The sequence below is a fragment of the Festucalex cinctus genome, chromosome 1 (assembly GCF_051991245.1).
Source record: "Festucalex cinctus isolate MCC-2025b chromosome 1, RoL_Fcin_1.0, whole genome shotgun sequence".
Classification (NCBI taxonomy): Eukaryota; Metazoa; Chordata; class Actinopteri; order Syngnathiformes; family Syngnathidae; genus Festucalex; species Festucalex cinctus.
In genome coordinates, this window is record NC_135411.1 from 69,093,909 (window position 1) to 69,670,624 (window position 576,716).

General features: G+C 38.5%; 2 protein-coding genes and 4 long non-coding RNA genes across 6 annotated transcripts; 4 read left to right on the forward strand and 2 right to left on the reverse strand.

Moving 5' to 3' along the window:
* Window positions 1-79,740: 79,740 nt before the first annotated feature.
* LOC144005990 (uncharacterized) lies at window positions 79,741-81,974 on the reverse strand. Its single transcript, XR_013279715.1, has 3 exons — window positions 81,718-81,974; window positions 81,220-81,371; window positions 79,741-80,171 (listed from the first exon to the last, which is right to left on the reverse strand). It is a non-coding gene; the product is annotated as an uncharacterized LOC144005990 (long non-coding RNA).
* Window positions 81,975-101,307: 19,333 nt separating this feature from the next.
* Window positions 101,308-103,649, forward strand: LOC144008553 (G2/M phase-specific E3 ubiquitin-protein ligase-like). The gene is made up of 8 exons (XM_077508259.1): window positions 101,308-101,683; window positions 101,757-101,804; window positions 101,881-101,957; window positions 102,523-102,622; window positions 102,727-102,889; window positions 102,947-103,053; window positions 103,165-103,309; window positions 103,424-103,649. The coding sequence occupies exons 3-8, from the start codon at window positions 101,921-101,923 to the stop codon at window positions 103,577-103,579; spliced, it is 708 nt and encodes a 235-aa protein (XP_077364385.1). The 5' UTR covers window positions 101,308-101,683; window positions 101,757-101,804; window positions 101,881-101,920; the 3' UTR covers window positions 103,580-103,649.
* Window positions 103,650-104,692: 1,043 nt separating this feature from the next.
* LOC144008719 (uncharacterized) lies at window positions 104,693-105,521 on the reverse strand. The gene is made up of 3 exons (XR_013280777.1): window positions 105,477-105,521; window positions 105,085-105,358; window positions 104,693-104,742 (listed from the first exon to the last, which is right to left on the reverse strand). It is a non-coding gene; the product is annotated as an uncharacterized LOC144008719 (long non-coding RNA).
* Window positions 105,522-134,664: 29,143 nt separating this feature from the next.
* LOC144008830 (uncharacterized) lies at window positions 134,665-135,156 on the forward strand. Its single transcript, XR_013280778.1, has 3 exons — window positions 134,665-134,803; window positions 134,880-134,981; window positions 135,063-135,156. It is a non-coding gene; the product is annotated as an uncharacterized LOC144008830 (long non-coding RNA).
* Window positions 135,157-153,828: 18,672 nt separating this feature from the next.
* On the forward strand, window positions 153,829-156,062 carry LOC144005998 (uncharacterized). The gene is made up of 5 exons (XR_013279719.1): window positions 153,829-154,277; window positions 154,981-155,225; window positions 155,326-155,509; window positions 155,610-155,793; window positions 155,894-156,062. It is a non-coding gene; the product is annotated as an uncharacterized LOC144005998 (long non-coding RNA).
* Window positions 156,063-164,727: 8,665 nt separating this feature from the next.
* Window positions 164,728-373,893, forward strand: LOC144006004 (all-trans-retinol 13,14-reductase-like). The gene is made up of 12 exons (XM_077504613.1): window positions 164,728-164,893; window positions 190,625-190,807; window positions 204,332-204,470; window positions 204,910-205,012; window positions 209,499-209,694; window positions 209,798-209,995; window positions 255,604-255,723; window positions 255,816-255,954; window positions 264,941-265,050; window positions 336,588-336,754; window positions 373,470-373,629; window positions 373,706-373,893. Exons 1-12 carry the CDS (start codon window positions 164,728-164,730, stop codon window positions 373,843-373,845), a joined length of 1,821 nt encoding a protein of 606 aa, XP_077360739.1. The 3' UTR covers window positions 373,846-373,893.
* The last annotated feature ends 202,823 nt before the right edge of the window (window positions 373,894-576,716 follow it).

Consider the following 576,716-nt stretch of genomic DNA (forward strand, 5'->3'; position numbering starts at 1 on the left):
AGTTGTGTATCGCTTGAATCATACAATTGGAAATGCTCCATAAAAATGCATAGAGGGCGCTATTGAGCACAACGTTGGGTTACTTGCACGTCAGGATACTGGCACGTTGGGGTACTGTTACATGGAACAAGGACCATTTAAAATGTTAGTTTTTTTCCATGCCTTGTCTGTGCAAAGTTTAATGAAAAAGGCCAAAAATGATGTATAATTCCCAAAATAAAATCAAAATAGCGGACTTCCTCTTTGGTTTGGCAAATGGCTACATAATACTTTTTTGTAGGTCTAGCATAATCATACAATCGGAAATGCTTCATAAAAATGTCTAGAGGGCGCTATTTATTGCAAATTGCACAATAAATCTCTGAAAATTCATGTTCATGACAAGTCTGATGTGTTTGCAAAGTTCCATAAGTTTTCATGTGTATAAAAAAAAAAAGCAGCACTTGACAAACAATGCATTGCTATGGCAACAGCGTGTTACAAAATAAAAAACTTTCGATTACTTTGCATCTTAAACATCTTAAGATGAAACACACCAAGTTTGAAGACAGTCGGATAAATTTTGTAGGAGGGGTTCGTTAAAATATGACCCCTGAAAAAGGCCACAAAAAATGGCAACAAATCCCATCATAAATCAAAATGGCAGACTACCTGTTTGGTTTAGCACATGGTTCCAAGAGACTTTTTTGTACATCATGGGCTCTTATGTATGCCTGCAAATTATCATAGCGCTAGGTGAAACGTACAACCGGGAATGCTTCGTTAAAGAGGAGTGTTTTAGCTCAAAATGTGATGCCCGGCCCCTGGGGGACTTCCTGTTTTGTTTAGCACATGGCACCAAGAGACTTTTTTGTACATCCTGGGCTGTTACATATGTCTACAATTTTTCGTCGCTCTAGCTGCTTCGTACAACTGGGAATGCTTCATTAAGAAGGATTTTTTTCCTTTGCAAAAAGTGCATGCCACGACAACAGAGTGTGACGAAATAAAAAACTTTCAATAACTTTTCATTTTCAACATCTTAAGATGAATCACACCAAGTTTGAAGATGATCGGATAAACTCTGTAGGAGGAGTTTGTTAAAATATGACCCCTATGAAATGGCCAAAAAAAATGGCAATACATTCCAAAGTAAATCAAAATGGCGGACGTCCTGTTAGGTTTAGCATATGGTTCAAAAAGAGTTTTTTGTACCTCGAAGGCTGTTATATACCTCTACAAATTTTGGTAACTCTATGTGAAACGTACAGCCGGGTATGCTTTGTTAAAGAGGAGTTTTTTAGCTCAAAATGTGATGCCCGGCCCCTGGGGGACTTCCTGTTGGGTTTAGCACAGGGCACCAAGAGACTTTTTTGTACATCTTGGGCTGTTACATATGTCTACAAATTTTCGTAGCTCTAGCTGCTTCGTACAAATGGGAATGCTTCTTTAAGGATATTTTTTTTCCCTTTAAAAACAGTGCATGCCATGACAACAGCGTGCGACGAAATACAAAGCTTTCAATAACTTTTCATCTTCAACATCTTAAGATGAATTACACCAAGTTTGAAGATGTTCGGATAAACACTGTAGGAGGAGTTCGTTAAAATAAGACCCCAATGAAATGGCCAAAAAAATGGCAACACGTTCCAAAATAAATCAAAATGGTGGACTTCCTGTTAGGTTTAGCATATGGTTCAAAAAGAGTTTTTTGTAGGTCATAGCCTGTTACATATGTGTACCAATTTTCGTAGCTCTAGATTAAACGTACAACCGGCAATGCTTCGTGAAGTAAGAATTTTTAAACTCTAAATTTGATGCGCCGCCGCCGTCATATAGTATATCAAAAACTTTTAATTTTTCACAATGATGTTGTCCCAGATGTTGAGATGGTACATCCCAAGTTTGAAGTCAATCGGGTTAACCGTGTAGGAGAAGCAGGCAAAAGTATGACCCCTGTAAATGTGCAAAAATTGGCCAAAATTGGACATTTAAATACTCATATCTCACTTCCTGTCTATTTTAGGGTACACACATCAAAGAGGTTTTTGTTCATCTGGATGTGCTACAGGTGCCACACAATTTTCATAGCCGTCGGACAATCGTAGCGGGCCAGGGATCTGTTTAACCTATGTAGGTGGCGCTATGGAGCCATTTTTCTGTTATCACCTATGGCGACTTTAAAATATCAAATTTTTCGCCAGGCCTGACGTGTGTGTAAAGTTTGGTGAGTTTTCGTTCACGTTTAGTGTCTCAAAAATGTGATTGTTTGCGGAAAGAATAATAACAAAAAATAAAAAGAAGAATAATAAGAATTCCTTGAAAAACAATAGGGACCTCGCAGCGGTCGCTGCTCGGGCCCTAAAGAAGAAGAAGAAGAAGAAGAAGAAGAATAATTTTTACAAAAACAATAGGGACCTCGCAGCGGTCGCTGCTCGGGCCCTAACTAGAGCTGCGAGCAGCTATAAAGGGCCCTCGCAACCTGGGCCACGTTGGGGTATTTGCATGTTGGGGTAAAGGCATGTTGGGGTACTGTTTCATAGGAAACCGTCTAAATTGTAAATGTTTTTGACATGCTTTATGTTTGCAAAGTTTCATGGAAGGCCAAAAATGATGCACAATTAAAATAAAATCAAAATGGATTGGCACATGGCTATAGAATAATTTTTGGAGGTATTAGGCTGATAGGTATGCCTCCCAATATTCACACATCTCGCTGAACCATATAATCGGATATACTTCATAAAAATATCTAGACGGCGCTATTGAGCCATTTATTACAAATTGCACAACAAATTATAAAATATTCATGTTGGTGAGAGATCTGATCTGTGTGCAAAATTTTGTGCGTTTTTGCCCATGTTTAGACTCTCTAAAAAAAAAATTATTTGCAAACAATGCATCGCTACAGCAAAGGCGTGTGACAAAATAAAAAATTTCAATAACTTTTCATCTTAAATATCTTAAGATGAAACATGCCAAAGAATGAAGACGATGTGATAAGTTTTGCAGAAAATATGACCCCTATAAAAGGCCCCAAAAAGTGGCTACAAATACCAAAGTACATCAAAATTCCTGTTTAGTTCAGCATATGGTTCCAAGAGACTTTTTTTGTACATCGTGGGCTCTTATGTATGCCTCAAAATTATCATAGCTCTAGGTGAAACGTACAACCGGGAATGCTTCGTTAAATAGGAGGGGTTTTTTTTAGCACAAAATGTGATGCCCGGCCCCTGGGGGACTTCCTGTTGGGTTTAGTACATGGCACCAAGAGACTTTTTTTGTACATCGTGGGCTGTTACATATGTCTCCAAATTTTCGTAGCTCGAGCTGCTTCGTACAACTGGGAATGCTTCATTAACAAGGATTTTTTTCCCTTTGCAAACAAGTGCATGCCACGACAACAGCGTGCGACGAAATAAAAAGCTTTCAATAACTTTTCATCGTCAACATCTTAAGATGAATCACACCAAGTTTGAAGATGATCGGATAAACTCTATAGGAGGAGTTCGTTAAAATGAGACCCCTATGAAATGGCCAAAAAAATGGCAACACGTTTCAAAGTAAATCAAAATGGCGGACTTCCTGTTGGGGTTAGCATATGTTTCAAAAAGGGTTTTTTGTACCTCGAGGCCTGTTACATATGTCTTCAAATTTTGGTAACTCTAGGTAAAACGTACAACCGGGAATGCTTCATTAAAGAGGAGTTTTTTAGCTCAAAATGTGATGCCCGGCCCCTGGGGGACTTCCTGTTGGGTTTAGCACATGGCACCAAGAGAATTTTTTGTACATCTTGGGCTGTTACATATGTCTACAAATTTTCGTAGCTCTAGCTGCTTCGTACAACTGGGAATGCTTCATTAAGAAGGATTATTTTTCATTTGCAAAAAGTGCATGCCACGGCAACAGCGTGCGATGAAATAAAAAGGTTTCAGTAACTTTTCATCGTCAACATCTTAACATGAATCACACCAAGTTTGAAGATGATCGGATAAACTCTATAGGAGGAGTTTGTTAAAATAAGACCCCTATGAAATGGCCAAAAAAATGGCAACACGTTTCAAAGTAAATCAAAATGGCGGACATCCTGTTGGGGTTAGCATATGTTTCAAAAAGGGTTTTTTGTACCTCGAGGCCTGTTACATATGTCTTCAAATTTTGGTAACTCTAGGTAAAACGTACAACCGGGAATGCTTCGTTAAAGAGGAGTTTTTTAGCTCAAAATGTGATGCCCGGCCCCTGGGGGACTTCCTGTTGGGTTTAGCACATGGCACCAAGAGACTTTTTTGTACATCTTGGGCTGTTACATATGTCTACAAAATTTTCGTAGCTCTAGCTGCTTCGTACAACTGGGAATGCTTCATTAAGAAGGATTTTTTTTCATTTGCAAAAAGTGCATGCCACGGCAACAGCGTGCGATGAAATAAAAAGGTTTCAATAACTTTTCATCGTCAACATCTTAACATGAATCACACCAAGTTTGAAGATGATCGGATAAACTCTGTAGGAGGAGTTCGTTAAAATAAGACCCCTATGAAATAGCCCAAAAAATGGCAACACGTTCCAAAGTAAATCAAAATGGCGGACTTCCTGTTCGGTTTAGCATATGGTTCAAAAAGAGTTTTTTGTACCTTGAGGGCTGTTACATATGTCTTCAAATGTTGGTAACTCTAGGTGAAATGTACAGCCGTGAATGCTTCATTAAATAAGAATTTTGAAACACAAAATTTGATGCCTCGCCTCTGGCGGACTTCCTGTTAGGTTTAGCATATGGCACCAACAGGCTTTTTTGTAGATCATAGTCTGTTACATATGTGTACCAATTTTCGTGGCTCTCAATTAAACGTACCACCGGCAATGCTTTGTTAAGTAAGAATTTTGAAACTGTAAATTTGATGCCCCGCCACCGTCATATAGTATGTCAAAAACTTTAGATTTTTTACCATGATGTTGTCCCAGGTGTTGAGATGGTACAGCCCAAGTTTGAAGTCAATCGGGTTAACTGTGTAGGAGAAGCGGGCAAAAGTATGACCCCTGTAAATGTGCAAAAATGGGCCAAAATTGGACATTCAAATACTCATACCTCATTTCCTGTCTATTTTAGGGTACACATATCAAAGAGGTTTTTGTTCATCTGGATGTGCTACAGGTGCCACACAATTTTCGTAGCCATAGGACAATCGTAGCGGGACAGGGATCCGTTAAACCTATGTAGGTGGCGCTACAGAGCCATTTTTCTGTTATCATGTATGGCGACTTTAAAATATCAAATTTTTCGCCAGGCCCGATCTGCGTGTAAAGTTTGGTGAGTTTTCGTTCATGTTTAGTGCCTCAAAAATGTGGTTGTTTGCGGAAAAGAATAATAACAAAGAAAAAGAAGAAGAATAACTAGAGCTGCGAGCAGCTATAAAGGGCCCTCGCAACCCGGGCCACGTTGGGGTATTTGCACGTCGGGGTACTGGCATGTTGGGGTACTGTCAAATAGGAAACCATCTAAATTTTAAACGTTTTTGCCATGCTTTGTGTTTGTAAAGTTTCATGGAAAGGCCAAAAATGATGCACAATTAACAAAATAAAATCAAAATGGATTGGCACATGGCTATATAGAATACTTTTTGAATATATTAGGCATGCCTGCCAATATTCACACATCTAGCTGAATCATATAATCGGAAAGACTTCATAAAAATGTCTAGAGGTCGCTATTGAAGCATTTATTGCAAATTTAATAAGACATCTCTAAAATATTCATGCTTATGACAAGCCTGATGTGTGTGTAAAGTTTCATGAGTTTTTGCACATGTTTAGACCAAAAAAAAAAAAGCAGCATTTTACTTGGCAAACAATCCATCGCCATGAAACGGCGTGCGACAAAATAAATAACTTTCGATAACTTTGTATCTTAAACATCTTAAGATGAAGCACACCAAGTTTGAAGACAGTCGGATAAATTTTGTAGGAGGAGTTCGTTAAAATATGACCCCTAAAAAAGGCCACAAAAAATGGCTACAAATCCCAACGTAAATCAAAATGGCGGACTTCCTGTTTGGTTTAGCAGATGGTTCCAAGAGACTTTTTTGTACATCGTGGGCTCTTATGTATGCCTCTAAATTATCATAGCGCTAGGTGAAACGTACAACCGGGACTGCTTCGTTAAAGAGGAGTTTTTTACCTCAAAATGTGATGACCGGCCCCTACGGGACTTCCTGTTGGGTTTAGCACATGGCACCAAGAGACTTTTTTGTACATCGTGGGCTGTTAAATTTGTCTCCAAATTTTCGTAGCTCTAGCTGCTTCGTACAACTGGGAATGCTTCATTAAGAGGGAATTTTTTCCTTTGCAAACTGTGCATGCCACGGCAACAGCATGCGACGAAATAAAAAGCTTTCAATAACTTTTCATCTTCAACATTTTAAGATGAATCACACCAAGTTTGGAGATGATCGGATAAACTCTGTAGGAGGAGTTCGTTAAAATAAGACCCCTATGAAATGGCCCAAAAAATGGCAACACATTCCAAAGTAAATCAAAATGGCGGACTTCCTGTTCGGTTTAGCATATGGTTCAAAAAGAGTGTTTTGTACCTTGAGGGCTGTTACATATGTCTTCAAATTTTGGTAACTCTAGGTGAAATGTACAGCCGGGAATGCTTCATTAAGTAAGAATTTTGAAACACAAAATTTGATGCCTCGCCTCTGGCGGACTTCCTGTTAGGTTTAGCATATGGCACCAACAGGCTTTTTTGTAGATCATAGTCTGTTACATATGTGTACCAATTTTCGTGGCTCTCAATTAAACGTACCACCGGCAATGCTTTGTTAAGTAAGAATTTTGAAACTGTAAATTTGATGCCCCGCCACCGTCATATAGTATGTCAAAAACTTTAGATTTTTTACCATGATGTTGTCCCAGGTGTTGAGATGGTACAGCCCAAGTTTGAAGTCAATCGGGTTAACCGTGTAGGAGAAGCGGGCAAAAGTATGACCCCTGTAAATGTGCAAAAATGGGCCAAAATTGGACATTTAAATACTCATACCTCACTTCCTGTCTATTTTAGGGTACACATATCAAAGAGGTTTTTGTTCATCTGGATGTGCTACAGGTGCCACACAATTTTCGGAGCCATAGGACAATCGTAGCGGGACAGGGATCCGTTAAACCTATGTAGGTGGCGCTACAGAGCCATTTTTCTGTTATCATGTATGGCGACTTTAAAATATAAAATTTTTCGCCAGGTCCGATCTGCGTGTAAAGTTTGGTGAGTTTTCGTTCATGTTTAGTGCCTCAAAAATGTGGTTGTTTGCGGAAAAGAATAATAACAAAGAAAAAGAAGAAGAACTAGAGCTGCGAGCAGCTATAAAGGGCCCTCGCAACCTGGGCCACGTTGGGGTACTTGCACGTCGGGGTACTGGCACGTTGGGGTACTGTCAAATCGGACAAGGACCATCTAAAATGTTTTTGACAAGCTTTGTGAGTGCAAAAGGCCAAAGATGGTGTGCAATTCCCAAAATAAATTCAAAATGGCGGACTTCCTTTTAGGTTTAGCATACGGCTACAGAATACTTTTTGTAGGTCTTAAGCTAATAGGTATGCCTCCCAGTTTTCACAAATCTAGGTCAAGTCATCTTTAGTTGTGTATCGCTTGAATCATACAATTGGAAATGCTCCATAAAAATGCATAGAGGGCGCTATTGAGCACAACGTTGGGTTACTTGCACGTCAGGGTACTGGCACGTTGGGGTACTGTTACATGGAACAAGGACCATTTAAAATGTTAGTTTTTTCCATGCCTTGTCTGTGCAAAGTTTAATGAAAGAGGCCAAAAATGATGTATAATTCCCAAAATAAAATCAAAATAGCGGACTTCCTCTTTGGTTTGGCAAATGGCTACATAATACTTTTTTGTAGGTATTAGGCTGATAGGGGTCTGTCCTAATTTTCACAAATCTAGCAGAATCATACAATCGGAAATACTTCATAAAAATGTCTAGAGGGCGCTATTTATTGCAAATTGCACAATAAATCTCTAAAAATTCATGTTCATGACAAGTCTGATGTGTTTGCAAAGTTTCATGAGTTTTCACACATGTATAGATAAAAAAACAAAGCAGCACTTTACTTGGCAAACAATGCATCGCTATAGCAGCAGCGTGCGACAAAATAAAAAACTTTCGATAACTTTGCATCTTAAACATCTTAAGATGAAACACACCAAGTTTGAAGACGGTCGGATGAACTTTGTACGAGGAGTTCGTTAAAATATGACCCCTGAAAAAGGCCACAAAAAATGGCAACAAATCCCATCGTAAATCAAAATGGCAGACTTCCTGTTTGGTTTAGCACATGGTTCCAAGAGACTTTTTTGTACATCGTGGGCTCTTATGTATGCCTGCAAATTATCATCTCGCTAGGTGAAACGTACAACCGGGAATGCTTCGTTAAAGAGGAGTTTTCTAGCTCAAAATGTGATGCCCGGCCCCTGGGGGACTTCCTGTTGGATTTAGCACATGGCACCAAGAGACTTTTTTTGTACATTGTGGGCTGTTACATATGTCTACAAATTTTTGTAGCTCTAGCTACTTCGTACAACTGGGAATGCTTCATTAAGAAGGATTTTTTTCCTTTGCAAAAAGTGCATGCCACGACAACAGCGTGCGACGAAATAAAGAGCTTTCAATAACTTTTCATCCTCAACATCTTAAGATGAATCACACCAAGTTTGAAGATGATCGGATAAACTCTGTAGGAGGAGTTTGTTAAAATATGACCCCTATGAAATGGCCAAAAAAAATGGCAACACATTCCAAAGTAAATCAAAATGGCGGACGTCCTGTTAGGTTTAGCATATGGTTCAAAAAGAGTTTTTTGTACCTCGAGTGGTGTTATATACCTCTACAAATGTTGGTAACTCTATGTGAAACGTACAGCCGGGTATGCTTTGTTAAAGAGGAGTTTTTTAGCTCAAAATGTGATGCCCGGCCCCTGGGGGACTTCCTGTTGGGTTTAGCACAGGGCACCAAGAGACTTTTTTGTACATCTTGGGCTGTTACATATGTCTACAAATTTTCGTAGCTCTCGCTGCTTCGTACAAATGGGAATGCTTCTTTAAGGATATTTTTTTTCCTTTGCAAACAGTGCATGCCATGACAACAGCGTGCGACGAAATACAAAGCTTTCAATAACTTTTCATCTTCAACATCTTAAGATGAATCACACCAAGTTTGAAGATGATCGGATAAACACTGTAGGAGGAGTTCGTTAAAATACGACCCCAATGAAATGGCCAAAAAAATGGCAACACGTTCCTAAATAAATCAAAATGGTGGACTTCCTGTTAGGTTTAGCATATGGTTCAAAAAGAGTTTTTTGTAGGTCATAGCCTGTTACATATGTGTACCAATTTTCGTAGCTCTAGATTAAACGTACAACCGGCAATGCTTCGTGAAGTAAGAATTTTTAAACTCTAAATTTGATGCGCCGCCGCCGTCATATAGTATATCAAAAACTTTTCATTTTTCACAATGATGTTGTCCCAGGTGTTGAGATGGTACATCCCAAGTTTGAAGTCAATCGGGTTAACCGTGTAGGAGAAGCGGGCAAAAGTATGACCCCTGTAAATGTGCAAAAATGGGCCAAAATTGGACATTCAAATACTCATACCTCACTTCCTGTCTATTTTAGGGTACACATATCAAAGAGGTTTTTGTTCATCTGGATGTGCTACAGGTGCCACACAATTTTCGTAGCCATAGGACAATCGTAGCGGGACAGGGATCCGTTAAACCTATGTAGGTGGCGCTACAGAGCCATTTTTCTGTTATCATGTATGGCGACTTTAAAATATCAAATTTTTCGCCAGGCCCGATCTGCGTGTAAAGTTTGGTGAGTTTTCGTTCATGTTTAGTGCCTCAAAAATGTGGTTGTTTGCGGAAAAGAATAATAACAAAGAAAAAGAAGAAGAAGAATAATAACTAGAGCTGCGAGCAGCTATAAAGGGCCCTCGCAACCCGGGCCACGTTGGGGTATTTGCACGTCGGGGTACTGGCATGTTGGGGTACTGTCAAATAGGAAACCATCTAAATTGTTTTTGCCATGCTTTGTGTTTTTAAAGTTTCATGGAAAGGCCAAAAACGATGCACAATTAACAAAATAAAATCAAAATGGATTGGCACATGGCTATATAGAATACTTTTTGAATATATTCGGCATGCCTGCCAATATTCACACATCTAGCTGAATCATATAATCGGAAAGACTTCATAAAAATGTCTAGAGGGCGCTATTGAGCCATTTATTACAAATAGCACAACAAATCTCTAAATAAAATATTCATGTTCTAGACAGGTCTGGTGCGTGTGCAAAGTTTTGTGAGTTTTCACCCATATTTAGACTCTCAAAAAAGCATTTTTCTTCACAAACAATGCATGGCTACAGCAAAGGCGTGTGACAAAATAAAAAAATTCAATAACTTTTCATCTTAAATATCTTAAGATGAAACACGCCAAAGAATGAAGACGATCTGATAAGTTCTGTTGAAAATATGACCCCTATAAAAGGCCCCAAAAAATGGCTACAAATACCAAAGTAAATCAAAATGGCAGACTTCCTTTTTGATTCAGCATATGGCTTTAGAAACCTTTTTGTAAGTCTTAGGCTGATAGGTATCCCAATTTTTACAAATCTAGCTGAATCATAAAACACAAAACATTTGCAAAAGCTTCATAAAAATGTCTAGAGGGCGCTATTGAACCATTTATTGCAAATTGAATAAGAAATCTCTAAAATATTCATGCTGATGACAAGCCTGATGTGTGTGTAAAGTTTCATGAGTTTTTGCACATGTTTAGACCAAAAAAAAAAAGTAACATTTTACTTGGCAAACAATGCATCGCCATGACAACGGCGTGCGACAAAATAAATAACTTTCGATAACTTTGCATCTTAAACATCTTAAGATGAAGCACACCAAGTTTAAAGACAGTCGGATAAATTTTGTAGGAGGAGTTCGTTAAAATATGACCCCTAAAAAAGGCCACAAAAAATGGCTACAAATCCCAACGTAAATCAAAATGGTGGACTTCCTGATTGGTTTAGCATATTGCTCCAAGAGACTTTTTTTGTACATCCTGAGCTCTTATGTTTGCCTGCAAATTATCATAGCTTTAGGTGTTTAATCAAAACGCAAAATATGGTGTGCAATTCCCATGCATTGCTATGGCATCAGCGTGTGACAAAATAAAAAACTTTTGATTACTTTGCATCTTAAACATCTTAAGATGAAACATACCAAGTTTGAAGACAGTCGGATAAATTTTGTAGGAGGGGTTCGTTAAAATATGACCCCTGAAAAAGGCCACAAAAAATGGCAACAAATCCCATCATAAATCAAAATGGCGGACTTCCTGTTTGGTTTAGCCCATGGTTCCAAGAGACTTTTTTGTACATCGTGGGCTCTTATGTATGCCTGCAAATTATCATAGCGCTAGGTGAAACGTACAACCGGGAATGCTTAGTTAAAGAGGAGTTTTTTAGCTCAAAATGTGATGCCCGGCCCCTGGGGGACTTCCTGTTGCGTTTAGCACATGGCACCAAGAGACATTTTTGTAGATCCTGGGCTGTTACATATGTCTACAATTTTTCATAGCTCTAGCTGCTTCGTACAACTGGGAATGCTTCATTAAGAAGGATTTTTTTCCTTTGCAAAAAGTGCATGCCACGATAACAGCATGTGACGAAATAAAAAACTTTCAATAACTTTTCATTTTCAACATCTTAAGATGAATCACACCAAGTTTGAAGATGATCGGATAAACTCTGTAGGAGGAGTTTGTTAAAATATGACCCCTATGAAATGGCCAAAAAAAATGGCAACACATTCCAAAGTAAATCAAAATGGCGGACGTCCTGTTAGGTTTAGCATATGGTTCAAAAAGAGTTTTTTGTAAATCGAGGGCTGTTATATACCTCTACAAATTTTGGTAACTCTAGGTGAAACGTACAGCCGGGTATGCTTTGTTAAAGAGGAGTTTTTTTTAGCTCAAAATGTGATGCCCGGCCCCTGGGGGACTTCCTGTTGGGTTTAGCACAGGGCACCAGGAGACTTTTTTGTACATCTTGGGCTGTTACATATGTCTACAAATTTTCGTAGCTCTAGCTGCTTCGTACAACTGGCAATGCTTCTTTAAGGATATTTTTTTTCCTTTGCAAACAGTGCATGCCATGACAACAGCGTGCGACGAAATACAAAGCTTTCAATAACTTTTCATCTTCAACATCTTAAGATGAATCACACCAAGTTTGAAGATGATCGGATAAACACTGTAGGAGGAGTTCGTTAAAATAAGACTCCAATGAAATGGCCAAAAAAATGGCAACACGTTCCAAAATAAATCAAAATGGTGGACTTCCTGTTAGGTTTAGCATATGGTTCAAAAAGAGTTTTTTGTAGGTCATAGCCTGTTACATATGTGTACCAATTTTCGTAGCTCTAGATTAAACGTACAACCGGCAATGCCTCGTGAAGTAAGAATTTTTAAACTCTAAATTTGATGCGCCGCCGCCGTCATATAGTATATCAAAAACTTTTCATTTTTCACAATGATGTTGTCCCAGGTGTTGAGATGGTACATCCCAAGTTTGAAGTCAATCGGGTTAACCGTGTAGGAGAAGCGGGCAAAAGTATGACCCCTGTAAATGTGCAAAAATTGGCAAAAATTGGACATTTAAATACTCATACCTCACTTTCTGTCTATTTTAGGGTACACACTTCAAAGAGGTTTTTGTTCATTGGGATGTGCTACAGGTGCCACACAATTTTCATAGCCGTCGGACAATCGTAGCGGGACAGGGATCCGTTTAACCTATGTAGGGGGCGCTAAGGAGCCATTTTTCTGTTATCATGTATGGCGACTTTAAAATATCAAATTTTTCGCCAGGCCTGATGTGCGTGTAAAGTTTGGTGAGTTTTCGGTCACGTTTAGTGTCTCAAAAATGCGATTGTTTGCGGAGAATAATAATAATAAGAATAATAATAATAAGAAGAATTCCTACAAAAACAATAGGGCCTCGCAGCGGCACCGCCGCCGCCGCTGCTCGGGCCCTAACTAGAGCTGCGAGCAGCTATAAAGGGCCCTCGCAACCCGGGCCACGTTGGGGTATTTGCACGTCGGGGTACTGGCATGTTGCGGTACTGTCAAATAGGAAACCATCTAAATTGTAAACGTTTTTGCGATGCTTTGTGTTTTTAAAGTTTCATGGAAAGGCCAAAAACGATGCACAATTAACAAAATAAAATCAAAATGGATTGGCACATGGCTATATAGAATACTTTTTGAATATATTCGGCATGCCTGCCAATATTCACACATCTAGCTGAATCATATAATCGGAAAGACTTCATAAAAATGTCTAGAGGGCGCTATTGAGCCATTTATTACAAATTGCACAACAAATCTCTAAATAAAATATTCATGTTCCAGACAGGTCTGGTGTGTGTGCAAAGTTTTGTGAGTTTTCACCCATATTTAGACTCTCAAAAAAGCATTTTTCTTCACAAACAATGCATGGCTACAGCAAAGGCGTGTGACAAAATAAAAAAATTCAATAACTTTTCATCTTAAATATCTTAAGATGAAACACGCCAAAGAATGAAGACGATCTGATAAGTTCTGTTGAAAATATGACCCCTATAAAAGGCCCCAAAAAATGGCTACAAATACCAAACTAAATCAAAATGGCAGACTTCCTTTTTGATTCAGCATATGGCTTTAGAAACCTTTTTGTAAGTCTTAGGCTGATAGGTATCCCAATTTTTACAAATCTAGCTGAATCATAAAACACAAAACATTTGCAAAAGCTTCATAAAAATGTCTAGAGGGCGCTATTGAACCATTTATTGCAAATTGAATAAGAAATCTCTAAAATATTCATGCTGATGACAAGCCTGATGTGTGTGTAAAGTTTCATGAGTTTTTGCACATGTTTAGACCAAAAAAAAAGCAGCATTTTACTTGGCAAACAATGTATCGCCATGACAACGGCGTGCGACAAAATACATAACTTTCGATAACTTTGCATCTTAAACATCTTAAGATGAAGCACACCAAGTTTAAAGACAGTCGGATAAATTTTGTAGGAGGAGTTCGTTAAAATATGACCCCTAAAAAAGGCCACAAAAAATGGCTACAAATCCAAACGTAAATCAAAATGGTGGACTTCCTGATTGGTTTAGCATATGGCTCCAAGAGACTTTTTTGTACATCCTGAGCTCTTATGTTTGCCTGCAAATTATCATAGCTTTAGGTGAAACGTACAACCGGGAATGCTTTGTCTGTTTAATCAAAACGCAAAATATGGTGTGCAATTCCAATGCATTGCTATGGCAACAGCGTGTGACAAAATAAAAAACTTTCGATTACTTTGCATCTTAAACATCTTAAGATGAAACATACCAAGTTTGAAGACAGTCGGATAAATTTTGTAGGAGGGGTTCGTTAAAATATGACCCCTGAAAAAGGCCACAAAAAATGGCAACAAATCCCATCATAAATCAAAATGGCGGACTTCCTGTTTGGTTTAGCACATGGTTCCAAGAGACTTTTTTGTACATCGTGGGCTCTTATGTATGCCTGCAAATTATCATAGCGCTAGGTGAAATGTACAACCGGGAATGCTTCGTTAAAGAGGAGTTTTTTAGCTCAAAATGTGATGCCCGGCCCCTGGGGGACTTCCTGTTGCGTTTAGCACATGGCACCAAGAGACATTTTTGTACATCCTGGGCTGTTACATATGTCTACAATTTTTCGTAGCTCTAGCTGCTTCGTACAACTGGGAATGCTTCATTAAGAAGGATTTTTTTCCTTTGCAAAAAGTGCATGCCACGATAACAGCGTGTGACGAAATAAAAAACTTTCAATAACTTTTCATTTTCAACATCTTAAGATGAATCACACCAAGTTTGAAGATGATCGGATAAACTCTGTAGGAGGAATTTGTTAAAATATGACCCCTATGAAATGGCCAAAAAAAATGGCAACACATTCCAAAGTAAATCAAAATGGCGGACGTCCTGTTAGGTTTAGCATATGGTTCAAAAAGAGTTTTTTGTACCTCGAGGGCTGTTATATACCTCTACAAATTTTGGTAACTCTCGGTGAAACGTACAGCCGGGTATGCTTTGTTAAAGAGGAGTTTTTTTTTAGCTCAAAATGTGATGCCCGGCCCCTGGGGGACTTCCTGTTGGGTTTAGCACAGGGCACCAAGAGACTTTTTTGTACATCTTGGGCTGTTACATATGTCTACAAATTTTCGTAGCTCTAGCTGCTTCGTACAACTGGCAATGCTTCTTTAAGGATATTTTTTTTCCTTTGCAAACAGTGCATGCCATGACAACAGCGTGCGACGAAATACAAAGCTTTCAATAACTTTTCATCTTCAACATCTTAAGATGAATCACACCAAGTTTGAAGATGATCGGATAAACACTGTAGGAGGAGTTCGTTAAAATAAGGCCCCAATGAAATGGCCAAAAAAATGGCAACACGTTCCAAAATAAATCAAAATGGTGGACTTCCTGTTAGGTTTAGCATATGGTTCAAAAAGAGTTTTTTGTAGGTCATAGTCTGTTACATATGTGTACCAATTTTCGTAGCTCTAGATTAAACGTACAACCGGCAATGCCTCGTGAAGTAAGAATTTTTAAACTCTAAATTTGATGCGCCGCCGCCGTCATGTAGTATATCAAAAACATTAGATTTTTTACAATGATGTTGTCCCAGGTGTTGAGATGGTCCATCCCAAGTTTGAAGTCAATCGGGTTAACCGTGTAGGAGAAGCGGGCAAAAGTATGACCCCTGTAAATGTGCAAAACTGGGCCAATATTGGACATTCAGATGATCATACCTCACTTTCTGTCTATTTTAGGGTACACACATCAAAGAGGTTTTTGTTCATCTGGATGTGCTACGGGTGCCACACAATTTTCGTCGCCATAGGACAATCGTAGCGGGACAGGGATCCGTTTAACCTATGTAGGTGGCGCTATGGAGCCATTTTTCTGTTATCATGTATGGCGACTTTAAAATATCAAATTTTTCGCCAGGCCTGATGTGCGTGTAAAGTTTGGTGAGTTTTCGTTCACGTTTAGCGTCTCAAAAATGCGATTGTTTGCGGAGAATAATAATAATAATAATAATGGACTTCCTGTTAGGTTTAGCATATGGCACCAACAGGCTTTTTTGTAGATCATAGTCTGTTACATATGTGTACCAATTTTCGTAGCTCTCGATTAAACGTACAACCGGGAATGCTTCGTTAAAGAGGAGTTTTTTAGCTCAAAATGTGATGCCCGGCCCCTGGGGGACTTCCTGTTGGGTTTAGCACATAGCACCAAGAGACTTTTTTGTACATTGTGGGCTGTTACATATGTCTACAAATTTTCGTAGCTCTAGCTGCTTCGTACAACTGGGAATTCTTCATTAAGAAGAATTTTTTTTTTCTTAGGAAAACAAGTGCATGCCACGGCAACAGCGTGCGACGAAATAAAAATCTTTCAATAACTTTTCATCTTCAACATCTTAAGATGAATCACACCAAGTTTGAAGATGATGGGATAAACTCTGTAGGAGGAGTTCGTTAAAATAAGACCCTTATGAAATGGCCAAAAAAATGGCAACACGTTCCAAAGTAAATCAAAATGGCGGACTTCCTGTTCGGTTTAGCATATGGTTCAAAAAGAGTTTTTTGTACCTTGAGGGCTGTTACATATGTCTTCAAATTTTGGTAACTCTAGGTGAAACGTACAGCCGGGAATGCTTCTTTAAGTAAGAATTTTGAAACGCAAAATTAGATGCCCCGCCTCTGGCGGACTTCCTGTTGGGTTTAGCATATGGCACCAAAGACTTTTTTGTAGATCATAGTCTGTTACATATGTGTACCAATTTTCGTAGCTCTAGGTTAAACGTACAACCGGCAATACTATGTTAAGTAAGAATTTTGAAACTCTAAATTTGATGCCCCGCCGGCGTCATATAGTATGTCAAAAACTTTAGATTTTTTACCATGGTGTTGTCCCAGGTGTTGAGATGGTACATCCCAAGTTTGAACTCAATTGGGTTAACCGTGTAGGAGAAGTGGGCAAAAGTATGACCCCTGTAAATGTGCAAAAATGGGCCAAAATTGGACATTCAAATGATCATACCTCACTTCCTGTCTATTTTAGGGTACAACTATCAAAGAGGTTTTTGTTCATCTGGATGTGCTACAGGTGCCACACAATTTTCGTAGCCGTAGGACAATCGTAGCGGGACAGGGATCCGTTAAACCTATGTAGGTGGCGCTACAGAGCCATTTTTCTGTTATCATGTATGGCGACTTTAAAATATCAAATTTTTCGCCAGGCCTGATGTGCGTGTAAAGTTTGGTGAGTTTTCGTTCACGTTTAATGTCTCAAAAATGCGATTGTTTGCGGAGAAGAAGAAGAATAATAACTAGAGCTGCGAGCAGCTATAAAGGGCCCTCGCAACCCGGGCCACGTTGGGGTACTTGCACGTCGGGGTACTGGCACGTTGGGGTACTGTCAAATAGGACAAGGACCATCTAAAATGTTTTTGACAAGCCTTGTGTGTGCAAAGTTTAATCAAAACGCAAAATATGGTGCGCAATTCCCAAAATAAATTCAAAATGGCGGACTTCCTTTTAGGTTTAGCATACGGCTACAGAATACTTTTTGTAGGTCTTAAGCTAATAGGTATGCCTCCCAGTTTTCACAAATCTAGGTCAAGTCATCTTTAGTTGTGTATCGCTTGAATCATACAATTGGAAATGCTCCATAAAAATGCATAGAGGGCGCTATTGAGCACAACGTTGGGTTACTTGCACGTCAGGGTACTGTTACATGGAACAAGGACCATTTAAAATGTTAGTTTCTTCCATGCCTTGTCAGTGCAAAGTTTAATGAAAAAGGCCAAAAATGATGTATAATTCCCAAAATAAAATCAAAATAGCGGACTTCCTCTTTGGTTTGGCAAATGGCTACATAATACTTTTTTGTAGGTCTAGCATAATCATACAATCAGAAATGCTTCATAAAAATGTCTAGAGGGCACTATTTATTGCAAATTGCACAATAAATCTCTAAAAATTCATGTTCATGACAAGTCTGATGTGTTTGCAAAGTTTCATGAGTTTTCATGTGTATAAAAAAAAAAAAAAGCAGCACTTGACAAACAATGCATTGCTATGGCAACAGCGTGTTACAAAATAAAAAACTTTCGATTACTTTGCATCTTAAACATCTTAAGATGAAACACACCAAGTTTGAACAGTCGGATAAATTTTGTAGGAGGGGTTCGTTAAAATATGACCCCTGAAAAAGGCCACAAAAAATGGCAACAAATCCCATCATAAATCAAAATGGCGGACTTCCTGTTTGGTTTAGCACATGGTTCCAAGAGACTTTTTTGTACATCGTGGGCTCTTATGTATGCCTGGAAATTATCATAGCGCTAGGTGAAACGTACAACCGGGAATGCTTCGTTAAAGAGGAGTTTTTTAGCTCAAAATGTGATGCCCGGCCCCTGGGGGACTTCCTGTTAGGTTAAGCACATGGCACCAAGAGACTTTTTTGTACATCCTGGACTGTTACATATGTCTACAATTTTTCGTCGCTCTAGCTGCTTCGTACAACTGGGAATGCTTCATTAATAAGATTTTTTTTCCTTTGCAAAAAGTGCATGCCACGACAACAGCGTGTGACGAAATAAAAAACTTTCAATCACTTTTCATTTTCAACATCTTAAGATGAATCACACCAAGTTTGAAGATGATCGGATAAACTCTGTAGGAGGAGTTTGTTAAAATATGACCCCTATGAAATGGCCAAAAAAAATGGCAACACATTCCAAAGTAAATCAAAATGGCGGACGTCCTGTTAGGTTTAGCATATGGTTCAAAAAGAGTTTTTTGTACCTCGAGGGCTGTTATATACCTCTACAAATTTTGGTAACTCTAGGTGAAACGTACAGCCGGGTATGCTTTGTTAAAGAGGAGTTTTTTAGCTCAAAATGTGATGCCCGGCCCCTGGGGGACTTCCTGTTGGGTTTAGCACAGGGCACCAATAGACTTTTTTGTACATCTTGGGCTGTTACATATGTCTACAAATTTTCGTAGCTCTAGCTGCTTCGTACAAATGGGAATGCTTCTTTAAGGATATTTTTTTTTCCTTTAAAAACAGTGCATGCCATGACAACAGTGTGCGACGAAATACAAAGCTTTCAATAACTTTTCATCTTCAACATCTTAAGATGAATCACACCAAGTTTGAAGATGATCGGATAAACACTGTAGGAGGAGTTCGTTAAAATAAGGCCCCAATGAAATGGCCAAAAAAATGGCAACACGTTCCAAAATAAATCAAAATGGTGGACTTCCTGTTAGGTTTAGCATATGGTTCAAAAAGAGTTTTTTGTAGGTCATAGCCTGTTACATATGTGTACCAATTTTCGTAGCTCTAGATTAAACGTACAACCGGCAATGCTTCGTGAAGTAAGAATTTTTAAACTCTAAATTTGATGCGCCGCCACCGTCATAGTATATCAAAAACTTTTCATTTTTCACAATGATGTTGTCCCAGGTGTTGAGATGGTACATCCCAAGTTTGAAGTCAATCGGGTTAACCGTGTAGGAGAAGCGGGCAAAAGTATGACCCCTGTAAATGTGCAAAAATTGGCAAAAATTGGACATTTAAATACTCATACCTCACTTTCTGTCTATTTTAGGGTACACACTTCAAAGAGGTTTTTGTTCATTGGGATGTGCTACAGGTGCCACACAATTTTCATAGCCGTCGGACAATCGTAGCGGGACAGGGATCCGTTTAACCTATGTAGGGGGCGCTAAGGAGCCATTTTTCTGTTATCATGTATGGCGACTTTAAAATATCAAATTTTTCGCCAGGCCTGATGTGCGTGTAAAGTTTGGTGAGTTTTCGGTCACGTTTAGTGTCTCAAAAATGCGATTGTTTGCGGAGAAGAAAAAGAAGAATAATAAGAAGAATTCCTACAAAAACAATAGGGCCTCGCAGCGGCACCGCCGCCGCCGCTGCTCGGGCCCTAATAATAAGAAGAAGAATTCCTACAAAAACAATAGGGCTAACTAGAGCTGCGAGCAGCTATAAAGGGCCCTCGCAACCTGGGCCACGTTGGGGTATTTTCACGTCGGGGTCCTGGCATGTTGGGGTACTGTCAAATAGGAAACCATCTAAATTGTAAACGTTTTTGCCCGGCTTTGTGTTTGTAAAGTTTCATGGAAAGGCCAAAAATGATGCACAATTAACAAAATAAAATCAAAATGGACTGTCACATGGCTATATAGAATACTTTTTGAATATATTAGGCATGCCATCTGTAACGATTATCGGCCGGTTGTAACTTTTTGCAACCTCAGTTCCTAAGGAATTGAGCTCCTGTGGCCTGAACATGCCACTGTGGGGGGTGGGGAGGACAAGAACATCCCCCACAAACAGCCACACATGCTCTGACTGACACGCGCACGCGCACACACACACACACACAAATCAGAACAGTAAAAGCCTTCTTAGAAACTTGACTTTCTTATTTTGCAACAGAACAATGAATTATGAAATGTTATGTTTGCCATTTGTGAAATGTTGACTCCATGAAATGTCATGAAAATGTTCCATTGCAGTGGCAGATTCTCCACTAAACTTTCATGTGTATGCACGTTTTAACAGTGTAAGCTAGGTAACATTTCATTTGAGGTATTCAATTGTACGTGTTGCATTGGTTGAATTCTGACCTTAGAATCTTAACACACATGGGATCCAGATTCAATCTGATTAGTCGACCGAAAACCTCCCCCAGCTGGTAACTTGCCACTGTGGTCTCACCCGGCCCCCCTGGTGTGGAGGCCGCCGCCCTCCAAATTTAAAAGCACGCTCCCTACGTGCTGCTCGCTCTCTTCTTGGCTGCTCTTTGGCTCCCACTCTCTTCACTGCTCCTTGGCTCCTCTTGGCTCTTTCCTGGTCTCCATCGGCGTGGCTGCCAGACAAAGGGCTAGCCCAGCTAGCTTAACCTCCAGCACACGGCAACGCACAGAAGCCATCGCGTGTAGCGACAGGCGCAGCGAAACACGCTGCTTTTAGTCCCTGCAAAGGCTCAACGGATGGTGCTTTTCCCAAGCACCCTGAGGCCTCCACCAAGAGGGCCCCTTCCCAGCCAGCAGGTTGACCCCGTGACGCTCAGTTGGCCAGCCGGACGACCTGTCTCTCCCTCTCCTGAACTGAACCTTCTCCATTCTATCTTCACACGGGCTTGGGAGTCTCCATCCAGGGTCCTGCTTCTGAGACCAACCCCATCTGTAAGTGCAACTTTGCAGACCTTCGCCCTAGTACAAATTGGTGCAAACTAGGTTGATTGTGGGTCCCATGTTGGTTGATTCAAGAAATCCATCACCTTGGTTAAGACCGTTTCTCTTTTCTTCTCCTTTGATTATTTTTATTATTTTAGTTCTCGTTTCATTTCCTATCATATTAGTTAGTTTTGCTTCTTTAAATTCTAAGTAGATTATCCCACCTAGGTTAGAGAATAAACGTGCACAAAACTCAAAACCTGGTTTACTGTGTGTGTTTCATCAATTTATAGTGACCTCTAAGCTGAACAAAGAACTCACAAAATTGTAGTAAGGGCACAACCTTCATTTTAATGACTGATTCAACGAGGTTCTCATCTGTTATCCTGATAAAATCATCAAAAAGAGATGTGGTGCTCCGCAGGCAAGCTCAACTTAATTTAAATATTGAGTTTGAGTCTCTTTCAATTAATGAGCCAATTGATTATTAATTTAATAATTAACAATTATTGATTTAATAATTAATTGGACCGATTTCCCTTACATAATGGTGCCCCTTTGGTGAGGCCAATTTATGTTACATATTTTGTGAAACACACACATGTAACAATCCAAAAACAGCTTAGTGCAGCGTGTTCTTCTGGGAAAATTTCAACTCGTTTCCATAGCAACCTAACTAAAACTTTATGCCAGAGCCAATCCGCTGTATAAAAGCAGTGTATTTGAAGTGCTTAATAACAGTCTAACGACTAGTTATTGAGAAGATAATGTATTTGTCGACTATGTGAATGTTACACACACAAAAGTGGGAGAGTAACAATCACATTTTTTTTTTATTGCATGCAAAACTTTTTTTTAGGCCTGGGAATGTTTTTTCTAACTCGTCACGAATTCTGATTGGGTTAAAAATATATTCCAAACCTCACGTGGCGCAATCAGCTTAGCTACCTGATTACGTTACAAGCCTTTAGGCTGAGGAAATAGTCTAGTGCACGAAATTCTGCATTCAGACCACCATTTGAGTCACAGCACACTTCTCAAGGTGTTAAGTTGACTCCCTTTTGTTGGGTAGCGTAAGGCACATGGTGCTAAAACTGCTAGCCTTTTGTGTAAAACACCGGTGTTAAGATCCGCCATCTTTGTAGGCGTATCCTTAACTTAACTGGGATTCAGGTAACCACCCCTTGAAACCAGTCGACCAATAAACTAATTTGAGGGGCGGGCCCAACGGCCAGACTTCCAAGTCGCTCCTCATTCGACTGTGGCCTCCAAAAAGGATCACGTCTCACCACGTGACCCCCCACTGAGAGCCCAGTCTCCGCCAAATTGTAGCATTGAAACACTAGTAATATAGTTTGCTTAAATTGTTGTAATTAGAGGTCCATCTGATTAACACTTAAAGTCTACTGTTTGCTTAATATTCATAATGCTACACGGCCAGCTGCCAAACTACAGCCAATATAGTTGACTCCTGCCTTCTACCAACTCACGTGTGAAGAGGGACACATCGCAGCCCCCCTCCCCCCCGTGAGCCTACTGTCTGCCTTCTTCAACATCGCATTCAAAGCACTTTATAATTTAAATAATCAAGTTACCGTGATTTGAAACTAATCGAGGGATTTAAATTACTACTGTACCGTCCGAACCTATGATTCTTACTGGATTTAAGACAATTTAACATCACGTGTCTTCGCCACTCTTAAACGTTACATGATAATATTTTTCGTACTCCTGTTTCACCAAGTGTTAACATTGAGTTTAGGGTTAATATTTTTGTACGTTTTGCACTTTTTAATCTTCATTAATTCCGTCGTGTTTAATGAATTAACACCGTCTTACAGGGAGTAGTAGTTTCCCTTTCCCCTCGACGCGAGTCCTTACAGGATACTAGCATCGCGACATAAACCCGTGGGAATTAAAACGTTTCCGTGGTTTCCGCTCCTTGATTTATTTAAATTATAACTATTAGTGTCTTCTTGATAATTCGGCGTCAGTGCCGCGCATAACAACACGCGCGATTATCCGTAAGGAGTGAATTTAACGTGTTTGACAGATTGACAGCTGGCGACACACGCACGCGCAACTTCCGGTGACGTGCCACTCATTGACAAAGTTTACGTTAGCTGCGTCTTGCTAACAACTTTGCTTGCCAAGTGCTACGATTTTAAAACTTGTGCAAGGTATTTAAACACTCGTTTTAAGACACATTCTGTGTCACTTACAAGCGACGGAGTTGTTTTGTCTATGCGGTAAAGTCATAAAACTTTATTGATCGAACAAAAGTACGACTCTATACTACACACAGGAGCCTCGTTGCGTTTTAAACGCCGACGGCGTCCTCCCGTGGCTATTCACGGTACCGCAGTCGAGGAACTTTTGCTAACAAAATTAAAACGCTTGATAACTTTAATTATTGACTTACCAAAGAGTTTGTTTAAATAATTAACCACCATTTTCAAGTACTTAATTTTGTTTTAATTAAAAGCAACACTCAACCAGTAGTGTATAGCTTTTCTCGTTGTAGTAAAAGTGTTTACCCAATTTTTAGGCACTTTTGGAAACCTCTATTGAATTAAATGTAATTTTAATTTAATGTGACTGTCCTCAGACAGTCCTTTTGTTTCCTAAAACCTGTAACCTCAAACGTATGCTGTGGTTAATAGTAATTTAGCAGACTAAATTGCTTAACACAATACTTTGTTGAGGGTCCTCAATTATTTAATGCATTGCCATTTAAAATAATTGGTAACATATTTGGGTACCATCCTTTAATCTGTGCCTTAAGAATTTTGGTAAAACATTTTGAATCAACTAATTGAGCCCAAAAAGCCAATCTTTAAGCATTAAGCATTTCCAGCATTGTCTAATTGGCTAACAATTAGTCCTTCCAAATTGAGTAAAGTGAGCTTACGCATACCTTTGATATCATAACGCTACTTTTAACAATGGATGCTTTGGAAAATGCCCTTGCGACCGTGACTAACAATCTCATTCCAGGCTATGCCGACGCGACAGCCAGCGCAAGCGCAGAGATTCTTGACACCAACATTGCGCAACTCGTTTGCGACGCTCAACAAGGGTCGTTAACCCACGAAGATATGGCACAAATCCTCAGCCGACTAATGGTGAATTTAGTGGCTAGGTGGAAATTGAGTGACCATGAACTCGAACAAGTGAAAAGCGTTCTGACAGCAGAACAGCAAATTCACGCCCAAGTTAGCAGCAAGCTAACCGAGTTGGAAGCATGGTTGCATGAATCTGACCGCGTGGACTTGGGAAACCAAGTTACAAAATTGACACAGGAACTCAAAGTGAGTACACAAACTGCCCGCACGCATGAACAAAATTGGCATAATGCCACATCTGAAATTCGTGAGCTAAAAGAATGCATTGCAGAACTATCAAATCAGCACACTGAAGCCCATTGGATTGATCTCCAAACTGAGCGTGAATTTGACAAGTACTTGCTAGCTCTGGCGAATGATGAAATTGTGGAATTAACTCAAAAGATTAGACTTTTGAAAAATGAACGCATTGAAGGAAAAAGGCAGACGTTTCGTTTGAAATCTGAGTTGATGGCAATGGAAGAAAAACTCCGGCGATTGCAGCATCCATCCTTCAACACTGGCCGGGATGACGAGTCATCCCATGCTGAACCGAAATTACAGCAAGTCCCACAAGGTAACACCAGGTGTCCATTGACGCCGTCCCAAACCACTGCTTTGGAGGTCCCCGTTCAGGACCTGTCTCAGGTGAACTCTCCTTTGCATTTTGATCCACTTGTGGTGCACGCACCTGTTCCTTTTTCAGACGCTGCCACGTTGTCTGATGCGCTGCAGACTTCCTCTGCAAATCTTGGACCTGTTTCTCAGCCACCTGTGCCACTTCCGGTTCCTACTCGCTCCATGGCAAGCACATCTCCAAGTGCTGCTCAACACACACAGGGGCCCCTTCCCTCTGCAGTGTCACTGAGAGGAGCAAGCTCACCTGGCTCTGTGCTTCCACCAAGAAGCACAGTTCTTGTTTCGGCACCCCCGCTAGGCGCCACGCCTTCTTGTGCGTCTCCAGTTGCTGCCAACCTTCCTTCCCCTGCTCAACAAGCAGATGCTTCTTCACCTCATCATGTGGCGCAACCAGGCATGTCTACAAAAGAGTTAGACACGATTGCCAAGCACATTCAGAAGTTTCAGCCAAAACAAGATTGCTTTGATAACACTTCTGTGTACCTCAAAGACCTTGATTTTCATTTGAGGAGATTCCCACAGGCAACAACGGAAGACAAGATTTACCTCATGAAATTGACGTCCACTCGAGAAGTAAGTGATTGGATCGACCGCCAGCCGATCCACATCTTGAATGATTATCGAGCACGGTGTCACGCATTGTCTCGTGAATTTGATGGCCCAGTATCAGCAATGAGCTTTCTTGCTGCCTGGTCAGTAAAACAAGGCCGAAAGGAATCACCCAGCCTGTATTATAGTCGCCTGCGCAAGGCATACTTTGGGCATCGTAACGAACCCAACATGGAAGAACAGGTAGAATTCAAAACACTATTTTTGAACAACCTCCACCCAAACACAAGCCGCCTCTTGGGTGTGACAACTTGTCCTCGCACGCTAAGTAGCCTAGAGCTACGTGAACTTGCATCCAAGGCCTTTGTGTTTTTACGCGAAAATGCTGCTAAATCAGTGGAATCCTCTGTTTACCATGTTGCAGGTGGTTCAGACGAGGTCGAACGACAGTCCGAATCACAGCAAAGCGACGATGACATCGCCGCTTCCCCATCAAATCCTGCACAACGGCCTCAAAATGGTTCTCATCAGAAGCACCAGTACAGCCGCAGTGCACCTGCGCGGTTGAGTCATAGCTCCAGCCGTGGTTGTGAACGGGAGAAACCCTTTGCGAAAACAAAACCTCGCAAAAAGAAACCTCCCCGCACAAATAGTCCTCAGGAGCCCCCATCCACGTCAGGTGACTCCTCAATTGACAGCAACATCTGGACAAAGGTTCTTGATGGGCTGCGCAAATTGTCCAACGACAGTCAGCCGACAGCCATCAATGAGCCGGAGGTGTCGGACAACACCGTTCTTTCAGTCCAACTGGATCCAGCACCTTCTTTGCCTTCTGCCAGTGCACCTGTTACCGAGTCGAATCAACCATTCAAACAGCTCTTAGGTAACCTCAAGATTAAAGGTGCATCGCGTAAGTTCTATTTGAGGACGACACTTGAACAAACATTAGACTATGACGCTTTGGTTGATCCTGGCGCTGACATTACAGTAATGTCCAACACGCTCTTCAACCAACTTCAAGCCATGCTGAAGAACAGTGGCCGGATGCTCCGCCTCAACCACTGCTCATTGGAGATCGGTGCGTTTGCACTGACTAACACCCATCTGAACTCCTTGGCAACGTTACACTGGACGATTGGACCACACAAATTGGTCCACCCTGTGTACGTGTCTGCTGTGGAATCAGTCCCGCTCCTCATTGGTCAAGATCTGCTGGGCCGCTTCAAGCCCCTGATAGATTACGACCGACGCAAAATCTGGTCACAGGTGCGGCAGCCTCTGCCAGCAGCACCGCTGACCAAAACGGCCAATTGTTATGCGGTAAGCCTAACAGAGACTTCTTGTGAACCTGTTCGGAGTGTACAAAACTCACACCAGGACTCTCACCCAGCTCAAGGGGGGACCATGCCTGTTGTCCCCGAGATGCCCTCAAGAGGTCACCTTCGCAACACCAGCTCTCCCCTCGGCCAAGTTGAACGTCCCACTCAGGGTGTGCAACTCTGCCACCTTACGGAATGCGACTTGGATTGCACCTCTGAGCTACGCATGACACAAATTGAGGCCGTTGTCCTCACTTTTGAAGCAAACCATTCAGCTTCACCGCGGACTTTGAACTTGAAATCGCACTTGAAATTGTCATCGAACAACCCAAACAACACAGTGGGTGTTCTTTGCAATCTGCTTGGCGCGTTGTGCCTATTTCTGAGCAATTTATTAGCCACCCTGCCCACCCTTGCAATGCAGATGGTGCGCGCCACTGCCCTGCCATTCACTGCCCCCGCTTTCGCGCCTGCAGTACTTCTTTTGGGCCACACGTTGTCAGCCTTTGTGCTCAACAACACTTATCTGATTTCAATGAACTTGCAGTCCATTGTTCTACTCTTGCTTTTGCTCATTGTGTGGCTCACCGCCGCCGCGTGCCTTCCTTGTCCGCCTGTCGACGGCTCACCTGTTCATGCCAAGACATTCGCTTTTGGTGGTCACATTTGCTTACTGTCATGGGCTTTCTTCTTGCTCCTCCGTGGACCGCACATCTCTGCCGTTCGTGGCTCCACGTAGCCGAAGGGGGGGTCATGACATCATACGCCCATGACATGACACATAGCTGTCAAAGGGAGGTCATCACAACAGGACCGGACCAGCCAATCAGGTCCAACCTCCATGAACTCACTTCCTTGGTTACAATTGAGGGACGAACCTCGCCCATCTTTGTTGACCATCATCAGCAGGTCCAAGATACACCTGTGATTCTTCCTGTGGTTCATCCTCAAGATGACTTGGAGCTTTTGGCTCCCACCCATCAGGCACCTATGGGTGCATTTGCCTTTCCAACTGATGCAGGACCCAAACGGTCCCTTTCCAAACAGTGGTTTCAGACACCCTGGCGCCTAATGGCAAACACATTTTTGCTGCTGTTGTGTATGACTGCGCTAATGACATATTTAAAGTGGCTAGGGCCAAATCTAACCGCCATATCACCATTGAATAGCCAATTAAAGTTGTGCTTCACCCATTCGCACACCCGCACTCATACTTATGACACCATGTGCATAAACAAACATCCTATAAAGTGTACAGTGACTCAAATGATCTTAAGCAGACTCCCCAAACGACTAAAGCGATTGGTAAGAAATGTGCTTTTAAATACTGCTTTTATTAGCTTCTTATTTAAAATAAGAACCTTAACTGTTAACGCTGTTAGTCCAAACACCGTTAACTTGAAAATGGCGAAACACGCGAGTCACGACCGAGATTCCTTTTGCCTAACAACGCGTAGCAAACAAATTACCAATCTACCGTCTCCCGACAAAACAAACAAAAGGACTACGCTAGTCCTCAATCTGCCTAGCATCACGCTAAGCTGAACCAAACTAACCACGAGAGTTTGTTTCTTCTCGGTGTCCCAACCAGAGCACGCTCACACGCAAGGTGTGACCGCGCTGAGACTTGACATGCTGCACTAATCTGTTTGATACATCAACAGCTCAGTTGTGAGAACATCTTCTCGGCCTGCATGCTCCCTTAATACAGCTTTCTTTTGCCCTAGAAAGATCTAAAGTCATAGTAAGAACCGAAAGTGTCCCCTTTCAGTCACATTGACATGACATTCCTACACAGGCCTCTAGACAACTATTGGACTTCTATTTTTCACTCTCGTGTTCTTCTCCTGTTGCGTCTGTTACTTTCCCCTTCCACTCTATACACGACACGTAGTGTAGACCTAGAGGGAAAGATAACATCATAGCCAACTGCCGAGTCTAGCTTTAGCAAAGGGAGGGGAGGGGTGGGGTTGCACCAACTTTGTACTCTGGTAACTGCATTGTTGTGCTTCACCTGTCCAACTGCCGATGCCACGTCTAGAAGTGCCGACCGAAACGTTCTGTCGAAGAACGTTTCCATCGCCAAAGGGAGGATCTGTAACGATTATCGGCCGGTTGTAACTTTTTGCAACCTCAGTTCCAAAGGAATTGAGCTCCTGTGGCCTGAACATGCCACTGTGGGGGGTGGGGAGGACAAGAACATCCCCCACAAACAGCCACACATGCTCTGACTGACACGCGCACGCGCACACACACACAAATCAGAACAGTAAAAGCCTTCTTAGAAACTTGACTTTCTTATTTTGCAACAGAACAATGAATTATGAAATGTTATGTTTGCCATTTGTGAAATGTTGACTCCATGAAATGTCATGAAAATGTTCCATTGCAGTGGCAGATTCTCCACTAAACTTTCATGTGTATGCACGTTTTAACAGTGTAAGCTAGGTAACATTTCATTTGAGGTATTCAATTGTACGTGTTGCATTGGTTGAATTCTGACCTTAGAATCTTAACACACATGGGATCCAGATTCAATCTGATTAGTCTACCAAAAACCTCCCCCAGCTGGTAACTTGCCACTGTGGTCTCACCCGGCCCCCCTGGTGTGGAGGCCGCCGCCCTCCAAATTTAAAAGCACGCTCCCTACGTGCTGCTCGCTCTCTTCTTCACTGCTCCTTGGCTCCTCTTGGCTCTTTCCTGGTCTCCATCGGCGTGGCTGCCAGACAAAGGGCTAGCCCAGCTAGCTTAACCTCCAGCACACGGCAACGCACAGAAGCCATCGCGTGTAGCGACAGGCGCAGCGAAACACGCTGCTTTTAGTCCCTGCAAAGGCTCAACGGATGGTGCTTTTCCCAAGCACCCTGAGGCCTCCACCAAGAGGGCCCCTTCCCAGCCAGCAGGTTGACCCCGTGACGCTCAGTTGGCCAGCCGGACGACCTGTCTCTCCCTCTCCTGAACTGAACCTTCTCCATTCTATCTTCACACGGGCTTGGCGAGTCTCCATCCAGGGTCCTGCTTCTGAGACCAACCCCATCTGTAAGTGCAACTTTGCAGACCTTCGCCCTAGTACAAATTGGTGCAAACTAGGTTGATTGTGGGTCCCATGTTGGTTGATTCAAGAAATCCATCACCTTGGTTAAGACCGTTTCTCTTTTCTTCTCCTTTGATTATTTTTATTATTTTAGTTCTCGTTTCATTTCCTATCATAGTAGTTAGTTTTGCTTCTTTAAATTCTAAGTAGATTATCCCACCTAGGTTAGAGAATAAACGTGCACAAAACTCAAAACCTGGTTTACTGTGTGTGTTTCATCAATTTATAGTGACCTCTAAGCTGAACAAAGAACTCACAAAATTGTAGTAAGGGCACAACCTTCATTTTAATGACTGATTCAACGAGGTTCTCATCTGTTATCCTGATAAAATCATCAAAAAGAGATGTGGTGCTCCGCAGGCAAGCTCAACTTAATTTAAATATTGAGTTTGAGTCTCTTTCAATTAATGAGCCAATTGATTATTAATTTAATAATTAACAATTATTGATTTAATAATTAATTGGACCGATTTCCCTTACACAGCCAATATTGACACATCTAGCTGAATCATATAATCGGAAAGACTTCACAAAAATGTCTAGAGGGCGCTATTGAGCAATTTATTACAAATTGCACAACAAATCTCTAAATAAAATATTCATGTTCCAGACAGGTCTGGTGTGTGTGCAAAGTTTTGTGAGTTTTCGCCCATATTTAGACTCTCAAAAAAGCATTTTTCTTCACAAACAATGCATGGCTACAGCAAAGGCGTGTGACAAAATAAAAAAATTCAATAACTTTTCATCTTAAATATCTTAAGATGAAACACGCCAAAGAATGAAGACGATCTGATAAGTTCTGTTGAAAATATGACCCCTATAAAAGGCCCCAAAAAATGGCAGACTTCCTGTTTGATTCAGCATATGGCTTTAGAAACCTTTTTGTAAGTCTTAGGCTGATAGGTATCCCAATTTTTACAAATCTAGCTGAATCATAAAATACAAAACATTTGCAAAAGCTTCATAAAAATGTCAAGAGGGTGCTATTGAACCATTTATTGCAAATTGAATAAGAAATCTCTAAAATATTCATGCTTATGACAAGCCTGATGTGTGTGTAAAGTTTCATGAGTTTTTGCACGTTTAGACCAAAAAAAAGCAGCATTTTACTTGGCAAACAATGCATCGCCATGACAACGGCGTGCGACAAAATAAATAACTTTCGATAACTTTGCATCTTAAACATCTTAAGATGAAGCACACCAAGTTTGAAGAAAGTCGGATAAATTTTGTAGGAGGAGTTCGTTAAAATATGACCCCTAAAAAAGGCCACAAAAAATGGCTACAAATCCCAACGTAAATCAAAATGGCGGACTTCCTGTTTGGTTTAGCAGATGGCTCCAAGAGACTTTTTTGTACATCGTGGGCTCTTATGTATGCCTCTAAATTATCATAGCGCTAGGTGAAACGTACAACCGGGAATGCTTCGTTAAAGAGGAGTTTTTTAGCTCAAAATGTGATGCCCGGCCCCTGGGGGACTTCCTGTTGGGTTTAGCACATAGCACCAAGGGACTTTTTTGTACATTGTGGGCTGTTACATATGTCTACAAATTTTCGTAGCTCTAGCTGCTTCGTACAACTGGGAATTCTTTATTAAGAAGAATTTTTTTTCTTAGGCAAACAAGTGCATGCCACGGCAACAGCGTGCGACGAAATAAAAAGCTTTCAATAACTTTTCATCTTCAACATCTTAAGATGAATCACACCAAGTTTGAAGATGATGGGATAAACTCTGTAGGAGGAGTTCGTTAAAATAAGACCCCTATGAAATGGCCAAAAAAATGGCAACACGTTCCAAAGTAAATCAAAATGGTGGACTTTCTGTTAAGTTTAGCACATGGTTCAAAAAGAGTTTTTTGTACCTTGAGGGCTGTTACATATGTCTTCAAATTTTGGTAACTCTAGGTGAAATGTACAGCCGGGAATGCTTCTTTAATTAAGAATTTTGAAACGCAAAATTAGATGCCCCGCCTCTGGCGGACTTCCTGTTGGGTTTAGCACATGGCACCAGGAGCCTTTTTTGTACATCGTGGGCTGTTACATTTGTCTCCAAATTTCCGTAGCTCTAGCTGCTTCGTACAACTGGGAATGCTTCATTAAGAAGGAATTTTTTCCTTTGCAAACTGTGCATGCCACGGCAACAGCGTGCGACGAAATAAAAAGCTTTCAATAACTTTTCATCTTCAACATCTTAAGATGAATCACACCAAGTTTGGAGATGATCAGATAAACTCTGTAGGAGGAGTTCGTTAAAATAAGACCCCTATGAAATGGCCCAAAAAATGGCAACACGTTCCAAAGTAAATCAAAATGGCGGACTTCCTGTTCGGTTTAGCATATGGTTCAAAAAGAGTTTTTTGTACCTTGAGGGCTGTTACATATGTCTTCAAATTTTGGTAACTCTAGGTGAAATGTACAGCCGGGAATGCTTCATTAAGTAAGAATTTTGAAACACAAAATTTGATGCCTCGCCTCTGGCGGACTTCCTGTTAGGTTTAGCATATGGCACCAACAGGCTTTTTTGTAGATCATAGTCTGTTACATATGTGTACCAATTTTCGTAGCTCTCGATTAAACGTACAACCGGCAATACTACGTTAAGTAAGAATTTTGAAACTCTAAATTTGATGCCCCGCCGCTGTCATATAGTATGTCAAAAACTTTAGATTTTTTACCATGGTGTTGTCCCAGGTGTTGAGATGGTACATCCCAAGTTTGAACTCAATCGGGTTAACCGTATAGGAGAAGTTGGCAAAAGTATGACCCCTGTAAATGTGCAAAAATGGGCCAAAATTGGACATTCAAATGATCATACCTCACTTCCTGTCTATTTTAGGGTACAACTATCAAAGAGGTTTTTGTTCATCTGGATGTGCTACAGGTGCCACACAATTTTCGTAGCCGTAGGACAATCGTAGCGGGACAGGGATCCGTTAAACCTATGTAGGTGGCGCAACAGAGCCATTTTTCTGTTATCATGTATGGCGACTTTAAAATATCAAATTTTTCGCCAGGCCTGATGTGCGTGTAAAGTTTGGTGAGTTTTCGTTCACGTTTAGTGTCTCAAAAATGCGATTGTTTGCGGAGAAGAAGAAGAAGAAGAAGAAGAAGAATTCCTACAAAAACAATAGGGCCTCGCAGCGGCACCTGCTCGGGCCCTAATAATAAGAATTCCTACAAAAACAATAGGGCCTCGCAGCGGCACCGCCGCCGCCGCTGCTCGGGCCCTAATAATAAGAATAATTCCTACAAAAACAATAGGGCCTTGCAGCGGCACCGCCGCCGCCGCTGCTCGGGCCCTAACTAGAGCTGCGAGCAGCTATGAAGGGCCCTCGCAACCCGGGCCACGTTGGGGTACTTGCACGTCGGGGTACTGGCAGGTTGGGGTACTGTCAAATAGGACAAGGACCATCTAAAATGTTTTTGACAAGCCTTGTGTGTGCAAAGTTTTATCAAAAGGCCAAAGATGGTGTGCAATTCCCAAAATAAATTCAAAATGACGGACTTCCTTTTAGGTTTAGCATACGGCTACAGAATACATTTGGAGGTCTTAAGCTAATAGGTATGCCTCCCGGTTTTCACAAATCTAGGTCAAGTCATCTTTAGTTGTGTATCGCTTGAATCATACAATTGGAAATGCTCCATAAAAATACATAGAGGGCGCTATTGAGCATAACGTTGGGTTATTTGCACGTCAGGGTACTGGCACGTTGGGGAACTGTTACATGGAAAAATGTTAGTTTTTTCCATGCCTTGTCTGTGCAAAGTTTAATGAAAAAGGCCAAAAATGATGTATAATACCCCAAATAAAATCAAAATAGCGGACTTCCTCTTTGGTTTGGCAAATGGCTACATAATACTTTTTTGTAGGTCTTAGGCTGATAGGGGTCTGTCCTAATTTTCATAAATCTAGCATAATCATACAATCGGAAATGCTTCATAAAAATGTCTAGAGGGCGCTATTTATTGCAAATTGCACAATAAATCTCTATAAATTCTTGTTCATGACAAGTCTGATGTGTGTGCAAAGTTTCATGAGTTTTCACACGTATAGATAAAAAAAAAAAAAAGCAGCACTTGGCAAACAATGCATTGCTATGGCAACAGCGTGTGACAAAATAAAAAACTTTCGATAACTTTGCATCTTAAACATCTTAAGATGAAACACACAAAGTTTGAAGACGGTCGGATGAATTTTGTAGGAGGAGTTCGTTAAAATATGACCCCTGAAAAAGGCCACAAAAAATGGCAACAAATCCCATCGTAAATCAAAATGGCGGACTTCCAGTTTGGTTTAGCACATGGTTCCAAGAGACTTTTTTTGTACATCGTGGGCTCTTATGTATGCCTGCAAATTATCATTGCGCAAGGTGAAACGTACAACCGTGAACGCTTCGTTAAAGAGGAGTTTTGTTTTTTTTTTTTAGCACAAAATGGGGGACTTCCTGTTGGGTTTAGTACATGCCACCAAGAGACTTTTTTGTACATCGTGGGCTGTTACATATGTCTCCAAATTTCCGTAGCTCTAGCTGCTTCGTACAACTGGGAATGCTTCATTAAGAAGGATTTTTTTTCCTTCGCAAACAAGTGCATGCCATGACAACAGTGTGCGACGAAATACAAAGCTTTCAATAACTTTTCATCTTCAACATCTTAAGATGAACCACACCAAGTTTGGAGATGATCGGATAAACTCTGTAGGAGGAGTTCGTTAAAATAAGACCCCTATGAAATGGCCCAAAAAATGGCAACACGTTCCAAAGTAAATCAAAATGGCGAACTTCCTGTTCGGTTTAGCATATGCTTCAAAAAGAGTTTTTTGTACCTTGAGGGCTGTTACATATGTCTTCAAATTTTGGTAACTCTTGGTGAAATGTACAGCCGGGAATGCTTCATTAAGTAAGAATTTTGAAACACAAAATTTGATGCCTCGCCTCTGCCGGACTTCCTGGTAGGTTTAGCATATGGCACCAACAGGCTTTTTTGTAGATCATAGTCTGTTACATATGTGTACCAATTTTCGTAGCTCTAGATTAAATGTACCACCGGCAATGCTTCGTTAAGTAAGAATTTTGAAACTGTAAATTTGATGCCCCGCCACCGTCATATAGTATGTCAAAAACTTTAGATTTTTTACCATGATATTGTCCCAGTTGTTGAGATGGTACAGCCCAAGTTTGAAGTCAATCGGCTTAACCGTGTTGCAGAAGCGGGCAAAAGTATGACCCCTGTAAATGTGCAAAAATGGGCCAAAATTGGACATTCAAATACTCATACCTCACTTCCTGTCTATTTTAGGGTACACATATCAAAGAGGTTTTTGTTCATCTGGAAGTGCTACAAGTGCCACACAATTTTCGTAGCCATAGGGTAATCGTAGCGGGACAGGGATCCGTTAAACCTATGTAGGTGGCGCTACAAAGCCATTTTTCTGTTATCATGTATGGCGACTTTAAAATATTAAATTTTTCGCCAGGCCCGATCTGCGTGTAAAGTTTGGTGAGTTTTCGTTCATGTTTAGTGCCTCAAAAATGTGGTTGTTTGCGGAAAAGACTAATAACAAAGAAAAAGAAGAAGAACTAGAGCTGCGAGCAGCTATAAAGGGCCCTCGCAACCCGGGCCACGTTGGGGTACTTGCACGTCGGGGTACTGGCACGTTGGGGTACTGTCAAATAGGACAAGACCATCTAAAATGTTTTTGACAAGCCTTGTGTGTGCAAAGTTTAATCAAAACGCAAAATATGGTGTGCAATTCCCAAAATAAATTCAAGATGGTGGACTTCCTTTTAGGTTTAGCATACGGCTACAGAATACCTTTTGTAGGTCTTAGTTTGAAGATGATCGGATAAACACTGTAGGAGGAGTTCGTTAAAATAAGACCCCAATGAAATGGCCAAAAAAATGGCAACACGTTCCAAAATAAATCAAAATGGTGGACTTCCTGTTAGGTTTAGCATATGGTTCAAAAAGAGTTTTTTGTAGGTCATAGCCTGTTACATATGTGTACCAATTTTTGTAGCTCTAGATTAAACGTACAACCGGCAATGCTTCATGAAGTAAGAATTTTTAAACTCTAAATTTGATGCGCCGCCGCCGTCATATAGTATATCAAAAACTTTTCATTTTTCACAATGATGTTGTCCCAGGTGTTGAGATGGTACATCCCAAGTTTGAAGTCAATCGGGTTAACCGTGTAGGAGAAGCGGGCAAAAGTATGACCCCTGTAAATGTGCAAAAATTGGCAAAAATTGGACATTTAAATACTCATACCTCACTTTCTGTCTATTTTAGGGTACACACTTCAAAGAGGTTTTTGTTCATTGGGATGTGCTACAGGTGCCACACAATTTTCATAGCCGTCGGACAATCGTAGCGGGACAGGGATCCGTTTAACCTATGTAGGGGGCGCTAAGGAGCCATTTTTCTGTTATCATGTATGGCGACTTTAAAATATCAAATTTTTCGCCAGGCCTGATGTGCGTGTAAAGTTTGGTGAGTTTTCGTTCACGTTTAGTGTCTCAAAAATGCGATTGTTTGCGGAGAAGAAAAAGAAGAATAATAAGAAGAATTCCTACAAAAACAATAGGGCCTCGCAGCGGCACCGCCGCCGCCGCTGCTCGGGCCCTAACTAGAGCTGCAAGCAGCTATAAAGGGCCCTCGCAGCCCGGGCCACGTTGGGGTCCTTGCACGTTGGGGTACTTGCACGTTGGGGTACTGGCACGTTGGGGTACTGGCATATTGGAAGCAAAATTTCTTTGAAAATGGCATAATAAACGTTTACATGTAGAATATTTTTTTTGCCAGTGTCTGTCAAGCTCAACGGATTTTGGTGATTGTTAAGACCTGCAAAAATCAGCGTCCTTATTTATTTTTAGGCAATGAGTTGCCCTGATTGGTATTTTTTTGTAAAAGTGTATATACACATCATCGCTCGTTGTACTCATTGCACAATGTTTACTTTTATTGTCCAAAGGGGCAATCAAAAATGAATAAAACAAAATGGAAACGTACATACGTTTGGATCGGTGTGAAGCCAGTGAACAATTTGAGTGGTGGAAACTAAAAGAATATTCATAAATGACTTAGTTATCACACTTAGAATGAGTGTACATTTTTTGTACAAAATACCGTATGTGGGGTATTTTTTTAATTTTTTTTATATAAGCCTCAACGGCTAGGTGGCGCTGTATTTATAACTGAATGTTGTCATAGAGATACCTTCAGGCCTTGATTATAAGCATACATGTCAAGTGTGGGATTTTTTTTGTAGCATGTACCGTGGAGTTATTAAGCATATCCTTCATTCACGATATTGCTTTTAATGTCCATAGAGGATATCAAAAATAAATAAAAATATATATATGTTTGGATAAGTCTGATGCCAGTGAACATTTTGAGTGGTGGAAACTAAAAGAATATTCATAAATGACTTCGTTATCACACTTAGAATGAGTTTACATTTTTTGTACAAAATACCGTATGTGGGGTATTTTTTTTTTCATGCCTCAAGGGCTAGGTGGCGCTGCATATATAACTGAATGTTGTCATAGAGATAACTTCAGGCCTTGACGATAAACATACATGTCAAGTTTGGGATTTTTTGGAGCATGTACCGGGGAGTTATCAAGCATATCCTTTTTCATTGCGAAACACAAATTTTGATGCCCCGCCCTCATCATATAGTATTTCGAAAAGTCAAAATTTTTCCCCCTGTCGTTGGCTCAGGTCTTGACATGGTCCAAGCCAAGTCTTAACTCAGTCTGATGAAACGTGTAGGAGAGGTGGGCAAAAGTCTGCCCCCTGTGAATGTGCAAAAATCGTCAAAAATGGGACATTCAAAAATTCGTAGCTCACTTCCTGTTCATTTTAGCATATGGGTACAAGAGACTTTTTTGTAGGTCTTCGGCTCCCTCATACACCTGAAAATATTCGTCGTTTTTGCTTAAACGTACAACCGGGGCTGCTTCGTTAAAAATTTCGAGGGGGCGCTATTGAGTCATTTTTGTAAAAATAGCACAATCAACAATAAAATATTGCTCATTTTACCAGGCCAGATGTGTGTGCCAAGTTTCAGGAGTTTCTGTGCATGTTTAGACCCTCAAAACTGGCGTTGTTTTCTTGGCGAACAGCGCTTAGCCACGCCCACAGCAATTCGCGAAAACTCACAAACTTCGTGTTGTGACATCATGAAGGCCGAAACCCTCATCTGAGCAAATATGAGGTAGGTCCAGTTAACGTGTTTGGAGAAAAACGTAGAAGAAAATTCGTAAGAAAAAAAAATTGCCACTAGGTGGCGCTATCAATTAGATTAAATGTAAGTTAGTAGATGTCTTTAGAGCTGGACTCTCATCAAATGTGTGAAATTTTGAGAAGATAGGATCATCTCGGTCAAGTTAATGCAGCTTTTATTGTCACGAAAAATCTTCAGATTTTGCGTCACCGTAGCGGCCACGCCCTTTGGCGAAAAGTTACAATATTCGGTGTGGGGCATCATCAACATCTTAAGGCTTTTCTGACCAATTTTCAACTGGATCCCTTCAACGAGCTCAGCACAGTAGCTAAAAACGTAAAGTATGACATTTATTGTAACCACTAGGTGGCGCTATATGTATAACTGAATTTTGTCATATAGATGTTTTCAGGCCGTGACTATTACGTTGCCTGAGAAGTTTAAGATTTTTTGGAGCTTGTACATGGGAGTTATTCAGCATTTGCTCTTTCTGGACAAATGAAATTTTAAAGGCAATATTTGATGCCCCGCCCCCGTCATATAGTATTTCGAAAAGGCAAGACTTTTTGCCCAGCTTTTCTCTTAGGTCTTGAGATGATAAATACCAAGTTTGAAGTCAATGGGATGAAAAATGTTTGCATAGGGGGAAAAAGCATGACCATAGTGAATGTGCCAAAATAGGCCAAAATTGGACATTAAAAAATTCATAGCTCACTTCCTGTACATTTTAGCTACATGGTCCCAATAGACTTTTTTGTGCGTCTCGGGGTGCTACACGTGCCTGCCAATTTTCGTTGCTCTAGCTCAAACGTGCCGGGCTTGGTTTTTATTTTTCTATGCTAGGGGGCGCTATAGGGTCGCGTTGTTATAACGACTTCATAATATCAAATTTTTCGCCGGACCTGAGGAGTGTGCAAAGTTCGGTGAGTTTTCGTGAATATTTAGGTACCCAAAATCGCGATTGTTTGCGGAGAATAAAGAAGAAGAAGAAGAAGAAGAAGAAGAAGAATAACTAGAGCTGCGAGCAGCTATAAAGGGCCCTCGCAACCCGGGCCACGTTGGGGTACTTGCACGTCGGGGTACTGGCACGTTGGGGTACTGTAAAATAGGACAAGGACCATCTAAAATGTTTTTGACAAGCCTTGTGTGTGCAAAGTTTAATCAAAACGCAAAATATGGTGCGCAATTCCCAAAATAAAATGGCGGACTTCCTTTTAGGTTTAGCATACGGCTACAGAATACTTTTTGTAGGTCGTAAGCTAATAGGTATGCCTCCCAGTTTTCACAAATCTAGGTCAAGTCATCTTTAGTTGTGTATCGCTTGAATCATAGAATTGGAAATGCTCCATAAAAATGCATAGAGGGCGCTATTGAGCACAACGTTGGGTTACTTGCACGTCAGGGTACTGGCACGTTGGGGTACTGTTACATGGAACAAGGACCATTTAAAATGTTAGTTTTTTCCATGCCTTGTCTGTGCAAAGTTTAATGAAAAAGGCCAAAAATGATGTATAGTTCCCAAAATAAAATCAAAATAGCGGACTTCCTCTTTGGTTTGGCAAATGGCTACATAATACTTTTTTGTAGGTCTAGCATAATCATACAATCGGAAATGCTTCATAAAAATGCCTAGAGGGCGCTATTTATTGCAAATTGCACAATAAATCTCTGAAAATTCATGTTCATGACAAGTCTGATGTGTTTGCAAAGTTTCATGAGTTTTCATGTGTATAAAAAAAAAAAAAAAAGCAGCACTTGACAACTGTTACATGGAACAAGGACCATTTAAAATGTTAGTTTTTTCCATGCCTTTTCTGTGCAAAGTTTAATGAAAAAGGCCAAAAATGATGTATATTTCCCAAAATAAAATCAAAATAGCGGACTTCCTCTTTGGTTTGGCAAATGGCTACATAATACTTTTTTGTAGGTCTAGCATAATCATACAATCAGAAATGCTTCATAAAAATGTCTAGAGGGCGCTATTTATTGCAAATTGCACAATAAATCTCTGAAAATTCATGTTCATGACAAGTCTGATGTGTTTGCAAAGTTTCATGAGTTTTCATGTGTATAAAAAAAAAAAAAGCAGCACTTGACAAACAATGCATTGCTATGGCAACAGCGTGTTACAAAATAAAAAACCTTCGATTACTTTAAATCTTAAACATCTTAAGATGAAACACACCAAGTTTGAAGACAGTCGGATAAATTTTGTAGGAGGGGTTCGTTAAAATATGACCCCTGAAAAAGGCCACAAAAAATGGCAACAAATCCCATCATAAATCAAAATGGCAGACTTCCTGTTTTGTTTAGCACATGGTTCCAAGAGACTTTTTTTGTACATCACGGGCTCTTATGTATGCCTGCAAATTATCATAGCGCTAGGTGAAACGTACAACCGGGAATGCTTCGTTAAAGAGGAGTTTTTTAGCTCAAAATGTGATGCCCGGCCCCTGGGGGACTTCCTGTTGGGTTTAGCACATGGCACCAAGAGACTTTTTTGTACATCCTGGGCTGTTACATATGTCTACAATTTTTCGTCGCTCTAGCTGCTTCGTACAACTGGGAATGCTTCATTAAGAAGGATTTTTTTTCCTTTGCAAAAAGTGCATGCCACGACAACAGCGTGTGACGAAATAAAAAACTTTCAATAACTTTTCATTTTCAACATCTTAAGATGAATCACACCAAGTTTGAAGATGATCGGATAAACTCTGTAGGAGGAGTTTGTTAAAATATGACCCCTATGAAATGGCCAAAAAAAATGGCAACACATTCCAAAGTAAATCAAAATAGCGGACGTCATGTTAGGTTTAGCATATGGTTCAAAAAGAGTTTTTTGTACCTCGAGGGCTGTTATACACCTCTACAAATGTTGGTAACTCTATGTGAAACGTACAGCCGGGTATGCTTTGTTAAAGAGGAGTTTTTTAGCTCAAAATGTGATGCCCGGCCCCTGGGGGACTTCCTGTTGGGTTTAGCACAGGGCACCAAGAGACTTTTTTGTACATCTTGGGCTGTTACATATGTCTACAAATTTTCATAGCTCTAGCTGCTTCGTACAAATGGGAATGCTTCTTGAAGGATATATTTTTTTCCTTTAAAAACAGTGCATGCCATGACAACAGCGTGCGACGAAATACAAAGCTTTCAATAACTTTTCATCTTCAACATCTTAAGATGAATCACACCAAGTTTGAAGATGATCGGATAAACACTGTAGGAGGAGTTCGTTAAAATAAGACCCCAATGAAATGGCCAAAAAAATGGCAACACGTTCCAAAATAAATCAAAATGGTGGACTTCCTGTTAGGTTTAGCATATGGTTCAAAAAGAGTTTTTTGTAGGTCATAGCCTGTTACATATGTGTACCAATTTTTGTAGCTCTAGATTAAACGTACAACCGGCAATGCTTCGTGAAGTAAGAATTTTTAAACTCTAAATTTGATGCGCCGCCGCCGTCATATAGTATATCAAAAACTTTTCATTTTTCACAATGATGTTGTCCCAGGTGTTGAGATGGTACATCCCAAGTTTGAAGTCAATCGGGTTAACCGTGTAGGAGAAGCGGGCAAAAGTATGACCCCTGTAAATGTGCAAAAATTGGCAAAAATTGGACATTTAAATACTCATACCTCACTTTCTGTCTATTTTAGGGTACACACTTCAAAGAGGTTTTTGTTCATTGGGATGTGCTACAGGTGCCACACAATTTTCATAGCCGTCGGACAATCGTAGCGGGACAGGGATCCGTTTAACCTATGTAGGGGGCGCTAAGGAACCATTTTTCTGTTATCATGTATGGCGACTTTAAAATATCAAATTTTTCGCCAGGCCTGATGTGCGTGTAAAGTTTGGTGAGTTTTTGGTCACGTTTAGTGTCTCAAAAATGCGATTGTTTGCGGAGAATAATAATAATAAGAATAATAATAAGAAGAATTCCTACAAAAACAATAGGGCCTCGCAGCGGCACCGCCGCCGCCGCTGCTCGGGCCCTAACTAGAGCTGCGAGCAGCTATAAAGGGCCCTCGCAACCCGGGCCACGTTGGGGTATTTGCACGTCGGGGTACTGGCATGTTGGGGTACTGTCAAATAGGAAACCATCTAAATTGTAAACGTTTTTGCCATGCTTTGTGTTTTTAAAGTTTCATGGAAAGGCCAAAAACGATGCACAATTAACAAAATAAAATCAAAATGGATTGGCTTATGTCTATATAGAATGCTTTTTGAATATATTAGGCATGCCTGCCAATATTCACACATCTAGCTGAATCATATAATCGGAAAGATTTCATAAAAATGTCTAGAGGGCGCTATTGAGCCATTTATTACAAATTGCACAACAAATCTCTAAATAAAATATTCATGTTCCAGACAGGTCTGGTGTGTTTGCAAAGTTTTGTGAGTTTTCACCCATATTTAGACTCTCAAAAAAGCATTTTTCTTCACAAACAATGCATGGCTACAGCAAAGGCGTGTGACAAAATAAAACGATAAGACGATCTGATAAGTTCTGTTGAAAATATGACCCCTATAAAAGGCCCCAAAAAATGGCTACAAATACCAAAGTAAATCAAAATGGCAGACTTCCTTTTTGATTCAGCATATGGCTTTAGAAACCTTTTTGTAAGTCTTAGGCTGATAGGTATCCCAATTTTTACAAATCTAGCTGAATCATAAAACACAAAACATTTGCAAAAGCTTCATAAAAATGTCTAGAGGGCGCTATTGAACCATTTATTGCAAATTGAATAAGAAATCTCTAAAATATTCATGCTGATGACAAGCCTGATGTGTGTGTAAAGTTTCATGAGTTTTTGCACATGTTTAGACCAACAACAAAAAAGCAGCATTTTACTTGGCAAACAATGCATCACCATGACAACGGCGTGCGACAAAATAAATAACTTTCGATAACTTTGCATCTTAAACATCTTAAGATGAAGCACACCAAGTTTAAAGACAGTCGGATAAATTTTGAAGGAGGAGTTCGTTAAAATATGACCCCTAAAAAAGGACACAAAAAATGGCTACAAATCCCAACGTAAATCAAAATGGTGGACTTCCTGATTGGTTTAGCATATGGCTCCAAGAGACTTTTTTGTACATCCTGAGCTCTTATGTTTGCCTGCAAATTATCATAGCTTTAGGTGAAACGTACAACCGGGAATGCTTTGTCTGTTTAATCAAAACGCAAAATATGGTGTGCAATTCCAATGCATTGCTATGGCAACAGCGTGTGACAAAATAAAAAACTTTCGATTACTTTGCATCTTAAACATCTTAAGATGAAACATACCAAGTTTGAAGACAGTCGGATAAATTCTGTAGGAGGGGTTCGTTAAAATATGACCCCTGAAAAAGGCCACAAAAAATGGCAACAAATCCCATCATAAATCAAAATGGCGGACTTCCTGTTTGGTTTAGCACATGGTTCCAAGAGACTTTTTTGTACATCGTGGGCTCTTATGTATGCCTGCAAATTATCATAGCGCTAGGTGAAATGTACAACCGGGAATGCTTCGTTAAAGAGGAGTTTTTTAGCTCAAAATGTGTTGCCTGGCCCCTGGGGGACTTCCTGTTGCGTTTAGCACATGGCACCAAGAGACATTTTTGTACATCCTGGGCTGTTACATATGTCTACAATTTTTCGTCGCTCTAGCTGCTTCGTACAACTGGGAATGCTTCATTAAGAAGGATTTTTTTCCTTTGCAAAAAGTGCATGCCACGATAACAGCGTGTGACGAAATAAAAAACTTTCAATAACTTTTCATTTTCAACATCTTAAGATGAATCACACCAAGTTTGAAGATGATCTGATAAACTCTGTAGGAGGAGTTTGTTAAAATATGACCCCTATGAAATGGCCAGAAAAAATGGCAACACATTCCAAAGTAAATCAAAATGGCGGACGTCCTGTTAGGTTTAGCATATGGTTCAAAAAGAGTTTTTTGTACCTCGAGGGCTGTTATATACCTCTACAAATTTTGGTAACTCTAGGTGAAACGTACAGCCGGGTATGCTTTGTTAAAGAGGAGTTTTTTTAGCTCAAAATGTGATGCCCGGCCCCTGGGGGACTTCCTGTTGGGTTTAGCACAGGGCACCAAGAGACTTTTTTGTACAACTTGGGCTGTTACATATGTCTACAAATTTTCGTAGCTCTAGCTGCTTCGTACAACTGGCAATGCTTCTTTAAGGATATTTTTTTTCCTTTGCAAACAGTGCATGCCATGACAACAGCGTGCGACGAAATACAAAGCTTTCAATAACTTTTCATCTTCAACATCTTAAGATGAATCACACCAAGTTTGAAGATGATCGGATAAACACTGTAGGAGGAGTTCGTTAAAATAAGGCCCCAATGAAATGGCCAAAAAAATGGCAACACGTTCCTAAATAAATCAAAATGGTGGACTTCCTGTTAGGTTTAGCACATGGTTCAAAAAGAGTTTTTTGTAGGTCATAGTCTGTTACATATGTGTACCAATTTTCGTAGCTCTAGATTAAACGTACAACCGGCAATGCCTCGTGAAGTAAGAATTTTTAAACTCTAAATTTGATGCGCCGCCGCCGTCATATAGTATATCAAATAGTTTTCATTTTTCACAATGATGTTGTCCCAGGTGTTGAGATGGTACATCCCAAGTTTGAAGTCAATCGGGTTAACCGTGTAGGAGAAGCGGGCAAAAGTATGACCCCTGTAAATGTGCAAAAATTGGCAAAAATTGGACATTTAAATACTCATACCTCACTTTCTGTCTATTTTAGGGTACACACTTCAAAGAGGTTTTTGTTCATTGGGATGTGCTACAGGTGCCACACAATTTTCATAGCCGTCGGACAATCGTAGCGGGACAGGGATCCGTTTAACCTATGTAGGGGGCGCTAAGGAGCCATTTTTCTGTTATCATGTATGGCGACTTTAAAATATCAAATTTTTCGCCAGGCCTGATGTGCGTGTAAAGTTTGGTGAGTTTTCGGTCACGTTTAGTGTCTCAAAAATGTGATCGTTTGCGGAGAATAATAATAATAATAATAATAATAATAACTAGAGCTGCGAGCAGCTATAAAGGGCCCTCGCAACCCGGGCCACGTTGGGGTACTTGCACGTCGGGGTACTGGCACGTTGGGGTACTGTCAAATAGGACAAGGACCATCTAAAATGTTTTTGACAAGCCTTGTGTGTGCAAAGTTTAATCAAAACGCAAAATATGGTGTGCAATTCCCAAAATAAATTCAAATTGGCGGACTTCCTTTTAGGTTTAGCATACGGCTACAGAATACTTTTTGTAGGTCTTAAGCTAATAGGTATGCCTCCCAGTTTTCACAAATCTAGGTCAAGTCATCTTTAGTTGTGTATCGCTTGAATCATACAATTGGAAATGCACCATAAAAATGCATAGAGGGCGCTATTGAGCACAACGTTGGGTTACTTGCACGTCAGGGTACTGGCACGTTGGTGTACTGTTACATGGAACAAGGACCATTTAAAATGTTAGTTTTTTCCATGCCTTGTCTGTGCAAAGTTTAATGAAAAAGGCCAAAAATGATGTATAATTCCCAAAATAAAATCAAAATAGCGGACTTCCTCTTTGGTTTGGCAAATAGCTACATAATACTTTTTTGTAGGTCTAGCATAATCATACAATCGGAAATGCTTCATAAAAATGTCTAGAGGGCGCTATTCATTGCACATTGCACAATAAATCTCTGAAAATTCATGTTCATGACAAGTCTGATGTGTTTGCAAAGTTTCATGAGTTTTCATGTGTATAAAAAAAAAAAAGCAGCACTTGACAAACAATGCATTGCTATGGCAACAGCGTGTTACAAAATAAAAAACTTTCGATTACTTTGCATCTTAAACATCTTAAGATGAAACACACCAAGTTTGAACAGTCGGATAAATTTTGTAGGAGGGGTTCGTTAAAATATGACCCCTGAAAAAGGCCACAAAAAATGGCAACAAATCCCATCATAAATCAAAATGGCAGACTTCCTCTTTGGTTTAGCACATGGTTCCAAGAGACTTTTTTGTACATCATGGGCTCTTATGTATGCCTGCAAATTATCATAGCGCTAGGTGAAACGTACAACCGGGAATGCTTTGTTAAAGAGGAGTTTTTTAGCTCAAAATGTGATGCCCGGCCCCTGGGGGACTTCCTGTTGGGTTTAGCACATAGCACCAAGAGACTTTTTTGTACATGCTGGGCTGTTACATATGTCTACAATTTTTCGTCGCTCTAGCTGCTTCGTACAACTGGGAATGCTTCATTAAGAAGGATTTTTTTCCTTTGCAAAAAGTGCATGCCACGACAACAGCGTGTGACGAAATAAAAAACTTTCAATAACTTTTCATTTTCAACATCTTAAGATGAATCACACCAAGTTTGAAGATGATCGGATAAACTCTGTAGGAGGAGTTTGTTAAAATATGACCCCTATGAAATGGCCAAAAAAAATGGCAACACATTCCAAAGTAAATCAAAATGGCGGACGTCCTGTTAGGTTTAGCATATGGTTCAAAAAGAGTTTTTTGTACCTCGAGGGGTGTTATATACCTCTACAAATGTTGGTAACTCTATGTGAAACGTACAGCCGGGTATGCTTTGTTAAAGAGGAGTTTTTTAGCTCAAAATGTGATGCCCGGCCCCTGGGGGACTTCCTGTTGGGTTTAGCACAGGGCACCAAGAGACTTTTTTGTACATCTTGGGCTGTTATATATGTCTACAAATTTCCGTAGCTCTAGCTGCTTCGTACAAATGGGAATGCTTCTTTAAGGATATTTTTTTCTTTTGCAAACAGTGCATGCCATGACAACAGCGTGCGACGAAATACAAAGCTTTCAATAACTTTTCATCTTCAACATCTTAAGATGAATCACACCAAATTTGAAGATGATCGGATAAACACTGTAGGAGGAGTTCGTTAAAATACGACCCCAATGAAATGGCCAAAAAAATGGCAACACGTTCCTAAATAAATCAAAATGGTGGACTTCCTGTTAGGTTTAGCATATGGTTCAAAAAGAGTTTTTTGTAGGTCATAGCCTGTTACATATGTGTACCAATTTTCGTAGCTCTAGATTAAACGTACAACCGGCAATGCTTCGTGAAGTAAGAATTTTTAAACTCTAAATTTGATGCGCCGCCGCCGTCATATAGTATATCAAAAACTTTTCATTTTTCACAATGATGTTGTCCCAGGTGTTGAGATGGTACATCCCAAGTTTGAAGTCAATCGGGTTAACCGTGTAGGAGAAGCGGGCAAAAGTATGACCCCTGTAAATGTGCAAAAATTGGCAAAAACTGGACATTTAAATACTCATACCTCACTTTCTGTCTATTTTAGGGTACACACTTCAAAGAGGTTTTTGTTCATTGGGATGTGCTACAGGTACCACACAATTTTCATAGCCGTCGGACAATCGTTGCGGGACAGGGATCCGTTAAACCTATGTAGGTGGCGCTACAGAGCCATTTTTCTGTTATCATGTATGGCGACTTTAAAATATCAAATTTTTCGCCAAGCCCGATCTGCGTGTAAAGTTTGGTGAGTTTTCGTTCATGTTTAGTGCCTCAAAAATGTGGTTGTTTGCGGAAAAGAATAATAACAAAGAAAAAGAAGAAGAAGAAGAATAACTAGAGCTGCGAGCAGCTATAAAGGGCCCTCGCAACCCGGGCCACGTTGGGGTATTTGCACGTCGGGGTACTGGCATGTTGGGGTACTGTCAAATAGGAAACCATCTAAATTTTAAACGTTTTTGCCATGCTTTGTGTTTGTAAAGTTTCATGGAAAGGCCAAAAATTATGCACAATTAACAAAATAAAATCAAAATGGATTGGCACATGGGTATATAGAATACTTTTTGAATATATTAGGCATGCCTGCCAATATTCACACATCTAGCTGAATCATATAATCGGAAAGACTTCATAAAAATGTCTAGAGGGCGCTATTGAAGCATTTATTGCAAATTTAATAAGAAATCTCTAAAATATTCATGCTTATGACAAGCCTGATGTGTGTGTAAAGTTTCATGGGTTTTTGCACATGTTTAGACCCAAAAAAAAAAAGCAGCATTTTACTTGGCAAACAATCCATCGCCATGAAACAGCGTGCGACAAAATAAATAACTTTTGATAACTTTGCATCTTAAACATCTTAAGATGAAACACACCAAGTTTGAAGACGGTCGGATGAACTTTGTACGAGGAGTTCGTTAAAATATGACAACTGAAAAAGGCCACAAAAAATGGCAACAAATCCCATCGTAAATCAAAATGGCAGACTTCCTGTATGGTTTATCACATGGTTCCAAGAGACTTTTTTGTACATCGTGGGCTCTTATGTATGCCTGCAAATTATCATCGCGCTAGGTGAAACGTACAACCGGGAATGCTTCGTTAAAGAGGAGTTTTCTAGCTCAAAATGTGATGCCCGGCCCCTGGGGGACTTCCTGTTGGGTTTAGCACATGGCACCAAGAGACTTTTTTGTACACTGTGGGCTGTTACATATGTCTACAATTTTTTGTAGCTCTAGCTACTTCGTACAACTGGGAATGCTTCATTAAGAGGGATTTTTTTCCTTTGCAAAAAGTGCATGCCACGACAACAGCGTGCGACGAAATAAAGAGCTTTCAATAACTTTTCATCCTCAACATCTTAAGATGAGTCACACCAAGTTTGAAGATGATCGGATAAACTCTGTAGGAGGAGTTCGTTAAAATATGACCCCTATGAAATGGCCCAAAAAATGGCAATACATTCCAAAGTAAATAAAAATGGCGGACATCCTGTTAGGTTTAGCATATGGTTCAAAAAGAGTTTTTTGTACCTCGAGGGCTGTTATATACCTCTACAAATTTTGGTAACTCTAGGTGAAACGTACAGCCGGGTATGCTTTGTTAAAGAGGAGTTTTTTAGCTTAAAATGTGATGCCCGGCCCCTGGGGGACTTCCTGTTGGGTTTAGCACAGGGCACCAAGAGACTTTTTTGTACATCTTGGGCTGTTACATATGTCTACAAATTTTCATAGCTCTAGCTGCTTCGTACAACTGGCAATGCTTCTTTAAGGATATTTTTTTTCCTTTGCAAACAGTGCATGCCATGACAACAGCGTGCAACGAAATACAAAGCTTTCAATAACTTTTCATCTTCAACATCTTAAGATGAATCACACCAAGTTTGAAGATGATCGGATAAACACTGTAGGAGGAGTTCGTTAAAATAAGACCCCAATGAAATGGCCAAAAAAATGGCAACACGTTCCAAAATAAATCAAAATGGCGGACTTCCTGTGAGGTTTAGCATATGGTTCAAAAATAGTTTTTTGTAGGTCATAGCCTGTTACATATGTGTACAAATTTTCGTAGCTCTAGATTAAACGTACAACCGGCAATGCTTCATGAAGTAAGAATTTTTAAACTCTAAATTTGATGCGTCGCCGACGTCATATAGTATATCAAAAACTTTAGATTTTTTACAATGATGTTGTCCCAGGTGTTGAGATGGTCCATCCCAAGTTTGAAGTTAATCGGGTTAACCGTGTAGGAGAAGCGGGCAAAAGTATGACCCCTGTAAATGTGCAAAACTGGGCCAAAATTGGACAGTCAGATGATCATACCTCACTTTCTGTCTATTTTAGGGTACACACATCAAAGAGGTTTTTGTTCATCTGGATGTGCTACGGGTGCCACACAATTTTCGTCGCCATAGGACAATCGTAGCGGGACAGGGATCCGTTTAACCTATGTAGGTGGCGCTATGGAGCCATTTTTCTATTATCATGTATGGCGACTTTAAAATATCAAATTTTTCGCCAGGCCTGATGTGCGTGTAAAGTTTGGTGAGTTTTCGTTCACGTTTAGCGTCTCAAAAATGCGATTGTTTGCGGAGAATAATAATAATAAGAATAATAATAATAAGAATAATAATAAGAAGAATTCCTACAAAAACAATAGGGCCTCGCAGCGGCACCGCCGCCGCCGCTGCTCGGGCCCTAATAATAAGAATTCCTTCAGGAACAATAGGGACCTCGCAGCGGTCGCTGCTCGGGCCCTAATAATAATAATAAGAAGAATTCCTACAAAAACAATAGGGCCTCGCAGCGACACCGCCGCCGCCGCTGCTCGGGCCCTAACTAGAGCTGCGAGCAGCTATAAAGGGCCCTCGCAACCCGTGCCACGTTGGGGTATTTGCACGTCGGGGTACTGGCACGTTAGGGTACTGTTTCATAAGAAACCGTCTAAATTGTAAATGTTTTGCCATGCTTTTTGTGTTTGTTCACATTGCTATGGAATGCTTTGTGGAGGTATTCGGCTGATAGGTATGCCTCCCAATATTCACACATCTAGCTGAATCATATAAAAAAAAAAATTCTTTGCAAACAATGCATCGCTACAGCAAAGGCGTGCCACGTTGGGGTACTTGCACGTCGGGGTACTGGCACGTTGGGGTACTGTCAAATAGGACAAGGACCATCTAAAATGTTTTTGACAAGCCTTGTGTGTGCAAATTTTAATCAAAACGCAAAATATGGTGCGCAATTCCCAAAATAAATTCAAAATGGCGGACTTCCTTTTAGGTTTAGCATACGGCTACAGAATACTTTTTGTAGGTCTTAAGCTAATAGGTATGCCTCCCAGTTTTCACAAATCTAGGTCAAGTCATCTTTAGTTGTGTATCGCTTGAATCATACAATTGGAAATGCTCCATAAAAATGCATAGAGGGCGCTATTGAGCACAACGTTGGGTTACTTGCACGTCAGGGTACTGGCACGTTGGGGTACTGTTACATGGAACAAGGACCATTTAAAATGTTAGTTTTTTCCATGCCTTGTCTGTGCAAAGTTTAATGAAGAAGGCCAAAAATTATGTATAATTCCCAAAATAAAATCAAAATAGCGGACTTCCTCTTTGGTTTGGCAAATGGCTACATAATACTTTTTTGTAGGTCTAGCATAATCATACAATCGGAAATGCTTCATAAAAATATCTAGAGGGCGCTATTTATTGCAAATTGCACAATAAATCTCTGAAAATTCATGTTCATGACAAGTCTGATGTGTTTGCAAAGTTTCATGAGTTTTCATGTGTATAAAAAAAAAAAAAAGCAGCACTTGACAACTGTTACATGGAACAAGGACCATTTAAAATGTTAGTTTTTTCCATGCCTTGTCTGTGCAAAGTTGAATGAAAAAGGCCAAAAATGATGTATAATTCCCAAAATAAAATCAAAATAGCGGACTTCCTCTTTGGTTTGGCAAATGGCTACATAATACTTTTTTGTAGGTCTAGCATAATCATACAATCGGAAATGCTTCATAAAAAGGTCTAGAGGGCGCTATTTATTGCAAATTGCACAATAAATCTCTGAAAATTCATGTTCATGACAAGTCTGATGTGTTTGCAAAGTTCCATGAGTTTTCATGTGTATAAAAAAAAAAAAGCAGCACTTGACAAACAATGCATTGCTATGGCAACAGCGTGTTACAAAATAAAAAACTTTCGATTACTTTGCATCTTAAACATCTTAAGATGAAACACACCAAGTTTGAAGACAGTCGGATAAATTTTGTAGGAGGGGTTCGTTAAAATATGACCCCTGAAAGTTTTTCCTTGCCCGGTTGGAGGGTTAGATCAGGGGATGTCGCAACTTGTTTGTGGTTAAGTGCTACAGAAGTAAATGTGTCTTAACAACCTCATGATTGAATGTGTTTTCAATTCTCTAGGATGTGATTGGATTGTATCAATTAAATGTTCTTATAACTGATTCAGTGAGTAGTAAAAATAGTGTGTCAAGTATAATGACATGAAATATAAGGAATACAAAAAACAAAACAAGAACCCTCTAAATTACACATTTTGTTCCAGGCTTTATGTGCGTGCATAGTTTGAGTATACACCTAGGTTTAGGCCAGGAGTGTTCAAACCTTTTGCAAAGAGGGCCGGGTATGGTAAGGTGAAAATGTGTGGGGCCTAATCAACCATTTAGTTTAGCCTGACATAATTTTTTTACATGCACATGTAAATATATATATGTGGACAAATGTGTACATATGTCTACAAATTTTTGTAGCTCGAGCTGCTTCGTCCAACTGGGAACGCTGCATTAAGAAGGATTTTTTTTCCCTTTGCCAACAGTGCATGCCACGACAACAGCGTGCGACGAAATAAAAAGCTTTCAATAACTTTTCATCGTCAACATCTTAAGATGAATCACACCAAGTTTGAAGATGATCGGATAAACTCTGTAGGAGGAGTTCGTTAAAATATGACCCCTATGAAATGGCCAAAAAAATGGCAACATGTTCCAAAGTAAATCAAAATGGCAGACTTCCTGTTAGGTTTAGCATATGGTTCAAAAAGAGTTTTTTGTACCTCGATGGCTGTTACATATGTCTTCAAATTTTGGTCACTCTAGGTGAAACGTACAGCCGGAAATGCTTCATTAAGTAAAAATTTTGAAATGCAAAATTTGATGCCCTGCCTCTGGCGGACTTCCTGTTAGGTTTAGCATATGGCACCAACAGGCTTTTTTGTAGATCATAGTCTGTTACATATGTGTACCAATTTTCGTAGCTCTAGATTAAACGTATAACCGGCAATACTTCAGATGAAACATGCCAAAGAATGAAGACAATCTGATAAGTTTTGTAGAAAATATGAGGCCTATAAAAGGCCCCCAAAAAATGGCTACAAATAGCAAAGTAAATCAAAATGCCGGACTTCCTGTTTGGCTTAGCATATGGTTCTAAAAGACTTTTTTGTACATCGTGGGCTCTTATGTATGCCTCCAAATTATCATAGCGCTAGGTGAAAGGTACAACCGGGAATGCTTCGTTAAAGAGGAGTTTTTTAGCTCAAAAAGTGATGCCCGGCCCTTGCGGGACTTCCTGTTGGGTTTAGCACAAAGCAGCAAGAGACTTTTTTTGTACATCGTGGGCTGTTACATATGTCTACAAATTTTCGTAGCTCTAGCTGCTTCGTACAACTGAGAATTCTTCATTAAGAAGAATTTTTTTCCTTTGCAAACAAGTGCATGCCACGACAACAGCGTGCAGCGAAATAAAAAGCTTTCAATAACTTTTCATCTTCAACATCTTAAGATGAATCACACCAAGTTTGAAGATGATCGGATAAACTCTGTAAGAGGAGTTCGTTAAAATAGGACCCCTATGAAATGGCCAAAAAAATGGGAACACGTTCCAAAGTAAATCAAAATGGTGGACTTTCTGTTAGGTTTAGCATATGGTTCAAAAAGAGTTTTTTGTACCTTGAGGGCTGTTACATATGTCTTTAAATTTTGGTAACTCTAGGTGAAACGTACAGCCGGGAATGCTTCATTAAGTAAGAATTTTGAAACTCAAAATTTGATGCCCCGCCTCTGGCGGACTTCCTGTTGGGTTTAGCATATGGCACCAACAGACTTTTTTGTAGGTCATAGTCTGTTACATATGTGTACCAATTTTCGTAGCTCTAGGTTAAACATACAACCGGCAATACTACGTTTAGTAAGAGTTTTGAAACTCTAAATTTGATGCCCCACCGCCGTCATATAGTATGTCGAAAACTTTAGATTTTTTACCATGGTGTTGTCCCAGGTCTTGAGATGGTACATCCCAAGTTTGAAGTCAATTGGATTAACCGTGTAGGAGAAGCAGGCAAAAGTATGACCCCTGTAAATGTGCAAAAATTGGCCAAAATTGGACATTTAAATACTCATATCTCACTTCCTGTCTATTTTAGAGTACACACATCAAAGAGGTTTTTGTTCATCTGGATGTGCTACAGGTGCCACACAATTTTCATAGCCGTCGGACAATCGTAGCGGGCCAGGGATCTGTTTAACCTATGTAGGTGGCGCTATGGAGCCATTTTTCTGTTATCACCTATGGCGACTTTAAAATATCAAATTTTTCGCCAGGCCTGACGTGTGTGTAAAGTTTGGTGAGTTTTCGTTCACGTTTAGTGTCTCAAAAATGTGATTGTTTGCGGAAAAGAATAATAACAAATAAAAAGAAGAACTAGAGCTGCGAGCAGCTATAAAGGGCCCTCGCAACCCGGGCCACGTTGGGGTATTTGCACGTCGGGGTACTGGCATGTTGGGGTACTGTCAAATAGGAAACCATCTAAATTGTAAACGTTTTTGCCATGCTTTGTGTTTTTAAAGTTTCATGGAAAGGCCAAAAACGATGCACAATTAACAAAATAAAATCAAAATGGATTGGCACATGGCTATATAGAATACTTTTTGAATATATTCGGCATGCCTGCCAATATTCACACATCTAGCTGAATCATATAATCGGAAAGACTTCATAAAAATGTCTAGAGGGCGCTATTGAGCCATTTATTACAAATAGCACAACAAATCTCTAAATAAAATATTCATGTTCTAGACAGGTCTGGTGCGTGTGCAAAGTTTTGTGAGTTTTCACCCATATTTAGACTCTCAAAAAAGCATTTTTCTTCACAAACAATGCATGGCTACAGCAAAGGCGTGTGACAAAATAAAAAAATTCAATAACTTTTCATCTTAAATATCTTAAGATGAAACACGCCAAAGAATGAAGACGATCTGATAAGTTCTGTTGAAAATATGACCCCTATAAAAGGCCCCAAAAAATGGCTACAAATACCAAAGTAAATCAAAATGGCAGACTTCCTTTTTGATTCAGCATATGGCTTTAGAAACCTTTTTGTAAGTCTTAGGCTGATAGGTATCCCAATTTTTACAAATCTAGCTGAATCATAAAACACAAAACATTTGCAAAAGCTTCATAAAAATGTCTAGAGGGCGCTATTGAACCATTTATTGCAAATTGAATAAGAAATCTCTAAAATATTCATGCTGATGACAAGCCTGATGTGTGTGTAAAGTTTCATGAGTTTTTGCACATGTTTAGACCAAAAAAAAAAAGTAACATTTTACTTGGCAAACAATGCATCGCCATGACAACGGCGTGCGACAAAATAAATAACTTTCGATAACTTTGCATCTTAAACATCTTAAGATGAAGCACACCAAGTTTAAAGACAGTCGGATAAATTTTGTAGGAGGAGTTCGTTAAAATATGACCCCTAAAAAAGGCCACAAAAAATGGCTACAAATCCCAACGTAAATCAAAATGGTGGACTTCCTGATTGGTTTAGCATATTGCTCCAAGAGACTTTTTTTGTACATCCTGAGCTCTTATGTTTGCCTGCAAATTATCATAGCTTTAGGTGTTTAATCAAAACGCAAAATATGGTGTGCAATTCCCATGCATTGCTATGGCAACAGCGTGTGACAAAATAAAAAACTTTCGATTACTTTGCATCTTAAACATCTTAAGATGAAACATACCAAGTTTGAAGACAGTCGGATAAATTTTGTAGGAGGGGTTCGTTAAAATATGACCCCTGAAAAAGGCCACAAAAAATGGCAACAAATCCCATCATAAATCAAAATGGCGGACTTCCTGTTTGGTTTAGCCCATGGTTCCAAGAGACTTTTTTGTACATCGTGGGCTCTTATGTATGCCTGCAAATTATCATAGCGCTAGGTGAAACGTACAACCGGGAATGCTTAGTTAAAGAGGAGTTTTTTAGCTCAAAATGTGATGCCCGGCCCCTGGGGGACTTCCTGTTGCGTTTAGCACATGGCACCAAGAGACATTTTTGTAGATCCTGGGCTGTTACATATGTCTACAATTTTTCATAGCTCTAGCTGCTTCGTACAACTGGGAATGCTTCATTAAGAAGGATTTTTTTCCTTTGCAAAAAGTGCATGCCACGATAACAGCATGTGACGAAATAAAAAACTTTCAATAACTTTTCATTTTCAACATCTTAAGATGAATCACACCAAGTTTGAAGATGATCGGATAAACTCTGTAGGAGGAGTTTGTTAAAATATGACCCCTATGAAATGGCCAAAAAAAATGGCAACACATTCCAAAGTAAATCAAAATGGCGGACGTCCTGTTAGGTTTAGCATATGGTTCAAAAAGAGTTTTTTGTAAATCGAGGGCTGTTATATACCTCTACAAATTTTGGTAACTCTAGGTGAAACGTACAGCCGGGTATGCTTTGTTAAAGAGGAGTTTTTTTTAGCTCAAAATGTGATGCCCGGCCCCTGGGGGACTTCCTGTTGGGTTTAGCACAGGGCACCAGGAGACTTTTTTGTACATCTTGGGCTGTTACATATGTCTACAAATTTTCGTAGCTCTAGCTGCTTCGTACAACTGGCAATGCTTCTTTAAGGATATTTTTTTTCCTTTGCAAACAGTGCATGCCATGACAACAGCGTGCGACGAAATACAAAGCTTTCAATAACTTTTCATCTTCAACATCTTAAGATGAATCACACCAAGTTTGAAGATGATCGGATAAACACTGTAGGAGGAGTTTGTTAAAATAAGACTCCAATGAAATGGGCAAAAAAATGGCAACACGTTCCAAAATAAATCAAAATGGTGGACTTCCTGTTAGGTTTAGCATATGGTTCAAAAAGAGTTTTTTGTAGGTCATAGCCTGTTACATATGTGTACCAATTTTCGTAGCTCTAGATTAAACGTACAACCGGCAATGCCTCGTGAAGTAAGAATTTTTAAACTCTAAATTTGATGCGCCGCCGCCGTCATATAGTATATCAAAAACTTTTCATTTTTCACAATGATGTTGTCCCAGGTGTTGAGATGGTACATCCCAAGTTTGAAGTCAATCGGGTTAACCGTGTAGGAGAAGCGGGCAAAAGTATGACCCCTGTAAATGTGCAAAAATTGGCAAAAATTGGACATTTAAATACTCATACCTCACTTTCTGTCTATTTTAGGGTACACACTTCAAAGAGGTTTTTGTTCATTGGGATGTGCTACAGGTGCCACACAATTTTCATAGCCGTCGGACAATCGTAGCGGGACAGGGATCCGTTTAACCTATGTAGGGGGCGCTAAGGAGCCATTTTTCTGTTATCATGTATGGCGACTTGAAAATATCAAATTTTTCGCCAGGCCTGATGTGCGTGTAAAGTTTGGTGAGTTTTCGGTCACGTTTAGTGTCTCAAAAATGCGATTGTTTGCGGAGAAGAATAATAATAAGAATAATAATAAGAAGAATTCCTACAAAAACAATAGGGCCTCGCAGCGGCACCGCCGCCGCCGCTGCTCGGGCCCTAATAATAAGAATTCCTTGAAAAACAATAGGGACCTCGCAGCGGTCGCTGCTCGGGCCCTAACTAGAGCTGGGAGCAGCTATAAAGGGCCCTCGCAACCCGGGCCATGTTGGGGTATTTGCACGTCGGGGTACTGGCATGTTGGGGTACTGTCAAATAGGAAACCATCTAAATTTTAAACGTTTTTGCCATGCTTTGTGTTTGTAAAGTTTCATGGAAAGGCCAAAAATTATGCACAATTAACAAAATAAAATCAAAATGGATTGGCACATGGCTATATAGAATACTTTTTGAATATATTAGGCATGCCTGCCAATATTCACACATCTAGCTGAATCATATAATCGGAAAGACTTCATAAAAATGTCTAGAGGGCGCTATTGAAGCATTTATTGCAAATTTAATAAGAAATCTCTAAAAATTCATGTTCATGACAAGTCTGATGTGTTTGCAAAGTTTCATGAGTTTTCACACATGTATAGATAAAAAAAACAAAGCAGCACTTTACTTGGCAAACAATGCATCGCTATAGCAGCAGCGTGCGACAAAATAAAAAACTTTCGATAACTTTGCATCTTAAACATCTTAAGATGAAACACACCAAGTTTGAAGACGGTCGGATGAACTTTGTACGAGGAGTTCGTTAAAATATGACCCCTGAAAAAGGCCACAAAAAATGGCAACAAATCCCATCGTAAATCAAAATGGCAGACTTCCTGTTTGGTTTAGCACATGGTTCCAAGAGACTTTTTTGTACATCGTGAGCTCTTATGTATGCCTGCAAATTATCATCGCGCTAGGTGAAACGTACAACCGGGAATGGTTCGTTAAAGAGGAGTTTTCTAGCTCAAAATGTGATGCCCGGCCCCTGGGGGACTTCCTGTTGGGTTTAGCACATGGCACCATGTGGGCTGTTACATATGTCTACAAATTTTTGTAGCTCTAGCTACTTCGTACAACTGGGAATGCTTCATTAAGAAGGATTTTTTTCCTTTGCAAAAAGTGCCACGACAACAGCGTGCGACGAAATAAAGAGCTTTCAATAACTTTTCATCCTCAACATCTTAAGATGAGTCACACCAAGTTTGAAGATGATCGGATAAACTCTGTAGGAGGAGTTCGTTAACATATGACCCCTATGAAATGGCCCAAAAAATGGCAACACATTCCAAAGTAAATCAAAATGGCGGACGTCCTGTTAGGTTTAGCATATGGTTCAAAAAGAGTTTTTTGTACCTCGAGGGCTGTTATATACCTCTACAAATTTTGGTAACTCTAGGTGAAACGTACAGCCGGGTATGCTTTGTTAAAGAGGAGTTTTTTAGCTCAAAATGTGATGCTCGGCCCCTGGGGGACTTCCTGTTGGGTTTAGCACAGGGCACCAAGAGACTTTTTTGTACATCTTGGGCTGTTACATATGTCTACAAATTTTCGTAGCTCTCGCTGCTTCGTACAAATGGGAATGCTTCTTTAAGGATATTTTTTTTCCTTTGCAAACAGTGCATGCCATGACAACAGCGTGCGACGAAATACAAAGCTTTCAATAACTTTTCATCTTCAACATCTTAAGATGAATCACACCAAGTTTGAAGATGATCGGATAAACACTGTAGGAGGAGTTCGTTAAAATAAGACCCCAATGAAATGGCCAAAAAAATGGCAACACGTTCCAAAATAAATCAAAATGGCGGACTTCCTGTGAGGTTTAGCATATGGTTCAAAAAGAGTTTTTGTAGGTCATAGCCTGTTACATATGTGTACCAATTTTCGTAGCTCTAGATTAAACGTACAACCGGCAATGCTTCGTGAAGTAAGAATTTTTAAACTCTAAATTTGATGCGTCGCCGCCGTCATATAGTATATCAAAAACTTTAGATTTTTTACAATGATGTTGTCCCAGGTGTTGAGATGGTCCATCCCAAGTTTGAAGTCAATCGGGTTAACCGTGTAGGAGAAGCGGGCAAAAGTATGACCCCTGTAAATGTGCAAAACTGGGCCAAAATTGGACATTCAGATGATCATACCTCACTTTCTGTCTATTTTAGGGTACACACATCAAAGAGGTTTTTGTTCATCTGGATGTGCTACGGGTGCCACACAATTTTCGTCGCCATAGGACAATCGTAGCGGGACAGGGATCCGTTTAACCTATGTAGGTGGCGCTATGGAGCCATTTTTCTGTTATCATGTATGGCGACTTTAAAATATCAAATTTTTCGCCAGGCCTGATGTGCGTGTAAAGTTTGGTGAGTTTTCGTTCACGTTTAGCGTCTCAAAAATGCGATTGTTTGCGGAGAAGAATAATAACTAGAGCTGCGAGCAGCTATAAAGGGCCCTCGCAACCCGGACCACGTTGGGATACTTGCACGTCGGGGTACTGGCACGTTGGGGTACTGTCAAATAGTACAAGGACAATCTAAAATGTTTTTGACAAGCCTTATGTGTGCAAAGTTTAATCAAAATGCAAAATATGGTGTGCAATTCCCAAAATAAATTCAAAATGGCGGACTTCCTTTTAGGTTTAGCATACGGCTACAGAATACTTTTTGTAGGTCTTAAGCTAATAGGTATGCCTCTGAGTTTTCACAAATCTAGGTCAAGTCAAGTCATCTTTAGTTATTTCGCGCTTGAATCATCCAATCGGAAATGCTCCATAAAAATGTATAGAGGGCGCGATTTATTGCAAATTGCACAAGAAATCTCTAAAAATTCATGTTCATGACAAGTCTGATGTGTGTCTAAAGTTTCATGAGTTTTCACACATGTATAGACACTTGGCAAACAATGCATCGCTATGGCAACAGCATGTGACAAAATAAAAAACTTTCGATAACTTTGCATCTTAAACATCTTAAGATGAAACACACCAAGTTTGAAGACGGTCGGATGAATTTTGTACGAGGAGTTCGTGAAAATATGACCCCTAAGAAAGGCCACAAAAAATGGCTACAAATGCCGACGTAAATGAAAATGGCGGACTTCCTGTTTGGTTTAGCAGATGGTTCCAAGAGACTTTTTTGTACATCATGGGCTCTTATGTATTCCTCCAAATTATCATAGCGCTAGGTGAAACGTACAACCGGGAATGCTTCGTTAAAGAGGAGTTTTTTTTAGCTCAAAATGTGATGCCCGGCCCCTGCGGGACTTCCTGTTGGGTTTAGCACATGGCACCAAGAGACTTTTTTTGTACATCGTGGGCTGTTACATATGTGTACAAATTTTCGTAGCTCTAGCTGCTTCGTCCAACTGGGAATGCTTCATTAAGAAGGATTTTTTTCCTTTGCAAACAGTGCATGCCACGACAACAGCGTGCGACGAAATAAAAAGCTTTCAATAACTTTTCATCTTCAACAACTTTAGATGAATCACACCAAGTTTGAAGATGATCGGATAAACACTGTAGGAGGAGTTCGTTAAAATAAGACCCCTATGAAATGGCCAAAAAAAATGGCAACACATTCCAAAGTAAATCAAAATGGTGGACTTCCTGTTAGGTTTAGCACATGGTTCAAAAAGAGGTTTTTGTAGGTCATAGTCTGTTACATATGTGTACCAATTTTCGTAGCTCTAGATTAAACGTACAACCGGCAATGCTTCGTTCAGTAAGAATTATTAAACTCTAAATTTGATGCCCCGCCGCCGTCATAAAGTATGTCAAAAACTTTAGATTTTCTACCATGATGTTGTCCCAGGTGTTGAGATGGTACATCCCAAGTTTGAAGTCAATCAGGTTAACCGTGTAGGAGAAGCGGGCAAAAGTATGACCCCTGTAAATGTGCAAAAATGGGCCAAAATTGGACATTTAAATACTCATATCTCACTTCCTGTCTATTTTAGGGTACACATATCAAAGAGGTTTATGTTCATCTGGATGTGCTACAGGTGCCACACAATTTTCATAGCCCTAGGACAATCATAGCGGGACAGGGATCCGTTTAACCTATGTAGGTGGCGCTCCAGAGCCATTTTTCTGTTATCATCTATGGCGACTTTAAAATATCAAATTTTTCGCCAGGCCTGATGTGTGTGTAAAATTTGGTGAGTTTACATTCACGTTTAGTGTCTCAAAAATGCGAAGCTAATAGGTATGCCTCCCAGTTTTCACAAATCTAGGTCAAGTTTAGTTGTGTATCGCTTGAATCATACAATTGGAAATGCTCCATAAAAATGCATAGAGGGCGCTATTGAGCACAACGTTGGGTTACTTGCACGTCAGGGTACTGGCACGTTGGGGTACTGTTACATGGAACAAGGACCATTTAAAATGTTAGTTTTTTCCATGCCTTGTCTGTGCAAAGTTGAATGAAAAAGGCCAAAAATGATGTATAATTCCCAAAATAAAATCAAAATAGCGGACTTCCTCTTTGGTTTGGCAAATGGCTACATAATACTTTTTTGTAGGTCTAGCATAATCATACAATCGGAAATGCTTCATAAAAATGTCTAGAGGGCGCTATTTATTGCAAATTGCACAATAAATCTGTAGCGATAATTGGGGCGTCTTTTGGACGAATTAATAATCTGGACGTTACAGAGGTAAATTATATTTACCTCGATAACCTCTAGGGGCACTACGTTGGTTTTGCTTTGGGTTAACAGGAGCAAACAATGACCAAAATCCTTCTTTCATCAGTCATTGATAATCTAAAGTCGCCACACTCGATATTCAGTGGTTCGTTATACTAACAAAAGAATAATAATCCACTCGGAAACACAGATGACTTAAGCGGAATAGAGTTCATAAAACATGCATTCATTCACGATTGGTACACTACAGAATCAAAACACTGCCTATCTAACTATTCTACCGTCAGAAGAAAAGGAATAAAATAAAGCGAATGAAAATAAGGAAGGAATGCGAATGAATAAAGAAACAGGGAAAAGAGAAATTTGACCTGCCAGATTTGTGATATGTTTCAAACGTAAGTGGCACACAGTGGATACGCCGAGCTAGAAATCAAACGCACACTTACGAGAATCGTTTGCGTCGAACGAGCAAAAGGGTCTTGTGGAAAAGGGGGAAAAATAGTCAATGTTCGTTCCAAAAAGGCAAGAAAATAAAAAAAAGGGGTTTATTCCACAGGTGAGCAAGGGAAGCCGCTCAGGGGCCTGACGTAGTTGCGCGGCTCGTCCCTTGATTGGTCAGCGACTCGGCAAGGTTGGTTCTGCCGGACAGCTGGCCGACTCCAGATGTTGCAGCTCGGTTCGTACGCGCCTGCGTACGGGGAAGGCCAGCCGTTGGAGGTGAGCTGGCACCGCGGCGGGGCGCCACCGAGTTGCAGGTGAGGTGCGCGGCTTAGGTGCACAACCTTGAGTCCGGCGGTACGTTGCAAGTGTACCCCGGGGCAGCAAAGGTCGGGCGGGCAAGCACCGATGGTGGAACAAACAAACAAAAAAAAAAAAAAAAGCAAAAGAGTCTTTAGTCAGCGTTGCAGTTTGCACCTGCTTTGGCGTGGCGTGGAGCGAGGGTCCGCTCTCGGCAACGGTTGCTGCCAGAAAAGAAAAGGGCCAAGTGGTTGGCAAGTTTCTTGGAACAAAGAGTTCGAGCAGGCTGGGACACTTGCAGGTCGTGCAAGAGAGTTTTTGGAAGAGGCTTGGAAGCCAGAGGGAAGAGGCGGAAGAGCAGGAAGAGAGAGAGCAGAGGTCCCCTCATCCTTTTAAAGTCTTTGGGCGGGGCTTCAGTGGGTGGTGGCACACCCTTCTGCTCGCTCGGGCAGACTTTAAGAAAAAATTATTAAAGAGATTAATAATTTGGCATTAAATTTGGTCAGTCTGGCAAATCAGTTTTCCCACACAACCCGTTTAACACACATCGTAATTAATGCATCATAAACTAACTTGTGAGGTAACTTCTACTTGTCTAATCTGACTGAACTGAGAGATATTGATTATCTTTCATTCTTTATGGAGTACAAATGAAATAGGATGTTCATACACACAAAGCTATAACATGAATCATTCGTAGTTCAGTTGTCTGTCAAGAATTATCATGGTATAAATGTGTAAAATGCGGTTACTTATGTGAATTGTCACTAAGGATAGTTCCAAGTTTCACCACTTGGCGGTGCTGTTGCTCCATCTAGACGTTCCAGGAAGGGCGAGACGCCAGAATATCCTTTGTGATTGATAAGAAGTCATGAAATTCCTTTGATCGGTCATTTGTGTATTCCAAATCATTGGAGCCATTTGTTCGGGCTCCGAGAAGACGGGCTTGAATACACTCCTTCGGCAGACGCATAAATTCCTTTGTCACCTGGTCACCGGCTTCAAAAGAGCCTTGTTGGTGGTTGGGTGACCACCTGCAGAGCTAACCAAGCCTAGATCCTGTCTGGGCAGTGGAGTATTTATGCGACTGCAGAGAATTTGCTTTAGGAGAAGCAAACTTAAAAAAAAAAATAGAGGGTAGAGTGGGCCTAGGCAATAGTTGTTACAGACCCCCCTTCGTCAAGCGGGATGAATCTTCAGGATGTCCAGGTTGGCGGGTCCAGATGATGCGTGGCCAGGGTCCAGGCCACGGTCAGACGGCCGGAGTCCCACTCACGCTCTGCTGCAACACTCAAGACATACCACTGGTGCAACTTTTCCCTAACCTCTGCCTGGTTATGTGTATGCAGGGTATGTCTGTGTGTTTTCAAGGTGTCTCTATGTGTATTCAGTTAACAGTGTGTGTCTAACTTGGTACTGTGTCACCTGACTGAGGGACTCGGGTCCCAAAACAGGCGCGGGCCTGGGAAAGACGAAAGACGCGAAATTCCAAACAGAAGAAAAGGAAGAAAACTTTTCCTAAGGCTATAAGGCTAGTATCATATTATGAGTAACTAGGGGAAAACGAACAGCAAATTAAAGAAAAGAGAGAGAACGAAGAAGAGGCTGTCGCCTTCTAAAACTCAAAAACCCGGGACTATACTCAGGCCATAACTCTCTTATAAAGATGGGGAGGTTGTCTCAGGCACCTGCGTGTCGGTGCAAATCTCCACCCCTGGGGGTGTTCGTCAGAAAAAAAAAAAAATCTTAGGTCGGTTAGCGCGACACTATCGTTGCTAGGTACTTAGCTATCGCATCTTCCTGTAGCGTAATTAAACACCCAAGAAGTCGTGCGCTATCCAAGAATGGCTGAAGGAAAAGGGAAAACGGGGAGGAGGGGAGAAAAAAAAACGAAAGAGAAAAAAAAAAAATCCGAGTATCCTCGGCAGTCGCGCTAGACTAAGGGAAGGAAGGCAAAGGGGCTTAGTTAGATTAGCTAGACTCACTAACGCTTTAAAAAGAGTACTCTGACCTGCTTTTGAAGACCTTCAGTACGGGGGAGCTTTTTATAGCTAGCAAAAACTGATTTCACGCAGCATACCATTCCTAAGTAGGTAACACTTTATAATAACTATCCGTTATAAGTAGTTCATAGATCATTAGTTGATTGTTAATTAATGAGTTGTTAATGACTTATTAAATGTTTGTTAACTGTTTGTTAAGGATTTATACTTATGACTATAAACAGTTAATATGTCATTATTAAACTGTTAGTTATTGAGTTATAAATGACTTGTTAACTGTATATTAATCATTTGTAACTATATATTATAAATTAGTAAGACTAAGTTAACAAACTATTAGTAAATTACTTAATAATGACTTGTTAAGTATCAGTTAATAGTTTATATCTGTTATTAGGACGTTATTCTAAAGTGGTAGCTATTCCTCATTTATTAACTGTTATTAAATGAGGAACAGTTGCAACTTTACGATAATATCCCAATAGTATAAATTAGCTACTTACTAGGGGTGTGAATTGCCTAGTACCTGACGATTCGATTCGTATCACGATTCACAGGTCACGATTCGATTCGATACCGATTAATCCCGATACGAATTTATAAGTCGATTGTTGCGATTTTTTTCATTCAAATTTAGAAAATACTAATCAGTAAGCTTGTAGAGTGTAAGATTTATATGAAAATGTATTATTTATTTATCTGAAATTTCAGTCTTATAGAGGTTGTAATCTGTTTCATGTTTGAACAGCATTAAAATGAAATATTAAGGCTTAATGTTTCGTTCATATAACATTCTTCCATGCTCAAGGTGTGAATCCTAAAAAAAAAAAAAAATCGATTCGAGAATCGCGCGATGTAGTATCGCGATATATCGCCGAATCGATTTTTTTTTTAACACCCCTACTACTTACTAATATTTAACTTATATATTAGCTAATTCTTTACATAGTAGATGTTAACCATCTACTAATAACTATGAAACTTTGTCAAACAACAAACAGGTGGAACAAGTTGAAAGTACAGAATTTGAAGGTAAAATTTAAAATATAAAATTACTATGCCTTACCATGCCTAAATATCAATTTTCCGTACCATTGAACTTTTTCCACTCATGTGCTCCTCTACAAAGTTTCACTGGTATAGTATTAGTAGATGGTTAACAAACTATTAACAACTGCTGTAAAGAAGTGAGTTAATCTACAACTTAAATATTAGTTATTACTCTATTTATGTTATTGGGACGTTATTCTAAAGTTGCAACTACTCCACATTTACTAACGCGTAATAAATGAGGAATAGTGGCAACTTTATAATAACGTCCCAATAACCTATACAAACTATGAAGTAATACTTATCAAGTCATTAGTAAGTAATTTTCTAATAGCTTGTTAACGATGTATTACTCATTTATAAAATATAGTTATGAATAATTACTATACAGTTAACAAGTCATTTAGAGCTCAATAACTAACAGTTTAAAAATAAATTTTTTACTATTTATAGACATCATTTTAAAACCTTAACAAACAGTTAACAAACATTTAATAAGTCATTAATAACTCATTAATTAACAGTTTACTAATGGTCTATTAACTAGTTATAACGGGTAGTTATTATAAAGTGTTACCCATAAGTATTATAACACCTTGAGTGTGCATAATCTTTTGAATTCGAGTTGCAAATCGTTTTGTAGTTGTCTAGTCTAGTTCTGCATAATGCTATCGGTGTTACAGTTAGGACCGTATCCTTAAGTGTTGCACCAAGCGTGTGCAAATAAGTAGAAAAACACAGTATGCTAACTTCTCGCAGTCATTCGTAAGCAATCCTGGTTATTCAATCAAGGCAATTTTCGCTGCACGTCCGGGTTCAACTGTTTCTGGCCGACTCACCACGGCGGTCATGCACAATATCAGGGTCGTCATCATATCACACAATCCTCTAGCAACCAACAAAGACAAGCGAATTAGCGTCGCTCGGTATGGTGTCACTTAGGGGTTCGGTACGTGTAGCGGGGTGTTGACCCCCCTTTTGCACGTCTGATACTTCTAAACATCGTAGTCAGCTAGGTCGGTCGACGGAGTTTGGCGCGTCTGTCGAGGGTGTCGGTTGGGTCGCTGACTCGGAGTCAGCTGGTGACCCCCCTTTGTCAGTTTTGCGCGTATGCTGGTCCTGAGATTCGCTCGATCGCGTTCCCAGTCGTTCAAAACGGCAGTGACTTTTGATCTGATTTCGGTGGACCCACCTCAGTTGGTCCCCCTGACGTCCTTTATTCATCCTAATTTGATAGGCGACGGGTGACAGTTTGTCGACGATTTCGTATGGTCCTGACCACCGGGGAAGAAATTTCCGGGCGATGCCCCTCTGGGCACGCGGAGTAGTAGCATTTGGTTGCGCGAACAAGTAGTACCATACTCGATCACCTATTTCGAACCCGGTTCGTGAGGCTTTCCTATCGTAGTAGGTTTTCTGACCTTCTGCACTTTGCTTAAGCCGTTGTTGAGCAAATGCAAACGTGGCCCGGAAGTGGGCTTGTAAGTCCTCCACGTACTGGGAGGCCGTGTATGCCGTGGCTAGGTTTATTTCTCCTGGCTGGTACATCAGGTGCAGGGGGAGCGTCATTCGCCGTCCGGTCATCATTTCAAAGGGGGCCACCCCTGTGGATTCGTGAGGGGTGGCTCGAATCGCCATGAGGATCAGTGGGAGTCGGGTGTCCCAGTCCCGATGGTTGGAAACAACAAACTTTTTCAGCAAATTTACCACGGTGCGATTAGTCCGCTCCACCTGTCCTGATGACTGCGGGTGATGGCTAATATGCAACTGGGCCTTGATTCCGAGCATTTGCCAAAGTTGTTGCATTACCTCGGCTGTGAAGTGGGTTCCCCTGTCTGAGTTAACCCGTGAGTGCAACCCAAAACGGGAGAACACATGGTTCATCAGCAGGCATGCAGTGGTGTGTGCGGTGTCGTTTGGAGCAGGCAGGCATTCTACCCACTTGGTGAACGCGCAAACTACTGTAAGAAAGTATTTGTTCCCTCTCAGAGATCTGACCAGTGGTCCCACCCAATCAATTTGGAGATCAGACCATGGGAAGGTGACTCCTTTCTGTTGGAGTGGTGCTCGGTGACTCGGGTTTGTTGGCTGAAACTGGCAGCAAACCAGGCATCCTTTGATGTAGGTTGCTAGGTCATTATGCATGCACGGCCAGTATGCCACCTGTTGTAGTGCGGTGACAGTGGCCTTGAATCCGCGGTGGCCTGCATAAGGCGCGTCGTGGGCGTATGTTAGCAAGACCCCCCTTTGGCTCCGTGGAACCACCAACCGCATGGCAGGTGGAGACCCGGAGTCATAAACCAGAAGGCCCTTAACGAGACGCAGCCTTTGCAGCACGGAGAGCAAGTCTTTGAAGTCGCTGTCACTCAACGCGTCAGGCGACACGGGGTTGGCGAAAGGATCAGAAAGGTGCTGAATCATTTTGAAAAGCTCGGGGTCGCCGGCCTGTTGGGCGACCAAGTCGGAGGTTCGGATGGGCGGTACGCACGCCACGGGCCCCGTAGGGGTTCGTGTGGGGGCGTCGTGAGACTCAGCGGCGGCCGCAGCGCGGCGGCGCGTGAGAACGTGGACCTCCAGGGTGGGCTGGGTGGGCAGCCAAGCTGTATCAAATGTCCAAGGAGTCCCGTTGAGGGCCCCTTGTTTGGCTAACGTGTCCGTTAGGTCGTTAAAATGTTTGTCAGGTCCTGGGACCTTTGAGTGTCCCCGGACCTTTTTCCAATAGACATGCATATCATTGGAGGAAACCAAATGGTCGCATGTCAAGATGAGGTCGCGGTGTTTAACGGGTTTCTTCGCTGACGTAAGGAAACCATTTCGACGCCACACCGGTAGATGACAGGTGAAGGCGAGGCGGGCATAGTTTGAGTCAGTGCAGATAACCAGCACCGTGACACCGTGTTCAACTGCCAATTTGAGTGTAATCAGGATGCCAGCGATTTCCGCATATTGAGAAGAGTGGGGGCCCAATTGGAATTGCAGTGGTTTGCACGGTGTGTCGTTGACCCAAGCGATACCCACCCCAGCCTGCAGCTGGGTTTGGTGGTGGTAAGAGCAGCCATCCACGTAAGCTGTAGGCATGTCTTTGCAGACATGTTCCTCAAAATAGCGGTGACGCGTGAATTCCGGCACCGGTGCCACGGCGACGTCTGTTGGCGGGGTCGGGGAAGTTGACACACAGTTCTGGCAAATTGCTAGATCGGTACCCAGTGGTAACTTTGCGTTTTTCGTGTACCGGACTCGAACATCGTAACTTTGTAACGCCATAAGCCAGCCGGCAATGCGCGCGTTCGTTACGACGCCGTCTCGAATGCGTTGGTTGTTAAGAAAAGTAACCGGATGATGGTTAGTATCAATCGTTACTTTTTGGCATCCAATGTAGTTTGAGAAATGTTTGATTGCCCATACTGTGGAGAGCAGGGCTTTTTCGCAGTCGGAGTATTTCAACTCGGGGCCGTTCAACGTTTTACTGGCGTACGCCACGACGCGTTTATCCTGGTCGTACATTTGGTATAGACCCGCACTCAAACAATGGTCGGAGAATCCTGCTTCCAAGAAAAATTCCTTGTTGCTATCGGGGTACGCGAGACAGGGGGCGGAGCCCAGCTTTTGTTTTAGCATATTCATCGCGTTGTTTTGTTCGTCACCCCAATTGAAGGGCGTATCTTTCTTCAGCAGGTTAGTAAGAGGGCGTGCTATGTCAGCAAAGTGTTCAATGAACTGGCGCGAATAGTTGCACACGCCAAGGAAGCTGCGCAATTTTGACACATTGGTGGGGGTTTTGATGTCAAGAAGGCCTTGAATACAGCTGGATTGTGGTTCAATCCCGTTCGGCCCAACCAAGATCCCCACGTAGTTGACCTTCGTGCGACACCACTGACCTTTCAGGAGGGACAGTTTGGCGCCTGCAGAAGACAGCTGTCCAAGAACGTGGTCGATTTCCATCAAGTGGTCATCCAAAGAGGAGCTCCTCATAATAATGTCATCGACATAAATGAGGTTGCCCCTGGCGGCGGCGTCAGGGCACGCCTTGTTGAGGAAGATGTTAAATTCGGCTGGCGAGTTGGCGTAACCGAATGGACACCGGTTGAAAGTGTACTGTTTGTTGCCAAAGGTGAATGCCAACTTGTATTGATCCCTGGGGTCTACTGGGATCGTCCAGAACCCCGAAGCCACATCAATGGTGGTGAAGAATTTGGCATCTCGAACCTTGGGAAGTTCCTGTTCAGGTTGTGTCATGGGCCATCGCGAAAGAGGAACCTGTTGGTTCAGTTTGCGATAGTCAATGGTTGGTCTCCATGTGCCGTTTGGCTTCAAGACTGGCCACAATGGAGCCGAATAGGTGCTGTTACAGGGGCGAATGATGCCCTTTTCCAGCATGGCGTCGATCATCTTCTGTACTGGTTCGTAAGAAGCTATCGGAATCTTTTACTGGCGCACGAAAGTTGGAGGAGCGCCGGGCTGAGTCGGGATGCGGACCACATGTAGTGCCGTCAACCCGCAATCCAAGGAGTCCTTGGCAAAAGAGGGTGTGTATTTCATTAACACGGTGCGCAAACGTTCGCGGTCCTGTTCGGACCGGAGCGCGTCGGCGCGGTGCAGAACTTCTTGGAGGTGCGCCTCGAACTCTGGGTACGGTTGAAGGTCCCCATTTGGAGTCGTGGTTGGTTGAGGTGTCTCTGGGTTTCCAGAGGGAATGCTAGAGGGCGTTGGAGGCAACGCGCTCAAGGCATAAATCACCAGTTGTTGGTCTGTCCCCAGGTCCACCCGGACGATGTCTTCATCGTTGGTGGGACCGGCAGGGTTGACCGTAACAAGCTGAGATGGCCTGGTGAGTCTTCGGCCACCGGTGTCTTCAGTCAAGAACAAGTCAGATGGGATGTGTCCAACCACAGGCACCGTTAGAGTGAAGTCGTGGAAGTCGGAACGGATGAGCAGGCCCAGACGGGTCGCTTTTGGTATGCGAACGTCGTACGAAAGGGGGTTGTGAACCAAGATCAGAGTGGTGAGGGAGGCGTCCACGATGGGCGTGGCCTCCAAGAGTAACGACAGGTTCATGAATTCCGATGAAGGTTGAAAGAAAGCGGAGCTAGCCTTCAAGACCTGGTTAGCTCGCGCCACCAAGCGAACCGGAATGTTGATCGTGGTCGCCGGAGCGATCGCTTCATCCTCGTTTAAGACTTCGCAAGCATCTGGGATGGTCTGCCCGGACTTCATGTTTGGAAGACTGGGAACACAAGCTAGAGGTTCCGAGTTGGTGAGGGACCAAAGCACGTTGTTGATGGTGTCCACATGGACGGCAAGACGAGCAAGCAAATCTGCACCCACGAAAAGGGTGTGAGGCGCGTCCGGGACAACCAAGAAGTAGTGGGTCAGTGAGTGCTGCTTCCACTGAAGGTTTAAAGCGCACACGCCCACTGCAGTTATTGTGAGAGGAGGTTCCGTGTTCAACGGAAACCGGCAAGACTTGGAGACGAAAAGAATGTTCGGGTCGAGATCTCGCAAGTTGTCAGCGAATGCTGCAGAAATGGCTGATTTGTCAGCCCACAAGGCGAGGACAGCGTCAAGAACAGGTGCACCTTGCACGTGGACACCTCCGATGATGCGCGGGGCGTACCCTGCATCAGGCGGTGGTGGGTCAAGGTCACAAAGGAAGGTGTCATGGCTTCTCAGCCGGTCCTTTGTCGGGGACGCGAGGGGTCCTGCCTTGGACTGAGTGGTGTCCCAGCTCCCTGTGGGGGCGTCTGCTTCCCCGTGGGGTGGCTGCGCCCGAGTCACAGTGCAGAGCTGAGCCTGGTCAGGGCCCGAAGGAAATGTCGGCAGGGCCTGCCGCACCTGGGCCCAAATCTGGAGTCTCTGGTAGTCTATGATGGGTTGGAAGCGGAACAACAGGTCTTGGCCAATAAGAAGGGGGACTGACTCAATGGGTCCCACATAGACTGGATGGATGAATTCCATGGGGCCAATAGACCAGTGTACCATCGCGACAGATTCCAGCTTTGTGTTAGTAGGTGAGAAGGCGCTAACGGTGAGTGGGCACCGCCGTAGGCGGAGCGGTCGACTATTAGCTTGTGACGCGGCGCGGAGTCATTCGAACACCGTGTTGGACATCACCGTGATGTCTACGGCGGGATCTACAAGGGCTCCGTAGGTTAGAGCTCACTCGAGGGTGACGCTCAGATAGAATTTACGAGCTATCCCCCTGGTGGTGAGATCACCTAAAAGCTGTTGGAACGGTCTCACGTCATCGGTTGGTCGCGATACATGCGGGTCTGCTGTATTTGGATCAGCCTGCAGTACCAATATTGTTGAGTCAGAAGGCAGTTTAGTAGGTGTCTGAGTGTCGGCTACTGGAGGCCCCTCTGGTGACCTCTGCTGGTGGGTCACTTCAGTGGGCATCCGGCCGTCGGTTAGTCATAAAGGCGGGTCTTTGACGAGTCTTTTGACAATTTCAGGAGTGCCTTCCATATGCCGTCGGCAACTGCGTTGTGGTCAGTCTCGGAGTCGACTTGGCGGTTCCGGGACTCGCGGCAGGAATCGGTTGCTGGCGCGCGTTCAACTATCACGTTTTGGATAATAGCGCGAATCGGGCTTACCTTTAGCAAATTTGGAGCGCCGGCGGTCGTCAGCTTGCTTTTCTACGTCCGATTTCTCGTCACGCGAGTAGTCGGTTTTGGAGCGCGGTTTCCGGTTTCGCGGGGCGCGGGACTGTTTTGACTTTTTTGATTTAGTCTGGTCTTCCCTCGGAGCAAAGGAGCAAGCTCCCTCCAGCTCTGAAGGAGGACCCACGTCCACTTTATAAATTCCTACGTCGCCTGCCTTGGGGGCGGATAATTTTAGCTTTGCATAGCCCCTAGCTGCTAAGTCACGTAGCTGCGAGCTATTGAGTGTCTCAGGACACAAAGCCAGTCCCAAGTAGTGGTTAAGGTTTTGTTGGAGGTTTCGGACAAACAACGTTTTAAAACCAGGATCTTCCTCCATGTTGGGCTCGTTACGAGTCCCAAAATAGGCATCGCGAAGATGACTATAGAAAGCCTGAGGAGACTCCTGCTTTCCCTGTTTGACGAACATGGCGACTTCCATGCCCGACAACCCAGGAGAACCGTCAAACTCGCGTGAGATGGCTTGGTGCAGTGCAAAGGGGTCAGACAACACATCAGCGGGCTGCCGTTCCAGCAGCCTATTGACTTCTCGGCTGGACGTCATTTTAATCAAGTACAACTTATCTTCCACGGTTGCCATTGGGAACCTCTGGAGATGATAGTTGATGTCTTTCAAGTACTCTGTTGTGTTGTGGGACCCCCCTGGTTTCGGTTCGAATTTGGCTATGTTTCGAGCCAGCTTGTCCAAATCTTTCCAGGCCACGCCCATTTGTCTCTCCAACGGGGGAGTCGACATGGGTCCACGTTGGAAACTGTCATCACCTGATGGCCTAAAGCGTGTGGGGAGGCGGCCATCGGCGGTGCCAGGCCTAAAGCGGCGGTGGTCACTGGCGGCGACCTCCAGGCGGCTCCGGACTCAGGTGACAGTTTGAGCTGTGCTGCTGTGGCTCTGGGATCAGGAGGTCTGTGCGGGGGTGGAGCTCCCGGCCGGGAGGCTCCTCGGGAGACCTCATTCAACTGCTGCGCACGTTGCAACTCATGTTTAATATGAGCTAACTCTGTCTCATATTCCTGCTGGCATTGTCGGAGGCGGGTAACCTCGGCTTCAGTCAATGCTAATTTGGTTCGCAGGTCATATGAGCGGTCCACTACGGCATTACGTTCCTCCCTAAAGGTCTGTACCTGAACTTGGAGTCGCTTCACTTCATCGGTGGACTGAGCTAGCGACGAACTAACCCGAAAGTAATTGACTTCTGCTAGCCGAAGTTGGTCTTTTGACGGTCGTTCAGTCAAGTCAGTCACCTCTGCTTTTAGTTTGTGAATTTCATTTGCCGCGGATCTCAGCAGTTTTTCTTGCTCTCGATTTGTCTCTTCGGCGGACGCGAGAGCTTGGGTTAACTCACCAATCTTTTGATGGGAGTCGTCAGTGGAAGCAGACTCATCTGCATCACTGCCCAGATTTTCGGCTAGCACCGCATCTGTGCGGGCTTCTGCCTCATCCAGCTGCGCTTTAACGTCATCCAGCTGGGTCTCCATGACCTTCACTCGGTCGTGGGCGGCTTCAAGCTGTGCCGTGGCGTCACGGCTCTGCTGTCGTGCCATGTCAAGTTGGTGTTTCACTTGACAGTCCTCGGCATCGCTAAGCTTCAACTGCGCGGCAAGGTTCAAAGTCAGACATCCAAGCATTCGAATGAGTGATTTGTCTTTTGGGGCTTTTGTCTCAGCGTCGCTCATGAGTTGCGCGAGGTTATGATTTAGCGTATTGACATCTGCATCCCTAATGGACTCAGCGTATCCAGGTAAGAAGTCCTTGGTCAGCTTCTGCACCAGTTGAGCTAAGGTCTCTAAGCTCTCACAGGGGCTGGGAGTCTCTCGGGGTGCTGCCATATTGTCAATAGCTTTTAGACGATCAAACTTATACTCGCGTTTAATAGTTAGTTAATTAGCGTACGCAGTTAGCTAACTACCGCTATCAAGTATTATCGTCAACAATACACACTGGGTTCAAATTATCAAAAGGGAAATTGCCACAATTTGTAGTGGGCTATGCAACCCACAGCTTACACTATAGTTGTGAAAAATCAATTCCAGTTAACAAAACAAACAAAAACAAACAGCAACAAAAATAAAATAATAAAGAAAGAAAAATAAAAAAAATGATAATACTAACTTCAACTTGATTCACTCAGCAAAGAATAGCTTAAATGAGGGACAGAGTAACTATGAAATGTTACAGCGGTCAATCCCAAAAGCTAAATCAAAAAAAAAAAAATTCATACTTATACATAAGAATTTATTCTTTACTCTAAATAATATAGTAACAGATTTAGAGGGCCGATATATTATTATCCAGGTAACTATATTTAATAAAGTATATACAATTGGTAATTTATATGCCCCAAATAATGATGACCCTGATTTTTTCCATGAATTTTTCTCTCGGTTACTCGATTTAGCAACAAATTCTACTATTATTATTGGAGGTGATTTTAACACGGTCTTGAACCCGTTAATAGATCGTTCTAATAATACGATATATACAAGGCGATTACGATCCGCCAAAGTAATAGATGAATATATGGAGGATTTTGGCCTCAGCGATGGCTGGAGACTTCAAAACCCAACTAAGAAGGAATTTACTTTCTTCTCTGCTGCGCACCGATCATTCTCAAGAATTGATTTTTTCCTTACAAATAATTCTATTGTTGATAAAACTGCTATAAAAATACATTCTATAATTATAAGTGATCATGCACCAGTCTCCCTCACTCTACAAATTGACTCTACCTTTAAACCTCCCCCGATATGGCGTTTTAACATCTCATTACTGAAAGACGTAGAGTTTGATAAAATTATTAGAAGGGAGTGGGCAGATTTTTTGGAAATAAATGACTCTCCAAATATATCTCCATCTCTTCTCTGGGAAGCAGGGAAAGCGGTAATTAGAGGGAAAATTATATCATATTCAACTTATAAAAAGAAACAGGATCAAAAATTAGAAAAATACCTGGAAGATAAAATTAAACAACTAACGGATGAATATGTATTAAACCCAAATAATCAAATATGGATAGAACTACAGAATATAAAAATACAGTTAGATAACATGTTATCTAAAAAGACAGAGTTTATAATACAACAGTTGAGATATAATAATTTTGAACATAATAATAAATCAGGTAAATTCCTGGCAAATCAACTTCAACGGAATCGGGAAAAATCTCTTATAACGGCTATTAAAGATATAAATGGTGAATGCACACAATCACCAGAAGAAATTAACCATATTTTTTATAACTATTATCGAAATCTATACACAGAAATTAATAGACCTAACCCTGAATATATTGAGGTATTCCTAAACAGCTTAAATATACCTCAGTTATCTATTGAACATAAAGATATTCTCGATACCCCGCTTACTATAGATGAGTTGTATCGTGCTTTAGACAGTATGCCTAATGGCAGAGCACCTGGTCCAGACGGCTTTCCGGCTATATTTTTTAAACATTTCTGGTTAATGTTTGCTCCATTATTTCTAAGAGTAGTAACTGAAATTAAAAGTAAAGGTGATATACGTCAAGATATGAATATAGCAGCAATTAAACTTTTATTAAAGCCAGAAAAAGACCCCACCCTCCCGTCAAGTTACCGACCGATATCACTAATTAATACCGATATTAAAATTATCGCTAAGGCCTTGGCATCTCGATTAGAGACGGTAATCTCGACAATTATTCATAGTGATCAAACAGGTTTTATTAAAGGTCGTCATTCTACTAATAATATTAGGAGACTCTTTAACTTGATTAGTATGTCACAGCGGTATGATAAAAAGGCAGTTGTTATTTCGCTGGATGCAGAAAAAGCATTCGATAAAGTTAACTGGTCCTTCCTCTTTGCTGTCTTAAATAAATTCGGCTTCGGGGAGTCATTCATTCAATGGGTCTCAATATTATATGATTCTCCTAAAGCTACAGTTACTACTAATGGGATTACATCACAGAGTTTTACTCTACAAAGGGGAACAAGACAAGGGTGCCCAATGTCTCCTTTATTATTTGCTATATTTATTGAGCCGCTTGCATTAGCTATACGTCAGGATAGACGGATCCAAGGAATCCACTCCGGGACAATAGAACATAAAATTAATCTATATGCCGATGATATATTACTCTATTTAGAAGAACCTGCTATCTCGCTAGGGGAAGCATTTAAATTAATAACTAAATTCTCTCACTTATCAGATTACTCTATTAACTGGACAAAATCAACATTATTACCTATTACAGAAAATTCATGGAATCCTACAAGTCAGGATCCACACTACTCCTTTCCTACAGGTAATTTAAAATACTTAGGTGTTAAAATTTCACCTAAGTTAACTGAATTAACTTCTTTAAATTTTTCACCATTATTGGATAGTATCCGTAGTGACCTGGAGCGCTGGAATAATCTTCCGATCTCTTTAATAGGACGGATAGCTACTATAAAAATGAAAGTTTTACCAAAGATTAATTATTTATTTTCAATGATTCCATTTAAACCTACGTCTAACTGGTTCCAATCGCTGGACTCTGCTATCATAAAATTCTATTGGAATAAAAAAAAAGCCCAAATTAGTCTATCTACTCTTCAGGAAAGTAAATCTAAAGGAGGTTTAGAGGCACCAAACTTTATGTACTATTATTTAGCTAATCAACTACAATATCTTGTGCTATGGACACAACCCAACAGAGATACTAACTGTTGGTTGGAATTGGAGCAGAAGGATTGTAATAATCTTAGACTGTCAGATTTACTCTTTATTACAAAATCAATAAGACGACATAATTGTTTTAAAAACCCAATGATAGCCGCCACCCTGACTGCCTGGTGGAAGGCATTAGAAATTACAAACTCCCAATTGGCGCCCTGTGGGCTCTCTCCCATTTGGCATAACCCCGACTTTCAACTTAATAATCAGTCGTTCCATTTAAGCCTATGGGAGCAGAAAGGAATTACACACCTTCATCATCTTTTCTCAGATAATAAGTTTATATCGTATACAAACTTGGTCCAGAAATATGAAATAAAAAAGGGAAATTTCTTACATTATCTGCAAGTTAAAAATATGGTTAAGAAACAAATCCCAACACTTCAGGATACGCTCCAACTGCCTGTCTTAGCTAAAGATATTATAAAGCTTTCTCCAACAACAATAAAGAAAATATCAAAAATATATGTTATTTTTATACACAAATAAAACGTATTTACCGACTTTACATGCATGAACATGATTTTACATGCATGAACAAACATAGTTTTTGGCACTAGACAAATTACTAACCAAGTTAAAATTATGGTGAATTCAAATGAAATAGAAAGGGTGTATGAAAATAAATTCCTTGGAGTAGTTATTGATGATAAATTATGTTGGAAGCCACATGTAGAAAATGTTAAAAGGAAAATGTCAAAAATCATCGGGATACTCTATAAAACTAAGGATGTCCTGAACATGAACTCATTATATATATTATATAGTTCATTATTATTACCATATTTGACCTATTGTGTGGAAATCTGGGGGACTGCATATAAAACAAACACTAACTCTGTTTTCAATTTGCAAAAAAGAGCCATAAGGATTATTAATCGTTCAAAATATACAGAATCAACACATCCATTATTTATCAAATTAAATACAATGACATTTTATGACTTGGTTGAGTTTAAAATAGCACAAATAATGTACAAAGTATATAACAATCTACTCTGCTATATTACTCAGACATTGTTTGAAAATAGACACAGTCCTTCTGATATAAGGGGTACAAGTGTGTAAAAAAAACCCAAAACAAGAACAAATATTAAGCAAAGGTGTGTTTCTGTAAAAGGTGTTAATTTGTGGAATAATCTGGGAATTGACTTGAAAAGATGTGACTCACTTGTTGAGATAAAAAAAAAATGTTTAAATGCAAAGTTAAAAAAAATTACTTTTGTCAAATAAGAGCATGAAAATTGTATATAATGAGTATGAGTATATGATTTATAAATGTATTATGGTATATGTTTAGGAATTTCATGTATATATGTTGCTGGATAATGCACGCATCATTTTATTTTAAAAAATATTAACCTAGTATTGTATCAATAATGAAATAAGTTTAAATGTATAATGTATGAGGGGTAGGACTAAATAAGTTAACTTCTTCCTACTCCCTTTTGAACATGTAAACTATGATGAGTTTGTTTTTTCTTTTCTTCTTTTCTTTTTTATCTTTTGTTTCTCTGCTGTTTGTTTTTATGTTCAATAATTCAATCAAAAAACGTGATAGAGTCAAAATGGGTACTTTTAACAAAAAAACATGCATTAGTCTTAGGGCAAAATAATTTAGGAATAGTGTGAAATGTGTTTAAGTTTTATCCAAAAAGAGTGGATGAGTTTTGAGAATTGGATCTAAGCCTGAACCGTGTGTAAGGTTTGGTCAAAAAAGTGTTTCATTCCAGAAATTAGTCTCGGAAACTGAGAATTTGCTTCATCGAACGGGGTTTGGTGTTTTAGCAACTGATAAAAACTGTTAAGTTAAAAGCGGACATGACAATACAATAACCACACATAACAAAATCAGAACAACCCTATCTCAATTGTAAATAATACATTCAAATATTCACACCAACTTCTAGGCCGTGGGGTGAACCCCAAAAAAGTGCCTAGAAAATGAGTTTCGCTCCACTGTCTGGGCACTACTTGTTCAATGCATTTTTTGATAGATAATACCCTTCTGAACTTTGGGTTAAAAGTTCACCCAATGTTTTCCTGCCCCAATTTTGTCACAAGCCAGAAATGCATATATAGGTAAATAACAAAAAACGAAAATCTTGTGCTACAGTTTTTGGTTGTAAAACGTCTTACATTAAATTTGACAACAGAAAATCATTCCCAGATGTTATAAATACATGTACCTAACATCAGAAACAAGTATTGGTGGTTTGGTGCAATCATGTGAATTTAGATAATTAAATATATTAAATTTGTGCCAAAAAAACAAAAAACGCTTCAACTAGAAGTGAAACCAGCACACAGATGTTACATTTAGCTATGTTTATGTTTCATATATGAAAACAATTCACAACCTATTACGTAATGAAAGGTACACAAGAGGCAGCATACATCGGCCAAAAATACTACCATGCACCACAAACCTGGAACAAGGCAAAATGGACTAGATGGAAATAGATGCATTCAGAGCCCAGATTATTATAACATATAGAATATTTATTAAAGTATCAGATTGTGTCATCACAGCATGTCATTTATACCCCTACCCAAAAAATATTAATAAAAAAAATAATAATAATAAAATAAAAATCAAATGTGCATTCACAATAAAACCTTTGGAACTTCATTGGAACAGCTCTCTTTTATTTTTTTGGCAGACCAATTTAACAAAGGTCTGTGTTGTGGAAAAATGGAATACAGACATTTTAATTTTTGCTTGAAAAGTGTTAAAATGGAGAGTTAACATCTTGATAATGAAACAAACAAAATGGCAGATTTTACATAGATTTTACAGCCCTGCACTGTAAAGTGTCCTCGTATGCCCTGTCATTTTCCAACCTGATGTTGTACCAGCCATGTGTTAGTGTCACTTTCTTGGCTTACATCAGTAGACTCAGTAGTTGATGTATCTGATGAGTGAGGTACCCTGTCTAAAAGTTTGTCAGTTGTTGGTAATGTCTCTACAAAAACCATTTCAGAGTTGTTGCTGGAAAGGGGTGTGAAAAACCAGATGGGGGAAATCACGCCTCAATCTTCGTTTCAGTATATCCTGCCTGAAATAGAAAATTGAAGGGGAAGATGAGCACAAGATACACATATTCACATCACACTAGGGCTGCTCTATTATGGAAAAAAATAATCATCACAATTATTTTGGTAATAATTGAAATCAAGATTATTCTAAACAATTATATTTTGTTCAAATCAAGAAAATATTTCAACATTTGAAAATAAGACAATCACAATCATATGAAACTATAATTATGTAAGTTGCTTTTGGATCCAACAAAATTTTTAATATATTATTATTATTATTATTATTATTATGACGTTAGCAAAAATTTGAAGTTGGGGTGCAGTGTGTGTGTGCAGTAAGCTAGTTTTGACATGGGTGTGTGGTAAAATAACTCGTGTGGGCGTGCCACAACTCAAAATTAGTATTATTAGTGCTGCAGCTATCGAATATTTTGGTATTTGGATATCCTACTGAAAATTCTAGTGAATAATCGTATATTTGGATAGAAATACAAATATACCTATAGGCCTATACACTTTCTTGGTCAAAGAACAATTATAAATACAGAAGACAAAAAAACACATTTGCATGTAATAATTAACAACCAACTGGTTTTCATTTTTAGAGAATCAATTTTATTTATTTATTTATTTTTAACTTAAATTGAGCTTGTCAGCAAACTATTTTTCTCTGAAACAGTGAGATTTTAGACAAATCTCTCCCCATAGATTTCATAAATGTGTTTCAATGTGAAGATTTATATGTTACCTGTAGTCTGAAGCATCAAGATCCCAATGTTTATTAACACTGTTCACAAACCCCTTAGCTTGTCCATTCTCATCACATCTTTGTCAACTATAATCCTTTGACGGATTACTTGTTCACAAAAAGAATTTGTAGCTCTCAGCATTGGGTTGTCTAAAACACACACACACTCACTTAATATGTGCAGAGTCATGCTTTCTAATTAATGCTGTCTCGAAATGTAAACAGAAATCAAGTGACATATTGCTGACCAATGCTTTACTTTTGAAATGTGTAATTTTAGCAAAGTGACAATGAAATAGTGCAATGTAACAACTCACATTTGTTCGTCCCTGGTTGCTGTTGACTTTAAGAACCTTGTGTAATCTCTGAAACAAAACTGCACCTCCATTGTGACACAGTCTTTTGTCTTGAATATGCAGAAGAATGGAACAGTCTTTCTTCATCTCAGCGGCCTGCAGCAACCAACCCGCTTTTAGACAAAAAAGAATTACATTATAAGTGTTATTGTCACATCACCTCTTTACAGTATATGCACATCACAGATTTAAGTAAAGTAAAGTGTTTGTTGAGGTTGATGAGAGAGAGTTTGGGGGGAAAGGGGTGTGTGTAGCTGTGACTATATTATGACTCTGATGGGCACAGGTAACTCGAGTTTGGTAACAACTGTTGGATTCACTCGATAAATCATTCAGCAGCTCGCGTTTTTACTAAACTATAGCCTTAAAACTTAACCTAGCAAAAAATTATTTTCAGCCCTATACTAAATATCGGTCACATTAATAACAGAAATGGGCACGCGTGTGTGTAGCACATACCTGCTGACAATGTTTCTGCTTTGGCGAGATGATCCCTCTTCCGTGTGCCTTCCAATCCCAGACGAGTCTACTTTGAAATTTATTTTTTACAAATGATGCAGATGGCTGGAAGAACGGGGCCAGCTGAAGCGATGGGGAAACCTGAACGGGAACGAAGTTTTTTCACCACTTTCTTTCTAACTTTTTTTCTCCTTTCGCTCTCCGACGTTGTGGTCGCCATTTTTGTTATGCGGTTGCTATGGTGAGGAGAAAGCAGCAGCTACCTGATCGTTCAGTTTCGCTCCACTACCAGGGGCACAAAATAATATTTACTTCATAAAATAGATTTATTAGTAGTAAGTAAGAATCCGTGGAGTTCACCCTCTGAAAACCTGCCAATTTTGTGTTTTCGGTGGTGAAACCCCGGCACTATTTTGCGATGAGGCGCAGTGATCTCTCGTGTGGGCGTAGTGCCATTAGGTCGGTAGTGGTGTGATTTTTAGGTCACATGAGCCAATCATGTAGCTGCTGACAAAAAAACAAAACAAAAAAACATATCATCATTGTCATATCCTGAAAAAGTATGGCCTTTTAACTGGGAAAACATTGTAAAATATACTGATTGTGTCCTTGTTTACAAAATTTTCCATGGTAAAGCTCCACCACCATTATTACAGTTTGTTCAGAGGGACTCTAATAGCTCAACCAGAGCTGGTTCTCGGGGTGACTGGAAAGTGCCACTCAGGAAAACTGCTTTTAGTCAAGCTACCTTCTATCGCTCATCACAAACATGGAACTACATACCAAGTACAATACGAGAATTGCTAAATATATCATTATTTTCTAAGTATTTGAGAGCATGGCTATTTGTAAAGCAAATCTGTCAACATAACATTGACTGGTGCTAGCTTGCCATTTGCCGGAGGCCTACCGCTGCGGCGTCCGGCAAAAATAGAAAATAGGTCTATCCTTGCGGAAGGCTTGCGGCACGCCGCAGGCCTTCCGCAGTCGACACGCAACGCACCCGCAAGCGGTGTAAACTGCACCATTCGAATGAATGGAATCTAATTGCTTGCGTCGCCGGACCGCACCGCAGCCGCACCGCAACCGCATCCGGTGAAAACCCGGGGTTAATGTTGACATGTCAACGAGAGACCGTTTTGTTTATATCTCAACTTCAAACTTCTAATACATTTTTGAAAAGCATATATTTGCCTGTTTGACTACCGCTTGTCCTCTCTTTTGCCCGCCGCCACATCCTGCTTGGAGACGGGGCTAGGCGGTGATGAAAGAGTGTGACGTTTTTGCTGTATGGATTCTGCACTGACGGAACGGGACAAGATCTGAGGTGGACCATTTCCCCAGAGGCATTACTATGGAGAAATCTACATCGACTCACTAGACCGGGGCCTGAGCAAGAGTCACAGCGCTTCATCTCAATAAAATGACTTTGTTGTTTTTGAGCGAATATTGTATAGCACCATACTACTGTATCTGTGAAATGTTGTCCATGTGTCATCCATTGCAGCCTGGTCATCCTGGAAGGGGGATTCTCTCCATCTGTGGCCCCTTCTCAAGGTTTCTCCCTTTTTCCCCAAATGGGTTTTTTTTAGTTTTTCCTTGCCCGGTTGGAGGGTTAGATCAGGGGATGTCACAACTTGTTTATAGTTAAATAAATGTCTTAACAACTTCACGATAGAATTTGTTTTCTATTCTCCAAGGGGGGGGGGGTTAGGGTTAGGGTTGGATTTATCGATTTCAATGTTCCCATAATTTATTCACTAAGAAATATAAATAGACAAGTGTATGAAATACTTAATCTATCATTGTTGGCATGTCACATCACATTTGAGCAATAACATATCTGAAATTAATCATTTAAAAAATTATGCATGCATCTGTGTGCACATAAGTATGCCTTCCAATTTTCACAAATGAAGGTGATTCATGCAATAGGGAACGCTTCATTAATAAAATGTGTAAAAAGTACTGTTGAGCAATTTAGTGGAAACTACACTAGGAATTTGTAAAATATTCATGTTCATGACAGGTCTGACCTGTGCAAAGTTCCATGAGTTTTCACCCATGTTTAGACTCTCAAAAACAATATTTTTCTTTGTAAGCAGTGTATGCTACAGTAACATCGTATGAACAAATAAAAAGCTATCGATCTCAAGATGTAAGTTTTGTAGAAAATATGGCCCCAAAAATGGCTACAAATCCCAAAGTAAATCAAAATGGCAGACTTCCTGTTTGATGTGTGTGCAAAGTTTCATGAGTTTTCGCACATGTTTAGACAAAAAAAAGCAGCATTTTACTTGGCAAACAATGCATCGCTATGGCAACGGCGTGCGACAAAATAAAAAAACTTTCGATAACTTTGCATCTTAAACATCTTAAGATGAAACACACCAAGTTAGAAGACGGTAGGATGAATTTTGTAGGAGGAGTTAAAATATGACCCCTAAAAAAGGCCACAAAAAAAGGCTACAAATCCCATCATAAATCAAAATGGCGGACTTCCTGTTTGGTTTAGCACATGGTTCCAAGAGACTTTTTTGTACATCGTGGGCTCTTATGTATGCCTGTAAATTAGCATAGCGCTAGGTGAAACGTACAACCGGGAATGCTTCGTTAACGAGGAGTTTTTTTAGCTCAAAATGTGATGCCCGGCCCCTGGGGGACTTCCTGTTGGGTTTAGCACATGGCACCAAGAGACTTTTTTGTACATCCTGGGCTGTTACATATGTCTACAATTTTTCGTCGCTCTAGCTGCTTCGTACAACTGGGAATGCTTCATTAAGAAGGATTTTTTTCCTTGGCAAAAAGTGCATGCCACGACAACAGCGTGTGACGAAATAAAAAACTTTCAATAACTTTTCATTTTCAACATCTTAAGATGAATCACACCAAGTTTGAAGATGATCGGATAAACTCTGTAGGAGGAGTTTGTTAAAATATGACCCCTATGAAATGGCCAAAAAAAATGGCAACACATTCCAAAGTAAATCAAAATGGCGGACGTCCTGTTAGGTTTAGCATATGGTTCAAAAAGAGTTTTTTGTACCTCGAGGGCTGTTATATACCTCTACAAATTTTGGTAACTCTAGGTGAAACGTACAGCTGGGTATGCTTTGTTAAAGAGGAGTTTTTTAGCTCAAAATGTGATGCCCGGCCCCTGGGGGACTTCCTGTTGGGTTTAGCACAGGGCACCAAGAGACTTTTTTGTACATCTTGGGCTGTTACATATGTCTACAAATTTTCGTAGCTCTAGCTGCTTCGTACAAATGGGAATGCTTCTTTAAGGATATTTTTTTTCCTTTAAAAACAGTGCATGCCATGACAACAGCGTGCGACGAAATACAAAGCTTTCAATAACTTTTCATCTTCAACATCTTAATATGAATCACACCAAGTTTGAAGATGATCAGATAAACACTGTAGGAGGAGTTCGTTAAAATAAGACCCCAATGAAATGGCCAAAAAAATGGCAACACGTTCCAAAATAAATCAAAATGGTGGACTTCCTGTTAGGTTTAGCATATGGTTCAAAAAGAGTTTTTTGTAGGTCATAGCCTGCTACATATGTGTACCAATTTTCGTAGCTCTAGATTAAACGTACAACCGGCAATGCTTCGTGAAGTAAGAATTTTTAAACTCTAAATTTGATGCGCCGCCGCCGTCATATAGTATATCAAAAATTTTCATTTTTCACAATGATGTTGTCCCAGGTGTTGAGATGGTACATCCCAAGTTTGAAGTCAATCGGGTTAACCGTGTAGGAGAAGCGGGCAAAAGTATGACCCCTGTAAATGTGCAAAAATTGGCAAAAATTGGACATTTAAATACTTATACCTCACTTTCTGTCTATTTTAGGGTACACACTTCAAAGAGGTTTTTGTTCATTGGGATGTGCTACAGGTGCCACACAATTTTCATAGCCGTCGGACAATCGTAGCGGGACAGGTATCCGTTTAACCTATATAGGGGGCGCTAAGGAGCCATTTTTCTGTTATCATGTATGGCGACTTTAAAATATCAAATTTTTCGCCAGGCCTGATGTGCGTGTAAAGTTTGGTGAGTTTTCGGTCACGTTTAGTGTCTCAAAAATGCGATTGTTTGCGGAGAAGAATAATAAGAATAATAATAACTAGAGCTGCGAGCAGCTATAAAGGGCCCTCGCAACCTGGGCCACATTGGGGTACTTGCACGTCAGGGTACTGGCACGTTGGGGAACTGTCAAATCGGACAAGGACCATCTAAAATGTTTTTGACAAGCTTTGTTAGTGTAAAAGTCCAAAGATGGTGTGCAATTCCCAAAATAAATTCAAAATGGCGGACTTCCTTTTAGGTTTAGCATACGGCTACAGAATACTTTTTGTAGGTCTTAAGCTAATAGGTATGCCTCCCAGTTTTCACAAATCTAGGTCAAGTCATCTTTAGTTGTGTATCGCTTGAATCATACAATTGGAAATGCTCCATAAAAATGCATAGAGGGCGCTATTGAGCACAACGTTGGGTTACTTGCACGTCAGGGTACTGGCACGTTGGGGCACTGTTACATGGAACAAGGACCATTTAAAATGTTAGTTTTTTCCATGCCTTGTCTGTGCAAAGTTTAATGAAAGAGGCCAAAAATGATGTATAATTCCCAAAATAAAATCAAAATAGCGGACTTCCTCTTTGGTTTGGCAAATGGCTACATAATACTTTTTTGTAGGTATTAGGCTGATAGGGGTCTGTCCTAATTGTCACAAATCTAGCAGAATCATACAATCGGAAATACTTCATAAAAATGTCTAGAGGGCGCTATTTATTGCAAATTGCACAATAAATCTCTAAAAATTCATGTTCATGACAAGTCTGATGTGTTTGCAAAGTTTCATGAGTTTTCACACATGTATAGATAAAAAAACAAAGCAGCACTTTACTTGGCAAACAATGCATCGCTATAGCAGCAGCGTGCGACAAAATAAAAAACTTTCAATAACTTTGCATCTTAAACATCTTAAGACGAAACACACCAAGTTTGAAGACGGTCGGATGAACTTTGTACGAGGAGTTCGTTAAAATATGACCCCTGAAAAAGGCCACAAAAAATGGCAACAAATCCCATCGTAAATAAAAATGGCAGACTTCCTGTTTTGTTTAGCACATGGTTCCAAGAGACTTTTTTGTACATCGTGGGCTCTTATGTATGCCTGCAAATTATCATCGCGCTAGGTGAAACGTACAACCGGGAATGCTTCGTTAAAGAGGAGTTTTCTAGCTCAAAATGTGATGGGGGACTTCCTGTTGGGTTTAGCACATGGCACCAAGAGACTTTTTTTGTACATTGTGGGCTGTTACATATGTCTACAAATTTTTGTAGCTCTAGCTACTTCGTACCACTGGGAATGCTTCATTAAGAAGGATTTTTTTCCTTTGCAAAAAGTGCATGCCACGACAACAGCGTGCGACGAAATAAAGAGCTTTCAATAACTTTTCATCCTCAACATCTTAAGATGAGTCATACCAAGTTTGAAGATGATCGGATAAACTCTGTTGGAGGAGTTCGTTAAAATATGACCCCTATGAAATGGCCCAAAAAATGGCAACACATTCCAAAGTAAATCAAAATGGCGGACGTCCTGTTAGGTTTAGCATATGGTTCAAAAAGAGTTTTTTGTAGGTCATAGCCTGTTACATATGTGTACCAATTTTCGTAGCTCTAGATTAAACGTACAACCGGCAATGCTTCGTGAAGTAAGAATTTTTAAACTCTAAATTTGATGCGTCGCCGCCGTCATATAGTATATCAAAAACTTTCGATTTTTTACAATGATGTTGTCCCAGGTGTTGAGATGGTCCATCCCAAGTTTGAAGTCAATCGGGTTAACCGTGTAGGAGAAGCGGGCAAAAGTATGACCCCTGTAAATGTGCAAAACTGGGCCAAAATTGGACATTCAGATGATCATACCTCACTTTCTGTCTATTTTAGGGTACACACATCAAAGAGGTTTTTGTTCATCTGGATGTGCTACGGGTGCCACACAATTTTCGTCGCCATAGGACAATCGTAGCGGGACAGGGATCCGTTTAACCTATGTAGGTGGCGCTATGGAGCCATTATTCTGTTATCATGTATGGCGACTTTAAAATATCAAATTTTTCGCCAGGCCTGATGTGCGTGTAAAGTTTGGTGAGTTTTCGTTCACGTTTAGCGTCTCAAAAATGCGATTGTTTGCGGAGAATAATAATAATAATAATAACTAGAGCTGCGAGCAGCTATAAAGGGCCCTCGCAACCCGGGCCACGTTGGGGTATTTGCACGTCGGGGTACTGGCATGTTGGGGTACTGTCAAATAGGAAACCATCTAAATTTTAAACGTTTTTGCCATGCTTTGTGTTTGTAAAGTTTCATGGAAAGGCCAAAAATGATGCACAATTAACAAAATAAAATCAAAATGGATTGGCACATGGCTATATAGAATACTTTTTGAATATATTAGGCATGCCTGCCAATATTCACACATCTAGCTGAATCATATAATCGGAAAGACTTCATAAAAATGTCTAGAGGGCGCTATTGAAGCATTTATTGCAAATTTAATAAGAAATCTCTAAAATATTCATGCTTATGAAAAGCCTGATGTGTGTGTAAAGTTTCATGAGTTTTTGCACATGTTTAGACCAAAAAAAAAAAAGCAGCATTTTACTTGGCAAACAATGCATCGCCATGAAACGGCGTGCGACAAAATAAATAACTTTCGATAACTTTGTATCTTAAACATCTTAAGATGAAGCACACCAAGTTTGAAGACAGTCGGATAAATTTTGTAGGAGGAGTTCGTTAAAAATGACCCCTAAAAAAGGCCACAAAAAATGGCTACAAATCCCAACGTAAATCAAAATGGCGGACTTCCTGTTTGGTTTAGCAGATGGTTCCAAGAGACTTTTTTGTACATCGTGGGCTCTTATGTATGCCTCTAAATTATCATAGCGCTAGGTGAAACGTACAACCGGGAATGCTTCGTTAAAGAGGAGTTTTTTACCTCAAAATGTGATGACCGGCCCCTACGGGACTTCCTGTTGGGTTTAGCACATGGCACCAAGAGACTTTTTTGTACATCGTGGGCTGTTAAATTTGTCTCCAAATTTTCGTAGCTCTAGCTGCTTTGTACAACTGGGAATGCTTCATTAAGAGGGAATTTTTTCCTTTGCAAACTGTGCATGCCACGGCAACAGCGTGCGACGAAATAAAAAGCTTTCAATAACTTTTCATCTTCAACATTTTAAGATGAATCACACCAAGTTTGGAGATGATCGGATAAACTCTGTAGGAGGAGTTCGTTAAAATAAGACCCCTATGAAATGGCCCAAGAAATGGCAACACGTTCCAAAGTAAATCAAAATGGCGGACTTCCTGTTCGGTTTAGCATATGGTTCAAAAAGAGTTTTTTGTACCTTGAGGGCTGTTACATATGTCTTCAAATGTTGGTAACTCTAGGTGAAATGTACAGCCGGGAATGCTTCATTGAATAAGAATTTTGAAACACAAAATTTTATGCCTCGCCTCTGGCGGACTTCCTGTTAGGTTTAGCATATGGCACCAACAGGCTTTTTTGTAGATCATAGTCTGTTACATATGTGTACCAATTTTCATGGCTCTCAATTAAACGTACCACCGGCAATGCTTTGTTAAGTAAGAATTTTGAAACTGTAAATTTGATGCCCCGCCACCGTCATATAGTATGTCAAAAACTTTTGATTTTTTACCATGATGTTGTCCCAGGTGTTGAGATGGTACAGCCCAAGTTTGAAGTCAATCGGGTTAACCGTGTAGGAGAAGCGGGCAAAAGTATGACCCCTGTAAATGTGCAAAAATGGGCCAAAATTGGACATTCAAATACTCATACCTCACTTCCTGTCGATTTTAGGGTACACATATCAAAGAGGTTTTTGTTCATCTGGATGTGCTACAGGTGCCACACAATTTTCGTAGCCATAGGACAATCGTAGCGGGACAGGGATCCGTTAAACCTATGTAGGTGGCGCTACAGAGCCATTTTTCTGTTATCATGTATGGCGACTTTAAAATATCAAATTTTTCGCCAGGCCCGATCTGCGTGTAAAGTTTGGTGAGTTCTCGTTCATGTTTAGTGCCTCAAAAATGTGGTTGTTTGCGGAAAAGAATAATAACAAAGAAAAAGAAGAAGAAGAAGAAGAATAATAACTAGAGCTGCGAGCAGCTATAAAGGGCCCTCGCAACCCGGGCCACGTTGGGGTACTTGCACGTCGGGGTACTGGCACGTTGGGGTACTGTAAAATAGGACAAGGACCATCTAAAATGTTTTTGACAAGCCTTGTGTGTGCAAAGTTTAATCAAAACGCAAAATATGGTGCGCAATTCCCAAAATAAATTCAAAATGGCGGACTTCCTTTTAGGTTTAGCATACGGCTACAGAATACTTTTTGTAGGTCTTAAGCTAATAGGTATGCCTCCCAGTTTTCACAAATCTAGGTCAAGTCATCTTTAGTTGTGTATCGCTTGAATCATACAATTGGAAATGCTCCATAAAAATGCATAGAGGGCGCTATTGAGCACAACGTTGGGTTACTTGCACGTCAGGGTACTGGCACGTTGGGGTACTGTTACATGGAACAAGGACCATTTAAAATGTTAGTTTTTTCCATGCCTTGTCTGTGCAAAGTTTAATGAAAAAGGCCAAAAATGATGTATAGTTCCCAAAATAAAATCAAAATAGCGGACTTCCTCTTTGGTTTGGCAAATGGCTACATAATACTTTTTTGTAGGTCTAGCATAATCATACAATCGGAAATGCTTCATAAAAATGCCTAGAGGGCGCTATTTATTGCAAATTGCACAATAAATCTCTGAAAATTCATGTTCATGACAAGTCTGATGTGTTTGCAAAGTTTCATGAGTTTTCATGTGTATAAAAAAAAAAAAAAAAGCAGCACTTGACAACTGTTACATGGAACAAGGACCATTTAAAATGTTAGTTTTTTCCATGCCTTTTCTGTGCAAAGTTTAATGAAAAAGGCCAAAAATGATGTATATTTCCCAAAATAAAATCAAAATAGCGGACTTCCTCTTTGGTTTGGCAAATGGCTACATAATACTTTTTTGTAGGTCTAGCATAATCATACAATCGGAAATGCTTCATAAAAATGTCTAGAGGGCGCTATTTATTGCAAATTGCACAATAAATCTCTGAAAATTCATGTTCATGACAAGTCTGATGTGTTTGCAAAGTTTCATGAGTTTTCATGTGTATAAAAAAAAAAAAGCAGCACTTGACAAACAATGCATTGCTATGGCAACAGCGTGTTACAAAATAAAAAACTTTCGATTACTTTGCATCTTAAACATCTTAAGATGAAACACACCAAGTTTGAAGACAGTCGGATAAATTTTGTAGGAGGGGTTCGTTAAAATATGACCCCTGAAAAAGGCCACAAAAAATGGCAACAAATCCCATCATAAATCAAAATGGCAGACTTCCTGTTTTGTTTAGCACATGGTTCCAAGAGACTTTTTTTGTACATCACGGGCTCTTATGTATGCCTGCAAATTATCATAGCGCTAGGTGAAACGTACAACCGGGAATGCTTCGTTAAAGAGGAGTTTTTTAGCTCAAAATGTGATGCCCGGCCCCTGGGGGACTTCCTGTTGGGTTTAGCACATGGCACCAAGAGACTTTTTTGTACATCCTGGGCTGTTACATATGTCTACAATTTTTCGTCGCTCTAGCTGCTTCGTACAACTGGGAATGCTTCATTAAGAAGGATTTTTTTTCCTTTGCAAAAAGTGCATGCCACGACAACAGCGTGTGACGAAATAAAAAACTTTCAATAACTTTTCATTTTCAACATCTTAAGATGAATCACACCAAGTTTGAAGATGATCGGATAAACTCTGTAGGAGGAGTTTGTTAAAATATGACCCCTATGAAATGGCCAAAAAAAATGGCAACACATTCCAAAGTAAATCAAAATAGCGGACGTCATGTTAGGTTTAGCATATGGTTCAAAAAGAGTTTTTTGTACCTCGAGGGCTGTTATACACCTCTACAAATGTTGGTAACTCTATGTGAAACGTACAGCCGGGTATGCTTTGTTAAAGAGGAGTTTTTTAGCTCAAAATGTGATGCCCGGCCCCTGGGGGACTTCCTGTTGGGTTTAGCACAGGGCACCAAGAGACTTTTTTGTACATCTTGGGCTGTTACATATGTCTACAAATTTTCATAGCTCTAGCTGCTTCGTACAAATGGGAATGCTTCTTGAAGGATATATTTTTTTCCTTTAAAAACAGTGCATGCCATGACAACAGCGTGCGACGAAATACAAAGCTTTCAATAACTTTTCATCTTCAACATCTTAAGATGAATCACACCAAGTTTGAAGATGATCGGATAAACACTGTAGGAGGAGTTCGTTAAAATAAGACCCCAATGAAATGGCCAAATAAATGGCAACACGTTCCAAAATAAATCAAAATGGTGGACTTCCTGTTAGGTTTAGCATATGGTTCAAAAAGAGTTTTTTGTAGGTCATAGCCTGTTACATATGTGTACCAATTTTTGTAGCTCTAGATTAAACGTACAACCGGCAATGCTTCGTGAAGTAAGAATTTTTAAACTCTAAATTTGATGCGCCGCCGCCGTCATATAGTATATCAAAAACTTTTCATTTTTCACAATGATGTTGTCCCAGGTGTTGAGATGGTACCTCCCAAGTTTGAAGTCAATCGGGTTAACCGTGTAGGAGAAGCGGGCAAAAGTATGACCCCTCTAAATGTGCAAAAATTGGCAAAAATTGGACATTTAAATACTCATACCTCACTTTCTGTCTATTTTAGGGTACACACTTCAAAGAGGTTTTTGTTCATTGGGATGTGCTACAGGTGCCACACAATTTTCATAGCCGTCGGACAATCGTAGCGGGACAGGGATCCGTTTAACCTATGTAGGGGGCGCTAAGGAACCATTTTTCTGTTATCATGTATGGCGACTTTAAAATATCAAATTTTTCGCCAGGCCTGATGTGCGTGTAAAGTTTGGTGAGTTTTTGGTCACGTTTAGTGTCTCAAAAATGCGATTGTTTGCGGAGAAGAATAATAATAAGAATAATAATAAGAAGAATTCCTACAAAAACAATAGGGCCTCGCAGCGGCACCGCCGCCGCCGCTGCTCGGGCCCTAACTAGAGCTGCGAGCAGCTATAAAGGGCCATCGCAACCCGGGCCACGTTGGGGTACTTGCACGTCGGGGTACTGGCACGTTGGGGTACTGTCAAATAGGACAAGGACCATCTAAAATGTTTTTGACAAGCCTTGTGTGTGCAAAGTTTAATCAAAACGCAAAATATGGTGCGCAATTCCCAAAATAAATTCAAAATGGCGGACTTCCTTTTAGGTTTAGCATACGGCTACAGAATACTTTTTGTAGGTCTTAAGCTAATAGGTATGCCTCCCAGTTTTCACAAATCTAGGTCAAGTCATCTTTAGTTGTGTATCGCTTGAATCATACAATTGGAAATGCACCATAAAAATGCATAGAGGGCGCTATTGAGCACAACGTTGGGTTACTTGCACGTCAGGGTACTGGCACGTTGGTGTACTGTTACATGGAACAAGGACCATTTAAAATGTTAGTTTTTTCCATGCCTTGTCTGTGCAAAGTTTAATGAAAAAGGCCAAAAATGATGTATAATTCCCAAAATAAAATCAAAATAGCGGACTTCCTCTTTGGTTTGGCAAATAGCTACATAATACTTTTTTGTAGGTCTAACATAATCATACAATCGGAAATGCTTCATAAAAATGTCTAGAGGGCGCTATTTATTGCACATTGCACAATAAATCTCTGAAAATTCATGTTCATGACAAGTCTGATGTGTTTGCAAAGTTTCATGAGTTTTCATGTGTATAAAAAAAAAAAAAGCAGCACTTGACAAACAATGCATTGCTATGGCAACAGCGTGTTACAAAATAAAAAACTTTCGATTACTTTGCATCTTAAACATCTTAAGATGAAACACACCAAGTTTGAAGACAGTCGGATAAATTTTGTAGGAGGGGTTCGTTAAAATATGACCCCTGAAAAAGGCCACAAAAAATGGCAACAAATCCCATCATAAATCAAAATGGCAGACTTCCTCTTTGGTTTAGCACAGGGTTCCAAGAGACTTTTTTGTACATCATGGGCTCTTATGTATGCCTGCAAATTATCATAGCGCTAGGTGAAACGTACAACCGGGAATGCTTCTTTAAAGAGGAGTTTTTTAGCTCAAAATGTGATGCCCGGCCCCTGGGGGACTTCCTGTTGGGTTTAGCACATAGCACCAAGAGACTTTTTTGTACATGCTGGGCTGTTACATATGTCTACAATTTTTCGTCGCTCTAGCTGCTTCGTACAACTGGGAATGCTTCATTAAGAAGGATTTTTTTCCTTTGCAAAAAGTGCATGCCACGACAACAGCGTGTGACGAAATAAAAAACTTTCAATAACTTTTCATTTTCAACATTTTAAGATGAATCACACCAAGTTTGAAGATGATCGGATAAACTCTGTAGGAGGAGTTTGTTAAAATATGACCCCTATGAAATGGCCAAAAAAAATGGCAACACATTCCAAAGTAAATCAAAATGGCGGACGTCCTGTTAGGTTTAGCATATGGTTCAAAAAGAGTTTTTTGTAGGTCATAGCCTGTTACATATGTGTACCAATTTTCGTAGCTCTAGATTAAACGTACAACCGGCAATGCTTCGTGAAGTAAGAATTTTTAAACTCTAAATTTGATGCGCCGCCGCCGTCATATAGTATATCAAAAACTTTTCATTTTTCACAATGATGTTGTCCCAGGTGTTGAGATGGTACATCCCAAGTTTGAAGTCAATCGGGTTAACCGTGTAGGAGAAGCGGGCAAAAGTATGACCCCTGTAAATGTGCAAAAATTGGCAAAAACTGGACATTTAAATACTCATACCTCACTTTCTGTCTATTTTAGGGTACACACTTCAAAGAGGTTTTTGTTCATTGGGATGTGCTACAGGTACCACACAATTTTCATAGCCGTCGGACAATCGTAGCGGGACAGGGATCCGTTAAACCTATGTAGGTGGCGCTACAGAGCCATTTTTCTGTTATCATGTATGGCGACTTTAAAATATCAAATTTTTCGCCAAGCCCGATCTGCGTGTAAAGTTTGGTGAGTTTTCGTTCATGTTTAGTGCCTCAAAAATGTGGTTGTTTGCGGAAAAGAATAATAACAAAGAAAAAGAAGAAGAAGAAGAATAATAACTAGAGCTGCGAGCAGCTATAAAGGGCCCTCGCAACCTGGGCCACGTTGGGGTATTTGCACGTCGGGGTACTGGCATGTTGGGGTACTGTCAAATAGGAAACCATCTAAATTTTAAACGTTTTTGCCATGCTTTGTGTTTGTAAAGTTTCATGGAAAGGCCAAAAATGATGCACAATTAACAAAATAAAATCAAAATGGATTGGCACATGGCTATATAGGATACTTTTTGAATATATTAGGCATGCCTGCCAATATTCACACATCTAGCTGAATCATATAATCGGAAAGACTTCATAAAAATGTCTAGAGGGCGCTATTGAAGCATTTATTGCAAATTTAATAAGAAATCTCTAAAATATTCATGCTTATGACAAGCCTGATGTGTGTGTAAAGTTTCATGAGTTTTTGCACATGTTTAGACCAAAAAAAAAAAAGCAGCATTTTACTTGGCAAACAATGCATCGCCATGAAACGGCGTGCGACAAAATAAATAACTTTCGATAACTTTGTATCTTAAACATCTTAAGATGAAGCACACCAAGTTTGAAGACAGTCGGATAAATTTTGTAGGAGGAGTTCGTTAAAATATGACCCCTAAAAAAGGCCACAAAAAATGGCTACAAATCCCAACGTAAATCAAAATGGCGGACTTCCTGTTTGGTTTAGCAGATGGTTCCAAGAGACTTTTTTGTACATCGTGGGCTCTTATGTATGCCTCTAAATTATCATAGCGCTAGGTGAAACGTACAACCGGGAATGCTTCGTTAAAGAGGAGTTTTTTACCTCAAAATGTGATGACCGGCCCCTACGGGACTTCCTGTTGGGTTTAGCACATGGCACCAAGAGACTTTTTTGTACATCGTGGGCTGTTAAATTTGTCTCCAAATTTTCGTAGCTCTAGCTGCTTCGTACAACTGGGAATGCTTCATTAAGAGGGAATTTTTTCCTTTGCAAACTGTGCATGCCACGGCAACAGCGTGCGACGAAATAAAAAGCTTTCAATAACTTTTCATCTTTAACATTTTAAGATGAATCACACCAAGTTTGGAGATGATCGGATAAACTCTGTAGGAGGAGTTCGTTAAAATAAGACCCCTATGAAATGGCCCAAAAAATGGCAACACGTTCCAAAGTAAATCAAAATGGCGGACTTCCTGTTCGGTTTAGCATATGGTTCAAAAATAGTTTTTTGTACCTTGAGGGCTGTTACATATGTCTTCAAATGTTGGTAACTCTAGGTGAAATGTACAGCCGGGAATGCTTCATTAAATAAGAATTTTGAAACACAAAATTTGATGCCTCGCCTCTGGCGGACTTCCTGTTAGGTTTAGCATATGGCACCAACAGGCTTTTTTGTAGATCATAGTCTGTTACATATGTGTACCAATTTTCGTGGCTCTCAATTAAACGTACCACCGGCAATGCTTTGTTAAGTAAGAATTTTGAAACTGTAAATTTGATGCCCCGCCACCGTCATATAGTATGTCAAAAACTTTAGATTTTTTACCATGATGTTGTCCCAGGTGTTGAGATGGTACAGCCCAAGTTTGAAGTCAATCGGGTTAACCGTGTAGGAGAAGCGGGCAAAAGTATGACCCCTGTAAATGTGCAAAAATGGGCCAAAATTGGACATTCAAATACTCACACCTCACTTCCTGTCTATTTTAGGGTACACATATCAAAGAGGTTTTTGTTCATCTGGATGTGCTACAGGTGCCACACAATTTTCGTAGCCATAGTACAATCGTAGCGGGACGGGGATCCGTTAAACCTATGTAGGTGGCGCTACAGAGCCATTTTTCTGTTATCATGTATGGCGACTTTAAAATATCAAATTTTTCGCCAGGCCCGATCTGCGTGTAAAGTTTGGAGAGTTTTCGTTCATGTTTAGTGCCTCAAAAATGTGGTTGTTTGCGGAAAAGAATAATAACAAAGAAAAAGAAGAAGAAGAAGAATAATAACTAGAGCTGCGAGCAGCTATAAAGGGCCCTCGCAACCCGGGCCACGTTGGGGTACTTGCACGTCGGGGTACTGGCACGTTGGGGTACTGTCAAATCGGACAAGGACCATCTAAAATGTTTTTGACAAGCTTTGTGAGTGCAAAAGGCCAAAGATGGTGTGCAATTCCCAAAATAAATTCAAAATGGCGGACTTCCTTTTAGGTTTAGCATACGGCTACAGAATACTTTTTGTAGGTCTTAAGCTAATAGGTATGCCTCCCAGTTTTCACAAATCTAGGTCAAGTCATCTTTAGTTGTGTATCGCTTGAATCATACAATTGGAAATGCTCTATAAAAATGCATAAAGGGCGCTATTGAGCACAACGTTGGGTTACTTGCACGTCAGGGTACTGGCACGTTGGGGTACTGTTACATGGAACAAGGACCATTTAAAATGTTAGTTTTTTCCATGCCTTGTCTGTGCAAAGTTTAATGAAAGAGGCCAAAAATGATGTATAATTCCCAAAATAAAATCAAAATAGCGGACTTCCTCTTTGGTTTGGCAAATGTCTACATAATACTTTTTTGTAGGTATTAGGCTTATAGGGGTCTGTCCTAATTTTCACAAATCTAGCAGAATCATACAATCGGAAATACTTCATAAAAATGTCTAGAGGGCGCTATTTATTGCAAATTGCACAATAAATCTCTAAAAATTCATGTTCATGACAAGTCTGATGTGTTTGCAAAGTTTCATGAGTTTTCACACATGTATAGATAAAAAAACAAAGCAGCACTTTACTTGGCAAACAATGCATCGCTATAGCAGCAGCGTGCGACAAAATAAAAAACTTTCGATAACTTTGCATCTTAAACATCTTAAGATGAAACACACCAAGTTTGAAGACGGTCGGATGAACTTTGTACGAGGAGTTCGTTAAAATATGACCCCTGAAAAAGGCCACAAAAAATGGCAACAAATCCCATCGTAAATCAAAATGGCAGACTTCCTGTTTTGTTTAGCACATGGTTCCAAGAGACTTTTTTGTACATCGTGGGCTCTTATGTATGCCTGCAAATTATCATCGCGCTAGGTGAAACGTACAACCGGGAATGCTTCGTTAAAGAGGAGTTTTCTAGCTCAAAATGTGATGCCCGGCCCCTGGGGGACTTCCTGTTGGGTTTAGCACATGGCACCAAGAGACTTTTTTGTACATTGTGGGCTGTTACATATGTCTACAAATTTTTGTAGCTCTAGCTACTTCGTACAACTGGGAATGCTTCATTAAGAAGGATTTTTTTCCTTTGCAAAAAGTGCATGCCACGACAACAGCGTGCGACGAAATAAAGAGCTTTCAATAACTTTTCATCCTCAACATCTTAAGATGAGTCACACCAAGTTTGAAGATGATCGGATAAACTCTGTAGGAGGAGTTCGTTAAAATATGACCCCTATGAAATGGCCCAAAAAATGGCAACACATTTCAAAGTAAATCAAAATGGCGGACGTCCTGTTAGGTTTAGCACATGGTTCAAAAAGAGTTTTTTGTACCTCGAGGGCTGTTATATACCTCTACAAATTTTGGTAACTCTAGGTGAAACATACAGCCGGGTATGCTTTGTTAAAGAGGAGTTTTTTAGCTCAAAATGTGATGCCCGGCCCCTGGGGGACTTCCTGTTGGGTTTAGCACAGGGCACCAAGAGACTTTTTTGTACATCTTGGGCTGTTACATATGTCAACAAATTTTCGTAGCTCTCGCTGCTTCGTACAAATGGGAATGCTTCTTTAAGGATATATTTTTTCCTTTGCAAACAGTGCATGCCATGACAACAGCGTGCGACGAAATACAAAGCTTTCAATAACTTTTCATCTTCCACATCTTAAGATGAATCACACCAAGTTTGAAGATGATCGGATAAACACTGTAGGAGGAGTTCGTTAAAATAAGACCCCAATGAAATGGCCAAAAAAATGGCAACACGTTCCAAAATAAATCAAAATGGTGGACTTCCTGTGAGGTTTAGCATATGGTTCAAAAAGAGTTTTTTGTAGGTCATAGCCTGTTACATATGTGTACCAATTTTCATAGCTCCAGATTAAACGTACAACCGGCAATGCTTCGTGAAGTAAGAATTTTTAAACTCTAAATTTGATGCGTCGCCGCCATCATATAGTATATCAAAAACTTTAGATTTTTTACCATGATGTTGTCCCAGGTGTTGAGATGGTACAGCCCAAGTTTGAAGTCAATCGGGTTAACCGTGTAGGAGAAGCAGGCAAAAGTATGACCCCTGTAAATGTGCAAAACTGGGCCAAAATTGGACATTCAGATGATCATACCTCACTTTCTGTCTATTTTAGGGTACACACATCAAAGAGGTTTTTGTTCATCTGGATGTGCTACGGGTGCCACACAATTTTCGTCGCCATAGGACAATCGTAGCGGGACAGGGATCCGTTTAACCTATGTAGGTGGCGCTATGGAGCCATTTTTCTGTTATCATGTATGGCGACTTTAAAATATAAAATTTTTCGCCAGGCCTGATGTGCGTGTAAAGTTTGGTGAGTTTTCGTTCACGTTTAGCGTCTCAAAAATGCGATTGTTTGCGGAGAATAATAATAATAATAATAATAATAATAATAATAATAAGAATTCCTACAAAAACAATAGGGCCTCGCAGCGGCACCGCCGCCGCCGCTGCTCGGGCCCTAATAAGAATTCCTTCAGGAACAATAGGGACCTCGCAGCGGTCGCTGCTCGGGCCCTAATAATAATAATAAGAAGAAGAATTCCTACAAAAACAATAGGGCCTCGCAGCGGCACCGCCGCCGCCGCTGCTCGGGCCCTAACTAGAGCTGCGAGCAGCTATAAAGGGCCCTCGCTATGGCGTTAGATTTGTGCCACAATTCCGTGCGTAACAAAATGTGTTTCGTACGTACAAAATGTGTTTCGTACGTACCAAAAATGTGTTTCGTACGTACAAAATGTGTTTCGTACGTACCAAAAATGTGTTTCGTACGTACAAAATGTGTTTCGTGCGTACAAAACAGTCCTCGCGCACGCTCTCCTCAACACGTACAAAACTTTGATTTACGCTTGCGATGCAAGGGTCGAGGCGTGATATTTGTGCCACAATTCTTAACCAATCAGGAGTCGGGGAGCAGGGCCAATCCCTATTGGCTGTTTAATATCCAATCATAACTAAGAGGTGAGGACACGCTTCCGGAATCCAGAATCGAATGGCGCGGGGATATTTCGAACAATTCACATGGCGTCATCTAATGATGAAGATGGGAATACACCACAGCCACAGGTAAGTTTTGATTAATTAATAATAGTAATAGTAATAGTAATAGTAATAATAATAAATTATCCTGCAATAGCATATTATTGTTTGGGATACTTAAGACTGCATTTAACATAACGCTAGCTAACATACATTGTAGCTAACAGGCTGCAGCTAAAGTAATGCATTTCAAGGTGGTGAGGATACAATTTTTCACCGATTAATATGACATTCTTTATGTGTTTTATATAGGGTCAAGTTGAGTCAGCAGTCAGAAATCTGGTGTCTTTGCTTTTAAACACTATGCAAAACAACTTAACACAGCCAAGAGAGACGGGGCATTCAGCAGCAGCAGCAGCAGCAGCAGCACCACCACCACCACCACCACCACCACCCCAGATTCAAAGTTTGGAACATGAAATGACGAGGTTTGTTATTATAGTAATTTTAATTTGACTAATCTAATTTTAAAACCATAAATTCTACGTGTATTGTTAAAAATTAAATTGACAATGGTGTTCAAATCTTTACAGTAACCCTGTTTCAATGTATTGCATTTATTAAATGATTTTTCTAGCATACTTATACTTGCAATTTTAATTTACAGGTCATTTCCAGGCTATTTTAAATCAAATTTCAGAAAGGGCAAAAAGAGGTGTTTGACTCCGTCCCAAAATGTTAGGACAACCATCAGGCAAACTACACTTCATTTTTACCTCCTGCCAAAACATACTTCACATACACCATTGCCAATAGAGGAACTTGAACTTCTCCAGGCAGGCATGGGAAGACAAACCGTGACTTTACCTGAAGATGGTGACCACAATGAGGTAGAGTTGTCAGTTTATTTAAATTACCTGTTGTGTTAAGTTTTTTGAAAATTTTACTGAATCCAAAGTCTTCAGATATTGTACTTACCTTCTCTCCCTTCATTTTCACTTTGGCCTACAAAATAAGATTTCAAGACTACTGGCTGAAACATTTCCCAAAATGAGGGATCTTAGTGGAGGATGGCTCTTGAATAAATCTTCAGGTTAGTAACACTTCCACCATTTCATAATTTCCTTTAGGTTTAACTGTGTTTTACAGTTACTGATGTCCTTATTTTCCCTATCCACAAACTTGCACATTGCATTAAGTTCTTGCTGTGTACATATTCTCTTCAATAAAGGTGGTGGTGGCCGACGAAAGCTTGTAGTCATTCCACCGGAAACGGAGGGGTACTCTACCAAAGCTCTACGTGCTATATCAGCGAATGGAAAAAGCACTTTTTATATTGTACCTCTTTAGGAGACATTAGACACCTCTCCCTTGCCTCTTGACTCACAGCACTTTACAAAAATGCCGAAACAGACCTGTTACCAGTGTAACAAGGGCATGCCATTGCAAATGCTTGCTGTACACATCAAGACATGTAAAGGCAATGAATTCTTTGATGAAATGGGTGATGAGGTAAGAGTACCTTCTTTGTTAAATTTGTATAAAACAATACGCAATATTACTTTTTTTGTTTTTAAATCTGCAGTCTTCTGATCAGCTGTCTATTGTGGACAAGGGAAATGTAGAGCCTATGGTAATAATTGTAAATTACTCATAAATTGACTTAAATGTATTTGTACTATAGAGCAGTTCATCTTTTCACATTCCAGATCCAGGTGTGTCCAATTTGTTTGAAAGAATTTCCAGAGGATGAGATCACATACCATGCCAGCCTATGTGGAGAGAGGTAAGCTATTTGATATGATTTTTTTTTTTTAATTAGTACTACTAAGTTTAAGAAATGAGTGTTTTCCCTTCAAACTGGTTGTTGTTTCCACAAAGCTTTGACAGTGGATCCACTAATGTAGCAGATGACCAAATTGCAAGTACATCTTCTCAAACTCCAGTATTCATACAAAAAAAGTTAATTTTAAGTGCAGTTGCACAAATATATTGCTTGATACTGTCATTTATTTTTATTTTTTTAATAAACCATGTCTGTTTTTCTCTTTTCAAAGTTTGGAAGATATATTGTGCATCCTACAAAATCAAGTTGACACCACAACAGAGTTCAAATTGTGTGTAGATAGAAATGAGCTTCCTGACAGGGGTATCATTCAATGGAAAAGGAAAAAATCTGCATCTCCTGTTAGCACCCTTAAGGTAGTGTATATTGGAGAGTCAGGCGTTGATACAGGAGCACTGAGAAGAGTTTTTGACAGGTATGCTGGTTCAGGTGTTTAACAGTTTCATTTTGATGTGAAAGTCCCAAGTGATTTGACCTAAATTTGTTATCTGCTCTTATATGTTAGATATGATTTCAGGAATTGAAAACCGATTCTTTGAAGGAGATGACCTATGTGGAAAAAGTCCCAAGTACTCTTTGACAGACCTTGATAATGACAACTTCAGGTTGGTATCACCCATGGTTTTTAATTCATACAGGGCTATATGCTTTTTTTTTTTTTTTTTTTTTTTAATTATGGACTTCAAGACATTACCTATCTTCCATACAGAACTGTTGGTGAAATAATGGCAGTCAGCCTAGCACAAGGTGGTCCACCACCTGCTTTCATGAAAGAGTGGTGCTACAACTTCATCTGTACCGGGGAGGTAGACTTCAGTAACCTGTCCACAGTGGATGTGGCAGACCTCGTTTCTTGTCTGCTTATCAGCAAGGTAAACATTCGAATGAGTATGAATAAAACTTGATTTTGAAGTTTTACTTGTTTCCAGGTAGAAAATGCCGCAGATTCCCAGTCTCTCATGATGTTATCAGATGATATTGTAGCCTGTGGATACACAAGCCATATCAAACTAGACAACAGAGACAAAATAATTCGGTAAGTGCTTCTCGGCATACAATCCTTGTTTATATCACTGCCTGAGTATGTATTTTCTTGTTTTATGAATACTGTTGTTTATCGCAATGCTTATTGTGTGTTTTTTTAAAGAGCAATTGTCTTACATTCTACAACAAGACTGATCCCAATGCTACAGCAAATTAGAAAGGGCCTGGAACTATACGGCCTGCTGGATCAGATGTCTGGAAACACTGATGCTTTCCACTCCCTGTTTGTTCCTGGGAAAATCACCAAAGTATTGATTTTAACTCTCAAATATCTTGGTCTTACACTGTCCAACTATTCAGTTGTGCATGTCATCCAAGCATGCAGAGTTGAACACAAAAATAATTCAGCACTATTTTTGTAGCCTGATGCTGATTTCATCATGATGAACTGCCAACCACATTTCAGTGAAAAAGGGACATCCAAGGAGACAACTGAGAGGAAGATAATAAACTTTCTCCAAGATTTTTTACAGGAGTTAGAAATGTCAGGTATAATGAACACGCAGGAGTATAAATAAGTAAATCATGATTAGGTTTTTTTTTTAATGATTTTATTTAAGTAAAGTAAAAATAACTAACAATTGTTTGCAACCCCCCCCCCCCCCCCACACACCCTTGACTAATTTGCTCTAGATGAGGAGACAGGCAATGCTGCAAGTGAGGCGGAACCTCTATCTGTCCATCATGTGCTCCAGTGGATGACGGGCCAATCCCACATTCCCATTCTCCCTTCTGAGAAAAGTCTTTTCAAAATAACATGCACCTTTGACCACAACTGCTCAGATCGGGTTGGAGATCACACAATTTGTTACCCAATTGTGAGCGCGTGTACCCGGACTGTGACTTTTCCAGTACAGCATCTATGCACTTTCAGCGACTTTAGAAAAATTATGAGTGAAGCGATCCGTTATAGTGGGGGATTTCATAGAGTTTAAAATACAGTACGTACAGGCCTAAAGTTTGGACATACATTCTCATTAATGTTTGCTTTATTTGCATGACTATTTACATTGTAGATTCTCACTACAGGCGTCAAAACCATGAACATTTAGAGTTATGTACGTAACAACAAAAAAAGGGGGGGGGGGTTATAGTTGTTTTCAAAATCGCCACCCTTTGCTCTGAATCCTTTTTTTTCCCCCCCACACTCTTGGCATTCTCTCGACAAGCTTCGAGAGAATTTTTTTTCTAACAGTCTAAGGAGTTTCCAGAGGTGAGAAAACTTTTTTTTTTCAGTTATTTAACCTTTTTTGTTACGTACATAGCATCCCATGTGTTCATTCATAGTTTCCACGACTTCAGTTAGAATCTTCAATGTAAATAGTCATGAGAATAAAGCAAACAAATTGAATGAGAAAGTGTGTGCAAACCTTTGGCCTGTACTGTATATAATATACCAGTACTTGTTCTACAGTAAATTTGCTGCTCAGTTTTACAAAAACAAGAGTTACCTCATGTTTATATTTGAATGTCATTGTTGGTTTGCTAGAAAATGCAAAACTTGCATGTACAGGTCACGACCACAGGACTCAGAATGTTGAAAAGGGTTAACTGTTCTCTGAAGTTGTAGCAGGGCATCATCCTCAAGTGGGCAGAATATTTCTGGAACCACAATGGAACTAGTAGTGTCTTCGCTTTGTAGTATGGCACTCTCCCAGTTAATCCCTGGGTCTTGGAGTTCCTACATAAAAATACATTCCAAGTCAGTGTTTGTATGTTAATTGTTTTATATTACGAGTCAATGTTTTGTATGTTAATCGTTTTAGAAATAAAAACACATTTTGTAAAAACCGATGTACTGACTCAAATAGAATTCTACCATTGTCAACATACTGTCTATAGCAGTTTTAGATTTGCCTAAAAAAAAAAAACATATACAACTAGAGTGCATTGTATTTAAAAAAAAAAGAAGAAAAAAAGTGCATCTCTTAAGTGACACCAATTTAAGTCAGGCTGGATGTTTTGTATTTGAAAAAAGAAAAAAAAAGAAAAGAAAATTAGATTGTCTTAACACAAAATGTACCTCAAGCCTCTCTCCTTCATCAAGATCTTGAAAGTGTCCCATACACCACAGCTGTTCAGGGCTGAGACTTCCCTCTGTTCGTAGTGGATGATTATTCCACCCTCTGAGAAAGGAGTGAAGGTCTGCTTTCAGTCGAGGTACATAGATGTAGTGCACACTAAAAAGGTGAACTTCATCAGAGATGTCCAGTACTCCATCTTCTTCCAGAGAGTGGAGAACATCATAGTACTTGTTTGTGACTGCTACCCAGACATCTCTCCAAAGTCGCTCTATTCTGCAACGAAATAAAAAGATTGACTTCAATTTCTAAACTGAAAATTGAAAGGACTAAAAACCATTACATTGAACAGCTACAACACTGTTGTTACCAGCAACAAATCAACAAAACTAACCTCTGGTTGTGAACGCTCTTTCCCGAGATAAAGCTTGCTCTCCCTGTTCCTCTTGTGGCAAACATGAAATGTGCGATGTCTAGGTTCTCAACACCCTGATCTGCTCTTACTCTAAAAAGAAAAAAACATACATTAGGCAAAGGTAATTTATAACTTAAGTTAATAATACATATATATATATAAAGGAAATACTTATACGTTATTACAAAATGAATTGCTTTGTGACCAGGTATATTACCGTGATGGTAAGCCATGAAGCTGGATTGCTCTCATGAAGAATGAGAAAGCAGTTGATGATCTGTTATTTGTCGCAGCATCCAAGTACAAGATCTGCAATTTATGACAGAAAATTGTACATAAACTTTAAGTCCTGTACTACACTTAAATGTCTTCTGTTTTGAGCTGTCAGTGTAGTGAATTATGCAGTATCACTTATCCCCACCAGGGGTTAGTAAAACAAAACAAATTACTTTTTTGTGACATACCATTACCCAACTTTTATTCACATTAAAAACTTTCAGCAAGGGGTTAAGACTCTGAACATATCCTTACCTTCCTTGAGTAGCCATCGACTCCACCAAACACCACAATGTTATACCTGGGGAAAAGAAGGGGGTTAATAAAATAGAACTATTTTAATAATCACAGGAAGTTTATTTTACATTACCTTATGAGTTTATGATTTGTGTCAATGTGGACCAAGGAGAGAGGGCCGCGCACGGAATAACTTCTTCGCATAACACATCCCAGCTCCGTCATCCGCTTGAAGATCCCTGCAGCATCAACACGGTGCATGGACGCCATCATTCTCCACCACTGTACACGAATGCCCATCGAAACTAAATGACCTTGTACCATTCTATATCCAGCATTTGGCATCTGACCTTTAACAACTGAGATTATGTGGTCAAGATCATCATCAGTCATTGTGCTGTATTGTCCTCTTACAGACAAGCCAAATTCTTGCATCCTTCTGTAAATTGTTCTTTTTGAAACACCAAGGCATTTTGCAATACAGGAAACTGGAAGATGTGTGTCCAACAAATACTTCAGTCTTTCACTCTCCAATACAATTCTGGGATGACCAGGTCCAGGTCCTACTTCTAGCTCTTGTTCCACTGTAGTCATAGAGGTTTCTCGGATTTCCCTCTGAACAGCATGATAGAGGTCTCTCAAGGCTTCTGTAATCTCAGATAAATTGCCTATCTGTCCAGAGAATGAGTCAAACAAAATAAGATCATGACGAGTCAGGAACTCAAGAAAATCCAAATTCAATGGTTGCTGGTTTAAGGCTGACTGCAGTTTATGAAGAAGTCTCTCCAACAACTGTTGCCTCAGCTGGTCCTGTGAAAATGACAAGGATCTAATAAATTGTTTACATTGATACAATATAACCAATACTGAATTTTGGGATTTCAAAAGTAGCATTACTCTGCTCCCTGCAAAATTCAAGTGGAAGGCAATATTTACATTTGAGCAGTATTCGATTTAAGTAGCCAAATATTTTATTGGGAAACCATTAATGCGTCTTATTCACAGCATTAACAATGCAAATTGGCTGCGGCTGGTTCGCTGGCGTTGCAGCATCTCAAATTAATTGGTAAATGTTAGCATTCTATCAAGATATAAGTATTATATTCCATGCAGAAACTGAGCATTTAATTGAAAATAAATCATTAGATTGTATGCAAAGACTACGAATTTAGTGTCATTTTATTTTAAATACTCACATGTGGACGTGGTGTGACATTTCCCTGTAGCTGCTCAAATGACATTCCGCCAGAATGCATGCTATGCTATGCTAGCTTAGACAGAAAGCAACAAAAAAAGAAAATCTACTGCTGACTGCTGGTATCTCAAGGGGACAATAACGTTGAACTAAACGAAGATATAATATTTTTAAATATAATTCAACAACCAGAATGGCAAAGTCTTGTGTTAGAAATCAGACGAATTCCCGAAACTTCTATCGAGTTGAATGTTGAATGTCTTATATAAAATGCTATTGGATAGTAATCAGCCAATAGGGATTGTCCCTGCTTCCCGACTCCTGATTGGTTAAGAATTGTGGCACAAATATCACGCCTCGACCCTTGCATCGCAAGCGTAAATCAAAGTTTCGTACGTGTTGAGGAGAGCGTGCGCGAGGACTGTTTTGTACGCACGAAACACATTTTGTACGTACGAAACACATTTTTGGTACGTACGAAACACATTTTGTACGTACGAAACACATTTTTGGTACGTACGAAACACATTTTGTACGTACGAAACACATTTTGTTACGCACGGAATTGTGGCACAAATCTAACGCCATACCTCGCAACCTGAGCCACGTTGGGGTACTTGCACGTCGGGGTACTGGCACGTTGGGGTACTGTCAAATCGGACAAGGACCATCTAAAATGTTTTTGACAAGCTTTGTGAGTGCAAAAGGCCAAAGATGGTGTGCAATTCCCAAAATAAATTCAAAATGGCGGATTTCCTTTTAGGTTTAGCATACGGCTACAGAATACTTTTTGTAGGTCTTAAGCTAATAGGTATGCCTCCCAGTTTTCACAAATCTAGGTCAAGTCATCTTTAGTTGTGTATCGCTTGAATCATACAATTGGAAATGCTCCATAAAAATGCATAGAGGGCGCTATTGAGCACAACGTTGGGTTACTTGCACGTCAGGGTACTGGCACGTTGGGATACTGTTACATGGAACAAAGACCATTTAAAATGTTAGTTTTTTCCATGCCTTGTCTGTGCAAAGTTTAATGAAAGAGGCCAAAAATGATGTATAATTCCCAAAATAAAATCAAAATAGCGGACTTCCTCTTTGATTTGGCAAATGGCTACATAATACTTTTTTGTAGGTATTAGGCTGATAGGGGTCTGTCCTAATTTTCACAAATCTAGCAGAATCATACAATCGGAAATACTTCATAAAAATGTCTAGAGGGCGCTATTTACTGCAAATTGCACAATAAATCTCTAAAAATTCATGTTCATGACAAGTCTGATGTGTTTGCAAAGTTTCATGAGTTTTCACACATGTATAGATAAAAAAACAAAGCAGCACTTTACTTGGCAAACAATGCATCGCTATAACAGCAGCGTGCGACAAAATAAAAAACTTTCGATAACTTTGCATCTTAAACATCTTAAGATGAAACACACCAAGTTTGAAGACGGTCGGATGAACTTTGTACGAGGAGTTCGTGATGGCAACAAATCCCATCGTAAATCAAAATGGCAGACTTCCTGTTTGGTTTAGCACATGGTTCCAAGAGACTTTTTTGTACATCGTGGGCTCTTATGTATGCCTGCAAATTATCATCGCGCTAGGTGAAACGTACAACCGGGAATGCTTCGTTAAAGAGGAGTTTTCTAGCTCAAAATGTGATGCCCGGCCCCTGGGGGACTTCCTGTTGGGTTTAGCACATGGCACCAAGAGACTTTTTTGTACATTGTGGGCTGTTACATATGTCTACAAATTTTTGTAGCTCTAGCTACTTCGTACAACTGGGAATGCTTCATTAAGAAGGATTTTTTTCCTTTGCAAAAAGTGCATGCCACGACAACAGCGTGCGACGAAATAAAGAGCTTTCAATAACTTTTCATCCTCAACATCTTAAGATGAGTCACACCAAGTTTGAAGATGATCGGATAAACTCTGTAGGAGGAGTTCGTTAAAATATGACCCCTATGAAATGGCCCAAAAAATGGCAACACATTCCAAAGTAAATCAAAATGGCGGACGTCCTGTTAGGTTTAGCATATGGTTCAAAAAGAGTTTTTTGTACCTCGAGGGCTGTTATATACCTCTACAAATTTTGGTAACTCTAGGTGAAACGTTCAGCCGGGTATGCTTTGTTAAAGAGGAGTTTTTTAGCTCAAAATGTGATGCCCGGCCCCTGGGGGACTTCCTGTTGGGTTTAGCACAGGGCACCAAGAGACTTTTTTGTACATCTTGGGCTGTTACATATGTCTACAAATTTTCGTAGCTCTCGCTGCTTCGTACAAATGGGAATGCTTCTTTAAGGATATTTTTTTTCCTTTGCAAACAGTGCATGCCATGACAACAGCGTGTGACGAAATACAAAGATTTCAATAACTTTTCATCTTCAACATCTTAAGATGAATCACACCAAGTTTGAAGATGATCGGATAAACACTGTAGGAGGAGTTCATTAAAATAAGACCCCAATGAAATGGCCAAAAAAATGGCAACACGTTCCAAAATAAATCAAAATGGCGGACTTCCTGTGAGGTTTAGCATATGGTTCAAAAAGAGTTTTTTGTAGGTCATAGCCTGTTACATATGTGTACCAATTTTCGTAGCTCTAGATTAAACGTACAACCGGCAATGCTTCGTGAAGTAAGAATTTTTAAACTCTAAATTTGATGCGTCGCCGCCGTCATATAGTATATCAAAAACTGGCAACAGCGTGTTACAAAATAAAAAACTTTCGATTACTTTGCATCTTAAACATCTTAAGATGAAACACACCAAGTTTGAAGACAGTCGGATAAATTTTGTAGGAGGGGTTCGTTAAAATATGACCCCTGAAAAAGGCCACAAAAAATGGCAACAAATCCCATCATAAATCAAAATGGCAGACTTCCTGTTTGGTTTAGCATATGGCTTTAGAAACTTTTTTGTCAGTCTTAGGCTGATAGGTATCCCAATTTTTACAAATCTAGCTGAATCATACATTTCCAAAAGCTTCATAAAAATGTCTATAGGGCGCTATTGAGCCATTTATTGCAAATTGCACAAGAAATCTCTAAAATATTCATGTTTATGACAAGTCTGATGTGTGTGTAAAGTTTCATGAGTTTTCGCTCGTTTAGACAAAAAAAAAAAAAAAGCAGCATTTTACTTGGCAAATAATGCATCGCTATGGGAACGGCTTGCGACAAAATAAAAAAAACTTTCGATAACTTTGCATCTTAAACATCTTAAGATGAAACACACCAAGTTGGAAGACAGTCGGATAAATTTCGTAGGAGTTCGTTAAAATGTGACCCCTAAAAAAGGCGTAAATCAAAATGCCGGACTTCCTGTTTGGTTTAGCATATGGTTCTAAGAGACTTTTTTGTACATCGTGGGCTCTTATGTATGCCTCCAAATTATCATAGCGCTAGGTGAAACGTACGACCGGGAATGCTTCGTTAAAGAGGAGTTTTTTAGCTCAAAATGTGATGCCCGGCCCCTGGGGGACTTCCTGTTGGGTTTAGCACATGGCACCAAGAGACTTTTTTGTACATCCTGGGCTGTTACATATGTCTACAATTTTTCGTCGCTCTAGCTGCTTCGTACAACTGGGAATGCTTCATTAAGAAGGATTTTTTTCCTTTGCAAAAAGTGCATGCCACGACAACAGCGTGCGACGAAATAAAAAGCTTTCAATAACTTCGTCAACATCTTAAGATGAATCACACCAAGTTTGAAGATGATCGGATAAACTCTGTAGGAGGAGTTCGTTAAAATAAGACCCCTATGAAATGGCCAAAAAAATGGCAACATGTTCCAAAGTAAATCAAAATGGCAGACTTCCTGTTAGGTTTAGCATATGGTTCAAAAAGAGTTTTTTGTACCTCGAGGGCTGTTACATATGTCTTCAAATTTTGGTCACTCTAGGTGAAACGTACAGCCGGAAATGCTTCATTAAGTAAAAATTTTGAAATGCAAAATTTGATGCCCTGCCTCTGGCGGACTTCCTGTTAGGTTTAGCATATGGCACCAACAGGCTTTTTTGTAGATCATAGTCTGTTACATATGTGTACCAATTTTCGTAGCTCTAGATTAAACGTATAACCGGCAATACTTCAGATGAAACATGCCAAAGAATGAAGACAATCTGATAAGTTTTGTAGAAAATATGAGGCCTATAAAAGGCCCCCAAAAAATGGCTACAAATAGCAAAGTAAATCAAAATGCCGGACTTCCTGTTTGGCTTAGCATATGGTTCTAAAAGACTTTTTTGTACATCGTGGGCTCTTATGTATGCCTCCAAATTATCATAGCGCTAGGTGAAAGGTACAACCGGGAATGCTTCGTTAAAGAGGAGTTTTTTAGCTCAAAAAGTGATGCCCGGCCCTTGCGGGACTTCCTGTTGGGTTTAGCACAAAGCAGCAAGAGACTTTTTTGTACATCGTGGGCTGTTACATATGTCTACAAATTTTCGTAGCTCTAGCTGCTTCGTACAACTGAGAATTCTTCATTAAGAAGATTTTTTTTCCTTTGCAAACAAGTGCATGCCACGACAACAGCGTGCAGCGAAATAAAAAGCTTTCAATAACTTTTCATCTTCAACATCTTAAGATGAATCACACCAAGTTTGAAGATGATCGGATAAACTCTGTAAGAGGAGTTCGTTAAAATAGGACCCCTATGAAATGGCCAAAAAAATGGGAACACGTTCCAAAGTAAATCAAAATGGTGGACTTTCTGTTAGGTTTAGCATATGGTTCAAAAAGAGTTTTTTGTACCTTGAGGGCTGTTACATATGTCTTTAAATTTTGGTAACTCTAGGTGAAATGTACAGCCGGGAATGCTTCATTAAGTTAGAATTTTGAAACACAAAATTTGATGCCCCGCCTCTGGCGGACTTCCTGTTAGGTTTAGCATATGGCACCAACAGGCTTTTTTGTAGATCATAGTCTGTTACATATGTGTACCAATTTTCATAGCTCTAGGTTAAACGTACCACCGGCAATGCTTCGTTAAGTAAGAATTTTGAAACTGTAAATTTGATGCCCCACCACCGTCATATAGTATGTCAAAAACTTTAGATTTTTTACCATGGTGTTGTCCCAGGTCTTGAGATGGTACATCCCAAGTTTGAAGTCAATCGGATTAACCGTGTAGGAGAAGCGGACAAAAGTATGACCCCTGTAAATGTGCAAAAATTGGCCAAAATTGGACATTTAAATACTCATATCTCACTTCCTGTCTATTTTAGGGTACACAGATCAAAGAGGTTTTTGTTCATCTGGATATGCTACAGGTGCCACACAATTTTCATAGCCGTAGGACAATCGTAGCGGGACAGGGATCCGTTTAAGCTATGTAGGTGGCGCTACAGAGCCATTTTTCTGTTATCATGTATGGCGACTTTAAAATATAAAATTTTTCGCCAGGCCCGATCTGCGTGTAAAGTTTGGTGAGTTTTCGTTCACGTTTAGTGTCTCAAAAATGTGATTGTTTGCGGAAAAGAATAATAACAAATAAAAAGAAGAAGAATAATAAGAATTCCTTCAGGAACAATAGGGACCTCGCAGCGGTCGCTGCTCGGGCCCTAATAATAAGAATAATAATAAGAAGAATTCCTACAAAAACAATAGGGCCTCGCAGCGGCACCGCCGCCGCCGCTGCTCGGGCCCTAACTAGAGCTGCGAGCAGCTATAAAGGGCCCTCGCAACCTGGGCCACGTTGGGGTACTTGCACGTCGGGGTACTGACATGTTGGGGTACTGTTTCATAGGAAACCGTCTAAATTGTAAATGTTTTTGCCATGCTTTGTGCTTGCAAAGTTTCATGGAAAGGCCAAAAATGATGCACAATTAACAAAATAAAATCAAAATGGTTTGGCACATGGCTATAGAATATTTTTTGTAGGTATTAGACTGATAGGTGTGCCTCCAAATATTCACACATCTAGCTAAATCATATAATCGGAAATACTTCATAAAAATGTCTAGAGGGCGCTATTGAGCCATTTATTACAAATTGCACAACAAATCTCTAAAATATTCATGTTCTTGAGAGGTCTGACCTGTGTGCAAAGTTTTGAATTTCGCTCGTTTAGACAAAAAAAAAAAAAGCAGCATTTTACTTGGCAAATAATGCATCGCTATGGCAACGGCTTGCGACAAAATTAAAAAAACTTTCGATAACTTTGCATCTTAAACATCTTAAGATGAAACACACCAAGTTGGAAGACAGTCGGATAAATTTCGTAGGAGTTCGTTAAAATGTGACCCCTAAAAAAGGCCTAAATCAAAATGCCGGACTTCCTGTTTGGTTTAGCATATGGTTCTAAGAGACTTTTTTGTACATCGTGGGCTCTTGGGCATCTTGGGGTACTGTTTCATAGGAAACCGTCTAAATTGTAAATGTTTTTGCCATGCTTTGTGCTTGCAAAGTTTCATGGAAAGGCCAAAAATGATGCACAATTAACAAAATAAAATCAAAATGGTTTGGCACATGGTTATAGAATAATTTTTGTAGGTATTAGACTGATAGGTGTGCCTCCAAATATTCACACATCTAGCTGAATCATATAATCGTAAATACTATATAAAAATGTCTAGAGGGCGTATTGAGCCATTTATTACAAATTGCACAACAAATCTCTAAAATATTCATGTTCTTGAGAGGATCAGAATCTGTGTGCAAAGTTTTGAGTTTTCGCTCATGTTTAGACTTTCAAAAAAAAAAAGCATTTTTCTTTGCAAACAATGCATCGCTAGAGCAAAGGCGTGACAAACAATTTCAATAACTCTTCATCTTGAATATATTCAGATGAAACACGCCAAAGAATGAAGACAATCTGATAAGTTTTGTAGAAAATATGAGGCCTATAAAAGGCCCCAAAAAATGGCTACAAATAGCAAAGTAAATCAAAATGGCAGACTTCCTGTTTGGTTTAGCATATGGCTTTAGAAACTTTTTTGTCAGTCTTAGGCTGATAGGTATCCCAATTTTTACAAATCTAGCTGAATCATAAAACACAAAACATTTGCAAAAGCTTCATAAAAATGTCTAGAGGGCGCTATTGAACCATTTATTGCAAATTGAATAAGAAATCTCTAAAATATTCATGCTGATGACAAGCCTGATGTGTGTGTAAAGTTTCATGAGTTTTTGCACATGTTTAGACCCAAAAAAAAAAGTAGCATTTTACTTGGCAAACAATGCATCGCCATGACAACGGCGTGCGACAAAATAAATAACTTTCGATAACTTTGCATCTTAAACATCTTAAGATGAAGCACACCAAGTTTAAAGACAGTCGGATAAATTTTGTAGGAGGAGTTCGTTAAAATAGACCCCTAAAAAAGGCCACAAAAAATGGCAACAAATCCCAACGTAAATCAAAATGGTGGACTTCCTGATTGGTTTAGCATATGGCTCCTAGAGACTTTTTTGTACATCCTGAGCTCTTATGTTTGCCTGCAAATTATCATAGCTTTAGGTGAAACGTACAACCGGGAATGCTTTGTCTGTTTAATCAAAACGCAAAATATGGTGTGCAATTCCCATGCATTGCTATGGCAACAGCGTGTGACAAAATAAAAAACTTTCGATTACTTTGCATCTTAAACATCTTAAGATGAAACATACCAAGTTTGAAGACAGTCGGATACATTTTGTAGGAGGGGTTCGTTAAAATATGACCCCTGAAAAAGGCCACAAAAAATGGCAACAAATCCCATCATAAATCAAAATGGCGGACTTCCTGTTTGGTTTAGCACATGGTTCCAAGAGACTTTTTTGTACATCGTGGGCTCTTATGTATGCCTGCAAATTATCATAGCGCTAGGTGAAACGTACAACCGGGAATGCTTCGTTAGAGGAGTTTTTTAGGTCAAAATGTGATGCCCGGCCCCTGGGGGACTTCCTGTTGCGTTTAGCACATGGCACCAAGAGACATTTTTGTACATCCTGGGCTGTTACATATGTCTACAATTTTTCGTCACTCTAGCTGCTTCGTACAACTGGGAATGCTTCATTAAGAAGGATTTTTTTCCTTTGCAAAAAGTGCATGCCACGATAACAGCGTGTGACGAAATAAAAAACTTTCAATAACTTTTCATTTTCAACATCTTAAGATTAATCACACCAAGTTTGAAGATGATCGGATAAACTCTGTAGGAGGAGTTTGTTAAAATATGACCCCTATGAAATGGCCAAAAAAAATGGCAACACATTCCAAAGTAAATCAAAATGGCGGACGTCCTGTTAGGTTTAGCATATGGTTCAAAAAGAGTTTTTTGTACCTCGAGGGCTGTTATATACCTCTACAAATTTTGGTAACTCTAGGTGAAACGTACAGCCGGGTATGCTTTGTTAAAGAGGAGTTTTTTTTTAGCTCAAAATGTGATGCCCGGCCCCTGGGGGACTTCCTGTTGGGTTTAGCACAGGGCACCAAGAGACTTTTTTGTACATCTTGGGCTGTTACATATGTCTACAAATTTTTGTAGCTCTAGCTGCTTCGTACAACTGGCAATGCTTCTTTAAGGATATTTTTTTTCCTTTGCAAACAGTGCATGCCATGACAACAGCGTGCGACGAAATACAAAGCTTTCAATAACTTTTCATCTTCAACATCTTAAGATGAATCACACCAAGTTTGAAGATGATCGGATAAACACTGTAGGAGGAGTTCGTTAAAATAAGGCCCCAATGAAATGGCCAAAAAAATGGCAACACGTTCCAAAATAAATCAAAATGGTGGACTTCCTGTTAGGTTTAGCATATGGTTCAAAAAGAGTTTTTTGTAGGTCATAGTCTGTTACATATGTGTACCAATTTTCGTAGCTCTAGATTAAACGTACAACCGGCAATGCCTCGTGAAGTAAGAATTTTTAAACTCTAAATTTGATGCGCCGCCGCCGTCATATAGTATATCAAAAACTTTTCATTTTTCACAATGATGTTGTCCCAGGTGTTGAGATGGTACATCCCAAGTTTGAAGTCAATCGGGTTAACCGTGTAGGAGAAGCGGGCAAAAGTATGACCCCTGTAAATGTGCAAAAATTGGCAAAAATTGGACATTTAAATACTCATACCTCACTTTCTGTCTATTTTAGGGTACACACTTCAAAGAGGTTTTTGTTCATTGGGATGTGCTACAGGTGCCACACAATTTTCATAGCCGTCGGACAATCGTAGCGGGACAGGGATCCGTTTAACCTATGTAGGGGGCGGTAAGGAGCCATTTTTCTGTTATCATGTATGGCGACTTTAAAATATCAAATTTTTCGCCAGGCCTGATGTGCGTGTAAAGTTTGGTGAGTTTTCGGTCACGTTTAGTGTCTCAAAAATGTGATCGTTTGCGGAGAATAATAATAATAATAATAACTAGAGCTGCGAGCAGCTATAAAGGGCCCTCGCAACCCGGGCCACGTTGGGGTACTTGCACGTCGGGGTACTGGCACGTTGGGGTACTGTCAAATAGGACAAGACCATCTAAAATGTTTTTGACAAGCCTTGTGTGTGCAAAGTATAATCAAAACGCAAAATATGGTGTGCAATTACCAAAATAAATTCAAAATGGTGGACTTCCTTTTAGGTTTAGCATACGGCTACAGAATACCTTTTGTAGGTCTTAAGCTAATAGGTATGCCTCCCAGTTTTCATAAATCTTGGTCAAGTCATCTTTAGTTGTGTATCGCTTGAATCATACAATTGGAAATGCTCCATAAAAATGCATAGAGGGCGCTATTGAGCACAACGTTGGGTTACTTGCACGTCAGGGTACTGGCACGTCGGGGTACTGTAACATGGAACAAGGACCATTTAAAATGTTATTTTTTTCCATGGCTTGTCTGTGCAAAGTTTAATGAGAAAGGCCAAAAATGATGTATAATTCCCAAAATAAAATCAAAATAGCGGACTTCTTCTTTGGTTTGGCAAATGGCTACATAATACTTTTTTGTAGGTCTAGCATAATCATACAATCGGAAATGCTTCATAAAAATGTCTAGAGGGCGCTATTTATTGCAAATTGCACAATAAATCTCTAAAAATTCATGTTCATGACAAGTCTGATGTGTTTGCAAAGTTTCATGAGTTTTCATGTGTATAAAAAAAAAAAAAAAAAGCAGCACTTGACAACTGTTACATGGAACAAGGACCATTTAAAATGTTAGTTTTTTCCATGCCTTGTCTGTGCAAAGTTTAATGAAAAAGGCCAAAAATGATGTATAATTCCCAAAATAAAATCAAAATAGCGGACTTCCTCTTTGGTTTGGCAAATGGCTACATAATACTTTTTTGTAGGTCTAGCATAATCATACAATCGGAAAGGCTTCATAAAAATGTCTAGAGGGCGCTATTTATTGCAAATTGCACAATAAATCTCTGAAAATTCATGTTCATGACGAGTCTGATGTGTTTGCAAAGTTTCATGAGTTTTCATGTGTATAAAAAAAAAAAGCAGCACTTGACAAACAATGCATTGCTATGGCAACAGCGTGTTACAAAATAAAAAACTTTCGATTACTTTGCATCTTAAACATCTTAAGATGAAACACACCAAGTTTGAAGACAGTCGGATAAATTTTGTAGGAGGGGTTCGTTAAAATATGACCCCTGAAAAAGGCCACAAAAAATGGCAACAAATCCCATCATAAATCAAAATGGCAGACTTCCTGTTTGGTTTAGCACATGGTTCCAAGAGACTTTTTTGTACATCGTGGGCTCTTATGTATGCCTGCAAATTATCATAGCGCTAGGTGAAACGTACAACCGGGAATGCTTCGTTAAAGAGGAATTTTTTAGCTCAAAATGTGATGCCCGGCCCCTGGGGGACTTCCTGTTGCGTTTAGCACATGGCACCAAGAGACATTTTTGTACATCCTGGGCTGTTACATATGTCTACAATTTTTCGTCGCTCTAGCTGCTTCGTACAACTGGGAATGCTTCATTAAGAAGGATTTTTTTCCTTTGCAAAAAGTGCATGCCACGATAACAGCGTGTGACGAAATAAAAAACTTTCAATAACTTTTCATTTTCAACATCTTAAGATGAATCACACCAAGTTTGAAGATGATCGGATAAACTCTGTAGGAGCAGTTTGTTAAAATATGACTCCTATGAAATGGCCAAAAAAAAATGGCAACACATTCCAAAGTAAATCAAAATGGCGGACGTCCTGTTAGGTTTAGCATATGGTTCAAAAAGAGTTTTTTGTACCTCGAGGGCTGTTATATACCTCTACAAATTTTGGTAACTCTAGGTGAAACGTACAGCCGGGTATGCTTTGTTAAAGAGGAGGTTTTTTTAGCTCAAAATGTGATGCCCGGCCCCTGGGGGACTTCCTGTTGGGTTTAGCACAGGGCACCAAGAGACTTTTTTGTACATCTTGGGCTGTTACATATGTCTACAAATTTTCGTAGCTCTAGCTGCTTCGTACAACTGGCAATGCTTCTTTAAGGATACTTTTTTTCCTTTGCAAACAGTGCATGCCATGACAACAGCGTGCGACGAAATACAAAGCTTTCAATAACTTTTCATCTTCAACATCTTAAGATGAATCACACCAAGTTTGAAGATGATCGGATAAACACTGTAGGAGGAGTTCGTTAAAATAAGACCCCAATGAAATGGCCAAAAAAATGGCAACACGTTCCAAAATAAATCAAAATGGTGGACTTCCTGTTAGGTTTAGCATATGGTTCAAAAAGAGTTTTTTGTAGGTCATAGTCTGTTACATATGTGTACCAATTTTCGTAGCTCTAGATTAAACGTACAACCGGCAATGCCTCGTGAAGTAAGAATTTTTAAACTCTAAATTTGATGCGCCGCCGCTGTCATATAGTATATCAAAAACTTTTCATTTTTCACAATGATGTTGTCCCAGGTGTTGAGATGGTACATCCCAAGTTTGAAGTCAATCGGGTTAACCGTGTAGGAGAAGCGGGCAAAAGTATGACCCCTGTAAATATGCAAAACTGGGCCAAAATTGGACATTTAAATACTCATACCTCACTTTCTGTCTATTTTAGGGTACACACTTCAAAGAGGTTTTTGTTCATTGGGATGTGCTACAGGTGCCACACAATTTTCATAGCCGTCGGACAATCGTAGCAGGACAGGGATCCGTTTAACCTATGTAGGGGGCGCTAAGGAGCCATTTTTCTGTTATCATGTATGGCGACTTTAAAATATCAAATTTTTCGCCAGGCCTGATGTGCGTGTAAAGTTTGGTGAGTTTTCGGTCACATTTAGTGTCTCAAAAATGCGATTGTTTGCGGAGAAGAATAATAATAAGAATAACTAGAGCTGCGAGCAGCTATAAAGGGCCCTCGCAACCTGGGCCACGTTGGGGTACTTGCACGTCGGGGTACTGGCACGTTGGGGTACTGTCAAATCGGACAAGGACCATCTAAAATGTTTTTGACAAGCTTTGTGAGTGCAAAAGGCCAAAGATGGTGTGCAATTCCCAAAATAAATTCAAAATGGCGGACTTCCTTTTAGGTTTAGCATACGGCTACAGAATACTTTTTGTAGGTCTTAAGCTAATAGGTATGCCTCCCAGTTTTCACAAATCTAGGTCAAGTCATCTTTAGTTGTGTATCGCTTGAATCATACAATTGGAAATGCTCCATAAAAATGCATGGAGGGCGCTATTGAGCACAACGTTGGGTTACTTGCACGTCAAGGTACTGGCACGTTGGGGTACTGTTACATGGAACAAGGACCATTTAAAATGTTAGTTTTTTCCATGCCTTGTCTGTGCAAAGTTTAATGAAAGAGGCCAAAAATGATGTATAATTCCCAAAATAAAATCAAAATAGCGGACTTCCTCTTTGGTTTGGCAAATGGCTACATCATACTTTTTTGTAGGTATTAGGCTGATAGGGGTCTGTCCTAATTTTCACAAATCTAGCAGAATCATACAATCGGAAATACTTCATAAAAATGTCTAGAGGGCGCTATTTATTGCAAATTGCACAATAAATCTCTAAAAATTCATGTTCATGACAAGTCTGATGTGTTTGCAAAGTTTCATGAGTTTTCACACATGTATAGATAAAAAAACAAAGCAGCACTTTACTTGGCAAACAATGCATCGCTATAGCAGCAGCGTGCGACAAAATAAAAAACTTTCGATAACTTTGCATCTTAAACATCTTAAGATGAAACACACCAAGTTTGAAGACGGTCGGATGAACTTTGTACGAGGAGTTCGTTAAAATATGACCCCTGAAAAAGGCCACAAAAAATGGCAACAAATCCCATCGTAAATCAAAATGGCAGACTTCCTGTTTGGTTTAGCACATGGTTCCAAGAGACTTTTTTGTACATCGTGGGCTCTTATGTATGCCTGCAAATTATCATCGCGCTAGGTGAAACGTACAACCGGGAATGCTTCGTTAAAGAGGAGTTTTCTAGCTCAAAATGTGATGCCCGGCCCCTGGGGGACTTCCTGTTGGGTTTAGCACATGGCACCAAGAGACTTTTTTGTACATTGTGGGCTGTTACAAATGTCTACAAATTTTTGTAGCTCTAGCTACTTCGTACAACTGGGAATGCTTCATTAAGAAGGATTTTTTTCCTTTGCAAAAAGTGCATGCCACGACAACAGCGTGCGAAGAAATAAAGAGCTTTCAATAAGTTTTCATCCTCAACATCTTAAGATGAGTCACACCAAGTTTGAAGATGATCGGATAAACTCTGTAGGAGGAGTTCGTTAAAATATGACCCCTATGAAATGGCCCAAAAAATGGCAACACATTCCAAAGTAAATCAAAATGGCGGACGTCCTGTTAGGTTTAGCATATGGTTCAAAAAGAGTTTTTTGTACCTCGAGGGCTGTTATATACCTCTACAAATTTTGGCAACTCTAGGTGAAACGTACAGCCGGGTATGCTTTGTTAAAGAGGAGTTTTTTAGCTCAAAATGTGATGCCCGGCCCCTGGGGGACTTCCTGTTGGGTTTAGCACAGGGCACCAAGAGACTTTTTTGTACATCTTGGGCTGTTACGTATGTCTACAAATTTTCGTAGCTCTCGCTGCTTCGTACAAGTTGGAATGCTTCTTTAAGGATATTTTTTTTCCTTTGCAAACAGTGCATGCCATGACAACAGCGTGCGACGAAATACAAAGCTTTCAATAACTTTTCATCTTCAACATCTTAAGATGAATCACACCAAGTTTGAAGATGATCGGATAAACACTGTAGGAGGAGTTCGTTAAAATAAGACCCCAATGAAATGGCCAAAAAAATGGCAACACGTTCCAAAATAAATCAAAATGGCGGACTTCCTGTGAGGTTTAGCATATGGTTCAAAAAGAGTTTTTTGTAGGTCATAGTCTGTTACATATGTGTACCAATTTTCGTAGCTCTAGATTAAACGTACAACCGGCAATGCTTCGTGAAGTAAGAATTTTTAAACTCTAAATTTGATGCGTCGCCGCCGTCATATAGTATATCAAAAACTTTAGATTTTTTACAATGATGTTGTCCCAGGTGTTGAGATGGTCCATCCCAAGTTTGAAGTCAATCAGGTTAACCGTGTAGGAGAAGCGGGCAAAAGTATGACCCCTGTAAATGTGCAAAACTGGGCCAAAATTGGACATTCAGATGATCATACCTCACTTTCTGTCTATTTTAGGGTACACACATCAAAGAGGTTTTTGTTCATCTGGATGTGCTACGGGTGCCACACAATTTTCGTCGCCATAGGACAATCGTAGCGGGACAGGGATCCGTTTAACCCATGTAGGTGGCGCTATGGAGCCATTTTTCTGTTATCATGTATGGCGACTTTAAAATATCAAATTTTTCGCCAGGCCTGATGTGCGTGTAAAGTTTGGTGAGTTTTCGTTCACGTTTAGCGTCTCAAAAATGCGATTGTTTGCGGAGAATAATAATAATAATAATAATAATAATAATAATAATAATAAGAATTCCTACAAAAACAATAGGGCCTCGCAGCGGCACCGCCGCCGCCGCTGCTCGGGCCCTAATAATAAGAAGAATTCCTACAAAAACAATAGGGCCTCGCAGCGGCACCGCCGCCGCCGCTGCTCGGGCCCTAACTAGAGCTGCGAGCAGCTATAAAGGGCCCTCGCAACCCGGGCCACGTTGGGGTATTTGCACGTCGGGGTACTGGCATGTTGGGGTACTGTCAAATAGGAAACCATCTAAATTTTAAACGTTTTTGCCATGCTTTGTGTTTGTAAAGTTTCATGGAAAGGCCAAAAATTATGCACAATTAACAAAATAAAATCAAAATGGATTGGCACATGGGTATATAGAATACTTTTTGAATATATTAGGCATGCCTGCCAATATTCACACATCTAGCTGAATCATATAATCGGAAAGACTTCATAAAAATGTCTAGAGGGCGCTATTGAAGCATTTATTGCAAATTTAATAAGAAATCTCTAAAATATTCATGCTTATGACAAGCCTGATGTGTGTGTAAAGTTTCATGAGTTTTTGCACATGTTTAGACCCAAAAAAAAAAAGCAGCATTTTACTTGGCAAACAATCAATCGCCATGAAACAGCGTGCGACAAAATAAATAACTTTTGATAACTTTGCATCTTAAACATCTTAAGATGAAACACACCAAGTTTGAAGACGGTCGGATGAACTTTGTACGAGGAGTTCGTTAAAATATGACAACTGAAAAAGGCCACAAAAAATGGCAACAAATCCCATCGTAAATCAAAATGGCAGACTTCCTGTATGGTTTATCACATGGTTCCAAGAGACTTTTTTGTACATCGTGGGCTCTTATGTATGCCTGCAAATTATCATCGCGCTAGGTGAAACGTACAACCGGGAATGCTTCGTTAAAGAGGAGTTTTCTAGCTCAAAATGTGATGCCCGGCCCCTGGGGGACTTCCTGTTGGGTTTAGCACATGGCACCAAGAGACTTTTTTGTACACTGTGGGCTGTTACATATGTCTACAATTTTTTGTAGCTCTAGCTACTTCGTACAACTGGGAATGCTTCATTAAGAGGGATTTTTTTCCTTTGCAAAAAGTGCATGCCACGACAACAGCGTGCGACGAAATAAAGAGCTTTCAATAACTTTTCATCCTCAACATCTTAAGATGAGTCACACCAAGTTTGAAGATGATCGGATAAACTCTGTAGGAGGAGTTCGTTAAAATATGACCCCTATGAAATGGCCCAAAAAATGGCAATACATTCCAAAGTAAATAAAAATGGCGGACATCCTGTTAGGTTTAGCATATGGTTCAAAAAGAGTTTTTTGTACCTCGAGGGCTGTTATATACCTCTACAAATTTTGGTAACTCTAGGTGAAACGTACAGCCGGGTATGCTTTGTTAAAGAGGAGTTTTTTAGCTTAAAATGTGATGCCCGGCCCCTGGGGGACTTCCTGTTGGGTTTAGCACAGGGCACCAAGAGACTTTTTTTGTACATCTTGGGCTGTTACATATGTCTACAAATTTTCGTAGCTCTAGCTGCTTCGTACAACTGGCAATGCTTCTTTAAGGATATTTTTTTTCCTTTGCAAACAGTGCATGCCATGACAACAGCGTGCGACGAAATACAAAGCTTTCAATAACTTTTCATCTTCAACATCTTAAGATGAATCACACCAAGTTTGAAGATGATCGGATAAACACTGTAGGAGGAGTTCGTTAAAATAAGACCCCAATGAAATGGCCAAAAAAATGGCAACACGTTCCAAAATAAATCAAAATGGCGGACTTCCTGTGAGGTTTAGCATATGGTTCAAAAATAGTTTTTTGTAGGTCATAGCCTGTTACATATGTGTACAAATTTTCGTAGCTCTAGATTAAACGTACAACCGGCAATGCTTCATGAAGTAAGAATTTTTAAACTCTAAATTTGATGCGTCGCCGACGTCATATAGTATATCAAAAACTTTAGATTTTTTACAATGATGTTGTCCCAGGTGTTGAGATGGTCCATCCCAAGTTTGAAGTTAATCGGGTTAACCGTGTAGGAGAAGCGGGCAAAAGTATGACCCCTGTAAATGTGCAAAACTGGGCCAAAATTGGACAGTCAGATGATCATACCTCACTTTCTGTCTATTTTAGGGTACACACATCAAAGAGGTTTTTGTTCATCTGGATGTGCTACGGGTGCCACACAATTTTCGTCGCCATAGGACAATCGTAGCGGGACAGGGATCCGTTTAACCTATGTAGGTGGCGCTATGGAGCCATTTTTCTGTTATCATGTATGGCGACTTTAAAATATCAAATTTTTCGCCAGGCCTGATGTGCGTGTAAAGTTTGGTGAGTTTTCGTTCACGTTTAGCGTCTCAAAAATGCGATTGTTTGCGGAGAATAATAATAATAAGAATAATAATAATAAGAATAATAATAAGAAGAATTCCTACAAAAACAATAGGGCCTCGCAGCGGCACCGCCGCCGCCGCTGCTCGGGCCCTAACTAGAGCTGCGAGCAGCTATAAAGGGCCCTCGCAACCCGGGCCACGTTGGGGTATTTGCACGTCGGGGTACTGGCATGTTGGGGTACTGTCAAATAGGAAACCATCTAAATTTTAAACGTTTTTGCCATGCTTTGTGTTTGTAAAGTTTCATGGAAAGGCCAAAAATTATGCACAATTAACAAAATAAAATCAAAATGGATTGGCACATGGCTATATAGAATACTTTTTGAATATATTAGGCATGCCTGCCAATATTCACACATCTAGCTGAATCATATAATCGGAAAGACTTCATAAAAATGTCTAGAGGGCGCTATTGAAGCATTTATTGCAAATTTAATAAGAAATCTCTAAAATATTCATGCTTATGACAAGCCTGATGTTTAGACCAAAAAAAAAAAAGCAGCATTTTACTTGGCAAACAATCCATCGCCATGAAACAGCGTGCGACAAAATAAATAACTTTCGATAACTTTGTATCTTAAACATCTTAAGATGAAGCACACCAAGTTTGAAGAAAGTCGGATAAATTTTGTAGGAGGAGTTCGTTAAAATATGACCCCTAAAAAAGGCCACAAAAAATGGCTACAAATCCCAACGTAAATCAAAATGGCGGACTTCCTGTTTGGTTTAGCAGATGGTTCCAAGAGACATTTTTGTACATCGTGGGCTCTTATGTATGCCTCTAAATTATCATAGCGCTAGGTGAAACGTACAACCGGGAATGCTTCGTTAAAGAGGAGTTTTTTACCTCAAAATGTGATGACCGGCCCCTACGGGACTTCCTGTTGGGTTTAGCACATGGCACCAAGAGACTTTTTTGTACATCGTGGGCTGTTAAATTTGTCTCCAAATTTTCGTAGCTCAAGCTGCTTCGTACAACTGGGAATGCTTCATTAAGAGGGAATTTTTTCCTTTGCAAACTGTGCATGCCACGGCAACAGCGTGCGACGAAATAAAACCTTTCAATAACTTTTCATCTTCAACATTTTAAGATGAATCACACCAAGTTTGGAGATGATCGGATAAACTCTGTAGGAGGAGTTCGTTAAAATAAGACCCCTATGAAATGGCCCAAAAAATGGCAACACGTTCCAAAGTACATCAAAATGGCGGACTTCCTGTTCGTTTTAGCATATGGTTCAAAAAGAGTTTTTTGTACCTTGAGGGCTGTTACATATGTCTTCAAATGTTGGTAACTCTAGGTGAAATGTACAGCCGGGAATGCTTCATTAAATAAGAATTTTGAAACACAAAATTTGATGCCTCGCCTCTGGCGGACTTCCTGTTAGGTTTAGCATATGGCACCAACAGGCTTTTTTGTAGATCATAGTCTGTTACATATGTGTACCAATTTTCGTGGCTCTCAATTAAACGTACCACCGGCAATGCTTTGTTAAGTAAGAATTTTGAAACTGTAAATTTGATGCCCCGCCACCGTCATATAGTATGTCAAAAACTTTAGATTTTTTACCATGATGTTGTCCCAGGTGTTGAGATGGTACAGCCCAAGTTTGAAGTCAATCGGGTTAACCGTGTAGGAGAAGCGGGCAAAAGTATGACCCCTGTAAATGTGCAAAAATGGGCCAAAATTGGACATTCAAATACTCATACCTCACTTCCTGTCTATTTTAGGGTACACATATCAAAGAGGTTTTTGTTCATCTGGATGTGCTACAGGTGCCACACAATTTTCGTAGCCATAGGACAATCGTAGCGGGACAGGGATCCGTTAAACCTATGTAGGTGGCGCTACAGAGCCATTTTTCTGTTATCATGTATGGCGACTTTAAAATATCAAATTTTTCGCCAGGCCCGATCTGCGTGTAAAGTTTGGTGAGTTTTCGTTCATGTTTAGTGCCTCAAAAATGTGGTTGTTTGCGGAAAAGAATAATAACAAAGAAAAAGAAGAAGAAGAAGAAGAAGAAGAAGAATAAGAATTCCTTCAGGAACAATAGGGACCTCGCAGCGGTCGCTGCTCGGGCCCTAACTAGAGCTGCGAGCAGCTATAAAGGGCCCTCGCAACCCGGGCCACGTTGGGGTATTTGCATGTCGGGGTACTGGCATATTGGGGTACTGTTTCATAGGAAACCGTCTAAATTGTAAATGTTTTAGACATGCTTTGTGTTTGCAAAGTTTCATGGAAGGCCAAAAATGATGCACAATTTAAAATCAAAATGGATTGGCACATGGCTATAGAATACTTTTTGGAGGTATTAAGCTGATAGGTATGCCTCCCAATATTCACACATCTAGCTGAACCATATAATCGGATATACTTTATAAAACTATCTAGACGACGCTATTGAGCCATTTATTACAAATTGTACAACAAATTATAAAATATTCATGTTCATGAGAGATCTGATCTGTGTGCAGTTTTGTGAGTTTTTCCCCGTGTTTAGACTCTCAAAAAAAAATTCTTTGCAAACAATGCATCCCTAAAGCAAAGGCATGTGACAAAATAAAAAAATTCAATAACTTTTCATCTTAAATATCTTAAGATGAAACATGCCAAAGAATGAAGACGATGTGATAAGTTTTGCAGAAAATATGACCCCTATAAAAGGCCCCAAAAAGTGGCTACAAATACCAAAGTAAATCAAAATGTCAGACTTCCTGTTTGGTTTAACATATGGTTCCAAGAGACCTTTTTTGTACATCGTGGGCTCTTATGTATGCCTCCAAATTATCAAGAAAAGAAGTTGGGTTTAGCACTTGACACCAAGAGACTTTTTTTAAACATCGTGGGCTGCTACATATGTCTACAAATTTTCGTAGAATACTTTTTGGAGGTATTAGGCTGATAGGTATGCCTCCCAATATTCACACATCTAGCTGAATCATATAAAAAAAAATTTTCTTTGCAAACAATGCATCGCTACAGCAAAGGCGTGCAACAAAATAAAAAATTTAAATAACTTTTCATCTTAAATATCTTAAGATGAAACGCGCCAAAGAATATATGACGCCTATAAAAGGCCCCAAAAATGGCAACAAATACCAAAGTTAATCAAAATGGCAGACTTCCTGTTTGGTTTAGCATATGGCTTTAGAAACTTTTTTGTAAGTCTTAGGCTGATCTCCCAATATTCACACATCTAGCTGAATCATATAAAAAACATTTTTCTTTTCAAACAATGCATCGCTACAGCAAAGGCGTGCGACAAAATAAAAAATTTCAATAACTTTTCATCTTAAATACCTTAAGATGAAACGTACCAAAGAATATATGACGCCTATAAAAGGCCCCAAAAATGGCATCAAATACCAAAGTTAATCAAAATGGCAGACTTCCTGTTTGGTTTAGCATATGGCTTTAGAAACTTTTTTGTAAGTCTTAGGCTGATCTCCCAATATTCACACATCTAGCTGAATCATATAAAAAACATTTTTCTTTTCAAACAATGCATCGCTACAGCAAAGGCGTGCGACAAAATAAAAAATTTCAATAACTTTTCATCTTAAATATCTTAAGATGAAACGTACCAAAGAATATATGACGCCTATAAAAGGCCCCAAAAATGGCATCAAATACCAAAGTTAATCAAAATGGCAGACTTCCTGTTTGGTTTAGCATATGGCTTTAGAAACTTTTTTGTAAGTCTTAGGCTGATAGGTATCCAAATTTTTTCACATCTAGCTGAATCATACATTTCCAAAAGCTTCATAAAAATGTCGAGATGGCGCTATTGAGCCATTTATTGAAAATTGCAGAAAAACTCTCTAAAATGTTCATTTTTTATGGCAAGTTTGATGTGTGTGCAAAGTTTCATGAGTTTTCGCATGTTTAGAAAAAAAAAAAAAAAAAAAGCAGCATTTTACTTGGCAAACAATGCACCGCTATGGCAACGGCGTGCGACAAAATAAAACACTTTCGATAACTTTGCATCTTAAACATCTTAAGATGAAGCACACCAAGTTTGAAGACAGTCGGATAAATTTTGTAGGAGGAGTTTGTTAAAGTATGACCCCTAAAAAAGGCCACAAAAAAATGGCTACAAATCCCAACGTAAATCAAAATGGCGGACTTCCTGTTTGGTTTAGCACATGGTTCCAAGAGACTTTTTTTGTACATCGTGGGCTCTTATGTATGCCTCTAAATTATCATAGCGCTAGGTGAAACGTACAACCGGGAATGCTTTGTTAAAGAGGAGTTTTTTAGCTCAAAATGTGATGCCCAGCCCCTACGGGACTTCCTGTTGGGTTTAGCACATGGCACCAAGAGACTTTTTTTGTACATCGTGGGCTGTTACATTTGTCTCCAAATTTTCGTAGCTCTAGCTGCTTCGTACAACTGGGAATGCTTCATTAAGAAGGAATTTTTTCCTTTGCAAACTGTGCATGCCACGGCAACAGCGTGCGACGAAATAAAAAGCTTTCAATAACTTTTCATCTTCAACATCTTCAGATGAATCACACCAAGTTTGGAGATGATCGGATAAACTCTGTAGGAGGAGTTCGTTAAAATAAGACCCCTATGAAATGGCCCAAAAAAGGGCAACACGTTCCAAAGTAAATCAAAATGGCGGACTTCCTGTTCGGTTTAGCATTTGGTTCAAAAAGAGTTTTTTGTACCTTGAGGGCTGTTACATATGTCTTCAAATTTTGGTAACTCTAGGTGAAATGTACAGCCGGGAATGCTTCATTTTTTGGCCCATTTTTGCACATTTACAGGGGTCATACTTTTGCCCGCTTCTCCTACACGGTTAACCCGATTGACTTCAAACTTGGGCTGTACCATCTCAACACCTGGGACAACATCATGGTAAAAAATCTAAAGTTTTTGACATACTATATGACGGTGGCGGGGCATCAAATTTACAGTTTCAAAATTCTTACTTAACTAAGCATTGCCGGTGGTACGTTTAATTGAGAGCCACGAAAATTGGTACACATATGTAACAGACTATGATCTACAAAAAAGCCTGTTGGTGCCATATGCTAAACCTAACAGGAAGTCCGCCAGAGGCGAGGCATCAAATTTTGTGTTTCAAAATTCTTATTTAATGAAGCATTCCCGGCTGTACATTTCACCTAGAGTTACCAACATTTGAAGACATATGTAACAGCCCTCAAGGTACAAAAAACTCTTTTTGAACCATATGCTAAACCGAACAGGAAGTCCGCCATTTTGATTTACTTTGGAACGTGTTGCCATTTTTTGGGCCATTTCATAGGGGTCTTATTTTAACGAACTCCTCCTACAGAGTTTATCCGATCATCTCCAAACTTGGTGTGATTCATCTTAAAATGTTGAAGATGAAAAGTTATTGAAAGCTTTTTATTTCGTCGCACGCTGTTGCCGTGGCATGCACAGATTGCGAAGGAAAAAATTCCCTCTTAATGAAGCATTCCCAGTTGTACGAAGCAGCTAGAGCTACGAAAATTTGGAGACAAATTTAACAGCCCACGATGTACAAAAAAGTCTCTTGGTGCCATGTGCTAAACCCAACAGGAAGTCCCGTAGGGGCCGGTCATCACATTTTGAGGTAAAAAACTCCTCTTTAACGAAGCATTCCCGGTTGTACGTTTCACCTAGCGCTATGATAATTTAGAGGCATACATAAGAGCCCACGATGTACAAAAAAGTCTCTTGGAACCATCTGCTAAACCAAACAGGAAGTCCGCCATTTTGATTTACGTTGGGATTTGTAGCCATTTTTTGTGGCCTTTTTTAGGGGTCATATTTTAACGAACTCCTCCTACAAAATTTATCCGACTGTCTTCAAACTTGGTGTGCTTCATCTTAAGATGTTTAAGATACAAAGTTATCGGAAGTTATTTATTTTGTCGCACGCCGTTTCATGGCGATGGATTGTTTGCCAAGTAAAATGCTGCTTTTTTTTTTGGGGTCTAAACGTGCAAAAACTCATGAAACTTTACACACACATCAGGCTTGTCATAAGCATGAATATTTTAGAGATTTCTTATTAAATTTGCAATAAATGCTTCAATAGCGCCCTCTAGACATTTTTATGAAGTCTTTCCGATTATATGATTCAGCTAGATGTGTGAATATTGGCAGGCATGCCTAATATATTCAAAAAGTATTCTATATAGCCATGTGCCAATCCATTTTGATTTTATTTTGTTAATTGTGCATCATTTTTGGCCTTTCCATGAAACTTTACAAACACAAAGCATGGCAAAAACGTTTAAAATTTAGATGGTTTCCTATTTGACAGTACCCCAACATGCCAGTACCCCGACGTGCAAATACCCCAACGTGGCCCGGGTTGCGAGGGCCCTTTATAGCTGCTCGCAGCTCTAGTTCTTCTTCTTCTTCTCCGCAAACGATGGCATTTTTGAGACACTAAACGTGAACGAAAACTCACCAAACTTTACACACACGTCAGGCCTGGCGAAAAATTTGATATTTTAAAGTCGCCATACATGATAACAGAAAAATGGCTCCTTAGCGCCCCCTACATAGGTTAAACGGATCCCAGGTCCGCTACGATTGTCCTACGGCTACGAAAATTTTGTGGCACCTGTAGCACATCCAGATGAACAAAAACCTCTTTGATATGTTTACCCTAAAATAGACAGGAAGTGAGGTGTGATCATTTAAATGTCCAATTTTGGCCCATTTTTGCACATTTACAGGGGTCATACTTTTGCCCGCTTCTCCTACACGATTAACCCGATTGACTTCAAACTTGGGCTGTATCATCTCAACACCTGGGACAACATCATGGTAAAAAATGTAAAGTTTTTGACATACTATATGACGGGGGCGAAGCATCAAATTTAGAGTTTCAAAATTCTTACTTAATGAACCATTCCCGGCTGTACGTTTCACCGAGAGTTACCAAAATTTGAGGACATATGTAACAGCCCTCGAAGTACAAAAAACTCTTTTTGAACCATATGCTAAACCTAGCACGAAGTCCGCCATATTGATTTACTTTGGAACGTGTGGCCATTTTTTGGGCCATTTCATAGTGGTCTTATTTTAACGAACTCCTCCTACAGAGTTTATCCGATCATCTTCAAACATGGTGTGATTCATCTTAAGATGTTGACGATGAAAAGTTATTGAAAGCTTTTTATTTCGTCGCACGCTGTTGCCGTGGCAGGCACTTTTTGCAAACGAAAAAAAATCCTTCTTAATGAAGCATTCCCAGTTGTACGAAGCAGCTAGAGCTACGAAAATTTGCAGACATATGTAACAGCCCAAGATGTACAAAAAATTCTCTTGGTGCCATGTGCTAAACCCAACAGGAAGTCCCCCAGGGGCCGGGCATCACATTTTGAGCTAAAAAACTCCTCTTTAACGAAGCATTCCCGGTTGTACGTTTTACCTAGAGTTACCAAAATTTGAAGACATATGTAACAGCCCTCGAGGTACAAAAAACTCTTTTTGAAACATATGCTAACCCCAACAGGAAGTCCGCCATTTTGATTTACTTTGGAACGTGTTGCCATTTTTTTGGCCATTTCATAGGGGTCTTATTTAAACGAACTCCTCCTACAGAGTTTATCCGATCATCTTCAAACTTGGTGTGATTCATCTTCAGATGTTGACGATGAAAAGGTATTGAAAGCTTTTTATTTCGTCGCACGCTGTTGTCGTGGCATGCACTTGTTTGCAAAAGAAAAAAAATCCTTCTTAATGAAGCATTCCCAGTTCTACGAAGCAGCTCGAGCTACGAAAATTTGGAGACATATGTAACAGCCCACGATGTACAAAAAAGTCTCTTGGTGCCATGTGCTGAACCCAGCAGGAAGTCCCCCAGAGAGAGAATATTACAAGGCCGCTTCTGTCAAAATTTGATGCATGACATTCTTAATTAGATTAGGGGGGTCATGTGTGGGTCATGACCCCTCCCTAATGAAGATTAATGACCCTTTAATGACTTCCAGATGTCATATAATGAGGGTTAATGACCTTTAATGACTTCCTGATGTCATTTAATGAGGGTTAATGACCCTTAATGACTTCCTGATGTCATTTAATGAAGATTAATGACCCCTAATGACTTCCTGATGTCATTTAATGAAGATTAATGACCCTTAATGACTTCCTGATGTCATTTAATGAAGATTAATGACCCTTTAATGACTTCCAGATGTCATATAATGAGGGTTAATGACCTTTAATGACTTCCAGATGTCATTTAATGAGGGGTAATGACCTTTAATGACTTCCGGATGTCGTTTAATGAGGATGAATGACCTTTAATGACTTCCGGATGTCGTATAATGAAGATGAATGACCTTTAATGACTTCCGGATGTCGTTTAATGAAGATGAATGACCTTTAATGACTTCCAGGTGTTATATAATGAAGATGAATGACCCTTAATGACTTCCTGATGTCATTTAATGAAGATTAATGACCCCTTAATGAAGATGGATGATGTGTAGGTGGTGTTCCTACCTGTTTTTGCAGATATCATGGCTGACCCGGGTTCAAATGCTAATTGTTTGGTTAACTTCCGGATCCGGTGCACGCCCCCTAGATTGAGTGAATAATAATGAGATTGAATGACGTGATTGGAGGGAGTGGTTTAGTATGGGTAAAACCGCCGGGGGAAAAGTACTAGCCATTTCTATTATGGTGAAGGGGGAAAAGTATGCGCAAACACGGCTCAAAGATTGTATTTTTAGAGGTTGTAAAACAAGAAGTATAAGGTAAGGTTAAACTGTGATACGGTGGTTGGTATTATGAAATTAAAAAACATGAAGTTATACATTATATGTAAAAATGTTGTAAGAGTCGTTCGTGACTGCTGGGGTTGAATCTGAAAATAAACGGATAAAACTATATAATTTCCCCTTACTGATAGTTACTATCTGACATTTTTGTTCAATATTTCTGTGAGTAGGGGGAAGCATATGCAGTCAAAGATTCATGGGGAGGTCAAATGTATGTCTGTGCTTGTGTGCGCGTACGCGCATGTATGGCTGCATGAGGGTCAAAGAAGTGTGAGGACAGACGGGCGGCTGAAGAAGTGTGAGGTAAACGATGGCTATAATGTTGTTAGTTTGAAAGACAACGCTTCCTAAAATATATTACAAAAATAAGCATGTACTCTGACGGTTACATTTATATCAGTATCAATTTTACAAAAGGAAAATGGTGAGCAGGTCTCCTCACCCCCTGTGAGAACAGAGGGGTTGCTGGTCATAAAATTAAATTAGGCTGAAGAAGAACGGATACGCAGCTAATTGCGAGGGGCCATTTTTGGTCTGAGAAAGGCGATTGTTCAATATTCCTGTGAGTAGGGGGAAGCAGATGCAGTCAAAGATTCACGGGGAGGTCAAATGTATGTCTGTGCTTGTGTGCGCGTACGCGCATGTATGGCTGTATGAGGGTCAAAGAAGTGTGAGGACAGACGGGGGGTGGCTGAAGAAGTGTGAGGTAAACGATGGCTATAATGTTGTTAGTTTGAAAGACAACGCTTCCTAAAATATATTACAAAAATAAGCATGTACTCTGACGGTTACATTTATATCAGTATCAATTTTACAAAAGGGAAATGGTGAGCAGGTCTCCTCACCCCCTGTGAGAACAGAGGGGTTGCTGGTCATAAAATTAAATTAGGCTGAAGAAGAACGGACACGCAACTAATTGTGAGGGTCATTTCTGAGGGTCTAATAGAAATTTATGGATTTTAAATTGCGTTTTGCACACCCTCCTCTATGTATAAATATGAGGCCTTCGCAATGCCACACTCACTTCTCTGAAAAATTCTCAAGAGGTATCGGCTCTGAGCTTCCAAGATGAATCAAGGTAATTAACTTGATATTATCTACATATGTATATATACTCATACAAATGTGGCACTTATATTCACTTCTATTAATGTTTTTGCTATGAAATAAAAAAACCCTACATCTTAATGAAGCTTCTGGAAAAGCAAGCATCTTAGTGAGTGATTTATTTATTTAATGGAATGATGCATGCCTTTATTTTTATACTTATAGCGTTTATTTTATTTTTAAGTTATGAGAGATTTTGGAATAAGTCTGTATTAATATGTATTTTTTGTTTTACTTTTATTTTAATTTTATAGAGTTAGGAGAGTTTTTTTATTTTTTTTTTTTTTTTTTTTAAATGAGTGAATGAGTTCGTATTTCTTATTTTAAATTTGAATTTTTACAGAATTAGAAGCGTTGTTGGATGAAATTCAACTGTATTATTATTCAGCGTCACAAGATGGCGATGTTGTGACAGGAATCCGGCGTAAGTATTTCTTTTTTTGAAACGTTTAGAGCTTTTTCTTGCTTTAAAATTAACTGTTAGTAATGGATATTTACAGAATTGAATGAGGATGTGAACGAGAGGGTTAGACAGCCGGAGATTTTCGTAATTACGAGTGATGAGGAAGAATTGGATGACGAATTACCTGCAGGAGTGAACGGTAAATTTCCTTTTTTTTAAATAAAATAAAACCTATGTATTACTATTTTTTAAATGAACCGGTAATGTTGTATGATTATAGGTGGTGATATACTGAGCGAGACGGTCCCAGAGACTGCTCAACCTGAGGTCATAATAATATCTGACGAAGAAGAAGAAGAAGGAGAAGAAGAAGAGCTATTAAGGCGTGAAAACGTGAGGGCCGAAGAGGAAGGTGAATTCGTCGGGTTTCCACCGATTGAAAGCGAATCTGAACTGGAAGAACCCAGCAATGATGCGACGAGCGGGGCGGAAGAACGCTTCTGGATACCTCCGATGGTAGATGGAAACATCGGGGTCCAATATACATCGAGGGTAAGTAACGTCTTCTTGATACCGTTTAAAAAATAATAATTTGTCTGTTTTTACGGAAGCGAATGTTTTTATTTACTTACAAACTAACCTGAATATACTTAAAAAGAACAACAAGTCGTGAGACGCTTATAAAAACTACGACTCCCAGAATTCATAGCGAAGTAGTGACGTGAAAATCAGCCTACACAACGTGCTTATAAAAACTACGACTCCCAGAATTCATAGCGAAGTAGTGACGTGAAAATCAGCCTACACAACGTGCTTATAAAAACTACGACCCCCAGAATTCATAGCGATGTAGTATGCAGAATCGGGTGACCCCCACCCCTCGTGAACCCCCTGTAAGCAAAGGCTATGAGACACACAGAGAAAGCTGACAGACACAGAAAGAAAGAAAGAAAGAAAGAAAGAAAGAAAGAAAGAAAGAAAGAAAGAAAGAAAGAAAGAAAAAAAGATAGATAGATAGAAAAAAAATATTTTTAAATATAAACCTACGAATGTGATTCGGATCTATTTATTAAATAAATTTAAATAATGAGTGTGTTGTAAGGGGGTGATGTATTAAGCATAACGTTTATTAATATTAAGTACTATATAATAACTATAAAATAATAATAACAAAATGTCAGTTAAAATAAACGTTGAAAGGTTATTACAATAAATATGTATTTTTTATGGAGGATTTCAAACATTTTGTAAGGGTTTGTTTGTGTGTAGTACATGTACTTAAAAATATTAAGTTTTGATTTATTTTATGAGATAGATAATAAGCTAGATAAAAGGGTAGTTTGATAATAGTACTGAAGTAAATATTTTTAAATATAATCTTACGGATGTGATTTAACTCTGCTTTATTAAATAAATTTAACTGGGTGTGTTTTAAAGGAATGGCTCACGATGTATTAACTGTAACATTTATTAATATTAAGTGCTCAATAACTATAACAATAATAATAAAATGTTATTAGTTTAAATTAACGTTGAAAGGTTATTAAAATAAATACTTTTTATGGATGATTGTAAACACATTTTGTAAGGTTTTTTGTGTAGTATATGTACTTAAAATATTAAGTTTTTATTTATTTTATTCCCTTATAGGAGGAGCAAGAGGGTTTGAAAACCCGTATCCGTACAGAGGTGAGCGTCGACTCATGCTGGAGAGAATCGTCTACATCGAAACCTTTTTTGAGACGGCGAACGAATCTATACCGGATTACCGGTAAAAGATTTTCTTGTTTACTAAAACAACTTATTTTATCCGACGTTTCTTTTTGTATCTTGTGTTTTTGTACTTGCTATGTGGACATTTTAATCTGAAATGGAAAACTCTGAGGGGGGTGACATGGATTTAGATAATGTAGGTCAAGGTTTGGCTGAAATTGTAAATGCCTTAAACGATGAGATCTCTATGCAAATCGAGCCTTTTCAAATGCCTGATGAAATCGGCGGCGATGATGGCGATCCGTTTGTGGCTATAAGACACATTGAGGATTTTATTGATTTCTTTAATCCTTTAGAGAGGGCTCTTGCACGTCTTAACCAGTCATCTTCAAACGGCGAAGCCTTTGAGGACATACTTGAACCAGACATACATAGAAATGACCAACAGCAATCCTCTGTATCATTTTCACAACATCCCCAGACACACCCACGCAATCAAATGCAATATGCAGAAGGTAGCAGCAGTACACATTACCGACAAGAACATACTCCAGATAGACAAGACCTCCAACACCAGCCACACCCACACAATCAAACGCAACATGTAGAAGGTAGCAGCAGTACACATTGCCAGCAGACACTTGTGTCAAATACACAAAACTTTCAATACCAACCATACACGCACAATCAAACGCAACAGACAGAAGCTGGTGGTAGTAGTACACCAGCTAGACAAGACCTCCAACAACAGTCTCGGGTACATCGACACATTCAAGCAGAACATCCCCCAGCACCAACCCCCAGTACACATTCCACCTTGCAACAATCTTCAGACACAAACAGACAGGTGGGGGGACAAGTTAGGCGTCCGAATTTTAACAACTTGGAGATAAGACGACATCTAAATACAACGAGACCCGAAGACCCCCTTGATTTTGCAGCCTTCTACACAAACATTGGCAATAATTTGAATGAAGCTGTGCAGGAGGTAATCAGATCGACTAGTCGCGGTGATATAGTCCAAGCAGAAATAGTGGGTGAAAATGTGAGGGAGCACTGTTACCTAGATGCTGTTAATGACCCGAATGACGTAACTGACGCAGTCCATAATTTGCTAGATCGCATCGCACAATCTAATACAGAGGTACTGGCCGACAATAGTCTAGAACTTGTTGTACAGATTGTATTTGATGTTAATGGCGGAGGAGGTGCCAAACGCAAACTAATTTTGACTACAAATGATGAAATGGTTCAAAAGAAGAAGAGATGTTTGTACATAACGTATGACAAAAATGATAAATTATGCTTTGCTAGATCGTTAGCATACCTGCTTGACGGATCGTTGACTGTTGATCAGGCTACACAGAGGGCTCGTTATTTACAGCAAAGCGTGGGGTTGACTTGTGAGACTGCCGTTAGTCTGAGGGACGTACACAAATTTGAAACGCTTGTGAAACGCAAAATCGTTATAGCTTATAGAGCGGATTGCGAACGCCCCCTGTCTTTTTTTGAGACGCAATACCCCAAATCAGAGGACTCAGTGTTCTTACTGCTATTAGACGGACACTATTATGGAATAAAATCGGTTAAGGAGTTCATAGGGAAATCCTACTTTTGCAGACAATGTTACAAAGGGCATAAAAACCAAGAACAACATAGTTGTGAGGGGCATTGTCACATCTGTCTCGACCCTACCTGCAAACAACAACCGTTCAAAGCCACTCATTGTAACGATTGTAACAAAATATGTCAGAACGAGAGTTGCTTCGTTAAACACAAAGAACGCAGACAGACCTCAAAATCCGAGACTAGCAACTGTGAGAAATACAAAAAATGTAGCGAATGCAGTGTGGAATATTACGTCAAATCACAGGGGGAGAATGTTAAACATAAATGCCCTCAAGCCAAATGCACAGTATGTGGAGAGGTTCTACCTAAGGGCGGTGATGAGGCGAGAGGAAACCCTCATCTGTGTTACATGCAGCCTCTAAAACCGGAAGCGCCTTGTAAACAAATAATTTACTACGATTTTGAAACATTCGTAGGTGCTGACGGTAAACACAAACCCTACCTAGTGTGTACCAAATCGACAAAGGGGGTGGAAAAACATTGGTTGGGTCTTGATTGCGTCGAACAATTTCTTGATTATGTTAGGAACCCTCGTTTTGAACAGTCTAAACTAATCGCTCACAACGCCAAAGGTTTTGACGCTTACATCATTCTAAACAAAATGGTAGACATGGGGGTTAATGTCAGCGTCATTATGCAAGGGAGCAAAGTCATTTGTTTCTCAGATACGGACTACAAACTGGGGTACATCGACTCCTTGTCCTTCCTCACGATGCCCCTCAGCTCCTTGCCTAAAGCTCTAGGTTTCATCGATCAAACTAAAGGGTATTTCCCCCATGGCTTTAGCTCTCTAGACCATTTAAATTACATCGGTCCCTACCCTGATCCAAAATATTATGGGGTAGAGCGTATGTCGACGGTCCATCGTACAAAGTTTTTTGAATGGTACGAGGTTGCGTGTAAGGGAACCTTCAATTTTGCTCAGGAAGCTCTAATGTACTGCAGAAATGATGTGAATATTTTGGCGACAGCTTGTGAGAAATTTAGAGAGGAGTTTCTTAATGCGACTGGTACAGACCCGTTCAATTCTGTAACTATCGCCTCCTCCTGCATGAAGGTGTTCCGGAACAATTTCCTAACACCTAAAACATTGGCTATTACGCCGACCGATAATTACATACAACAATCCAAATCATTCTCACGCGACTCGATCCAATACCTAATGTGGGTGGCGCACAGCCAAAAAATACCTATTATTCACGCCTTAAACAAGGGGGAGGTCAAGATCGGGCAGTACTATGTAGACGGGTACGCTTTGATAGACGGCGTAAAATATGTATGGGAATATCTCGGATGTTTCTATCACGGATGCCGTGAATGTTACGATCCTACTCAAAAGTGTCCTATGAGTAAACGACCGTTTCAAGAAAAGTTTGACAGGGTTAAAAAGAAAATACAGGATCTAAAAGTCAAGCACGGTGTACAGCTTGTGTTGATGTGGGAGCATGAGTGGCTGCGGTTAAAAAAGTCAAATCCGGATATAAGAGAGTTCTTGCGCAGTTCAAAATTCCCTGAGCCTCTTATACCACGTAAAGCTCTTTTTGGAGGGAGAACGAATGCCTTCGTGTTACATTATACGGCTGCCCCCGGTGAACGTGTAATGTACGTCGATGTTACATCGCTTTATCCTTTTGTCAACAGCACATGTGCCTATCCGTTAAGACATCCTACCATCATTCACGACAATTTCGATGACCCCCAAAAGTATTTCGGGTTCATCAGAGCTAAAGTCAACCCTCCACGAGGCCTCTATTTCCCCCTGCTGCCCTACAAAACGGCAAGAGGTAAACTGGTGTTTACACTTTGTCGCACGTGCGCAGAACTTAACAATCAAGAAAGTTCGTGTTCGCATAACGATGACGAGAGAGCCTTAACCGGTGTTTGGGTTACGCCTGAATTCAACAAGGCTCTCGAGCTGGGCTACACCGTATCACAAATTACGGAGGTGTGGCATTTTGACTCGTCGAGTAGCGACGTCTTCAAAGCATATATCGATACATTCCTTAAAGGGAAGCAAGAGGCCTCGGGGTATCCTTCCTACGTCGTTGATCAGGCAGGTAGGGAAAAGTACATCGAAAACTATGAGACTCACCAAGGTATTAGACTAGACCCCTCAAAAATAAATGTGAATGCGGGTAAGAGGCAGGTGTCTAAATTATGCCTCAACAACTTTTGGGGCAAATTGGGACAGCGTGATAATTTGGATAAAACAGAGATTGTAAGCAGCACAGAACGCTTCTTTGAATTGTTATTTTCGGGGGTGTACGAGATCAAAGCCTTTCACTTCCTCAACGATCAAAGGTCGATCGTGCAGTACAGCTACCACCGACGTTGCAACGTCCCCCCCTCCAAAACCGCTAACATCTTTGCAGCATGCATGACCACGGCTTATGCACGTCTAAAAATGTACGCATATTTGGAGCGACTGCAGACGAGTGTTTTGTACACCGACACGGACAGCCTCGTCTATGTAGTCAAAGACGGCGAAAGTCCTTTGGAATTAGGTGACTATTTGGGGGATTTGACTGACGAGTTGGGAGGAGATAGCATTCAGGAGTTTGTTTCAGCGGGTCCTAAAAGTTACGCCTACCAAACTAGGAACAGCATGAAAACGGTAATGAAGGTAAAAGGTATCACACAGACCCATGACACTTGCAAACGCGTCAATTTTGACAGCATCAAGAATTTAGTCGAAGGGTACATTGACTCATCAGGCACACAAACCAGAACGATTGAAACGCCTCAACACACTATCGTGCGTAACAAAAAGGGTTTTCACCTAAAAAACATGTCATTCATGAAAAAGTTCAGGGTAGTATATGACAAGAGACGTCTTATCCCCCACGGACGCACCCTGCCTTTCGGTTATCAGTGTGTTTTGTGAAATGGAGTTAAATCAAGTTGATTTTGATCCGAGGCTTCAACCCCCCTTTTCTTGTTTAATATCTGGACCAAGCGGGTGTGGAAAAACATATTTTGTAAAAAGTATCTTGGAAAATTGTAACCATGTTATGAAAAGTCTTCCTGACAATGTTGTATGGATCTACACTTCTTTTCAACCTCTGTACGAGGAACTTCAAAAGCTGAATAAAAATATTAACTTTGTGAAAGGTCTCCCTGATTCTTTTGAGGATGAAAGTTTGTTTCCAGCGCGTCAAAGTCATTTGGTTATTCTGGACGACGTCATCTTTCAGGCGTCGGACCACCCTGAGGTGGTAAGAATTTTTACCCAATATAGACATCATAGGAATATGAGCGTCATCATGTTAACGCAGAACATTTTTCATCAAGGTAAATACAGCCGGACAATCAGCCTCAACAGTAATTATATGGTGTTGTTTAAAAACCCGCGTGATAAATTACAAACGAGTGTTTTGGCTAATCAGATATTTCCCTCAAAGAAAAAGTATTTTTTGGAAAGCTTTGAAGACGCTACCAAAGACGCTCACGGGTATTTATTAGTGGATTTAACCCCGACATGTCCAGATCAATATAGACTGAGGACGGGCTTACTAGCTCATCAGTGGCCTACCGTCTACATACCCAAGACTTAATAAGATGTCGAAGCTTTTAAAAAGAAATGCTCCGCTGCTCAAAACTTTGTTTCACGCCAAGCCCAAGAAACGTAAAGACATACTTTTGCGCGGTCCCGCTAGCTTGGTGAAAGCTCTCTGCGAGATTGCTCTAAATCTCTTAAAAGGTCACATACCGCTGAGTCCTTCGCAGTATAAGAGGCTAAAAAAGCAAAAGAAGGTGATCAGAGAATTGGCCGATAAGAAAAAAAGTCTGAAGAAAAAACGTGCGGTCTTGATTCAAAAGGGTGGTTTTATCTTACCCTTGTTGGGGGGCATTCGCCCCTGTCCTCGGAAGTCTTTTAGGCGGTCTAATAAATAAATAAACTTTAACCAACATGAGTTTGAGAACAGCTCAGAAAATGTTTCTTGTCTCACCTCACCAACTGGAACGTTTAAGCAGGCCGGAACCAACCATTCGAGAGACGGCGGAGCGTAATTTGGATTTTAAAATGAAGGAGGTCCTAGAAGATAGTTCTCTAGACCAGTATGAGAAAATTAAAAAGTACCAATCCTTGATGCAACGATATTTAGGGTTGCTCAAACAAGGGGAAAACGAACGACGACCAATCAACCTGACTCTACCTGCTGAGACATCAAACACATCCCCATCAGATGAAGCGACGGGTTTGGAGAATGAAGCCTGGCTCGACATCGTCCAAACAATCCCTCCTCGTTACCGTAAAAACGCCGATTATGTTTTAAGAAAACTGTCTACCGACGAAAGAGGTTGGACTCCTCGCAGCGAATTCATCTTCAGAGGTAAGCCCGTCAGAGGATCCCACATGACTGATTTACTCAAACATCTCATCGGCAAGAATGTTTCATCGCAAGGTCCTAGAGGTTGGAGCGAGTTTCTACACACCCTCTCAGAACTCAATATACCCGAAACAACGGTTTCTAACCCACATGCACACGAGGAGTTGAGACGTCTAAAAAACGGCTCATATACATCTAATCCCATTGTTAAGGAATCTTCGAACGGGAAAAAGAAAAGAAAACGGACTGCTTCGACTATAAAGTGGGAGGGGTTTTAAATATGACACTTATTTTATGTAAGGAAAAACACATCACTCTGTATTGCCTTTTAAATTGCTTTTATTGAATAAATGATTTGAAAAACATAATCCGTTACAGACAATGACATTTTTTAAATTTGTTGAAAGAACATGATTTTTGTCCTCCGCATGGTTTGCAGGTAAAAAACCGGTGTCGCCGAACAAAAGCAGATACCATAGCATCATTCTTGATTACATCGTCGGTGTAGCAGTCCATCACATCCTGGTAAGACTCTCCACACCCTCTGTGGCTCAGGTAGTACACACAATGAGGGCCGCAGGCCGCTGACAGTTCGTGTTGTAACTGGCGATTATGGTAAATTATACGGTTAGAATACTTTTCCAGAAAAGACTTTATACTTTGTGGGTAATATTTAAAATCAGGGGGAAAGCCGAAGGGGTCGAAAAAAATGCAGAGTCGTCCTTTTCCAAGGTGAGAGCCAACCAATGTTCTCCGGGTTTAGAGCGGGGGTGTGTATTAACTATATAGTATATGGGGGGCGAGGGTTTCAAGGAGGATAACTCGTCCGAAGCGTAAACGCCTCCATATAAATGTCCTTGTAAACGTGTCATCAAACTCTCCAATTCCCTTCCGTTCATCTCCTCAGTAATAGTCCATTAACACTTCCCTCTTCGAGTTAATTTCTAAAATAGAGTCGTAACAAGCGTACACAATAAGTGTGGCGGTATGGGGAAGCGGGGTCCTGAATCTCATCTCCAATCTGAGTGTACCGCTGGACACAGGGGATAAAGCCTCTGTGTCCTGGCTAGGATTTAGATTAAAGGCAAACAGAGCATAGCCTTGTTGAAAGTCTTCGTGGTCTATACTTAGAGGTAAATCTTTTAAAAACCTCCCCGTCGAGGAAAACAAGTTATGAAACTCGCGCACTGCGTTTCCTGCGTTAAATTGGGGTTGAAACGCCTTAGATGGGATCTGCCGCCCTTCTTGAGTTAGGGCTAGGTATTCAATATTGTGGTGGGCAAAGTTAAAAGGATTTAAATTCTTCCGCCCCACAAAAGCGCTGTGATTGACGAGTGCTAAAACCACATACTTTGGCGTATGTCCCAAAAAGAGATTGTCTTGATGGCAGATCCTCGATAACTGGGGTATAGAGTAAGTCTTTACGTTGATCCTCGATAGGGGGTACAGCGCGTTGTCTTTGTGGAGAGCCGCTGCGTGACCCAAAGAAACGGACGGTGCGACCGCTACTTTTTTTACAAAAAGGGTGGCTCCTATTATCTTCAGAGAGCAATCAGCGTCGGGGGGACTCATTAAACAAAAATCATCGCTGGCTCTTGTTAGCTTTAGCCTTAGATCCACGTTATTTAAGAGGTATCTCTCACAAAAGAAAATATCCGAGTGAATGGGGCCTAGGAGTTGAAATTCCCTGGACCCCTCAATCAATTGGGCTCTGTGAACCAGCCCTTCATTAACATCGTTGCCCGTGAGCGATGTTGAATCCATCCGCCCTCGTGTATCTTTGAAGAACATGGCTGTGCAAAATTGGCTTTTGAGAGAATCCTCTGAAAAGTTTAACAATGTTTCAATCATAGCTCTGTAAGGGTGAGTAGCGCTTGATTGAGAGATGAGTCTATCCCCTAATGTAACATCTACTTGGGTAAAGATTGTGTTTAACGGATAGTTAATGATGCCTACGTGGTCGGTGGGGCCCAGATGAGAGCCGTCTCTGTGTGTTACTCGCAAACGCAGGTAAAGCATTGTGTCCGAGAGATCCATATATTTAGAACCGTCCCCCGGTATGAAGAATTCAATGGGTCCTTGCTCCGTCAAAGCTGATAAGGTTGAAATTTCGACGTATTGGCTTTGTTCTATCGAAAGTTGGGTCATTGGGGGTGAGAACAAATCTAATTCCGACAGAGTGCATTCTTGCGACTTGTGATGTAAAAGAGCCATTTTCGTCAGATTGTTTAAGAGAAAATGTCGGCGTTGCTTCTTCGGCGCTTCCTTCTTGAGACTGATTTCCTTTTGACTGCACGCCTACGCTTTTTATGAGTAACCAGTCTCTGACCTATCGGTCTCCTCGAAGGTCTTCGAGCCAAAACCATTAACCCGGATCCATCTTGATTCTTTTCTCTTCTCTGTATTCTTTCCATCGCACGTCCTGCTACATCCATGGCAATATTTTTAGCCGCCGACTGCAGGTGAGGTTTCGCTACTGTAAAACCTTTTTTGACTAAAGGTACGACAAAACGGAAAAGTTTAGAAAAAATGGAGCCCAAACCTCGCCCATATTGCACAGGGGCCCCGTGAAAACCCGGAAGCGACCCTCCTGCTTGGGTTTCGTAATAATTAACAAAGCGATACAGGTCAGGGTGTGTCTCCATCACGACCATTGTTTTTTACCTCGGTTTAAAATGCAGGATAATAATTATCTTTCCGTATTTAAAATTAACCGGCTGATTCTGATCCGTCTTAATCTGTATTCCTACTTCTTCAATATGTCTCCTACTAATAGGCAGGTAGTAAGCAGGGTTGAAAGTTTTAAAAATAAACTCCCCGTATCTCCCTTCGATCGGAACAGTCCTCAATAACGGAGCATAGGCATCCCCTACCGTCTGGTGTTGCACCACGTCTGTATAAACGTATAAATGGTATTGACCCGCCTTTATATCGGCTGGGTACGGGGCAGGTAACCAATTAGGTTTTATAGTAAACCATTGTCCTTCCTTCATACCAAGTATGTAAGCCAACGGTGCATTAAAGCGGATCTTATAACATCCGGTTGACGACATCCAAAGAAATTTCCGCATATTAATATCGTAATGGAGTAAAATTTGGTTGCCTATTTTATTTTTTATAATATACAGAACCGCCTCTCGTAGCTTGTCAAGATCTTCATATTCCCCGGATGTAATATCTAAGGTGTGGGTTACAAATTCGTTTTTATCAGACCCCCTAGCTGTCTCGGAGTTCTTTGCATCCTTAGCTTTGGAAAGCGTCATATCTTTTATATAGAAAGTAGTCTGGTTTTCGGGTACGTTTATCCAACTACGAGGGTATGAAATCTCAGTCAGGGCCACCTCCCAACTTCCTTCGAGATCAATGTGTTGGGCCAAATTCACTCTGAACTGTGAGATTGTGTTGTCCGTATACACATCCATACTAGCGTTAGAAGGTAGAGTAACGTAGAATCCTCCATCGTGTAAGGGATCCATGCCGGCTTCTGATACAAGTTGTGTTTGAAACTCTTTTTTAAACGTCTACAATCTGAGAAGCGGGGACCCAGCTATCGAATTTCGAGGGCCATCCCTTCCAACGAACGAGGAATTGTCTCACCGTGCGCCTTTTAAGGATTTTCTCAATGTGGAATGTGTGGTCTTTTGATACACTCACCTTCTGTAATTCACCTTCGTAAAACGATCCTTCTATGACAACCCCGTCATAATCTTTCAGTTTGTAGACGGGTGGAAAACGAGGAAGACATTCAGATATGGTAAACAATTCGTCCGTAAAGCTCTGCTCGTATTTTTTATCAAACACTCCTCTTAATTTAGATATCCTCACCACATCTCCTGTTTTAAAACGCATTTTTAATTTCCCACTTTGCTCTATCGGCATATTACCGTATAGATTCTGGAAAACCTGTTGAGTATTTCCGTCAGTAACTTGATTGGGCTTCATTTTTATACTTTTATGGTAGCTTTCGTTATAACTACTTACTAAATCTTGTACGACGTCGATATACCTGCGTGTGTTTCTGGCCGTAAAATATCTCCACATTCTAGTTTTTAAAGTTCTGTTAAACCTTTCAACAACCTGGGCTTTCAGATCACTGGCAGTAGCAAAATGAACAATGTTGTGTTTTTTCATCAGGTTCTGAAAATGTCTGTTAAAAAATTCTTTACCCGCGTCGGTCTGTATTTTTCGAGGCGTCCCACTCTCAGACAAAACAGATTCAAAAGCTTTAACTACCTGCGGAGCCGTCTTATCCTTCAAAATGCGTACGTAGGCTTTTTTTGAAAAAACATCGATGACGGTCAGTAAATATTTAAATCCATCGTTGACGCCAGCCAGGGCCTGCATATCGCAGAGGTCTGCCTGAAATTGATTCAGCGCCCTTGGGACAAAAACCCTGTTTCGTGGGAACTTGATTCTAGCGGGTTTGTGTGAGGTGTAGGCATCTTGCTCGATTAAGAAACCCCTGACTCGATCACGATTTACTTTTTTACCCGTAACATCCTGTACACCTAAGTGTAAACGCTCTACACCACCAAAACTGGCCGGGTGTGAGGCATCGTAGTAAAGCTTCTCCATACACTTCCTCTCAGCCATCATCATCAGAAAATGAATTTAAATGATATATGCAACGATTATTTATTGATAAATTCACACAGACATGACTTCTTTTGTTTGTTTTTTTTGGTTTATTACATGATTTCCATAGTATAATCATACACAATAGTAAAAATGATTACATGCATAATGCTAAAAGGCAATACTAAGAATTAACATACTCAAGGACTCGGGATAAGACATAGGGACTAACTTTTAATTCAACGACGGTTTGAAATTCTTTTAATTCAACAGGTAAGTCTAAAGGGTAGTTATTTTCTAGACAGTATTTTGCAGAATCAACAAACAGAGTCAAAATTGTTACCAGGTGACCTACACCCACGTCATCACACCATGCATCCAGAACGGCTTTAATTGTATTGGCCAAACCCAAATGACTCTCGTTCACAACACGTCTGACAAAACAATCCCAAGATACATGAAATAGCGAATGAGACAATGATCTGACTTTTTGCATAATCAACAACATTTTGTCAATTCGTCCGTCTCGGTCAGAAGTATGTAGAATGGTTCTCTCCAGAATGTCCGCCCAATTACACAAACCGTAATATCGAAACAACAATTTTCTGAAGATATTCCCCATCGTGTGTCTCTATTTAGAATTGTAGTACTTGTCCAGCAGAGTCTTGAGGTCGTTCGACAGCGATCCGGGGCCTTCAAGGGCGTCCAGTTGCTCGAGCTTGTCGAGTATCTTCTTCTCTTGCTCGAGATCTAGCAGGACAATCTCGGCCGCTGTCTTGACCTTTTTAATGTCGGTAGTCAGATGAAGCAAGTTCAACATGTAATGAATGCTGGGGAGGAATTTAAGCGTGCACAACAATGCTATCACACGATGATAATGTTTCCTAAAATACTCATCATCGTCTATTTCTAGACACTGGTGCTGCCTCTGGCTGGGATGGTTGATTAAACAGCCATTACATTCATCTCTACTGTATTTAACTATAACTTGATTGAGGAGATGTCCTATAGTCTGTTTTATACAGTTGTACTTATCCCGACACAGCCAACTGTCCGGGGGCCCGTTCCAGACAAGGTCCCAGTCCTTGTCAAGGTTTGTAGGTGAAGGCAAAGCTGTTGGCGGGCACCCCTCCACAACGTCCCCGTCAGAGGTTAGTTGCTGCTGAGGCTGCTGCTGCTGAGACTCCTGAGGCTGCTGAGGAGGTAGGTGTTCATGCCGGGTATTGAGTTCCTCAGGAGTCATCAGCAGTTGTGAATACTCCAGCGAGGCAATGTACTCATCGGTCAGCTGCACTTCTTGAGAGTTCTCCGGCGGAGGGGTGTTCTCGTCGGCAGTCGCGGGGTACTGAGAACAGTCCAACTGCTCTCGCTCAAGGTGGGTCGCGGCTGCCTCAACGTCCTTTCCCTCCTCAAAGTCAGAGCTGTCTGTCTGCGTACCTTTTGAGACTTTAAGCCGCGATCCTTCCACCAGAGGCACCACACTCCGGGCACCCAGAGGCGTCCACGATGTTGCCAGGCGTCTGGAACTCTGTCTGGTAGGAGGCATCGTTGTCGTCGTTGGCTTTTTCAGGCAAAGTGTAGTCCGGCTGGAGACTCCTGCTCTTATATTACATAGGGGCGGTTATATGGGAGGGATTTGTTGTAAAGAGGCGTATTTTCCCATTGTCTAAGTGGTAGGGGGGCTGTCCTTGAGGGGTGGTTGGCTTATGACGTCAGAGTAGGCGGTTCATAGGGGCGTTGACTACTCAAACGTCAACGCCTTCCTTACACCCACAATGTTTCGCCAATGCCGGCTGTCCAAAAAGAGGGTGGAGATTTTTTCAGAGTGCGCATCCATCCTCTCATTCCATTCAGCCAACGGTAGGGTCAAAACCCTCAAAAAAACACCACATTCAGTGTTAAATGCTTCCAAAGTAAAAAACAGTTCATTCTGATTTGTGCGATCACCAGTCTCTATCAGGTTGTTAGAATCAATTTTCACCTTAAAAAACCAACGACCTGTAGGCGTTGTCCTCGAGACCCATGTAAATGTTAAAACATTCCATGGTTCAGACGACTTCATACATTCTTTCAACACTCGAGGTACCAGTTGATTTAATATACCCCAGTCATTAGAGTTTAGAGTCCCATAGCCACTAGGTGATGTATTTTCAACACCGTCCATGCTAAAATACAGACACAGCTCACCCATCTCGTAAAGGAAGCGGTATCCCCATGAGGCAGATGGATCCAAAGACCATATTTCCTCCAAAGACTCTGCGGGGGATTTCTGAATACGTCGCAAAAACATCTGCTTCTTACGCGGCGCATCCAAAATCGAGTCGGTCCCAGTGCGTCCCATCTGCACTGAAACATTTGTCTCGCTGATTACATTGATTTTCCCCGCCATCCTCGCTGTAGCTCTATCGGACTGTTGAAGCGCTTGTTATATACTTTTTACCCATACTAAACCACTCCCTCCGATCACGTCATTCAATCTCATTATTATTCACTCAATCTAGGGGGCGTGCACCGGATCCGGAAGTTAACCAAACAATTAGCATTTGAACCCGGGTCAGCCATGATATCTGCAAAAACAGGTAGGAACACCACCTACACATCATCCATCTTCATTAAGGGGTCATTAATCTTCATTAAATGACATCAGGAAGTCATTAAGGGTCATTCATCTTCATTATATAACACCTGGAAGTCATTAAAGGTCATTCATCTTCATTAAACGACATCCGGAAGTCATTAAAGGTCATTCATCTTCATTATACGACATCCGGAAGTCATTAAAGGTCATTCATCCTCATTAAACGACATCCGGAAGTCATTAAAGGTCATTACCCCTCATTAAATGACATCTGGAAGTCATTAAAGGTCATTAACCCTCATATGACATCTGGAAGTCATTAAAGGGTCATTAATCTTCATTAAATGACATCAGGAAGTCATTAGGGGTCATTAACCCTCATTATATGACATCTGGAAGTCATTAAAGGGTCATTAATCTTCATTAGGGAGGGGTCATGACCCACACATGACCCCCCTAATCTAATTAAGAATGTCATCCATCAAATTTTGACAGAAGCGGCCTTGTAATATTCTCTCTCCCCAGGGGCCGGGCATCACATTTTGTGCTAAAAAAACAACAACTACTCTTTAACGAAGCATTCCCGGTTGTACGTTTCACCTAGAGCTATGATAATTTGGAGGCATACATAAGAGCCCACGATGTACAAAAAAAGTCTCTTGGAACCATATGCTAAACCAAACAGGAAGTCTGCCATTTTGATTTACTTTGGTATTTGTAGCCACTTTTTGGGGCCTTTTATAGGGGTCATATTTTCTGCAAAACTTATCACATCGTCTTCATTCTTTGGCATGTCTCATCTTAAGATATTTAAGATGAAAAGTTATTGAAATGTTTTATTTTGTCACACGCCTTTGCTGTAGGGATGCAATGTTTGCAAAGAATTTTTTTTTGGAGTCTAAACATGGGGAAAAAACTCACAAAACTTTGCACACAGATCAGATCTCTCACCAACATGAATATTTTATAATTTGTTGTGCAATTTGTAATAAATGGCTCAATAGCGCCGTCTAGATATTTTTATGAAGTATATACGATTATATGGTTCAGCTAGATGTGTGAATATTGGGAGGCATACCTATCAGCCTAATACCTCCAAAAAGTATTCTACAGCCATGTGCCAATCCATTTTGATTTTATTTTAATTGTGCATCATTTTTGGCCTTTCATGAAACTTTGCAAACACAAGGTATGTCAAAAACATTTACAATTTAGACGGTTTCCTATGAAACAGTACCCCAACATGCCAGTACCCCGACATGCAAATACCCCAACGTGGCCCGGGTTGCGAGGGCCCTTTATAGCTGCTCGCAGCTCTAGTTTTTTTTGTTTTTTTTTGTAAACCAATACATATTGAAAAGTAACGAGACAGTCATAATTTATTTTTTTTTAATTTGCAAACGGGTACATATGAAGATATACAACACTTTCATATAAAAACAGTATAAAAGAAAAGCATTCGTATAAAAAACTTCAGCTATACACTTTTTTTTGTAAACGGTTACATATGAAGATATACAACACTTTTCATATAAAAGAAAAACATGCAACTTCAGCTAAGAATTAATATAACTAAGAAAGTGGAATAACACATGGGGGTGTACTTTTAACTCGATAACACGTTGAAATTTGTTCAAATCCTCAGACAGGTTAAAGGGGAGATTATTTTCTATTTTGTACTTTGCACAATCAACATACAAGGTCATAATTGCTGCCAAATGCCCCACATTCACATCATCGTTGCACCAAACATTTCAAATCGATTCTATTGTTAAAGATGTATCGGATTGGCTCATTTCGATAACATCTCGTACAACTAAATCCCATGGCTCATTAAAGAACGCATTTGACAAAGATCTCACTTTTTGCACAACAGATGACATTTTTTCAAGAGACACATCGCTAACGGGTGCATACAGAATCGATCTCTCTAAAATTTCTGTCCAGTTATACACGCCGTAATAATAGCGAATAGTCAACTTTCGGAAAAGATTCCCCATTTTTTTACAACGTGTACCAGGTATAAATCAGGTCTATTGTTCTGGGGAGAAGAGAACCTCTCCAGCCTCTGTGTGTTACTTCTTCAATACGATCAAAAACGTCAGACTCGTTAGCGTAGTCAATCAAGATGTGTCGTGCTGCTGATGTAATCGTGGTGATATTTCCAGGATATTTTATCAATCTCAGTACACGTTGGATGGTAGAGACGAATCGACCATTAAACAGTGTATCTTCGATTCCTGTAAAATTTCTAGAGAGATAGAAAGATTCTTGTTCAGAAAAGATGCATAAATGTCTCGGCTGCATAAAATGCTCGGTGTTACCACCTACACAGATTTCTTTAGCATATTTCATCATCGCAAACCTCAACATGTAACTAACTGTTTGCTTGATACAATCGTAAGAAGTATCATTCACCCATTCGCCAGGTGGGTGATCCCAAAGTAGCTTCTCCTCCAGCGGTGATCTATGAGGTATCGCGTCTGCAGCGGCGATCACCGCGGTCAAATCTTCATCGGAGATGCGCAGGTGTCGGGTTCTCGTCGTCATCCCCCCCTGAAGGTGAGGCAATCGTTGTGGCGGGTGAGTTCGGGGGTGTCAATGGACGTATTAACCCATTAATCTCACCCCCAATATCTCCATCCGCTGTGACGTCGGCATCGACAACATTTTCCATGCGCGCTCCTTCATTACACTCCCTCGACTGATCGTCATCAGTCGAATGATTGGTGGCTAAATTAGCCCGTTCGTATTCCACAAACCCCGCATTATCCACGTTTTCATACTGCAGCATCGATTCTTCTGAAGTTGGTGTGGACTCGCGGGGGCAACCTTGCAGAACAGCTTCCACGATGGTCGTTTCTGGAGTCGTTCCCTGTAAGCATTCCGCAAGCCCCGCAATATCCTCGTTTTCATACTCCAACGACGGTTCTTGTGTCTGTCGCGGGGGAAGCTTGCAGAACAGCTTCCATGATGGCCGTTCCTGGAGTCGCTCCGCCTTCTCGGGCTGTTGAAGATTCATCGGTGGATGCGTCGTCCATAGCGTTATCCTCATCATCCGAGCATTCAGGACTGGATCCAATGAGTATCGGTGGATCCTAGACTGTTTGCACGCCAACCGATACTTTGTCCGCAAACAAAGCGTCAGGTCGAGAGATTTTTTTTTTTTTTTTAAAGAGGTAAAAAAAACTTTTCAGGGAGAAAAAAAGTTTCTGTCCCATAACAGGTAAATGTGGCTCCTTATATGAGAAAGAGAGAGAGAGAGGGAGGGTGGGAGGAGAACGGGGTAATGAGGAGGCGCGAGGGGCGGGGTAATGAGGAGGGGCGAGGGGGTGGGGTAATGAGTATTTTTTTTTATTTTTTTTTGTAAACGGTCACTATTCAAATATCAAGGGCTTTTTGGTTCCTACAAAATTATCCCATTGACGACAAGAATAAAAGAGCTCAGTAATCTTTGCAGATTCTTTGCGGCGTATCTTTTCATCCCAGTCGCATAAAGGAATAGTAAGGAGTCTATAGAACACCCCGCATTCAGTATTAAAGCATTCTAGCGTTAGATAAAAATGATCAGGATTCTTACATTTATCTAAAGGTGCCATGCAAAACCCTTTCCCCTCCTCCTCCTCCTCCTCCTCCTCCTCCTCCTCCACATTCTCTTCTGCATTCTCATGTTGCTGGTGTTTTATCACACGATTATCATATTCTTCGTCTTCCTCTTCCAGCGTTTTCATTATACGAGGCCGTGTGGTGGTTTCACTGTTCAGCATATTACAATGTTCAATCATCACTCTAAAATACCACCGTATGAAATTCGATGAACGTGATAACCAAGTAAAAATTAAATCACCACCATCTGTATAAGAAAGTATAAAATCTCTTATGACCTTCGGGATAAGTTCATTCAGCACGGCCCAGTCATTAGAATTCAATGTAAACGGACCGTTTGGAAAAATATTATCATTCCCATTGTTGTTTCGTCGGCCCGGACGAGAGGCAGACGGCCGGACCGAGATTTACCTCCCGGCGGAGGCCGCCTTTGCCCTCCCGCCGGGCCGACGCTCAGAGGTGATATGTCGGGGAGGGGGGGGCGGCTCCGACTGTCCTCTCCAAGAGTGATCGTATATTATGCATCCCGGGTGTCGGAAGGAGAATCTTCGCCTGTATTCGCTTTAAAGGTACACTCAGTATTATACAGTGGCATCTAGTGGTGAAACAATAAATCATTCGGAAAAAAAAACCAATTGTTTGTGTTAGTAGTATGTAAAAAGATATGTTGTATCGCATAAACGTACTTTTTTTAAATATAACGGTTAGTCTAGAAATCGCAAATTATCTTACATGTCCGAGCCGCGGCTTCTAGTGTCCGCCATGTTTCGCCGCCATCTTTCTGCTACGGGTGCCGTCAAACACAAATTTCAGCGCTCCATTTCTTAACGCGTTTTTGGAACGCACTTCCGGTTTGTATGGCGACCGCATTTCCACGAAGAAGAAGAGTTTCCGGTCCCCGAAGAGAGCATTATCAAGCATCACACTTACTTTGGGAATTTATTTTATTTCAGCGCGACAAAACAAGAGTTTATATTGTAGGCGCATTTGCCAGATGGAGAGAAATGAGGAACAGACTAGGTTTGGGACGTGCCGGTGCCTTCGACTGCTTTCTACTTGACCGGTAAGTAAGAGTACATTTGTGTTTACGTTTTGAGAGCGAGAGAAAAAGTATACACTGTACTAATTAATACGATGTTCGTACCTTTGTTTTACGATCACTGTAGCTGTTGATTAGCAACTCCGCACCACTCGAACGATTTCGTTATGTAGCTACTTGCTTTGAAAAAAAAAAAAGATTCCCGCTGGCACGTTATATTTAGAGTAAATGCGCAAGTTATTGTGTCATGTAATGTAACTGTGATTTCGGAGGTATATTTGCCCATAACTTCAATGGAGAATCTAAAGCATACTGTATTAGTGGAGGAGTTGAAAATTATTTTCGTTGTGGTTGGTGAAAATAGTGTTCTCGAAATTAATTTTCGGCAGGGAATAACTTTCTGGACTTAAATGCTGGCTGTACCGTAAGCACTGCTAGAGTCTGAACTCTCTCACTCAAGTGTGTACTGGTCCATTGTGTAATTGGGTGCACAAGAATTTACAGGCTGCCACGTTTTCCACGGAAATTCGACAAGCAAGCAGCCTTTGCATATTCTATGCAGTATGCAGTCAAGTTACTTTTATCTAGCTAATACAATGTTTTGGGCCCAAAAACTAAAGATCTTACCTCTATTTTGGGGGCTTTGTTGGAAAGTTGGTGACATATAGTAGTATCATCAATTATTCTATTTTATTTTATAATTGTGTTTTTGTTTGTGTCACACTAGATCAACAGCCAAACTTGAGGGGTTCCAGAACCATATTCTGATGTATACAAGCATTCATGCACCGTTTAAATACATCACCGACCTGCAAGAAAAAAAAATATCAAGGGGAGAGTCAGCAGCCAAATTGGAATGCCCCGAATGAGGACACTTCGGATGGAGGACCCCAGAAGGCTTCGGTGTTGTACCACCAGTATCTCCACCTACCATATCTGAGCTGCAACAAACTGAAGTCAGCCGACGTCTTGGTATGTCATTTACATATGGACGGCATTGCACACTACATGAACTTTTTGTGTGAAGCAATACGGAATGGTCACATGTACAAGCACCACTTGTTTTACACAGGACCTGCTGACCAGGTGTCTGAAGCCATGGAGTGACTCCTCCCTCACTTTCCTCAGCAGCCAAATTGGAATGTCCCAAATGAGGACACTTGAATGCAGGACCCCAGAAGGCTTCGGTGTTGTACCACCAGTATCTCCACCTACCATATCTGAGCTGCAACAAACTGAAGTCAGCCGACGTCTTGGTATGTCATTTACATATGGACGGCATTGCACACTACATGAACTTTTTGTGTGAAGCAATACGGAATGGTCACATGTACAAGCACCACTTGTTTTACACAGGACCTGCTGACCAGGTGTCTGAAGCCATGGAGTGACTCCTCCCTCACTTTCCTCAGCAGCCAAATTGGAATGCCCCGAATGAGGACACTTGAATGGAGGACCCCAGAAGGCTTCGGTGTTGTACCACCAGTATCTCTACCTACCATATCTGAGCTGCAACAAACTGAAGTCAGCCGACGTCTTGGTATGTCATTTACATATGGACGGCATTGCACACTACATTAACTTTTTGTGTGAAGCAATACGGAATGGTCACATGTACAAGCACCACTTGTTTTACACAGGACCTGCTGACCAGGTGTCTGAAGCCATGGAGTGACTCCTCCCTCACTTTCCTCAGCAAGCCTTTGAAGAATATGATATCATCGTTGGTGGGAACATGCCCTCACTCCATAACATGTACTTGTGCAGTCAAGGAGCATGTCAAACTTAATAAAACCAGCAAACATTGAAGTGACTTCATTTTTACTGCAGTCTGTTCACACAATCAATGGACAAGCCTTCCTTGATTTTGCCCCAATAACATCATAGAGTAGGCGAAAAGTAGTGTTACAGATCATACTATGTGTTCGGGAGAGTTTGAGGAATGTTGCAATGTTAATGGGGGACAATGTCAGCACACACACACACACACACACAAAAAAACCCATCATGGTATTGAGTTAATCAGATATTTTAGCTGTGTACAACACATACCTGCTCTGTAACACTACCTTTGGCCCAAACCTGTATGTCTATTTTCCATATTTTGAAATGCACAGCGTATTGGTAAATTTCTGGATCAACTGCAATTCATGTCGCTCATTATATTATAACAGCATTTTTTTTTTTTTAGTTAATATGTTCATTTCATGTAGACTTTTATTTTACTTTATTTTATTTATTCATTTTCATGTACTGTACCTTACATTCATTGGCAAATGAAGAATTGCTTGTCATTGCAAGCATTTATAATAATTCTCCAGGCTTTTGATGTTTTACATTTCTAGTCATGTAAAATAGTGTTAGGTTAGGTGTCGAATGAACACTGCATGTTGACGCCAAAGGAAATAGTATTTTTTAGTTATTCAAAATGTACAAATTAACACACAACAACAATATACAAGTTATACAAACTACAGCAAGTGTCAGACATGGACTAATTATATGCCAGGTAAAAAACCTTTGTATTGTCCTCGAGGATCTGGGAAAGTGTCACTTATTTGCCACAAGTCACCAAGGTGCTGCAGTCTGGGATCCAGGTACAGGAAATCATGGTGGTGCTGATGTGGGATCCAGGTACAGGAAATCATGGTGGTGCTGATGTGTCAGCAATGTGTCAAAAAGTATTTCTTGGTGTCAGTCTATCAGCTCGACTTGGATATCTTCATGTTCCTCCATGGTCATTTCCTGTACGAGTCTCTGCAAGAAGGTAACAATTGTATGTCAGATGAGGTACCAAACAATGAACTGAAAGTCACTGAGCCAATGAAGTACATTATTATATGAGCAAGACTATTTGTGAAAGCCATGTAAATTCCTGCACATCGAAGTACAAGGAAGCTGTTGTATCTTCAATCAAAACTAATTAAGTTGCTTAGTGATATTTATTAGGTAAAATTGTTCAACATGGTGACAAATCGATATCTGAGTAAAGGGTTTAAAATGTTTTTGTAAGCAGCACTTTTCTGAGTGGTTAGTAGCAACAAGACACGGGGGGGTTTACGAGTCTGAGTTGCATCTGTGTAGTTCAGTTAACACCATTATTTTTGTACGATATACTAAACATATCAGCAAACGATGTAATCTAAATACCACATATTCCAAGCAAAGGTATGTTTTGAGCCATTCACATGCATGCTCGAATGGAATTATTTTTCCATGATGACATAATTGTACGTTACGAGACACCGCGTTCACTTCCGCGTTCTCTTCCTCGTCTCCCTCGCCCTCTTTGAGATGGTCCACATGTCTATAAAACATATAACATAACTGTGTGTTCTCTGTTGCATAGTTTAGTTGCACTAACAAATATGAACATAGATAGCCATTATCATTAGCTGACGTACAGTATTTCCTAACAATGCCGACAAAAATATTAATTCTGAAATTAAATGACTAAATCACAATTATTAGGGGTCTGTACAGTATGTCTAACAAATGCAATTCACTTACGTCATCACTCGAGGGATACCAGAAGTTGTTTGCGTTCTGTTCCGGTGAAATTGGTGGTAGGCTGTTGAAGTAGGGTCTCTCTGAGACGCCGTAGTTCGTGTGCTTAAAATCATTGCATTATCTTGTTTGACCGATAGATGGCGGTCGTGAGCTACACACTGGGGCTTTAAAGGAGAAATTCAACAACTCAGAATCTAGAAGAAAAACGTAACAGAGTGCCGGGCCGAGATTCAAGCTGTAGACAAAAAGATTTATTTGACACAGACATACAAACAAGACATATATTCTGGCCAGAAGGGATCAGAAATCCGTCGAACAAAAGGATGCACTGGTTTTTATAGCCTTACTAGAATCCACCCCCAAACTTTTTCCTTGGGCGTAACATCTTAAGGTAGCTAACGGTATTGGGCCATTACAAAATTTGTCCACTCCTACATATTCGCCTAATTATTCATATGAATGTCTTTGGCCACTAGAGTGCACTGCAAGATAGGAGTTTAACTTGGTGCAGTACTATTTTGTGACCATTGGGGGCACTGTTACTCCACGGAAACTTAGGCTCGCAACCTTTGGCCTAATTTAAAGCTAACCTCTGTATGAACTTCATGGTTACGCAAGCTCATGTGTACCTTCCTGCTCATAAATCTTGCGGACAAGACATTTTTATGGCCTGCACCTGGTCTTGGCTCACTCACTCACGTGTAGCACGTGTAGCTCACATGTTTGGAAAACCCCTATCTGACAGATTGCTTTCAAGGCCAGCCAGAGCACACGTGATCGGAAAACCCCTACATATGTCTGCTGGGTCAGAAGAAAGGAAAATGTGTCAGAGCAGGTTTGGGTCAAACCAGGTGGCCTTTTACAGGGATGGGGCATGAATCTACATAGATAACTAAAATTATATACGTCACCATCATATTCCATGAAAAAGGAAACCTCTCCGATTTTATAATAAAATCGATACCCCCAAGAAGTATTTGCATCCAACGCCCACCGTACTTCCAGCGTTTCCTTTGTAGGGCGTTGAAATCTCCGTAAAAAGAGCTGCTGCGGTCCAATTCTTGGTTTTAAAGAATGTCTCACTTGTAATGTCACAAAAGTTTCCATAATCATGTTCTCGCATCTCTCTCTCTGACCTCAAGGTATGATTGTGAGGGACTTTTTCACTCTTACAAAAAATGTCTGTATCGAAAAGCTCCTCCTACATTTTTTTCTTTTTTTTAAAAAAAAAAGAAAGAGCCGCCCTTCGTCATTCCTTTCATTCTTTTATTCATACATCTTATTCAAATATAAGTCTGTATTTGGGTCCGTGTATGTGTGTGCACGCGCGTATGTTTTTTTACAACATCTGGAAGGAAACAAAAAAACAGAAAGCCATCCGCTTCGCCCGCACATTCTTCTAAAGTCATAAAACAACCGTCCCCCACTACCCAATCAGTCCCCCAACTATTTTTTGTTTTTTTTCTATTCCTTTTAAATCTCACCTCGTCTTCGTGTCAATATGAGAAAAACAGACCCACATCTTCCTTACATATGGTCAAAAAGAGGAAAGCCATCCCAACGGTCATCTCATCGTGTCATATCTCCTTTAAAATATCGTGTACTCCCTAGCACCTTTCAAAAGGGCACACATGGATCTTCATCTTTCTGTTTTTCCCTATTCACTTTTTTGACCTCGGCACCCCAATTCCTCTTGGGATTAATCATATCGGCCCACCACGTCGATTCTTACATTTATCAAAAGTAGTCATATATAATCTCCTCCTTCTTGGGACCCTCCCCTAGAGGTTCATCATGCTCAATTCATCCCCCCCCCATGCTGCACAGACACACAGACGCACACCCCTCCCAATTCATTTCCTTCCCCCTCCCCACCCTCCCCCCATCCTCATGTTGCACACACACACCTCTTCATCTCTCTATGAAATCCTAACCCTACATCCTTTTATCGGCACCCTGTATCGATCATTTTTATCGTTCCTTTCATCCTGCGTCATTAAAGCGGCCTTTGATCGTGACCTATTGACCCCCGATCGATCATTTTTATCGTTCCTTTCATATGACGTCAAACAAGGCCTTTGATCGTGACCTATTGACCTCGATCAATCATTTTTATCGTTCCTTTCATCCTACGTCATCAAAGGACATCAAAGGACATCAAAGCGATGAGGCCATCAATCAAATGTTGATCGCGACGGACTAAAATGGTTATTCATTTTCTCTCTGGGGTGTAGGGGCTTTATAGGTTCCTCAACTGCTCGTCTACTCCGTGACATAGGATGCACTGGAGCTAAGCATCGGAAAGCCATGAAAGAGCTGTCTGAGGAGGCGGAGAAAGGAAGCTTCTGGCTGTGGCTAAGGAGGAAGCACATGAGTTGGGGGGCGAATAACATCTAGGGCATCAGCCGGGGGCGGCAGGGAGAGATCCCCGCCGTCGCTCCGCCACCGGTGGACGTTCTGGGGTTAAAGGAGCGAAACGACTGGTGGTCCCCAGCTGATGACCCGCATGACCTGTAGAGGTGTTGAGAGAGGTGTCGCAGTACACCTGCTATTAAGGCACTGTTGGAGGTGCGTCAGGCAGCAATGCCCAGCAGGAATTACCACTACCTGTATCACGAGATGTTTAGCATATTTATTAAAAATAACTATCATGTATAATTTTTTTAATTGGTAGACATTAGTAGCACTCCTTCGGTCATTTCCGAGACCATTCCATAAATTAACCCCTCTACGACTTATACAATGGCTCTTCAGGGTCGTACGAACACAATGTACCTTAAAATGATGTGCTCCCCGAAAACTATAATTACCCTCTCGATAAGAAAGCAATTGTATTTTTTGGAAGTTGACTGCTATTTGCTTTATATAATATTAATAGAGATCTAACTTTTACTAGATCTTCAAGCTCTAATCATTTAGATTCCAGAAACACTGCGTTCGTATGAGCCCTGAATCCGACATTGTGCACAATCCTAACAGCTTTCTTATGTAGTCTAAATAAAAATTCCAAGTTTGTTTTATAAGTGTTTCCCCAAACCTCGATGCAATAGCTTAAGTATGGAAGAATAAGTGAACAATAAAGTATATGGAGTGATTTTTTTTTATCAAGTAAATACATTTACTCCTTATTGCAATATTTTTTGCTAATTTAGAGCAGATGCTATTTATTTGAGGTCTCCAACTAATATTATAACTTAATATCACATCGAGAAACTTGTATTCCCTTTACCCTCTCAATTTCAACATTTTTAATTTGAATTTGGGTGTCCTCTTTAAATTTACCAAAGAACATGACTTTTGTTTTAAGTGTATTTAATGAAAGTTTATTTTTTTTATCAAACCATTGTTTGAGTTTGTTAAGTTATATCGTTATCTCTGTTGCAAGTTGTTGAAGGTTTTTGCTTGACGCTAGGATTGTAGTATCGTCAGCAAATAGTTTATATTTTAATTTTGATGATGAATCACAAAGATCATTTATATATAACAAAAATAATAAAGGTCCTAGCACCGACCCCTGGGGGACTCCACAGATTATGCTGAGAATGGGCAACAGCAACATTTTCCCCACCCTTAAGAGAATTAGTACACAAGTTCTGTATTACTTTTGTCATCTCAATAAAGAAGAATAATGCAATATGTTTTACCTTATCAGATCTTACACTGGATGGTAAGCCATACTGAGCAGCTGACATGAAACTGTTCAGAACAGTTGTGGATTTGTTGTTTGTAGCTGCATCAATGTAAACAATAAGCCTGCCTAATCCATCCACTCCTGCATGTATCACGATCCGTTGTCTATAAAAAGAACATCAACAACATAAATTTCTATTTACAATTTCAGTGGTATAGAACAAGGATAAAATATATTCAGAACTGCAACAAACAACAAAAGAAATGCAAAGTCAATCTTACTTATTAGTTTGTGTTTTTTATCAATGTGCCATAAAATGTTCAGAGGAGGGACCGTATATTGTCTTCGCCTTAACACATGCATGGATATTTGCCGTGCTAGAGTAGCCTCTGGATCCACTTGTCGTAAAGAGTTTTGCACACGATAGGCTGTATAACACAAACATACAAGTTAAACTGAAATCAACATTTGTCCAGTAACAGTAAGTATCAGTTTATTATTTATTTATATAAGTACCAATAATATAACCTTGTGAGCCCTTGTGAGAAAAAGCGGTTAAGAAAATGGATGGATGGATAACCTTAATTGTCGCTCATAATTCTTTTTTTTTTTTTTTTTTTTTTTACTGTATTCGCAATTTCACATACATAAACACAGAGGCATAGTTAGGCAAGGCAGGCAATTGCTTGGGGCCCCTTAGTCAGCAGGGGCCCCAGAGGGCCAGCAGATTTGACAAAACACAAAAAAGTTATAGCTCTAAGCACTATATGGGATGACTACGAGATTACCAGGGCCTTGGTACCTGTCATGAAATAAGTCTTTATGAACAGCATGTGGCAGGCGTGGCTCAGGGTGTAGAGCCGGTCATCCAGTAACCAGAAGGTTGGCTGCTCGATCCACACTCTCCCCTGAGTCATGTGTTGTTGTTTCCTTGGACAAGACACTTCTCACACACACATTGCCTTCAGTGCGCACTCACACTGGTGTATGAAAGGTACAAATGTTTGGTGGTCTGTTGGGGCGTCCACTTCCTGTTATGATTGTAGTTCAGGTCGCTGAACGAACACGTAGTAGGGAATCGTGTGATCGGGTATCAACTTGTCAGGCTGGACAGATTAGGGGCGGGGCTTATTTTCCAAAAAACATTTCTGACATCACTGACAAGCACGCATTCGTAAAAACAAATGGTCCGCCCAGATTAGGGGCGGGGCTTATTTTACAAAACCCACTTCAGACAGCGCTGACAAGCACGCATTAGAATAAGCAAAAGCCAAATGGGGAAAGCGTTTGTTAATGTTCTCTTTTATGGATTGTCTTTATATGACTGCTTTTGTAAATGTTCTATTTTATCGAATGTCTTTGTATGATTGCTTTTGTAAATGTTCTCTTTTATCGAATGCCTTTGTATGTCTGCTTTTGTAAATGTTCTCTTTTTAGGATTGTGTTTGTATTTCCTATTAATTTTGGCACTCCTATGACTCTAGAGTCACAGGAGTGCCAAAATTAATAAAAATAAAGGTTTGCTTTTTTTCTAATGCGTTTGTAAGTCTGCTTTTGCAAATGTTCTCTTTTAAGGATTGTGTTTGTATTTCCTATTAATTTTGGCACTCCTGTCACTCTATAGAGTCACACGAGTGCCAAAATTAATAAAAAAATAAATGTTCAGTTTTATTGAATCCTTTTGTATGTCTGTATTTGTAAAAAAAAAATTATTGAATGCCGTTGTATGTCTGTTTTAGTAAATATTCTCTTTTATTGAATATTTTTATATAACTGCTTTTTTAAATGTTCTGTTTTATTGATTGATGTTCTTTTATGGAATATGTTTCTATTTCCTATTCATTTTGGCACTCCTGTGATTCCATAAACTTGTGCTGTGGAGGTGCACAGGGAACAGAAGAGCAGGTGGCCAGCTGGACAGAGGAATAAATCGGCTAAAACACACATCTCTGTCAGACTTATATAGACAGCGAATGGATGTGATTGGCTGTGGCCAGACATCTGGCTAACAGGACTGACATGGATTGACATTATCTGATTGACAGATAAAAAGATTAAAGATTCCTGACATCACATAGCTTCTGACTTTACATAGCTTCATACCAGTTGAAACTAGTTGCTGGCAGACACTTGACCCCAATAACAACATAGTCATGACCCAAACGTAACCCTGGCATGACCTAAATATAACCCTTGCCCCAAACCAAACACAGTTATGACAACACTGAATGCAGGAGTGGGGTTGGAGAGATGTCTGAACATAATCGTCCTCTGTAGGATGTCTGTTATGAAAACATGGGGCACAGTGATATCAGAGGTCGATGTCTGTACTGTGCAAAGGGTCAAAGCAGATGGAAGTGTGAGAAATGCAAGAGCTTCCTTTTTCTCATGGCAAGCAGTCCATGCTTTGAATCTTACCACAAGAAGGACACCCCATGGTGTTTGAATCCAGAAACAACTTTCTTTGCCTAGTTATTGTTTGTGGCCAATTGAGCATGTTTGATGTGAAAATGTCTTTTTAAATGGCCAGTAACTATCCCCAGATTCCACAGGACTCAGCAAATATTGTAGCCAAAACGTATTTTGTCACAGTTTGTCCATCGATTCCATTTGGCACAGGTTCTTGTTCTTAAAAACTACAATTTTAGTTCGTTGTTTGTTTGTTTTTTGTTTTTTTTTAATTGACGTATTTTTTTTGTTATTTGTGTCCCTAAAAATGCAAGGACATTTTTTAATTGAGAATTTCTTAGTTATTAAAGGGTTAGAAAAAAAAAAAAAAGAAGTCATGGGGATACTTGCAAAACTCAACACAAGTAGCGCTTCACAGTTTAGGAAGCATCTCTCTTCCCAAGAATTAAGTTTGAGGTCACAGCTCAGTTTTTTGTAAAAAAAAAAAAAAAAAAATGCCCCAAGGTACTTCAGTAATGACCACTGAACTAGTCATGGTTTTACTTATTTGTGTGACTTCTCCCCGAGGAAGTAATTAACAACTAGTTCTTTGTTTTCTGGGAGTCTCATGTCCATGGTGTTGACAATATGATGTCTTTGCTTTTCTTTGTCATACTAATTTCACAGTATCAGGAGTTATTTTATGTAATATCCTCTCTAATTCTTTATAGGCATCTCTTCTACTTTTCCTATAGAGATATCACCCATTACGTTCCTTTTGAATGAATGTCCTATTCAAGCCAGTCAAGGACTTTGTGGAATGTTTTCCTTCAAACTAGTAACTCCGCCTCATCATCATCATCACTCCTTTTTCATCCGCAACCTTCTATCTTTTCTTTATTTGTGATTTCAGTGAGCTGTAGTGTGCAAAAACTCTCCGATACAATGTGGTGGTGGCTGTTTCCAATATTGAGCAGTATTTTGTTTCTCTTAGTTACCATCATATTCCTGACCACTGGGCAACGATACAAGGTTTTTAGTGATATGTGCCTTAGGCCCCCAGGACCCTTGGTGTACGATGACAAAAAGAGGGATGACAGGCTCAAGAGAGGTAAAAGCCATAATTTCTGACATTTGAAGATGTAAATAATCTTCCTCTTTGTCAACTTTTTCAATATCCAATTAATCCATAAATCTAAAATTCATTGCGATAACGTTGCAAAATGATGATGATGATGATGATGATGATGATGATGATTATTATTAACAAAGAATTGTAATCATTCCTTTCCCTCTACTGCATTAAACCTTGCAAGTGACTTTATATCTGATAGCAGCCTTGAGATATCAAACACATTTGAGATAAATTATGACATTTATATGTTTGAGTTGAAATGTATTAATAAAACTTCACTGGATTAAGTAAGTGTTTTATGATAATAATCATGAATGTGGAAGTTAAAAAAAAATTCTTCCTGCTTGATACTTTCTGTACTGTTTTATGTCGATACATCAAAGCGTATGTAGGGATGGAAGAATGTTAATGTTTTATGTTGTTATATTTGTTTTTTTGTGCTTCTGTAAAGCGCTTTGTGACAGCTCAGGCTGTTTGAAAGCGCTATATAAATAAAGTTGAGTTGAGAAAGAAAAATTTAGAATAATCTGAAAAAGACTGAAATGACCCAGAAAACTAAAACATCAGATCCTCTGTGCTTCTAGAGAAGGGGTCTCCAACCTTCTAGCTTCAGTGCGCTACTTTTATACAGTGAATGTGTCAGAGAGTTCTCATGTTTAGTAGCATTTATTAACGTTTAATTTCCACCTCACAAGTGATTATGCTTGTTCTGCCAATAACAACCATGCGGAAATGGTAATACAGGACTCTTATTGTGAAAATAAAAACCTATCCCGGATAATAATGTAATAATAAATAAATAAATAAATAAATACTAAGAATGATAATGATAATAACTAGAGCTGTGAGCAGCTATAGAGGGCCCTCGCAGTCCAGGGCAAGCTGGGGTACTGGTACATTCAAAGCCAAATTTCTCTGAGATTGGCATAATAAACCTTTACAAATGGAATTTTCTTTCCAGGTGTGATGAGTGTGTGAAGCCCAATGAGTTTTGGTCAATGATAAGACACTAAAAAATCAGCGTATTTTTTTTATTTTTTTGGCAATGAACTGCCCCTTACACATCATCGTAAGTTTTACTCATAGCAAAATATTGCTTTTGTTGTCCATAGAGGGCATAAAAAATAAATAACGAAATAAAAAGTATAATGTATGGTTAGGTCTGATGCCACTGAACATTTTTCATGGTAGAAAGACAGTAAAAAAAATATTAATAAATGACTTAGTTATCACACTTACAAAGAGTATCCAAATTTTATACAAAATACCGTATGCGGGTTAATTTTTTTATCGCCCCAAGGACTAGGTGGCGCCATATTTATAACGGACTATTAACAGAGGATATATATATATATATATATATATATATATATATATATATATATATATATATATATATATTTATATATATATATATATATATTTATATATATATATATATATATATATATATATATATGTATGTATTGAGCTTTCCAAATACTATATGACGGGGTGGGGCATCATATTTTGTATTTCATATTACCTTCACCATGAAAGAGGAAATGCGTAATCACTCCCCGGTACATGCTCCAAAAATTCCCAAACTTCACATGTATGTTTACAGTCACGACCTGAGAGTATTTCTATGACTCTGTCTCTGTGAATAGTTCATTATAAATATGGCGCCACCGAGCCCTTGGGGCGATAAAAAAATTACACCCCACATACGGTATTTTGTATAAAATTTGGATACTCTTTGTGATAAGTAAGTCATTTATGAATATTTTTTTTACTGTCTTTTTACCACTCAAAATGTTCAGTGGCATCAGACCTAACCAGACATATACTTTTTATTTCGTTATTTATTTTTTATGCCCTCTATGGACAACAAAAGCAATATTTTGCTATAAGTAAAACTTATGATGATGTGTATATATGTACTTGCCAATTGGGGCAGTTCATTGCCAAAGAATATAAAAAATACGCTGATTTTTTTAGTGTCTTATCATTGACCAAAACTCATTGAGCTTCACACACTCATCACACCTGGAAAGAAATATATATACACACACATATATATATATATACATATATATATATATATATATATATATATATATATATATATATATATATATATATATATATATATATATACATATATATACATATATATATATATATATATATATATATATATATATATATATATATATATATATATATATATATATATACATATATTAAGGGTGTAAATCTCTCCACCAATCAAGACGATTCGATACGTATCTCGATATATGGGGTGCGATCCAATACAAGGACGATTCAATTTTAAAATGAAACGATTCGGTTCAGTTCGATTCAGCTTCACACACTCATTACACCTGGAAAGAAATGTATATATATATATATATATATATATATATATATATATATATATATATATATATATAAGGGCTGGGTATTGCCGCCAACCTCACGATACGATACGTATCACGATACAGGGGCCACGATACGATACGTATCGCGATACATATGTATCCCAAATAAGACACATTTTATTTTTTTTTAAACAAAATATAGGAAAATAGGTATACTGAGACACGTGCCATGTTAAGTTTATCAATAAATACATGTTGACATTCTTCCTCTGCTTTCATTTTTCTTAGCAAGACACAGTGTCCAATCACCGGTGAGCTATTTTTGCATTAATTGAAGGCAAATAACTTCAAAGACGCTGCTGGTTTTGATTTTTTAGGTACAATGCAAGCCGCATAGGAAAACGTGAACTGCTATATATATATATATATATATATATATATATATATATATATATATATATATATATATATATATATATATATATATATATATTTATTAAGGGTGTAAATCTCTCCAATCAAGACGATTCGATACGCATCTCGATACATGGGGTGCGATCCAATACAAGGATGATTCCGTTTTAAAATGAAACGATTCGGCTCGGTTCGATTCAGTAGAATTATGATTCGATGTTCGATTCAGTAGGATTACTATTCGATTCGGTTCGATTTGGTGTAGCGGCGCAATGATTATTTGAAAACTCAACAATTAGTTAATTGTCAAATTAATTTACAATTTTTTTGTTACTCCATTAAAGGTTCGAATATCTTGTTTAATTTAAAATGATCAAAATCTTGTAACTTTCACATTTCACATGCATCTGCCTAATAAAATACTCCACTCGTAAGTTGTAACTGCTAATTAATATCGTTTTCAAAGTGCCAGCTTACTACATATAAACTAATTAACTTATAACAATTACAATTAGATAGATAGATAGATAGATAGATAGATAGATAGATAGATAGATAGATAGATAGATAGATAGATAGATAGATAGATAGATAGATAGATGACTGTCTCAGAAAATTAGAATATTGTGATAAAGTTCTTTATTTTCTGTAATGCAATAAATAAGCAAAAATGTCATACATTCTGGATTCATTACAAATCAACTGAAATATTGCAAGTCTTTTATTGTTTTAATGTTGCTGATTAGGACATTTTTTGGACTTGGTCTGAGGAAATATTCTAATATTTTGAGATAGGATATTTGAGTTTTCTTAAATTGTAAGACATAATCAGCAATATTAAAATAATAAAAGGCTTGCAATATTTCAGTTGATTTGTAATGAATCCAGAATGTATGGCATTTTTGCTTATTTAATTGCATTACAGAAAATAAAGGACTTTATCACAGTATTCTAATTTTCTGAGACAGTCCTATAGATAGATAGATAGATAGATAGATAGATAGATAGATAGATAGATAGATAGATAGATAGATAGATAATTAATCCACACAAGCACCAAATCTGCATTCAGAGCTTCTCCCACACTTATTTTATTCTTATTAGGACAAACAAGAAAATACCCGGGAGCCAGGAGCGTGTCGCCGTTGAAGCGGCTTTCCCGCAGTGTAGAGGCGGCTTCCTGGGAGCGGCTTCCCACAGCTTCTCCCGGAGGCCGAGGCATCACTAACTTCACTGCAGTCTGCATGAGCCCATGTTATTTTTTTACGTCCGTGCTGTACCAGCATGCGAATCCACCTCTGACCGTGCTCTTTCTTTTTTAAGCTTTGAGCCAAGACATCATGATAGCATTTTCATTTCATTCTTTTAACTCAAGTTATTGTCATGTACACACGCTAGCATTGGTTAGCATGTTTACAGCGAGGCATCACTAACTTCACTGCAGTCTGCATGAGCCCATGTTATTTTTTTACGTCCGTGCTGTACCATCATGCGATTCCACCTCTGACCGTGCTCTTTCTTTTTTAAGCTTTGAGCCAAGACAGCATGATAGCATTTTCATTTCATTCTTTTAACTCAAGTTATTGTCATGTACACACGCTAGCATCGGTTAGCATGTTTACAGCGAGGGAATTGAATGACGTACCCCTCCCTCGTCAGCACATATATATATATATATATATATATATATATATATATATATATATATACTGCTGGAGTATTCGTGCGCTTGCTGATTTGCTGAGCACACGGACATCCATGTTTTATGGAAGTCGACAGATGAGCGGCACTCGCCAACAGCTTTTGGGGACGCTAACGTTTGTATCATGTCCCAACTCCTGAAAGCCCTCATTTTCCACAACGCAGTATGGCTTTAGTGTTTAACAATAAATCGGATTATTAAGGTCGTTATTATTACCTTTTATCTGGTCGAGTCCTGTTTGTCTGTCTGTTATGAATACCGCGGTTCCATGCCAGCTTGTCTGTACATCTGCCGTACTCGCACTTGACAGTCTCTGTACATGACGTTGTTCATATAAAATTAACATCGCTTCCATACTTTGGACATTAAACTTGCCAGAGCACGTTGTGTTCGCGTCTTCCAACACTTTCCTCCCAAAACCGAAAGCAAAAGCGCGACCTTACGTCACATAACTGCGACAAGTCTCGCGTGACTTTTTTTTCTTCCACCCACACACAAACACCGCTTCCCGGGCGAAGTCTCGCGTGACTTTTTTTTTCCACCCACACACAAACACCGCTTCCCGGGCGAAGTCTCGCGTGACTTAGAGGCGATGAAATGCAGTTTAAACAGCTCGCTTGTGAATAATATTCTCATTCATTCAGGAGGACATTGCATTCTTCAGGCACTGAATTGAGGGCAACTGGACTGTTTTGGTTGTTTTATAAGACAGCCTGATTTCATATATCAGCAACATAAAACCGATTTATGACGTCTTGATCGGGCCATCGACCGGCACAAGCTATTTTTAGACCGATACAGTAGTCCGTGTGCCGGCGCACTCGCATCGTTAAACTCAAAATCGGATTTCCGGTTCGAATCGGTTTTGGTTACACCCCTCATTATATATATATATACATATATATATATATATATATACATACACATTCATACATATACATACACACATACATATACAAAACTTCTTCCTCTTTTCTTTCTTCCCCTTTCCCTTCTTCCCTCTCCCCTATTTTTTTCTTCCTTTCCTTTCACCCTTCTTTGTCCACGTCTTCCTTTTCTTCCTTTCCTCTTCCCTCCATTCTTTTTTGCTTTCCTTTTCTCTTAAACCAATCCAACATGAGGCAGTAAGCTGCCAACAATCAATTTCCAACTCCAGTCATACCCCATTATGTATCCTACATTTTCAAACATGTGAAAATAAACCTCTAATGAATCGCAGGCACAGTTCACGGAGTCATGAGAGTTTTGACAAAGGCTGTCGCCTCCTCCCGTTTGGTGAAGCTTCTCTACTCACCGCTTGAAGTCGTGATCTTGAGCCTTTCGGGGTGTAAAAGTCCATACTTTACACCTTCACATTGTCGCAGCAGTCGTCTAACCTGGCCGAAAGCAGCTCTCTGTCGGGCTACGGACTGTGTATAGTCTGGAAATATGCGTATGACATCACTGTAAGGGAAATCGGTCCAATTAATTATTAAATCAATAATTGTTAATTATTAAATTAATAATCAATTGGCTCATTAATTGAAGGAGACTCAAACTTAATATTCAAATTAAGTTGAGCTTGCCTGCGGAGCACCACATCTCTTTTTGATAATTTTATCAGGATAACAGATGAGAACCTCGTTGAATCAGTCATTAAAATGAAGGTTGTGCCCTTACTACAATTTTGTGAGTTCTTTGTTCAGCTTAGAGGTCACTATAAATTGTTGAAACACACACACAGTAAACCAGGGGTTGAGTTTTGTGCACGTTTATTCTCTAACCTAGGTGGGATAATCTACTTAGAATTTAAAGAAGCAAAACTAACTACTATGATAGGCAATGAAACGAGAACTAAAATAATAAAAATAATCAAAGGAGAAGAAAAGAAGAAAAAAAGAAACGGTCTTAGCCAAGGTGATAGATTTCTTAAATCAAACCAACATGGGACCCACAATCAACCTAGTTTGCACCAATTTGTACTAGGGCAAAGGCCTGCAAAGTTGCACTTACAGATGGGGTTGGTCTGAGAAGCAGGACCCTGGATGGAGACTCGCCAAGCCCGTTTGAAGATAGAATGGAGAAGGTTCAGTTCAGGAGAGGGAGAGAGAGGTCGTCCGGCTGGCCAACTGAGCGTCACGGGGTCAACCTGCTGGCTGGGAAGCGGCCCTCTTGGTGGAGGCCTCAGCGTGCTTGGGAAAAGCACCATCCGTTGAGCCTTTGCAGGGACTAAAAGCAGCGTGTTTCGCTGCGCCTGTCGCTACACGCGATGGCTTCTGTGCGTTGCCGTGTGCTGGAGGTTAAGCTAGCTGGGCTAGCCCTTTGTCTGGCAGCCGCGCCGATGGAGACCAGGAAGGAGCCAAGGAGCAGCGAAGAAGCGGGAGCCAAAGAGCAGCGGAGAAGAGAGCAGCACGCAGGGAGCGTGCTTTTAAATTGGGAAGGCGGCGGCCTCCACACCAGGGGGGCCGGTTGAGACCACAGTGGAAAGTTACCAGCTGGGGGAGATTTTTGGTAGACTAATCAGATTGAATCTGGATCCCATGTGTGTTAAGATTCTAAGGTCAGAATTCAACCAATGCAACACGTACAATTGAATACCTCAAATGAAATGTTACCTAGCTTACACTGTTAAAACGTGCATACACATGAAAGTTTAGTGGAGAATCTGCCACTGCAATGGAACATTTTCATGACATTTCATGGAGTCAACATTTCACAAATGGCAAACATAACATTTCATAATTCATTGTTCTGTTGCAAAATAAGAAAGTCAAGTTTCTAAGAAGGCTTTTACTGTTCTGATTTGTGTGTGTGTGCGCGTGCGCGTGTCAATCAGAGCATTTGTGGCTGTTTGTGGGGGATGTTCTTGTCCTCCCCACCCCCCACAGTGGCATGTTCAGGCCACAGGAGCTCAATTCCTTTGGAACTGAGGTTGCAAAAAGTTACAACCGGCCGATAATCGTTACAGATCCTCCCTTTGGCGATGGAAACGTTCTTCGACAGAACGTTTCGGTCGGCACTTCTAGACGTGGCATCGGCAGGTGGACAGGTGAAGCACAACAATGCAGTTACCAGAGTACAAAGTTGGTGCAAACCCACCCATCCCCTCCCTTTGCTAAAGCTCGACTCGGCAGTTGGCTATGATGTTATCTTTCCCTCTAGGTCTACACTACGTGTCGTGTATAGAGTGGAAGGGGAAAGTAACAGACGCAACAGGAGAAGAACACGAGAGTGAAAAATAGAAGTCCAATAGTTGTCTAGAGGCCTGTGTAGGAATGTCATGTCAATGTGACTGAAAGGGGGCACTTTCGGTTCTTACTATGACTTTGGATCTTTCTAGGGCAAAATAAAGCTGTATTAAGGGAGCATGCAGGCCGAGAAGACGTTCTCACAACTGAGCTGTTGATGTATCAAACAGATTAGTGCAGCATGTCAAGTCTCAGCGCGGTCACACCTTGCGTGTGAGCGTGCTCTGGTTGGGACACCGAGAAGAAACAAACTCTCGTGGTTAGTTTGGTTCAGCTTAGCGTGATGCTAGGCAGATCGAGGACTAGCGTAGTCCTTTTGGTTGTTTTGTCGGGAGACGGTAGATTGGTAATTTGTTTGCTACGTGTTGTTAGGCAAAAGGAATCTCGGTCGTGACTCGCGTGTTTCGCCATTTTCAAGTTAACGGTGTTTGGACTAACAGCGTTAACAGTTAAGGTTCTTATTTTAAATAAGAAGCTAATAAAAGCAGTAGCTAAAGGCACATTTCTTACCAATCACTTTAGTTGTTTGGGGAGTCTGCTAAAGTTCATTTGAGTCACTGTACACTTTCTAGGGTGTTTGTTTATGCACATGGTGTCATAAGTATGAGTGCAGGTGTGCGAATGGGTGAAGCACAAATTTAATTGGCTATTCAATGGCGATATGGCGGTTAGGTTTGGCCCTAGCCACTTTAAATATGTCGTGAGCGCATTCATACACAACAGCAGCAAAAATGTGTTAGCCATTAGGCGCCAGGGTGTCTGAAACCACTGTTTGGAAAGGGACCGTTTGGGTCCTGCATCAGTTGGAAAGGCAAATGCACCCATAGGTGCCTGATGGGTGGGAGCCAAAAGCTCCAAGTCATCTTGAGGATGAACCACAGGAAGAATCACAAGTGTATCTTGTACCTGCTGATGATGGTCAACAAAGATGGGCGAGGTTCGTCCCTCAATTGTAACCAAGGAAGTGAGGTCATGGAGGTTGGACCTGATTGGCTGGTCCAGTCCTGTTGTGATGACCTCCCTCTGACAGCTATGTGTCATGTCATGGGCGTATGATGTCATGACCCCCCCTTTGGCTACGTGGAGCCACGAACGGCAGAGATGTGCGGTCCACGGAGGAGCAAGAAGAAAGCCCATGACAGGAAGCAAAAGGTGACCACCAAAAGTGAATGTCTTGGCATGAACAGGTGAGCCGTCGACAGGCGAACGAGGAAGGCACGCGGCGGCGGTGAGCCACACAATGAGCAAAAGCAAGAGTAGAACAATGGACTGCAAGTTCATTGAAATCAGATAAGTGTTGTTGAGCACAAAGGCTGACAACGTGTGGCCCAAAAGAAGTACTGCAGGCGCGAAAGCGGGGGCAGTGAATGGCAGGGCAGTGGCGCGCACCATCTGCATTGCAAGGGTGGGCAGGGTGGGTAACAAATTGCTCAGAAATAGGCACAATGCGCCAAGCAGATTGCAAAGAACAACCACTGTGTTGTTTGGGTTGTTCGATGACAATTTCAAGTGCGATTTCAAGTTCAAAGTCCGCGGTGAAGCTGAATGGTTTGCTTCAAAAGTGAGGACAACGGCCTCAATTTGTGTCATACGTAGCTCAGAGGTGCAATCCAAGTCGCGTTCCGTAAGGTGGCAGAGTTGCACACCCTGAGTGGGACGTTCAACTTGGCCGAGGGGAGAGCTGGTGTTGCGAAGGTGACCTCTTGAGGGCATCTCGGGGACAACAGGCATGGTCCCCCCTTGAGCTGGGTGAGAGTCCTGGTGTGAGTTTTGTACACTCCGAACAGGTTCACAAGAAGTCTCTGTTAGGCTTACCGCATAACAATTGGCAGTTTTGGTCAGCGGTGCTGCTGGCAGAGGCTGCCGCACCTGTGACCAGATTTTGCGTCGGTCGTAATCTATCAGGGGCTTGAAGCGGCCCAGCAGATCTTGACCAATGAGGAGCGGGACTGATTCCACAGCAGACACGTACACAGGGTGGACCAATTTGTGTGGTCCAATCGTCCAGTGTAACGTTGCCATGGAGTCCAGATGGGTGTTAGTCAGTGCAAATGCACCGATCTCCAATGAGCAGTGGTTGACGCGGAGCGTCCGGCCACTGTTCTTCAGCATGGCTTGAAGTTGGTTGAAGAGCGTGTTGGACATTACTGTAATGTCAGCGCCAGGATCAACCAAAGCGTCATAGTCTAATGTTTGTTCAAGTGTCGTCCTCAAATAGAACTTACGCGATGCACCTTTAATCTTGAGGTTACCTAAGAGCTGTTTGAATGGTTGATTGACTCGGTAACAGGTGCACTGGCAGAAGGCAAAGAAGGTGCTGGATCCAGTTGGACTGAAAGAACGGTGTTGTCCGACACCTCTGGCTCATTGATGGCTGTCGGCTGACTGTCGTTGGACAATTTGCGCAGCCCATCAAGAACTTTTGTCCAGATGTTGCTGTCAATTGAGGAGTCACCTGACGTGGATGGGGGCTCCTGAGGACTATTTGTGCGGGGAGGTTTCTTTTTGCGAGGTTTTGTTTTCGCAAAGGGTTTCTCCCGTTCACAACCACGGCTGGAGCTATGACTCAACCGCGCAGGTGCACTGCGGCCGTACTGGTGCTTCTGATGAGAACCATTTTGAGGCCGTTGTGCAGGATTTGATGGGGAAGCGGCGATGTCATCGTCGCTTTGCTGTGATTCGGACTGTCGTTCGACCTCGTCTGAACCACCTGCAACATGGTAAACAGAGGATTCCACTGATTTAGCAGCGTTTTTCGCGTAAAAACACAAAGGCCTTGGATGCAAGTTCACGTAGCTCTAGGCTACTTAGCGTGCGAGGACAAGTTGTCACACCCAAGAGGCGGCTTGTGTTTGGGTGGAGGTTGTTCAAAAATAGTGTTTTGAATTCTACCTGTTCTTCCATGTTGGGTTCGTTACGATGCCCAAAGTATGCCTTGCGCAGGCGACTATAATACAGGCTGGGTGATTCCTTTCGGCCTTGTTTTACTGACCAGGCCGCAAGAAAGCTCATTGCTGATACTGGGCCATCAAATTCACGAGACAATGCGTGACATAGTGCTCGATAATCATTCAAGATGTGGATCGGCTGGCGGTCGATCCAATCACTTACTTCTCGAGTGGACGTCAATTTCATGAGGTAAATCTTGTCTTCCGTTGTTGCCTGTGGGAATCTCCTCAAATGAAAATCAAGGTCTTTGAGGTACACAGAAGTGTTATCAGAGCAATCTTGTTTTGGCTGAAATTTCTGAATGTGCTTGGCAATAGTGTCTAACTCTTTTGTAGACATGCCTGGTTGCGCCACATGATGAGGTGAAGAAGCATCTGCTTGTTGAGCAGGAGAAGGAAGGTTGGCAGCAACTGGAGACACACAAGAAGGCGTGGCGCCTAGCGGGGGTGCCGAAACAAGAAGTGTGCTTCTCGGTAGAAGCACAGAGACAGGTGGGCTTGCTCCTCTCAGTGACACTGCAGAGGGAGGGGGCCCCCGTGTGTGTTGAGCGGCAATTGGAGAAGTGCTTGCCATGGAGCGAGTGGGAACCGGAAGTGGCACAGGTGGCTGAGAAGCAGGTCCAAGATTTGCAGAGGAAGTCTGCTGCACATCAGACAACGTGGCAGCGTCTGAAAAAGGAACAGGTGCGTGCACCACAAGTGGATCAAAATGCAAAGGAGAATTCACCTGAGACAGGTCCTGAACGGGGACCTCCAAAGCAGTGGTTTGGGACGGTGTCAATGGACACCTGGTGTTACCTTGTGGGACTTGCTGCAATTTCGATTCAGCCTGGGATGACTCGTCATCCCGGCCAGTGTTGAAGGATGGATGCTGCAATCGCCGGAGTTTTTCTTCCATTGCCATCAACTGAGATTTCAAGCGAAACGTCTGCCTTTTTCCTTCAGTGCGTTCATTTTTCAAAAGTCTAATCTTTTGAGTTAATTCCGCAATTTCATCATTCGCGAGAGCTAGCAAGTACTTATCAAATTCACGATCAGTTTGGAGATCAATCCAATGGGCTTCAGTGTGCTGATTTGATAGTTCTGCAATGCATTCTTTTAGCTCACGAATTTCAGATGTGGCATTATGCCAATTTTGTTCATGCGTGCGGGCAGTTTGTGTACTCACTTTGAGTTCCTGTGTCAATTTTGTAACTTGGTTTCCCAAGTTCACGTGGTCAGATTCATGCAACCATGCTTCCAACTCGGTTAGCTTGCTGCTAACTTGGGCGTGAATTTGCTGTTCTGCTGTCAGAACGCTTTTCACTTGTTCGAGTTCATGGTCACTCAATTTCCACCTAGCCACTAAATTCACCATTAGTCGGCTGAGGATTTGTGCCATATCTTCGTGGGTTAACGACCCTTGTTGAGCGTCACAAACGAGTTGCGCAATGTTGGTGTCAAGAATCTCTGCGCTAGCGCTGGCTTTTATTATTTTATTTTATTTTATATTATTTTAAATGGCAATGCATTAAATAATTGAGGACCCTCAATCAAGTATTGTGTTAAGCAATTTAGTCTGCTAAATTACAATTAACCACAGCATACATTTGAGGTTACAGGTTTTAGGAAACAAAAGTCTACTAAGGACAGTCACATTAAATTAAAATTACATTTAATTCAATAGAGGTTTCCAAAAGTGCCTAAAAATTGGGTAAACACTCTTAACACAACGAGAAAAGCTATACACTCCTGGTTGAGTGTTGCTTTTAATTAAAACAAAAGTAAGTACTTGAAAACGGTGGTTAATTATTTAAACAAACTCTTTGGTTAGTCAATAATTAAAGTTATCAAGCGTTTTAATTTTGTTGGCAAAAGTTCCTCGGCTGCGGTACCGTGAATAGCCAAAGGAGGACGCCGTCGGCGTTTAAAACGCAACGAGGCTCCTGTATGTAGTATAGAGTCGTACTTTGTTCGATCAATAAAGTTTTATGACTTTACCGCATAGACAAAACAACTCCGTCGCTCGTAAGTGACACAGAATGTGTCTTAAAACGAGTGTTTAAATACCTTGCACAAGTTTTAAAATCGTAGCACTTGGCAAGCAAAGTTGTTAGCAAGACGCCGCTAACGTAAACTTTGTCAATGAGTGGCACGTCACCGGAAGTTGCGCGTGCGTGTGTCGCCAGCTGTCAATCTGTCAAACACGTTAAATTCACTCCTTACGGATAATCGCGCGTGTTGTTATGCGCGGCACTGACGCCGAATTATCAAGAAGACACTAATAATTATAATTTAAATAAATCAAGGAGCGGAAACCACGGAAACGTTTTAATTCCCACGGGTTTATATCGCGATACTAGTATCCTATAAGGACTCGCGTCGAGGGGAAAGAGAAAACTACTACTTCCTATAAGACGGTGTTAATTCATTAAACACGACGGAATTAATGAAGATTAAAAAGTGCAAAACGTACAAAAATATTAACCCTAAATTCAATGTTAACACTTGGTGAAACAGGAGTAGGAAAAATATTATAATGTAACGTTTAAGAGTGGCGAAGACACGTGATGTTAAATTGTCTTAAATCCAGTAAGAATCATAGGTTAGGACGGTACAGTAGAAATTTAAATCCCTCGATTAGTTTCAAATCACGGTAACTTGATTATTTAAATTATAAAGTGCTTTGAATGCGATGTTGAAGAAGGCAGACAGTAGGCTCACGGGGGGAGGGGGCTGCGATGTGTCCCTCTTCACACGTGAGTTGCAAGAAAGCAGGAGTCAACTATACTAGCTGTAGTTTGGCAGCTGGCCGTGTAGCAATATGAGTATTAAGCAAACAGTACACTTTAGTGTTAATCAGATGGAAATCTAATTTCAACAATTTAAGCGAACTGTATAACTAGTTATTCAGTACTACAATTTGGCAGAGACTGGGCTCTCAGTGGGGGGTCACGTGGTGAGACGTGATCCTCTCTTGGAGGCCACAGCCAAATGAGGAGCGACTTGGAAGTCTGGCCGTTGGGCCCGCCCCTCAAATTAGTTTATTGGTCGACTGGTTTCAAGGGGTGGTTACCTGAATCCCAGTTAAGTTAAGGATACGCCTCCAAAGATGGCGGATCTTAACACGTGTGTTTTACACAAAAGGCTAGCAGTTTTAGCACCATGTGCCTTACGCTACCCAACAAAAGAGAGTCAACTTAACACCTTGAGAAATGTGCTGTGACTCAAATGGTGGTCTGAATGCAGAATTTCGTGCACCAGACTATTTCCTCAGCCTAAAGGCTTGTAACGTAATCAGGTAGCTAAGCTGATTGCGCCACGTGAGGTTTGGAATATATTTTTAACCCAATCAGAATTCGTGACGAGTTAGAAAAAACATTCCCAGGCCTAAAAAGTTTTGCATGCAATAGAAAAAATGTGATCGTTACTCTTCCACTTTTGTGTGTGTAACATTCACATAGTCGACAAATTCATTCTCTTCTCAATAACTAGTCGTTAGACTGTTATTTAGTGCTTCAAATACACTGCTTTTATACAGCGGATTGGCTCTGGCATAAAGTTTTAGTTAGGTTGCTATGGAAACGAGCTGAAATTTTCCCAGAAGAACACGCTGCACTAAGCTGTTTTTGGATTGTTACATGTGTGTGTTTCACAAAATATGTAACATAAATTGGCCTCACCAAAGGGGCACCATTATGTAAGGGAAATCGGTCCAATTAATTATTAAATCAATAATTGTTAATTATTAAATTAATAATCAATTGGCTCATTAATTGAAGGAGACTCAAACTTAATATTCAAATTAAGTTGAGCTTGCCTGCGGAGCACCACATCTCTTTTTGATAATTTTATCAGGATAACAGATGAGAACCTCGTTGAATCAGTCATTAAAATGAAGGTTGTGCCCTTACTACAATTTTGTGAGTTCTTTGTTCAGCTTAGAGGTCACTATAAATTGTTGAAACACACACACAGTAAACCAGGGGTTGAGTTTTGTGCACGTTTATTCTCTAACCTAGGTGGGATAATCTACTTAGAATTTAAAGAAGCAAAACTAACTACTATGATAGGCAATGAAACGAGAACTAAAATAATAAAAATAATCAAAGGAGAAGAAAAGAAGAAAAAAAGAAACGGTCTTAGCCAAGGTGATAGATTTCTTAAATCAAACCAACATGGGACCCACAATCAACCTAGTTTGCACCAATTTGTACTAGGGCAAAGGCCTGCAAAGTTGCACTTACAGATGGGGTTGGTCTGAGAAGCAGGACCCTGGATGGAGACTCGCCAAGCCCGTTTGAAGATAGAATGGAGAAGGTTCAGTTCAGGAGAGGGAGAGAGAGGTCGTCCGGCTGGCCAACTGAGCGTCACGGGGTCAACCTGCTGGCTGGGAAGCGGCCCTCTTGGTGGAGGCCTCAGCGTGCTTGGGAAAAGCACCATCCGTTGAGCCTTTGCAGGGACTAAAAGCAGCGTGTTTCGCTGCGCCTGTCGCTACACGCGATGGCTTCTGTGCGTTGCCGTGTGCTGGAGGTTAAGCTAGCTGGCTAGCCCTTTGTCTGGCAGCCGCGCCGATGGAGACCAGGAAGGAGCCAAGGAGCAGCGAAGAAGCGGGAGCCAAAGAGCAGCGGAGAAGAGAGCAGCACGCAGGGAGCGTGCTTTTAAATTGGGAAGGCGGCGGCCTCCACACCAGGGGGGCCGGTTGAGACCACAGTGGAAAGTTACCAGCTGGGGGAGATTTTTGGTAGACTAATCAGATTGAATCTGGATCCCATGTGTGTTAAGATTCTAAGGTCAGAATTCAACCAATGCAACACGTACAATTGAATACCTCAAATGAAATGTTACCTAGCTTACACTGTTAAAACGTGCATACACATGAAAGTTTAGTGGAGAATCTGCCACTGCAATGGAACATTTTCATGACATTTCATGGAGTCAACATTTCACAAATGGCAAACATAACATTTCATAATTCATTGTTCTGTTGCAAAATAAGAAAGTCAAGTTTCTAAGAAGGCTTTTACTGTTCTGATTTGTGTGTGTGTGCGCGTGCGCGTGTCAATCAGAGCATTTGTGGCTGTTTGTGGGGGATGTTCTTGTCCTCCCCACCCCCCACAGTGGCATGTTCAGGCCACAGGAGCTCAATTCCTTTGGAACTGAGGTTGCAAAAAGTTACAACCGGCCGATAATCGTTACATCACCATCGATCGAGACGAGCTTCTGAGATGCCATTTTGCCCTACATAGAATGTCCTCCTTCTCACGGTAGTAGTGGCACTTCACTACAAATGCTCTCGGCGGCTGGTCTCCATTCGGGGTTCACTGTAGTATTCGGTGAGCGCGATAGATGACAGGCGGGTCGTTCAGGTTTAGCACCTTCTGCAGAAGTCCCGCAATGAAAGTGCTCGGCGCAGTCCCCACCTCGCGGCCTTCCTTCACTCCGAATACACGTAGATTGCATTTGCGAGACCTCGCCTCTAAATCCTCCGTCTTTTCCTTCAAGCCCATAACTTCTTTCCGTTGGGTCAGCACCTCTTAATGCAGATTAGCGATAGCATCCGAGTGAGAGTTCGCTGTAGTTTCCAGGCCATCGACACGCTCCGCTAGCATGCTAACTTTTCCGTTAGCCTGCTCGATAGCCGCTCTCATTTCGTCACAGGCAATGTGGGGGAGCTCAGCGAAACGCGTCTACATCACTTCAAGGCTGAACCGGAAGTCATGAGCGGAGCGCTTTTTGTTATTCCCTGTGCCCTGAGCCTGTTTTCCTCCCCAGCAGAGCGCCTTTAGTTATTCCCTGTGCCCTGAGCCTGTTTTTCCATCCCCAGCGGAGCGTCTTTAGTTCTCCCATTTTTGGGTGCCCCTTTTTCCCTCAGTTAGAGGTGATTTTGTGTTGCGGAGAAAATAAACTGTTGCCATTGAGGCCTACTTTCTCCCTGCATCTGAGTCCTACCTTCCTCATCGTGTCAGTACACTTTTCTGCCAGCATGGACCCAGCGGGGAAGCTAGAGGCCACACTTCAGAACCAGGAGGTTCGACTGACCCACCAGGAGGAGGTCCAGCAAGCCCTGGTCACCCAGATGGGTGAACTGACCAGTCAAATCCAGGAACTGGTGAGCCACGTGCGGCACCATACTCCTCCTGCCACGAACCCTCGACCACAGCCCGAACCCTCAGCCTCGACCACATCATTCACCGGAGTAGGCCTGAGACTGGCTCCCCCAGAACGTTACTCTGGTGAACCTGGGCAATGTCAGGCCTTCCCAACCGAATGTGACATTCATTTTGATCACTCTGCACAGGCATTTTCCACGGCCCGGTCCCGGGTGGCCTTCATGGTATCACACTTACCTGGACGAGCCAGGGCCTGGGCTACTGCAGAATGGGCCAAGGACTCTTCTATCTGCAGGGCCGTCCCTGAGTTTAAAGCAGCTTTACGCCAAATATTTGATACAATCAGTGATGACCGAGAAAAGGCATGGGAGCTGAGGAGTCTTCGACAAGGCAAGGAATCCGATTAGTCAGTGATTATGCCATCCGCTTTCGCACCCTGGCAGCCAACAGCGGCTGCAACGCTATAGCCCTGCATGATCACTTCCTGAAAGGGCTCACCACATCGATGCAATAGCTGTTGATTCCCATCGATCTGCCGGCCGATCTGGACTTGCTGATATCATTGGCCATTCACACAGACCATCGACGGTGGGATCTCGCTCAAATTAGCAGTCACCAAAGAAGGACTGAACAAGGGATCTTTCCACGTCCATCAGCCACCGGACTTCCACGGCTCACTTCCTCCAAGATGCCAGCCCCAAGAGAAGTTCGAGGCAGTGGTGATGAACCCATGCAGCTAGGCCGGGCCCAGTTGACGCCCGAGGAACGACTACGACGCCGTCGAGAGGGCCGGTGCTACTATTGTGGGGAACTCTGTCACCTAGTGGGGACCTGTCCTGCAAAACGAGTATCCCCGGCAAGCCCTGCCTCACCCAAACCAGCCATGACCCGAAGACTCACGCAAGTCAAAATCACTCACCATGCTGTCACCACAGATCTGCCAGCTCTCATCGACTCCGGGGCCGATGAAAGTCTCATGGACTGGGGACTTGTAAGGCAATTGTAAGCCGCCACAGAGCCACTCACCATGACGATTCAGGCCAGGGCACTCAACGAAAGAGAACTATTCGTTATCACTCACCTCACCGAGCCTCTTGAGGTACAAATAGTACAACACAGAGAACACCTCAGATTTCATGTCTTCCAATCCTCGGCACACTCCTTGGTACTGTGACATCCCTGGCTCCGTAAATACAATCCCCGTATCGACTGGTGCTCAGGGCACATCTTGGAATGGGGAAAAGACTGTGTGGATCACGGAATGAGACAACCAGCGACCTGTGCACCCTCAGCTGTCGTAAACCAGGTGACTCTCACATCCTCCACCCATGAAGAATATCCCGATTTACACACAGTTCCTCCCTGCCACCATCATCTTCGCGAGGTATTCAGCAATTCCAAGGCCATGACTCTGCCTCCATATCGACCCTACGACTGCCCTATTGACCTAATCCCCGGATCGACCATTCCCAAGGGAAGATTGTATTCGGTCTTGGGACCTGAATGCCAAGCCCTTAATGCATGTATTGATGACTCCTTGAAAGCTGGACTCATCCGGCCGTCCTCTTCGGCAGCAGGGGTAGGATTCTTCTTTGTGGGCAAGAAAGACGGCTCCCTACGTCCTTGTATAGACTACAGCCCTCTGAATGATATCACCATTAAGCATCGATATCCACTACCCCTGATGTCTTCCGTGTTCGACCAGCTACAACAAGCAAAAGTTTTCACAAAACTAGATCTCCGGAATGCATATCACCTTATCTGAATCCGAGAAGGAGACGAGTGGAAGACCGGCTTCAACACCCCCCGGGGCCATTATGAATATTTAGTCATGCCTTTTGGCCTCACTAACGCACTAGCGGTAATTCAAGCCATGATCAACGAGGTACCAAAAGACTTTATTGACCACTTTGTGTATGTCTATCTGAACGACATAATGATCTACTCTCCTGACATGATGACCCACCAGAATCATGTGACCCAAGTTCTGCGATGTCTTCTTGGGCACCAGCTGTACGTTAAGGCTGAAAAGAGCCTGTTCCACGTGGACACGATCTCCTTTCTGGGATTTGTCGTGTCACCCGGGAGAGTTGAAATGGAGCCAGACAAAGTCAGCGCGGTACGAGAATGGCCCACGCCGGATTCACAGAAGAAGGTCCAACAGTTCCTGGGATTCGCCAACTTTTACCATCGCTTCATCAGAAACTTCAGCACCATAGCTGCTCCTCTGCACACCTTGACCTCTCCCCAAGTATGATTCATCTGCCTTCTCCAGCCTCTACCCATTTCGTCCAGACCCTGGGCCGAAATTTCCATGGATTTTGTGACTGGTCTCCCCACTTCCATGGTAAAACTACGATCCTCACAGTTGTTGATCGCTTTTCTAAAATGGTTCGCTTCATTCCACTCACCAAGCTTCCCTTAGCCAAGAAAACCGCAGACATCATGATTGATCGTGTATTTCGGATTCATGGTTTCCCTCGGCACATTGTGTCCGACCGCGGACCACAGTTTGTCTCCCGTTTTTGGAGAGAGTTCTGCCAAGCTCTGGGAGCCAAGGCCAACCTGACCTTTGGCTACCATCCCGAAGCAAATGGACAATCTGAGCGCCTGAATCAGCAACTTGAAACCGGACTTCGGTGCCTGGTGTCCCAGAATCCGTCCTCATGGACTACAAACCTGGTATGGATCGAACTCGCTCACAACTCATTACCCACATCTTCCACAGGATTCACGCCCTTCAAGTGCGTCTACGGCTATGACCCCTCATATTTCGCCGACCTTGAAGAGGAATCATCTGTACCTTCCGTCCATGCCATGATACGCCGGTGTCGCAGAATCTCGTCAGCGGCCCGGATGGTGTTGCAATGCCAAGGAGACAGGATGAAGAGGGCCGCTGACCGGAGAAGGAGACCCACGCGCAGCTACCCGTCGGTCCAACGAGTGTGGTTGTCCGCCAAGCACCTCTGTCTGAAGGTACAATGCCCGAAACTGGCCCCACGGTTTGTGGGGCCCTATTCTATCTCAAAAACCATAGGTCCTGCGGCTGCCTTCAGAGTACATCCCACCTTCCACGTCAGCCAGGTCAAGCCAGTCCACGACAGCCCGCTGGTCCCATCGGAACCAGAACCACCTCCCCCTGAGATGATCGACGGAAGCCCCGTCTACAAGGTCAGAAAATTGTTTGAGGTCAGGAATCGGGGCAGGGGAAGAAAATTCCTGGTAGACTAGGAGGGATACAGCCCAGAGGAGAGACAGTGGGTTCCCTACCGGTTCATCATGGACCCATCTCTCATCGAGGACTTTTACCGCAAGCATCCCGACCTGCCAGGGCCGTCGGGAGCTGGTCCCCGCCCATGATTGTCTCCACCTGCCACCAAATATCCCCAGCAATAAAAGCCATCAACCTCCTCCCTCAGTTTGCCGAAGTGTCACAGCAGTGCATGGAAGCGTCCCACAGTCCTCGTCCTTGTTTTTGTGCCTTTTCCTCCCCAGCGGAGCGCTTTTTGTTATTTCCTGTGCCCTGAGCCTCTTTTCCTCGCCAGCGGAGCGCCTTTAGTATTCCCTGTGCCTGTTTTTCCCTCCCCAGTCTTTAGTTCTCCCATTTTTGAGTGCCCCTTTTTCCCTCAGTTAGAGGTGATTTTGTGTTGCGGAGAAAATAAACTGTTGCCATTGAGGCCTACTCTCTCCCTGCATCTGAGTCTTACCTTCCTCATCGTGTCAGATTCCATCTGACACATTGAAAATAAGAAAAGACTTTTCATTTCTGGATTCCTATAATGATACAAAAAATATATGTTTCCTAATTTATACAAGCAAATTGAGTTGCCTTGTGCATGAAATGTGCTATAAAAATAAACTTGCCTTGCCTTGCCTTAATGTCCACATTTTGTTTATCTTATAAAAAAATAAAAAATAAAATATGGCATTCTGCCTCCATGCTTTGATACCTGCAAGCTTCACTTGTGGATGAGTTAGTTGTAAGTCCAATCCTGACAGCTGCTTTTACTTTGAACATTAACGCTGCTACATGACTGCATGATTCGTCAAGACTGGATTTGAAAAATAATTGTGTAAGCTCTGATATCCATTTATTCACCCCAGACCAGATACCATTGAAATTCTCACATCACGGGACAAGTGAAACTGGCCCCACGTCAAAGTCATTGCATTTCCAACAATAAATAAAGAATACAGACACTTATCAATTAAGAATAATTACTCAGGTTTGCAGTCGCACTGGGCAGTGATGATTTTACCGTTGTTTTTGGTGATCACCCACGGGAGATGTGAATCACGCTGCGACTCTGCTTGGCCAGGTCTGACCTCTGCTTTTAGCACGGTCACGTATTTGTGCTTGGCTGATAGGAATGGTCCAACTTTCTTTGAAACAAAATAATCGTAAGCCACCAGGCTTTTGAAAGCTTTTAATTTTTCCGGAGAAAAGGGTCCAGGGCTTTCAATTAAATAACTATTGATGTCCCCAAAGCAGATGTTGGGCCAGGATACCGGTGAGTCAGACCAAATTTTGTCATCCCACGTCTCATATGGGCTTTCAATTGTTTGCGTTTGGTCGCCAATACATACGTTCAGCGTCTCAGTGAACCTCCTCCACCCGTCGGCTGTTAATGTGCTTAAATAGGTGCGATTTCGCCCACTAACTTTCTTCGTGTATGGCGTTTCAATGCACTCCGCCATGTTTTCTGCCACCCAGCCATCCGTGAATGCACTAAAAAATGTCAGCAAAGACGTCCTCCTATAGTGGTGGCAGCACATGGAAGAGTGAACAGGAGGCGAGGGTTCAAAACCCGCCTTATACTGGCTGCAGTTCAACTTTTCCTGTTTCATTTATAATTCATCTACAATTTGTCATTTGTAATTTAAAGACAATTTATCTTTCATTGTTCATTTAACATACATTTTATTTAATGCATTCAATTTAATGTTCAATGACATTTTTACTGGTTCAGCAAAACATCTCTATAACATTTCACAACACTTTAATGATGACAGCAAGTCTCCTCTGGGTCAGTGGATAGAGTGGCAGCAGCGCATGGAACAGTAAACAGGAGATGAAGGTTCAAATCCCACCGTAGACTGGTTGAATTTCAAGTTTTGTCTTTTCATTTATAATTCATCTACAATTGATCATTTCTAATTTTCACACAAACTACCGTTCATTATTTCATTATTTAAATTAACATATTTTATGCATTCAATTTCATGTTCAATGACACATTCACTTTGGCATTCGGCGAGACGTCCCTCAATGACATTTTACGTCACTTCAACGATGACAGCAAGTCCTTTGAAGTTCAATGGGTAGACTACTGAAGCCGACTTGTGATCAGTAAACAGGAGGCGAGTGTTCGAATCCCGCCTTAGGCTGGTTGCATTTCAACCTGTCACTTATGATTCATCTACAATTGATAATTTGTAATTTTCACACAATTTATCTTTCATTATTATTCGATTAACAAGTTATATTTATTGCATTCAATTTAATGTTCAATGACATTCACTACTATTAATAAAAATTACTTGTTACTAGTAATACTACTACAACTATTACTACTACTACTGCTTCTACTACTACTACGAGTAATTACTAGTTACTAGTAATACTACTATTACTACTACTACAAGTAGTAATTACTAGTTCATTACTTTGTAATTTTCACAAGTTATCCTTCAATTTACTTCATGAGTCTTCAGCTTAGCATTCAGCTTTCAGCATTCCCACGCAATTTCTTTGAAATTGCACTTACTCTAGTTTATAAAGCATTTTAAAACGAGCATTGTTGTATTCAACGTGCTGTACATGGAAAAGAAATCGGTCATTCAGTAAGGACTAAGATAAGTAAAACAAGAACAAAAACAATTTAAGTGAGTATATTAGTAAATAAAGGTTACATCAATAAATTAACAAGAAGTAGGCAAGAATAAATAAGTAAATAAATAAATACATAAATACATAAATAAAATAAACATCAAATTCATAAAACACCACAAAACACCAAAACAATGTTAACTCTCATGGTGCGACAAAAGCCGAAGAATACAGATGGGTTTTACGACGGGTTTTAAAAGTAGATAAAGAGGGGGACTGCCTAATATTTTGTGGAAGGTCGTTCCAAAGGGAGGGACCGACAACTGACAAGGCAGTTGTCCTTGGTACTTCCAATTGTGTCTGGACTGCTGACCTGAGGCACCGGGCAGGTGCGTAGGGGTCAATGAGGTAAGGTGGGGCAAGATGTGGGCAGATGGACAGTGAAAGGAGTCATCTTGAAGTTATGAAATTTAGCATGGGATCAAGTTCGTGCTTACCTTCACGGTGACGCGATTCGATGAACGAATATTTTGAACGGTTCTTTTAAATGAACTGATTCTAGTGATTCAGTTCACCTAAAAGAACTGTAATGCCCATCACTACCGGAGACGCCGGTGGCTTGATGAGGAGGCGTTTCAGCTAAAATCCATACGATGCTTGCTGTGTGGTTTCTTTGGATCAAGGTGGCGTGCTGCTGTGATGCTTTTTGCCCACTAAAGTTCATCCTTTGAACGCGAAAGTCAGGAGTGGCGTTTCAAGTAAAAAGCCATATGATTGCAGAAGTTCGTCAGACTGAGGAGGAGGTTTAATTTTTAAATAAATGTGCAGAACTTTAATGGTTTCCGTTGTCATTATTAAAAATAATTTGAAATCTAGCCAAGTTTTTATTAGTCAGCCTAGCTCTTTCTTCTGTCTGTAAATAAAGTAGGACCTCTAAATACAGGCATATTTCTTCAAATACTGAAGCATTAATAGCGTCACCCAGCTAGCAAACGATGTTAAATCAATTCAATCAAGGTTGATTTAACATCCTTTTTTATTTTGGTGACAGTTGAAAATGAAGGAAAAATAACTTTGATTCAACATAGTTTCATTATTAATAACAATCGAAATCAAGTGTGGATTTTGGAAGGATTTCAACGTTGAAACAATATTAATCGAGGATGCAAGAGTGATGACAAATTAACATCGGGTGTCAATGTTGATTCAACGCTATAAGAGCGACAGCGGAATGTTGATTCAACATCTTTTCAACGTCGGGCTGTTATTTGGGTGTGCTATCTTTGTAGCATTTAGCCTACAAGTATGTTCGAGAAGTAACGTATTTGTGAGTACCTTTGAGCGTATTTGTGAGTAAGTTTGAATGAATTTGCAAGTACGTTCAAACGTACTTGCAAATATGTTTGAACATACTCGCCAGCCAAAAATGTTTACCTCCACATTGGCAGCTCCATGCTTTTGTATAAGCATGCTTCCTTCATCACCAAATAAAATTTCAACACCGCTATCTTAGGACTGTAAAAAACTGTTTACAAGGGTAATAGCACAAAATTGTATTCATTTATTAACAACAGTTTGAACAACTTTACACACATATCAATAATAAAATATCAATCATTCTATTAGTGCTCCTCCTCCTGCTTTCCATCCCCAGACAGCTTCTCAGCTTTGCAGTTTGGGCTTTTGATAGCTTGGGGGATGATCGAAAATTCTGTCAGTGTTTGAAAGTTACCTATAGTCATCAGCTCGCCAGCGAAAATGTGAGTCCATTAGTAACAGACCCACAGACCTTCCTCCAGTCCTGACGGACTGGTGGCAACTTGTGTTGTTCCGATACCGAGACTGGTATCGGCAGAGGCGCCGATACTGCATTAAAACAGTGGTATTGGCATTGGTGAGTACTCACAAGTAACAAGCCGATACCATTAATTCCAACCCTAATATAGGATTTTGAATGCAGCATCTTGTGTCTTGCTCGTGCACGACATTCACTGATATGTGACATGTTCACTGCATGCCGATCTAAGATATCCTAATGGCCATTGAATGCTCTGAACCAATGGCAGGACAGCTTTTTCATGTTGAGGAAAAAAACCCTGAAGTATCAGTATCGGCCGATACTGCAAAGCTGGGTATCGAAATTGGTATCGGGAACCAAAAAACGGTATCGAAACAACACTAGTGGCAACATAGTGTAAATGGTAGCTTCTTGTAATTAACAATATTCCAAACCCTAACCCTAACCCTAACCCTGCACAAAAGATAGCTCCGGGTAGCTAATTGTCCACAACATTTGTTGGCTTAGGCTACTTTTGACTATAAATGCCAACAGAACAAGCTTTGCACACATGACCAGTTGAATACCTCCAAAATGACCAGAAACCACTATGTCTGCACGAAGGTAATGTTGTCCATTGATGTTTTTAGCCAAAGGCTAATGATAGCTCCGGGTAGCAAACAGTCCACACGTTTGTTGACTTTCTATTTACTATAAATGCCAACAAAACATTGAAACTATGAGGTAATATAAATTCAGTCTGACCTTGCCTGACAGGAATAATGTACAAAAACGTTGGTTTTGCCGACAATCGGTCGAAGTGAGTGAGGCGACTCGGTCTTTTCCTTACATCCGCAGCAGCAGACAGCGATGCATATTTCCTTTTATTTTGGGGCAAAATTGCATGTTGAGGGAGTGAAGATACCCTTTATTAAAAAAATTAAAGCCCCCTTTGCTTTCTTCGAAGAGAAATATCGGCGTCCTGAAAATATCTGACAGAGAAATCACAAGGAAGAACTGACAACTTTGCCATAGAGCACATGCTGTTTCGCTAATCTTGCCCGAACATATGTCGGAGCGAGATGCGTGTTGCATAATGAGGGCGGGCAGGGGCGTGCCACAGTAAGGCCAATTGTGTCTGCTGTAAGAATAAAATGTGCATTCTATTTCTCTTTAAAATGGATAACTATGAGGACAAAAAGAAAAGACATATTGATACATTTTTAAGGTTGTTGACATCATTGACAAGCCTGCTTTGTTATTAGATTGTAATCATAAAAAAAATACTAAAATAGACTCCAAAATTGTCCATCCTGGAACCAGCTGACAACATTTATTAAACTGTAACCTGCAGGATTCCGCGTGGATCGGGTTCCCAATGACCTGGATGCTGTGGTTATTGGCAGTGGTATGGGTGGTTTGACAGCTGCAGCTCTGTTGTCCAAGGCTGGAAAGAGGGTTCTTGTTTTGGAACAACACGATCAGGCTGGTGGCTGCACTCACACCTTCCAGAATAAAGGATTTGAATTTGATGTGGGTAAGTCAATTCCTCTATGAATTTTTCTTTGAAGTTTGAATACCTTTAGTCTGGTAGATCTGGTGCAGGGGTCTGAAGCCCGCAGCTCCAGAGCCACATGCATGGCTCATCTGCTGTGGTTAACTGTGACTTTGGTAAAAAATAAATGATGATCCACAAAGAATGCACTGCGTCCACAAACAGCACCACCAAATTGTTCTTCATTTGCATCTGCATTTGTGTTCTCGTAACGTCCGATTCACAAAGAATATTGCAATAATTATATACCAGTGTAAACACGGCCAAAGTTTGACAGTTGTGTGCAGTTTGCACCTGATTTATCACACATGACAATCCTGGATTTGTGTCAAGAGCACCATGGCAGTATAATTGTAGTTAAGAGAGAGATGAACTCAGAAAGCGTGCTTGGACCGAGGAGGTGCAAATGCAGAACTGTCCGAAAAAAGTTCATGGACGTGCCTCTAAGCGTTTTCCTCATTCAGCACCATTAAGACATGCTGAGCGTAGAAGAATACAGCATGTCATTCATTCACTCATTTAATGTCCATGAAATTCTAATTATTGCAGCGATAATTTTTTGTTTTTATAGGTTGATGTGAGCATATGTAGCAATGTGCATGTGGATTTTCATATTAGCATAACAAGTATAATCTCAGCCTTGGTTTTACCTTCCCCCATATAAATCTGACAAATTGTTTTTTCAATACAGAAAAAATTACGGAGGAGGTGGCAAGGGGACATTCTGGAAAAAATAAATCAACTTGGGTAACATGTTAATTTTCAGTGCGTTGACCCTTCCAATTATAGAAAATTGCAATGAGGTCCATCTGTTAATTGACTCGGTGATTTCATGTAACAATGGGGTATAGCTTGCCTCAGCCACGTGCTCCAAATTAGACAAAATTTGGATCCCCAAGTACTCAAACTTCTCCACTACATTAAATTGAATTGCTGTTGGAAGTGGATTCCTTTTTTCACCTTCATTGAGTATCAGTATGGAGGATTTACTATTATTTATTTTGTAGCCAGAAATTTTACTGAAACCTTCAATCAGGTGTAGCAGTGCTGGGATTGAATCAGACAATTTAGACAGTTTGACAGTTTTATATATGGGGTTGGACTCTCTTCCACTCTGGAGTTGCCCACGGTGAGAGGCACAGAGCAGGTGTGGGCATACTTATTGCCCCACGGATTGATTGGGAGGAACCCGAGCGGTGTTCTGTTATTGGACTCCTGTGCTCGTCACGGACTGTCCATAACGAACATCATGTTCAAACACAAGGGTGTCCATATGTGCACTTGGCACCAGGACACTCTAGGCCGCAGTTCGATGATCGACTTTGTAGTCGTGTCATCGGCTTTGCGGCCGTATGTGTTGGACACTCGGGTGAAGAGATGGGTGGAGCTGTCAACTGATGATGTGGTCCTGGTGATGTGTTGGCTCCGATGGTGGGGAAAGATGCCGGTCCGACCTGACCCAAACGTATTGTGAGGGTTTGCTGGGAACGTCTGGCGGAATCCCCTGTCAGAAAGAGTTTCAACGCCCACCTCCGGCAGAACTTCTCCCTTGTCCCGGGGGAGGCGGGGGACATTGAGTCCGAGTGGACAATGTTCCGCGCCTCCATTGTTGAGGCAGCCGATCGGAGCTGTGGCCGTGAGGTGGTCGGTGCCTGACGCGGCGGCAATCCTCGAAACCCGCTGGTGGACACCAGCGGTAAGGGATGCCGTTAAGCCGAAGCAGGAGTCCTATCGGGCCTTTTTGGCCTGTGGGACTCCGGAGGCAGCTGACGGGTACTGGCTGGGCAAGCGGAAAGCGGCTTCGGCGGTTGCTGAGGCAAAAACTCGGACATTGGAGGAGTTTGGTGAGGCCATGGAAAACGACTTCCAGACGGCTTCGAAGAAATTCTGGTCCACCATCCGACATCTCAGGAGAGGAAAGCAATGCGCTATTAACACTGTCTATAGTGGAGATGGGGTGCTCCTGACCTCGACTCGAGACGTCGTGATTCGGTGGGGAGAATACTTGGAAGACCTCCTCAATTCCACCAACACGTCTTCCTTTGAGGAAGCAGAGTCCGGGGACCCTGAGGTGGGCTCTCCTATCTCATTTACTTCCACATTATTCATCCAATTGACGTCGTTCCAGCTTCAATATATTCCACCATTTCACGTCATGAGCTCTTCCATCTTACCACCTAACTTACCGCACATGGCGGCCATTTTCCAACTTACCATGCACGGCGGCCATTTTAGACAAATGATATGCCCAGGTTTCTCGCCAACCTGGCCTCCCAAGGCGGTGGCCATTTTGGCCAATTGATTAGGTATGCGTGTGATTCTTGCCAGGATATTCCCCGACCTGAACAGGAAGTGACCAATATCAACAGGAAGTGACCTCATATCAACAGGAAGTGACCTGATTTCAACAGGAAGTGACCTGAATGTAACAGGAAGTGACCTCATATCAACAGGAAGTGACCTAAAATCAACAGGAAGTGACACGATTTCAACAGGAAGTGACTTAATTTCAACAGGAAGTGACTTAATTTCAACAGGAAGTGACCTAAAATCAACAGGAAGTGACCTGATTTTAACAAGTTACCCAATTTCAACAGGAAGTGACCCGATTTTAACAGGAAGTGACCTGATATCAACAGGAAGTGACCTAAAATCAACAGGAAGTGACCCGATTTCAACAGGAAGTGACCCAATTTCAACAGGAAGTGACCCGATTTCAACAGGAAGTGGCCTGAAATCAACAGGAAGTGAGCATGCTAGTGCTAAGTTAGCATGCTAATGCTAGCTAATGCTAACGCTAGATGAACATGCTAATGCTATTGCTAGCTTAGCATGCTAATGTTAATGTTAGCTTAGCATGCTAATGTTAAGTTAGCATGTTAATGCTAATGTTAGCTTAGCATGCTAATGCTAATGTTATCTTAATATGTTAATGCTAATGTTAGCTGAGCATGTTAATGCTAATGTTAGCTTAGCATGCTAATGCTAAGCTAGCATGCTAATGCTAATGTTAGCTTAGCATGCTAATGCTAATGTTAACTTAGCATGCTAATGCTAAGCTAGCATCCTAATGCTAATGTTAGCTTAGCATGCGAATGCTAATGTTAGCTTAGCATGCGAATGCTAATGTTAGCTTAGCATGCTAATGCTAAGTTAGCATGCTAATGCTAATGTTAGCTTAGCATGCTAACGACAATATTGAGTTAGCATGCTAATGCTAATGTTAGCATGCTCATGCTAATGCTAGCTTAGAATGCTAATGTTAGCTTAGCATGCTAATGTTAAGTTAGCATATTAATGCTAATGTTAGCTTAGCATGCTAATGCTAGCTTAGTATACTAATGCAAAAGTTTGCCACTCCTTACACCATTGCGACTCGATTCAGCTTCATTCAGCTCTCCAGCCTTGTCAACTTCCGCTTACCCACAGGACTTAAATCGGGAAATATGTCCTGATCGACTCTCCAATCAAAGGGTTAGTAATTCCCCTTTTCCCTCACCGGCTCTAAGGCGTCAGCGTGAGGAGACGGGAATTAGTTAAGCCGATATGTCAAAGTGGATTCACCTAGGTTTGTTCACTGTCTTCTTATCATGAGGCCAATCCGTTTCCATCCACCTATCAATCCTGAGTGAATAACCACACAGAGCCCAGGAATAGTAGTCTGAACACCTCACTTACATTGGCAGCTCCACTTTACTGAGTTGTTTGCATTTGTTATTGACCTAGTCATTTAATAATCCTTGTGTGGATCATACGGATTTGTTTCATATCAAGCAGGAGTATTTGACTTTATTAATACAGATGGAAACACTGGTTAGATGTTATTCGAGTGCACTTCCCTTTTTCCGGGCGTCCACTGCCGCCGTGTCCGTTTGAAGAAAAATAATGCGGACTTATAAAATGTCCAAAAGGAATAAAATAAAAATGAAAAGAAACAAATAAAATAGTTAATTCACATCTTGTTTTACAATTATTTTATTTGGTCTTATAAAATGACCTTGGACTTATAAAAACGTCCAAAAGGAATAAAATAAAAATGAAAAGAAACAAATAAGATAATTAATTCACAATTGGTTTTTCAATTATTTTGTTTGGTCTTATAAAAACGACCTTGGACTTATAAAAACGTCCAAAAGGAATAAAATAAAAATTGAAACGAAACAAATAAGATAATTAATTCAAAAATTGTCTTTTAATAATTTTATTGACAATAATGATATAACCAATATGAATCATAAAAATCACATTTAAAAATAAAACATAAAATCAATAAGAAATAAAATAAAATAGGAAACAGGAAATCAAAAATAATATTTAAACCTTTTATAGGCGCTTTCTAAGATTGATCATTTCTCAAAAGAGCTCAAGACCCGATTTAAAATAATTTAAAGATATGGGAGTGGTTAAAATGGCTCTTAACCTACACGCGATTAATCTTTCATACCTTCCTCTTAAACACCTTATTAATTAAAGTTTTGTACTTTACCCAATCTGTGAAGAAAGTTCCATTCACGGCTAAAAGTCAAAGATCCTTCGTGAAAAACCTAAGTCCCAAACAGCCGCGAATCCGTCTTCAGAAACACACTCCGTCCAGACCACATCGCAGGGTGAAGAAGAAAAAAGAGCCCCGGTCTCCGCTGGGGAAGACTTTATAACCTTGGGTCATATCACTGGTTTCCTCAGTGTGAGTGTCCTTCCGCGCCGTCCTTCCACATATCAATGCGCAAAGACTTGTTGAGACTTATTCTCAGTAATTTTCCACACAGATGGGCCATAAGCGCACAAACTCTAAATAAACACACAGAAGAGACTGGTTGCTAAGCTACGCACACCACAGAGCGCAACCAGTCCCTGTTTTTGTCATTCTGACACTTCTGTTCTGCTCATAATCATATGTCATAGGTCTTGAGCTCTATTCAACAATCATGAACATTAAAATCAATAACATCATATATGTATTAATGTTCTAACCATAATAAAGCAAGCATGAATAACATGTATATACATGACATGTTAAATCCCAAATTCTCTCAGGGAAACTTAACAGGTTATTTCTAATTCTCGTTTCACATCATGCATGTCATTGTTGAGAAGACAATACATACAGGTAATCTTTTCACTCAATGCACTTACAGCAATATTATCAGCGATAAAGACAGTATCGCTTGTAAAGAAAAGAAAAGAAAAGACAGCAAAACTTCATAGTTGGCGTCAATGTGCTGTAATCATTGATCCATAAATCAGGTTAACAATTGTCGAATATAAATTGTGTATATGTGTATTATCACTTAGTTCAGGATCCCATTTATTTACACTTAATTTGTATTTGGCCACTTCCTTCTACAGGATGTCATGGCTATGCTGAGTAGGCGGCTTGGTTGTACAGGTTTGGCGGCATCCGGTGGTGACTTTAAGGAACTGCACCCAGAGGCCATGTAAGGGTTTGGCTTTCAATCATGTAGACACCAATTGGTCTCGAACTAAGAATTGAGTCTAGTTCATTAATTTGTTATCTCATTTTACATGATATGGCGTTTCATCTGACCCACTCAATCCACTCAATTCAACACCCCCGCCTAGAGATCAATGGTGTCCAAACTGATCAACCGCACAAGCCCGTCACCCAGCTCCAACCATTCATCTTCATTCAACCCCCTTATGTCATCCGGCAACGGAGACACCGGGGATTCAGAAGGCAAGGAGACCGACGGAGGATCAGTAAGAGGAGACCACAGGCCCAACTCACCTATCATCAGGGAGGGAGACGACCCCGTTCCACCCCCATCCTCGCCTGGCACACCCTCCGGGTCATCAGTGGTCGATGAAACCGTGGGGGAGGGTGATCTCAACAGTGGCATAACCTTACCAACTGGAGCATCCTGTCGGGCGGCACTGGGTTCCCCAGGCTCGTCAACCCGGTCCAGGAGGGCGTTACAGGCGCGTAGGGCCACTCATCCCGATTAGGTCCGACCTGTCTCAAAGGAGTGGCGGCTACACAGAAGCCAGCCGATGTGTTGAAAGTCAGGCGCCGAGTACCGTCAGGCAGGCGCCATATCATGCGCATCAAAGGGAAAGTTCTCCCGATGAATTCACCTTCAACGTTAACATAATAACGTATCTCTTTCAAGTGACTTTGAACCAAACCTTCCAACTTACTTGAGCCCGCGAGGTCAGCAAAGCCAGGCCATACCCAGGAACCACACTGGATATCAATGAAGAGATCATTTATAAAATTTAGAAAAAGCCCGTCTGGTATGAGCCACATTTCTCTACTCTCATCCTCTGCGGGCAAAGGATAGCAGCAGTGTCCATAGAAAGCGTCCCCCACCACCCAAGCGGACGTGAGGAAATCGCTTCCACAGAAGACACACCGCGGCTCATCCTGGTTATCCTGTTAAACACACAAACACAATTCGACAATTCTTAGACCTGGGGGGAACCTAAAATATCGCGGCTCCCAGTATATACATTCTGATCTTGGTGTAAGTTTCCATCCGCATCTACTCCATCGAGAGAATGCGGAACACCTCTACTACGGGAGAGCGAGGGTGTGGTCGCTCTTCCGAGTAGCGGGACCTCTTGGCGGGAGAGTAAAAAAACTACATAGATAAAAACCCAAATTACTAAAACCAATTGGTCGACCAGACATAACCAAAGGAGAATTAAAATTATTCCCCATAATATTAATTTAGTTGTTCGCCAAATCCAATACAACAATAAAAAAAACATATTATAAAAATTATCCAATGTTCCACTTTATTACTCACGTTTTGAAGGGCGCCTGGTCTCCCAATAATACCTTTACCCGGAGCATTGCAAGCCATGGTTAGTTGTTGTTTACTGTTCCGCCAAAAGATTTCAGTGAGAAGTGAGGAAGTCAGGGCTAGGGCGTCTTATTTATAATTGGGTCGATCCCGCCCTTTTCTGAAGCCCATCCTCACTGCTCAATAATTTCCCCTTAGTCGCACCCCCCCCATTTTTTCTGCAGCTCGTTGGCCAATAACTGAGCTTTAACCTTATTTGGTGAGGTTTTCTCTTTATAATTTTGGTGGGGAGATAACGCCAAGTCCCTCTTTTGATAACTGCAAAAGCTATAACTGCTAACAGGACAATTCCTAACCCTAGCAGGAACCATAATCCTACATCATATACTAAACTATACAGCCCTGTACTTATTCCAGTAAACGCGGTTTCTGCTTCATCTTCTACAACTGTAACGGCTGTTGTGGCCACGGTTTTTACTACTCCTTTTACTGCCAATCCCATTCTCTCATACCATGTACATACATGTTCCCCCTTATGATCATATTCATCACCGTGTCCACAATGCAGCCATCTCTCAGTAGGTTCGTGGCATGTGCCAGGGCCTTAAATATTATTATTGAATCCCAACCAATCAAACCCTGTAACTACATACCCCTTACAAAGGTTCCTCCTAAATGCGTGACCCTCTAAAATTTGCATAATAGAGTTAGGGGGCTTGGGGAGAATTTTCAGTCCTACCATTTTGGACAAGTCATTATCTTTGTCCCATCTCGTACAGTATTCCCTACCTGCAGCTTGACTCCGGATCCATTGATTACTATTATCCTTGATCCATACCGCTCCCTCATAATTGGCATAATCCTCATCGCGATAACGTACATTACAAAAATACTGAAATCGGGAGACTTCATAACAGGGGATACGAGCTAGTACAACTGTACATTCATTAAAATTTTCCATGGACTCTCCCCCCTTACACAACATTTCCCATGGCCTTGGATTAGCGTATAAGGCTGGTCTTTCAACGTCAGGCCAAATATCGTTCTCTCTAGAGTACACCGTCGCCATATATTGGTATTTAACCCAATAATTCTCCGACTCTCCTAAGCAAGGTATCACATCTTGAACCACCTCATCTTTATTGAGCCCCCACCACGTCTTACTTTCATCTCTCGTGTGTCCTTCTTTCCATGCTTGTAGCACCCCTTTAATCGTTAGGTTTGTCTTCAACCCTGTACAGTTATATATCCAATGAGTCAAAGGTGGCGTTCCTGTCTCCACCAAGTGGCATCGCGGTGAAATTCCACTTATCCACTCCTTCCTATGCAATCTGTTATACATTCTTAATGCTACACATTGGTCAATTTTATCAAAATCACCCTTTGGGACATTATGTAAATCATCCGGTGTAGGAATACGTTGAGCCCACATCCGTGCCCATACTACTTTTAACACATTTATTCCCAAAGTTTTATTAAAGGTTGATTTCAATATAAATGTACCTCTTTTCCATATCCATGGAAAGGAATCATTTAGCCATACTTCGTGTTTCACTTCTATTTTCTTTTGATCTAATGCGTTTCAGGCATATAATCTAATAAAGGGACTCAGGATTAAATTTACATCACCCCTAAGCCCTATATCGGGGAGTGTAATTCTATTACCCTCATCCGCATAACAAAACATATGATAGGGCTCAAAACAATATTTCATCATATTCCAATCACAATGTCTATTATTATACGACTGGGCCTTTTTTAACATTAAACCACAGCCTGGCCGTTGCGTTATTACTCGTTTAGTAATCTTAATCGCCACCGGCTTCCTAAATTTTCCAAACACACCTCCGCGCAGCTTAAAAAATTTAGGTGACTTACCTAATGATGGAGTAGGAGTACCTGGCAGGTAATCAGTGGTCCCGTTGGTCCCTGGCTCCTCGCACCGAAAGGTTATGCAGTTCCAACATGGTTCCCATGCCGGGCGAAATTCGGTACAAGTGTCATTTCGTGGGGCCGCCAGGTAGGTGAAGTCAGGGGCGTCATGGTCTGTCTTCAGCCAGTATCCACCTGTTGCATCTGGCAGTCCTGCACAATATTCGTTGAAGTACCAAGCAGGTTCTTCCTTCTGGACCCAGTTATTTCTGATGATTCTTTGTTCTTGCTTCTCCAGACATAATAAGGTAATATTGACCGTGGAGTCGCTTGTTGTGTTATCAACTCGTAGAATCACTGGATGTGCACACTTGCTTTTTGATTTCGCAGGGTATGTAGTACTTCTTCTCAAAACCTCTAGGGTTTCATTATAATATGTGCTGTTGAAGGTGCGAAGATAGGAATCTATTACTGCTATCTTCTCCCTTCTCCATCCTACCTCACAGGGTTTTCTCTCTCCGGCACCGCAGGCTCCCCTATTCTTTCCCTTCTTCCTTCTCCATTCCTCACAAACATGCTTCACCTCCACCTTACAGCACGTCTGGTTGGTTATTTGAGTGGTGCCATGCCGTATTTCTACTAGGTCGATGGGATTAATTGGGGCCATGCTATCGATGCTAGATCTTCGTCTCATCCCTACTCGCAGCGCCAACAAACTATATATCAAAAGTATTACTGCGAAGCAAAGTATGGTAGTCATCAAAACTCTTCCATACCTCCAATTTTGTCGGTGGAGGTTGACACGAAAGTTCATGTACACTCTGTCAGCTTCAGGTTGTTAGTGAACTGTGTCCAGCGGGTCTTCATTTACTGGAGTCCCATAATAGTTCTCTGACTTTTTGCGCTTCGGTTGGCGTGTAATTGTTCCTCCATTGGAGTAGACATGCGGCCCTTCTCCTACCTCTAGAGTCAGGGGGTGAGGCACATTTAGAGTCGCAGGTCGAGGTATGTCATACATCGGGGTTCCGTATCCAGGCGGATTCCATCCTTGCCGCTCGAGACGTCTCCTTGCCTTGGCTGAACAAAGTTTTCCAGGTATTACTAGCTTGCTACAACCTTGCTCTTCCTCCATCTCGTAGCTCCGTTTCCTGCTTTCTTCTTTTGGTCTTGTCCTTTAAGGACTGTTGTGTTTTAACATCTCCTTAGCTCCTCCTCCTTTTCTTGGGGGTTGGCTTTCATTACACAGTTATCTTTTCTATATACAAAAAATTATTTTCTTTTAAATAGGAGGTGTTTTTTTTTTGGTTTTTTTTAATTTATTTATTGATAATCAATTTTCCTAGCGTTTCTTGATCTTTTGACTACTTATCTTCATCATGTTTGGCCCGCAATTCAGCCAATCTATCTTGCATCTGATTTCGTAAAAACTCTTGATAATCAAACAACAGGGCCATTGCGGGTCCTGGTGGCTTCTCCTGTTCGCGATTCACGGGGGTTTGGTTGAACCTCTGTACCTTGGCTTCTGCTTCCGCGATTCTTTTTTCCAATTTTCTAATCCTTTCTCTCATTTCTCTTTTCAGGGAGGCTTCTTCATGGAATTGTTGAACTAAAGACACCCAATATGGCCTAAATTGACCAAGATCTTGGAAGAGATTTTGTAGAGCCGGTACTAGTCCTCTTAAAATATTTCCTACTAATTGATCATTTGTTTCTAACCTTGTTATTCGATTCCTCAGCTCAGCAATTTCGTCTTCCATCTCCCTCTTGTTGTTACTTCCCTGCAGATGTGGAAGGCTGTGGATCCTGGCGTCTGTTCCAAAGGCGTGACAAAACTATCTTGAGGTTCTTGTGCTCTCTTACCTCGTCATCCTCACTGTCTTCACTCAACTCGAACTCGTACTTTTTTTCTTCTGGCTCCTCCTTGTTAGGGGAGGCGCTCTCTCCCTTTGCTGGCCCTTCCCTCCATTCCGCCTTTGACCTCGCGGCTGGAGTTTCCAATACTTTACCCATTTCCATCTGTTCCTCTTGGGGAAAAACGGAATGAGGGGCCTTTCTACATTTTCTCACCAATTTCTTCCATCTAGGTGAATTATACTGACATGGGTTTGCCTCGTTAAAACTAGGGCATCCACGTAGCGACCAATGTCTTTTGTGGTCGCCGGCCACATTTCCTTCACCGGTACAACCCGGGTATGGACATCCTTGCCATCATTTTTTCTTTGGGCGACCTCTAAGGTCAGATTTTCCCCTGACATGGGTCACCCGTTCTTGCCCAAGCCTTCCCTCACTTAATGAACTCGCATTAAGTTTTTCTAGCTCTTCTGTGGACACCTGAGCTAATGCCATCATTTTCTCATTACTACTAGGCCTTATATTTTCAATCTCTTCATCTCTATAGGTCCTTATATCTTTACCACTATACATTCTTATCTGTGCACTACTATGGCACTCCCCATAAAAAGTACATTTGGGGTGAAGCCGTTGGGCTTCCTCCTCCGTACTCATTGATACTGCCATTCCCAAGGAGTACATACCCTCATAGGGTTTTATGGACATCATTATTTTTACTTTTATCCAGTATCCTGGGTCAGACCTCGTATCTCGTTGAGGCGACACCACTGGACTCACCCTTACTACTGCTGTTTTAGCCTTATATTCCATTCTATCCAATGTAGCATTCATTAGTACATTACTGCTACCTACACTAACAATATCTACTACTCTTTCTTGTGGGACGTCAGATAATGTTTCCATCGGAATATCCCCTCGGGCCAATACACCATTAATTATATTGGCCCAGGGTACCTTTGGTTCAACTACATACTTAGGTTCAACGTATATTAGAGTTGGCGTCGCTTCCGAGCCAACAATAAGCGGAGCCGGGCGATACTCACCTCCTCCTGGCGGCCAGTTGTTGTAGAGCAGTGCCTGAAATCTCGGGTCGCACGTCCTCTCGTTTATCTCCATCGGCCAATAGGTCAGCAAATCGGAACTTAGCGACTTTATCGGGGTTTCTGCTCTAGTTAGCTGCCACCCTTCGGCTTCCCCAGCTCTTATTAGTGAACCTTTCCCCATTCTCATCCTACAATGTTGGCAATACAGTATGCTCTCTCCGTCCCACAAACATTCACAATACTGTGCCTCCGTATTCTCTTGCGGGGCCAAATCCCACTGCGCATACAATTTTATTCTAGGTAGGCTCTTTATTCTACAATATCCACATACCTGTATTTCAAGTACCTTAGCCGAGCCTATCTCACTCAAATCCGGCTTAAGACCGTCTAACCAGCCTTCATCGGATATATTCCACTGGCTCATCGACTCCTCGCTCCCACCACAAATTATGCAGGTCAAGATAGCCGATCGCCAACTAAAACCTTCTACTCTATTACTAATATATCCTCTTACTGCATTTATCCAAAGATTAAATGCCCTCCAGCTCCCTCTTCCTTCAACTGCTTCTAGATTTCTGGATATATTCAAACCATTCCAACTTCAGCATGTTAAACTCATTCCATGTCATTCAGTATCATTCAACATCATTCCAAATCATTCCACAGGTATTCATTCAGCTCTCCAGCGTTCACACGCCATTTCCCCAGAAATGGCATTTCTAGTTTATATTATTATTATTATTATTATTATTATTATTATTATTATTATTATTATTATTTATTTATTTATTTATTTATTTATTCACGTAACCGGCAAACCTCCTCCATTATTTTGCCGTTAATGTCTTTGATTGGTCAATCAGAAGAGCGACAAAATGCCATGATTGCTTTCTAGACTTTACTCGCGGGTTTGAATAACCCAAATGTGCATGTTTACTCTGCTGCTCGAGAGCAATGCGCATTCCGTCTCGTTCGTTAGCTTTGAGGCCACTTAGCATCACAAACTCAAGCTAACGAGATGGTGAGTTACCGGTCACGGTAAAACAGGGTCTTTTTCTTAAATTGGATGTGGACTTTTTAACCAGCGCAAAGTTTCCAACACACTGAGAGGGTTTTGTAATCTTTACTTGACACAAATGATAAGTGATGGCTGTATTTCCAATGAGCAACTGCATCCGTTTGTGGCTGTCCAACTGATTCTTCGACTTCCACTGCTAGCACTGCGGCTCAGTGCTCACACATGTTGGTACACGTGACCCGTTGCGTCTTTCAGCTGAGAAAACGTGACATGCGATATGACGTCACTCCCAAACGCAAGAGAAACATTTTCTCCTCGAAATTATCTTCGAAAAGGACATTTTGCATTCTACATACATTATGAGATAATAAGAAAATAGTAACGTAGAGCCACTTAAGAAAGTAACTTTAATCAGATTACTGGTTTGGAAAAATGAACGCATTAGATTGCTCGTTATTGAAAGAAAGTATTCAGATTATAGTAACGTGTTCCTGTCACGTTAGTGACAACAGTGGTGGTGAGTTTTAAGTAGTGTATCTGTAATAAGGCATAAGGCTGACTGGTAGAAGACATCTTTTTTTTTTTTTTTTTTTTTACAAAAATGAAGAAGTGTGCATATAAATTAAATCACTATAATCCAAAACTGATAAAACAGTGCACTAACCTTTACTGAGAAAGGAAACCACTTTTTCACTCTAACCCCCCAAACTTAGCCATGCATTTTTTGAATAGGCTCTCAATATGGACTCCAAAAGACAGCTTGTCGACCAGCCAAATACCCAAGTATTTATTGGACGACACCCTCTCTATTGAAGTACCATCCAGAGTTGAAAAAGTGATATGATATTTTCCGTGATATTTAAATTTTTTGAAAAGGATCTGTATATTACTTGACACTGTCAGACTGGCTTCTAAACGCAATGAATAATAAATTGTAATTAATTATTGTTTCCACCAGGCATTCATTATCTTGGCCAGCTTCATGAGAACAGTCTGCTTAGGGTTGCCCTGGATCAGATCACAGAGGGCCAGCTACAGTTTACTCGGCTTGAGCAACACTTTGATACATTGGTCTTGGGTCAGCCTGGAAGACACAGGTAATACTAAATACTACACATATTTGATATGGTTTTGTTTTTGTTGTTTTTTTCCCTAGACGGATACCAATTTGATTACTCAATTCTTCTATATTCACCGATATTGGTACCAAAACCCCAAAACAATTACAGATGTTAAAGACCTACATATCTCAACATCTCAGCATTTTCATTAAAATTGCATGAAATTATAGCAATTTTCTTTTTGCTCTAATTTCTAACTTTTACTTCCTGATTGTAAAACAGCCAGCCACAAGAGGGTGGCTCATACTAGTATCGGTCACCGTGTAGTCATGAGTACCGATACCTTGAATTAAGGCCAGTTATCGGACCATACTCACCCATCCCCCACTTAATACTCTCAGTATTTCATTTAGTTTTTAAAATTTGTTATTAGTGTTTCATACCATCTTTGACTCATTTCACCTTCACTACTTAGGGAGTATCATATACATGCAGGAAAGACTGAAATGGCAGCGAACCTGAAGAAGCAGTTTCCAGGCGAAGAGGATGCTGTTGATGAATTCTTTAGATTAATAAAGGTAGAGTAAATGGATGTAACCATGCATGGATTTGTGATTGATTAGTTTGAGCCAACATACATCTAGCAGTTGTTGTTGTTTAGATGAAATTGAAATATGATTGAAATGAATATGAATATGAAATGAGTTTCCTCTGCAGGGTGTCTGGGCTCTCCCTTAGAGATAGGGTGAGAAGCTCGGTCATCCGAGAGTGACTCAGAGTCAAGCCGCTGCTCCTTCGTGTTGCGAGGAGCCAGCTGAGGTGGCTCGGGCATCTGGTTCGGATGCCTCCTGGACGCCTCCCTTGGGAGGTGTTCCGGGCATGTCCCACCAGCAGGAGGCCCCGGTGATGACCCAGGACTCGCTGGAGAGACTATAGGCGCTTTTCCACCGAACCGGTTCCACACCGAAGCGGCAATTTTTGTCCCTGGATGTTAGTGTCTCCACGGGACTTTTTGCGGCCGAGCCGTTCCATTGTAACCACTGTTTAGAACTATTTCGGCAGCAGTTCTGCAGCACATCGTCGGGGGACTAGCGGGGCCGTGACGTCGTATGATTGGCCGACAGCAACGCCGCTGCCGCCGCAAGCAACACCGTGGCACACGGCCATTTCCTTGTTGTAAGCAAGAGAGGCAGAAGCTCCCGCCGGTCTTCGCCAAAGTCATAAAAATACAGTATATACAATAAATAGAATAATGTTTACAACAACGCTGAACTATATTTACAATTTAAAAGGTATTGTGGATGGATTTGTAATGTTTGTGGTTTTAAAAAAAACATCGCGAGGCTGGTGGTGTGTTCCTATTCACTTGAATGAGAGCTCCAGCAGCATACCTCCATTCAGAAATAGCTGTCATTAGGCCGTGGGGTGAACCCCCAAAAAGTGCCTAGAAAATGAGTTTCGCTCCACTGTCTGGGCACTACTTGTTCAATGCATTTTTTGATAGATAATACCCTTCTGAACTTTGGGTTAAAAGTTCACCCAATGTTTTCCTGCCCCAATTTTGTCACAAGCCAGAAATGCATATATAGGTAAATAACAAAAAAACGAAAATTTTGTGCTGCAGTTTTTGGTTTTAAAACGTCTTACATTAAATTTGGCAACAGAATATCATTTCCAGATGTTATAAATACATGTACCTAACATCAGAAACAAGTATTGGTGGTTTGGTGCAATCATGTGAATTTAGATCATTAAATTTGTGCCAAAAAAAAACAAAAAACGCTTCAACTGGAAGTGACACCAGCACACGAATGTTACATTTAGCAATGTTTATGTTTCATATATGAAAACAATTTACAACCTACTACGTCATGAAAGGTACACAAGAAGCAGCATACATTGGCCAAAAATACTACAATGCACCACAAACCTGGAACAAGGCAAAATGGACTAGATGAAAATAGATCCATTCAGAGCCCAGATTATTATAACATATAGAATATTTATTAAAGTATCAGATTGTGTCATCACAGCATGTCATTTATGCCCGACACACAATAAAATATTAATAAAAAAAAATAAAAAAATAAAATAAAAATCAAAGGTGCATTCACAATAAAACCATGGAACTTCAATGGAACAGCTTTGTTTTGGGCATTTTTTTTTGTGGAAAATGGAATACAGACATTTTTATTTTTGCTTGAAGTGTTAAAATGGAGAGTTAACATCTTGATAATGAAACAAACAAAATGGCAGATTTTACATAGATTTTACAGCCCTGCACTGTAAAGTGTCCTCGTATGCCCTGTAATTTTACAACCTGATGTTGTACCAGCCATGTGTTAGTGTCACTTTCTTGGCTTACGTCAGTAGACTCAGTAGTTGATGTATCTGATGAGTGAGGTACCCTGTGTAAAAGTTTGTCAGTTGTTGATAATGTCTCTACAAAAACCATTTCAGAGTTGTTGCTGGAAAGGGGTGTGAAAAACCAGCTGGGGGAAATCACGCCTGAATCTTCGTTTCAGTATATCCTGCCTGAAATAGAAAATTAAAGGGAAAGATGAGCACAAGATACACATATTCACATCACACTAGGGCTGCTCTATTATGGAAAAAAATACTCATCACAATTATTTTGGTAATAAATGAAATCAAGATTATTCAAAACAATTGTATTTGTTCAAATCAAGAAAATATTTAAACATTTGAAAATAAGACAATTACAATCATATAATATATAATTATGTAAGTTGCTTTTGGATCCAACAAAATTCATAATATATTATTATTATTATTATTGTTGTTGTTGTTGTTGTTGTTGTTATTATTATGATGTTAGCAAAAATTTGAAGTTGGGGTGCAGTGTGTGCAGTAAGCTAGTTTTGACACAGGTGTGTGGTAAAATAACTCGTGTGGGCGTGCCACAACTCAAAATTAGTATTATTAGTGCTGCAGCTATCGAATATTTTGGTATTCGGATATCCTACTGAAAATTCTAGTGAATAATCGTATATTTGGATAGAAATAAAAATACACCTATAGGCCTATATACTTTCTTGGTCAAAGAACAATTATAAATACAGAAGACAAAAAAAAAACCACATTTGCATGTAATAATTAACAACCAACTGTTTTTCATTTTTAGAGAATCAATTTTATTTATTTATTTTTCATCATCTCATCTGCCTGCAGCAACCCGCCTTTACACAAAAAAGAATGACATTATAAGTGTTATTGTCACATCACCTCTTTACAGTATATGCATATCACAGATTTAAGTAAAGTAAAGTGTTTGTTGAGGTTGGTGAGAGAGAGTTTGGGGGAAAGGGAGGGTGTAGCTGTGCCTCTCTATTATGACTGATGGGCACAGGTAACCCGAGTTTGGTAACCACTGTTGGATTCACTCGATAAATCATTCAGCAGCTTGCGTTTTTACTAAACTATAGCCTTAAAACTTAATCTAGCAACAAATTATTTTCAACCCTATACTAAATATCGGTCACATTAATAACAGAAATGGGCACGCGTGTGTGTAGCACATACCTGCTGACAATGTTTCTGCTTTGGCGAGATGATCCCTCTTCCGTGTTCCTTCCGATCCCAGACGAGTATAGTTTGAAATGTATTTTTACAAATGATGCAGATGGCTGGGAGGACGGGGCCAGCTGAAGCGATGGGCAAACCTGAACGGGAACGAAGTTTTTTCCCCACTTTCTTTTTAACTTTTTTCTCCTTTCGCTCTTCTTCGCTCGCCGACGTTGTGGTCGCCATTTTTGATATGCGGTTGCTATGGTGAGGAGAACGCAGCAGCTACCTGATTGGCTCATGTGACCTAAATCACACCGCTACCGACCTAATGGCACTACGCCCACACCAGAGATCACTGCGCCTCATCGCAAAATAGTGCCGGGGTTTCACCACCGAAAACACAAAATTGGCGGGTTTTCACAGGGTGAACTCCACGGATTCTTACTTACTACTGATAAATCTATTTTATGAAGTAAAGATTATTTAGTGCCCCTGGTAGTGGAGCGAAACTGAACGAAAACGTGTCTGACCTGACGGCCTACATCGCGAGCCGGTCGTGAATCGTAATATTTCATCCATTGTGGTCTATATTAAATTGTAAATATGGTTCAACGTTGGCGCGACTTGCCACTCGGGAAATGTTATTTCAGATCCGCACGCAATGCGGGAGTGTAAGCTTGGCATGGACGGTTCCAAATGTTGCCGCCCTCTTCTCGCCGTGCGCCAGTTGTAATGGAAAACCGGCCGTTGCTGTCTGGTGTGGTTGTGTGAAGTGTGGTGTGCGGGCACGATGGAAAAGCGGCATATGTCTCTCGGCTGGCCTGGGAACGCCTTGGGATACCGCCGGAGGAGCTGGTTGAAGTGGCCAGGGAGAGGGAAGTCTGGGCTTCCCTGCTAAAGCTGCTGCCCTCGCGACCCGACCTCGGATAAGTGGTAGATGATGGATAGATGGATGGATGAATATTACAGATATGTTAAATTGTAGATATGGTATGTAATATTGTGTGTAATATTCATCATGGTCATATTTAATTTTATATAATTTTCATTCATATTATGTAATCATAGTAATTATAGGCATTTCATGTTCAGCTATTTGATCATGGAAATTAGTGTTAACTTTTTAGAGCTATAAATTGATTATCATACTGCATAGTGAAAAAGCTAAAGTACCTTGAAATGAACATGCTCCATCCTATGTGAAACTTCAAGGCACAAACCTTGTTTAGGCTGTGACAAATATGACACTTTTTTTTGATAATAGACTTAGAAATACTTGATTGTGGTAGACAGGTAAATTGGTCTATTCCTAAAAATGACAACTTTTCTATTTGAGAGACATGGAACAAAAATTAGCCGGATGAATAAATGCAGGAGACTCCCCACCCAAAAAAACCCTAACCCCCCAACCCACCCACAACTGCTGATGCATAATGTTTCTTTAAAAAATAATTGAGCTCAAGTGTTATTAAAAATATGATCAAGAAATTGACTAATTTAAACATGTTCATTAAATATCTTTTTGCTCACTTGCAGTTAGCCTCACAACGGACACCACTTATTGCCTCTTTGAAGATTATTCCATATTGGCTTGTCAACTTCCTGGTGTGGACTGGTCTATTAGATCGCATATCTACAGTGTTCCGCCTAGCAACCACAAACCACTCTGAAATAATGTCCCGTCTCACAGAAAACAAAGACCTTCAGGCTTTATCTGCCTACCTTTTCTATGGTACTGGACATTCACAAACTTTTCAATACAGTATTACGGTTATAAATGAAGCACACACATTGTACAACTTCTTCACAGTTATTAATATGTTCTTTTTTTTAAGGTGTGCCTCCGAAACAGTCAAGTTTTCTCATCAATGCACTCCTCCTTCACCATTACAAACGTGGTGCATACTATCCAAGAGGAGGCGCGAGTGAGTTTGCGTTTCACATCATCCCTGTCATTCAGCAGACTGGGGGCGCTGTCCTGGTCAGGGCGCCAGTGCAACAAATACTTCTAAACCAGCAGGGAAAAGCTCATGGTGAGGAAACGAGTTTTGTCCATAGTGTGTTTTTTGTATCTTTTTGAATATTACACTATTTCTTTGCCTCTTGTACATTTTAACTCATACTTCTACTGTATGTTGTTTTGACAGAGCTGAAGTCTCTGTATTCCAGAAAACCTGACTTGCCTTGTTCTGTTAGCCAGTTGTATAATCATAAGCATTAGTGCAGTTTTCTGAGAGTCCTGAGTTACGCTCATCAAGTGTACTTTATCCAGGTTGTTAGTAAGCCACTTGAGTCTGTTCATGGTTATTAATTCAATTCCTACCCAAAACGTACAAATATGTTCTATTTTAAATATTATCATGCTTCCAAAGACGTATTTATATATATTTTTTTTTCTTAAATGCTGGAGCATACAGAAGGCATTGTTGCAGCCTCTGAACTGAATGGTTGAAGCAGTGGAAGTTATTAGAAAAACGGCCAACGGGTGGCAGCACAGTATAAGAAATCAACCTGGGCCATGCTGCAAAAAGCTCTTTTACCAACAGATTTGTGAATAATGATGAAACTTAACTATATTCTAATGCTAATTGGTGCAAAATGGAAACAGATAGAAATATAATTTTTTCCTGATGAAAGAAGAGACTAATGTTTCTTTTGGTAGGTTCCATGTTTTTATAGCAATAGAACACAATATTCGGTGGGCCTTGCAAAATCAGTCAAGTAAAACAGCTGCGAGCAAAGAGGGTTGCTTCAGTGAAAATGGCTGGGAGAGAATGAGTAAAGATTGATTTAATTATGAACATAACAGACAATAACTATACCATAAGACCTGTGTCTCTGCAGCTCAACATTGCCTAACTGAGCCTTATCTCCCACAATGCCCAAGATCAAAGCTTCTTACTGAGCACATTATACATCAGCATAAAGAAAGAACAGTGTCATAACTAGCATGATGTATGACTGACATATCCCTTAGTCCGTAACCAATGCATAACCCAGCTCCTAATCAAGGCTGACAGTTACGGATAACAGTTCATTGAGACAAAGGTCTCCAGTCCAGTTCACATCATTAAGACCAATGTCTCCAGTCCAATTGACCTTGACAATGACCCAGGATTTTCTTGGTGCTGAATCGTTCACAATCACAATATCTCCTGGCAAGTTGCTTGACACTCGCGGCTACATCTGGCGTGGTTCGAGCTCAGGCAGACACTTCTTCACTCAGCATTTCCAAAAAAGATCTGCCATGTATTGGACCTGCTTCCACCTTCATAGCATAGAGATCATCATTGTGGTAAAGCCCTACATCTAGCGATGGCTTTGTCTTCAGCAGTAGCAGGTGATTTGGGGTGAGGGCCTCCACATCATTTGGATCGTTGGAAGATGTGGTAAGTGGATGACCATTAAGGATGTCCCAATCCAATTACGTGATTGGAAATTGGGCTCGATCACGTGGTTGCTGACTTGATCGGTATGATCAGGACTAGGATAAATATATGAGGTTCATATATGTATATATATATATATATATATATATATATATATATATATATATATATATATATATATATATATATATATATATATATGTACTGTCAAAGTTAACGCCTTCAATTTGGCGATTAATAGAAAAAAAACGCTTTTTTTTAAACGTTCCTTTGCTCCTTTGCTTTGTTCCTTTCCTTTGAGAATAATTGTTTTTCAAAAATTAAGGAAAGCGCTTAAAAGACTAAGCATTTTCTGGAGAAATTGCGTGGGAATCCTGAAAGCTGAATGCTAATGAAGGAAATAAAAAAACTGTGAAAATTACAAAGTAATTACCTATTAATTATTAGTAATAAAAGTAGTAGTAGTCGTAGAAACAGTAGTGTTATTACTAGTAATTATTAAGTAGTAACTTGTAGTTAAATGATTGTGACATTTTATGTAATTGTAGTGAACAACAACATGTTGCAGGTGAGAGTCAATTAATTGGACCCCAAAGCAGACGAAGGCTGAGCAGGTAAGTATCAGCAATAGTTTAATAACAAAAAGAGCACGATGAGTTCGTGAGGGAATAATGCAATACAAAGTACAACAAAAAATGAAACAAAAGGAGCACCAATGACGATGACAACTATCGAGCAAAAAGTACAACTGAAATCCAAATTAACTGAATGGCTGGGCGGAGTCCCAGCTGAAGGACGTCGTCGGATAAAAATAGAAAATACTACTAAGCATCTAACAAAAGGCAAAAATGCATATACAAGTCACGGGAGTAGGACAGTCGGAACTCGGAACAACAGGGAGTAACATTGACAAGAATAATCCGACGGCGTCCTTCAGCTTCTGCTGCACCTACTAAGCTAAGCTAATTGTGATGGCTGCCAGGTGTGCAGCTGGGGACTCTGCCCACCCAGAAGAGTGCCAGCAGCTGTGAGAGACGAAAACCATGTGACCCAGCAGTCTGACAAAACACAAACATGACACAACAAATATAAAACAAAACAAACAAAAGAATATTTTTTGAGTACAATACTGTATGTGTTCATGCAAACTACTACAAAGTTGAGCCAAACTGAAACTAAACTAATTAGATCGATATTTTAGTGCCAGTATCGATCCGGTATCGATACTGTCGAGGTATCAATAATATCGATAACCTAACTTGTCGGGCTAAAAGTCATGGCTTTGGTGGAGTCATATTTAAAAGTGACATCTGATGCTGAACACTGAATGGACACTGGCAAAAAGAATTGTCTGCAACATGGCCTTGGCTGATTGCTCATACTCTGCTGCCACCCGCTGGCCGATTTTGAAACATGGAACCTAATAACTACCATTGTTTGAAGCCACCACTTTCTGTCAAGCTGCTTGAAGAGCTTTCTCTCTGCTCGTGTAAAAAAAAAAAAAAAAAAAAAAATGTACACGTGTTTGGGAGTGAAATGCAAAGTGTTCAACATTTTAGGGTTTGAATGTGAATTGCTCATTTAAAACTTTAAAAAAAAACTCATTAATGGTCAAACAGAAACACTATTGTGAAGATATTTTTTGTGTCAAATCATTACAAAGCGCAACTATAAAGAATTATACAATGACTGCTATGTGAAATCAAAGTTGTGCTAAAACGTTTCCCAAGGAGGGATCAAACCATGATCTCCCACGGGACAATCCATTGCTTTAACCATTCAGCTACCATGGACACGTCGGTGGCTATGACAATATATGGTATTGTATTGAGTAATCAATTGTGCAAGGAATTTTGGAAAAAAGTTTGTCAAATGACATTTAACGAAATAGATGTTAACTTGTCTACACTGAAATTGAATTTTGAATGTTTAAGTAATTAAACTTCCATACGCTATTTTTTTGTTTTTTTGCTATGTTTTCTGTATAAGGTTTTAACATTGTCAATGTAACCTACTTTTCTTTTCTTTTCTTTGCTCTGAATGTTAACTACTGTGTTTGTTGATGCTAATGTGTTGTCTTTCCTTGTGTAAAGCACATTAAGTTGCCTTGTGTAGGAAATGTGCTACACAAATAAATTTGCCTTGCCTTGAATATAGAACGGATAATATAGAAACAAAACTTAATAATGACAAATGACATCAAAAGTAATGGATGTCAAATAATTATTAGTGACTTTGATTAGTATTATATATTATATTCCTACTAAAGAGTTACCCGCACTGTATTCGAACCCAGGTTCTCCATGGGGCAGGCAACTAAGCTATCCACTGACCTAACTTGTCTAGCTCAAAACTCATGGCTTATAGTGTAACTATATTGAAAAGTGACATATGATGCTGAATAATGGGGTTACATGTTCAATCACTTCAATGAAATTATAGAATGCATTATGCAATATGGATTAATTTTGAAGAAATAGTTTGTCAAATGACATTTAACGAAATAGATGTTAACTTGTTGTATTATGACTATACTAAAAAAATTCGGGGTTTGAACCGGCACACCATTCGTATGGCTGTCGGTGCAATGCACCTGGCTCAAACACTTATCCACGGGAGCTAACCAGACCCGCGAGCATCAAAAGGAATTGGCGTATTTGTAATTTAAAGTGTCACCTGATGAAAGCCATCAGCGCTGATTTGGGACACATGTGGTTAATCATGTCAGTATAACGCATTTCCTGGTGTGATAGTCAGTTGGTATACTTAATATCCATTTACGTAATTGCCACGGGCACATGTCCAATGTACAGTCGGCGGTGGGCTTTGAACCTGCAACCTCCTGCTTACTGTACATGCACTCTCCCAACTGCACCACTGAGCAGTATCAGAAAGCCGGTCAAGATGGTCTGTTGTATGTATAGAAGTGGGCCTGGGAAGTGGGACTTACGCGAGTACTGTAAATAATATGGAGTCAGACGATATATACCCCGAAAGGCGTGAATTTTCTCAGCAAGTTGAAATTTGAACGGTGTCAATCGGAAGTGGGAGTAGTTTGACTTCAAAAAAGTGAGGAGAATAAAATGCTATAATAAAAATAATAAGTAAGATGAAAGAATCTCAATAATATATTGTGGGAATGCTTTCAGCATTCCCACAACTAGACTAAGCAATTTCTGGAGAAATTGCGTGGGAATGCTGAAAGCCGAATGCTAATAGCTGAATGCTAAGCTGAATGCTAATAGCAGAATGCTAATGAAGGAAATAAAAATAGTAGTAGTAGTAGTAGTAGTAGTAGAAACAGTATTACTAGTAGTAGTATTACTAGTAATTATTAGGGGTGGGACAAAAAAACGATTCGATCGAACCATCGTTCGTCAAGGGGAGCTAAACGACCGTATCGGCAGCAGACTTGTCAACCGATACAAAATCTGCCGGGAATCCTTAGATACATTGCTTGTAAAGCTGTGGACCGGATATCGCGTGGCTGTGAATCGGTTGCGAGTGAGGCTTTATGGTTTTCATAACAATAGCAAGAGTTCTGCACCGTGCTCTACTTGTTTTGTTTACGTTTCAGTAGCATTGCTATTCAAGCTACTTCCGTGTTTACAGAGAGCTAGCAAAGTAGCGCTCAGAGACGCTTCATTCCCCGGATGTTGTAAACATAATGCAAAGACGTTACGCACCTTTTTTTTTGGGGGGGGGGGGGGTGTCACCGTCAACGCCGGGCTCGCGACACGGCACGCGCGCAGTCGAGCACAACGAGTGACAACATGCAACTGGAGACAGTTAGCAGAAGCCGGTGCCGTACATCTCGGTATTTCCCATGGCTATCGACTCCTCTCGTGCACTTGTATGTCCCTGGGCGGCGTTGGTACTGCGCGCGAGCCAAAAAGAATAACTCCCGTGACGATCCAATGCATGGATTCAAACGACACAGGTATGTCCCACAGCCAACACACCAGCTAAGCTAAAAGCACACTCCAAGTATCTCATTTCTCTGTTTGTGGCTCCCTGTCAATGTATACAACTAACATGAGCAGCAGATAGGAGAACTGAGACGTGCCCGCGATTACGTCATCAAACTCAAAATGAACGACAGCCCAAAAAACAAAACATAAACAGTAGTGATTCCGTGGTCATCATCGTGTCTCAGATTAAAAAAACAAAAAAGATGTCATACATTAACCAAAAATGAAAGTGATGGCAAAATAAAAACAAAAATTGTTAAAAACAAAAATTGTTGATAAAAAGGGAAGGGCACTTTTGGAAATATTTTTGGATATATTAAGTGGTTAAAACGTGTTTGATAGATTTATTGTTCCATAAGGTGGCTTCATATTTCTTTTGGCTGGACGGTAGGTTTATTTCATGTCTTAAATTTATGTTTCTGAAATACTTCACAATGTGCACATATTCTGTTTAATTGTGTTGGTGTCTTTTTAAAGGTTAAATATTTATATTTCAAATTGAATTATCAGCCTTTTGTTTTCCTGATCCTTATTTTGAATAAAAAAAAAACAAAAAAAAAGAAAAATAATTGTAACTCTCAATAACGACTAATAAATATTTAAACTGATACATTTTTCAGTCATATCGCCTAGCCCTTTGTTTCTGTCCATTTAAATAATTGATTCAATATATAAAAATATAGAAGACATTGTTGTTTAACACATTTGTAGATACTGTAAAAAATTGTGGTGTTTTAAGATTGTTTACAAGCAAAAAATGTCACTATAAGTTTTGAATATTGAAATGAATCATATCGAATCGAAAATGGTATCGTTCCCAAACTTAATCGAACCGTATCGAACCGTTCTGTTCTGAAAGATAATCGTTTTTTAATCGAATCGCAACCTGTATATCGAGATATATATCGAATCGGCCTCATGTCAGAGATTCCCACCCCTAGTAATTATTTAGTAACTTGTAGTTAAATAACAAATGCAAACCCATTTCACTTAATTAGCTCACTTTAGTATCTGCAACTCCTGTGAAGTCGAGCTGCATCAGGCTACTGCTTTGCTATGCTAGCAGGAAACAGGAAGTGACCTAATTGAGCTTTAGAAATTAAACATGTAAATTTTACCCTTTTAATTTTAATTGCAACTAATTATTATAAACAATATAATCCGACAAATTACACAAAGATAATAGGAAAATATAAACAATGCACATAAACAATGCGCCATATTAAACGTTCAGTTACAATTAGTGAAACAACAGCGCCTCCTACTGGTGAAACAAAATTACAGTCATTCAAATAACATTTAATCAAATCAACCATTTCTGAAATTAGAGCTGGGGAAATAAAATAATTTCCCAAGCGAAATTTTAACTGATTAGAATATAGCTAAATGTTATCATTATTCACATTCTTGGTTGAAACGGGCAAAATTAGCTTGTTTTGTAACATGGCCTTGACTGATTGCTCATACTCTGCTCCCACCTGCTGGCCGTTTTCAAAACATGAAACCTAATAACTACCATTGGTTGAAGCCACCACTTTCTGTCAAGCTGCATGTCAAAGCTTTCTCTATGCTCTTGTGTAAAAATAAAAAAATAAAAATACAAAAAATATGTACACGTGTTTGGGAGTGACCCTATGTATTGTTTTATTTTGTTTTTATGTTTTACAATTGTGGGCGGCACGGTAGTCGAGTGGTTAGCACGTCTGCTTCCCAGTTCTGAGGTCTCCGGTTCGAGTCCAGGCTCGGACCTTCCTGGGTGGAGTTTGCATGTTCTCCCCGTGCCCGCGTGGGTATTCTCCGGGTACTCCGGTCTCCTCCCACATTCCAAAGACATGCATGGCAGGTTAATTGGGCGCTCTGAATTGTCCCTAGGTGTGTGTGTGAGTGTGGATGGTTGTTCGTCTCTGTGTGCCCTGCGATTGGTTGGCAACCAGTCCAGGGTGTCCCCCGCCTACTGCCCAGAGCCAGCTGAGATAGGCGCCAGCAGCCCCCGCGACCCTTGTGAGGAATAAGCGGTCAAGAAAATGGAAGAAAGAAATGTTTTACAATTGTGACAAGAGCAAATGGCTGTTGTCAAGAGATTATAGTTTTAATAGCTAAAAAAAAAAGAAGAAGAAGCATGTACAGTCAGAGGTGGGATTTGAACCCACAACCTCCTGATTACTGGACAAAGAACTTAACCACTCGACCACCACAGCTACAATAAAACCTGTGACATTATTTTTATTATTTTAAACATCCTCACGATTTTTTTTGAGTTTTACATTTTCAATGTGGTCTTCTCCGGGTACTCCGGTCTCTTCCCACATTCCAAAGACATGCATGGTAGGTTAATTGGGCGCTCGGAATTGTCCCTAGGTGTGCGTGTGAGTGTGGATGGTTGTTCGTCTCTGTGTGCCCTGCGATTGGCTGGCAACCAGTCCAGGGTGTCCCCCGCCTACTGCCCAGAGCCAGCTGAGATAGGCGCCAGCAGCCCCCGCGACCCTTGTGAGGAATAAGCGGTCAAGAAAATGGATGGATGGATTACATTTTCAATGTATGTTCCTTTAGTAAATTTTGTAACCTACTTTTCTTTTCTTTTTTTTTTACTCTGAATGTTAACTACTGTGTTTGCTGATGCTAATGTGTTGTCTTTCCTTTGTTGTAAACACCTTGCGTTGCCTTGTGTATGAAATGTGCTACACAAATAAACTTGCCTTGAATATAGAACGGATAATATAGAAACAAAATTTAATAATGACAAATGACATCAAAAGTAAAGGATGTGAAATAATTATTAGTAACGATTAGTATTAAATATTGCATTTTGTACTAAAGAGCTACTCATGCTGGATTCAAACGCAGGTGCTCCTTGCAGCAGGCAACTAAGCTAACCACTGACCTAACTTGTCTGTTTTTGCACTAGACACCTACCATAAATTACTAGGAGAGTAAAGTTTTTTTTTCCATTCATAATGCCTATACTCCTCTTTCACATCTCTGGGCGCTGGTACTGAAAAAAAAGGATTATCAGCAAAAATCAGCTAATATAGAAATAACTCAACTCAACTTTATTTATATAGCGCTTTCAAACAGCCTGAGCTGTCACAAAGCGTTTTACAGAAACACACAAAAAAAAACATAACATAATATATAATGTGTCTCTATAATAATTTGACACAAAATATCTTCACAATAGCATTTTTGTTTGACCATTTTATGACTGAGTTTTAAATGAGCAATTCACAAACCCAAAAAATGTTGAATACTTTGCATTTCACTCCTAAACACGTGTAAATGTTGCGGACAAGTTAGGTTTGAGCACTTGCTTAACACATTGGAAGATGTGGGTTCAAACCCCCGCTTGGGCAACTCTTTATTACAAATACAATATTGAATACTAATCATTGTCAGATTTTTTCACATCCATTACTTTTCCATTACCATCACATTTATGCTAAGCGATATAAATTTAAACTAACTGACTATCATATCAGGAAATTAATAACTCCCCGGTACATGCTCCAAAAAAATCCCAAACTTCACATGTATGTTTATTGTCAAGGCCTGAAGGTATCTCTGTGACAACATTCAGTTATATATGCAGTGCCACCGAGCCCTTGAGGCATAAAAAAAAAATACCCCACTTAAGGTATTTTTACAAAAAATGTAAACTCATTCTAACTGTGATAACTTAGGTCATTTATGAATATTCTTTTACTTTCCACCACTCAAAATGTTCACCGGCATCAGACTTATCCAAACATAAGTACTTTTTATTTTGTTTTATTTATTTTTGAAAGCCTCTATTCACAATAATAGTAATATCGTGAATGAAGGATATGGTTAATAACTCCCCAGTACATCCTCCAAAAAAAAAAAAAAAAACACTTGACATATATGTTTATAGTCAAGGCCTGGAGGTATATCTATGATAACATTCAGTTATATATGCAGCGCCACCTAGCCCTTGAGGCATAAAAAAATACCCCACTTACAGTATTTTTACAAAAATTGTAAATTCATTGTAAGTGTGATAACTAAGTAATTTATGAATATTCTTTTACTTTCCACCACTCAAAATATTCACTGGCATCAGACAGATCCAAACATATGTCTTCTTCTTCTTTCGGCTTTTCCCTTCAGGGGTCGCCACAGCGAATCAGTTGCCTCCATCTAACTCTGTCCTCTGGATCCTCTGCTCTCACACCAACTACCTTCATGTCCTCACTAACTACATCCATAAACCTCCTCTTTGGTCTTCCTCTCGATCTTCTGCCTGGCATTTGAAAACTCAGCATCCTTCTTCCAATATAGTCACTATCTCTCCTCTGGACATGTCCAAACCATCTAAGTCTGGCCTCTCTGACTTTATCTTCAAAGCTTCTAAACATGTGCTGTCCCTCTGATGTACTCATTCCTGATCCTATCCAACCTTCCACTTTTCTCCACCCGTTCCAGCCTGCCTGCACATGCTTCTTCACTTCTATTCCACACTCTCCATTGCTCTGGACTGTTGACCCTAAATACTTAAACTCCTCCACCTTCTTGGTTTCTTCTCCCTGTAACCTCACTCTTCCACTTGGGTCCCTCTCATTCACGCACAGATACTCCGTCTTGCTACGGCTAACCTTCATTCCCCTCCTTTCCAGGGCAAACCTCCACGCCTCTAGCTTCTCCTCCACCTGTTCCCTGATCTCACTACAGATCACTATGTCATCTGCAAACATCATAGTCCATGGGGATTCCTGTCTAACCTCATCTGTCATCCTGTCCATAACCATTGCGAACAAGAAGGGGCTCAGAGCTGATCCCTGATGTAGTCCCACCTCCACCTTGAACTCCTCCGTCACACCAACAGCACACCTCACCACTGTCTTACAGTCCTCATACATGTCCTGCACCACTTGAACATACTTCTCCGCCACTCCAGACTTCCTCATACAAAACCACAGTTCCTCCCTGGGCACCCTGTCATAAGCTTTCTCCAGGTCAACAAAGACACAATGCAGCTCCTTCTGACCTTCTCTATACTTTTCAATCAACATCCTCAAAGCAAATACTGCATCTGTCGTACTCTTTTTTTGGCATGAAACCATACTGCTGCTCACAAATGTTCACATCTGCCCTCAGTCTAGCTTCCACTACTCTTTCCCATAGTTTCATTGTGTGGCTCATCAGCTTTATTCCTCTGTAGTTGCCACAATTCTGCAGGTCTCCCTTGTTCTTAAAAATGGGCACCAGCACACTTCTCCTCCATTCCTCAGGCATTTTCTCACTATCTAAGATCCTGTTGAACAACCCAGTCAGAAATTCTACTGCTACCTCTCCTAGACACTTCCATACCTCCACAGGTATATCATCAGGACCGAGTGCCTTTCCACTCTTCATCCTCTTCAATGCCCTTCTCACTTCATCCTTACTAATCTTTGCTACTTCCTGTTCCACAACAGTCGCCCCTTCTACTCTTCGTCCTCTCTCATTTTCCTCATTCATCAACTCTTCAAAGTACTCTTTCCATCTTCCCATCACACCGCTGGCATCTGTCAACACTCTTCCATCCTGATCCTTTATTACCCTAACCTGCTGCACATCCTTCCCATCTCTATCTCTTTGCCTTGCCAACCTGTATAGATCAGTCTCTCCCTCCTTACTGTCCAACCTAGCATACAAGTCATCGTAAGCCTCTTGTTTGGCCTTTGCCACTTCTACTTTCACCTTACGCTGTATTTCCCTGTACTCCTTCCTACTTTCTTCAGTCTTCTCAGTGTCCCACTTCTTCTTAGCTAACCTCTTTCTCTGTATCCACTTCTGCACCTCCCCATTCCACCACCAAGTCTCCTTATCTCCTTTCCTTCCAGATGACACACAAAGGACTGTCCTACCTGTCTGCCTGATCAAATTTGCTGTAGTTGTCCAGTCATCTGGGAGCACATCCTCACCACCCAGAGCCTTTCTCAACTCCTTTCTGAAAGCCATACAACACTCATCCTTTTTCAGCTTCCACCATTTCGTCCTTGGCTCTGCCCTTGGCCTCTTTGTCTTCCTCACCACCAGAGTCATCCTACACACAACCATCCTATGCTGTCTGGCTACACTCTCACCTACCACTACTTTGCAGTCGCTGATCTCCTTCAAATTACACCGTCTACACAAGATGTAGTCTATCTGTGTACTTCTACCTCCACTCTTGTAGGTCACCCTATGTTCCTGCCTCTTCTGGAAGAAAGTATTCACAACAGCCATTTCCATCCTTTTTGCAAAATCAACCACCAGCTGTCCTTCTGCATTCCTCTCCTGGATACCAAACCTGCCCATCACCTCCTCATCTCCTCTGTTTCCTGCACCAACATGTCCATTGAAGTCTGCACCAATGACAACTCTCTCACTTCTAGGGATGCTCTGCATCATTTCATCAAGTTCCAACCAAAAGTTCTCCTTCTCCTCCAGCTCACATCCTACCTGTGGTGCATACCCACTAACAACGTTGATCATCACACCTTCGATTCCTAACTTCAGGCTCATGACCCTATCTGACACTCTTTTTACCTCCAGGACATTCTTAACAAACTCCTCCTTCACGATAATTCCTACTCCATTTCTCTTCCTATTTAACCCATGATAAAACAATTTGAAACCAGCTCCTAAACTTCTAGCTTTGCTCCCTTTCCACCTGGTCCCCTGAACACACAGTATGTCCACCTTCCTCCTCTGCATCATGTCAACCAGCTCTCTACCTTTTCCTGTCATACTCCCAACATTCAAAGTCCCTACTCTAAGTCCTAGACTAGTGGTGTTCCTCTTCTCTTTCTTCCTACGAACACACCTTCCTCCTCTCTTTCTTCGACCAACAGTAGTCCAATTTCCACCGGCACCCTGTAGGTCAACAGCACCGATGGTGGTCGTTGTTAACCCGGGCCCCGACCGATCCGGTATCGAAGTCATATATTTGATTCGCACGTTTGTTTTGGCCAAAGTTTTACGTTGGATGCCCTTCCTGACACAACCCTCTGTATTTATCCGGGCTTGGGACCGGCACAAGAAGACACTGGCTTGTGCCCCCTCGCGGCTACATTACAGATCCAAACATATGTACTTTTTTTAAAATTTTGTTTCATTTATTTTTTTCTCTCCTCTATGGACAATAAAAGCAACATTGTGCATTGAGTATGAGCGATGATGTGTATACATACTTTTACAAAAAATACCAGTCAGGGCAACTCATTGCCTAAAAATAAAAAAGGACGCTGATCTGATTTTGCAGATCTTAACAATCACCAAATCCCATTGAGCTTGACACACTCATCACACCTGGCAAAAAAAAAAAAAATCCACATGTAAAGGTTTATCATGCCATTTTCAAAGAAATTCTGCTTCAAATGTGCCAGTACCCCAACGTGCCAGAACCCCAACGTGCAAGTACCCCAACATGGCCCGGGCTGCGAGGTCCCTTTATACCTGCTCGCAGCTCTAGTTATTAGGGCCCGAGCAGCGACCGCTGCGAGGTCCCTATTGTTTTTGTAAAAATTATTATTAGGGCCCGAGCAGCGACCGCTGCGAGGTCCCTATTGTTTTTGTAAAAATTATTATTATTATTATTATTATTATTAGGGCCCGAGCAGCGACCGCTGCGAGGTCCCTATTGTTTTTGTAAAAATTATTAGGGCCCGAGCAGCGACCGCTGCGAGGTCCCTATTGTTTTTGTAAAAATTATTATTATTATTATTATTATTATTATTATTGTTAGGGCCCGAGCAGCGACCGCTGCGAGGTCCCTATTGTTTTTGTAAAAATTATTATTATTATTATTATTATTATTATTAGGGCCCGAGCAGCGACCGCTGCGAGGTCCCTATTGTTTTTGTAAAAATTATTATTATTATTATTATTATTATTATTATTATTATTATTAGGGCCCGAGCAGCGACCGCTGCGAGGTCCCTATTGTTTTTGTAAAAATTATTATTATTATTATTATTATTATTATTATTATTATTATTAGGGCCCGAGCAGCGACCGCTGCGAGGTCCCTATTGTTTTTGTAAAAATTATTATTATTATTATTATTATTATTATTAGGGCCCGAGCAGCGGCGGCGGCGGTGCCGCTGCGAGGCCCTATTGTTTTTGTAGGAATTCTTCTTATTATTATTCTTATTATTATTCTTCTCCGCAAACAATCGCATTTTTGAGACACTAAACGTGACCGAAAACTCACCAAACTTTACACGCACATCAGGCCTGGCGAAAAATTTGATATTTTAAAGTCGCTATACATGATAACAGAAAAATGGCTCCTTAGCGCCCCCTACATAGGTTAAACGGATCCCTGTCCCGCTACGATTGTCCGACGGCTATGAAAATTGTGTGGCACCTGTAGCACATCCCAATGAACAAAAACCTCTTTGAAGTGTGTACCCTAAAATAGACAGAAAGTGAGGTATGAGTATTTAAATGTCCAATTTTTGCCAATTTTTGCACATTTACAGGGGTCATACTTTTGCCCGCTTCTCCTACACGGTTAACCCGATTGACTTCAAACTTGGGATGTACCATCTCAACACCTGGGACAACATCATTGTGAAAAATGAAAAGTTTTTGATATACTATATGACGGCGGCGGCGCATCAAATTTAGAGTTTAAAAATTCTTACTTCACGAGGCATTGCCGGTTGTACGTTTAATCTAGAGCTACGAAAATTGGTACACATATGTAACAGGCTATGACCTACAAAAAACTCTTTTTGAACCATATGCTAAACCTAACAGGAAGTCCACCATTTTGATTTATTTTGGAACGTGTTGCCATTTTTTTGGCCATTTCATTGGAGTCTTATTTTAACGAACTCCTCCTACAGTGTTTATCCGATCATCTTCAAACTTGGTGTGATTCATCTTAAGATGTTGAAGATGAAAAGTTATTGAAAGCTTTGTATTTCGTCGCACGCTGTTGTCATGGCATGCACTGTTTGCAAAGGAAAAAAAATATCCTTAAAGAAGCATTGCCAGTTGTACGAAGCAGCTAGAGCTACGAAAATTTGTAGACATATGTAACAGCCCAAGATGTACAAAAAAGTCTCCTGGTGCCCTGTGCTAAACCCAACAGGAAGTCCCCCAGGGGCCGGGCATCACATTTTGAGCTAAAAAAAACTCCTCTTTAACAAAGCATACCCGGCTGTACGTTTCACCTAGAGTTACCAAAATTTGTAGAGGTATATAACAGCCCTCGATTTACAAAAAACTCTTTTTGAACCATATGCTAAACCTAACAGGACGTCCGCCATTTTGATTTACTTTGGAATGTGTTGCCATTTTTTTTGGCCATTTCATAGGGGTCATATTTTAACAAACTCCTCCTACAGAGTTTATCCGATCATCTTCAAACTTGGTGTGATTCATCTTAAGATGTTGAAAATGAAAAGTTATTGAAAGTTTTTTATTTCGTCACATGCTGTTATCGTGGCATGCACTTTTTGCAAAGGAAAAAAATCCTTCTTAATGAAGCATTCCCAGTTGTACGAAGCAGCTAGAGTGACGAAAAATTGTAGACATATGTAACAGCCCAGGATCTACAAAAATGTCTCTTGGTGCCATGTGCTAAACGCAACAGGAAGTCCCCCAGGGGCCGGGCATCACATTTTGAGCTAAAAAACTCCTCTTTAACTAAGCATTCCCGGTTGTACGTTTCACCTAGCGCTATGATAATTTGCAGGCATACATAAGAGCCCACGATGTACAAAAAAGTCTCTTGGAACCATGGGCTAAACCAAACAGGAAGTCCGCCATTTTGATTTATGATGGGATTTGTTGCCATTTTTTGTGGCCTTTTTCAGGGGTCATATTTTAACGAACCCCTCCTACAAAATTTATCCGACTGTCTTCAAACTTGGTATGTTTCATCTTAAGATGTTTAAGATGCAAAGTAATCGAAAGTTTTTTATTTTGTCACACGCTGTTGCCATAGCAATGCATGGGAATTGCACACCATATTTTGCGTTTTGTTTAAACACCTAAAGCTATGATAATTTGCAGGCAAACATAAGAGCTCAGGATGTACAAAAAAAGTCTCTTGGAGCAATATGCTAAACCAATCAGGAAGTCCACCATTTTGATTTACGTTGGGATTTGTAGCCATTTTTTGTGGCCTTTTTTAGGGGTCATATTTTAACGAACTCCTCCTACAAAATTTATCCGACTGTCTTTAAACTTGGTGTGCTTCATCTTAAGATGTTTAAGATGCAAAGTTATCGAAAGTTATTTATTTTGTCGCACGCCGTTGTCATGGCGATGCATTGTTTGCCAAGTAAAATGTTACTTTTTTGTTTTGGTCTAAACATGTGCAAAAACTCATGAAACTTTACACACACATCAGGCTTGTCATCAGCATGAATATTTTAGAGATTTCTTATTCAATTTGCAATAAATGGTTCAATAGCGCCCTCTAGACATTTTTATGAAGCTTTTGCAAATGTTTTGTGTTTTATGATTCAGCTAGATTTGTAAAAATTGGGATACCTATCAGCCTAAGACTTACAAAAAGGTTTCTAAAGCCATATGCTGAATCAAAAAGGAAGTCTGCCATTTTGATTTACTTTGGTATTTGTAGCCATTTTTTGGGGCCTTTTATAGGGGTCATATTTTCTACAGAACTTATCAGATCGTCTTCATTCTTTGGCGTGTTTCATCTTAAGATATTTAAGATGAAAAGTTATTGAATTTTTTTATTTTGTCACACGCCTTTGCTGTAGCCATGCATTGTTTGTGAAGAAAAATGCTTTTTTGAGAGTCTAAATATGGGTGAAAACTCACAAAACTTTGCACACGCACCAGACCTGTCTAGAACATGAATATTTTATTTAGAGATTTGTTGTGCTATTTGTAATAAATGGCTCAATAGCGCCCTCTAGACATTTTTATGAAGTCTTTCCGATTATATGATTCAGCTAGATGTGTGAATATTGGCAGGCATGCCGAATATATTCAAAAAGTATTCTATATAGCCATGTGCCAATCCATTTTGATTTTATTTTGTTAATTGTGCATCGTTTTTGGCCTTTCCATGAAACTTTAAAAACACAAAGCATGGCAAAAACGTTTACAATTTAGATGGTTTCCTATTTGACAGTACCCCAACATGCCAGTACCCCGACGTGCAAATACCCCAACGTGGCCCGGGTTGCGAGGGCCCTTTATAGCTGCTCGCAGCTCTAGTTATTATTATTATTCTTTATTCTCCGCAAACAATCGCGATTTTGGGTACCTAAACATTCACGAAAACTCACCGAACTTTGCACACTCCTCAGGCCCGGCGAAAAATTTGATATTATTAAGTCGTCATAACAATGCGACTCGATAGCGCCCCCTAGCGTAGAAAAATAAAAACCAAGCCCGGCACGTTTGAGCTAGAGCAACAAAAATTGGCAGGCACGTGTAGCACCCCGAGACGCACAAAAAAGTCTATTGGGACCATGTAGCTAAAATGTACAGGAAGTGAGCTATGAATTTTTTTATGTCCAATTTTGGCCTATTTTGGCACATTCACTGTGGTCATGCTTTTTCCCCCTTTGCAAACATTTTTCATCCAATTGACTTCAAACTTGGCATTTATCATCTCAAGACCTGAGAGAACAACTGGGCAAAACATCTTGCCTTTTTGAAATACTATATGACGGGGGCGGGGCATCAAATATTGCCTTTAAAATTTCATTTGTCCAGAAAGAGCAAATGCTTAAAACTCCCATGTTCAAGCTCCAAAAAATCTCAAACTTCTCAGGCAACGTAATAGTCACGGCCTGAAAACATCTATATGATAAAATTCAGTTATACATATAGCGCCACCTAGTGGTTACAATAAATGTCATACTTTACGTTTTTAGCTACTGTGCTGAGCTTGTTGAAGGGATCCATTTGAAAATTGGTCAGAAAAGCCTTAAGATGTTGATCATGCCCCACACCGAATATTGTAACTTTTCGCCAAAGGGCGTGGCCGCTACGGTGACGCAAAGTCTGAAGATTTTTCGTGAAAATAAAAGCTGCATTAACTTGACCGAGATGATCCTATCTTCTCAAAATTTCACACATTTGATGAGAGTCCAGCCCTAAAGACATCTACTGACTTATATTTCATTAACTGATAGCGCCACCTAGTGGCAATTTTTTTTCTTACGAATTTTCTTCTACGTTTTTCTCCAAACACGTTAACTGGACCTACCTCATATTTGCTCAGATGAGGGTTTCGGCCTTCATGATGTCACAACACGAAGTTTGTGAGTTTTCGCGAATTGCTGTGGGTGTGGCTAAGCGCTGTTCTCCAAGAAAACAACGCCAGTTTTGAGGGTCTAAACATGCACAGAAACTCATGAAACTTGGCACACACATCTGGCCTGGTAAAATGAGCAATATTTTATTGTTGATTGTGCTATTTTTACAAAAATGACTCAATAGCGCCCCCGAGAAGTTTTTAACGAAGCAGCCCCGGTTGTACGTTTAAGCAAGAACGACGAATATTTTTAGGTGTATGAGGGAGGCCAAGACCTACAAAAAAGTCTCTTGGACCCATATGCTAAATTGAACAGGAAGTTAGCTACGAATTTTTGAATGTCCCATTTTTGACAATTTTTGCACATTCACAGGGGGCAGACTTTTGCCCACTTCTCCTACACGTTTCATCTGACTGAGTTAAGACTTGACCTGGACCATGTCAAGACCTGAGCCAACGACAGGGGGAAAAATCTTGACCTTTCGAAATACTATATGATGAAGGCGGGGCATCAAAATTTGTGTTTCGCACTGAAAAAGGATATGCTTAATAACTCCCATGCTCCAAAAAATCCCAAACTTGACATGTATGTTAATCGTCAAGGCCTGAAGCTATCTCTATGACAACATTCAGTTATATATGCAGCGCCACCTAGCCCTTGAGGCATAAAAAAAAAATACCCCACATACGGTATTTTGTACAAAAAATGTAAACTCATTCTAAGTGTGATAACTAAGTCATTTATGAATATTCTTTTAGTTTCCACCACTCAAAATGTTCACTGGCATCAGACTTATCCAAACATATATATATTTTTATTTATTTTTGATAGCCTCTGTGGACATTAAAAGCAATATCGTGAATGAAGGATATGCTTAATAACTCCACGGTACATGCTCCAAAAAAAATCCCACACTTGACATGTATGCTTATAATCAAGGCCTGAAGGTATCTCGATGACAACATTCAGTTATAAATACAGCGCCACCTAGCCCTTGAGGCTTATATAAAAAAAAAATAAATACCCCACATACGGTATTTTGTACAAAAAATGTACACTCATTCTAAGTGTGATAACTAAGTCATTTCTGAATATTCTTTTAGTTTCCACCACTCAAATTGTTCACTGGCTTCACACCGATCCAAACGTATGTACGTTTCCATTTTGTTTTATTCATTTTTGATTGCCCCTTTGGACAATAAAAGTAACATTGTGCAATGAGTACAACGAGCGATGATGTGTATATACAATTTTACAAAAAATACCAATCAGGGCAACTCATTGCCTAAAAATAAAAAAGGACGCTGATTTTTGCAGGTCTTAACAATCACCAAAACCCGTTGAGCTTGACACACACACTGGCAAAAAAATATTCTACATGTAAAGGTTTATTATGCCATTTTCAAAGAAATTTTGCTTCCAATATGCCAGTACCCCAACGTGCCAGTACCCCAACGTGCAAGGACCCCAACGTGGCCCGGGCTGCGAGGGCCCTTTATAGCTGCTCGCAGCTCTAGTTAGGGCCCGAGCAGCGACCGCTGCGAGGTCCCTATTGTTTTTGTAAAAATTATTATTATTATTATTATTATTATTATTATTATTATTATTATTAGGGCCCGAGCAGCGACCGCTGCGAGGTCCCTATTGTTTTTGTAAAAATTATTATTATTATTATTATTAGGGCCCGAGCAGCGACCGCTGTGAGGTCCCTATTGTTTTTGTAAAAATTATTATTAGGGCCCGAGCAGCGACCGCTGCGAGGTCCCTATTGTTTTTGTAAAAATTATTATTATTATTATTATTATTATTATTATTATTATTATTCTTTATTCTCCGCAAACAATCGCGATTTTGGGTACCTAAATATTCACGAAAACTCACCAAACTTTGCACACTCCTCAGGTCCGGCGAAAAATTTGATATTATGAAGTCGTTATAACAACGCGGCTCTATAGCGCCCCCTAGCGTAGAAAAATAAAAACCAAGCCCGACACGTTTGAGCTAGAGCAACGAAAATTGGCAGGCACGTGTAGCACCCCGAGACGCACAAAAAAGTCTATTGGGACCATGTAGCTAAAATGTACAGGAAGTGAGCTATGAATTTTTTAATGTCCAATTTTGGCCTATTTTGGCACATTCACTGTGGTCATGCTTTTGCCCCCTTTGCAAACATTTTTCATCCAATTGACTTCAAACTTGGCATTTATCATCTCAAGACCTAAGAGAACAGCTGGGCAAAACATCTTGCCTTTTCGAAATACTATACGACGGGGGCGGAGCATCAAATATTGCCTTTAACATTTCATTTGTCCAGAAAGAGCAAATGCTTAATAACTCCCATGTTCAAGCTCCAAAAAATCTCAAACTTCTCAGGCAACGTAATAGTCACAGCCTGAAAACATCTATATGACAAAATTCAGTTATACATATAGCGCCACCTAGTGGTTACAATAAATGTCATACTTTACGTTTTTAGCTACTGTGCTGAGCTTGTTGAAGGGATCCATTTGAAAATTGGTCAGAAAAGCCTTAAGATGTTGATCATGCCCCACACCGAATATTGTAACTTTTCATCAAAGGGCGTGGCCGCTACGGTGACGCAAAATCTGAAGATTTTTCGTGAAAATAAAAGCTGCATTAACTTGACCGAGATGATCCTATCTTCTCAAAATTTCACACATTTGATGAGAGTCCAGCTCTAAAGACATCTACTAACTTACATTTCATCTAACTGATAGCGCCACTTAGTGGCAATTTTTTTTCTTACGAATTTTCTTCTACGTTTTTCTCCAAACACGTTAACTGGACCTACCTCATATTTGCTCAGAGGAGGGTTTCGGCCTTCATGATGTCACAACACGAAGTTTGTGAGTTTTCGCGAATTGCTGTAGGCGTGGCTAAGCGCTGTTCGCCAAGAAAACAACGCCAGTTTTGAGGGTCTAAACATGCACAGAAACTCCTGAAACTTGGCACACACATCTGGCCTGGTAAAATGAGCAATATTTTATTGTTGATTGTGCTATTTTTACAAAAATGACTCAATAGCGCCCCCTCGAAATTTTTAACGAAGCAGCCCCGGTTGTACGTTTAAGCAAAAACGCCGAATATTTTTAGGTGTATGAGGGAGCCCAAGACCTACAAAAACGTCTCTTGTACCCATATGCTAAAATGAACAGGAAGTGAGCTACGAATTTTTGAATGTCCCATTTTTGACGATTTTTGCACATTCACAGAGGGCAGACTTTTGCCCACTTCTCCTACACGTTTCATCCGACTGAGTTAAGACTTGGCCTGGACCATGTCAAGACCTGAGCCAACGACAGGGGGAAAAATTTTGACTTTTCGAAATACTATATGATGAGGGCGGGGCATCAAAATTTGTGTTTCACAATGAAAAAGGATATGCTTGATAACTCCCCGGTACATGCTCCAAAAAATCCCAAACTTGACATGTATGTTTATCGTCAAGGCCTGAAGTTATCTCTATGACAACATTCAGTTATATATGCAGCGCCACCTAGCCCTTGAGGCATGAAAAAAAAATACCCTACATACGGTATTTTGTACAAAAAATGTACACTCATTCTAAGTGTGATAACTAAGTCATTTATGAATATTTTTTTAGTTTCCACCACTCAAAATGTTCACTGGCATCAGACTTATCCAAACATATATATATTTTGATTTATTTTTGATAGCCTCTATGGACATTAAAAGCAATATCGTGAATGAAGGATATGCTTAATAACTCCACGGTACATGCTCCAAAAAAAAATCCCACACTTGACATGTATGCTTATAATCAAGGCCTGAAGGTATCTCTATGACAACATTCAGTTATAAATACAGCGCCACCTAGCCCTTGAGGCTTATATATAAAAAAAAAAAAAAATACCCCACATACGGTATTTTGTACAAAAAATGTACACTCATTCTAAGTGTGATAACTAAGTCATTTATGAATATTCTTTTAGTTTCCACCACTCAAATTGTTCACTGGCTTCACACCGATCCAAACGTATGTACGTTTCCATTTTGTTTTATTCATTTTTGATTGCCCCTTTGGACAATAAAAGTAACATTGTGCAATGAGTACAACGAGCGATGATGTGTATATACACTTTTACAAAAAAATACCAATCAGGGCAACTCATTGCCTAAAAATAAAAAAGGACGCTGATTTTTGCAGGTCTTAACAATCACCAAAACCCGTTGAGCTTGACACACACACTGGCAAAAAAATATTCTACATGTAAACGTTTATTATGCCATTTTCAAAGAAATTTTGCTTCCAATATGCCAGTACCCCAACGTGCCAGTACCCCAACGTGCAAGTACCCCAACGTGCAAGGACCCCAACGTGGCCCGGGCTGCGAGGGCCCTTTATAGCTGCTCGCAGCTCTAGTTATTATTCTTCTTCTTCTTCTTCTTCTTCTTCTTCTTCTTCTTTATTCTCCGCAAACGATCGCGATTTTGGGTACCTAAACATTCACGAAAACTCACCGAACTTTGCGCACTCTTCGGGCCCGGCGAAAAATTTGATATTGTGAAGGCGTCATAACAACGCGACTCTATAGCGCCCATTAGCGTAGAAAAATAATAACCAATCCCGGCACGTTTGAGCTAGAGCAACGAAAATTGGCAGGCACGTGTAGCACCCCGAGACGCACAAAAAAGTCTATTGGGACCATGTAGCTAAAATGTACAGGAAATGAGCTATGAATTTTTTTATGTCCAATTTTGGCCTATTTTGGCACATTCACTGTGGTCATGCTTTTTCCCCCTTTGCAAACATTTTTCATCCAGTTGACTTCAAAATTGGCATTTATCATCTCAAGACCTGAGACAACAACTGGGCAAAAAACCTTGACTTTTTGAAATACTATATGACGGGGGCGGGGCATCAAATATTGCCTTGAAAATTTCATTTGTCCAGAAAGAGCAAATGCTTAATAACTCCCATGTTCAAGCTCTGAAAAATCTCAAACTTCTCAGAAAACGTAATAGTCACGGCCTGAAAACATCTATATGATAAAATTCAGTTATACATATAGCGCCACCTAGTGGTAACAATAAATGTCATACTTTACATTTTTAGCTACAGTGCTGAGCTCGTTGAAGGGATCCAGTTGAAAATTGGTCAGAAAAGCCTTAAGATGTTGATCATGCCCCACACCGAATATTGTAACTTTTCGCCAAAGGGCGTGGCCGCTACGGTGACGCAAAGTCTGAAGATTTTTCGTGACAATAAAAGCTGCATTAACTTGACCGAGATGATCCTATCTTCTCAAAATTTCACACATTTGATGAGAGTCCAGCCCTAAAGACATCTACGAACTTATATTTCATCTTACTGATAGCGCCACCTAGTGGCATTTTTTTTTTCTTACGAATTTTCTTCTACGTTTTTGTCCAAACACGTTAACTGGACCTACCTCAGATTTGCTCAGATGAGGCTTTCGGCCTTCATGATGTCACAACACGAAGTTTGTGAGTTTTCGTGAATTGCTGTGGGCGTGGCTAAGCGCTGTTCGCCAAGAAAACAATGCCGGTTTTGAGGGTCTAAACATGCACAGAAACTCATGAAACTTGGCACACACATCTGGCCTGGTAAAATGAGCAATATTTTAATGTTGATTGTGCTATTTTTACAAAAATGACTCAATAGCGCCCCCTAGAAAATTTTAACGAAGCAGCCCCGGTTGTACGTTTAAGCAAGATCTACGAAAAATTTTAGGTGTATGAGGGAGCCCAAGACCTACATAAAAGTCTCTTGGACCCATATGCTAAAATGAACAGGAAGTGAGCTACGAATTTTTGAATGTCCCATTTTTGATGATTTTTGCACATTTACAGGGGGCATACTTTTGCCCACTTCTTCTCCACGTTTCATCCGACTGAGTTAAGACTTGGCCTGGACAATGTCAAGACCTGAGCCAACGACAGGGGGGAAAATCTTGACTTTTCGAAATACTATATGATGAGGGCGTGGCATCAAAATTTGTGTTTCGCAATGAAAAAGGATATACTTGATAACTCCCCGGTACATGCTCCAAAAAATCCCAAACTTGACATGTATGTTTATCGTCAAGGCCTGAAGTTATCTCTATGACAACATTCAGTTATATATGCAGCGCCACCTAGCCCTTGAGGCATGAAAAAAAAATACCCCACATACGGTATTTTGTACAAAAAATGTAAACTCATTCTAAGTGTGATAACGAAGTCATTTATGAATATTCTTTTAGTTTCCACCACTCAAAATGTTCACTGGCATCAGACTTATCCAAACATATATATATTTTTATTTATTTTTGATAGCCTCTATGGACATTAAAAGCAATATCGTGAATGAAGGATATGCTTAATAACTCCACGGTACATGCTACAAAAAAAATCCCACACTTGACATGTATGCTTACAATCAAGGCCTGAAGGTATCTCTATGACAACATTCAGTTATAAATACAGCGCCACCTAGCCGTTGAGGCTTATATAAAAAAAATTAAAAAAATACCCCACATACGGTATTTTGTACAAAAAATGTACACTCATTCTAAGTGTGATAACTAAGTCATTTATGAATATTCTTTTAGTTTCCACCACTCAAATTGTTCACTGGCTTCACACCGATCCAAACGTATGTACGTTTCCATTTTGTTTTATTCATTTTTGATTGCCCCTTTGGACAATAAAAGTAAACATTGTGCAATGAGTACAACGAGCGATGATGTGTATATACACTTTTACAAAAAAATACCAATCAGGGCAACTCATTGCCTAAAAATAAAAAAGGACGCTGATTTTTGCAGGTCTTAACAATCACCAAAATCCGTTGAGCTTGACAGACACTGGCAAAAAAAAATATTCTACATGTAAACGTTTATTATGCCATTTTCAAAGAAATTTTGCTTCCAATATGCCAGTACCCCAACGTGCCAGTACCCCAACGTGCAAGTACCCCAACGTGCAAGGACCCCAACGTGGCCCGGGCTGCGAGGGCCCTTTATAGCTGCTCGCAGCTCTAGTTATTCTTCTTCTTCTTCTTCTTCTTCTTCTTTATTCTCCGCAAACGATCGCGATTTTGGGTACCTAAACATTCACGAAAACTCACCGAACTTTGCACACTCCTCAGGCCCGGCGAAAAATTTGATATTATTAATTCGTCATAACAATGCGACTCGATAGCGCCCCCTAGCGTAGAAAAATAAAAACCAAGCCCGGCACGTTTGAGCTAGAGCAACAAAAATTGGCAGGCACGTGTAGCACCCCGAGACGCACAAAAAAGTCTATTGGGACCATGTAGCTAAAATGTACAGGAAGTGAGCTATGAATTTTTTAATGTCCAATTTTGGTCTATTTTGGCACATTCACTGTGGTCATGCTTTTTCCCCCTTTGCAAACATTTTTCATCCAATTGACTTCAAACTTGGCATTTATCATCTCAAGACCTGAGAGAACAACTGGGCAAAACATCTTGCCTTTTTGAAATACTATATGACGGGGGCGGGGTATCAAATATTGCCTTTAAAATTTCATTTGTCCAGAAAGAGCAAATGCTTAATAACTCCCATGTTCAAGCTCCAAAAAATCTCAAACTTCTCAGGCAACGTAATAGTCACGGCCTGAAAACATTTATATAATAAAATTCAGTTATACTTTTAGCGCCACCTAGTGGTGACAATAAATGTCATACTTTACGTTTTTAGCTACTGTGCCAAGCTTGTTGAAGGGATCCAGTTGAAAATTAGTCAGAAAAGCCTTAAGATGTTGATCATGCCCCACACCGAATATTGTAACTTTTCGCCAAAGGGCGTGGCCGCTACGGTGACGCAAAGTCTGAAGATTTTTCGTGAAAATAAAAGCTGCATTAACTTGACCGAGATGATCCTATCTTCTCAAAATTTCACACATTTGATGAGAGTCCAGCCCTAAAGACATCTACTGACTTATATTTCATCTAACTGATAGCGCCACCTAGTGGCAATTTTTTTTCTTACGAATTTTCTTCTACGTTTTTCTCCAAACACGTTAACTGGACCTACCTCATATTTGCTCAGATGAGGGTTTCGGCCTTCATGATGTCACAACACGAAGTTTGTGAGTTTTCGCGAATTGCTGTGGGTGTGGCTAAGCGCTGTTCGCCAAGAAAACAACGCCAGTTTTGAGGGTCTAAACATGCACAGAAACTCACGAAACTTGGCACACACATCTGGCCTGGTAAAATGAGCAATATTTTATTGTTGATTGTGCTATTTTTACAAAAATGACTCAATAGCGCCCCCGAGAAGTTTTTAACGAAGCAGCCCCGGTTGTACGTTTAAGCAAGAACGACGAATATTTTTAGGTGTATGAGGGAGCCCAAGACCTACAAAAAAGTCTCTTGGACCCATATGCTAAAATTAACAGGAAGTTGGGTACGAATTTTTGAATGTCCCATTTTTGACTATTTTTGCACATTCACAGGGGGCAGACTTTTGCCCACTTCTCCTACACGTTTCATCTGACTGAGTTAAGACTTGACCTGGACCATGTCAAGACCTGAGCCAACGACAGGGGGAAAAATCTTGACCTTTCGAAATACTATATGATGAAGGCGGGGCATCAAAATTTGTGTTTCGCACTGAAAAAGGATATGCTTAATAACTCCCCGGTACATGCTCCAAAAAATCCCAAACTTGACATGTATGTTTATCGTCAAGGCCTGAAGTTATCTCTATGACAACATTCAGTTATATATGCAGCGCCACCTAGCCCTTGAGGCATGAAAAAAAAATACCCCACATACGGTATTTTGTACAAAAAATGTAAACTCATTCTAAGTGTGATAACTAAGTCATTTTTGAATATTCTTTTAGTTTCCACCACTCAAAATGTTCACTGGCATCAGACTTATCCAAACATATATATATTTTTATTTATTTTTGATAGCCTCTATGGACATTAAAAGCAATATCGTGAATGAAGGATATGCTTAATAACTCCACGGTACATGCTACAAAAAAAATCCCACACTTGACATGTATGCTTACAATCAAGGCCTGAAGGTATCTCTATGACAACATTCAGTTATAAATACAGCGCCACCTAGCCGTTGAGGCTTATATAAAAAAAATTAAAAAAATACCCCACATACGGTATTTTGTACAAAAAATGTAAACTCATTCTAAGTGTGATAACTAAGTCATTTATGAATATTCTTTTAGTTTCCACCACTCAAATTGTTCACTGGCTTCACACCGATCCAAACGTATGTACGTTTCCATTTTGTTTTATTCATTTTTGATTGCCCCTTTGGACAATAAAAGTAAACATTGTGCAATGAGTACAACGAGCGATGATGTGTATATACACTTTTACAAAAAAATACCAATCAGGGCAACTCATTGCCTAAAAATAAAAAAGGACGCTGATTTTTGCAGGTCTTAACAATCACCAAAATCCGTTGAGCTTGACAGACACTGGCAAAAAAAAATATTCTACATGTAAACGTTTATTATGCCATTTTCAAAGAAATTTTGCTTCCAATATGCCAGTACCCCAACGTGCCAGTACCCCAACGTGCAAGTACCCCAACATGCAAGGACCCCAACGTGGCCCGGGCTGCGAGGGCCCTTTATAGCTGCTCGCAGCTCTAGTTATTCTTCTTCTTCTTCTTCTTCTTCTTCTTTATTCTCCGCAAACGATCGCGATTTTGGGTACCTAAACATTCACGAAAACTCACCGAACTTTGCACACTCCTCAGGCCCGGCGAAAAATTTGATATTATTAATTCGTCATAACAATGCGACTCGATAGCGCCCCCTAGCGTAGAAAAATAAAAACCAAGCCCGGCACGTTTGAGCTAGAGCAACAAAAATTGGCAGGCACGTGTAGCACCCCGAGACGCACAAAAAAGTCTATTGGGACCATGTAGCTAAAATGTACAGGAAGTGAGCTATGAATTTTTTAATGTCCAATTTTGGTCTATTTTGGCACATTCACTGTGGTCATGCTTTTTCCCCCTTTGCAAACATTTTTCATCCAATTGACTTCAAACTTGGCATTTATCATCTCAAGACCTGAGAGAACAACTGGGCAAAACATCTTGCCTTTTTGAAATACTATATGACGGGGGCGGGGTATCAAATATTGCCTTTAAAATTTCATTTGTCCAGAAAGAGCAAATGCTTAATAACTCCCATGTTCAAGCTCCAAAAAATCTCAAACTTCTCAGGCAACGTAATAGTCACGGCCTGAAAACATTTATATAATAAAATTCAGTTATACTTTTAGCGCCACCTAGTGGTGACAATAAATGTCATACTTTACGTTTTTAGCTACTGTGCCAAGCTTGTTGAAGGGATCCAGTTGAAAATTAGTCAGAAAAGCCTTAAGATGTTGATCATGCCCCACACCGAATATTGTAACTTTTCGCCAAAGGGCGTGGCCGCTACGGTGACGCAAAGTCTGAAGATTTTTCGTGAAAATAAAAGCTGCATTAACTTGACCGAGATGATCCTATCTTCTCAAAATTTCACACATTTGATGAGAGTCCAGCCCTAAAGACATCTACTGACTTATATTTCATCTAACTGATAGCGCCACCTAGTGGCAATTTTTTTTCTTACGAATTTTCTTCTACGTTTTTCTCCAAACACGTTAACTGGACCTACCTCATATTTGCTCAGATGAGGGTTTCGGCCTTCATGATGTCACAACACGAAGTTTGTGAGTTTTCGCGAATTGCTGTGGGTGTGGCTAAGCGCTGTTCGCCAAGAAAACAACGCCAGTTTTGAGGGTCTAAACATGCACAGAAACTCACGAAACTTGGCACACACATCTGGCCTGGTAAAATGAGCAATATTTTATTGTTGATTGTGCTATTTTTACAAAAATGACTCAATAGCGCCCCCGAGAAGTTTTTAACGAAGCAGCCCCGGTTGTACGTTTAAGCAAGAACGACGAATATTTTTAGGTGTATGAGGGAGCCCAAGACCTACAAAAAAGTCTCTTGGACCCATATGCTAAAATTAACAGGAAGTTGGGTACGAATTTTTGAATGTCCCATTTTTGACTATTTTTGCACATTCACAGGGGGCAGACTTTTGCCCACTTCTCCTACAAGTTTCATCTGACTGAGTTAAGACTTGACCTGGACCATGTCAAGACCTGAGCCAACGACAGGGGGAAAAATCTTGACCTTTCGAAATACTATATGATGAAGGCGGGGCATCAAAATTTGTGTTTCGCACTGAAAAAGGATATGCTTAATAACTCCCCGGTACATGCTCCAAAAAATCCCAAACTTGACATGTATGTTTATCGTCAAGGCCTGAAGCTATCTCTATGACAACATTCAGTTATATGTGCAGCGCCACCTAGCCCTTGAGGCATAAAAAAAAAATACCCCACATACGGTATTTTGTACAAAAAATGTAAACTCATTCTAAGTGTGATAACTAAGTCATTTTTGAATATTCTTTTAGTTTCCACCACTCAAAATGTTCACTGGCATCAGACTTATCCAAACATATATATATTTTTTTTTATTTTTGATAGCCTCTGTGGACATTAAAAGCAATATCGTGAATGAAGGATATGCTTAATAACTCCACGGTACATGCTCCAAAAAAAATCCCACACTTGACATGTATGCTTATAATCAAGGCCTGAAGGTATCTCGATGACAACATTCAGTTATAAATACAGCGCCACCAAGCCCTTGAGGCTTATATAAAAAACAAAAAAAAACACATACGGTATTTTGTACAAAAAATGTAAACTCATTCTAAGTGTGATGACTAAGTCATTTATGAATATTCTTTTAGTTTCCACCACTCAAATTGTTCACTGGCTTCACACCGATCCAAACGTATGTACGTTTCCATTTTGTTTTATTCATTTTTGATTGCCCCTTTGGACAATAAAAGTAACATTGTGCAATGAGTACAACGAGCGATGATGTATATATACACTTTTACAAAAAATACCAATCAGGGCAACTCATTGCCTAAAAATAAAAAAGGACGCAGATTTTTGCAGGTCTTAACAATCCCCAAAACACGTTGAGCTTGATACACACTGGCAAAAAAAATATTCTACATGTAAACGTTTATTATGCCATTTTCAAATAAATTTTGCTTCCAATATGCCAGTACCCCAACGTGCCAGTACCCTAACGTGCAAGTACCCCAACGTGCAAGGACTCCAACGTGGCCCGGGCTGCGAGGGCCCTTTATAGCTGCCCGCAGCTCTAGTTATTATTATTATTATTAGGGCCCGAGCAGCGGCGGCGGCGGTGCCGCTGCGAGGCCCTATTGTTTTTGTAGGAATTCTTCTTATTATTAGGGCCCGAGCAGCGACCGCTGCGAGGTCCCTATTGTTTTTCGTTCGAATTATTATTATTATTATTAGGGCCCGAGCAGCGACCGCTGCGAGGTCCCTATTGTTTTTGTAAAAATTATTATTAGGGCCCGAGCAACGACTGCTGCGAGGTCCCTCTTGTTTTTGTAAGAATTCTTCTTCTTCTTCTTTTTCTTCTCCGTAAACGATCGCATTTTTGAGGGCCTAAACATTTACGAAAACTCACCAAACTTTGCAGTCTCTTCGGGCCCGGCGAAAAATTTGATATTATGTAGTTGCCATAACAATGCGACTCTATAGCGCCCCCTAGCGTAGAAAAATAAAAACCAATCCCGGCCCGTTTGACCTAGAGCTACGAAAATTGCCAGGCACGTGTAGCACCCCGAGACGCACAAAAAAGTCAGTGGAAGCCATTTCCTAAAATGTACAGGAAGTGAGCTATGAATTTTTGAATGTCCAATTTTGGCCCATTAAGGCACATTCACTGTGGTCATACTTTTTCCCCCTTTGCAAATATTTTTCAGCCATTTGACTTCAAACTTGCCATGTATCATCTCAAGACCCAAGACAACAACTGGGCAAAATATCTTGACTTTTTGGAATACTATATGACGGGGGCGGGGCATCAAATATTGATTTTAAAATTTAATTTGTCCAGAAAGACAAAATGCTGAATAACTCCCATGAACAAGCTCCAAAAAATCTCAAACTTCTCACGCAACTTAATAGTCACGGCCTGAAAACATCTATATGATACAATTCTGTTATATATATAGCGCCACCTAGTGGTGACAATAAATGTCATACTTTACGTTTTTAGCTACTGTGCCAAGCTCTTTGAAGGGATCCAGTTGAAAATTGGTCAGACAAGCCTTAAGATGTTGATCATGCCCCACACCGAATATTGTAACTTTTCGCCAAAGGGCGTGGCCTCTACGGTGCCGCAAAGTCTGGTAATTTTTTGTGGCAATAAAAGCTGCTTTTACTTGATCCAGGTAATCCTATCTTCTCAAAATTTCACACATTTGATGAGAGTCCAGCCCTTAAGACATCTACGAACTTATATTTCATCTTACTGTTAGCGCCACCGTCTGGCAATTTTTTTTCTTACGATTTTTCTTAAATGTTTTTCTCCAACCACATTAACTGCACCTACCTCATATTTGCTCAGATGAGGGTTTCGGTCTTCATGATGTCACAACACGAAGTTTGTGAGTTTTCGCGAATCGCTGTGGGCGTGGCTAAGCGCTGTTCGCCAAGAAAACAACACCAATTTTGAGGGCCTAAACCGGCACAGAAACGCATGAAACTTGGCACACACATCTGGCCTAGCAAAATGAGCGATATTTTATCCTGGATTGTGCTATTTTTACAGAAATGACTCAATAGCGCCCCCTAGAAAATTTTAATGAAGCAGCCCCGGTTGTACGTTGAAGCAAGATCTGCCCACATTCACAGGGGGCAGACTTTTGCCCACTTCTCCTACACGTTTCATCTGACTGAGTTAAGACTTGACCTGGACCATGTCAAGACCTAAGCCAACGACAGAGGGAAAAATCTTGACTTTTCGAAATACTATATGATGAAGGCGGGGCATCAAAATTTGTGTTTCGCACTGAAAAAGGATATGCTTAATAACTCCCCGGTACATGCTCCAAAAAATCCCAAACTTGACATGTATGTTTATCGTCAAGGCCTGAAGCTATCTCTATGACAACATTCAGTTATATATGCAGCGTCACCTAGCCCTTGAGGCATAAAGAAAAATACCCCACATACGGTATTTTGTACAAAAAATTTAAACTCATTCTAAGTGTGATAACTAAGTCATTTATGAATATTCTTTTAGTTTCCACCACTCAAAATGTTCACTGGCATCAGACTTATCCAAACATATATATATTTTTATTTATTTTTGATAGCCTCTGTGGACATTAAAAGCAATATCGTGAATGAAGGATATGCATAATAACTCAACGGTACATGCTCCAAAAAAAATCCCACACTTGACATGTATGCTTATAATCAAGGCCTGAAGGTATCTCTATGACAACATTCAGTTATAAATACAGCGCCACCTAGCCCTTGAGGCATAATATATAAAAAAAAACAAAAAACACATACGGTATTTTGTACAAAAAATGTAAACTCATTCTAAGTGTGATAACTAAGTCATTTATGAATATTCTTTTAGTTTCCACCACTCAAATTGTTCACTGGCTTCACACCGATCCAAACGTATGTACGTTTCCATTTTGTTTTATTCATTTTTGATTGCCCCTTTGGACAATAAAAGTAACATTGTGCAATGAGTACAACGAGCGATGATGTATATATACACTTTTACAAAAAATACCAATCAGGGCAACTCATTGCCTAAAAATAAATAAGGACGCTGATTTTTGCAGGTCTTAACAATCACCAAAACCCATTGAGCTTGACACACACTGGCAAAAAAAATATTCTACATGTAAACGTTTATTATGCCATTTTCAAAGAAATTTTGCTTCCAATATGCCAGTACCCCAACGTGCCAGTACCCTAACGTGCAAGTACCCCAACGTGCAAGGACCCCAACGTGGCCCGGGCTGCGAGGGCCCTTTATTATTCTTATTATTATTCTTCTCCGCAAACAATCGCATTTTTGAGACACTAAACGTGACCAAAAACTCACCAAACTTTACACGCACATCAGGCCTGGCGAAAAATTTGATATTTTAAAGTCGCCATACATGATAACAGAAAAATGGTTCCTTAGCGCCCCCTACATAGGTTAAACGGATCCCTGTCCCGCTACGATTGTCCGACGGCTATGAAAATTGTGTGGCACCTGTAGCACATCCCAATGAACAAAAACCTCTTTGAAGTGTGTACCCTAAAATAGACAGAAAGTGAGGTATGAGTATTTAAATGTCCAATTTTTGCCAATTTTTGCACATTTACAGGGGTCATACTTTTGCCCGCTTCTCCTACACGGTTAACCCGATTGACTTCAAACTTGGGATGTACCATCTCAACACCTGGGACAACATCATTGTGAAAAATGAAAAGTTTTTGATATACTATATGACGGCGGCGGCGCATCAAATTTAGAGTTTAAAAATTCTTACTTCACGAAGCATTGCCGGTTGTACGTTTAATCTAGAGCTACAAAAATTGGTACACATATGTAACAGGCTATGACCTACAAAAAACTCTTTTTGAACCATATGCTAAACCTAACAGGAAGTCCGCTATTTTGATTTACTTTGGAATGTGTTGCCATTTTTTTTGGCCATTTCATAGGGGTCATATTTTAACAAACTCCTCCTACAGAGTTTATCCGATCATCTTCAAACTTGGTGTGATTCATCTTAAGATGTTGAAAATGAAAAGTTATTGAAAGTTTTTTATTTCGTCACACGCTGTTGTCGTGGCATGCACTTTTTGCAAAGGAAAAAAAATCCTTCTTAATGAAGCATTCCCAGTTGTACGAAGCAGCTAGAGCGACGAAAAATTGTAGACATATGTAACAGCCCAGGATGTACAAAAAAGTCTCTTGGTGCCATGTGCTAAACCCAACAGGAAGTCCCCCAGGGGCCGGGCATCACATTTTGAGCTAAAAAACTCCTCTTTAACGAAGCATTCCCGGTTGTACGTTTCACCTAGCGCTATGATAATTTGCAGGCATACATAAGAGCCCGTGATGTACAAAAAAAGTCTCTTGGAACCATGTGCTAAACAAAACAGGAAGTCTGCCATTTTGATTTATGATGGGATTTGTTGCCATTTTTTGTGGCCTTTTTCAGGGGTCATATTTTAACGAACCCCTCCTACAAAATTTATCCGACTGTCTTCAAACTTGGTGTGTTTCATCTTAAGATGTTTAAGATGCAAAGTAATCGAAAGTTTTTTATTTTGTAACACGCTGTTGCCATAGCAATGCATTGTTTGTCAAGTGCTGCTTTTTTTTTTTTTATACACATGAAAACTCATGAAACTTTGCAAACACATCAGACTTGTCATGAACATGAATTTTCAGAGATTTATTGTGCAATTTGCAATAAATAGCGCCCTCTAGACATTTTTATGAAGCATTTCCGATTGTATGATTATGCTAGACCTACAAAAAAGTATTATGTAGCCATTTGCCAAACCAAAGAGGAAGTCCGCTATTTTGATTTTATTTTGGGAAATATACATCATTTTTGGCCTTTTTCATTAAACTTTGCACAGAAAAGGCATGGAAAAAACTAACATTTTAAATGGTCCTTGTTCCATGTAACAGTTGTCAAGTGCTGCTTTTTTTTTTTTTTTTATACACATGAAAACTCTTGAAACTTTGCAAACACATCAGACTTGTCATGAACATGAATTTTCAGAGATTTATTGTGCAATTTGCAATAAATAGCGCCCTCTAGGCATTTTTATGAAGCATTTCCGATTGTATGATTATGCTAGACCTACAAAAAAGTATTATGTAGCCATTTGCCAAACCAAAGAGGAAGTCCGCTATTTTGATTTTATTTTGGGAACTATACATCATTTTTGGCCTTTTTCATTAAACTTTGCACAGACAAGGCATGGAAAAAACTAACATTTTAAATGGTCCTTGTTCCATGTAACAGTACCCCAACGTGCCAGTACCCTGACGTGCAAGTAACCCAACGTTGTGCTCAATAGCGCCCTCTATGCATTTTTATGGAGCATTTCCAATTGTATGATTCAAGCGATACACAACTAAAGATGACTTGACCTAGATTTGTGAAAACTGGGAGGCATACCTATTAGCTTAAGACCTACAAAAAGTATTCTGTAGCCGTATGCTAAACCTAAAAGGAAGTCCGCCATTTTGAATTTATTTTGGGAATTGCGCACCATATTTTGCGTTTTGATTAAACTTTGCACACACAAGGCTTGTCAAAAACATTTTAGATGGTCCTTGTCCTATTTTACAGTACCCCAACGTGCCAGTACCCCGACGTGCAAGTACCCCAACGTGGCCCGGGTTGCGAGGGCCCTTTATAGCTGCTCGCAGCTCTAGTTATTCTTCTTCTTCTTTATTCTCCGCAAACGATCGCGATTTTGGGTACCTAAACATTCACGAAAACTCACCGAACTTTGCGCACTCTTCGGGCCCGGCGAAAAATTTGATATTATGAAGTCGTCATAACAACGCGACTCTATAGCGCCCCCTAGCGTAGAAAAATAAAAACCAAGCCCGGCACGTTTGAGCTAGAGCAACAAAAATTGGCAGGCACGTGTAGCACCCCGAGACGCACAAAAAAGTCTATTGGGACCATGTAGCTAAAATGTACAGGAAGTGAGCTATGAATTTTTTTATGTCCAATTTTGGCCTATTTTGGCACATTCACTGTGGTCATGCTTTTTCCCCCTTTGCAAACATTTTTCATCCAGTTGACATCAAAATTGACATTTATCATCTCAAGACCTGAGACAACAACTGGGCAAAAAACCTTGACTTTTTGAAATACTATATGACGGGGGCGGGGCATCAAATATTGCCTTTAAAATTTCATTTGTCCAGAAAGAGCAAATGCTTAATAACTCCCATGTTCAAGCTCCAAAAAATCTCAAACTTCTCATGCAACTTAATAGTCACGGCCTGAAAACATCTATATGATAAAATTCAGTTATACATATAGCACCACCTAGTGGTGACAATAAATGTCATACTTTACGTTTTTAGCTACTGTGCCAAGCTCTTTGAAGGGATCAGTTGAAAATTGGTCAGAAAAGCCTTAAGATGTTGATCATGCCCCACACCGAATATTGTAACTTTTCGCCAAAGGGCGTGGCCGCTACGGTGACGCAAATTCTGAAGATTTTTCGTGACAATAAAAGCTGCATTAACTTGACCGAGATGATCCTATCTTCTCAAAATTTCACACATTTGATGAGAGTCCAGCCCTAAAGACATCTACGAACTTATATTTCATCTTACTGATAGCGCCACCTAGTGGCATTTTTTTTTTCTTACGAATTTTCTTCTACGTTTTTGTCCAAACACGTTAACTGGACCTACCTCAGATTTGCTCAGATGAGGGTTTCGGCCTTCATGATGTCACAACACGAAGTTTGTGAGTTTTCGTGAATTGCTGTGGGCGTGGCTAAGCGCTGTTCGCCAAGAAAACAATGCCGGTTTTGAGGGTCTAAACATGCACAGAAACTCATGAAACTTGGCACACACATCTGGCCTGGTAAAATGAGCAATATTTTAATGTTGATTGTGCTATTTTTACAAAAATGACTCAATAGCGCCCCCTAGAAAATTTTAACGAAGCAGCCCCGGTTGTACGTTTAAGCAAGATCTACGAAAAATTTTAGGTGTATGAGGGAGCCCAAGACCTACATAAAAGTCTCTTGGACCCATATGCTAAAATGAACAGGAAGTGAGCTACGAATTTTTGAATGTCCCATTTTTGATGATTTTTGCACATTTACAGGGGGCATACTTTTGCCCACTTCTTCTCCACGTTTCATCCGACTGAGTTAAGACTTGGCCTGGACAATGTCAAGACCTGAGCCAACGACAGGGGGGAAAATCTTGACTTTTCGAAATACTATATGATGAGGGCGTGGCATCAAAATTTGTGTTTCACAATGAAAAAGGATATACTTGATAACTCCCCGGTACATGCTCCAAAAAATCCCAAACTTGACATGTATGTTTATCGTCAAGGCCTGAAGTTATCTCTATGACAACATTCAGTTATATATGCAGTGCCACCTAGCCCTTGAGGCATAAAAAAAAAATACCCCACATACGGTATTTTGTACAAAAAATGTAAACTCATTCTAAGTGTGATAACGAAGTCATTTATGAATATTCTTTTAGTTTCCACCACTCAAAATGTTCACTGGCATCAGACTTATCCAAACATATATATATTTTTATTTATTTTTGATAGCCTCTATGGACATTAAAAGCAATATCGTGAATGAAGGATATGCTTAATAACTCCACGGTACATGCTACAAAAAAAATCCCACACTTGACATGTATGCTTATAATCAAGGCCTGAAGGTATCTCTATGACAACATTCAGTTATAAATACAGCGCCACCTATCCCTTGAGGCTTATATAAAAAAAAGAAAAAATACCCCACATACGGTATTTTGTACAAAAAATGTACACTCATTCTAAGTGTGATAACTAAGTCATTTATGAATATTCTTTTAGTTTCCACCACTCAAATTGTTCACTGGCTTCACACCGATCCAAACGTATGTACGTTTCCATTTTGTTTTATTCATTTTTGATTGCCCCTTTGGACAATAAAAGTAACATTGTGCAATGAGTACAACGAGCGATGATGTGTATATACACTTTTACAAAAAAATACCAATCAGGGCAACTCATTGCCTAAAAATAAAAAAGGACGCTGATTTTTGCAGGTCTTAACAATCACCAAAACCCGTTGAGCTTGACACACACACTGGCAAAAAAATATTCTACATGTAAACGTTTATTATGCCATTTTCAAAGAAATTTTGCTTCAAATATGCCAGTACCCCAATGTGCCAGTACCCCAACGTGCAAGTACCCCAACGTGCAAGGACCCCAACGTGGCCCGGGCTGCGAGGGCCCTTTATAGCTGCTCGCAGCTCTAGTTATTATTATTCTTTATTCTCCGCAAACGATCGCGATTTTGGGTACCTAAACATTCACGAAAACTCACCGAACTTTGCACACTCCTCAGGCCCGGCGAAAAATTTGATATTATTAAGTCGTCATAACAATGCGACTCGATAGCGCCCCCTAGCGTAGAAAAATAAAAACCAAGCCCGGCACGTTTGAGCTAGAGCATCAAAAATTGGCAGGCACGTGTAGCACCCCGAGACGCACAAAAAAGTCTATTGGGACCATGTAGCTAAAATGTACAGGAAGTGAGCTATGAATTTTTTTATGTCCAATTTTGGCCTATTTTGGCACATTCACTGTGGTCATGCTTTTTCCGCCTTTGCAAACATTTTTCATCCAATTGACTTCAAACTTGGCATTTATCATCTCAAGACCTGAGAGAAAAACTGGGCAAAACATCTTGCCTTTTTGAAATACTATATGACGGGGGCGGGGCATCAAATATTGCCTTTAAAATTTCATTTGTCCAGAAAGAGCAAATGCTTAATAACTCCCATGTTCAAGCTCCAAAAAATCTCAAACTTCTCAGGCAACGTAATAGTCACGGCCTGAAAACATCTATATGATAAAATTCAGTTATACATATAGCACCACCTAGTGGTTACAATAAATGTCATACTTTACGTTTTTAGCTACTGTGCTGAGCTTGTTGAAGGGATCCATTTGAAAATTGGTCAGAAAAGGCTTAAGATGTTGATCATGCCCCACACCGAATATTGTAACTTTTCGCCAAAGGCGTGGCCGCTACGGTGACGCAAAGTCTGAAGATTTTTCGTGAAAATAAAAGCTGCATTAACTTGACCGAGATGATCCTATCTTCTCAAAATTTCACACATTTGATGAGAGTCCAGCCCTAAAGACATCTACTGACTTATATTTTATCTAACTGATAGCGCCACCTAGTGGCAATTTTTTTTATTACGAATTTTCTTCTACGTTTTTCTCCAAACACGTTAACTGGACCTACCTCATATTTGCTCAGATGAGGGTTTCGGCCTTCATGATGTCACAACACGAAGTTTGTGAGTTTTCGCGAATTGCTGTGGGTGTGGCTAAGCGCTGTTCGCCAAGAAAACAACGCCAGTTTTGAGGGTCTAAACATGCACAGAAACTCATGAAACTTGGCACACACATCTGGCCTGGTAAAATGAGCAATATTTTATTGTTGATTGTGCTATTTTTACAAAAATGACTCAATAGCGCCCCCTAGAAGTTTTTAACGAAGCAGCCCCGGTTGTACGTTTAAGCAAGAATGACGAATATTTTTAGGTGTATGAGGGAGCCCAAGACCTACAAAAAAGTCTCTTGGACCCATATGCTAAAATGAACAGGAAGTGAGCTACGAATTTTTGAATGTCCCATTTTTGACAATTTTTGCACATTCACAGGGCGCAGACTTTTGCCCACTTCTCCTACACGTTTCATCTGACTGAGTTAAGACTTGACCTGGACCATGTCAAGACCTGAGCCAACGACAGGGGGAAAAATCTTGACCTTTCGAAATACTATATGATGAAGGCGGGGCATCAAAATTTGTGTTTCGCACTGAAAAAGGATATGCTTAATAACTCCCCGGTACATGCTCCAAAAAATCCCAAACTTGACATGTATGTTTATCGTCAAGGCCTGAAGCTATCTCTATGACAACATTCAGTTATATATGCAGCGCCACCTAGCCCTTGAGGCATAAAAAAAAATACCCCACATACGGTATTTTGTACAAAAAATTTAAACTCATTCTAAGTGTGATAACTAAGTCATTTATGAATATTCTTTTAGTTTCCACCACTCAAAATGTTCACTGGCATCAGACTTATCCAAACATATATATATTTTTATTTATTTTTGATAGCCTCTGTGGACATTAAAAGCAATATCGTGAATGAAGGATATGCTTAATAACTCCACGGTACATGCTCCAAAAAAAATCCCACACTTGACATGTATGCTTATAATCAAGGCCTGAAGGTATCTCGATGACAACATTCAGTTATAAATACAGCGCCACCTAGCCCTTGAGGCTTATATAAACAAAAAATAAAAATACCCCACATACGGTATTTTGTACAAAAAATGTACACTCATTCTAAGTGTGATAACTGAGTCATTTATGAATATTCTTTTAGTTTCCACCACTCAAATTGTTCACTGGCTTCACACCGATCCAAACGTATGTACGTTTCCATTTTGTTTTATTCATTTTTGATTGCCCCTTTGGACAATAAAAGTAACATTGTGCAATGAGTACAACGAGCGATGATGTATATATACACTTTTACAAAAAATACCAATCAGGGCAACTCATTGCCTAAAAATAAAAAAGTACGCTGATTTTTGCAGGTCTTAACAATCACCAAAACCCGTTGAGCTTGACACACACACTGGCAAAAAAATATTCTACATGTAAACGTTTATTATGCCATTTTCAAAGAAATTTTGCTTCCAATATGCCAGTACCCCAATGTGCCAGTACCCCAACATGCAAGTACCACAACGTGCAAGGACCCCAACGTGGCCCGGGCTGCGAGGGCCCTTTATAGCTGCTCGCAGCTCTAGTTATTCTTCTTCTTCTTTATTCTCCGCAAACGATCGCATTTTTGAGGGCCTAAACATTTACGAAAACTCACCAAACTTTGCAGTCTCTTCGGGCCCGGCGAAAAATTTGATATTATGTAGTTGTCATAACAACGCGACTCTATAGCGCCACCTAGCGTAGAAAAATAAAAACCAATCCCGGTCCGTTTGAGCTAGAGCTACGAAAATTGGCAGGCACGTGTAGCACTCCGAGACGCACAAAAAAGTCAGTGGAAGCCATTTCCTAAAATGTACAGGAAGTGAGCTATGAATTTTTTTATGTCCAATTTTGGCCTATTTTGGCACATTCACTGTGGTCATACTTTTTCCCCCTATGCAAACATTTTTCATCCCATTGACTTTAAACTTGGCATTTATCATCTCAAGACCTAAGAGAACAACTAGGCAAAAAATCTTGCCTTTTCGAAATACTATATGACGGGGGCGGGGCATCAAATATTGCCTTTAAAATTTCATTTGTCCAGAAAGAGCAAATGCTGAATAACTCCCATGTACAAGCTCCAAAAAATCTCAAACTTCTCAGGCAACGTAATAGTCACGGCCTGAAAACACCTATATGAAAAAATTCAGTTATACATATAGCGCCACCTAGTTGTTACAATAAATGTCATACTTTACGTTTTTAGCTACTGTGCTGAGCTCGTTGAAGGGATCCAGTTGAAAATTGGTCAGAAAAGCCTTAAGATGTTGATGATGCCCCACACCGAATATTGTAACTTTTCGCCAAAGGGAGTGGCCGCTACGGTGACGCAAATTCTGAAGATTTTTCGTGACAATAAAAGCTGCATGAACTTGACCGAGATGATCCTATCTTCTCAAAATTTCACACATTTGATGAGAGTCCAGCCCTAAAGACATCTACGAACTTATATTTCATCTTACTGATAGCGCCACCTAGTGGCAATTTTTTTTTTAACGAATTTTCTTGTACATTTTTCTCCAAACACGTTAACTGGACCAACCTCATATTTGCTCAGATGGGGGTTTCGGCCTTCATCATGTCACAACACGAAGTTTGTGAGTTTTCGCGAATCGCTGTGGGCGTGGCTAAGCACTGTTCGCCAAGAAAACAACGCTAGTTTTGATGGTCTAAACATGCGCAGAAACTCATGAAACTTGGCACACACATCTGGCCTGGCAAAATGAGCAATATTTTATCATGTATTGTCCTATTTTTACAAAAATGACTCAATAGCGCCCCCTAGAAATTTTTAACGAAGCAGCCCCGATTGTACGTTTAAGCAAGATCTACGAAAATTTTTAGGTGTATGAGGGAGCCAAAGACCTACAAAAAAGTCTCTTGGACCCATGTGCTAAAATGAACAGGAAGTGAGCTATGAATTTTTGAATGTCCCATTTTTGACGATTTTTGCACATTTTCAGGGGGCATACTTTTGCCCACTTCTCCTACACGTTTCATCCGACTGAGTTAAGACTTGACCTGGACCATGTCAAGACCTGAGCCAACAACAGACGGAAAAATCTTGACTTTTGGAAATACTATATGATGAGGGCGGGGCATCAAAATTTGTGTTTCGCACTGAAAAAGGATATGCTTAATAACTTCCCGATACATTCTCCAAAAAATCCCAAACTTGACATGTATGTTTATCGTCAAGGCCTGAAGGTATCTCTATGACAACATTCAGTTATATATGCAGCGCCACCTAGCCCTTGAGGCATGAAAAAAAAATACCCCACTTACGGTATTTTGTACAAAAAATGTAAACTCATTCTAAGTGTGATAACTCAGTCATTTAGGAATATTCTTTTACTTTCCACCACTCAAAATATTCACTGGCATGTCCAATTTTGGCCTATTTTGGCACATTCATTGTGGTCATACTTTTTCCCCCTTTGCAAATATTTTTCAGCCAATTAACTTCAAACTTGGCATTTATCATCTCAAGACGTGAGAGAACAACTGGGCAAAAAGTCTTGCCTTTTTGAAATACTATATGATGGGGGCAGGGCATCAAATATTGCCTTTAAAATTTAATTTTTCCAGAAAGAGCAAATGATGAATAACTCCCATGTACAAGCTCCAAAAAATCTCAAACTTCTCAGGCAACGTAATAGTCACGGCCTGAAAACATCTATATGACAAAATTCAGTTATACATATAGCGCCACCTAGTGGTTACAATAAATGTCATACTTTACGTTTTTAGCTACTGTGCTGAGCTCGTTGAAGGGATCCAGTTGAAAATTGGTCAGAAAAGCCTTAAGATGTTGATGATGCCCCACACCGAATATTGTAACTTTTCGCCAAAGGGCGTGGCCGCTACGGTGACGCAAAGTCTGAAGATTTTTCGTGACAATAAAAGCTGCATTAACTTGACCGAGATGATCCTATCTTCTCAAAATTTCACACATTTGATGAGAGTCCAGCTCTAAAGACATCTACTAACTTACATTTCATCTAACTGATAGCGCCACCTAGTGGCAATTTTTTTTCTTACGAATTTTCTTCTACGTTTTTCTCCAAACACGTTAACTGGACCTACCTCATATTTGCTCAGAGGAGGGTTTCGGCCTTCATGATGTCACAACACGAAGTTTGTGAGTTTTCGCGAATTGCTGTAGGCGTGGCTAAGCGCTGTTCGCCAAGAAAACAACGCCAGTTTTGAGGGTCTAAACATGCACAGAAACTCCTGAAACTTGGCACACACATCTGGCCGGGTAAAATGAGCAATATTTTATTGTTGATTGTGCTATTTTTACAAAAATGACTCAATAGCGCCCCCTCGAAATTTTTAACGAAGCAGCCCCGGTTGTACGTTTAAGCAAGAACGCCGAATATTTTTAGGTGTATGAGGGAGCCCAAGACCTACAAAAAAGTCTCTTGTACCCATATGCTAAAATGAACAGGAAGTGAGCTACGAATTTTTGAATGTCCCATTTTTGACGATTTATTCACATTCACAGGGGGCAGACTTTTGCCCACTTCTCCTACACGTTTCATCCGACTGAGTTAAGACTTGGCCTGGACCATGTCAAGACCTGAGCCAACGACAGGGGGAAAAATTTTGACTTTTCGAAATACTATATGATGAGGGCGGGGCATCAAAATTTGTGTTTCACAATGAAAAAGGATATGCTTGATAACTCCCCGGTACATGCTCCAAAAAATCCCAAACTTGACATGTATGTTTATCGTCAAGGCCTGAAGTTATCTCTATGACAACATTCAGTTATATATGCAGCGCCACCTAGCCCTTGAGGCATGAAAAAAAATACCCCACATACGGTATTTTGTACAAAAAATGTAAACTCATTCTAAGTGTGATAACAAAGTCATTTATGAATATTCTTTTAGTTTCCACCACTCAAAATGTTCACTGGCATCAGACTTATCCAAACATATATATATTTTTATTTATTTTTGATAGCCTCTATGGACATTAAAAGCAATATCGTGAATGAAGGATATGCTTAATAACTCCACGGTACATGCTCCAAAAAAAATCCCACACTTGACATGTATGCTTATAATCAAGGCCTGAAGGTATCTCTATGACAACATTCAGTTATAAATACAGCGCCACCTAGCTTGAGGCTTATATGAAAAAAAATAAAAATACCCCACATACGGTATTTTGCACAAAAAATGTACACTCATTCTAAGTGTGATAACTAAGTCATTTATGAATATTCTTTTAGTTTCCACCACTCAAATTGTTCACTGGCTTGACACCGATCCAAACGTATGTACGTTTCCATTTTGTTTTATTCATTTTTGATTGCCCCTTTGGACAATAAAAGTAACATTGTGCAATGAGTACAACGAGCGATGATGTGTATATACACTTTTACAAAAAAATACCAATCAGGGCAACTCATTGCCTAAAAATAAAAAAGGACGCTGATTTTTGCAGGTCTTAACAATCACCAAAACCCGTTGAGCTTGATACACACACTGGCAAAAAAATATTCTACATGTAAACGTTTATTATGCCATTTTCAAAGAAATTTTGCTTACAATATATGCCAGTACCCCAATGTGCCAGTACCCCAACGTGTAAGTACCCCAACGTGCAAGGACCCCAACGTGGCCCGGGCTGCGAGGGCCCTTTATAGCTGATCGCAGCTCTAGTTATTCTTCTTCTTCTTCTTCTTTATTCTCCGCAAACAATCGCGATTTTGGGTACCTAAATATTCACGAAAACTCACCGAACTTTGCACACTCCTCAGGTCCGGCGAAAAATTTGATATTATGAATAAATGAATAATGAATAAAGAATTTTTTAAAAATGACTCAATAGCGCCCCCTAGAAATTTTTAACGAAGCAGCCCCAGTTGTACGTTTAAGCAACATCTTCGGCATTTTTTTGGGTGTATGAGGGAGCCCAAGACCTACAAAAAAGTCTCTTGGACCCATCTGCTAAAATGAACAGGAAGTGAGCTACGAATTTTTGAATGTCCCATGTTTGACGATTTTTGCACATTTTCAGGGGGCATACTTTTTCCCACTTCTCCTACACGTTTTATCCGACTGACTTCAGACTTGACCTGGACCATGCCAAGACCTGAGCCAACGACAGACGGAAAAATCTTGACTTTTGGAAATACTATATGATGAGGGCGGGGCATCAAATTTTGTGTTTCGCAAACAAAAAGATTATGCTTAATAACTGCCCAATACATGCCCCAAAAAATCCCAAACTTGACATGTATGTTTATAGTCAAGGCCTGAAGGTATCTCTATGACAACATTCAGTTATATATGCAGCGCCACCTAGCCCTTGAGGCATAACAAAAAAAATACCCACTTACGGTATTTTTACAAAAATTGTAAACACGTTTCCCAATGAAAAACGATATGCTTAATAACTCCCTGGTACATGCTCCAAAAAATCCCAAACTTGACATGTATGTTTATAGTCAAGGCCTGAAGGTATCTCTATTACAACATTCAGTTATATATACAGCGCCACCTCGCCCTTGACGCGTAAAAAAAATACCCCACTGAAGGTATTTTTACAAAAATTGTAAACTCATTCTAAGTGTGATAACGTCGTCATTTATGAATATTCTTTTACTTTCCACCACTCAAAATGTTCACTGGCATCAGACCTATCCAAACATACGTACTTTTTATTTTGTTTTATTTATTTTTGATAGCCTTTATGGACAATAAACGCAACATTGTCCAATGAGTAAAACTAACGATGATGTGTATATATACTTTTCCAAAAGAAATAAAATCAGGGCAAATCATTGACTAAAAATATAAAAGGACGCTGTTTTTTGCAGAACTTAACATTCAACAAAACCCATTGCTCTTTACAAAAAAAAAAAATCCCACATATAAAGGTCTATCATTTCATTTTGCTTCCAATGTGCCAGTACCCCAACGTGCCAGTACCCCAATGTGCAAGTACCCCAACGTGGCCCGGGCTGCGAGGGCCCTTTATAGCTGCTCGCAGCTCTAGTTAAGATCTATTATTTGTAACAGGAGTGACAGTGCTGAAAGGACAAGAAAAGGTCGAGATCCTCGCTCCCGTTGTCATTTCCAATGCTGGAATCTTCAACACGTTCCAAAAGTTTCTGCCACATCACATCAAAGAAAAAACAGGTGTTCGTTCACAAAGAGAGCATTTGAAATAAACTTGTGGAATGCATTTTGAGGTTGGTCTTTTAACTTTGCTGTTGATTGTGTGTGAACAGAGATCCAGTCATTGTTGAGTATGGTGCGTCATGGCATGGGTTCCTTCTTGGTCTTTGTTGGTCTCGATGGAACCAAAGAAGAGCTGGGAATTGTTTCCACAAACTTCTGGATGTATAAAGACAACGACTTGGATACACTGTAAGTTAATTGTTTTTGTATTCTTTTTCCTGAGAGTCTTATTATTTTAACTCCCATTTCAAATACGTACTGGCTCTTGCAATGGTTTATGACAAAATATAATCACTGAATAATGACATAATCATATGTATTAATACCACTCTGTCAGCACTTTCCACAAATCTTTTACAAGTAATAAGCAAATGGTTCCACCATATTATGGATTCATATTCTGCCATTCACTGCCACGCTTGCCACTACATTTGCAGTGATTACGGCAAACAGACATTCATATTAAACTGATACATTTTTCATGTCATATCGCCCAGTCCTTTGTTGCGGTCTATTTAAATAATTGATTCAATATATGAAAATATAGAAGACATTTTTGTTGTTGTTTTGTAACATGTTTGAAGATACTGTAAAAATGTGTGGTGTTTTAAGATTAACATCTACAAGCAACAAATGCCACTATATGTTTTGAATATTGAAATGAATCGTATCAAATCGAACCGTATCGTTCCCAGACTTAAAGGCGCAGTCTGCCGGATTCACTCAGGAAAATGAACTTTTTAAATACAGGATGTACACACTTTAACTTTCTCTCAGTCTACACATCTGTGTTTATGTTAATCTTTGGTGGTGATTTCGTCCTAAACCCCCACTCCCCCAGCCTGTATTTTGCCATTTTGTGTTTGTTTTGTCTCTGTGGAAAGACAGTGTTTACACCCCTCCAGCGGGGCGTGGCGTGTCGCAAACGGGGCCGGGCGAACGTGTCGGCTGCGTGACGTCACTCCTGTGGCAATTTGAAAGCATGCACGGATTGTTTTTTTTCTTCACTCACTCATTCACACACGTAAGCTTCTGTGAGTGAGTGAGTGAAAAAACGAATAATTTTGAGGGAAAACTGACTTGCCAGCCTGCCCAAATTTTATGCTAATTATTAATCCTTTAATAATTTGCATTTTAAAGTCTGCGTTGAACGGATAGAAGGGTTTGTGCCACCACCCACTATTGGCTCCGCCCAAAGACTTTGAAACAACGAAGCGAGCCTGCTCTCGCTCTCTTCCTGCTCCCCCACCTTTTCCAGACTCTCTTCCAAACTTCTCTTCCTGCACCTAGCCCGCTCCCGGACTCTTGGTTCCAAAAACTTGCCAAGGACTCTGGTGCTGTGCCCACGTCTCCCCAAACACGTGGTCCCTTTTTTCCTCTCAGCAACCAAGTGCCACAGCGGAGCAGGTGCGCTCACCTTCACCGCTGAACCCAAAGAGACTCTGTTTATTTTCCTTTTTCTTTTGTTGTTTTCTTCCCCCTCGGTGACTGCCCACCGCCAAAGAGCTCCATAGCCCTGTGGTACACTTGCAGCGTGCGCCAGGACTCAAAGCGCACTGGCTGTGCGTCACAACCGCACCGCATCTCAACGCAGCGGACTGGAGTTCCATCTACCTGGGGTTGAACAGCCGAGACCCGATCGTCTCCTCGCACCTGGCCAGAGCGGCCCAGCAAACCAACCACCCCGGAGAAAGATCTCGCAGACCAATCGGGAGCCGAGCCGCGTCAACTGGTGCAAAAGCTGACCAAGGACCACTTACCTGAATACACTGAGTCTATTAGGAATGCGAATGTCAATATGCTAAATGATAACCTCGTGCAGCTCATGAGCAACGCTGAGACAAAAGCCCCAAAGGACAAATCACTCATTCGAATGATCGGATGTCTGACATTGAACCTTGCCGCGCAGTTGAAGCTGAGCGATGCCGAGGATTGTCAAGTGAAACACCAACTTGAGTGGCATGACAGCAGAGCCAGGACGCAACGGCACAGTTTGAAGCCGCCCACGACCGAGTGAAGGTTGTCAAGACCCAGCTGGTTGACGTTAAAGCGCACCTGGATGAGGCAGAAGCCCGCTCAGATGGGGTGCTGGCCGGAAATTTGGACAGTGATGCAGATGAGTCTGCTTCCGATGATGACTCCCCTCAAAAGATTGGTGAGTTAACCCAAGCTCTCGCGTCCGCCGAAGACACAAATCGAGAGCAATAAAAACTGCTGAGAACCGCGGCCACCGAAATTCACAAACTTAAAAGCAGAGGTGACTGAGACTTGACTGAACGACTGTCGAAAGATCAACTTCGACTAGCAGAAGCGAATTACTTTTGGGTTAGTTCGTTGCTAGCTCAGTCAACCGACGAAGTGAAGTACCTCCAAGTTCAGGTACAAACCTTGAGAGAGGAACGCAATGCCGAAGTGGACCGCTCATATGACCTGCGAACAAAATTAGCATTGACTGAAGCCGAGGTTACCCGCCTCCGACAATGCCAGCAGGAATACGAGACAGAGTTAGCTCAGATTAAACATGAGTTGCAACGCGCGCAGCAGTTAAATGAGGTCTACTGAGGAGCATCCCTTCCGGGAGCTCCACCCCCACATAGACCTCCTGATGCCAGAGCCACAGCACCACAGCTGAAACAGCCACCTGAGTCCGGAGCCACCTGGAGGACGCCGCCAGTGACCACCGCCGCTTTAGGCCTGGCACGACTCATCACAAGACCAGTCTTTATGACTAACCGACGGCCGGATGCCCACAGAAGTGACCCACCAGCAGAGTTCACCAGCGGGTCCTCCAGAAGCCGACACTCAGACACCTCATAAACCGCCTTCTGACTCAATAATATTGGTCCTGCAGGTTGATCTAAATACTACAGCTGACCCGCATGTACCGCGGTCAACCGACGACGTGAGGCCGTTCCAACAGCTTTTAGGGGATCTCACCACCAGGGGGATAGCTGGTAAATTCTATCTGAGCGTCACCCTGGAGCAAGCTCTGACCTACGAAACTCTTGTAGATCCCACCGCAGACATCACGATGATGTCCAACACAGTATATGAACAAATGCATGCCGTGTCACAAGCTATCGATCGACTGCTCCGCATACGGCGGTGCCCACTTACCGTTAGCGCCTTCTCACCTACTAACACAAAGCTGGAGTCTGTTGCAATGGTACACTGGTCCATTGGCCCCATGGAATTCATCCATCCAGTCTCTGTGGGACCCATTGAGTCGGTCCCCCTTCTTATTGGCAATAATAGCCTCCTTGAGGCATAAAAAAAATACCCCACACACGGTATTTTGTACAAAAATTGTAAACTCATTGTAAGTGTGATAACTAAGTCATTTATGAATATCAGGTAGGCAGGCTTCAAGTTTCCTGAAAGGAACACAAGTCTGTCTTGTTGAAACCATACCAATTTCATCTACTTTTGCCTGATTTATTAAAACCCTTTAGATACTACGATGATAACAGTCTGCCTGTTTTGTTTTTTTGTCGTTTTCTCTCGAAGTAAAGCTCCGTTCCTCCTCTCTCACAATCCGACACGGTTCAGGAGTTCGGTGATTTGAAAAACATGCATCAATACCCGTCTTCTGTTTCACTCTCCTCTGACACACAGTTTCCCCCTCCTCCATACGATGGCAATCCGCCAGCTGCCGTATTTGGTATCGGCGTAAAGCTCCGCTTCTCTGCTTTCAGAAGCCGTTGGAATTACGTTGCTAGTGCAAATGGTTCACAAGTTACGGTGATTTGAAAAAACAAAAACCAAAAAACTTTCCCGTTAGGTTCGTATGAGGGATAATTATGTTCACTTGCCCGGGCAAACCTAGCAGAATCACCGGTGGCCAAGCTTGTTGTTGTTTTAGATTGCGCGCTCTTGGGAGGAAGTGGAAATGACGCGGAAACTACGGCGGCTTAGATTAACCAGAAATAGTGCGGGATTGAAAATCGAAAGTGCCGAAGTGAACATTTTTAAAACCGTTTTAACCAGAAAAGACGGTTACGGTTCAAAATCGATTTATCGAACAGCCCTAGTCTGAAGTCCTCTTTTTTTACGTTTAACAAATTTAAAACATCATAAATCATATGGGTCTTCTCCGGGTATTCCGGTCTCCTCCCACATTCCAAAGACATGCATGGCAGGTTAATTGCGCGCTCCGAACTGTCCCTAGGTGTGCTTGTGAGTATGGATGGTTGTTTGTCTCTGTGTGCCCTGCGATTGGCTGGCAACCAGTCCAGGGTGTCCCCCGCCTACTGCCCAAAGCCAGCTGAGATAGGCTCCGGCACCCGCCGCGACCCTTGTGAGTAATAAGCAGTCAAGAAAATGGATGGATGGATGGATGGATGGATGGATAAATCATATGCTGTTTTTACTAAGTACATTCTCAAATGTTCTCCAATCTTGATACTGTAAATGTATAGGATCGTATGCCGAGAAACGCTACTTGGGAGGAGTAATATGGCGGCCTCGCGGCTTCAAAAATCCTAGCCTATCGGCTATCCAGTAATATATACAGATCAGTGCGCCTTACGCCACCTCTGCTGAAATGTGAGCATCGAGTGTTGGAGCCTAATCCCAGCTGACTTCAGGCGAAAGGCAGGCTACACCCTTGGTTGCTAGTCAATCACCGGTGTAGCAATTATTGCCCTGTCACCCTCAAAGTTTTTTTTTTCTCCTTCTTTGGAAACATTTCACTCTGGGAAATGTGTGCGCCTTCACTCATCTGTGATTCCTCCACATACCAAAAACCCACTCAACAGGCCAAAACTCTTTGAACTCAATTCCAACAAGGGACTAAAGTCTACTTTTAGAGCCACAGGAAACACATAACTGGATGCCTGTGAAAGCATTTGTTAGGCCAGTCCAGAGTTTACGACTGGTTATGAAGTGCTAGAACTGTCGATTCATCGTTCCTTTGGTTTAGACATCCCTTGGAGTTTCTAAAAGGCAAGAGCGCCCTCAAGTTGGAACAATTGGAATTAACTTCAAAAAACCTGCCCGCTCATAATTAATCCAAATTCCACATCATTCTCTATATACGACTGACTGTTTGCACCTAAACGACATCCAGTGCTTACTTTGTTTGCAAAGTGTTAAAGTTGTATGTCTATCTGAAATGAATGACGTGTGTAACTTCTGCAGTTATCTAGTTTAGCCGATTAGAATAAATTTCGCGGATTAAATAACTTGATGATAGCATTAAGGTTTGAAGCATGCTTAGAATGATATGCGTTTCTTTTGTGTAGCCTTCGCATGTCAATTCTTGCTAAATTTCAACCTTTTGTGTCCAAAAGTTTGGCTTCAAAGCCAAGCCTGTGCTTCTGGCGCACTGAGGGGGCGGGGCCACCTGTTGTGCGAGTTTAAAAGCCACCGCACAAAGAACTCTCTCTCTCTCTCTTCCTCTTCCTCTCTCTTCCTCTCCCTCTTCCTCTTCACCCGCTTTTTCAGCGCTCTCCCCACGGACTTTCCCTTGACCACCAGTGGGAGAGTGTCCACGTCGCCTTTTGTTCTTTTAGCCAAGGACTGCCACGAACTGCCCTGAACCCCGTGTGCCCAAGCGCGCACGACCATGGAAGACACCACCAACTTGTGGCCGTCTTCTGGACAACGCCAGATTGTGGCAAAGTGGACTTCAGTTAGTGGGGACAACGCCACCTGGGACTTGCACTCCAGGAGTATCAAACAAACTTCACAAATAAAAGTTCACACATCCACAGGACAAGATGTGATTCCAAAATATTGTAATTTTATTAACAAATTAAAAGTTTAATAAAAACAACCTGACAACAACAGAAAGTGGTATGGGACTGCTAAAAACAACACAACAGGACTGGGGGACTTACCACGACAGCGGTATCAAAAAAAAAAAAAAGAAAAAAAAAAAAAGGGGGGGGAAATCCAGACACTACACAGCACCCGTGACACTGCAAAAAATAAGTGGGAAAAACAGGACCACCACCGCTGCCGCAAGGTGCCCTCAGTACCTGTCAACAATAAAAACACACATTAAAAGAAGCAAACAACTCACACCATCCATCCATCCATCCATTTTCTTGACCGCTTATTCCTCACAAGGGTCGCGGGGGGTGCTGGCGCCTATCTCAGCTGGCTCTGGGCAGTAGGCGGGGGACACCCTGGACTGGTTGCCAGCCAATCGCAGCAACTCACACCACTTCACCCAAAATTATCTGGTAGAGCAAAATAAAAAACAACCTTAAACACATACCTATAATAATGTTAAAAGAAATAAATAAAGAAATAAAACTAATAAACAAAACTATTAATATAAAACAAAGAATCCAAACAGTTAAAAATGTTCAATAACTAGAAGGGCTCTGCTGCGGCAACACTTCGCCTGGGTCGGTCCAAACAGTACAGCCAACCCAGGTCACCGCCCAAAAAGGAGTGGAAGTTGTCAGGGTGATGACCGGTGTTTAAAACCAGTTTTAAAATGATAAAAAGCCAAGACAGCAGTATGGCCCAGAATAGTGTCACACTGGAAGACAAATTAATTCATTAGAAATAAAATAAAAAAAGGTCTTTACAACAACTAGCACTAAAAAAAAAAAGAAAGAGGAATTCATACTCCTTACCGAAGCGCACAATAGTGAGGTCTTGTAGCGCACAATGGCGAGGTTACGGTGTGGGGAGGAGACACTCAGTGCGGCTCCACCATTAATAGCTAGAGAACAGGGGGAAACCAATTAAAGATTGTTCCACTGCCCAGCCCTTGCACAAGGCAGACAGCCAACGCTCTACCTGCAGAAAGCGCCGCGCACCCACCCGGACACCAGGGAACAGTCACGCTCCAACATACACCACGTTGCTGTAACCAAGCAGTACTAGAGTAAGCTTCTAAAATCATGAATGGGCCAAGTCGATCAAAGCATGCATACCTTCACTTGGGTTTGACACCTCTCGCACACAGAGACCACGTCAGCGCACGTCACGTCCGTCAGCTCCGTAAAGGAGGAAAAGAGGAAGAGAGGCGGAGTGGCGCTGCGCTGACCTATTTATAGGCACCTGCCTAATTACAGGCACTCTGCCCCCTTGTGGTAGGGAGCGTATCTCCATTCTGCCACACCCACCGTGCGCCTGACCGCCACGCGGTCCCACATCTTTCCTGACACACTTAAGGAGCACTGCCAGCCTCAGGCCGGTCCCCTCTCGCGCATGTGCGAGGCTTCACACCGGCTCCCTAACAGACCCTGGTCGGACCACCCAGCTCCCCCCACGATGTGCCTTACCAACTTGGGCAGAGAACCAGCTCACCACCCGATGATCTCCCTCCGCACGCCGCTCTCCAGCTGTGCGCTCATCGTTCCATCTGTGGACCTGCTGAGACTGCTCCAGCCGTGCGCTCACCGGCCATGCATCGTTCCAGCTGAGGACCTGCCATGACTGTTCCAGCCACGCGCTCACCTGCCCCTAACTGGATTACAGTTTTTCTTCCAGTGAGAACACAATCGAGTTCACTCCCTTCGTGTGCCCGAACCAGAAAGTAAGTTACGTTGTATTGGCAATCCGACCAACCACTGGTACGACTTTTGACAAATATAAAAGGTTTGGCAAGTCAAACGCTTCAATCTTTCCCCCATTCATCTTTTCATTTATCCTTAGCTTAGTTCATTAGGTTGTATGTTTTCTTTTCAGTTTTATTCGCATTTTATTTCCGTCTAATAGGTTCGGCTGAGTAATACTGTGTGTGTGTGTGATTACCAAATAAATTTGTTGTCTAGAAATTCCATCTTTTGAATCATTGTGTTTTTGAGTGGATTATTAATTCTTTTACGAAAGGAAAAGCTCTGCAATTAAACATAGTAGCGACTTCAGATTATGAATACTTGATAATAGGAATGTTCTCGTTTATTTTGCTCCTAAAACTAAGCAAATCAATGTGGTGCCCCTAGAGGTTGTTAAGGGAATTACAACTCCCCTCGGTACTGTCCAAATTATTAATTCGTCAAAACGGCGACCCAATTATCGCTACGCAGGGTACATATACATATTGTAAAGACAGTCAACCAATCATACTTATATTCACACTGCCACTGAGAGGAAACTGAACCCACGCTGCCTGTACTCAAGTCACACCAGAACGCAATCAGTGATTATATACTGCCTTTATGTGTTGTCTTGTCTTGTGTTGCCTGGTTCACACGGCAAGATTTTAAAACTGTCGGCCGATTTCCAATCTTTGACAGACACCACACGTGAAGAGAAAAAATCACGGGAGTTCCAGTTTTGAACGTACCGTGCGTGGTGTGCGGCCACACTGCACAATCAACACACCACACACGAGCCGAGTTCATTCAAGAATGTGACGGGAAGTCTCGCAAAACCTCTCGAGATTAAACATGGCTTCCGAGTCGTCAACATGAGTCGATTCTGGTTTTCAGCTGAAAAAGCGGCATAAAAAGAAAAGGTGTTTTTTTAAAGGAGTGTAAATGGGCACTGGTGAGACATCGCTTGCCCCCGGCTCAGTGCTGGCGGCGCGGGTTGGCGTCCCACCCGGAAACCACGTTTATTTGTGGAGAATGTGTGTGCGTGTATAAAAAAAAATACAAATAATTAGAAATAAAATAAAAAGAGTGTAATAGCGCGAGCACAGACTTTCTGCTGCTTCATGACTCTTTTGATTTTGGATTCCCCACCGGCTTCCTCGCTGGCTTTCTTTCTGATTGGCTGCAATCAGCTGCGCGGAGCGAAGTCGGGCCAAAAAATCCAACATGTTAGATATGCCCGATTTCAAGTCGGGGGTCCTTCCGAGCGCCGATATTGGGAGGCGCCGTGTGTGGTGACAACACACACGACAGGATTGTCTGTGAAGATTATCGCTTGCGTCTCGGCGCGTCCTTACGATTGTCGGGAGGGGAAATTCGGGGCTAAAATCGGGCTAATTCTCCTGCCGTGTGAACAAGGCTTTAGATTAGTTTTTCTTTTACATACATATCTTGCTTTAGATTCTGCAATTGATCATAATGTTGTGGACGGAATGTGCTGCTTATGTAAGGTGAAAGCATCATTTAAAGGGATAAATACAGTAATTTCCACAACCATGCATTTCTAGTTTTAACAATGCAGTATGGGTAAACTTGACATATTTCAGTTGTAATTTGTATCATTTTGGATATCATTAATACATATGTATGTGATTGTCCTTGAACTATGTGTGAAGAATGGAACAATACTCTTCGCTGACTAGAGAGCAGGTATTGGGGAATATTCCTATGATGTTCATCACCTTTCCATCTGCCAAAGACCCTACAGCTGACATTCGACAACCAGGTAACTCACAATATGTTGTGTTGAAATGCTGGAATGTAAAACACAATTCATTAGCATCATTGTTGTTCCAAGACAATTACATTTCTTTATGATGACTATCCTCGGTCCACAGTAATGGTTTTCATCAAGTGAAATGCATAGTGTACACCAGCCAACCCCAATTGACCTTACCGTGGCACGCCTCTCCCCGTCCACTAAATGCGACGAGCAGTGCCCTCCGACATTTACCGGGCGAGATGAGCTGAAGTACACTCACAGTAATGGAAAAGTTGTCAGATTCTCCTTGTGATTTCTCGGCCAGGTATTTTCAGGATGTGATATTTCTCTTCGAAGCAAGCAAAGGGGGCTTTAAATTTTTTAGTGATGTGTATCTTCACTCCCTCACCATGCAATTTTGCCCCAAAGCAAAAGGAAATACGCATCGCTGTCTTCTGCTACAGAAGTCAGGAAAATACAGTTTTGAAGACAGGACAGGTTTCAATGTTTTGTTGGCATTTATCGTAAGTCAACAAAAGTGTAGACTGTTAGCTACCAAGAGCTATAGTTAGCCTTTGGCTAAAAACAACAATGGAGAACATTATCTTAGTGCAAATGTAATTTCTGGTCATTTTGGAGGGATTCGACTGGTCGTGTGTGTGGTCTCCCACATTGTTTGATACAGCGCATACATTTTTCGTAGTTGTTTGAGGGTTTAGGGAAGGGAATAAACTGGACAGTGCCGTGACTACCGCAGGATGCCGGTTAGTCGATCGGGATCACGGCTATCACTCTTATACAAGCCGTGACTACAGTGTTTAACCATTTATATTGATTTTCTTCTTGGCTTTGGATTACCATGCAATGCACCACCGGGAGATAGATTGCTTTTGTTTGTCCGCAGCAAAAGGCAGACATGACGTCTTGCGTCTTGATTGGTTTACTAGGTCATGCGGGCGTGGTATACAGTAAGGTCAATTATGCCGCTTTTCCATTAGCCCCGCACGGCACGCTACCACACCTCACCACACTGCACACAACCACACTACACGGCCTCCATTGCTTTTCCATTACAGCAGGCGCGTGGTAGAAAGGGGGCGGGATATTTTGAACTGTCCAAGCCAAGTTTGCACTCCCACAGTGCGTGCGGATCTGCCATAACATTTCACGAGTGGCAAGTCGCGCCAACATTGAACCATATTTACAATTTAATATGGACCACCATGGATAAAATATTGTGATTCATGACAGGCTCGCGAAGCTATTTCTGAATAGAGAGCTCTGCTGCTGGAGCTCTCATTGAAGTGAATGGGAACACATGACCAGAGAGCGTTGTGCACTCACGATTCATCCACAAGTACCTTTTAAATTGTCAACATAGTTCAGCGTTGTTGTAAAGCATTATTATATTTATTCTATATACTGTATTTTTATGACTTTGGCGAACGTCGGTGGGCGGTCGGCCTCTCTCGCATAAAAACAAGGAAAAGGGCGTGTGCCACGGCGTTGCTGTCGGCCAATCAGATGACATGTGACGACATGGCCCCGCTAGGCCCCAGACGACCGGTGCTGCAGAACCACTGCCGAAAGGGTTTTAAAAAGCGGTTACAAAGGAACGGCCCTGAAAGAGTCCCAATGGAGACGCTAACATCCAGGGACAAAAAATGCCGATTTGGAGTGGAAGCGGACCGGTGGAAAAGCGCCATTAGTGGCCAGATCCGGCCTATGAGACCAGCCCCTGTGCTGATACAGTGACGCTTTTGTCATAACTGGGCTTGGGGAGTCTGAACAAGTAGATACATTGTTACAAATAGCTAAATATGACACCTTGCTTCCACTCCTATGGTTGTAGCTGGCATAAGCGTTAGATTTAGGTTATGAAAGTAAATCAAATGAACAGGCTTCCCTCAACTCAACTCAACCTTATTTCTAAAGCACTTTAAGAACATGCATTGCTGTATACAAAGTGCTGTACATAAACATCAGCTTTGCAGTAAACAAGAACAAAACAAACATTTTGAAGTGCGAATACAGGTTTTTTTTTTAACAAGTAAATACATTTTACATCACTGAATAAATAAGAAGTAGTGAATAAAGAGATAAATAAATTCATAAATAAGTCGACTAAACATCAAACTCAAACACACCACAAAACACCAAGAACAAGTCTTGTGGTGTGCCAAAAGCCAAAGAATACAGATGTGTTTTAAAAGACGTCTTTTAAAAGAGGATAACTAGGGGGACTGCCTAATATTTAATGGTAGGTCGTTCCAAAGGGTGGGACCGGGAACAGCAAAGGCTCGATCTCCTCTAAGCCTCCGCTTAGCCCTCGGTATCTCCAATTGTGTCTGGTCTGCTGACCTGAGGCACCGGGCAGGTGTGTAGGGGTGCAAGAGCTCGGCGAGATAAGGTGGGGCCAGACCATTGAGAGATTTGAAAACAAATAGAAGAATCTTAAAATGGATTCTAAATTTCACGGGCAGCCAGTGAAGAGAGGCCAGAATAGGGGTTATGTGTTCCCTCTTCCGGGCACCAGTAAGGAGACGAGCAGCAGCATTTTGGACAAGCTGGAGACGCTGCAGGGAGGACTGGCTGATCCCAAAATAAAGTGCATTACAATAATCCAGCCGAGATGTAACAAAGGCATAGATTACCATTTCTAAGTGCTGCTGACATAGGAGATTTTTTTTACCTTAGCCAGCTGTCTAAGATGAAAAAAGCTGGATTTGACAACAGCGGCAATTTGTCGGTCCAGTTTAAAGTCACTGTCCATCCTGACACCCAGGTTTGAGGCTGTTGACTTCAGATATTGTGCCAGAGGACCCAAGTCGGCAGGATGAGAAGAGCCGCTGGGACCAAAGACCATAATTTCTGTTTTCTTCTCATTGAAGTTCAAGAAATTTAAAGCCATCCAGGCTTTGATTTCTTCCAGACAGGACAAAAGAGGCCTCAATGAGAAAGCGTCCTTTTTACGAAGCGGGACATAGATCTGACTGTCATCCGCGTAGCAATGAAAAGAAATTCCATATTTTCTAAGGATGGAGCCCAAGGGCAGTAGATATAATGAGAATAGAATGGGCCATAATACAGATCCTTGCGGAACACCATATGACAGTGGGGCAGTGCGGGACTCAGAGCACCCAAGGCGAACACAGAATGTTATGTCGGTCAAGTAGGATCGAAACCACTCAAGAGCACTACCACCAATGTGCACCTGGTGCTGTAAACGAGCCAACAGAATACTGTGGTCCACGAGTATAGAGTATAAAAATGTGTCTTAAGACGCGATTTAAATGTTGAGGTGAGAAAACACTGGGAGATACATTTTCGTTGTTGACAAGATTGCATGAATTTCCACTCCCCAAAAATTTCAGGTGAACATATTTAACAGAGTTTTGGATCGGGGATATCATGAAAAGTCAAGATGAGCTAGCCAGAAGTCAAACCTAGAATCTTCTGATATGTAGTCAGACACATTATCCATTGCGCCACTAGCCCCTCAAAATAAGGTCAACTTCTGTAAGCCTCAGTGGAGGATTGTCATTGGCCCACGGAGCTGGAAGGCTTTTATGTCCATCAGCAGTACAAACTTTAAGAGGAGTGCTGAGTCATCTGCCATGACCCAGATTTGAACCAGGGTTGCTGCGACCACAATGCAGAGTACTAACCACTATACTATCACGGCTCCCCTCTGGCTGTCTTGTATATAAAATTGTCCATCACTGCAGCCATCAGCAAGACCCAGGAAACGAGGCTACTGAACCAGGACTGCTGTGAAACTGTCAAATGAATGTCCTAGGCATAAAATTGTCCACCAGTGCGCCTTGAAACTGACACACTTCATAAATGTTGGACACGAATTCAGTGGAAATTAGGTTTTCGAGCACAGCCTGGAGGTTGCACCTAGCTTTTCCTGTTTTTGTAAGAATCCATGTGAAAAAGTCATGTGTAAACAAGATCTTGCTTAAACGTACAAGCGGCGCTGCTTCGTTAAAAATTCCTAGGGGTCGCTATTGAGTAATTTTTGTAAAAATAGCACAATACATGATAAAATATTACCCATTTTACCAGGCCAGATGTGTGTGCCAAGTTTCATGTGTTTCTGTGCCGGTTTAGGCCCTCAAAATTGGCGTTGTCTTCTTGGCGAACAGTGCTTAGCCACGCCCACAGTGTTTCGTGAAAACTCATAAACTTCGTGTTGTGACATCATGAAGGCCGAAACCCTCTTCTGAGAAAATATGAGGTAGGTTCAGTTAACGTGTTTGGAGAAAAACGTAGAAGAAAATTCGTAAGAAAAAAAATTGCCACTAGGTGGCGCTATCAGTTAGATGAAATATACGTTTTTAGATGTGTTAAGGGCTGGACTCTCATCAAATGTGTGAAATTTTGAGAAGATAGGATCATCTCGGTCAAGTTAATGCAGCTTTTATTGCAACGAAAAATCTTCAGACTTTGCGTCACCGTAGCGGCCACGCCCTTTGGCGAAAAGTTACAATATTCGGTGTGGGGCATCATCAACATCTTAAGGCTTTTCTGACCAATTTTCAAATGGATCCCTTCAACAAGCTCAGCACAGTAGCTAAAAACGTAAAGTATGACATTTATTGTAACCACTAGGTGGCGCTATATGTAGAACTGAATTTTGTCATATAGATGTTTTCAGGCCGTGACTATTACGTTGCCTGAGAAGTTTGAGATTTTTTGGAGCTTGTACATGGGAGTTATTAAGCATTTTGTCTTTCTGGACAAATGAAATTTGAAAGGAAATTTTTGATGCCCCGCCCCCGTCATATAGTATTCCGAAAAGTCAAGATATTTTGGCCCCCTTGTTGTCTCAGGTCTTGAGATGATACATGCCAAGTTTGAAGTCAATCAGATGAAAAATGTTTGCAAAGGGGGAAAAAGCATGACCATAGTGAATGTGCCAAAATCGGCCAAAATTGGACATTAAAAAATTCATAGCTCACTTCCTGTACATTTTAGCTACATGGTCCCAATAGACTTTTTTGTGCATCTCGGGGTGCTACACGTGCCTGCCAATTTTCGCCGGGCTTGGTTTTTATTTTTCTATGCTAGGGGGCGCTATAGAGTCGCGTTGTTATAACGACTTCATAATATCAAATTTTTCGCCGGACCTGAGGAGTGTGCAAAGTTCGGTGAGTTTTCGTGAATATTTAGGTACCCAAAATCGCGATTGTTTGCGGAGAATAATAATAATAATAATAATTTTTACAAAAACAATAGGGACCTCGCAGCGGTCGCTGCTCGGGCCCTAATAATAATTTTTACAAAAACAATAGGGACCTCGCAGCGGTCGCTGCTCGGGCCCTAACTAGAGCTGCGAGCAGCTATAAAGGGCCCCCGCAGCCCGGGCCACGTTGGAGTCCTTGCACGTTGGGGTACTTGCACGTTAGGGTACTGGCACGTTGGGGTACTGGCACGTTGGGGTACTGGCATATTGGAAGCAAAATTTCTTTGGAAATGGCATAATAAACGTTTACATGTAGAATATTTTTTTTGCCAGTGTGTGTCAAGCTCAACGGGTTTTGGTGATTGTTAAGACCTGCAAAAATCTGCGGCCTTTTCTATTTTTAGGCAATGAGTTGCCCTGATTGGTATTTTTTGTAAAAGTGTATATATACATCATCGCTCGTTGTACTCATTGCACAATGTTACTTTTATTGTCCAAAGGGGCAATCAAAAATGAATAAAACAAAATGGAAACGTACATACGTTTGGATCGGTGTGAAGCCAGTGAACAATTTGAGTGGTGGAAACTAAAAGAATATTCATAAATGACTCAGTTATCACACTTAGAATGAGTGTACATTTTTTGTACAAAATACCGTATGTGGGGTATTTTTTTTATTTTTTTATATAAGCCTCAAGGGCTAGGTGGCGCTGTATTTATAACTGAATGTTGTCATCGAGATACCTTCAGGCCTTGATTATAAGCATACATGTCAAGTGTGGGATTTTTTTTGGAGCATGTACCGTGGAGTTATTAAGCATATCCTTCATTCACGATATTGCTTTTAATGTCCACAGAGGCTATCAAAAATAAATAAAAATATATATATGTTTGGATAAGTCTGATGCCAGTGAACATTTTGAGTGGTGGAAACTAAAAGAATATTCATAAATGACTTAGTTATCACACTTAGAATGAGTTTACATTTTTTGTACAAAATACCGTATGTGGGGTATTTTTTTTTTGTGCCTCAAGGGCTAGGTGGCGCTGCATATATAACTGAATGTTGTCATAGAGATAGCTTCAGGCCTTGACGATAAGCATACATGTCAAGTTTGGGATTTTTTGGAGCATGTACCGGGGAGTTATTAAGCATATCCTTTTTCAGTGCGAAACACAAATTTTGATGCCCCGCCTTCATCATATAGTATTTCGAAAGGTCAAGATTTTTCCCCCTGTCGTTGGCTCAGGTCTTGACATGGTCCAGGTCAAGTCTTAACTCAGTCAGATGAAACGTGTAGGAGAAGTGGGCAAAAGTCTGCCCCCTGTGAATGTGCAAAAATTGTCAAAAATGGGACATTCAAAAATTCGTAGCTCACTTCCTGTTCATTTTAGCATATGGGTCCAAGAGACTTTTTTGTAGGTCTTGGGCTCCCTCATACACCTAAAAATATTCGTCGTTCTTGCTTAAACGTACAACCGGGGCTGCTTTGTTAAAAACTTCTAGGGGGCGCTATTGAGTCATTTTTGTAAAAATAGCACAATCAACAATAAAATATTGCTCTTTTTACCAGGCCAGATGTGTGTGCCAAGTTTCATGAGTTTCTGTGCATGTTTAGACCCTCAAAACTGGCGTTGTCTTCTTGGCGAACAGCGCTTAGCCACACCCACAGCAATTCGCGAAAACTCACAAACTTCGTGTTGTGACATCATGAAGGCCGAAACCCTCATCTGAGCAAATATGAGGTAGGTCCAGTTAACGTGTTTGGAGAAAAACGTAGAAGAAAACTCGTAAGGAAAAAAATTGCCACTAGGTGGCGCTATCAGTTAGATGAAATGTAAGTTAGTAGATGTCTTTAGAGCTGGACTCTCATCAAATGTGTGAAATTTTGAGAAGATAGGATCATCTCGGTCAAGTTAATGCAGCTTTTATTGTCACGAAAAATCTTCAGACTTTGCGTCACCGTAGCGGCCACGCCCTTTGGCGAAAAGTTACAATATTCGGTGTGGGGCATCATCAACATCTTAAGGCTTTTCTGACCAATTTTCAACTGGATCCCTTCAACGAGCTCAGCACAGTAGCTAAAAACGTAAAGTATGACATTTATTGTAACCACTAGGTGGCGCTATATGTATAACTGAATTTTGTCATATAGATGTTTTCAGGCCGTGACTATTACGTTGCCTGAGAAGTTTGAGATTTTTTGGAGCTTGAACATGGGAGTTATTAAGCATTTGCTCTTTCTGGACAAATGAAATTTTAAAGGCAATATTTGATGCCCCGCCCCCGTCATATAGTATTTCAAAAAGGCAAGATGTTTTGCCCAGTTGTTCTCTCAGGTCTTGAGATGATAAATGCCAAGTTTGAAGTCAATTGGATGAAAAATGTTTGCAAAGGGGGAAAAAGCATGACCACAGTGAATGTGCCAAAATAGGCCAAAATTGGACATAAAAAAATTCATAGCTCACTTCCTGTACATTTTAGCTACATGGTCCCAATAGACTTTTTTTGTGCGTCTCGGGGTGCTACACGTGCCTGCCAATTTTTGTTGCTCTAGCTCAAACGTGCCGGGCTTGGTTTTTATTTTTCTACGCTAGGGGGCGCTATCGAGTCGCATTGTTATGACGACTTAATAATATCAAATTTTTCGCCGGGCCTGAGGAGTGTGCAAAGTTCGGTGAGTTTTCGTGAATGTTTAGGTACCCAAAATCGCGATCGTTTGCGGAGAATAAAGAATAATAATAATAACTAGAGCTGCGAGCAGCTATAAAGGGCCCTCGCAGCCCGGGCCAAGTTGGAGTCCTTGCACGTTGGGGTACTTGCACGTTAGGGTACTGGCACGTTGGGGTACTGGCATATTGGAAGCAAAATTTCTTTGAAAATGGCATAATAAACGTTTACATGTAGAATATTTTTTTTGCCAGTGTGTGTCAAGCTCAACGGGTTTTGGTGATTGTTAAGACCTGCAAAAATCAGCGTCCTTTTTTATTTTTAGGCAATGAGTTGCCCTGATTGGTATTTTTTGTAAAAGTGTATATATACATCATCGCTCGTTGTACTCATTGCACAATGTTACTTTTATTGTCCAAAGGGGCAATCAAAAATGAATAAAACAAAATGGAAACGTACATACGTTTGGATCGGTGTGAAGCCAGTGAACAATTTGAGTGGTGGAAACTAAAAGAATATTCAGAAATGACTTAGTCATCACACTTAGAATGAGTTTACATTTTTTTGTACAAAATACCGTATGTGGTTTTTTTTTTTTATATAAGCCTCAAGGGCTAGGTGGCGCTGTATTTATAACTGAATGTTGTCATAGAGATACCTTCAGGCCTTGATTATAAGCATACATGTCAAGTGTGGGATTTTTTTTTGGAGCATGTACCGTGGAGTTATTAAGCATATCCTTCATTCACGATATTGCTTTTAATGTCCATAGAGGCTATCAAAAATAAATAAAAATATATATATGTTTGGATAAGTCTGATGCCAGTGAACATTTTGAGTGGTGGAAACTAAAAAAATATTCATAAATGACTTAGTTATCACACTTAGAATGATTGTACATTTTTTGTACAAAATACCGTATGTGGGGTTTTTTTTTTTCATGCCTCAAGGGCTAGGTGGCGCTGCATTTATAACTGAATGTTGTCATAGAGATACCTTCAGGCCTTGATTATAAGCATACATGTCAAGTGTGGGATTTTTTTTGGAGCATGTACCGTGGAGTTATTAAGCATATCCTTCATTCACGATATTGCTTTTAATGTCCATAGAGGCTATCAAAAATAAATAAAAATATATATATGTTTGGATAAGTCTGATGCCAGTGAACATTTTGAGTGGTGGAAACTAAAAAAATATTCATAAATGACTTAGTTATCACACTTAGAATGATTGTACATTTTTTGTACAAAATACCGTATGTGGGGTATTTTTTTTTCATGCCTCAAGGGCTAGGTGGCGCTGCATATATAACTGAATGTTGTCATAGAGATAGCTTCAGGCCTTGACGATAAACATACATGTCAAGTTTGGGATTTTTTGGAGCATGTACCGGGGAGTTATTAAGCATATCCTTTTTCAGTGCGAAACACAAATTTTGATGCCCCGCCTTCATCATATAGTATTTCGAAAGGTCAAGATTTTTCCCCCTGTCGTTGGCTCAGGTCTTGACATGGTCCAGGTCAAGTCTTAACTCAGTCAGATGAAACGTGTAGGAGAAGTGGGCAAAAGTCTGCCCCCTATGAATGTGCAAAAATCGTCAAAAATGGGACATTCAAAGATTCGTAGCTCACTTCCTGTTCATTTTAGCATATGGGTACAAGAGACTTTTTTGTAGGTCTTGGGCTCCCTCATACACTTAAAAATATTCGGCGTTCTTGCTTAAACGTACAACCGGGGCTGCTTCGTTAAAAATTTCAAGGGGGCGCTATTGAGTCATTTTTGTAAAAATAGCACAATCAACAATAAAATATTGCTCATTTTACCAGGCCAGATGTGTGTGCCAAGTTTCAGGAGTTTCTGTGCATGTTTAGACCCTCAAAACTGGCGTTGTTTTCTTGGCGAACAGCGCTTAGCCACGCCCACAGCAATTCGCGAAAACTCACAAACTTCGTGTTGTGACATCATGAAGGCCGAAACCCTCATCTGAGCAAATATGAGGTAGGTCCAGTTAACGTGTTTGGAGAAAAACGTAGAAGAAAATTCGTAAGAAAAAAAATTGCCACTAGGTGGCGCTATCAGTTAGATGAAATGTAAGTTAGTAGATGTCTTTAGAGCTGGACTCTCATCAAATGTGTGAAATTTTGAGAAGATAGGATCATCTCGGTCAAGTTAATGCAGCTTTTATTTTCACGAAAAATCTTCAGATTTTGCGTCACCGTAGCGGCCACGCCCTTTGACGAAAAGTTACAATATTCGGTGTGGGGCATGATCAACATCTTAAGGCTTTTCTGACCAATTTTCAAATGGATCCCTTCAACAAGCTCAGCACAGTAGCTAAAAATGTAAAGTATGACATTTATTGTAACCACTAGGTGGCGCTATATGTATAACTGAATTTTGTCATATAGATGTTTTCAGGCTGTGACTATTACGTTGCCTGAGAAGTTTGAGATTTTTTGGAGCTTGAACATGGGAGTTATTAAGCATTTGCTCTTTCTGGACAAATGAAATTTTAAAGGCAATATTTGATGCTCCGCCCCCGTCGTATAGTATTTCGAAAAGGCAAGATGTTTTGCCCAGCTGTTCTCTTAGGTCTTGAGATGATAAATGCCAAGTTTGAAGTCAATTGGATGAAAAATGTTTGCAAAGGGGGAAAAAGCATGACCACAGTGAATGTGCCAAAATAGGCCAAAATTGGACATTAAAAAATTCATAGCTCACTTCCTGTACATTTTAGCTACATGGTCCCAATAGACTTTTTTGTGCGTCTCGGGGTGCTACACGTGCCTGCCAATTTTCGTTGCTCTAGCTCAAACGTGTCGGGCTTGGTTTTTATTTTTCTACGCTAGGGGGCGCTATAGAGTCGCGTTGTTATAACGACTTCATAATATCAAATTTTTCGCCGGACCTGAGGAGTGTGCAAAGTTTGGTGAGTTTTCGTGAATATTTAGGTACCCAAAATCGCGATTGTTTGCGGAGAATAAAGAATAATAATAATAATAATAATAATAATAATAATAATAATAATAATAATAATAATAATAATTTTTACAAAAACAATAGGGACCTCGCAGCGGTCGCTGCTCGGGCCCTAACTAGAGCTGCGAGCAGCTATAAAGGGCCCTCGCAGCCCGGGCCACGTTGGGGTACTTGCACGTTGGGGTACTTGCACGTTGGGGTACTGGCACGTTGGGGTACTGGCAAGTTTAGGTACGGCACATTGGAAGCAGAATTTCTTTGAAAATGGCATGATAAACCTTGACATGTGGATTTTATTTTTTTTTTGTAAAAATACCGTTAAGTTGGTGTATTTTTTTTTATGCCTCTAGGGCTAGGTGGCGCTGTATATATAATGGAATGTTGTCATAGGGATACCTTCAAGCCTTGACTCTAAACATACATGTCAAGTGTGGGATTTTTTTGGAGCATGTACCGTGGAGTTATTAAGCATATCCTTCATTCACGATATTGCTTTTAATGTCCATTAGAGGCTATCAAAAATAAATAAAAAAGTACATGTTTGGATAAGTCTAATGCCAGTGAACATTTTGAGTGGTGGAAAGTAAAAGAATATTCATAAATGACTTAGTTATCACACTTAGAATGAGTTTACATTTTTTGTACAAAATACCGTATGTGGGGTATTTTTTTGTTTTGCCTCAAGGGCGAGGTGGCGCTGCATATATAACTGAATGTTGTCATAGAGATACCTTCAGGCCTTGACGATAAACATACACGTCAAGTTTGGGATTTTTTGGAGCATGTATCGGGGAGTTATTAAGCATATCCTTTTTCAGTGCGAAACACAAATTTTGATGCCCCGCGCTCATCATATAGTATTTCCAAAAGTCAAGATTTTTCCGTCTGTTGTTGGCTCAGGTCTTGGCATGGTCCAGGTCAAGTCATAAGTCAGTCGGATAAAACATGTAGGAGAAGTGGGCAAAAGTATGCCCCCTGAAAATGTGCAAAAATCGTCAAAAATGGGACATTCAAAAATTCGTACCTCACTTCCTGTTCATTTTAGCATATGGGTCCAAGAGACTTTTTTGTAGGTCTTTGGCTCCCTCATACACGTAAAAATTTTCGTAGATCTTGCTTAAACGTAGAATCGGGGCTGCTTCGTTAAAAATTTCTAGGGGGCGCTATTGAGTCATTTTTGTAAAAATAGTACAATCAACAATAAAATATTGTTCATTTTACCAGGCCAGATGTGTGTGCCAAGTTTCATGAGTTTCTGCGCATGTTTAGACCCTCAAAACTGGCGTTGTTTTCTTGGCGAACAGTGCTTAGCCACGCCCACAGCGATTCGCGAAAACTCACAAACTTCGTGTTGTGACATCATGAAGGCCGAAACCCTCATCTGAGCAAATATGAGGTTGGTCCAGTTAACGTGTTTGGAGAAAAATGTACAAGAAAATTCGTAAGAAAAGAAATTGCCACTAGGTGGCGCTATCAGTAAGATGAAATATAAGTTCGTAGATGTCTTAAGGGCTGGACTCTCATCAAATGTGTGAAATTTTGAGAAGATAGGATCATCTCGGTCAAGTTCATGCAGCTTTTATTGTCACGAAAAATTTTCGGACTTTGCGTCACCGTAGCGGCCACGCCCTTTGGCGAAAAGTTACAATATTCGGTGTGGGGCATGATCAACATCTTAAGGCTTTTCTGACCAATTTTCAACTGGATCCCTTCAACGAGCTCGGCACAGTAGCTAAAAACGTAAAGTATGACATTTATTGTTACCACTAGGTGGCGCTATATGTATAACTGAATTTTATCATATAGATGCTTTCAGGCCGTGACTATTACGTTGCCTGAGAAGTTTGAGATTTTTTGGAGCTTGAACATGGGAGTTATCACACTTAGAATGAGTTGACATTTTTTGTACAAAATACCGTATGTGGGGTATTTTTTTTTCACGCCTGAAGGGCTAGGTGGCGCTGCATATATAACTGAATTTTGTCATAGAGATACCTTCAGGCTTTGACTATAAACATACATGTCAAGTTTGGGATTTTTTGGAGCATGTACCGGGGAGTTATTAAGCATATCCTTTTTCAGTGCGAAACACAAAATTTGATGCCCCGCCCTCATCATATAGTATTTCCAAAAGTCAAGATTTTTCTGCCTGTAGTTGGCTCAGGTCTTGACATGGTCCAGGTCAAGTCTAAAGTCAGTCGGATGAAATGTGTAGGAGAAGTGGGCAAAAGTATGCCCCCTGAAAATGTGCAAAAATCGTCAAAAATGGGACATTCAAAAATTCATAGCTCACTTCCTGTTCATTTTAGCACATGGGTCCAAGAGACTTTTTTGTAGGTCTTGGACTCCCTCATACACCTAAAAATTTTCGTAGATCTTGCTTAAACGTACAATCGGGGCTGCTTCGTTAAAAATTTCTAGGGGGCGCTATTGAGTCATTTTTGTAAAAATAGGACAATACATGATAAAATATTGCTCATTTTGCCAGGCCAGATGTGTGTGCCAAGTTTCATGAGTTTCTGCGCATGTTTAGACCATCAAAACTAGCGTTGTTTTCTTGGCGAACAGTGCTTAGCCACGCCCACAGCGATTCGCGAAAACTCACAAACTTCGTGTTGTGACATCATGAAGGCCGAAACCCCCATCTGAGCAAATATGAGGTTGGTCCAGTTAACGTGTTTGGGGAAAAATGTACAAGAAAATTCGTAAGGAAAAAAAATTGCCACTAGGTGGCGCTATCAGTTAGATGAAATATAAGTTCGTAGATGTCTTTAGGGCTGGACTCTCATCAAATGTGTGAAATTTTGAGAAGATAGGATCATCTCGGTCAAGTTCATGCAGCTTTTATTGTCACGAAAAATCTTCAGACTTTGCGTCACCGTAGCGGCCACGCCCTTTGGCGAAAAGTTACAATATTCGGTGTGGGGCATCATCAACATCTTAAGGCTTTTCTGACCAATTTTCAACTGGATCCCTTCAACGAGCTCAGCACAGTAGCTAAAAACGTAAAGTATGACATTTATTGTAACCACTAGGTGGCGCTATATGTAGAACTGAATTTTGTCATATAGATGTTTTCAGGCCGTGACTATTACGTTGCCTGAGAAGTTTGAGATTTTTTGGAGCTTGAACATGGGAGTTATTAAGCATTTGCTCTTTCTGGACAAATGAAATTTTAAAGGCAATATTTGATGCCCCGCCCCCGTCATATAGTATTTCGAAAAGGCAAGACTTTTTGCCCAGCTGTTCTCTTAGGTCTTGAGATGATAAATGCCAAGTTTGAAGTCAATGGGATGAAAAATGTTTGCATGGGGGGAAAAAGCATGACCACAGTGAATGTGCCAAAATAGGCCAAAATTGGACATTAAAAAATTCATAGCTCACTTCCTGTACATTTTAGCTACATGGTACCAATAGACTTTTTTGTGCGTCTCGGGGTGCTACACGTGTCTACCAATAATCGTTGCTCTAGCTCAAACGTGCCGGGCTTGGTTTTTATTTTTCTATGCTAGGGGGCGCTATAGAGTGGCGTTGTTATAACGACTTCATAATATCAAATTTTTCGCCGGACCTGAGGAGTGTGCAAAGTTCGGTGAGTTTTCGTGAATATTTAGGTACCCAAAATCGCGATTGTTTGCGGAGAATAAAGAAGAAGAAGAAGAAGAAGAAGAAGAATAATAACTAGAGCTGCGAGCAGCTATAAAGGGCCCTCGCAGCCCGGGCCACGTTGGGGTCCTTGCACGTTGGGGTACTGGCATATTGGAAGCAAAATTTCTTTGAAAATGGCATAATAAACGTTTACATGTAGAATATTTTTTTTTGCCAGTGTGTGTCAAGCTCAACGGGTTTTGGTGGTTGTTAAGACCTGCAAAAATCAGCGTCCTTTTTTATTTTTAGGCAATGAGTTGCCCTGATTGGTATTTTTTGTAAAAGTGTATATACATATCATCGCTCGTTGTACTCATTGCACAATGTTACTTTTATTGTCCAAAGGGGCAATCAAAAATGAATAAAACAAAATGGAAACGTACATACGTTTGGATCGGTGTGAAGCCAGTGAACAATTTGAGTGGTGGAAACTAAAAGAATATTCATAAATGACTTAGTTATCACACTTAGAATGAGTGTACATTTTTTGTACAAAATACCGTATGTGGGGTATTTTTTTTAATTTTTTTTATATAAGCCTCAACGGCTAGGTGGCGCTGTATTTATAACTGAATGTTGTCATAGAGATACCTTCAGGCCTTGATTATAAGCATACATGTCAAGTGTGGGATTTTTTTTGGAGCATGTACCGTGGAGTTATTAAGCATATCCTTCATTCACGATATTGCTTTTAATGTCCATAGAGGCTATCAAAAATAAATAAAAATATATATATGTTTGGATAAGTCTGATGCCAGTGAACATTTTGAGTGGTGGAAACTAAAAGAATATTCATAAATGACTTCGTTATCACACTTAGAATGAGTTTACATTTTTTGTACAAAATACCGTATGTGGGGTATTTTTTTTTCATGCCTCAAGGGCTAGGTGGCGCTGCATATATAACTGAATGTTGTCATAGAGATAACTTCAGGCCTTGACGATAAACATACATGTCAAGTTTGGGATTTTTTGGAGCATGTACCGGGGAGTTATCAAGCATATCCTTTTTCATTGCGAAACACAAATTTTGATGCCCCGCCCTCATCATATAGTATTTCGAAAAGTCAAAATTTTCCCCCCTGTCGTTGGCTCAGGTCTTGACATGGTCCAGGCCAAGTCTTAACTCAGTCGGATGAAACGTGTAGGAGAGGTGGGCAAAAGTCTGCCCCCTGTGAATGTGCAAAAATCGTCAAAAATGGGACATTCAAAAATTCGTAGCTCACTTCCTGTTAATTTTAGCATATGGCTGAAAGAGACTTTTTTGTAGGTCTTGGGCTCCCTCATACACCTGAAAATATTCGTCGTTCTTGCTTAAACGTACAACCGGGGCTGCTTCATTAAAAATTCCTAGGGGGCGCTATTGAGTCATTTTTGTAAAAATAGCACAATCAACAATAAAATATTGTTCATTTTACCAGGCCAGATGTGTGTGCCAAGTTTCATGAGTTTCTGCGCATGTTTAGACCCTCAAAACTGGCGTTGTTTTCTTGGCGAACAGTGCTTAGCCACGCCCACAGCGATTCGCGAAAACTCACAAACTTCGTGTTGTGACATCATGAAGGCCGAAACCCTCATCTGAGCAAATATGAGGTAGGTCCAGTTAACGTGTTTGGAGAAAAACGTAGAAGAAAATTCGTAAGAAAAAAAATTGCCACTAGGTGGCGCTATCAGTTAGATGAAATATAAGTCAGTAGATGTCTTTAGGGCTGGACTCTCATCAAATGTGTGAAATTTTGAGAAGATAGGATCATCTCGGTCAAGTTAATGCAGCTTTTATTTTCACGAAAAATCTTCAGATTTTGCGTCACCGTAGCGGCCACGCCCTTTGGCGAAAAGTTACAATATTCGGTGTGGGGCATGATCAACATCTTAAGGCTTTTCTGACCAATTTTCAAATGGATCCCTTAAACAAGCTCAGCACAGTAGCTAAAAACGTAAAGTATGACATTTATTGTAACCACTAGGTGGCGCTATATGTATAACTGAATTTTATCATATAGATGTTTTCAGGCCGTGACTATTACGTTGCCTGAGAAGTTTGAGATTTTTTGGAGCTTGAACATGGGAGTTATTAAGCATTTGCTCTTTCTGGACAAATGAAATTTTAAAGGCAATATTTGATGCCCCGCCCCCGTCATATAGTATTTCAAAAAGGCAAGATGTTTTGCCCAGTTGTTCTCTCAGGTCTTGAGATGATAAATGCCAAGTTTGAAGTCAATTGGATGAAAAATGTTTGCAAAGGGGGAAAAAGCATGACCACAGTGAATGTGCCAAAATAGGCCAAAATTGGACATTAAAAAATTCATAGCTCACTTCCTGTACATTTTAGCTACATGGTCCCAATAGACTTTTTTGTGCATCTCGGGGTGCTACACGTGCCTGCCAATTTTCGTTGCTCTAGCTCAAACGTGCCGGGCTTGGTTTTTATTTTTCTACGCTAGGGGGCGCTATAGAGTCGCGTTTTTATGACGACTTAATAATATCAAATTTTTCGCCGGGCCTGAGGAGTGTGCAAAGTTCGGTGAGTTTTCGTGAATGTTTAGGTACCCAAAATCGCGATCGTTTGCGGAGAATAAAGAAGAAGAAGAATAATAATAACTAGAGCTGCGAGCAGCTATAAAGGGCCCTCGCAGCCCGGGCCACGTTGGAGTCCTTGCACGTTGGGGTACTTGCACGTTAGGGTACTGGCACGTTGGGGTACTGGCATATTGGAAGCAAAATTTCTTTGAAAATGGCATAATAAACGTTTACATGTAGAATATTTTTTTTGCCAGTGTGTGTCAAGCTCAACGGGTTTTGGTGATTGTTAAGACCTGCAAAAATCAGCGTCCTTTTTTATTTTTAGGCAATGAGTTGCCCTGATTGGTATTTTTTGTAAAAGTGTATATATACATCATCGCTCGTTGTACTCATTGCACAATGTTACTTTTATTGTCCAAAGGGGCAATCAAAAATTAATAAAACAAAATGGAAACGTACATACGTTTGGATCGGTGTGAAGCCAGTGAACAATTTGAGTGGTGGAAACTAAAAGAATATTCAGAAATGACTTAGTCATCACACTTAGAATGAGTTTACATTTTTTTGTACAAAATACCGTATGTGGGTTTTTTTTTTTATATAAGCCTCAAGGGCTAGGTGGCGCTGTATTTCTAACTGAATGTTGTCATCGAGATACCTTCAGGCCTTGATTATAAGCATACATGTCAAGTGTGGGATTTTTTTTGGAGCATGTACCGTGGAGTTATTAAGCATATCCTTCATTCACGATATTGCTTTTAATGTCCACAGAGGCTATCAAAAATAAATAAAAATATATATACGTTTGGATAAGTCTGATGCCAGTGAACATTTTGAGTGGTGGAAACTAAAAGAATATTCATAAATGACTTAGTTATCACACTTAGAATGAGTTTACATTTTTTGTACAAAATACCGTATGTGGGGTATTTTTTTTTATGCCTCAAGGGCTAGGTGGCGCTGCATATATAACTGAATGTTGTCATAGAGATAGCTTCAGGCCTTGACGATAAACATACATGTCAAGTTTGGGATTTTTTGGAGCATGTACCGGGGAGTTATTAAGCATATCCTTTTTCAGTGCGAAACACAAATTTTGATGCCCCGCCTTCATCATATAGTATTTCGAAAGGTCAAGATTTTTCCCCCTGTCGTTGGCTCAGGTCTTGACATGGTCCAGGTCAAGTCTTAACTCAGTCAGATGAAACGTGTAGGAGAAGTGGGCAAAAGTCTGCGCCCTGTGAATGTGCAAAAATTGTCAAAAATGGGACATTCAAAAATTCGTAGCTCACTTCCTGTTCATTTTAGAATATGGGTCCAAGAGACTTTTTTGTAGGTCTTGGGCTCCCTCATACACCTAAAAATATTCGTCGTTCTTGCTTAAACGTACAACCGGGGCTGCTTCGTTAAATACTTCTAGGGGGCGCTATTGAGTCATTTTTGTAAAAATAGCACAATCAACAATAAAATATTGCTCATTTTACCAGGCCAGATGTGTGTGCCAAGTTTCATGAGTTTCTGTGCATGTTTAGACCCTCAAAACTGGCGTTGTTTTCTTGGCGAACAGCGCTTAGCCACACCCACAGCAATTCGCGAAAACTCACAAACTTCGTGTTGTGACATCATGAAGGCCGAAACCCTCATCTGAGCAAATATGAGGTAGGTCCAGTTAACGTGTTTGGAGAAAAACGTAGAAGAAAATTCGTAATAAAAAAAATTGCCACTAGGTGGCGCTATCAGTTAGATGAAATATAAGTCAGTAGATGTCTTTAGGGCTGGACTCTCATCAAATGTGTGAAATTTTGAGAAGATAGGATCATCTCGGTCAAGTTAATGCAGCTTTTATTTTCACGAAAAATCTTCAGACTTTGCGTCACCGTAGCGGCCACGCCCTTTGGCGAAAAGTTACAATATTCGGTGTGGGGCATGATCAACATCTTAAGCCTTTTCTGACCAATTTTCAAATGGATCCCTTCAACAAGCTCAGCACAGTAGCTAAAAACGTAAAGTATGACATTTATTGTAACCACTAGGTGGCGCTATATGTATAACTGAATTTTATCATATAGATGTTTTCAGGCCGTGACTATTACATTGCCTGAGAAGTTTGAGATTTTTTGGAGCTTGAACATGGGAGTTATTAAGCATTTGCTCTTTCTGGACAAATGAAATTTTAAAGGCAATATTTGATGCCCCGCCCCCGTCATATAGTATTTCAAAAAGGCAAGATGTTTTGCCCAGTTTTTCTCTCAGGTCTTGAGATGATAAATGCCAAGTTTGAAGTCAATTGGATGAAAAATGTTTGCAAAGGGGGAAAAAGCATGACCACAGTGAATGTGCCAAAATAGGCCAAAATTGGACATAAAAAAATTCATAGCTCACTTCCTGTACATTTTAGCTACATGGTCCCAATAGACTTTTTTGTGCGTCTCGGGGTGCTACACGTGCCTGCCAATTTTTGTTGCTCTAGCTCAAACGTGCCGGGCTTGGTTTTTATTTTTCTACGCTAGGGGGCGCTATCGAGTCGCATTGTTATGACAACTTAATAATATCAAATTTTTCGCCGGGCCTGAGGAGTGTGCAAAGTTCGGTGAGTTTTCGTGAATGTTTAGGTCCCCAAAATCGCGATCGTTTGCGGAGAATAAAGAAGAAGAAGAAGAAGAAGAAGAAGAAGAATAATAACTAGAGCTGCGAGCAGCTATAAAGGGCCCTCGCAGCCCGGGCCACGTTGGGGTACTTGCACGTTGGGGTACTGGCACGTTGGGGTACTGGCATATTGGAAGCAAAATTTCTTTGAAAATGGCATAATAAACGTTTACATGTAGAATATTTTTTTGCCAGTGTGTGTGTCAAGCTCAACGGGTTTTAGTCATTGTTAAGACCTGCAAAAATCAGCGTCCTTTTTTATTTTTAGGCAATGAGTTGCCCTGATTGGTATTTTTTGTAAAAGTGTATATACACATCATCGCTCGTTGTACTCATTGCACAATGTTACTTTTATTGTCCAAAGGGGCAATCAAAAATGAATAAAACAAAATGGAAACGTACATACGTTTGGATCGGTGTGAAGCCAGTGAACAATTTGAGTGGTGGAAACTAAAAGAATATTCATAAATGACTTAGTTATCACACTTAGAATGAGTGTACATTTTTTGTACAAAATACCGTATGTGGGGTATTTATTTTTTTTTTATATATAAGCCTCAAGGGCTAGGTGGCGCTGTATTTATAACTGAATGTTGTCATAGAGATACCTTCAGGCCTTGATTATAAGCATACATGTCAAGTGTGGGATTTTTTTTGGAGCATGTACCGTGGAGTTATTAAGCATATCCTTCATTCACGATATTGCTTTTAATGTCCATAGAGGCTATCAAAAATAAATAAAAATATATATATGTGTGGATAAGTCTGATGCCAGTGAACATTTTGAGTGGTGGAAACTAAAATAATATTCATAAATGACTTCGTTATCACACTTAGAATGAGTTTACATTTTTTGTACAAAATACCGTATGTGGGGTATTTTTTTTTCATGCCTCAAGAGCTAGGTAGCGCTGCATATATAACTGAATGTTGTCATAGAGATAGCTTCAGGCCTTGACGATAAACATACATGTCAAGTTTGGGATTTTTTGGAGCATGTCCCGGGGAGTTATCAAGCATATCCTTTTACATTGCTTAACACAAATTTTGATGCCCCGCCCTCATCATATAGTATTTCGAAAAGTCAAAATTTTTCCCCCTGTCGTTGGCTCAGGATTTGACATGGTCCAGGCCAAGTCTTAACTCAGTCGGATGAAACGTGTAGGAGAAGTGGGCAAAAGTCTGCCCCCTGTGAATGTGCAAAAATCGTCAAAAATGGGACATTCAAAAATTCGTAGCTCACTTCCTGTTCATTTTAGCATATGGGTACAAGAGACTTTTTTGTAGGTCTTGGGCTCCCTCATACACCTAAAAATATTCGTCGTTCTTGCTTAAACGTACAACCGGGGCTGCTTCGTTAAAAACTTCTAGGGGGCGCTATTGAGTCATTTTTGTAAAAATAGCACAATCAACAATAAAATATTGCTCATTTTACCAGGCCAGATGTGTGTGCCAAGTTTCATGAGTTTCTGTGCATGTTTAGACCCTCAAAACTGGCGTTATTTTCTTGGCGAACAGCGCTTAGCCACACCCACAGCAATTCGCGAAAACTCACAAACTTCGTGTTGTGACATCATGAAGGCCGAAACCCTCATCTGAGCAAATATGAGGTAGGTCCAGTTAACGTGTTTGGAGAAAAACGTAGAAGAAAATTCGTAAGAAAAAAAATTGCCACTAGGTGGCGCTATCAGTTAGATGAAATATAAGTCAGTAGATGTCTTTAGGGCTGGACTCTCATCAAATGTGTGAAATTTTGAGAAGATAGGATCATCTCGGTCAAGTTAATGCAGCTTTTATTTTCACAAAAAATCTTCAGATTTTGCGTCACCGTAGCGGCCACGCCCTTTGGCGAAAAGTTACAATATTCGGTGTGGGGCATGATCAACATCTTAAGGCTTTTCTGACCAATTTTCAAATGGATCCCTTCAACAAGCTCAGCACAGTAGCTAAAAACGTAAAGTATGACATTTATTGTAACCACTAGGTGGCGCTATATGTATAACTGAATTTTATCATATAGATGTTTTCAGGCCGTGACTATTACGTTGCCTGAGAAGTTTGAGATTTTTTGGAGCTTGAACATGGGAGTTATTAAGCATTTGCTCTTTCTGGACAAATGAAATTTTAAAGGCAATATTTGATGCCCCGCCCCCGTCATATAGTATTTCAAAAAGGCAAGATGTTTTGCCCAGTTGTTCTCTCAGGTCTTGAGATGATAAATGCCAAGTTTGAAGTCAATTGGATGAAAAATGTTTGCAAAGGGGGAAAAAGCATGACCACAGTGAATGTGCCAAAATAGGCCAAAATTGGACATAAAAAAATTCATAGCTCACTTCCTGTACATTTTAGCTACATGGTCCCAATAGACTTTTTTGTGCGTCTCGGGGTGCTACACGTGCCTGCCAATTTTTGTTGCTCTAGCTCAAACGTGCCGGGCTTGGTTTTTATTTTTCTACGCTAGGGGGCGCTATCGAGTCGCATTGTTATGACGACTTAATAATATCAAATTTTTCGCCGGGCCTGAGGAGTGTGCAAAGTTCGGTGAGTTTTCGTGAATGTTTAGGTACCCAAAATCGCGATCGTTTGCGGAGAATAAAGAAGAAGAAGAAGAATAATAATAACTAGAGCTGCGAGCAGCTATAAAGGGCCCTCGCAGCCCGGGCCACGTTGGGGTCCTTGCACGTTGGGGTACTTGCACGTTGGGGTACTGGCACATTGGGGTAATGGCATATTGGAAGCAAAATTTCTTTGAAAATGGCATAATAAACGTTTACATGTAGAATATTTTTTTGCCAGTGTGTGTATCAAGCTCAACGGGTTTTGGTGATTGTTAAGACCTGCAAAAATCAGCGTCCTTTTTTATTTTTAGGCAATGAGTTGCCCTGATTGGTATTTTTTTGTAAAAGTGTATATACACATCATCGCTCGTTGTACTCATTGCACAATGTTACTTTTATTGTCCAAAGGGGCAATCAAAAATGAATAAAACAAAATGGAAACGTACATACGTTTGGATCGGTGTGAAGCTAGTGAACAATTTGAGTGGTGGAAACTAAAAGAATATTGATAAATGACTTAGTTATCACACTTAGAATAAGTGTACATTTTTTGTACAAAATACCGTATGTGGTGTATTTTTTTTGTTTTTTTTATATAAGCCTCAAGGGCTAGGTGGCGCTGTATTTATAACTGAATGTTGTCATAGAGATAACTTCAGGCCTTGACGATAAACATACCTGTCAAGTTTGGGATTTTTTGGAGCATGTACTGGGGAGTTATCAAGCATATCCTTTTTCATTGTGAAACACAAATTTTGATGCCCCGCCCTCATCATATAGTATTTCGAAAAGTCAAAATTTTTCCCCCTGTCGTTGGCTCAGGTCTTGACAGGGTCCAGGCCAAGTCTTAACTCAGTCGGATGAAACGTGTAGGAGAAGTGGGCAAAAGTCTGCCCCCTGTGAATGTGCAAAAATCGTCAAAAATGGGACATTAAAATATTCGTAGCTCACTTCCTGTTCATTTTAGCATATGGGTCCAAGAGACTTTTTTGTAGGTCTTGGGCTCCCTCATACACCTAAAAATATTCGTCATTCTTGCTTAAACGTACAACCGGGGCTGCTTCGTTAAAAACTTCTAGGGGGCGCTATTGAGTCATTTTTGTAAAAATAGCACAATCAACGATAAAATATTGCTCATTTTACCAGGCCAGATGTGTGTGCCAAGTTTCATGAGTTTCTGTGCATGTTTAGACCCTCAAAACTGGCGTTGTTTTCGTGGAGAACAGCGCTTAGCCACACCCACAGCAATTCGCGAAAACTCACAAACTTCGTGTTGTGACATCATGAAGGCCGAAACCCTCATCTGAGCAAATATGAGGTAGGTCCAGTTAACGTGTTTGGAGAAAAACGTAGAAGAAAATTCGTAAGAAAAAAAATTGCCACTAGGTGGCGCTATCAGTTAGATGAAATATAAGTCAGTAGATGTCTTTAGGGCTGGACTCTCATCAAATGTGTGAAATTTTGAGAAGATAGGATCATCTCGGTCAAGTTAATGCAGCTTTTATTTTCACGAAAAATCTTCAGACTTTGCGTCACCGTAGCGGCCACGCCCTTTGGCGAAAAGTTACAATATTCGGTGTGGGGCATGATCAACATCTTAAGGCTTTTCTGACCAATTTACAAATGGATCCCTTCGACAAGCTCAGCACAGTAGCTAAAAACGTAAAGTATGACATTTATTGTAACCACTAGGTGGCGCTATATGTATAACTGAATTTTATCATATAGATGTTTTCAGGCCGTGACTATTACGTTGCCTGAGAAGTTTGAGATTTTTTGGAGCTTGAACATGGGAGTTATTAAGCATTTGCTCTTTCCGGACAAATGAAATTTTAAAGGCAATATTTGATGCCCCGCCCCCGTCATATAGTATTTCAAAAAGGCAAGATGTTTTGCCCAGTTGTTCTCCCAGGTCTTGAGATGATAAATGCCAAGTTTGAAGTCAATTGGATGAAAAATGTTTGCAAAGGGGGAAAAAGCATGACCACAGTGAATGTGCCAAAATAGGCCAAAATTGGACATAAAAAAATTCATAGCTCACTTCCTGTACATTTTAGCTACATGGTCCCAATAGACTTTTTTGTGCGTCTCGGGGTGCTACACGTGCCTGCCAATTTTTGTTGCTCTAGCTCAAACATGCCGGGCTTGGTTTTTATTTTTCTACGCTAGGGGGCGCTATCGAGTCGCGTTGTTATGACGACTTCATAATATCAAATTTTTCGCCGGGCCTGAGGAGTGTGCAAAGTTTGGTGAGTTTTCGTAAATGTTTAGGTACCCAAAATCGTGATCGTTTGCGGAGAATAATAATAATAATAATAATAATAATAATAATAATAATAATAATAATAATAATCCGATCGAAAAACAATAGGGACCTCGCAGCGGTCGCTGCTCGGGCCCTAACTAGAGCTGCGAGCAGCTATAAAGGGCCCTCGCAGCCTGGGCCACGTTGGAGTCCTTGCACGTTGGGGTACTTGCACGTTAGGGTACTGGCACGTTGGGGTACTGGCATATTGGAAGCAAAATTTCTTTGAAAATGGCATAATATATATATATATATATATATATATATATTTTTATTTTTTTTTTGTGTGTGTATGTGTGCGTGCGTTTGCGTGCGTGCGTTTGCGTGCGTGCGTGCGTGCGTGCGTGCGTGCGTGCGTGCGTTTGCGTGTGTGCGTTTGCGTGCGTGCGCGTGCGTGCGTGTGCGTGCGTGCAAATACGTATAAATTTATACTCATTCATTCACCTAAAACCTTATAAATATCCCATTACCCTTCGCCTTAACCAGGTACTTCAGAATCTTGCCAGAGTCGTGAGGTTTAAATGGTCAGGAGACCAGAGAAAAGGTCAGAAAAAAAAAGAAATAAAGAGAAAAGAAAGGTAAATCAAAGTGAAATCCAGCACCGACCAAACACTTCCTGCCTTCCCCATGATTACAAAATCAAAGTCTTACGCCAACCCCGGAAGCCTCTAAATTCCAGCAAATTTAGCGAGATCTCAAGAGCCCAGAGGAAAAACTAAAGAGAGGAAGGAGGGAAGGATCGATAAGGCAGAGTGAGATCCATAGAAGCCAGTACATCCAATCCATCAAAGTGAAGTCCAGCACCAACAAGACCCCTCCTGCGTGGTTACAAAACCAGAGTCTTATGCCAACCCCAGAAACCTCATACTTCTAATAAATTAAGATCTCAAGTGACCAGAGGAAAAACTAAAGAGAGGAAGGAGGGAAGGATAGATAAAGCAAAGTGAGAACCACAGACACCAGCACCAACTGATTCAAGGGGCTGTGGGAGGGAGAGGGTACTTCTGTTGAGTTTCAGTAGATGCTGGTGCGACGGATCTGGCATGCATAACCACCAAAGAAAGAAGCCGTCAACCGCGGTCCAGCAAAGCGAGCACCCCCCCCCCCCCACCCCCCCGGAATCCCCAGGCCGCGGCAGCACCAAGGCCACCCCCAAGCCACCCGAGCGGACACCGGTCGGCGAGCCGACCCAGACACCCGGAACACCCCCGCCCCAGCCCCGGCCCACACCCCCGAGCCCAAGGCCGCAGAACGAGGCCCAGCGGGCCCCCACAGCGCCCCACCGGTCCCCAGCCCCCATCCCCCCACGACCCCCCCGCACCCCACCCAAACCCGCCATCCACCACGACCCAGGCCCCACCACCCCCGACCCCCAAACCCCCGAACACACCCCGACCCCCAGCACCCAACCCACCACCCACCCATACCTCCACCCCCCCAAACAAGCCGCCCCCCCCCCCCCGACGGCCGCCACCCCCCCCGCGAACCCGGCCCCCCGCGAGAACCCCCCCCCCCCCCCCCCCCGGAAACTGGCACCGAGCAGCAGCGCAGAGAGGGAAGATGTGCCCACCCCACCTCCAGCCGCGCGAGATTTGCACAGCGGCGGGAGGGGGGAAGCAGAGGAGGAAGCACCAGGGGAGAAGGCGGAACACCAGAACACCGAGCCCGGTGGGGAGAGGCCCCGGTCGTCACGCCAGAGTACTAGTGACACCTAACCCTGTTACTGAGTCCGCCAGCTCGCCGACTGGCGAGCTCTACACTTACACCGTGAATGTGGCCCCACCCAGTGTATATACAAGTGTGTGCGTGTGGTGCATTAAAATTGGGAGCAGGTGAGTCGGAGCAGAGGGAAAAAATTTCCCCTACTCCGACACACCCGTATCCCCCCCAAAAAAATGAATATGTATATGTGTGGTGCATTAAAAAAGGGAATGGAGGGACAAAGTGGTGGGGCAGGGACACAAATGGGGGGGACCACAGCGCTGCCAGGCACTGCAGTCCATCCCCTCTGATGGCTCCCCGCCCCAACTCACCCCTCCCCTTGGACGTGAGGTGCATTAAAATTGGAGGGGAGTTGAAGGGTGAAGACGGTGTTTCCACCCTTCCCCACCCCACCAAGAAATGTGTTGTGTGCCCTATGTGTATATTTACAAAGTGTATAGTGCAAGCTAGTGAAGTGAGTAAGAGGAGCGACCAGCGGGGCCTCACCCAACCCGGCGGGTGTAGGTGGCACGCCCGCCCCCCAGCACCCCCACCCCCACCCGCCCCCCACCTCACCCACCCGGCACCACAATGGGCGGACAGCCAGCGCAGCAGGGCTACCGGACAGCCCACCGGCCACCGGAGCCCGCCCGGGGCGCCAGGAGTTATACCGGAGTGGGGCAGGCCCCAAACCCTCGCCCGGCCCCCGGAGCCCGACGCCCGGGCCAGGGAGAGGGAGGGGGAGGGGCCGCAGGGCAGACAAGGAAGGGGGGGGGGGGGGGGTGAAGCGGGGAGAAGGCGACAAGAAGGCGAAAGGGCGGCTGCAGGGCAGGAGGCGGGGGGGGGGAGGAGGAGGGAGGGCGACAAGGGAAAAGGGACCGGGAAGCAGAGGAGGATGGGCGGGAGGAGGCGAGGAGGGAGAGGCGACGGGGGGGAGGAAGGGGGAGGGGAGAGGGAACCACGGGGCACACCGGAGGCCCACCCACCCCGAACCGCGCCGCCGGGCACGGAGCAGCGGACCGCGCCGGGACGGCACCGCCCCGGGCACCAGGGGAAGCACCCCAACACCGCACCCCACAGGGGGCCCAGGGAGCGGCCAAGACGCAACCGCCACCGAGCAGACAACGGGGGGGGGGGGGCAGAACCACCCCCGCCCGACCACAGGGGACGGCGTCAAGAAAATTGACTAATTAGCATGCAGTAACACCAAGTGTTGATGCTTAGTGCCCACTAGAAATAGATCTTAAGGAGTTATTGAGTATAGTGTCGTATAGTGTGGTATGCTCGAGCCCACTAGCAGCAACTAGGTTCCTGACTATATAAAAATAAAAACAATCAGATACAAAATACCAAATACAGAAGCAGCGAAAACAGAAGTTGTAACGATGTGGTGGCTCTCGTTAACAGGCAGAATCTTGGCAGGATTAAGTTGCCAAATTGAGATTAAAATATTCTATGTACATAGTCCATATTTGTTTAAATCTTGATACTTGATTTTTATTTAAGGCAGAGATTTTTTCCATTGAGATATAATTTATTAGTAAGTTTAACCAGTGGTCGATATTTAGAGATTGTTTATTTTTCCAATTGACTAGGATTATTTTTTTAGCAATAGTAAGGGCTATAAATATAGATTGAGATTGTTTACATGGTAGCTCAGTTATTGTTAAGTCACCTAGTAAACACAATCTTGGAGATAAAGGAAGCCTACAGTTTAATATATCAGCGAGCTTTTCCAAGATTTTAGTCCAGAAATGCAGCACTGGAGTACATGACCATAAAGCATGAAGATAAGTATCGGCAGTGTTTTGTGAGCACTGGAGACAAATGTCGGAGTCAGAGAGTCCCATTTTTTTCATCATATATTGTGTAATATATGTTCTATGAAGTATCTTATATTGGATAAGTTGCAAATTTGTCTGTTTGGTCATTTTAAATACATTTTCACAGATTTGGGTCCAAAAGTCTGGTTCCGGAACTATAGACAAGTCTTTTTCCCATTTTAAAGTCGGTAAATACGTTTTATTTGTGTATAAAAATAACTTATATATTTTTGATATTTTCTTTATTGTTGTTGGAGAAAGCTTTATAATATCTTTAGCTAAGACAGGCAGTTGGAGCGTATCCTGAAGTGTTGGGATTTGTTTCTTAACCATATTTTTAACTTGCAGATAATGTAAGAAATTTCCCTTTTTTATTTCATATTTCTGGACCAAGTTTGTATACGATATAAACTTATTATCTGAGAAAATATGATGAAGGTGTGTAATTCCTTTCTGCTCCCATAGGCTTAAATGGAACGACTGATTATTAAGTTGAAAGTCGGGGTTATGCCAAATGGGAGAGAGCCCACAGGGCGCCAATTGGGAGTTCGTAATTTCTAATGCCTTCCACCAGGCAGTCAGGGTGGCGGCTATCATTGGGTTTTTAAAACAATTATGTCGTCTTATTGATTTTGTAATAAAGAGTAAATCTGACAGTCTAAGATTATTACAATCCTTCTGCTCCAATTCCAACCAACAGTTAGTATCTCTGTTGGGTTGTGTCCATAGCACAAGATATTGTAGTTGATTAGCTAAATAATAGTACATAAAGTTTGGTGCCTCTAAACCTCCTTTAGATTTACTTTCCTGAAGAGTAGATAGACTAATTTTGGCTTTTTTTTTATTCCAATAGAATTTTATGATAGCAGAGTCCAGCGATTGGAACCAGTTAGACGTAGGTTTAAATGGAATCATTGAAAATAAATAATTAATCTTTGGTAAAACTTTCATTTTTATAGTAGCTATCCGTCCTATTAAAGAGATCGGAAGATTATTCCAGCGCTCCAGGTCACTACGGATACTATCCAATAATGGTGAAAAATTTAAAGAAGTTAATTCAGTTAACTTAGGTGAAATTTTAACACCTAAGTATTTTAAATTACCTGTAGGAAAGGAGTAGTGTGGATCCTGACTTGTAGGATTCCATGAATTTTCTGTAATAGGTAATAATGTTGATTTTGTCCAGTTAATAGAGTAATCTGATAAGTGAGAGAATTTAGTTATTAATTTAAATGCTTCCCCTAGCGAGATAGCAGGTTCTTCTAAATAGAGTAATATATCATCGGCATATAGATTAATTTTATGTTCTATTGTCCCGGAGTGGATTCCTTGGATCCGTCTATCCTGACGTATAGCTAATGCAAGCGGCTCAATAAATATAGCAAATAATAAAGGAGAAATTGGGCACCCTTGTCTTGTTCCCCTTTGTAAAGTAAAACTCTGTGATGTAATCCCATTAGTAGTAACTGTAGCTTTAGGAGAATCATATAATATTGAGACCCATTGAATGAATGACTCCCCATAATGGCATCATAAACGTTTACATGTAGAATATATTTTTTGCCAGTGTGTGTCAAGCTCAACGGGTTTTGGTGATTGTTAAGACCTGCAAAAATCAGCGTCCTTTTTTATTTTTAGGCAATGAGTTGCCCTGATTGGTATTTTTTGTAAAAGTGTATATATACATCATCACTCGTTGTACTCATTGCACAATGTTACTTTTATTGTCCAAAGGGGCAATCAAAAATGAATAAAACAAAATGGAAACGTACATACGTTTGGATCGGTGTGAAGCCAGTGAACAATTTGAGTGGTGGAAACTAAAAGAATATTCAGAAATGACTTAGTCAGCACACTTAGAATGAGTTTACATTTTTTTGTACAAAATACCGTATGTGGGTTTTTTTTTTTATATAAGCCTCAAGGGCTAGGTGGCGCTGTATTTATAACTGAATGTTGTCATCGAGATACCTTCAGGCCTTGATTATAAGCATACATGTCAAGTGTGGGATTTTTTTTGGAGCATGTACCGTGGAGTTATTAAGCATATCCTTCATTCACGATATTGCTTTTAATGTCCACAGAGGCTATCAAAAATAAATAAAAATATATATATGTTTGGATAAGTCTGATGCCAGTGAACATTTTGAGTGGTGGAAACTAAAAGAATATTCATAAATGACTTAGTTATCACACTTAGAATGAGTTTACATTTTTTGTACAAAATACCGTATGTGGGGTATTTTTTTTTTATGCCTCAAGGGCTAGGTGGCGCTGCATATATAACTGAATGTTGTCATAGAGATAGCTTCAGGCCTTGACGATAAACATACATGTCAAGTTTGGGATTTTTTGGAGCATGTACCGGGGAGTTATTAAGCATATCCTTTTTCAGTGCGAAACACAAATTTTGATGCCCCGCCTTCATCATATAGTATTTCGAAAGGTCAAGATTTTTCCCCCTGTCGTTGGCTCAGGTCTTGACATGGTCCAGGTCAAGTCTTAACTCAGTCAGATGAAACGTGTAGGAGAAGTGGGCAAAAGTCTGCGCCCTGTGAATGTGCAAAAATTGTCAAAAATGGGACATTCAAAAATTCGTAGCTCACTTCCTGTTCATTTTAGCATATGGGTCCAAGAGACTTTTTTGTAGGTCTTGGGCTCCCTCATACACCTAAAAATATTCGTCGTTCTTGCTTAAACGTACAACCGGGGCTGCTTCGTTAAAAACTTCTAGGGGGCGCTATTGAGTCATTTTTGTAAAAATAGCACAATCAACAATAAAATATTGCTCATTTTACCAGGCCAGATGTGTGTGCCAAGTTTCATGAGTTTCTGTGCATGTTTAGACCCTCAAAACTGGCGTTGTTTTCTTGGCGAACAGCGCTTAGCCACACCCACAGCAATTCGCAAAAACTCACAAACTTCGTGTTGTGACATCATGAAGGCCGAAACCCTCATCTGAGCAAATATGAGGTAGGTCCAGTTAACGTGTTTGGAGAAAAACGTAGAAGAAAATTCGTAATAAAAAAAATTGCCACTAGGTGGCGCTATCAGTTAGATGAAATATAAGTCAGTAGATGTCTTTAGGGCTGGACTCTCATCAAATGTGTGAAATTTTGAGAAGATAGGATCATCTCGGTCAAGTTAATGCAGCTTTTATTTTCACGAAAAATCTTCAGACTTTGCGTCACCGTAGCGGCCACGCCCTTTGGCGAAAAGTTACAATATTCGGTGTGGGGCATGATCAACATCTTAAGCCTTTTCTGACCAATTTTCAAATGGATCCCTTCAACAAGCTCAGCACAGTAGCTAAAAACGTAAAGTATGACATTTATTGTAACCACTAGGTGGCGCTATATGTATAACTGAATTTTATCATATAGATGTTTTCAGGCCGTGACTATTACGTTGCCTGAGAAGTTTGAGATTTTTTGGAGCTTGAACATGGGAGTTATTAAGCATTTGCTCTTTCTGGACAAATGAAATTTTAAAGGCAATATTTGATGCCCCGCCCCCGTCATATAGTATTTCAAAAAGGCAAGATGTTTTGCCCAGTTGTTCTCTCAGGTCTTGAGATGATAAATGCCAAGTTTGAAGTCAATTGGATGAAAAATGTTTGCAAAGGGGGAAAAAGCATGACCACAGTGAATGTGCCAAAATAGGCCAAAATTGGACATAAAAAAATTCATAGCTCACTTCCTGTACATTTTAACTACATGGTCCCAATAGACTTTTTTGTGCGTCTCGGGGTGCTACACGTGCCTGCCAATTTTTGTTGCTCTAGCTCAAACGTGCCGGGCTTGGTTTTTATTTTTCTACGCTAGGGGGCGCTATCGAGTCGCATTGTTATGACGACTTAATAATATCAAATTTTTCGCCGGGCCTGAGGAGTGTGCAAAGTTCGGTGAGTTTTCGTGAATGTTTAGGTACCCAAAATCGCGATCGTTTGCGGAGAATAAAGAAGAAGAAGAAGAAGAAGAATAATAACTAGAGCTGCGAGCAGCTATAAAGGGCCCTCGCAGCCCGGGCCACGTTGGGGTCCTTGCACGTTGGGGTACTTGCACGTTGGGGTACTGGCACGTTGGGGTACTGGCATATTGGAAGCAAAATTTCTTTGAAAATGGCATAATAAACGTTTACATGTAGAATATTTTTTTTGCCAGTGTCTGTCAAGCTCAACGGATTTTGGTGATTGTTAAGACCTGCAAAAATCAGCGTCCTTATTTATTTTTAGGCAATGAGTTGCCCTGATTGGTATTTTTTTTGTAAAAGTGTATATACACATCATCGCTCGTTGTACTCATTGCACAATGTTTACTTTTATTGTCCAAAGGGGCAATCAAAAATGAATAAAACAAAATGGAAACGTACATACGTTTGGATCGGTGTGAAGCCAGTGAACAATTTGAGTGGTGGAAACTAAAAGAATATTCATAAATGACTTAGTTATCACACTTAGAATGAGTGTACATTTTTTGTACAAAATACCGTATGTGGGGTATTTTTTTAATTTTTTTTTATATAAGCCTCAACGGCTAGGTGGCGCTGTATTTATAACTGAATGTTGTCATAGAGATACCTTCAGGCCTTGATTATAAGCATACATGTCAAGTGTGGGATTTTTTTTGGAGCATGTACCGTGGAGTTATTAAGCATATCCTTCATTCACGATATTGCTTTTAATGTCCATAGAGGCTATCAAAAATAAATAAAAATATATATATGTTTGGATAAGTCTGATGCCAGTGAACATTTTGAGTGGTGGAAACTAAAAGAATATTCATAAATGACTGAGTTATCACACTTAGAATGAGTTTACATTTTTTGTACAAAATACCGTATGTGGGGTATTTTTTTTTCATGCCTCAAGGGCTAGGTGGCGCTGCATATATAACTGAATGTTGTCATAGAGATAACTTCAGGCCTTGACGATAAACATACATGTCAAGTTTGGGATTTTTTGGAGCATGTACCGGGGAGTTATCAAGCATATCCTTTTTCATTGCGAAACACAAATTTTGATGCCACGCCCTCATCATATAGTATTTCGAAAAGTCAAGATTTTCCCCCCTGTCGTTGGCTCAGGTCTTGACATTGTCCAGGTCAAGTCTTAACTCAGTCGGATGAAACGTGGAGAAGAAGTGGGCAAAAGTATGCCCCCTGTAAATGTGCAAAAATCATCAAAAATGGGACATTCAAAAATGCGTAGCTCACTTCCTGTTCATTTTAGCATATGGGTCCAAGAGACTTTTATGTAGGTCTTGGGCTCCCTCATACACCTAAAATTTTTCGTAGATCTTGCTTAAACGTACAACCGGGGCTGCTTCGTTAAAATTTTCTAGGGGTCGCTATTGAGTCATTTTTGTAAAAATAGCACAATCAACATTAAAATATTGCTCATTTTACCAGGCCAGATGTGTGTGCCAAGTTTCATGAGTTTCTGTGCATGTTTAGACCCTCAAAACCGGCGTTGTTTTCTTGGCGAACAGCGCTTAGCCACGCCCACAGCAATTCACGAAAACTCACAAACTTCGTGTTGTGACATCATGAAGGCCGAAACCCTCATCTGAGCAAATCTGAGGTAGGTCCAGTTAACGTGTTTGGACAAAAACGTAGAAGAAAATTCGTAAGAAAAAAAAAAATGCCACTAGGTGGCGCTATCAGTAAGATGAAATATAAGTTCGTAGATGTCTTTAGGGCTGGACTCTCATCAAATGTGTGAAATTTTGAGAAGATAGGATCATCTCGGTCAAGTTAATGCAGCTTTTATTTTCACGAAAAATCTTCAGACTTTGCGTCACCGTAGCGGCCACGCCCTTTGGCGAAAAGTTACAATATTCGGTGTGGGGCATGATCAACATCTTAAGGCTTTTCTGACCAATTTTCAACTGGATCCCTTCAACGAGCTCAGCACTGTAGCTAAAAACGTAAAGTATGACATTTATTGTTACCACTAGGTGGCGCTATATGTATAACTGAAATTTATCATATAGATGTTTTCAGGCCGTGACTATTACGTTTTCTGAGAAGTTTGAGATTTTTCGGAGCTTGAACATGGGAGTTATTAAGCATTTGCTCTTTCTGGACAAATGAAATTTTCAAGGCAATATTTGATGCCCCGCCCCCGTCATATAGTATTTCAAAAAGTCAAGGTTTTTTGCCCAGTTGTTGTCTCAGGTCTTGAGATGATAAATGCCAATTTTGAAGTCAACTGGATGAAAAATGTTTGCAAAGGGGGAAAAAGCATGACCACAGTGAATGTGCCAAAATAGGCCAAAATTGGACATTAAAAAATTCATAGCTCATTTCCTGTACATTTTAGCTACATGGTCCCAATAGACTTTTTTGTGCGTCTCGGGGTGCTACACGTGCCTGCCAATTTTCGTTGCTCTAGCTCAAACGTGCCGGGCTTGGTTATTATTTTTCTACGCTAGGGGGCGCTATAGAGTCGCGTTGTTATGACGCCTTCATAATATCAAATTTTTCGCCGGGCCCGAAGAGTGCGCAAAGTTCGGTGAGTTTTCGTGAATGTTTAGGTACCCAAAATCGCGATCGTTTGCGGAGAATAAAGAAGAAGAAGAGGAAGAATAATAATAACTAGAGCTGCGAGCAGCTATAAAGGGCCCTCGCAGCCCGGGCCACGTTGGGGTCCTTGCACGTTGGGGTACTTGCACGTTGGGGTACTGGCACGTTGGGGTACTGGCATATTGGAAGCAAAATTTCTTTGAAAATGGCATAATAAACGTTTACATGTAGAATATTTTTTTGCCAGTGTGTGTGTCAAGCTCAACGGGTTTTGGTGATTGTTAAGACCTGCAAAAATCAGCGTCCTTTTTTATTTTTAGGCAATGAGTTGCCCTGATTGGTATTTTTTTGTAAAAGTGTATATACACATCATCGCTCGTTGTACTCATTGCACAATGTTACTTTTATTGTCCAAAGGGGCAATCAAAAATGAATAAAACAAAATGGAAACGTACATACGTTTGGATCGGTGTGAAGCCAGTTAACAATTTGAGTGGTGGAAACTAAAAGAATATTCATAAATGACTTAGTTATCACACTTAGAATGAGTGTACATTTTTTGTACAAAATACCGTATGTGGGGTATTTTTTTTTTTTTTTATATAAGCCTCAAGGGCTAGGTGGCGCTGTATTTATAACTGAATGTTGTCATAGAGATACCTTCAGGCCTTGATTATAAGCATACATGTCAAGTGTGGGATTTTTTTTTGGAGCATGTACCGTGGAGTTATTAAGCATATCCTTCATTCACGATATTGCTTTTAATGTCCATAGAGGCTATCAAAAATAAATAAAAATATATATATGTTTGGATAAGTCTGATGCCAGTGAACATTTTGAGTGGTGGAAACTAAAAAAATATTCATAAATGACTTAGTTATCACACTTAGAATGAGTGTACATTTTTTGTACAAAATACCGTATGTGGGGTATTTTTTTTTCATGCCTCAAGGGCTAGGTGGCGCTGCATATATAACTGAATGTTGTCATAGAGATAACTTCAGGCCTTGACGATAAACATACATGTCAAGTTTGGGATTTTTTGGAGCATGTACCGGGGAGTTATCAAGCATATCCTTTTTCATTGTGAAACACAAATTTTGATGCCCCGCCCTCATCATATAGTATTTCGAAAAGTCAAAATTTTTCCCCCTGTCGTTGGCTCAGGTCTTGACATGGTCCAGGCCAAGTCTTAACTCAGTCGGATGAAACGTGTAGGAGAAGTGGGCAAAAGTCTGCCCCCTGTGAATGTGCAAAAATCGTCAAAAATGGGACATTCAAAAATTCGTAGCTCACTTCCTGTTCATTTTAGCATATGGGTACAAGAGACGTTTTTGTAGGTCTTGGGCTCCCTCATACACCTAAAAATATTCGGCGTTTTTGCTTAAACGTACAACCGGGGCTGCTTCGTTAAAAATTTCGAGGGGGCGCTATTGAGTCATTTTTGTAAAAATAGCACAATCAACAATAAAATATTGCTCATTTTACCAGGCCAGATATGTGTGCCAAGTTTCAGGAGTTTCTGTGCATGTTTAGACCCTCAAAACTGGCGTTGTTTTCTTGGCGAACAGCGCTTAGCCACGCCTACAGCAATTCGCGAAAACTCACAAACTTCGTGTTGTGACATCATGAAGGCCGAAACCCTCCTCTGAGCAAATATGAGGTAGGTCCAGTTAACGTGTTTGGAGAAAAACGTAGAAGAAAATTCGTAAGAAAAAAAATTGCCACTAGGTGGCGCTATCAGTTAGATGAAATGTAAGTTAGTAGATGTCTTTAGAGCTGGACTCTCATCAAATGTGTGAAATTTTGAGAAGATAGGATCATCTCGGTCAAGTTAATGCAGCTTTTATTTTCACGAAAAATCTTCAGATTTTGCGTCACCGTAGCGGCCACGCCCTTTGATGAAAAGTTACAATATTCGGTGTGGGGCATGATCAACATCTTAAGGCTTTTCTGACCAATTTTCAAATGGATCCCTTCAACAAGCTCAGCACAGTAGCTAAAAACGTAAAGTATGACATTTATTGTAACCACTAGGTGGCGCTATATGTATAACTGAATTTTGTCATATAGATGTTTTCAGGCTGTGACTATTACGTTGCCTGAGAAGTTTGAGATTTTTTGGAGCTTGAACATGGGAGTTATTAAGCATTTGCTCTTTCTGGACAAATGAAATTTTAAAGGCAATATTTGATGCTCCGCCCCCGTCGTATAGTATTTCGAAAAGGCAAGATGTTTTGCCCAGCTGTTCTCTTAGGTCTTGAGATGATAAATGCCAAGTTTGAAGTCAATTGGATGAAAAATGTTTGCAAAGGGGGAAAAAGCATGACCACAGTGAATGTGCCAAAATAGGCCAAAATTGGACATTAAAAAATTCATAGCTCACTTCCTGTACATTTTAGCTACATGGTCCCAATAGACGTTTTTGTGCGTCTCGGGATGCTACACGTGCCTGCCAATTTTCGTTGCTCTAGCTCAAACGTGTCGGGCTTGGTTTTTATTTTTCTACGCTAGGGGGCGCTATAGAGCCGCGTTGTTATAACGACTTCATAATATCAAATTTTTCGCCGGACCTGAGGAGTGTGCAAAGTTTGGTGAGTTTTCGTGAATATTTAGGTACCCAAAATCGCGATTGTTTGCGGAGAATAAAGAAGAAGAAGAAGAAGAAGAAGAAGAAGAAGAAGAAGAAGAATAATAACTAGAGCTGCGAGCAGCTATAAAGGGCCCTCGCAGCCCGGGCCACGTTGGAGTCCTTGCACGTTGGGGTACTTGCACGTTAGGGTACTGGCACGTTGGGGTACTGGCACGTTGGGGTACTGGCATATTGGAAGCAAAATTTCTTTGAAAATGGCATAATAAACGTTTACATGTAGAATATTTTTTTTGCCAGTGTGTGTCAAGCTCAACGGGTTTTGGTGATTGTTAAGACCTGCAAAAATCAGCGTCCTTTTTTATTTTTAGGCAATGAGTTGCCCTGATTGATATTTTTTGTAAAAGTGTATATATACATCATCGCTCGTTGTACTCATTGCACAATGTTACTTTTATTGTCCAAAGGGGCAATCAAAAATGAATAAAACAAAATGGAAACGTACTTACGTTTGGATCGGTGTGAAGCCAGTGAACAATTTGAGTGGTGGAAACTAAAAGAATATTCAGAAATGACTTAGTCATCACACTTAGAATGAGTTTAAATTTTTTTGTACAAAATACCGTATGTGGGTTTTTTTTTATATTTAAGCCTCAAGGGCTAGGTGGCGCTGTATTTATAACTGAATGTTGTCATCGAGATACCTTCAGGCCTTGATTATAAGCATACATGTCAAGTGTGGGATTTTTTTTGGAGCATGTACCGTGGAGTTATTAAGCATATCCTTCATTCACGATATTGCTTTTAATGTCCACAGAGGCTATCAAAAATAAATAAAAATATATATATGTTTGGATAAGTCTGATGCCAGTGAACATTTTGAGTGGTGGAAACTAAAAGAATATTCATAAATGACTTAGTTATCACACTCAGAATGAGTTGACATTTTTTGTACAAAATACCGTATGTGGGGTATTTTTTTTTTATGCCTCAAGGGCTAGGTGGCGCTGCATATATAACTGAATGTTGTCATAGAGATAGCTTCAGGCCTTGACGATAAACATACATGTCAAGTTTGGGATTTTTTGGAGCATGTACCGGGGAGTTATTAAGCATATCCTTTTTCAGTGCGAAACACAAATTTTGATGCCCCGCCTTCATCATATAGTATTTCGAAAGGTCAAGATTTTTCCCCCTGTCGTTGGCTCAGGTCTTGACATGGTCCAGGTCAAGTCTTAACTCAGTCAGATGAAACGTGTAGGAGAAGTGGGCAAAAGTCTGCCCCCTGTGAATGTGCAAAAATTGTCAAAAATGGGACATTCAAAAATTCGTAGCTCACTTCCTGTTCATTTTAGCATATGGGTCCAAGAGACTTTTTTTGTAGGACTTGGGCTCCCTCATACACCTAAAAATATTCGTCGTTCTTGCTTAAACGTACAACTGGGGCTGTTTCGTTAAAGATTTCTAGGGGGCGCTATTGAGTCATTTTTGTAAAAATAGCACAATCGCCGATAAAAAATTGCTCATTTTGCCAGGCCAGCTGTGTGTGCCAAGTTTCGTGTGTTTCTGTGCCAGTTTAGGCCCTCAAAATTGGCGTTGTTTTCTTGGCGAACAGCCCTTAGCCACGCCCACAGCGACTCGCGAAAACTCACAAACTTCGTGTTGTGACAGCATGAAGGCCGACACCCTCATCTGAGCAAATATGAGGTAGGTCCAGTTAACATGGTTGGAGAAAAACATTGAAGAAAAATCGTAAGAAAAAAAATTGCCAGTAGGTGGCGCTATCAGTAAGATGAAATATAAGTTTGTAGATGTCTTTAGGGCTGGACTCTCATCAATTGTGTACAATTTTGAGAAGATAGCATCATCTCGGTCAAGTTAATGCAGCTTTTGTTGTCACGAGAAATCTTCAGACTTTGCGGCACCGTAGCGGCCACGCCCTTTGGCGAAAAGTTACAATATTCGGTGTGGGGCATGATCAACATCTTAAGGCTTTTCTGACCAATTTTCAACTGGATCCCTTCAACGAGCTCAGCACAGTAGCTAAAAACGTAAAGTATGACAATTATTGTTACCACTAGGTGGCGCTACATGGATAACTGAATTTTATCATATAGATGTTTTTAGGCCGTGACTATTAAGTTGCCTGAGAAGTTTGAGATTTTTTGGAGCTTGAACATGGGAGTTATTAAGCATTTGCTCTTTCTGGACAAATGAAATTTTAAAGGCAATATTTGATGCCCCGCCCCCGTCATATAGTATTTCGAAAAGGCAAGATTTTTTCCCCAGTTGTTCTCTCAGGTCTTGAGATGATAAATGCCAAGTTTGAAGTCAATTGGATGAAAAATGTTTGCAAAGGGGGAAAAAGCATGACCACAGTGAATGTGCCAAAATAGGCCAAAATTGGACATTAAAAAATTCATAGCTCACTTCCTGTACATTTTAGCTACATGGTCCCAATAGACTTTTTTGTGCGTCTCGGCGTGCTACACGTGCCTGCCAATTTTCGTTGCTCTAGCTCAAACATGCCGGGCTTGGTTTTTATTTTTCTATGCTAGGGGGCGCTATAGAGTCGCGTTGTTATGACGACTTCATAATATCAAATTTTTCGCCGGGCCTGAGGAGTGTGCAAAGTTTGGTGAGTTTTCGTAAATGTTTAGGTACCCAAAATCGTGATCGTTTACGGAGAAGAAGAAGAAGAAGAAGAATAATAACTAGAGCTGCGAGCAGCTATAAAGGGCCCTCGCAGCCCGGGCCACGTTGGGGTCCTTGCACGTTGGGGTGCTTGCACGTTGGGGTACTGGCACATTGGGGTACTGGCATATTGGAAGCAAAATTTCTTTGAAAATGGCATAATAAACGTTTACATGTAGAATATTTTTTTGCCAGTGTGTGTATCAAGCTCAACGGGTTTTGGTGATTGTTAAGACCTGCAAAAATCAGCGTCCTTTTTTATTTTTAGGCAATGAGTTGCCCTGATTGGTATTTTTTTGTAAAAGTGTATATACACATCATCGCTCGTTGTACTCATTGCACAATGTTACTTTTATTGTCCAAAGGGGCAATCAAAAATGAATAAAACAAAATGGAAACGTACATACGTTTGGATCGGTGTGAAGCTAGTGAACAATTTGAGTGGTGGAAACTAAAAGAATATTCATAAATGACTTAGTTATCACACTTAGAATAAGTGTACATTTTTTGTACAAAATACCGTATGTGGGGTATTTTTTATTTTTTTTTATATAAGCCTCAAGGGCTAGGTGGCGCTGTATTTATAACTGAATGTTGTCATAGAGATAACTTCAGGCCTTGACGATAAACATACATGTCAAGTTTGGGATTTTTTGGAGCATGTACCGGGGAGTTATCAAGCATATCCTTTTTCATTGTGAAACACAAATTTTGATGCCCCGCCCTCATCATATAGTATTTCGAAAAGTCAAGATTTTTCCCCCTGTCGTTGGCTCAGGTCTTGACATGGTCCAGGCCAAGTCTTAACTCAGTCGGATGAAACGTGTAGGAGAAGTGGGCAAAAGTCTGCCCCCTGTGAATGTGCAAAAATCGTCAAAAATGGGACATTCAAAAATTCGTAGCTCACTTCCTGTTCATTTTAGCACATGGGTCCAAGAGACTTTTTTGTAGGTCTTGGGCTCCCTCATACACCTAAAAATATTCGTCGTTCTTGCTTAAACGTACAACCGGGGCTGCTTCGTTAAAAACTTCTAGGGGGCGCTATTGAGTCATTTTTGTAAAAATAGCACAATCAATGATAAAATATTGCTCATTTTACCAGGCCAGATGTGTGTGCCAAGTTTCATGAGTTTCTGTGCATGTTTAGACCCTCAAAACTGGCGTTGTTTTCGTGGCGAACAGCGCTTAGCCACACCCACAGCAATTCGCGAAAACTCACAAACTTCGTGTTGTGACATCATGAAGGCCGAAACCCTCATCTGAGTAAATATGAGGTAGGTCCAGTTAACGTGTTTGGAGAAAAACGTAGAAGAAAATTCGTGAGAAAAAAAATTGCCACTAGGTGGCGCTATCAGTTAGATGAAATATAAGTCAGTAGATGTCTTTAGGGCTGGACTCTCATCAAATGTGTGAAATTTTGAGAAGATAGGATCATCTCGGTCAAGTTAATGCAGCTTTTATTTTCACGAAAAATCTTCAGACTTTGCGTCACCGTAGCGGCCACGCCCTTTGGCGAAAAGTTACAATATTCGGTGTGGGGCATGATCAACATCTTAAGGCTTTTCTGACCAATTTTCAAATGGATCCCTTCAACAAGCTCAGCACAGTAGCTAAAAACGTAAAGTATGACATTTATTGTAACCACTAGGTGGCGCTATATGTATAACTGAATTTTATCATATAGATGTTTTCAGGCCGTGACTATTACGTTGCCTGAGAAGTTTGAGATTTTTTGGAGCTTGAACATGGGAGTTATTAAGCATTTGCTCTTTCTGGACAAATGAAATTTTAAAGGCAATATTTGATGCCCCGCCCCCGTCATATAGTATTTCAAAAAGGCAAGATGTTTTGCCCAGTTGTTCTCTCAGGTCTTGAGATGATAAATGCCAAGTTTGAAGTCAATTAGATGAAAAATGTTTGCAAAGGGGGAAAAAGCATGACCACAGTGAATGTGCCAAAATAGGCCAAAATTGGACATAAAAAAATTCATAGCTCACTTCCTGTACATTTTAGCTACATGGTCCCAATAGACTTTTTTGTGCGTCTCGGGGTGCTACACGTGCCTGCCAATTTTTGTTGCTCTTGCTCAAACGTGCCGGGCTTGGTTTTTATTTTTCTACGCTAGGGGGCGCTATCGAGTCGCATTGTTATGACGACTTAATAATATCAAATTTTTCGCCGGGCCTGAGGAGTGTGCAAAGTTCGGTGAGTTTTCGTGAATGTTTAGGTACCCAAAATCGCGATCGTTTGCGGAGAATAAAGAAGAAGAAGAAGAATAATAATAATAATAATAATAATAATAATAATAATAATAATAATAATTTTTACAAAAACAATAGGGACCTCGCAGCGGTCGCTGCTCGGGCCCTAATAATAATAACTAGAGCTGCGAGCAGCTATAAAGGGCCCTCGCAGCCCGGGCCACGTTGGGGTCCTTGCACGTTGGGGTACTTGCACGTTGGGGTACTGGCACGTTGGGGTACTGGCATATTGGAAGCAAAATTTCTTTGAAAATGGCATAATAAACGTTTACATGTAGAATATTTTTTTTGCCAGTGTCTGTCAAGCTCAACGGATTTTGGTGATTGTTAAGACCTGCAAAAATCAGCGTCCTTATTTATTTTTAGGCAATGAGTTGCCCTGATTGGTATTTTTTTGTAAAAGTGTATATACACATCATCGCTCGTTGTACTCATTGCACAATGTTACTTTTATTGTCCAAAGGGGCAATCAAAAATGAATAAAACAAAATGGAAACGTACATACGTTTGGATCGGTGTGAAGCCAGTGAACAATTTGAGTGGTGGAAACTAAAAGAATATTCATAAATGACTTAGTTATCTACCAGTACCAGTACCCTAACGTGCAAGTACCCCAACGTGCAAGGACTCCAACGTGGCCCGGGCTGCGAGGGCCCTTTATAGCTGCTCGCAGCTCTAGTTATTCTTCTTCTTCTTCTTCTTCTTCTTCTTCTTCTTTATTCTCCGCAAACAATCGCGATTTTGGGTACCTAAATATTCACGAAAACTCACCAAACTTTGCATACTCCTCAGGTCCGGCGAAAAATTTGATATTATGAAGTCGTTATAACAACGCGGCTCTATAGCGCCCCCTAGCGTAGAAAAATAAAAACCAAGCCCGACACGTTTGAGCTAGAGCAACGAAAATTGGCAGGCACGTGTAGCACCCCGAGATGCACAAAAAAGTCTATTGGGACCATGTAGCTAAAATGTACAGGAAGTGAGCTATGAATTTTTTAATGTCCAATTTTGGCCTATTTTGGCACATTCACTGTGGTCATGCTTTTTCCCCCTTTGCAAACATTTTTCATCCAATTGACTTCAAACTTGGCATTTATCATCTCAAGACCTAAGAGAACAGCTGGGCAAAACATCTTGCCTTTTCGAAATACTATACGACGGGGACGGAGCATCAAATATTGCCTTTAAAATTTCATTTGTCCAGAAAGAGCAAATGCTTAATAACTCCCATGTTGAAGCTCCAAAAAATCTCAAACTTCTCAGGCAACGTAATAGTCACAGCCTGAAAACATCTATATGACAAAATTCAGTTATACATATAGCGCCACCTAGTGGTTACAATAAATGTCATACTTTACGTTTTTAGCTACTGTGCTGAGCTTGTTGAAGGGATCCATTTGAAAATTGGTCAGAAAAGCCTTAAGATGTTGATCATGCCCCACACCGAATATTGTAACTTTTCGCCAAAGGGCGTGGCCGCTACGGTGACGCAAAGTCTGAAGATTTTTCGTGAAAATAAAAGCTGCATTAACTTGACCGAGATGATCCTATCTTCTCAAAATTTCACACATTTGATGAGAGTCCAGCCCTAAAGACATCTACTGACTTATATTTCATCTAACTGATAGCGCCACCTAGTGGCAATTTTTTTTCTTACGAATTTTCTTCTACGTTTTTCTCCAAACACGTTAACTGGACCTACCTCATATTTGCTCAGAGGAGGGTTTCGGCCTTCATGATGTCACAACACGAAGTTTGTGAGTTTTCGCGAATTGCTGTAGGCGTGGCTAAGCGCTGTTCGCCAAGAAAACAACGCCAGTTTTGAGGGTCTAAACATGCACAGAAACTCCTGAAACTTGGCACACACATCTGGCCTGGTAAAATGAGCAATATTTTATTGTTGATTGTGCTATTTTTACAAAAATGACTCAATAGCGCCCCCTCGAAATTTTTAATGAAGCAGCGTACGTTTAAGCAAAAACGCCGAATATTTTTAGGTGTATGAGGGAGCCCAAGACCTACAAAAACGTCTCTTGTACCCATATGCTAAAATGAACAGGAAGTAAGCTACGAATTTTTGAATGTCCCATTTTTGACGATTTTTGCACATTCACAGGGGGCAGACTTTTGCCCACTTCTCCTACACGTTTCATCCGACTGAGTTAAGACTTGGCCTGGACCATGTCAAGACCTGAGCCAACGACAGGGGGAAAAATTTTGACTTTTCGAAATACTATAACTGAATGTTGTCATCGAGATACCTTCAGGCCTTGATTATAAGCATACATGTCAAGTGTGGGATTTTTTTTGGAGCATGTACCGTGGAGTTATTAAGCATATCCTTCATTCACGATATTGCTTTTAATGTCCACAGAGGCTATCAAAAATAAATAAAAAAATATATATGTTTGGATAAGTCTGATGCCAGTGAACATTTTGAGTGGTGGAAACTAAAAGAATATTCATAAATGACTTAGTTATCACACTCAGAATGAGTTGACATTTTTTGTACAAAATACCGTATGTGGGGTTTTTTTTTTTTATGCCTCAAGGGCTAGGTGGCGCTGCATATATAACTGAATGTTGTCATAGAGATAGCTTCAGGCCTTGACGATAAACATACATGTCAAGTTTGGGATTTTTTGGAGCATGTACCGGGGAGTTATTAAGCATATCCTTTTTCAGTGCGAAACACAAATTTTGATGCCCCGCCTTCATCATATAGTATTTCGAAAGGTCAAGATTTTTCCCCCTGTCGTTGGCTCAGGACTTGACATGGTCCAGGTCAAGTCTTAACTCAGTCAGATGAAACGTGTAGGAGAAGTGGGCAAAAGTCTGCCCCCTGTGAATGTGCAAAAATTGTCAAAAATGGGACATTCAAAAATTCTTAGCTCACTTCCTGTTCATTTTAGCATATGGGTCCAAGAGACTTTTTTGTAGGTCTTGGGCTCCCTCATACACCTAAAAATATTCGTCGTTCTTGCTTAAACGTACAACCGGGGCTGCTTCGTTAAAAACTTCTAGGGGGCGCTATTGAGTCATTTTTGTAAAAATAGCACAATCAACAATAAAATATTGCTAATTTTACCAGGCCAGATGTGTGTGCCAAGTTTCATGAGTTTCTGTGCATGTTTAGACCCTCAAAACTGGCGTTATTTTCTTGGCGAACAGCGCTTAGCCACACCCACAGCAATTCGCGAAAACTCACAAACTTCGTGTTGTGACATCATGAAGGCCGAAACCCTCATCTGAGCAAATATGAGGTAGGTCCAGTTAACGTGTTTGGAGAAAAACGTAGAAGAAAATTCGTAAGAAAAAAAATTGCCACTAGGTGGCGCTATCAGTTAGATGAAATATAAGTCAGTAGATGTCTTTAGGGCTGGACTCTCATCAAATGTGTGAAATTTTGAGAAGATAGGATCATCTCGGTCAAGTTAATGCAGCTTTTATTTTCACGAAAAATCTTCAGACTTTGCGTCACCGTAGCGGCCACGCCCTTTGGCGAAAAGTTACAATATTCGGTGTGGGGCATGATCAACATCTTAAGGCTTTTCTGACCAATTTTCAAATGGATCCCTTCAACAAGCTCAGCACAGTAGCTAAAAACGTAAAGTATGACATTTATTGTAACCACTAGGTGGCGCTATATGTATAACTGAATTTTATCATATAGATGTTTTCAGGCCGTGACTATTACGTTGCCTGAGAAGTTTGAGATTTTTTGGAGCTTGAACATGGGAGTTATTAAGCATTTGCTCTTTCTGGACAAATGAAATTTTAAAGGCAATATTTGATGCCCCGCCCCCGTCATATAGTATTTCAAAAAGGCAAGATGTTTTGCCCAGTTGTTCTCTCAGGTCTTGAGATGATAAATGCCAAGTTTGAAGTCAATTGGATGAAAAATGTTTGCAAAGGGGGAAAAAGCATGACCACAGTGAATGTGCCAAAATAGGCCAAAATTGGACATAAAAAAATTCATAGCTCACTTCCTGTACATTTTAGCTACATGGTCCCAATAGACTTTTTTGTGCGTCTCGGGGTGCTACACGTGCCTGCCAATTTTTGTTGCTCTAGCTCAAACGTGCCGGGCTTGGTTTTTATTTTTCTACGCTAGGGGGCGCTATCGAGTCGCATTGTTATGACGACTTAATAATATCAAATTTTTCGCCGGGCCTGAGGAGTGTGCAAAGTTCGGTGAGTTTTCGTGAATGTTTAGGTACCCAAAATCGCGATCGTTTGCGGAGAATAAAGAAGAAGAAGAAGAAGAATAATAATAACTAGAGCTGCGAGCAGCTATAAAGGGCCCTCGCAGCCCGGGCCACGTTGGGGTACTTGCACGTTGGGGTACTTGCACGTTGGGGTACTGGCACGTTGGGGTACTGGCAAGTTTAGGTAAGGCACATTGGAAGCAGAATTTCTTTGAAAATGGCATGATAAACCTTGACATGTGGATTTTTTTTTTTTTTGTAAAAATACCGTTAAGTTGGTGTATTTTTTTTTATGCCTCTAGGGCTAGGTGGCGCTGTATATATAATGGAATGTTGTCATAGGGATACCTTCAAGCCTTGACTCTAAACATACATGTCAAGTGTGGGATTTTTTTGGAGCATGTACCGTGGAGTTATTAAGCATATCCTTCATTCACGATATTGCTTTTAATGTCCATTAGAGGCTATCAAAAATAAATAAAAAAGTACATGTTTGGATAAGTCTAATGCCAGTGAACATTTTGAGTGGTGGAAAGTAAAAGAATATTCATAAATGACTTAGTTATCACACTTAGAATGAGTTTACATTTTTTGTACAAAATACCGTATGTGGGGTATTTTTTTGTTTTGCCTCAAGGGCGAGGTGGCGCTGCATATATAACTGAATGTTGTCATAGAGATACCTTCAGGCCTTGACGATAAACATACATGTCAAGTTTGGGATTTTTTGGAGCATGTATCGGGGAGTTATTAAGCATATCCTTTTTCAGTGCGAAACACAAATTTTGATGCCCCGCGCTCATCATATAGTATTTCCAAAAGTCAAGATTTTTCCGTCTGTTGTTGGCTCAGGTCTTGGCATGGTCCAGGTCAAGTCATAAGTCAGTCGGATAAAACATGTAGGAGAAGTGGGCAAAAGTATGCCCCCTGAAAATGTGCAAAAATCGTCAAAAATGGGACATTCAAAAATTCGTACCTCACTTCCTGTTCATTTTAGCATATGGGTCCAAGAGACTTTTTTGTAGGTCTTTGGCTCCGTCATACACGTAAAAATTTTCGTAGATCTTGCTTAAACGTAGAATCGGGGCTGCTTCGTTAAAAATTTCTAGGGGGCGCTATTGAGTCATTTTTGTAAAAATAGTACAATCAACAATAAAATATTGTTCATTTTACCAGGCCAGATGTGTGTGCCAAGTTTCATGAGTTTCTGCGCATGTTTAGACCCTCAAAACTAGCGTTGTTTTCTTGGCGAACAGTGCTTAGCCACGCCCACAGCGATTCGCGAAAACTCACAAACTTCGTGTTGTGACATCATGAAGGCCGAAACCCTCATCTGAGCAAATATGAGGTTGGTCCAGTTAACGTGTTTGGAGAAAAATGTACAAGAAAATTCGTAAGAAAAAAAATTGCCACTAGGTGGCGCTATCAGTAAGATGAAATATAAGTTCGTAGATGTCTTTAGGGCTGGACTCTCATCAAATGTGTGAAATTTTGAGAAGATAGGATCATCTCGGTCAAGTTCATGCAGCTTTTATTGTCACGAAAAATTTTCGGACTTTGCGTCACCGTAGCGGCCACGCCCTTTGGCGAAAAGTTACAATATTCGGTGTGGGGCATGATCAACATCTTAAGGCTTTTCTGACCAATTTTCAACTGGATCCCTTCAACGAGCTCGGCACAGTAGCTAAAAACGTAAAGTATGACATTTATTGTTACCACTAGGTGGCGCTATATGTATAACTGAATTTTATCATATAGATGCTTTCAGGCCGTGACTATTACGTTGCCTGAGAAGTTTGAGATTTTTTGGAGCTTGAACATGGGAGTTATCACACTTAGAATGAGTTGACATTTTTTGTACAAAATACCGTATGTGGGGTATTTTTTTTTCACGCCTGAAGGGCTAGGTGGCGCTGCATATATAACTGAATTTTGTCATAGAGATACCTTCAGGCTTTGACTATAAACATACATGTCAAGTTTGGGATTTTTTGGAGCATGTACCGGGGAGTTATTAAGCATATCCTTTTTCAGTGCGAAACACAAAATTTGATGCCCCGCCCTCATCATATAGTATTTCCAAAAGTCAAGATTTTTCTGCCTGTAGTTGGCTCAGGTCTTGACATGGTCCAGGTCAAGTCTAAAGTCAGTCGGATGAAATGTGTAGGAGAAGTGGGCAAAAGTATGCCCCCTGAAAATGTGCAAAAATCGTCAAAAATGGGACATTCAAAAATTCATAGCTCACTTCCTGTTCATTTTAGCACATGGGTCCAAGAGACTTTTTTGTAGGTCATGGACTCCCTCATACACCTAAAAATTTTCGTAGATCTTGCTTAAACGTACAATCGGGGCTGCTTCGTTAAAAATTTCTAGGGGGCGCTATTGAGTCATTTTTGTAAAAATAGGACAATACATGATAAAATATTGCTCATTTTGCCAGGCCAGATGTGTGTGCCAAGTTTCATGAGTTTCTGCGCATGTTTAGACCATCAAAACTAGCGTTGTTTTCTTGGTGAACAGTGCTTAGCCACGCCCACAGCGATTCGCGAAAACTCACAAACTTCGTGTTGTGACATCATGAAGGCCGAAACCCCCATCTGAGCAAATATGAGGTTGGTCCAGTTAACGTGTTTGGAGAAAAATGTACAAGAAAATTCGTAAGAAAAAAAATTGCCACTAGGTGGCGCTATCAGTTAGATGAAATATAAGTTCGTAGATGTCTTTAGGGCTGGACTCTCATCAAATGTGTGAAATTTTGAGAAGATAGGATCATCTCGGTCAAGTTCATGCAGCTTTTATTGTCACGAAAAATCTTCAGACTTTGCGTCACCGTAGCGGCCACGCCCTTTGGCGAAAAGTTACAATATTCGGTGTGGGGCATCATCAACATCTTAAGGCTTTTCTGACCAATTTTCAACTGGATCCCTTCAACGAGCTCAGCACAGTAGCTAAAAACGTAAAGTATGACATTTATTGTAACCACTAGGTGGCGCTATATGTATAACTGAATTTTTTCATATAGGTGTTTTCAGGCCGTGACTATTACGTTGCCTGAGAAGTTTGAGATTTTTTGGAGCTTGTACATGGGAGTTATTCAGCATTTGCTCTTTCTGGACAAATGAAATTTTAAAGGCAATATTTGATGCCCCGCCCCCGTCATATAGTATTTCGAAAACGCAAGATTTTTTGCCTAGTTTTTCTCTTAAGTCTTGAGATGATAAATGCCAAGTTTAAAGTCAATGGGATGAAAAATGTTTGCATAGGGGGAAAAAGCATGACCACAGTGAATGTGCCAAAATAGGCCAAAATTGGACATTAAAAAATTCATAGCTCACTTCCTGTACATTTTAGGAAATGGCTTCCACTGACTTTTTTGTGCGTCTCGTAGTGCTACACGTGCCTGCCATTTTTCGTAGCTCTAGCTCAAACGGACCGGGATTGGTTTTTATTTTTCTACGCTAGGTGGCGCTATAGAGTCGCGTTGTTATGACAACTACATAATATCAAATTTTTCGCCGGGCCCGAAGAGACTGCAAAGTTTGGTGAGTTTTCGTAAATGTTTAGGCCCTCAAAAATGCGATCGTTTACGGAGAAGAAGAAGAAGAATAATAATAATAATTCTTACAAAAACAAGAGGGACCTCGCAGCGGTCGCTGCTCGGGCCCTAACTAGAGCTGCGAGCAGCTATAAAGGGCCCTCGCAGCCCGGGCCACGTTGGGGTCCTTGCACGTTGGGGTACTGGCACGTTGGGGTACTGGCATATTGGAAGCAAAATTTCTTTGAAAATGGCATAATAAACCTTTACATGTAGAATATTTTTTGCCAGTGTGTGTGTCAAGCTCAACGGGTTTTGGTGATTGTTAAGACCTGCAAAAATCAGCGTCCTTTTTTATTTTTAGGCAATGAGTTGCCCTGATTGGTATTTTTTGTAAAAGTGTATATACACATCATCGCTCGTTGTACTCATTGCACAATGTTACTTTTATTGTCCAAAGGGGCAATCAAAAATGAATAAAACAAAATGGAAACGTACATACGTTTGGATCGGTGTGAAGCCAGTGAACAATTTGAGTGGTGGAAACTAAAAGAATATTCATAAATGACTTAGTCATCACACTTAGAATGAGTTTACATTTTTTGTACAAAATACCGTATGTGGTTTTTTTTTTTTATATAAGCCTCAAGGGCTAGGTGGCGCTGTATTTATAACTGAATGTTGTCATCGAGATACCTTCAGGCCTTGATTATAAGCATACATGTAAAGTGTGGGATTTTTTTTGGAGCATGTACCGTGGAGTTATTAAGCATATCCTTCATTCACGATATTGCTTTTAATGTCCACAGAGGCTATCAAAAATAAATAAAAATATATATATGTTTGGATAAGTCTGATGCCAGTGAACATTTTGAGTGGTGGAAACTAAAAGAATATTCATAAATGACTTAGTTATCACACTTAGAATGAGTTTACATTTTTTGTACAAAATACCGTATGTGGGGTATTTTTTTTTTTATGCCTCAAGGGCTAGGTGGCACTGCATATATAACTGAATGTTGTCATAGAGATAGCTTCAGGCCTTGACGATAAACATGCATGTCAAGTTTGGGATTTTTTGGAGCATGTACCGGGGAGTTATTAAGCATATCCTTTTTCAGTGCGAAACACAAATTTTGATGCCCCGCCTTCATCATATAGTATTTCGAAAGGTCAAGATTTTTCCCCCTGTCGTTGGCTCAGGTCTTGACATGGTCCAGGTCAAGTCTTAACTCAGTCAGATGAAACGTGTAGGAGAAGTGGGCAAAAGTCTGCCCCCTGTGAATGTGCAAAAATAGTCAAAAATGGGACATTCAAAAATTCGTAGCTCACTTCCTGTTCATTTTAGCATATGGGTCCAAGAGACTTTTTTGTAGGTCTTGGGCTCCCTCATACACCTAAAAATATTCGTCGTTCTTGCTTAAACGTACAACCGGGGCTGCTTCGTTAAAAACTTCTCGGGGGCGCTATTGAGTCATTTTTGTAAAAATAGCACAATCAACAATAAAATATTGCTCATTTTACCAGGCCAGATGTGTGTGCCAAGTTTCATGAGTTTCTGTGCATGTTTAGACCCTCAAAACTGGCGTTGTTTTCTTGGCGAACAGCGCTTAGCCACACCCACAGCAATTCGCGAAAACTCACAAACTTCGTGTTGTGACATCATGAAGGCCGAAACCCTCATCTGAGCAAATATGAGGTAGGTCCAGTTAACGTGTTTGGAGAAAAACGTAGAAGAAAACTCGTAAGAAAAAAAATTGCCACTAGGTGGCGCTATCAGTTAGATGAAATATAAGTCAGTAGATGTCTTTCGGGCTGGACTCTCATCAAATGTGTGAAATTTTGAGAAGATAGGATCATCTCGGTCAAGTTAATGCAGCTTTTATTTTCACGAAAAATCTTCAGACTTTGCGTCACCGTAGCGGCCACGCCCTTTGGCGAAAAGTTACAATATTCGGTGTGGGGCATGATCAACATCTTAAGGCTTTTCTGACCAATTTTCAAATGGATCCCTTCAACAAGCTCAGCACAGTAGCTAAAAACGTAAAGTATGACATTTATTGTAACCACTAGGTGGCGCTATATGTATAACTGCATTTTATCATATAGATGTTTTCAGGCCGTGACTATTACGTTGCCTGAGAAGTTTGAGATTTTTTGGAGCTTGAACATGGGAGTTATTAAGCATTTGCTCTTTCTGGACAAATGAAATTTTAAAGGCAATATTTGATGCCCCGCCCCCGTCATATAGTATTTCAAAAAGGCAAGATGTTTTGCCCAGTTGTTCTCTCAGGTCTTGAGATGATAAATGCCAAGTTTGAAGTCAATTGGATGAAAAATGTTTGCAAAGGGGGAAAAAGCATGACCACAGTGAATGTGCCAAAATAGGCCAAAATTGGACATTAAAAAATTCATAGCTCACTTCCTGTACATTTTAGCTACATGGTCCCAATAGACTTTTTTGTGCGTCTTGGGGTGCTACACGTGCCTGCCGATTTTTGTTGCTCTAGCTCAAACGTGCCGGGCTTGGTTTTTATTTTTCTACGCTAGGGGGCGCTATCGAGTCGCATTGTTATGACGACTTAATAATATCAAATTTTTCGCCGGGCCTGAGGAGTGTGCAAAGTTCGGTGAGTTTTCGTGAATGTTTAGGTACCCAAAATCGCGATCGTTTGCGGAGAATAAAGAAGAAGAAGAATAATAATAACTAGAGCTGCGAGCAGCTATAAAGGGCCCTCGCAGCCCGGGCCACGTTGGAGTCCTTGCACGTTGGGGTACTTGCACGTTAGGGTACTGGCACGTTGGGGTACTGGCACGTTGGGGTACTGGCATATTGGAAGCAAAATTTGTTTGAAAATGGCATAATAAACGTTTACATGTAGAATATTTTTTTTGCCAGTGTGTGTCAAGCTCAACGGGTTTTGGTGATTGTTAAGACCTGCAAAAATCAGCGTCCTTTTTTATTTTTAGGCAATGAGTTGCCCTGATTGGTATTTTTTGTAAAAGTGTATATATACATCATCGCTCGTTGTACTCATTGCACAATGTTACTTTTATTGTCCAAAGGGGCAATCAAAAATGAATAAAACAAAATTGAAACGTACATACGTTTGGATCGGTGTGAAGCCAGTGAACAATTTGAGTGGTGGAAACTAAAAGAATATTCATAAATGACTTAGTCATCACACTTAGAATGAGTTTACATTTTTTTGTACAAAATACCGTATGTGTTTTTTTTTTTTTTATATAAGCCTCAAGGGCTAGGTGGCGCTGTATTTATAACTGAATGTTGTCATCGAGATACCTTCAGGCCTTGATTATAAGCATACATGTCAAGTGTGGGATTTTTTTTGGAGCATGTACCGTGGAGTTATTAAGCATATCCTTCATTCACGATATTGCTTTTAATGTCCACAGAGGCTATCAAAAATAAATAAAAATATATATATGTTTGGATAAGTCTGATGCCAGTCAACATTTTGAGTGGTGGAAACTAAAAGAATATTCATAAATGACTGAGTTATCACACTTAGAATGAGTTTACATTTTTTGTACAAAATACCGTATGTGGGGTATTTTTTTTTTATGCCTCAAGGGCTAGGTGGCGCTACATATATAACTGAATGTTGTCATAGAGATAGCTTCAGGCCTTGACGATAAACATACATGTCAAGTTTGGGATTTTTTGGAGCATGTACCGGGGAGTTATTAAGCATATCCTTTTTCAGTGCGAAACACAAATTTTGATGCCCCGCCTTCATCATATAGTATTTCGAAAGGTCAAGATTTTTCCCCCTGTCGTTGGCTCAGGTCTTGACATGGTCCAGGTCAAGTCTTAACTCCGTCAGATGAAACGTGTAGGAGAAGTGGGCAAAAGTCTGCGCCCTGTGAATGTGCAAAAATCGTCAAAAATGGGACATTCAAAAATTCGTAGCTCACTTCCTGTTCATTTTAGCATATGGGTCCAAGAGACTTTTTTGTAGGTCTTGGGCTCCCTCATACACCTAAAAATATTCGTAGATCTGGTTTAAACGTACAACCGGGGCTGCTTCGTTAAAAATTCCTAGGGGGTGCTATTGAGTCATTTTTGTAAAAATAGCACAATCAACAATGAAATATTGTTCATTTTACCAGGCCAGATGTGTGTGCCAAGTTTCATGAGTTTCTGTGCATGTTTAGACCCTCAAAACTGGCGTTGTTTTCTTGGCGAACAGCGCTTAGCCACACCCACAGCAATTCGCGAAAACTCACAAACTTCGTGTTGTGACATCATGAAGGCCGAAACCCTCATCTGAGCAAATATGAGGTAGGTCCAGTTAACGTGTTTGGAGAAAAACGTAGAAGAAAATTCGTAATAAAAAAAATTGCCACTAGGTGGCGCTATCAGTTAGATGAAATATAAGTCAGTAGATGTCTTTAGGGCTGGACTCTCATCAAATGTGTGAAATTTTGAGAAGATAGGATCATCTCGGTCAAGTTAATGCAGCTTTTATTTTCACGAAAAATCTTCAGACTTTGCGTCACCGTAGCGGCCACGCCCTTTGGCGAAAAGTTACAATATTCGGTGTGGGGCATGATCAACATCTTAAGCCTTTTCTGACCAATTTTCAAATGGATCCCTTCAACAAGCTCAGCACAGTAGCTAAAAACGTAAAGTATGACATTTATTGTAACCACTAGGTGGCGCTATATGTATAACTGAATTTTATCATATAGATGTTTTCAGGCCGTGACTATTACGTTGCCTGAGAAGTTTGAGATTTTTTGGAGCTTGAACATGGGAGTTATTAAGCATTTGCTCTTTCTGGACAAATGAAATTTTAAAGGCAATATTTGATGCCCCGCCCCCGTCATATAGTATTTCAAAAAGGCAAGATGTTTTGCCCAGTTTTTCTCTCAGGTCTTGAGATGATAAATGCCAAGTTTGAAGTCAATTGGATGAAAAATGTTTGCAAAGGGGGAAAAAGCATGACCACAGTGAATGTGCCAAAATAGGCCAAAATTGGACATAAAAAAATTCATAGCTCACTTCCTGTACATTTTAGCTACATGGTCCCAATAGACTTTTTTGTGCGTCTCGGGGTGCTACACGTGCCTGCCAATTTTTGTTGCTCTAGCTCAAACGTGCCGGGCTTGGTTTTTATTTTTCTACGCTAGGGGGCGCTATCGAGTCGCATTGTTATGACGACTTAATAATATCAAATTTTTCGCCGGGCCTGAGGAGTGTGCAAAGTTCGGTGAGTTTTCGTGAATGTTTAGGTACCCAAAATCGCGATCGTTTGCGGAGAATAAAGAAGAAGAAGAAGAATAATAATAATAATAATAATAATAATAATAATAATAATAATAATAATTTTTACAAAAACAATAGGGACCTCGCAGCGGTCGCTGCTCGGGCCCTAATAATAATAATCCGATCGAAAAACAATAGGGACCTCGCAGCGGTAGCTGCTCGGGCCCTAATAATAATAATAATAATAATAATAATAATAATAATTTTTACAAAAACAATAGGGACCTCGCAGCGGTCGCTGCTCGGGCCCTAATAATAATAATAATAATTTTTACAAAAACAATAGGGACCTCGCAGCGGTCGCTGCTCGGGCCCTAACTAGAGCTGCGAGCAGCTATAAAGGGCCCTCGCAGCCCGGGCCACGTTGGGGTCCTTGCACGTTGGGGTACTGGCACATTGGGGTACTGGCATATTGGAAGCAAAATTTCTTTGAAAATGGCATAATAAACGTTTACATGTAGAATATTTTTTTGCCAGTGTGTGTGTCAAGCTCAACGGGTTTTGGTGATTGTTAAGACCTGCAAAAATCAGCGTCCTTTTTTATTTTTAGGCAATGAGTTGCCCTGATTGGTATTTTTTTGTAAAAGTGTATATACACATCATCGCTCGTTGTACTCATTGCACAATGTTACTTTTATTGTCCAAAGGGGCAATCAAAAATGAATAAAACAAAATGGAAACGTACATACGTTTGGATCGGTGTGAAGCCAGTGAACAATTTGAGTGGTGGAAACTAAAAGAATATTCATAAATGACTTAGTTATCACACTTAGAATGAGTGTACATTTTTTGTACAAAATACCGTATGTGGGGTATTTTTTCTTTTTTTTTATATAAGCCTCAAGGGCTAGGTGGCGCTGTATTTATAACTGAATGTTGTCATAGAGATACCTTCAGGCCTTGATTATAAGCATACATGTCAAGTGTGGGATTTTTTTTGGAGCATGTACCGTGGAGTTATTAAGCATATCCTTCATTCACGATATTGCTTTTAATGTCCACAGAGGCTATCAAAAATAAATAAAAATATATATATGTTTGGATAAGTCTGATGCCAGTGAACATTTTGAGTGGTGGAAACTAAAAGAATATTCATAAATGACTTAGTTATCACACTTAGAATGAGTTTACATTTTTTTTACAAAATACCGTATGTGGGGTATTTTTTTTTTATGCCTCAAGGGCTAGGTGGCGCTGCATATATAACTGAATGTTGTCATAGAGATAGCTTCAGGCCTTGACGATAAACATACATGTCAAGTTTGGGATTTTTTGGAGCATGTACCGGGGAGTTATTAAGCATATCCTTTTTCAGTGCGAAACACAAATTTTGATGCCCCGCCTTCATCATATAGTATTTCGAAAGGTCAAGATTTTTCCCCCTGTCGTTGGCTCAGGTCTTGACATGGTCCAGGTCAAGTCTTAACTCAGTCAGATGAAACGTGTAGGAGAAGTGGGCAAAAGTCTGCGCCCTGTGAATGTGCAAAAATTGTCAAAAATGGGACATTAAAAAATTCGTAGCTCACTTCCTGTTCATTTTAGCATATGGGTCCAAGAGACTTTTTTGTAGGTCTTGGGCTCCCTCATACACCTAAAAATATTCGTCGTTCTTGCTTAAACGTACAACCGGGGCTGCTTCGTTAAAAACTTCTAGGGGGCGCTATTGAGTCATTTTTGTAAAAATAGCACAATCAACAATAAAATATTGCTCATTTTACCAGGCCAGATGTGTGTGCCAAGTTTCATGAGTTTCTGTGCATGTTTAGACCCTCAAAACTGGCGTTGTTTTCTTGGCTAACAGCGCTTAGCCACACCCACAGCAATTCGCGAAAACTCACAAACTTCGTGTTGTGACATCATGAAGGCCGAAACCCTCATCTGAGCAAATATGAGGTAGGTCCAGTTAACGTGTTTGGAGAAAAACGTAGAAGAAAATTCGTAAGAAAAAAAATTGCCACTAGGTGGCGCTATCAGTTAGATGAAATATAAGTCAGTAGATGTCTTTAGGGCTGGACTCTCATCAAATGTGTGAAATTTTGAGAAGATAGGATCATCTCGGTCAAGTTAATGCAGCTTTTATTTTCACGAAAAATCTTCAGACTTTGCGTCACCGTAGCGGCCACGCCCTTTGGCGAAAAGTTACAATATTCGGTGTGGGGCATGATCAACATCTTAAGGCTTTTCTGACCAATTTTCAAATGGATCCCTTCAACAAGCTCAGCACAGTAGCTAAAAACGTAAAGTATGACATTTATTGTAACCACTAGGTGGCGCTATATGTATAACTGAATTTTATCATATAGATGTTTTCAGGCCGTGACTATTACGTTGCCTGAGAAGTTTGAGATTTTTTGGAGCTTGAACATGGGAGTTATTAAGCATTTGCTCTTTCTGGACAAATGAAATTTTAAAGGCAATATTTGATGCCCCGCCCCCGTCATATAGTATTTCAAAAAGGCAAGATGTTTTGCCCAGTTTTTCTCTCAGGTCTTGAGATGATAAATGCCAAGTTTGAAGTCAATTGGATGAAAAATGTTTGCAAAGGGGGAAAAAGCATGACCACAGTGAATGTGCCAAAATAGGCCAAAATTGGACATAAAAAAATTCATAGCTCACTTCCTGTACATTTTAGCTACATGGTCCCTATAGACTTTTTTGTGCGTCTCGGGGTGCTACACGTGCCTGCCAATTTTTGTTGCTCTAGCTCAAACGTACCGGGCTTGGTTTTTATTTTTCTACGCTAGGGGGCGCTATCGAGTCGCATTGTTATGACAACTTAATAATATCAAATTTTTCGCCGGGCCTGAGGAGTGTGCAAAGTTCGGTGAGTTTTCGTGAATGTTTAGGTACCCAAAATCGCGATCGTTTGCGGAGAATAAAGAAGAATAATAATAATAATAATAATAATAATAATAATAATAATAATAATAATAATAATAATAATAATTTTTACAAAAACAATAGGGACCTCGCAGCGGTCGCTGCTCGGGCCCTAATAATAATTTTTACAAAAACAATAGGGACCTCGCAGCGGTCGCTGCTCGGGCCCTAATAATAATAATAATAATAATAATAATAATAATTTTTACAAAAACAATAGGGACCTCGCAGCGGTCGCTGCTCGGGCCCTAATAATATTAATAATAATTTTTACAAAAACAATAGGGACCTCGCAGCGGTCGCTGCTCGGGCCCTAATAACTAGAGCTGCGAGCAGCTATAAAGGGCCCTCGCAACCCGTGCCACGTTGGGGTATTTGCACGTCGGGGTACTGGCACGTTAGGGTACTGTTTCATAAGAAACCGTCTAAATTGTAAATGTTTTGCCATGCTTTTTGTGTTTGTTCACATTGCTATGGAATGCTTTGTCGAGGTATTCGGCTGATAGGTATGCCTCCCAATATTCACACATCTAGCTGAATCATATAAAAAAAATAATTCTTTGCAAACAATGCATCGCTACAGCAAAGGCGTGCCACGTTGGGGTACTTGCACGTCGGGGTACTGGCACGTTGGGGTACTGTCAAATAGGACAAGGACCATCTAAAATGTTTTTGACAAGCCTTGTGTGTGCAAAGTTTAATCAAAACGCAAAATATGGTGCGCAATTCCCAAAATAAATTCAAAATGGCGGACTTCCTTTTAGGTTTAGCATACGGCTACAGAATACTTTTTGTAGGTCTTAAGCTAATAGGTATGCCTCCCAGTTTTCACAAATCTAGGTCAAGTCATCTTTAGTTGTGTATCGCTTGAATCATACAATTGGAAATGCTCCATAAAAATGCATAGAGGGCGCTATTGAGCACAACGTTGGGTTACTTGCACGTCAGGGTACTGGCACGTTGGGGTACTGTTACATGGAACAAGGACCATTTAAAATGTTAGTTTTTTCCATGCCTTGTCTGTGCAAAGTTTAATGAAGAAGGCCAAAAATGATGTATAATTCCCAAAATAAAATCAAAATAGCGGACTTCCTCTTTGGTTTGGCAAATGGCTACATAATACTTTTTTGTAGGTCTAGCATAATCATACAATCGGAAATGCTTCATAAAAATGTCTAGAGGGCGCTATTTATTGCAAATTGCACAATAAATCTCTGAAAATTCATGTTCATGACAAGTCTGATGTGTTTGCAAAGTTTCATGAGTTTTCATGTGTATAAAAAAAAAAAAAAAGCAGCACTTGACAACTGTTACATGGAACAAGGACCATTTAAAATGTTAGTTTTTTCCATGCCTTGTCTGTGCAAAGTTGAATGAAAAAGGCCAAAAATGATGTATAATTCCCAAAATAAAATCAAAATAGCGGACTTCCTCTTTGGTTTGGCAAATGGCTACATAATACTTTTTTGTAGGTCTAGCATAATCATACAATCGGAAATGCTTCATAAAAAGGTCTAGAGGGCGCTATTTATTGCAAATTGCACAATAAATCTCTGAAAATTCATGTTCATGACAAGTCTGATGTGTTTGCAAAGTTCCATGAGTTTTCATGTGTATAAAAAAAAAAAAGCAGCACTTGACAAACAATGCATTGCTATGGCAACAGCGTGTTACAAAATAAAAAACTTTCGATTACTTTGCATCTTAAACATCTTAAGATGAAACACACCAAGTTTGAAGACAGTCGGATAAATTTTGTAGGAGGGGTTCGTTAAAATATGACCCCTGAAAGTTTTTCCTTGCCCGGTTGGAGGGTTAGATCAGGGGATGTCGCAACTTGTTTGTGGTTAAGTGCTACAGAAGTAAATGTGTCTTAACAACCTCATGATTGAATGTGTTTTCAATTCTCTAGGATGTGATTGGATTGTATCAATTAAATGTTCTTATAACTGATTCAGTGAGTAGTAAAAATAGTGTGTCAAGTATAATGACATGAAATATAAGGAATACAAAAAACAAAACAAGAACCCTCTAAATTACACATTTTGTTCCAGGCTTTATGTGCGTGCATAGTTTGAGTATACACCTAGGTTTAGGCCAGGAGTGTTCAAACCTTTTGCAAAGAGGGCCGGGTATGGTAAGGTGAAAATGTGTGGGGCCTAATCAACCATTTAGTTTAGCCTGACATAATTTTTTTACATGCATATGTAAATATATATATGTGGACAAATGTGTACATATGTCTACAAATTTTTGTAGCTCGAGCTGCTTCGTCCAACTGGGAACGCTGCATTAAGAAGGATTTTTTTTTCCCTTTGCCAACAGTGCATGCCACGACAACAGCGTGCGACGAAATAAAAAGCTTTCAATAACTTTTCATCGTCAACATCTTAAGATGAATCACACCAAGTTTGAAGATGATCGGATAAACTCTGTAGGAGGAGTTCGTTAAAATAAGACCCCTATGAAATGGCCAAAAAAATGGCAACATGTTCCAAAGTAAATCAAAATGGCAGACTTCCTGTTAGGTTTAGCATATGGTTCAAAAAGAGTTTTTTGTACCTCGAGGGCTGTTACATATGTCTTCAAATTTTGGTCACTCTAGGTGAAACGTACAGCCGGAAATGCGTCATTAAGTAAAAATTTTGAAATGCAAAATTTGATGCCCTGCCTCTGGCGGACTTCCTGTTAGGTTTAGCATATGGCACCAACAGGCTTTTTTGTAGAACATAGTCTGTTACATATGTGTACCAATTTTCGTAGCTCTAGATTAAACGTATAACCGGCAATACTTCAGATGAAACATGCCAAAGAATGAAGACAATCTGATAAGTTTTGTGGAAAATATGAGGCCTATAAAAGGCCCCCAAAAAATGGCTACAAATAGCAAAGTAAATCAAAATGCCGGACTTCCTGTTTGGCTTAGCATATGGTTCTAAAAGACTTTTTTGTACATCGTGGGCTCTTATGTATGCCTCCAAATTATCATAGCGCTAGGTGAAAGGTACAACCGGGAATGCTTCGTTAAAGAGGAGTTTTTTAGCTCAAAAAGTGATGCCCGGCCCTTGCGGGACTTCCTGTTGGGTTTAGCACAAAGCAGCAAGAGACTTTTTTTGTACATCGTGGGCTGTTACATATGTCTACAAATTTTCGTAGCTCTAGCTGCTTCGTACAACTGAGAATTCTTCATTAAGAAGAATTTTTTTCCTTTGCAAACAAGTGCATGCCACGACAACAGCGTGCAGCGAAATAAAAAGCTTTCAATAACTTTTCATCTTCAACATCTTAAGATGAATCACACCAAGTTTGAAGATGATCGGATAAACTCTGTAAGAGGAGTTCGTTAAAATAGGACCCCTATGAAATGGCCAAAAAAATGGGAACACGTTCCAAAGTAAATCAAAATGGTGGACTTTCTGTTAGGTTTAGCATATGGTTCAAAAAGAGTTTTTTGTACCTTGAGGGCTGTTACATATGTCTTTAAATTTTGGTAACTCTAGGTGAAACGTACAGCCGGGAATGCTTCATTAAGTAAGAATTTTGAAACTCAAAATTTGATGCCCCACCTCTGGCGGACTTCCTGTTGGGTTTAGCATATGGCACCAACAGACTTTTTTGTAGGTCATAGTCTGTTACATATGTGTACCAATTTTCGTAGCTCTAGGTTAAACATACAACCGGCAATACTACGTAAGAGTTTTGAAACTCTAAATTTGATGCCCCACCGCCGTAATATAGTATGTCGAAAACTTTTGATTTTTTACCATGGTGTTGTCCCAGGTCTTGAGATGGTACATCCCAAGTTTGAAGTCAATTGGATTAACCGTGTAGGAGAAGCAGGCAAAAGTATGACCCCTGTAAATGTGCAAAAATTGGCCAAAATTGGACATTTAAATACTCATATCTCACTTCCTGTCTATTTTAGGGTACACACATCAAAGAGGTTTTTGTTCATCTGGATGTGCTACAGGTGCCACACAATTTTCATAGCCGTCGGACAATCGTAGCGGGACAGGGATCTGTTTAACCTATGTAGGTGGCGCTATGGAGCCATTTTTCTGTTATCACCTATGGCGACTTTAAAATATCAAATTTTTCACCAGGCCTGACGTGTGTGTAAAGTTTGGTGAGTTTTCGTTCACGTTTAGTGTCGCAAAAATGTGATTGTTTGCGGAAAAGAATAATAACAAACTAGAGCTGCGAGCAGCTATAAAGGGCCCTCGCAACCCGGGCCACGTTGGGGTATTTGCATGTCGGGGTCCTGGCATGTTGGGGTACTGTCAAATAGGAAACCATCTAAATTGTAAATGTTTTTGCCATGCTTTGTGTTTGTAAAGTTTCATGGAAAGGCCAAAAATGATGCACAATTAACAAAATAAAATCAAAATGGATTGGCACATGGCTATATAGAATACTTTTTGAATATATTAGGCATGCCTGCCAATATTCACACATCTAGCTGAATCATATAATCGGAAAGACTTCATAAAAATGTCTAGAGGGCGCTATTGAGCCATTTATTACAAATTGGACAACAAATCTCTAAATAAAATATTCATGTTCCAGACAGGTCTGGTGTGTGTGCAAAGTTTTGTGAGTTTTCGCCCATATTTAGACTCTCAAAAAAGCATTTTTCTTCACAAACAATGCATGGCTACAGCAAAGGAGTGTGACAAAATAAAAAAATTCAATAACTTTTCATCTTAAATATCTTAAGATGAAACACGCCAAAGAATGAAGACGATCTGATAAGTTCTGTTGAAAATATGACCCCTATAAAAGGCCCCCAAAAATGACAGACTTCCTGTTTGATTCAGCATATGGCTTTAGAAACCTTTTTGTAAGTCTTAGGCTGATAGGTATCCCAATTTTTACAAATCTAGCTGAATCATAAAACACAAAACATTTGCAAAAGCTTCATAAAAATGTCTAGAGGGCGCTATTGAACCATTTATTGCAAATTGAATAAGATATCTCTAAAATATTCATGCTTATGACAAGCCTGATGTGTGTGTAAAGTTTCATGAGTTTTTGCACATGGTTAGACAAAAAAAAAAAGCAGCATTTTACTTGGCAAACAATGCATCGCCATGACAACGGCATGCGACAAAATAAATAACTTTCGATAACTTTGCATCTTAAACATCTTAAGATGAAGCACACCAAGTTTGAAGACAGTCGGATAAATTTTGTAGGAGGAGTTCGTTAAAATATGACCCCTAAAAAAGGCCACAAAAAATGGCTACAAATCCCAACGTAAATCAAAATGGCGGACTTCCTGTTTGGTTTAGCACATGGTTCCAAGAGACTTTTTTGTACATCGTGGACTCTTATGTATGCCTCTAAATTATCATAGCGCTAGGTGAAACGTACAACCGGGAATGCTTCGTTAAAGAGGAGTTTTTTACCTCAAAATGTGATGCCCGGCCCCTACGGGACTTCCTGTTGGGTTTAGTACAAAGCAGCAAGAGACTTTTTTGTACATCGTGGGCTGTTACATTTGTCTCCAAATTTTCGTAGCTCTAGCTGCTTCGTACAACTGGGAATGCTTCATTAGGAAGGAATTTTTTCCTTTGCAAACTGTGCATGCCACGGCAACAGCGTGCGACGAAATAAAGCGCTTTCAATAACTTTTCATCTTCAATATCTTAAGATGAATCACACCAAGTTTGGAGATGATCGGATAAACTCTGTAGGAGGAGTTCGTTAAAATAAGACCCCTATGAAATGGCCCAAAAAATGGCAATACGTTCCAAAGTAAATCAAAATGGCGGACTTCCTGTTCGGTTTAGCATATGGTTCAAAAAGAGTTTTTTGTACCTTGAGGGCTGTTACATATGTCTTCAAATTTTGGTAACTCTAGGTGAAATGTACAGCCGGGAATGCTTCATTAAGTAAGAATTTTGAAACACAAAATTTGATGCCTCGCCTCTGCCGGACTTCCTGTTAGGTTTAGCATATGGCACCAACAGGCTTTTTTGTAGATCATAGTCTGTTACATATGTGTACCAATTTTCGTAGCTCTAGATTAAACGTACCACCGGCAATGCTTCGTTAAGTAAGAATTTTGAAACTGTAAATTTGATGCCCCGCCACCGTCATATAGTATGTCAAAAACTTTAGATTTTTTACCATGATGTTGTCCCAGGTGTTGAGATGGTACAGCCCAAGTTTGAAGTCAATCGGGTTAACCGTGTAGGAGAAGCGGGCAAAAGTATGACCCCTGTAAATGTGCAAAAATGGGCCAAAATTGGACATTCAAATACTCATACCTCACTTTCTGTCTATTTTAGGGTACACATATCAAAGAGGTTTTTGTTCATCTGGATGTGCTACAGGTGCCACACAATTTTCATAGCGATATGACAATCGTAGCGGGACAGGGATCCGTTAAACCTATGTAGGTGGCGCTACAGAGCCATTTTTCTGTTATCATGTATGGCGACTTTAAAATATAAAATTTTTCGCCAGGCCCGATCTGCATGTAAAGTTTGGTGAGTTTTTGTTCATGTTTAGTGCCTCAAAAATGTGGTTGTTTGCGGAAAAGAATAATAACAAAGAAAAAGAAGAAGAAGAAGAAGAATTCCTTCAGGAACAATAGGGACCTCGCAGCAGTCGCTGCTCGGGCCCTAAAAATAAAAAGAAGAATAATAAGAATTCCTTGAAAAACAATAGGGACCTCGCAGCGGTCGCTGCTCGGGCCCTAATAATAATAATAACTAGAGCTGCGAGCAGCTATAAAGGGCCCTCGCAGCCCGGGCCACGTTGGGGTCCTTGCACGTTGTGGTACTTGCATGTTGGGGTACTGGCACATTGGGGTACTGGCATATTGGAAGCAAAATTTCTTTGAAAATGGCATAATAAACGTTTACATGTAGAATATTTTTTTGCCAGTGTGTGTGTCAAGCTCAACGGGTTTTGGTGATTGTTAAGACCTGCAAAAATCAGCGTCCTTTTTTATTTTTAGGCAATGAGTTGCCCTGATTGGTATTTTTTTGTAAAAGTGTATATACACATCATCGCTCGTTGTACTCATTGCACAATGTTACTTTTATTGTCCAAAGGGGCAATCAAAAATGAATAAAACAAAATGGAAACATACATACGTTTGGATCGGTGTCAAGCCAGTGAACAATTTGAGTGGTGGAAACTAAAAGAATATTCATAAATGACTTAGTTATCACACTTAGAATGAGTGTAAATTTTTTGTACAAAATACCGTATGTGGGGTATTTTTTATTTTTTTTTATATAAGCCTCAAGGGCTAGGTGGCGCTGTATTTATAACTGAATGTTGTCATAGAGATACCTTCAGGCCTTGATTATAAGCATACATGTCAAGTGTGGGATTTTTTTTGGAGCATGTACCGTGGAGTTATTAAGCATATCCTTCATTCACGATATTGCTTTTAATGTCCATAGAGGCTATCAAAAATAAATAAAAATATATATATGTTTGGATAAGTCTGATGCCAGTGAACATTTTGAGTGGTGGAAACTAAAAGAATATTCATAAATGACTTCGTTATCACACTTAGAATGAATTTACATTTTTTGTACAAAATACCATATGTGGGGTATTTTTTTTTCATGCCTCAAGGGCTACGTGGCGCTGCATATATAACTGAATGTTGTCATAGAGATAACTTCAGGCCTTGACGATAAACATACATGTCAAGTTTGGGATTTTTTGGAGCATGTACCGGGGAGTTATCAAGCATATCCTTTTTCATTGCGAAACACAAATTTTGATGCCCCGCCCTCATCATATAGTATTTCGAAAAGTCAAAATTTTTCCCCTTGTCGTTGGCTCAGGTCTTGACATGGTCCAGGCCAAGTCTTAACTCAGTCGGATGAAACGTGGAGAAGAAGTGGGCAAAAGTATGCCCCCTGTAAATGTGCAAAAATCGTCAAAAATGGGACATATCCTTTTTCATCTGAAAACACAAAATTTGATGTCCCGCCCTCATCATCTAGTATTTCGAAAAGTCGTTGGCTCAGGTCTTGACATGGTCCAGGTCAAGTTTGAAGCAAATTAGATGAAACGTGTAGGAGAAATGGGCAAAAGTATGCCCCCTGTAAATGTGCAAAAATCGTCAAAATTGGGACATTCAAAAATTCGTAGCTCACTTTCTGTTCATTTTAGCATATGGGTCAAGGAGACTTTTTTGTAGGTCTTGGGCTCCCTCATACACCTAAAAGTTTCCATAGATCTTGCTTAAACGTGCAACTGGGGCTGCTTCGTTCAAAATTTCTAGGGGGATCTATTGAGACATTTTTGTAAAAATAGCACAATCCACAACAAAATATTGCTCATTTTTCCAGGTCAGATGTGTGTGCCAAGTTTCATGTGTTTCAATTAATTTCATAATAATAATCGTTAAAATATGACCTCTAAAAAAGGCCACAAAAAAATGGCTGCAAATCCCAGCGTAAATCAAAATGGCCGACTTCCTGTTTGGTTTAGCAAATGGTTCCAAGAGACTTTTTTGAACATCGTGGGCTCTTATGTCTGCCTCCAAATTATCATAGCGCTAAGTGAAACGTACAACTGGGAATGCTTCGTTAAAGAGGAATTTTTGAACTCAAAATGTGCAAACAGTGCATGCTTCTGCAATAGAGTGCGATGAAATAAAAAGCTTTCAATAACTTTTCATCTTCAATATCTTAAGATGAATCACACAAAGTTTGAAGATGATCAGATAAACACTGTAGGAGGAGTTCGTTAAAATAAGACCCCTATGAAATGGCCAAAAAAATGGCAACATGTTCCAAAGTAAATCAAAATGGCGGACTTCCTGTTAGGTTTAGCATATGGTTCAAAGAGTTTTATGTAGAATTATGTATGTATGTTACACATGTCTGCAAATTTTGGTAACTCTTGGTGAAACATACAGCCGGGAATGCTTCATTAAGTAAGAATTTTGAAACGCCAAATTTGATGCCGCGCCTCTGGCGGACTTCCTGTTAGGTTTAGCATATGGCACCAACAGACTTTTTTGTAGGTCGTAGGCATATGTGTACCAATTTTCATAGCTCTCGGTTCAATGTACAACCGGCAATGCTATGTTTAGTAAGAGTTTTGAAACTCAAAATTTGATGCCTCGCCACTGTCATATAGTATGTCAAAAACTTTAGATTTTTACCATGATGTTGTCCCAGGTGTTGAGATGGTACAGCCCAAGTTTGAAATCAATCGGGTTAACCATGTAGGATTAGGGGGCAAAAGTATGACCCCTGAAAATGTGCAAAAATGGGCCAAAATTGGACGTTCAAATACTCATATCGCACTTCCTGTCTATTTTAGGGTACACCTATAAAAGAGGTTTTTGTTCATCTGGATGTGCTACAGGTGCCACACAATTTTGCCGTAGGACAATCGTAACGGTACAGGGATACATTTAACCTATGTAGGGGGCGCTACAGACCCATTTTCTATTATAGAGGTATCAAAATAAATAAAAAAGTACGTATGTTTGTATAGGTCTGATGCGAGTGAATATTTTGAGTGGTGGAAAGTAAAATAATATTCATAAATGACTTAGTTATCACACTTAGAATGAGTTTACAATTTTTGTAAAAATATCACAAGTAGAGTATTTTTTTTTTACGCGTCAAGGGCAAGGTGGCGCTGTATATATAACTGAATGTTGTCATAGAGCAGGGGTGTCCAAACTTTTTCATTTCACATACAAAAAATCAGAAGGACGCAAGGGCCACATAATGTTATGAAGAGAAATTGTGTTTAGTCATAAAAATTGTACAAATAATTTATTTGTCCTTTTGCATATTTAGAAAACTGCTACAGTACATAAAGCAATTTATTTGTAATATGGCAGTAGGGTTATTATAGTATTGGATTTTTTTATTTGTTTTTATTTTGAGTTTAGTTTTTTAAATTTAATTAGTTTTAATTAGTTTTCAGGGTTGATTCTGTTAGTTTTTATTAGTTTTAGTTCTAAATGCTTAGTTTCAGTATTATTTTTAGTTTTTTTTTTTTTTTTTTTTTTTTTTTTAATGTGTATTACTTGTGCGCAATATTTAAAAAACACCATAGGAGCCATTCATCTGAAGATGCTTTTCTATTGGCTGCTGCTAGATGATGTCACTTCTGTGTGACATACTTTCAGTCGTTATTATTCCGGTTTATATCAAAATAAAAATTTAAAAATCACATTTGAAATTATCCCCAAAGACTGATGCATTAAATTAATTACCAAAGACTAAAACAAAGGACATGTTTGCTATAATTAGAGTTAGTTTTGTAAACATAAAATGCAGTTTGTTAGTTTTCGTTTTTTAAAAAGCATTTTCATTTTTTGTTTTATTTCGTTTACAAAATATTTTTTTTAAATTTTAGTTCTACTTATTTCGTTAGTTTTCGTTAGCTAAAATAACGTTTAATGGCACCTGTGTTTTTCGACACCTTCCCTTCTTACTTTGACCTTCTCCAAAAATATTCATTTTTATTAATTTATTTTAACTGAGTTAAATGCCATTTTTAGCATATGTCGCGGGCCACTAAAAAATGGATGGCGGGCCGCAAATGGCCCCCGGGCCGTATTTTGGACACCACTGTCATAGAGATACCTTCAGGCCTTGACTATAAACAGACATGTCAAGTTTGGGATTTGTTGGAGCATGTACCGGGGAGTTATTAAGCATATCCTTTTTCATCTGAAAACACAAAATTTTATGTTCCGCCCTCATCATCTAGTATTTCGAAAAGTCGTTGGCTCAGGTCTTGACATGGTCCAGGTCAAGTTTGAAGCAAATTAGATGAAACGTGTAGGAGAAATGGGCAAAAGTATGCCCCCTGTAAATGTGCAAAAATTGTCAAAAATGGGACATTCAAAAATTTGTAGCTCACTTCCTGTTCATTTTAGCAAATGGGTCCAAGAGACTTTTCTGTAGGTCCTGGGCTCCCTCATACACCTAAAAATTTCCGAAGATCTTGCTTAAGCGTACAACCGGGGCTGCTTTGTTAAAAAATTCTAGGGGGCGCTATTGAGTCATTTTTGTAAAAATAGCACAATACACAATAAAATATTGCTAATTTTGCCAGGCCAGATGTGTGTGCCAAGTTTCATGAGTTTCTGTGCATGTTTAGACCCTCAAAATTGGCGATTTTCTCTTGGCGAACAGAGCTTAGCCACGCCCACAGCGATTCGTGAAAACCCACAAACTTCGTGTTGTGGCATCATGAAGGCCGAAACCCTCTTCTGAGCAAATATGAGGTAGTATCAGTTAACATGGTTGAGAAAAACATTAAAGAAAAATCAGTAAGAAAAAAAAGTGCCAGTAGGTGGCGCTATCAGTAAGATGAAATATATGTTTGTAGATGTGTTAAGGGCTGGACTCTTATCAATTGTGAAATTTTGAGAAGATAGGATCATCTGGTTCAAGTTAAAGCAGCTTTTATTGTCACGAAAAGTCATCAGACTTTGCGGCACCATAACGGCCACGCCCTTTGGCGAAAAGTTACAATATTCACTGTGGGGCATGATCAACATCTTAAGGCTTTTCTGACGAATTTTCAACTGGATACCTTCAACGAGCTTGGCACAGTAGCTAAAAACGTAAAATATGACATTTATTGTCACCACTAGGTGACGCTATATGTATAACAGAATTTTATTATATAGATGTTTTCAGGCCGTGACTATTAAGTTGCATGAGAAGTTTAAGATTTTTTGGAGCTTGAACATGGGAGTTATTAAGCATTTTCTCTTTCTGGACAAATGAAATTTTAAAGGCAATACTTGATGCCCCGACCCCGTCATATAGTATTCCGAAATATTTTTTGCCCAATTGTCGTCTCAGGTCTTGAGATGACCCAAAATCGCGATCGTTTGCGGAGAATAAAGAAGAAGAAGACGACGAAGAAGAAGAAGTAGAAGAAGAAGAAGAATAGCAGCGGTCGCTGCTCGGGCCCTAATAAATTGCAAATAAATTGGATATTCACGTTGTTAACTTTACCTGCTGTGATGATGACGCTTCTGCTGAGCTGTTCGAAGCTCCCTCCATCCTGCTAGCGTCCGCCATCTTCGTTCTTTGACGTATGCGCGGGTGGAGGAATTGGTGCTCGACTAGTTTCCCCTGTGATTCAGGCGTGACGTCATCCAAATTTGCATATTGAAATTCGTACTCGTAAAAAGCAATCCACAGAAGAGATTCTTGCACAGCCGTGAACTTGTGTGGACTCAAGCTTTGTAGTCGTAGAAGTGAGAGTTGTGTTGAAAAGGCATTACACTCACAGGTTTTAGATTCGTAGTCACAAGAAAAAAATGCAAACCCAAATTATTTGGATTTGTAGTCATAAGAAAAAAATGTAAACCCACATTATTTAGATTTGTAGTCACAATAAATTAATTCACACCCACGCAATTTTGATTTGTATTCACATGAAAACATTGAAAACACACGGATTGTTACTATTATGGATACGAATCCTTAATCACGCATACGTCTTTTTGACAGTAATCTTACTCCATACCCATCACGGTAGTGCACTAATGCACTCCGCCTCCCATTTGCCAACAACGAAAACCGGACAATTTCATTGTCAGGAATGTCAATGAATTAATAAAAACCCGTTCGGACTCCCGGAAAGGAAGTAATAACGTGGGCATCTCCCTGTAAAACAGCCCAATTCCTCACAAAATCAAGTTAGCAATAGCAATGCCAAACATCCTAAAGTGAAACAGCCAGTTAATCAAAGCACATCCACAAAGCTAATCTTTCCTTTGGTACCATTCTTTGTGAAAAGTACGAATAATTCTCTGTCCCTTACTTTGCTGAAGTAGCAAAGGCGTTGGTCTCCCATCCTTCAAAAAATGACGTTTTCCTTAAAAGAAAGGCGTGACACTAGAAAATAAATTTATATTTTCCAGTGGCGTCATCGTACAGCACACTGTGCACCAAGTGTGTTTTGAATTCACGAATGCACTGTGTGAACATACGGTCACATAGGAATAATACGACGACGTTACAAGGCTGTGTAGCTATCTGTCTATTTCCGTAAAGGACTTTCATATTGGGAATAAATGCGCACACATCGCTACTCAGAAAGGGCTGGTGAAAGCATTGAAGCCGTGTGCCTTCAGCAGGAGAATTTTGCAGCATTTTTGCCTGCAGGCCAGAAGAAGTTATGAGTCCTTTTCAATTGAGCTTTCAAAATTACCAAATGTCATTTTCAAACCTCAATAGGTAGTGTAGCCTATTTGAAATGCAAAAATAATTTAAATATATAGAAGAAGGCAAATGGTTTCATTCTAGCCTTGGGCAGGCAGTGCCTACCTTGCCTGCCTTGACCGCAAGTCACTGCGTATAAATACGTCATACGTACGCGGTGACTATGACTTTTATGACATATTGACATGTCTTATGTATGGAAAGAGTTAATCCTGCAAAATTCTTTAAATGTATTTTGAAAGCATTAATTTGATCTACATAACCTTGTGCAAGTGTAAAGACGTAGAAGAAAATGTGTCCCTGTGGAAACATTTCTCATTAATTTATCTCCATTCAGGAAAGTCCTGTATGACTCTGTTAACCATGGCTCGTTATGAGTGGTTTGAAGAATGGGAGGGGACAAAGATTGGCAGGAGGGGACAAGATTACCTGGATCTGAAAAATGGTATGTCTCAGGAGCTGCTAAAGTGGGCCATAACCATCTTCCCCCAATTACAAGATAAGGTAAGGTTTGTGCTCATCTTTGTAGTCTGTTTATGTGTGTGTCTTACATGAGTTATGTGTTAATAAATATTCACTATTTGTCGGACGCTATTTGCTAGGTAGAAAGAGTTAAAAAACTGTATGTAATGTACATACATATGTTACAGGAAGGTAGAGACAGACATTGAGTCAGAGTGGACAATGATCCTTGCCTGCATTGTTGAGGCGGCACCCTCAAACCCTTTAGTGGACCGCAGAGGTGAGGGATGCCGTCAAGCTGAAGGAGTCCTATCAGGCCTTTTGTCTCTCCTGTGAATAGGGTTGAAGCAGTGGCGAGCGGTGACTTTTTCAAGTGGGCATGCTGAAGTGTCACTTATGCCCGTAAGGGCGCGAGCTGAAAAATTTTGGGGTATTTTTATTATTAATTTCAATATTAATATTATTTAATTTAATTTTATACCGCTGTGTAGCTATAAAATTAAAGCGGAAATATTAGGGCCCGAGTAGCGACCACTGCGAGGTCCCCTATTTTTCCTGAAGGAATTCTTATTATTAGGGCCCGAGCAGCGACCGCATGGAAAAGGCATGGAAAAAAAACATTTACATTTTAGACGGTCCTTGTCCTATTTAACAGTAAGCCAACATAAGTGTGCCAGCACACCGACGTGCAAGTACCACTGAAGGGATCCAGTTGAAAATTGGTCAGAAAAGCCTTAAGATGTTGATCATGACCCACACCGAATATTGTAACTTTTCGCCAAAGGGCATGGGGTGCTGCAAAATCTGATAATTTTTCGTGACAATAAAAGCTGCTTTAAATTGACCCAGAGGATTCTATCTTGTGAAAATTTCACACATTTGATGAGAGTCCAGCCCTTAAGACATCTACAAACTTATATTTCATCTTACTGATAGTGCCACCTACTGGCAATTTTTTTTCTTACGAAATTTCTTTAATGTTTTTCTCCAACCACGTTAACTGGACCTACCTCATATTTGCTCAGAATAGGGTTTCGGCCTTCATGTCACTACACAAAGTTTGTGAGTTTTTGTGACTCACTGTGGGCGTGGCTAAGCGCTGTTCGCCAAGAAAATAACGGCAAATTTGAGGGCATAAACTGGCACAGAAACACATGAAACTTGGCACACACATCTGGCCTGGCAAAATGAGCAATATTTTGTTGTGGATTGTGCTATTTTTACAAAAATGACTCAATAGATCCCCCTAGAAATTTTGAACGAAGCAGCCCCAGTTGCACGTTTAAGCAAGATTTATGGAATTTTTTAGGTGTATGAGGGAGCCCAAGACCTACAAAAAAAGTCTCCTTGACCCATATGCTAAAATGAACAGAAAGTGAGCTACGAATTTTTGAATGTCCCAATTTTGACGCTTTTTGCACATTTACAGGGGGCATACTTTTGCCCATTTCTCCTACACGTTTCATCTAATTTGCTTCAAACTTGACCAGGACCATGTCAAGACCTGAGCCAATGACTTTTCAAAATACTAGATGATGAGGGCGGGACATAAAATTTTGTGTTTTCAGATGAAAAAGGATATGCTTAATAACTCCCCGGTACATGCTCCAACAAATCCCAAACTTGACATGTCTGTTTATAGTCAAGGCCTGAAGGTATCTCTATGACAGTGGTGTCCAAAATACGGCCCGGGGGCCATTTGCGGCCTGCCATCCATTTTTTAGTGGCCCGCGACATATGCTAAAAATGGCATTTAACTCAGTTAAAATAAATTAATAAAAATGAATATTTTTGGAGAAGGTCAAAGTAAGAAGGGAAGGTGTCGAAAAACACAGGTGCCATTAAACGTTATTTTAGCTAACGAAAACTAACGAAATAAGTAGAACTAAAATTAAAAAAAAATATTTTGTAAACGAAATAAAACAAAAAATGAAAATGCTTTTTAAAAAACGAAAACTAACAAACTGCATTTTATGTTTACAAAACTAACTGAAACTAACTCTAATTATAGCAAACATGTCCTTTGTTTTAGTCTTTGGTAATTAATTTAATGCATCAGTCTTTGGGGATAATTTCAAATGTGATTTTTAAATTTTTATTTTGATATAAACCGGAATAATAACTACTGAAAGTATGTCACACAGAAGTGACATCATCTAGCAGCAGCCAATAGAAAAGCATCTTCAGATGAATGGCTCCTATGGTGTTTTTTAAATATTGCGCACAAGTAAAACACATTAAAAAACAAAAAAACAAAAAAAACTAAAACTAATACTGAAACTAAGCATTTAGAACTAAAACTAATAAAAACTAACAGAATCAACCCTGAAAACTAATTAAAACTAATTAAATTTAAAAAACTAAACTCAAAATAAAAACTAAAATAAAAAAATCCCAAACTATAATAACCCTACTGCCATATTACAAATAAATTGCTTTATGTACTGTAGCATTTTTCTAAATATGCAAAAGGACAAATAAATTATTTGTACAATTTTTATGACTAAACACAATTTCTCTTCATAACATTATGTGGCCCTTGCGTCCTTCTGATTTTTTGTATGTGGCCCTCAAATGAAAAAGTTTGGACACCCCTGCTCTATGACAACATTCAGTTATATATACAGCGCCACCTAGCCCTTGATGCGTAAAAAAAAAATACTCTACTTATGATATTTTTACATAAATTGTAAACTCATTCTAAGTGTGATAACTAAGTCATTTATGAATATTATTTTACTTTCCACCACTCAAAATATTCACTCGCATCAGACCTATACAAACATACATACTTTTTTTTATTTATTTTGATACCTCTATAATAGAAAAATGGGTCTGTAGCGCCCCCTACATAGGTTAAATGTATCCCTGTACTGTTACCATTGTCCTACGGCAAAATTGTGTGGCACCTGTAGCACATCCAGATGAACAAAAACCTCTTTTATAGGTGTACCCTCAAATAGACAGGAAGTGCGATATGAGTATTTGAACGTCCAATTTTGGCCCATTTTTGCACATTTTCAGGGGTCATACTTTTGCCCCCTAGTCCTACATGGTTAACCCGATTGACTTCAAACTTGGGCTGTACCATCTCAACACCTGGGACAACATCATGGTAAAAATCTAAAGTTTTTGACATACTATATGACAGTGGCGAGGCATCAAATTTTGAGTTTCAAAACTCTTACTAAACATAGCATTGCCGGTTGTACATTGAACCGAGAGCTATGAAAATTGGTACACATATGCCTACGACCTACAAAAAAGTCTGTTGGTGCCATATGCTAAACCTAACAGGAAGTCCGCCAGAGGCGCGGCATCAAATTTTGCGTTTCAAAATTCTTACTTAAAGAAGCATTCCCGGCTGTACGTTTCACCTAGAGTTACCAAAATTTGAAGACATGTGTAACATACATACATAAAACTACATAAAACTCTTTGAACCATATGCTAAACCTAACAGGAAGTCCGCCATTTTGATTTACTTTGGGACATGTTGCCATTTTTTTGGCCATTTCATAGGGGTCTTATTTTAACGAACTCCTCCTACAGCGTTTATCTGATCATCTTCAAACTTTGTGTGATTCATCTTAAGATATTGAAGATGAAAAGTTATTGAAAGCTTTTTATTTCATCGCACTATATTGCCGAAGCATGCACTGTTTGCACATTTTGAGTTCAAAAATTCCTCTTTAACGAAGCATTCCCAGTTGTACGTTAGCCCACTTAGCGCTATGATAATTTGGAGGCAGACATAAGAGCCCACGATGTACAAAAAAAGTCTCTTGGAACCATTTGCTAAACCAAACAGGCCATTTTGATTTACGCTGGGATTTGCAGCCATTTTTTTGTGGCCTTTTTTAGAGGTCATATTTTAACGATTATTATTATGAAATTAATTTTCATTAATTAGGGCCCGAGCAGCGGCGGCACCGCTGCGAGGCCCTATTGTTTTTGTAGGAATTCTTCTTCTTATTAGGGCCCGAGCAGCGGCGGCGGCGGTGCCGCTGCGAGGCCCTATTGTTTTTCAAGGAATTCTTATTAGGGCCCGAGCAGCGGCGGCGGCGGTGCCGCTGCGAGGCCCTATTGTTTTTCAAGGAATTCTTATTAGGGCCCGAGCAGCGGCAGCACCGGCGGCGGTGCCGCTGCGAGGCCCTATTGTTTTTGTAGGAATTCTTCTTATTATTATTCTTCTTCTTCTCCGCAAACAATCGCATTTTTGAGACACTAAACGTGAACGAAAACTCACCAAACTTTACACGCACATCAGGCCTGGCGAAAAATTTGATATTTTAAAGTCGCCATACATGATAACAGAAAAATGGCTCTGTAGCGCCACCTACATAGGTTTAACGGATCCCTGTCCCGCTACGATTGTCCTACGGCTACGAAAATTGTGTGGCACCTGTAGCACATCCAGATGAACAAAAACCTCTTTGATAGTTGTACCCTAAAATAGACAGGAAGTGAGGTATGATCATTTGAATGTCCAATTTTGGCCTATTTTTGCACATTTACAGGGGTCATACTTTTGCCCACTTCTCCTACACGGTTAACCCGATTGAGTTCAAACTTGGGATGTACCATCTCAACACCTGGGACAACACCATGGTAAAAAATCTAAAGTTTTTGACATACTATATGACGGTGGCGGGGCATCAAATTTAGAGTTTCAAAATTCTTACTTAACATAGTATTGCCGGTTGTACGTTTAACCTAGAGCTACGAAAATTGGTACACATATGTAACAGACTACAAAAAAGTCTGTTGGTGCCATATGCTAAACCCAACAGGAGGTCCGCCAGAGGCGGGGCATCAAATTTTGCATTTCAAAATTCTTACTTAAAGAAGCTGTACGTTTCACCTAGAGTTACCAAAATTTGAAGACATATGTAACAGGCCTCGAGGTACAAAAAACTCTTTTTGAACCATGTGCTAAACCTAACAGAAAGTCCGCCATTTTGATTTACTTTGGAACGTGTTGCCATTTTTTTGGCCATTTCATAGGGGTCTCATTTTAACGAACTCCTCCTACAGCGTTTATCTGATCATCTTCAAACTTTGTGTGATGCATCTTAAGATATTGAAGATGAAAAGTTATTGAAAGCTTTTTATTTCATCGCACTATATTGCCGAAGCATGCACTGTTTGCACATTTTGAGTTCAAAAATTCCTCTTTAACGAAGCATTCCCAGTTGTACGTTAGCCCACTTAGCGCTATGATAATTTGGAGGCAGACATAAGAGCCCACGATGTACAAAAAAAGTCTCTTGGAACCATTTGCTAAACCAAACAGGCCATTTTGATTTACGCTGGGATTTGCAGCCATTTTTTTGTGGCCTTTTTTAGAGGTCATATTTTAACGATTATTATTATGAAATTAATTTTCATTAATTAGGGCCCGAGCAGCGGCGGCACCGCTGCGAGGCCCTATTGTTTTTGTAGGAATTCTTCTTCTTATTAGGGCCCGAGCAGCGGCGGCGGCGGTGCCGCTGCGAGGCCCTATTGTTTTTCAAGGAATTCTTATTAGGGCCCGAGCAGCGGCGGCGGCGGTGCCGCTGCGAGGCCCTATTGTTTTTCAAGGAATTCTTATTAGGGCCCGAGCAGCGGCAGCACCGGCGGCGGTGCCGCTGCGAGGCCCTATTGTTTTTGTAGGAATTCTTCTTCTTATTATTCTTCTTCTTCTCCGCAAACAATCGCATTTTTGAGACACTAAACGTGAACGAAAACTCACCAAACTTTACACGCACATCAGGCCTGGCGAAAAATTTGATATTTTAAAGTCGCCATATATGATAACAGAAAAATGGCTCTGTAGCGCCACCTACATAGGTTTAACGGATCCCTGTCCCGCTACGATTGTCCTACGGCTACGAAAATTGTGTGGCACCTGTAGCACATCCAGATGAACAAAAACCTCTTTGATAGTTGTACCCTAAAATAGACAGGAAGTGAGGTATGATCATTTGAATGTCCAATTTTGGCCTATTTTTGCACATTTACAGGGGTCATACTTTTGCCCACTTCTCCTACACGGTTAACCCGATTGAGTTCAAACTTGGGATGTACCATCTCAACACCTGGGACAACACCATGGTAAAAAAATCTAAAGTTTTTGACATACTATATGACGGTGGCGGGGCATCAAATTTAGAGTTTCAAAATTCTTACTTAACATAGTATTGCCGGTTGTACGTTTAACCTAGAGCTACGAAAATTGGTACACATATGTAACAGACTACAAAAAAGTCTGTTGGTGCCATATGCTAAACCCAACAGGAAGTCCGCCAGAGGCGGGGCATCAAATTTTGCATTTCAAAATTCTTACTTAAAGAAGCTGTACGTTTCACCTAGAGTTACCAAAATTTGAAGACATATGTAACAGGCCTCGAGGTACAAAAAACTCTTTTTGAACCATGTGCTAAACCTAACAGAAAGTCCGCCATTTTGATTTACTTTGGAACGTGTTGCCATTTTTTTGGCCATTTCATAGGGGTCTCATTTTAACGAACTCCTCCTACAGAGTTTATCCGATCATCTTCAAACTTGATGTGATTCATCTTAAGATGTTGACGATGAAAATTTATTGAAAGCTTTTTATTTCGTCGCACGCTGTTGCCGTGGCATGCACTTGTTTGCAAAGGAAAAAAAATCCGGTAATACTTTATAATAACTACCCGTTATAACTAGTTAATAGACCTTTAGTAAACTGTTAATTAATTAGTTGTTAATGACTTATTAATTAGTTGTTAATGACTTATTAAATGTTTGTTAACTGTTTGTTTAGGTTTTATAATGATGTCTATAAATAGTAAAAATGTCATTATTATGTTAGTTATTGAGCTCTAAATGACTTGTTAACTGTATATTAATCATTCATAACTATATTTTATAAATTAGTCATACATCGTTAACAAGCTATTAGCAAATTACTTACTAATGACTTGTTAAGTATTACTTCATATTTTGTAAAGGTTAATGGGACGTTATTATAAAGTTGCCACTATTCCTCATTTATTACATGTTAGTAAATGTGGAGTAGTTGCAACTTTAGAATAACGTCCCAATAACATAAATAGAGTAATAACTAATATTTAAGTAGTAGATTAACTCACTTCTTTACAGCAGTTGTTAATAGTTTATTAACCATCTACTAATACTATACCAGTGAACCTTTATAGAAGAGCAAATGAGTGGAAAAAGTTCAATGGTATGGAAAATTGATATTTAAAATATCAAATGTTTGTACCTCATTTTTGGTTCACCCACAGGCTTTTTGTGTACTGTATTTGAACAAAGAAACATCACAGATGAAATGTTGAATGTCGTGTTTAATGTATAGTAACACAAGTTCTCGGCGATCACACAGCGTAACAAGAGTGTAAAACAGTAAACCCATGAGGTTTGAACACTTTGTGTACAAAACCAGGTGCCACCAACTCTGGTCCTCAAGGGCACCTGTCCAGCATGTTTTGGATGTTAGAGAGAGGTAATAGCTGGTTATTTAGTCCGTCGCGATCAAAACGATGATTTACGACCTGATTCGCTTTGATGTCCTTTGATGTCCTTTGATGACGTAGGATGAAACGATAAAAATGATCGATCGGAGGTCAAGAGGTCACGATCAAAGGCCTGTTATGACGTAGGATGAAAGGGGACGATAAAAATGATGGATCGGAGGTCAATAGGTCACGATCAAAGACTTTTTTTGTTTTTGATGTAGGAAAAAACGATAAAAATAATAGAATTTCAAAGAGAGACGTGCGCCTGTATGTGCCTGTGTGTTCCTGTGCAACATGTGGAAGAGGGGAGGGGTGGTGGTGGGAAGGAAATGGCCGGCGTGGAGGAGGGCACGTCCGGCTGGCTGGCTACATTTCATGTGCAGCATGATGAGAAATGAATCGACCGTGATAACCCTCTAGGGTGGGAAGAGACCTCCCGTAGATTATAGAGTACCGCTTTTGATAAAAATGTAAGAAGCGCCGTGGTAGGCCGATATGATTGATTTATCCCAAGAGAGAGGAATTGGGGGTGTCAAGGTCAAAAGATCTTTGTAATATTTTAAAAAGGAGCTGTGACTTACCTCTTTGTACGCCGCATATGGTCAGGAAAGCGATAGAAAAACAAAAAATAGGTGGGGGTGACGATTGTTTTATGTCTTTAGACTTTGGGGCGATGAGGATGAGCTTTTTTTTTTTTTTCCTTCCAGATGTTAAAAAACATATGCGCGCGCGCATATACACAGACTCAATAACAGACTTATATTGGAATAAGATGTATGAATAAAAGAATAAAAAAAGAATGACGAAGGCTCGACTCTTTCTTTTTTTTTAAAAAAGAAAAAAAATATGTAGGAGGGGCTTTTCGATACAGACATTTTTGTAAGAGTGAATTTGACGTGAACACATTCATACCTTGAGGTCTGGAGATAGAGAGACGGGCGAATCATGATTATGGAAACTTTTGTGACATTACAAGTGAGACATGTTTTAAAACCAAGAATTGAACCGCAGCAGCTCTTTTTACGGAGATTTCAACGCCCTACAAAGGAGAAGCTGGAAGTACGCTGGGCCCTGGATGAAAAAACTTCTTGGGGGTATCGATTTTATTATAAAATCGGAGAGGTTTCCTTTTTTATGGAATATGATGGGAATGATAATATTTTTCCAAACGGTCCGTTTACGCTGAAATCTAATGACTGGGCCGTGCTGAATGAACTTATCCCGAAAGTCATAAGAGATTTTATTCTTTCTTATACAGAAGGTGGGGAATTAATATTTACTTGGCTATCACGTACCTCGAATTTTGGACGATGGTATTTTAGAGTGATGATTGAACATTGTAATATGCTGAATAGTGAAAACACCACACGACCTCGTGTAATGAAAACGTTGCAAGAGGAAGACGAAGGATATGATCATCAAGTAATGAAACAACATCAAGATGAGAATGGGGAACAGAGTTTGGTTGATGAGGAAGAGGAGAAAAGAGGGCTTTGCATGGCCCCTTTAGATAAATGTAAGAATCCTGATCATTTTTATTTAACGCTAGAATGCTTTAATACTGAATGCGGGGTGTTCTATAGACTCCTTACCATCCCATTATGTGAATGGGATGAGAAAATACGTCTTAAGGAATCTGCAAAGATTACTGAGCTCTTTTATTCTTGTCGTCAATAGGTTAATTTTGTACGAAAAAACCCTTGATATTTGAATAGCGGCCGTTTTAGGAAAAAAAAAAAAAACTCCTCCTCCCCCATTCACCCCTCCTCATCCCCCTTCTCTCCCTTCCTTATGGCATTTGAAGCCCACGGCCCCATGCCTCCCCTCCCCCCTCCTCAATACCCCACCTCCAAGATCCCTCCCACCTTTCTTCTAGCTGTCTTTTCACTAATATAAGGAGAGACGCATCAACTGTTGCTGGACAGAAACTTTGTTCTCCGAGAAAAAGTTTTTTTTCTATCTCCTTTTTTTTTTTAAAAATGTCTCGACCCGACGCCCTGCCTTTGAGACGCGCTCTGTTTACGGACAAAGTATCCGTTGCTGTGCAAACAGATGCTTTGCAGGCGGACAGAGTATCGGTTGGCTTCCAGACAGCATACGAGGGTCCGATTCTTATTGAAGAGTCAGTATCATTTATACGTTTATGCTGATGTAGTCCAACATCAAACGGTTGGTGATACGTACGCTCCTTTGCTGAGAACTGTTCCGATTGAAGGTAAATACGGGGAGTTTATATTTAAAACTTTTAACCCCCTATACTACCTACCTATTAGCAGGAGACATATTGAAGATATAGCGATTGATATTAAGACGGATCAGAATCAACCTGTTAATTTTAAATACGGAAAGATAATTATTACCTTACATTTTAAACCGAGGTAAATAAATAAATAAATAAATAAATATGGTCATGATGGAAACACACCCGGACCCGTATCGTTTTGTTAATTATTATGAATCTCAAGCAGGGGGGTCGCTTCCGGGTTTTCACGGCGCTCCCGTACAATACGGACGCGGAATAGGATCTATTTTTGCAAAATTATTTCGCTTTGTCGCACCTCTAGTAAAGAGTGGTTTTACAGTAGCAAAACCTCACTTGCAATCGGCTGCTAAAAATATTGCTATGGATGTAGCCGGACGTGCTATAGAAAGAATACAGAGAAGAGACAAAACTCAAGACGGATCCGGTTTAATGGTTTTGGCTCGAAGACCTTCGAGAAGACCGATAGGTCAGAGACTGACGATGCATAAAAAGCCTCGACGGGGTACAAAAAGAAAATTAGTCGCTAAAAGAAAATCAGTCCCGAGGAGGAAGCGTCGGAGAAACATCGCTGATATTTTCTCTTAAATAATCTGACGAAAATGGCTCTTTTACATCACAAGTCGCAAGAATGCACATCGGAATTAGACTTGTTCTCACCACCGTTGACACAACTTTCAATCGATCAAAGTCAATATATCGAAATCTCCCCGATATCGGCTATTACAGAACAGGGTCCTATTGAATTTTATCTCCCTGGTGAGGGTATGAAATATATGGACCTCTCGGCTACAATGCTGCACCTGCGTTTGCGGGTGACGCACAGAGACGGCACCTGGCACCTACCGATCACGTAGGCATTATTAACTACCCGTTAAACACAATCTTTTCCCAAATAGATGTTACATTAGGGGATCGGCTCATCTCGCAATCGAGTGCGACTCATCCTTATAGATCTATGATTGAAATGTTATTAAACTTTTCAGAGGATACTCTCAAAAGCCAATTTAGTACGGCCATGTTTTACAAAGACACAGGAGGACGGATGGATTCAATAACTCTCACGGGAAACGATATAAACGAAGGCTTATTTCATAGAGCAAAACTAATTGAAGGATCGAGAGAGTTTCATCTTTTAGGACCTATTCACTCCGATATTTTCTTTTGCGAGAGATACCTCATAAATAATGTAGATCTAAGGCTAAAGCTAACAAGAGCTAGCGATGATTTTTGTTTAATGGGTCCGCCTGATACTAATTGCTGTCTGAATATATTGGGAGCCTCCCTTTTTGTAAAAAAAATAACGGTGGCGCCGGCCGTTTCTTTAGGTCACGAAGCGGCTCTCCGCAAAAATAACGCTCTTTATCCCATTTCGCGAATTAATGTAAAGACTTACTCCATCCCTCAGCTCTCAAGGATCTGTCACCAAGATAATCTTTTTTTGGGGCATACGCCAAAGTATATAGTTTTAGCGCTAGTCAATCATAGCGCTTTTGTAGGCCGGATGAATTTAAATCCTTTTAACTTTGCCCACTTTGATATCGAATATCTAGCTCTTACTCAGGAAGGCCGACAGATTCCGGCTAAGGCGTTTCAACCACAATTTAACGCAGGAAATGCCGTACGAGAATTTCATAGCCTGTTTTCATCTACGGGGAGGTTTTTAAAAGATTTACCGTTGAGTATAAATCATGAAGACTTTAGACAGGGCTATACTCTATTTGCCTTTAATTTAAACCCGAATGATGACAACGGCGTTCTATCTGCCGCTTCCAGCGGAACACTCAGGCTCGAAATGCGTTTTCGAGCTCCAATCCCTTTCACGGCAACTCTAATAATTTATGCATGTTATGACACTATTTTAGAAATTAACTCGAAAAGGGAGGTATTGATGGACTATTACTGAGACGATGAACGGCAGGGAGTTGGACATTATGATGAAACGCCTACAAGGAGATTTATTTCAAGGCGTTTATGCCTCGGATGAGTTGATACACATAATAGCGCCCTCTATCCCGTCTTATTATATCGTTAACACACATCCGCGAAGCAAATCGGGGGAGCACTGGTTAGCGCTGTCTCTGGAAGAAAAAGGAACTGCTACTTTTTTTGATTCATACGGATTTCCACCTAATTTTGTATATTACCCCAAAAGTATATACTCTTTTTTAAAAAAATATTCAGATCGTATAATCTATCACGATCGTCAATTACAGCACGAACTATCTACCGTCTGCGGTCAACATTGTATTTTCTACCTAAGTTTAAGAGGATGCGGTAAATCTTACACGGACGTATTAAAGTGTTACACCGAGGACGTAGCCGGAAATGACGCACTCGTTTCCGCATATTTTAGAAGACGCTCGACGGTTACCATGACGACGCGGCACGGCGGTCTAACGTGCTCCCTCAGCGAGTTTAAAAAATGCCATTGTCTGTAACGTCTTTTTAAAAATATTTTTATTTAATAAAATTCATATAAAAAAAAAGATACAAAGTCGTACGTTTTTTCTTTATTATTGGTATACATTTATAAAATAATAACAACGTATTATTAAAATCCCTCCCATGTTATCGTAGTACGATTCTTCTTCTTGTTTTTCTTTTTTTTAACGTCATCACTTTCGGCTTTTATAGCAGGATTATTTTTCAGACGTTTTAACTGTTCTCTGGCATAAGGGTTAGAAACTGCAGTTTCAGGTATATTGAGTTTGTAACGCAGATGTAAAAAATCTATCCATCCTCGAGGCTCACGTCCGGTGATTTTCTTACCGTTCACGGTCAGATAGCTAAGTAAATCGCTCATATGAGATCCGCTAATAGCCTGACCCTTCAAAATAAACTCGCCTCGCTGGTTCCATACCTTTTCTTCGCGAGACGATATTTTTCTTAAAACATATTCAGCGTTTTTACGATGACGTAATGGGATGGCTTGTAACATCTTCATTCCATAACCACTCCTCCCCGCCCTCCTTCTTCTTCTTTTCCATATCTCCTTCTTCTCCAAAAGCATCGCGTTGATTCTTCTTCTTATTTTCCATCTCTTCTTCTTCAAAAACATCGCGTTGATTCGGGAGAGTCAAAGTGAGCGGAACCAACTCACGATCTCTTTGTTTAAGCATCCCTAAATAACGTTGCATTAGCGCTTGATACATTTTAAGTTTTTGATATTGGTCCAACGAAAAATATCTCTCATCTTTGCGTCTAAATCATGTTCCGCTTTGTCACGGATGGTCGGCGCGGGTCTGCTGAAACGTTCCATTTCGCGAGGGGATACTAGAAACATTTTCTGAGTATTTTTCAAACTCATAACGTATTATTTATTGACTAAACCCCCTACTAGACTTCCAAGGATGGGTGCGATTGCGGCCAGTAGAGGGAGCAAGAATCCACCTTTTTGAATGAGTGATGCTCTTTTATGTCTCAGACTCTTTTTTTTTTTATCCGCTAATATCCGGATAAACTTCTTTTGTCGCTTCAATTTCTTATACTGAGAAGGATTTAGAGGTATGTGCCCTTTTAATAGATTCAAAGCGATCTCGCAGAGCGCTTTAATTAGACTATCGGGGGCTTTGCGTAGTATAATAATACGTTTCTTAGGGATCGCTTTACAGAGAGATTGCAATAGCGATTTATTTTTTTTTAAAAGCTTCGACATTTCAACTTTTAGCGATATACGTTACAGGGAATTGATGAGGTAGCATTTGAGCACGCAGGCGAAGCGATTCTGAACACGTTGGCGTTAAATCTACTAATAAATAGCCGTGAGCTTCTCTCGTGGCGTCTTCAAAACTTTCTAGAAAATATTTTTTCTTTGTAGGGAATATTTGATTAGCCAGTATACTAGCTTGTAATTTATCACGAGGATTTTTAAACAATACCATATAATTGGTATTGAGGCTGATTGTTCTACTGTATTTGCCTTGATGGAAGATGTTTTGCGTCAACAACATAACGCTCATATCTTTATGATGTCTATACTGTGTAAATATTTTTACCACCTCGGGATTGTCGGATGCCTGGAAGATGAGATCGTCGAGGATAATCAGATGACTCTGATGGCTGGGAAACAGATTCTCATCATCAAACGACTCGGGCAAATCACGCACAAATGTAATCTTTTTATTCACTTTTGCAAGGTCATCATACATCGTTTGGTTAGATGAAAAAAAAAATACAATATTCTCAGGGGATCTTTGCATCACATGTTCACAATTTTCCAAAACACTTTTCACAAAAAAAGTCTTCCCGCACCCGCTTGGGCCAGCAATTAAACATGAGAATGGAATTTGCAATCTCGGATCAAAATCAACTTGGGTCATTTCCATTTTTTTTTTTTTTTTTTTTTTTTTTCTTTCCTCCTCCTCAAATAAAACACAGTATCGCTTTAATAACCGAATGGAAGAGTATAACCATCGGATAGCAGACGTCGTTTGTCGTACACCACTTTGAACTTTTTCATAAATGAGCTGTTTCTCAGATGAAACCCCTTCTTATTACGTACAATGTTGAATTGGGGGGTGGTGATAACATCTGACCGCGCCCCCTCGGAACTAATGTATCCCTCCACCAAATCCTTGACGCTGTCAAAATTAATGCGTTGACACGCGTCGACATTTTGGGTGATACCTTTTACCTTCATTACAGTTTTCCCGCTATCCCGGGTTCTGTACGCGTAGCTCTTTGGTCCTGTTGAGACAAATTCTTGGATACTATCGCCGCAAAGTTCATCCGTCAATTGCCCGAGTAAATCGCCTGTAGGAAGCACGTCCTCATCCTCTTTTACCGAATAGATTAGACTATCTGTATCTGTATATAATACTCTAGCTTGTAGCTTTTCTAGATACGTGTACATTAACATGCGAGCGTACGCAGTGGTCATGCATGCCACAAAAATATTAGCTGACTTGGCAGAAGGTATTTGACAGTTTTGGTTGTAATTGTACTGTATCAGTGAGACTCGGTCATTGAGGAAATGGAAAAACTTAACTTCGTACACCCCCGAAAATAATAGATTGAAAAAACGATCAGAATTATTAACAATTTCTGTTTTATTTAAATTGTCACGCTGTCCGCATTTGCCCCAGAGAGAGTTCATACATAATTTAGACACCTGTCTTTTTGCCGGATTAAATGCTATTTTAGTAGCTTCGAGTTGAATACCCTGATTTTTGTGATAGTCGGCGATATACTGCTGTTTATCCTCTTCACCGATGACGTGAGAGGGAAAGCCGGAAGCCTCCTGTTTTCCCTTGAGAAAAGTGTGCATATATTGTTTAAAAATGTCATTACTCGTCTTATCAAAATGCCATACTTCGTCAATTTGTGACACTGTGTACCCTAAATCGAGCGCTTTGATAAATTCGAAACTCACCCACACGCCCGACAGCGCTCTTTGCTCATCGTTATGCTTACATTCGCTTTTTTGATTATTTATTTCTGCGCAGGTGCGACATAGTGTAAACATTAATTTACCTTTAGTAGATTTATAGGGCAGTACCGGAAAGTATAGCCCTCTCGGCGGGTTGACTGTGGCTTTGATAAAACCAAAGTATTGCCTCGGATCTCCAAAATCTTTATAAATAATGCGAGGATGACCCAGAGGGTATGAACAGGTGCTATTAACAAAAGGGTACAAAGAAGTAACATCCACGTACAAAACGCGCTCGTTATCCGCGGCTGTATAACGCAAAACAAAGGCGTTTGTTCTCCCCCCAAAAAGCCCGTCGCGTGCTTCAAGAGGTTCAGGGAATTTTGAATTACGCAAGAACTCTCTTATCTCAGGATCGGAACGCTTAATTTCCTTCCATACGTGTTCGCGCATAACAGTAAGATGTACGTCGTGTTTGTAAATCAGATTGCGCATTTTCTTTTCACACGCTTCTAATTTTTCTGCGAAAGGTTTCTTAGTCATCGGACAAATCTTGGCAGGGTCAAAACATTCATGACATCCGTGATAAAAACATCCGAGGTATTCAAATACCCAGGTCTTACCGTTTATATTTGCATAACCATCAACATAATATTGGCCGATCTTAACTTCGCCTCCGTTTAAAGCGTGTCTTAGGTCTATATTTTGACTATGCATTATCCACATTAGATATTGGATCGAGTCGCGCGAGAATGTCTTAACCCTTTGATTATAATGATCTGACGGACTAATCGCTAGAGTTTTAGGAAGTAGAAATTTAGTTCTGAAAACCTTCATACACGCCGACGCGATTGTTACAGCGTTAAAAGGGTCTACACCCGTACTATTTAAAAACTCCTCCCTAAATCGCTCACAGCCCATCTCTAAAATTTTTACATCGTTTTTGCAGTACATTAAAGATTCCTCCGCGAAATTAAAGACGCCTTTAGACGCTTTCTCGTACCATTTTAAAAATTCTGATCTTTGGGAGGTTGTCATGCGCTCTATACCATAATATTTTGGGTCTGGATAAACGCCTACATAATCTAAATGCTTTAGGGAACTGAATGAGTGGGGGAAGTACCCCTTCATTTGATCCTCAAACCCCATAGAAGTAGGCATTTTATTAAGGGCCATACTAAGAAAAGCTATTGAATCGATATATCGTAGTTTGTAATGTACATCTGTAAAACAGATAATTTTGCTACCTTGCATAATAATTTCGGGGGTAATAGCCAACTCGATCATTTTGTTAATTAAGATGTATGAATCAAAGGCTCTAGCATTATGAGCGATAAAGGTCGAGTTCTTAAAACGCGGATTTCTAAAATAGTCAATAAATCGTTCAACGCAATCTGTCCCTTTCCAATTTTTTTCGAAAACTCCCGATTTTGTACAGACTAAGTATGCTTTATGGTTTCCGTCCTGATCTATATAAGTTTCAAAATCATAGTAGATTATTATTTTACACGCGGGGACCTGTTTTAAAGTCGGCATAAAGCATTCATGAGGATCGTCATTATCCGACAGGATCTCCTCACACACCACGCAGCGGGTTGGAGGACAAACATGTTTTGAGGAATTATCGTTTAATTAATAATTTAATGGTACATAGAAAATCCGCATTTAAGACATTTTTTGTACGTGTCGCAATTACTCTTACCCGTTTCCTTCAGCTTTTTATGTTTAACATAACAGTCGTTATTTAAACAAGTTTTATTGCAATCTTGGCAATAGATAAGTTTTATCGGCTGTTGTTTACATAATGAATTAAGACATATATTACAATGCCCAGCGCAGTTACGAGTATTTCAGTTTTCGTGCCCTTTGTAGCAGTGTCTGCAGAAATATGTATTTCCGATAAAACCTTCGATTCGTTTTATTCCGTAAAAATGCTCCCCCAACAAAATCACAAACAAAGCATCCTCTGATTTCGGATATTGAGTTTCAAAAAAAGATAATGGTTTACAGCTATCATTTCTATACAAGACTACAATCTTGCGTTTAATAAATAATTCGAATTTATGTACGTCCGATAGACTAACGGCCGTTTGACAGCTTAGACCGACGCTTTCGTGTAAAAAGACAGCCCTTTGATTCGCTTGATCCGTCGTTAATGTTTCATTTAACTCATTCACTGCCTTTGACAAGTATACTTGTCAATTGTATTTTTTAGAGCGGTGCTAAATGGGGGCGAATCTGAGCATGCTCCACTGTAAATATCAAACTTGGAAACAACTTTACTGATGCCCAACCACCGGTAGATGACATCATTGCCCCATTTTATAGGAAATAAACACAGTTTCAGAGTCCATGGGAGAAATGGCTGTATTTTGGCAAACCTACATTTTTCTGCTGTCAATTATAAAAGAACGGGACGGGACAAAAAGTAGGGAGTCTATTCTGTTATTTGGTAGATTCGGTTTATATATAATTATTGAATGTAATATCACGTGAGTATTGGAAATGTAAAAATTTTCTATAATGACTGGCAGTGAATGAGCTAATAAGTATGCTATCGCCAGGGCAAAACACACATTGTTATCTTTATTGAACGTTACGTACATGTGTTTCTTCTTTTTTCTTAGAATTTCACCGTTTGTAGATTGTAGCAGTTTTCGTTTAGACCCGCCACGCATATTGGAAACAATTTGAAATATAATTTCTATATTATTATTCGTTAGGTTTTCGCCGTTAGATTGTACGAGTTTTTCTAGTAAATTATAAACCTCATTTACAACAATATCTGGATTATTTGTACGATGTAAAAGACAATTTATATTTCTATTATCGCTTATAAGCTCCGTCTGAATGACGTCCCCTTCTACGGTAGACCTAAGAACCTCGTTGATTATCTCGTTCAAATTATCATCAATATTTAAATAGAAATCTGCAAAATCACGGGGTCCGTCGGGGGTGGGTGAATATAAACGTCTACGAAATTCTATATTATTAAATAAGGGCCTTCTAACAATACCCCCACCCCCCTCTTGAGCGATATTGCCTATCGGATATTGTGATACAGATGGTAAAACGTGACTGTTTGATGTCATTTCATCATAAATTTGTAGCATTTCATGAGGAGGTATTGTTACTCGTTCAATATTTTCATCATCATTATATAGTATCGTTTGTATACTATTTTGCGTAAATGGGGGCGGCGATAATGCTAATTCATCCCCTAGGTTTAACGTTTGAAGCATCAAATGACCGGTTACTCGTTCAATATTTTCATTATCATTACATAGTAATGGGTTAGGGTTAGGGTTAGCCTTTTTGCACCCAGTTTTTTGGGGTTTTATTCATTTTTGATTGCCCCTTTGGACAATAAAAGTAACATTGTGCAATGAGTACAACGAACGATGATGTATATATACACTTTTACAAAAAAAATACCAATCAGGGCAACTCATTGCCTAAAAATAAAAAAGGACGCTGATTTTTGCAGGTCTTAACAATCACCAAAACCCGTTGAGCTTGACACACACTGGCAAAAAAAATATTCTACATGTAAACGTTTATTATGCCATTTTCAAAGAAATTTTGCTTCCAATATGCCAGTACCCCAACGTGCCAGGACCCTAACGTGCAAGTACCCCAACGTGCAAGGACTCCAACGTGGCCCGGGCTGCGAGGGCCCTTTATAGCTGCTCGCAGCTCTAGTTATTATTCTTCTTCTTCTTCTTCTTCTTCTTTATTCTCCGCAAACGATCGCGATTTTGGGTACCTAAACATTCACGAAAACTCACCGAACTTTGCAGATTCCTCAGGCCCGGCGAAAAATGTGATATTATTAAGTCGTCATAACAATGCGACTCGATAGCGCCCCCTAGCGTAGAAAAATAAAAACCAAGCCCGGCACGTTTGAGCTAGAGCAACAAAAATTGGCAGGCACGTGTAGCACCCCGAGACGCACAAAAAAGTCTATTGGGACCATGTAGCTAAAATGTACAGGAAGTGAGCTATGAATTTTTTTATGTCCAATTTTGGCCTATTTTGGCACATTCACTGTGGTCATGCTTTTTCCCCCTTTGCAAACATTTTTCATCCAATTGACTTCAAACTTGGCATTTATCATCTCAAGACCTGAGAGAACAACTGGGCAAAACATCTTGCCTTTTCGAAATACTATATGACGGGGGCGGGGCATCAAATATTGCCTTTAAAATTTCATTTGTCCAGAAAGAGCAAATGCTTAATAACTCCCATGTACAAGCTCCAAAAAATCTCAAACTTCTCAGGCAACGTAATAGTCACGGCCTGAAAACATCTATATGAAAAAATTCAGTTATACATATAGCGCCACCTAGTGGTTACAATAAATGTCATACTTTACGTTTTTAGCTACTGTGCTGAGCTCGTTGAAGGGATCCAGTTGAAAATTGGTCAGAAAAGCCTTAAGATGTTGATGATGCCCCACACCGAATATTGTAACTTTTCGCCAAAGGGCGTGGCCGCTACGGTGACGCAAAGTCTGAAGATTTTTCGTGAAAATAAAAGCTGCATTAACTTGACCGAGATGATCCTATCTTCTCAAAATTTCACACATTTGATGAGAGTCCAGCTCTAAAGACATCTACTAACTTACATTTCATCTAACTGATAGCGCCACCTAGTGGCAATTTTTTTTCTTACGAATTTTCTTCTACGTTTTTCTCCAAACACGTTAACTGGACCTACCTCATATTTGCTCAGATGAGGGTTTCGGCCTTCATGATGTCACAACACGAAGTTTGCGAGTTTTCGCGAATTGCTGTGGGCGTGGCTAAGCGCTGTTCGCCAAGAAAACAACGCCAGTTTTGAGGGTCTAAACATGCACAGAAACTCCTGAAACTTGGCACACACATCTGGCCTGGTAAAATGAGCAATATTTTATTGTTGATTGTGCTATTTTTACAAAAATGACTCAATAGCGCCCCCTAGACGTTTTTAACGAAGCAGCCCCGGTTGTACGTTTAAGCAAGAACGACGAATATTTTTAGGTGTATGAGGGAGCCCAAGACCTACAAAAAAGTCTCTTGGACCCATATGCTAAAATGAACAGGAAGTGAGCTACGAATTTTTGAATGTCCCATTTTTGACAATTTTTGCACATTCACAGGGAGCAGACTTTTGCCCACTTCTCCTACACGTTTCATCTGACTGAGTTAAGACTTGACCTGGACCATGTCAAGACCTGAGCCAACGACAGGGGGAAAAATCTTGACCTTTCGAAATACTATATGATGAAGGCGGGGCATCAAAATTTGTGTTTAGCACTGAAAAAGGATATGCTTAATAACTCCCCGGTACATGCTCCAAAAAATCCCAAACTTGACATGTATGTTTATCGTCAAGGCCTGAAGCTATCTCTATGACAACATTCAGTTATATATGCAGCGCCACCTAGCCCTTGAGGCATGAAAAAAAAATACCCCACATACGGTATTTTGTACAAAAAATGTAAACTCATTCTAAGTGTGATAACTAAGTCATTTATGAATATTCTTTTAGTTCCCACCACTCAAAATGTTCACTGGCATCAGACTTATCCAAACATATATATATTTTTATTTATTTTTGATAGCCTCTGTGGACATTAAAAGCAATATCGTGAATGAAGGATATGCTTAATAACTCCACGGTACATGCTCCAAAAAAAATCCCACACTTGACATGTATGCTTATAATCAAGGCCTGAAGGTATCTCTATGACAACATTCAGTTATAAATACAGCGCCACCTAGCCGTTGAGGCTTATATAAAAAAAATAAAAAAAAATACCCCACATACGGTATTTTGTACAAAAAATGTACACTCATTCTAAGTGTGATAACGAAGTCATTTATGAATATTCTTTTAGTTTCCACCACTCAAATTGTTCACTGGCTTCACACCGATCCAAACGTATGTACGTTTCCATTTTGTTTTATTCATTTTTGATTGCCCCTTTGGACAATAAAAGTAAACATTGTGCAATGAGTACAACGAGCGATGATGTGTATATACACTTTTACAAAAAAATACCAATCAGGGCAACTCATTGCCTAAAAATAAATAAAGACGCTGATTTTTGCAGGTCTTAACAATCACCAAAATCCGTTGAGCTTGACAGACACTGGCAAAAAAAATATTCTACATGTAAACGTTTATTATGCCATTTTCAAAGAAATTTTGCTTCCAATATGCCAGTAACCCAACGTGCCAGTACCCCAACGTGCAAGTACCCCAACGTGCAAGGACCCCAACGTGGCCCGGGCTGCGAGGGCCCTTTATAGCTGCTCGCAGCTCTAGTTAGGGCCCGAGCAGCGACCGCTGCGAGGTCCCTATTGTTTTTGTAAAAATTATTATTATTAGGGCCCGAGCAGCGACCGCTGCGAGGTCCCTATTGTTTTTGTAAAAATTATTATTATTATTATTATTATTATTATTATTATTATTATTATTATTATTCTTCTTCTTCTTTATTCTCCGCAAACAATCGCGATTTTGGGTACCTAAATATTCACGAAAACTCACCGAACTTTGCACACTCCTCAGGTCCGGCGAAAAATTTGATATTATGAAGTCGTTATAACAATGCGACTCGATAGCGCCCCCTAGCGTAGAAAAATAAAAACTAAGCCCGGCACGTTTGAGCTAGAGCAACAAAAATTGGCAGGCACGTGTAGTACCCCGAGACGCACAAAAAAGTATCTTGGGACCATGTAGCTAAAATGTACAGGAAGTGAGCTATGAATTTTTTTATGTCCAATTTTGGCCTATTTTGGCACATTCACTGTGGTCATGCTTTTTCCCCCTTTGCAAACATTTTTCATCCAATTGACTTCAAACTTGGCATTTACCATCTCAAGACCTGAGAGAACAACTGGGCAAAACATCTTGCCTTTTTGAAATACTATATGACGGGGGCGGGGCATCAAATATTGCCTTTAAAATTTCATTTGACGAGAAAGAGCAAATGCTTAATAACTCCCATGTTCAAGCTCCAAAAAATCTCAAACTTCTCAGGCAACGTAATAGTCACGGCCTGAAAACATCTATATGATAAAATTCAGTTATACATACAGCGCCACCTAGTGGTTACAATAAATGTCATACTTTACGTTTTTAGCTACTGTGCTGAGCTTGTTGAAGGGATCCATTTGAAAATTGGTCAGAAAAGCCTTAAGATGTTGATCATGCCCCACACCGAATATTGTAACTTTTCGCCAAAGGGCGTGGCCGCTACGGTGCCGCAAAGTCTAAAGATTTTTCGTGAAAATAAAAGCTGCATTAACTTGACCGAGATGATCCTATCTTCTCAAAATTTCACACATTTGATGAGAGTCCAGCCCTAAAGACATCTTCTGACTTATATTTCATCTAACTGATAGCGCCACCTAGTGGCAATTTTTTTTCTTACGAATTTTCTTCTACGTTTTTCTCCAAACACGTTAACTGGACCTACCTCATATTTGCTCAGATGAGGGTTTCGGCCTTCATGATGTCACAACACGAAGTTTGTGAGTTTTCGCGAATTGCTGTGGGTGTGGCTAAGCGCTGTTCGCCAAGAAAACAACGCCAGTTTTGAGGGTCTAAACATGCACAGAAACTCATGAAACTTGGCACACACATCTGGCCTGGTAAAATGAGCCATATTTTATTGTTGATTGTGCTATTTTTTACAAAATTGACTCAATAGCGCCCCCTAGAAGTTTTTAACAAAGCAGCCCCGGTTGTACGTTTAAGCAAGAACGACGAATATTTTTAGGTGTATGAGGGAGCCCAAGTCCTACAAAAAAGTCTCTTGGACCCATATGCTAAAATGAACAGGAAGTGAGCTATGAATTTTTGAATGTCCCATTTTTTACGATTTTTGCACATTCACAGGGGGCAGACTTTTGCCCACTTCTCCTACACGTTTCATCCGACTGAGTTAAGACTTGGCCTGGACCATGTCAAGACCTGAGCCAACGACAGGGGGAAAAATTTTGACTTTTCGAAATACTATATGATGAGGGCGGGGCATCAAATTTTGTGTTTCGCAATGAAAAAGGATATGCTTGATAACTCCCCGGTACATGCTCCAAAAAATCCCAAACTTGACATGTATGTTTATCGTCAAGGCCTGAAGTTATCTCTGTGACAACATTCAGTTATATATGCAGCGGCACCTAGCCCTTGAGGAATAAAAAAAAAATACCCCACATACGGTATTTTGTACAAAAAATGTACACTCATTCTAAGTGTGATAACGAAGTCATTTCTGAATATTCTTTTAGTTTCCACCACTCAAAATGTTCACTGGCATCAGACTTATCCAAACATATATATATTTTTATTTATTTTTGATAGCCTCTATGGACATTAAAAGCAATATCGTGAATGAAGGATATGCTTAATAACTCCACGGTACATGCTCCAAAAAAAATCCCACACTTGACATGTATGCTTATAATCAAGGCCTGAAGGTATCTCTATGACAACATTCAGTTATAAATACAGCGCCACCTAGCCCTTGAGGCTTATATAAAAAAAAATAAAAATACCCCACATACGGTATTTTGTACAAAAAATGTACACTCATTCTAAGTGTGATAACTAAGTCATTTATGAATATTCTTTTAGTTTCCACCACTCAAATTGTTCACTGGCTTGACACCGATCCAAACGTATGTACGTTTCCATTTTGTTTTATTCATTTTTGATTGCCCCTTTGGACAATAAAAGTAACATTGTGCAATGAGTACAACGAGCGATGATGTGTATATACACTTTTACAAAAAAATACCAATCAGGGCAACTCATTGCCTAAAAATAAAAAAGGACGCTGATTTTTGCAGGTCTTAACAATCACCAAAACCCGTTGAGCTTGACACACACACTGGCAAAAAAATATTCTACATGTAAACGTTTATTATGCCATTTTCAAAGAAATTTTGCTTCCAATATGCCAGTACCCCAACGTGCCAGTACCCTAACGTGCAAGTACCCCAACGTGCAAGGACTCCAACGTGGCCCGGGCTGCGAGGGCCCTTTATAGCTGCTCGCAGCTCTAGTTATTATTATTCTTCTTCTTCTTTTTCTCCGTAAACGATCGCATTTTTGAGTACCTAAACATTCACGAAAACTCACCGAACTTTGCACACTCCTCAGGTCCGGCGAAAAATTTGATATTATGAAGTCGTTATAACAACGCGACTCTATAGCGCCCCCTAGCATAGAAAAATAAAAACCAAGCCCGGCACGTTTGAGCTAGAGCAACGAAAATTGGCAGGCACGTGTAGCACCCCGAGACGCAAAAAAAGTCTATTGGGACCATGTAGCTAAAATGTACAGGAAGTGAGCTATGAATTTTTTAATGTCCAACTTTGGCCTATTTTGGCACATTCACTGTGGTCATGCTTTTTCCCCCTATGCAAACATTTTTCATCCCATTGACTTCAAACTTGGCATTTATCATCTCAAGACCTAAGAGAACAGTTGGGCAAAAAGTCTTGCCTTTTCGAAATACTATATGACGGGGGCGGGGCATCAAATATTGCCTTTAAAATTTCATTTTTCCAGAAAGAGCAAATGCTGAATAACTCCCATGTACAAGCTCCAAAAAATCTCAAACTTCTCAGGCAACGTAATAGTCACGGCCTGAAAACATCTATATGACAAAATTCAGTCATACATATAGCGCCACCTAGTGGTTACAATAAATGTCATACTTTACGTTTTTAGCTACTGTGCTGAGCTCGTTGAAGGGATCCAGTTGAAAATTGGTCAGAAAAGCCTTAAGATGTTGATGATGCCCCACACCGAATATTGTAATTTTTCGCCAAAGGGCGTGGCCGCTACGGTGACGCAAAATCTAAAGATTTTTCGTGACAATAAAAGCTGCATTAACTTGACCGAGATGATCCTATCTTCTCAAAATTTCACACATTTGATGAGAGTCCAGCTCTAAAGACATCTACTAACTTACATTTCATCTAACTGATAGCGCCACCTAGTGGCAATTTTTTTTCTTACGAATTTTCTTCTACGTTTTTCTCCAAACACGTTAACTGGACCTACCTCATATTTGCTCAGAGGAGGGTTTCGGCCTTCATGATGTCACAACACGAAGTTTGTGAGTTTTCGCGAATTGCTGTAGGCGTGGCTAAGCGCTGTTCGCCAAGAAAACAACGCCAGTTTTGAGGGTCTAAACATGCACAGAAACTCCTGAAACTTGGCACACACATCTGGCCTGGTAAAATGAGCAATATTTTATTGTTGATTGTGCTATTTTTACAAAAATGACTCAATAGCGCCCCCTCGAAATTTTTAACGAAGCAGCCCCGGTTGTACGTTTAAGCAAGAACGCCGAATATTTTTAGGTGTATGAGGGAGCCCAAGACCTACAAAAAAGTCTCTTGTACCCATATGCTAAAATGAACAGGAAGTGAGCTACGAATTTTTGAATGTCCCATTTTTGACGATTTTTGCACATTCACAGGGGGCAGACTTTTGCCCGCTTCTCCTACACGTTTCATCCGACTGAGTTAAGACTTGGCCTGGACCATGTCAAGACGTGAGCCAACGACAGGGGGGAAAATTTTGACTTTTCGAAATACTATATGATGAGGGCGGGGCATCAAATTTGTGTTTCACAATGAAAAAGGATATGCTTGATAACTCCCCGGTACATGCTCCAAAAAATCCCAAACTTGACATGTATGTTTATCGTCAAGGCCTGAAGTTATCTCTATGACAACATTCAGTTATATATGCAGCGCCACCTAGCCCTTGAGGCATGAAAAAAAAATACCCCACATACGGTATTTTGTACAAAAAATGTAAACTCATTCTAAGTGTGATAACGAAGTCATTTATGAATATTCTTTTTAGTTTCCACCACTCAAAATGTTCACTGGCATCAGACTTATCCAAACATATATATATTTTTATTTATTTTTGATAGCCTCTATGGACATTAAAAGCAATATCGTGAATGAAGGATATGCTTAATAACTCCACGGTACATGCTCCAAAAAAAATCCCACACTTGACATGTATGCTTATAATCAAGGCCTGAAGGTATCTCTATGACAACATTCAGTTATAAATACAGCGCCACCTAGCCCTTGAGGCTTATATAAAAAAAAATAAAAAATACCCCACATACGGTATTTTGTACAAAAAATGTACACTCATTCTAAGTGTGATAACTAAGTCATTTATGAATATTCTTTTAGTTTCCACCACTCAAATTGTTCACTGGCTTCACACCGATCCAAACGTATGTACGTTTCCATTTTGTTTTATTTATTTTTGATTGCCCCTTTGGACAATAAAAGTAACATTGTGCAATGAGTACAACGAGCGATGATGTGTATATACACTTTTACAAAAAAATACCAATCAGGGCAACTCATTGCCTAAAAATAAAAAAGGACTTTGATTTTTGCAGGTCTTAACAATCACCAAAACCCGTTGAGCTTGATACACACTGGCAAAAAAAATATTCTACATGTAAACGTTTATTATGCCATTTTCAAAGAAATTTTGCTTCCAATATGCCAGTACCCCAATGTGCCAGTACCCCAACGTGCAAGTAGCCCAACGTGCAAGGACCCCAACGTGGCCCGGGCTGCGAGGGCCCTTTATAGCTGCTCGCAGCTCTAGTTCTTCTTCTTCTTCTTCTTCTTCTTCTTCTTCTTCTTTATTCTCCGCAAACGATCGCGATTTTGGGTACCTAAACATTCACGAAAACTCACCGAACTTTGCACACTCCTCAGGCCCGGCGAAAAATTTGATATTATTAAGTCGTCATAACAATGCGACTCGATAGCGCCCCCTAGCGTAGAAAAATAAAAACCAAGCCCGGCACGTTTGAGCTAGGGCAACAAAAATTGGCAGGCACGTGTAGCACCCCGAGACGCACAAAAAAGTCTATTGGGACCATGTAGCTAAAATGTACAGGAAGTGAGCTATGAATTTTTTTATATTCAATTTTGGCCTATTTTGGCACATTCACTGTGGTCATGCTTTTTCCCCCTTTGCAAACATTTTTCATCCAATTGACTTCAAACTTGGCATTTATCATCTCAAGACCTGAGAGAACAACTGGGCAAAACATCTTGCCTTTTTGAAATACTATATGACGGGGGCGGGGCATCAAATATTGCCTTTAAAATTTCATTTGTCCAGAAAGAGCAAATGCTTAATAACTCCCATGTTCAAGCTCCAAAAAATCTCAAACTTCTCAGGCAACGTAATAGTCACGGCCTGAAAACATCTATATGATAAAATTCAGTTATACATATAGCGCCACCTAGTGGTTACAATAAATGTCATACTTTACGTTTTTAGCTACTGTGCTGAGCTTGTTGAAGGGATCCATTTGAAAATTGGTCAGAAAAGCCTTAAGATGTTGATCATGCCCCACACCGAATATTGTAACTTTTCGCCAAAGGGCGTGGCCGCTACGGTGACGCAAAGTCTGAAGATTTTTCGTGAAAATAAAAGCTGCATTAACTTGACCGAGATGATCCTATCTTCTCAAAATTTCACACATTTGATGAGAGTCCAGCCCTAAAGACATCTACTGACTTATATTTCATCTAACTGATAGCGCCACCTAGTGGCAATTTTTTTTCTTACGAATTTTCTTCTACGTTTTTCTCCAAACACGTTAACTGGACCTACCTCATATTTGCTCAGATGAGGGTTTCGGCCTTCATGATGTCACAACACGAAGTTTGTGAGTTTTCGCGAATTGCTGTGGGTGTGGCTAAGCGCTGTTCGCCAAGAAAACAACGCCAGTTTTGAGGGTCTAAACATGCACAGAAACTCATGAAACTTGGCACACACATCTGGCCTGGCAAAATGAGCAATATTTTATTGTTGATTGCGCTATTTTTACAAAAATGACTCAATAGCGCCCCCGAGAAATTTTTAACGAAGCAGCCCCGGTTGTACGTTTAAGCAAGAACGACGAATATTTTTAGGTGTATGAGGGAGCCCAAGACCTACAAAAAAGTCTCTTGGACCCATATGCTAAAATTAACAGGAAGTTAGCTACGAATTTTTGAATGTCCCATTTTTGACTATTTTTGCACATTCACAGGGGGCAGACTTTTGCCCACTTCTCCTACACGTTTCATCTGACTGAGTTAAGACTTGACCTGGACCATGTCAAGACCTGAGCCAACGACAGGGGGAAAAATCTTGACCTTTCGAAATACTATATGATGAAGGCGGGGCATCAAAATTTGTGTTTCGCACTGAAAAAGGATATGCTTAATAACTCCCCGGTACATGCTCCAAAAAATCCCAAACTTGACATGTATGTTTATCGTCAAGGCCTGAAGCTATCTCTATGACAACATTCAGTTATATATGCAGTGCCACCTAGCCCTTGAGGCATAAAAAAAAAATACCCCACATACGGTATTTTGTACAAAAAATGTAAACTCATTCTAAGTGTGATAACTAAGTCATTTATGAATATTCTTTTAGTTTCCACCACTCAAAATGTTCACTGGCATCAGACTTATCCAAACATATATATATTTTTATTTATTTTTGATAGCCTCTGTGGACATTAAAAGCAATATCGTGAATGAAGGATATGCTTAATAACTCCACGGTACATGCTCCAAAAAAAATCCCACACTTGACATGTATGCTTATAATCAAGGCCTGAAGGTATCTCGATGACAACATTCAGTTATAAATACAGCGCCACCTAGCCCTTGAGGCTTATATAAAAAAAAAAAACACATACGGTATTTTGTACAAAAAATGTAAACTCATTCTAAGTGTGATGACTAAGTCATTTATGAATATTCTTTTAGTTTCCACCACTCAAATTGTTCACTGGCTTCACACCGATCCAAACGTATGTACGTTTCCATTTTGTTTTATTCATTTTTGATTGCCCCTTTGGACAATAAAAGTAACATTGTGCAATGAGTACAACGAGCGATGATGTATATATACACTTTTACAAAAAATACCAATCAGGGCAACTCATTGCCTAAAAATAAAAAAGGACGCAGATTTTTGCAGGTCTTAACAATCCCCAAAACCCGTTGAGCTTGATACACACTGGCAAAAAAAATATTCTACATGTAAACGTTTATTATGCCATTTTCAAAGAAATTTTGCTTCCAATATGCCAGTACCCCAACGTGCCAGTACCCTAACGTGCAAGTACCCCAACGTGCAAGGACTCCAACCTGGCCCGGGCTGCGAGGGCCCTTTATAGCTGCTCGCAGCTCTAGTTCTTCTTTTTCTTTGTTATTATTCTTTTCCGTAAACAATCACATTTTTGAGACACTAAATGTGAAAGAAAACTCACCAAACTTTACACACATGTCAGGCCTGGCGAAAAATTTGATATTTTAAAGTCGCCATAGGTGATAACAGAAAAATGGCTCCATAGCGCCACCTACATAGGTTAAACAGATCCCTGGCCCGCTACGATTGTCCGACGGCTATGAAAATTGTGTGGCACCTGTAGCACATCCCGATGAACAAAAACCTCTTTGATGTGTGTACCTTAAAATAGACAGAAAGTGAGGTATGATCATCTGAATGTCAATTTTGGCCCAGTTTTGCACATTTACATGGATCATACTATTGCCCGCTTCTCCTACACGGTAAACCCGATTGACTTCAAACTTGGGCTGTACCATCTCAACACCTGGGACAACATCATGGTAAAAAATCAAAAATTTTTGACCTACTATATGACAGGGGTGAGGCATCAAATTTAGAGTTTCAAAATTATTACTAAATGTAGTATTGCCGGTTGTACGTTTAACCTAGAGCTACGAAAATTGGTACACATATGTAACAGACTATGATCTACACAAAAGTCTGTTGGTGCCATATGCTAAACCCAACAGGAAGTCCGCCAGAGGCCGGGCATCAAATTTTGCGTTTCAAAATTCTTACTTAAAGAAGCATTCCCGGCTGTACGTTTCACCTAGAGTTACCAAAATTTGAAGACATATGTAACAGCCCTCAAGGTACAAAAAACTCTTTTTGAACCATGTGCTAAACCTAACAGAAAGTCCACCATTTTAATTTACTTTGGAACGTGTTGCCATTTTTTTGGCCATTTCATAGGGGTCTTATTTTAACGAACTCCTCCTACAGAATTTATCCCATCATCTTCAAACTTGGTGTGATTCATCTTAAGATGTTGAAGATGAAAAGTTATTGAAAGCTTTTTATTTCGTCGCACGCTGTTGCCGTGGCATGCACTTGTTTGCAAAGGAAAAACATTCTTCTTAATGAAGAATTCCCAGTTGTACGAAGCAGCTAGAGCTACGAAAATTTGTAGACATATGTAACAGCCCACAATGTACAAAAAAGTCTCTTGGTGCTATGTGCTAAACCCAACAGGAAGTCCCCCAGGGGCCGGGCATCACATTTTGAGCTAAAAAACTCCTCTTTAACGAAGCATTCCCGGTTGTACGTTTTACCTAGAGTTACCAAAATTTGAAGACATATGTAACAGGCCTCGAGGTACAAAAAACTCTTTTTGAAACATATGCTAACCCCAACAGGAAGTCCGCCATTTTGATTTACTTTGGAACGTGTTGCCATTTTTTTGGGCATTTCTTAGGGGTCTCATTTTAACGAACTCCTCCTACAGAGTTTATCCGATCATCTTCAAACTTGGTGTGATTCATCTTAAGATTTTGAAGATGAAAAGTTATTGAAAGCTTTGTATTTCGTCGCACGCTGTTGTCATGACATGCACTGTTTGCAAAGGAAAAAAATTGTTCTTAAAGAAGCATTCCCATTTGTACGAAGCAGCTAGAGCTACGAAAATTTGTAGACATATGTAACAGCCCAAGATGTACAAAAAAAGTCTCTTGGAACCAAATGCTAAACCAAACAGGAAGTCTGACATTTTGATTTACTTTGGTATTTGTAGCCACTTTTTGGGGCCTTTTATAGGGGTCATATTTTCTGCAAAACTTATCACATCGTGTTCATTCTTTGGCATGTTTCATCTTAAGATATTTAAGATGAAAAGTTATTGAATTATTTTATTTTGTCAAACGCCTTTGCTGTAGCGATGCATTGTTTGCAAAGAAAGTTTTTTTTATAGAGACTAAACATGGGCAAAAACTCACAAAATTTTGCACACAGATCAGATCTCTCACGAACATGAATATTTTATAATTTGTTGTGCAATTTGTAATAAATGGCTCAATAGCGCCGTCTCGATATTTTTTTGAAGTATATCCGATTATATGGTTCAGCTAGATGTGTGAATATTGGGAGGCATACCTATCAGCCTAATACCTCAAAAAATTATTCTATAGCCATGTGCCAATCCATTTTGATTTTATTTTCATTGTGCATCATTTTTGGCTTTCCATGAAACTTTGCAAACACAAAGCATGACAAAAACATTTACAATTTAGACGGTTTCCTATGAAACACTACCCCAACATGCCAGTTTCCCGACATGCAAATACCCCAAGGTGGCCCGGGTTGCGAGGGCCCTTTATTGCTGCTCGCAGCTCTAGTTCTTCTTCTTCTTTTTCTTTGTTATTATTCTTTTCCGCAATCAACCACATTTTTGAGGCACTAAACATGAACGAAAACTCACCAAACTTTACACGCAGATCGGGCCTGGCGAAAAATTTGATATTTTAAAGTCGCCATACATGATAACAGAAAAATGGCTCTGTAGCGCCACCTACATAGGTTTAACGGATCCCTGTCACGCTACGATTGTCCTATCGCTATGAAAATTGTGTGGCACCTGTAGCACATCCAGATGAACAAAAACCTCTTTGATATGTGTACCCTAAAATAGACAGGAAGTGAGGTATGAGTATTTGAATGTCCAATTTTGGCCCATTTTTGCACATTTACAGGGGTCATACTTTTGCCCGCTTCTCCTACACGGTTAACCCGATTGACTTCAAACTTGGGATGTACCATCTCAACACCTGGGACAACATCATTGTGTAAAATGAAAAGTTTTTGATATACTATATGACGGCGGCGGCGCATCAAATTTAGAGTTTAAAAATTCTTACTTCACGAAGCATTGCCGGTTGTACGTTTAATCTAGAGCTACGAAAATTGGTACACATATGTAACAGGCTATGACCTACAAAAAACTCTTTTTGAACCATATGCTAAACCTAACAGGAAGTCCACCATTTTGATTTATTTTGGAACGTGTTGCCATTTTTCTGGCCATTTCATTGGGGTCTTATTTTAACGAACTCCTTCTACAGTGTTTATCCGATCATCTTCAAACTTGGTGTGATTCATCTTAAGATGTTGAAGATGAAAAGTTATTGAAAGCTTTGTATTTCGTCGCACGCTGTTGTCATGGCATGCACTGTTTGCAAAGGAAAAAAAATATCCTTAAAGAAGCATTCCCATTTGTACGAAGCAGCTAGAGCTACGAAAATTTGTAGACATATGTAACAGCCCAAGATGTACAAAAAAGTCTCTTGGTGCCCTGTGCTAAACCCAACAGGAAGTCCCCCAGGGGCCGGGCATCACATTTTGAGATAAAAAACTCCTCTTTAACAAAGCATACCCAGCTGTACGTTTCACCTAGAGTTACCAAAATTTGTAGAGGTATATAACAGCCCTCGAGGTACAAAAAACTCTTTTTGAACCATATGCTAAACCTAACAGGACGTCCGCCATTTTGATTTACTTTGGAATGTGTTGCCATTTTTTTGGGCCATTTCATAGGGGTCATATTTTAACAAACTCCTCCTACAGAGTTTATCCGATCATCTTCAAACTTGGTGTGATTCATCTTAAGATGTTGAAAATGAAAAGTTATTGAACGTTTTTTATTTCGTCACACGCTGTTGTCGTGGCATGCACTTTTTGCAAAGGAAAAAAAATCCTTCTTAATGTCCTATTTGACAGTACCCCGACGTGCAAGTACCCCAACGTGGCCCGGGTTGCGAGGGCCCTTTATAGCTGCTCACAGCTCGAGTTTGTTATTATTCTTTTCCGCAAACAATCACATTTTTGAGACACTAAACGTGAACGAAAACTCACCAAACTTTACACGCAGATCGGGCCTGGCGAAAAATTTGATATTTTAAAGTCGCCATACATGATAACAGAAAAATGGCTCTGTAGCGCCACCTGCATAGCTTAAACGGATCCCTGTCCCGCTACGATTGTCCTACGGCTATGAAAATTGTGTGGCACCTGTAGCATATCCAGATGAACAAAAACCTCTTTGATATGTGTACCCTAAAATAGACAGGAAGTGAGATATGAGTATTTAAATGTCCAATTTTGGCCCATTTTTGCACATTTACAGGGGTCATACTTTTGCCCGCTTCTCCTACACGGTTAATCCGATTGACTTCAAACTTGGGATGTACCATCTCAAGACCTGGGACAACACCATGGTAAAAAATCTAAAGTTTTTGACATTCTATATGACAGCGGTGGGGCATCAAATTTAGCGTTTCAAAACTCTTACTAAACGTAGCATTGCCGGTTGTACGTTTAACCTTGAGCTACGAAAATTGGTACACATATGTAACAGACTATGATCTACAAAAAACTCTGTTGGTGCCATATGCTAAACCCAACAGGAAGTCCGCCAGAGGCGGGGCATCAAATTATGAGTTTCAAAATTCTTACTTAATGAAGCATTCCCGGCTGTACGTTTTACCTAGAGTTACCAAAATTTGAAGACATATGTAACAGCCCTCAAGGTACAAAAAACTCGTTTTGAACCATATGCTAAACCTAACAGGAAGTCCGCCATTTTGATTTACTTTGGAATGTGTTGCCATTTTTTTGGCCATTTCATAGGGGTCCTATTTTAACGAACTCCTCCTACAGAGTTTATCCGATCATCTTCAAACTTGGCGTGTTTCATCTTAAGATATTTAAGATGAAAAGTTATTGAATTTTTTTATTTTGTCACACGCATTTGCTGTAGCCATGCATTGTTTTTTGAGAGTCTAAATATGGGCGAAAACTCACAAAACTTTGCACACACACCAGACCTGTCTGGAACATGAATATTTTATTTAGAGATTTGTTGTGCAATTTGTAATAAATGGCTCAATAGCGCCCTCTAGACATTTTTATGAAGTCTTTCCGATTATATGATTCAGCTAGATGTGTTAATATTGGCAGGCATGCCTAATATATTCAAAAAGTATTCTATATAGCCATGTGCCAATCCATTTTGATTTTATTTTGTTAATTGTGCATCATTTTTGGCCTTTCCATGAAACTTTACAAACACAAAGCATGGCAGAAACGTTTACAATTTAGATGGTTTCCTATTTGACAGTACCCCAACATGCCAGTACCCCGACGTGCAAATACCCCAACGTGGCCCGGGTTCCGAGGGCCCTTTATAGCCGCTCGCAGCTCTAGTTCTTCTTTTCCTTTATTATTCTTTTCCGCAAACAATCGCATTTTTGAGACACTAAACGTGAACGGAAATTCACCAAACTTTACACGCAGATCGAGCCTGGTGAAAAATGTGATATTTTAAAGTCGCCATACATGATAACAGAAAAATGGCTCTGTAGCGCCCCCTACATAGGTTTAACGGATCCCTGTCCCGCTACGATTGTCCTACGGCTAGGAAAATTGTGTGGCACCTGTAGCACATCCAGATGAACAAAAACCTCTTTAATAGGTGTACCCTAAAATTGACAGGAATATTTGAATGTCCAATTTTGGCCCATTTTTGCACATTTACAGGGGTCATACTTTTGCCCCCTTCTCCTACACGGTTAACCCGATTGACTTAAAACTTGGGCTGTATCATCTCAACACCTTGACAACATCATGGTAAAAAATCAAAAGTTTTTGACATACTATATGACGGGGGCGAGGCATCAAATTTAGAGTTTCAAAATTCTTACTTAATGAAGCATTGCCGATTGTACGTTTAATCTAGAGCTATGAAAATTGGTACACATATGTAACAGACTACGACCGACAAAAAAGTCTGTTGGTGCCATATGCTAAACCTAACAGGAAGTCCGCCAGAGGCAGGGCATCAAATTTTGCGTTTCAAAATTCTTACTTAATGAAGCATTCCCGGCTGTACGTTTCACCTAGAGTGACCAAAATTTGAAGACATATGTAACAGCCCTTAAGGTACAAAAAACTCTTTTTGAACCATATGCTAAACCTAACAGGACGTCCGCCATTTTGATTTACTTTGGAACATGTTGCCATTTTTTTGGCCATTTTATAGGGCCATGTCTTATTTTAACGAACTCCTCCTAGAGAGTTCATCCGATCATCTTCAAACTTGGTGTGATTAATCTTAAGAGGTTGAAGATGAAAAGTAATTGAAAGCTTTTTATTTCGCCGCACGCTGTTGTCGTGGCATGCAGTTTGCAAAGGAAAAAAAAATCCTTCTTAATGAAGCATTCCCAGTTGTACGAAGCAGCTAGAGCTACAAAAATTTGGAGACATATGTAACAGCCCACGATGTACAAAAAAGTCTCTGGGTGCCATGTGCTAAACCCAACAGGAAGTCCCCCAGGGGCCGGGCTTCACATTTTGAACTAAAAAAACTCCTCTTTCACAAAGCATTCCTGGTTGTACGTTTCACCTAGCGCTATGATAATTTGGAGGCATACATAGGAGTCCACAATGTAGAAAAAAGTCTCTTGGAACTATATGCTAAACCAAACAGGAAGTCCGCCATTTTGATTTATGTTGGGATTTGTCGTCATTTTTTGTGGCCTTTTTCAGGGGTCATATTTTAACGAACTCCTACAAAATTTATCCGACTGTCTTCAAACTTGGTGTGTTTCATCTTAAAATGTTTAAGATGCAAAGTTATCTAAAGTTTTTTATTTTGTCGCACGCCGTTGCCATAGCAGTGCATTGTTTTGCCAAGCAGTACATTGTTTTGCCAAGTAAAATGTTTAATGTTTTTTTTGTCTAAACGTGCAAAAACTCATGAAACTTTGCACACACATCCAACTTGTCATAAACATGAATATTTTACAGATTTCTTGTGCAATTTGCAATAAATGGCCCTCTAGACATTTTTACGAAGTTTTTGGAAATGTATGATTCAGCTAGATTAGTAAATTTCAGTAAATTAGTAGATTTTAGCTTTTTTTGAGAGTCTAAACATGGGCAAAAACAAAACTTTGCACACAGATCAGATCTCTCACGAACATGAATATTTTATAATTTGTTGTGCTATTTGTAATAAATGGCTCAATAGCGCCCTTTAGACATTTTTCTGAAGTATATCCAATTATATGATTCAGCTAGATGTGTGAATATTGGAAGGCATACCTCTCAGCATAATGCCTACAAAAAGTATTCTATAGCCATTTGCCAATCCATTTTGATTTTATTTTGTTAATTTTGCATCATTTTTGGCCTTTCCAGGAAACTTTGCAAACACAAAGAATGGCAAAAACATTTACAATTTAGATGGTTTCCTATGAAACAGTACCCCAACATTCCGGTACCACGACGTGCAAATACCCAACGTGGCCCGGGTTGCAAGGGCCCTTTATAGCTGCTCGCAGCTCTAGTTCAGATATGTTATTTGTTTTTCCTGTCATACCTACCTGCCTTGAATGATATATTTTTCTAGCAACATTTTAATTGTATTTTTGTCTTAAGGTAGTTATGATTGATGCTGCCACCCCTCTCACTAATGTCCATTATTTGGGTGCACCAAGAGGTGAGATGTATGGTGCTGAACACAATTTGGAACGTTTCACCCCAGACACGGTGGCAAGGACCAGACCACAAACACCAGTCAGTGGTCTATACTTAACAGGTGGTCAGAGCTCGGGCCCACTTGATACAAGACTGTGCTTGTAATGTACAGTATCTAACTGTGTGTTTGTTTGCAGGTCAGGATGTGTTCTGTAATGGCATGGCAGGAGCTTTGCATGGTGGACTGCTCTGTGCCTCGGCTGTCCTAAATCAGATCCTCTATATTGATCTTCTAGCTCTTAAGACCCGCCTAAAAAAAAAGAAAGGCAGATCATAAGCTTACCTGAAAGTAATTTTGATTTAGTCAAAACCCACTTCCACAAATAATGACTATTCATGTATAAAGATACAATATATATACTGTAATTGTCGTGTATTCCACAACATCTGAATTGAAATAAAACCATCAAGATATAATAAAAGTGATGTTTTTAGAGCTTTATTTCAAGTGGTTGGATATATGTTCATAATGATTATTGAATATATCAGGGTTGGATCAGTTGCGCTGAAGGAGGGAGACATGGAAAACAGGCTGGATAGGGGCTCTCGAGGACCGAACTTGGCCACCACTGGAATATACATATATATATACAAATATATATATATATATATATATATATATATATATATATATATATATATATATATATATATATACAAATATATATAAATCAGGTCAATTAATTATTAAATTAATAACTGATTCATTCATTAATTGAAGAGACTCAATTTTATATTTAAATTAATGTTGAGCTCACCTTTTGAGAACTACATTGGTTTTAAGATAATGTAGCTAATTGATTCACCGTTATGACAGACTAATAAATTACTGAGGGATGTTGCAATTCCTGCAGTCACCGTTAGGGGCACCGCGTTTGATTTTGCTTGGATTTGGGAGCAAACAACGACCAAAATCCTCAAAATACTCATAATCTGAAGTCACTACACTTTATAGTTTCGGAGTTGCCATGTTTCGGTTTTGGGTGGTTGTGTTTTAGTTTGGTTTTGGGTATTTGTGTTGTCTTTTGTCCAGTTTTGTCTCTCCTAGTCTCGTCAGTTAACCTCATCCACCTGTGTGTGTCGCCCCTCCCCGTTTGTGTGACCTAATTAGTGCCCTCTGCCTGCTGTGTCTCCCAGGTGTGTCCTGTTAGTGTCTCATTAGTGTGGGTATAAGGGAGTGGTGTTTCTTTCACGCGGGTGTGGGAGCATTGGATGTTGTATTGTGTATTGTGTATTGCAGTGTTGAGTCTTTTCTAGTTCTTGTTAGTATCCACGCCAAGTCTCCGCATCACGCCACGCCAAGTCTCCGCATCACGCCACGCCAAGTCAGTCCATGTTCGTCATACCACATCTGTCCAGGTTCGTCATGCCAGTTCTGTCCCCGTTCGTCACGCCAAGTCTGTCCACGCCTGTCTATGTTCTGCCCCGTCAGCCCACGTCAAGCCCAGTCTATCCACGTCACGACCAGTCTACTCACGTTTCAGCCAGTCAATAAAGTTATTCTAATTACTGTCAGTCCGCTTCCTGCCTGTTTTCTCTGCCTCTGGGTCCATCCACCACATCCAAATCTTAACAGAATGCTCCCACCAACGAGGACCCCGCGCCGGCTACAAGTCCTGCCAGCTTCAGGACCCCGTCCCGGAGCCCCGCCGGCTTCAGGACCCCGTCCCGGCTCGCCGCCAGCTTCAGGACCCCGTCCCGGATCCCCGCCGGCTTCAGGTCCCCATCCCGGCGCCCCGCCGGCTTCAGGCCCTCGTCCCGGGAGTGGTGTTTCTTTCACCCGGGTGTGGGAGCATTGTATGTTGTATGGTGTATTGCAGCGTTGGGTCTTTCTAGTTCTTTTTAGTATCTACGCCAAGTATCCGCATCACGCCACGCCAAGTCGTCCACGCCAAGTCAGTCCATGTTCGTCATGCCAGTTCTGTCCCCGTTCGTCACGCCAAGTCTGTCCACGCCTGTCTATGTTCTGCCCTGTCTGCCCACGTCACAACCAGTTTACTCATGTTTCAGCCAGTCAATAAAGTTACTCTAATTACTGTCAGTCCTCTTCCTGCCCGTTTTCTCCCCCTCTGGGCCCATCCACCACATCCCAATCTTAACAGGAGTTATTTGAATTAGTAATAGAATTAATAATCCACTGAAACACACAGCCTTCCACGTTCCAAAGACATGCATGGCAGGTTGATTGGGCGCTTTGAATTGTCCCTAGGTGTGCTTATGAGTGTGAGTGGTTGTTCATCTCTGTGTGCCCTGCGATTGGCAGGCAACCAGTACAGGGTGTCCCCCGCCTACTGCCCATAGCCAGCTGGGATAGGCTCCAGCACCCCCACGACCCTAGTGAAGAGCAAGCGGTTCAGAAAATGGATGGATGGATGGAGCACACAGATGGACTGGATGGGATTTCTAGAACACATTTATTTTACCAATTTCACCACATACAGAATCAAAGCACAATTTAATAATTTCACCACATACAGAACCAAAGCAAAGCCACAGTCTACCTATTCTATCACAAGATCAAAGGGAAATAAAATGAAGCTAATAAAGCAAATCTTTTGCTGTATTTAGTTTATTCTGGCATCCGGATGATGATTCTAGCATGAAATTGTTTGGGCACCTGTTAATTTTTAAGATTTTGACACATTCAGCTCAAATGTACAATCATGCGCTAAAAACGCATATGAAGCTATAAAAAGATGATTATGGCTGTCAAACCTAAACCAAACGCTGTGCACTCAAATCTCTTGCTGTATTTAGTTTATTCTGGCATCCGGATGATGATTCTAGCATTAAATTGTTTGGGCACCTGTTAATTTTTAAGATTTTGACACATTCAGCTCAAATGTACACAATTGTTGATTATGGCTGTCAAATCTAAACCAAACATTGTGCAATTAAATCTTTTGCTGTATTTAGTTTATTCTGGCATCCGGATGATGATTCTAGCATGAAATTGCTTGGGCACTTGTTAATTTTTAAGATTTTGACACATTCAGCTCAAATTTACAATCATGCGCTAAAAACGCATTTGAAGCTATGAAAAGATGATTATGGCTGTCAAACATAAACCAAACGATGTGGACTCATATCTCTTGCTGTATTTAGTTTATTCTGGCATCCGGATGATGATTCTAGCATGAAATTGTTTGGGTACCTTTTAATTTTTAAGATTTTGACACATTCAGCTCAAATGTACACAATTGCTGATTATGGCTGTCAAATCTAAACCAAACGTTGTGCAATCAAATCTTTTGCTGTATTTAGTTTATTCTGGCATCCGGATGATGATTCTAGCATGAAATTGTTTGGGTACCTGTTAATTTTTAAGATTTTGACACATTTAGCTCAAATGTACAGTCATGCGTAAAAACGCATATGAAGCTATAAAAAGATGATTATGGCTGTCAAACCTAAACCAAACGTTGTGCACTCAAATCTCTTGCTGTATTTAGTTTATTCTGGCATCCGGATGATGATTCTAGCATGAAATTGCTTGGGCACCTTTTAATTTTTAAGATTTTGACACATTCAGCTCAAATGTACAATCATGCGCTAAAAACGCTTTTGAAGCTATAAAAAGATGATTATGGCTGTCAAACCTAAACCAAACGTTGTGCACTCAAAACTATTGCTGTATTTAGTTTATTCTGGCATCCGTATGATGATTCTAGCATGAAATTGTTTGGGCACCTGTTAATTTTTAAGATTTTGACACATTCAGCTCAAATGTACACAATTGCTGATTATGGCTGTCAAATCTAAACCAAACGTTGTGCACTCAAATCTCTTGCTGTATTTAGTTTATTCTGGCATCTGGATAATGATTCTAGCATGAAATTGCTTGGGCACCTGTTAATTTTTAAGATTTTGATATATTCAGCTCAAATGTACAATCATGCGCTAAAAACGCATTTGAAGCTATAAAAAGATGATTATGGCTGTCAAACATAAACCAAACGTTGTGCAATCAAATCTTTTGCTGTATTTAGTTTATTCTGGCATCCGGATGATGATTCTAGCATGAAATTGTTTGGGCACCTGTTAATTTTAAAGATTTTGACACATTCAGCTCAAATGTACAGTCATGCGTAAAAACGCATATGAAGCTATAAAAAGATGATTATGGCTGTCAAACCTAAACCAAACGTTTTGCACTCAAATCTCTTGCTGTATTTAGTTTATTCTGGCATCCGGATGATGATTCTAGCATGAAATTGTTTGGGCACCTGTTAATTTTTAAGATTTTAACACGTTCAGCTCAAATGTACAATCATGCGCAAAAACGCATATGAAGCTATAAAAAGATGATTATGGCTGTCAAACCTAAACCAAACGTTTTGCAATCAAATCTTTTGCTGTATTTAGTTTATTCTGGCATCCGGATGATGATTCTAGCATGAAATTGTTTGGGCACCTGTTAATTTTAAAGATTTTGACACATTCAGCTCAAATGTACAGTCATGCGTAAAAACGCATATGAAGCTATAAAAAGATGATTATGGCTGTCAAACCTAAACCAAACGTTGTGCACTCAAATCTCTTGCTGTATTTAGTTTATTCTGGCATCCGGATGATGATTCTAGCATGAAATTGCTTGGGCACCTTTTAATTTTTAAGATTTTGACACATTCAGCTCAAATGTACAATCATGCGCTAAAAACGCTTTTGAAGCTATAAAAAGATGATTATGGCTGTCAAACCTAAACCAAACGTTGTGCACTCAAAACTATTGCTGTATTTAGTTTATTCTGGCATCCGTATGATGATTCTAGCATGAAATTGTTTGGGCACCTGTTAATTTTTAAGATTTTGACACATTCAGCTCAAATGTACACAATTGCTGATTATGGCTGTCAAATCTAAACCAAACGTTGTGCACTCAAATCTCTTGCTGTATTTAGTTTATTCTGGCATCTGGATAATGATTCTAGCATGAAATTGCTTGGGCACCTGTTAATTTTTAAGATTTTGATATATTCAGCTCAAATGTACAATCATGCGCTAAAAACGCATTTGAAGCTATAAAAAGATGATTATGGCTGTCAAACATAAACCAAACGTTGTGCAATCAAATCTTTTGCTGTATTTAGTTTATTCTGGCATCCGGATGATGATTCTAGCATGAAATTGTTTGGGCACCTGTTAATTTTAAAGATTTTGACACATTCAGCTCAAATGTACAGTCATGCGTAAAAACGCATATGAAGCTATAAAAAGATGATTATGGCTGTCAAACCTAAACCAAACGTTTTGCACTCAAATCTCTTGCTGTATTTAGTTTATTCTGGCATCCGGATGATGATTCTAGCATGAAATTGTTTGGGCACCTGTTAATTTTTAAGATTTTAACACGTTCAGCTCAAATGTACAATCATGCGCAAAAACGCATATGAAGCTATAAAAAGATGATTATGGCTGTCAAACCTAAACCAAACGTTTTGCAATCAAATCTTTTGCTGTATTTAGTTTATTCTGGCATCCGGATGATGATTCTAGCATGAAATTGTTTGGGCACCTGTTAATTTTAAAGATTTTGACACATTCAGCTCAAATGTACAGTCATGCGTAAAAACGCATATGAAGCTATAAAAAGATGATTATGGCTGTCAAACCTAAACCAAAGGTTGTGCACTAAAATCTTTTGCTGTATTTAGTTTAATTTGGGATCCGGATGATTTTTCTAGCATGAAATTGCTTGGGCACCTGTTAATTTTCAAGATTTTGACACATTCAGCTCAAATGTGCACATTTGCTTATTATGGCTGTCAAATCTAAACCAAAAGTTGTGCACTCATATCTTTTGCTGTATTTAGTTTAATTTGGGATCCGGATGATGATTCTAACATGAAATTGCTTGGGCACCTGTTAATTTTCAAGATTTTGACACATTCAGCTCAAATGTACACATTTGCTGATTATGGCTGTCAAATCTAAACCAAAGGTTGTGCACTCAAATCTTTTGCTGTATTTAGTTTATTTTTGCATCCGGATGATGATTCTAGCATGAAATTGCTTGGGCACCTGTTAATTTTTAAGATTTTGACACATTCAGCTCAAATGTACACAATTGCTGATTATGGCTGTCAAATCTAAACCAAACGTTGTGCACTCAAATCTTTTGCTGTATTTAGTTTATTTTGGCATCCGGATGATGATTCTAGCATGAAATTGCTTGGGCACCTGTTAATTTTTAAGATTTTGACACATTTAGCTCAAATGTACAATCATGCGCTAAAAACGCATTTAAAGCAATAAAAAGGTGATTATGGCTGTCAAACCTAAACCAAACGTTGTGCACTCAAATCTTTTGCTGTATTTAGTTTATTTTGGCATCCGGATGATGATTCTAGCATGAAATTGCTTGGGCACCTGTTAATTTTTAAGATTTTGACACATTCAGCTCAAATGTACACAATTGCTGATTATGGCTGTCAAATCTAAACCAAACGTTGTGCACTCAAATCTTTTGCTGTATTTAGTTTATTTTGGCATCCGGATGATGATTCTAGCATGAAATTGCTTGGGCACCTGTTAATTTTTAAGATTTTTACACATTTAGCTCAAATGTACAATCATGCGCTAAAAACGCATTTAAAGCAATAAAAAGGTGATTATGGCTGTCAAACCTAAACCAAACGTGCACTCAAATCTTTTGCTGTATTTAGTTTATTTTGGCATCCGGATGATGATTCTAGCATGAAATTGCTTTGGCACCTGTTAATTTTTAAGATTTTGACACATTCAGCTCAAATGTACACAATTGCTGATTATGGCTGTCAAATCTAAACCAAACGTTGTGCACTCAAATCTTTTGCTGTATTTAGTTTATTTTGGCATCCGGATGATGATTCTAGCATGAAATTGCTTGGGCACCTGTTAATTTTTAAGATTTTGACACATTCAGCTCAAATGTACACAATTGCTGATTATGGCTGTCAAATCTAAACCAAACGTTGTGCACTCAAATCTTTTGCTGTATTTAGTTTATTTTGGCATCCGGATGATGATTCTAGCATGAAATTGCTTGGGCACCTGTTCATTTTTAAGATTTGGACACATTTAGCTCAAATGTACAATCATGCGCTAAAAACGCATTTAAAGCAATAAAAAGGTGATTATGGCTGTCAAACCTAAACCAAACGTTGTGCACTCAAATCTTTTGCTGTATTTTGTTTATTTTGGCATCCGGATGATGATTCTAGCTTGAAATTGCTTGGGCACCTGTTAATTTTTAAGATTTTGACACATTCAGCTCAAATGTACACAATTGCTGATTATGGCTGTCAAATCTAAACCAAACGTTGTGCACTCAAATCTTTTGCTGTATTTAGTTTATTTTGGCATCCGGATGATGATTCTAGCATGAAATTGCTTGGGCACCTGTTAATTTTTAAGATTTTGACACATTTAGCTCAAATGTACAATCATGCGCTAAAAATGCATTTAAAGCAATAAAAAGCTGATTATGGCTGTCAAACCTAAACCAAACGTTGTGCACTCAAATCTTTTGCTGTATTTAGTTTATTTTGGCATCCGGATGATGATTCTCGCATGAAATTGCTTGGGCACCTGTTAATTTTTAAGATTTTGACACATTCAGCTCAAATGTACACAATTGCTGATTATGGCTGTCAAATCTAAACCAAACGTTGTGCACTCAAATCTTTTGCTGTATTTAGTTTATTTTGGCATCCGGATGATGATTCTAGCATGAAATTGCTTGGGCACCTGTTAATTTTTAAGATTTTGACACATTCAGCTCAAATGTACACAATTGCTGATTATGGCTGTCAAATCTAAACCAAACGTTGTGCACTCAAATCTTTTGCTGTATTTAGTTTATTTTGGCATCCGGATGATGATTCTCGCATGAAATTGCTTGGGCACCTGTTAATTTTTAAGATTTTGACACATTCATCTCAAATGTACACAATTGCTGAATATGGCTGTCAAATCTAAACCAACAGTTGTGCACTCAAATCTTTTGCTGTATTTAGTTTAATTTGGGATCCGGATGATGATTCTAACATGAAATTGCTTGGGCACCTGTTAATTTTTAAGATTTTGACACATTCAGTTCAAATGTACACAATTGCTGATTATGGCTGTCAAATCTAAACCAAAGGTTGTGCACTCAAATCTTTTGCTGTATTTAGTTTATTTTGGCATCCGGATGATGATTCTAGCATGAAATTGCTTGGACACCTGTTAATTTTTAAGATTTTGACACATTTAGCTCAAATGTACAATCATGCGCTGAAAACGCATTTAAAAGCAATAAAAAGGTGATTATGACTGTCAAACCTAAACCAAACGTTGTGCACTCAAATCTTTGGCTGTATTTAGTTTTATTTGGGATCCGGATGATGATTCTAGCATGAAATTGCTTGGGCACCTATTAATTGTTAAGATTTTGACACATTCAGCTCAAATGTACACAATTGCTGATTATGGCTGTCAAATCTAAACCAAACGTTGTGGACTCAAATCTTTTGCTGTATTTAGTTTATTTTGGCATCCGGATGGTGATTCTAGCATGAAATTGCTTGGGCACCTGTTAATTTTTAAGATTTTAACACATTCAGCTCAAATGTACAATCATGCGCAAAAACGCATTTAAAGCAATAAAAAGCTGATTATGGCTGTCAAACCTAAACCAAACGTTGTGCACTCAAATCTTTTGCTGTATTTAGTTTATTTTGGCATCCGGATGATGATTCTCGCATGAAATTGCTTGGGCACCTGTTAATTTGTAAGATTTTGACACATTCAGCTCAAATGTACACAATTGCTGATTATGGCTGTCAAATCTAAACCAAACGTTGTGCACTCAAATCTTTTGCTGTATTTAGTTTATTTTGGCATCCGGATGATGATTCTAGCATGAAATTGCTTGGGCACCTGTTCATTTTTAAGATTTGGACACATTTAGCTCAAATGTACAATCATGCGCTAAAAACGCATTTAAAGCAATAAAAAGGTGATTATGGCTGTCAAACCTAAACCAAACGTTGTGCACTCAAATCTTTTGCTGTATTTTGTTTATTTTGGCATCCGGATGATGATTCTAGCTTGAAATTGCTTGGGCACCTGTTAATTTTTAAGATTTTGACACATTCAGCTCAAATGTACACAATTGCTGATTATGGCTGTCAAATCTAAACCAAACGTTGTGCACTCAAATCTTTTGCTGTATTTAGTTTATTTTGGCATCCGGATGATGATTCTAGCATGAAATTGCTTGGGCACCTGTTAATTTTTAAGATTTTGACACATTTAGCTCAAATGTACAATCATGCGCTAAAAATGCATTTAAAGCAATAAAAAGCTGATTATGGCTGTCAAACCTAAACCAAACGTTGTGCACTCAAATCTTTTGCTGTATTTAGTTTATTTTGGCATCCGGATGATGATTCTCGCATGAAATTGCTTGGGCACCTGTTAATTTTTAAGATTTTGACACATTCAGCTCAAATGTACACAATTGCTGATTATGGCTGTCAAATCTAAACCAAACGTTGTGCACTCAAATCTTTTGCTGTATTTAGTTTATTTTGGCATCCGGATGATGATTCTAGCATGAAATTGCTTGGGCACCTGTTAATTTTTAAGATTTTGACACATTCAGCTCAAATGTACACAATTGCTGATTATGGCTGTCAAATCTAAACCAAACGTTGTGCACTCAAATCTTTTGCTGTATTTAGTTTATTTTGGCATCCGGATGATGATTCTCGCATGAAATTGCTTGGGCACCTGTTAATTTTTAAGATTTTGACACATTCATCTCAAATGTACACAATTGCTGAATATGGCTGTCAAATCTAAACCAACAGTTGTGCACTCAAATCTTTTGCTGTATTTAGTTTAATTTGGGATCCGGATGATGATTCTAACATGAAATTGCTTGGGCACCTGTTAATTTTTAAGATTTTGACACATTCAGTTCAAATGTACACAATTGCTGATTATGGCTGTCAAATCTAAACCAAAGGTTGTGCACTCAAATCTTTTGCTGTATTTAGTTTATTTTGGCATCCGGATGATGATTCTAGCATGAAATTGCTTGGACACCTGTTAATTTTTAAGATTTTGACACATTTAGCTCAAATGTACAATCATGCGCTGAAAACGCATTTAAAAGCAATAAAAAGGTGATTATGACTGTCAAACCTAAACCAAACGTTGTGCACTCAAATCTTTGGCTGTATTTAGTTTTATTTGGGATCCGGATGATGATTCTAGCATGAAATTGCTTGGGCACCTATTAATTGTTAAGATTTTGACACATTCAGCTCAAATGTACACAATTGCTGATTATGGCTGTCAAATCTAAACCAAACGTTGTGGACTCAAATCTTTTGCTGTATTTAGTTTATTTTGGCATCCGGATGGTGATTCTAGCATGAAATTGCTTGGGCACCTGTTAATTTTTAAGATTTTAACACATTCAGCTCAAATGTACAATCATGCGCAAAAACGCATTTAAAGCAATAAAAAGCTGATTATGGCTGTCAAACCTAAACCAAACGTTGTGCACTCAAATCTTTTGCTGTATTTAGTTTATTTTGGCATCCGGATGATGATTCTCGCATGAAATTGCTTGGGCACCTGTTAATTTGTAAGATTTTGACACATTCAGCTCAAATGTACACAATTGCTGATTATGGCTGTCAAATCTAAACCAAACGTTGTGCACTCAAATCTTTTGCTGTATTTAGTTTATTTTGGCATCCGGATGATGATTCTAGCATGAAATTGCTTGGGCACCTGTTAATTTTTAAGATTTTGACACATTCAGCTCAAATGTACACAATTGCTGATTATGGCTGTCAAATCTAAACCAAACGTTGTGCACTCAAATCTTTTGCTGTATTTTGTTTATTTTGGCATCCGGATGATGATTCTAGCATGAAATTGCTTGGGCACCTGTTAATTTTTAAGATTTTGACACATTCAGCTCAAATGTACAATCATGCGCTAAAAACGCATTTAAAGCAATAAAAAGGTGATTATGGCTGTCAAACCTAAACCAAACGTTGTGCACTCAAATCTTTTGCTGTATTTAGTTTATTCTGGCATCCGTATGATGATTCTAGCATGAAATTGTTTGGGCACCTGTTAATTTTTAAGATTTTGACACATTCAGCTCAAATGTACACAATTGCTGATTATGGCTGTCAAATCTAAACCAAACGTTGTGCACTCAAATCTCTTGCTGTATTTAGTTTATTCTGGCATCCGGATGATGATTCTAGCATGAAATTGCTTGGGCACCTGTTAATTTTTAAGATTTTGATACATTCAGCTCAAATGTACAATCATGCGCTAAAAACGCATTTGAAGCTATAAAAAGATGATTATGGCTGTCAAACCTAAACCAAACGTTGTGCACTCATATCTCTTGCTGCATTTAGTTTATTCTGGCATCCGGATGATGATTCTAGCATAAAATTGCTTGGGCACCTGTTAATTTTTAAGATTTTGACACATTCATCTCAAATGTACACAATTGCTGATTATGGCAGTCAAATCTAAACCAAACTGTAATGACCCGACAGAGTCAATGAAAAACAGATCCCAGAAACGCAGGCTCAGAGGAGGAAAACAATCTCGATTTATTCTTTTGGGTAAACCGAGGAAACAAATCTTGCTCGCAGGCAAGACAACGAGATTTACAAATGTGCACTTGCACACAGGCAAGAAACACGGAGGTAACAAAAAACACTTGCAAAAGGCAAGGACGGAATAGTAAACACAAAACACTTGCAAAAGGCAAGGAACGCGAATGTAACAAAAAACACTTGCAACTGCAAGGAGAACTAACGTAACGAAAAACACTTGCAAAAGGCAAGGACTAGAAAAACACAAAACACTTGCAACCGGCAAGGACTACTCGAAATGTACACGGAATCAATCAACGCGGAAATACAAACAGAAAGCGACGCGGATATACACACGTGAATACAAACTTAACCAAGGACGACAGCTGATTCAAAAACTTTACCAAACAGGAGAACGCGGAGAACACTTGGACACAATGGTGAGCAAATAATAATCCGACAGCTGGCTGTGCTGTTCGGAGTCCTTTTATAGTCCTGATTGTCAACTCGATGCAGGTGCGGGGCTGGGGAACGCCCCCCTCTTTATTGGCACTGAAACACATACACAAGAGCACAACAGGGCTGAGAACCGAACCATGACACAAACGTTGTGCACTCAAATCTCCTGCTATATTTAGTTTATACTGGCATCTGGATGATGATTCTAGCATGAAATTGCTTGGGCACCTGTGAATTTTTAAGATTTTGACAAATTCAGCTCAAATGTACAATCATGCGCTAAAAACGCATTTGAAGCTATAAAAAGATGATTATGGCTGTCAAACCTAAACCAAACGTTGTGCACTCATATCTCTTGCTGTATTTAGTTTATTCTGGCATCCGGATGATGATTCTAGCATGAAATTGTTTGAGCACCTGTTAATTTTTAAGATTTTGACACATTCAGCTCAAATGTACACAATTGTTGATTATGGCTGTCAAATCTAAACCAAACGTTGTGCAATCAAATCTTTTGCTGTATTTAGTTTATTCTGGCATCCGGATGATGATTCAAGCATGAAATTGCTTGGGCACTTGTTAATTTTTAAGATTTTGACACATTCAGCTCAAATGTACAGTCATGCGTAAAAACGCATATGAAGCTATAAAAAGATGATTATGGCTGTCAAACCTAAACCAAACGTTGTGCACTCAAATCTCTTGCTGTATTTAGTTTATTCTGGCATCCGGATGATGATTCTAGCATGAAATTGCTTGGGCACCTTTTAATTTTTAAGATTTTGACACATTTAGCTCAAATGTACAGTCATGCGTAAAAACACATTTGAAGCTATGAAAAGATGATTATGGCTGTCAAACATAAACCAAACGATGTGGACTCATATCTCTTGCTGTATTTAGTTTATTCTGGCATCCGGATGATGATTCTAGCATGAAATTGTTTGGGTACCTTTTAATTTTTAAGATTTTGACACATTCAGCTCAAATGTACACAATTGCTGATTATGGCTGTCAAATCTAAACCAAACGTTGTGCACTCAAATCTCTTGCTGTATTTAGTTTATTCTGGCATCTGGATAATGATTCTAGCATGAAATTGCTTGGGCACCTGTTAATTTTTAAGATTTTGATATATTCAGCTCAAATGTACAATCATGCGCTAAAAACGCATTTGAAGCTATAAAAAGATGATTATGGCTGTCAAACCTAAACCAAACGTTGTGCACTCAAATCTCTTGCTGTATTTAGTTTATTCTGGCATCCGGATGATGATTCTAGCATGAAATTGCTTGGGCACCTTTTAATTTTTAAGATTTTGACACATTCAGCTCAAATGTACACAATTGCTGATTATGGCTGTCAAATCTAAACCAAACGTTGTGCACTCAAATCTTTTGCTGTATTTAGTTTATTTTGGCATCCGGATGATGATTCTAGCATGAAATTGCTTGGGCACCTGTTAATTTTTTAAGATTTTGACAAATTCAGCTCAAATATACAATCATGCGCTAAAAACGCATTTGAAGCTATAAAAAATGATTATGGCTGTCAAACCTAAACCAAACGTTGTGCACTCATATCTCTTGCTGTATTTAGTTTATTCTGGCATCCGGATGATGATTCTAGCATGAAATTGTTTGGGCACCTGTTAATTTTAAAGATTTTGACACATTCAGCTCAAATGTACAGTCATGCGTAAAAACGCATATGAAGCTATAAAAAGATGATTATGGCTGTCAAACCTAAACCAAATGTTGTGCACTCAAATCTTTTGCTGTATTTAGTTTATTCTGGCATCCGTATGATGATTCTAGCATGAAATTGTTTGGGCACCTGTTAACTTTTAAGATTTTGACACATTCAGCTCAAATGTACACAATTGCTGATTATGGCTGTCAAATCTAAACCAAACGTTGTGCACTCAAATCTCTTGCTGTATTTAGTTTATTCTGGCATCCGGATGATGATTCTAGCATGAAATTGCTTGGGCACCTGTTAATTTTTAAGATTTTGATACATTCAGCTCAAATGTACAATCATGCGCTAAAAACGCATTTGAAGCTATAAAAAGATGATTATGGCTGTCAAACCTAAACCAAACGTTGTGCACTCATATCTCTTGCTGCATTTAGTTTATTCTGGCATCCGGATGATGATTCTAGCATAAAATTGCTTGGGCACCTGTTAATTTTTAAGATTTTGACACATTCATCTCAAATGTACACAATTGCTGATTATGGCAGTCAAATCTAAACCAAACTGTAATGACCCGACAGAGTCAATGAAAAACAGATCCCAGAAACGCAGGCTCAGAGGAGGAAAACAATCTCGATTTATTCTTTTGGGTAAACCGAGGAAACAAATCTTGCTCGCAGGCAAGACAACGAGATTTACAAATGTGCACTTGCACACAGGCAAGAAACACAGAGGTAACAAAAAACACTTGCAAAAGGCAAGGACGGAATAGTAAACACAAAACACTTGCAAAAGGCAAGGACTAGAAAAACACAAAACACTTGCAACCGGCAAGGACTACTCGAAATGTACACGGAATCAATCAACGCGGAAATACAAACAGAAAGCGACGCGGATATACACACGTGAATACAAACTTAACCAAGGACGACAGCTGATTCAAAAACTTTACCAAACAGGAGAACGCGGAGAACACTTGGACACAATGGTGAGCAAATAATAATCCGACAGCTGGCTGTGCTGTTCGGAGTCCTTTTATAGTCCTGATTGTCAACTCGATGCAGGTGCGGGGCTGGGGAACGCCCCCCTCTTTATTGGGACTGAAACACATACACAAGAACACAACAGGGCTGAGAACCGAACCATGACACAAACGTTGTGCACTCAAATCTCCTGCTATATTTAGTTTATACTGGCATCTGGATGATGATTCTAGCATGAAATTGCTTGGGCACCTGTGAATTTTTAAGATTTTGACAAATTCAGCTCAAATGTACAATCATGCGCTAAAAACGCATTTGAAGCTATAAAAAGATGATTATGGCTGTCAAACCTAAACCAAACGTTGTGCACTCATATCTCTTGCTGTATTTAGTTTATTCTGGCATCCGGATGATGATTCTAGCATGAAATTGTTTGAGCACCTGTTAATTTTTAAGATTTTGACACATTCAGCTCAAATGTACACAATTGTTGATTATGGCTGTCAAATCTAAACCAAACATTGTGCAATTAAATCTTTTGCTGTATTTAGTTTATTCTGGCATCCGGATGATGATTCTAGCATGAAATTGCTTGGGCACTTGTTAATTTTTAAGATTTTGACACATTCAGCTCAAATTTACAATCATGCGCTAAAAACGCATTTGAAGCTATGAAAAGATGATTATGGCTGTCAAACATAAACCAAACGATGTGGACTCATATCTCTTGCTGTATTTAGTTTATTCTGGCATCCGGATGATGATTCTAGCATGAAATTGTTTGGGTACCTTTTAATTTTTAAGATTTTGACACATTCAGCTCAAATGTACACAATTGCTGATTATGGCTGTCAAACCTAAACCAAACGTTGTGCACTCAAATCTCTTGCTGTATTTAGTTTATTCTGGCATCCGGATGATGATTCTAGCATGAAATTGCTTGGGCACCTTTTAATTTTTAAGATTTTGACACATTCATCTCAAATGTACAATCATGCGCTAAAAACGCTTTTGAAGCTATAAAAAGATGATTATGGCTGTCAAACCTAAACCAAACGTTGTGCACTCAAATCTTTTGCTGTATTTAGTTTATTTTGGCATCCGGATGATGATTCTAGCATGAAATTGCTTGGGCACCTGTTAATTTTTAAGATTTTGACACATTCAGCTCAAATGTACACAATTGCTGATTATGGCTGTCAAATCTAAACCAAACGTTGTGCACTCAAATCTTTTGCTGTATTTAGTTTATTTTGGCATCCGGATGATGATTCTAGCATGAAATTGCTTGGGCACCTGTTAATTTTTAAGATTTTTACACATTTAGCTCAAATGTACAATCATGCGCTAAAAACGCATTTAAAGCAATAAAAAGGTGATTATGGCTGTCAAACCTAAACCAAACGTGCACTCAAATCTTTTGCTGTATTTAGTTTATTTTGGCATCCGGATGATGATTCTAGCATGAAATTGCTTTGGCACCTGTTAATTTTTAAGATTTTGACACATTCAGCTCAAATGTACACAATTGCTGATTATGGCTGTCAAATCTAAACCAAACGTTGTGCACTCAAATCTTTTGCTGTATTTAGTTTATTTTGGCATCCGGATGATGATTCTAGCATGAAATTGCTTGGGCACCTGTTAATTTTTAAGATTTTGACACATTCAGCTCAAATGTACACAATTGCTGATTATGGCTGTCAAATCTAAACCAAACGTTGTGCACTCAAATCTTTTGCTGTATTTAGTTTATTTTGGCATCCGGATGATGATTCTAGCATGAAATTGCTTGGGCACCTGTTCATTTTTAAGATTTGGACACATTTAGCTCAAATGTACAATCATGCGCTAAAAACGCATTTAAAGCAATAAAAAGGTGATTATGGCTGTCAAACCTAAACCAAACGTTGTGCACTCAAATCTTTTGCTGTATTTTGTTTATTTTGGCATCCGGATGATGATTCTAGCTTGAAATTGCTTGGGCACCTGTTAATTTTTAAGATTTTGACACATTCAGCTCAAATGTACACAATTGCTGATTATGGCTGTCAAATCTAAACCAAACGTTGTGCACTCAAATCTTTTGCTGTATTTAGTTTATTTTGGCATCCGGATGATGATTCTAGCATGAAATTGCTTGGGCACCTGTTAATTTTTAAGATTTTGACACATTTAGCTCAAATGTACAATCATGCGCTAAAAATGCATTTAAAGCAATAAAAAGCTGATTATGGCTGTCAAACCTAAACCAAACGTTGTGCACTCAAATCTTTTGCTGTATTTAGTTTATTTTGGCATCCGGATGATGATTCTCGCATGAAATTGCTTGGGCACCTGTTAATTTTTAAGATTTTGACACATTCAGCTCAAATGTACACAATTGCTGATTATGGCTGTCAAATCTAAACCAAACGTTGTGCACTCAAATCTTTTGCTGTATTTAGTTTATTTTGGCATCCGGATGATGATTCTAGCATGAAATTGCTTGGGCACCTGTTAATTTTTAAGATTTTGACACATTCAGCTCAAATGTACACAATTGCTGATTATGGCTGTCAAATCTAAACCAAACGTTGTGCACTCAAATCTTTTGCTGTATTTAGTTTATTTTGGCATCCGGATGATGATTCTCGCATGAAATTGCTTGGGCACCTGTTAATTTTTAAGATTTTGACACATTCATCTCAAATGTACACAATTGCTGAATATGGCTGTCAAATCTAAACCAACAGTTGTGCACTCAAATCTTTTGCTGTATTTAGTTTAATTTGGGATCCGGATGATGATTCTAACATGAAATTGCTTGGGCACCTGTTAATTTTTAAGATTTTGACACATTCAGTTCAAATGTACACAATTGCTGATTATGGCTGTCAAATCTAAACCAAAGGTTGTGCACTCAAATCTTTTGCTGTATTTAGTTTATTTTGGCATCCGGATGATGATTCTAGCATGAAATTGCTTGGACACCTGTTAATTTTTAAGATTTTGACACATTTAGCTCAAATGTACAATCATGCGCTGAAAACGCATTTAAAAGCAATAAAAAGGTGATTATGACTGTCAAACCTAAACCAAACGTTGTGCACTCAAATCTTTGGCTGTATTTAGTTTTATTTGGGATCCGGATGATGATTCTAGCATGAAATTGCTTGGGCACCTATTAATTGTTAAGATTTTGACACATTCAGCTCAAATGTACACAATTGCTGATTATGGCTGTCAAATCTAAACCAAACGTTGTGGACTCAAATCTTTTGCTGTATTTAGTTTATTTTGGCATCCGGATGGTGATTCTAGCATGAAATTGCTTGGGCACCTGTTAATTTTTAAGATTTTAACACATTCAGCTCAAATGTACAATCATGCGCAAAAACGCATTTAAAGCAATAAAAAGCTGATTATGGCTGTCAAACCTAAACCAAACGTTGTGCACTCAAATCTTTTGCTGTATTTAGTTTATTTTGGCATCCGGATGATGATTCTCGCATGAAATTGCTTGGGCACCTGTTAATTTGTAAGATTTTGACACATTCAGCTCAAATGTACACAATTGCTGATTATGGCTGTCAAATCTAAACCAAACGTTGTGCACTCAAATCTTTTGCTGTATTTAGTTTATTTTGGCATCCGGATGATGATTCTAGCATGAAATTGCTTGGGCACCTGTTCATTTTTAAGATTTGGACACATTTAGCTCAAATGTACAATCATGCGCTAAAAACGCATTTAAAGCAATAAAAAGGTGATTATGGCTGTCAAACCTAAACCAAACGTTGTGCACTCAAATCTTTTGCTGTATTTTGTTTATTTTGGCATCCGGATGATGATTCTAGCTTGAAATTGCTTGGGCACCTGTTAATTTTTAAGATTTTGACACATTCAGCTCAAATGTACACAATTGCTGATTATGGCTGTCAAATCTAAACCAAACGTTGTGCACTCAAATCTTTTGCTGTATTTAGTTTATTTTGGCATCCGGATGATGATTCTAGCATGAAATTGCTTGGGCACCTGTTAATTTTTAAGATTTTGACACATTTAGCTCAAATGTACAATCATGCGCTAAAAATGCATTTAAAGCAATAAAAAGCTGATTATGGCTGTCAAACCTAAACCAAACGTTGTGCACTCAAATCTTTTGCTGTATTTAGTTTATTTTGGCATCCGGATGATGATTCTCGCATGAAATTGCTTGGGCACCTGTTAATTTTTAAGATTTTGACACATTCAGCTCAAATGTACACAATTGCTGATTATGGCTGTCAAATCTAAACCAAACGTTGTGCACTCAAATCTTTTGCTGTATTTAGTTTATTTTGGCATCCGGATGATGATTCTAGCATGAAATTGCTTGGGCACCTGTTAATTTTTAAGATTTTGACACATTCAGCTCAAATGTACACAATTGCTGATTATGGCTGTCAAATCTAAACCAAACGTTGTGCACTCAAATCTTTTGCTGTATTTAGTTTATTTTGGCATCCGGATGATGATTCTCGCATGAAATTGCTTGGGCACCTGTTAATTTTTAAGATTTTGACACATTCATCTCAAATGTACACAATTGCTGAATATGGCTGTCAAATCTAAACCAACAGTTGTGCACTCAAATCTTTTGCTGTATTTAGTTTAATTTGGGATCCGGATGATGATTCTAACATGAAATTGCTTGGGCACCTGTTAATTTTTAAGATTTTGACACATTCAGTTCAAATGTACACAATTGCTGATTATGGCTGTCAAATCTAAACCAAAGGTTGTGCACTCAAATCTTTTGCTGTATTTAGTTTATTTTGGCATCCGGATGATGATTCTAGCATGAAATTGCTTGGACACCTGTTAATTTTTAAGATTTTGACACATTTAGCTCAAATGTACAATCATGCGCTGAAAACGCATTTAAAAGCAATAAAAAGGTGATTATGACTGTCAAACCTAAACCAAACGTTGTGCACTCAAATCTTTGGCTGTATTTAGTTTTATTTGGGATCCGGATGATGATTCTAGCATGAAATTGCTTGGGCACCTATTAATTGTTAAGATTTTGACACATTCAGCTCAAATGTACACAATTGCTGATTATGGCTGTCAAATCTAAACCAAACGTTGTGGACTCAAATCTTTTGCTGTATTTAGTTTATTTTGGCATCCGGATGGTGATTCTAGCATGAAATTGCTTGGGCACCTGTTAATTTTTAAGATTTTAACACATTCAGCTCAAATGTACAATCATGCGCAAAAACGCATTTAAAGCAATAAAAAGCTGATTATGGCTGTCAAACCTAAACCAAACGTTGTGCACTCAAATCTTTTGCTGTATTTAGTTTATTTTGGCATCCGGATGATGATTCTCGCATGAAATTGCTTGGGCACCTGTTAATTTGTAAGATTTTGACACATTCAGCTCAAATGTACACAATTGCTGATTATGGCTGTCAAATCTAAACCAAACGTTGTGCACTCAAATCTTTTGCTGTATTTAGTTTATTTTGGCATCCGGATGATGATTCTAGCATGAAATTGCTTGGGCACCTGTTAATTTTTAAGATTTTGACACATTCAGCTCAAATGTACACAATTGCTGATTATGGCTGTCAAATCTAAACCAAACGTTGTGCACTCAAATCTTTTGCTGTATTTTGTTTATTTTGGCATCCGGATGATGATTCTAGCATGAAATTGCTTGGGCACCTGTTAATTTTTAAGATTTTGACACATTCAGCTCAAATGTACAATCATGCGCTAAAAACGCATTTAAAGCAATAAAAAGGTGATTATGGCTGTCAAACCTAAACCAAACGTTGTGCACTCAAATCTTTTGCTGTATTTAGTTTATTCTGGCATCCGTATGATGATTCTAGCATGAAATTGCTTGGGCACCTGTTAATTTTTAAGATTTTGACACATTCATCTCAAATGTACACAATTGCTGATTATGGCAGTCAAATCTAAACCAAACTGTAATGACCCGACAGAGTCAATGAAAAACAGATCCCAGAAACGCAGGCTCAGAGGAGGAAAACAATCTCGATTTATTCTTTTGGGTAAACCGAGGAAACAAATCTTGCTCGCAGGCAAGACAACGAGATTTACAAATGTGCACTTGCACACAGGCAAGAAACACGGAGGTAACAAAAAACACTTGCAAAAGGCAAGGACGGAATAGTAAACACAAAACACTTGCAAAAGGCAAGGAACGCGAATGTAACAAAAAACACTTGCAACTGCAAGGAGAACTAACGTAACGAAAAACACTTGCAAAAGGCAAGGACTAGAAAAACACAAAACACTTGCAACCGGCAAGGACTACTCGAAATGTACACGGAATCAATCAACGCGGAAATACAAACAGAAAGCGACGCGGATATACACACGTGAATACAAACTTAACCAAGGACGACAGCTGATTCAAAAACTTTACCAAACAGGAGAACGCGGAGAACACTTGGACACAATGGTGAGCAAATAATAATCCGACAGCTGGCTGTGCTGTTCGGAGTCCTTTTATAGTCCTGATTGTCAACTCGATGCAGGTGCGGGGCTGGGGAACGCCCCCCTCTTTATTGGCACTGAAACACATACACAAGAGCACAACAGGGCTGAGAACCGAACCATGACACAAACGTTGTGCACTCAAATCTCCTGCTATATTTAGTTTATACTGGCATCTGGATGATGATTCTAGCATGAAATTGCTTGGGCACCTGTGAATTTTTAAGATTTTGACAAATTCAGCTCAAATGTACAATCATGCGCTAAAAACGCATTTGAAGCTATAAAAAGATGATTATGGCTGTCAAACCTAAACCAAACGTTGTGCACTCATATCTCTTGCTGTATTTAGTTTATTCTGGCATCCGGATGATGATTCTAGCATGAAATTGTTTGAGCACCTGTTAATTTTTAAGATTTTGACACATTCAGCTCAAATGTACACAATTGTTGATTATGGCTGTCAAATCTAAACCAAACGTTGTGCAATCAAATCTTTTGCTGTATTTAGTTTATTCTGGCATCCGGATGATGATTCAAGCATGAAATTGCTTGGGCACTTGTTAATTTTTAAGATTTTGACACATTCAGCTCAAATGTACAGTCATGCGTAAAAACGCATATGAAGCTATAAAAAGATGATTATGGCTGTCAAACCTAAACCAAACGTTGTGCACTCAAATCTCTTGCTGTATTTAGTTTATTCTGGCATCCGGATGATGATTCTAGCATGAAATTGCTTGGGCACCTTTTAATTTTTAAGATTTTGACACATTTAGCTCAAATGTACAGTCATGCGTAAAAACACATTTGAAGCTATGAAAAGATGATTATGGCTGTCAAACATAAACCAAACGATGTGGACTCATATCTCTTGCTGTATTTAGTTTATTCTGGCATCCGGATGATGATTCTAGCATGAAATTGTTTGGGTACCTTTTAATTTTTAAGATTTTGACACATTCAGCTCAAATGTACACAATTGCTGATTATGGCTGTCAAATCTAAACCAAACGTTGTGCACTCAAATCTTTTGCTGTATTTAGTTTATTTTGGCATCCGGATGATGATTCTAGCATGAAATTGCTTGGGCACCTGTTAATTTTTTAAGATTTTGACAAATTCAGCTCAAATATACAATCATGCGCTAAAAACGCATTTGAAGCTATAAAAAGATGATTATGGCTGTCAAACCTAAACCAAACGTTGTGCACTCATATCTCTTGCTGTATTTAGTTTATTCTGGCATCCGGATGATGATTCTAGCATGAAATTGTTTGGGCACCTGTTAATTTTAAAGATTTTGACACATTCAGCTCAAATGTACAGTCATGCGTAAAAACGCATATGAAGCTATAAAAAGATGATTATGGCTGTCAAACCTAAACCAAATGTTGTGCACTCAAATCTTTTGCTGTATTTAGTTTATTCTGGCATCCGTATGATGATTCTAGCATGAAATTGTTTGGGCACCTGTTAACTTTTAAGATTTTGACACATTCAGCTCAAATGTACACAATTGCTGATTATGGCTGTCAAATCTAAACCAAACGTTGTGCACTCAAATCTCTTGCTGTATTTAGTTTATTCTGGCATCCGGATGATGATTCTAGCATGAAATTGCTTGGGCACCTGTTAATTTTTAAGATTTTGATACATTCAGCTCAAATGTACAATCATGCGCTAAAAACGCATTTGAAGCTATAAAAAGATGATTATGGCTGTCAAACCTAAACCAAACGTTGTGCACTCATATCTCTTGCTGCATTTAGTTTATTCTGGCATCCGGATGATGATTCTAGCATAAAATTGCTTGGGCACCTGTTAATTTTTAAGATTTTGACACATTCATCTCAAATGTACACAATTGCTGATTATGGCAGTCAAATCTAAACCAAACTGTAATGACCCGACAGAGTCAATGAAAAACAGATCCCAGAAACGCAGGCTCAGAGGAGGAAAACAATCTCGATTTATTCTTTTGGGTAAACCGAGGAAACAAATCTTGCTCGCAGGCAAGACAACGAGATTTACAAATGTGCACTTGCACACAGGCAAGAAACACAGAGGTAACAAAAAACACTTGCAAAAGGCAAGGACGGAATAGTAAACACAAAACACTTGCAAAAGGCAAGGACTAGAAAAACACAAAACACTTGCAACCGGCAAGGACTACTCGAAATGTACACGGAATCAATCAACGCGGAAATACAAACAGAAAGCGACGCGGATATACACACGTGAATACAAACTTAACCAAGGACGACAGCTGATTCAAAAACTTTACCAAACAGGAGAACGCGGAGAACACTTGGACACAATGGTGAGCAAATAATAATCCGACAGCTGGCTGTGCTGTTCGGAGTCCTTTTATAGTCCTGATTGTCAACTCGATGCAGGTGCGGGGCTGGGGAACGCCCCCCTCTTTATTGGGACTGAAACACATACACAAGAACACAACAGGGCTGAGAACCGAACCATGACACAAACGTTGTGCACTCAAATCTCCTGCTATATTTAGTTTATACTGGCATCTGGATGATGATTCTAGCATGAAATTGCTTGGGCACCTGTGAATTTTTAAGATTTTGACAAATTCAGCTCAAATGTACAATCATGCGCTAAAAACGCATTTGAAGCTATAAAAAGATGATTATGGCTGTCAAACCTAAACCAAACGTTGTGCACTCATATCTCTTGCTGTATTTAGTTTATTCTGGCATCCGGATGATGATTCTAGCATGAAATTGTTTGAGCACCTGTTAATTTTTAAGATTTTGACACATTCAGCTCAAATGTACACAATTGTTGATTATGGCTGTCAAATCTAAACCAAACATTGTGCAATTAAATCTTTTGCTGTATTTAGTTTATTCTGGCATCCGGATGATGATTCTAGCATGAAATTGCTTGGGCACTTGTTAATTTTTAAGATTTTGACACATTCAGCTCAAATTTACAATCATGCGCTAAAAACGCATTTGAAGCTATGAAAAGATGATTATGGCTGTCAAACATAAACCAAACGATGTGGACTCATATCTCTTGCTGTATTTAGTTTATTCTGGCATCCGGATGATGATTCTAGCATGAAATTGTTTGGGTACCTTTTAATTTTTAAGATTTTGACACATTCAGCTCAAATGTACACAATTGCTGATTATGGCTGTCAAACCTAAACCAAACGTTGTGCACTCAAATCTCTTGCTGTATTTAGTTTATTCTGGCATCCGGATGATGATTCTAGCATGAAATTGCTTGGGCACCTTTTAATTTTTAAGATTTTGACACATTCATCTCAAATGTACAATCATGCGCTAAAAACGCTTTTGAAGCTATAAAAAGATGATTATGGCTGTCAAACCTAAACCAAACGTTGTGCACTCAAAACTATTGCTGTATTTAGTTTATTCTGGCATCCGTATGATGATTCTAGCATGAAATTGTTTGGGCACCTGTTAATTTTTAAGATTTTGACACATTCAGCTCAAATGTACACAATTGCTGATTATGGCTGTCAAATCTAAACCAAACGTTGTGCACTCAAATCTCTTGCTGTATTTAGTTTATTCTGGCATCTGGATAATGATTCTAGCATGAAATTGCTTGGGCACCTGTTAATTTTTAAGATTTTGATATATTCAGCTCAAATGTACAATCATGCGCTAAAAACGCATTTGAAGCTATAAAAAGATGATTATGGCTGTCAAACCTAAACCAAACGTTGTGCACTCAAATCTCTTGCTGTATTTAGTTTATTCTGGCATCCGGATGATGATTCTAGCATGAAATTGCTTGGGAACCTTTTAATTTTTAAGATTTTGACACATTCAGCTCAAATGTACAATCATGCGCTAAAAACGCTTTTGAAGCTCTAAAAAGATGTTTATGGCAATCAAACCTAAACCAAACGTTGTGCAATCAAATCTTTTGCTGTATTTAGTTTATTCTGGCAGCAGGATGATGATTCTAGCATGAAATTGCTTGGGCACCTGTTAATTTTTAAGATTTTGACACATTCAGCTCAAATGTACACAATTGCTGATTATGGCTGTCAAATCTAAACCAAACGTTGTGCACTCATATCTCTTGCTGTATTTAGTTTATTCTTGCATCCGGATGATGATTCTAGCATGAAATTGCTTGGGCACCTGTTAATTTTTTAAGATTTTGACACATTCATCTCAAATGTACACAATTGCTTATTATGGCAGTCAAATCTAAACCAAACGTTGTGCACTCAAATCTCTTGCTATATTTAGTTTATTCTGGCATCCGGATGATGATTCTAGCATGAAATTGCTTGGGCACCTGTTAATTTTTAAGATTTTGACACATTCAGCTCAAATGTACACAATTGCTGATAATGGCTGTCAAATCTAAACCAAAAGTTGTGCACTCATATCTTTTGCTGTATTTAGTTTAATTTGGGATCCGGATGATGATTCTAACATGAAATTGCTTGGGCACCTGTTAATTTTTAAGATTTTGACACATTCAGCTCAAATGTGCACAATTGCTGATTATGGCTGTCAAATCTAAACCAAAGGTTGTGCACTCAAATCTTTTGCTGTATTTAGTTTATTTTGGCATCCGGATGATGATTCTAGCATGAAATTGTTTGGGCACCTGTTAATTTTTAAGATTTTGACAAATTCAGCTCAAATGTACAATCATGCGCTAAAAACGCATTTGAAGCTATAAAAAGATGATTATGGCTGTCAAACCTAAATCAAACGTTGTGCACTCATATCTCTTGCTGTATTTAGTTTATTCTGGCATCCGGATGATGATTCTAGCATGAAATTGTTTGAGCATCTGTTAATTTTTAAGATTTTGACACATTCAGCTCAAATGTACACAATTGCTGATTATGGCTGTCAAATCTAAACCAAACATTGTGCAATTAAATCTTTTGCTGTATTTAGTTTATTCTGGCATCCGGATGATGATTCTAGCATGAAATTGCTTGGGCACTTGTTAATTTTTAAGATTTTGACACATTCAGCTCAAATGTACAATCATGCGCTAAAAACGCATTTGAAGCTATAAAAAGATGATTATGGCTGTCAAACATAAACCAAACGTTGTGCAATCAAATCTTTTGCTGTATTTAGTTTATTCTGGCATCCGGATGATGATTCTAGCATGAAATTGTTTGGGCACCTGTTAATTTTAAAGATTTTGACACATTCAGCTCAAATGTACAGTCATGCGTAAAAACGCATATGAAGCTATAAAAAGATGATTATGGCTGTCAAACCTAAACCAAACGTTTTGCACTCAAATCTCTTGCTGTATTTAGTTTATTCTGGCATCCGGATGATGATTCTAGCATGAAATTGTTTGGGCACCTGTTAATTTTTAAGATTTTAACACATTCAGCTCAAATGTACAATCATGCGCAAAAACGCATATGAAGCTATAAAAAGATGATTATGGCTGTCAAACCTAAACCAAACGTTTTGCAATCAAATCTTTTGCTGTATTTAGTTTATTCTGGCATCCGGATGATGATTCTAGCATGAAATTGTTTGGGCACCTGTTAATTTTAAAGATTTTGACACATTCAGCTCAAATGTACAGTCATGCGTAAAAACGCATATGAAGCTATAAAAAGATGATTATGGCTGTCAAACCTAAACCAAAGGTTGTGCACTAAAATCTTTTGCTGTATTTAGTTTAATTTGGGATCCGGATGATTTTTCTAGCATGAAATTGCTTGGGCACCTGTTAATTTTCAAGATTTTGACACATTCAGCTCAAATGTAAACATTTGCTGATTATGGCTGTCAAATCTAAACCAAAAGTTGTGCACTCATATCTTTTGCTGTATTTAGTTTAATTTGGGATCCGGATGATGATTCTAACATGAAATTGCTTGGGCACCTGTTAATTTTCAAGATTTTGACACATTCAGCTCAAATGTACACATTTGCTGATTATGGCTGTCAAATCTAAACCAAAGGTTGTGCACTCAAATCTTTTGCTGTATTTAGTTTATTTTGGCATCCGGATGATGATTCTAGCATGAAATTGTTTGGGCACCTGTTAATTTTTAAGATTTTGACAAATTCAGCTCAAATGTACAATCATGCGCTAAAAACGCATTTGAAGCTATAAAAAGATGATTATGGCTGTCAAACCTAAATCAAACGTTGTGCACTCATATCTCTTGCTGTATTTAGTTTATTCTGGCATCCGGATGATGATTCTAGCATGAAATTGTTTGAGCACCTGTTAATTTTTAAGATTTTGACACATTCAGCTCAAATGTACACAATTGCTGATTATGGCTGTCAAATCTAAACCAAACATTGTGCAATTAAATCTTTTGCTGTATTTAGTTTATTCTGGCATCCGGATGATGATTCTAGCATGAAATTGCTTGGGCACTTGTTAATTTTTAAGATTTTGACACATTCAGCTCAAATGTACAATCATGCGCTAAAAACGCATTTGAAGCTATAAAAAGATGATTATGGCTGTCAAACATAAACCAAACGTTGTGCAATCAAATCTTTTGCTGTATTTAGTTTATTCTGGCATCCGGATGATGATTCTAGCATGAAATTGTTTGGGCACCTGTTAATTTTAAAGATTTTGACACATTCAGCTCAAATGTACAGTCATGCGTAAAAACGCATATGAAGCTATAAAAAGATGATTATGGCTGTCAAACCTAAACCAAACGTTTTGCACTCAAATCTCTTGCTGTATTTAGTTTATTCTGGCATCCGGATGATGATTCTAGCATGAAATTGTTTGGGCACCTGTTAATTTTTAAGATTTTAACACATTCAGCTCAAATGTACAATCATGCGCAAAAACGCATATGAAGCTATAAAAAGATGATTATGGCTGTCAAACCTAAACCAAACGTTTTGCAATCAAATCTTTTGCTGTATTTAGTTTATTCTGGCATCCGGATGATGATTCTAGCATGAAATTGTTTGGGCACCTGTTAATTTTAAAGATTTTGACACATTCAGCTCAAATGTACAGTCATGCGTAAAAACGCATATGAAGCTATAAAAAGATGATTATGGCTGTCAAACCTAAACCAAAGGTTGTGCACTAAAATCTTTTGCTGTATTTAGTTTAATTTGGGATCCGGATGATTTTTCTAGCATGAAATTGCTTGGGCACCTGTTAATTTTCAAGATTTTGACACATTCAGCTCAAATGTAAACATTTGCTGATTATGGCTGTCAAATCTAAACCAAAAGTTGTGCACTCATATCTTTTGCTGTATTTAGTTTAATTTGGGATCCGGATGATGATTCTAACATGAAATTGCTTGGGCACCTGTTAATTTTCAAGATTTTGACACATTCAGCTCAAATGTACACATTTGCTGATTATGGCTGTCAAATCTAAACCAAAGGTTGTGCACTCAAATCTTTTGCTGTATTTAGTTTATTTTGGCATCCGGATGATGATTCTAGCATGAAATTGCTTGGGCACCTGTTAATTTTTAAGATTTTGACACATTCAGCTCAAATGTACACAATTGCAGATTATGGCTGTCAAATCTAAACCAAACGTTGTGCACTCAAATATTTTGCTGTATTTAGTTTATTTTGGCATCCGGATGATGATTCTAGCATGAAATTGCTTGGGCACCTGTTAATTTTTAAGATTTTGACACATTCAGCTCAAATGTACAATCATGCGCTACAAACGCATTTAAAGCAATAAAAAGGTGATTATGGCTGTCAAACCAAAACCAAACGTTGTGCACTCAAATCTTTTGCTGTATTTAGTTTATTTTGGCATCCGGATGATGATTCTAGCATGAAATTGCTTGGGCACCTGTTAATTTTTAAGATTTTTACACATTTAGCTCAAATGTACAATCATGCGCTAAAAACGCATTTAAAGCAATAAAAAGGTGATTATGGCTGTCAAACCTAAACCAAACGTGCACTCAAATCTTTTGCTGTATTTAGTTTATTTTGGCATCCGGATGATGATTCTAGCATGAAATTGCTTTGGCACCTGTTAATTTTTAAGATTTTGACACATTCAGCTCAAATGTACACAATTGCTGATTATGGCTGTCAAATCTAAACCAAACGTTGTGCACTCAAATCTTTTGCTGTATTTAGTTTATTTTGGCATCCGGATGATGATTCTAGCATGAAATTGCTTGGGCACCTGTTAATTTTTAAGATTTTGACACATTCAGCTCAAATGTACAATCATGCGCTAAAAACGCTTTTGAAGCTATAAAAAGATGATTATGGCTGTCAAACCTAAACCAAACGTTGTGCACTCAAAACTATTGCTGTATTTAGTTTATTCTGGCATCCGGATGATGATTCTCGCATGAAATTGCTTGGGCACCTGTTAATTTTTAAGATTTTGACACATTCAGCTCAAATGTACACAATTGCTGATTATGGCTGTCAAATCTAAACCAAACGTTGTGCACTCAAATCTTTTGCTGTATTTAGTTTATTTTGGCATCCGGATGATGATTCTAGCATGAAATTGCTTGGGCACCTGTTAATTTTTAAGATTTTGACACATTTAGCTCAAATGTACAATCATGCGCTAAAAACGCATTTAAAGCAATAAAAAGCTGATTATGGCTGTCAAACCTAAACCAAACGTTGTGCACTCAAATCTTTTGATGTATTTAGTTTATTTTGGCATCCGGATGATGATTCTCGCATGAAATTGCTTGGGCACCTGTTAATTTTTAAGATTTTGACACATTCAGCTCAAATGTACACAATTGCTGATTATGGCTGTCAAATCTAAACCAAACGTTGTGCACTCAAATCTTTTGCTGTATTTAGTTTATTTTGGCATCCGGATGATGATTCTAGCATGAAATTGCTTGGGCACCTGTTAATTTTTAAGATTTTGACACATTCAGCTCAAATGTACACAATTGCTGATTATGTCTGTCAAATCTAAACCAAACGTTGTGCACTCAAATCTTTTGCTGTATTTAGTTTATTCTGGCATCCGGATGATGATTCTAGCATTAAATTGTTTGGGCACCTGTTAATTTTTAAGATTTTGACACATTCGTCTCAAATGTACACAATTGCTGATTATGGCTGTCAAATCTAAACCAAACATTGTGCAATTAAATCTTTTGCTGTATTTAGTTTATTCTGGCATCCGGATGATGATTCTTGCATGAAATTGCTTGGGCACTTGTTAATTTTTAAGATTTTGACACATTCAGCTCAAATGTACAATCATGCGCTAAAAACGCATTTGAAGCTATAAAAAGATGATTATGGCTGTCAAACATAAACCAAACGTTATGCAATCAAATCTTTTGCTGTATTTAGTTTATTCTGGCATCCGGATGATGATTCTAGCATGAAATTGTTTGGGCACCTGTTAATTTTAAAGATTTTGACACATTCAGCTCAAATGTACAGTCATGCGTAAAAACGCATATGAAGCTATAAAAAGATGATTATGGCTGTCAAACCTAAACCAAAGGTTGTGCACTAAAATCTTTTGCTGTATTTAGTTTAATTTGGGATCCGGATGATTTTTCTAGCATGAAATTGCTTGGGCACCTGTTAATTTTCAAGATTTTGACACATTCAGTTCAAATGTACACATTTGCTGATTATGGCTGTCAAATCTAAACCAAAAGTTGTGCACTCATATCTTTTGCTGTATTTAGTTTATTTTTGCATCCGGATGATGATTCTAGCATGAAATTGCTTGGGCACCTGTTAATTTTTAAGATTTTGACACATTCAGCTCAAATGTACACAATTGCTGATTATGGCTGTCAAATCTAAACCAAACGTTGTGCACTCAAATCTTTTGCTGTATTTAGTTTATTTTGGCATCCGGATGATGATTCTAGCATGAAATTGCTTGGGCACCTGTTAATTTTTAAGATTTTGACACATTTAGCTCAAATGTACAATCATGCGCTAAAAACGCATTTAAAGCAATAAAAAGGTGATTATGGCTGTCAAACCTAAACCAAACGTTGTGCACGCAAATCTTTTGCTGTATTTAGTTTATTTTGGCATCCGGATGATGATTCTAGCATGAAATTGCTTGGGCACCTGTTAATTTTTAAGATTTTGACACATTCAGCTCAAATGTACACAATTGCTGATTATGGCTGTCAAATCTAAACCAAACGTTGTGCACTCAAATCTTTTGCTGTATTTAGTTTATTTTGGCATCCGGATGATGATTCTAGCATGAAATTGCTTGGGCACCTGTTAATTTTTAAGATTTTTACACATTTAGCTCAAATGTACAATCATGCGCTAAAAACGCATTTAAAGCAATAAAAAGGTGATTATGGCTGTCAAACCTAAACCAAACGTGCACTCAAATCTTTTGCTGTATTTAGTTTATTTTGGCATCCGGATGATGATTCTAGCATGAAATTGCTTTGGCACCTGTTAATTTTTAAGATTTTGATATATTCAGCTCAAATGTACAATCATGCGCTAAAAACGCATTTGAAGCTATAAAAAGATGATTATGGCTGTCAAACCTAAACCAAACGTTGTGCACTCAAATCTCTTGCTGTATTTAGTTTATTCTGGCATCCGGATGATGATTCTAGCATGAAATTGCTTGGGAACCTTTTAATTTTTAAGATTTTGACACATTCAGCTCAAATGTACAATCATGCGCTAAAAACGCTTTTGAAGCTCTAAAAACATGTTTATGGCAATCAAACCTAAACCAAACGTTGTGCAATCAAATCTTTTGCTGTATTTAGTTTATTCTGGCAGCAGGATGATGATTCTAGCATGAAATTGCTTGGGCACCTGTTAATTTTTAAGATTTTGACACATTCAGCTCAAATGTACACAATTGCTGATTATGGCTGTCAAATCTAAACCAAACGTTGTGCACTCATATCTCTTGCTGTATTTAGTTTATTCTTGCATCCGGATGATGATTCTAGCATGAAATTGCTTGGGCACCTGTTAATTTTTTAAGATTTTGACACATTCATCTCAAATGTACACAATTGCTTATTATGGCAGTCAAATCTAAACCAAACGTTGTGCACTCAAATCTCTTGCTATATTTAGTTTATTCTGGCATCCGGATGATGATTCTAGCATGAAATTGCTTGGGCACCTGTTAATTTTTAAGATTTTGACACATTCAGCTCAAATGTACACAATTGCTGATAATGGCTGTCAAATCTAAACCAAAAGTTGTGCACTCATATCTTTTGCTGTATTTAGTTTAATTTGGGATCCGGATGATGATTCTAACATGAAATTGCTTGGGCACCTGTTAATTTTTAAGATTTTGACACATTCAGCTCAAATGTGCACAATTGCTGATTATGGCTGTCAAATCTAAACCAAAGGTTGTGCACTCAAATCTTTTGCTGTATTTAGTTTATTTTGGCATCCGGATGATGATTCTAGCATGAAATTGTTTGGGCACCTGTTAATTTTTAAGATTTTGACAAATTCAGCTCAAATGTACAATCATGCGCTAAAAACGCATTTGAAGCTATAAAAAGATGATTATGGCTGTCAAACCTAAATCAAACGTTGTGCACTCATATCTCTTGCTGTATTTAGTTTATTCTGGCATCCGGATGATGATTCTAGCATGAAATTGTTTGAGCATCTGTTAATTTTTAAGATTTTGACACATTCAGCTCAAATGTACACAATTGCTGATTATGGCTGTCAAATCTAAACCAAACATTGTGCAATTAAATCTTTTGCTGTATTTAGTTTATTCTGGCATCCGGATGATGATTCTAGCATGAAATTGCTTGGGCACTTGTTAATTTTTAAGATTTTGACACATTCAGCTCAAATGTACAATCATGCGCTAAAAACGCATTTGAAGCTATAAAAAGATGATTATGGCTGTCAAACATAAACCAAACGTTGTGCAATCAAATCTTTTGCTGTATTTAGTTTATTCTGGCATCCGGATGATGATTCTAGCATGAAATTGTTTGGGCACCTGTTAATTTTAAAGATTTTGACACATTCAGCTCAAATGTACAGTCATGCGTAAAAACGCATATGAAGCTATAAAAAGATGATTATGGCTGTCAAACCTAAACCAAACGTTTTGCACTCAAATCTCTTGCTGTATTTAGTTTATTCTGGCATCCGGATGATGATTCTAGCATGAAATTGTTTGGGCACCTGTTAATTTTTAAGATTTTAACACATTCAGCTCAAATGTACAATCATGCGCAAAAACGCATATGAAGCTATAAAAAGATGATTATGGCTGTCAAACCTAAACCAAACGTTTTGCAATCAAATCTTTTGCTGTATTTAGTTTATTCTGGCATCCGGATGATGATTCTAGCATGAAATTGTTTGGGCACCTGTTAATTTTAAAGATTTTGACACATTCAGCTCAAATGTACAGTCATGCGTAAAAACGCATATGAAGCTATAAAAAGATGATTATGGCTGTCAAACCTAAACCAAAGGTTGTGCACTAAAATCTTTTGCTGTATTTAGTTTAATTTGGGATCCGGATGATTTTTCTAGCATGAAATTGCTTGGGCACCTGTTAATTTTCAAGATTTTGACACATTCAGCTCAAATGTACACATTTGCTGATTATGGCTGTCAAATCTAAACCAAAAGTTGTGCACTCATATCTTTTGCTGTATTTAGTTTATTTTTGCATCCGGATGATGATTCTAGCATGAAATTGCTTGGGCACCTGTTAATTTTTAAGATTTTGACACATTCAGCTCAAATGTACACAATTGCTGATTATGGCTGTCAAATCTAAACCAAACGTTGTGCACTCAAATCTTTTGCTGTATTTAGTTTATTTTGGCATCCGGATGATGATTCTAGCATGAAATTGCTTGGGCACCTGTTAATTTTTAAGATTTTGACACATTTAGCTCAAATGTACAATCATGCGCTAAAAACGCATTTAAAGCAATAAAAAGGTGATTATGGCTGTCAAACCTAAACCAAACGTTGTGCACTCAAATCTTTTGCTGTATTTAGTTTATTTTGGCATCCGGATGATGATTCTAGCATGAAATTGCTTGGGCACCTGTTAATTTTTAAGATTTTGACACATTCAGCTCAAATGTACACAATTGCTGATTATGGCTGTCAAATCTAAACCAAACGTTGTGCACTCAAATCTTTTGCTGTATTTAGTTTATTTTGGCATCCGGATGATGATTCTAGCATGAAATTGCTTGGGCACCTGTTAATTTTTAAGATTTTGACAAATTCAGCTCAAATGTACAATCATGCGCTAAAAACGCATTTGAAGCTATAAAAAGATGATTATGGCTGTCAAACCTAAATCAAACGTTGTGCACTCATATCTCTTGCTGTATTTAGTTTATTCTGGCATCCGGATGATGATTCTAGCATGAAATTGTTTGAGCACCTGTTAATTTTTAAGATTTTGACACATTCAGCTCAAATGTACACAATTGCTGATTATGGCTGTCAAATCTAAACCAAACATTGTGCAATTAAATCTTTTGCTGTATTTAGTTTATTCTGGCATCCGGATGATGATTCTAGCATGAAATTGCTTGGGCACTTGTTAATTTTTAAGATTTTGACACATTCAGCTCAAATGTACAATCATGCGCTAAAAACGCATTTGAAGCTATAAAAAGATGATTATGGCTGTCAAACATAAACCAAACGTTGTGCAATCAAATCTTTTGCTGTATTTAGTTTATTCTGGCATCCGGATGATGATTCTAGCATGAAATTGTTTGGGCACCTGTTAATTTTAAAGATTTTGACACATTCAGCTCAAATGTACAGTCATGCGTAAAAACGCATATGAAGCTATAAAAAGATGATTATGGCTGTCAAACCTAAACCAAACGTTTTGCACTCAAATCTCTTGCTGTATTTAGTTTATTCTGGCATCCGGATGATGATTCTAGCATGAAATTGTTTGGGCACCTGTTAATTTTTAAGATTTTAACACATTCAGCTCAAATGTACAATCATGCGCAAAAACGCATATGAAGCTATAAAAAGATGATTATGGCTGTCAAACCTAAACCAAACGTTTTGCAATCAAATCTTTTGCTGTATTTAGTTTATTCTGGCATCCGGATGATGATTCTAGCATGAAATTGTTTGGGCACCTGTTAATTTTAAAGATTTTGACACATTCAGCTCAAATGTACAGTCATGCGTAAAAACGCATATGAAGCTATAAAAAGATGATTATGGCTGTCAAACCTAAACCAAAGGTTGTGCACTAAAATCTTTTGCTGTATTTAGTTTAATTTGGGATCCGGATGATTTTTCTAGCATGAAATTGCTTGGGCACCTGTTAATTTTCAAGATTTTGACACATTCAGCTCAAATGTAAACATTTGCTGATTATGGCTGTCAAATCTAAACCAAAAGTTGTGCACTCATATCTTTTGCTGTATTTAGTTTAATTTGGGATCCGGATGATGATTCTAACATGAAATTGCTTGGGCACCTGTTAATTTTCAAGATTTTGACACATTCAGCTCAAATGTACACATTTGCTGATTATGGCTGTCAAATCTAAACCAAAGGTTGTGCACTCAAATCTTTTGCTGTATTTAGTTTATTTTGGCATCCGGATGATGATTCTAGCATGAAATTGCTTGGGCACCTGTTAATTTTTAAGATTTTGACACATTCAGCTCAAATGTACACAATTGCAGATTATGGCTGTCAAATCTAAACCAAACGTTGTGCACTCAAATCTTTTGCTGTATTTAGTTTATTTTGGCATCCGGATGATGATTCTAGCATGAAATTGCTTGGGCACCTGTTAATTTTTAAGATTTTGACACATTCAGCTCAAATGTACAATCATGCGCTACAAACGCATTTAAAGCAATAAAAAGGTGATTATGGCTGTCAAACCAAAACCAAACGTTGTGCACTCAAATCTTTTGCTGTATTTAGTTTATTTTGGCATCCGGATGATGATTCTAGCATGAAATTGCTTGGGCACCTGTTAATTTTTAAGATTTTTACACATTTAGCTCAAATGTACAATCATGCGCTAAAAACGCATTTAAAGCAATAAAAAGGTGATTATGGCTGTCAAACCTAAACCAAACGTGCACTCAAATCTTTTGCTGTATTTAGTTTATTTTGGCATCCGGATGATGATTCTAGCATGAAATTGCTTTGGCACCTGTTAATTTTTAAGATTTTGACACATTCAGCTCAAATGTACACAATTGCTGATTATGGCTGTCAAATCTAAACCAAACGTTGTGCACTCAAATCTTTTGCTGTATTTAGTTTATTTTGGCATCCGGATGATGATTCTAGCATGAAATTGCTTGGGCACCTGTTAATTTTTAAGATTTTGACACATTCAGCTCAAATGTACAATCATGCGCTAAAAACGCTTTTGAAGCTATAAAAAGATGATTATGGCTGTCAAACCTAAACCAAACGTTGTGCACTCAAAACTATTGCTGTATTTAGTTTATTCTGGCATCCGGATGATGATTCTCGCATGAAATTGCTTGGGCACCTGTTAATTTTTAAGATTTTGACACATTCAGCTCAAATGTACACAATTGCTGATTATGGCTGTCAAATCTAAACCAAACGTTGTGCACTCAAATCTTTTGCTGTATTTAGTTTATTTTGGCATCCGGATGATGATTCTAGCATGAAATTGCTTGGGCACCTGTTAATTTTTAAGATTTTGACACATTTAGCTCAAATGTACAATCATGCGCTAAAAACGCATTTAAAGCAATAAAAAGCTGATTATGGCTGTCAAACCTAAACCAAACGTTGTGCACTCAAATCTTTTGATGTATTTAGTTTATTTTGGCATCCGGATGATGATTCTCGCATGAAATTGCTTGGGCACCTGTTAATTTTTAAGATTTTGACACATTCAGCTCAAATGTACACAATTGCTGATTATGTCTGTCAAATCTAAACCAAACGTTGTGCACTCAAATCTTTTGCTGTATTTAGTTTATTCTGGCATCCGGATGATGATTCTAGCATTAAATTGTTTGGGCACCTGTTAATTTTTAAGATTTTGACACATTCGTCTCAAATGTACACAATTGCTGATTATGGCTGTCAAATCTAAACCAAACATTGTGCAATTAAATCTTTTGCTGTATTTAGTTTATTCTGGCATCCGGATGATGATTCTTGCATGAAATTGCTTGGGCACTTGTTAATTTTTAAGATTTTGACACATTCAGCTCAAATGTACAATCATGCGCTAAAAACGCATTTGAAGCTATAAAAAGATGATTATGGCTGTCAAACATAAACCAAACGTTATGCAATCAAATCTTTTGCTGTATTTAGTTTATTCTGGCATCCGGATGATGATTCTAGCATGAAATTGTTTGGGCACCTGTTAATTTTAAAGATTTTGACACATTCAGCTCAAATGTACAGTCATGCGTAAAAACGCATATGAAGCTATAAAAAGATGATTATGGCTGTCAAACCTAAACCAAACGTTTTGCACTCAAATCTCTTGCTGTATTTAGTTTATTCTGGCATCCGGATGATGATTCTAGCATGAAATTGTTTGGGCACCTGTTAATTTTTAAGATTTTAACACATTCAGCTCAAATGTACAATCATGCGCAAAAACGCATATGAAGCTATAAAAAGATGATTATGGCTGTCAAACCTAAACCAAACGTTTTGCAATCAAATCTTTTGCTGTATTTAGTTTATTCTGGCATCCGGATGATGATTCTAGCATGAAATTGTTTGGGCACCTGTTAATTTTAAAGATTTTGACACATTCAGCTCAAATGTACAGTCATGCGTAAAAACGCATATGAAGCTATAAAAAGATGATTATGGCTGTCAAACCTAAACCAAAGGTTGTGCACTAAAATCTTTTGCTGTATTTAGTTTAATTTGGGATCCGGATGATTTTTCTAGCATGAAATTGCTTGGGCACCTGTTAATTTTCAAGATTTTGACACATTCAGCTCAAATGTACACATTTGCTGATTATGGCTGTCAAATCTAAACCAAAAGTTGTGCACTCATATCTTTTGCTGTATTTAGTTTATTTTTGCATCCGGATGATGATTCTAGCATGAAATTGCTTGGGCACCTGTTAATTTTTAAGATTTTGACACATTCAGCTCAAATGTACACAATTGCTGATTATGGCTGTCAAATCTAAACCAAACGTTGTGCACTCAAATCTTTTGCTGTATTTAGTTTATTTTGGCATCCGGATGATGATTCTAGCATGAAATTGCTTGGGCACCTGTTAATTTTTAAGATTTTGACACATTTAGCTCAAATGTACAATCATGCGCTAAAAACGCATTTAAAGCAATAAAAAGGTGATTATGGCTGTCAAACCTAAACCAAACGTTGTGCACTCAAATCTTTTGCTGTATTTAGTTTATTTTGGCATCCGGATGATGATTCTAGCATGAAATTGCTTGGGCACCTGTTAATTTTTAAGATTTTGACACATTCAGCTCAAATGTACACAATTGCTGATTATGGCTGTCAAATCTAAACCAAACGTTGTGCACTCAAATCTTTTGCTGTATTTAGTTTATTTTGGCATCCGGATGATGATTCTAGCATGAAATTGCTTGGGCACCTGTTAATTTTTAAGATTTTTACACATTTAGCTCAAATGTACAATCATGCGCTAAAAACGCATTTAAAGCAATAAAAAGGTGATTATGGCTGTCAAACCTAAACCAAACGTGCACTCAAATCTTTTGCTGTATTTAGTTTATTTTGGCATCCGGATGATGATTCTAGCATGAAATTGCTTTGGCACCTGTTAATTTTTAAGATTTTGACACATTCAGCTCAAATGTACACAATTGCTGATTATGGCTGTCAAATCTAAACCAAACGTTGTGCACTCAAATCTTTTGCTGTATTTAGTTTATTTTGGCATCCGGATGATGATTCTAGCATGAAATTGCTTGGGCACCTGTTAATTTTTAAGATTTTGACACATTCAGCTCAAATGTACACAATTGCTGATTATGGCTGTCAAATCTAAACCAAACGTTGTGCACTCAAATCTTTTGCTGTATTTAGTTTATTTTGGCATCCGGATGATGATTCTAGCATGAAATTGCTTGGGCACCTATTAATTTTTAAGATTTTGACACATTCAGCTCAAATGTACACAATTGCTGATTATGGCTGTCAAACCTAAACCAAACGTTGTGCACTCAAATCTTTTGCTGTATTTAGTTTATTTTGGCATCCGGATGATGATTCTAGCATGAAATTGCTTGGGCACCTGTTAATTTTTAAGATTTTGACACATTCAGCTCAAATGTACACAATTGCTGATTATGGCTGTCAAATCTAAACCAAACGTTGTGCACTCAAATCTTTTGCTGTATTTAGTTTATTTTGGCATCCGGATGATGATTCTAGCATGAAATTGCTTGGGCACCTGTTAATTTTTAAGATTTTGACACATTTAGCTCAAATGTACAATCATGCGCTAAAAACGCATTTAAAGCAATAAAAAGCTGATTATGGCTGTCAAACCTAAACCAAACGTTGTGCACTCAAATCTTTTGCTGTATTTAGTTTATTTTGGCATCCGGATGATGATTCTCGCATGAAATTGCTTGGGCACCTGTTAATTTTTAAGATTTTGACACATTCAGCTCAAATGTACACAATTGCTGATTATGGCTGTCAAATCTAAACCAAACGTTGTGCACTCAAATCTTTTGCTGTATTTAGTTTATTTTGGCATCCGGATGATGATTCTAGCATGAAATTGCTTGGGCACCTGTTAATTTTTAAGATTTTGACACATTCAGCTCAAATGTACACAATTGCTGATTATGGCTGTCAAATCTAAACCAAACGTTGTGCACTCAAATCTTTTGCTGTATTTAGTTTATTTTGGCATCCGGATGATGATTCTCGCATGAAATTGCTTGGGCACCTGTTAATTTTTAAGATTTTGACACATTCATCTCAAATGTACACAATTGCTGAATATGGCTGTCAAATCTAAACCAACAGTTGTGCACTCAAATCTTTTGCTGTATTTAGTTTAATTTGGGATCCGGATGATGATTCTAACATGAAATTGCTTGGGCACCTGTTAATTTTTAAGATTTTGACACATTCAGTTCAAATGTACACAATTGCTGATTATGGCTGTCAAATCTAAACCAAAGGTTGTGCACTCAAATCTTTTGCTGTATTTAGTTTATTTTGGCATCCGGATGATGATTCTAGCATGAAATTGCTTGGACACCTGTTAATTTTTAAGATTTTGACACATTTAGCTCAAATGTACAATCATGCGCTGAAAACGCATTTAAAAGCAATAAAAAGGTGATTATGACTGTCAAACCTAAACCAAACGTTGTGCACTCAAATCTTTGGCTGTATTTAGTTTTATTTGGGATCCGGATGATGATTCTAGCATGAAATTGCTTGGGCACCTATTAATTTTTAAGATTTTGACACATTCAGCTCAAATGTACACAATTGCTGATTATGGCTGTCAAATCTAAACCAAACGTTGTGGACTCAAATCTTTTGCTGTATTTAGTTTATTTTGGCATCCGGATGGTGATTCTAGCATGAAATTGCTTGGGCACCTGTTAATTTTTAAGATTTTAACACATTCAGCTCAAATGTACAATCATGCGCAAAAACGCATTTAAAGCAATAAAAAGATGATTATGGCTGTCAAACCTAAACCAAACGTTGTGCACTAAAATCTTTTGCTGTATTTAGTTTAATTTGGGATCCGGATGATTTTTCTAGCATGAAATTGCTTGGGCACCTGTTAATTTTCAAGATTTTGACACATTCAGCTCAAATGTAAACATTTGCTGATTATGGCTGTCAAATCTAAACCAAAGGCTGTGCACTCAAATCTTTTGCTGTATTTAGTTTATTTTTGCATCCGGATGATGATTCTAGCATGAAATTGCTTGGGCACCTGTTAATTTTTAAGATTTTGACACATTCAGCTCAAATGTACACAATTGCTGATTATGGCTGTCAAATCTAAACCAAACGTTGTGCACTCAAATCTTTTGCTGTATTTAGTTTATTTTGGCATCCGGATGATGATTCTAGCATGAAATTGCTTGGGCACCTGTTAATTTTTAAGATTTTGACACATTTAGCTCAAATGTACAATCATGCGCTAAAAACGCATTTAAAGCAATAAAAAGCTGATTATGGCTGTCAAACCTAAACCAAACGTTGTGCACTCAAATCTTTTGCTGTATTTAGTTTATTTTGGCATCCGGATGATGATTCTCGCATGAAATTGCTTGGGCACCTGTTAATTTGTAAGATTTTGACACATTCAGCTCAAATGTACACAATTGCTGATTATGGCTGTCAAATCTAAACCAAACGTTGTGCACTCAAATCTTTTGCTGTATTTAGTTTATTTTGGCATCCGGATGATGATTCTAGCATGAAATTGCTTGGGCACCTGTTAATTTTTAAGATTTTGACACATTCAGCTCAAATGTACACAATTGCTGATTATGGCTGTCAAATCTAAACCAAACGTTGTGCACTCAAATCTTTTGCTGTATTTAGTTTATTTTGGCATCCGGATGATGATTCTAGCATGAAATTGCTTGGACACCTGTTAATTTTTAAGATTTTGACACATTTAGCTCAAATGTACAATCATGCGCTGAAAACGCATTTAAAAGCAATAAAAAGGTGATTATGACTGTCAAACCTAAACCAAACGTTGTGCACTCAAATCTTTGGCTGTATTTAGTTTTATTTGGGATCCGGATGATGATTCTAGCATGAAATTGCTTGGGCACCTGTTAATTTTTAAGATTTTGACACATTCAGCTCAAATGTACACAATTGCTGATTATGGCTGTCAAATCTAAACCAAACGTTGTGGACTCAAATCTTTTGCTGTATTTAGTTTATTTTGGCATCCGGATGGTGATTCTAGCATGAAATTGCTTGGGCACCTGTTAATTTTTAAGATTTTAACACATTCAGCTCAAATGTACAATCATGCGCAAAAACGCATTTAAAGCAATAAAAAGATGATTATGGCTGTCAAACCTAAACCAAACGTTGTGCACTAAAATCTTTTGCTGTATTTAGTTTAATTTGGGATCCGGATGATTTTTCTAGCATGAAATTGCTTGGGCACCTGTTAATTTTCAAGATTTTGACACATTCAGCTCAAATGTAAACATTTGCTGATTATGGCTGTCAAATCTAAACCAAAGGCTGTGCACTCAAATCTTTTGCTGTATTTAGTTTATTTTTGCATCCGGATGATGATTCTAGCATGAAATTGCTTGGGCACCTGTTAATTTTTAAGATTTTGACACATTCAGCTCAAATGTACACAATTGCTGATTATGGCTGTCAAATCTAAACCAAACGTTGTGCACTCAAATCTTTTGCTGTATTTAGTTTATTTTGGCATCCGGATGATGATTCTAGCATGAAATTGCTTGGGCACCTGTTAATTTTTAAGATTTTGACACATTCAGTTCAAATGTACACAATTGCTGATTATGGCTGTCAAATCTAAACCAAAGGTTGTGCACTCAAATCTTTTGCTGTATTTAGTTTATTTTGGCATCCGGATGATGATTCTAGCATGAAATTGCTTGGACACCTGTTAATTTTTAAGATTTTGACACATTTAGCTCAAATGTACAATCATGCGCTGAAAACGCATTTAAAAGCAATAAAAAGGTGATTATGACTGTCAACCCTAAACCAAACGTTGTGCACTCAAATCTTTGGCTGTATTTAGTTTTATTTGGGATCCGGATGATGATTCTAGCATGAAATTGCTTGGGCACCTATTAATTTTTAAGATTTTGACACATTCAGCTCAAATGTACACAATTGCTGATTATGGCTGTCAAATCTAAACCAAACGTTGTGGACTCAAATCTTTTGCTGTATTTAGTTTATTTTGGCATCCGGATGGTGATTCTAGCATGAAATTGCTTGGGCACCTGTTAATTTTTAAGATTTTAACACATTCAGCTCAAATGTACAATCATGCGCAAAAACGCATTTAAAGCAATAAAAAGATGATTATGGCTGTCAAACCTAAACCAAACGTTGTGCACTAAAATCTTTTGCTGTATTTAGTTTAATTTGGGATCCGGATGATTTTTCTAGCATGAAATTGCTTGGGCACCTGTTAATTTTCAAGATTTTGACACATTCAGCTCAAATGTAAACATTTGCTGATTATGGCTGTCAAATCTAAACCAAAGGCTGTGCACTCAAATCTTTTGCTGTATTTAGTTTATTTTGGCATCCGGATGATGATTCTAGCATGAAATTGCTTGGGCACCTGTTAATTTTTAAGATTTTGACACATTTAGCTCAAATGTACAATCATGCGCTAAAAACGCATTTAAAGCAATAAAAAGCTGATTATGGCTGTCAAACCTAAACCAAACGTTGTGCACTCAAATCTTTTGCTGTATTTAGTTTATTTTGGCATCCGGATGATGATTCTAGCATGAAATTGCTTGGGCACCTGTTAATTTTTAAGATTTTGACACATTCATCTCAAATGTACACAATTGCTGAATATGGCTGTCAAATCTAAACCAACAGTTGTGCACTCAAATCTTTTGCTGTATTTAGTTTAATTTGGGATCCGGATGATGATTCTAACATGAAATTGCTTGGGCACCTGTTAATTTTTAAGATTTTGACACATTCAGTTCAAATGTACACAATTGCTGATTATGGCTGTCAAATCTAAACCAAAGGTTGTGCACTCAAATCTTTTGCTGTATTTAGTTTATTTTGGCATCCGGATGATGATTCTAGCATGAAATTGCTTGGACACCTGTTAATTTTTAAGATTTTGACACATTTAGCTCAAATGTACAATCATGCGCTGAAAACGCATTTAAAAGCAATAAAAAGGTGATTATGACTGTCAAACCTAAACCAAACGTTGTGCACTCAAATCTTTGGCTGTATTTAGTTTTATTTGGGATCCGGATGATGATTCTAGCATGAAATTGCTTGGGCACCTATTAATTTTTAAGATTTTGACACATTCAGCTCAAATGTACAATCATGCGCTAAAAACGCATTTAAAGCAATAAAAAGCTGATTATGGCTGTCAAACCTAAACCAAACGTTGTGCACTAAAATCTTTTGCTGTATTTAGTTTAATTTGGGATCCGGATGATTTTTCTAGCATGAAATTGCTTGGGCACCTGTTAATTTTCAAGATTTTGACACATTCAGCTCAAATGTAAACATTTGCTGATTATGGCTGTCAAATCTAAACCAAAGGCTGTGCACTCAAATCTTTTGCTGTATTTAGTTTATTTTTGCATCCGGATGATGATTCTAGCATGAAATTGCTTGGGCACCTGTTAATTTTTAAGATTTTGACACATTCAGCTCAAATGTACACAATTGCTGATTATGGCTGTCAAATCTAAACCAAACGTTGTGCACTCAAATCTTTTGCTGTATTTAGTTTATTTTGGCATCCGGATGATGATTCTAGCATGAAATTGCTTGGGCACCTGTTAATTTTTAAGATTTTGACACATTTAGCTCAAATGTACAATCATGCGCTAAAAACGCATTTAAAGCAATAAAAAGCTGATTATGGCTGTCAAACCTAAACCAAACGTTGTGCACTCAAATCTTTTGCTGTATTTAGTTTATTTTGGCATCCGGATGATGATTCTCGCATGAAATTGCTTGGGCACCTGTTAATTTGTAAGATTTTGACACATTCAGCTCAAATGTACACAATTGCTGATTATGGCTGTCAAATCTAAACCAAACGTTGTGCACTCAAATCTTTTGCTGTATTTAGTTTATTTTGGCATCCGGATGATGATTCTAGCATGAAATTGCTTGAGCACCTGTTAATTTTTAAGATTTTGACACATTCAGCTCAAATGTACACAATTGCTGATTATGGCTGTCAAATCTAAACCAAACGTTGTGCACTCAAATCTTTTGCTGTATTTAGTTTATTTTGGCATCCGGATGATGATTCTAGCATGAAATTGCTTGGACACCTGTTAATTTTTAAGATTTTGACACATTTAGCTCAAATGTACAATCATGCGCTGAAAACGCATTTAAAAGCAATAAAAAGGTGATTATGACTGTCCAACCTAAACCAAACGTTGTGCACTCAAATCTTTGGCTGTATTTAGTTTTATTTGGGATCCGGATGATGATTCTAGCATGAAATTGCTTGGGCACCTGTTAATTTTTAAGATTTTGACACATTCAGCTCAAATGTACACAATTGCTGATTATGGCTGTCAAATCTAAACCAAACGTTGTGGACTCAAATCTTTTGCTGTATTTAGTTTATTTTGGCATCCGGATGGTGATTCTAGCATGAAATTGCTTGGGCACCTGTTAATTTTTAAGATTTTAACACATTCAACTCAAATGTACAATCATGCGCAAAAACGCATTTAAAGCAATAAAAAGATGATTATGGCTGTCAAACCTAAACCAAACGTTGTGCACTCAAATCTTTTGCTGTATTTAGTTTATTTTGGCATCCGGATGATGATTCTCGCATGAAATTGCTTGGGCACCTGTTAATTTGTAAGATTTTGACACATTCAGCTCAAATGTACACAATTGCTGATTATGGCTGTCAAATCTAAACCAAACGTTGTGCACTCAAATCTTTTGCTGTATTTAGTTTATTTTGGCATCCGGATGATGATTCTAGCATGAAATTGCTTGGGCACCTGTTAATTTGTAAGATTTTGACACATTCAGCTCAAATGTACACAATTGCTGATTATGGCTGTCAAATCTAAACCAAACGTTGTGCACTCAAATCTTTTGCTGTATTTAGTTTATTTTGGCATCCGGATGATGATTCTAGCATGAAATTGCTTGGGCACCTGTTAATTTTTAAGATTTTGACACATTCAGCTCAAATGTACACAATTGCTGATTATGGCTGTCAAATCTAAACCAAACGTTGTGCACTCAAATCTTTTGCTGTATTTAGTTTATTTTGGCATCCGGATGATGATTCTAGCATGAAATTGCTTGGACACCTGTTAATTTTTAAGATTTTGACACATTTAGCTCAAATGTACAATCATGCGCTGAAAACGCATTTAAAAGCAATAAAAAGGTGATTATGGCTGTCAAACCTAAACCAAACATTGTGCACTCAAATCATTTGCTGTATTTAGTTTATTTTTGCATCCGGATGATGATTCTAGCATGAAATTTCTTGGGCACCTGTTAATTTTTAAGATTTTGACACATTCAGCTCAAATGTACACAATTGCTGATTATGGCTGTCAAATCTAAACCAAACGTTGTGCACTCAAATCTTTTGCTGTATTTAGTTTATTTTGGCATCCGGATGATGATTCTAGCATGAAATTGCTTGGACACCTGTTAATTTGTAAGATTTTGACACATTTAGCTCAAATGTACAATCATGCGCTGAAAACGCATTTAAAAGCAATAAAAAGGTGATTATGACTGTCAAACCTAAACCAAACGTTGTGCACTCAAATCTTTGGCTGTATTTAGTTTTATTTGGGATACGGATGATGATTCTAGCATGAAATTGCTTGGGCACCTGTTAATTTTTAAGATTTTGACACATTCAGCTCAAATGTACACAATTGCTGATTATGGCTGTCAAATCTAAACCAAACGTTGTGGACTCAAATCTTTTGCTGTATTTAGTTTATTTTGGCATCCGGATGGTGATTCTAGCATGAAATTGCTTGGGCACCTGTTAATTTTTAAGATTTTAACACATTCAGCTCAAATGTACAATCATGCGCAAAAACGCATTTAAAGCAATAAAAAGATGATTATGGCTGTCAAACCTAAACCAAACGTTGTGCACTAAAATCTTTTGCTGTATTTAGTTTAATTTGGGATCCGGATGATTTTTCTAGCATGAAATTGCTTGGGCACCTGTTAATTTTCAAGATTTTGACACATTCAGCTCAAATGTAAACATTTGCTGATTATGGCTGTCAAATCTAAACCAAAGGCTGTGCACTCAAATCTTTTGCTGTATTTAGTTTATTTTTGCATCCGGATGATGATTCTAGCATGAAATTGCTTGGGCACCTGTTAATTTTTAAGATTTTGACACATTCAGCTCAAATGTACACAATTGCTGATTATGGCTGTCAAATCTAAACCAAACGTTGTGCACTCAAATCTTTTGCTGTATTTAGTTTATTTTGGCATCCGGATGATGATTCTAGCATGAAATTGCTTGGGCACCTGTTAATTTTTAAGATTTTGACACATTTAGCTCAAATGTACAATCATGCGCTAAAAACGCATTTTAAAGCAATAAAAAGCTGATTATGGCTGTCAAACCTAAACCAAACGTTGTGCACTCAAATCTTTTGCTGTATTTAGTTTATTTTGGCATCCGGATGATGATTCTCGCATGAAATTGCTTGGGCACCTGTTAATTTGTAAGATTTTGACACATTCAGCTCAAATGTACACAATTGCTGATTATGGCTGTCAAATCTAAACCAAACGTTGTGCACTCAAATCTTTTGCTGTATTTAGTTTATTTTGGCATCCGGATGATGATTCTAGCATGAAATTGCTTGGGCACCTGTTAATTTTTAAGATTTTGACACATTCAGCTCAAATGTACACAATTGCTGATTATGGCTGTCAAATCTAAACCAAACGTTGTGCACTCAAATCTTTTGCTGTATTTAGTTTATTTTGGCATCCGGATGATGATTCTAGCATGAAATTGCTTGGACACCTGTTAATTTTTAAGATTTTGACACATTTAGCTCAAATGTACAATCATGCGCTGAAAACGCATTTAAAAGCAATAAAAAGGTGATTATGACTGTCAAACCTAAACCAAACGTTGTGCACTCAAATCTTTGGCTGTATTTAGTTTTATTTGGGATCCGGATGATGATTCTAGCATGAAATTGCTTGGGCACCTGTTAATTTTTAAGATTTTGACACATTCAGCTCAAATGTACACAATTGCTGATTATGGCTGTCAAATCTAAACCAAACGTTGTGGACTCAAATCTTTTGCTGTATTTAGTTTATTTTGGCATCCGGATGGTGATTCTAGCATGAAATTGCTTGGGCACCTGTTAATTTTTAAGATTTTAACACATTCAGCTCAAATGTACAATCATGCGCAAAAACGCATTTAAAGCAATAAAAAGATGATTATGGCTGTCAAACCTAAACCAAACGTTGTGCACTAAAATCTTTTGCTGTATTTAGTTTAATTTGGGATCCGGATGATTTTTCTAGCATGAAATTGCTTGGGCACCTGTTAATTTTCAAGATTTTGACACATTCAGCTCAAATGTAAACATTTGCTGATTATGGCTGTCAAATCTAAACCAAAGGCTGTGCACTCAAATCTTTTGCTGTATTTAGTTTATTTTTGCATCCGGATGATTATTCTAGCATGAAATTGCTTGGGCACCTGTTAATTTTTAAGATTTTGACACATTCAGCTCAAATGTACACAATTGCTGATTATGGCTGTCAAATCTAAACCAAACGTTGTGCACTCAAATCTTTTGCTGTATTTAGTTTATTTTGGCATCCGGATGATGATTCTAGCATGAAATTGCTTGGGCACCTGTTAATTTTTAAGATTTTGACACATTTAGCTCAAATGTACAATCATGCGCTAAAAACGCATTTAAAGCAATAAAAAGCTGATTATGGCTGTCAAACCTAAACCAAACGTTGTGCACTCAAATCTTTTGCTGTATTTAGTTTATTTTGGCATCCGGATGATGATTCTCGCATGAAATTGCTTGGGCACCTGTTAATTTTTAAGATTTTGACACATTCATCTCAAATGTACACAATTGCTGAATATGGCTGTCAAATCTAAACCAACAGTTGTGCACTCAAATCTTTTGCTGTATTTAGTTTAATTTGGGATCCGGATGATGATTCTAACATGAAATTGCTTGGGCACCTGTTAATTTTTAAGATTTTGACACATTCAGTTCAAATGTACACAATTGCTGATTATGGCTGTCAAATCTAAACCAAAGGTTGTGCACTCAAATCTTTTGCTGTATTTAGTTTATTTTGGCATCCGGATGATGATTCTAGCATGAAATTGCTTGGACACCTGTTAATTTTTAAGATTTTGACACATTTAGCTCAAATGTACAATCATGCGCTGAAAACGCATTTAAAAGCAATAAAAAGGTGATTATGACTGTCAAACCTAAACCAAACGTTGTGCACTCAAATCTTTGGCTGTATTTAGTTTTATTTGGGATCCGGATGATGATTCTAGCATGAAATTGCTTGGGCACCTATTAATTTTTAAGATTTTGACACATTCAGCTCAAATGTACACAATTGCTGATTATGGCTGTCAAATCTAAACCAAACGTTGTGGACTCAAATCTTTTGCTGTATTTAGTTTATTTTGGCATCCGGATGGTGATTCTAGCATGAAATTGCTTGGGCACCTGTTAATTTTTAAGATTTTAACACATTCAGCTCAAATGTACAATCATGCGCAAAAACGCATTTAAAGCAATAAAAAGATGATTATGGCTGTCAAACCTAAACCAAACGTTGTGCACTAAAATCTTTTGCTGTATTTAGTTTAATTTGGGATCCGGATGATTTTTCTAGCATGAAATTGCTTGGGCACCTGTTAATTTTTAAGATTTTGACACATTCAGCTCAAATGTACACAATTGCTGATTATGGCTGTCAAACTAAACCAAACGTTGTGCACTCAAATCTTTTGCTGTATTTAGTTTATTTTGGCATCCGGATGATGATTCTAGCATGAAATTGCTTGGGCACCTGTTAATTTTTAAGATTTTGACACATTTAGCTCAAATGTACAATCATGCGCTAAAAACGCATTTAAAGCAATAAAAAGCTGATTATGGCTGTCAAACCTAAACCAAACGTTGTGCACTCAAATCTTTTGCTGTATTTAGTTTATTTTGGCATCCGGATGATGATTCTCGCATGAAATTGCTTGGGCACCTGTTAATTTGTAAGATTTTGACACATTCAGCTCAAATGTACACAATTGCTGATTATGGCTGTCAAATCTAAACCAAACGTTGTGCACTCAAATCTTTTGCTGTATTTAGTTTATTTTGGCATCCGGATGATGATTCTAGCATGAAATTGCTTGGGCACCTGTTAATTTTTAAGATTTTGACACATTCAGCTCAAATGTACACAATTGCTGATTATGGCTGTCAAATCTAAACCAAACGTTGTGCACTCAAATCTTTTGCTGTATTTAGTTTATTTTGGCATCCGGATGATGATTCTAGCATGAAATTGCTTGGACACCTGTTAATTTTTAAGATTTTGACACATTTAGCTCAAATGTACAATCATGCGCTGAAAACGCATTTAAAAGCAATAAAAAGGTGATTATGACTGTCAAACCTAAACCAAACGTTGTGCACTCAAATCTTTGGCTGTATTTAGTTTTATTTGGGATCCGGATGATGATTCTAGCATGAAATTGCTTGGGCACCTGTTAATTTTTAAGATTTTGACACATTCAGCTCAAATGTACACAATTGCTGATTATGGCTGTCAAATCTAAACCAAACGTTGTGGACTCAAATCTTTTGCTGTATTTAGTTTATTTTGGCATCCGGATGGTGATTCTAGCATGAAATTGCTTGGGCACCTGTTAATTTTTAAGATTTTAACACATTCAGCTCAAATGTACAATCATGCGCAAAAACGCATTTAAAGCAATAAAAAGATGATTATGGCTGTCAAACCTAAACCAAACGTTGTGCACAAAAATCTTTTGCTGTATTTAGTTTAATTTGGGATCCGGATGATTTTTCTAGCATGAAATTGCTTGGGCACCTGTTAATTTTCAAGATTTTGACACATTCAGCTCAAATGTAAACATTTGCTGATTATGGCTGTCAAATCTAAACCAAACGTTGTGCACTCAAATCTTTTGCTGTATTTAGTTTATTTTGGCATCCGGATGATGATTCTAGCATGAAATTGCTTGGGCACCTGTTAATTTTTAAGATTTTGACACATTCAGCTCAAATGTACACAATTGCTGATTATGTCTGTCAAATCTAAACCAAACGTTGTGCACTCAAATCTTTTGCTGTATTTAGTTTATTCTGGCATCCGGATGATGATTCTAGCATTAAATTGTTTGGGCACCTGTTAATTTTTAAGATTTTGACACATTCGTCTCAAATGTACACAATTGCTGATTATGGCTGTCAAATCTAAACCAAACATTGTGCAATTAAATCTTTTGCTGTATTTAGTTTATTCTGGCATCCGGATGATGATTCTTGCATGAAATTGCTTGGGCACTTGTTAATTTTTAAGATTTTGACACATTCAGCTCAAATGTACAATCATGCGCTAAAAACGCATTTGAAGCTATAAAAAGATGATTATGGCTGTCAAACATAAACCAAACGTTATGCAATCAAATCTTTTGCTGTATTTAGTTTATTCTGGCATCCGGATGATGATTCTAGCATGAAATTGTTTGGGCACCTGTTAATTTTAAAGATTTTGACACATTCAGCTCAAATGTACAGTCATGCGTAAAAACGCATATGAAGCTATAAAAAGATGATTATGGCTGTCAAACCTAAACCAAAGGTTGTGCACTAAAATCTTTTGCTGTATTTAGTTTAATTTGGGATCCGGATGATTTTTCTAGCATGAAATTGCTTGGGCACCTGTTAATTTTCAAGATTTTGACACATTCAGTTCAAATGTACACATTTGCTGATTATGGCTGTCAAATCTAAACCAAAAGTTGTGCACTCATATCTTTTGCTGTATTTAGTTTATTTTTGCATCCGGATGATGATTCTAGCATGAAATTGCTTGGGCACCTGTTAATTTTTAAGATTTTGACACATTCAGCTCAAATGTACACAATTGCTGATTACGGCTGTCAAATCTAAACCAAACGTTGTGCACTAAAATCTTTTGCTGTATTTAGTTTAATTTGGGATCCGGATGATTTTTCTAGCATGAAATTGCTTGGGCACCTGTTAATTTTCAAGATTTTGACACATTCAGCTCAAATGTACACATTTGCTGATTATGGCTGTCAAATCTAAACCAAACGTTGTGCACTCAAATCTTTTGCTGTATTTAGTTTATTTTGGCATCCGGATGATGATTCTAGCATGAAATTGCTTGGACACCTGTTAATTTTTAAGATTTTGACACATTTAGCTCAAATGTACAATCATGCGCTGAAAACGCATTTAAAAGCAATAAAAAGGTGATTATGACTGTCAAACCTAAACCAAACGTTGTGCACTCAAATCTTTGGCTGTATTTAGTTTTATTTGGGATCCGGATGATGATTCTAGCATGAAATTGCTTGGGCACCTGTTAATTTTTAAGATTTTGACACATTCAGCTCAAATGTACACAATTGCTGATTATGGCTGTCAAATCTAAACCAAACGTTGTGGACTCAAATCTTTTGCTGTATTTAGTTTATTTTGGCATCCGGATGGTGATTCTAGCATGAAATTGCTTGGGCACCTGTTAATTTTTAAGATTTTAACACATTCAGCTCAAATGTACAATCATGCGCAAAAACGCATTTAAAGCAATAAAAAGATGATTATGGCTGTCAAACCTAAACCAAACGTTGTGCACAAAAATCTTTTGCTGTATTTAGTTTAATTTGGGATCCGGATGATTTTTCTAGCATGAAATTGCTTGGGCACCTGTTAATTTTCAAGATTTTGACACATTCAGCTCAAATGTAAACATTTGCTGATTATGGCTGTCAAATCTAAACCAAAGGCTGTGCACTCAAATCTTTTGCTGTATTTAGTTTATTTTTGCATCCGGATGATGATTCTAGCATGAAATTGCTTGGGCACCTGTTAATTTTTAAGATTTTGACACATTCAGCTCAAATGTACACAATTGCTGATTATGGCTGTCAAATCTAAACCAAACGTTGTGCACTCAAATCTTTTGCTGTATTTAGTTTATTTTGGCATCCGGATGATGATTCTAGCATGAAATTGCTTGGGCACCTGTTAATTTTTAAGATTTTGACACATTTAGCTCAAATGTACAATCATGCGCTAAAAACGCATTTAAAGCAATAAAAAGCTGATTATGGCTGTCAAACCTAAACCAAACGTTGTGCACTCAAATCTTTTGCTGTATTTAGTTTATTTTGGCATCCGGATGATGATTCTCGCATGAAATTGCTTGGGCACCTGTTAATTTGTAAGATTTTGACACATTCAGCTCAAATGTACACAATTGCTGATTATGGCTGTCAAATCTAAACCAAACGTTGTGCACTCAAATCTTTTGCTGTATTTAGTTTATTTTGGCATCCGGATGATGATTCTAGCATGAAATTGCTTGGGCACCTGTTAATTTTTAAGATTTTGACACATTCAGCTCAAATGTACACAACTGCTGATTATGGCTGTCAAATCTAAACCAAACGTTGTGCACTCAAATCTTTTGCTGTATTTAGTTTATTTTGGCATCCGGATGATGATTCTCGCATGAAATTGCTTGGGCACCTGTTAATTTTTAAGATTTTGACACATTCATCTCAAATGTACACAATTGCTGAATATGGCTGTCAAATCTAAACCAACAGTTGTGCACTCAAATCTTTTGCTGTATTTAGTTTAATTTGGGATCCGGATGATGATTCTAACATGAAATTGCTTGGGCACCTGTTAATTTTTAAGATTTTGACACATTCAGTTCAAATGTACACAATTGCTGATTATGGCTGTCAAATCTAAACCAAAGGTTGTGCACTCAAATCTTTTGCTGTATTTAGTTTATTTTGGCATCCGGATGATGATTCTAGCATGAAATTGCTTGGACACCTGTTAATTTTTAAGATTTTGACACATTTAGCTCAAATGTACAATCATGCGCTGAAAACGCATTTAAAAGCAATAAAAAGGTGATTATGACTGTCAAACCTAAACCAAACGTTGTGCACTCAAATCTTTGGCTGTATTTAGTTTTATTTGGGATCCGGATGATGATTCTAGCATGAAATTGCTTGGGCACCTATTAATTTTTAAGATTTTGACACATTCAGCTCAAATGTACACAATTGCTGATTATGGCTGTCAAATCTAAACCAAACGTTGTGGACTCAAATCTTTTGCTGTATTTAGTTTATTTTGGCATCCGGATGGTGATTCTAGCATGAAATTGCTTGGGCACCTGTTAATTTTTAAGATTTTGACACATTTAGCTCAAATGTACAATCATGCGCTAAAAACGCATTTAAAGCATTAAAAAGGTGATTATGGCTGTCAAACCTAAACCAAACGTTGTGCACTCAAATCTTTTGCTGTATTTAGTTTATTTTGGCATCCGGACGATGATTCTAGCATGAAATTGCTTGGGCACCTGTTATATTTTTAAGATTTTGACACATTCAGCTCAAATGTACACAATTGCTGATTATGGCTGTCAAATCTAAACCAAACGTTGTGCACTCAAATATTTTGCTGTATTTAGTTTATTTTGGCATCCGGATGATGATTCTAGCATGAAATTGCTTGGGCACCTGTTAATTTTTAAGATTTTGACACATTTAGCTCAAATGTACAATCATGCGCTAAAAACGCATTTAAAGCAATAAAAAGGTGATTATGGCTGTCAAACTTAAACTAAACGTTGTGCACTCAAATCTTTTGCTGTATTTAGTTTTATTTGGGATCCGGATGATGATTCTAGCATGAAATTTCTTGGGCACCTGTTAATTTTTAAGATTTTGACACATTCAGCTCAAATGTACACAATTGCTGATTATGGCTGTCAAATCTAAACCAAACGTTGTGGACTCAAATCTTTTGCTGTATTTAGTTTATTTTGGCATCCGGATGATGATTCTAGCATGAAATTGCTTGGGCGACTGTTAATTTTTAAGATTTTGACACATTCAGCTCAAATGTACACAATTGCTGATTATGGCTGTCAAATCTAAACCAAAAGTTGTGCACTCATATCTCTTGCTGTATTTAGTTTAATTTGGGATCCGGACGATGATTCTAGCATGAAATTGCTTGGGCACCTGTTATATTTTTAAGATTTTGACACATTCAGCTCAAATGTACACAATTGCTGATTATGGCTGTCAAATCTAAACCAAACGTTGTGCACTCAAATCTTTTGCTGTATTTAGTTTATTTTGGCATCCGGATGATGATTCTAGCATGAAATTGCTTGGTCACCTGTTAATTTTTAAGATTTGTACACATTTAGCTCAAATGTACAATCATGCGCTAAAAACGCATTTAAAGCAATAAAAAGGTGATTATGGCTGTCAAACCTAAACCAAACGTTGTGCACTCAAATCTTTTGCTGTATTTAGTTTATTTTGGCATCCGGATGATGATTCTAGCATGAAATTGCTTGGGCACCTGTTAATTTTTAAGATTTTGACACATTCAGCTCAAATGTACACAATTGCTGATTATGGCTGTCAAATCTAAACCAAACGTTGTGCACTCAAATCTTTTGCTGTATTTAGTTTATTTTGGCATCTGGATGATGATTCTAGCATGAAATTGCTTGGGCACCTGTTAATTTTTAAGATTTTGACACATTTAGCTCAAATGTACAATCATGCGCTAAAAACGCATTTAAAGCAATAAAAAGGTGATTATGGCTGTCAAACTTAAACCAAACGTTGTGCACTCAAATCTTTTGCTGTATTTAGTTTTATTTGGGATCCGGATGATGATTCTAGCATGAAATTGCTTGGGCACCTGTTAATTTTTAAGATTTTGACACATTCAGCTCAAATGTACACAATTGCTGATTATGGCTGTCAAATCTAAACCAAACGTTGTGGACTCAAATCTTTTGCTGTATTTAGTTTATTTTGGCATCCGGATGATGATTCAAGCATGAAATTGCTTGGGCACCTGTTAATTTTTAAGATTTTGACACATTTAGCTCAAATGTACAATCATGCGCTAAAAACGCATTTAAAGCAATAAAAAGGTGATTATGGCTGTCAAACCTAAACCAAACATTGTGCACTCAAATCATTTGCTGTATTTAGTTTATTTTTGCATCCGGATGATGATTCTAGCATGAAATTTCTTGGGCACCTGTTAATTTTTAAGATTTTGACACATTCAGCTCAAATGTACACAATTGCTGATTATGGCTGTCAAATCTAAACCAAACGTTGTGCACTCAAATCTTTTGCTGTATTTAGTTTATTTTGGCATCCGGATGATGATTCTAGCATGAAATTGCTTGGGCACCTGTTAATTTTTAAGATTTTGACACATTTAGCTCAAATGTACAATCATGCGCTAAAAACGCATTTAAAGCAATAAAAAGGTGATTATGGCTGTCAAACCTAAACCAAACGTTGTGCACTCAAATCTTTTGCTGTATTTAGTTTTATTTGGGATCCGGATGATGATTCTAGCATGAAATTTCTTGGGCACCTGTTAATTTTTAAGATTTTGACACATTCAGCTCAAATGTACACAATTGCTGATTATGGCTGTCAAATCTAAACCAAACGTTGTGCACTCAAATCTTTTGCTGTATTTAGTTTATTTTGGCATCCGGATGATGATTCTAGCATGAAATTGCTTGGGCACCTGTTAATTTTTAAGATTTTGACACATTTAGCTCAAATGTACAATCATGCGCTAAAAACGCATTTAAAGCAATAAAAAGGTGATTATGGCTGTCAAACCTAAACCAAACGTTGTGCACTCAAATCTTTTGCTGTATTTAGTTTTATTTGGGATCCGGATGATGATTCTAGCATGAAATTGCTTGGGCACCTGTTAATTTTTAAGATTTTGACACATTCAGCTCAAATGTACACAATTGCTGATTACGGCTGTCAAATCTAAACCAAACGTTGTGCACTAAAATCTTTTGCTGTATTTAGTTTAATTTGGGATCCGGATGATTTTTCTAGCATGAAATTGCTTGGGCACCTGTTAATTTTCAAGATTTTGACACATTCAGCTCAAATGTACACATTTGCTGATTATGGCTGTCAAATCTAAACCAAACGTTGTGCACTCAAATCTTTTGCTGTATTTAGTTTATTTTGGCATCCGGATGATGATTCTAGCATGAAATTGCTTGGGCACCTGTTAATTTTTAAGATTTTGACACATTCATCTCAAATGTACACAATTGCTGAATATGGCTGTCAAATCTAAACCAACAGTTGTGCACTCAAATCTTTTGCTGTATTTAGTTTAATTTGGGATCCGGATGATGATTCTAACATGAAATTGCTTGGGCACCTGTTAATTTTTAAGATTTTGACACATTCAGTTCAAATGTACACAATTGCTGATTATGGCTGTCAAATCTAAACCAAAGGTTGTGCACTCAAATCTTTTGCTGTATTTAGTTTATTTTGGCATCCGGATGATGATTCTAGCATGAAATTGCTTGGACACCTGTTAATTTTTAAGATTTTGACACATTTAGCTCAAATGTACAATCATGCGCTGAAAACGCATTTAAAAGCAATAAAAAGGTGATTATGACTGTCAAACCTAAACCAAACGTTGTGCACTCAAATCTTTGGCTGTATTTAGTTTTATTTGGGATCCGGATGATGATTCTAGCATGAAATTGCTTGGGCACCTATTAATTTTTAAGATTTTGACACATTCAGCTCAAATGTACACAATTGCTGATTATGGCTGTCAAATCTAAACCAAACGTTGTGGACTCAAATCTTTTGCTGTATTTAGTTTATTTTGGCATCCGGATGGTGATTCTAGCATGAAATTGCTTGGGCACCTGTTAATTTTTAAGATTTTAACACATTCAGCTCAAATGTACAATCATGCGCAAAAACGCATTTAAAGCAATAAAAAGATGATTATGGCTGTCAAACCTAAACCAAACGTTGTGCACTAAAATCTTTTGCTGTATTTAGTTTAATTTGGGATCCGGATGATTTTTCTAGCATGAAATTGCTTGGGCACCTGTTAATTTTTAAGATTTTGACACATTCAGCTCAAATGTACACAATTGCTGATTATGGCTGTCAAATCTAAACCAAACGTTGTGCACTCAAATCTTTTGCTGTATTTAGTTTATTTTGGCATCCGGATGATGATTCTAGCATGAAATTGCTTGGGCACCTGTTAATTTTTAAGATTTTGACACATTTAGCTCAAATGTACAATCATGCGCTAAAAACGCATTTAAAGCAATAAAAAGCTGATTATGGCTGTCAAACCTAAACCAAACGTTGTGCACTCAAATCTTTTGCTGTATTTAGTTTATTTTGGCATCCGGATGATGATTCTCGCATGAAATTGCTTGGGCACCTGTTAATTTGTAAGATTTTGACACATTCAGCTCAAATGTACACAATTGCTGATTATGGCTGTCAAATCTAAACCAAACGTTGTGCACTCAAATCTTTTGCTGTATTTAGTTTATTTTGGCATCCGGATGATGATTCTAGCATGAAATTGCTTGGGCACCTGTTAATTTTTAAGATTTTGACACATTCAGCTCAAATGTACACAATTGCTGATTATGGCTGTCAAATCTAAACCAAACGTTGTGCACTCAAATCTTTTGCTGTATTTAGTTTATTTTGGCATCCGGATGATGATTCTAGCATGAAATTGCTTGGACACCTGTTAATTTTTAAGATTTTGACACATTTAGCTCAAATGTACAATCATGCGCTGAAAACGCATTTAAAAGCAATAAAAAGGTGATTATGACTGTCAAACCTAAACCAAACGTTGTGCACTCAAATCTTTGGCTGTATTTAGTTTTATTTGGGATCCGGATGATGATTCTAGCATGAAATTGCTTGGGCACCTGTTAATTTTTAAGATTTTGACACATTCAGCTCAAATGTACACAATTGCTGATTATGGCTGTCAAATCTAAACCAAACGTTGTGGACTCAAATCTTTTGCTGTATTTAGTTTATTTTGGCATCCGGATGGTGATTCTAGCATGAAATTGCTTGGGCACCTGTTAATTTTTAAGATTTTAACACATTCAGCTCAAATGTACAATCATGCGCAAAAACGCATTTAAAGCAATAAAAAGATGATTATGGCTGTCAAACCTAAACCAAACGTTGTGCACAAAAATCTTTTGCTGTATTTAGTTTAATTTGGGATCCGGATGATTTTTCTAGCATGAAATTGCTTGGGCACCTGTTAATTTTCAAGATTTTGACACATTCAGCTCAAATGTAAACATTTGCTGATTATGGCTGTCAAATCTAAACCAAAGGCTGTGCACTCAAATCTTTTGCTGTATTTAGTTTATTTTTGCATCCGGATGATGATTCTAGCATGAAATTGCTTGGGCACCTGTTAATTTTTAAAATTTTGACACATTCAGCTCAAATGTACACAATTGCTGATTATGGCTGTCAAATCTAAACCAAACGTTGTGCACTCAAATCTTTTGCTGTATTTAGTTTATTTTGGCATCCGGATGATGATTCTAGCATGAAATTGCTTGGGCACCTGTTAATTTTTAAGATTTTGACACATTTAGCTCAAATGTACAATCATGCGCTAAAAACGCATTTAAAGCAATAAAAAGCTGATTATGGCTGTCAAACCTAAACCAAACGTTGTGCACTCAAATCTTTTGCTGTATTTAGTTTATTTTGGCATCCGGATGATGATTCTCGCATGAAATTGCTTGGGCACCTGTTAATTTGTAAGATTTTGACACATTCAGCTCAAATGTACACAATTGCTGATTATGGCTGTCAAATCTAAACCAAACGTTGTGCACTCAAATCTTTTGCTGTATTTAGTTTATTTTGGCATCCGGATGATGATTCTAGCATGAAATTGCTTGGGCACCTGTTAATTTTTAAGATTTTGACACATTCAGCTCAAATGTACACAACTGCTGATTATGGCTGTCAAATCTAAACCAAACGTTGTGCACTCAAATCTTTTGCTGTATTTAGTTTATTTTGGCATCCGGATGATGATTCTCGCATGAAATTGCTTGGGCACCTGTTAATTTTTAAGATTTTGACACATTCATCTCAAATGTACACAATTGCTGAATATGGCTGTCAAATCTAAACCAACAGTTGTGCACTCAAATCTTTTGCTGTATTTAGTTTAATTTGGGATCCGGATGATGATTCTAACATGAAATTGCTTGGGCACCTGTTAATTTTTAAGATTTTGACACATTCAGCTCAAATGTACACAATTGCTGATTATGGCTGTCAAATCTAAACCAAACGTTGTGGACTCAAATCTTTTGCTGTATTTAGTTTATTTTGGCATCCGGATGATGATTCAAGCATGAAATTGCTTGGGCACCTGTTAATTTTTAAGATTTTGACACATTTAGCTCAAATGTACAATCATGCGCTAAAAACGCATTTAAAGCAATAAAAAGGTGATTATGGCTGTCAAACCTAAACCAAACATTGTGCACTCAAATCATTTGCTGTATTTAGTTTATTTTTGCATCCGGATGATGATTCTAGCATGAAATTTCTTGGGCACCTGTTAATTTTTAAGATTTTGACACATTCAGCTCAAATGTACACAATTGCTGATTATGGCTGTCAAATCTAAACCAAACGTTGTGCACTCAAATCTTTTGCTGTATTTAGTTTATTTTGGCATCCGGATGATGATTCTAGCATGAAATTGCTTGGGCACCTGTTAATTTTTAAGATTTTGACACATTTAGCTCAAATGTACAATCATGCGCTAAAAACGCATTTAAAGCAATAAAAAGGTGATTATGGCTGTCAAACCTAAACCAAACGTTGTGCACTCAAATCTTTTGCTGTATTTAGTTTTATTTGGGATCCGGATGATGATTCTAGCATGAAATTGCTTGGGCACCTGTTAATTTTTAAGATTTTGACACATTCAGCTCAAATGTACACAATTGCTGATTACGGCTGTCAAATCTAAACCAAACGTTGTGCACTAAAATCTTTTGCTGTATTTAGTTTAATTTGGGATCCGGATGATTTTTCTAGCATGAAATTGCTTGGGCACCTGTTAATTTTCAAGATTTTGACACATTCAGCTCAAATGTACACATTTGCTGATTATGGCTGTCAAATCTAAACCAAACGTTGTGCACTCAAATCTTTTGCTGTATTTAGTTTATTTTGGCATCCGGATGATGATTCTAGCATGAAATTGCTTGGGCACCTGTTAATTTTTAAGATTTTGACACATTCAGCTCAAATGTACACAATTGCTGAATATGGCTGTCAAATCTAAACCAACAGTTGTGCACTCAAATCTTTTGCTGTATTTAGTTTAATTTGGGATCCGGATGATGATTCTAACATGAAATTGCTTGGGCACCTGTTAATTTTTAAGATTTTGACACATTCAGTTCAAATGTACACAATTGCTGATTATGGCTGTCAAATCTAAACCAAAGGTTGTGCACTCAAATCTTTTGCTGTATTTAGTTTATTTTGGCATCCGGATGATGATTCTAGCATGAAATTGCTTGGACACCTGTTAATTTTTAAGATTTTGACACATTTAGCTCAAATGTACAATCATGCGCTGAAAACGCATTTAAAAGCAATAAAAAGGTGATTATGACTGTCAAACCTAAACCAAACGTTGTGCACTCAAATCTTTGGCTGTATTTAGTTTTATTTGGGATCCGGATGATGATTCTAGCATGAAATTGCTTGGGCACCTATTAATTTTTAAGATTTTGACACATTCAGCTCAAATGTACACAATTGCTGATTATGGCTGTCAAATCTAAACCAAACGTTGTGGACTCAAATCTTTTGCTGTATTTAGTTTATTTTGGCATCCGGATGGTGATTCTAGCATGAAATTGCTTGGGCACCTGTTAATTTTTAAGATTTTGACACATTTAGCTCAAATGTACAATCATGCGCTAAAAACGCATTTAAAGCATTAAAAAGGTGATTATGGCTGTCAAACCTAAACCAAACGTTGTGCACTCAAATCTTTTGCTGTATTTAGTTTATTTTGGCATCCGGACGATGATTCTAGCATGAAATTGCTTGGGCACCTGTTATATTTTTAAGATTTTGACACATTCATCTCAAATGTACACAATTGCTGAATATGGCTGTCAAACCTAAACCAAACGTTGTGCACTCAAATCTTTTGCTGTATTTAGTTTTATTTGGGATCCGGATGATGATTCTAGCATGAAATTGCTTGGGCACCTGTTAATTTTTAAGATTTTGACACATTCAGCTCAAATGTACACAATTGCTGATTACGGCTGTCAAATCTAAACCAAACGTTGTGCACTAAAATCTTTTGCTGTATTTAGTTTAATTTGGGATCCGGATGATTTTTCTAGCATGAAATTGCTTGGGCACCTGTTAATTTTCAAGATTTTGACACATTCAGCTCAAATGTACACATTTGCTGATTATGGCTGTCAAATCTAAACCAAACGTTGTGCACTCAAATCTTTTGCTGTATTTAGTTTATTTTGGCATCCGGATGATGATTCTAGCATGAAATTGCTTGGGCACCTGTTAATTTTTAAGATTTTGACACATTCATCTCAAATGTACACAATTGCTGAATATGGCTGTCAAATCTAAACCAACAGTTGTGCACTCAAATCTTTTGCTGTATTTAGTTTAATTTGGGATCCGGATGATGATTCTAACATGAAATTGCTTGGGCACCTGTTAATTTTTAAGATTTTGACACATTCAGTTCAAATGTACACAATTGCTGATTATGGCTGTCAAATCTAAACCAAAGGTTGTGCACTCAAATCTTTTGCTGTATTTAGTTTATTTTGGCATCCGGATGATGATTCTAGCATGAAATTGCTTGGACACCTGTTAATTTTTAAGATTTTGACACATTTAGCTCAAATGTACAATCATGCGCTGAAAACGCATTTAAAAGCAATAAAAAGGTGATTATGACTGTCAAACCTAAACCAAACGTTGTGCACTCAAATCTTTGGCTGTATTTAGTTTTATTTGGGATCCGGATGATGATTCTAGCATGAAATTGCTTGGGCACCTATTAATTTTTAAGATTTTGACACATTCAGCTCAAATGTACACAATTGCTGATTATGGCTGTCAAATCTAAACCAAACGTTGTGGACTCAAATCTTTTGCTGTATTTAGTTTATTTTGGCATCCGGATGGTGATTCTAGCATGAAATTGCTTGGGCACCTGTTAATTTTTAAGATTTTAACACATTCAGCTCAAATGTACAATCATGCGCAAAAACGCATTTAAAGCAATAAAAAGATGATTATGGCTGTCAAACCTAAACCAAACGTTGTGCACTAAAATCTTTTGCTGTATTTAGTTTAATTTGGGATCCGGATGATTTTTCTAGCATGAAATTGCTTGGGCACCTGTTAATTTTTAAGATTTTGACACATTCAGCTCAAATGTACACAATTGCTGATTATGGCTGTCAAATCTAAACCAAACGTTGTGCACTCAAATCTTTTGCTGTATTTAGTTTATTTTGGCATCCGGATGATGATTCTAGCATGAAATTGCTTGGGCACCTGTTAATTTTTAAGATTTTGACACATTTAGCTCAAATGTACAATCATGCGCTAAAAACGCATTTAAAGCAATAAAAAGCTGATTATGGCTGTCAAACCTAAACCAAACGTTGTGCACTCAAATCTTTTGCTGTATTTAGTTTATTTTGGCATCCGGATGATGATTCTCGCATGAAATTGCTTGGGCACCTGTTAATTTGTAAGATTTTGACACATTCAGCTCAAATGTACACAATTGCTGATTATGGCTGTCAAATCTAAACCAAACGTTGTGCACTCAAATCTTTTGCTGTATTTAGTTTATTTTGGCATCCGGATGATGATTCTAGCATGAAATTGCTTGGGCACCTGTTAATTTTTAAGATTTTGACACATTCAGCTCAAATGTACACAATTGCTGATTATGGCTGTCAAATCTAAACCAAACGTTGTGCACTCAAATCTTTTGCTGTATTTAGTTTATTTTGGCATCCGGATGATGATTCTAGCATGAAATTGCTTGGACACCTGTTAATTTTTAAGATTTTGACACATTTAGCTCAAATGTACAATCATGCGCTGAAAACGCATTTAAAAGCAATAAAAAGGTGATTATGACTGTCAAACCTAAACCAAACGTTGTGCACTCAAATCTTTGGCTGTATTTAGTTTTATTTGGGATCCGGATGATGATTCTAGCATGAAATTGCTTGGGCACCTGTTAATTTTTAAGATTTTGACACATTCAGCTCAAATGTACACAATTGCTGATTATGGCTGTCAAATCTAAACCAAACGTTGTGGACTCAAATCTTTTGCTGTATTTAGTTTATTTTGGCATCCGGATGGTGATTCTAGCATGAAATTGCTTGGGCACCTGTTAATTTTTAAGATTTTAACACATTCAGCTCAAATGTACAATCATGCGCAAAAACGCATTTAAAGCAATAAAAAGATGATTATGGCTGTCAAACCTAAACCAAACGTTGTGCACAAAAATCTTTTGCTGTATTTAGTTTAATTTGGGATCCGGATGATTTTTCTAGCATGAAATTGCTTGGGCACCTGTTAATTTTCAAGATTTTGACACATTCAGCTCAAATGTAAACATTTGCTGATTATGGCTGTCAAATCTAAACCAAAGGCTGTGCACTCAAATCTTTTGCTGTATTTAGTTTATTTTTGCATCCGGATGATGATTCTAGCATGAAATTGCTTGGGCACCTGTTAATTTTTAAGATTTTGACACATTCAGCTCAAATGTACACAATTGCTGATTATGGCTGTCAAATCTAAACCAAACGTTGTGCACTCAAATCTTTTGCTGTATTTAGTTTATTTTGGCATCCGGATGATGATTCTAGCATGAAATTGCTTGGGCACCTGTTAATTTTTAAGATTTTGACACATTTAGCTCAAATGTACAATCATGCGCTAAAAACGCATTTAAAGCAATAAAAAGCTGATTATGGCTGTCAAACCTAAACCAAACGTTGTGCACTCAAATCTTTTGCTGTATTTAGTTTATTTTGGCATCCGGATGATGATTCTCGCATGAAATTGCTTGGGCACCTGTTAATTTGTAAGATTTTGACACATTCAGCTCAAATGTACACAATTGCTGATTATGGCTGTCAAATCTAAACCAAACGTTGTGCACTCAAATCTTTTGCTGTATTTAGTTTATTTTGGCATCCGGATGATGATTCTAGCATGAAATTGCTTGGGCACCTGTTAATTTTTAAGATTTTGACACATTCAGCTCAAATGTACACAACTGCTGATTATGGCTGTCAAATCTAAACCAAACGTTGTGCACTCAAATCTTTTGCTGTATTTAGTTTATTTTGGCATCCGGATGATGATTCTCGCATGAAATTGCTTGGGCACCTGTTAATTTTTAAGATTTTGACACATTCATCTCAAATGTACACAATTGCTGAATATGGCTGTCAAATCTAAACCAACAGTTGTGCACTCAAATCTTTTGCTGTATTTAGTTTAATTTGGGATCCGGATGATGATTCTAACATGAAATTGCTTGGGCACCTGTTAATTTTTAAGATTTTGACACATTCAGCTCAAATGTACACAATTGCTGATTATGGCTGTCAAATCTAAACCAAACGTTGTGGACTCAAATCTTTTGCTGTATTTAGTTTATTTTGGCATCCGGATGATGATTCAAGCATGAAATTGCTTGGGCACCTGTTAATTTTTAAGATTTTGACACATTTAGCTCAAATGTACAATCATGCGCTAAAAACGCATTTAAAGCAATAAAAAGGTGATTATGGCTGTCAAACCTAAACCAAACATTGTGCACTCAAATCATTTGCTGTATTTAGTTTATTTTTGCATCCGGATGATGATTCTAGCATGAAATTTCTTGGGCACCTGTTAATTTTTAAGATTTTGACACATTCAGCTCAAATGTACACAATTGCTGATTATGGCTGTCAAATCTAAACCAAACGTTGTGCACTCAAATCTTTTGCTGTATTTAGTTTATTTTGGCATCCGGATGATGATTCTAGCATGAAATTGCTTGGGCACCTGTTAATTTTTAAGATTTTGACACATTTAGCTCAAATGTACAATCATGCGCTAAAAACGCATTTAAAGCAATAAAAAGGTGATTATGGCTGTCAAACCTAAACCAAACGTTGTGCACTCAAATCTTTTGCTGTATTTAGTTTTATTTGGGATCCGGATGATGATTCTAGCATGAAATTGCTTGGGCACCTGTTAATTTTTAAGATTTTGACACATTCAGCTCAAATGTACACAATTGCTGATTACGGCTGTCAAATCTAAACCAAACGTTGTGCACTAAAATCTTTTGCTGTATTTAGTTTAATTTGGGATCCGGATGATTTTTCTAGCATGAAATTGCTTGGGCACCTGTTAATTTTCAAGATTTTGACACATTCAGCTCAAATGTACACATTTGCTGATTATGGCTGTCAAATCTAAACCAAACGTTGTGCACTCAAATCTTTTGCTGTATTTAGTTTATTTTGGCATCCGGATGATGATTCTAGCATGAAATTGCTTGGGCACCTGTTAATTTTTAAGATTTTGACACATTCAGCTCAAATGTACACAATTGCTGAATATGGCTGTCAAATCTAAACCAACAGTTGTGCACTCAAATCTTTTGCTGTATTTAGTTTAATTTGGGATCCGGATGATGATTCTAACATGAAATTGCTTGGGCACCTGTTAATTTTTAAGATTTTGACACATTCAGTTCAAATGTACACAATTGCTGATTATGGCTGTCAAATCTAAACCAAAGGTTGTGCACTCAAATCTTTTGCTGTATTTAGTTTATTTTGGCATCCGGATGATGATTCTAGCATGAAATTGCTTGGACACCTGTTAATTTTTAAGATTTTGACACATTTAGCTCAAATGTACAATCATGCGCTGAAAACGCATTTAAAAGCAATAAAAAGGTGATTATGACTGTCAAACCTAAACCAAACGTTGTGCACTCAAATCTTTGGCTGTATTTAGTTTTATTTGGGATCCGGATGATGATTCTAGCATGAAATTGCTTGGGCACCTATTAATTTTTAAGATTTTGACACATTCAGCTCAAATGTACACAATTGCTGATTATGGCTGTCAAATCTAAACCAAACGTTGTGGACTCAAATCTTTTGCTGTATTTAGTTTATTTTGGCATCCGGATGGTGATTCTAGCATGAAATTGCTTGGGCACCTGTTAATTTTTAAGATTTTGACACATTTAGCTCAAATGTACAATCATGCGCTAAAAACGCATTTAAAGCATTAAAAAGGTGATTATGGCTGTCAAACCTAAACCAAACGTTGTGCACTCAAATCTTTTGCTGTATTTAGTTTATTTTGGCATCCGGACGATGATTCTAGCATGAAATTGCTTGGGCACCTGTTATATTTTTAAGATTTTGACACATTCATCTCAAATGTACACAATTGCTGAATATGGCTGTCAAATCTAAACCAACAGTTGTGCACTCAAATCTTTTGCTGTATTTAGTTTAATTTGGGATCCGGATGATGATTCTAACATGAAATTGCTTGGGCACCTGTTAATTTTTAAGATTTTGACACATTCAGTTCAAATGTACACAATTGCTGATTATGGCTGTCAAATCTAAACCAAAGGTTGTGCACTCAAATCTTTTGCTGTATTTAGTTTATTTTGGCATCCGGATGATGATTCTAGCATGAAATTGCTTGGACACCTGTTAATTTTTAAGATTTTGACACATTTAGCTCAAATGTACAATCATGCGCTGAAAACGCATTTAAAAGCAATAAAAAGGTGATTATGACTGTCAAACCTAAACCAAACGTTGTGCACTCAAATCTTTGGCTGTATTTAGTTTTATTTGGGATCCGGATGATGATTCTAGCATGAAATTGCTTGGGCACCTATTAATTTTTAAGATTTTGACACATTCAGCTCAAATGTACACAATTGCTGATTATGGCTGTCAAATCTAAACCAAACGTTGTGGACTCAAATCTTTTGCTGTATTTAGTTTATTTTGGCATCCGGATGGTGATTCTAGCATGAAATTGCTTGGGCACCTGTTAATTTTTAAGATTTTGACACATTTAGCTCAAATGTACAATCATGCGCTAAAAACGCATTTAAAGCATTAAAAAGGTGATTATGGCTGTCAAACCTAAACCAAACGTTGTGCACTCAAATCTTTTGCTGTATTTAGTTTATTTTGGCATCCGGACGATGATTCTAGCATGAAATTGCTTGGGCACCTGTTATATTTTTAAGATTTTGACACATTCAGCTCAAATGTACACAATTGCTGATTATGGCTGTCAAATCTAAACCAAACGTTGTGCACTCAAATATTTTGCTGTATTTAGTTTATTTTGGCATCCGGATGATGATTCTAGCATGAAATTGCTTGGGCACCTGTTAATTTTTAAGATTTTGACACATTTAGCTCAAATGTACAATCATGCGCTAAAAACGCATTTAAAGCAATAAAAAGGTGATTATGGCTGTCAAACTTAAACTAAACGTTGTGCACTCAAATCTTTTGCTGTATTTAGTTTTATTTGGGATCCGGATGATGATTCTAGCATGAAATTTCTTGGGCACCTGTTAATTTTTAAGATTTTGACACATTCAGCTCAAATGTACACAATTGCTGATTATGGCTGTCAAATCTAAACCAAACGTTGTGGACTCAAATCTTTTGCTGTATTTAGTTTATTTTGGCATCCGGATGATGATTCTAGCATGAAATTGCTTGGGCACCTGTTAATTTTTAAGATTTTGACACATTCAGCTCAAATGTACACAATTGCTGATTATGGCTGTCAAATCTAAACCAAAAGTTGTGCACTCATATCTCTTGCTGTATTTAGTTTAATTTGGGATCCGGACGATGATTCTAGCATGAAATTGCTTGGGCACCTGTTATATTTTTAAGATTTTGACACATTCAGCTCAAATGTACACAATTGCTGATTATGGCTGTCAAATCTAAACCAAACGTTGTGCACTCAAATCTTTTGCTGTATTTAGTTTATTTTGGCATCCGGATGATGATTCTAGCATGAAATTGCTTGGTCACCTGTTAATTTTTAAGATTTGTACACATTTAGCTCAAATGTACAATCATGCGCTAAAAACGCATTTAAAGCAATAAAAAGGTGATTATGGCTGTCAAACCTAAACCAAACGTTGTGCACTCAAATCTTTTGCTGTATTTAGTTTATTTTGGCATCCGGATGATGATTCTAGCATGAAATTGCTTGGGCACCTGTTAATTTTTAAGATTTTGACACATTCAGCTCAAATGTACACAATTGCTGATTATGGCTGTCAAATCTAAACCAAACGTTGTGCACTCAAATCTTTTGCTGTATTTAGTTTATTTTGGCATCTGGATGATGATTCTAGCATGAAATTGCTTGGGCACCTGTTAATTTTTAAGATTTTGACACATTTAGCTCAAATGTACAATCATGCGCTAAAAACGCATTTAAAGCAATAAAAAGGTGATTATGGCTGTCAAACTTAAACCAAACGTTGTGCACTCAAATCTTTTGCTGTATTTAGTTTTATTTGGGATCCGGATGATGATTCTAGCATGAAATTGCTTGGGCACCTGTTAATTTTTAAGATTTTGACACATTCAGCTCAAATGTACACAATTGCTGATTATGGCTGTCAAATCTAAACCAAACGTTGTGGACTCAAATCTTTTGCTGTATTTAGTTTATTTTGGCATCCGGATGATGATTCAAGCATGAAATTGCTTGGGCACCTGTTAATTTTTAAGATTTTGACACATTTAGCTCAAATGTACAATCATGCGCTAAAAACGCATTTAAAGCAATAAAAAGGTGATTATGGCTGTCAAACCTAAACCAAACATTGTGCACTCAAATCATTTGCTGTATTTAGTTTATTTTTGCATCCGGATGATGATTCTAGCATGAAATTTCTTGGGCACCTGTTAATTTTTAAGATTTTGACACATTCAGCTCAAATGTACACAATTGCTGATTATGGCTGTCAAATCTAAACCAAACGTTGTGCACTCAAATCTTTTGCTGTATTTAGTTTATTTTGGCATCCGGATGATGATTCTAGCATGAAATTGCTTGGGCACCTGTTAATTTTTAAGATTTTGACACATTTAGCTCAAATGTACAATCATGCGCTAAAAACGCATTTAAAGCAATAAAAAGGTGATTATGGCTGTCAAACCTAAACCAAACGTTGTGCACTCAAATCTTTTGCTGTATTTAGTTTTATTTGGGATCCGGATGATGATTCTAGCATGAAATTGCTTGGGCACCTGTTAATTTTTAAGATTTTGACACATTCAGCTCAAATGTACACAATTGCTGATTACGGCTGTCAAATCTAAACCAAACGTTGTGCACTAAAATCTTTTGCTGTATTTAGTTTAATTTGGGATCCGGATGATTTTTCTAGCATGAAATTGCTTGGGCACCTGTTAATTTTCAAGATTTTGACACATTCAGCTCAAATGTACACATTTGCTGATTATGGCTGTCAAATCTAAACCAAACGTTGTGCACTCAAATCTTTTGCTGTATTTAGTTTATTTTGGCATCCGGATGATGATTCTAGCATGAAATTGCTTGGGCACCTGTTAATTTTTAAGATTTTGACACATTCATCTCAAATGTACACAATTGCTGAATATGGCTGTCAAATCTAAACCAACAGTTGTGCACTCAAATCTTTTGCTGTATTTAGTTTAATTTGGGATCCGGATGATGATTCTAACATGAAATTGCTTGGGCACCTGTTAATTTTTAAGATTTTGACACATTCAGTTCAAATGTACACAATTGCTGATTATGGCTGTCAAATCTAAACCAAAGGTTGTGCACTCAAATCTTTTGCTGTATTTAGTTTATTTTGGCATCCGGATGATGATTCTAGCATGAAATTGCTTGGACACCTGTTAATTTTTAAGATTTTGACACATTTAGCTCAAATGTACAATCATGCGCTGAAAACGCATTTAAAAGCAATAAAAAGGTGATTATGACTGTCAAACCTAAACCAAACGTTGTGCACTCAAATCTTTGGCTGTATTTAGTTTTATTTGGGATCCGGATGATGATTCTAGCATGAAATTGCTTGGGCACCTATTAATTTTTAAGATTTTGACACATTCAGCTCAAATGTACACAATTGCTGATTATGGCTGTCAAATCTAAACCAAACGTTGTGGACTCAAATCTTTTGCTGTATTTAGTTTATTTTGGCATCCGGATGGTGATTCTAGCATGAAATTGCTTGGGCACCTGTTAATTTTTAAGATTTTAACACATTCAGCTCAAATGTACAATCATGCGCAAAAACGCATTTAAAGCAATAAAAAGATGATTATGGCTGTCAAACCTAAACCAAACGTTGTGCACTAAAATCTTTTGCTGTATTTAGTTTAATTTGGGATCCGGATGATTTTTCTAGCATGAAATTGCTTGGGCACCTGTTAATTTTTAAGATTTTGACACATTCAGCTCAAATGTACACAATTGCTGATTATGGCTGTCAAATCTAAACCAAACGTTGTGCACTCAAATCTTTTGCTGTATTTAGTTTATTTTGGCATCCGGATGATGATTCTAGCATGAAATTGCTTGGGCACCTGTTAATTTTTAAGATTTTGACACATTTAGCTCAAATGTACAATCATGCGCTAAAAACGCATTTAAAGCAATAAAAAGCTGATTATGGCTGTCAAACCTAAACCAAACGTTGTGCACTCAAATCTTTTGCTGTATTTAGTTTATTTTGGCATCCGGATGATGATTCTCGCATGAAATTGCTTGGGCACCTGTTAATTTGTAAGATTTTGACACATTCAGCTCAAATGTACACAATTGCTGATTATGGCTGTCAAATCTAAACCAAACGTTGTGCACTCAAATCTTTTGCTGTATTTAGTTTATTTTGGCATCCGGATGATGATTCTAGCATGAAATTGCTTGGGCACCTGTTAATTTTTAAGATTTTGACACATTCAGCTCAAATGTACACAATTGCTGATTATGGCTGTCAAATCTAAACCAAACGTTGTGCACTCAAATCTTTTGCTGTATTTAGTTTATTTTGGCATCCGGATGATGATTCTAGCATGAAATTGCTTGGACACCTGTTAATTTTTAAGATTTTGACACATTTAGCTCAAATGTACAATCATGCGCTGAAAACGCATTTAAAAGCAATAAAAAGGTGATTATGACTGTCAAACCTAAACCAAACGTTGTGCACTCAAATCTTTGGCTGTATTTAGTTTTATTTGGGATCCGGATGATGATTCTAGCATGAAATTGCTTGGGCACCTGTTAATTTTTAAGATTTTGACACATTCAGCTCAAATGTACACAATTGCTGATTATGGCTGTCAAATCTAAACCAAACGTTGTGGACTCAAATCTTTTGCTGTATTTAGTTTATTTTGGCATCCGGATGGTGATTCTAGCATGAAATTGCTTGGGCACCTGTTAATTTTTAAGATTTTAACACATTCAGCTCAAATGTACAATCATGCGCAAAAACGCATTTAAAGCAATAAAAAGATGATTATGGCTGTCAAACCTAAACCAAACGTTGTGCACAAAAATCTTTTGCTGTATTTAGTTTAATTTGGGATCCGGATGATTTTTCTAGCATGAAATTGCTTGGGCACCTGTTAATTTTCAAGATTTTGACACATTCAGCTCAAATGTAAACATTTGCTGATTATGGCTGTCAAATCTAAACCAAAGGCTGTGCACTCAAATCTTTTGCTGTATTTAGTTTATTTTTGCATCCGGATGATGATTCTAGCATGAAATTGCTTGGGCACCTGTTAATTTTTAAGATTTTGACACATTCAGCTCAAATGTACACAATTGCTGATTATGGCTGTCAAATCTAAACCAAACGTTGTGCACTCAAATCTTTTGCTGTATTTAGTTTATTTTGGCATCCGGATGATGATTCTAGCATGAAATTGCTTGGGCACCTGTTAATTTTTAAGATTTTGACACATTTAGCTCAAATGTACAATCATGCGCTAAAAACGCATTTAAAGCAATAAAAAGCTGATTATGGCTGTCAAACCTAAACCAAACGTTGTGCACTCAAATCTTTTGCTGTATTTAGTTTATTTTGGCATCCGGATGATGATTCTCGCATGAAATTGCTTGGGCACCTGTTAATTTGTAAGATTTTGACACATTCAGCTCAAATGTACACAATTGCTGATTATGGCTGTCAAATCTAAACCAAACGTTGTGCACTCAAATCTTTTGCTGTATTTAGTTTATTTTGGCATCCGGATGATGATTCTAGCATGAAATTGCTTGGGCACCTGTTAATTTTTAAGATTTTGACACATTCAGCTCAAATGTACACAACTGCTGATTATGGCTGTCAAATCTAAACCAAACGTTGTGCACTCAAATCTTTTGCTGTATTTAGTTTATTTTGGCATCCGGATGATGATTCTCGCATGAAATTGCTTGGGCACCTGTTAATTTTTAAGATTTTGACACATTCATCTCAAATGTACACAATTGCTGAATATGGCTGTCAAATCTAAACCAACAGTTGTGCACTCAAATCTTTTGCTGTATTTAGTTTAATTTGGGATCCGGATGATGATTCTAACATGAAATTGCTTGGGCACCTGTTAATTTTTAAGATTTTGACACATTCAGCTCAAATGTACACAATTGCTGATTATGGCTGTCAAATCTAAACCAAACGTTGTGGACTCAAATCTTTTGCTGTATTTAGTTTATTTTGGCATCCGGATGATGATTCAAGCATGAAATTGCTTGGGCACCTGTTAATTTTTAAGATTTTGACACATTTAGCTCAAATGTACAATCATGCGCTAAAAACGCATTTAAAGCAATAAAAAGGTGATTATGGCTGTCAAACCTAAACCAAACATTGTGCACTCAAATCATTTGCTGTATTTAGTTTATTTTTGCATCCGGATGATGATTCTAGCATGAAATTTCTTGGGCACCTGTTAATTTTTAAGATTTTGACACATTCAGCTCAAATGTACACAATTGCTGATTATGGCTGTCAAATCTAAACCAAACGTTGTGCACTCAAATCTTTTGCTGTATTTAGTTTATTTTGGCATCCGGATGATGATTCTAGCATGAAATTGCTTGGGCACCTGTTAATTTTTAAGATTTTGACACATTTAGCTCAAATGTACAATCATGCGCTAAAAACGCATTTAAAGCAATAAAAAGGTGATTATGGCTGTCAAACCTAAACCAAACGTTGTGCACTCAAATCTTTTGCTGTATTTAGTTTTATTTGGGATCCGGATGATGATTCTAGCATGAAATTGCTTGGGCACCTGTTAATTTTTAAGATTTTGACACATTCAGCTCAAATGTACACAATTGCTGATTACGGCTGTCAAATCTAAACCAAACGTTGTGCACTAAAATCTTTTGCTGTATTTAGTTTAATTTGGGATCCGTATGATTTTTCTAGCATGAAATTGCTTGGGCACCTGTTAATTTTCAAGATTTTGACACATTCAGCTCAAATGTACACATTTGCTGATTATGGCTGTCAAATCTAAACCAAACGTTGTGCACTCAAATCTTTTGCTGTATTTAGTTTATTTTGGCATCCGGATGATGATTCTAGCATGAAATTGCTTGGGCACCTGTTAATTTTTAAGATTTTGACACATTCAGCTCAAATGTACACAATTGCTGATTATGGCTGTCAAATCTAAACCAAACGTTGTGCACTCAAATCTTTTGCTGTATTTAGTTTATTTTGGCATCCGGATGATGATTCTAGCATGAAATTGCTTGGACACCTGTTAATTTTTAAGATTTTGACACATTTAGCTCAAATGTACAATCATGCGCTGAAAACGCATTTAAAAGCAATAAAAAGGTGATTATGACTGTCAAACCTAAACCAAACGTTGTGCACTCAAATCTTTGGCTGTATTTAGTTTTATTTGGGATCCGGATGATGATTCTAGCATGAAATTGCTTGGGCACCTGTTAATTTTTAAGATTTTGACACATTCAGCTCAAATGTACACAATTGCTGATTATGGCTGTCAAATCTAAACCAAACGTTGTGGACTCAAATCTTTTGCTGTATTTAGTTTATTTTGGCATCCGGATGGTGATTCTAGCATGAAATTGCTTGGGCACCTGTTAATTTTTAAGATTTTAACACATTCAGCTCAAATGTACAATCATGCGCAAAAACGCATTTAAAGCAATAAAAAGATGATTATGGCTGTCAAACCTAAACCAAACGTTGTGCACAAAAATCTTTTGCTGTATTTAGTTTAATTTGGGATCCGGATGATTTTTCTAGCATGAAATTGCTTGGGCACCTGTTAATTTTCAAGATTTTGACACATTCAGCTCAAATGTAAACATTTGCTGATTATGGCTGTCAAATCTAAACCAAAGGCTGTGCACTCAAATCTTTTGCTGTATTTAGTTTATTTTTGCATCCGGATGATGATTCTAGCATGAAATTGCTTGGGCACCTGTTAATTTTTAAGATTTTGACACATTCAGCTCAAATGTACACAATTGCTGATTATGGCTGTCAAATCTAAACCAAACGTTGTGCACTCAAATCTTTTGCTGTATTTAGTTTATTTTGGCATCCGGATGATGATTCTAGCATGAAATTGCTTGGGCACCTGTTAATTTTTAAGATTTTGACACATTTAGCTCAAATGTACAATCATGCGCTAAAAACGCATTTAAAGCAATAAAAAGCTGATTATGGCTGTCAAACCTAAACCAAACGTTGTGCACTCAAATCTTTTGCTGTATTTAGTTTATTTTGGCATCCGGATGATGATTCTCGCATGAAATTGCTTGGGCACCTGTTAATTTGTAAGATTTTGACACATTCAGCTCAAATGTACACAATTGCTGATTATGGCTGTCAAATCTAAACCAAACGTTGTGCACTCAAATCTTTTGCTGTATTTAGTTTATTTTGGCATCCGGATGATGATTCTAGCATGAAATTGCTTGGGCACCTGTTAATTTTTAAGATTTTGACACATTCAGCTCAAATGTACACAACTGCTGATTATGGCTGTCAAATCTAAACCAAACGTTGTGCACTCAAATCTTTTGCTGTATTTAGTTTATTTTGGCATCCGGATGATGATTCTCGCATGAAATTGCTTGGGCACCTGTTAATTTTTAAGATTTTGACACATTCATCTCAAATGTACACAATTGCTGAATATGGCTGTCAAATCTAAACCAACAGTTGTGCACTCAAATCTTTTGCTGTATTTAGTTTAATTTGGGATCCGGATGATGATTCTAACATGAAATTGCTTGGGCACCTGTTAATTTTTAAGATTTTGACACATTCAGCTCAAATGTACACAATTGCTGATTATGGCTGTCAAATCTAAACCAAACGTTGTGGACTCAAATCTTTTGCTGTATTTAGTTTATTTTGGCATCCGGATGATGATTCAAGCATGAAATTGCTTGGGCACCTGTTAATTTTTAAGATTTTGACACATTTAGCTCAAATGTACAATCATGCGCTAAAAACGCATTTAAAGCAATAAAAAGGTGATTATGGCTGTCAAACCTAAACCAAACATTGTGCACTCAAATCATTTGCTGTATTTAGTTTATTTTTGCATCCGGATGATGATTCTAGCATGAAATTTCTTGGGCACCTGTTAATTTTTAAGATTTTGACACATTCAGCTCAAATGTACACAATTGCTGATTATGGCTGTCAAATCTAAACCAAACGTTGTGCACTCAAATCTTTTGCTGTATTTAGTTTATTTTGGCATCCGGATGATGATTCTAGCATGAAATTGCTTGGGCACCTGTTAATTTTTAAGATTTTGACACATTTAGCTCAAATGTACAATCATGCGCTAAAAACGCATTTAAAGCAATAAAAAGGTGATTATGGCTGTCAAACCTAAACCAAACGTTGTGCACTCAAATCTTTTGCTGTATTTAGTTTTATTTGGGATCCGGATGATGATTCTAGCATGAAATTGCTTGGGCACCTGTTAATTTTTAAGATTTTGACACATTCAGCTCAAATGTACACAATTGCTGATTACGGCTGTCAAATCTAAACCAAACGTTGTGCACTAAAATCTTTTGCTGTATTTAGTTTAATTTGGGATCCGTATGATTTTTCTAGCATGAAATTGCTTGGGCACCTGTTAATTTTCAAGATTTTGACACATTCAGCTCAAATGTACACATTTGCTGATTATGGCTGTCAAATCTAAACCAAACGTTGTGCACTCAAATCTTTTGCTGTATTTAGTTTATTTTGGCATCCGGATGATGATTCTAGCATGAAATTGCTTGGGCACCTGTTAATTTTTAAGATTTTGACACATTCATCTCAAATGTACACAATTGCTGAATATGGCTGTCAAATCTAAACCAACAGTTGTGCACTCAAATCTTTTGCTGTATTTAGTTTAATTTGGGATCCGGATGATGATTCTAACATGAAATTGCTTGGGCACCTGTTAATTTTTAAGATTTTGACACATTCAGTTCAAATGTACACAATTGCTGATTATGGCTGTCAAATCTAAACCAAAGGTTGTGCACTCAAATCTTTTGCTGTATTTAGTTTATTTTGGCATCCGGATGATGATTCTAGCATGAAATTGCTTGGACACCTGTTAATTTTTAAGATTTTGACACATTTAGCTCAAATGTACAATCATGCGCTGAAAACGCATTTAAAAGCAATAAAAAGGTGATTATGACTGTCAAACCTAAACCAAACGTTGTGCACTCAAATCTTTGGCTGTATTTAGTTTTATTTGGGATCCGGATGATGATTCTAGCATGAAATTGCTTGGGCACCTATTAATTTTTAAGATTTTGACACATTCAGCTCAAATGTACACAATTGCTGATTATGGCTGTCAAATCTAAACCAAACGTTGTGGACTCAAATCTTTTGCTGTATTTAGTTTATTTTGGCATCCGGATGGTGATTCTAGCATGAAATTGCTTGGGCACCTGTTAATTTTTAAGATTTTAACACATTCAGCTCAAATGTACAATCATGCGCAAAAACGCATTTAAAGCAATAAAAAGATGATTATGGCTGTCAAACCTAAACCAAACGTTGTGCACTAAAATCTTTTGCTGTATTTAGTTTAATTTGGGATCCGGATGATTTTTCTAGCATGAAATTGCTTGGGCACCTGTTAATTTTTAAGATTTTGACACATTCAGCTCAAATGTACACAATTGCTGATTATGGCTGTCAAATCTAAACCAAACGTTGTGCACTCAAATCTTTTGCTGTATTTAGTTTATTTTGGCATCCGGATGATGATTCTAGCATGAAATTGCTTGGGCACCTGTTAATTTTTAAGATTTTGACACATTTAGCTCAAATGTACAATCATGCGCTAAAAACGCATTTAAAGCAATAAAAAGCTGATTATGGCTGTCAAACCTAAACCAAACGTTGTGCACTCAAATCTTTTGCTGTATTTAGTTTATTTTGGCATCCGGATGATGATTCTCGCATGAAATTGCTTGGGCACCTGTTAATTTGTAAGATTTTGACACATTCAGCTCAAATGTACACAATTGCTGATTATGGCTGTCAAATCTAAACCAAACGTTGTGCACTCAAATCTTTTGCTGTATTTAGTTTATTTTGGCATCCGGATGATGATTCTAGCATGAAATTGCTTGGGCACCTGTTAATTTTTAAGATTTTGACACATTCAGCTCAAATGTACACAATTGCTGATTATGGCTGTCAAATCTAAACCAAACGTTGTGCACTCAAATCTTTTGCTGTATTTAGTTTATTTTGGCATCCGGATGATGATTCTAGCATGAAATTGCTTGGACACCTGTTAATTTTTAAGATTTTGACACATTTAGCTCAAATGTACAATCATGCGCTGAAAACGCATTTAAAAGCAATAAAAAGGTGATTATGACTGTCAAACCTAAACCAAACGTTGTGCACTCAAATCTTTGGCTGTATTTAGTTTTATTTGGGATCCGGATGATGATTCTAGCATGAAATTGCTTGGGCACCTGTTAATTTTTAAGATTTTGACACATTCAGCTCAAATGTACACAATTGCTGATTATGGCTGTCAAATCTAAACCAAACGTTGTGGACTCAAATCTTTTGCTGTATTTAGTTTATTTTGGCATCCGGATGGTGATTCTAGCATGAAATTGCTTGGGCACCTGTTAATTTTTAAGATTTTAACACATTCAGCTCAAATGTACAATCATGCGCAAAAACGCATTTAAAGCAATAAAAAGATGATTATGGCTGTCAAACCTAAACCAAACGTTGTGCACAAAAATCTTTTGCTGTATTTAGTTTAATTTGGGATCCGGATGATTTTTCTAGCATGAAATTGCTTGGGCACCTGTTAATTTTCAAGATTTTGACACATTCAGCTCAAATGTAAACATTTGCTGATTATGGCTGTCAAATCTAAACCAAAGGCTGTGCACTCAAATCTTTTGCTGTATTTAGTTTATTTTTGCATCCGGATGATGATTCTAGCATGAAATTGCTTGGGCACCTGTTAATTTTTAAGATTTTGACACATTCAGCTCAAATGTACACAATTGCTGATTATGGCTGTCAAATCTAAACCAAACGTTGTGCACTCAAATCTTTTGCTGTATTTAGTTTATTTTGGCATCCGGATGATGATTCTAGCATGAAATTGCTTGGGCACCTGTTAATTTTTAAGATTTTGACACATTTAGCTCAAATGTACAATCATGCGCTAAAAACGCATTTAAAGCAATAAAAAGCTGATTATGGCTGTCAAACCTAAACCAAACGTTGTGCACTCAAATCTTTTGCTGTATTTAGTTTATTTTGGCATCCGGATGATGATTCTCGCATGAAATTGCTTGGGCACCTGTTAATTTGTAAGATTTTGACACATTCAGCTCAAATGTACACAATTGCTGATTATGGCTGTCAAATCTAAACCAAACGTTGTGCACTCAAATCTTTTGCTGTATTTAGTTTATTTTGGCATCCGGATGATGATTCTAGCATGAAATTGCTTGGGCACCTGTTAATTTTTAAGATTTTGACACATTCAGCTCAAATGTACACAACTGCTGATTATGGCTGTCAAATCTAAACCAAACGTTGTGCACTCAAATCTTTTGCTGTATTTAGTTTATTTTGGCATCCGGATGATGATTCTCGCATGAAATTGCTTGGGCACCTGTTAATTTTTAAGATTTTGACACATTCATCTCAAATGTACACAATTGCTGAATATGGCTGTCAAATCTAAACCAACAGTTGTGCACTCAAATCTTTTGCTGTATTTAGTTTAATTTGGGATCCGGATGATGATTCTAACATGAAATTGCTTGGGCACCTGTTAATTTTTAAGATTTTGACACATTCAGTTCAAATGTACACAATTGCTGATTATGGCTGTCAAATCTAAACCAAAGGTTGTGCACTCAAATCTTTTGCTGTATTTAGTTTATTTTGGCATCCGGATGATGATTCTAGCATGAAATTGCTTGGACACCTGTTAATTTTTAAGATTTTGACACATTTAGCTCAAATGTACAATCATGCGCTGAAAACGCATTTAAAAGCAATAAAAAGGTGATTATGACTGTCAAACCTAAACCAAACGTTGTGCACTCAAATCTTTGGCTGTATTTAGTTTTATTTGGGATCCGGATGATGATTCTAGCATGAAATTGCTTGGGCACCTATTAATTTTTAAGATTTTGACACATTCAGCTCAAATGTACACAATTGCTGATTATGGCTGTCAAATCTAAACCAAACGTTGTGGACTCAAATCTTTTGCTGTATTTAGTTTATTTTGGCATCCGGATGGTGATTCTAGCATGAAATTGCTTGGGCACCTGTTAATTTTTAAGATTTTGACACATTTAGCTCAAATGTACAATCATGCGCAAAAACGCATTTAAAGCAATAAAAAGATGATTATGGCTGTCAAACCTAAACCAAACGTTGTGCACAAAAATCTTTTGCTGTATTTAGTTTAATTTGGGATCCGGATGATTTTTCTAGCATGAAATTGCTTGGGCACCTGTTAATTTTCAAGATTTTGACACATTCAGCTCAAATGTAAACATTTGCTGATTATGGCTGTCAAATCTAAACCAAAGGCTGTGCACTCAAATCTTTTGCTGTATTTAGTTTATTTTTGCATCCGGATGATGATTCTAGCATGAAATTGCTTGGGCACCTGTTAATTTTTAAGATTTTGACACATTCAGCTCAAATGTACACAATTGCTGATTATGGCTGTCAAATCTAAACCAAACGTTGTGCACTCAAATCTTTTGCTGTATTTAGTTTATTTTGGCATCCGGATGATGATTCTAGCATGAAATTGCTTGGGCACCTGTTAATTTTTAAGATTTTGACACATTTAGCTCAAATGTACAATCATGCGCTAAAAACGCATTTAAAGCAATAAAAAGCTGATTATGGCTGTCAAACCTAAACCAAACGTTGTGCACAAATCTTTTGCTGTATTTAGTTTATTTTGGCATCCGGATGATGATTCTCGCATGAAATTGCTTGGGCACCTGTTAATTTGTAAGATTTTGACACATTCAGCTCAAATGTACACAATTGCTGATTATGGCTGTCAAATCTAAACCAAACGTTGTGCACTCAAATCTTTTGCTGTATTTAGTTTATTTTGGCATCCGGATGATGATTCTAGCATGAAATTGCTTGGGCACCTGTTAATTTTTAAGATTTTGACACATTCAGCTCAAATGTACACAACTGCTGATTATGGCTGTCAAATCTAAACCAAACGTTGTGCACTCAAATCTTTTGCTGTATTTAGTTTATTTTGGCATCCGGATGATGATTCTCGCATGAAATTGCTTGGGCACCTGTTAATTTTTAAGATTTTGACACATTCATCTCAAATGTACACAATTGCTGAATATGGCTGTCAAATCTAAACCAACAGTTGTGCACTCAAATCTTTTGCTGTATTTAGTTTAATTTGGGATCCGGATGATGATTCTAACATGAAATTGCTTGGGCACCTGTTAATTTTTAAGATTTTGACACATTCAGTTCAAATGTACACAATTGCTGATTATGGCTGTCAAATCTAAACCAAAGGTTGTGCACTCAAATCTTTTGCTGTATTTAGTTTATTTTGGCATCCGGATGATGATTCTAGCATGAAATTGCTTGGACACCTGTTAATTTTTAAGATTTTGACACATTTAGCTCAAATGTACAATCATGCGCTGAAAACGCATTTAAAAGCAATAAAAAGGTGATTATGACTGTCAAACCTAAACCAAACGTTGTGCACTCAAATCTTTGGCTGTATTTAGTTTTATTTGGGATCCGGATGATGATTCTAGCATGAAATTGCTTGGGCACCTATTAATTTTTAAGATTTTGACACATTCAGCTCAAATGTACACAATTGCTGATTATGGCTGTCAAATCTAAACCAAACGTTGTGGACTCAAATCTTTTGCTGTATTTAGTTTATTTTGGCATCCGGATGGTGATTCTAGCATGAAATTGCTTGGGCACCTGTTAATTTTTAAGATTTTGACACATTTAGCTCAAATGTACAATCATGCGCTAAAAACGCATTTAAAGCATTAAAAAGGTGATTATGGCTGTCAAACCTAAACCAAACGTTGTGCACTCAAATCTTTTGCTGTATTTAGTTTATTTTGGCATCCGGACGATGATTCTAGCATGAAATTGCTTGGGCACCTGTTATATTTTTAAGATTTTGACACATTCAGCTCAAATGTACACAATTGCTGATTATGGCTGTCAAATCTAAACCAAACGTTGTGCACTCAAATATTTTGCTGTATTTAGTTTATTTTGGCATCCGGATGATGATTCTAGCATGAAATTGCTTGGGCACCTGTTAATTTTTAAGATTTTGACACATTTAGCTCAAATGTACAATCATGCGCTAAAAACGCATTTAAAGCAATAAAAAGGTGATTATGGCTGTCAAACTTAAACTAAACGTTGTGCACTCAAATCTTTTGCTGTATTTAGTTTTATTTGGGATCCGGATGATGATTCTAGCATGAAATTTCTTGGGCACCTGTTAATTTTTAAGATTTTGACACATTCAGCTCAAATGTACACAATTGCTGATTATGGCTGTCAAATCTAAACCAAACGTTGTGGACTCAAATCTTTTGCTGTATTTAGTTTATTTTGGCATCCGGATGATGATTCTAGCATGAAATTGCTTGGGCACCTGTTAATTTTTAAGATTTTGACACATTCAGCTCAAATGTACACAATTGCTGATTATGGCTGTCAAATCTAAACCAAAAGTTGTGCACTCATATCTCTTGCTGTATTTAGTTTAATTTGGGATCCGGACGATGATTCTAGCATGAAATTGCTTGGGCACCTGTTATATTTTTAAGATTTTGACACATTCAGCTCAAATGTACACAATTGCTGATTATGGCTGTCAAATCTAAACCAAACGTTGTGCACTCAAATCTTTTGCTGTATTTAGTTTATTTTGGCATCCGGATGATGATTCTAGCATGAAATTGCTTGGTCACCTGTTAATTTTTAAGATTTGTACACATTTAGCTCAAATGTACAATCATGCGCTAAAAACGCATTTAAAGCAATAAAAAGGTGATTATGGCTGTCAAACCTAAACCAAACGTTGTGCACTCAAATCTTTTGCTGTATTTAGTTTATTTTGGCATCCGGATGATGATTCTAGCATGAAATTGCTTGGGCACCTGTTAATTTTTAAGATTTTGACACATTCAGCTCAAATGTACACAATTGCTGATTATGGCTGTCAAATCTAAACCAAACGTTGTGCACTCAAATCTTTTGCTGTATTTAGTTTGTTTTGGCATCTGGATGATGATTCTAGCATGAAATTGCTTGGGCACCTGTTAATTTTTAAGATTTTGACACATTTAGCTCAAATGTACAATCATGCGCTAAAAACGCATTTAAAGCAATAAAAAGGTGATTATGGCTGTCAAACTTAAACCAAACGTTGTGCACTCAAATCTTTTGCTGTATTTAGTTTTATTTGGGATCCGGATGATGATTCTAGCATGAAATTGCTTGGGCACCTGTTAATTTTTAAGATTTTGACACATTCAGCTCAAATGTACACAATTGCTGATTATGGCTGTCAAATCTAAACCAAACGTTGTGGACTCAAATCTTTTGCTGTATTTAGTTTATTTTGGCATCCGGATGATGATTCAAGCATGAAATTGCTTGGGCACCTGTTAATTTTTAAGATTTTGACACATTTAGCTCAAATGTACAATCATGCGCTAAAAACGCATTTAAAGCAATAAAAAGGTGATTATGGCTGTCAAACCTAAACCAAACATTGTGCACTCAAATCATTTGCTGTATTTAGTTTATTTTTGCATCCGGATGATGATTCTAGCATGAAATTTCTTGGGCACCTGTTAATTTTTAAGATTTTGACACATTCAGCTCAAATGTACACAATTGCTGATTATGGCTGTCAAATCTAAACCAAACGTTGTGCACTCAAATCTTTTGCTGTATTTAGTTTATTTTGGCATCCGGATGATGATTCTAGCATGAAATTGCTTGGGCACCTGTTAATTTTTAAGATTTTGACACATTTAGCTCAAATGTACAATCATGCGCTAAAAACGCATTTAAAGCAATAAAAAGGTGATTATGGCTGTCAAACCTAAACCAAACGTTGTGCACTCAAATCTTTTGCTGTATTTAGTTTTATTTGGGATCCGGATGATGATTCTAGCATGAAATTGCTTGGGCACCTGTTAATTTTTAAGATTTTGACACATTCAGCTCAAATGTACACAATTGCTGATTACGGCTGTCAAATCTAAACCAAAACGTTGTGCACTAAAATCTTTTGCTGTATTTAGTTTAATTTGGGATCCGGATGATTTTTCTAGCATGAAATTGCTTGGGCACCTGTTAATTTTCAAGATTTTGACACATTCAGCTCAAATGTACACATTTGCTGATTATGGCTGTCAAATCTAAACCAAACGTTGTGCACTCAAATCTTTTGCTGTATTTAGTTTATTTTGGCATCCGGATGATGATTCTAGCATGAAATTGCTTGGGCACCTGTTAATTTTTAAGATTTTGACACATTCAGCTCAAATGTACACAATTGCTGATTATGGCTGTCAAATCTAAACCAAACGTTGTGCACTCAAATCTTTTGCTGTATTTAGTTTATTTTGGCATCCGGATGATGATTCTAGCATGAAATTGCTTGGGCACCTGTTCATTTTTAAGATTTGGACACATTTAGCTCAAATGTACAATCATGCGCTAAAAACGCATTTAAAGCAATAAAAAGGTGATTATGGCTGTCAAACCTAAACCAAACGTTGTGCACTCAAATCTTTTGCTGTATTTAGTTTATTTTGGCATCCGGATGATGATTCTAGCATGAAATTGCTTGGGCACCTGTTAATTTTTAAGATTTTGACACATTCATCTCAAATGTACACAATTGCTGATTATGGCTGTCAAATCTAAACCAAACGTTGTGCACTCAAATCTTTTGCTGTATTTAGTTTTATTTGGGATCCGGATGATGATTCTAGCATGAAATTGCTTGGGCACCTGTTAATTTTTAAGATTTTGACACATTCAGCTCAAATGTACACAATTGCTGATTATGGCTGTCAAATCTAAACCAAACGTTGTGGACTCAAATCTTTTGCTGTATTTAGTTTATTTTGGCATCCGGATGATGATTCAAGCATGAAATTGCTTGGGCACCTGTTAATTTTTAAGATTTTGACACATTTAGCTCAAATGTACAATCATGCGCTAAAAACGCATTTAAAGCAATAAAAAGGTGATTATGGCTGTCAAACCTAAACCAAACATTGTGCACTCAAATCATTTGCTGTATTTAGTTTATTTTTGCATCCGGATGATGATTCTAGCATGAAATTTCTTGGGCACCTGTTAATTTTTAAGATTTTGACACATTCAGCTCAAATGTACACAATTGCTGATTATGGCTGTCAAATCTAAACCAAACGTTGTGCACTCAAATCTTTTGCTGTATTTAGTTTATTTTGGCATCCGGATGATGATTCTAGCATGAAATTGCTTGGGCACCTGTTAATTTTTAAGATTTTGACACATTTAGCTCAAATGTACAATCATGCGCTAAAAACGCATTTAAAGCAATAAAAAGGTGATTATGGCTGTCAAACCTAAACCAAACGTTGTGCACTCAAATCTTTTGCTGTATTTAGTTTTATTTGGGATCCGGATGATGATTCTAGCATGAAATTGCCTGGGCACCTGTTAATTTTTAAGATTTTGACACATTAAGCTCAAATGTACACAATTGCTGATTATGGCTGTCAAATCTAAACCAAACGTTGTGCACTAAAATCTTTTGCTGTATTTAGTTTAATTTGGGATCCGGATGATTTTTCTAGCATGAAATTGCTTGGGCACCTGTTAATTTTCAAGATTTTGACACATTCAGCTCAAATGTACACATTTGCTGATTATGGCTGTCAAATCTAAACCAAACGTTGTGCACTCAAATCTTTTGCTGTATTTAGTTTATTTTGGCATCCGGATGATGATTCTAGCATGAAATTGCTTGGGCACCTGTTAATTTTTAAGATTTTGACACATTCAGCTCAAATGTACACAATTGCTGATTATGGCTGTCAAATCTAAACCAAACGTTGTGCACTCAAATCTTTTGCTGTATTTAGTTTATTTTGGCATCCGGATGATGATTCTAGCATGAAATTGCTTGGGCACCTGTTAATTTTTAAGATTTGGACACATTTAGCTCAAATGTACAATCATGCGCTAAAAACGCATTTAAAGCAATAAAAAGGTGATTATGGCTGTCAAACCTAAACCAAACGTGCACTCAAATCTTTTGCTGTATTTAGTTTATTTTGGCATCCGGATGATGATTCTAGCATGAAATTGCTTTGGCACCTGTTAATTTTTAAGATTTTGACACATTCAGCTCAAATGTACACAATTGCTGATTATGGCTGTCAAATCTAAACCAAACGTTGTGCACTCAAATCTTTTGCTGTATTTAGTTTATTTTGGCATCCGGATGATGATTCTAGCATGAAATTGCTTGGGCACCTGTTAATTTTTAAGATTTTGACACATTTAGCTCAAATGTACAATCATGCGCTAAAAACGCATTTAAAGCAATAAAAAGCTGATTATGGCTGTCAAACCTAAACCAAACGTTGTGCACTCAAATCTTTTGCTGTATTTAGTTTATTTTGGCATCCGGATGATGATTCTCACATGAAATTGCTTGGGCACCTGTTAATTTTTAAGATTTTGACACATTCAGCTCAAATGTACACAATTGCTGATTATGGCTGTCAAATCTAAACCAAACGTTGTGCACTCAAATCTTTTGCTGTATTTAGTTTATTTTGGCATCCGGATGATGATTCTAGCATGAAATTGCTTGGGCACCTGTTAATTTTTAAGATTTTGACACATTCAGCTCAAATGTACACAATTGCTGATTATGGCTGTCAAATCTAAACCAAACGTTGTGCACTCAAATCTTTTGCTGTATTTAGTTTATTTTGGCATCCGGATGATGATTCTAGCATGAAATTGCTTGGGCACCTGTTCATTTTTAAGATTTGGACACATTTAGCTCAAATGTACAATCATGCGCTAAAAACGCATTTAAAGCAATAAAAAGGTGATTATGGCTGTCAAACCTAAACCAAACGTTGTGCACTCAAATCTTTTGCTGTATTTAGTTTATTTTGGCATCCGGATGATGATTCTAGCATGAAATTGCTTGGGCACCTGTTAATTTTTAAGATTTTGACACATTCAGCTCAAATGTACACAATTGCGGATTATGGCTGTCAAATCTAAACCAAACGTTGTGCACTCAAATCTTTTGCTGTATTTAGTTTATTTTGGCATCCGGATGATGATTCTAGCATGAAATTGCTTGGGCACCTGTTAATTTTTAAGATTTTGACACATTTAGCTCAAATGTACAATCATGCGCTAAAAACGCATTTAAAGCAATAAAAAGCTGATTATGGCTGTCAAACCTAAACCAAACGTTGTGCACTCAAATCTTTTGCTGTATTTAGTTTATTTTGGCATCCGGATGATGATTCTCGCATGAAATTGCTTGGGCACCTGTTAATTTTTAAGATTTTGACACATTCAGCTCAAATGTACACAATTGCTGATTATGGCTGTCAAATCTAAACCAAACGTTGTGCACTCAAATCTTTTGCTGTATTTAGTTTATTTTGGCATCCGGATGATGATTCTAGCATGAAATTGCTTGGGCACCTGTTAATTTTTAAGATTTTGACACATTCAGCTCAAATGTACACAATTGCTGATTATGGCTGTCAAATCTAAACCAAACGTTGTGCACTCAAATCTTTTGCTGTATTTAGTTTATTTTGGCATCCGGATGATGATTCTAGCATGAAATTGCTTGGGCACCTGTTCATTTTTAAGATTTGGACACATTTAGCTCAAATGTACAATCATGCGCTAAAAACGCATTTAAAGCAATAAAAAGGTGATTATGGCTGTCAAACCTAAACCAAACGTTGTGCACTCAAATCTTTTGCTGTATTTAGTTTATTTTGGCATCCGGATGATGATTCTAGCATGAAATTGCTTGGGCACCTGTTAATTTTTAAGATTTTGACACATTCAGCTCAAATGTACACAATTGCTGATTATGGCTGTCAAATCTAAACCAAACGTTGTGCACTCAAATCTTTTGCTGTATTTAGTTTATTTTGGCATCCGGATGATGATTCTAGCATGAAATTGCTTGGGCACCTGTTAATTTTTAAGATTTTTACACATTTAGCTCAAATGTACAATCATGCGCTAAAAACGCATTTAAAGCAATAAAAAGGTGATTATGGCTGTCAAACCTAAACCAAACGTGCACTCAAATCTTTTGCTGTATTTAGTTTATTTTGGCATCCGGATGATGATTCTAGCATGAAATTGCTTTGGCACCTGTTAATTTTTAAGATTTTGACACATTCAGCTCAAATGTACACAATTGCTGATTATGGCTGTCAAATCTAAACCAAACGTTGTGCACTCAAATCTTTTGCTGTATTTAGTTTATTTTGGCATCCGGATGATGATTCTAGCATGAAATTGCTTGGGCACCTGTTAATTTTTAAGATTTTGACACATTTAGCTCAAATGTACAATCATGCGCTAAAAACGCATTTAAAGCAATAAAAAGCTGATTATGGCTGTCAAACCTAAACCAAACGTTGTGCACTCAAATCTTTTGCTGTATTTAGTTTATTTTGGCATCCGGATGATGATTCTCACATGAAATTGCTTGGGCACCTGTTAATTTTTAAGATTTTGACACATTCAGCTCAAATGTACACAATTGCTGATTATGGCTGTCAAATCTAAACCAAACGTTGTGCACTCAAATCTTTTGCTGTATTTAGTTTATTTTGGCATCCGGATGATGATTCTAGCATGAAATTGCTTGGGCACCTGTTAATTTTTAAGATTTTGACACATTCAGCTCAAATGTACACAATTGCTGATTATGGCTGTCAAATCTAAACCAAACGTTGTGCACTCAAATCTTTTGCTGTATTTAGTTTATTTTGGCATCCGGATGATGATTCTAGCATGAAATTGCTTGGGCACCTGTTCATTTTTAAGATTTGGACACATTTAGCTCAAATGTACAATCATGCGCTAAAAACGCATTTAAAGCAATAAAAAGGTGATTATGGCTGTCAAACCTAAACCAAACGTTGTGCACTCAAATCTTTTGCTGTATTTAGTTTATTTTGGCATCCGGATGATGATTCTAGCATGAAATTGCTTGGGCACCTGTTAATTTTTAAGATTTTGACACATTCAGCTCAAATGTACACAATTGCGGATTATGGCTGTCAAATCTAAACCAAACGTTGTGCACTCAAATCTTTTGCTGTATTTAGTTTATTTTGGCATCCGGATGATGATTCTAGCATGAAATTGCTTGGGCACCTGTTAATTTTTAAGATTTTGACACATTTAGCTCAAATGTACAATCATGCGCTAAAAACGCATTTAAAGCAATAAAAAGCTGATTATGGCTGTCAAACCTAAACCAAACGTTGTGCACTCAAATCTTTTGCTGTATTTAGTTTATTTTGGCATCCGGATGATGATTCTCGCATGAAATTGCTTGGGCACCTGTTAATTTTTAAGATTTTGACACATTCAGCTCAAATGTACACAATTGCTGATTATGGCTGTCAAATCTAAACCAAACGTTGTGCACTCAAATCTTTTGCTGTATTTAGTTTATTTTGGCATCCGGATGATGATTCTAGCATGAAATTGCTTGGGCACCTGTTAATTTTTAAGATTTTGACACATTCAGCTCAAATGTACACAATTGCTGATTATGGCTGTCAAATCTAAACCAAACGTTGTGCACTCAAATCTTTTGCTGTATTTAGTTTATTTTGGCATCCGGATGATGATTCTAGCATGAAATTGCTTGGGCACCTGTTCATTTTTAAGATTTGGACACATTTAGCTCAAATGTACAATCATGCGCTAAAAACGCATTTAAAGCAATAAAAAGGTGATTATGGCTGTCAAACCTAAACCAAACGTTGTGCACTCAAATCTTTTGCTGTATTTAGTTTATTTTGGCATCCGGATGATGATTCTAGCATGAAATTGCTTGGGCACCTGTTAATTTTTAAGATTTTGACACATTCAGCTCAAATGTACACAATTGCTGATTATGGCTGTCAAATCTAAACCAAACGTTGTGCACTCAAATCTTTTGCTGTATTTAGTTTATTTTGGCATCCGGATGATGATTCTAGCATGAAATTGCTTGGGCACCTGTTAATTTTTAAGATTTGGACACATTTAGCTCAAATGTACAATCATGCGCTAAAAACGCATTTAAAGCAATAAAAAGGTGATTATGGCTGTCAAACCTAAACCAAACGTGCACTCAAATCTTTTGCTGTATTTAGTTTATTTTGGCATCCGGATGATGATTCTAGCATGAAATTGCTTTGGCACCTGTTAATTTTTAAGATTTTGACACATTCAGCTCAAATGTACACAATTGCTGATTATGGCTGTCAAATCTAAACCAAACGTTGTGCACTCAAATCTTTTGCTGTATTTAGTTTATTTTGGCATCCGGATGATGATTCTAGCATGAAATTGCTTGGGCACCTGTTAATTTTTAAGATTTTGACACATTTAGCTCAAATGTACAATCATGCGCTAAAAACGCATTTAAAGCAATAAAAAGCTGATTATGGCTGTCAAACCTAAACCAAACGTTGTGCACTCAAATCTTTTGCTGTATTTAGTTTATTTTGGCATCCGGATGATGATTCTCACATGAAATTGCTTGGGCACCTGTTAATTTTTAAGATTTTGACACATTCAGCTCAAATGTACACAATTGCTGATTATGGCTGTCAAATCTAAACCAAACGTTGTGCACTCAAATCTTTTGCTGTATTTAGTTTATTTTGGCATCCGGATGATGATTCTAGCATGAAATTGCTTGGGCACCTGTTAATTTTTAAGATTTTGACACATTCAGCTCAAATGTACACAATTGCTGATTATGGCTGTCAAATCTAAACCAAACGTTGTGCACTCAAATCTTTTGCTGTATTTAGTTTATTTTGGCATCCGGATGATGATTCTAGCATGAAATTGCTTGGGCACCTGTTCATTTTTAAGATTTGGACACATTTAGCTCAAATGTACAATCATGCGCTAAAAACGCATTTAAAGCAATAAAAAGGTGATTATGGCTGTCAAACCTAAACCAAACGTTGTGCACTCAAATCTTTTGCTGTATTTAGTTTATTTTGGCATCCGGATGATGATTCTAGCATGAAATTGCTTGGGCACCTGTTAATTTTTAAGATTTTGACACATTCAGCTCAAATGTACACAATTGCGGATTATGGCTGTCAAATCTAAACCAAACGTTGTGCACTCAAATCTTTTGCTGTATTTAGTTTATTTTGGCATCCGGATGATGATTCTAGCATGAAATTGCTTGGGCACCTGTTAATTTTTAAGATTTTGACACATTTAGCTCAAATGTACAATCATGCGCTAAAAACGCATTTAAAGCAATAAAAAGCTGATTATGGCTGTCAAACCTAAACCAAACGTTGTGCATCAAATCTTTTGCTGTATTTAGTTTATTTTGGCATCCGGATGATGATTCTCGCATGAAATTGCTTGGGCACCTGTTAATTTTTAAGATTTTGACACATTCAGCTCAAATGTACACAATTGCTGATTATGGCTGTCAAATCTAAACCAAACGTTGTGCACTCAAATCTTTTGCTGTATTTAGTTTATTTTGGCATCCGGATGATGATTCTAGCATGAAATTGCTTGGGCACCTGTTAATTTTTAAGATTTTGACACATTCAGCTCAAATGTACACAATTGCTGATTATGGCTGTCAAATCTAAACCAAACGTTGTGCACTCAAATCTTTTGCTGTATTTAGTTTATTTTGGCATCCGGATGATGATTCTAGCATGAAATTGCTTGGGCACCTGTTCATTTTTAAGATTTGGACACATTTAGCTCAAATGTACAATCATGCGCTAAAAACGCATTTAAAGCAATAAAAAGGTGATTATGGCTGTCAAACCTAAACCAAACGTTGTGCACTCAAATCTTTTGCTGTATTTAGTTTATTTTGGCATCCGGATGATGATTCTAGCATGAAATTGCTTGGGCACCTGTTAATTTTTAAGATTTTGACACATTCAGCTCAAATGTACACAATTGCTAATTATGGCTGTCAAATCTAAACCAAACGTTGTGCACTCAAATCTTTTGCTGTATTTAGTTTATTTTGGCATCCGGATGATGATTCTAGCATGAAATTGCTTGGGCACCTGTTAATTTTTAAGATTTTTACACATTTAGCTCAAATGTACAATCATGCGCTAAAAACGCATTTAAAGCAATAAAAAGGTGATTATGGCTGTCAAACCTAAACCAAACGTGCACTCAAATCTTTTGCTGTATTTAGTTTATTTTGGCATCCGGATGATGATTCTAGCATGAAATTGCTTTGGCACCTGTTAATTTTTAAGATTTTGACACATTCAGCTCAAATGTACACAATTGCTGATTATGGCTGTCAAATCTAAACCAAACGTTGTGCACTCAAATCTTTTGCTGTATTTAGTTTATTTTGGCATCCGGATGATGATTCTAGCATGAAATTGCTTGGGCACCTGTTAATTTTTAAGATTTTGACACATTTAGCTCAAATGTACAATCATGCGCTAAAAACGCATTTAAAGCAATAAAAAGCTGATTATGGCTGTCAAACCTAAACCAAACGTTGTGCACTCAAATCTTTTGCTGTATTTAGTTTATTTTGGCATCCGGATGATGATTCTCACATGAAATTGCTTGGGCACCTGTTAATTTTTAAGATTTTGACACATTCAGCTCAAATGTACACAATTGCTGATTATGGCTGTCAAATCTAAACCAAACGTTGTGCACTCAAATCTTTTGCTGTATTTAGTTTATTTTGGCATCCGGATGATGATTCTAGCATGAAATTGCTTGGGCACCTGTTAATTTTTAAGATTTTGACACATTCAGCTCAAATGTACACAATTGCTGATTATGGCTGTCAAATCTAAACCAAACGTTGTGCACTCAAATCTTTTGCTGTATTTAGTTTATTTTGGCATCCGGATGATGATTCTAGCATGAAATTGCTTGGGCACCTGTTCATTTTTAAGATTTGGACACATTTAGCTCAAATGTACAATCATGCGCTAAAAACGCATTTAAAGCAATAAAAAGGTGATTATGGCTGTCAAACCTAAACCAAACGTTGTGCACTCAAATCTTTTGCTGTATTTAGTTTATTTTGGCATCCGGATGATGATTCTAGCATGAAATTGCTTGGGCACCTGTTAATTTTTAAGATTTTGACACATTCAGCTCAAATGTACACAATTGCGGATTATGGCTGTCAAATCTAAACCAAACGTTGTGCACTCAAATCTTTTGCTGTATTTAGTTTATTTTGGCATCCGGATGATGATTCTAGCATGAAATTGCTTGGGCACCTGTTAATTTTTAAGATTTTGACACATTTAGCTCAAATGTACAATCATGCGCTAAAAACGCATTTAAAGCAATAAAAAGCTGATTATGGCTGTCAAACCTAAACCAAACGTTGTGCACTCAAATCTTTTGCTGTATTTAGTTTATTTTGGCATCCGGATGATGATTCTCGCATGAAATTGCTTGGGCACCTGTTAATTTTTAAGATTTTGACACATTCAGCTCAAATGTACACAATTGCTGATTATGGCTGTCAAATCTAAACCAAACGTTGTGCACTCAAATCTTTTGCTGTATTTAGTTTATTTTGGCATCCGGATGATGATTCTAGCATGAAATTGCTTGGGCACCTGTTAATTTTTAAGATTTTGACACATTCAGCTCAAATGTACACAATTGCTGATTATGGCTGTCAAATCTAAACCAAACGTTGTGCACTCAAATCTTTTGCTGTATTTAGTTTATTTTGGCATCCGGATGATGATTCTAGCATGAAATTGCTTGGGCACCTGTTAATTTTTAAGATTTTTACACATTTAGCTCAAATGTACAATCATGCGCTAAAAACGCATTTAAAGCAATAAAAAGGTGATTATGGCTGTCAAACCTAAACCAAACGTGCACTCAAATCTTTTGCTGTATTTAGTTTATTTTGGCAGCCGGATGATGATTCTAGCATGAAATTGCTTTGGCACCTGTTAATTTTTAAGATTTTGACACATTCAGCTCAAATGTACACAATTGCTGATTATGGCTGTCAAATCTAAACCAAACGTTGTGCACTCAAATCTTTTGCTGTATTTAGTTTATTTTGGCATCCGGATGATGATTCTAGCATGAAATTGCTTGGGCACCTGTTAATTTTTAAGATTTTGACACATTTAGCTCAAATGTACAATCATGCGCTAAAAACGCATTTAAAGCAATAAAAAGCTGATTATGGCTGTCAAACCTAAACCAAACGTTGTGCACTCAAATCTTTTGCTGTATTTAGTTTATTTTGGCATCCGGATGATGATTCTCGCATGAAATTGCTTGGGCACCTGTTAATTTTTAAGATTTTGACACATTCAGCTCAAATGTACACAATTGCTGATTATGGCTGTCAAATCTAAACCAAACGTTGTGCACTCAAATCTTTTGCTGTATTTAGTTTATTTTGGCATCCGGATGATGATTCTAGCATGAAATTGCTTGGGCACCTGTTAATTTTTAAGATTTTGACACATTCAGCTCAAATGTACACAATTGCTGATTATGGCTGTCAAATCTAAACCAAACGTTGTGCACTCAAATCTTTTGCTGTATTTAGTTTATTTTGGCATCCGGATGATGATTCTCGCATGAAATTGCTTGGGCACCTGTTAATTTTTAAGATTTTGACACATTCATCTCAAATGTACACAATTGCTGATTATGGCTGTCAAATCTAAACCAAAGGTTGTGCACTGAAATCTTTTGCTGTATTTAGTTTATTTTGGCATCCGGATGATGATTCTAGCATGAAATTGCTTGGACACCTGTTAATTTTTAAGATTTTGACACATTTAGCTCAAATGTACAATCATGCGCTGAAAACGCATTTAAAAGCAATAAAAAGGTGATTATGACTGTCAAACCTAAACCAAACGTTGTGCACTCAAATCTTTGGCTGTATTTAGTTTTATTTGGGATCCGGATGATGATTCTAGCATGAAATTGCTTGGGCACCTATTAATTTTTAAGATTTTGACACATTCAGCTCAAATGTACACAATTGCTGATTATGGCTGTCAAACCTAAACCAAACGTTGTGCACTCAAATCTTTTGCTGTATTTAGTTTATTTTGGCATCCGGATGGTGATTCTAGCATGAAATTGCTTGGGCACCTGTTAATTTTTAAGATTTTAACACATTCAGCTCAAATGTACAATCATGCGCAAAAACGCATTTAAAGCAATAAAAAGATGATTATGGCTGTCAAACCTAAACCAAACGTTGTGCACTAAAATCTTTTGCTGTATTTAGTTTAATTTGGGATCCGGATGATTTTTCTAGCATGAAATTGCTTGGGCACCTGTTAATTTTCAAGATTTTGACACATTCAGCTCAAATGTAAACATTTGCTGATTATGGCTGTCAAATCTAAACCAAAGACTGTGCACTCAAATCTTTTGCTGTATTTAGTTTATTTTTGCATCCGGATGATGATTCTAGCATGAAATTGCTTGGGCACCTGTTAATTTTTAAGATTTTGACACATTCAGCTCAAATGTACACAATTGCTGATTATGGCTGTCAAATCTAAACCAAACGTTGTGCACTCAAATCTTTTGCTGTATTTAGTTTATTTTGGCATCCGGATGATGATTCTAGCATGAAATTGCTTGGGCACCTGTTAATTTTTAAGATTTTTACACATTTAGCTCAAATGTACAATCATGCGCTAAAAACGCATTTAAAGCAATAAAAAGGTGATTATGGCTGTCAAACCTAAACCAAACGTGCACTCAAATCTTTTGCTGTATTTAGTTTATTTTGGCATCCGGATGATGATTCTAGCTAGCATGAAATTGCTTTGGCACCTGTTAATTTTTAAGATTTTGACACATTCAGCTCAAATGTACACAATTGCTGATTATGGCTGTCAAATCTAAACCAAACGTTGTGCACTCAAATCTTTTGCTGTATTTAGTTTATTTTGGCATCCGGATGATGATTCTAGCATGAAATTGCTTGGGCACCTGTTAATTTTTAAGATTTTGACACATTCAGCTCAAATGTACACAATTGCTGATTATGGCTGTCAAATCTAAACCAAACGTTGTGCACTCAAATCTTTTGCTGTATTTAGTTTATTTTGGCATCCGGATGATGATTCTAGCATGAAATTGCTTGGGCACCTGTTCATTTTTAAGATTTGGACACATTTAGCTCAAATGTACAATCATGCGCTAAAAACGCATTTAAAGCAATAAAAAGGTGATTATGGCTGTCAAACCTAAACCAAACGTTGTGCACTCAAATCTTTTGCTGTATTTAGTTTATTTTGGCATCCGGATGATGATTCTAGCATGAAATTGCTTGGGCACCTGTTAATTTTTAAGATTTTGACACATTCAGCTCAAATGTACACAATTGCTGATTATGGCTGTCAAATCTAAACCAAACGTTGTGCACTCAAATCTTTTGCTGTATTTAGTTTATTTTGGCATCCGGATGATGATTCTAGCATGAAATTGCTTGGGCACCTGTTAATTTTTAAGATTTTTACACATTTAGCTCAAATGTACAATCATGCGCTAAAAACGCATTTAAAGCAATAAAAAGGTGATTATGGCTGTCAAACCTAAACCAAACGTGCACTCAAATCTTTTGCTGTATTTAGTTTATTTTGGCATCCGGATGATGATTCTAGCATGAAATTGCTTTGGCACCTGTTAATTTTTAAGATTTTGACACATTCAGCTCAAATGTACACAATTGCTGATTATGGCTGTCAAATCTAAACCAAACGTTGTGCACTCAAATCTTTTGCTGTATTTAGTTTATTTTGGCATCCGGATGATGATTCTAGCATGAAATTGCTTGGGCACCTGTTAATTTTTAAGATTTTGACACATTCAGCTCAAATGTACAATCATGCGCTAAAAACGCATTTAAAGCAATAAAAAGGTGATTATGGCTGTCAAACCTAAACCAAACGTTGTGCACTCAAATCTTTTGCTGTATTTAGTTTATTTTGGCATCCGGATGATGATTCTAGCATGAAATTGCTTGGGCACCTGTTAATTTTTAAGATTTTGACACATTCAGCTCAAATGTACACAATTGCGGATTATGGCTGTCAAATCTAAACCAAACGTTGTGCACTCAAATCTTTTGCTGTATTTAGTTTATTTTGGCATCCGGATGATGATTCTAGCATGAAATTTCTTGGGCACCTGTTAATTTTTAAGATTTTGACACATTTAGCTCAAATGTACAATCATGCGCTAAAAACGCATTTAAAGCAATAAAAAGCTGATTATGGCTGTCAAACCTAAACCAAACGTTGTGCACTCAAATCTTTTGCTGTATTTAGTTTATTTTGGCATCCGGATGATGATTCTCGCATGAAATTGCTTGGGCACCTGTTAATTTTTAAGATTTTGACACATTCAGCTCAAATGTACACAATTGCTGATTATGGCTGTCAAATCTAAACCAAATGTTGTGCACTCAAATCTTTTGCTGTATTTAGTTTATTTTGGCATCCGGATGATGATTCTAGCATGAAATTGCTTGGGCACCTGTTAATTTTTAAGATTTTGACACATTCAGCTCAAATGTACACAATTGCTGATTATGGCTGTCAAATCTAAACCAAACGTTGTGCACTCAAATCTTTTGCTGTATTTAGTTTATTTTGGCATCCGGATGATGATTCTAGCATGAAATTGCTTGGGCACCTGTTCATTTTTAAGATTTGGACACATTTAGCTCAAATGTACAATCATGCGCTAAAAACGCATTTAAAGCAATAAAAAGGTGATTATGGCTGTCAAACCTAAACCAAACGTTGTGCACTCAAATCTTTTGCTGTATTTAGTTTATTTTGGCATCCGGATGATGATTCTAGCATGAAATTGCTTGGGCACCTGTTAATTTTTAAGATTTTGACACATTCAGCTCAAATGTACACAATTGCTGATTATGGCTGTCAAATCTAAACCAAACGTTGTGCACTCAAATCTTTTGCTGTATTTAGTTTATTTTGGCATCCGGATGATGATTCTAGCATGAAATTGCTTGGGCACCTGTTAATTTTTAAGATTTTGACACATTCAGCTCAAATGTACACAATTGCTGATTATGGCTGTCAAATCTAAACCAAACGTTGTGCACTCAAATCTTTTGCTGTATTTAGTTTATTTTGGCATCCGGATGATGATTCTAGCATGAAATTGCTTGGGCACCTGTTCATTTTTAAGATTTGGACACATTTAGCTCAAATGTACAATCATGCGCTAAAAACGCATTTAAAGCAATAAAAAGGTGATTATGGCTGTCAAACCTAAACCAAACGTTGTGCACTCAAATCTTTTGCTGTATTTAGTTTATTTTGGCATCCGGATGATGATTCTAGCATGAAATTGCTTGGGCACCTGTTAATTTTTAAGATTTTGACACATTCAGCTCAAATGTACACAATTGCTGATTATGGCTGTCAAATCTAAACCAAACGTTGTGCACTCAAATCTTTTGCTGTATTTAGTTTATTTTGGCATCCGGATGATGATTCTAGCATGAAATTGCTTGGGCACCTGTTAATTTTTAAGATTTTTACACATTTAGCTCAAATGTACAATCATGCGCTAAAAACGCATTTAAAGCAATAAAAAGGTGATTATGGCTGTCAAACCTAAACCAAACGTGCACTCAAATCTTTTGCTGTATTTAGTTTATTTTGGCATCCGGATGATGATTCTAGCATGAAATTGCTTTGGCACCTGTTAATTTTTAAGATTTTGACACATTCAGCTCAAATGTACACAATTGCTGATTATGGCTGTCAAATCTAAACCAAACGTTGTGCACTCAAATCTTTTGCTGTATTTAGTTTATTTTGGCATCCGGATGATGATTCTAGCATGAAATTGCTTGGGCACCTGTTAATTTTTAAGATTTTGACACATTCAGCTCAAATGTACAATCATGCGCTAAAAACGCATTTAAAGCAATAAAAAGGTGATTATGGCTGTCAAACCTAAACCAAACGTTGTGCACTCAAATCTTTTGCTGTATTTAGTTTATTTTGGCATCCGGATGATGATTCTAGCATGAAATTGCTTGGGCACCTGTTAATTTTTAAGATTTTGACACATTCAGCTCAAATGTACACAATTGCGGATTATGGCTGTCAAATCTAAACCAAACGTTGTGCACTCAAATCTTTTGCTGTATTTAGTTTATTTTGGCATCCGGATGATGATTCTAGCATGAAATTTCTTGGGCACCTGTTAATTTTTAAGATTTTGACACATTTAGCTCAAATGTACAATCATGCGCTAAAAACGCATTTAAAGCAATAAAAAGCTGATTATGGCTGTCAAACCTAAACCAAACGTTGTGCACTCAAATCTTTTGCTGTATTTAGTTTATTTTGGCATCCGGATGATGATTCTCGCATGAAATTGCTTGGGCACCTGTTAATTTTTAAGATTTTGACACATTCAGCTCAAATGTACACAATTGCTGATTATGGCTGTCAAATCTAAACCAAATGTTGTGCACTCAAATCTTTTGCTGTATTTAGTTTATTTTGGCATCCGGATGATGATTCTAGCATGAAATTGCTTGGGCACCTGTTAATTTTTAAGATTTTGACACATTCAGCTCAAATGTACACAATTGCTGATTATGGCTGTCAAATCTAAACCAAACGTTGTGCACTCAAATCTTTTGCTGTATTTAGTTTATTTTGGCAGCCGGATGATGATTCTAGCATGAAATTGCTTGGGCACCTGTTCATTTTTAAGATTTGGACACATTTAGCTCAAATGTACAATCATGCGCTAAAAACGCATTTAAAGCAATAAAAAGGTGATTATGGCTGTCAAACCTAAACCAAACGTTGTGCACTCAAATCTTTTGCTGTATTTAGTTTATTTTGGCATCCGGATGATGATTCTAGCATGAAATTGCTTGGGCACCTGTTAATTTTTAAGATTTTGACACATTCAGCTCAAATGTACACAATTGCTGATTATGGCTGTCAAATCTAAACCAAACGTTGTGCACTCAAATCTTTTGCTGTATTTAGTTTATTTTGGCATCCGGATGATGATTCTAGCATGAAATTGCTTGGGCACCTGTTAATTTTTAAGATTTTTACACATTTAGCTCAAATGTACAATCATGCGCTAAAAACGCATTTAAAGCAATAAAAAGGTGATTATGGCTGTCAAACCTAAACCAAACGTGCACTCAAATCTTTTGCTGTATTTAGTTTATTTTGGCATCCGGATGATGATTCTAGCATGAAATTGCTTTGGCACCTGTTAATTTTTAAGATTTTGACACATTCAGCTCAAATGTACACAATTGCTGATTATGGCTGTCAAATCTAAACCAAACGTTGTGCACTCAAATCTTTTGCTGTATTTAGTTTATTTTGGCATCCGGATGATGATTCTAGCATGAAATTGCTTGGGCACCTGTTAATTTTTAAGATTTTGACACATTTAGCTCAAATGTACAATCATGCGCTAAAAACGCATTTAAAGCAATAAAAAGGTGATTATGGCTGTCAAATCTAAACCAAACGTTGTGCACTCAAATCTTTTGCTGTATTTAGTTTATTTTGGCATCCGGATGATGATTCTAGCATGAAATTGCTTGGGCACCTGTTAATTTTTAAGATTTTGACACATTCAGCTCAAATGTACACAATTGCTGATTATGGCTGTCAAATCTAAACCAAACGTTGTGCACTCAAATCTTTTGCTGTATTTAGTTTATTTTGGCATCCGGATGATGATTCTAGCATGAAATTGCTTGGGCACCTGTTAATTTTTAAGATTTTGACACATTCAGCTCAAATGTACACAATTGCTGATTATGGCTGTCAAATCTAAACCAAACGTTGTGCACTCAAATCTTTTGCTGTATTTAGTTTATTTTGGCATCCGGATGATGATTCTCGCATGAAATTGCTTGGGCACCTGTTAATTTTTAAGATTTTGACACATTCATCTCAAATGTACACAATTGCTGATTATGGCTGTCAAATCTAAACCAAAGGTTGTGCACTCAAATCTTTTGCTGTATTTAGTTTATTTTGGCATCCGGATGATGATTCTCGCATGAAATTGCTTGGGCACCTGTTAATTTTTAAGATTTTGACACATTCATCTCAAATGTACACAATTGCTGATTATGGCTGTCAAATCTAAACCAAAGGTTGTGCACTCAAATCTTTTGCTGTATTTAGTTTATTTTGGCATCCGGATGATGATTCTAGCATGAAATTGCTTGGACACCTGTTAATTTTTAAGATTTTGACACATTTAGCTCAAATGTACAATCATGCGCTGAAAACGCATTTAAAAGCAATAAAAAGGTGATTATGACTGTCAAACCTAAACCAAACGTTGTGCACTCAAATCTTTTGCTGTATTTAGTTTATTTTGGCATCCGGATGATGATTCTAGCATGAAATTGCTTGGGCACCTGTTAATTTTTAAGATTTTGACACATTCAGCTCAAATGTACACAATTGCTGATTATGGCTGTCAAATCTAAACCAAACGTTGTGCACTCAAATCTTTTGCTGTATTTAGTTTATTTTGGCATCCGGATGATGATTCTAGCATGAAATTGCTTGGGCACCTGTTAATTTTTAAGATTTTGACACATTCAGCTCAAATGTACACAATTGCTGATTATGGCTGTCAAATCTAAACCAAACGTTGTGCACTCAAATCTTTTGCTGTATTTAGTTTATTTTGGCATCCGGATGATGATTCTAGCATGAAATTGCTTGGGCACCTGTTCATTTTTAAGATTTGGACACATTTAGCTCAAATGTACAATCATGCGCTAAAAACGCATTTAAAGCAATAAAAAGGTGATTATGGCTGTCAAACCTAAACCAAACGTTGTGCACTCAAATCTTTTGCTGTATTTAGTTTATTTTGGCATCCGGATGATGATTCTAGCATGAAATTGCTTGGGCACCTGTTAATTTTTAAGATTTTGACACATTCAGCTCAAATGTACACAATTGCTGATTATGGCTGTCAAATCTAAACCAAACGTTGTGCACTCAAATCTTTTGCTGTATTTAGTTTATTTTGGCATCCGGATGATGATTCTAGCATGAAATTGCTTGGGCACCTGTTAATTTTTAAGATTTTTACACATTTAGCTCAAATGTACAATCATGCGCTAAAAACGCATTTAAAGCAATAAAAAGGTGATTATGGCTGTCAAACCTAAACCAAACGTGCACTCAAATCTTTTGCTGTATTTAGTTTATTTTGGCATCCGGATGATGATTCTAGCATGAAATTGCTTTGGCACCTGTTAATTTTTAAGATTTTGACACATTCAGCTCAAATGTACACAATTGCTGATTATGGCTGTCAAATCTAAACCAAACGTTGTGCACTCAAATCTTTTGCTGTATTTAGTTTATTTTGGCATCCGGATGATGATTCTAGCATGAAATTGCTTGGGCACCTGTTAATTTTTAAGATTTTGACACATTCAGCTCAAATGTACAATCATGCGCTAAAAACGCATTTAAAGCAATAAAAAGGTGATTATGGCTGTCAAACCTAAACCAAACGTTGTGCACTCAAATCTTTTGCTGTATTTAGTTTATTTTGGCATCCGGATGATGATTCTAGCATGAAATTGCTTGGGCACCTGTTAATTTTTAAGATTTTGACACATTCAGCTCAAATGTACACAATTGCGGATTATGGCTGTCAAATCTAAACCAAACGTTGTGCACTCAAATCTTTTGCTGTATTTAGTTTATTTTGGCATCCGGATGATGATTCTAGCATGAAATTTCTTGGGCACCTGTTAATTTTTAAGATTTTGACACATTTAGCTCAAATGTACAATCATGCGCTAAAAACGCATTTAAAGCAATAAAAAGCTGATTATGGCTGTCAAACCTAAACCAAACGTTGTGCACTCAAATCTTTTGCTGTATTTAGTTTATTTTGGCATCCGGATGATGATTCTCGCATGAAATTGCTTGGGCACCTGTTAATTTTTAAGATTTTGACACATTCAGCTCAAATGTACACAATTGCTGATTATGGCTGTCAAATCTAAACCAAATGTTGTGCACTCAAATCTTTTGCTGTATTTAGTTTATTTTGGCATCCGGATGATGATTCTAGCATGAAATTGCTTGGGCACCTGTTAATTTTTAAGATTTTGACACATTCAGCTCAAATGTACACAATTGCTGATTATGGCTGTCAAATCTAAACCAAACGTTGTGCACTCAAATCTTTTGCTGTATTTAGTTTATTTTGGCAGCCGGATGATGATTCTAGCATGAAATTGCTTGGGCACCTGTTCATTTTTAAGATTTGGACACATTTAGCTCAAATGTACAATCATGCGCTAAAAACGCATTTAAAGCAATAAAAAGGTGATTATGGCTGTCAAACCTAAACCAAACGTTGTGCACTCAAATCTTTTGCTGTATTTAGTTTATTTTGGCATCCGGATGATGATTCTAGCATGAAATTGCTTGGGCACCTGTTAATTTTTAAGATTTTGACACATTCAGCTCAAATGTACACAATTGCTGATTATGGCTGTCAAATCTAAACCAAACGTTGTGCACTCAAATCTTTTGCTGTATTTAGTTTATTTTGGCATCCGGATGATGATTCTAGCATGAAATTGCTTGGGCACCTGTTAATTTTTAAGATTTTTACACATTTAGCTCAAATGTACAATCATGCGCTAAAAACGCATTTAAAGCAATAAAAAGGTGATTATGGCTGTCAAACCTAAACCAAACGTGCACTCAAATCTTTTGCTGTATTTAGTTTATTTTGGCATCCGGATGATGATTCTAGCATGAAATTGCTTTGGCACCTGTTAATTTTTAAGATTTTGACACATTCAGCTCAAATGTACACAATTGCTGATTATGGCTGTCAAATCTAAACCAAACGTTGTGCACTCAAATCTTTTGCTGTATTTAGTTTATTTTGGCATCCGGATGATGATTCTAGCATGAAATTGCTTGGGCACCTGTTAATTTTTAAGATTTTGACACATTTAGCTCAAATGTACAATCATGCGCTAAAAACGCATTTAAAGCAATAAAAAGGTGATTATGGCTGTCAAATCTAAACCAAACGTTGTGCACTCAAATCTTTTGCTGTATTTAGTTTATTTTGGCATCCGGATGATGATTCTAGCATGAAATTGCTTGGGCACCTGTTAATTTTTAAGATTTTGACACATTCAGCTCAAATGTACACAATTGCTGATTATGGCTGTCAAATCTAAACCAAACGTTGTGCACTCAAATCTTTTGCTGTATTTAGTTTATTTTGGCATCCGGATGATGATTCTAGCATGAAATTGCTTGGGCACCTGTTAATTTTTAAGATTTTGACACATTCAGCTCAAATGTACACAATTGCTGATTATGGCTGTCAAATCTAAACCAAACGTTGTGCACTCAAATCTTTTGCTGTATTTAGTTTATTTTGGCATCCGGATGATGATTCTCGCATGAAATTGCTTGGGCACCTGTTAATTTTTAAGATTTTGACACATTCATCTCAAATGTACACAATTGCTGATTATGGCTGTCAAATCTAAACCAAAGGTTGTGCACTCAAATCTTTTGCTGTATTTAGTTTATTTTGGCATCCGGATGATGATTCTAGCATGAAATTGCTTGGACACCTGTTAATTTTTAAGATTTTGACACATTTAGCTCAAATGTACAATCATGCGCTGAAAACGCATTTAAAAGCAATAAAAAGGTGATTATGACTGTCAAACCTAAACCAAACGTTGTGCACTCAAATCTTTGGCTGTATTTAGTTTTATTTGGGATCCGGATGATGATTCTAGCATGAAATTGCTTGGGCACCTATTAATTTTTAAGATTTTGACACATTCAGCTCAAATGTACACAATTGCTGATTATGGCTGTCAAACCTAAACCAAACGTTGTGCACTGAAATCTTTTGCTGTATTTAGTTTATTTTGGCATCCGGATGGTGATTCTAGCATGAAATTGCTTGGGCACCTGTTAATTTTTAAGATTTTAACACATTCAGCTCAAATGTACAATCATGCGCAAAAACGCATTTAAAGCAATAAAAAGATGATTATGGCTGTCAAACCTAAACCAAACGTTGTGCACTAAAATCTTTTGCTGTATTTAGTTTAATTTGGGATCCGGATGATTTTTCTAGCATGAAATTGCTTGGGCACCTGTTAATTTTCAAGATTTTGACACATTCAGCTCAAATGTAAACATTTGCTGATTATGGCTGTCAAATCTAAACCAAAGACTGTGCACTCAAATCTTTTGCTGTATTTAGTTTATTTTTGCATCCGGATGATGATTCTAGCATGAAATTGCTTGGGCACCTGTTAATTTTTAAGATTTTGACACATTCAGCTCAAATGTACACAATTGCTGATTATGGCTGTCAAATCTAAACCAAACGTTGTGCACTCAAATATTTTGCTGTATTTAGTTTATTTTGGCATCCGGATGATGATTCTAGCATGAAATTGCTTGGGCACCTGTTAATTTTTAAGATTTTTACACATTTAGCTCAAATGTACAATCATGCGCTAAAAACGCATTTAAAGCAATAAAAAGGTGATTATGGCTGTCAAACCTAAACCAAACGTGCACTCAAATCTTTTGCTGTATTTAGTTTATTTTGGCATCCGGATGATGATTCTAGCATGAAATTGCTTTGGCACCTGTTAATTTTTAAGATTTTGACACATTCAGCTCAAATGTACACAATTGCTGATTATGGCTGTCAAATCTAAACCAAACGTTGTGCACTCAAATCTTTTGCTGTATTTAGTTTATTTTGGCATCCGGATGATGATTCTAGCATGAAATTGCTTGGGCACCTGTTAATTTTTAAGATTTTGACACATTCAGCTCAAATGTACACAATTGCTGATTATGGCTGTCAAATCTAAACCAAACGTTGTGCACTCAAATCTTTTGCTGTATTTAGTTTATTTTGGCATCCGGATGATGATTCTAGCATGAAATTGCTTGGGCACCTGTTCATTTTTAAGATTTGGACACATTTAGCTCAAATGTACAATCATGCGCTAAAAACGCATTTAAAGCAATAAAAAGGTGATTATGGCTGTCAAACCTAAACCAAACGTTGTGCACTCAAATTTTTTGCTGTATTTAGTTTATTTTGGCATCCGGATGATGATTCTAGCATGAAATTGCTTGGGCACCTGTTAATTTTTAAGATTTTGACACATTCAGCTCAAATGTACACAATTGCTGATTATGGCTGTCAAATCTAAACCAAACGTTGTGCACTCAAATCTTTTGCTGTATTTAGTTTATTTTGGCATCCGGATGATGATTCTAGCATGAAATTGCTTGGGCACCTGTTAATTTTTAAGATTTTTACACATTTGCTGATTATGGCTGTCAAATCTAAACCAAACGTTGTGCACTCAAATCTTTTGCTGTATTTAGTTTATTTTGGCATCCGGATGATGATTCTAGCATGAAATTGCTTGGGCACCTGTTAATTTTTAAGATTTTTACACATTTAGCTCAAATGTACAATCATGCGCTAAAAACGCATTTAAAGCAATAAAAAGGTGATTATGGCTGTCAAACCTAAACCAAACGTGCACTCAAATCTTTTGCTGTATTTAGTTTATTTTGGCATCCGGATGATGATTCTAGCATGAAATTGCTTTGGCACCTGTTAATTTTTAAGATTTTGACACTTTCAGCTCAAATGTACACAATTGCTGATTATGGCTGTCAAATCTAAACCAAACGTTGTGCACTCAAATCTTTTGCTGTATTTAGTTTATTTTGGCATCCGGATGATGATTCTAGCATGAAATTGCTTGGGCACCTGTTAATTTTTAAGATTTTGACACATTTAGCTCAAATGTACAATCATGCGCTAAAAACGCATTTAAAGCAATAAAAAGGTGATTATGGCTGTCAAATCTAAACCAAACGTTGTGCACTCAAATCTTTTGCTGTATTTAGTTTATTTTGGCATCCGGATGATGATTCTAGCATGAAATTGCTTGGGCACCTGTTAATTTTTAAGATTTTGACACATTCAGCTCAAATGTACACAATTGCTGATTATGGCTGTCAAATCTAAACCAAACGTTGTGCACTCAAATCTTTTGCTGTATTTAGTTTATTTTGGCATCCGGATGATGATTCTAGCATGAAATTTCTTGGGCACCTGTTAATTTTTAAGATTTTGACACATTTAGCTCAAATGTACAATCATGCGCTAAAAACGCATTTAAAGCAATAAAAAGCTGATTATGGCTGTCAAACCTAAACCAAACGTTGTGCACTCAAATCTTTTGCTGTATTTAGTTTATTTTGGCATCCGGATGATGATTCTCGCATGAAATTGCTTGGGCACCTGTTAATTTTTAAGATTTTGACACATTCAGCTCAAATGTACACAATTGCTGATTATGGCTGTCAAATCTAAACCAAATGTTGTGCACTCAAATCTTTTGCTGTATTTAGTTTATTTTGGCATCCGGATGATGATTCTAGCATGAAATTGCTTGGGCACCTGTTAATTTTTAAGATTTTGACACATTCAGCTCAAATGTACACAATTGCTGATTATGGCTGTCAAATCTAAACCAAACGTTGTGCACTCAAATCTTTTGCTGTATTTAGTTTATTTTGGCAGCCGGATGATGATTCTAGCATGAAATTGCTTGGGCACCTGTTCATTTTTAAGATTTGGACACATTTAGCTCAAATGTACAATCATGCGCTAAAAACGCATTTAAAGCAATAAAAAGGTGATTATGGCTGTCAAACCTAAACCAAACGTTGTGCACTCAAATCTTTTGCTGTATTTAGTTTATTTTGGCATCCGGATGATGATTCTAGCATGAAATTGCTTGGGCACCTGTTAATTTTTAAGATTTTGACACATTCAGCTCAAATGTACACAATTGCTGATTATGGCTGTCAAATCTAAACCAAACGTTGTGCACTCAAATCTTTTGCTGTATTTAGTTTATTTTGGCATCCGGATGATGATTCTAGCATGAAATTGCTTGGGCACCTGTTAATTTTTAAGATTTTTACACATTTAGCTCAAATGTACAATCATGCGCTAAAAACGCATTTAAAGCAATAAAAAGGTGATTATGGCTGTCAAACCTAAACCAAACGTGCACTCAAATCTTTTGCTGTATTTAGTTTATTTTGGCATCCGGATGATGATTCTAGCATGAAATTGCTTTGGCACCTGTTAATTTTTAAGATTTTGACACATTCAGCTCAAATGTACACAATTGCTGATTATGGCTGTCAAATCTAAACCAAACGTTGTGCACTCAAATCTTTTGCTGTATTTAGTTTATTTTGGCATCCGGATGATGATTCTAGCATGAAATTGCTTGGGCACCTGTTAATTTTTAAGATTTTGACACATTTAGCTCAAATGTACAATCATGCGCTAAAAACGCATTTAAAGCAATAAAAAGGTGATTATGGCTGTCAAATCTAAACCAAACGTTGTGCACTCAAATCTTTTGCTGTATTTAGTTTATTTTGGCATCCGGATGATGATTCTAGCATGAAATTGCTTGGGCACCTGTTAATTTTTAAGATTTTGACACATTCAGCTCAAATGTACACAATTGCTGATTATGGCTGTCAAATCTAAACCAAACGTTGTGCACTCAAATCTTTTGCTGTATTTAGTTTATTTTGGCATCCGGATGATGATTCTAGCATGAAATTGCTTGGGCACCTGTTAATTTTTAAGATTTTGACACATTCAGCTCAAATGTACACAATTGCTGATTATGGCTGTCAAATCTAAACCAAACGTTGTGCACTCAAATCTTTTGCTGTATTTAGTTTATTTTGGCATCCGGATGATGATTCTCGCATGAAATTGCTTGGGCACCTGTTAATTTTTAAGATTTTGACACATTCATCTCAAATGTACACAATTGCTGATTATGGCTGTCAAATCTAAACCAAAGGTTGTGCACTCAAATCTTTTGCTGTATTTAGTTTATTTTGGCATCCGGATGATGATTCTAGCATGAAATTGCTTGGACACCTGTTAATTTTTAAGATTTTGACACATTTAGCTCAAATGTACAATCATGCGCTGAAAACGCATTTAAAAGCAATAAAAAGGTGATTATGACTGTCAAACCTAAACCAAACGTTGTGCACTCAAATCTTTGGCTGTATTTAGTTTTATTTGGGATCCGGATGATGATTCTAGCATGAAATTGCTTGGGCACCTATTAATTTTTAAGATTTTGACACATTCAGCTCAAATGTACACAATTGCTGATTATGGCTGTCAAACCTAAACCAAACGTTGTGCACTGAAATCTTTTGCTGTATTTAGTTTATTTTGGCATCCGGATGGTGATTCTAGCATGAAATTGCTTGGGCACCTGTTAATTTTTAAGATTTTAACACATTCAGCTCAAATGTACAATCATGCGCAAAAACGCATTTAAAGCAATAAAAAGATGATTATGGCTGTCAAACCTAAACCAAACGTTGTGCACTAAAATCTTTTGCTGTATTTAGTTTAATTTGGGATCCGGATGATTTTTCTAGCATGAAATTGCTTGGGCACCTGTTAATTTTCAAGATTTTGACACATTCAGCTCAAATGTAAACATTTGCTGATTATGGCTGTCAAATCTAAACCAAAGACTGTGCACTCAAATCTTTTGCTGTATTTAGTTTATTTTTGCATCCGGATGATGATTCTAGCATGAAATTGCTTGGGCACCTGTTAATTTTTAAGATTTTGACACATTCAGCTCAAATGTACACAATTGCTGATTATGGCTGTCAAATCTAAACCAAACGTTGTGCACTCAAATATTTTGCTGTATTTAGTTTATTTTGGCATCCGGATGATGATTCTAGCATGAAATTGCTTGGGCACCTGTTAATTTTTAAGATTTTTACACATTTAGCTCAAATGTACAATCATGCGCTAAAAACGCATTTAAAGCAATAAAAAGGTGATTATGGCTGTCAAACCTAAACCAAACGTGCACTCAAATCTTTTGCTGTATTTAGTTTATTTTGGCATCCGGATGATGATTCTAGCATGAAATTGCTTTGGCACCTGTTAATTTTTAAGATTTTGACACATTCAGCTCAAATGTACACAATTGCTGATTATGGCTGTCAAATCTAAACCAAACGTTGTGCACTCAAATCTTTTGCTGTATTTAGTTTATTTTGGCATCCGGATGATGATTCTAGCATGAAATTGCTTGGGCACCTGTTAATTTTTAAGATTTTGACACATTCAGCTCAAATGTACACAATTGCTGATTATGGCTGTCAAATCTAAACCAAACGTTGTGCACTCAAATCTTTTGCTGTATTTAGTTTATTTTGGCATCCGGATGATGATTCTAGCATGAAATTGCTTGGGCACCTGTTCATTTTTAAGATTTGGACACATTTAGCTCAAATGTACAATCATGCGCTAAAAACGCATTTAAAGCAATAAAAAGGTGATTATGGCTGTCAAACCTAAACCAAACGTTGTGCACTCAAATTTTTTGCTGTATTTAGTTTATTTTGGCATCCGGATGATGATTCTAGCATGAAATTGCTTGGGCACCTGTTAATTTTTAAGATTTTGACACATTCAGCTCAAATGTACACAATTGCTGATTATGGCTGTCAAATCTAAACCAAACGTTGTGCACTCAAATCTTTTGCTGTATTTAGTTTATTTTGGCATCCGGATGATGATTCTAGCATGAAATTGCTTGGGCACCTGTTAATTTTTAAGATTTTTACACATTTGCTGATTATGGCTGTCAAATCTAAACCAAACGTTGTGCACTCAAATCTTTTGCTGTATTTAGTTTATTTTGGCATCCGGATGATGATTCTAGCATGAAATTGCTTGGGCACCTGTTAATTTTTAAGATTTTTACACATTTAGCTCAAATGTACAATCATGCGCTAAAAACGCATTTAAAGCAATAAAAAGGTGATTATGGCTGTCAAACCTAAACCAAACGTGCACTCAAATCTTTTGCTGTATTTAGTTTATTTTGGCATCCGGATGATGATTCTAGCATGAAATTGCTTTGGCACCTGTTAATTTTTAAGATTTTGACACTTTCAGCTCAAATGTACACAATTGCTGATTATGGCTGTCAAATCTAAACCAAACGTTGTGCACTCAAATCTTTTGCTGTATTTAGTTTATTTTGGCATCCGGATGATGATTCTAGCATGAAATTGCTTGGGCACCTGTTAATTTTTAAGATTTTGACACATTTAGCTCAAATGTACAATCATGCGCTAAAAACGCATTTAAAGCAATAAAAAGGTGATTATGGCTGTCAAATCTAAACCAAACGTTGTGCACTCAAATCTTTTGCTGTATTTAGTTTATTTTGGCATCCGGATGATGATTCTAGCATGAAATTGCTTGGGCACCTGTTAATTTTTAAGATTTTGACACATTCAGCTCAAATGTACACAATTGCTGATTATGGCTGTCAAATCTAAACCAAACGTTGTGCACTCAAATCTTTTGCTGTATTTAGTTTATTTTGGCATCCGGATGATGATTCTAGCATGAAATTGCTTGGGCACCTGTTAATTTTTAAGATTTTGACACATTCAGCTCAAATGTACACAATTGCTGATTATGGCTGTCAAATCTAAACCAAACGTTGTGCACTCAAATCTTTTGCTGTATTTAGTTTATTTTGGCATCCGGATGATGATTCTCGCATGAAATTGCTTGGGCACCTGTTAATTTTTAAGATTTTGACACATTCATCTCAAATGTACACAATTGCTGATTATGGCTGTCAAATCTAAACCAAAGGTTGTGCACTCAAATCTTTTGCTGTATTTAGTTTATTTTGGCATCCGGATGATGATTCTAGCATGAAATTGCTTGGACACCTGTTAATTTTTAAGATTTTGACACATTTAGCTCAAATGTACAATCATGCGCTGAAAACGCATTTAAAAGCAATAAAAAGGTGATTATGACTGTCAAACCTAAACCAAACGTTGTGCACTCAAATCTTTGGCTGTATTTAGTTTTATTTGGGATCCGGATGATGATTCTAGCATGAAATTGCTTGGGCACCTATTAATTTTTAAGATTTTGACACATTCAGCTGAAATGTACACAATTGCTGATTATGGCTGTCAAACCTAAACCAAACGTTGTGCACTGAAATCTTTTGCTGTATTTAGTTTATTTTGGCATCCGGATGGTGATTCTAGCATGAAATTGCTTGGGCACCTGTTAATTTTTAAGATTTTTACACATTTAGCTCAAATGTACAATCATGCGCTAAAAACGCATTTAAAGCAATAAAAAGGTGATTATGGCTGTCAAACCTAAACCAAACGTGCACTCAAATCTTTTGCTGTATTTAGTTTATTTTGGCATCCGGATGATGATTCTAGCATGAAATTGCTTTGGCACCTGTTAATTTTTAAGATTTTGACACATTCAGCTCAAATGTACACAATTGCTGATTATGGCTGTCAAATCTAAACCAAACGTTGTGCACTCAAATCTTTTGCTGTATTTAGTTTATTTTGGCATCCGGATGATGATTCTAGCATGAAATTGCTTGGGCACCTGTTAATTTTTAAGATTTTGACACATTCAGCTCAAATGTACACAATTGCTGATTATGGCTGTCAAATCTAAACCAAACGTTGTGCACTCAAATCTTTTGCTGTATTTAGTTTATTTTGGCATCCGGATGATGATTCTAGCATGAAATTGCTTGGGCACCTGTTCATTTTTAAGATTTGGACACATTTAGCTCAAATGTACAATCATGCGCTAAAAACGCATTTAAAGCAATAAAAAGGTGATTATGGCTGTCAAACCTAAACCAAACGTTGTGCACTCAAATTTTTTGCTGTATTTAGTTTATTTTGGCATCCGGATGATGATTCTAGCATGAAATTGCTTGGGCACCTGTTAATTTTTAAGATTTTGACACATTCAGCTCAAATGTACACAATTGCTGATTATGGCTGTCAAATCTAAACCAAACGTTGTGCACTCAAATCTTTTGCTGTATTTAGTTTATTTTGGCATCCGGATGATGATTCTAGCATGAAATTGCTTGGGCACCTGTTAATTTTTAAGATTTTTACACATTTAGCTCAAATGTACAATCATGCGCTAAAAACGCATTTAAAGCAATAAAAAGGTGATTATGGCTGTCAAACCTAAACCAAACGTGCACTCAAATCTTTTGCTGTATTTAGTTTATTTTGGCATCCGGATGATGATTCTAGCATGAAATTGCTTTGGCACCTGTTAATTTTTAAGATTTTGACACATTCAGCTCAAATGTACACAATTGCTGATTATGGCTGTCAAATCTAAACCAAACGTTGTGCACTCAAATCTTTTGCTGTATTTAGTTTATTTTGGCATCCGGATGATGATTCTAGCATGAAATTGCTTGGGCACCTGTTAATTTTTAAGATTTTGACACATTTAGCTCAAATGTACAATCATGCGCTAAAAACGCATTTAAAGCAATAAAAAGCTGATTATGGCTGTCAAACCTAAACCAAACGTTGTGCACTCAAATCTTTTGCTGTATTTAGTTTATTTTGGCATCCGGATGATGATTCTCGCATGAAATTGCTTGGGCACCTGTTAATTTTTAAGATTTTGACACATTCAGCTCAAATGTACACAATTGCTGATTATGGCTGTCAAATCTAAACCAAACGTTGTGCACTCAAATCTTTTGCTGTATTTAGTTTATTTTGGCATCCGGATGATGATTCTAGCATGAAATTGCTTGGGCACCTGTTAATTTTTAAGATTTTGACACATTCAGCTCAAATGTACACAATTGCTGATTATGGCTGTCAAATCTAAACCAAACGTTGTGCACTCAAATCTTTTGCTGTATTTAGTTTATTTTGGCATCCGGATGATGATTCTCGCATGAAATTGCTTGGGCACCTGTTAATTTTTAAGATTTTGACACATTCATCTCAAATGTACACAATTGCTGATTATGGCTGTCAAATCTAAACCAAAGGTTGTGCACTCAAATCTTTTGCTGTATTTAGTTTATTTTGGCATCCGGATGATGATTCTAGCATGAAATTGCTTGGACACCTGTTAATTTTTAAGATTTTGACACATTTAGCTCAAATGTACAATCATGCGCTGAAAACGCATTTAAAAGCAATAAAAAGGTGATTATGACTGTCAAACCTAAACCAAACGTTGTGCACTCAAATCTTTGGCTGTATTTAGTTTTATTTGGGATCCGGATGATGATTCTAGCATGAAATTGCTTGGGCACCTATTAATTTTTAAGATTTTGACACATTCAGCTCAAATGTACACAATTGCTGATTATGGCTGTCAAACCTAAACCAAACGTTGTGCACTGAAATCTTTTGCTGTATTTAGTTTATTTTGGCATCCGGATGGTGATTCTAGCATGAAATTGCTTGGGCACCTGTTAATTTTTAAGATTTTAACACATTCAGCTCAAATGTACAATCATGCGCAAAAACGCATTTAAAGCAATAAAAAGATGATTATGGCTGTCAAACCTAAACCAAACGTTGTGCACTAAAATCTTTTGCTGTATTTAGTTTAATTTGGGATCCGGATGATTTTTCTAGCATGAAATTGCTTGGGCACCTGTTAATTTTCAAGATTTTGACACATTCAGCTCAAATGTAAACATTTGCTGATTATGGCTGTCAAATCTAAACCAAAGACTGTGCACTCAAATCTTTTGCTGTATTTAGTTTATTTTTGCATCCGGATGATGATTCTAGCATGAAATTGCTTGGGCACCTGTTAATTTTTAAGATTTTGACACATTCAGCTCAAATGTACACAATTGCTGATTATGGCTGTCAAATCTAAACCAAACGTTGTGCACTCAAATCTTTTGCTGTATTTAGTTTATTTTGGCATCCGGATGATGATTCTAGCATGAAATTGCTTGGGCACCTGTTAATTTTTAAGATTTTGACACATTTAGCTCAAATGTACAATCATGCGCTAAAAACGCATTTAAAGCAATAAAAAGCTGATTATGGCTGTCAAACCTAAACCAAACGTTGTGCACTCAAATCTTTTGCTGTATTTAGTTTATTTTGGCATCCGGATGATGATTCTCGCATGAAATTGCTTGGGCACCTGTTAATTTTTAAGATTTTGACACATTCAGCTCAAATGTACACAATTGCTGATTATGGCTGTCAAATCTAAACCAAACGTTGTGCACTCAAATCTTTTGCTGTATTTAGTTTATTTTGGCATCCGGATGATGATTCTAGCATGAAATTGCTTGGGCACCTGTTAATTTTTAAGATTTTGACACATTCAGCTCAAATGTACACAATTGCTGATTATGGCTGTCAAATCTAAACCAAACGTTGTGCACTCAAATCTTTTGCTGTATTTAGTTTATTTTGGCATCCGGATGATGATTCTCGCATGAAATTGCTTGGGCACCTGTTAATTTTTAAGATTTTGACACATTCATCTCAAATGTACACAATTGCTGATTATGGCTGTCAAATCTAAACCAAAGGTTGTGCACTCAAATCTTTTGCTGTATTTAGTTTATTTTGGCATCCGGATGATGATTCTAGCATGAAATTGCTTGGACACCTGTTAATTTTTAAGATTTTGACACATTTAGCTCAAATGTACAATCATGCGCTGAAAACGCATTTAAAAGCAATAAAAAGGTGATTATGACTGTCAAACCTAAACCAAACGTTGTGCACTCAAATCTTTGGCTGTATTTAGTTTTATTTGGGATCCGGATGATGATTCTAGCATGAAATTGCTTGGGCACCTATTAATTTTTAAGATTTTGACACATTCAGCTCAAATGTACACAATTGCTGATTATGGCTGTCAAACCTAAACCAAACGTTGTGCACTGAAATCTTTTGCTGTATTTAGTTTATTTTGGCATCCGGATGGTGATTCTAGCATGAAATTGCTTGGGCACCTGTTAATTTTTAAGATTTTAACACATTCAGCTCAAATGTACAATCATGCGCAAAAACGCATTTAAAGCAATAAAAAGATGATTATGGCTGTCAAACCTAAACCAAACGTTGTGCACTAAAATCTTTTGCTGTATTTAGTTTAATTTGGGATCCGGATGATTTTTCTAGCATGAAATTGCTTGGGCACCTGTTAATTTTCAAGATTTTGACACATTCAGCTCAAATGTAAACATTTGCTGATTATGGCTGTCAAATCTAAACCAAAGACTGTGCACTCAAATCTTTTGCTGTATTTAGTTTATTTTTGCATCCGGATGATGATTCTAGCATGAAATTGCTTGGGCACCTGTTAATTTTTAAGATTTTGACACATTCAGCTCAAATGTACACAATTGCTGATTATGGCTGTCAAATCTAAACCAAACGTTGTGCACTCAAATATTTTGCTGTATTTAGTTTATTTTGGCATCCGGATGATGATTCTAGCATGAAATTGCTTGGGCACCTGTTAATTTTTAAGATTTTTACACATTTAGCTCAAATGTACAATCATGCGCTAAAAACGCATTTAAAGCAATAAAAAGGTGATTATGGCTGTCAAACCTAAACCAAACGTGCACTCAAATCTTTTGCTGTATTTAGTTTATTTTGGCATCCGGATGATGATTCTAGCATGAAATTGCTTTGGCACCTGTTAATTTTTAAGATTTTGACACATTCAGCTCAAATGTACACAATTGCTGATTATGGCTGTCAAATCTAAACCAAACGTTGTGCACTCAAATCTTTTGCTGTATTTAGTTTATTTTGGCATCCGGATGATGATTCTAGCATGAAATTGCTTGGGCACCTGTTAATTTTTAAGATTTTGACACATTCAGCTCAAATGTACACAATTGCTGATTATGGCTGTCAAATCTAAACCAAACGTTGTGCACTCAAATCTTTTGCTGTATTTAGTTTATTTTGGCATCCGGATGATGATTCTAGCATGAAATTGCTTGGGCACCTGTTCATTTTTAAGATTTGGACACATTTAGCTCAAATGTACAATCATGCGCTAAAAACGCATTTAAAGCAATAAAAAGGTGATTATGGCTGTCAAACCTAAACCAAACGTTGTGCACTCAAATTTTTTGCTGTATTTAGTTTATTTTGGCATCCGGATGATGATTCTAGCATGAAATTGCTTGGGCACCTGTTAATTTTTAAGATTTTGACACATTCAGCTCAAATGTACACAATTGCTGATTATGGCTGTCAAATCTAAACCAAACGTTGTGCACTCAAATCTTTTGCTGTATTTAGTTTATTTTGGCATCCGGATGATGATTCTAGCATGAAATTGCTTGGGCACCTGTTAATTTTTAAGATTTTTACACATTTAGCTCAAATGTACAATCATGCGCTAAAAACGCATTTAAAGCAATAAAAAGGTGATTATGGCTGTCAAACCTAAATCAAACGTGCACTCAAATCTTTTGCTGTATTTAGTTTATTTTGGCATCCGGATGATGATTCTAGCATGAAATTGCTTTGGCACCTGTTAATTTTTAAGATTTTGACACATTCAGCTCAAATGTACACAATTGCTGATTATGGCTGTCAAATCTAAACCAAACGTTGTGCACTCAAATCTTTTGCTGTATTTAGTTTATTTTGGCATCCGGATGATGATTCTAGCATGAAATTGCTTGGGCACCTGTTAATTTTTAAGATTTTGACACATTTAGCTCAAATGTACAATCATGCGCTAAAAACGCATTTAAAGCAATAAAAAGCTGATTATGGCTGTCAAACCTAAACCAAACGTTGTGCACTCAAATCTTTTGCTGTATTTAGTTTATTTTGGCATCCGGATGATGATTCTCGCATGAAATTGCTTGGGCACCTGTTAATTTTTAAGATTTTGACACATTCAGCTCAAATGTACACAATTGCTGATTATGGCTGTCAAATCTAAACCAAACGTTGTGCACTCAAATCTTTTGCTGTATTTAGTTTATTTTGGCATCCGGATGATGATTCTAGCATGAAATTGCTTGGGCACCTGTTAATTTTTAAGATTTTGACACATTCAGCTCAAATGTACACAATTGCTGATTATGGCTGTCAAATCTAAACCAAACGTTGTGCACTCAAATCTTTTGCTGTATTTAGTTTATTTTGGCATCCGGATGATGATTCTCGCATGAAATTGCTTGGGCACCTGTTAATTTTTAAGATTTTGACACATTCATCTCAAATGTACACAATTGCTGATTATGGCTGTCAAATCTAAACCAAAGGTTGTGCACTCAAATCTTTTGCTGTATTTAGTTTATTTTGGCATCCGGATGATGATTCTAGCATGAAATTGCTTGGACACCTGTTAATTTTTAAGATTTTGACACATTTAGCTCAAATGTACAATCATGCGCTGAAAACGCATTTAAAAGCAATAAAAAGGTGATTATGACTGTCAAACCTAAACCAAACGTTGTGCACTCAAATCTTTGGCTGTATTTAGTTTTATTTGGGATCCGGATGATGATTCTAGCATGAAATTGCTTGGGCACCTATTAATTTTTAAGATTTTGACACATTCAGCTCAAATGTACACAATTGCTGATTATGGCTGTCAAACCTAAACCAAACGTTGTGCACTCAAATCTTTTGCTGTATTTAGTTTATTTTGGCATCCGGATGGTGATTCTAGCATGAAATTGCTTGGGCACCTGTTAATTTTTAAGATTTTAACACATTCAGCTCAAATGTACAATCATGCGCAAAAACGCATTTAAAGCAATAAAAAGATGATTATGGCTGTCAAACCTAAACCAAACGTTGTGCACTAAAATCGTTTGCTGTATTTAGTTTAATTTGGGATCCGGATGATTTTTCTAGCATGAAATTGCTTGGGCACCTGTTAATTTTCAAGATTTTGACACATTCAGCTCAAATGTAAACATTTGCTGATTATGGCTGTCAAATCTAAACCAAAGACTGTGCACTCAAATCTTTTGCTGTATTTAGTTTATTTTTGCATCCGGATGATGATTCTAGCATGAAATTGCTTGGTCACCTGTTAATTTTTAAGATTTTGACACATTCAGCTCAAATGTACACAATTGCTGATTATGGCTGTCAAATCTAAACCAAACGTTGTGCACTCAAATCTTTTGCTGTATTTAGTTTATTTTGGCATCCGGATGATGATTCTAGCATGAAATTGCTTGGGCACCTGTTAATTTTTAAGATTTTTACACATTTAGCTCAAATGTACAATCATGCGCTAAAAACGCATTTAAAGCAATAAAAAGGTGATTATGGCTGTCAAACCTAAACCAAACGTGCACTCAAATCTTTTGCTGTATTTAGTTTATTTTGGCATCCGGATGATGATTCTAGCATGAAATTGCTTTGGCACCTGTTAATTTTTAAGATTTTGACACATTCAGCTCAAATGTACACAATTGCTGATTATGGCTGTCAAATCTAAACCAAACGTTGTGCACTCAAATCTTTTGCTGTATTTAGTTTATTTTGGCATCCGGATGATGATTCTAGCATGAAATTGCTTGGGCACCTGTTAATTTTTAAGATTTTGACACATTCAGCTCAAATGTACACAATTGCTGATTATGGCTGTCAAATCTAAACCAAACGTTGTGCACTCAAATCTTTTGCTGTATTTAGTTTATTTTGGCATCCGGATGATGATTCTAGCATGAAATTGCTTGGGCACCTGTTCATTTTTAAGATTTGGACACATTTAGCTCAAATGTACAATCATGCGCTAAAAACGCATTTAAAGCAATAAAAAGGTGATTATGGCTGTCAAACCTAAACCAAACGTTGTGCACTCAAATCTTTTGCTGTATTTAGTTTATTTTGGCATCCGGATGATGATTCTCGCATGAAATTGCTTGGGCACCTGTTAATTTTTAAGATTTTGACACATTCAGCTCAAATGTACACAATTGCTGATTATGGCTGTCAAATCTAAACCAAACGTTGTGCACTCAAATCTTTTGCTGTATTTAGTTTATTTTGGCATCCGGATGATGATTCTAGCATGAAATTGCTTGGGCACCTGTTAATTTTTAAGATTTTTACACATTTAGCTCAAATGTACAATCATGCGCTAAAAACGCATTTAAAGCAATAAAAAGGTGATTATGGCTGTCAAACCTAAACCAAACGTGCACTCAAATCTTTTGCTGTATTTAGTTTATTTTGGCATCCGGATGATGATTCTAGCATGAAATTGCTTTGGCACCTGTTAATTTTTAAGATTTTGACACATTCAGCTCAAATGTACACAATTGCTGATTATGGCTGTCAAATCTAAACCAAACGTTGTGCACTCAAATCTTTTGCTGTATTTAGTTTATTTTGGCATCCGGATGATGATTCTAGCATGAAATTGCTTGGGCACCTGTTAATTTTTAAGATTTTGACACATTTAGCTCAAATGTACAATCATGCGCTAAAAACGCATTTAAAGCAATAAAAAGCTGATTATGGCTGTCAAACCTAAACCAAACGTTGTGCACTAAAATCTTTTGCTGTATTTAGTTTAATTTGGGATCCGGATGATTTTTCTAGCATGAAATTGCTTGGGCACCTGTTAATTTTCAAGATTTTGACACATTCAGCTCAAATGTAAACATTTGCTGATTATGGCTGTCAAATCTAAACCAAAGACTGTGCACTCAAATCTTTTGCTGTATTTAGTTTATTTTTGCATCCGGATGATGATTCTAGCATGAAATTGCTTGGGCACCTGTTAATTTTTAAGATTTTGACACATTCAGCTCAAATGTACACAATTGCTGATTATGGCTGTCAAATCTAAACCAAACGTTGTGCACTCAAATATTTTGCTGTATTTAGTTTATTTTGGCATCCGGATGATGATTCTAGCATGAAATTGCTTGGGCACCTGTTAATTTTTAAGATTTTTACACATTTAGCTCAAATGTACAATCATGCGCTAAAAACGCATTTAAAGCAATAAAAAGGTGATTATGGCTGTCAAACCTAAACCAAACGTGCACTCAAATCTTTTGCTGTATTTAGTTTATTTTGGCATCCGGATGATGATTCTAGCATGAAATTGCTTTGGCACCTGTTAATTTTTAAGATTTTGACACATTCAGCTCAAATGTACACAATTGCTGATTATGGCTGTCAAATCTAAACCAAACGTTGTGCACTCAAATCTTTTGCTGTATTTAGTTTATTTTGGCATCCGGATGATGATTCTAGCATGAAATTGCTTGGGCACCTGTTAATTTTTAAGATTTTGACACATTCAGCTCAAATGTACACAATTGCTGATTATGGCTGTCAAATCTAAACCAAACGTTGTGCACTCAAATCTTTTGCTGTATTTAGTTTATTTTGGCATCCGGATGATGATTCTAGCATGAAATTGCTTGGGCACCTGTTCATTTTTAAGATTTGGACACATTTAGCTCAAATGTACAATCATGCGCTAAAAACGCATTTAAAGCAATAAAAAGGTGATTATGGCTGTCAAACCTAAACCAAACGTTGTGCACTCAAATTTTTTGCTGTATTTAGTTTATTTTGGCATCCGGATGATGATTCTAGCATGAAATTGCTTGGGCACCTGTTAATTTTTAAGATTTTGACACATTCAGCTCAAATGTACACAATTGCTGATTATGGCTGTCAAATCTAAACCAAACGTTGTGCACTCAAATCTTTTGCTGTATTTAGTTTATTTTGGCATCCGGATGATGATTCTAGCATGAAATTGCTTGGGCACCTGTTAATTTTTAAGATTTTTACACATTTAGCTCAAATGTACAATCATGCGCTAAAAACGCATTTAAAGCAATAAAAAGGTGATTATGGCTGTCAAACCTAAACCAAACGTGCACTCAAATCTTTTGCTGTATTTAGTTTATTTTGGCATCCGGATGATGATTCTAGCATGAAATTGCTTTGGCACCTGTTAATTTTTAAGATTTTGACACATTCAGCTCAAATGTACACAATTGCTGATTATGGCTGTCAAATCTAAACCAAACGTTGTGCACTCAAATCTTTTGCTGTATTTAGTTTATTTTGGCATCCGGATGATGATTCTAGCATGAAATTGCTTGGGCACCTGTTAATTTTTAAGATTTTGACACATTTAGCTCAAATGTACAATCATGCGCTAAAAACGCATTTAAAGCAATAAAAAGCTGATTATGGCTGTCAAACCTAAACCAAACGTTGTGCACTCAAATCTTTTGCTGTATTTAGTTTATTTTGGCATCCGGATGATGATTCTCGCATGAAATTGCTTGGGCACCTGTTAATTTTTAAGATTTTGACACATTCAGCTCAAATGTACACAATTGCTGATTATGGCTGTCAAATCTAAACCAAACGTTGTGCACTCAAATCTTTTGCTGTATTTAGTTTATTTTGGCATCCGGATGATGATTCTAGCATGAAATTGCTTGGGCACCTGTTAATTTTTAAGATTTTGACACATTCAGCTCAAATGTACACAATTGCTGATTATGGCTGTCAAATCTAAACCAAACGTTGTGCACTCAAATCTTTTGCTGTATTTAGTTTATTTTGGCATCCGGATGATGATTCTCGCATGAAATTGCTTGGGCACCTGTTAATTTTTAAGATTTTGACACATTCATCTCAAATGTACACAATTGCTGATTATGGCTGTCAAATCTAAACCAAAGGTTGTGCACTCAAATCTTTTGCTGTATTTAGTTTATTTTGGCATCCGGATGATGATTCTAGCATGAAATTGCTTGGACACCTGTTAATTTTTAAGATTTTGACACATTTAGCTCAAATGTACAATCATGCGCTGAAAACGCATTTAAAAGCAATAAAAAGGTGATTATGACTGTCAAACCTAAACCAAACGTTGTGCACTCAAATCTTTGGCTGTATTTAGTTTTATTTGGGATCCGGATGATGATTCTAGCATGAAATTGCTTGGGCACCTATTAATTTTTAAGATTTTGACACATTCAGCTCAAATGTACACAATTGCTGATTATGGCTGTCAAACCTAAACCAAACGTTGTGCACTCAAATCTTTTGCTGTATTTAGTTTATTTTGGCATCCGGATGGTGATTCTAGCATGAAATTGCTTGGGCACCTGTTAATTTTTAAGATTTTAACACATTCAGCTCAAATGTACAATCATGCGCAAAAACGCATTTAAAGCAATAAAAAGATGATTATGGCTGTCAAACCTAAACCAAACGTTGTGCACTAAAATCGTTTGCTGTATTTAGTTTAATTTGGGATCCGGATGATTTTTCTAGCATGAAATTGCTTGGGCACCTGTTAATTTTCAAGATTTTGACACATTCAGCTCAAATGTAAACATTTGCTGATTATGGCTGTCAAATCTAAACCAAAGACTGTGCACTCAAATCTTTTGCTGTATTTAGTTTTTTTGCATCCGGATGATGATTCTAGCATGAAATTGCTTGGTCACCTGTTAATTTTTAAGATTTTGACACATTCAGCTCAAATGTACACAATTGCTGATTATGGCTGTCAAATCTAAACCAAACGTTGTGCACTCAAATCTTTTGCTGTATTTAGTTTATTTTGGCATCCGGATGATGATTCTAGCATGAAATTGCTTGGGCACCTGTTAATTTTTAAGATTTTTACACATTTAGCTCAAATGTACAATCATGCGCTAAAAACGCATTTAAAGCAATAAAAAGGTGATTATGGCTGTCAAACCTAAACCAAACGTGCACTCAAATCTTTTGTTGTATTTAGTTTATTTTGGCATCCGGATGATGATTCTAGCATGAAATTGCTTTGGCACCTGTTAATTTTTAAGATTTTGACACATTCAGCTCAAATGTACACAATTGCTGATTATGGCTGTCAAATCTAAACCAAACGTTGTGCACTCAAATCTTTTGCTGTATTTAGTTTATTTTGGCATCCGGATGATGATTCTAGCATGAAATTGCTTGGGCACCTGTTAATTTTTAAGATTTTGACACATTCAGCTCAAATGTACACAATTGCTGATTATGGCTGTCAAATCTAAACCAAACGTTGTGCACTCAAATCTTTTGCTGTATTTAGTTTATTTTGGCATCCGGATGATGATTCTAGCATGAAATTGCTTGGGCACCTGTTCATTTTTAAGATTTGGACACATTTAGCTCAAATGTACAATCATGCGCTAAAAACGCATTTAAAGCAATAAAAAGGTGATTATGGCTGTCAAACCTAAACCAAACGTTGTGCACTCAAATCTTTTGCTGTATTTAGTTTATTTTGGCATCCGGATGATGATTCTCGCATGAAATTGCTTGGGCACCTGTTAATTTTTAAGATTTTTACACATTCAGCTCAAATGTACACAATTGCTGATTATGGCTGTCAAATCTAAACCAAACGTTGTGCACTCAAATCTTTTGCTGTATTTAGTTTATTTTGGCATCCGGATGATGATTCTAGCATGAAATTGCTTGGGCACCTGTTAATTTTTAAGATTTTTACACATTTAGCTCAAATGTACAATCATGCGCTAAAAACGCATTTAAAGCAATAAAAAGGTGATTATGGCTGTCAAACCTAAACCAAACGTGCACTCAAATCTTTTGCTGTATTTAGTTTATTTTGGCATCCGGATGATGATTCTAGCATGAAATTGCTTTGGCACCTGTTAATTTTTAAGATTTTGACACATTCAGCTCAAATGTACACAATTGCTGATTATGGCTGTCAAATCTAAACCAAACGTTGTGCACTCAAATCTTTTGCTGTATTTAGTTTATTTTGGCATCCGGATGATGATTCTAGCATGAAATTGCTTGGGCACCTGTTAATTTTTAAGATTTTGACACATTTAGCTCAAATGTACAATCATGCGCTAAAAACGCATTTAAAGCAATAAAAAGCTGATTATGGCTGTCAAACCTAAACCAAACGTTGTGCACTCAAATCTTTTGCTGTATTTAGTTTATTTTGGCATCCGGATGATGATTCTCGCATGAAATTGCTTGGGCACCTGTTAATTTTTAAGATTTTGACACATTCAGCTCAAATGTACACAATTGCTGATTATGGCTGTCAAATCTAAACCAAACGTTGTGCACTCAAATCTTTTGCTGTATTTAGTTTATTTTGGCATCCGGATGATGATTCTAGCATGAAATTGCTTGGGCACCTGTTAATTTTTAAGATTTTGACACATTCAGCTCAAATGTACACAATTGCTGATTATGGCTGTCAAATCTAAACCAAACGTTGTGCACTCAAATCTTTTGCTGTATTTAGTTTATTTTGGCATCCGGATGATGATTCTCGCATGAAATTGCTTGGGCACCTGTTAATTTTTAAGATTTTGACACATTCATCTCAAATGTACACAATTGCTGATTATGGCTGTCAAATCTAAACCAAAGGTTGTGCACTCAAATCTTTTGCTGTATTTAGTTTATTTTGGCATCCGGATGATGATTCTAGCATGAAATTGCTTGGACACCTGTTAATTTTTAAGATTTTGACACATTTAGCTCAAATGTACAATCATGCGCTGAAAACGCATTTAAAAGCAATAAAAAGGTGATTATGACTGTCAAACCTAAACCAAACGTTGTGCACTCAAATCTTTGGCTGTATTTAGTTTTATTTGGGATCCGGATGATGATTCTAGCATGAAATTGCTTGGGCACCTATTAATTTTTAAGATTTTGACACATTCAGCTCAAATGTACACAATTGCTGATTATGGCTGTCAAATCTAAACCAAACGTTGTGCACTCAAATCTTTTGCTGTATTTAGTTTATTTTGGCATCCGGATGATGATTCTAGCATGAAATTGCTTGGGCACCTGTTCATTTTTAAGATTTGGACACATTTAGCTCAAATGTACAATCATGCGCTAAAAACGCATTTAAAGCAATAAAAAGGTGATTATGGCTGTCAAACCTAAACCAAACGTTGTGCACTCAAATTTTTTGCTGTATTTAGTTTATTTTGGCATCCGGATGATGATTCTAGCATGAAATTGCTTGGGCACCTGTTAATTTTTAAGATTTTGACACATTCAGCTCAAATGTACACAATTGCTGATTATGGCTGTCAAATCTAAACCAAACGTTGTGCACTCAAATCTTTTGCTGTATTTAGTTTATTTTGGCATCCGGATGATGATTCTAGCATGAAATTGCTTGGGCACCTGTTAATTTTTAAGATTTTTACACATTTAGCTCAAATGTACAATCATGCGCTAAAAACGCATTTAAAGCAATAAAAAGGTGATTATGGCTGTCAAACCTAAACCAAACGTGCACTCAAATCTTTTGCTGTATTTAGTTTATTTTGGCATCCGGATGATGATTCTAGCATGAAATTGCTTTGGCACCTGTTAATTTTTAAGATTTTGACACATTCAGCTCAAATGTACACAATTGCTGATTATGGCTGTCAAATCTAAACCAAACGTTGTGCACTCAAATCTTTTGCTGTATTTAGTTTATTTTGGCATCCGGATGATGATTCTAGCATGAAATTGCTTGGGCACCTGTTAATTTTTAAGATTTTGACACATTTAGCTCAAATGTACAATCATGCGCTAAAAACGCATTTAAAGCAATAAAAAGCTGATTATGGCTGTCAAACCTAAACCAAACGTTGTGCACTCAAATCTTTTGCTGTATTTAGTTTATTTTGGCATCCGGATGATGATTCTCGCATGAAATTGCTTGGGCACCTGTTAATTTTTAAGATTTTGACACATTCAGCTCAAATGTACACAATTGCTGATTATGGCTGTCAAATCTAAACCAAACGTTGTGCACTCAAATCTTTTGCTGTATTTAGTTTATTTTGGCATCCGGATGATGATTCTAGCATGAAATTGCTTGGGCACCTGTTAATTTTTAAGATTTTGACACATTCAGCTCAAATGTACACAATTGCTGATTATGGCTGTCAAATCTAAACCAAACGTTGTGCACTCAAATCTTTTGCTGTATTTAGTTTATTTTGGCATCCGGATGATGATTCTCGCATGAAATTGCTTGGGCACCTGTTAATTTTTAAGATTTTGACACATTCATCTCAAATGTACACAATTGCTGATTATGGCTGTCAAATCTAAACCAAAGGTTGTGCACTCAAATCTTTTGCTGTATTTAGTTTATTTTGGCATCCGGATGATGATTCTAGCATGAAATTGCTTGGACACCTGTTAATTTTTAAGATTTTGACACATTTAGCTCAAATGTACAATCATGCGCTGAAAACGCATTTAAAAGCAATAAAAAGGTGATTATGACTGTCAAACCTAAACCAAACGTTGTGCACTCAAATCTTTGGCTGTATTTAGTTTTATTTGGGATCCGGATGATGATTCTAGCATGAAATTGCTTGGGCACCTATTAATTTTTAAGATTTTGACACATTCAGCTCAAATGTACACAATTGCTGATTATGGCTGTCAAACCTAAACCAAACGTTGTGCACTCAAATCTTTTGCTGTATTTAGTTTATTTTGGCATCCGGATGGTGATTCTAGCATGAAATTGCTTGGGCACCTGTTAATTTTTAAGATTTTAACACATTCAGCTCAAATGTACAATCATGCGCAAAAACGCATTTAAAGCAATAAAAAGATGATTATGGCTGTCAAACCTAAACCAAACGTTGTGCACTAAAATCGTTTGCTGTATTTAGTTTAATTTGGGATCCGGATGATTTTTCTAGCATGAAATTGCTTGGGCACCTGTTAATTTTCAAGATTTTGACACATTCAGCTCAAATGTAAACATTTGCTGATTATGGCTGTCAAATCTAAACCAAAGACTGTGCACTCAAATCTTTTGCTGTATTTAGTTTTTTTGCATCCGGATGATGATTCTAGCATGAAATTGCTTGGTCACCTGTTAATTTTTAAGATTTTGACACATTCAGCTCAAATGTACACAATTGCTGATTATGGCTGTCAAATCTAAACCAAACGTTGTGCACTCAAATCTTTTGCTGTATTTAGTTTATTTTGGCATCCGGATGATGATTCTAGCATGAAATTGCTTGGGCACCTGTTAATTTTTAAGATTTTTACACATTTAGCTCAAATGTACAATCATGCGCTAAAAACGCATTTAAAGCAATAAAAAGGTGATTATGGCTGTCAAACCTAAACCAAACGTGCACTCAAATCTTTTGCTGTATTTAGTTTATTTTGGCATCCGGATGATGATTCTAGCATGAAATTGCTTTGGCACCTGTTAATTTTTAAGATTTTGACACATTCAGCTCAAATGTACACAATTGCTGATTATGGCTGTCAAATCTAAACCAAACGTTGTGCACTCAAATCTTTTGCTGTATTTAGTTTATTTTGGCATCCGGATGATGATTCTAGCATGAAATTGCTTGGGCACCTGTTAATTTTTAAGATTTTGACACATTCAGCTCAAATGTACACAATTGCTGATTATGGCTGTCAAATCTAAACCAAACGTTGTGCACTCAAATCTTTTGCTGTATTTAGTTTATTTTGGCATCCGGATGATGATTCTAGCATGAAATTGCTTGGGCACCTGTTCATTTTTAAGATTTGGACACATTTAGCTCAAATATACAATCATGCGCTAAAAACGCATTTAAAGCAATAAAAAGGTGATTATGGCTGTCAAACCTAAACCAAACGTTGTGCACTCAAATCTTTTGCTGTATTTAGTTTATTTTGGCATCCGGATGATGATTCTCGCATGAAATTGCTTGGGCACCTGTTAATTTTTAAGATTTTGACACATTCAGCTCAAATGTACACAATTGCTGATTATGGCTGTCAAATCTAAACCAAACGTTGTGCACTCAAATCTTTTGCTGTATTTAGTTTATTTTGGCATCCGGATGATGATTCTAGCATGAAATTGCTTGGGCACCTGTTAATTTTTAAGATTTTTACACATTTAGCTCAAATGTACAATCATGCGCTAAAAACGCATTTAAAGCAATAAAAAGGTGATTATGGCTGTCAAACCTAAACCAAACGTGCACTCAAATCTTTTGCTGTATTTAGTTTATTTTGGCATCCGGATGATGATTCTAGCATGAAATTGCTTTGGCACCTGTTAATTTTTAAGATTTTGACACATTCAGCTCAAATGTACACAATTGCTGATTATGGCTGTCAAATCTAAACCAAACGTTGTGCACTCAAATCTTTTGCTGTATTTAGTTTATTTTGGCATCCGGATGATGATTCTAGCATGAAATTGCTTGGGCACCTGTTAATTTTTAAGATTTTGACACATTTAGCTCAAATGTACAATCATGCGCTAAAAACGCATTTAAAGCAATAAAAAGCTGATTATGGCTGTCAAACCTAAACCAAACGTTGTGCACTCAAATCTTTTGCTGTATTTAGTTTATTTTGGCATCCGGATGATGATTCTCGCATGAAATTGCTTGGGCACCTGTTAATTTTTAAGATTTTGACACATTCAGCTCAAATGTACACAATTGCTGATTATGGCTGTCAAATCTAAACCAAACGTTGTGCACTCAAATCTTTTGCTGTATTTAGTTTATTTTGGCATCCGGATGATGATTCTAGCATGAAATTGCTTGGGCACCTGTTAATTTTTAAGATTTTGACACATTCAGCTCAAATGTACACAATTGCTGATTATGGCTGTCAAATCTAAACCAAACGTTGTGCACTCAAATCTTTTGCTGTATTTAGTTTATTTTGGCATCCGGATGATGATTCTCGCATGAAATTGCTTGGGCACCTGTTAATTTTTAAGATTTTGACACATTCATCTCAAATGTACACAATTGCTGATTATGGCTGTCAAATCTAAACCAAAGGTTGTGCACTCAAATCTTTTGCTGTATTTAGTTTATTTTGGCATCCGGATGATGATTCTAGCATGAAATTGCTTGGACACCTGTTAATTTTTAAGATTTTGACACATTTAGCTCAAATGTACAATCATGCGCTGAAAACGCATTTAAAAGCAATAAAAAGGTGATTATGACTGTCAAACCTAAACCAAACGTTGTGCACTCAAATCTTTGGCTGTATTTAGTTTTATTTGGGATCCGGATGATGATTCTAGCATGAAATTGCTTGGGCACCTATTAATTTTTAAGATTTTGACACATTCAGCTCAAATGTACACAATTGCTGATTATGGCTGTCAAATCTAAACCAAACGTTGTGCACTCAAATCTTTTGCTGTATTTAGTTTATTTTGGCATCCGGATGATGATTCTAGCATGAAATTGCTTGGGCACCTGTTCATTTTTAAGATTTGGACACATTTAGCTCAAATGTACAATCATGCGCTAAAAACGCATTTAAAGCAATAAAAAGGTGATTATGGCTGTCAAACCTAAACCAAACGTTGTGCACTCAAATTTTTTGCTGTATTTAGTTTATTTTGGCATCCGGATGATGATTCTAGCATGAAATTGCTTGGGCACCTGTTAATTTTTAAGATTTTGACACATTCAGCTCAAATGTACACAATTGCTGATTATGGCTGTCAAATCTAAACCAAACGTTGTGCACGCAAATCTTTTGCTGTATTTAGTTTATTTTGGCATCCGGATGATGATTCTAGCATGAAATTGCTTGGGCACCTGTTAATTTTTAAGATTTTTACACATTTAGCTCAAATGTACAATCATGCGCTAAAAACGCATTTAAAGCAATAAAAAGGTGATTATGGCTGTCAAACCTAAACCAAACGTGCACTCAAATCTTTTGCTGTATTTAGTTTATTTTGGCATCCGGATGATGATTCTAGCATGAAATTGCTTTGGCACCTGTTAATTTTTAAGATTTTGACACATTCAGCTCAAATGTACACAATTGCTGATTATGGCTGTCAAATCTAAACCAAACGTTGTGCACTCAAATCTTTTGCTGTATTTAGTTTATTTTGGCATCCGGATGATGATTCTAGCATGAAATTGCTTGGGCACCTGTTAATTTTTAAGATTTTGACACATTTAGCTCAAATGTACAATCATGCGCTAAAAACGCATTTAAAGCAATAAAAAGCTGATTATGGCTGTCAAACCTAAACCAAACGTTGTGCACTCAAATCTTTTGCTGTATTTAGTTTATTTTGGCATCCGGATGATGATTCTCGCATGAAATTGCTTGGGCACCTGTTAATTTTTAAGATTTTGACACATTCAGCTCAAATGTACACAATTGCTGATTATGGCTGTCAAATCTAAACCAAACGTTGTGCACTCAAATCTTTTGCTGTATTTAGTTTATTTTGGCATCCGGATGATGATTCTAGCATGAAATTGCTTGGGCACCTGTTAATTTTTAAGATTTTGACACATTCAGCTCAAATGTACACAATTGCTGATTATGGCTGTCAAATCTAAACCAAACGTTGTGCACTCAAATCTTTTGCTGTATTTAGTTTATTTTGGCATCCGGATGATGATTCTCGCATGAAATTGCTTGGGCACCTGTTAATTTTTAAGATTTTGACACATTCATCTCAAATGTACACAATTGCTGATTATGGCTGTCAAATCTAAACCAAAGGTTGTGCACTCAAATCTTTTGCTGTATTTAGTTTATTTTGGCATCCGGATGATGATTCTAGCATGAAATTGCTTGGACACCTGTTAATTTTTAAGATTTTGACACATTTAGCTCAAATGTACAATCATGCGCTGAAAACGCATTTAAAAGCAATAAAAAGGTGATTATGACTGTCAAACCTAAACCAAACGTTGTGAACTCAAATCTTTGGCTGTATTTAGTTTTATTTGGGATCCGGATGATGATTCTAGCATGAAATTGCTTGGGCACCTATTAATTTTTAAGATTTTGACACATTCAGCTCAAATGTACACAATTGCTGATTATGGCTGTCAAACCTAAACCAAACGTTGTGCACTCAAATCTTTTGCTGTATTTAGTTTATTTTGGCATCCGGATGATGATTCTAGCATGAAATTGCTTGGGCACCTGTTAATTTTTAAGATTTTGACACATTCAGCTCAAATGTACACAATTGCTGATTATGGCTGTCAAATCTAAACCAAACGTTGTGCACGCAAATCTTTTGCTGTATTTAGTTTATTTTGGCATCCGGATGATGATTCTAGCATGAAATTGCTTGGGCACCTGTTAATTTTTAAGATTTTTACACATTTAGCTCAAATGTACAATCATGCGCTAAAAACGCATTTAAAGCAATAAAAAGGTGATTATGGCTGTCAAACCTAAACCAAACGTGCACTCAAATCTTTTGCTGTATTTAGTTTATTTTGGCATCCGGATGATGATTCTAGCATGAAATTGCTTTGGCACCTGTTAATTTTTAAGATTTTGACACATTCAGCTCAAATGTACACAATTGCTGATTATGGCTGTCAAATCTAAACCAAACGTTGTGCACTCAAATCTTTTGCTGTATTTAGTTTATTTTGGCATCCGGATGATGATTCTAGCATGAAATTGCTTGGGCACCTGTTAATTTTTAAGATTTTGACACATTTAGCTCAAATGTACAATCATGCGCTAAAAACGCATTTAAAGCAATAAAAAGCTGATTATGGCTGTCAAACCTAAACCAAACGTTGTGCACTCAAATCTTTTGCTGTATTTAGTTTATTTTGGCATCCGGATGATGATTCTCGCATGAAATTGCTTGGGCACCTGTTAATTTTTAAGATTTTGACACATTCAGCTCAAATGTACACAATTGCTGATTATGGCTGTCAAATCTAAACCAAACGTTGTGCACTCAAATCTTTTGCTGTATTTAGTTTATTTTGGCATCCGGATGATGATTCTAGCATGAAATTGCTTGGGCACCTGTTAATTTTTAAGATTTTGACACATTCAGCTCAAATGTACACAATTGCTGATTATGGCTGTCAAATCTAAACCAAACGTTGTGCACTCAAATCTTTTGCTGTATTTAGTTTATTTTGGCATCCGGATGATGATTCTCGCATGAAATTGCTTGGGCACCTGTTAATTTTTAAGATTTTGACACATTCATCTCAAATGTACACAATTGCTGATTATGGCTGTCAAATCTAAACCAAAGGTTGTGCACTCAAATCTTTTGCTGTATTTAGTTTATTTTGGCATCCGGATGATGATTCTAGCATGAAATTGCTTGGACACCTGTTAATTTTTAAGATTTTGACACATTTAGCTCAAATGTACAATCATGCGCTGAAAACGCATTTAAAAGCAATAAAAAGGTGATTATGACTGTCAAACCTAAACCAAACGTTGTGTACTCAAATCTTTGGCTGTATTTAGTTTTATTTGGGATCCGGATGATGATTCTAGCATGAAATTGCTTGGGCACCTATTAATTTTTAAGATTTTGACACATTCAGCTCAAATGTACACAATTGCTGATTATGGCTGTCAAACCTAAACCAAACGTTGTGCACTCAAATCTTTTGCTGTATTTAGTTTATTTTGGCATCCGGATGGTGATTCTAGCATGAAATTGCTTGGGCACCTGTTAATTTTTAAGATTTTAACACATTCAGCTCAAATGTACAATCATGCGCAAAAACGCATTTAAAGCAATAAAAAGATGATTATGGCTGTCAAACCTAAACCAAACGTTGTGCACTAAAATCTTTTGCTGTATTTAGTTTAATTTGGGATCCGGATGATTTTTCTAGCATGAAATTGCTTGGGCACCTGTTAATTTTCAAGATTTTGACACATTCAGCTCAAATGTAAACATTTGCTGATTATGGCTGTCAAATCTAAACCAAAGACTGTGCACTCAAATCTTTTGCTGTATTTAGTTTATTTTTGCATCCGGATGATGATTCTAGCATGAAATTGCTTGGGCACCTGTTAATTTTTAAGATTTTGACACATTCAGCTCAAATGTACACAATTGCTGATTATGGCTGTCAAATCTAAACCAAACGTTGTGCACTCAAATCTTTTGCTGTATTTAGTTTATTTTGGCATCCGGATGATGATTCTAGCATGAAATTGCTTGGGCACCTGTTAATTTTTAAGATTTTTACACATTTAGCTCAAATGTACAATCATGCGCTAAAAACGCATTTAAAGCAATAAAAAGGTGATTATGGCTGTCAAACCTAAACCAAACGTGCACTCAAATCTTTTGCTGTATTTAGTTTATTTTGGCATCCGGATGATGATTCTAGCATGAAATTGCTTTGGCACCTGTTAATTTTTAAGATTTTGACACATTCAGTTCAAATGTACACAATTGCTGATTATGGCTGTCAAATCTAAACCAAACGTTGTGCACTCAAATCTTTTGCTGTATTTAGTTTATTTTGGCATCCGGATGATGATTCTAGCATGAAATTGCTTGGGCACCTGTTAATTTTTAAGATTTTTACACATTTAGCTCAAATGTACAATCATGCGCTAAAAACGCATTTAAAGCAATAAAAAGGTGATTATGGCTGTCAAACCTAAACCAAACGTGCACTCAAATCTTTTGCTGTATTTAGTTTATTTTGGCATCCGGATGATGATTCTAGCATGAAATTGCTTTGGCACCTGTTAATTTTTAAGATTTTGACACATTCAGCTCAAATGTACACAATTGCTGATTATGGCTGTCAAATCTAAACCAAACGTTGTGCACTCAAATCTTTTGCTGTATTTAGTTTATTTTGGCATCCGGATGATGATTCTAGCATGAAATTGCTTGGGCACCTGTTAATTTTTAAGATTTTGACACATTTAGCTCAAATGTACAATCATGCGCTAAAAACGCATTTAAAGCAATAAAAAGCTGATTATGGCTGTCAAACCTAAACCAAACGTTGTGCACTCAAATCTTTTGCTGTATTTAGTTTATTTTGGCATCCGGATGATGATTCTCGCATGAAATTGCTTGGGCACCTGTTAATTTTTAAGATTTTGACACATTCAGCTCAAATGTACACAATTGCTGATTATGGCTGTCAAATCTAAACCAAACGTTGTGCACTCAAATCTTTTGCTGTATTTAGTTTATTTTGGCATCCGGATGATGATTCTAGCATGAAATTGCTTGGGCACCTGTTAATTTTTAAGATTTTGACACATTCAGCTCAAATGTACACAATTGCTGATTATGGCTGTCAAATCTAAACCAAACGTTGTGCACTCAAATCTTTTGCTGTATTTAGTTTATTTTGGCATCCGGATGATGATTCTCGCATGAAATTGCTTGGGCACCTGTTAATTTTTAAGATTTTGACACATTCATCTCAAATGTACACAATTGCTGATTATGGCTGTCAAATCTAAACCAAAGGTTGTGCACTCAAATCTTTTGCTGTATTTAGTTTATTTTGGCATCCGGATGATGATTCTAGCATGAAATTGCTTGGACACCTGTTAATTTTTAAGATTTTGACACATTTAGCTCAAATGTACAATCATGCGCTGAAAACGCATTTAAAAGCAATAAAAAGGTGATTATGACTGTCAAACCTAAACCAAACGTTGTGCACTCAAATCTTTGGCTGTATTTAGTTTTATTTGGGATCCGGATGATGATTCTAGCATGAAATTGCTTGGGCACCTATTAATTTTTAAGATTTTGACACATTCAGCTCAAATGTACACAATTGCTGATTATGGCTGTCAAATCTAAACCAAACGTTGTGCACTCAAATCTTTTGCTGTATTTAGTTTATTTTGGCATCCGGATGATGATTCTAGCATGAAATTGCTTGGGCACCTGTTCATTTTTAAGATTTGGACACATTTAGCTCAAATGTACAATCATGCGCTAAAAACGCATTTAAAGCAATAAAAAGGTGATTATGGCTGTCAAACCTAAACCAAACGTTGTGCACTCAAATTTTTTGCTGTATTTAGTTTATTTTGGCATCCGGATGATGATTCTAGCATGAAATTGCTTGGGCACCTGTTAATTTTTAAGATTTTGACACATTCAGCTCAAATGTACACAATTGCTGATTATGGCTGTCAAATCTAAACCAAACGTTGTGCACGCAAATCTTTTGCTGTATTTAGTTTATTTTGGCATCCGGATGATGATTCTAGCATGAAATTGCTTGGGCACCTGTTAATTTTTAAGATTTTTACACATTTAGCTCAAATGTACAATCATGCGCTAAAAACGCATTTAAAGCAATAAAAAGGTGATTATGGCTGTCAAACCTAAACCAAACGTGCACTCAAATCTTTTGCTGTATTTAGTTTATTTTGGCATCCGGATGATGATTCTAGCATGAAATTGCTTGGGCACCTGTTAATTTTTAAGATTTTTACACATTTAGCTCAAATGTACAATCATGCGCTAAAAACGCATTTAAAGCAATAAAAAGGTGATTATGGCTGTCAAACCTAAACCAAACGTGCACTCAAATCTTTTGCTGTATTTAGTTTATTTTGGCATCCGGATGATGATTCTAGCATGAAATTGCTTTGGCACCTGTTAATTTTTAAGATTTTGACACATTCAGCTCAAATGTACACAATTGCTGATTATGGCTGTCAAATCTAAACCAAACGTTGTGCACTCAAATCTTTTGCTGTATTTAGTTTATTTTGGCATCCGGATGATGATTCTAGCATGAAATTGCTTGGGCACCTGTTAATTTTTAAGATTTTGACACATTTAGCTCAAATGTACAATCATGCGCTAAAAACGCATTTAAAGCAATAAAAAGCTGATTATGGCTGTCAAACCTAAACCAAACGTTGTGCACTCAAATCTTTTGCTGTATTTAGTTTATTTTGGCATCCGGATGATGATTCTCGCATGAAATTGCTTGGGCACCTGTTAATTTTTAAGATTTTGACACATTCAGCTCAAATGTACACAATTGCTGATTATGGCTGTCAAATCTAAACCAAACGTTGTGCACTCAAATCTTTTGCTGTATTTAGTTTATTTTGGCATCCGGATGATGATTCTAGCATGAAATTGCTTGGGCACCTGTTAATTTTTAAGATTTTGACACATTCAGCTCAAATGTACACAATTGCTGATTATGGCTGTCAAATCTAAACCAAACGTTGTGCACTCAAATCTTTTGCTGTATTTAGTTTATTTTGGCATCCGGATGATGATTCTCGCATGAAATTGCTTGGGCACCTGTTAATTTTTAAGATTTTGACACATTCATCTCAAATGTACACAATTGCTGATTATGGCTGTCAAATCTAAACCAAAGGTTGTGCACTCAAATCTTTTGCTGTATTTAGTTTATTTTGGCATCCGGATGATGATTCTAGCATGAAATTGCTTGGACACCTGTTAATTTTTAAGATTTTGACACATTTAGCTCAAATGTACAATCATGCGCTGAAAACGCATTTAAAAGCAATAAAAAGGTGATTATGACTGTCAAACCTAAACCAAACGTTGTGAACTCAAATCTTTGGCTGTATTTAGTTTTATTTGGGATCCGGATGATGATTCTAGCATGAAATTGCTTGGGCACCTATTAATTTTTAAGATTTTGACACATTCAGCTCAAATGTACACAATTGCTGATTATGGCTGTCAAACCTAAACCAAACGTTGTGCACTCAAATCTTTTGCTGTATTTAGTTTATTTTGGCATCCGGATGGTGATTCTAGCATGAAATTGCTTGGGCACCTGTTAATTTTTAAGATTTTAACACATTCAGCTCAAATGTACAATCATGCGCAAAAACGCATTTAAAGCAATAAAAAGATGATTATGGCTGTCAAACCTAAACCAAACGTTGTGCACTAAAATCTTTTGCTGTATTTAGTTTAATTTGGGATCCGGATGATTTTTCTAGCATGAAATTGCTTGGGCACCTGTTAATTTTCAAGATTTTGACACATTCAGCTCAAATGTAAACATTTGCTGATTATGGCTGTCAAATCTAAACCAAAGACTGTGCACTCAAATCTTTTGCTGTATTTAGTTTATTTTTGCATCCGGATGATGATTCTAGCATGAAATTGCTTGGGCACCTGTTAATTTTTAAGATTTTGACACATTCAGCTCAAATGTACACAATTGCTGATTATGGCTGTCAAATCTAAACCAAACGTTGTGCACTCAAATCTTTTGCTGTATTTAGTTTATTTTGGCATCCGGATGATGATTCTAGCATGAAATTGCTTGGGCACCTGTTAATTTTTAAGATTTTTACACATTTAGCTCAAATGTACAATCATGCGCTAAAAACGCATTTAAAGCAATAAAAAGGTGATTATGGCTGTCAAACCTAAACCAAACGTGCACTCAAATCTTTTGCTGTATTTAGTTTATTTTGGCATCCGGATGATGATTCTAGCATGAAATTGCTTTGGCACCTGTTAATTTTTAAGATTTTGACACATTCAGTTCAAATGTACACAATTGCTGATTATGGCTGTCAAATCTAAACCAAACGTTGTGCACTCAAATCTTTTGCTGTATTTAGTTTATTTTGGCATCCGGATGATGATTCTAGCATGAAATTGCTTGGGCACCTGTTAATTTTTAAGATTTTGACACATTCAGCTCAAATGTACACAATTGCTGATTATGGCTGTCAAATCTAAACCAAACGTTGTGCACTCAAATCTTTTGCTGTATTTAGTTTATTTTGGCATCCGGATGATGATTCTAGCATGAAATTGCTTGGGCACCTGTTCATTTTTAAGATTTGGACACATTTAGCTCAAATGTACAATCATGCGCTAAAAACGCATTTAAAGCAATAAAAAGGTGATTATGGCTGTCAAACCTAAACCAAACGTTGTGCACTCAAATCTTTTGCTGTATTTAGTTTATTTTGGCATCCGGATGATGATTCTCGCATGAAATTGCTTGGGCACCTGTTAATTTTTAAGATTTTGACACATTCAGCTCAAATGTACACAATTGCTGATTATGGCTGTCAAATCTAAACCAAACGTTGTGCACTCAAATCTTTTGCTGTATTTAGTTTATTTTGGCATCCGGATGATGATTCTAGCATGAAATTGCTTGGGCACCTGTTAATTTTTAAGATTTTTACACATTTAGCTCAAATGTACAATCATGCGCTAAAAACGCATTTAAAGCAATAAAAAGGTGATTATGGCTGTCAAACCTAAACCAAACGTGCACTCAAATCTTTTGCTGTATTTAGTTTATTTTGGCATCCGGATGATGATTCTAGCATGAAATTGCTTTGGCACCTGTTAATTTTTAAGATTTTGACACATTCAGCTCAAATGTACACAATTGCTGATTATGGCTGTCAAATCTAAACCAAACGTTGTGCACTCAAATCTTTTGCTGTATTTAGTTTATTTTGGCATCCGGATGATGATTCTAGCATGAAATTGCTTGGGCACCTGTTAATTTTTAAGATTTTGACACATTTAGCTCAAATGTACAATCATGCGCTAAAAACGCATTTAAAGCAATAAAAAGCTGATTATGGCTGTCAAACCTAAACCAAACGTTGTGCACTCAAATCTTTTGCTGTATTTAGTTTATTTTGGCATCCGGATGATGATTCTCGCATGAAATTGCTTGGGCACCTGTTAATTTTTAAGATTTTGACACATTCAGCTCAAATGTACACAATTGCTGATTATGGCTGTCAAATCTAAACCAAACGTTGTGCACTCAAATCTTTTGCTGTATTTAGTTTATTTTGGCATCCGGATGATGATTCTAGCATGAAATTGCTTGGGCACCTGTTAATTTTTAAGATTTTGACACATTCAGCTCAAATGTACACAATTGCTGATTATGGCTGTCAAATCTAAACCAAACGTTGTGCACTCAAATCTTTTGCTGTATTTAGTTTATTTTGGCATCCGGATGATGATTCTCGCATGAAATTGCTTGGGCACCTGTTAATTTTTAAGATTTTGACACATTCATCTCAAATGTACACAATTGCTGATTATGGCTGTCAAATCTAAACCAAAGGTTGTGCACTCAAATCTTTTGCTGTATTTAGTTTATTTTGGCATCCGGATGATGATTCTAGCATGAAATTGCTTGGACACCTGTTAATTTTTAAGATTTTGACACATTTAGCTCAAATGTACAATCATGCGCTGAAAACGCATTTAAAAGCAATAAAAAGGTGATTATGACTGTCAAACCTAAACCAAACGTTGTGCACTCAAATCTTTGGCTGTATTTAGTTTTATTTGGGATCCGGATGATGATTCTAGCATGAAATTGCTTGGGCACCTATTAATTTTTAAGATTTTGACACATTCAGCTCAAATGTACACAATTGCTGATTATGGCTGTCAAACCTAAACCAAACGTTGTGCACTCAAATCTTTTGCTGTATTTAGTTTATTTTGGCATCCGGATGGTGATTCTAGCATGAAATTGCTTGGGCACCTGTTAATTTTTAAGATTTTAACACATTCAGCTCAAATGTACAATCATGCGCAAAAACGCATTTAAAGCAATAAAAAGATGATTATGGCTGTCAAACCTAAACCAAACGTTGTGCACTAAAATCTTTTGCTGTATTTAGTTTAATTTGGGATCCGGATGATTTTTCTAGCATGAAATTGCTTGGGCACCTGTTAATTTTCAAGATTTTGACACATTCAGCTCAAATGTAAACATTTGCTGATTATGGCTGTCAAATCTAAACCAAAGACTGTGCACTCAAATCTTTTGCTGTATTTAGTTTATTTTTGCATCCGGATGATGATTCTAGCATGAAATTGCTTGGGCACCTGTTAATTTTTAAGATTTTGACACATTCAGCTCAAATGTACACAATTGCTGATTATGGCTGTCAAATCTAAACCAAACGTTGTGCACTCAAATCTTTTGCTGTATTTAGTTTATTTTGGCATCCGGATGATGATTCTAGCATGAAATTGCTTGGGCACCTGTTAATTTTTAAGATTTTTACACATTTAGCTCAAATGTACAATCATGCGCTAAAAACGCATTTAAAGCAATAAAAAGGTGATTATGGCTGTCAAACCTAAACCAAACGTGCACTCAAATCTTTTGCTGTATTTAGTTTATTTTGGCATCCGGATGATGATTCTAGCATGAAATTGCTTTGGCACCTGTTAATTTTTAAGATTTTGACACATTCAGCTCAAATGTACACAATTGCTGATTATGGCTGTCAAATCTAAACCAAACGTTGTGCACTCAAATCTTTTGCTGTATTTAGTTTATTTTGGCATCCGGATGATGATTCTAGCATGAAATTGCTTGGGCACCTGTTAATTTTTAAGATTTTGACACATTCAGCTCAAATGTACACAATTGCTGATTATGGCTGTCAAATCTAAACCAAACGTTGTGCACTCAAATCTTTTGCTGTATTTAGTTTATTTTGGCATCCGGATGATGATTCTAGCATGAAATTGCTTGGGCACCTGTTCATTTTTAAGATTTGGACACATTTAGCTCAAATGTACAATCATGCGCTAAAAACGCATTTAAAGCAATAAAAAGGTGATTATGGCTGTCAAACCTAAACCAAACGTTGTGCACTCAAATCTTTTGCTGTATTTAGTTTATTTTGGCATCCGGATGATGATTCTAGCATGAAATTGCTTGGGCACCTGTTAATTTTTAAGATTTTGACACATTCAGCTCAAATGTACACAATTGCTGATTATGGCTGTCAAATCTAAACCAAACGTTGTGCACTCAAATCTTTTGCTGTATTTAGTTTATTTTGGCATCCGGATGATGATTCTAGCATGAAATTGCTTGGGCACCTGTTAATTTTTAAGATTTTTACACATTTAGCTCAAATGTACAAGCATGCGCTAAAAACGCATTTAAAGCAATAAAAAGGTGATTATGGCTGTCAAACCTAAACCAAACGTGCACTCAAATCTTTTGCTGTATTTAGTTTATTTTGGCATCCGGATGATGATTCTAGCATGAAATTGCTTTGGCACCTGTTAATTTTTAAGATTTTGACACATTCAGCTCAAATGTACACAATTGCTGATTATGGCTGTCAAATCTAAACCAAACGTTGTGCACTCAAATCTTTTGCTGTATTTAGTTTATTTTGGCATCCGGATGATGATTCTAGCATGAAATTGCTTGGGCACCTGTTAATTTTTAAGATTTTGACACATTTAGCTCAAATGTACAATCATGCGCTAAAAACGCATTTAAAGCAATAAAAAGCTGATTATGGCTGTCAAACCTAAACCAAACGTTGTGCACTCAAATCTTTTGCTGTATTTAGTTTATTTTGGCATCCGGATGATGATTCTCGCATGAAATTGCTTGGGCACCTGTTAATTTTTAAGATTTTGACACATTCAGCTCAAATGTACACAATTGCTGATTATGGCTGTCAAATCTAAACCAAACGTTGTGCACTCAAATCTTTTGCTGTATTTAGTTTATTTTGGCATCCGGATGATGATTCTAGCATGAAATTGCTTGGGCACCTGTTAATTTTTAAGATTTTGACACATTTAGCTCAAATGTACAATCATGCGCTAAAAACGCATTTAAAGCAATAAAAAGGTGATTATGGCTGTCAAACCTAAACCAAACGTGCACTCAAATCTTTTGCTGTATTTAGTTTATTTTGGCATCCGGATGATGATTCTAGCATGAAATTGCTTTGGCACCTGTTAATTTTTAAGATTTTGACACATTCAGCTCAAATGTACACAATTGCTGATTATGGCTGTCAAATCTAAACCAAACGTTGTGCACTCAAATCTTTTGCTGTATTTAGTTTATTTTGGCATCCGGATGATGATTCTAGCATGAAATTGCTTGGGCACCTGTTAATTTTTAAGATTTTGACACATTTAGCTCAAATGTACAATCATGCGCTAAAAACGCATTTAAAGCAATAAAAAGCTGATTATGGCTGTCAAACCTAAACCAAACGTTGTGCACTCAAATCTTTTGCTGTATTTAGTTTATTTTGGCATCCGGATGATGATTCTCGCATGAAATTGCTTGGGCACCTGTTAATTTTTAAGATTTTGACACATTCAGCTCAAATGTACACAATTGCTGATTATGGCTGTCAAATCTAAACCAAACATTGTGCACTCAAATCTTTTGCTGTATTTAGTTTATTTTGGCATCCGGATGATGATTCTAGCATGAAATTGCTTGGGCACCTGTTAATTTTTAAGATTTTGACACATTCAGCTCAAATGTACACAATTGCTGATTATGGCTGTCAAATCTAAACCAAACGTTGTGCACTCAAATCTTTTGCTGTATTTAGTTTATTTTGGCATCCGGATGATGATTCTAGCATGAAATTGCTTGGGCACCTGTTCATTTTTAAGATTTGGACACATTTAGCTCAAATGTACAATCATGCGCTAAAAACGCATTTAAAGCAATAAAAAGGTGATTATGGCTGTCAAACCTAAACCAAACGTTGTGCACTCAAATCTTTTGCTGTATTTAGTTTATTTTGGCATCCGGATGATGATTCTAGCATGAAATTGCTTGGGCACCTGTTAATTTTTAAGATTTTGACACATTCAGCTCAAATGTACACAATTGCTGATTATGGCTGTCAAATCTAAACCAAACGTTGTGCACTCAAATCTTTTGCTGTATTTAGTTTATTTTGGCATCCGGATGATGATTCTAGCATGAAATTGCTTGGGCACCTGTTAATTTTTAAGATTTTTACACATTTAGCTCAAATGTACAATCATGCGCTAAAAACGCATTTAAAGCAATAAAAAGGTGATTATGGCTGTCAAACCAAAACCAAACGTGCACTCAAATCTTTTGCTGTATTTAGTTTATTTTGGCATCCGGATGATGATTCTAGCATGAAATTGCTTTGGCACCTGTTAATTTTTAAGATTTTGACACATTCAGCTCAAATATACACAATTGCTGATTATGGCTGTCAAATCTAAACCAAACGTTGTGCACTCAAATCTTTTGCTGTATTTAGTTTATTTTGGCATCCGGATGATGATTCTAGCATGAAATTGCTTGGGCACCTGTTAATTTTTAAGATTTTGACACATTTAGCTCAAATGTACAATCATGCGCTAAAAACGCATTTAAAGCAATAAAAAGCTGATTATGGCTGTCAAACCTAAACCAAACGTTGTGCACTCAAATCTTTTGCTGTATTTAGTTTATTTTGGCATCCGGATGATGATTCTCGCATGAAATTGCTTGGGCACCTGTTAATTTTTAAGATTTTGACACATTCAGCTCAAATGTACACAATTGCTGATTATGGCTGTCAAATCTAAACCAAACGTTGTGCACTCAAATCTTTTGCTGTATTTAGTTTATTTTGGCATCCGGATGATGATTCTAGCATGAAATTGCTTGGGCACCTGTTAATTTTTAAGATTTTGACACATTCAGCTCAAATGTACACAATTGCTGATTATGGCTGTCAAATCTAAACCAAACGTTGTGCACTCAAATCTTTTGCTGTATTTAGTTTATTTTGGCATCCGGATGATGATTCTCGCATGAAATTGCTTGGGCACCTGTTAATTTTTAAGATTTTGACACATTCATCTCAAATGTACACAATTGCTGATTATGGCTGTCAAATCTAAACCAAAGGTTGTGCACTCAAATCTTTTGCTGTATTTAGTTTATTTTGGCATCCGGATGATGATTCTAGCATGAAATTGCTTGGACACCTGTTAATTTTTAAGATTTTGACACATTTAGCTCAAATGTACAATCATGCGCTGAAAACACATTTAAAAGCAATAAAAAGGTGATTATGACTGTCAAACCTAAACCAAACGTTGTGCACTCAAATCTTTGGCTGTATTTAGTTTTATTTGGGATCCGGATGATGATTCTAGCATGAAATTGCTTGGGCACCTATTAATTTTTAAGATTTTGACACATTCAGCTCAAATGTACACAATTGCTGATTATGGCTGTCAAACCTAAACCAAACGTTGTGCACTCAAATCTTTTGCTGTATTTAGTTTATTTTGGCATCCGGATGGTGATTCTAGCATGAAATTGCTTGGGCACCTGTTAATTTTTAAGATTTTAACACATTCAGCTCAAATGTACAATCATGCGCAAAAACGCATTTAAAGCAATAAAAAGATGATTATGGCTGTCAAACCTAAACCAAACGTTGTGCACTAAAATCTTTTGCTGTATTTAGTTTAATTTGGGATCCGGATGATTTTTCTAGCATGAAATTGCTTGGGCACCTGTTAATTTTCAAGATTTTGACACATTCAGCTCAAATGTAAACATTTGCTGATTATGGCTGTCAAATCTAAACCAAAGGCTGTGCACTCAAATCTTTTGCTGTATTTAGTTTATTTTTGCATCCGGATGATGATTCTAGCATGAAATTGCTTGGGCACCTGTTAATTTTTAAGATTTTGACACATTCAGCTCAAATGTACACAATTGCTGATTATGGCTGTCAAATCTAAACCAAACGTTGTGCACTCAAATCTTTTGCTGTATTTAGTTTATTTTGGCATCCGGATGATGATTCTAGCATGAAATTGCTTGGGCACCTGTTAATTTTTAAGATTTTTACACATTTAGCTCAAATGTACAATCATGCGCTAAAAACGCATTTAAAGCAATAAAAAGGTGATTATGGCTGTCAAACCTAAACCAAACGTGCACTCAAATCTTTTGCTGTATTTAGTTTATTTTGGCATCCGGATGATGATTCTAGCATGAAATTGCTTTGGCACCTGTTAATTTTTAAGATTTTGACACATTCAGCTCAAATGTACACAATTGCTGATTATGGCTGTCAAATCTAAACCAAACGTTGTGCACTCAAATCTTTTGCTGTATTTAGTTTATTTTGGCATCCGGATGATGATTCTAGCATGAAATTGCTTGGGCACCTGTTAATTTTTAAGATTTTGACACATTCAGCTATAATGTACACAATTGCTGATTATGGCTGTCAAATCTAAACCAAACGTTGTGCACTCAAATCTTTTGCTGTATTTAGTTTATTTTGGCATCCGGATGATGATTCTAGCATGAAATTGCTTGGGCACCTGTTCATTTTTAAGATTTGGACACATTTAGCTCAAATGTACAATCATGCGCTAAAAACGCATTTAAAGCAATAAAAAGGTGATTATGGCTGTCAAACCTAAACCAAACGTTGTGCACTCAAATCTTTTGCTGTATTTAGTTTATTTTGGCATCCGGATGATGATTCTAGCATGAAATTGCTTGGGCACCTGTTAATTTTTAAGATTTTGACACATTCAGCTCAAATGTACACAATTGCTGATTATGGCTGTCAAATCTAAACCAAACGTTGTGCACTCAAATCTTTTGCTGTATTTAGTTTATTTTGGCATCCGGATGATGATTCTCGCATGAAATTGCTTGGGCACCTGTTAATTTTTAAGATTTTGACACATTCAGCTCAAATGTACACAATTGCTGATTATGGCTGTCAAATCTAAACCAAACGTTGTGCACTCAAATCTTTTGCTGTATTTAGTTTATTTTGGCATCCGGATGATGATTCTAGCATGAAATTGCTTGGGCACCTGTTAATTTTTAAGATTTTGACACATTCAGCTCAAATGTACACAATTGCTGATTATGGCTGTCAAATCTAAACCAAACGTTGTGCACTCAAATCTTTTGCTGTATTTAGTTTATTTTGGCATCCGGATGATGATTCTCGCATGAAATATCTTGGGCACCTGTTAATTTTTAAGATTTTGACACATTCATCTCAAATGTACACAATTGCTGAATATGGCTGTCAAATCTAAACCAACAGTTGTGCACTCAAATCTTTTGCTGTATTTAGTTTAATTTGGGATCCGGATGATGATTCTAACATGAAATTGCTTGGGCACCTGTTAATTTTTAAGATTTTGACACATTCAGTTCAAATGTACACAATTGCTGATTATGGCTGTCAAATCTAAACCAAAGGTTGTGCACTCAAATCTTTTGCTGTATTTAGTTTATTTTGGCATCCGGATGATGATTCTAGCATGAAATTGCTTGGACACCTGTTAATTTTTAAGATTTTGACACATTTAGCTCAAATGTACAATCATGCGCTGAAAACGCATTTAATAGCAATAAAAAGGTGATTATGACTGTCAAACCTAAACCAAACGTTGTGCACTCAAATCTTTGGCTGTATTTAGTTTTATTTGGGATCCGGATGATGATTCTAGCATGAAATTGCTTGGGCACCTATTAATTTTTAAGATTTTGACACATTCAGCTCAAATGTACACAATTGCTGATTATGGCTGTCAAACCTAAACCAAACGTTGTGCACTCAAATCTTTTGCTGTATTTAGTTTATTTTGGCATCCGGATGGTGATTCTAGCATGAAATTGCTTGGGCACCTGTTAATTTTTAAGATTTTAACACATTCAGCTCAAATGTACAATCATGCGCAAAAACGCATTTAAAGCAATAAAAAGATGATTATGGCTGTCAAACCTAAACCAAACGTTGTGCACTAAAATCTTTTGCTGTATTTAGTTTAATTTGGGATCCGGATGATTTTTCTAGCATGAAATTGCTTGGGCACCTGTTAATTTTCAAGATTTTGACACATTCAGCTCAAATGTAAACATTTGCTGATTATGGCTGTCAAATCTAAACCAAAGGCTGTGCACTCAAATCTTTTGCTGTATTTAGTTTATTTTTGCATCCGGATGATGATTCTAGCATGAAATTGCTTGGGCACCTGTTAATTTTTAAGATTTTGACACATTCAGCTCAAATGTACACAATTGCTGATTATGGCTGTCAAATCTAAACCAAACGTTGTGCACTCAAATCTTTTGCTGTATTTAGTTTATTTTGGCATCCGGATGATGATTCTAGCATGAAATTGCTTGGGCACCTGTTAATTTTTAAGATTTTTACACATTTAGCTCAAATGTACAATCATGCGCTAAAAACGCATTTAAAGCAATAAAAAGGTGATTATGGCTGTCAAACCTAAACCAAACGTGCACTCAAATCTTTTGCTGTATTTAGTTTATTTTGGCATCCGGATGATGATTCTAGCATGAAATTGCTTTGGCACCTGTTAATTTTTAAGATTTTGACACATTCAGCTCAAATGTACACAATTGCTGATTATGGCTGTCAAATCTAAACCAAACGTTGTGCACTCAAATCTTTTGCTGTATTTAGTTTATTTTGGCATCCGGATGATGATTCTAGCATGAAATTGCTTGGGCACCTGTTAATTTTTAAGATTTTGACACATTCAGCTCAAATGTACACAATTGCTGATTATGGCTGTCAAATCTAAACCAAACGTTGTGCACTCAAATCTTTTGCTGTATTTAGTTTATTTTGGCATCCGGATGATGATTCTAGCATGAAATTGCTTGGGCACCTGTTCATTTTTAAGATTTGGACACATTTAGCTCAAATGTACAATCATGCGCTAAAAACGCATTTAAAGCAATAAAAAGGTGATTATGGCTGTCAAACCTAAACCAAACGTTGTGCACTCAAATCTTTTGCTGTATTTAGTTTATTTTGGCATCCGGATGATGATTCTCGCATGAAATATCTTGGGCACCTGTTAATTTTTAAGATTTTGACACATTCATCTCAAATGTACACAATTGCTGAATATGGCTGTCAAATCTAAACCAACAGTTGTGCACTCAAATCTTTTGCTGTATTTAGTTTAATTTGGGATCCGGATGATGATTCTAACATGAAATTGCTTGGGCACCTGTTAATTTTTAAGATTTTGACACATTCGGTTCAAATGTACACAATTGCTGATTATGGCTGTCAAATCTAAACCAAAGGTTGTGCACTCAAATCTTTTGCTGTATTTAGTTTATTTTGGCATCCGGATGATGATTCTAGCATGAAATTGCTTGGGCACCTGTTAATTTTTAAGATTTTTACACATTTAGCTCAAATGTACAATCATGCGCTAAAAACGCATTTAAAGCAATAAAAAGGTGATTATGGCTGTCAAACCTAAACCAAACGTGCACTCAAATCTTTTGCTATATTTAGTTTATTTTGGCATCCGGATGATGATTCTAGCATGAAATTGCTTTGGCACCTGTTAATTTTTAAGATTTTGACACATTCAGCTCAAATGTACACAATTGCTGATTATGGCTGTCAAATCTAAACCAAACGTTGTGCACTCAAATCTTTTGCTGTATTTAGTTTATTTTGGCATCCGGATGATGATTCTAGCATGAAATTGCTTGGGCACCTGTTAATTTTTAAGATTTTGACACATTTAGCTCAAATGTACAATCATGCGCTAAAAACGCATTTAAAGCAATAAAAAGGTGATTATGGCTGTCAAACCTAAACCAAACGTGCACTCAAATCTTTTGCTATATTTAGTTTATTTTGGCATCCGGATGATGATTCTAGCATGAAATTGCTTGGGCACCTGTTAATTTTTAAGATTTTGACACATTCAGCTCAAATGTACACAATTGCTGATTATGGCTGTCAAATCTAAACCAAACGTTGTGCACTCAAATCTTTTGCTGTATTTAGTTTATTTTGGCATCCGGATGATGATTCTAGCATGAAATTGCTTGGGCACCTGTTAATTTTTAAGATTTTGACACATTCAGCTCAAATGTACACAATTGCTGATTATGGCTGTCAAATCTAAACCAAACGTTGTGCACTCAAATCTTTTGCTGTATTTAGTTTATTTTGGCATCCGGATGATGATTCTCGCATGAAATATCTTGGGCACCTGTTAATTTTTAAGATTTTGACACATTCATCTCAAATGTACACAATTGCTGAATATGGCTGTCAAATCTAAACCAACAGTTGTGCACTCAAATCTTTTGCTGTATTTAGTTTAATTTGGGATCCGGATGATGATTCTAACATGAAATTGCTTGGGCACCTGTTAATTTTTAAGATTTTGACACATTCAGTTCAAATGTACACAATTGCTGATTATGGCTGTCAAATCTAAACCAAAGGTTGTGCACTCAAATCTTTTGCTGTATTTAGTTTATTTTGGCATCCGGATGATGATTCTAGCATGAAATTGCTTGGACACCTGTTAATTTTTAAGATTTTGACACATTTAGCTCAAATGTACAATCATGCGCTGAAAACGCATTTAATAGCAATAAAAAGGTGATTATGACTGTCAAACCTAAACCAAACGTTGTGCACTCAAATCTTTGGCTGTATTTAGTTTTATTTGGGATCCGGATGATGATTCTAGCATGAAATTGCTTGGGCACCTATTAATTTTTAAGATTTTGACACATTCAGCTCAAATGTACACAATTGCTGATTATGGCTGTCAAACCTAAACCAAACGTTGTGCACTCAAATCTTTTGCTGTATTTAGTTTATTTTGGCATCCGGATGGTGATTCTAGCATGAAATTGCTTGGGCACCTGTTAATTTTTAAGATTTTAACACATTCAGCTTAAATGTACAATCATGCGCAAAAACGCATTTAAAGCAATAAAAAGATGATTATGGCTGTCAAACCTAAACCAAACGTTGTGCACTAAAATATTTTGCTGTATTTAGTTTAATTTGGGATCCGGATGATTTTTCTAGCATGAAATTGCTTGGGCACCTGTTAATTTTCAAGATTTTGACACATTCAGCTCAAATGTAAACATTTGCTGATTATGGCTGTCAAATCTAAACCAAAGGCTGTGCACTCAAATCTTTTGCTGTATTTAGTTTATTTTTGCATCCGGATGATGATTCTAGCATGAAATTGCTTGGGCACCTGTTAATTTTTAAGATTTTGACACATTCAGCTCAAATGTACACAATTGCTGATTATGGCTGTCAAATCTAAACCAAACGTTGTGCACTCAAATCTTTTGCTGTATTTAGTTTATTTTGGCATCCGGATGATGATTCTAGCATGAAATTGCTTGGGCACCTGTTAATTTTTAAGATTTTTACACATTTAGCTCAAATGTACAATCATGCGCTAAAAACGCATTTAAAGCAATAAAAAGGTGATTATGGCTGTCAAACCTAAACCAAACGTGCACTCAAATCTTTTGCTGTATTTAGTTTATTTTGGCATCCGGATGATGATTCTAGCATGAAATTGCTTTGGCACCTGTTAATTTTTAAGATTTTGACACATTCAGCTCAAATGTACACAATTGCTGATTATGGCTGTCAAATCTAAACCAAACGTTGTGCACTCAAATCTTTTGCTGTATTTAGTTTATTTTGGCATCCGGATGATGATTCTAGCATGAAATTGCTTGGGCACCTGTTAATTTTTAAGATTTTGACACATTTAGCTCAAATGTACAATCATGCGCTAAAAACGCATTTAAAGCAATAAAAAGCTGATTATGGCTGTCAAACCTAAACCAAACGTTGTGCACTCAAATCTTTTGCTGTATTTAGTTTATTTTGGCATCCGGATGATGATTCTCGCATGAAATTGCTTGGGCACCTGTTAATTTTTAAGATTTTGACACATTCAGCTCAAATGTACACAATTGCTGATTATGGCTGTCAAATCTAAACCAAACGTTGTGCACTCAAATCTTTTGCTGTATTTAGTTTATTTTGGCATCCGGATGATGATTCTAGCATGAAATTGCTTGGGCACCTGTTAATTTTTAAGATTTTGACACATTCAGCTCAAATGTACACAATTGCTGATTATGGCTGTCAAATCTAAACCAAACGTTGTGCACTCAAATCTTTTGCTGTATTTAGTTTATTTTGGCATCCGGATGATGATTCTCGCATGAAATATCTTGGGCACCTGTTAATTTTTAAGATTTTGACACATTCATCTCAAATGTACACAATTGCTGAATATGGCTGTCAAATCTAAACCAACAGTTGTGCACTCAAATCTTTTGCTGTATTTAGTTTAATTTGGGATCCGGATGATGATTCTAACATGAAATTGCTTGGGCACCTGTTAATTTTTAAGATTTTGACACATTCAGTTCAAATGTACACAATTGCTGATTATGGCTGTCAAATCTAAACCAAAGGTTGTGCACTCAAATCTTTTGCTGTATTTAGTTTATTTTGGCATCCGGATGATGATTCTAGCATGAAATTGCTTGGACACCTGTTAATTTTTAAGATTTTGACACATTTAGCTCAAATGTACAATCATGCGCTGAAAACGCATTTAATAGCAATAAAAAGGTGATTATGACTGTCAAACCTAAACCAAACGTTGTGCACTCAAATCTTTGGCTATATTTAGTTTTATTTGGGATCCGGATGATGATTCTAGCATGAAATTGCTTGGGCACCTATTAATTTTTAAGATTTTGACACATTCAGCTCAAATGTACACAATTGCTGATTATGGCTGTCAAACCTAAACCAAACGTTGTGCACTCAAATCTTTTGCTGTATTTAGTTTATTTTGGCATCCGGATGGTGATTCTAGCATGAAATTGCTTGGGCACCTGTTAATTTTTAAGATTTTAACACATTCAGCTTAAATGTACAATCATGCGCAAAAACGCATTTAAAGCAATAAAAAGATGATTATGGCTGTCAAACCTAAACCAAACGTTGTGCACTAAAATATTTTGCTGTATTTAGTTTAATTTGGGATCCGGATGATTTTTCTAGCATGAAATTGCTTGGGCACCTGTTAATTTTCAAGATTTTGACACATTCAGCTCAAATGTAAACATTTGCTGATTATGGCTGTCAAATCTAAACCAAAGGCTGTGCACTCAAATCTTTTGCTGTATTTAGTTTATTTTTGCATCCGGATGATGATTCTAGCATGAAATTGCTTGGGCACCTGTTAATTTTTAAGATTTTGACACATTCAGCTCAAATGTACACAATTGCTGATTATGGCTGTCAAATCTAAACCAAACGTTGTGCACTCAAATCTTTTGCTGTATTTAGTTTATTTTGGCATCCGGATGATGATTCTAGCATGAAATTGCTTGGGCACCTGTTAATTTTTAAGATTTTTACACATTTAGCTCAAATGTACAATCATGCGCTAAAAACGCATTTAAAGCAATAAAAAGGTGATTATGGCTGTCAAACCTAAACCAAACGTGCACTCAAATCTTTTGCTGTATTTAGTTTATTTTGGCATCCGGATGATGATTCTAGCATGAAATTGCTTTGGCACCTGTTAATTTTTAAGATTTTGACACATTCAGCTCAAATGTACACAATTGCTGATTATGGCTGTCAAATCTAAACCAAACGTTGTGCACTCAAATCTTTTGCTGTATTTAGTTTATTTTGGCATCCGGATGATGATTCTAGCATGAAATTGCTTGGGCACCTGTTAATTTTTAAGATTTTGACACATTTAGCTCAAATGTACAATCATGCGCTAAAAACGCATTTAAAGCAATAAAAAGCTGATTATGGCTGTCAAACCTAAACCAAACGTTGTGCACTCAAATCTTTTGCTGTATTTAGTTTATTTTGGCATCCGGATGATGATTCTCGCATGAAATTGCTTGGGCACCTGTTAATTTTTAAGATTTTGACACATTCAGCTCAAATGTACACAATTGCTGATTATGGCTGTCAAATCTAAACCAAACGTTGTGCACTCAAATCTTTTGCTGTATATAGTTTATTTTGGCATCCGGATGATGATTCTAGCATGAAATTGCTTGGGCACCTGTTAATTTTTAAGATTTTGACACATTCAGCTCAAATGTACATAATTGCTGATTATGGCTGTCAAATCTAAACCAAACGTTGTGCACTCAAATCTTTTGCTGTATTTAGTTTATTTTGGCATCCGGATGATGATTCTCGCATGAAATTGCTTGGGCACCTGTTAATTTTTAAGATTTTGACACATTCATCTCAAATGTACACAATTGCTGAATATGGCTGTCAAATCTAAACCAACAGTTGTGCACTCAAATCTTTTGCTGTATTTAGTTTAATTTGGGATCCGGATGATGATTCTAACATGAAATTGCTTGGGCACCTGTTAATTTTTAAGATTTTGACACATTCGGTTCAAATGTACACAATTGCTGATTATGGCTGTCAAATCTAAACCAAAGGTTGTGCACTCAAATCTTTTGCTGTATTTAGTTTATTTTGGCATCCGGATGATGATTGTAGCATGAAATTGCTTGGACCCCTGTTAATTTTTAAGATTTTGACACATTTAGCTCAAATGTACAATCATGCGCTGAAAACGCATTTAAAAGCAATAAAAAGGTGATTATGACTGTCAAACCTAAACCAAACGTTGTGCACTCAAATCTTTGGCTGTATTTAGTTTTATTTGGGATCCGGATGATGATTCTAGCATGAAATTGCTTGGGCACCTATTAATTTTTAAGATTTTGACACATTCAGCTCAAATGTACACAATTGCTGATTATGGCTGTCAAACCTAAACCAAACGTTGTGCACTCAAATCTTTTGCTGTATTTAGTTTATTTTGGCATCCGGATGGTGATTCTAGCATGAAATTGCTTGGGCACCTGTTAATTTTTAAGATTTTAACACATTCAGCTCAAATGTACAATCATGCGCAAAAACGCATTTAAAGCAATAAAAAGATGATTATGGCTGTCAAACCTAAACCAAACGTTGTGCACTAAAATCTTTTGCTGTATTTAGTTTAATTTGGGATCCGGATGATTTTTCTAGCATGAAATTGCTTGGGCACCTGTTAATTTTCAAGATTTTGACACATTCAGCTCAAATGTAAACATTTGCTGATTATGGCTGTCAAATCTAAACCAAAGGCTGTGCACTCAAATCTTTTGCTGTATTTAGTTTATTTTTGCATCCGGATGATGATTCTAGCATGAAATTGCTTGGGCACCTGTTAATTTTTAAGATTTTGACACATTCAGCTCAAATGTACACAATTGCTGATTATGGCTGTCAAATCTAAACCAAACGTTGTGCACTCAAATCTTTTGCTGTATTTAGTTTATTTTGGCATCCGGATGATGATTCTAGCATGAAATTGCTTGGGCACCTGTTAATTTTTAAGATTTTGACACATTTAGCTCAAATGTACAATCATGCGCTAAAAACGCATTTAAAGCAATAAAAAGCTGATTATGGCTGTCAAACCTAAACCAAACGTTGTGCACTCAAATCTTTTGCTGTATTTAGTTTATTTTGGCATCCGGATGATGATTCTCGCATGAAATTGCTTGGGCACCTGTTAATTTTTAAGATTTTGACACATTCAGCTCAAATGTACACAATTGCTGATTATGGCTGTCAAATCTAAACCAAACGTTGTGCACTCAAATCTTTTGCTGTATTTAGTTTATTTTGGCATCCGGATGATGATTCTAGCATGAAATTGCTTGGGCACCTGTTAATTTTTAAGATTTTGACACATTCAGCTCAAATGTACACAATTGCTGATTATGGCTGTCAAATCTAAACCAAACGTTGTGCACTCAAATCTTTTGCTGTATTTAGTTTATTTTGGCATCCGGATGATGATTCTCGCATGAAATATCTTGGGCACCTGTTAATTTTTAAGATTTTGACACATTCATCTCAAATGTACACAATTGCTGAATATGGCTGTCAAATCTAAACCAACAGTTGTGCACTCAAATCTTTTGCTGTATTTAGTTTAATTTGGGATCCGGATGATGATTCTAACATGAAATTGCTTGGGCACCTGTTAATTTTTAAGATTTTGACACATTCAGTTCAAATGTACACAATTGCTGATTATGGCTGTCAAATCTAAACCAAAGGTTGTGCACTCAAATCTTTTGCTGTATTTAGTTTATTTTGGCATCCGGATGATGATTCTAGCATGAAATTGCTTGGACACCTGTTAATTTTTAAGATTTTGACACATTTAGCTCAAATGTACAATCATGCGCTGAAAACGCATTTAATAGCAATAAAAAGGTGATTATGACTGTCAAACCTAAACCAAACGTTGTGCACTCAAATCTTTGGCTGTATTTAGTTTTATTTGGGATCCGGATGATGATTCTAGCATGAAATTGCTTGGGCACCTATTAATTTTTAAGATTTTGACACATTCAGCTCAAATGTACACAATTGCTGATTATGGCTGTCAAACCTAAACCAAACGTTGTGCACTCAAATCTTTTGCTGTATTTAGTTTATTTTGGCATCCGGATGGTGATTCTAGCATGAAATTGCTTGGGCACCTGTTAATTTTTAAGATTTTAACACATTCAGCTCAAATGTACAATCATGCGCAAAAACGCATTTAAAGCAATAAAAAGATGATTATGGCTGTCAAACCTAAACCAAACGTTGTGCACTAAAATCTTTTGCTGTATTTAGTTTAATTTGGGATCCGGATGATTTTTCTAGCATGAAATTGCTTGGGCACCTGTTAATTTTCAAGATTTTGACACATTCAGCTCAAATGTAAACATTTGCTGATTATGGCTGTCAAATCTAAACCAAAGGCTGTGCACTCAAATCTTTTGCTGTATTTAGTTTATTTTTGCATCCGGATGATGATTCTAGCATGAAATTGCTTGGGCACCTGTTAATTTTTAAGATTTTGACACATTCAGCTCAAATGTACACAATTGCTGATTATGGCTGTCAAATCTAAACCAAACGTTGTGCACTCAAATCTTTTGCTGTATTTAGTTTATTTTGGCATCCGGATGATGATTCTAGCATGAAATTGCTTGGGCACCTGTTAATTTTTAAGATTTTTACACATTTAGCTCAAATGTACAATCATGCGCTAAAAACGCATTTAAAGCAATAAAAAGGTGATTATGGCTGTCAAACCTAAACCAAACGTGCACTCAAATCTTTTGCTGTATTTAGTTTATTTTGGCATCCGGATGATGATTCTAGCATGAAATTGCTTTGGCACCTGTTAATTTTTAAGATTTTGACACATTCAGCTCAAATGTACACAATTGCTGATTATGGCTGTCAAATCTAAACCAAACGTTGTGCACTCAAATCTTTTGCTGTATTTAGTTTATTTTGGCATCCGGATGATGATTCTAGCATGAAATTGCTTGGGCACCTGTTAATTTTTAAGATTTTGACACATTTAGCTCAAATGTACAATCATGCGCTAAAAACGCATTTAAAGCAATAAAAAGCTGATTATGGCTGTCAAACCTAAACCAAACGTTGTGCACTCAAATCTTTTGCTGTATTTAGTTTATTTTGGCATCCGGATGATGATTCTCGCATGAAATTGCTTGGGCACCTGTTAATTTTTAAGATTTTGACACATTCAGCTCAAATGTACACAATTGCTGATTATGGCTGTCAAATCTAAACCAAACGTTGTGCACTCAAATCTTTTGCTGTATATAGTTTATTTTGGCATCCGGATGATGATTCTAGCATGAAATTGCTTGGGCACCTGTTAATTTTTAAGATTTTGACACATTCAGCTCAAATGTACACAATTGCTGATTATGGCTGTCAAATCTAAACCAAACGTTGTGCACTCAAATCTTTTGCTGTATTTAGTTTATTTTGGCATCCGGATGATGATTCTCGCATGAAATTGCTTGGGCACCTGTTAATTTTTAAGATTTTGACACATTCATCTCAAATGTACACAATTGCTGAATATGGCTGTCAAATCTAAACCAACAGTTGTGCACTCAAATCTTTTGCTGTATTTAGTTTAATTTGGGATCCGGATGATGATTCTAACATGAAATTGCTTGGGCACCTGTTAATTTTTAAGATTTTGACACATTCGGTTCAAATGTACACAATTGCTGATTATGGCTGTCAAATCTAAACCAAAGGTTGTGCACTCAAATCTTTTGCTGTATTTAGTTTATTTTGGCATCCGGATGATGATTGTAGCATGAAATTGCTTGGACCCCTGTTAATTTTTAAGATTTTGACACATTTAGCTCAAATGTACAATCATGCGCTGAAAACGCATTTAAAAGCAATAAAAAGGTGATTATGACTGTCAAACCTAAACCAAACGTTGTGCACTCAAATCTTTGGCTGTATTTAGTTTTATTTGGGATCCGGATGATGATTCTAGCATGAAATTGCTTGGGCACCTGTTAATTTTTAAGATTTTAACACATTCAGCTCAAATGTACAATCATGCGCAAAAACGCATTTAAAGCAATAAAAAGATGATTATGGCTGTCAAACCTAAACCAAACGTTGTGCACTAAAATCTTTTGCTGTATTTAGTTTAATTTGGGATCCGGATGATTTTTCTAGCATGAAATTGCTTGGGCACCTGTTAATTTTCAAGATTTTGACACATTCAGCTCAAATGTAAACATTTGCTGATTATGGCTGTCAAATCTAAACCAAAGGCTGTGCACTCAAATCTTTTGCTGTATTTAGTTTATTTTTGCATCCGGATGATGATTCTAGCATGAAATTGCTTGGGCACCTGTTAATTTTTAAGATTTTGACACATTCAGCTCAAATGTACACAATTGCTGATTATGGCTGTCAAATCTAAACCAAACGTTGTGCACTCAAATCTTTTGCTGTATTTAGTTTATTTTGGCATCCGGATGATGATTCTAGCATGAAATTGCTTGGGCACCTGTTAATTTTTAAGATTTTTACACATTTAGCTCAAATGTACAATCATGCGCTAAAAACGCATTTAAAGCAATAAAAAGGTGATTATGGCTGTCAAACCTAAACCAAACGTGCACTCAAATCTTTTGCTGTATTTAGTTTATTTTGGCATCCGGATGATGATTCTAGCATGAAATTGCTTTGGCACCTGTTAATTTTTAAGATTTTGACACATTCAGCTCAAATGTACACAATTGCTGATTATGGCTGTCAAATCTAAACCAAACGTTGTGCACTCAAATCTTTTGCTGTATTTAGTTTATTTTGGCATCCGGATGATGATTCTAGCATGAAATTGCTTGGGCACCTGTTAATTTTTAAGATTTTGACACATTTAGCTCAAATGTACAATCATGCGCTAAAAACGCATTTAAAGCAATAAAAAGCTGATTATGGCTGTCAAACCTAAACCAAACGTTGTGCACTCAAATCTTTTGCTGTATTTAGTTTATTTTGGCATCCGGATGATGATTCTCGCATGAAATTGCTTGGGCACCTGTTAATTTTTAAGATTTTGACACATTCAGCTCAAATGTACACAATTGCTGATTATGGCTGTCAAATCTAAACCAAACGTTGTGCACTCAAATCTTTTGCTGTATATAGTTTATTTTGGCATCCGGATGATGATTCTAGCATGAAATTGCTTGGGCACCTGTTAATTTTTAAGATTTTGACACATTCAGCTCAAATGTACACAATTGCTGATTATGGCTGTCAAATCTAAACCAAACGTTGTGCACTCAAATCTTTTGCTGTATTTAGTTTATTTTGGCATCCGGATGATGATTCTCGCATGAAATTGCTTGGGCACCTGTTAATTTTTAAGATTTTGACACATTCATCTCAAATGTACACAATTGCTGAATATGGCTGTCAAATCTAAACCAACAGTTGTGCACTCAAATCTTTTGCTGTATTTAGTTTAATTTGGGATCCGGATGATGATTCTAACATGAAATTGCTTGGGCACCTGTTAATTTTTAAGATTTTGACACATTCGGTTCAAATGTACACAATTGCTGATTATGGCTGTCAAATCTAAACCAAAGGTTGTGCACTCAAATCTTTTGCTGTATTTAGTTTATTTTGGCATCCGGATGATGATTGTAGCATGAAATTGCTTGGACCCCTGTTAATTTTTAAGATTTTGACACATTTAGCTCAAATGTACAATCATGCGCTGAAAACGCATTTAAAAGCAATAAAAAGGTGATTATGACTGTCAAACCTAAACCAAACGTTGTGCACTCAAATCTTTGGCTGTATTTAGTTTTATTTGGGATCCGGATGATGATTCTAGCATGAAATTGCTTGGGCACCTATTAATTTTTAAGATTTTGACACATTCAGCTCAAATGTACACAATTGCTGATTATGGCTGTCAAACCTAAACCAAACGTTGTGCACTCAAATCTTTTGCTGTATTTAGTTTATTTTGGCATCCGGATGGTGATTCTAGCATGAAATTGCTTGGGCACCTGTTAATTTTTAAGATTTTAACACATTCAGCTCAAATGTACAATCATGCGCAAAAACGCATTTAAAGCAATAAAAAGATGATTATGGCTGTCAAACCTAAACCAAACGTTGTGCACTAAAATCTTTTGCTGTATTTAGTTTAATTTGGGATCCGGATGATTTTTCTAGCATGAAATTGCTTGGGCACCTGTTAATTTTCAAGATTTTGACACATTCAGCTCAAATGTAAACATTTGCTGATTATGGCTGTCAAATCTAAACCAAAGGCTGTGCACTCAAATCTTTTGCTGTATTTAGTTTATTTTTGCATCCGGATGATGATTCTAGCATGAAATTGCTTGGGCACCTGTTAATTTTTAAGATTTTGACACATTCAGCTCAAATGTACACAATTGCTGATTATGGCTGTCAAATCTAAACCAAACGTTGTGCACTCAAATCTTTTGCTGTATTTAGTTTATTTTGGCATCCGGATGATGATTCTCGCATGAAATTGCTTGGGCACCTGTTAATTTTTAAGATTTTGACACATTCATCTCAAATGTACACAATTGCTGAATATGGCTGTCAAATCTAAACCAACAGTTGTGCACTCAAATCTTTTGCTGTATTTAGTTTAATTTGGGATCCGGATGATGATTCTAACATGAAATTGCTTGGGCACCTGTTAATTTTTAAGATTTTGACACATTCGGTTCAAATGTACACAATTGCTGATTATGGCTGTCAAATCTAAACCAAAGGTTGTGCACTCAAATCTTTTGCTGTATTTAGTTTATTTTGGCATCCGGATGATGATTCTAGCATGAAATTGCTTGGACACCTGTTAATTTTTAAGATTTTGACACATTTAGCTCAAATGTACAATCATGCGCTGAAAACGCATTTAAAAGCAATAAAAAGGTGATTATGGCTGTCAAATCTAAACCAAACGTTGTGCACTCAAATCTTTTGCTGTATTTAGTTTATTTTGGCATCCGGATGATGATTCTAGCATGAAATTGCTTGGGCACCTGTTAATTTTTAAGATTTTGACACATTCAGCTCAAATGTACACAATTGCTGATTATGGCTGTCAAATCTAAACCAAACGTTGTGCACTCAAATCTTTTGCTGTATTTAGTTTATTTTGGCATCCGGATGATGATTCTAGCATGAAATTGCTTGGACACCTGTTAATTTTTAAGATTTTGACACATTTAGCTCAAATGTACAATCATGCGCTGAAAACGCATTTAAAAGCAATAAAAAGGTGATTATGACTGTCAAACCTAAACCAAACGTTGTGCACTCAAATCTTTGGCTGTATTTAGTTTTATTTGGGATCCGGATGATGATTCTAGCATGAAATTGCTTGGGCACCTGTTAATTTTTAAGATTTTGACACATTCAGCTCAAATGTACACAATTGCTGATTATGGCTGTCAAATCTAAACCAAACGTTGTGGACTCAAATCTTTTGCTGTATTTAGTTTATTTTGGCATCCGGATGGTGATTCTAGCATGAAATTGCTTGGGCACCTGTTAATTTTTAAGATTTTAACACATTCAGCTCAAATGTACAATCATGCGCAAAAACGCATTTAAAGCAATAAAAAGATGATTATGGCTGTCAAACCTAAACCAAACGTTGTGCACTAAAATCTTTTGCTGTATTTAGTTTAATTTGGGATCCGGATGATTTTTCTAGCATGAAATTGCTTGGGCACCTGTTAATTTTCAAGATTTTGACACATTCAGCTCAAATGTAAACATTTGCTGATTATGGCTGTCAAATCTAAACCAAAGGCTGTGCACTCAAATCTTTTGCTGTATTTAGTTTATTTTTGCATCCGGATGATGATTCTAGCATGAAATTGCTTGGGCACCTGTTAATTTTTAAGATTTTGACACATTCAGCTCAAATGTACACAATTGCTGATTATGGCTGTCAAATCTAAACCAAACGTTGTGCACTCAAATCTTTTGCTGTATTTAGTTTATTTTGGCATCCGGATGATGATTCTAGCATGAAATTGCTTGGGCACCTGTTAATTTTTAAGATTTTGACACATTTAGCTCAAATGTACAATCATGCGCTAAAAACGCATTTAAAGCATTAAAAAGGTGATTATGGCTGTCAAACCTAAACCAAACGTTGTGCACTCAAATCTTTTGCTGTATTTAGTTTATTTTGGCATCCGGACGATGATTCTAGCATGAAATTGCTTGGGCACCTGTTATATTTTTAAGATTTTGACACATTCAGCTCAAATGTACACAATTGCTGATTATGGCTGTCAAATCTAAACCAAACGTTGTGCACTCAAATATTTTGCTGTATTTAGTTTATTTTGGCATCCGGATGATGATTCTAGCATGAAATTGCTTGGGCACCTGTTAATTTTTAAGATTTTGACACATTTAGCTCAAATGTACAATCATGCGCTAAAAACGCATTTAAAGCAATAAAAAGCTGATTATGGCTGTCAAACCTAAACCAAACGTTGTGCACTCAAATCTTTTGCTGTATTTAGTTTATTTTGGCATCCGGATGATGATTCTCGCATGAAATTGCTTGGGCACCTGTTAATTTTTAAGATTTTGACACATTCATCTCAAATGTACACAATTGCTGAATATGGCTGTCAAATCTAAACCAACAGTTGTGCACTCAAATCTTTTGCTGTATTTAGTTTAATTTGGGATCCGGATGATGATTCTAACATGAAATTGCTTGGGCACCTGTTAATTTTTAAGATTTTGACACATTCAGTTCAAATGTACACAATTGCTGATTATGGCTGTCAAATCTAAACCAAAGGTTGTGCACTCAAATCTTTTGCTGTATTTAGTTTATTTTGGCATCCGGATGATGATTCTAGCATGAAATTGCTTGGACACCTGTTAATTTTTAAGATTTTGACACATTTAGCTCAAATGTACAATCATGCGCTGAAAACGCATTTAATAGCAATAAAAAGGTGATTATGACTGTCAAACCTCAACCAAACGTTGTGCACTCAAATCTTTGGCTGTATTTAGTTTTATTTGGGATCCGGATGATGATTCTAGCATGAAATTGCTTGGGCACCTATTAATTTTTAAGATTTTGACACATTCAGCTCAAATGTACACAATTGCTGATTATGGCTGTCAAACCTAAACCAAACGTTGTGCACTCAAATCTTTTGCTGTATTTAGTTTATTTTGGCATCCGGATGATGATTCTAGCATGAAATTGCTTGGACACCTGTTAATTTTTAAGATTTTGACACATTTAGCTCAAATGTACAATCATGCGCTGAAAACGCATTTAATAGCAATAAAAAGGTGATTATGACTGTCAAACCTAAACCAAACGTTGTGCACTCAAATCTTTGGCTGTATTTAGTTTTATTTGGGATCCGGATGATGATTCTAGCATGAAATTGCTTGGGCACCTATTAATTTTTAAGATTTTGACACATTCAGCTCAAATGTACACAATTGCTGATTATGGCTGTCAAACCTAAACCAAACGTTGTGCACTCAAATCTTTTGCTGTATTTAGTTTATTTTGGCATCCGGATGGTGATTCTAGCATGAAATTGCTTGGGCACCTGTTAATTTTTAAGATTTTAACACATTCAGCTCAAATGTACAATCATGCGCAAAAACGCATTTAAAGCAATAAAAAGATGATTATGGCTGTCAAACCTAAACCAAACGTTGTGCACTAAAATCTTTTGCTGTATTTAGTTTAATTTGGGATCCGGATGATTTTTCTAGCATGAAATTGCTTGGGCACCTGTTAATTTTTAAGATTTTGACACATTCAGCTCAAATGTACACAATTGCTGATTATGGCTGTCAAATCTAAACCAAACGTTGTGCACTCAAATCTTTTGCTGTATTTAGTTTATTTTGGCATCCGGATGATGATTCTAGCATGAAATTGCTTGGGCACCTGTTAATTTTTAAGATTTTTACACATTTAGCTCAAATGTACAATCATGCGCTAAAAACGCATTTAAAGCAATAAAAAGCTGATTATGGCTGTCAAACCTAAACCAAACGTTGTGCACTCAAATCTTTTGCTGTATTTAGTTTATTTTGGCATCCGGATGATGATTCTCGCATGAAATTGCTTGGGCACCTGTTAATTTTTAAGATTTTGACACATTCAGCTCAAATGTACACAATTGCTGATTATGGCTGTCAAATCTAAACCAAACGTTGTGCACTCAAATCTTTTGCTGTATTTAGTTTATTTTGGCATCCGGATGATGATTCTAGCATGAAATTGCTTGGGCACCTGTTAATTTTTAAGATTTTGACACATTCAGCTCAAATGTACACAATTGCTGATTATGGCTGTCAAATCTAAACCAAACGTTGTGCACTCAAATCTTTTGCTGTATTTAGTTTATTTTGGCATCCGGATGATGATTCTCGCATGAAATTGCTTGGGCACCTGTTAATTTTTAAGATTTTGACACATTCATCTCAAATGTACACAATTGCTGAATATGGCTGTCAAATCTAAACCAACAGTTGTGCACTCAAATCTTTTGCTGTATTTAGTTTAATTTGGGATCCGGATGATGATTCTAACATGAAATTGCTTGGGCACCTGTTAATTTTTAAGATTTTGACACATTCGGTTCAAATGTACACAATTGCTGATTATGGCTGTCAAATCTAAACCAAACGTTGTGCACTCAAATCTTTTGCTGTATTTAGTTTATTTTGGCATCCGGATGATGATTCTAGCATGAAATTGCTTGGGCACCTGTTAATTTTTAAGATTTTGACACATTTAGCTCAAATGTACAATCATGCGCTAAAAACGCATTTAAAGCATTAAAAAGGTGATTATGGCTGTCAAACCTAAACCAAACGTTGTGCACTCAAATCTTTTGCTGTATTTAGTTTATTTTGGCATCCGGACGATGATTCTAGCATGAAATTGCTTGGGCACCTGTTATATTTTTAAGATTTTGACACATTCAGCTCAAATGTACACAATTGCTGATTATGGCTGTCAAATCTAAACCAAACGTTGTGCACTCAAATATTTTGCTGTATTTAGTTTATTTTGGCATCCGGATGATGATTCTAGCATGAAATTGCTTGGGCACCTGTTAATTTTTAAGATTTTGACACATTTAGCTCAAATGTACAATCATGCGCTAAAAACGCATTTAAAGCAATAAAAAGCTGATTATGGCTGTCAAACCTAAACCAAACGTTGTGCACTCAAATCTTTTGCTGTATTTAGTTTATTTTGGCATCCGGATGATGATTCTCGCATGAAATTGCTTGGGCACCTGTTAATTTTTAAGATTTTGACACATTCATCTCAAATGTACACAATTGCTGAATATGGCTGTCAAATCTAAACCAACAGTTGTGCACTCAAATCTTTTGCTGTATTTAGTTTAATTTGGGATCCGGATGATGATTCTAACATGAAATTGCTTGGGCACCTGTTAATTTTTAAGATTTTGACACATTCAGTTCAAATGTACACAATTGCTGATTATGGCTGTCAAATCTAAACCAAAGGTTGTGCACTCAAATCTTTTGCTGTATTTAGTTTATTTTGGCATCCGGATGATGATTCTAGCATGAAATTGCTTGGACACCTGTTAATTTTTAAGATTTTGACACATTTAGCTCAAATGTACAATCATGCGCTGAAAACGCATTTAATAGCAATAAAAAGGTGATTATGACTGTCAAACCTCAACCAAACGTTGTGCACTCAAATCTTTGGCTGTATTTAGTTTTATTTGGGATCCGGATGATGATTCTAGCATGAAATTGCTTGGGCACCTATTAATTTTTAAGATTTTGACACATTCAGCTCAAATGTACACAATTGCTGATTATGGCTGTCAAACCTAAACCAAACGTTGTGCACTCAAATCTTTTGCTGTATTTAGTTTATTTTGGCATCCGGATGATGATTCTAGCATGAAATTGCTTGGACACCTGTTAATTTTTAAGATTTTGACACATTTAGCTCAAATGTACAATCATGCGCTGAAAACGCATTTAATAGCAATAAAAAGGTGATTATGACTGTCAAACCTAAACCAAACGTTGTGCACTCAAATCTTTGGCTGTATTTAGTTTTATTTGGGATCCGGATGATGATTCTAGCATGAAATTGCTTGGGCACCTATTAATTTTTAAGATTTTGACACATTCAGCTCAAATGTACACAATTGCTGATTATGGCTGTCAAACCTAAACCAAACGTTGTGCACTCAAATCTTTTGCTGTATTTAGTTTATTTTGGCATCCGGATGGTGATTCTAGCATGAAATTGCTTGGGCACCTGTTAATTTTTAAGATTTTAACACATTCAGCTCAAATGTACAATCATGCGCAAAAACGCATTTAAAGCAATAAAAAGATGATTATGGCTGTCAAACCTAAACCAAACGTTGTGCACTAAAATCTTTTGCTGTATTTAGTTTAATTTGGGATCCGGATGATTTTTCTAGCATGAAATTGCTTGGGCACCTGTTAATTTTTAAGATTTTGACACATTCAGCTCAAATGTACACAATTGCTGATTATGGCTGTCAAATCTAAACCAAACGTTGTGCACTCAAATCTTTTGCTGTATTTAGTTTATTTTGGCATCCGGATGATGATTCTAGCATGAAATTGCTTGGGCACCTGTTAATTTTTAAGATTTTTACACATTTAGCTCAAATGTACAATCATGCGCTAAAAACGCATTTAAAGCAATAAAAAGCTGATTATGGCTGTCAAACCTAAACCAAACGTTGTGCACTCAAATCTTTTGCTGTATTTAGTTTATTTTGGCATCCGGATGATGATTCTCGCATGAAATTGCTTGGGCACCTGTTAATTTTTAAGATTTTGACACATTCAGCTCAAATGTACACAATTGCTGATTATGGCTGTCAAATCTAAACCAAACGTTGTGCACTCAAATCTTTTGCTGTATTTAGTTTATTTTGGCATCCGGATGATGATTCTAGCATGAAATTGCTTGGGCACCTGTTAATTTTTAAGATTTTGACACATTCAGCTCAAATGTACACAATTGCTGATTATGGCTGTCAAATCTAAACCAAACGTTGTGCACTCAAATCTTTTGCTGTATTTAGTTTATTTTGGCATCCGGATGATGATTCTCGCATGAAATTGCTTGGGCACCTGTTAATTTTTAAGATTTTGACACATTCATCTCAAATGTACACAATTGCTGAATATGGCTGTCAAATCTAAACCAACAGTTGTGCACTCAAATCTTTTGCTGTATTTAGTTTAATTTGGGATCCGGATGATGATTCTAACATGAAATTGCTTGGGCACCTGTTAATTTTTAAGATTTTGACACATTCGGTTCAAATGTACACAATTGCTGATTATGGCTGTCAAATCTAAACCAAAGGTTGTGCACTCAAATCTTTTGCTGTATTTAGTTTATTTTGGCATCCGGATGATGATTCTAGCATGAAATTGCTTGGACACCTGTTAATTTTTAAGATTTTGACACATTTAGCTCAAATGTACAATCATGCGCTGAAAACGCATTTAAAAGCAATAAAAAGGTGATTATGACTGTCAAACCTAAACCAAACGTTGTGCACTCAAATCTTTGGCTGTATTTAGTTTTATTTGGGATCCGGATGATGATTCTAGCATGAAATTGCTTGGGCACCTATTAATTTTTAAGATTTTGACACATTCAGCTCAAATGTACACAATTGCTGATTATGGCTGTCAAACCTAAACCAAACGTTGTGCACTCAAATCTTTTGCTGTATTTAGTTTATTTTGGCATCCGGATGGTGATTCTAGCATGAAATTGCTTGGGCACCTGTTAATTTTTAAGATTTTAACACATTCAGCTCAAATGTACAATCATGCGCAAAAACGCATTTAAAGCAATAAAAAGATGATTATGGCTGTCAAACCTAAACCAAACGTTGTGCACTAAAATCTTTTGCTGTATTTAGTTTAATTTGGGATCCGGATGATTTTTCTAGCATGAAATTGCTTGGGCACCGGTTAATTTTCAAGATTTTGACACATTCAGCTCAAATGTAAACATTTGCTGATTATGGCTGTCAAATCTAAACCAAAGGCTGTGCACTCAAATCTTTTGCTGTATTTAGTTTATTTTTGCATCCGGATGATGATTCTAGCATGAAATTGCTTGGGCACCTGTTAATTTTTAAGATTTTGACACATTCAGCTCAAATGTACACAATTGCTGATTATGGCTGTCAAATCTAAACCAAACGTTGTGCACTCAAATCTTTTGCTGTATTTAGTTTATTTTGGCATCCGGATGATGATTCTCGCATGAAATTGCTTGGGCACCTGTTAATTTTTAAGATTTTGACACATTCATCTCAAATGTACACAATTGCTGAATATGGCTGTCAAATCTAAACCAACAGTTGTGCACTCAAATCTTTTGCTGTATTTAGTTTAATTTGGGATCCGGATGATGATTCTAACATGAAATTGCTTGGGCACCTGTTAATTTTTAAGATTTTGACACATTCGGTTCAAATGTACACAATTGCTGATTATGGCTGTCAAATCTAAACCAAAGGTTGTGCACTCAAATCTTTTGCTGTATTTAGTTTATTTTGGCATCCGGATGATGATTCTAGCATGAAATTGCTTGGACACCTGTTAATTTTTAAGATTTTGACACATTTAGCTCAAATGTACAATCATGCGCTGAAAACGCATTTAAAAGCAATAAAAAGGTGATTATGACTGTCAAACCTAAACCAAACGTTGTGCACTCAAATCTTTGGCTGTATTTAGTTTTATTTGGGATCCGGATGATGATTCTAGCATGAAATTGCTTGGGCACCTATTAATTTTTAAGATTTTGACACATTCAGCTCAAATGTACACAATTGCTGATTATGGCTGTCAAACCTAAACCAAACGTTGTGCACTCAAATCTTTTGCTGTATTTAGTTTATTTTGGCATCCGGATGGTGATTCTAGCATGAAATTGCTTGGGCACCTGTTAATTTTTAAGATTTTAACACATTCAGCTCAAATGTACAATCATGCGCTAAAAACGCATTTAAAGCAATAAAAAGCTGATTATGGCTGTCAAATCTAAACCAAACGTTGTGCACTCAAATCTTTTGCTGTATTTAGTTTATTTTGGCATCCGGATGATGATTCTAGCATGAAATTGCTTGGGCACCTGTTAATTTTTAAGATTTTGACACATTCAGCTCAAATGTACACAATTGCTGATTATGGCTGTCAAATCTAAACCAAACGTTGTGCACTCTAATCTTTTGCTGTATTTAGTTTATTTTGGCATCCGGATGATGATTCTAGCATGAAATTGCTTGGACACCTGTTAATTTTTAAGATTTTGACACATTTAGCTCAAATGTACAATCATGCGCTGAAAACGCATTTAAAAGCAATAAAAAGGTGATTATGACTGTCAAACCTAAACCAAACGTTGTGCACTCAAATCTTTGGCTGTATTTAGTTTTATTTGGGATCCGGATGATGATTCTAGCATGAAATTGCTTGGGCACCTGTTAATTTTTAAGATTTTGACACATTCAGCTCAAATGTACACAATTGCTGATTATGGCTGTCAAATCTAAACCAAACGTTGTGGACTCAAATCTTTTGCTGTATTTAGTTTATTTTGGCATCCGGATGGTGATTCTAGCATGAAATTGCTTGGGCACCTGTTAATTTTTAAGATTTTAACACATTCAGCTCAAATGTACAATCATGCGCAAAAACGCATTTAAAGCAATAAAAAGATGATTATGGCTGTCAAACCTAAACCAAACGTTGTGCACTCAAATCTTTTGCTGTATTTAGTTTATTTTGGCATTCGGATGATGATTCTCGCATGAAATTGCTTGGGCACCTGTTAATTTTTAAGATTTTGACACATTCATCTCAAATGTACACAATTGCTGAATATGGCTGTCAAATCTAAACCAACAGTTGTGCACTCAAATCTTTTGCTGTATTTAGTTTAATTTGGGATCCGGATGATGATTCTAACATGAAATTGCTTGGGCACCTGTTAATTTTTAAGATTTTGACACATTCAGTTCAAATGTACACAATTGCTGATTATGGCTGTCAAATCTAAACCAAAGGTTGTGCACTCAAATCTTTTGCTGTATTTAGTTTATTTTGGCATCCGGATGATGATTCTAGCATGAAATTGCTTGGACACCTGTTAATTTTTAAGATTTTGACACATTTAGCTCAAATGTACAATCATGCGCTGAAAACGCATTTAATAGCAATAAAAAGGTGATTATGACTGTCAAACCTAAACCAAACGTTGTGCACTCAAATCTTTTGCTGTATTTAGTTTAATTTGGGATCCGGATGATGATTCTAACATGAAATTGCTTGGGCACCTGTTAATTTTTAAGATTTTGACACATTCGGTTCAAATGTACACAATTGCTGATTATGGCTGTCAAATCTAAACCAAAGGTTGTGCACTCAAATCTTTTGCTGTATTTAGTTTATTTTGGCATCCGGATGATGATTCTAGCATGAAATTGCTTGGACACCTGTTAATTTTTAAGATTTTGACACATTTAGCTCAAATGTACAATCATGCGCTGAAAACGCATTTAAAAGCAATAAAAAGGTGATTATGGCTGTCAAATCTAAACCAAACGTTGTGCACTCAAATCTTTTGCTGTATTTAGTTTATTTTGGCATCCGGATGATGATTCTAGCATGAAATTGCTTGGGCACCTGTTAATTTTTAAGATTTTGACACATTCAGCTCAAATGTACACAATTGCTGATTATGGCTGTCAAATCTAAACCAAACGTTGTGCACTCAAATCTTTTGCTGTATTTAGTTTATTTTGGCATCCGGATGATGATTCTAGCATGAAATTGCTTGGACACCTGTTAATTTTTAAGATTTTGACACATTTAGCTCAAATGTACAATCATGCGCTGAAAACGCATTTAAAAGCAATAAAAAGGTGATTATGACTGTCAAACCTAAACCAAACGTTGTGCACTCAAATCTTTGGCTGTATTTAGTTTTATTTGGGATCCGGATGATGATTCTAGCATGAAATTGCTTGGGCACCTATTAATTTTTAAGATTTTGACACATTCAGCTCAAATGTACACAATTGCTGATTATGGCTGTCAAACCTAAACCAAACGTTGTGCACTCAAATCTTTTGCTGTATTTAGTTTATTTTGGCATCCGGATGGTGATTCTAGCATGAAATTGCTTGGGCACCTGTTAATTTTTAAGATTTTAACACATTCAGCTCAAATGTACAATCATGCGCTAAAAACGCATTTAAAGCAATAAAAAGCTGATTATGGCTGTCAAATCTAAACCAAACGTTGTGCACTCAAATCTTTTGCTGTATTTAGTTTATTTTGGCATCCGGATGATGATTCTAGCATGAAATTGCTTGGGCACCTGTTAATTTTTAAGATTTTGACACATTCAGCTCAAATGTACACAATTGCTGATTATGGCTGTCAAATCTAAACCAAACGTTGTGCACTCTAATCTTTTGCTGTATTTAGTTTATTTTGGCATCCGGATGATGATTCTAGCATGAAATTGCTTGGACACCTGTTAATTTTTAAGATTTTGACACATTTAGCTCAAATGTACAATCATGCGCTGAAAACGCATTTAAAAGCAATAAAAAGGTGATTATGACTGTCAAACCTAAACCAAACGTTGTGCACTCAAATCTTTGGCTGTATTTAGTTTTATTTGGGATCCGGATGATGATTCTAGCATGAAATTGCTTGGGCACCTGTTAATTTTTAAGATTTTGACACATTCAGCTCAAATGTACACAATTGCTGATTATGGCTGTCAAATCTAAACCAAACGTTGTGGACTCAAATCTTTTGCTGTATTTAGTTTATTTTGGCATCCGGATGTTGATTCTAGCATGAAATTGCTTGGGCACCTGTTAATTTTTAAGATTTTAACACATTCAGCTCAAATGTACAATCATGCGCAAAAACGCATTTAAAGCAATAAAAAGATGATTATGGCTGTCAAACCTAAACCAAACGTTGTGCACTCAAATCTTTTGCTGTATTTAGTTTATTTTGGCATCCGGATGATGATTCTCGCATGAAATTGCTTGGGCACCTGTTAATTTTTAAGATTTTGACACATTCATCTCAAATGTACACAATTGCTGAATATGGCTGTCAAATCTAAACCAACAGTTGTGCACTCAAATCTTTTGCTGTATTTAGTTTAATTTGGGATCCGGATGATGATTCTAACATGAAATTGCTTGGGCACCTGTTAATTTTTAAGAATTTGACACATTCAGTTCAAATGTACACAATTGCTGATTATGGCTGTCAAATCTAAACCAAAGGTTGTGCACTCAAATCTTTTGCTGTATTTAGTTTATTTTGGCATCCGGATGATGATTCTAGCATGAAATTGCTTGGACACCTGTTAATTTTTAAGATTTTGACACATTTAGCTCAAATGTACAATCATGCGCTGAAAACGCATTTAATAGCAATAAAAAGGTGATTATGACTGTCAAACCTAAACCAAACGTTGTGCACTCAAATCTTTTGCTGTATTTAGTTTAATTTGGGATCCGGATGATGATTCTAACATGAAATTGCTTGGGCACCTGTTAATTTTTAAGATTTTGACACATTCGGTTCAAATGTACACAATTGCTGATTATGGCTGTCAAATCTAAACCAAAGGTTGTGCACTCAAATCTTTTGCTGTATTTAGTTTATTTTGGCATCCGGATGATGATTCTAGCATGAAATTGCTTGGACACCTGTTAATTTTTAAGATTTTGACACATTTAGCTCAAATGTACAATCATGCGCTGAAAACGCATTTAAAAGCAATAAAAAGGTGATTATGGCTGTCAAATCTAAACCAAACGTTGTGCACTCAAATCTTTTGCTGTATTTAGTTTATTTTGGCATCCGGATGATGATTCTAGCATGAAATTGCTTGGGCACCTGTTAATTTTTAAGATTTTGACACATTCAGCTCAAATGTACACAATTGCTGATTATGGCTGTCAAATCTAAACCAAACGTTGTGCACTCAAATCTTTTGCTGTATTTAGTTTATTTTGGCATCCGGATGATGATTCTAGCATGAAATTGCTTGGACACCTGTTAATTTTTAAGATTTTGACACATTTAGCTCAAATGTACAATCATGCGCTGAAAACGCATTTAAAAGCAATAAAAAGGTGATTATGACTGTCAAACCTAAACCAAACGTTGTGCACTCAAATCTTTGGCTGTATTTAGTTTTATTTGGGATCCGGATGATGATTCTAGCATGAAATTGCTTGGGCACCTGTTAATTTTTAAGATTTTGACACATTCAGCTCAAATGTACACAATTGCTGATTATGGCTGTCAAATCTAAACCAAACGTTGTGGACTCAAATCTTTTGCTGTATTTAGTTTATTTTGGCATCCGGATGGTGATTCTAGCATGAAATTGCTTGGGCACCTGTTAATTTTTAAGATTTTAACACATTCAGCTCAAATGTACAATCATGCGCAAAAACGCATTTAAAGCAATAAAAAGATGATTATGGCTGTCAAACCGAAACCAAACGTTGTGCACTAAAATCTTTTGCTGTATTTAGTTTAATTTGGGATCCGGATGATTTTTCTAGCATGAAATTGCTTGGGCACCTGTTAATTTTCAAGATTTTGACACATTCAGCTCAAATGTAAACATTTGCTGATTATGGCTGTCAAATCTAAACCAAAGGCTGTGCACTCAAATCTTTTGCTGTATTTAGTTTATTTTTGCATCCGGATGATGATTCTAGCATGAAATTGCTTGGGCACCTGTTAATTTTTAAGATTTTGACACATTCAGCTCAAATGTACACAATTGCTGATTATGGCTGTCAAATCTAAACCAAACGTTGTGCACTCAAATCTTTTGCTGTATTTAGTTTATTTTGGCATCCGGATGATGATTCTAGCATGAAATTGCTTGGGCACCTGTTAATTTTTAAGATTTTGACACATTTAGCTCAAATGTACAATCATGCGCTAAAAACGCATTTAAAGCATTAAAAAGGTGATTATGGCTGTCAAACCTAAACCAAACGTTGTGCACTCAAATCTTTTGCTGTATTTAGTTTATTTTGGCATCCGGACGATGATTCTAGCATGAAATTGCTTGGGCACCTGTTATATTTTTAAGATTTTGACACATTCAGCTCAAATGTACACAATTGCTGATTATGGCTGTCAAATCTAAACCAAACGTTGTGCACTCAAATATTTTGCTGTATTTAGTTTATTTTGGCATCCGGATGATGATTCTAGCATGAAATTGCTTGGGCACCTGTTAATTTTTAAGATTTTGACACATTTAGCTCAAATGTACAATCATGCGCTAAAAACGCATTTAAAGCAATAAAAAGCTGATTATGGCTGTCAAACCTAAACCAAACGTTGTGCACTCAAATCTTTTGCTGTATTTAGTTTATTTTGGCATCCGGATGATGATTCTCGCATGAAATTGCTTGGGCACCTGTTAATTTTTAAGATTTTGACACATTCATCTCAAATGTACACAATTGCTGAATATGGCTGTCAAATCTAAACCAACAGTTGTGCACTCAAATCTTTTGCTGTATTTAGTTTAATTTGGGATCCGGATGATGATTCTAACATGAAATTGCTTGGGCACCTGTTAATTTTTAAGATTTTGACACATTCAGTTCAAATGTACACAATTGCTGATTATGGCTGTCAAATCTAAACCAAAGGTTGTGCACTCAAATCTTTTGCTGTATTTAGTTTATTTTGGCATCCGGATGATGATTCTAGCATGAAATTGCTTGGACACCTGTTAATTTTTAAGATTTTGACACATTTAGCTCAAATGTACAATCATGCGCTGAAAACGCATTTAATAGCAATAAAAAGGTGATTATGACTGTCAAACCTAAACCAAACGTTGTGCACTCAAATCTTTGGCTGTATTTAGTTTTATTTGGGATCCGGATGATGATTCTAGCATGAAATTGCTTGGGCACCTATTAATTTTTAAGATTTTGACACATTCAGCTCAAATGTACACAATTGCTGATTATGGCTGTCAAACCTAAACCAAACGTTGTGCACTCAAATCTTTTGCTGTATTTAGTTTATTTTGGCATCCGGATGATGATTCTAGCATGAAATTGCTTGGACACCTGTTAATTTTTAAGATTTTGACACATTTAGCTCAAATGTACAATCATGCGCTGAAAACGCATTTAATAGCAATAAAAAGGTGATTATGACTGTCAAACCTAAACCAAACGTTGTGCACTCAAATCTTTGGCTGTATTTAGTTTTATTTGGGATCCGGATGATGATTCTAGCATGAAATTGCTTGGGCACCTATTAATTTTTAAGATTTTGACACATTCAGCTCAAATGTACACAATTGCTGATTATGGCTGTCAAACCTAAACCAAACGTTGTGCACTCAAATCTTTTGCTGTATTTAGTTTATTTTGGCATCCGGATGGTGATTCTAGCATGAAATTGCTTGGGCACCTGTTAATTTTTAAGATTTTAACACATTCAGCTCAAATGTACAATCATGCGCAAAAACGCATTTAAAGCAATAAAAAGATGATTATGGCTGTCAAACCTAAACCAAACGTTGTGCACTAAAATCTTTTGCTGTATTTAGTTTAATTTGGGATCCGGATGATTTTTCTAGCATGAAATTGCTTGGGCACCTGTTAATTTTTAAGATTTTGACACATTCAGCTCAAATGTACACAATTGCTGATTATGGCTGTCAAATCTAAACCAAACGTTGTGCACTCAAATCTTTTGCTGTATTTAGTTTATTTTGGCATCCGGATGATGATTCTAGCATGAAATTGCTTGGGCACCTGTTAATTTTTAAGATTTTTACACATTTAGCTCAAATGTACAATCATGCGCTAAAAACGCATTTAAAGCAATAAAAAGCTGATTATGGCTGTCAAACCTAAACCAAACGTTGTGCACTCAAATCTTTTGCTGTATTTAGTTTATTTTGGCATCCGGATGATGATTCTCGCATGAAATTGCTTGGGCACCTGTTAATTTTTAAGATTTTGACACATTCAGCTCAAATGTACACAATTGCTGATTATGGCTGTCAAATCTAAACCAAACGTTGTGCACTCAAATCTTTTGCTGTATTTAGTTTATTTTGGCATCCGGATGATGATTCTAGCATGAAATTGCTTGGGCACCTGTTAATTTTTAAGATTTTGACACATTCATCTCAAATGTACACAATTGCTGAATATGGCTGTCAAATCTAAACCAACAGTTGTGCACTCAAATCTTTTGCTGTATTTAGTTTAATTTGGGATCCGGATGATGATTCTAACATGAAATTGCTTGGGCACCTGTTAATTTTTAAGATTTTGACACATTCGGTTCAAATGTACACAATTGCTGATTATGGCTGTCAAATCTAAACCAAAGGTTGTGCACTCAAATCTTTTGCTGTATTTAGTTTATTTTGGCATCCGGATGATGATTCTAGCATGAAATTGCTTGGACACCTGTTAATTTTTAAGATTTTGACACATTTAGCTCAAATGTACAATCATGCGCTGAAAACGCATTTAAAAGCAATAAAAAGGTGATTATGACTGTCAAACCTAAACCAAACGTTGTGCACTCAAATCTTTGGCTGTATTTAGTTTTATTTGGGATCCGGATGATGATTCTAGCATGAAATTGCTTGGGCACCTATTAATTTTTAAGATTTTGACACATTCAGCTCAAATGTACACAATTGCTGATTATGGCTGTCAAACCTAAACCAAACGTTGTGCACTCAAATCTTTTGCTGTATTTAGTTTATTTTGGCATCCGGATGGTGATTCTAGCATGAAATTGCTTGGGCACCTGTTAATTTTTAAGATTTTAACACATTCAGCTCAAATGTACAATCATGCGCAAAAACGCATTTAAAGCAATAAAAAGATGATTATGGCTGTCAAACCTAAACCAAACGTTGTGCACTAAAATCTTTTGCTGTATTTAGTTTAATTTGGGATCCGGATGATTTTTCTAGCATGAAATTGCTTGGGCACCGGTTAATTTTCAAGATTTTGACACATTCAGCTCAAATGTAAACATTTGCTGATTATGGCTGTCAAATCTAAACCAAAGGCTGTGCACTCAAATCTTTTGCTGTATTTAGTTTATTTTTGCATCCGGATGATGATTCTAGCATGAAATTGCTTGGGCACCTGTTAATTTTTAAGATTTTGACACATTCAGCTCAAATGTACACAATTGCTGATTATGGCTGTCAAATCTAAACCAAACGTTGTGCACTCAAATCTTTTGCTGTATTTAGTTTATTTTGGCATCCGGATGATGATTCTCGCATGAAATTGCTTGGGCACCTGTTAATTTTTAAGATTTTGACACATTCATCTCAAATGTACACAATTGCTGAATATGGCTGTCAAATCTAAACCAACAGTTGTGCACTCAAATCTTTTGCTGTATTTAGTTTAATTTGGGATCCGGATGATGATTCTAACATGAAATTGCTTGGGCACCTGTTAATTTTTAAGATTTTGACACATTCGGTTCAAATGTACACAATTGCTGATTATGGCTGTCAAATCTAAACCAAAGGTTGTGCACTCAAATCTTTTGCTGTATTTAGTTTATTTTGGCATCCGGATGATGATTCTAGCATGAAATTGCTTGGACACCTGTTAATTTTTAAGATTTTGACACATTTAGCTCAAATGTACAATCATGCGCTGAAAACGCATTTAAAAGCAATAAAAAGGTGATTATGACTGTCAAACCTAAACCAAACGTTGTGCACTCAAATCTTTGGCTGTATTTAGTTTTATTTGGGATCCGGATGATGATTCTAGCATGAAATTGCTTGGGCACCTATTAATTTTTAAGATTTTGACACATTCAGCTCAAATGTACACAATTGCTGATTATGGCTGTCAAACCTAAACCAAACGTTGTGCACTCAAATCTTTTGCTGTATTTAGTTTATTTTGGCATCCGGATGGTGATTCTAGCATGAAATTGCTTGGGCACCTGTTAATTTTTAAGATTTTAACACATTCAGCTCAAATGTACAATCATGCGCTAAAAACGCATTTAAAGCAATAAAAAGCTGATTATGGCTGTCAACTCTAAACCAAACGTTGTGCACTCAAATCTTTTGCTGTATTTAGTTTATTTTGGCATCCGGATGATGATTCTAGCATGAAATTGCTTGGGCACCTGTTAATTTTTAAGATTTTGACACATTCAGCTCAAATGTACACAATTGCTGATTATGGCTGTCAAATCTAAACCAAACGTTGTGCACTCTAATCTTTTGCTGTATTTAGTTTATTTTGGCATCCGGATGATGATTCTAGCATGAAATTGCTTGGACACCTGTTAATTTTTAAGATTTTGACACATTTAGCTCAAATGTACAATCATGCGCTGAAAACGCATTTAAAAGCAATAAAAAGGTGATTATGACTGTCAAACCTAAACCAAACGTTGTGCACTCAAATCTTTGGCTGTATTTAGTTTTATTTGGGATCCGGATGATGATTCTAGCATGAAATTGCTTGGGCACCTGTTAATTTTTAAGATTTTGACACATTCAGCTCAAATGTACACAATTGCTGATTATGGCTGTCAAATCTAAACCAAACGTTGTGGACTCAAATCTTTTGCTGTATTTAGTTTATTTTGGCATCCGGATGGTGATTCTAGCATGAAATTGCTTGGGCACCTGTTAATTTTTAAGATTTTAACACATTCAGCTCAAATGTACAATCATGCGCAAAAACGCATTTAAAGCAATAAAAAGATGATTATGGCTGTCAAACCTAAACCAAACGTTGTGCACTCAAATCTTTTGCTGTATTTAGTTTATTTTGGCATCCGGATGATGATTCTCGCATGAAATTGCTTGGGCACCTGTTAATTTTTAAGATTTTGACACATTCATCTCAAATGTACACAATTGCTGAATATGGCTGTCAAATCTAAACCAACAGTTGTGCACTCAAATCTTTTGCTGTATTTAGTTTAATTTGGGATCCGGATGATGATTCTAACATGAAATTGCTTGGGCACCTGTTAATTTTTAAGATTTTGACACATTCAGTTCAAATGTACACAATTGCTGATTATGGCTGTCAAATCTAAACCAAAGGTTGTGCACTCAAATCTTTTGCTGTATTTAGTTTATTTTGGCATCCGGATGATGATTCTAGCATGAAATTGCTTGGACACCTGTTAATTTTTAAGATTTTGACACATTTAGCTCAAATGTACAATCATGCGCTGAAAACGCATTTAATAGCAATAAAAAGGTGATTATGACTGTCAAACCTAAACCAAACGTTGTGCACTCAAATCTTTTGCTGTATTTAGTTTAATTTGGGATCCGGATGATGATTCTAACATGAAATTGCTTGGGCACCTGTTAATTTTTAAGATTTTGACACATTCGGTTCAAATGTACACAATTGCTGATTATGGCTGTCAAATCTAAACCAAAGGTTGTGCACTCAAATCTTTTGCTGTATTTAGTTTATTTTGGCATCCGGATGATGATTCTAGCATGAAATTGCTTGGACACCTGTTAATTTTTAAGATTTTGACACATTTAGCTCAAATGTACAATCATGCGCTGAAAACGCATTTAAAAGCAATAAAAAGGTGATTATGGCTGTCAAATCTAAACCAAACGTTGTGCACTCAAATCTTTTGCTGTATTTAGTTTATTTTGGCATCCGGATGATGATTCTAGCATGAAATTGCTTGGGCACCTGTTAATTTTTAAGATTTTGACACATTCAGCTCAAATGTACACAATTGCTGATTATGGCTGTCAAATCTAAACCAAACGTTGTGCACTCAAATCTTTTGCTGTATTTAGTTTATTTTGGCATCCGGATGATGATTCTAGCATGAAATTGCTTGGACACCTGTTAATTTTTAAGATTTTGACACATTTAGCTCAAATGTACAATCATGCGCTGAAAACGCATTTAAAAGCAATAAAAAGGTGATTATGACTGTCAAACCTAAACCAAACGTTGTGCACTCAAATCTTTGGCTGTATTTAGTTTTATTTGGGATCCGGATGATGATTCTAGCATGAAATTGCTTGGGCACCTGTTAATTTTTAAGATTTTGACACATTCAGCTCAAATGTACACAATTGCTGATTATGGCTGTCAAATCTAAACCAAACGTTGTGGACTCAAATCTTTTGCTGTATTTAGTTTATTTTGGCATCCGGATGGTGATTCTAGCATGAAATTGCTTGGGCACCTGTTAATTTTTAAGATTTTAACACATTCAGCTCAAATGTACAATCATGCGCAAAAACGCATTTAAAGCAATAAAAAGATGATTATGGCTGTCAAACCTAAACCAAACGTTGTGCACTAAAATCTTTTGCTGTATTTAGTTTAATTTGGGATCCGGATGATTTTTCTAGCATGAAATTGCTTGGGCACCTGTTAATTTTCAAGATTTTGACACATTCAGCTCAAATGTAAACATTTGCTGATTATGGCTGTCAAATCTAAACCAAAGGCTGTGCACTCAAATCTTTTGCTGTATTTAGTTTATTTTTGCATCCGGATGATGATTCTAGCATGAAATTGCTTGGGCACCTGTTAATTTTTAAGATTTTGACACATTCAGCTCAAATGTACACAATTGCTGATTATGGCTGTCAAATCTAAACCAAACGTTGTGAACTCAAATCTTTTGCTGTATTTAGTTTATTTTGGCATCCGGATGATGATTCTAGCATGAAATTGCTTGGGCACCTGTTAATTTTTAAGATTTTGACACATTTAGCTCAAATGTACAATCATGCGCTAAAAACGCATTTAAAGCATTAAAAAGGTGATTATGGCTGTCAAACCTAAACCAAACGTTGTGCACTCAAATCTTTTGCTGTATTTAGTTTATTTTGGCATCCGGACGATGATTCTAGCATGAAATTGCTTGGGCACCTGTTATATTTTTAAGATTTTGACACATTCAGCTCAAATGTACACAATTGCTGATTATGGCTGTCAAATCTAAACCAAACGTTGTGCACTCAAATATTTTGCTGTATTTAGTTTATTTTGGCATCCGGATGATGATTCTAGCATGAAATTGCTTGGGCACCTGTTAATTTTTAAGATTTTGACACATTTAGCTCAAATGTACAATCATGCGCTAAAAACGCATTTAAAGCAATAAAAAGCTGATTATGGCTGTCAAACCTAAACCAAACGTTGTGCACTCAAATCTTTTGCTGTATTTAGTTTATTTTGGCATCCGGATGATGATTCTCGCATGAAATTGCTTGGGCACCTGTTAATTTTTAAGATTTTGACACATTCATCTCAAATGTACACAATTGCTGAATATGGCTGTCAAATCTAAACCAACAGTTGTGCACTCAAATCTTTTGCTGTATTTAGTTTAATTTGGGATCCGGATGATGATTCTAACATGAAATTGCTTGGGCACCTGTTAATTTTTAAGATTTTGACACATTCAGTTCAAATGTACACAATTGCTGATTATGGCTGTCAAATCTAAACCAAAGGTTGTGCACTCAAATCTTTTGCTGTATTTAGTTTATTTTGGCATCCGGATGATGATTCTAGCATGAAATTGCTTGGACACCTGTTAATTTTTAAGATTTTGACACATTTAGCTCAAATGTACAATCATGCGCTGAAAACGCATTTAATAGCAATAAAAAGGTGATTATGACTGTCAAACCTAAACCAAACGTTGTGCACTCAAATCTTTGGCTGTATTTAGTTTTATTTGGGATCCGGATGATGATTCTAGCATGAAATTGCTTGGGCACCTATTAATTTTTAAGATTTTGACACATTCAGCTCAAATGTACACAATTGCTGATTATGGCTGTCAAACCTAAACCAAACGTTGTGCACTCAAATCTTTTGCTGTATTTAGTTTATTTTGGCATCCGGATGATGATTCTAGCATGAAATTGCTTGGACACCTGTTAATTTTTAAGATTTTGACACATTTAGCTCAAATGTACAATCATGCGCTGAAAACGCATTTAATAGCAATAAAAAGGTGATTATGACTGTCAAACCTAAACCAAACGTTGTGCACTCAAATCTTTGGCTGTATTTAGTTTTATTTGGGATCCGGATGATGATTCTAGCATGAAATTGCTTGGGCACCTATTAATTTTTAAGATTTTGACACATTCAGCTCAAATGTACACAATTGCTGATTATGGCTGTCAAACCTAAACCAAACGTTGTGCACTCAAATCTTTTGCTGTATTTAGTTTATTTTGGCATCCGGATGGTGATTCTAGCATGAAATTGCTTGGGCACCTGTTAATTTTTAAGATTTTAACACATTCAGCTCAAATGTACAATCATGCGCAAAAACGCATTTAAAGCAATAAAAAGATGATTATGGCTGTCAAACCTAAACCAAACGTTGTGCACTAAAATCTTTTGCTGTATTTAGTTTAATTTGGGATCCGGATGATTTTTCTAGCATGAAATTGCTTGGGCACCTGTTAATTTTTAAGATTTTGACACATTCAGCTCAAATGTACACAATTGCTGATTATGGCTGTCAAATCTAAACCAAACGTTGTGCACTCAAATCTTTTGCTGTATTTAGTTTATTTTGGCATCCGGATGATGATTCTAGCATGAAATTGCTTGGGCACCTGTTAATTTTTAAGATTTTTACACATTTAGCTCAAATGTACAATCATGCGCTAAAAACGCATTTAAAGCAATAAAAAGCTGATTATGGCTGTCAAACCTAAACCAAACGTTGTGCACTCAAATCTTTTGCTGTATTTAGTTTATTTTGGCATCCGGATGATGATTCTCGCATGAAATTGCTTGGGCACCTGTTAATTTTTAAGATTTTGACACATTCAGCTCAAATGTACACAATTGCTGATTATGGCTGTCAAATCTAAACCAAACGTTGTGCACTCAAATCTTTTGCTGTATTTAGTTTATTTTGGCATCCGGATGATGATTCTAGCATGAAATTGCTTGGGCACCTGTTAATTTTTAAGATTTTGACACATTCAGCTCAAATGTACACAATTGCTGATTATGGCTGTCAAATCTAAACCAAACGTTGTGCACTCAAATCTTTTGCTGTATTTAGTTTATTTTGGCATCCGGATGATGATTCTCGCATGAAATTGCTTGGGCACCTGTTAATTTTTAAGATTTTGACACATTCATCTCAAATGTACACAATTGCTGAATATGGCTGTCAAATCTAAACCAACAGTTGTGCACTCAAATCTTTTGCTGTATTTAGTTTAATTTGGGATCCGGATGATGATTCTAACATGAAATTGCTTGGGCACCTGTTAATTTTTAAGATTTTGACACATTCGGTTCAAATGTACACAATTGCTGATTATGGCTGTCAAATCTAAACCAAAGGTTGTGCACTCAAATCTTTTGCTGTATTTAGTTTATTTTGGCATCCGGATGATGATTCTAGCATGAAATTGCTTGGACACCTGTTAATTTTTAAGATTTTGACACATTTAGCTCAAATGTACAATCATGCGCTGAAAACGCATTTAAAAGCAATAAAAAGGTGATTATGACTGTCAAACCTAAACCAAACGTTGTGCACTCAAATCTTTGGCTGTATTTAGTTTTATTTGGGATCCGGATGATGATTCTAGCATGAAATTGCTTGGGCACCTATTAATTTTTAAGATTTTGACACATTCAGCTCAAATGTACACAATTGCTGATTATGGCTGTCAAACCTAAACCAAACGTTGTGCACTCAAATCTTTTGCTGTATTTAGTTTATTTTGGCATCCGGATGGTGATTCTAGCATGAAATTGCTTGGGCACCTGTTAATTTTTAAGATTTTAACACATTCAGCTCAAATGTACAATCATGCGCAAAAACGCATTTAAAGCAATAAAAAGATGATTATGGCTGTCAAACCTAAACCAAACGTTGTGCACTAAAATCTTTTGCTGTATTTAGTTTAATTTGGGATCCGGATGATTTTTCTAGCATGAAATTGCTTGGGCACCGGTTAATTTTCAAGATTTTGACACATTAAGCTCAAATGTAAACATTTGCTGATTATGGCTGTCAAATCTAAACCAAAGGCTGTGCACTCAAATCTTTTGCTGTATTTAGTTTATTTTTGCATCCGGATGATGATTCTAGCATGAAATTGCTTGGGCACCTGTTAATTTTTAAGATTTTGACACATTCAGCTCAAATGTACACAATTGCTGATTATGGCTGTCAAATCTAAACCAAACGTTGTGCACTCAAATCTTTTGCTGTATTTAGTTTATTTTGGCATCCGGATGATGATTCTCGCATGAAATTGCTTGGGCACCTGTTAATTTTTAAGATTTTGACACATTCATCTCAAATGTACACAATTGCTGAATATGGCTGTCAAATCTAAACCAACAGTTGTGCACTCAAATCTTTTGCTGTATTTAGTTTAATTTGGGATCCGGATGATGATTCTAACATGAAATTGCTTGGGCACCTGTTAATTTTTAAGATTTTGACACATTCGGTTCAAATGTACACAATTGCTGATTATGGCTGTCAAATCTAAACCAAAGGTTGTGCACTCAAATCTTTTGCTGTATTTAGTTTATTTTGGCATCCGGATGATGATTCTAGCATGAAATTGCTTGGACACCTGTTAATTTTTAAGATTTTGACACATTCAGCTCAAATGTACACAATTGCTGATTATGGCTGTCAAATCTAAACCAAACGTTGTGCACTCAAATCTTTTGCTGTATTTAGTTTATTTTGGCATCCGGATGATGATTCTAGCATGAAATTGCTTGGACACCTGTTAATTTTTAAGATTTTGACACATTTAGCTCAAATGTACAATCATGCGCTGAAAACGCATTTAAAAGCAATAAAAAGGTGATTATGACTGTCAAACCTAAACCAAACGTTGTGCACTCAAATCTTTGGCTGTATTTAGTTTATTTTGGCATCCGGATGGTGATTCTAGCATGAAATTGCTTGGGCACCTGTTAATTTTTAAGATTTTAACACATTCAGCTCAAATGTACAATCATGCGCAAAAACGCATTTAAAGCAATAAAAAGATGATTATGGCTGTCAAACCTAAACCAAACGTTGTGCACTCAAATCTTTTGCTGTATTTAGTTTATTTTGGCATCCGGATGATGATTCTCGCATGAAATTGCTTGGGCACCTGTTAATTTTTAAGATTTTGACACATTCATCTCAAATGTACACAATTGCTGAATATGGCTGTCAAATCTAAACCAACAGTTGTGCACTCAAATCTTTTGCTGTATTTAGTTTAATTTGGGATCCGGATGATGATTCTAACATGAAATTGCTTGGGCACCTGTTAATTTTTAAGATTTTGACACATTCAGTTCAAATGTACACAATTGCTGATTATGGCTGTCAAATCTAAACCAAAGGTTGTGCACTCAAATCTTTTGCTGTATTTAGTTTATTTTGGCATCCGGATGATGATTCTAGCATGAAATTGCTTGGACACCTGTTAATTTTTAAGATTTTGACACATTTAGCTCAAATGTACAATCATGCGCTGAAAACGCATTTAATAGCAATAAAAAGGTGATTATGACTGTCAAACCTAAACCAAACGTTGTGCACTCAAATCTTTGGCTGTATTTAGTTTTATTTGGGATCCGGATGATGATTCTAGCATGAAATTGCTTGGGCACCTATTAATTTTTAAGATTTTGACACATTCAGCTCAAATGTACACAATTGCTGATTATGGCTGTCAAACCTAAACCAAACGTTGTGCACTCAAATCTTTTGCTGTATTTAGTTTATTTTGGCATCCGGATGATGATTCTAGCATGAAATTGCTTGGACACCTGTTAATTTTTAAGATTTTGACACATTTAGCTCAAATGTACAATCATGCGCTGAAAACGCATTTAATAGCAATAAAAAGGTGATTATGACTGTCAAACCTAAACCAAACGTTGTGCACTCAAATCTTTGGCTGTATTTAGTTTTATTTGGGATCCGGATGATGATTCTAGCATGAAATTGCTTGGGCACCTATTAATTTTTAAGATTTTGACACATTCAGCTCAAATGTACACAATTGCTGATTATGGCTGTCAAACCTAAACCAAACGTTGTGCACTCAAATCTTTGGCTGTATTTAGTTTATTTTGGCATCCGGATGGTGATTCTAGCATGAAATTGCTTGGGCACCTGTTAATTTTTAAGATTTTAACACATTCAGCTCAAATGTACAATCATGCGCAAAAACGCATTTAAAGCAATAAAAAGATGATTATGGCTGTCAAACCTAAACCAAACGTTGTGCACTAAAATCTTTTGCTGTATTTAGTTTAATTTGGGATCCGGATGATTTTTCTAGCATGAAATTGCTTGGGCACCTGTTAATTTTTAAGATTTTGACACATTCAGCTCAAATGTACACAATTGCTGATTATGGCTGTCAAATCTAAACCAAACGTTGTGCACTCAAATCTTTTGCTGTATTTAGTTTATTTTGGCATCCGGATGATGATTCTAGCATGAAATTGCTTGGGCACCTGTTAATTTTTAAGATTTTTACACATTTAGCTCAAATGTACAATCATGCGCTAAAAACGCATTTAAAGCAATAAAAAGCTGATTATGGCTGTCAAACCTAAACCAAACGTTGTGCACTCAAATCTTTTGCTGTATTTAGTTTATTTTGGCATCCGGATGATTTTTCTAGCATGAAATTGCTTGGGCACCGGTTAATTTTCAAGATTTTGACACATTCAGCTCAAATGTAAACATTTGCTGATTATGGCTGTCAAATCTAAACCAAAGGCTGTGCACTCAAATCTTTTGCTGTATTTAGTTTATTTTTGCATCCGGATGATGATTCTAGCATGAAATTGCTTGGGCACCTGTTAATTTTTAAGATTTTGACACATTCAGCTCAAATGTACACAATTGCTGATTATGGCTGTCAAATCTAAACCAAACGTTGTGCACTCAAATCTTTTGCTGTATTTAGTTTATTTTGGCATCCGGATGATGATTCTCGCATGAAATTGCTTGGGCACCTGTTAATTTTTAAGATTTTGACACATTCATCTCAAATGTACACAATTGCTGAATATGGCTGTCAAATCTAAACCAACAGTTGTGCACTCAAATCTTTTGCTGTATTTAGTTTAATTTGGGATCCGGATGATGATTCTAACATGAAATTGCTTGGGCACCTGTTAATTTTTAAGATTTTGACACATTCGGTTCAAATGTACACAATTGCTGATTATGGCTGTCAAATCTAAACCAAAGGTTGTGCACTCAAATCTTTTGCTGTATTTAGTTTATTTTGGCATCCGGATGATGATTCTAGCATGAAATTGCTTGGACACCTGTTAATTTTTAAGATTTTGACACATTTAGCTCAAATGTACAATCATGCGCTGAAAACGCATTTAAAAGCAATAAAAAGGTGATTATGACTGTCAAACCTAAACCAAACGTTGTGCACTCAAATCTTTGGCTGTATTTAGTTTTATTTGGGATCCGGATGATGATTCTAGCATGAAATTGCTTGGGCACCTATTAATTTTTAAGATTTTGACACATTCAGCTCAAATGTACACAATTGCTGATTATGGCTGTCAAACCTAAACCAAACGTTGTGCACTCAAATCTTTTGCTGTATTTAGTTTATTTTGGCATCCGGATGGTGATTCTAGCATGAAATTGCTTGGGCACCTGTTAATTTTTAAGATTTTAACACATTCAGCTCAAATGTACAATCATGCGCTAAAAACGCATTTAAAGCAATAAAAAGCTGATTATGGCTGTCAAATCTAAACCAAACGTTGTGCACTCAAATCTTTCGCTGTATTTAGTTTATTTTGGCATCCGGATGATGATTCTAGCATGAAATTGCTTGGGCACCTGTTAATTTTTAAGATTTTGACACATTCAGCTCAAATGTACACAATTGCTGATTATGGCTGTCAAATCTAAACCAAACGTTGTGCACTCAAATCTTTTGCTGTATTTAGTTTATTTTGGCATCCGGATGATGATTCTAGCATGAAATTGCTTGGACACCTGTTAATTTTTAAGATTTTGACACATTTAGCTCAAATGTACAATCATGCGCTGAAAACGCATTTAAAAGCAATAAAAAGGTGATTATGACTGTCAAACCTAAACCAAACGTTGTGCACTCAAATCTTTGGCTGTATTTAGTTTTATTTGGGATCCGGATGATGATTCTAGCATGAAATTGCTTGGGCACCTGTTAATTTTTAAGATTTTGACACATTCAGCTCAAATGTACACAATTGCTGATTATGGCTGTCAAATCTAAACCAAACGTTGTGGACTCAAATCTTTTGCTGTATTTAGTTTATTTTGGCATCCGGATGGTGATTCTAGCATGAAATTGCTTGGGCACCTGTTAATTTTTAAGATTTTAACACATTCAGCTCAAATGTACAATCATGCGCAAAAACGCATTTAAAGCAATAAAAAGATGATTATGGCTGTCAAACCTAAACCAAACGTTGTGCACTAAAATCTTTTGCTGTATTTAGTTTAATTTGGGATCCGGATGATTTTTCTAGCATGAAATTGCTTGGGCACCTGTTAATTTTCAAGATTTTGACACATTCAGCTCAAATGTAAACATTTGCTGATTATGGCTGTCAAATCTAAACCAAAGGCTGTGCACTCAAATCTTTTGCTGTATTTAGTTTATTTTTGCATCCGGATGATGATTCTAGCATGAAATTGCTTGGGCACCTGTTAATTTTTAAGATTTTGACACATTCAGCTCAAATGTACACAATTGCTGATTATGGCTGTCAAATCTAAACCAAACGTTGTGCACTCAAATCTTTTGCTGTATTTAGTTTATTTTGGCATCCGGATGATGATTCTCGCATGAAATATCTTGGGCACCTGTTAATTTTTAAGATTTTGACACATTCATCTCAAATGTACACAATTGCTGAATATGGCTGTCAAATCTAAACCAACAGTTGTGCACTCAAATCTTTTGCTGTATTTAGTTTAATTTGGGATCCGGATGATGATTCTAACATGAAATTGCTTGGACACCTGTTAATTTTTAAGATTTTGACACATTTAGCTCAAATGTACAATCATGCGCTGAAAACGCATTTAAAAGCAATAAAAAGGTGATTATGACTGTCAAACCTAAACCAAACGTTGTGCACTCAAATCTTTGGCTGTATTTAGTTTTATTTGGGATCCGGATGATGATTCTAGCATGAAATTGCTTGGGCACCTATTAATTTTTAAGATTTTGACACATTCAGCTCAAATGTACACAATTGCTGATTATGGCTGTCAAACCTAAACCAAACGTTGTGCACTCAAATCTTTTGCTGTATTTAGTTTATTTTGGCATCCGGATGGTGATTCTAGCATGAAATTGCTTGGGCACCTGTTAATTTTTAAGATTTTAACACATTCAGCTCAAATGTACAATCATGCGCAAAAACGCATTTAAAGCAATAAAAAGATGATTATGGCTGTCAAACCTAAACCAAACGTTGTGCACTAAAATCTTTTGCTGTATTTAGTTTAATTTGGGATCCGGATGATTTTTCTAGCATGAAATTGCTTGGGCACCTGTTAATTTTCAAGATTTTGACACATTCAGCTCAAATGTAAACATTTGCTGATTATGGCTGTCAAATCTAAACCAAAGGCTGTGCACTCAAATCTTTTGCTGTATTTAGTTTATTTTTGCATCCGGATGATGATTCTAGCATGAAATTGCTTGGGCACCTGTTAATTTTTAAGATTTTGACACATTCAGCTCAAATGTACACAATTGCTGATTATGGCTGTCAAATCTAAACCAAACGTTGTGCACTCAAATCTTTTGCTGTATTTAGTTTATTTTGGCATCCGGATGATGATTCTCGCATGAAATTGCTTGGGCACCTGTTAATTTTTAAGATTTTGACACATTCATCTCAAATGTACACAATTGCTGAATATGGCTGTCAAATCTAAACCAACAGTTGTGCACTCAAATCTTTTGCTGTATTTAGTTTAATTTGGGATCCGGATGATGATTCTAACATGAAATTGCTTGGGCACCTGTTAATTTTTAAGATTTTGACACATTCGGTTCAAATGTACACAATTGCTGATTATGGCTGTCAAATCTAAACCAAAGGTTGTGCACTCAAATCTTTTGCTGTATTTAGTTTATTTTGGCATCCGGATGATGATTCTAGCATGAAATTGCTTGGACACCTGTTAATTTTTAAGATTTTGACACATTTAGCTCAAATGTACAATCATGCGCTGAAAACGCATTTAAAAGCAATAAAAAGGTGATTATGACTGTCAAACCTAAACCAAACGTTGTGCACTCAAATCTTTGGCTGTATTTAGTTTTATTTGGGATCCGGATGATGATTCTAGCATGAAATTGCTTGGGCACCTATTAATTTTTAAGATTTTGACACATTCAGCTCAAATGTACACAATTGCTGATTATGGCTGTCAAACCTAAACCAAACGTTGTGCACTCAAATCTTTTGCTGTATTTAGTTTATTTTGGCATCCGGATGGTGATTCTAGCATGAAATTGCTTGGGCACCTGTTAATTTTTAAGATTTTAACACATTCAGCTCAAATGTACAATCATGCGCAAAAACGCATTTAAAGCAATAAAAAGATGATTATGGCTGTCAAACCTAAACCAAACGTTGTGCACTAAAATCTTTTGCTGTATTTAGTTTAATTTGGGATCCGGATGATTTTTCTAGCATGAAATTGCTTGGGCACCTGTTAATTTTCAAGATTTTGACACATTCAGCTCAAATGTAAACATTTGCTGATTATGGCTGTCAAATCTAAACCAAAGGCTGTGCACTCAAATCTTTTGCTGTATTTAGTTTATTTTTGCATCCGGATGATGATTCTAGCATGAAATTGCTTGGGCACCTGTTAATTTTTAAGATTTTGACACATTCAGCTCAAATGTACACAATTGCTGATTATGGCTGTCAAATCTAAACCAAACGTTGTGCACTCAAATCTTTTGCTGTATTTAGTTTATTTTGGCATCCGGATGATGATTCTCGCATGAAATATCTTGGGCACCTGTTAATTTTTAAGATTTTGACACATTCATCTCAAATGTACACAATTGCTGAATATGGCTGTCAAATCTAAACCAACAGTTGTGCACTCAAATCTTTTGCTGTATTTAGTTTAATTTGGGATCCGGATGATGATTCTAACATGAAATTGCTTGGACACCTGTTAATTTTTAAGATTTTGACACATTTAGCTCAAATGTACAATCATGCGCTGAAAACGCATTTAAAAGCAATAAAAAGGTGATTATGACTGTCAAACCTAAACCAAACGTTGTGCACTCAAATCTTTGGCTGTATTTAGTTTTATTTGGGATCCGGATGATGATTCTAGCATGAAATTGCTTGGGCACCTATTAATTTTTAAGATTTTGACACATTCAGCTCAAATGTACACAATTGCTGATTATGGCTGTCAAACCTAAACCAAACGTTGTGCACTCAAATCTTTTGCTGTATTTAGTTTATTTTGGCATCCGGATGGTGATTCTAGCATGAAATTGCTTGGGCACCTGTTAATTTTTAAGATTTTAACACATTCAGCTCAAATGTACAATCATGCGCAAAAACGCATTTAAAGCAATAAAAAGATGATTATGGCTGTCAAACCTAAACCAAACGTTGTGCACTAAAATCTTTTGCTGTATTTAGTTTAATTTGGGATCCGGATGATTTTTCTAGCATGAAATTGCTTGGGCACCTGTTAATTTTCAAGATTTTGACACATTCAGCTCAAATGTAAACATTTGCTGATTATGGCTGTCAAATCTAAACCAAAGGCTGTGCACTCAAATCTTTTGCTGTATTTAGTTTATTTTTGCATCCGGATGATGATTCTAGCATGAAATTGCTTGGGCACCTGTTAATTTTTAAGATTTTGACACATTCAGCTCAAATGTACACAATTGCTGATTATGGCTGTCAAATCTAAACCAAACGTTGTGCACTCAAATCTTTTGCTGTATTTAGTTTATTTTGGCATCCGGATGATGATTCTCGCATGAAATTGCTTGGGCACCTGTTAATTTTTAAGATTTTGACACATTCATCTCAAATGTACACAATTGCTGAATATGGCTGTCAAATCTAAACCAACAGTTGTGCACTCAAATCTTTTGCTGTATTTAGTTTAATTTGGGATCCGGATGATGATTCTAACATGAAATTGCTTGGGCACCTGTTAATTTTTAAGATTTTGACACATTCGGTTCAAATGTACACAATTGCTGATTATGGCTGTCAAATCTAAACCAAAGGTTGTGCACTCAAATCTTTTGCTGTATTTAGTTTATTTTGGCATCCGGATGATGATTCTAGCATGAAATTGCTTGGACACCTGTTAATTTTTAAGATTTTGACACATTTAGCTCAAATGTACAATCATGCGCTGAAAACGCATTTAAAAGCAATAAAAAGGTGATTATGACTGTCAAACCTAAACCAAACGTTGTGCACTCAAATCTTTGGCTGTATTTAGTTTTATTTGGGATCCGGATGATGATTCTAGCATGAAATTGCTTGGGCACCTATTAATTTTTAAGATTTTGACACATTCAGCTCAAATGTACACAATTGCTGATTATGGCTGTCAAACCTAAACCAAACGTTGTGCACTCAAATCTTTTGCTGTATTTAGTTTATTTTGGCATCCGGATGGTGATTCTAGCATGAAATTGCTTGGGCACCTGTTAATTTTTAAGATTTTAACACATTCAGCTCAAATGTACAATCATGCGCTAAAAACGCATTTAAAGCAATAAAAAGATGATTATGGCTGTCAAACCTAAACCAAACGTTGTGCACTAAAATCTTTTGCTGTATTTAGTTTAATTTGGGATCCGGATGATTTTTCTAGCATGAAATTGCTTGGGCACCTGTTAATTTTCAAGATTTTGACACATTCAGCTCAAATGTAAACATTTGCTGATTATGGCTGTCAAATCTAAACCAAAGGCTGTGCACTCAAATCTTTTGCTGTATTTAGTTTATTTTTGCATCCGGATGATGATTCTAGCATGAAATTGCTTGGGCACCTGTTAATTTTTAAGATTTTGACACATTCAGCTCAAATGTACACAATTGCTGATTATGGCTGTCAAATCTAAACCAAACGTTGTGCACTCAAATCTTTTGCTGTATTTAGTTTATTTTGGCATCCGGATGATGATTCTCGCATGAAATTGCTTGGGCACCTGTTAATTTTTAAGATTTTGACACATTCATCTCAAATGTACACAATTGCTGAATATGGCTGTCAAATCTAAACCAACAGTTGTGCACTCAAATCTTTTGCTGTATTTAGTTTAATTTGGGATCCGGATGATGATTCTAACATGAAATTGCTTGGGCACCTGTTAATTTTTAAGATTTTGACACATTCGGTTCAAATGTACACAATTGCTGATTATGGCTGTCAAATCTAAACCAAAGGTTGTGCACTCAAATCTTTTGCTGTATTTAGTTTATTTTGGCATCCGGATGATGATTCTAGCATGAAATTGCTTGGACACCTGTTAATTTTTAAGATTTTGACACATTTAGCTCAAATGTACAATCATGCGCTGAAAACGCATTTAAAAGCAATAAAAAGGTGATTATGACTGTCAAACCTAAACCAAACGTTGTGCACTCAAATCTTTGGCTGTATTTAGTTTTATTTGGGATCCGGATGATGATTCTAGCATGAAATTGCTTGGGCACCTGTTAATTTTTAAGATTTTGACACATTCAGCTCAAATGTACACAATTGCTGATTATGGCTGTCAAATCTAAACCAAACGTTGTGGACTCAAATCTTTTGCTGTATTTAGTTTATTTTGGCATCCGGATGGTGATTCTAGCATGAAATTGCTTGGGCACCTGTTAATTTTTAAGATTTTAACACATTCAGCTCAAATGTACAATCATGCGCAAAAACGCATTTAAAGCAATAAAAAGATGATTATGGCTGTCAAACCTAAACCAAACGTTGTGCACTAAAATCTTTTGCTGTATTTAGTTTAATTTGGGATCCGGATGATTTTTCTAGCATGAAATTGCTTGGGCACCTGTTAATTTTCAAGATTTTGACACATTCAGCTCAAATGTAAACATTTGCTGATTATGGCTGTCAAATCTAAACCAAAGGCTGTGCACTCAAATCTTTTGCTGTATTTAGTTTATTTTTGCATCCGGATGATGATTCTAGCATGAAATTGCTTGGGCACCTGTTAATTTTTAAGATTTTGACACATTCAGCTCAAATGTACACAATTGCTGATTATGGCTGTCAAATCTAAACCAAACGTTGTGCACTCAAATCTTTTGCTGTATTTAGTTTATTTTGGCATCCGGATGATGATTCTAGCATGAAATTGCTTGGGCACCTGTTAATTTTTAAGATTTTGACACATTTAGCTCAAATGTACAATCATGCGCTAAAAACGCATTTAAAGCATTAAAAAGGTGATTATGGCTGTCAAACCTAAACCAAACGTTGTGCACTCAAATCTTTTGCTGTATTTAGTTTATTTTGGCATCCGGACGATGATTCTAGCATGAAATTGCTTGGGCACCTGTTATATTTTTAAGATTTTGACACATTCAGCTCAAATGTACACAATTGCTGATTATGGCTGTCAAATCTAAACCAAACGTTGTGCACTCAAATATTTTGCTGTATTTAGTTTATTTTGGCATCCGGATGATGATTCTAGCATGAAATTGCTTGGGCACCTGTTAATTTTTAAGATTTTAACACATTCAGCTCAAATGTACAATCATGCGCAAAAACGCATTTAAAGCAATAAAAAGATGATTATGGCTGTCAAACATAAACCAAACGTTGTGCACTCATATCTCTTGCTGTATTTAGTTTATTCTGGCATCCGGATGATGATTCTAGCATGAAATTGTTTGGGTACCGTTTAATTTTTAAGATTTTGACACATTCAGCTCAAATGTACACAATTGCTGATTATGGCTGTCAAATCTAAACCAAACGTTGTGCAATCAAATCTTTTGCTGTATTTAGTTTATTCTGGCATCCGGATGATGATTCTAGCATGAAATTGTTTGGGCACCTGTTAATTTTAAAGATTTTGACACATTCAGCTCAAATGTACAGTCATGCGTAAAAACGCATATGAAGCTATAAAAAGATGATTATGGCTGTCAAACCTAAACCAAACGTTGTGCACTCAAATCTTTTGCTGTATTTAGTTTATTTTGGCATCCGGATGATGATTCTAGCATGAAATTGCTTGGGCACCTGTTAATTTTTAAGATTTTAACACATTCAGCTCAAATGTACAATCATGCGCTAAAAACGCATTTAAAGCAATAAAAAGCTGATTATGGCTGTCAAATCTAAACCAAACGTTGTGCACTCAAATCTTTCGCTGTATTTAGTTTATTTTGGCATCCGGATGATGATTCTAGCATGAAATTGCTTGGGCACCTGTTAATTTTTAAGATTTTGACACATTCAGCTCAAATGTACACAATTGCTGATTATGGCTGTCAAATCTAAACCAAACGTTGTGCACTCAAATCTTTTGCTGTATTTAGTTTATTTTGGCATCCGGATGATGATTCTAGCATGAAATTGCTTGGACACCTGTTAATTTTTAAGATTTTGACACATTTAGCTCAAATGTACAATCATGCGCTGAAAACGCATTTAAAAGCAATAAAAAGGTGATTATGACTGTCAAACCTAAACCAAACGTTGTGCACTCAAATCTTTTGCTGTATTTAGTTTATTTTGGCATCCGGATGATGATTCTAGCATGAAATTGCTTGGGCACCTGTTAATTTTTAAGATTTTGACACATTTAGCTCAAATGTACAATCATGCGCTAAAAACGCATTTAAAGCATTAAAAAGGTGATTATGGCTGTCAAACCTAAACCAAACGTTGTGCACTCAAATCTTTTGCTGTATTTAGTTTATTTTGGCATCCGGACGATGATTCTAGCATGAAATTGCTTGGGCACCTGTTATATTTTTAAGATTTTGACACATTCAGCTCAAATGTACACAATTGCTGATTATGGCTGTCAAATCTAAACCAAACGTTGTGCACTCAAATATTTTGCTGTATTTAGTTTATTTTGGCATCCGGATGATGATTCTAGCATGAAATTGCTTGGGCACCTGTTAATTTTTAAGATTTTAACACATTCAGCTCAAATGTACAATCATGCGCAAAAACGCATTTAAAGCAATAAAAAGATGATTATGGCTGTCAAACATAAACCAAACGTTGTGCACTCATATCTCTTGCTGTATTTAGTTTATTCTGGCATCCGGATGATGATTCTAGCATGAAATTGTTTGGGTACCGTTTAATTTTTAAGATTTTGACACATTCAGCTCAAATGTACACAATTGCTGATTATGGCTGTCAAATCTAAACCAAACGTTGTGCAATCAAATCTTTTGCTGTATTTAGTTTATTCTGGCATCCGGATGATGATTCTAGCATGAAATTGTTTGGGCACCTGTTAATTTTAAAGATTTTGACACATTCAGCTCAAATGTACAGTCATGCGTAAAAACGCATATGAAGCTATAAAAAGATGATTATGGCTGTCAAACCTAAACCAAACGTTGTGCACTCAAATCTTTTGCTGTATTTAGTTTATTTTGGCATCCGGATGATGATTCTAGCATGAAATTGCTTGGGCACCTGTTAATTTTTAAGATTTTAACACATTCAGCTCAAATGTACAATCATGCGCTAAAAACGCATTTAAAGCAATAAAAAGCTGATTATGGCTGTCAAATCTAAACCAAACGTTGTGCACTCAAATCTTTCGCTGTATTTAGTTTATTTTGGCATCCGGATGATGATTCTAGCATGAAATTGCTTGGGCACCTGTTAATTTTTAAGATTTTGACACATTCAGCTCAAATGTACACAATTGCTGATTATGGCTGTCAAATCTAAACCAAACGTTGTGCACTCAAATCTTTTGCTGTATTTAGTTTATTTTGGCATCCGGATGATGATTCTAGCATGAAATTGCTTGGACACCTGTTAATTTTTAAGATTTTGACACATTTAGCTCAAATGTACAATCATGCGCTGAAAACGCATTTAAAAGCAATAAAAAGGTGATTATGACTGTCAAACCTAAACCAAACGTTGTGCACTCAAATCTTTGGCTGTATATAGTTTTATTTGGGATCCGGATGATGATTCTAGCATGAAATTGCTTGGGCACCTGTTAATTTTTAAGATTTTGACACATTCAGCTCAAATGTACACAATTGCTGATTATGGCTGTCAAATCTAAACCAAACGTTGTGGACTCAAATCTTTTGCTGTATTTAGTTTATTTTGGCATCCGGATGGTGATTCTAGCATGAAATTGCTTGGGCACCTGTTAATTTTTAAGATTTTAACACATTCAGCTCAAATGTACAATCATGCGCAAAAACGCATTTAAAGCAATAAAAAGATGATTATGGCTGTCAAACCTAAACCAAACGTTGTGCACTAAAATCTTTTGCTGTATTTAGTTTAATTTGGGATCCGGATGATTTTTCTAGCATGAAATTGCTTGGGCACCTGTTAATTTTCAAGATTTTGACACATTCAGCTCAAATGTAAACATTTGCTGATTATGGCTGTCAAATCTAAACCAAAGGCTGTGCACTCAAATCTTTTGCTGTATTTAGTTTATTTTTGCATCCGGATGATGATTCTAGCATGAAATTGCTTGGGCACCTGTTAATTTTTAAGATTTTGACACATTCAGCTCAAATGTACACAATTGCTGATTATGGCTGTCAAATCTAAACCAAACGTTGTGCACTCAAATCTTTTGCTGTATTTAGTTTATTTTGGCATCCGGATGATGATTCTCGCATGAAATATCTTGGGCACCTGTTAATTTTTAAGATTTTGACACATTCATCTCAAATGTACACAATTGCTGAATATGGCTGTCAAATCTAAACCAACAGTTGTGCACTCAAATCTTTTGCTGTATTTAGTTTAATTTGGGATCCGGATGATGATTCTAACATGAAATTGCTTGGACACCTGTTAATTTTTAAGATTTTGACACATTTAGCTCAAATGTACAATCATGCGCTGAAAACGCATTTAAAAGCAATAAAAAGGTGATTATGACTGTCAAACCTAAACCAAACGTTGTGCACTCAAATCTTTGGCTGTATTTAGTTTTATTTGGGATCCGGATGATGATTCTAGCATGAAATTGCTTGGGCACCTATTAATTTTTAAGATTTTGACACATTCAGCTCAAATGTACACAATTGCTGATTATGGCTGTCAAACCTAAACCAAACGTTGTGCACTCAAATCTTTTGCTGTATTTAGTTTATTTTGGCATCCGGATGGTGATTCTAGCATGAAATTGCTTGGGCACCTGTTAATTTTTAAGATTTTAACACATTCAGCTCAAATGTACAATCATGCGCAAAAACGCATTTAAAGCAATAAAAAGATGATTATGGCTGTCAAACCTAAACCAAACGTTGTGCACTAAAATCTTTTGCTGTATTTAGTTTAATTTGGGATCCGGATGATTTTTCTAGCATGAAATTGCTTGGGCACCTGTTAATTTTCAAGATTTTGACACATTCAGCTCAAATGTAAACATTTGCTGATTATGGCTGTCAAATCTAAACCAAAGGCTGTGCACTCAAATCTTTTGCTGTATTTAGTTTATTTTTGCATCCGGATGATGATTCTAGCATGAAATTGCTTGGGCACCTGTTAATTTTTAAGATTTTGACACATTCAGCTCAAATGTACACAATTGCTGATTATGGCTGTCAAATCTAAACCAAACGTTGTGCACTCAAATCTTTTGCTGTATTTAGTTTATTTTGGCATCCGGATGATGATTCTCGCATGAAATTGCTTGGGCACCTGTTAATTTTTAAGATTTTGACACATTCATCTCAAATGTACACAATTGCTGAATATGGCTGTCAAATCTAAACCAACAGTTGTGCACTCAAATCTTTTGCTGTATTTAGTTTAATTTGGGATCCGGATGATGATTCTAACATGAAATTGCTTGGGCACCTGTTAATTTTTAAGATTTTGACACATTCGGTTCAAATGTACACAATTGCTGATTATGGCTGTCAAATCTAAACCAAAGGTTGTGCACTCAAATCTTTTGCTGTATTTAGTTTATTTTGGCATCCGGATGATGATTCTAGCATGAAATTGCTTGGACACCTGTTAATTTTTAAGATTTTGACACATTTAGCTCAAATGTACAATCATGCGCTGAAAACGCATTTAAAAGCAATAAAAAGGTGATTATGACTGTCAAACCTAAACCAAACGTTGTGCACTCAAATCTTTGGCTGTATTTAGTTTTATTTGGGATCCGGATGATGATTCTAGCATGAAATTGCTTGGGCACCTATTAATTTTTAAGATTTTGACACATTCAGCTCAAATGTACACAATTGCTGATTATGGCTGTCAAACCTAAACCAAACGTTGTGCACTCAAATCTTTTGCTGTATTTAGTTTATTTTGGCATCCGGATGGTGATTCTAGCATGAAATTGCTTGGGCACCTGTTAATTTTTAAGATTTTAACACATTCAGCTCAAATGTACAATCATGCGCTAAAAACGCATTTAAAGCAATAAAAAGCTGATTATGGCTGTCAAATCTAAACCAAACGTTGTGCACTCAAATCTTTCGCTGTATTTAGTTTATTTTGGCATCCGGATGATGATTCTAGCATGAAATTGCTTGGGCACCTGTTAATTTTTAAGATTTTGACACATTCAGCTCAAATGTACACAATTGCTGATTATGGCTGTCAAATCTAAACCAAACGTTGTGCACTCAAATCTTTTGCTGTATTTAGTTTATTTTGGCATCCGGATGATGATTCTAGCATGAAATTGCTTGGACACCTGTTAATTTTTAAGATTTTGACACATTTAGCTCAAATGTACAATCATGCGCTGAAAACGCATTTAAAAGCAATAAAAAGGTGATTATGACTGTCAAACCTAAACCAAACGTTGTGCACTCAAATCTTTGGCTGTATTTAGTTTTATTTGGGATCCGGATGATGATTCTAGCATGAAATTGCTTGGGCACCTGTTAATTTTTAAGATTTTGACACATTCAGCTCAAATGTACACAATTGCTGATTATGGCTGTCAAATCTAAACCAAACGTTGTGGACTCAAATCTTTTGCTGTATTTAGTTTATTTTGGCATCCGGATGGTGATTCTAGCATGAAATTGCTTGGGCACCTGTTAATTTTTAAGATTTTAACACATTCAGCTCAAATGTACAATCATGCGCAAAAACGCATTTAAAGCAATAAAAAGATGATTATGGCTGTCAAACCTAAACCAAACGTTGTGCACTAAAATCTTTTGCTGTATTTAGTTTAATTTGGGATCCGGATGATTTTTCTAGCATGAAATTGCTTGGGCACCTGTTAATTTTCAAGATTTTGACACATTCAGCTCAAATGTAAACATTTGCTGATTATGGCTGTCAAATCTAAACCAAAGGCTGTGCACTCAAATCTTTTGCTGTATTTAGTTTATTTTTGCATCCGGATGATGATTCTAGCATGAAATTGCTTGGGCACCTGTTAATTTTTAAGATTTTGACACATTCAGCTCAAATGTACACAATTGCTGATTATGGCTGTCAAATCTAAACCAAACGTTGTGCACTCAAATCTTTTGCTGTATTTAGTTTATTTTGGCATCCGGATGATGATTCTCGCATGAAATATCTTGGGCACCTGTTAATTTTTAAGATTTTGACACATTCATCTCAAATGTACACAATTGCTGAATATGGCTGTCAAATCTAAACCAACAGTTGTGCACTCAAATCTTTTGCTGTATTTAGTTTAATTTGGGATCCGGATGATGATTCTAACATGAAATTGCTTGGACACCTGTTAATTTTTAAGATTTTGACACATTTAGCTCAAATGTACAATCATGCGCTGAAAACGCATTTAAAAGCAATAAAAAGGTGATTATGACTGTCAAACCTAAACCAAACGTTGTGCACTCAAATCTTTGGCTGTATTTAGTTTCATTTGGGATCCGGATGATGATTCTAGCATGAAATTGCTTGGGCACCTATTAATTTTTAAGATTTTGACACATTCAGCTCAAATGTACACAATTGCTGATTATGGCTGTCAAACCTAAACCAAACGTTGTGCACTCAAATCTTTTGCTGTATTTAGTTTATTTTGGCATCCGGATGGTGATTCTAGCATGAAATTGCTTGGGCACCTGTTAATTTTTAAGATTTTAACACATTCAGCTCAAATGTACAATCATGCGCAAAAACGCATTTAAAGCAATAAAAAGATGATTATGGCTGTCAAACCTAAACCAAACGTTGTGCACTAAAATCTTTTGCTGTATTTAGTTTAATTTGGGATCCGGATGATTTTTCTAGCATGAAATTGCTTGGGCACCTGTTAATTTTCAAGATTTTGACACATTCAGCTCAAATGTAAACATTTGCTGATTATGGCTGTCAAATCTAAACCAAAGGCTGTGCACTCAAATCTTTTGCTGTATTTAGTTTATTTTTGCATCCGGATGATGATTCTAGCATGAAATTGCTTGGGCACCTGTTAATTTTTAAGATTTTGACACATTCAGCTCAAATGTACACAATTGCTGATTATGGCTGTCAAATCTAAACCAAACGTTGTGCACTCAAATCTTTTGCTGTATTTAGTTTATTTTGGCATCCGGATGATGATTCTCGCATGAAATTGC

Coding starts and splice junctions, on each gene's coding strand:
- LOC144008553 (XM_077508259.1), top strand. CDS start 101,921: ATGAGATCACATACCATGCCAGCCTATGTGGAGAGAG. Junction 101,958..102,522: donor GCCAGCCTATGTGGAGAGAG/GTAAGCTATTTG, acceptor CTTATATGTTAG/ATATGATTTCAGGAATTGAA. Junction 102,890..102,946: donor CTTGTCTGCTTATCAGCAAG/GTAAACATTCGA, acceptor ACTTGTTTCCAG/GTAGAAAATGCCGCAGATTC.
- LOC144006004 (XM_077504613.1), top strand. CDS start 164,728: ATGTGGTGGTGGCTGTTTCCAATATTGAGCAGTATTTTGTTTCTCTTA. Junction 164,894..190,624: donor GGATGACAGGCTCAAGAGAG/GTAAAAGCCATA, acceptor TGTAACCTGCAG/GATTCCGCGTGGATCGGGTT. Junction 209,695..209,797: donor ATCTGCCTACCTTTTCTATG/GTACTGGACATT, acceptor CTTTTTTTTAAG/GTGTGCCTCCGAAACAGTCA.